The sequence below is a fragment of the Peromyscus maniculatus genome, chromosome 18 (assembly GCF_049852395.1).
Source record: "Peromyscus maniculatus bairdii isolate BWxNUB_F1_BW_parent chromosome 18, HU_Pman_BW_mat_3.1, whole genome shotgun sequence".
Lineage (NCBI taxonomy): Eukaryota > Metazoa > Chordata > Mammalia > Rodentia > Cricetidae > Peromyscus > Peromyscus maniculatus.
This window is the reverse complement of record NC_134869.1, coordinates 19,827,125-20,403,840: the sequence shown is the minus strand read 5'-3', so window position 1 is coordinate 20,403,840 and position 576,716 is coordinate 19,827,125. Positions and strand designations below refer to the sequence as shown.

At 45.1% G+C, this 576,716-nt stretch overlaps 4 protein-coding genes, 2 long non-coding RNA genes and 1 pseudogene across 25 annotated transcripts in view; 4 read left to right on the top strand and 3 right to left on the bottom strand.

Annotated features, from left to right (window-relative positions):
* The first annotated feature begins 18,840 nt into the window (after positions 1-18,840).
* Positions 18,841-22,925, top strand: LOC102913682 (small ribosomal subunit protein bS21m pseudogene; annotated as a pseudogene).
* Positions 22,926-102,284: 79,359 nt separating this feature from the next.
* On the top strand, positions 102,285-153,270 carry LOC121823754 (uncharacterized). 2 transcript variants are annotated; one of them, XR_013045837.1, is made up of 6 exons: positions 102,285-105,494; positions 137,856-138,109; positions 146,916-147,072; positions 147,758-147,792; positions 148,616-148,690; positions 153,072-153,270. It is a non-coding gene; the product is annotated as an uncharacterized LOC121823754 (long non-coding RNA). The 2 variants fall into 2 exon arrangements; XR_013045838.1 differs by lacking the exon at positions 137,856-138,109.
* A 7,787-nt stretch (positions 153,271-161,057) lies between these two features.
* Plxnc1 (plexin C1) lies at positions 161,058-315,727 on the top strand. The gene is made up of 31 exons (XM_006995728.4): positions 161,058-162,205; positions 181,933-182,073; positions 194,195-194,329; positions 198,572-198,672; positions 221,349-221,463; positions 233,085-233,229; positions 237,387-237,474; positions 239,951-240,053; positions 240,137-240,232; positions 252,144-252,283; positions 255,176-255,355; positions 257,755-257,842; positions 262,661-262,864; positions 263,385-263,570; positions 265,673-265,775; positions 268,748-268,849; positions 269,146-269,249; positions 272,125-272,163; positions 272,632-272,756; positions 273,820-274,018; positions 278,306-278,452; positions 292,051-292,228; positions 294,916-295,019; positions 304,863-304,917; positions 307,193-307,224; positions 307,312-307,419; positions 308,489-308,652; positions 310,224-310,371; positions 311,941-312,081; positions 312,170-312,244; positions 313,310-315,727. Exons 1-31 carry the CDS (start codon positions 161,144-161,146, stop codon positions 313,412-313,414), a joined length of 4,713 nt encoding a protein of 1,570 aa, XP_006995790.1. The 5' UTR covers positions 161,058-161,143; the 3' UTR covers positions 313,415-315,727.
* Positions 210,029-213,132, bottom strand: LOC143269420 (uncharacterized). Its single transcript, XR_013045836.1, has 3 exons — positions 213,091-213,132; positions 210,865-210,946; positions 210,029-210,100 (listed from the first exon to the last, which is right to left on the bottom strand). It is a non-coding gene; the product is annotated as an uncharacterized LOC143269420 (long non-coding RNA).
* Positions 315,728-316,278: 551 nt separating the features above from the next.
* Positions 316,279-429,864, bottom strand: Cep83 (centrosomal protein 83). 4 transcript variants are annotated; one of them, XM_076554652.1, is made up of 16 exons: positions 429,730-429,864; positions 392,016-392,289; positions 391,403-391,553; positions 379,856-379,948; positions 377,497-377,628; positions 365,444-365,695; positions 363,281-363,412; positions 353,325-353,439; positions 351,833-352,004; positions 351,576-351,725; positions 340,902-340,977; positions 339,051-339,208; positions 336,781-336,910; positions 319,653-319,756; positions 317,795-317,984; positions 316,279-316,918 (listed from the first exon to the last, which is right to left on the bottom strand). In XM_076554652.1, exons 2-16 carry the CDS (start codon positions 392,186-392,188, stop codon positions 316,814-316,816), a joined length of 2,133 nt encoding a protein of 710 aa, XP_076410767.1. In that variant the 5' UTR covers positions 392,189-392,289; positions 429,730-429,864; the 3' UTR covers positions 316,279-316,813. The 4 variants fall into 4 exon arrangements, with proteins under 4 accessions (XP_076410767.1, XP_076410766.1, XP_076410768.1 ...); XM_076554651.1 differs by having other exon boundaries at positions 316,279-317,031; positions 351,833-351,977; XM_076554653.1 differs by having other exon boundaries at positions 351,833-351,977.
* Positions 429,518-446,728, top strand: LOC143269153 (uncharacterized). The gene is made up of 6 exons (XM_076553852.1): positions 429,518-429,543; positions 429,870-430,325; positions 430,484-430,508; positions 431,043-431,094; positions 439,996-440,108; positions 441,072-446,728. Exons 1-6 carry the CDS (start codon positions 429,518-429,520, stop codon positions 441,186-441,188), a joined length of 789 nt encoding a protein of 262 aa, XP_076409967.1. The 3' UTR covers positions 441,189-446,728.
* Positions 446,729-523,545: 76,817 nt separating this feature from the next.
* The window catches only part of Tmcc3 (transmembrane and coiled-coil domain family 3), a 286,150-nt gene continuing 232,979 nt past the window's right edge, over positions 523,546-576,716 (bottom strand). For 7 of the 16 annotated variants that reach the window (XM_076554639.1, XM_076554640.1, XM_042263650.2 and 4 more), the window contains 3 exons: positions 539,137-540,053; positions 536,427-536,562; positions 528,096-532,487 (listed from right to left, as the gene is read on the bottom strand). In XM_076554639.1, the coding sequence (XP_076410754.1) occupies positions 532,185-532,487; positions 536,427-536,562; positions 539,137-540,053 (1,356 nt within the window). In that variant the 3' untranslated portion in view covers positions 528,096-532,184. Of the gene's footprint in view, positions 523,934-528,095; positions 532,488-536,426; positions 536,563-539,136; positions 540,054-541,779; positions 543,021-543,082; positions 543,723-548,292; positions 548,578-550,042; positions 550,224-560,339; positions 560,902-567,622; positions 567,985-576,716 lie in introns of those variants that run through there. The other 9 variants (XM_042263656.2, XM_076554644.1, XM_076554645.1 and 6 more) reach the window with 9 other exon arrangements.

The window sequence follows — 576,716 nt, the reverse complement described above, 5'->3', positions numbered from 1 at the left end:
AGCCTGAAGATTTGAGTTTGATCCCTGGGACCCACATGGTGGAAGGAGAGAGCCAACACCTGCAAGCTGTCCTCTGACCACCACACTTGTGTCTCGGCACACAGACACACACACACACACACACACACACACACGCACGCACGCACGCACGCACGCACGCACGCACGCACGCACTCACACACACACACGCGCACGCGCACGCGCGCGCGCACACACAACTTAATTATAATTAAATAATTAAAGGAAAAGAAAATGGGGACTGGAGAAATGACTCAGCAGTTAGGAGCACTTCCTGCTCTTGCGGAGGACCCAGGTTCAACTCCCAGCACCCACATGATGGCTTACAGCCATGCATACCTCTGCTTCCGGAGACCCAATGCCTTCTTCTGACCTCCAAAACTACCAGGCACACACATGGTGCCCAAGCACACATAAGCAGACAAAACACTCACACACATAAAATAAATCTAGTTTTTTCCCTAAGGAAATGAGATTTCCTCACTCTTAGGGCTTTATTTCTGCTCTAGCCACAGTAGGTGAAAACCAAAGTAGTTCTGTAACTTTTCTTGTTTCCGTTCTGAGGAAAGGGAGTCTAGGAGCTGGAACTCCTGTTGGATTTTCTATGGTGGCTTCATGGAAAGCAAGATGATTTTGAAAGATCTTGGACCGGCTGGGCTGAGAGGGGTGCGCTGCAAGGGGGGAGGGGTGGATTCTGTCAGTCAATCATGGAAAGGGGGCGTGGCCAAATGTGGGCAGTGCTTGTTAAACAACTATTCAGTGGGTAAGGAATCCCAGCCAATAGATGTATAGCATCTTTCCTAATGCCCAGATACACTTAGAATTCATATCCTGTCTGAAAGAACATCTTGGTGTGGTGTCAACGGTACATGAGATGTCTTGTTGCGCGGATGTAACTCTCCGGATCATCTAGGTCTGCTTGACCTGACATCACACTCAGTTAGCAATCTTCAGTTATTATTAAACTTCTTCAGGGAAATAATGTATTGATCCTAGAGCCTTCAAATACTCTTGTCCTTCTGAAATTGTTTTCCTCACGCAAAGGGTAAGCTGACTTCCCTCCACCTTGATCATGATTAACAGGAGCCTGACTTGGAGACAGATAAACTGCTGGCGTGCTGACAAGGTCGGGTTCTGACCTTGCCTAATCATTAGAACACTGGGGTTATAAATTTGTAAGGTGATAAATAATACTGAGCCCGGGTCATTAGCAAGCCAGCCAGCCAATATTTTTGGAGTAAGGTATGCTGTCATAGCTATCTGACTGAGAAGGCAGACTGAACTTTCCCAAGGAGCACATTCTCAAATACAGGAGCTAGCTAGATCTCTTCCTTCCTTCCTTCCTTCCTTCCTTCCTTCCTTCCTTCCTTCCTTCCTTCCTTCCTTCCTTCCTTCCTTCCTTCCTTCCTTTCTTTCTTTCTTTCTTTCTTTCTTTCTTTCCTTCTCTCTCTCTCTTTCTGGTAGGGTCTCCCTATGCAGCCATGGTTGGCCTGGATCTCACTTTATAGACCGTGCTGGCCTTGACTTCACAGAGATCCACCAGCCTCTGTCTCCCAAATGCAGGAACTGAAAGTGTGTACCCCCATGCTTTGCCACATGCTGAACTCGAATGCAATCCTTGTTGGGGAAAATAGTTCTAGCAAGGTTAAAAACAGAGTATTGGTTGCAAGATTAGTGATGGGCCAAAAGTGTTGAAGGAGTGGATGTGGTGGCCATGAACATTGTACCTCGGGGCTGGGGATTCAGCTCAGTGGTAGAGCCCTTGCCTAGCAAGCGCTAGGCCCCGGGTTCAGTCCTCAGCTCCAGGGGGAGGGGGGAAAGAAAAGAAAAGAAATTTGTACCTCATAGACTGCCACCCACAGGGAGGGAGAGGTGTGTGCTCTGGAGCCCATCACAAGATTTTCAGAGGCCGTTCTCTGTCCCTGCTTGGGACAAGAATGAGGCAACCTATCCTAAGAGACACAGGAATCCTCTGATGTCTGGCTTTGGCCTGAGACTTCCCATCAGCCTTGCCAAACCTCTTCTGGATTGTACAGTAGTCTAGAAGGCTCCATCCATTGTTTTCACCCCTTGGCTTCTTGGGGCTGTGGGTTTTTTTTTGTTTTTTTTAACCATGCTTGCTTCTTGAATCCTGTCCTGTCCTGGCATCTGTTTTTTCAAAGGTCTCAGGTGAGCACAATGAACTCACCCTGTTGGGATCCAAGCTGGAGAGAGAAATAGACTCAAGGTGGGATACTCCAGAACCATACAGAGAGCTATAGTTGCTCAGGAGTGGTGAGCAAATGAGTGGGAGCCAGTGCTTCCCCATATTAGGCAAGAAGGAACAAAGGCAAGAAGCAGTTTCTGGAATCTAGAGACTGGGGCGTGGGGGGGGGGCTGCTTTGTAGAGCTGGGAAGTTTCCAGAAGGAATATAGCCATATGCAGGTCCCCAGGTGCAGGCGCACCAGCCTTAATCCTTTGGGACTCAGCACTCTCCATCTAACAGACAGACAGACAGACAGACAGACAGACAGACACACACACACACACACACACACACACACACACACACACACACACACACACACACACCGCCAGTCTTGCTGGTGCTCAACTCAATTGGAAGCTGCAGGGATCATGGGCATGCTGGCAGCTCATGTGTGCACCCCATGAGTCCCACCCAGGGAGCACAGGGGGCACCCAGGTGGCAGGGGTAGCTGGGAAGTCAAGTGGAGATGGTGTCCCCAGCCAGAGGACAGCAGCTGGCTTTGGTGTGATAGCAGCTTCAGGGCAGAAGCACATTAGCGAATGGGCCTCCCTTCCCTCTACATCTCTTAGTCTCAAACTCCCCCAAGTGGTGACTTCATCCTCAGGCTAGTCGGTGGATAACCAGATCCCTTCCTGGTGTCGCACACAGTTGCTACATTGTCGGAGTTAGGACAGCCACCTCTTCTGTCGCGTTTCTCTTAGGAGTGAGAAAACCTCTCTAGAATACCTCCGAAGATTCTCCTTAGTGGCCATGGTTATGAGAAGGGAATTTCGAACAAACGGTTGGTTCTGTTAGGAAGGAAGGAGCCCTGCTGTACCTGTTCCTTTCTTTCTTTCTGGCAGAGTCCTTTTATGAAGCCCAGGCTGGTCTTGAGCTTATCATTTTCTTGCCTCTGCCTTCCAAGTGCTGGGTTTATGGGCATGGACACCACACCCCACCCAGTTCATTTCATTTCTACATTACAAACTGAGTTATCGCTCTAATAATGTGCGCATCTGATTACGTCATTCTTTTCTGCTTCAAACCCTTCAATGGTTCCAGCTGCTGTCATGTGATCATATGGTTCCCACTGCTCTATGACCTCAGTGAAACTGCCCAGCTTCATTCCTCTGTCCACTCTCCATCTGCATTTATAAGAGTCATGCTCTCTGCTCCGTTATTCTCTTTGCCGGTTCTCTGTGCCCTCAGTCTAGAGCATTCTCTCTTCATCTGACTTCCTCAGCTCGTAGGAAATGCCACATGCACACGACATCTCAGGAGCCTTCCCAGGGCCTGCTGTGTGCTCTACGACACCTTGGATTTATCTGGGTGGTTTCTATTTCAATGACCCGTCTTCCAGTCAGTCTCTCCTTCTGGTCTCTAGGCTGGAAGAAGGAGAAGCCTGTACCTACCAGGAGGCTCTGCTGGAGGCCAGGGTCAGTGCTCAGCTTTCAGCATCAGGACAGCCTGGCTTTAGCTCTTGGCTTTTTTGTTCTTTCCTAGTGACCTTGGGCAAGTCATTTAACTCCTCTGAGTTTCTCTTTCCCCACCTATTAGCAACAAGCTATTAGGTTCCTAATAGGTGCCATGGAGCACAGAGCCGGCCCTGGGAAGGCTCCTGAGATGTCGTGTGCATGTGGCATTTCCTATGAGCTGAGGAAGTCAGAGGAAGAGAGAATGCTCCAGACTGAGGACACAAAGAAAATAAGAGAGGGGAGACCATGGTGGACCTAATAGGAACCTAACAGCAATAAGCGAATGGATGGGATTTATGATGAGCATCCATCAAGGTGGCTAATATAAAGCACTTAGCAGTGTCTGGAGCGGGGTCATTGCACAGTGAGTCTTTGCGGACTGAATAGTGATGTGATATGTAACAGAGCTGAATCTCTCCCACGACTCTGGAAGTGCTACACTATTCCCTAATACACCTGCCCAGATAGAGGACCGCCGAGGGCAGTCTTTTCTATGTGACTGGAAAGGAAAACGCAGTTGTCTGCTGATCTCCCGACACCTTGATGGACTGCAATGCGGCTCAAATCCGCCATCACAGATTGATCTGTCGTGCCAGCCATTAAGCAATACTTACTAAGCAGAAACAGTTTTGAGAGGGTAGCAAGGGACTCAACTTCCTGCCACAAACACTTTAATCTTGTCCTATTAGTCAATGTATAAACAGCAAATACGTTGGCCTTCACAAAGGAGCTCTCTACAGTGAACTTGGGAGGATGGAGAGCCTTTAGACAGGTGGAGGAGGAAGGGAACGATTACCCAGATAATGGGAGGAAAAGAGAACTGGGGAGCTTAGTCCATGGCTGAGGGTGGCATGCACGTTGATGGGTGACTGCAGGATCTTTTTTTAGCTTTGCGCCTTTCCTGGAACTTGCTTTGGAGACCAGGCTGGCCTCGAACTCACAGAGATCTGCCTGCCTCTGCCTCCCGAGTACTGGGATTAAAGGCGAGCGCCACCACCGCCTGTGCAGGATCTTGAAAGAAGGAAGTCTTGGACGTTTTCCTTTGAAAACAAAATGTGAATTACCTTAAGTGAATGTCTTATCTCAGAAGTTTAGAACCAGGAAGGGGTTTTATATTTTTGGTTGTGAGCCTAGCCTTTAACGGCTGAGCCATCTCTCCAGCCCCAGGAAGAGGTTTTTAAATCCCTTGTTTGAAGAAACTGGAGCTCAGAGAGGTGTTTTCATCGACGTCACCTCATTAGTTGACAAGAGGCACGACATTCCCAGACTCTCTCCTTTGACTGTAAAGTCCCATGACCTCGACTCAACCATCTCTTAATCTAGTTTAGACAGTTGGACTTCTTAAAGAGACACTGAGGTAATTGAGTGGGGGAAATCTCTGTTTTGTTATGGATGGAGTAGAGTTAAATGATTCAGAGAACAGGACCAAGAAGTGAGGAGGTTGCTGGGATGCAAAGCCTCGACCTTCTTAAATGTTCTTTTCCTTCTGTAGAGAGCCTAAGCAACGTATTCATACCGATGCATAAATGACCCCAAGCCAAAATCAAGGGCTCCATTCTCAAATGGCTTATGCCAGGAAGGCTTTGTGTAGTCATACGGATTGTCTTAAGAAGATTTAGAAGATTTATCTCTAATCCCATCTGCTACGGAGTCATGCCATAGCCCTGAGAAAAACCACCCCACCCAGGGAACCACACACAACATTCTCAAGGGATAATTCTTAAGATATTTGGGAACAGGTGCCATCACCACCCTCCTCCCACTTCAGTTATTTAGGCTAAACATAGCTCATTCTTTTGGCTTCTTAGTTCCAGTTTACCCTGGTTGCCCTGCTCTGGATGAGTGGCCATCTGTCCATGTCTATTTCAAGGCACCATGAATGGAACAGAAGATTCCAGTTGTGCAGGAAGCTCAGTACGGTTCCCTCCAACTCAGCACCCCCAGGATTCATGAGGGGTTTCTGTTCATGGAGTCTGAGTAGCAGTTCAGCAGAAAACGTAGCAGTTACTGTCCCATCACGGCCCAGCTCCTCACTCATACTCATAAGGACACTCCTATTCTCCCCAGATCTGAAGCCACAGACTCATTTCTCCATACCCTAGCTCTTTTGCACTTATAAAATTTTGTTGTTTTTAGTCTTTTAATCAAATCTATTTTGTTTCTTAAAATGCTTTTTAACCCATCCCCTTCTATTTCCCTACTCACTACCATCTGAAGAGTTGCATTGGTCTTTGGTTCTCCCAGCCCATGCCGGATGTTCAGACTGATGACCTTCTTTCCACTGACAGCTTGGCAGGGGGATCTAGAACCCTTCATAGGCAAGTACTTTGGACATAGTTTTCTGCCACCCATTTGGGCTTGGGCTAGGGATGTAATCAATGCTCGGATTGTGTTGATCCCTCCTCAGGAGAGAAAAGGAATCTCCACATCTACTATTGTAACCTTCTCCCTCAGGCTGGCTGTTTCCCACTGGCCTCAACTTGGCCCCACTGTCTCTCAAGGCTGCTCTGATATTTGTGTCGCAGCCTGGACCTTTAGAACTGTGCTTTTTGTCATTTAAGAAGGATGCTAGATCACTTCTCGGCCTTTTGGCTAAGATCAAGCTAGAGTCCTTTTCCCATATTCTTTTTGTTGTTGTTGGCTCCTTTTTAAAAATAGGGTCTCAGCCGGGCGGTGGTGGCGCACGCCTTTAATCCCAGCACTCGGGAGGCAGAGGCAGGCGAATCTCTGTGAGTTCGAGGCCAGCCTGGTCTCCAAAGCGAGTTTCAGGAAAGGCGCAAAGCTACACAGAGAAACCCTGTCTCGAAAAACCAAAAAAAAAAAAAAAAAAATAGGGTCTCATGTTGCCCAAGCTGCCTTGAATTCACTGTGTAGCAGAGGGCAACCCTGGGCCTATTCTCTTGCCTCTATTTCCCAAATACTGTAAACAGGTATGCACTACCATGCTCAGTTTATAGTTTGGAAATCAAACCCAGGGCTCTGAACATGCTAGGCAAGTATTCTATGAACTATATCCTCAGCCCCTACAAGAGAGTTTCACTTATTTCTTTGAAAGCATCCTGTCTGCCTCAAATCCATCCCATATAGAGCCAAACCAGTCCCTTTAAAATACTTTTATTTCCTAAGACTCTTCGACTTAAAAATCTCTAGTAGCATACGGTTCATTTCATCAGGGATGATGAACTCATCTTAACTTTCTCAAAGCTCGTCTTTCTAATTGATGAAGACACTCTTTTCTTCCCTACTCACCAGAGGAGGCATTAGAATCCTTCTCCAGAGCCCTTATTATCAGCTTCCTGAAAGTGGCACAGGAGAGATAAGTCTTGTAATTCTTCAGCCTGCAAAATTACTGGCAAAGGTTGGGTTTTGATGGTCCCGTCTCTCTGAGTATGCTTACATAGTAAATCACATCCTGCTGGTCCATACATATATAGGCCCTGCTTCCTGAAATGGACTGTGAGTTCCATTTATGTTTTTGCTTTATGGTTTTTTTTTTATTACTATGAAATGACTGGATTCTGCTCACAGACACAGTTTGTAGGTATTCTCTGGTCAAGGAGGAGATGTTGGAGGTTGGGCTGGAGCTGGTAGCAGCACAAAGCAAGGCCCGGAGGAGAATCAAGGTCCAGAGAGCATGGCAAGGTCGTGGACAAGGAGAGCCTAGGATGGGGAAGCACAGTATGGGTTGAAACTGGGATGCTGAGTGCGAGTTGGAACAGGGCAGACGAGAGCGTTCAGAGCTGAGGTTGGAGAAATAAATGCTTCTGGGAGCTGTCAGAGTTGCCTCTGTACAGGATCAGCCATTAAAACAGAACTCTGTGTGTAATCGGCATTAATGCACAGAGAAGCAAAAGCGTAAATCAAGGGAAGACCGCCTAATCCTGTGTTGAAATGTCGTATTAACAAGAAATTTCTATGGTTTCCTCCATCTTCTACATGCAGTTTTATATTCAAATACCAGCTTGGCAACTCTCCCTTAAACTACTGGGGTCTCTTGAGGTATCTTTAATGTCACACTTAAGCCAGTCTGGAAAAGATCTCCTTCGCTACCCATACTGGTAATATAGCACAGCTTAGAAATGTAGCAGTGGAGACAGAAAGGCACCACCTGGGGACGTCTGCCGATGAGAGCCACCTGAAGCCCGGGATTCCTGCCTGCTCCCACTAAGTCTGAGGGGCAACCTTCTCGCCCCAGCTGCAAAAATGAACAGCAAGTAGCAAGCTCAATGGCTCCCCTTGGGTTTGGTTTTTGGTATGGCAGGAACACGGGCCTTCTGACGAGGCGTTTGTGGAGTTAGAGCAATGGGCAAGGAGAGGAATACTAAAAAAGCCAGGTGATAGGAGCATGGGCAGCTTGCACTTGCCCAAGTGAGTGGAAACAGTTGACTCATACACGCCCAGGAACAGAGGAATATTTGCTTGTGTGCCATGAATCATCTAATGAGAAAGGCAAGCCACCAACTCCAATTAACCTTGTAGATGAAAACAAATCTGAGTATTGTGATCAGGAGCTACTGAAATTGATCTGTACTGCTGCATGCCCTGATAGCTGGATGACTGCATCAAAAATGAAAAACCTGGAGGGTAGGAGGAGGAAGCTCCTTTCTTTACCAGCACGCAGCTCCACCCACGTGGTGCCCATGTCGGGTGGTGGAGGGATTCTAGACTGAGCTGGAGGGTTTTAGACCATCCATGCTGCCTTCCAGCATCTCTGTTTGCAGGCTTTAGGCAGAGAGGGATATTTATAGTTCTTTGTATTTGAGAAGAGCCGTTCACTCCTACTGGCTTGCAGAATTTCAAGTGCTAGGTTAGCCAACGGCTGATGGTTATTGTTCAGGCTGGCAGTGGGCATCTGTTGGGTTTTAGAAATTCAGGATGGGTGCCACATTCCCTTACTCATGGGGCCTGCTTTCTGTTCCTTGAGGATGAGGCTTGCCTCCCCTCTTGGAGATAATCTGATTTTCCCAAGACAAGGAGTAGGCTGAGAGCCACAATATCCACGAGGCCTTCCTCTGTGTTCTCAGTCATGTTTGGTTTTGGTTTTATTTTGATTTTTTGGTTTTCTGAGACAGGGACTCCATGTGATCAAGGGTGGCCTGGAACTCACTATGGAGCCCAGGCTGGCCTCAAACTTGGGTTCTTCCTGGCTCTGCCTCTAAACTATGAGATCAGAGAAGGACCCCACCACATCTGGTTCATGTTTACTATTGACCAGAAAGGCTAAGAGACTGAAAAATAGTAAACTCACTCCATCTGCCATAATGTTCCAGAAAACGAAGCTGGGTGTTCAGACAAGACCCAGATCCCTAAGGTACCTTGGGGTCAGGCTGTGCTGACTCTCCAGCCGTCTCTCTGTGTGAGATCTCCGAGTCTGTTCCTTTGGCTTCGCTATATGCTTTCAACCCTCCTTTCAAAAGAGGCTGAAGTTACCAAGAGAATGTTTGCCACCTGCGATCAGAGAACTTTCTTTCATGCAGATCAACATCTGCCAGAGTCTCTTCGTAAAAGGAATCATCATCGGCCCAATAGGTTTGTTACTGGAATGTTGGTTCAGAAAACTCTCGTGTTTTTTTTAAGGCTCATTACTTAACCCCATATCTTGCCTTCCCCATCTTCTTCTGCCTTGAAGCGCCTCTTATGATTAATTTGTTGTTCATTTTAACTCCTGTGTCTAATATCCTCAGTGGATAATAAATGGGTGATGTATTATCTACAACCCTGATTGTCCAAAAATATAATTCACTCTGTCAAGTCTCCTTGGATAGAAAGTTTTTAGGTTTTTGTTTTGTTTTGTTATATGTGATATCTATGTATTTGGCTATCAGTATTTAAGAACAAAGGTAATGGTTTTAGAAGTACAAAAATACAGTAAAATATGAAGAATAATGAAGGAAAGGTGATAGGTGGTGAGTAGAGCCTTGGTATAAATGGAACTCCCTTACAAAATAGACCGTGGGTGCTACTTCCGCTCTGTCTACATGTAATAGACCGTGGGTGCTGCTTCCGCTCTGTCTACATGTAATAGACCGTGGGTGCTGCTTCTGCTCTGTCTACATGTAATAGACCGTGGGTGCTGCTTCCGCTCTGTCTACATGTAATAGACCGTGGGTGCTGCTTCTGCTCTGTCTACATGTAATAGACCGTGGGTGCTGCTTCCGCTCTGTCTACATGTAAGGTTACAGTGGAAAGGGAGATGGATCCTCACACTCAGTCTGCTGCTGCCTTTATTCACTGTGATCTTCAGCTTCCCATCCTCTAGAACTCGGAGACATAATATTCTGCTGTATAGTAGCCATCTACTTTCTTTTTTTTAAATTTATTTTTATTTACGTCTCTGTGTGTGTGACTGCTTGTCTGTGCACCACACGTGTGCAGGCACCCGTGGAGGCCAGAAGAGGGTGCTCCTCTGGATCTGAGTCACAAATGGTTCCGAGCCGTCTGAAATGTGTGCTGGGAACTGAGCCCTGGTCCTCTGCCAGAGCAATGAGTGCTCTTAACGGCTGAGCCATCTTGCCAGCCCGTAGAATATTTTCTTAATAGCATACAGATAGACTGAAAACCATCCTCAGTACATGGATATAATGAAAAGAGACGTGGACCATGGATATAACAATGATAACTGACTCTGTGGAGATCCAGCTAAATAATAGGCCACGTTCTGTTTCCTACATACAATGAATTCAGCCCTAACTATCTGACTAGGTATATATTATTAACATAAGTAATACCCATAATTAACCCAACAGATGGCTTACACTTAATGTCAATTCAAAGTTGGGTTATTAAAGCTTTTATTTGAACTGACACATTTAATGTTTACATCAAAGCAACAATGAAAAGTGTGTGTGTGTGTGTGTGTGTGTGTGTGTCTGTGTGTGTGCATGTGTGCTAATACCGATCTGATGTTTTTCATTTTATGAAATAAATATCTAAAATGAAGCCTTGTCTTGTACCCAGAAGTTCATCTGAAATTTGGTGTCAAGCCCTAAAATATGAAAAATGTTGTTTTTATGCTTTGCTCCATAAATATTAAAAAGATTTTAAGCTAGCAGAAAAAAAAAAGTTTTGCTTAATTGCTTATTCATATTCCTGATTTGTAAACTGAAAATGCAGTGTTATTCAGTACTTCTCTGAAGATATTTTATGGAACGCTGGAGTGATGTTTTATAGCTTGAAAATAATTCCAGGGCTCAGCTGGCCAGATTCAACAAAATGAGCAGTCACAAAAGCCATCCAATAGTCATGTGTGCTAACGACCTTTACCTTGTTTCATTTTGCAAATAAGTTTAAAGATTTTATTTTTAAGTGTGTGTGTGTGTGTGTGTGTGTGTGTGTGTGTGTGTGTGTGTGTGTGTTGTGTGGTAGTTTGAAAGAAAATGGCCCCCAAAGGGAGTGGTACTATTAGGAGGTGTAATCTTGTTGGAGAAAGTGTGTCACTGTGGGGGCGGGCTTTGAGGTCTCTTTTTCTCAAGCCTCCCTCAGTGTGACTGTCAGTTGACTTCCTGTTGCCTGCAAGATATAGGACTTTCAGCTCCAGCACCACATCTGCCTGCACACTGCCATGCTCCCCTTTGTTATCATAATGGACTGAACCTCTGAAAGTATAAGCGAGTCCCCTCAATTAAATGTTTTCTTTATCAGAGTTGCCGTGGTCATAGTATCTCTTCACTGCAATAGTAATCCCTAACTAAGACAGTGTGTGTGTGTGTGTGTGTGTGTGTGTGTGTGTGTGTGTGTAAGTACAGGTGCCTGACAAGGCCAAAAGAGGACAATGGCCCTTAAGACACAGAACTTGGGTCCTTTGCAAGAACAGTGCCTGCTCTTAACTACTGAGACATATCTACAGGTCCCATGTATAGCATTCAAAATGAGCATTAAAAAAAACAACAACACATTTTTTGTGATTTTTCTTTTTAATGTATGGACTGTCTATCTCTTTGACATACCCTCCTGGCATGCTTCACCACAATCAGCCAAGAGATTTAAAGGGGATCCCATTCATCACCCACAGCATCATTTCTTGACTTGTTTTCCTCACTCTTCCCCTCTATAATGATCTCAATCTTGATGCCCTTCTAAGGCCTCTTCCTCTCTTGACGCGCTCAACTCCCCACCAAATTCTTGCATGCCCCCTACCCTTTAGAATCTTTACATCATTTTAAACTTCTTTCGAGAAAGCCCTGTCATGTTCCTCATTCTAAGACACAGGCTATTTCAGCTGTGGTTAGCTGGACCATGATGTGACTATCAAGTGGAGAGAGACACTATCTATATGCACTTTGAAGTTTTCATGGAGGGTACATGTCAGAAAGAGGCAAATTAGTTATTGATAGATAAATGATACCTTGAATCCTTATTTGAAAAAGATGTACTGAGGCCATTTCTGTTGATAAAATCAGGCATCTTTTGAAGATTTGCCATCATATTAGCATAAAAAAGCCCTGAGAAGTTGTTGAGAAACAAAGGATTCCATTTCTCTCATTTCATTTCATATTTCCCCAAACGGATCTCAGAACAAATCCTTTTGATCATCCCCTCTATCATCTAATATACAAAAGCACCCGTGGAACACAGTTTGAGGAAAATGCCTTTAAATAGTAAAAGAGATAACAAAAATAATGGAAGGTAGCTATCAAATCCGCAAGCGGCTGGCTGGCTGGTTTCCTGGGGACAGCAGCAGTCTGAACGTGCTCTAGATTTTCCATATGCCATGCAAGTACTGGCATTTCCCCTTCGTCTTAGAGTTGTGACAGGAGGGAGCAGGTTCCAAGGCCACTGACCAAGTGTGGGGTTATATTGAAAGAAGCCATTCCAGTAACTTTAGATAGCAGTTGTCCTTGGGTTGGGTTTTCCTGAGGCATTTTGTGTTACTTTATCTCAGGTGTCTTGATTTGCTTTGGACATTAGGTGGTGCCCTGAACTAATATGGCTATTAATTAATTGGCTGTTGCCTGAGTATAATAGCACATGGTGAAAAGGGTGTGATTAGGGTAAATGGATTTGTCCATAGCTAGTGTGTATGAGCAAGCACTCACATGGCTGTTGTGGGAAAGAATGAGAAACCATGCTTAGAGCTACATGTGCTTATGTAGCATTCAAAACCTCACACAGATTCACAATTAGGGGCAACAACCATTGAATAATTTGCACACTCCGAAGTTCCAGATGGACCTGATAAGATTGGAGATTGGACCTGATAAGATTGGGTATCTTCCAAAAGATTCCTCATCAACAGAAAGATAGCCTATAAAATGATTTTAGGTCATAAATGAAGCATTGAAAATTTTGGTTATTGGTGTCTAATTTCCTTTGCACTATCGGTATATGAGTTGATGCTAGGTGTCAAGATTCAAATCCATCTATCTCTCAGTTTGGAATTTTGTCTTTTTTTTTTTTTTTTTTTTTTTTTTGCCTTTTGGCTAAGATCAAGTTCAGAGTTTGAAATTTATAATTTGTTCAAAGTTTATCTCAATATAAACTAGCATTTCTAACTAAATATATTAAACTTCCAGAAAAAAAATATATGTGCCTAAAAATTTCAGTTGTTATATTCAAAGGCGGTAATCATTATCCACAGAACATTTCCAATTCTCCATCTGGACAAAGCTAATGTTGCATGTTCCTCATACTAAGTTTGGCTAAGGAAATATGAAAGGAAAAACCACATGGCTTATAGGCAAAAATCTTAAGGACAATCACATAGTTTTCCATAGAGTGAGCAAAAAATTAAAAATCACCATTTCATGTCATCTAGGCTTGGGAATGCTTGTTACTGCAGTTTTGGCTAACTTGTTCTGACTGGTTTATTGCAATGGAACATTGAAAGTCCATGAACATCACATGGTAAAAAATTAGATAATAAGAAAACATACAGATGACATGTTAGATGTGCATTTAAAATATTGCTCAATCACTAGAAAAATGTATGAAACAGGGTTGTCTTGGGGGCATATTGGACCTTCAGAACTTTGAAACTTGGGGAAAATCATTGAAAAGAGAATATTTAGTATGAGTCTATTGAACAGATGAATAGCTGTGCAAAGTGTGACATCTTCACACCATGGAATATTACTCAGCCTTAGGAAAAAGGACACATTGGCATATGTCGTAGCATATGAAGACATTATGCTATGTGAACTAAGTCAGTCACAAAAATGTAAATACTGTGTAGTGGAATTGCTTAGAACAGTCAAAGTCATAGCAGCAGAAGACAGACCTGTCAATGTCGGAATCGAGGAGAGAGGGGATGTGGAGTATTTATTGGGTATGAAATTTCAGTGGTACAAGATCATAAAGAAATGCAGAGATGGGTACGTGTTCAGAGCTGAGCACTCAGGTTGTATGTGTTCGGGAAACAATAAAAATTATAGAATAAGAGGTCATGAATTTGAGAGGGATGGGGGTATAGGAGGAAATGGAGGGAGGAGAGGAAGGGAGAGATTATGCGAATACTGTGGTCATATATGAAATTCTGGACAAAAACGGTATGGAGATGAGTGACAGGATAGTTGCACAATATACTTGTAAGTACATGAACTACCACTGAACTGCTTACATTAAAATAGGTAAGATGGTAACTTTTATGTTGTGTGCATTTTGCCGAGATAAAAAATGGGGGGATGTTTTTGTGAGAGGAGACCCAATACTCCATTTCCCTCTTAGAAGGTAAATCACGCTCTCTTTCTGAGCTTGAAGGGGACCTCGAGTCTCTCCTTTGAGACACGGAGGAAGCCAGTGATTCCTGTGTCTAGGATGACCCTCACTTTGTCTGCAAGAGGCCACCTGATGGTCAGATGGGAGCCAACCTCATTCAACCGCTGTCTCTAAGCAAAGCTGTGCTCTGGAAGTTGTGGGGTTTATGTTGCAGTTTGAGGAAACAATACATACCTTTCTGCTTCTCCCTGTGGAAACAAGAGATCTGGTCTGAACACAGATAAACCTTCAGTACACCACAGAGAGAGGATTCCACCTGACAAAATCCCACAGGACCCTAGCCTCCAGAACGTGGCTGGTGATGTGACTCATTCGTAACTGCTTGCCCCTCAGGCATATACCTAGACTTGATCCTCAGTCCCAGTCAATAAAGAAGTACATAAATAAAAGCTCCCAATTCCCAAGGAAATAGCCTGTGGAGCATCCAGCTTCCTGCGCACGTGTCTTCATCTCTCAAGACAAGGTGGCACCTGTGACCCCTCGCCTGCTCTCCTTGATCACAAAAGAAGGTGACAGGGAAGGAGAGCTCACCACAGGGAGCTCTTCTCTGAGACTGCAATCTTCCCAACAGGGTAGGAAAGAGCACAATTATCCGCAAAGACTGCAATTAGCAATGTCAGCTTTAACCTTTGTTCCTCTGTGAGAGTCCAAGGCACCATGTCGTCACCTAAGCCCTACTGCTCTGTCTATGACAAAGGTTTTGTCGCTCTGTGTGGAAGTCAGGACTTACTCCACCCCATGCCTGTGCTCCCAGAGGACTCAGCTCATTCCAAGACCAGCGTGCAACTACGCCAAGGCCGGAAGGAAACAGGAGTCTGTGGCACTGTTGTTTAGCTGTTACCAAATCAGTCCTCGTTGGACTGCCTCTCAGAGAATCCACTGCCAGACTGTGATGAGCACGCCACGTCTAGAGTTCATGAGGAAAATGTGGGGAACATTCACCCAGAGCTGAGCAGTGGAGCAAAAACTCCAAAACATGGGTGAGAAAATCCACCTGCCTCCCATGCTCAGGTAAATGGTGATGGTGGGGGGGTACAGTGACACACGCATGCACACGCACTCAGGTGCACGCGAGTGTGAGGGTTGAACTGGGAAAGCTTCCTACAGGGCAACAATACGGCAGCCTGGAGCATTTGTGTGTCCGGGCAGAAGCGGAATCCACATTTTTGCAATGCTTCTTTTTTTTTTTTTTTAAACTCGGGATTCACAGTCAACTGCCATTTTGTTTAAAGCATCTGTTCCGCGAGCCAAAGCGGGAGGGAACACACACCACCAGTTAAGTGCTTGGAGAAGGAGCTCTGGAGAAACGCTCCCCACTTAACTCCTCTTAGCTCTGTGAGTGATTACAGGGTTTGGGCTATTTCTGGCCACATCTCCTCGTCTTACGAAAAGTGGAAGTCAAGTCATTTAGGAGCATGGGCATCTGTGCATTTAGTAATTCGCCTTGAGTCAGAAAGTCTAGACACTCCCCTGGGGATGGGAAACAGGCAGTATGTTTCTATGCCCTTCAAGTCTCTTTTGTAACCCAAAAGGCATTAAGCAACCAGATCTTGAAGTAAATGGGCTCTGGAGCTCCTAGCTTGGACATGGGAGGTGTAGGGAGAGTGCACTGAGCTGGAGACTCACTGCAGCCAGTCCTACCCTGGGTGAGTGATACCCAGCCAGAGCCACTGGTCAGGCAGAGCTCAGTCCCATCCAAATGCCATTGATTTCCTACCAGAACAACCTGAAAATTTGACCTAAGCCTTGGTTCCTTTTTCTGTACACCACAATCGGAAGAACTCATATTTACTGGGACTGCCAGGTGCTGGGCATGGGTGCCAGGCATACGACCCCTGATTCACTTGTACCTCGTAGTAACGCTCTGGGGTAGGTGGATAACACTGGCATGCTTCAGTGATTCTAAGATGTCCATTGCTTTGTTTTGTTTTCTTTTAATATTTACCATTTCCAGGTATATCGCAGAATTGATGAAGAAGTGTATAAGTCATGGCAAATTGCACGCTTTCAAGCCTTCCTCAATGGCACATAAGTTGGTGGTGTGCTACATTCAGTGAGGAAACAGGCTCGGGTGGATTAAATAACTCACCAACTAGAAAGTGGCAGAGCTGGAATTGGAATCTACGTAATTTCTAGAGTGGACTTTCTTGAAAGGATTGAGACTTACTGGATTTGATCATGAAACTTATTCTTTTGAATACTTATAGTGGGTAGCCATTCCAGCTTTGACCTGGAAGTTCCAACCCCCATTGAGGCTTTGGTAACTGTCATGCCTACAAGGCGGGGCTGAGAGAGGACCCTGAAGACCCGAGATCCGGATGCAGGGGCTCTCTTGGTTCCTGGACCCTGGACGCTGGAGGTAGACCGAGCAGAGTTCTCCAGAGAACTCCGCCGGACTGTGACACACCTTTCCCAGACTCTGCAACTTACCTATCCCTTCACTGGTAAGTTACACCACTAAATAAACCTCCCTTTTAACTACGTGGAGTGGCCTTAATAATTTCACCAATACACACTTGCTATATTCCAGTTACAAAGGCAGAGGAGGCGGGGCTTGCAAACCGACTAGGTTTGCAATCCAGTTCGTCCATGTGACTGCGGGCAAGCCTTACCTTACTGGGCCTCAGCTTCTGCAATATGTTAAATGGTGACAATAACAACAGTAACTAACCCACAGGATTACAATAGGAACGGAACAAGTTTGTACACATAAAGCCCTTAAAAATCATGTCTGACATATCTGGAAATTTTCCTTTAACATTTAGCTATGATCGACTTCCATGTGTCTTAGAGAAAGGCCACTAGAAAAAAAACGTATAACAAAAGAATGTGTTAAATAACATGTCTCGTTGGCCCTAAAATTATCTTGACGCCAGTAGAGGTGCCTTCGTTATACTTTCGGAAATTTAATTTTATTCGATTTCTTCAAAACCAAGAGATGACGTCAAATGAAATGGAAGACTGTTCTGAGAGGAAATGGCTAACAGAGGTGACCGATGGGGACGGGAGGAAGAGACCCCGGAGCAGTGAAATCTGGGGCTGCCTTGGGCAAAGGGTTTGTTTGAGGAGGTGGGAATAGCAAGGAGTTATGCAAAGGTTGGCCTGCGTGGCTGGAAGTTTCTCTGGTCCTGCCCCGCCCTGCAGTGGGATGAATCTCTCCCACCTGCTGTCGGCAGCCGCTTATAAAACAATCACTCAGAGGCTTGTATTAATTACCAACTGTATGGCGTATGGGTCAGGCTTCTTGCTAGCTAGCTCTTATAACTTAAACCATTTCTATTCATCTATATGTTGCCACGGGGCCATGGTGGCCACCGGACTGCTGGCATCTTATTGCTCCTTGGGCTGTGGGCTGGTGTCTCTTCTGACTCCACCCTTCTTCATCTCATCTTCAGTCTGAATGGACCGCCTAACCTTTTCCTGCCCTGCCATAGGCCAACGCAGCTTTATTTATCAACCAGTCAGAGCAACACATATTCACAGCGTACAGAAAAGACATCCCACAGCAGGCCTGAGCAGTTGAGAAAGCTGTGCCCCAAGAAACAGCAGCAGAACCAGGGACCAGAATAGAAACCTAGTTTTCAATCTCCAGGAATCTCCTGATTCCTTCTGAAACTGTGGAATGAATGTGGTCGGTCACAGCCAGTGTCTGTGAAATACAGAAGGAGAGGCGAGAGGCAGGTGGACACAAGGGAGGATGTAAGACAGCACCAGAGTGTACGTAAGAAGTGCAAACATTGTTTCATGGAATTCGGATTTCAGTTGGGCGAGTAGAGATAAGAGGTGTCACGGATTGTGAGGAAAAGTGAATTTCTTTCTATTGGTTTTACAACAAACGTTTGGAAACTAAAGCATTAAAACAAAAAGGAGATTAGGTCCTGGCTGAAAATAGATGCAGACCACACATTTAAAGTGACATGTTTTATATTAACAAGCGTATCTGTTGCCTCACTGCTGTGACTAAATGCCTGGTATGGCGTCTGTCTTGAGGGCATGCGGTCCATGATGGTGGTGGGAGTGTGAGGCATGGGGTCCATGATGGTGGTGGTGGTGTGAGGCAGGAAGTCCATGATGGTGGTGGGAGTGTGAGGCATGGGGTCCATGATGGTGGTGGGGGTTTGAGGCATGGGGTCCATGATGGTGGTGGAAGTGTGAGGCATGGGGTCCATGATGGTGGTGGGGGTGTGAGGCGGGCGGTCCATGATGGTGGTGGGGGTGTGAGGCGGGCGGTCCATGATGGTGGTGGGGGTGTGAGGCAGGCGGCCCTATGGTACCCACAGTTAGAAAGTAAGGAGCAATGAATGCTAGCATTCAGCCTGCCGTCTCCTCTGTCTCCATTTTATTTAGGCCAGGACTCCAGCTCCTGGTTTCACTACGTTCTGCTCGACCTTGCCAGAAACACCCTCATGGACATGCGCAGAGGTGTGTTTCCTGAACTATTCTAAAATCCAGTCAAGTTGGCAACAAAGATTTGCCACGACAGCAAGCAAAGACCCCCATCTACTCGGTATAGGCTCTCATACACGCCTTTAGACCCCGACAGATGTTTCTGCTTCTCTGTGTCTTCTAGCCTTAAGATTGCTTCCCCACCCTCACCCTGTGCCTTTCCTTGACTCAGCCACTTTGCCTTAAACACAGCTCCCGGCCCTCCCTCCCACATCCTTCCAGATGCCTTGCCCTAAGCCTGGCCTTCACTGGGATAAGAGCCAGCTGAAAACTCCACACAGGATGCCTGGTCACCTTGGGAAGCCTAGCTGTCCCCTAATGTCTTTGCATTATTGACAGGATAAATGACAAAGAGTGGCCAAGTCGCGGGCAAGTCACACTCCACGGTACTCATACAACTCAAGCTGACTCGGGACCTGACTGAGCAGTTTGATTTCACACTCAGGTCAAGACTCAGGTGGAGGAGAGGATCCCACCTAGCAAGCTCCCTTCTCGCTTCCCCATAAAGACCCAGGGTGACTAAGGAATGCCTGCCTGTGTTTTCAGGGGAGTGACTGCTGCAGGTGAGCTCTAGAAACCCACAAGGACATGTCAGAAAGCTCTAAGCCACAGAGATGGGTGGTCTACAGACACAGTGCACTGCAGCAGGGTCCCTGGTTTCCTGCTCTTGCATCTCTGGGCACAGGGAAGCAGGGAAGTCCAGGCCCTTGCCATCAGCACCAGAGACTTGAAACTCCATCTGTCTACGCAAATGCTTTGCTCCACAGGAGGAACACACAATGAGTCTCCAAACACCAGTGCCCAGTTTGCTGTAGCACCGCGCCATATCAATGGGACAGAACCATCGCTAGATTCCATCTTGCCCCAGGGTCAGTAGGTAGACTTTTCATCACAGCAGCTGCTATCAGAATCCCAGCGCCATCCGCGCTCTCCTCATGCAGCCCAATGACATGGGCCTCTGCAAAGCACAGCCTCGGGCTCATGGTTCCCACTGTGTCTCTGGGGTCGAGGACAGGTGGCTTCCACGGCAGGTGTCTCTGGCATTTGCAAAACTATGTACAGCAGGATGGTACTGGTATAAAACTGGACAGATGAATGGAACAGCATGGAGTACCCAGAAGTTAATCTGCGTACATACGGCCAAGGGATTTTCAACAAAGGCACCAAGAAGACGCGTGGAAGAAAGGGCAGTCTCTTGGATAGGTGATAATGGGGCACTAGATATACATCCACCAAAGAACAAAACTCGATTACTACCCCTCTACATATACTGTTATGTGATATTTTGATCATATTCAGACAATAAAGTTTACTTTGAATCAGAAGGCAGAGCTAGCTACTAGCTGACCAAAATTAACCATAGAGGTTTTGGAGGACTAAGGACAGATAGAGAGACAGAAAGTAGATGGGTAGGGCTTAGAGAGGATCTCAGCCCTTTTGGATGGAGGAACAGATGAGATAGGAGGTCACTGTTCGCTACCTCTATCACTTCTCTGATCATTTAGGTTCTTACCCCAATATCCAACTCCCAATTTTTTTATTGATAATAATTAGATAAATACAACAATATTAAAAAAGCAAACACAACTCAAAGTGGATCAAAGACTATTAGATCGAGACTAAGAAGCCCCTAGAAAACATAGGGGAAATGCTGGAAGCCATCAGTACAGGAGCAGGACGACCCCCCGCCCCCATCAGTCATGTGCAGTTAAAGCGAGAATATGCAAGCGGAATTGCATCCAACAGAGAAGCTTCTGCTCCATAAACAAAATCATGAGTAGAATGAAGAGACAAGTGGAACAGGAGAAAATATCAGCAAACCATCCACCCAGGGAAAGATCAATATTCAGAATATATAATTATCTGATTTAAACGCTGGGCAAGTGATCTCAATCTCATTCGTGTTTCAAAAGAAGACATAGAAATAGGCAAGAAGGACATGAAAGAAAAATACTCATTATCACTAGGCATCGGGGAAATGCAAATCAAGGCCACTGTGATGTACTAATTTCACCCTAATTAGAACTGCTATTATCAAAAAGTCAAGAACAAAAAAATAACAAATGCTGGTAGGGATCTAGAGAGAGGGCAGCTGGTATGCACTGTTGGTGGGGATGCACATTAGTACAGTTGTTATGGCACACAGTGTGGAAGTTCTTCCCAAAACTGAAAATAGCCTACTGTGTGACTCAGCCATCCCATTATTGGTCATAAACCCAAAGGAAATAAAACTGGTAAGTCTAAGAGATCTTTGGGCTCACAAGTTAATTGTAGTTCTATCCATACTAGCCAAGACATGGAATTTTCCAAAGTGTCTATCAACAGAAGAACAAATAAGACAGGGTAAGTATACACCATATATATATATATATATATATATATATATATTTTTTAAATTAAATATTTTGATTTGCAGCAATATGGATGGAATCAGAGGGCATCACGTTTAGTGAAATAAGCCAGGCAAAGAAGACAAGTGCTAGTAGAGTGGTAGAGGCTGAAAAAACAAGATGACTATGTAGAAAAAGAGAATTATTACTAGACAAGGAGCGAGAGAAGGCAGAGGGAAGATGAGGAGAGACTAAGTAGTATGCACCAGCACACAGCTAGATGGGAGGGATCAAATCTGGTGCACAGTAGGGTAACCATAGTCTACAAATTATATTTCAAAGGAACTAGAAGGGTTTGAAGAGGTAGAAATGATAATTACCCTGATTTGATTAGTATAAACTGCATAGTGCACCAAATTCTATACTCTACAAATATGTATTATAAAATAGTATATCCATATGTATAATATAGATGGATGTAATACATATATCCACTTAAATAGACTTCAGTAAAAAGGAATCTGGTGGGACTAGATTCTAAAGGAAGATCTTTCTTTCAGACTGGGAGGGGTAAAAGAGAGTAGATCTAACTCCCTTTCTATTTGAAGTGAGCAGTGATAAGCATTAGGTCTGACTCAAGTTAGCACCATTTCAAAATGTTTACATGCATGCGGTTTACAGCAGAACATGGGAGCAAACACCTGCTCAAGTCTGAGAGGCCCCTTCTCTGGAAACATCAAATGTGGCCAGGGCAATGTATGAAGTGACTCGGAGAAAGATAAAGATATTTGGTTTGGTACCAGCTGCATGATTTAAGCTACATGAGCCTGTGTGTGTGTGTGTGTGTGTGTGTGTGTGTGTGTGTGTGTGTGTGTGTGTGGTCAATTCAATGTCAATGTAAAAAAAAGCATCTGAAACTCGTTGGCAAATAAACCATGGAAGCTCCCAGAGGGAGAGAAAGAAGAGCTCATCACCATGGTGATGTAGAAGTCAGTTTGCCTTGAAAATAGTGAATGAGGGAGTCTGAGTGCTGAGGCGGCGGTCATTAGGTCCTGAAGGATGAAGATTTAAAAGCAAGGCCATGGCTGACCACCAGAATGTAGTCAGAAGGTTTCTCGGGTCCCACCTGGCCCCTCAGTGTACCTGCAGCCACTTATAAAATAATCACTCAGAGGCTCATATTAATTATAACTGCTCGGCCATTAGCTCAGGCTTATTACTGACTAGCTCTTACATTTAAATTAACCTGTAATTCTTATCTATGTTTAGCCACATGGCTTGGTATCTTTTCTCAGTCCTGTCTTGTCATCTTGCTACCTCTGTATCTGGTTGGTGACTCCTGACTCTGCCTTTCCTCTTCCCAGAATTCTCCTTGTCTGCTTACCCTGCCTATACTTCCTGCCTGGCTACTGGCCAATCAGCATTTTATTAAACCAGTGTACAAGAGCATTATCCCATAGCACCTGAAGTTCATTACCAGGACTGTGATGGTCCAGGAGGGGAACGTGGAAGGTGTGTACAGAACCCGAAACAGAATTCTCACTGCTGACGGACTTACCGAAATCATAAAGCCGTGGCGCTTCTATGAGAAGCCCTGCCACCGTCGCCAGCAGGAGAGCTACGAAACATGCTGGAGGATCTGCACCATGGAAATGGCTTGGAAAATTAACTTCTTGATGCAAAAGAACCGGGCAGATCCACGGCAGGGCTGCTAAGGCCATGGCTATGCTAAGGCTGCTATGGATAGAAGGCCACATTAATTCTATGTCTAACTCTTTATCCAACCCCAATTTCTGTTACCTGTCTGTACAATAAACTCAATCACACATGAGAAAAGAAAAAAAAGAAAATGGTGAATGAAGTACTGGTGTTTGGGCTGCATGTAGTGGTACATGTCTATGAGCCTCATACTTGAGAGGCTGAAGCAGGGGGATGATGAATTTGATGCTAGCCTGAGCTACACTGTGAGACTTGTCAAAAAAAAAAAACCCACAAAACTAAACCATGAACAGATTCAAAAGTAATTTACTAGAATTCTCTCAAGACAAAAGAAAGCACTAAAAATGGCATCACTGATTATGACAAAGACTTCACACAGAGGATTCTCAGAGTCAAGTCTGGGATCATAACTTTGTAGTAGAGTATTTGCCCAGTGGTGAGGTTGTGAGCTCCTGGGCTCAGTCTCCAGCACCGCAAAAGAGAAACGCACACATACCAGAGGAATGGGGATTGGGGGAACAAGAGAAAATGTGGGCCTGTGATGTGTAGAGTCTAGGAGGCTGAGAAAAGAGGATAGCAAATTTGAAGTCACCTTGAGCTACATACGCAATGAGACCCCGTCTTTAAAAAAATAAATTGAAATAGGCTGGACATGGTGGCGTATGGCTATAATCCTAGCACTAGGGAGGTCGAGGCAGGAGGATTAAGAGTTCAAGGTTATCCTCAGCTATGTAGCAAATATGAAACCAGTCTGAGCTACACGAGACTCTGACTCCAAGAATAAAACAACAAATAATAAACAAAATCCCCATGCCAACATTTAAAATACAGCTATTACATGTAAGCTCATGTCTGCCATCCAATTAGACCATTTATTGAGACTTCCATTTTGGTCCTCATTACGTAACTGACTTTTTTGGTTAACTATTCTTCCTATTAATATAAGATAGGGCTGGGAAGGCTGCTAGAACATATCCTTTGCTCTCAGCGTCTTTAGAGAAAATGGGCTTTGAAAGAAGCATTATTTTTTTTTCCTGAACTTACATGAAGCTGACTACTAAGTGAATTCAGAAATGAATGCTGTACTATTAGGAAATGCTGTATTATCAGGAAACCTAGGCAGAACTCAGTAGAGTATAGAAAGAAAGATTAGCCTGGGGTCCAGTCGTCCCCAGCATGAGGCTCTGTCCCCTAGAGGTGAACCAGGCTGAGGCCTGGTTCCTTTGCCAGCCATTCTTCCAAAGCAGTCTAGAATTCCTCATTTGTGAGCCTTCCAGGGCTTCCAACACTCACTCTGTATGGGGCTTGCTTGGAGGTGGGCAGCTTCCTGCTTTCCAAAGAGGCTGGGAGTTAGTCAGCTGCAGTCAGATCTCATCCATCAGAGCAAATGTTTGAAAACCACGCCATGAATGTGAGCGTGGCAGAAGGTCTTTCTCTAGTTCGTAAGCAGTCCCTACAGGAGTGATTATATCAGTTCATTAAGGTTCATAGCAAATGGTGACAGGGAACAGTCAAGGAATTTTAATGGCTTTTCCAAGTTTGACTTTTAAGTTGAAGAAGGAAAAAAATGAGAACAAGGAATCCACTCTGTGTCCTCTTAACGGAGCTCAATACTGGGACAATCCAAGAATTCTGAGGAGAGGATTTCTCTTGAAGGTGGCTCCTTTTGTGGCTGATTCCTCTCCATCTTCAGGATTGAAGAATGATCAGTTAACATTGGGGAAGCTCATGGGACAATGGGTCATGGGAGAGAAGAGAAATGCCCAGGCCTTTCTTCACATAAGTCACAGGTACAATACAGAAAAATCGGAAATAGAGACAAGAAAATAAAACCACCTAAAAACCTGCTACCAAAAAATAAACATCTCAGCAGAGTGTAGTGGTGCATCCCTTTAATCCCCTCACCTTGGAGGCAGAGGCAAGCAGTCTCTGAGTTAGAGGCCAGCCTGGTCTACATAGGGAATTCCAGGCCAGCCAAGACTACGTGGTGACACACTGTCTCACAGGAAAAAAAAAAAAACCTAAAAAAAAAATCTCTAATATTAATATATGCTGGTGTGTCAATTCCAAATGTTTGTGTGTAAATAGTTTGCATAAATACATATTTGCATATGCACAGAGTCATACAATCATAAGATATATTTTTCCTTCCCAATGGCATACTATAGATTCTTTAGAATAGTTTTGTTTTCTCTTAACAATAAATGAGTATGTCCCATGTTGGTAAGTGTATTTCATCATTTTAAATTGCTACTTGACAGTATTTTCATGATGGACCGTAACATATTAACCAAAGCCTAATTTTAAACCTTTACACTTCCACGGGTTCTTGTGATTTTTTTTTCTTTTTTTTTTTTTTTTTTTTTTTGAGTAATGCTGAGACATCCCAGCTTGGACCTGATGCCTCCATCTCCTCTCTGATGTCTTCTTCCCCATAGCAATGTGAGCTTTTTTCGCTAGAGCTGAAGCCATTGGTCAGAAGGTAGAGCCTCCTAACTGGGAAGAGTAGCTTTGTAAAAAAGAGCTCAAAAACTTTACTGTCTTCCTATGCCCTGAGAAGCAGACAAAACACAAGAGGAGAGGCAGAAAGGATGAGCGTCCGTGAACAAGTGTGCAGGTCCTTACCTGAGCAGACTCTGAGTCACCTTCACCGTGGACTTCCTAGTCTTCAGAATAGTGAGACATAAACATCTGGTGTTTATAAGCTAATCAGTGATGGTTTTCTGCTATGGTATCTAAGATGCTCCTGACATCAACTGACCATGTTCATTGCAGAGAACTAACAGGTTAAGGGGCAAAGTCCTGGGAAAGAGGAACTAAGTGAGCATTCTTTCCTGTAGCTATATATTATGTAGGAATAAGCATAATAGCGTATGCACATGTAATAGATGTATAAGCGCACACACGTGCAAAGTTTAAGGATGTACTTATTTTGTTTTAAGTAAAGTTGTTAAATAAGAAACACAGAGCCAATGCAGAGATGAAAGCCCAAGAGGTCAGAGCTAAAAACCTTACCCTTCACTGCTGCTGCTGTCCTCTTCAGCAAGAGACCTACTTCCTGTCTGTTTGTCTTTTTATAGACTTTCTATTCTGCCTCCTCATTGGTTGTAAACCCAACCACATGACCTCCTCGTCACTGCTTGTCTGTACAGACCTCCAGGTCTTTTATGGTTGGTATTGAGATTAAAGGCGTGTGTCTCTATGCTGGCTGTATCCTTGAACACACAGAGATCTGCCTAGCTCTGCCTCCCAAGAGCTGGGATTAAAGGCGTGCACCACCACCACCCAGTTTCTGCTATGGCTTGCTATTAGCTCTGACCCCCAGGCAACTTTATTTATTAACATACAAATAAAATCACATTTCAGTACAATGAAAATATCACCATATAAAGTGGATGTAGATTTATTAAGGGACAGTGAGAAAGACCTCAGGAGAATGGGAGGGGTTCCGAGGAAGGAATACCCTTAAGTTCATATTTCCAAGGGGTTGGTGACATATAACTCTCTGTCTCTTCCCAATGTATAACAGAAATTACTCCAGGTCAACTGGTGTTGGTCATCAATATTTGATTCCTACTTAATATTCTATCCTAAGGATTGTCACAATTCATCCAGGTATCCTTTTATTCATGGCTTTGGTTTCCTGTCAACTTTCAGTTATTAAAACCAAGGTCGCAATGATCAGCCTTGCACATATGTACTTGAACATTAGGGGTTTAATTTCTGTAGTTCACGGTCCCAGGAGTGGAATTCTGGATAGAATTGCATGTGCACGTACATTTTTAACGGAGGTCATAAATCGCTTTTACATGTCTCTACAGTGATACAGGAGTGCCCTTGCCCAGATCCCCATCCCTGGTAATAAGAGGTGCTATTGTACTTTTATGCTCACTGTAGTGATGGGTATCTTCACGGTCATTTTAATTTCCATTTCTCTGCCCATTAGGGGAAGCTGAACATTTTCCCTTGCTTGCTCTTCTGACAAATTGCCTTTTCCTATCTCCAACCCATTTTGCTGTTGGTTTGACTATCCTTATCTCTTTTAAATTGTAAAAGAGCTGTTCTTAAATTATAGATACGAATGTGAATGTATCGTTTGAATTTAAAGTATTTTCTCCAACTTATTTGCCCTGGGACTTCAGACTTGGTATCTATTGGACTTTATACTTGGTATCTATTGAGCTACAAATGATACCTGAGAACTTTATGCATATATCCATAGAATACACACAGTACATGTATATTCTGGTATTAACTGAGACCATTTCCCTTGGGCCAGGGAGATGGGACAGTGGATAAAGGCACTTGCCACCAAACTTCAAGACCTGAGTTCAATCCCTGGATCCCACACAGGGGAAGGTAGGAACTGACTCTCACAAGCTGTCCTGACCTCCACATATGTGTTATGGCATGTACATGTGTGCATGTGTCCACACTCACACCCCTCCTCCATGAATGAATGAATGAATATGAATTAATAAATAATCATGTACCTGGCAGTTAGAGCCACAGAAGAGCAGGTGGTTGGATCTTGCTATGACCTTTGCTCTGCTTTCTTTCAGGTCCGGCAGAATTCAAAGTGGCTGGTGGTAGAGCGAGGAAGGACTCCAGCTAGGCCAAGCCAAGCAGTTTGATGCTCACACGCAAAGTCCTGGCTGGCAGTTGCTGTGGACATATTCGTGACTCCAGCTAGGGCAGTTCCTGTGGACATATTCGTGACTCCAGCTAGGGCAGTTCCTGTGGACATATTCGTGGCTCCAGCTAGGGCAGTTCCTGTGGACATATTCGTGACTCCAGCTAGGGCAGTTCCTATGGACATATTCATGACTCCAGCTAGGGAAGTTCCTGTGGACATATTCATGACTCCAGCTAGGGAAGTTCCTGTGGACATATTCGTGACTCCAGCTAGGGCAGTTGCTGTGGACATATTCATGACTCCAGCTGGGGCTTTCACGCAGCCACAGAGATTTGGGCATCCCCATTATTGAGCACAGTAGGCTCCTTCTAGATCACTGGTTCTCAACTTCCTAAGGCTTCGACCCCTTAATATACAGTTCCCCATGCTGTGGGGACCCCCAACCATAAAATTATTTTCGTTGCTACTTCATAACTGAAATCTTGCTACTGTTATGAATCATCATGTAAGTCTCTGTGTTTTCTGATGGTCTTAGGCGACCCCTGTGGAAGGGTCATTTAACCCCAAAGGGGCCGTGACCCACAGGTTGAGAACCACTGTTCTAGCGTGTCTCTAGGAACTACTTAGATTGGCCTCATCTAAAGGGCATGTGGTTCCTTATTCTCTCAGGACTCAGAACTCTACAGCTCATCAGCATCGGTGATTCCAGGGCACTGTACCTCTGTGAGAAATCGCAATTTCGCACTTTAAAATTCTGTTTGATTATGTTGGAGGTTTAATTAGCTTTCCAGCCAGCCAGATTTCTGAACTTAAGTCTAAACCACGTTTAAGTTCAACTGTGGGTTCAATGGGACTGTAGCACCTGTGGGTTTTGTTTGACTTGATTATTTTTAAAAACTGTTGGGATCTTAACTGTGACACAGAAGTTATAGTAACAAACATTTGGTTTTGTAGAGATATTATTTCCACTCTGTGGACAAGCTCAAAAGAGGTCACGACTTACTACAATTACTATTTCTTCAACTCCCTATTTTTTTTCTAAAATGATTATTTTATTTTTACGTCCAGGTGTCAGCCTATCAGGAATTTATTTTTGAAGCTTTATAAATAACACTAAATTTATATCTTATCTTCAGGAGAAAAGAATTTACTTTTCCTTAGGGGAGGAAAGGGTTTATTTGGCTTACATGTCTAGATCATATTCCATCATAGAAGGAACTCAGTATAAACTTAAACAGGAAGTTGGAGGCTAAATACACAGAGAAATGTTGCTTTCTGGCTCACTCACAGCTCCATGCTTAGCTAGCTTTCTTATGCTGCTCAGGACCATCTACCCAGGGAATGGTGTTGCCCATAGTGGACAGGACCCTCCTGTATCAATTGAGGCAATGGAAATAATCTTACACAAACATACTCACTGGCCAGTTGATCTAGAAAATCCATCCTTTGAAAATTCTTAGAGGAATCTAGGTTATGTCAAGTTGACAAAGCTAACTGGGACAGAGGGCTTTAAAGCTTTTTTTTTTTTTTTTTTTTTTTTTTTTCAAAATACAACTTCTGTAAAAGCTTTCTTGGTGGTTCATACTATCTAATGTTTTTATCGCTCTCCTATCAACTAGATAACATTTTGAATAATTAGTCCTATTAAATGGTTCGAGGATGTTGCATTGTTTGTATATCATGAGTCTGTCTCAGTGTATACATGATTTAAGAGATTTCAGCAGAGATTGCAAGATAAATGATTAACCAATGAAAGTTTTCATTTTGCATGATATGTAAAGATTATTAGAGGTCAGAATTTTGTGATAATGAATATTCCTTTTCAAGAAAATTGTATAGATTCCTATTTGTTCAGGTCATTTTTTTCCCACAGCAGGACATAATTTTCATATATTTCTGATTTTTATCATTTACTATGGTTTGGGTGTTTTCCTTATTTCCATGTGCAGGTGAATTTTGGTCATGTAGAAAAAGCTAATGGTTTTATCTCTTTATTTTGTATCTACCTAGCTTCTCAAATTGTCTTTTTACCCTTTTTGTTTTTTACTAGAGTTACTTGGTGATGTGAGGTATAAAATTATATTACCAACCAAGTTTCACCTCTTTCTTCCATATTTATGCTTTGCATAGTATACAACATATGTATTGGGTGTGCAACTATTTACTAGACAATATTAAATGATAATGTCAATGCTGTAAGTTCCTATCTGGTTCTTGATTTTGGCAGGAACAGTTACTTTTAGTACTTGTTACATAGCCAAAGATGATCTTGAGTTTCTGACCCTCCAGCCTCCAGGCATAGTTACTACTCCTGATATATGTGGCGCTGAATATTGAACCCAGGGCCTCAGGCATAAGAAGTAGACATGTTACCAACTAAGCTGCATCCCAGCTCCAAAATGTCATTTTAAGTAAAATAGCTCACCTTGATTCTTAGCTGTAGGTTACCTGTGTCTGCGTTTCTGTTTTCTCACTTTAGGATCCAGCTCAGCCCAGTTTTCTAGGGACAGTTGCCATTTTTATAACTGAGGAAGGTGCCATGGCCAGTTCACACAGTGGCCCTTAGACTTCAGCTCTAAAGCAGTACATACCTATTCCTCTCATGTTCTGTTGCCCAAGACCAATACACGGCCAGATGAAGGGCCCATGGTGTTGCAATATTAATGTTGTGGAGAATTCTAATCCTCCCATAGGCAAAGCAATAAGTAATAAACAAAACACTCTACCACACTTCACCATGCATGATTATATTTGCTGCTGCTCTCTCATGCTGACCTTTATAATCTTCATTAAGAGCCGAGTACATTCCTTCCATGCCCATGGCACTTAGTGTGTTTTAAGTAGGTGTCGAGTCAATCCAAACACTGCACCATTTAGGGACATAGTAACATTGTTTGATGCCTTTAGTTTGTTGATGCAATATAAACAATTTCCCCCTAATCAACCTTTCTTGAGTTCCCAGAATAACCGTATTCAGAGCTGTGAACTATTCTCCTGATAATCCCATGAATTCTAGTTCACAAAACATAGAATTGTTGTCTTTTCCCTCATTAGTGTAATTAGTTGATAATGATCTACTCTGATAATGTTTCAGGTTTGGCTTTTAGGTGATGCACATTTCATAATGTGAGTTTGGATGTTTTTAATTTTTATTTTCACAAATTAGGATAATTTATTAGAGTTAGTTTGTAGAAATGTTTCCTATTCAAACTTAGTTCTCCATTGTTGGATTCTAATGTGTTTTTCTTTTCTCTTTTCTTTTCTTGAGAGATAGAATCTCATTACAAAGCCCAAGCTTTCATCCTCCTGCCTCAGCTTCCCAAGTATTGAGATTACAAGGGTGTGCCACCACTTAACAGCAATCTAATGCCTTTTTAAATTTAATTATCTACTACCTATTCTTCCCAGTATTTCTAATGATCTAATGAAGTTCTCTCTCTCTCTCTCTCTCTCTCTCTCTCTCTCTCTCTCTCTCTCTCTCTCTCTCTCTCTCTCTGTATATTCATGTGTATGTGTGCTTATATACACGTAAGTGTGCAAACATGTATTTGGAGGCTAAAGGTCAACGTTATGCATCTTCCTAAATCACTCTACCTTATTTTTTTGAGACAGTCTCTCTTTAAGTCTAGAGCCCACCAATTCAACTAGGCTAGCTGCCTAATGCACCCCAGGGACCCATCTATCTCTGCTTCCCCAGTGCTGGAATTACTGTGGGGTGTTCACCAGAGAACACTGCTCAGACACGGGCTTAAGCCAATAGAAAGTCTTTATTAGCCGGCCAGTGACTACACTAGGAATTTGGGATCCCAGTGTAGCACAGAGCCTTTATCAGCATGAGCTTTTTAGCACAAAAACCATATTCTGGGTTGACATACTTCGGTTAACAAGAACAGTTAGCCAGAAGCAGAACTATAAAAGCTAAAAGGCAAGGTTAGTACATTTTGAGACTTTCCCAGAGCTGTATGGACTTTGATGGATTAGGTCTTTGTTTTAGTTTTGGCAGGTGGTGCTGTCTACCTGCTGAGTTTTATAGTCTGAATGATACTTCCACCATGGAGTCATTTGTGATAAAGTCTGGGGCCCTGCTACAGACTCTCAGATACATACCACTCACCCCGCTTTTTACATGGATGCTGGAATCCTGGCTCAGGTCCTCATGGCTACACAGCTGAGCCACCTCCCCAACCCCTAATGTTTTTACTTCTGAGGTCACCTTCCAAACTTAAATTCATATTAAAATCCTCTGTTTAGCAATAGGCTTTCAGCCAGGCGGTGGTAGCACACGCCTTTAATCCCAGAGCTCGGGAGGCAGAGCCAGGCAGATCTCTGTGAGTTTGAGGCCAGCCTTGGTCTACAGAGTGAGATCCAGGACAGGCACCAAAACTCCACAGAGAAACCCTGTCTTGAAAACACCACCCGCCCCCTCAAAAAGCAATAAGTTTTCAAATATATGCTAAGCCTGCCTTAATCCTTATGTCTTGTATGTGTGTGATTGTGTTTCTTAATTCATTCCAACCTTATACTTTCTTTTTCATAAGCATGTGTATGATTTATAAATCTGTATCATTGATCAAGAAGTAGCGTTTAGCCCGGCCAGTAAAGTGCTTGCTTGTCTGTGAGCATGAGGCTCTCAGTATGATCCCAAGAACTGATGATATAAAAGAGCCGGACATGGCGGCTCAGCTTGGAATACCAGTGCTGACGAGGTGGAGACGGATGGATTCCTAAGGCTCACTGGCCAGTCAATGTTCTTTCCACATGATGAATTCTCGGTTAGTCGGATGGCCTGTCTCAAGACAAAGAAAACAGTGGACAGTGTCCAAGACATTACGCCCAAGGCTGTCCTTTGGCTTCTGCATGTATGTGGATGTAAATGCACATACACATGGACACACACACATACACAGTACTCTCAGATCTCCAGAGGCTGAGGCAGGAGGATCACAAATTTGAGGTCAGCCTGGGTTATATGGCAATATAATGTTCTAAAAAAATGGAAGGAAGATATCTTTTAAATTAATATCCTTTTCACTATTACTTCATTTTCTGATTCACTGCTTTCAGCTTTTTAAAAAAATTTATTTATTTATTATTATGTATACACTGTTCTTCCTGCATGTGTCCTTGCAGCAGGCCAGAAGAGGGCACCAGATCTCATTACATGTGGTTGTGAGCCACCATGTGGTTGCTGGGAATTGAACTCAGGACCTTTGGAAGAGCAGTCAGTGCTCTTAACCACTGAGCCATCTCTTCAGCTTTTTTATACATTTCATTTTTAGTTTATTTTCTTGCTCATTTTGTAATTTCTCAAGTAAACTACTCATCTTTTGCACTTTTTAATCATAGATAATAGAGCTATCTATAACTAAGTTTATCTTGAGCAGTCTTTCATTTCTTACGGTATAGACTGACTTGTTGGTATCCAGTGTGTAGTACAAATTCTACCACAGTCCCACCCAAACTATCTGCACACACACTCAGATACACTCATGTACCCTCTTTGTGGTTCATCTCCTCCCCTCCGATGGTTTAAACTAATCGTTTCCAGATTTCCTCAAAGCTGGAAGCTCATATTCACACATTTCCTATTGTACACAACTAGTTTCATAGGCTCAATCCTTGTCTACGTTTCTCCAAATCAACAATAAGTATATTTTTCTTGGTTATTTGTAGCATGGTCACCCAGTATAGAATATAAGGATTTTCTTTCTTCTCTGCCTTGCCCTTCACACCCATTCTGTTCAAACAGTAAATGCTGATTATTTTATGGCAATAAAGATTACCTTCCTCCTGTCTCTGTGTCTGCCATTGCTGCCTTGGCTCATTATCTCAAAGATGCACGACTTCCCTTCCATTTCCCTTCTCCCTGTCCCAGTGTGTTACAAACATATCCCCTAAAACCTCAACAATGATCTATGTAAGATGCAAATTCCACTGTATAAAAGCTCTCAGGATTCTCTCTGACAAACTCAGCATCGTCTACACACCCTTTTTCTTCCCTCTGGAAGAGAAAAGCAAAAACAGCCTGAGAGACAGTTTGGCTTGTTTCATGAACCCCTCTATCAAGACACCTTTATCCTCAAAAAGTATTGAGTGGAAAAAAAGAAGTACTGACATTTGCTATTGTTTACTGTGAGCCAGGTCTTGTACTAGGGTTTAATCTTTGCTTTATTTTATCCTTATAAAATACATGGAATGTTTTTAGCCGTGAGTCTAACTAACTCATGGATGGTGCCTTACTCCAAAAACATGGCTCATTCTCTTATGTTATAACAAGTCTCAAGGTGGAAAGGTTCCCAGACCCGGTTTTCCGTTTTAAAAATGAAAATTTAAAAACTGAGCAGATTGGCTTCTGTGTGAGTGTGCTCATTTCATCAAGAAAGTAAGATGGCTGATGAAGCTCCAGATAAGAAAGGGAGAAGGGAAAGTGTGGATGGCAGAGCGCTCTCTTCCCTAAGCCCAGTCCTCTACAAGGATGCAAACATTCTTGCCGAATCCCTCACAGGTCTCCATTTACGTCTCATTAGCCAGATGCAGTCTCCTGACAGTCCCTATCTGCCAGCAAGTGAAATTTTCCAGCCTCTGTAGTGAATGGAAACCAGGAGGGGCGGGTAGGGGAAGAAAGACCAAGAGATGGGCCCAGAACAGAGACACGACATCATTATTGTCTTCAGTTCATAGAGGAGACCAAGATTACCCAAAGTCGTGCTATCGGTAATTGGTGGATCTTGGATTGGACACTGAGGTTTGTTACCAGATTTCCAGATTTTACACTTCTTCTCAACAATACCTTAGTTTCTCATGTTTCTGACAGGCATGATCAAGGGTCATTTTCTAACACCAGTTGCTTCTCTTGAAATCACCCTGCATATACTCTCATGCACTGGGTAGAGTTCCTTACAATGTTCTTAACATCTCATGGAACCTGGTTTCCTTTTTTAAATGGAAACTTTAGGGACCACACGAAGGCTGCCCAGACTGGCTTTGAAGTATGGTACATGGAAAGCAACAACCACACTCTCTCTCTCTCTCTCTCTCTCTCTCTCTCTCTCTCTCTCTCTCTCTCTGACCTTCCCGATCCCCCATTGGGACTCCCCGCCAAGTTTCATCATTTAGCTATGAAGACAGTTTTAGACACACAATCTTCCTGACCTTTGGCCCACTTCACTTTGCCTAATGAACAGCTTGTAACTTGGAAAAGACAGTTAAACCTCCTCTAATATATCAAAGAGAAGGAATGAGATAACCACCTCGGGAGAAGGTTCATTTCAACAGCGATTTCTAAGGGAATAAAATATGCATATGAGACTTTGTGCCTTATGTTTCTTTCATCCTCCCGTTAATAAATGAGAGTCCACAGGGCGAGAGTCCAATTCTGCACTGGTGCAAAAAGAACTTAAACCTTTTATTAACCACTCTGTGATGTTTGTGACACTACAAAGGAAACATGATTTCAGATGGTAAGAGAAGGGAATATCTATAAGCTACAGGAAGCGTTAAATGGCACTAATTCTAGCCCCCCGCTCCCCGAGTCCATTCTCCCCTGACAATAATTTTCAGTTCCACCTGCTGCAAATTCATTTTGTATAGAAGTAAAGCTTAGCAGTCAGGGCTACAAAATAAGATCTGAGAAACATGTAGGTGAGGGAAGAGATATCTGTATTCTTTCCTTTTGAGGCAACCCCAACTTAGTTCCTAAAATGGGCTAAAAAGCTTGCCATCTATCCTGAGAGGCTGGAGAGTCGAGAATATTCATGCCACTCTGAGAAACAGTAGACCCAAAAATGTCCACTTCGTTCCGACTTCTCTAATGGTTTTAGTGATGGCTTCCTTTTCTTTCCAGCTTGGCCAGGGAGTTTTCCTGTGGTGGAAGCGTGTTACCCCTGGAGAAACAAGACAACTCATGTTGAAATGGTCAGCTGAGAAGAAGAGACAGGTCATTTCCTGTGCAGACATTTCAAAAGATTCTGAAAGACTTGGGTTTCTGCTGTGATGTGAATTCAGGGATGAGACAAACATAAAATACACAACTGCACAGAGTAAATATAGTATATAATACAGATAATTTGGATACAATAGTATAGATGGCCCCTGACTCACAAGTGTTCAACCTAGGATTTTTGACTCCATAGTGGTGCAGACTGGCACACATTCAGTAGAAACCATACTTCAGATTTTGAATTTTGATTTCTGCCCAGGGCTGGTGACATGCATGATAGAACACTGTCTTTGCATGCTGGGCAGCAAAAATTGGACACAAATTCACCATCTATACAATCAGCAGAATGGACAACCCAGATTCTGCCATGCACTGCATTACCAGGTTATGATATTTGGCAGGTGGGTATATTAACTACATTCCCAACTTCAGATATTTTCAAATTGTGGTGAGTTTCTCAGACTATGGCCCCACGGTTAAGTGGGAGTGTGTCTGTACATAGGCTTAACCTCTGTGCTATAGGGAACAGAGATGAAATATGATAGGCAGAAGCAAACCCAGCAATGTTCTTTCATACTTAGTTCTGCAATAACTGTTGCTATGGCAACATTAAATCCTCAGCAGATTTCCTGGAAGTTAAGGATCCGCCTGCAGACTTCTTTCCAGATGCCAGCTTGCTCGCTTGTTAAATAAAACTTGGCATTTATCACATGGGAGATTTTATCTCGCACTATCCCACACTAGGATCCCTACCCAGGGCGTTGAGCACAGTGCTCACTTGAGAAGGGTTTTTAGAGAGGAAGAGTCATTGGCTAGGTGTCCCAGGGTTTTAGATTCAAGGACCTGTCAACCTGATGGTTCTTCCCTTCCCCTCACCAACACTTCCCCTAAAGAGATAAGTTGAAAATAGACTCAGCTCTTAGAAGCCAGATGACAGAAACTCACTTTATCAATGAAGTTCTCTGTCTGTGTTAAACAGCTTAGGTCGTTCTGGATACGAGCGAGAAAATCACGTTTTGCGGTAGACACTTCGGGTTGTCTCTTTAAGAGTAATTTCCCCCTAGCAATTAGACAGCAGTTTGCTCTCGGAAAGCAGACTAATTAATTAGGAAGCAATTAAATGAGTTCTTTAAAAATGTCTGAACGTGTTCTTCTCTTTTTCCTAATTCTCCTCAACTTAACTAAGAGCTTTTTTTTTTTTTAAAAGAATCCCCTCCAATAACAAATGAATGATAATTATATCGGCACTCTTACTTCTGGCCCTAGTTCAAGAAATGACTTCAAATGATAACAAGAACTGCTGCGTGTATCATCAGGCCATCGGTCCAAAGCTGCCCATCCCTGATACAGTCCACATCTCTAGCTCCCTCTCACCCTGCTCTTATGATTTCATTTGACTGTCTTGGCCAGCATGGGAGAAACCTAGCCTATCTCCACATGGACGTTTTTGTGCTCTGGCTGGGGCCTTGGCCTTCTCCTGAGATGTCTTCATGTCTTGTTAGCCACTGTGCATTAATTGTATGATCTCCAAACTCTACTAAAAATATGGAGATAAAATAAAGGGCATTCTCTCTTCTGCCCTCAGAAGGGTGGCAGAAAGGATGCCCTGGTCCAGTAGGTGGGCTGTTTGTAGTGACTCCTGTTCGTAGTGTGGAGGGGTAGGCAAAGGAGCGAATTCACAGTAGAGAGCTCTGATGACTGCTGCCTCAGCCAGTTGATCAGAATCAACCTCAGGACCCATAAGTCATGCTGACGGTTTGTACCCTCAGTGGACGGGAAAAAGAGGCACGGCACCTCTGTGACTTTCTGCCCCCAAATCCATACAGCATCAACACCAAAAACCACATCAGACAAACCCAAATAGTGGAACGTCTCACAGTGTGCCCGACTGGTATTCCTCAACTCTCGTGGTCATCAGAGACAGGAAAAGTCTGAGTACCTGTCACCGCCAGGAGGACCCGAAGGAGACAGGATATCTAAACGGTACATAGTGTCCTAGACGTGATCCTAATTAGAGAAGGAATATTGCGTAAGCACTAAGATAGCCCAAATAAACGTGGGTTGCATCATTGGTTTGTTCATGGTAACATGCATACTACAAGATGTGAACTCTAGGGAATACTGTAGGTCAGGAAGCTGTCTATGGCAACTCTGTACAGTCATCTGATTCATATTTTATTTAAATCTAAAAGTGCTGTAAAACAAACAAACAAACAAATTACCTCTTTTTTGTGTTTTGAGAACAGGGTCTCATGTAGTCCAGGTTGGCCCCAAATTGCTATGTAACCAAGGATGACCTTGAACTCTTGGTCTTCCTGCCTCCATTCCCCAATTCCGGGATTATAGGCTTGCACCACTATGCCCGGTTATACTGTACTGGAGCTCAAACCCAGGGCTTCGTGCATGCTGGGTAAACATTCTACCAACTGAGCTACATTCCCACGAATAAACCCCATTGGTGAACTAAGAGAGAGGAGATTAAAAGAGGTCACAGTACGACTCCCTAAAACATGCCACTCCGGCAAAAGGATTATGTCGAACTGAAGGTAAGTGAGAAGAAGCCAAGGAACTCTCTGGCCTTCCCTCTCTGTCAGCCTGGAGAGGGTTCCAGAGGAAAAAGCACAGCAGATATCACTGGATGACCCTTCTCCTCCTTTACGTTTTCCCACCCAAGGCAGGTTGTCCACTTCCTTTTCTTTGTTCTGGCCTCTCTGCAAATTTGTTGTTCTTTGTTAGGATGCTACAGAAACCCAAGATACGCTCCCCTCTCAGATGCTAATCAGTTTCTTCTCGTGTGTGTGTGTGTGTGTGTGTGTGTGTGTGTGTGTGTGTGTGTGTGTGTGTGTGTACACTGCCTCCCCCAGGTCATCTCTCCTGTCCTCTGTCATCCTAGTTTTCAGGGCCCCACACAGGGAACCCGGAGAGGAAAGGGAGGGTTTTTTTTTCCTTCCCCTGAGTAGGAAAGATGGAGGAACATGGTGACCAGTGAAAAGTATGCCTTTGATTTGGGGGACCAATGTGGGAGTATGGGAGGGATATGGAACCAAGATTTAATAGGAAGCTTGAGAGCCTTCCTCTGTAGTTCTATGGCCAACTTGGTGCCTTCACCATGAGCAGTGCCAATGATGGGGTCCACATCAGCCCCCCCCCTCTGCTCTAAGTGCCTTGCTGCATTCTCTTGAGTTAACTCAGTTCTACAAAACAAAGACTGAGGCCTGGAGAAATGAACAGCCTATCCAAAGACGGAGAGCTAGCAAATGGCAGAGCCAGGATTTGAACCCACGCAGTTAAGCTTTAGAGCATCACATTGTTGGGTGCTAATACCACAAGCACAGGGTAAGTGCAGGCAGAATGAAACTGAATTATCTTCTCACATGCTGCTTTCAGGGATGAATCACTGGTTTTGAGCATTTGAAAACCCTGAGTTGGGTTTGGCGGATCCCATTTATCCTCAGCACTGGGAGATTTATGGGTCTTGGATTTGACTATGGGAAGAGTCTCCTAAAAGTCCATGATACACAGTAATTTATAATGCTATTGGGAACATGAACCAGACTCACCCTCTAGCAAGGCTGGATGGCCAGATTCCATATAATTACAATGTACTTTGAGAACTCTTGTATCAAACCCCTGTAGACACTGGGTGCTGGATCTAACCTAGACTAAGCTGTCAGCAGCCAGGAAGACAGAGGAGGCTCCTATTCAGTGAGACAACATGAGTGATGCTAGTGACTTTCATTCACGTGAAACTCTTACCATCCCATCCCCTCAGCCGTCCGCCACAACATCGAACACATATGTCACTAAATGGATGGAAGCAGCATCCTTTCTGCTTAGATGTCATGGTGAATCCAAGGCGATTCTAGCTTATGACTGTTGTCCCCACACATGGTAGCTCCCCCTTATCTTCGAGATTTATGCTTCAAAATCCTCAGTTAAATGAGAAAAGCTGCACTTGGTAATGAACACTACATACCGGCAATAGGAATTATATTGGTAAGTTTCATGTGCTGTCTAAGATTGTTAAATGTCAACTGTGGAGCAAAGAGACTTTCCCTTGATCCCTCCGATCCCTTCCTCCTCTCCCCACTCTGTCCTGGCTCAGGCTTGTCCCTTTGGCTTTGTGACAGGGAGAGAGGAAAAAAAAACAGGCAGCTAAAAGTATTAAAAACATTGCATCCTTGAGAACAGCTAGGAGACAAACCACTTCCAATAGACATCTCTGTTGTTTATGCCGTGATAGAAGCATGGCCGTGGTGGGAAAGGGAAGCTGGCCGCTCACCCATCAAGAGGAAACTCCATTAGAAACTCCCGCTGACTCTCCCAACGTACCTAGGTGATTTTGCTGAGCCCCAGTGGGATGACGTCACCTTGCTTTTTTTCTCTCAGTCCGACTGACCCAGTCTTCTGTGCTGGCTGCTGCAGAATCCCGGTTTGGTACTTTTCTATCTCCCATGGTTCTTATCTGTCACTTGCTATTATTTGTCCCTTTCCTTTTGCTTGTAATATACTTAGTAAGCTTACTCATTCGAAGCCAAAAGCAGAGCTGTCATGGGTCATTCTCTGCACTGTACCGAACAATACCTAGACCATTGTTTCTTCTATATGTCCTCCTGTGTTGCCACATAACACCAAGAAAATCTGTCCTTCCATGGTCCACCTCTGTTAGCCCCAAAGATGAGAGGGGCAAGACCACTGACCCAAATCATCACGGCCAAATTCATTAAAGCAAACAATTCATTAAAGTGAGTTTTTTTTATTCATGTACACAGGCTGCCTCCCCCTTAAGTGAGGGCTCAAGAGGTCAGCATTGGATGTGAGGAAGCCAAGGCTTTTTTAGCTTAGGGGCAGGGGGTTTCCAAATGGGAGATTTAGTTGGCAAGATGGGAGGGGTTACAGGAGCAAAACATAAGCATAACAAGTTAGTCCCTTCTGAAATAAAGACACGATTGCAAGGCGGGCATAACAAGGTAGTCATAATAAACAGGTAGTCATAACAATGGGTAGTTATAACAACAGGTAGTCATAGGTGGTCACATAACCTTTTGAACGAAGGTAGGGCTGTAAGATGGTTATAAACAACTTTTTGAAACAAAGACATGATTGCCATTCCTGGAGCAGGCAGTACAGAACCATTTGTAGTTAAGGTTACAGGTGGGGGCATAGCCCAAACCTTGAGAAGCAGAGGTTTAGTCATAAACAGGAATAAAGCTAGTTTGTCTTTACTGTAGCATGGCTTTTAAGTCTAAGATGGAGACAGGCTGGTTCTTTACCTTCCTCCCTTTGTACTTTTGGGCCTTGTTAAATAGAAGAAGGGTTTCTTGGACACACTTATGGCAATACTGGGACATCTGGTAACTGAGAGAGCTACTCAGTGAATAGCACGCAGGTAGTATGTGTATAGCATGGATACCCTGGACCAAAGGATGATTTGTGTTCCAAATAGAGCAGGGCTTAATGGAATGAGATCTCACTGTCCTGCCCAATACTGTAATTTATAATTTGTGGATTGAGGTTGGAAGATGGCTCAGTGGATTAAGTGTTCACCGCCTAAGCAAGAGGACCCAGTCCAGATCCTCAGCACTCATGTAGAAAGCCAAGCATGACAGTGTGTGCCTATAGTCCAGCATTGGAAGGCAGAAATAAGAGGACCCCCAGAATTCAGTGGCCAGGGAGTCTTGCCAATTAGTGAGCTCTGGGTTCAATGAAAGACCCTGTCTCAGAAATAAGTAAACAAAGTGGGAAAAAAAGAAAGACACCCGACATTGACTTCTGACCTCTGTAGACAATTTGCACACACATGAATATAGCACCTACATGTACACACACAAAAAAAACCCAGATAAATAAAAAATGGAAACGTAGCTAGATAAATAAATAAAATTTATCAATTTCCTGCTTTCAGAAATTTCCATTTAACACTTTTTTAGACTAAAGTTGGATTGGGTAACAGAAACAGTGAGGAGCAAAGCCACAGGTAAGGGGGTATCTACTGCAGTTGTTAGTAGTGTCTTCCACTCTCAAGCATGCTGTGCTTTGGGAAGTAGCTTGTACGGTCACCATAACTGTATCACGGAGTCCTCTGATGCTCCAGGCTGAAACCTCCAGAAACCATGCCCGCTGGTATTCTAAAATGTCAGGGATGTAGGGTTATTCTAAAATGTCAGGCTGTCTGAAAAAACAACTCACTGTGAAGGACATGATGTCCTCCGGGAGCGTGACGACTCACCCTCTCCACACGGGTAATTTCCCACCTCCATCAGTCTCAGGAATATGTCTCTTGCTGGGGGCAGTGGCAGCATTTGAACAGAATAGACCTCCGTCAGTAACCTGTATTCTAAAAGCTGGGTAAGTTGTCCTTAAGAAGTGACAGATGGCATCTCCCTCTGTGAAGTCTCTAGGCATGGACTCACGGGATGCCAGACTGAGCATCAGTAACTAGCCTGTTGGAAGAGGGCCTGGAGCAAGAAATGCTGTAGTTCAACCCTAGCTTCCTTGTCCTTGACCATTTGCTGCGGTTTTCACCCTTGACAAGCGTCCTCAAGGTCTCTCCTGGCCTAATACATCTTGTCTTACACTGAGTCCCTAAACTTCAGCATTTCTACCCTAAAACTCCCAGGTAGTTCTTGGCTTTTCTCTTGTGATTCAATTTTTCTTGTTTTTAAAGTGGGCATTACCCACTTTTTTAAAAAAGGCATTTGCAAAGTTAATCCAGTCACAGAAGAACACAGAGTCTTCAGCCATGGGTGGGAAAGGGCTCACAGGCCTCTAGCCCTTAACTGCTGAATTGGTGACTACCAAGAGAGTCTAGGAATGAGGGGAGCCGTTACCTTCAGTTACATACCTGCTCCTGAGTCTACCAGGTACCGCGGTGGGTAATGGCAAGCCTGTGGTCACACAGATAGCCTGGCCAAACCCAATGGGTTACAAACAAAATAAAAAGGCATGAATGTGGGAAAGAGATTATAGGAAAGAAGGGAAGGAGCCAGGAGAGGGAGGGAGGTAAGAGAGGGCAGGGGCAGAGAGAACAATCAGAATGCATTCTATACATGTAATGAATTACGACATTGCCTAAAAATAATTCTTTTAAAAGAATATGAAGTCTTGCTTCCAAAAACCTCTTAAGCTAAGTACCAGCTGTTCATATTATTGTTTTTTTGCTGATGAGTTCTGTGATTTATTGCAAAATTCTATTTTCCCAGGGTTGTAAATCTCTAGCAGCTTCCAAAAATTGCAAATATGCACTCAAGTCTAAGCCTCTACTAAGGCTAGCGATAAAATGTGGTCTTCGGCCTTGCTGTGGCCAAACTAATTGCAAAATACATAGGATGGATCAAGCCCTAGATAGAGACAGTAGTAACGGCTGTCAACAGTGTGAGCATATTCATGCTACTTTATTGTGCATTCAAAATGATTGACAGTAAAATTTACATGATGCATGCTTTACCATAGTTTTTTTAATATATGGAACATAAAAATTAGAAGCACAAAGGGACAAGGTCCATGAGAGACAGACAGATAGATAGATAGATAGATAGATAGATAGATAGATAGATAGATAGATAGATAGATAGATAGAGACTGCTTTTATGGATGTTACAGGTGTGGCTAAATAGCTAAGAATTAAAGAGGAGAAGTACAATTTTTGGAGAAATGGTTTCCCATTTCAGATGGTCTAAATAGGGTATGGGTTTTCATGAGGCATGGCCTTGTTCCCCAGCCAAAGAAATGGTGTGAGGAAATTACCATGGATCCTCAAAAGACAAAAGATTTTCATCATCCAAAATATGGAAATAAGTGATAAACGTATTCATTTATTCAAGAAAGAGCTACTGCACTTCTGATACCATATTTCATCATACCTAATGCAATGTGAATTATTAAATCAGCTATGGATTACATGTGTGGCTACTACATCATATTTTATTTTTGTCTATCTAAAATACGTAACTATTTAAGAGTGCTAAGATTCCCCCAAGTACTGTGAGTCCTGGAATTTACTTCAACACATTTAGTCTATTGTGACTTCCTGAGACTCATTGTAAAATCGGGCAAATAATGGACTTGAGTCATTAATAGACATAGACAAGATTATGTTCTTCATGAGAGGTGCTCAGCTGGGGATCTGGCACTTGACCAGGGCCCGTCCCTGTCCCCATCCATGTCATCAACAGGTCCATCAGGCCCCCTCTCCTACACTCTACCTCCTTGCACCCATGTCAACCCTGGGCCTCATTTCCTCCAGCACAACCAGAACTGGGATCCAGACTTAAGAAAAACATGGCTGCACGCTTACTTGTACCCTAATCCGGGCCACAGCCCCGCTTAGACGGGAGCTCTCCAGCCAGAGTATCAACAGCTGCCCTCATACAGCAGGACATTAATTACCCTTTCTAAAGGAGTATTTCTCCTTGTTTCTGGGGTGCTAGGGAGACGGCACAGTCAGAAAAGAGCTTACACTCCAAGAATGAGGATGTGACTTTGACCTCCGACACCCATGTAAAAAAGCCCGGCTTGGTGGAGCGCGTTTGAGGTCCTAACACAGGAGAAACAGAGTCAGGAGCATCCCCAGGGCTCCCTGCCCAGACAGTGTAGACTGATCTTCAAGCCACCGGTCCCTGTGGAAGACGCCATCTCGAATCAAACAAGGCATATGGGTTCTGAGAAATGATGGCTGGGGTTGACCTCTGGCCTCCACACAGATGTGCGCATGCATACATATAAACCTCTACACAGAACACACACACACACACACACACACACACACACACACACACACACACACACACACACACACACCTCTACAGGGTAGGACAGAGATAGAAGAATGAGGATTCCTAGATCCGTGGCCTAAATACTATCTGTTTATTATGATTTGAGCATTGCGAGGAGACGGTTACTGCTCTGGATACCGGGATCCTGCTGAGAAAACCTAAACATGACCCCTTTCACATTGGCTTAATTGGTCCTTAAACCTATACTGTTACAGTCCTTGCTGCATTAGGTTATGACTACTGGTTTTCTTCTCTGCCTCACTCTGATAAGCCGTGGAGTCTTAAGGTGAGGTCCTCTAGTTCCTCTTAGTGTCCACTAAAGTGATGGAGATGGATGCATAAAACTGCCCACTGAGAGCCGGCTCCACTATGCACATTCCCTTGTCTCTGTGTCCTGTTTTGAGTATCTTAGTCCCCTCTGCCATAATTGATTCTCACTCTAGCTGCTGAATCTGCTATTAGCCCTTCCACTGAGAATTTCACTCCTATCTGTCTTATAATAAAAAGACATTCTAAATCTTTCTAGTCATCTTTGATAATATGTTACTTTCTTGGGTTTTCAATTGGTTACTGTCTATATTGTATACTGGACAATGCTAATACCTGAAGTTCTTAGGAGAGCATACCACTTGGTCCGGCTTCTGGTAATCTGCCTATATGTGTTTGCAATTTGGGGTCTTGAGTCTCAATGCACATACGTGGAAACTCAGAGGCTTGCATTCAAAGCTTATCCCTTCAGGGAGGAATTTTCCTGCTCTAACAGTGCCTTGGAGTCATTTCATATTTGCCCTTTGCTTTGGAATTTCCAGGGCTATGTAGATATTAGTTCAGGCTGATGTGCTAACAGATGTGTGGTCATTTCCTTTGAGGGAATGTTTTACTCACTCTGAACCTTGGCTGTGACACACATTTCCATGATGAAGCACATGTTTTTTCTAGACCATGTTTTCACTGAGTGTGTAACTTTTTTTTAGTATTTAAAATCTTTATTAATTTTGTTTTTACTATTTAAATGTCTTTATTAATCTTTTCTCTTGCCGGTTGTATTTGGTTCTATCCTAGGGATCTGGGCTATCCAGTTTCCAGTTCCTGGCTATCTAGGAAGTATAAGGCATGGGATCCCTAATTTGGGGTAGCTCAAGTTAAACCAGACATTGGTTGGCCACTCCGACATGTTCTCTGCCACCATTGCCCCATTGCCTGACAATCTTGCAGTATGGACAGATTGTAGGTGGGGGATTTTGTGGCTGGGTTGGTGTCCAGGCTTCACTTTCTGTAGCCTACAGAGTACCTTCTTGTACCAAAGAGACTAGAATGTAGGGGTGAAGGCTCCATGTAGGCACCAGCTCAACCTCTCTATGTTTGATGAGCTGTGTGGATATTGTCCTCAGCAGTGGGGTACCACTGTCAGTTTTCAGAGGGTGACCTTTTATCATGAAGGGGTGTTGGGTGTTTTGCCAAAGACTTTTTGTCATCTAATGAAATGATCATGTGTGGGTTTTTTTCTTTCCGTTTATTTATATGGTGGATTATATGTATTGCTTTTCATATGTTGAACCATCCCTGCATCTCTGGCATAAAGTCTACTTGATCATAGTATACTGTGGATGATTGATTGATAAATAGAGTGCTGATTGGCCAGTAGCCAGGCAGAAAGTATAGGTGGGACAAAGAGAGAGGAGAATTCTGGGAAGTGGAAGGTTGAAGCAGAGAGACGCTGCCAGCCACCACGATGAGAAACATGATGTAAGATACTAGTAAACCACAAGCTACGTGGCAAGGTATAGATTTATAGAAATGGGTTAATTTAAGATATAAGAACTAGATACCAAGAAGCCTGCCATGGCCATACAATTTATAAGTAATATAAGTCTCTGTGTGTTTACTTGGGTCCAAGAGGCCAACTACAGGGCTGCAGGAGCTGAACAGAACCAGGACAACTTTAGCTACAATGGTAGGTGATCTTTTTGATGTGTTCTTGGATTTAGCTTGCAGATATATTTTATTGAGTATTTTTGCATCTATGTTTATAAGAGAAATTGGTCTGTAATTCTCTTTATTTGTTGTGTCTTTATGTGGTTAGGGGGATCAGGATAACTATGACTTCATAAAATGAACTGGGAAATGTTCCTTCTGTTTATATTTTGCAGAATAATTTGAGGAGTATTGGCATTAACTCTTCTTTGAAAGTCTGGTAGAATTCTGCACTAAAACCATCTGATCCTGGGCATTTTTTGGGGGGGATTGGGAAATTTTGATGACTGTTTCTATTTCACTAGGGGTTATTGGTCTATTTAAATTGTTTATCTGATCTTGATTTAACTTTGGTAAATGGTATTTATTAAGTAAATTATCCATATCTTTTAGAATTTCCAATTTAGTGGAGTACACTATGTTCTTACAATTCTCTGGATTCCATTGGTGTCTGTTGTTATTTATCCCTTTTTGTTTCTGACTTTATTAGGTTGGATATTCTCTCCCTGTCTTTTACTTTGAATAAGGGTTTGTCTATCTTGTTGATTTTTCTCAATGAACCAACTCTTTGTTTAATTGATTTTTTGTATTGTTCTATTTGCTTCTATTTTATTGATTTCAGCCCCCAATTTCATAATTTATTGCTGTCTATTCCTCTTGGGTGTGCTTACTTCTTTTTTTTTTCATAGAGCTTTTGGTGTGCTGCTTAGTTGCTACTATGGACCTCTCCAATTTTCTTATGTAGGCACTTACTGCTGTGAACTTTCCTCTTAGCACAGCTCTCATTATGTGCCATAAGTTGGGTACATTGTATATTCATTGTCATTGAATTCTAGAAAGTCTTTAATTTCTTTATTTCTTCCTTGACCCAGTGGCCATTCACTAGAGAGTTGTTCAGTTTCCAGAGTTTGTAGGCTTTCTGTTGGTTCTGCTGTTGTTGATACCCAGCTTTAATCCATGGTGGTCTGACAGGATGCAGGCAGTTGTTCCAATTTTTTTTGTATCTGTTGAGACTTGCTTTGTGACCGAGTATGTAGTCAGTTTTGGAGAAAGTTCTGTGAGGTGTTGAGAAGAAGGTATATTCTTTTGTGTTTGGGTGGAATGTTCTATAGATATCTGTTAGGTCCCTTTGGTTTATAATGTCAGTTAGTTCCAGCATTTCTGTTTGTTTTTTTTTTTTCTGGATGACCTGTCCATTGGTGAGAGTTGGGTATTGAAGTCTCCTACTATCAGTGTGTGAGAGTCAATGTGTGACTTAAGCTGTAGTAGTGTTTCTTTTGCAAAGTGGGTGCCTTGTGTTTGGGGCATAGATGTTAAGAACTGAAATGTCACTTTAGTGGAGTTTTCCTTTGATGAATGTGTAATGTCCTTCCTCATCTCTTTTGATTCATTTTGGTTTGAAGTCTATTTTGTTAGATACTAAAATGGCTACACCAGCTTGGTTCTTAGGTCCATTTGTTTGAAATACCTATTTCCAACCCTTTACTCTGAGGTAATGTCTAGCTTTGATGTTGAGGTGTGTTTCTTGTATGCAGAAAAAGGATGGCTCCTGTTTTCTTATCCATTCTGTTCATCCATGCCTTTTTACTGGGGATTTGAGGCCATTAGTATTGAGAGATATTAATGAATAATGATTATTAGCTCTGATTATTTTGTTTTGTGTGTGTGTGTGTGTGTGTGTGTGTGTGTTTCCCCTTCTTTTAGTTTTGCTGATATGAGATTATTTATTTACTGTTTTCACATGTGTAGTTAACCTCTTTGGTTTGAATTTTTCCTTCTAGCACCTTTTGTAGGTCTGGGTTTGTTGATAGATATTGTCTAAATTTGACTTTGTCCCGGAATATTTTATTTTCTCCATTTACAGTGGTTGAACATTTTGCTGGGTATAGTTATCTGGGCTGGCGTCTGTGGTCTTTTGCAGTCTGCAACACATCTGCCCAAGCCTTTCTTGCTTTTAGAGTCTCCATTGAAAAGTCTGGTATAATTCTAATAGGCCTGCCTTTACATGTTACTGTGTCTATTTCCTTTGCAGTTTTTAATATTCTTTCTTTGTTCTGTATGTTTAGTGTTTTGATTATTATGTGGCAAGGGGTATTTCCTTTATGAACCAATCTATTTGGTGTTCTGTATGCCTCTTGTACCTTTATAGGCATCTCCTTTGGGTTAGGAAAATATCTGTGATTTTTTTTGAAAATATTTTCTGGGCCTTTGAGCTGGTATTCTTCTTTTCCTCTACTTCTTTGTTTGAAGGTTTGGTTTTTTCCAAATGTAGTGTCCCACATTTCCTGGATGTTTTGTGCCAGGAATTTAAAAAATTTTTTATTAAGGATTTTTTTTATTCATTTTGTTTATGAATCACAGATCCCCCTCTCCTCCCTCCCCTCGCCACTCCTGCTCCCTCCCCAACTCACCCCCCATTCCCTTTTCCAACAAGGCAAGTTCTCCCATGGGGAGTCTGCAGAGCCTGGTCCATTCAGTAGAGGGAGGTCCAAGCCCCTCCCCCTGCCTCAAGGCTGTGTGCTGCATCCCACCACAGGTAATGCACTCCAAAAAGCCAGCTCATGCACCAGGGATAGATCCTGATCAACTGCCAGGGGGCCCCTTAAGCAGGTCAAGCTACACAACTGTCTTGCCTAGGCAGAGGGCCCAGTCCAGTCCTGTGGAGGCTCCACAGTTATTGGTCCACAGTTCATGAGTTCCCACTAGTTTGGTTTGGTTGTCTCTGTACATTTCCCCATCATGATCTTGATGCCCCTTGTTCATATAATCCTTCTCTCTTTCTCTTTGATTGGACTCCAGTGCCAGGAGTTTTTTATATTTAACAATTTTTTGATGGATAAATCCATTTATTTTAATAATATCTCCAATGCCTGTGATTCTCTCTTCCATTTCTTGTTTTCTGTTGGTGAAGCTTGCCTCCGTAGTTCCTGTTTGCATTCCTAAATTTTTCATTTCCAGGATCCCTCAGTTTGTGTTTTCTTTATTGCTTTTATTTCCATTTTCAGGCCTTGAACAGTTTTGTTTCCTTCAACTGTTTGTTTTTCCTGGCTTTCTTTAAGGGATTTATTCATTTCCACTCTAAGGACCTCTATCATCTTCACACAATTGGTTTTAAGGTCTTTTTCTTGTGCTTCAGCTGTGTTGGAAGATTCAGGACCTGCTGTGGTAGGATTGCTGGGCTCTGGTAGAGACCATTTGCCCTGGTTGTTATTGATTGTCCTTTTAATGCTGGCATCTAGGCATCTGGGTTTGGGGTGATTATAGATCTAGCTGCTGATTTCTGGGTTGGTCTTGGTTGGGTGGATGTTTTGTTCCTTGGTTTCTGTTTTCTCTCTGGGTTTTTCAGTGAGTGTGTTGGCTGAGCGTTTTCTGTTTTATTAGCCTGGTTCATCTGGGGGAATACTTGCTGTTGTTGGGAGGTGGGGGAAGGGCAGGGCAGGGGGGACTGGTCTGTGGGAGCCACGGGGGTGGGGGGAGGCACATGGGGAGGGAAAGCTGCAGCTGGTGTTCTGTTGAAGTGCTAGGGGTGACCCTGAGAATGGGGTCTGGGGAAGTAAAGAGAGTGGTGGGGGGGGGTTGTGGGTAGCCTACCTGGTGGGCTTGTCTTGTGGCAGGCATGGCCTATGGTTGAGCAGGGGCCATCTACCTGGGTTAGGGGCTGGACACAGCGATAGAGTATGTGACTACTTTAAGGACCCTTAAAGAAATATCTCAGTCCAAGCTTGCTTTTGTTTTTCTTCACAGAGCCATGAAAGTCATGTTTCTTGATTGCAAAATTAGAAAGAAACCTTGAGATTTGGATTTCTTCATTTGGGTACCCCCCCCCCCCAAAAAAAACCAACCTATTCACCTCTCCACTTTCTCTCTCTTCACCTTTGCATGTATGAATATGTTTATTTTTCTGTGTATGTAAGTGTGTATGTGGCATATGCTTACGTGTTACATGCATGTGTGTGTGTGGATGTATGCACATGCACTCACGCCATGAACACACAAAAGCCGAAGGATGCCATCAGCACTCAGAACTCTGTAGATGTAACCAACCATCTTATTAAATAAGAAACACAGAACCAATGCAAAGAAGAAAGCCAAGAGGTCAGAGCTCAGAGTTAAAACCTTACCCTTCCTCCTGAGGTGGTCCTACCTCTCCGAAAGAGACCTGCTTCCTGTGTGTTTGTCTTTATATAGTCTTTCTGTTCTGCCTTCTCATTGGTTGTAAACCCAAACACATGACTGCCTCGTCACTGCCTGTATGTACAGCCCTCCAGGTCTTCTATGGTATTGAGATTAAAGGCGTATGTCTCCAATGCTGGCTGTATCCTTGACCACACAGAGATCTGCCTAGCTCTTCTACCAAGTGCTGGGATTAAAGGCGTGTGGCATGAACGCCCAGCTCTGCTATGGCTTGCTATTAGCTCTGACCCCCGGGGAACTTTATTTATTAACATGCAAATAAAATCACATTTCAGTACAAATAGAATACCACCATAGAACTCTATGCCTTGTTCCCTTGAGACGGGGTCTCTTACTGAGCCTGGAGCCAGCCTTGTGACCCACAAGCCCTGGTGAAGCCTCTTCTCTCCACCCCACCCAGTACTAGGGTTACAGGTGCGCACGCCTGGTTCTTTACATGAGTTCTGGGCATTTGAATTCATGTCCTCAGGCTTGCCCAGCAAATGCTCTCATCTGCTGAGCCTTTCACAGGGGTTCTCCTAAGACTACCAGAGAACACAGATAGTTGCATTACAGTTCATAACAGTAGCAAGACTAGTTAGGAAATAGCCATGAAAATAATTGTATGGCTGGGGGTCCCCACAACATGGGGAACTGTGTTAAAGGGTCGCAGCATTAGAAAGGTTGAGAACCACTGAGCCAAGCCATCTCCCTAGCCTTATTATATTTTATTTACTGTTTGAAAGTGTCTTCTATTGGGAAGGATTTCAAATTACTCCTACATAGCCGGCAATGAAGAAGAACGCCATTGGGAAGTACAGGAGTTTTTAACTGTTGCTTTGAAGGGTCTATAATCTTTTGCAGCATTTATTTGGAAATACATTTTGGGAGATATTTTAAAGATATTTATCTTTAGGGGCTGGAGAGAAATAGAGCACAACCTATTCCTATAGAGGACCTGAATTTAGTTCCAGGCACCAACATTGGGTGACTCACAACCGCCTGTAATTCTAGATCCAGGGGATCCAACACCCACTTCAGGAATGTCACTTTTGTGCCCGTATTCCCACACAGACATTCACATACACACATAATCTGAAATAAAAATAAATATTAAAAAAAAAATCTTCAAAACATCAACTCTCCCAGATAATGCTCAGTTAAGACAGTCGTGATAGATGTTATTGTTCTTGTTTATACAAGTTTTACGGATGGGAGCACTGTTGTTTGTTACCTGGGCTACATGGACACAAAACTCAACGGGACAGCAAAAACGTAGTGAAGCAGATGGGAGAGTTGGAGCAAAGGCAACCCCTAAGACAGTGGTTCTCAACCTGTGGGTCGCGACCCCTCTGGGATCACAGATCAGACATCCTGCATATCCGATGTTTACATTACGATTCATAACAGTAGCAGAATTACAGTTGTGAAGTAGCAAGGAAATAATTTTATATTCCTATCATTAATTAATTAATTAATGACCCACCATTATGTGGGTAGTAACCACAACATAAGGAATGGTATTAAAGGGTTGCAGCATTATGAAGGTTGAGAGCCTCTACCCTAAGGGAGACATCTTTTGAGAAGTGGAGATGCTTTCAGTCATCACTGAGACTGGGAGATATGAAGTTCCCAACCACAGTAGGGGAATATCACTGAACCATCGGACCAGGTAGGCATCTAGTCAGTAGCATCTTTCATAGAAGGGTTGCCGGGCCCGTAGTCTGAGGATCATAGGCAAAGCTCATTTGGAAAAGCAGGAACTCTGAAGCTCTGCTCTGTTTTGATAGAGTTGTCTGAGATGGAGCCTGGAACTCTGCATTTTTAACAAGCATCCCCGGTGACTCTTAAGTACCCTGAAGTGCGGAAGCTCTAGAGCGTATTTTCACTTCAGCAGCGTCTGTTGCCGTAATTCCAGGAGCCCCACTGATTTGCACAGTTGGAATAAAAAGAGTCAAACAAGATCAGTTTCAACACTTGACGTGAAAGTCTCCAGGATTTGGACATGTTAAACCCTAGGATTTGAACCACGACAGAAAGACAGTTGAGAGCGACAGACTGCCCACTGTAGTTAGTTCAGCAGTCTTCACATAAGTGCGTGCCTATCTAAACTCCCATGATGTTATATATGGTCACCTTTAGGTGCAGAAGGGCCTAATGAGGGTCAGTGAAATAAAACCAGGACCATAAAAAACAGGCCTTCTAGAACCGGAGCAAAGCTAAAACTTTAGGCCATGTCTTCCTGGAGAAAAAAACCTTTCCCACTGCAGTTCAGGAAAGAGTTATAGTTAGTTCCCAAATCACATGTGTCTAAAGCCATATGTTACTAACTATCATACACACCGTCTTTCATTTAGCCATTGCGTAGTTATATCCATTTCCTCTCATTTTGTGTGTTTGGTTCTTATCCCTGAATTGTCAAGTCCAAGTCCAGTTACAAGAATACCTTCAAGGGCTGGGGGCGTAGCTCAGTAGTGGAGAATTTGCTAAGCATGAGCAAAGGAAGGATGGATGGAAGGAAGGGAGGGAGGGAGGGAGCGGGGAGGGAGGGAGGGAGGGAGGGAGGGAGGGAAGGAAGGAAGGAAGGAAGGAAGGAAGGAAGGAAGGAAGGAAGGAAGGAAGGAAGGAAGGAAGGAAGGAAGGAAGCCTACCTTTGGGAAATTTCATATAGATACTAGAAATACTATAATTCTGCTGCCCAGGGTAGGTACATGTCACATCTACTCAACTGGACCACTGAAGCAAAAACAGGGGGGAAAAGTACTACCTAATATGCTGTGTGTGTGTGTGTGTGTGTGTTGGTGTGTGGGGATGATATGTGGCTTAAGAGGCTAGTAAGATAAGTTTTAATTAGGCTTGGGGTGAGGATCACAGTGTAATGGCTCTGGCCCTTTAAGCCATGTTATAAAGATAGATTGTTTTAAAGAATGCCTTCCATTGGAATTTTATGGGGGGGGGATGGGGGAATGGCCCATAGAGGAATTTCAAATACAGAGCTTTGCTGTAATTGTTTCTGTAAGCATCATTTTTGGTTTGCAAATTACATGCCATTTTATAGACAACTAAAGAAACATGATGCAACTGTATTCTTCTGCTCTCCGTGTTTGCGCATTTCCATATGGCTAACATCAGCCTGGAGATTTCTTTAGAAACAATTAAAGATCTTGCCAGGTCTATGGGAAGAAACCACGTGAGCAGGCTTTCTGCTGCCTAGTGACATTTTGTCCCTCCCAACCTTCGAGTCTCTGGCAGATCACTCTGCCTGCTGGAGTAAGACAGCCTCACAATGGCTGGGGAATGGCAGCCCTTCTCTGAGACATCTTTTACCACAACCCAAATTGGGCCTGAAGGAAACAGTAACACAGAATGTAGACTGTTGCGTGTCTATGGCGCCCAAAGGACAGCAGTAGGAAATGAAAACAGCTGGCTGGGCTTACTGCTCAAAGGAAAGGAATTGACGGTAAATTAATAGGATGTGGCCCCACGTGGGAGACCGTGTTGATCAACAGAAGTTAGGCTTGGGAGAGATAGTACTTGTTTGAAAATTTTGGTGGCTTATGGCCTCAAAGACTCATTTCTCACTCTTACTGTTACTTGGGGTAGGAGTAAGCCTGCTTGGATGCTCCCACTCCAGCTGTGGGGAAAAGAACAGTGGAAATCCCAGTTAGGATTGGGAGATGAAAGATACCTGCAGGCAACCTCCAGGGTAGGAGCAAACACAGGGTAAGGCTGGCTTAATGCCACCTCCACAGATGGTGTTCTACTGAGTGTCCTCTCAACTGGAGGCTGGTGTTGTATGATATTTTGTTTGTGTTCTGACAAATAAAGCTTACCTGGAGATCAGAGGGCAGAGCTAACCACTAATTAACTATAGAAGGTAGGTGGTAGTGCCTTACACCTTTAATCCCAGCACTTGGGAGGCTCACACCTTTGATCCCAGCACTTGGGAGACTCACACCTTTGATCTCAGCACTGGGAAGACTCACACCTTTGATCCCAGCACTGGGAAGGCTCACACCTTTGATCCCAGCACTTGAGAGACTCACGCCTTTAATCCTCACAATCAGGAGGTTGAGACAAGAATATAAGGCAGATGGAGACAGGACCTCGGCCCCTTTTGGTCTGAGGAGTCAGAGAGGTAAAAAAATCACTAGTGGCTGCTCCTTTGCTTCTCTGATCTTTCAGGTTATTACCCCGATAGTTAAGTCCTGGTTTTTACTGATAAGGCTAATTAGGTTCACGCTTCAGAGTGGTTAGGACAGAGGGCATATTAGTGGGGGATAGATGGGGTAAAGGACCAACCATTACTCCTCTCCATTAAACTGAGCCTAGGGATGTGGAGAAGTCATCAATTAGTAGAGATTTGGCATGCCCTGCTGAACAAACAAACCTATATTTGAAATATAGGCTTTACTCTTTCACCAAAGTAGGACAAACTCTTGCTATTCTACTACTGCTTACACACACACACACACACACACACACACACACACACACACACACTCATCTACTTAGAGCGAAAGCAATTGAGACATTAAGTATCTTCTAAAAGTCTGCTGCTTTGGATGGTAAAAGTGTTTTATGAAGCGTGGGATGATGAAAAGATCTGAATAAGGAATCACCCCCCCCTGGGGGGCATTTATTTTTATTTTAAATTATATGTATATATGTGTATCTGTATAGGGATATGGGCGTATATAATGCAGTTGCCCGCAGAGACCAGAAGAGAATGTTGGGTCTAGACAGTATCTTCTTGCTTTATGCCCTCTGGGGACAAGGACAGAAACGATGGAGCCTGCTGATTCTTGCAAGTCCTCAGTCCACATCTGTCCTCCCCTGTTGCTTGAGAATGAAAGCCACCTTCTAATTTAGAACTCTTTGGGTGTCAGTACTTTCTAATTTTCTCCTCCGTCAGGATATTTCCACCAGGCAAAGATTTATATAGCAATTTTCATCCGAGGGAGCTCAATTTTTTTTTTTTAACAGAATGAATATCTCAAATCACCATTCACTATCATAATAGCCCTTCAGGTGGGTCAGAGGCATTGACTATACTGAGTCACTGTGAACATCAAATCCCAGAGGCCTTCAGGAGCCTCTGCTGGAGCAAGGACAAGAGATCAGGTAGCCAAGAAAACTAGAATAACCTTACTATCTTTTATATTAAAAGCTTAGGGATCCTGAATGAATGGTTCCCTTGGAGAATATGGAAAGAGGAGTTCTCTTAGCTTCTTTGGTCTGCTTTGAAGTTATTCAGCAGTGAGCACCAACACTCAAACTTCCCAGCGGGGCTGTTCTCAGAATAGCATTGCAAGCCTCCAAACCCCAATCAGTATCTCTGTCTTCTCTCTCTCTCTCTCTCTCTCTCTCTCTCTCTCTCTCTCTCTCTCTCTCTCTCTCTCTCTCTCTGGTATGCATGGTACATGGGCATCCATGTGATGGCACATGTGGTGTGCAGGTGTATGTGCACATGGATGTGGTCACTAGAGGTCCACATTGAGTGACCTTGATGGATTTCCACCTTATTTTTCCAGACAGAGACTCTCATTCAACTTGGAGATCACTGAATAGGCTTGGCTGGCCAGCCAAAGAGCTGGATCCGCCCCTCCTTGTCTCTGCCTTCTCTGGGTTGGGATTATAGACAGGTACCACCCTGCCCAGCTTGTTACATGACAGCTGGTGAGCTGAGGCCAGGTCCTCATGTTCACACAGCAATCTCTTTAACCAACGGAGGCATCTCCTCAGCCCATTTTATCGTCATTTTTTTTTTTGTCCCGTTAACAAATAGTCCTCCAAATCATCGTGTGTTGAGGCATAACAGGCTTATTTCTTCCTGAGGCCACATGTCGGCATGTGTTAGCCGTGTCCTCCATTCCCCAGTTGAGGACATAGGCTGATGTTTCCAGCCTGACAACAGCAGAGAAAGGGCCGGAGAAACTGCAAAGACGCTCCTCCAAATTGACATGCCCCCCCCTCACCCCCCCCCCCCGTCCCCGCCCCCATGGCCACACACGCCTCTGCTCACCTTCCCTTGGCTGGAGCACATGTCATGGCTGCCCTTAACTTCCCTAAACTCAAAGCGACATGGCCCTGAGCAGCGAGTAGGTGGAGGTGGTGGTATTTACCACACTCATTATGGCAGCCAAGCTTTGAGTGCCATCCACCTTTGCTCGGTTTTATTAGCTGGGCTGTCAGCTTGTGGAACAAGGTGTGATTGTATTCCACTTGGTCTCTTTCTAACTTGGCAGCATCCTTAATATCTTCTGAAATCCGTGGGCTGGAGTTCCGCTCTTCAACGGGACCAATGGGTTCCTTCCGGCTCTGGCTTGCTCTAAAACAGTGCCTCTGGTGTCGTCAAAAGCGGAGCCTGTTTTCCTCCTGTGTTTGCTGCCTTTCCCCGCCCCCACCTGGGGCTAATTGTGAGAAGCATCTGCGTGTTTTAAAGGCTCATTATGTAAATGTATCAGAGTCCATATCCATCAACAGATAATTAAGAAGACTATATACATATGTATGAGATAGCTTAATATTGCTTTAATGAGGAGGTTTACTAGAAATATCAAATCAAGGAGGCAAAAAGAAAAATGATCGGAACAAAAAAAGTGTACACGGCTTTCATCAGTTCTTGGTAGTTCTGAGCTGTCTGTCAGGACCTCAGACTTCCGATTAGCCTGCCATACATGGTAAGAAGCAGCCAGGGAGACAGGAGATGAACTCACTCCAGGCTTCTTTGAAAGCAAAGCTTTCTTGTTTCAAACCAGAGACTTTTCATGGAGCCAGCCTCCTGTTCCCACACCTGGGGAAACATTCACTATGGGAATGGCTGCGTGTCTCAGATGGCGGCCTCTAGCTGGTGCCAGAGAGGGGATACGCCCCCTTCTCAAGCAGGCAAAGCCCCACAAGCATGTGCCTTGGGGGAAAGAAGAGCTGTTGTCCAGACTCCTAGATGCCGCTTGTCCTGGTGCCAGGACACAGACAGGTGGGAAGAGGATGGATAAGAGCTCCGCCTTCCCTCACCTTGTGGGCCAGGCATCACTGTGCGGCACACAGCAGGTACAGTGCCAGCCCTGTCTAGAAACCCCTTGAGTTTTCTTCAGGAGCTAGCCTAAGTGCTTCAGGGACAGCGCTGCACCCTCATAATATCCAGCCCTGTGTCCCTTCTGTTTGCCCACATGTCTTCTCAACCTCTTTGGGACACCCTTGCATCGGTCATTCTATAGGCCACTCTTTGGTCAGACTGTGTCTTAGTCAGGGGTTTCTATTGCTTTGAAGAGACACCATGACCACAGCAACTCTTATAAGGGAAAGCATTTAATTGGGGTGGTTTACAGTGTCAGGAGTTTAGTCCATTGTCATCATGGTGGGACATGGCAGCGTGCAGGCAGACATGGTGCTGGAGAAGGAGCTGAGAGTTCTACAACTTGCAGGCAACAGGGAATGAACTGAGACACTGGGCGTGGCTTGAGCATATATGAGACCTCAAAGCTTGCTTCCACAGTGACACACTTCCTCTAACAAGGCCACACCTACTCCAGCAAGGCCATGCCTCCTAATAGTGCCACTCCCTTTGGGGGCCATTTTCTTTCAAACCACCACACCCTGTGTCAGGAAAATACAAAGAAAGCTGGGAAATATAGGCTTGCTCGGTGGTCAGGAACAAAACGAAGCTAGATTTGTTCACCACATAGCCTTGTCTATGGCATAGTCTACCTATCTGGTCAACCAAGATCCATTTCACTCTTGGTCATCATCACGTCATGTCAACCGAGAAAACCCAAAGAGCATCCAGTAACTTTAAATAGCTCAGAGTCAAGGACCTCAGGGGCATGGCTAATCCTCACCAAGGATCTGGACTGGCCTCCTCTGCTCTGGAAATCAAATTAGCACCCATTTTGACTCCCACACACTGCTGTAGTGAAATGGTTACCCCAAACAAAAGCTCCCATTCAAACAGAGGAGTCACAGAAGAAACAACCCTTGTCCGCAGCAGTTCTGAAAGGCTAGAATTGTGGGAAACTCCTTGATTTCATCCAGTACGGGTCCCTGGGACATGGCTTTGCCTGCCAGTCTTCATGGCGTGTCTGAGCTAGACAAGGACAACAATGCTTCTTGGGAAGTGACACAGCTTTGGGACCCTGGCCTTCTTCCAAGAGCAGAGTTACAAGTCTCAGGTGTGGAGGCCCACAAAGGTTTCCTAGTGAGAGCTGAGCTTGCTTTACGCAGCAGGCCTGCATTAGAGGATGGCTTGACCACGTGCATGGTCACCAGGTGATTAGAAAGGTTTGCACTTGGCTGTGCTGGGGGGAGGTCTTTGCTCTACCCCTTGGCATTCCCATAAAGAGCCCTTTAGAAGGGGCCGGTGGATAAGGATCCAGGCCCTCCCAAGGCTATACTGTGTTTCTATCTGTCTCTTGTCTCCCCTCTATATTTCTATCTAATATCTCTTATCCCTTTCTCCTCGAGAGTACCCTGGGGAAAAAGTGGGAACTGGTCTCCCAAACTAAGGTGGATTTATAACTTCACCAATCCAAATATTCCATTTTCCTTTAAATGCATGCTTGTGATTTCTCTGGCTTCAACGGTTCTCTAGCGTTGAGCTGGCACTGTGTCAGGAGCTCCTTACAATCCCTTTCTCTCTCTCTACTCTCCCCACACCCTCCCCTTCACATATTTCCACAGGCCATGCCCCAAAATTCATTCACACATCTCATCTGTGTGCTCAAAGACAAAAAGAAACAGGGTTTAAATGCCTATCGTCATTTCTCCCTCGCCTACAGAACTCCATGGCCTGGTAGGTGAATTATCCTGACCAGCAACCCACTACAAACACATCTTTGGAGTGAGGTAAAGTATTGTTTCCAGAAGAAAATAAAATCTGAAGTTGACCAAAAAGGAAATTCGAACTAGGAGAGAGGGCCTCAGTTGCCTCCATTATAAAATGGAATTCATACTAGAATGTCTTTCATAGATTGTCATAACTTCTGCCAGAGAATGTTGGTCAAGTACTTTGCACAATATCATGCAAGAGGAACTACTTGAATGCCACAGAATGGAGAATAAATGAGGCTGAGTCCATAAACTCATCTATGTTATAAATTTAACTTTATTTTTCCATACTGGAACTTAATATCTTTAAGCCATTCCCTTCCTGGTGACATACATTGAATCTCAGTCCATTCCCAGCCAAGGTCTATGACGCAAATCCAGCTCCAGGTTCAAGGGCAGAGGGGGAGACGTCTTCTGAACTTCTTTGTTGTTCCCTGCCCACTGAGATAGCCTTGGCTATTATTTGGTCCCTGCTTTGTGTGGCTCGTGTCTTGTTCTCACCACTAAACATCCGCAGGCCTGCAAATCCCACATGCCATATCTGGATGATGACTCTAATGTACACAGGAAGCGCCCCACGTACTGCTCAGATCATTCTGGAACCTTACTGAGGCAGCCTTGATCCTTTCTGTCTTGACTCGCTACACAGATATGTCTTCTGCTGCCACACCTCCTATGCCGAGGGGCCCAGGAGTCTTCCCACACCGTGACAGTGCAGCTCAGGTGTGCTCTCTGCGTTTAGACCCCAATGCTACCTGGGTATTCCTTCACTTACCATCAACCACTCCTTTCCTCCCAAGACTCTAGGGAAAGAGGGAGTTCTCCCAGCCTCAAAGGCTGTGCTTCCCAGTCCCATAGACACTGGCTGAATGTGGGTATTCAAATGCAAATGAAGCAAAAGTGTGCTCATTGGGTTGTGCTGGCCATATTTCAAGGGCTCCTTAGTCATGCGCACAGATGCCAGCATTCCAAAGGCTTGTCCTGTGGAACATTTCCAGTGCCCAGGGAGGTCTATTCGATGGCACTGGTCTAAGGCTGCTTCCTTGGGTGGCTCTCTGCAACCCCCCCCCCCCAGAATCCTTGCTGACCTGGGGAAGAAGGCTTGCTCTTCCATGGTTTTCCAATCTGATGTGCCTCTTGCCTTGTGTTTGTCCTTAGGTTTGGAAACCCACAATCCAGGAAGTGACTCCTGTGTTTTCTGTGTTGTACTGGGTCTGTAGACACACTGGGAGTGGTGTGTCTTAACTGTAAGCAGAGTGACGGATGACTCCAGTTTGCTAGGTCAAGAGGATTTGTGGGACATGGAAGCTCTGAAGGAAGTCCAGACAACTGTACAAGTCGGTCACCCTAGCTACAAAAAGGCACGATTTATCCGTGTCCATGGGATATAGATAGATAGATAGATAGATAGATAGATAGATAGATAGATAGATAGATAGATAGATAGATAGATAGATGGGAGAGAGATAGATGATAGATAGATAGATAGATAGATAGATAGATATAGATAGATAGATAGATAGATAGATAGATAGATAGATAGATAGATAGATTTCTTAAAATGTATTTCACTTCTATAGTCATTATTAATTTGACAAAAATCACATATTAACCTTCCAAATTAGACTCAGATATTATATTTCTTCTGCTCTGTCTAGAAGTTTCCCAAAACCCCACTCTCCCACACCCTCCCTTCCTAGCCCTGTGACGTCAATCAATTCTGGTTGGTTCCACCCGATATTAATAGTGCAAGATTCACATCACTTTCGCCTTTCACCCTCACCAGGGGAACTCCGCCAAATATTTCAGCCTTCTCTTGGGGGAAAAATGATTAACCCTGGGGTCAACTCAGGAGTGAGCCCCACGTAGGGCTTCTCCTGGACAACCAGCAAGGGCTCACTCCCCAGAACCCCTGTGGGCATTAGACTCAGCCCTTCAGTGTGCTGCTGATGGCTGCCTTTTGTCCCGTTTCTAACTGACGTGGTGCCAGTTCCAAAGAGAAGGTGACTGGAGAGATGCTGCTGTCGCTCTCCTGGGATTATTCCCCGTCCCCACACAGTCCTCTCTGACATTTCCCTGCCCTGGGTGATTAAGTGTGTGAACCACCTAAAAATATCTTGATCGAAGCAGCTTGGAGGGATGAGAGAGAGGGGGAGAGAAGGAGAGAGAGAGAGAGAGAGAGAGAGAGAGAGAGAGAGAGAGAGAGAGAGAGAGGAAGAAGAAGAAGAAGAAGAAGAAGAAGAAGAAGAAGAAGAAGAAGAAGAAGAAGAAGAAGAAGAAGAAGGGAGAGAGAGAAGGAGGAGGAGGAGGAGGAGGAGGAGGAGGAGGAGGAGGAGAAGAAGAAGAAGAAGAAAAAGAAGAAAAAGAAGGGAGAGAGAAAGAGAGAGAGAGAATGAACTGTTTATGAGGATGACAATTGTTCTTCCTTGACCCCAGGCAGCCCCCCCCCCATGAGGTCCTTGGCTTGTCCGTGTGTTCTCTTTCCCACCAACGTGATTCCTGTTCCTCTGCCCCTGCGGTGTTCTCCTCCCTCTATTAACTTACCCTGTAGAGGTCATTGCAGGTATAGCCTCCTCCAGGAAGCCACTCATGATTTACGGTGGTCAAACCATTGTCTCAGCTGCCAACCTCACAGAAGATTCAAAAAGGCAGAGGTGTTTTATATATTTTCCCACATCAAACTCTTGGGATGAAAGTTCTAAACGTAGAGGCGACAGCAGATACGGAGTCTGGGGCCTGGTGGGTGCTGGGCAAACACTCTCCCGTTGAGCTGTGTCCCGAGTCCTCCTCTCACTTTTTTATTCTGAAACAGAATCTCTCCAAATTGCCCAGCCTAGCCTTGACCTCATCCCGTAGCCCAGGAAGGCCTTGAACTTGTGATCCTTCCGTTGCAGCCTTCCAAGTACCTGGGTCATTGCGTCTAAGCAGGATGCTACAACATGTGGTCCTGCCTGGCTGCTGCCACTTAGATGATTTTTTAAGATTCCTCTACATTGTAGACTCATGGACCTTTTTCTCCTTTCCTTTTCTGTCCAAATAATATCCCACTGAACGTACATGCCAACTTTTATTTTCCTAGTCATTAGTCGCTATACATTTGGGTTGTGCCTGCTGTCGGCGATCATGAATAATGCTGCTATGAATATTCATGTACAAATTCTGTGTGCACATATGCCTGGCTATATGCCCGGGAGTATAATTGCTGGCTCGTACAGCAACTCTAAGTTTGTGAAGAACTGTTAGACTTTTCCACAGTGGCTTCACCATTTTACATTCCCAGCAGCAGTGGGGAAGGATTCTGGCTTCTCATCCAACAGTTGTTAGTGCCTGCCTTTTATTAAAACCATCCTAGTGGCTGTGAAAGGGGTATCTTATTGGTGCTTGGGTTTGAGAGTCTTTAATGGCTAATGAAGAGCTTTCTTAGGCTCCTTGGAGTGTGGGATTCTTTGGTATAACATCCACTGGACAGTGATGGTGGTACCTGCCCTGTGGTCCTTGTTAAATGGTCAGCACCCAGAAGGCCCAGTGCCCACCATATCCTCTTAGTGTTTTCTCAGTGCTGGCACAATTTATGCCACTCACCGTAAATCAAATAATGAGTTGCCAAAGCCTCCTAGCTCTTTCTAATCTGGATGGAGAAGCAACAATGGGAGCCAGCAACAAATGGCTGAAAGGCCCCTTGTCTGGCATCATGAAACAGAGAAATCAGCTAAGCCCAGATGCACAACGCAAGCCAAAGCTACCATTCCAAACCAGACTTAATTGCTCTTGATATCAGGTCCTTGAAGACGAGCTTAGCAATTGGGGAAGGCTTGCATTATGTATGCACAGGTTAAACAAATTAATTCACTGAGCCATCCCGGCGCTCGCAGATAGGGATGATTTCTTTTTACCATTTTTCAGAGCAAAGAAAGGTTAATAATTGTCTAGAGCTACTTAATAGAAAGAAGGGCAGCCCGAATTGAACTGAGGCTGCCCAGTGCCAGGCGGGACTGCCTCCTCTAATGCACACTGGGTAAGTAAATGAGTGAATTATAAACCCTACAAGGGGGAGCCAATGACTGAAAGCCAACTCTCTAGATGACCAAATCCAGGAGCTTGAGGGGCCTTGTCCCACTGAGTGACATCTTGACTCCTGACAAGATTCCAATTTCTGATGTGGGCCTTGGAAAGTTTCAATGGGCTTAGGATTTTATTTATTTTCATTTTTTAAAGATTCATTTATTTTTTAATTTATGTGTATGAGTGTTTTGCAAAACACTCATACACATAAATTAAAAAATAAATAAATCTATATATCCTGGAACTGGAGTTACAGGTGGTTGTGAGCCGACATGTGGGTGCTGGGAACTAATCTGGGTCCTCTGCAAGAGCAACAAGTGCTCATAACCACTGAGCCATCTCTCTAGCCTTGGACTTGGTATAAAAAAAAAAACAGACACAAATCCTGAGCCTCTATACCCATACCAAGAAATATTGTTGGTAGAAATGGAAATAGACTCATCGTGTGCAGGCGTGGGTCGGCACATGCTCCCAAAACCTTGAGAGGATGCAGGGGATGCACTGACAGTGAGGTAAGCAGGAGAAAAAAGCCTTGGTGGCTCTGAACCGAGCTACTTCTTATTTGAGATCTCTGTAAGGTGAAGGATGGTGAAGAGAAACCCTTCAGTACAGCCTGCCTGTGTAATGCTGTGCACCTTCTTACTCTGTGGAGATTAGTCACAAAGGGTGCATCTCTCTGAGAAGGGCAAATGGCCTGGTGAGCTGAAGTGGGGCTGGATGTCTTAGCTGGGAAGCTCTTGTAATGCCCTGAACAAGCCTATGTGGTATCCCAGAACCATCACCCAGAATTCCAAAGACTCAGTAATGGCCTTTTAATGACTAAGCGGTGCTGATGCTGGTGAATAGAGGAATCTTGGCAATCAAGGAACAGCTTGCCATAAATCTAAAAATGGGTTGCCAAAAGCTCCTTGTTTTCTCTACTCCGGATGAAGAAGCAACCACAGGAGCCAGAAATGAATGGCTGAGAGGATCTTTGTCTGGCATCTTGAGATGCAGAAGCCAGTGAAACCCAGACACACAATCCAAGCCAAAGCCACCATTCAAAACCAGACTCATTCATCTTGACATCCCGTGTCCAGTTCAGAAAGCCAGGATGCTTTGGGGCCTTGACATAGAACAGAACAACAAGGAGCCTGGAGTACTGCAGCTCAGGAGTGCAGGCAGCCTGATCAGGCCAGACCCAGGGCGTCCTCAGCATACACACTGCTTCATAGGCAGATGACAGCGCACTGGAGACACCGGCTTTGGGAAGTGACCTGTTAAGGTCCTGGACACCACTGCACAGTGTCTGCCTCCAAGTACGAGATAAGCATAGGAGTCGTAGTCAGGGAAGAGAGCTGGAAGAGGTACTCACTTGGTTCCCAGGGTACACGGTTCCATGAAGCAGTACTGCATCTTGTTTGTGCCCCTTGAGTGCCGAACAACAGTCAGTGATGTGGCATGGGGGTCATTTGCTCTGAGACTGTGGTCATAGATAGAGGAGCAGCGTTGAGATAGGGGGATGGCCATCCATGGGCCGAAAGGACGGAGGCACATCACAGGCAGTACCTGAGCATGGCGTAAGTTTAGTCACACTGGTAATTATTATTGGTGTTAAGTGTCCCGATAAGACCACCAAGCTTCTAAATCTGTACTAGGGCTGTCCTTACAGCACCCCACTTTTACCATCCTTGGAGATGGGGAACACTCCATCTCTGGGGTACAGAGGAGTGAAACACCTTAACAAAGACCCCACAGCTCCCACACAGTGGCGGAGCTGGGTCTAGTGCGCTGTAGTCTGACTCCAAAGCCCAAAGCCCCCAGCATGACCACATGGTACAATACTTGACTCCCAGAAGGACTCTCAGTATGTAAAGATAAAGGGTGAAGGGGTTTGGATCACCTATGTGTCTCTTAAGTCACAATGGGCCTTTGAAATCATAATCGTAAGTGATGGGCATGTTTCCCACCCATCTATGCATCAACACACATGTAGATATGTATTCAAGGAATATTTATCAAACTCTACTCTTTGTCTTCCTTGTTCCATTTAATATCCCCAGCAGCTTTGAGGAATGATTTATGGCAGATAGGTTCCAAAACCAGCTACAACAATGTCTTTCATCTCTCTTGTCTTTGTGGGCGAAGTGTGTGTGTGTGTGTGTGTGTGTGTGTGTGTAGGGCAAAGGTCAACCTCAGGGTCATTACTCAGGCACTATGCACCTTTTTCAAAATCAGGGTCCTCTTGCCAAGTAGGCTGGAGCCTCAGGGGCTGTGGTGATCTTTAAGTGAGCTATTTTCTCAGTCCTCACTGTCTTTGACAGGACAACTTTCTCAATTCTGCCATTAAGAGGTAGGATCTACGGAGCCTCACTTTGACTTTGGCCTGTTTGTGAGTTGCTTTGACTAATAGCAGGCAGTGAAAGATTGGTTAGTAGATTGGTAGATCGGAAGATAGACAGGTAGATAGATAGATAGATAGATAGATAGATAGATAGATAGATAGATAGATAGACAGATAGACAGAGATAGATTGATAGATGATAGATAGATAGATGATAGATGATAGATAGATAGATAGACAGACAGACAGATAGATAGATAGAGATAGATTGATAGATGATAGATAGATAGTAGATAGATAGATACATAGATATATAGATACATAGATAGAAATAAGTAGATTTACAGAGAGATGGTTAGATTTAAGGAATTATCCCATGTGATTGTGGAGACTTGAAAGCCTAAAATCTGCTGATGGCTAACTGTAGCTGGAGTTTTCTCCAGTCCTGCCCAGGCCTGCAGCCACTCATATCCAAATAAACACACAGAGTCTTATATTAATTAAAACTGTTTGGCCTAATGGCTCAGGCTTCTTGCTAGCTAGATCTTACACTTAAATTAACCCATATTTCTTATTTATGTTTAGCCACGTGGCTTGGTACCTTTTCCCAGTTCTGCCTGCACATCTTGCTTCCTCTGTGTCTGGCTGGTGACTCCTGACTTAGCCTTCGTCTTCCCAGAATTCTCCTCTCTCTTTGTCCCACCTATACTTCCTGCCTGGCTACTGGCCAATCAGCACTTTATTTATTAACCAACCAGAGCAACACATTCACAGCATACAGAGCAATATCCACAGCAGCTAACTAGCTGAAGACTGGGGAAATGCCAAGGTTCAATTCAAAAGTTCAATCCCAAAGACTGCTGAAGAATTCTCTCTTGTTCAAGTTATATCCTGTTGGTGAAAGTTTCTCTGTCCTAACTGCTTGCTTTCAAATAACCGGCAGCTGCTTCCCAAATAGCTGACTCAGAGACTTAATAGATGTTATAAATGATCGGTCAATAGCTCAGGCTTGTTACTAGCTAACTCCTACGTTTAAATTAACCCATATTTGTTATCTATGCTTTGCCACATGGCTCTTGGCTTGTTATCTCAATTTCTACATGTCCTCCTTCCCTGGCGGCTGCCTGGCTGGCGTATCCTCTGACTCCACCCTTCTTCCTCCCAACATTCTCAGTTTGGCTGTCCTGCCCATAGTTTTTACTTGGCTACCAGCCAATTAGCGTTGTATTAAACCAATTTGAATAACAAAGCTTTACAGTTTACAACGGGAATATTCCACAGCAAAATCCATCTTTTCTTCTATTCAATTCTTCAACTGATTGGACAAAGCTCACCACCTTCCATAATGGAGGGCAACCAACTCCACTCAGTGTTTACCAATTTAATCGTTAATTCCATACAAAACACCTCACAGTGACTTGTGACCAAGTATCTAGGCCCCATGGTCCAGCCAAGTGACATATAAAATTAACCATCACACTGAACCCTCAACCACCAACATGCTACACTGGAGTGATTCCTGATGATATCACAGGGAACCAAAGAACCACCCAGCTGAGCTGTGCCCAATGGCTGGCTTCCAGAATCATGACTTTCAGGCTGAGTTTTAGGCTGTTCAGGATACAGCTTTGTAAGCCTGACAACTGCTGGTAGTATTTACTATTTGATGACATTAAAATGTAAACAAACATATAGTTGTTGCATATTAAGAACAGAATCAGGCATGGCCTTAAGTGCTGAGACACCCGGTGCGGCCTGAACAAGCAAGTATGTGGTGGAGAGATTGGAGAGAAAGAGAAGCAAAGTGGTTTGTGTACTGTGAAGAGAGATGGAACTGGAGATGCTAGGGTGGTGAGGGACTATGTGAGAGGCCTATGCTGCCACCTGAGGCCATGGTCTGGGCCTGTGCTGCTGCCAAGGGCCATGTCTAGGTCTGTGGTCCTACTGCAGCCGTGTGTGTGTGTGTGTGTGTGTGTGTGTGTGTGTGTGTGTGTGTGTTGATGACCATGGCCAGTGTTACCACTGAAGACTATGCAGATGTCCATGGTCTGTAATGCAGCCTGAAGCCATGTTCATGTTCAAGGACTTTGCTGAGCTGGCTGCTCCCTGTGGTGATGTATTGTGTCCCCCAATATACTGTGTCTCCCAATAAAAATAAAACCTGCCTAGAGATCAGAGGAAAAAGCCAGCCACTATATAGAAGTCGGGCAATGGTAGCACACGCCTTTAATCCTATCACTTGGCAGGCAGGGATCTGTCTGGATCTCTGAGTTCAAGGTCACACTGGGAACAGAGCCAGGCATGGTGACACATGCCTTAAATTTCAACACTAGTTAACCTTGGAGGTCTGTAGGTCGGCACAGACAGACAGGAAGTGACAGAGCTGGGCAGGAAGAGGAAGTGATGTAGCTGGACAGAGAGAACAAATCAGATGGCAGAACAGCAAGGCAGATAGACGTGGGTAGACAGGAAGTCGCTCACCCTTTTGGAAGCTACAGAGTTGGTGAGGTGAGGTTAGTTGTGGCTTTTCCTATTTCCTTGATCTCTCAGATTTTCACCCCTATATCTGGCCCCATGTTTTTTTTTTTTTTTATTTAATAAGACTGTTTAGAAATTCGTCTACAGCTTGCTGAGCTGGCTGTTGTCCTCACCAGCTACCACACTGTAGCGCTGCCCAGGAGAGCTGGTCCCACCCCTTGCCTGGCCAGTGGGAGAGCTGGCTCTGGCGGTGTGGGTGTAGGAGAGCTGGTCAGCTGACCAACTCAGCTACCACCCAGGCCCAGATCTAGGACTTTTGAGTTGGCCCACCCCAACATCTGCCCCACCTAGGAGCAGCTGGACCGCATGAATGGGCTGGTCCTGAAGAACCACAGCCGCAGGATCTCCGTGGCTCAGGGCAACAGCAGGATGTCAGAGAGTCCCTATGAGGGTCCAGTATTGATGGTGCAGCAGAAGCCAGAGGCCTGGAACTAGACTAACGAGTCATTGCAAGGAACATTTACAAGTAAAGCTGTTTGGGGAAAAATTATACACTGTGTGACACTCCACAACTTCCAAGACCACTATGATGAACGAAAATGTAAGGAGATGTGGGAAAGCTGGAGGAGCAGAATGGTACATGCACAGAAGGCCGTGGGTGAGAGAGGAGCAGTCATTGCCCAGAGGAGTCGGCAAGGTAGTTTTCTGTTTGTCTGTTTGTTTGTTTTGTTTTCTTATTTTTCCTTTGGGGGTGGAGGGGGTTGCAAAGGTAGAGGGTGGATATGGAAGGACTGGGGCATGAGAGGGGTGGGGTGCATGACGCAAAACTCTGAAAGATTCAACAAAAAAAATTACGTTAAAAAGAAGAGACTCAGTTCCTGAGTGCCTTTACTGAACACAGAGGACAAAGCTCCCATGGCGCAGGCAGACTGCCTCCTTTTCTAGGCTCTGACTCACTGGCAGCCATGTCTGGACACATCCCTGAGCTGTTCGGGGTCTGGATTTCTCCATCTGTGAGATGGGCAGGGTTGTGCATTCTCTCTGCCTCGCCGGCTCTAGGGATGAAGACGAGAAAGGAGGAAGAAAAGTGCTGGGATTTCGGAAAAGTCCTGCAAGCTGCTGCATAATCAAATAAAGTTTCCATAGGCCCCAGATGCAAAATCACTTTACCATGCAGTTCTGAAAAGGAGCCATCTGGCCCGGGAAACCTAAAGGAAGCCGCAACCTTTCTGACCAAAGCGATTTTGTCTAATAGCTGGTCCCAGGAGTCTTCTCATGCTGCCCTGATTCACCCACCAACTCAAGTCCACTCAGAAACACGTCAGCTTTGTGTTTGCTCAACATCTGCTGTGTCTATTTTTACTTTTGACCAGAATAGACAAGGAAGCCTTTTAAATTACCCTTCTAAATAGTAGCTACCCCCCCACCCACTCACCAGACATTCCAGCAAAAAGTATAGAATGTCTTATTTAATTGCAGTTACAGTACAAACTGCTGTACAGAGTTGTGGAGGGATTTTAGACACAGCCACATTAGGCTATAGCTAGTCTACAAGTGAGTGAGATCCTCCCTGGGTGATGAGATAGCAAACCCAGGAGCCAAATCCAGTCACATCCAGTCTTCATGTAGAAACTACTGATAGACCAAAGCCCCATGTGACCACTGGGGTGGTCAATATTGATCACCAAGTAGACAAGATCTGAAATCAGCCATGAGTCAAGCCCCCCTGGACACACCCATGAGGGATTTTGTTGATTAGGTTATTTGTAGTGGGAAGACCCACCCTAAATGGGGGGGGGGGGCTCCTTCCACCAGTGGCCCAGAAATAAGGAAGTATGAGCGAACAGATGTGATTTTTGCTTGCTTTAGCGTCTCACTGCCGAGTTCATCTACCCTGTTCAAGAGTTCATCTACTCAGTTCCCCCAGCGCTGTTTCCCCCCTCCCTGCTCTGTGCATGGTCTTTGTAGACTGCTGAATGAGGTCGAAGCGTTTCCCTCCCTGCACGGGTGCCCTTCCTCAGAGAGCTTCCCTCTCCCCCAGGCCAAGGTTCCCAGTGCTCAGAAATCAGAACAGCCATCTAAGTTCTGGTCTCTCTGCATGTCCCCAGACAAGTGAGTGTCCTTATCCCTGTTCCCCATTTCCTCCCTTCTCGAGTCCAAATAGCTGCCTCAGGATCAGGTCTGCCAGGCAAGAATAAGAAGGATGGAGCTCTGGAGAGACGGCTCGGTGGATAAAATACTTGCCACACAAGCATGAATGAGACCAAAGATGGATCCACAGATGCCGGGCAGGCATGGCAGCCACCTTTAATCCATTCCAAAGGAGGCAGAGGTAGGAGATCCTGAAGCAAGCTGGGTAATTAGACTAGCCAGTCGGAGAGTGCTGCATATGACTGGGATTGAAATAAAGTAAATAAAAGGAGGGCGCGGGCAATGGAAGAAGACACCCTAAATCTACTTTGGGCCTCCACAAGCATGCATACATATGTGCTTGTGTGTCTGCACACACTTTACATGCACACGCGCACACGCACACACTTTACACACACACACACACACACACATATACAGAGACAGATACACACAGAGAGGAACAGCAGCATAGAAGTGTGTCTCTGGTTCTGTCTCCAGGCAAGGATCAGACCTTCCACTGTCAAAGTTCCAATCTGCTCCCTGTCTCAGGAGATAGGCCAGAGCCTTGCCCTCTGGCTGGCTGGCTGGGGTCTCAGTGCTACTCCAGAAATGCAAGAATCAGTCTAATCCTGCCTTCACTTCCCAAGGACAGCCCCTGCGGCTGCAGGCACAGTGCTCATTATTCTGGCATGCTCACAGGGCAGCCTGCTTTCCCCAGAGATAACGAACCTGGATAACTTATGTCAAGACGCCTCGATGCACTTCAAGGCATTATTTTGGAGCTGGGCTAACTGGCCATGTCTGTGACTGGTAGGAGATAGGTGAAACAGAAATGTGGGGGTTGGAGTGCCCTCACAATGCCTTTGAGCTATGGAGACTGTGAACAGGTGTGGAGAAAGAGGAAACGGTATGGGATGGGGTGACGCTGTGACTTTACCTCAGGCCATGGCCAGTCCTGAGAGCCGAGAATGCTCAAAAAGCCAGGAGTTGTCTGTCTTCAGACAAAGGCCACAGGAGGGAGCCTTAGACTTCCGGACTAAGTGGTGATCCCCATCACTTTGGGGGTAGAGAGGCAGCAGAGAAGGGTGTGAACGCAGCAGAATGGCACCGGGGAGAACTGGAAGTGGGTGCCGTGTGCACGCACGCAGGGCAGTCAGCCTCTCACTCCCGGGTCTTCTCTCCACCTCGGGCTCCTGGTTTCCTCGCTGGGCATCCGACACTTCCGCCCTCCCAAATCCCGGACCATGGCGCTGGCCACTCACCCTCTCACCATGAGTTCGCAAGCTGTGATTTCCCTCTTCCCCCTTGAGTCTCTTCCCTCTGAGGAAGGAAGGCACGGAGGGGCCCGGGAACTGCCCATCCAAGAACATTTTCAAACGCTCTGAAAAATACACCCGAGCAAGGGGAACGCATCAGACTGTGTTGGAAGGATCTCAGACAGACAACTGCAGTCAGACTTATTCGTCGGGACCATCAGCTCCCCGATAATGACATGGAGACATTATTAATTATGAAAGCTGAGCCGACGGCTTAGGCTTGCTCCTAATTAGCTCTTATAGCTTAAATTAACACACACACACACACACACACACACACACACACACACACACACACATATATATATATATAATTTTTGGTTTTTCAAGACAGAGAGATGGCTCAGCCATTAAAGGCTAGGCTCACAACAAAAAATTAACTCATATTTTTTAATTTAAATTCTTTTTCAGGGTTTCTCTGTGTAGCTTTGTGCCTTTCCTGGGACTCACTTGGTAGTCCAGGCTGGCCTCGAACTCACAGAGATCCGCCTGGCTCTGCCTCCCTAGTGCTGGGATTAAAGGCGTGCGCCGCCACCACCGCCCGGCTTAAATTCTTTTATGTGGCTTGATTACCATCACTCTGTACTCCCATCCTGCTTCCTTTCTGGCTGGCTGGTGACTCCCTTTTCTCCCCCCCCCCCCTCAGCATCCTCTGTGTCTGGAAATCCTGCCTAGCTATCGGCCATTCATCTTTTTTATTAAACCTATCACCGTGGCACATCTTCACACCGTGCGAAGGAATATTCCACAACAAGCAACCTAAAACCCACCCCAGAAATGAAAGGTCTTGCCTCTTGTCTGAGATCCCTGGGCATCACTAAACAGCTGCACGGAGGTCTGCGGTTCCTTCCAGAGGGGAGGCAGGACGGGAGGAAGAGATGGGAGTGAGCATAGATGTATCGCTAAGAGACTTCCTGTTGCATGGAACAGGTAGAAATGGGCTGAAACCATAGGCGTTTCTTTTTCTCACGTAACAGCGGTTAAGGGAGCCGAGTCAATGGTTCAGCCATCGGGGCCTCTCTCAGAATCTCTTGAGACTATTCCTCATTCATGCAAGAGGGTTGCCAAAGCTTCATATAAACTGCCTTGACCCCACCCCCCAAAATGTGCTAGAAAGAGTGAGATGTGGATTTTCATATATGCACTTACTTCTCTTGGTTACATCTTGCCCAGAAGGCCCACAGCCGAGTTCTCTTCAAGCATAGCTCACCAGTGTTGCCAGAGCAGGCAGTGAGAGCCTGCTCTTCCTGCCCCTGGGATGGGAATAGACTCTGTTGGCTGGGAGAAGGTAGAGAGACTGGCTGCTGCATGACGGGCAGACAACAGTGTCTGCCACAGCCAGCCTCTCCTAGACCTTCCTCTGAGTCCTGCTAGCCCTGCCTTGGATATGACCTAAAAGTGGCTCCCAGTGGCAGGCCCAGAGAAATCTAGAAAGTCTCCCATGCACATTCCCACAGGCTGTTTCCTCAGGGATCCTAGACCCTGTCAAGCTGATAATCTATATTAACCATCCCAGCGGGTTACCTTATTTGGAGACTGAGCAGTTCTATAGGTAATTAAGTAAAAATGAATTCACTGGAGTGTGCTCTCTAATTCAGCATGGGCCTTATAAACAGAAGTTTGGACAGAAACACCCATAACTGAGAGACAGGATGAGGACATATGAAGGCAGGCATGTATACAAACCCAGGAGGAAGGCTTCAGAAAGCCCCTCCCTCACAGCCCTGAAGGGAATCAATCCAATCCACATCCTTTGGGTTTTGTTTGTTTGTTTTGATACAGGATCTCACTATGTAACCCAGGTTACCTTAGCTTTGTGGTCTCCCTGTCTCTGCCTCTGGAACACTGAGGTTACAGTCCCATAGGTTACAGTCCCATAGCAGCACGTCCAGATCCTATCAACAGCTTGCTCTTAGATTTCCAGCATGCAGAACAGTTTGCTTAAGTCGCCGAGTGAGTCTGTGTTCTTTGTTACAGCTGTTCTGGCAACCTAATGCAAAGAATATAGGCGGTCAGCAAATAAACAGACTCCCAGGTGACTTCACAAAACCAAAAGGATGGTAGTCAGGGCTCTGGAGAGCAAGAGGGCAGACTGAGCAGAGATGCTGGCCAGAGAGCAGAGATGCAGCGACATTTCACAGATCTGGAGGAAGTGAGGGAGCAGGATAAAGGACACTGAAGGAAAAGGTGGTTTGCAGGACAGCCTAGCGTGTCCCACAGGTGGGAGCATGTGCGGTACGTTCAAGGAATGACAAAGAGGCCAGTGAAGTTACAGCAAAAAAAACCAGGTCCAGAGGGACAGGGCAGGATGGAGAGAGAAGGGACCACAGGACGTGAGCTGACGTCATGGACAACTTTGAATTTTTCCTTCTCGTTTTCCTCTAAACGAGAAGAGAGTCCTGCAAGGTTTTGAGCAGAGGGCTGATATAACATGGCATGGTACTTTAAAAGCCCTTAGCTGGCTTTTAAGGAGAGCAGAGAGAAAGACGGATGTGGAAGAGTCAAGGGTGGGTATGATTAGCTGAGGGATGAGAAAAGGAGCCGTCAGGATGGCCGAGGTCAGACTGCAAAGGGGGCGAGCAGATGTTGACATCAGCATAAGGTACAGGAGAGATGGTGTCCCTCTTGCCTAGTGAGAGGTGCCACACCCCTAGACATGCAAATGGTGGGAAGCTGGATACAGGAGTCTACACAGGGGAGAGACGTGTGACCAAATGTAGGCCTGCCGAGTCCCTGGGTCCCCGATCTAGTGCTCCTCTGACCCTGCCATGACTCATGGCAATCTCCCCCTCAGGCAGAGTGTGAGGACATATGCTGCCTGTAGAGGTGGATTTCCATGGCTTCCTGGAGTGGAGAGTCTAGTTAGTTTGGGCTATCCCCTAACCGGCTGGTTGCCTATGGGCAGCCTGGTGAACTCCCTTACTCAGAGGCCATTTTTCCCTCTGTGGTGCAGTCAACATCTGCCCTGACACCCTACAAACCTCATCCAGCAGGTATTAAGAATATACCTCCTGTTATGCTTTATAATAATCACTGAATAAAAAGACACAAGGCTTGTAAATCCAGTGAGGAAAGACCGACATACAAAACGCAAATAGATAAATGCATAATTAAAACCAATGGGATATTGGACACCAAGGCCTGTCTCTGTCACTTCTAGAACAGCCTTGAAGGTCTCCTTTGCTCACACAGGATCCACCCCATCTGTGGGCCTCTGCCTTTTGGATCCCATAGTGTTTCCTCATGCCCTGAGACGCTGGAGGTAAGAAGGCTGTGAGTTCATTAGGCTCTGTAACCCTTCAGTGTCCAGAGCTTTTGTCAGGAGCTGGGGTGCTTATCTGCGATGCTCTGGTGATAGCATGCAGCAGGATGAGCCAGTGAGTCTATGGAGCCATTGCCCTCCCTCGGCCTTCCCACAGCAGGGCCAGAAGAAACCACTTCAGACTGGCTTTTGCTAATCTCCATTTAGAATCCTCAGCCCTTGCATGAATCACTTTTTTTCCCCTTCACCATGACAAAATACTTAAGAAAAAGTCAACAGGATATCTCAGTGGATAACAGACACCAATCTTGAAAAGCTGAGTTCAACCCCAAGGACTCACAAACTTACACACACACACACACACACACACACACACACACACACACACACAGTGGCACATCCTCACACATCACATTCATACACACACATACACACACACACACAGTGGCATATCCTCACACATCACATACATACACACACACACACACAGTAGCACATCCTCAGACATCATACTTGCACACACACAATGAACAAATAAACAAACAAATGTAAAAATATTACAACTTGAAGAAGGATTTCTCTTGGTTCCTGGATTCAGAGGCTTCATGGTCAGCCTGCACCATTGCCATGGGCCTGTGTTCAGGAAGATCATAGTAACTCAAGCAAGAGAGAGGAGGCTGCTCATCTCATGGGAAGCAGAGACAGACAGGAGAAGGGTCCAGAGACAAAACAGACCCTTCAAAGGTGCGTCCCCAACTGTCTACTTCCTCTAATCAGAACCTCCATGGCTTCTCCCATTCCCAACAGTTCATTCAGCTCCTGGTGAGCCCATTCATGGATTAAGAGTCTGCATAAGTTAGTGCTGCGGGCCGCAGGAATATATCATAAGAACTCAGCTGGTTATGGCAAAGTCACTACCTGGAGGGATCATGGAATTCCTCCAGAGGAAGCCAAATCCCAAGGAGTTTTTGGTGTTACTTGGCTTGTTATATATCAGCTGTCTTCTGTTATGAAAATCATGTGTGCCTTCATAGTTTTCCCAATTGATTTTTCCCTAAGAAGGGCTAACAATGTGGACTGATCACTCTCTACAGATACACATTCCAGGTAATTGGAGAACAGCCTCAGGAAAGGCTTTCTCTGGAATCAGATTATCTCCCTTGGCCACTTTCAAGGACTACAGGAAACACCACCCAGGTGGGCGCCCATTGTTAGTCCCAGGGTTAGGGTTAGGGTGGACTAACAATGATAACAGCCCACATGCAAGTCTCCTGACTTACAGTAAATTCCACAAGGAGACACCGCCTAGGAGAGGTGGACGTTGAGTAATAGCTTTACACAATTTAGCTCGGACCCTCCCTTTATATACCGAGACTTCCAGGAGGCAGAGGGGAAGAGAGAAGAGAATGGAAGAACTAGATGGGTAAGAACTTGAGAGGAACAAACTGAGATGGGGAAGAAGTAGATTGAAGGGCTACAGGAGAGCACTAGAGGAACGAGATGGAAGATGAGAAAGAGCCAGATGGGGAAGAACAAGATGAAGTAGAATGAGAAGATGAGAGAGAAGGAGACGGGAGAGGAGATGATATGGGAAGGAACAAAATGGATGAGAACCTAGAAGGGGCAGAATTAGATGAAGGAATTAAGATAGAACCTAGAGGGGATCATAGACAAGTGTAGAGAGAAATCAGGCTAAAGATGACCTAAATATGAGAGCAGAATATAAGCTTATAACTGTTAGAGAATAATAAAGTATATGGACTAAGGAGTTTCATGTACATAGATTCATTTCTTTTCATCAAAGATTAATTGTCAGCTGGTTGTAGATTCTTCCTGGACCCTGGGAGGGGACTATCGAGGGGCTGGACCCCCATAGTCGCCAATAAGTTAGAGTTTGCACAGTCCAGTCACTTCTCAACAGAGCCACTGTCTGGGACCAACTCTTCAGCGCATGAGCCTTGAGGGACATTTCCTAGCCAAGCCACAGCATCCCGTTCAAGAAGTCTGACTTTACTGGCCCTGGGTACAGATGAGGGCATTCCCCAGCCCCATTCATGTGGAATAAGATGGAAAATTCTGGTTTCTGCAGAAAATACATTTCCCAGCTTCGTAGGTTGTTTGGAAATGGAGTGACCATGGTGCTAACAAGCTGAGAACCTTGCTTTCTTTGCTGAGAAATGGAAAAAGGGCAAGCCAAGAAATCAAAGTCCCCCATTTTTGAGAGCTGGAATCCTTTCTCTCATTCTGTTACTTTAAAAAAAAAAAAAGTCTCCAAAAATGCTCACATGAAGGCAGCATCACTCCATGGCTTCGGTCCCAGAGTGAATAAAGAGAAAAAGCTGAGACGACACCAACATTGTCTTTGCTTCCTGGGTGTGAACGAAATGTGACCAGCTCCTGAAATGCCTGCTCCACCATGATGGAGTCCTCTCAGACTGTAAGCCGGTGGTTCTCAACCTTCCTAAGGCTGCGACCTTTAATGCAGCTCCTCATGTTGTGGTGACCCCCCACCACCACCATAAATTTTTTTCCTTGCTACTTCATAACTGTCATTTTGCTAGTTATGAATGCGATGATAATGTAAATATCTAATATGTGACCCCAAAACGGTTGTGACCCAAAGGTTGAGAAATGCTGTTCTAAGCCAAAGTAAAGCTTTCTTATGCTGTTATCATCAGGTATGTAGTCATAGCGATGAAGAAAATAATAAACCTTCCGAGGCGTGGGTGCTCAGGACTTCAAAACGTGAGTCTTGGGGGAAAACATTCAACCTTTATCTCACCTTAGAATAGGACTTTCTTCCTCCGTGGTAGAGGAAGCACTCATTAATCTTTTATGAGTGAATCAATATGCAAATATCCACCATTTTACTACCAACTTCATTATCTCTAGCAACTGGAAATCGTTATCAGTTATTTCTGCACATCCACAGGTTACTGAGAGCTGATACTCATAATGATATCCTGGAAATACGTGCAGCTTCCAAGGGCCGTTTGAGCAATTGGACGACATCACATGAAGCTCGGTGTAATTTTAATGCTGGGGATGTGCTGTTGCGTTTTTCTAATATAAAAGCCAGTCATTGATAAATGGGATTTATGTTAATCGCCAAATATTTACAATGCTTGTTTCTACTCTAATCCAAAAGAACATGGGGGCTTAAGTAGTGTGCCCGAAATAGGATTTCAGTAAAGTAAGAATAAAAATAGGCAAAACAGAATGAAGCAGAGCAAAGCACATGGGCTAACCGTGGGAGTCATTGCGACTGCCTACTGCAGCATGAAATTATATTTAAAATGGTGTGCAACCCGACAGCCGATGCAACCAATCCCTCAGAGGCCGGCTTGCACCAGTTCAGAAGACAGAAGAGCGGGCCTTAAATAAAATGCCCACGTTTCCACACTGGCAGTCTAAAAAGCACAGGGTCTGCCGCGGGGTTAGCATTTCCCGCCATGAGTTCTGATGCATTCAGGGTGCTTCTTACAGCCAGCATCAGAAAAGCCCGTCAGCACCATGGAAACATGATCTAGTCCGGGCTGTGGCTGAGGTGTGTGGTGAAACGCCAAGCCCTCCACCTGAGGAGAGCATAGGCTATCTGGCGGGGTACTTGTCTCCCCGGCCCCCTTGGGATTTCTCCAAAGACCTCATTCCTGTTCTGTGGAGTCCCTTGCAACAGCAGGCTCTCTAGCATGGTGGTCAGAGGAGGTGGCTGGAGTTGAACCCAGTTTTCACCACCTGTAGATTGTGTGATCCAGGGCAATAGTTTATGTATAAAATGTGCATGGTCTTAATGCCTATTTTGTAAGTTTGTGGTGAAAATAAAACAAGTAAAATGTAAACAAAGCTCTTAATGCAGTAACTGATGCACCTAAGCACTTGGTAACATTAGCGTCCATGAGTTGTAGCATATTCATGGACCATGAGAATGTCTGGTAGTGTGTGTGCATGTCCTACATGTGTGTGAAACTATGTGAGTGCCTGGTAGACCATGCAAACAAGGTCTCTTTCAGGCTTAGATGGAAAGTATCATTTATTCATAATGGTTCCATTGTTTAAGTTGGCACTCCATTGAGAATGAAAGATATATTCTTTATTCTAACTTTGCCTTCAGTCATGGAGGTTATAAGACATGAATCGATCCCCTTTCTTGACTAAAAACATCCTAAGTTTCTTATGTGGCTCTATCCCCCAATGTTCCTAGGGCATGTGGGGGTGATGAGGACTATGTGGTCTCAGACTGCCCTGTCAGCCTGTCTGTCTTGGGCTACTATCTGTCCCTCTGCTGTCACATGTCACCACTGATAATATTCCCACACAGAATAGTCAGTGGCCGCCATCAAGGCCCAGGTGTGCATCCTCATTCCTTCCTCCTTTGAGTAAAGAACAACTACATCTCTATGGACCATTCTCCTCGAATTCAGAGTAAAGTTCTGGGGTCTGAATGGTTGGCCTTCCTAGAAATGTGATTCTGGAGAAGAACTATGTGATTTAAATTCTTCCTGACAGTTTACCTATTTGACAAAAAAATTAAGACACTAAAATCATAGACTAATTTCACAAACTACTCTTTCCTTGAGTGATTAGGCTTCCAGAAAGTCTTTCTAGAAAACTATCCATGTATCCGGAAACCAATCAGAACAAAGAAAATGAAGCTAGAGACTATATTTTTCCTCTTCAGCTAGGGCGTGAGTGTCACTTAGATTCTCTGGGGAAACCCATTATCGCAGCTGAAAGGTAGCTCAGGCATTACTGCCCCAGCAGAAGACCAGAGTTTGAATCCCAGTGCCCACAGTGCCAGGGGATTCTTCTGGTCTCCATGCACACACACACACACACACACACACACGCACACGCACACGCACACGCACACGCACACGCACACGCACACATGTATGCACACACGCGCGCACATGTGTGTATGAATAAAAGTAAAATAAAATAATAAAAAAAACATTATTAACACTTGAGTGCTGCCAGAAGAATCAGAACAAGCTATTAATCTGCCAGGACCATTAAAACTGGAGATCCAGGGGTTCAAACGAGTCAAGGTGAAATGTGTTTAAGGTGGATTTCCCTCTCTAAAGGAAAGTCAAACAATGAGCAAACTGTGTTTAGCAAAAGGCCAGATATTGCAGTCTACATAGGTTCTTTTGTTCACACTCTTTTGTAGTGAGTCTTTCTCTGTCCCTCCAGCCAGCTCCCAAATAACCACACAGAGACTTATTACTAATTATGAAAGCTTGGCCGATAGCTTAGGCTTGTTACTAACTAGCTCTTATAACTTAAATTAACCCATTTCTATTCATCTATGTGCTGCCACGTGGCTCATGGCTTTTGACCTCATCTCCGACATATTATGCTTCTTCCTTATCTCCTTGTGACTCCTCCCTTCTTCCCAGCATCCTCTGTGCCTGGAAATCCTGCCTACCTATTGGTTGTTCAGCTCTCCATCAAATCAACCAGAGTGACACATCCTCACAGAGTACAAAAAGACCACTCCATAACACTCTTTTCTATTATCTTTATTTTATTTATTTTGGTGGTTGAGACAGGCTGTTCTGGAACTCATTCTGTAGACCAGGCTGACCTTGAACTCAGAGTTCTGCCTCCTGAGTGGTGGAATTAAAGGCATGCAACATCACCACGCAGCTTATTTTATTCTTTAACTGTGTTCTACAACTCTTTAAAATCTTAAGAAAATTATTATCCCAAGGGACCATACAAAATTGGTGCAATATGCCCTGCAGCTGTTGTTTGCTGGTCTGAGTCTTAGACCACTAAGACATGAGCCCTGTTTTGCTACTGTGAGCTGAGCAGAAATGAGCCTGGTCAGCATGCCAAGACTTGGGCTTATCTCCTGTAAAATAAACATCCAGGAACCGAACTACAAGTCTGTTGGCTGGGCTGCTTCCTCACAGGGCACATCCACGTCTGCTGGAATTGGTACTTCCAGAGTCACCAGGAAGTCTCTGCTACAACTTTCGAACCTTCTGCACTCTTGAAAAGTCCCTTCAGTGTTATGTCAGGGTTGACGTGGGAATCGGGCCCATCCCAAGGAGGCCTGGAGAAATGAGGTAACCTTACTGAGTGTACCTGACATCTCTCTTGTCAACTGGAAAAGGGCATGACTTCCATGAGAACTGCTCCTTTGCCACATGAGACCACGTCATCGTAGTCATCGGTTGTTCTGAGGCGACTTTCCCTCTCCTAGGCTCTGGCACCAGCTCCCTCCATGGTTGGATGGGCAATGTGTGCTCTCCCAATCCCAAATTTAGATGGCCACATCCATCTCTAGGACCTTTCCAGAACTCACCCCAAGCAGCATTTGCTGGCTGACAGGGCAGCTTGTCTTTCCAATCTCCTGGGCTTGAAGTGAGTGGCAAGTGGATTTACAGTTCGCGTTTTTTGTGCATATGAAGCCTAAGAAATGGACAGAGATGTCCGTAAATCCTGAACCCACAGTGAAAGAAGTCCATCTCAGTCTTTTCATGATCGTGGCAGCATCCCCTACTATAGGAGGACCACTGTCCTCAACGTCACAGCATCCATTGCCTCATTCTTTTCTAAAATACTCTTCTTACCCAATTATGTATGAGTTCAGGAAACAGCAATAACTGTTGTCTGTAGCTAGAGTTTTCCTGCCTGGCCCACAGTCAGGACAAATCTTTGTCACCCGCCAGTCCCACAGCCGCTCAGACCCAACCAAGTAAACACAGAGATTTATATTGCTTACAAACTGTATGGCCATGGCAGGCTTCTTGCTAACTGTTCTTATAACTTAAATTAATCCATTTCCATAAATCCATACCTTGCCACGTGGCTGGTGGCTTACTGGCGTCTTCACATGCTGCTGGTCATGGCAGTGGCTGGCAGTGTCTCTCTCCGCCTCAGCCTTCTGCTTCCCAGAATTCTCCTCTCTCCTTGTCCCACCTACTTCCTGCCTGGCCACTGGCCATTCAGTGTTTTATTTATTGACCAATCAGAGCAATTTGACATACAGACCATCCCACAGCAGTTGTCTATCTTTAACTTGGGTGGTAGTTTGAGTGTAATTGGCCACCATGAACTCACAAGGAGAGGCACTATGAGGAGGTGTGGCCTTGTTGGAGTAGGTGTGGCCTTGTTGGAGGAAGTGAGTCATTGTGGGGGTGGGCTTTGAGGTCTCATATATGCTCAAGCCACACCCAATGAGACAGACTACTTCCTGTAACCTGTGGGATCAAGATACAGCAGCTCCTTCTCCAGCACCATGTCTGCCTGCACGCTGCCATGTCTGAACTATAAGTCACCCCATTAAATGTTTTCCTTTATAAGAGTTGCCGTGGTCATGGTGTCTCATCACAGCAATAGAAACCCTAACTAAGACAACTCTTGTGAGTCAAATTTATACACTTTTTAATTTTATATGCCTGGTCTCCTGTTGAACATCAGATCTTGTAGGTTACCTGTTGGAGCCTGACACAGGCCTGGTGGGCTTTCCTTGCTCTTCAGAAGTCCATGTGTGAACACATGCTGGTTACTTTCTCCCTCTTCTGGTCACAGACATTTGAATTACTTCTACCCTTGGGGCAATTGCAAAAACTGCCTGCTGTCGTGGCCTTTTTAATCATGCAGCCTGCTGCCCTCAGCTTCCATTTCCGATTCTTCCAGGTGTAGAACTGTGGCAACCAAGCATGTGTATCCTCACTGACACTAAGTACCACCAGGTGTCTTTTGTTCTTTACCTATACTTTTCTGGAAATGGCCTACTTGACTCACACAATAAGAATTTTTAAAAGCTATTTTTCCACATTATTTTTAACCACCTATTGTCTTAGTTAGGGTTTCTATTGCTATGATGAAACATCATGGCCAAAAAGCAAGTTGGGGAATATGGGGTATTTGGCTTATACGTCCATATCACTCTTCATCACTGAAGGAAGTCGGGGCAGGAATTCAAGCAGGGCAGGATCCTGGAGGCAGGAGCTGATGCAGAGACCATGGAGGAGCGCTGCTTACTGGCTTGCTCAGCCTGCTTTTTTATAAAACCTAGGACTGCCAGCCCAGGGATGGCACCACCCATGTGAGCTGGGCTCTCCCCTTTCAATGGCTAATTTAAAAATGCCTTACAGCTGAATTTTTTTTGACAGGGTTTCTTTGTGTAGCCTTGGCTGTCCTGGAACTCACAGAGATCCACCTGCCTTTGCACCCTAGAATGAATGGCGTGTGCCATTATCAGCTTACAGCTAGAACTTGTGGAGGCATTTTCTCAATTGAGGTTCCTTCCTTTTAGATGACTCTAGCTTCTGTCAAGTTGACATAAGACTAGTCACCACAACTAACCCCTTGTCAACTTGACCCACAAACACATCACAATTCAGTCATAACCCTTCCTTTCTTGTTCGCCCACAACCAAGATTGCACATTAAAAATCATAACATTACTCTAAAAGACCCATAGTCTTTACAAATTCAAACATGTTAGAATTGCAGTCCCTTTAAAATAGCCGATCCTTTTAAATCCAAAGCCTTTTTAAAACTTTTTGAAGCCTTTCAGCCGCGGGCCCTGTAAAAATCAAAATTAAATTAAATATCTTCTTCAAGAGGGAAGAACCCGGGCACAGTCACAATCTGAACAAGGCAAAGCCAAACTCCAGCAGTGTAAATAGCTTGATGTACAATTATCTGGGATTCATTCATGATCTTCTGGGCTCCTCCAAGGAGCTTGGGTCCCTTCTCCAGCTCTGCCCTCTGCAGCACACACAGCTTGTCTTCTAAGCTCAGGCAGGCTCTGTACTTCACTGCCAATGTTCCTGTTGGCCATCCCATGGTACTGGCATCTCCAAAATACTGACGTCTTCTGTGGCAACTTGGCTGTACTTTCACCAATGGCCTCTCACAGGCTCTCTTCATGGTGCCAAACCTCAAATTCTCTGCATGACCCCTTCTGCCCTGGACCTTCAACTGCCACTGAGGCTGCACCTTCACCAATGGCCTCTCCTGACCTCTCACAGTGCCAAGTCCTAGGTACTCTCCATGACCCCTTTGTGCCTTCAAAACCAGTACTGCTTGGATGACCCTTACATTACCAAGTTCAACATGAGGTACAAGCTCGGCTACTTCTGGAACACAGCTTGTGTGTGCTGACCCTGAGCAAACACTTCCCAGAAGACTTCACTTCAATGATGCTGGTTTCTTCTTAATCACCGACAATGTCTCAGCTCCAGCTGACCAACACCAACTGTCCCAGTAATGCAAAAGTTTCCCTTCAATGGTGCTGGTCTCTTGCTAATCATGGCTGACTCTTCAACCCCAAATGAACAGAATGGCAGCATCTTAATTCCAACAGCAAGTGGCCCTGATAGAGTCTTTAAACTTCCCTTTGAATCTTCACAAGCCAGGCCCCCGTCCTCTGCATGGCTCTCAACAGTCTTAGTTTCCAAGCTCCTACAGAACATCCCCCTGAGCTCTCAACACTCAATGGTTCTTCTAGCCCAAAGCTCCAAAGTCCTTCCACAATCTTCCCCCAAACACAGCAATACCCTACAACACTGGTACCCACTTCTCTTAGGGTTTCTATGGCTACAATAAAACACTATGACCATAAAGCAAGTTGAGGAGGAAAGGGTTTATTTGGCTTACACTCCTATTACATCATAGTACATACTATCATTCATATAGCATATCATATAGCATCCACTTGTGCCTAGCATGGTGCTAAGTGTTGAGCTTGCAGCAATGAAGAAAACAAACAAATACTTCTGATTTTAATCAATTGATAATATTATATAAGATATTATTATGAATAATGTCTTTTTGGTTTTTAATTATTTGTTTGTTTAAGACCGAGTTCCTGTAGCTGAGGATGATCTTGAACTTCTGATCCTCCTGCCTCCACTTCCCAAGGGCTAGGATTACAAGTGTGTGCACTATTCCTGGTTTAGGAAAGCTGGGTATCGAACCCAGGGCCTCATGCATGCTAGGCAAGCATTTTACCAACTGAGCTACAGCCCCAACTTAATAACACCTTATTCAAAATACACCAGGTATGAGCTAGGTGTGTTGGCTCACACCTATAATCCCCAAACCCAAGATACTGAGGCAGGGAAATCTTGAGTTTGAGGTCAGCCAAGGCTACATGGTGAGAATATCTCAAAAAGCTTGTTCTAAAAAGAAAAATGGTTAATTAATTTATTTAAAACATTTTCCAGACACAGAATATTTAAAGAACAGTTACAACTTAGAGCAGTAACAAAAATGACTACAGAGCCTGACTTTAAAAATTGGCAAAGGCTGGGTCTGTGGCTCAGTGGCAGAGGACTCGCCTGGTGTCACATGATCCTAAGTTCAATGCCTAGCACCGTTAAAAAAAAAAAAAAAGGGCTTAAGCGCTGGTTCCACTGGTTCTCAACCTGTGGGTCACGACCCCCTTGACAAACCTCTTATTTCCCTAAAATATGATTCATTATGATTATGACATTATGATTCATAACAGTAACAAAATTACAGTTATAAAGTAGCAACAAAAATAATGTTGTGGTTGGGGGTCACTACAACGTGAGGAACTGTATTAAAGGGTCACAGCCTTAGGAAGTGTGAGAACCACTGGTTTAGACAATTCTTCAAAGAAGATATGCAAATACCCACAAGCATGGAAAAACATATTCAATCCCATTAATCACTGGAGAAAAGCAAAGCAGAACTATGAAGAGTTGTCCTGTCACAGCCATCAGGGCGACTGCTGACAAAGAAATGGATGACGAGCGCTGGTGAGGATGAGGAGAAACGGGAGCCTGTGTGCACTGTCGGAACATGAGTGTTACCGATGCTGTGGAGAACAAAATGGCCGCTCCCCAAAAACCGAACACAGAATTACCACCTATCCAAGCATTCCACTTCTGAATGTGCACCAGGGGACCTAAAAGCAGGATCTTGAGGAGCTGTGTGTATGTCCGTGCTTACAGCAGCATTACTCACGACCACCAAAGAGAGGAAGCAACCCAGTCCTTCAAGGGATGGATAGATGAGCAAAACTGATGCATGTGTATGATGCAGCATTGTTCAGCCAAAAAAAAAAAAAAAATCCTGACCCATGTGGGATAAAATTGAAACAGTATGCCAAGCAAGATAAGCCAGTCCCCAGAAGACAAATATTGGATTATTCCATTTAATATGAACAGCCAAATTATCAGGGACAGAGAGTGAGCAGAATGAAGCCTTCTGGAGCCTGGGGGAGGGGGAAAGGTGATTGTGTTACAGGTTCAGAGTTTCCATTCTGCAAAATGAAACGAGGTTTAGAGAAGTGTGGTAACCATTGTCCACTGTTGTGAATCTACTTAATTTCACCGAGCTGCGTGCTGAAAAACGGTTGATAAATGTCACCTGCATTTTCCTATCCTTTTAAAACCTTGAGATATATATATATATGGGAATAGGTACAGATACATACGGATAAATATCAGGCATATATCAGATGGTCAAGTAAGATAAAAGTGAATGTGTTGAGGGGACTGCAGTCTTTAATGGGTGACCTTCGGAGGTGTATTAGTTACCGTCGCCTGTTGTACCCAGATATCTGACAAGAGGCAATGTAAAGAGGGAGGGGTTTGTTTGGGCTCACAATTCGAGGATACAGTGCATCTCACTGCTGAAGACACAGAGGCAAGAGCATTTCGGGATGGTCACATTGCAACCACAGACAGGAAGCAGAGAGGTGAGTGCTGGTACTCAGTTGGCCTCCTCGTTTTTCTCCTTCTTATTCCATTTGAGACTTCCAGGTCCATGGGATGACGACACCCACTTTCAGGGTAGGTCCTCCTTCCTCCGGTAAACCTCTCAGGAAATACAAACAGCTCCCAGGCTCCCAAGCTGAAGCTTGCCCACCACAGGATGCATTCTTGGCAAGGAGCTCTTTGAGCAAAAGCCTAAAGGGAGGAGGATCTGGAGGGTGGAAGGGTATTGACCTGAACTCTGAAGGAGGAGACGTGTGTCCAGAACAGCAATGAGCTGGAGCAGAGCTAAGAGGAGAAAACAAGATTATATAAAAATCATACCACCTGCCCTGACCTATCACAAAGGTTTCAGGAAGATCACATTAGAGAACTTAGGTGAAATAAAATATACTGTCACAAGTTACCATATTAATTACATGCAAATGTATAGACCATAATCCCAGGCACCTTCCATTATATACCTTTGTGTGGCTTATGTGCCTCCATCTAGGAAGCCGAACTGAAGTTTCTGAAGAAAATATTGAACTCTGGACCTACTATCAGCCCAATCTAGCCCACCTCCACAACTAAGACACTCCTCAGTGCAGTGCAACAAGGTTTGGAGTCACTTATTCTAGAGTTGTTTGATAAAACAGAGACTAGACAGCGTTCCCAGACCCTTTACCTCTAATATATGTGGTGAACTGGACTTACAATGTTTGACTCCTCCCTATGCTTGAATGGTGCATTCAATCCACGAGAACAGCTGGGGGAGGCCACGTATCAGAGTTTTTGAATAGGTGATGTGAATCGTCACATGTGGCCCTTCTGATGAGATATCTTTAATACCGAGATGAGCTCCTAATGTTCTTTCCCTGTGACTCCTATTCCGACAGAACACTCACCCTTGGCATCTCTTGATGCTTCTGATAAATGCCACAAAACCGAGGACTCGCTGCCCTTATGGTCAGCCTCCCCCCACACCCCAGCCAATCCATCACTAGAGCCAAATGAGCTGTCACACCTGTGACACTGATCTCATCGGTGTCCGGCACAGATCCAGAGGACAGTCCGTCCTAGTGGCAAGCGGGCTCTGAAGCTCTTGATTCAGGATTCGGATCTTTCCACACACCAGATGGGAACTGGGAGTTTCTGAACCTTCAGCCTGCCATCTATTTAGTTCAGATAATAGATCTGCCAGATGGCTAACCAATCCTAACGTTTCAGCTGGGCGTTTCTCCATCCGCTCAGGAGACAATAAGCCCTGCGGACACATGGATGCTCCAGAGACCATTGGAATGAGATGGGGATGCAGCAGGGGAAGAGGTCAGAGGAAGTCTAAGGATACTAGCAGCAACCAGCCATTTACCAGAGACCTCACTGCACGGAAGTACACACTCACACTCAGAGCCGAGTGCTGTAAGTGCAAAGAGGCAGCTTAGGGTCACCCTCACAGCGGGTGTCCCACTGGCCCCTAGAACTGAGTTGCAACAGGGATGCTTTCGGCAAGATGCCTCAGGTGATCTTGAGAAAGCATTTCCCCTTTCCCTAAGAGGTAAGCTCTGAGAAGGCTTGGGATACATGTTTGCACCGAGTTTATCAACATACCTGGGGGTCAGGACACCCCAAAGGACAGCCCATTTATATTATTCCTTGTTCAGTTGACTATTTTTGTTTTCATCGACCCAGACCCTTCTCATGCTCTTTCCCTGCTGGAATGCATGGGCTTACCCATGCTCCTATCAGCTCACCTCCTCCACGCAGTCTTCCCAGATCCCTCAAGGCCTTGCTTGCCCCCACTACTCTGAGAGTTCCTAAAAATCATCTTCCTTGCATTAATCTCACACCCTTCCTTGCATGTGACTCTCATACCCCTTGTTCAATTTGATGACAGGTACCTACCACACCTGGGTATCCTTGGTTATCCTGCCTCATTACCTAACTCAGTGACAAACCATCGTGGGTGCCTGCTGACTCATTAGCATGATCTGGGACATGCAAATAACCTTTAAAAACTAAATTGGGTAATACAAGATACATGACAAGAAACAAGCGTCCTCTTGAACGAATGATGAGCGATGGAGCTTTGGCAAACGAAGACGGTAGATCACTCCATCATCCTGCACCTTTAAAAAAAAAAAATGAAAGGGAGAAATCGAATGCAAGTTCCCAGTGACATCAGCTTTGGCAGTCCCTGATGGAAAGTGACCTTGCCAGAGCCCTGCTCCCTATTTCAATTGGAACACTTTTCCATTAGCGCTATTAATCTGGCCCAGCCGTCTGCGGCTGAGCCGCCTGGGCCAACCCCTCCTGCTTCAATCCAAACGCTGAATCATCTCTCTCTCTCTCTCCTTTGCCCTTTCTAATACCTTCAAGAATCAGAAGACTCAAGGGAGGAAGAGAGAAGCACAGAGCACCACCCACGCCCTCAGATGGACGACAGGAACAGAGCCTTCTGTTTCTCTCCATCCCTGGGAAGCCTTTCCTTCAGAAACATCTTTCTGTCGCCTCCATGTTTTAGATTTCTTCTTGTTAGGCTCAGCCCAGAGGAACCTTCTCACTTACCACTCCCAGCCACATTACTGTAAACAGTTTCCTTCCAAGGACTTCTTCACTATTTTCTCCCCAACTTACAGCTAGATTGCTTGGCACCAACCAAGAAACCCTAGTAACATCCTGGCCTCCCCAAGCAAACCCAAGATCTGCTTCCCGGACTTGGCAGTGATATAACGCCGCCGCGAGAAGACACCGGGAGTAGAAATGTTAAGTTAAAAAAAAAAAAAAATTAAACATAAAAAAGCACCTTAAAGGAAGCAAAGGGCAGACAACCAAGAAGCAAGCAAATCTGATCTCTGTGAGCTGGAAAACACGAGCCAAGGGAATTCTAGTCTTAGCAGAGGCTGAGCCAGCTCCATTCTCCCAAGGATGGGGTAGGGTGCAAAGAAGGCTAGAGCGCCCTCTGTTGGGGACCTACCAGCATGCAGCTAAGGGCTTTTTATTCATGATCTCTCCTTAGTCGTTGAACAACCCGTAGGGGGGGGGGGGGTCTGATTATCTAAAAAGAACTTGAGAGCAGAGAAGCCAAGCAACTGCACCAAGGTCAAGGTTGTACAGTTTGGAAATGACGTCGGGAAGGATGCTTGACCCAGCTTTCATTTTCACAAAATTGTCCTCCCTTTCTAGACTCACATTGTTTCATGCTCACAGGGTTTGACAGTCAGATTTCTCTTGTATACGGTGCCAGGTCTCAAAGCTGAACACGGAGGACCTCCTAGAGACGTGCTCTACTATGTTGTTGGGTAAGTGCCTCCCAAAGGCTGCCATATTAAAGGACTGGACTCCAGACACGCCACCGCCAGGAAATGGTAGAACCTTTAAGAGGTAAAGCCTTCTAGAAGGAAGCTGGGTCTTTGGAGGACATGCCTTTAGCCAGCCTGGCATGAGTAAAGATAGTCTAAAAGGGAGACTGTGTCACCCATCTACTGATAATTGAAACAATGGTCCCCAAGGAATTGGACTTCACCAGGAATGGGCTGAAGCAGAGTGCCGGGCAGAGGAGGCACTTAGCTCCCTGGAAGAGATTTCACACTGTTCTAATATCTTGCCTGATCACCTCGTAAGAGAGACTGGAGTTGAAACAATGATGAGTCAATAATGGGCTAATGATGAACAGGATCATACCTCAACCAGGGCCAGCTCAGTTATGCACATCACTTGCCGTTTAGTTAACCCACAACATCTTGTCTGGACTCGGGTGTCACCAGATCTCTCTATGTGTTCCTCTTCCCAATGGGGCTACACTGGACACATGTTTTTTTCTCTGTTGCCCACTGCCCTATTGAGGATGAGTAGCTGTGCCTCTCTTATTAGGGCAGCCCAGACCCAGGCTCTGGTCTAACCACTCTGCTAACACACCTTCTAAGGACAAAGTGGGCTGGTGGTCTCTCCTCCTTTTGCTTGGCTTTAGCCCACTGAGGCCGACTTTGAATATCTGGCTTCCAGATCTCTGGGAATAAATTGGTTTCACGTTAAACCACTAACTTGGTGGCGATTTCTTAAATCAGCAACAAGAACACACAGATGTCGCACAACTCATTTTGTCTACAGCTTGGGTTCCCAGTGTCCGAAATGAAACACTAACACCTACTTCCAGAGGGTATTTGTGAGGACTAAATGTGATAACTTGTAAAGCAACTCTTGTGGCTAGAATACAGTAAGTGTTCGATAAATGGAGTCTACTCTGTTGAGCACAAATCAAGTTCTTCTGGAGACCCTAGGTTGCCCACAGGGCAGCTGTGGGTCAGGCTAAGCAAGGCAGGATGGTGGAACAGTATAAGAAGTGGGCAGAAGGGGGGGAGGGTCTGGCTGTGCCTCCGTTTGTTTCTACTGGGCAAGTGATGGAGATGAGTAGGTGGTACGTCGGCAAAGGTAGCCGTGGGAGGGCAGTGCGGCAGGCTTCCCTGCCAGTTGGCCTGGAGTGTTGACCCCTGCCTGTTCCCAACACCCCATCCTACTCACAGCACGTCGGTCCACGCCTCAGTAATTCAGTCGGCCCCTGTAATGTGAAGCATTGAGATACCCAAAGGGCCCAGGAATATGAGTTCCCCTGCGTTTCATTTACAAACCAAATACAGCCAGCACATCGACTTCCGAGCCTCTGGAGAATTTCTGGTTCTTAAGCATTCCCAAGCATAAAACTGCCTTCTGTCTATTTGGCTGAACTGTGAATACTGTGAAACACTTTGGACAAATAACTGTTCTTCCGTGCCCTCGTCTGTTAAACAAGGACACGATGACACCTACCTATGGGGTTGTTATGAGCACTAAATGACTTCTAGATACAAAAGACGGTCTGCAAACAGAGGCAGAGTTTTTCTGTGCTGATCACCTGGCCCCAAATAAACACTCAGAAGCTTATATTAATCACAAAATGCTTGGCCAATAGCTCAGGCTTACTATTAACTAGCTTTTACTTTTCAATTAACTCTTCTATTAATCTATGTATTGCCATGTTGTAGCTGGAGAATTTCTCTCCAGCTCCCGCCAAGTCCTGCCAGTCCTGGGGCCCACTTATAAAATAAACACACAGACTGTTACATTATTTAAACTGCTTGACCATCAGCTCAGGCCTATCATTGTCTAGCTCTTACTCTTATATTCAGCCCATTTCTATTAATCTACACTTTGCCAGTGGCTCGTGGCTTACTGGTACCTTACATTTTTCTTGTCCTGGCAGTGGCTCCAGGCGGTCTCTCCCTCTCCCTTCCTGTTCCCTCTGTTCTCCTCTTTGTTCGTCCCGCCTATACTTCCTGTCTGGCTACTGGCCAATCAGTGTGTTATTTATATAGAGTGATATCCACAGCAGCCATGTGGCCTGTAGCTTTATCAGTCCTCTGGCTTCTTGGGCAGCTCCCTTGCGTCTCTCCTGACTCCTCCCTTCTTTATCCCAGTCCTCAGTTTGATTGTCCTGCCTAACTTTATCCTGCCTTGCTATAGGCCAAACAGTTTTATTATTAACCAATGAGAGTGATAACATATTCACAGCATACAGAAGGATCATCCCACAGCAATGGTAAAATACTCAGTAAGTTGCATGTGAACACCCCATTGGGGTTATTTTGATTTGGGAGAAAGACAGGGAGATAGGTGAGGAAGCATCCAACTTAGAAGATCTGATGGGCAAGATAATAACCTTCAAGTCCCTTTGTTTAGGCTAGACAGTTTCCTTTCAGAGCTTCAAGAGAAAGTAATTCACCTGGGGTGGTTTGAATGAGAGTGGCCCCCACAGTCTCATATTTGAACACTTAGGGAGTGACATTAGAAGGTGTGATCTTGTTGGAGTAGGTGTGGCCTTTTTGGAGGAAGTGTGTCACTAGGGGTGGGGCTTTGAGGTTGCAGAAGCTCAAGCCAGGCCCAATGTCTCTCTCTCTTCCTGCTGCCTGCAGATCCAGATGTAGAACTCTCAGCTACTTCTCCAGCACCGTGTCTGCCTGAGCGCCACCATGCATCCCACCGTGATGATAATGGACTAAACCTTTGAACTGTAAGCCATCCCCAGTTGCATATTTTCTTTAATAAGAGTTGCCATGGTCATGGTGTCTTTTCACAGCAATAGAACAATGACTAAAATACCACAGCAGGAGCCTAACAGATGCACCATCGTGCATTGAGTGCATATTGTATACATTAGGCACTTTTCTGGGAACCAGGAACATCAGGGTTAAACAAGGTCTGTTCTCTGAGCTGAGGTGGAAGAGACTTGACAGACTCCATAACAAAGACGAGCAGCGAAAGGGTGTCCATGGGAAAGGCTGTGCCTGGGGGCGGGGACATCAGGGAGGACTTCTTGGGGAGGAAATGATGTCTCAGTTGGTTAAGCAGTTTCCCAGATGAAGTTACAGGGATGTGAAGAGGTTGGAAGGGGAGTGGCCCTCTGAAGGCATGAGATGAAATACAAGCAGCATTTTTATGGGCTGCAGCATCAAAGTGAGTGTGATGATTCGTCCAGTTCTAGAAGGTGGAGCCAGGTCTAGAAGGTGGAGCCAGGTCTAGAAGGTGGAGCCAGGTCTAGAAGGTGAAGCCAGGTCTAGAAGGTGGAGCCAGGTCTAGAAGGTGGAGCCAGGTCTAGAAGGTGGAGCCGGGTCTAGAAGGTGGAGCACCTTCTGGAGCCGGGTCTAGAAGGTGGAGCCGGGTCTAGAAGGTGGAGCCAGGTCTAGAAGGTGGAGGCAGGTCTAGAAGGTGGAGGCAGGTCTAGAAGGTGGAGCCAGGTCTAGAAGGTGGAGGCAGGTCTAGAAGGTGGAGTCAGGTCTAGAAGGTGGAGCCAGATCTTGAAGGTGGAGCCGGGTCTAGAAGGTGGAGCCAGGTCTAGAAGGTGGAGCCGGATCTAGAAGGTGGAGCCGGGTCTAGAAGGTGGAGCCGAGTCTAGAAGGTGGAGCCGGGTCTAGAAGGTGGAGGCAGGTCTAGAAGGTGGAGCCAGGTCTAGAAGGTGGAGGCAGGTCTAGAAGGTGGAGGCAGGTCTAGAAGGTGGAGTCAGGTCTAGAAGGTAGAGGCAGGTCTAGAAGGTGGAGTCAGGTCTAGAAGGTAGAGCCAGATCTTGAAGGTGGAGCCAGGTCTAGAAGGTGGAGCCAGGTCTAGAAGGTGGAGCCGGATCTAGAAGGTGGAGCCGGGTCTAGAAGGTGGAGGCAGGTCTAGAAGGTGGAGGCAGGTCTAGAAGGCGGAGCCGGTTCTAGAAGGTGGAGCCAGATATTGAAGGTGGAGCCAGGTCTAGAAGGTGGAGCCGGATCTAGAAGGTGGAGCCGGATCTAGAAGGTGGAGCCGGGTCTAGAAGGTGGAGCCAGGTCTAGAAGGTGGAGCTGGATCTAGAAGGTGGAGCCGGGTCTAGAAGGTGGAGCCAGGTCTAGAAGGTGGAGCCAGATCTTGAAGGTGGAGCCAGGTCTAGAAGGTGGAACCAGATCTTGAAGGTGGAGCCAGGTCTAGAAATGAACTGGTAAAGATCTGCAGAACCAAATGCCACTTTTTTAACAGATTGACTTAACTATGACAAGGAGTTTGATTTTACCTTAGCAACAACGACAGCTGTTGGCAGGCTCTACGTGGGTCAATTTTGTCATGTTTGAACTACAGAAACAAGCACTGTCTGGAACTGGTTGAGGAGGAACAAGATGGCAATCAAAGTAGTTTGGAAACGGTTATGATGATTTCGGTGAAAGATATTGGAAGGGGGAGCCATGGTAGTGGTGAGACGGAGTCATCAGGGGTAGGTTTAGGAATATTGGGATGATCGCACCATATGGTTGAGGACGTGTTTCTAGGTTGGGTGAATGATGGCGCCATCCATTAAACCAAGAAATACAGGAATCATCAGTTGGAGAGGCAGGTGGTCAGCTCAACTTTGCACATGTTGATGTGAACACAGTGATGGCCTATGGGACTTCTGTGTGGTTAGAGGCCGTTAGATAGGACTCTGGAGCTTTAGATGAAGACTGAGTTTTGAGAGCCATCTGTCTTTGGTTGGCCTACCTAAAACCACGGGAGAGAATGAGACCACTCAGGGAGAGAGGAGAGAAGAAGATGGGCAAGCGCCATTTAAATGCCGGAGAAACTGAACAGTCTAGAAACGAATTCAAGTATTATCCAACAAGAGAAGGGCCAAGGAAGCGTGGGGTCCTGGAAGTTCAGGATATGAGTATCTCAGAGCAGTGAGAGGTCCATGTTGATCAATGCATCAGTGACATCAAAGGAGACAGGGTTTGACTTGTCACAGTTCAGGCCATGAGCCTGTCTAGAGAAGTGATGGGGGTGGCATTAGCCTGAGACAAGCAACTTAAAGGACAACACTCCATTCTGTCTCACAGGTTTAGAGAGTTCGGGGCAGGCTCGGATGGCTGGGTTGCCTTTAGAGCTGTGGAGAGACAGGCGTCCCAGGGGAAGTCACAGCAGAGGGAAATGGCTCCCCTGAGGGCTGGGGAGCATGGGGAGAAAGGTGAGTCCGAAATAAGAAACATCCCTCAGGGCATTCTCTTAAGGATCTATTCCTTTCAGCTAGAAACCCCCACTTCAATTCCCATCACCTCCCAATAGCACATTCAATCATAAACTCATCGATGGATCAATCCATGGATGGTATCAGAGGCCTCATGGTTTGATCGCTTCCCTAACCCCTCCCACTGGACTTGCTCCACTGAGTTGTCAACATACGGAAGGGGTGTTTCAATCAGACCCCAAACTGTAACGGGGGGGTGGGGGTGTGATGGGGGGTATTGATGGTAATCGTTATGTTGATGAGATTTAGAATCACCTGGGAGATGGAGCTCTGGGCATCCCATGAAGGATTATCTTAATCCACCCACTGTGGGTGGCACCACTTCCTGGGATGGGATCCCGGACTGAACAAAAAGGAGAACATGAGCTGAGCACACACATCCCACTCTGGATGCAGCTGTGACTGCCCCTGTGACTTCTCCACCATGATGAACTGGCTGTACCTTAGAACTGTGGGCCAAAATAGACCCTTGCTTCCTTAAGCTTCTTAAGGGGTGTTTAATCACAGAAACAAGAAAAGTAGCTAAGATAAAGAGTCCAATGGGCAAGAGCATCAAGTAGGAGATCAGCTCGTGGTAAGTACAACGGAATTCGCTCCTTCAAGAGAAGAGCATGATTGCTTTCTTGGGAGAACTCTGTAGAGAGTAAAGGGGTAAGGTGGGAGCCGGAGGAACAATGTTGGGGTTGCTGATTTTCGTATGGACAGACTCAGAAATGTTAAAAACGCTCCTGATAAGGAAAAGCAAGAGAGAGGAAGGATTGAGAAAGTTGAGCTAGTTCTGACTATTCAGAGTCCATATTTGCAAATTTCTCCCCTCAGTAAAACTTAACTGTGTCCCCCACATCAACATTTACTGTGATTTTCAACACGCACATGCTCAGGAAGGTGTTAAAATTTTTAAAAAAAGAAAAAATTAGCCTTTTTTTTGTTTTATTGTATGGATGTTTTGTCTGCATGCATGCCTGTGCACTGTGAGCTTACAAGGCCCACAGAGACCAGAAAAAGGCGCTGGAGTCCCTGAAGCTAGAGATGGTTGTGAGCCACCATGTTGGCACTGGGAATCGAACCTGGATCACCTAGAAAGAGCAGCCAGTGCTTTTTTTTTTTTTTTTTTTTTTTTTTTTTGGTTTTTCGAGACAGGGTTTCTCTGTGTAGCTTTGTGCCTTTCCTGGAACTCACTTGGTAGCCCAGGCTGGCCTCAAACTCACAGAGATCCGCCTGCTTCTGCCTCCCGAGTGCTGGGATTAAAGGCGTGCACCACCACCGCCTGGCGCAGCCAGTGCTTTTAACCACTGAGCCATTGCCCCATCCCCAGAAGGTGAAAATTTTGAGTCAGGCCATGCCACTATCTCCAACAGAGGAATCCTGTCTGGCATGTAATCGTTCTGAAAAAGCCATTATTGGGTCAATCAATGGGAGGTTCTAGGTCTCCATTGGAACCATAACTACACACATTTGCCTCTGCAATCCTGTCTTATATTTTCCCTTTCGTTTTACTGTTGATTTTTTAACTATTAGTTCAGACTACCTTTCCTACTTCTACGTTATTTTGAGCCTTAAAATAAATGTCAATCAGACCCATCAGGCGTGGTGGTCCACTTCTGAAATCCCAGAACTTGGGAACTGAAGAAAACCTGAGGATCGGTAGCTCAAGACAAGCTCTGGTTTCATAGAGGGCTTGAGGCCAGTCCAGGCTACATGAGATCCTGTCTCAAAAAAAAACAGGAGTTTTGTTTGTTTGCTTTGGTTTTTTCAACCACTTCCTACAATTTTGTAACTTGAGCCAAGATCAAACTCCCCCGTCATTTTCCTTTTACTGTATACGGTGACTCGGAAGAAACAGCCATGTCACTTAGGACAACAGTCAGCTGGCTTCAGAAACCCCAATCCACAAAGATGTGGACATGTCAGTGTGAAAGAGTCTGCCACAACACATGAGGAAGAATGACTAAGAGGCTGAGAGAAGGAACACTGGGAAGGGTCAGGAAACCGAAGTGCTAAATTCATATCCTACGCTCTTGTGTCAAAAGAGAGCTTCCATCCTATAATATATCACTTTATTTCTCTAGAGAAATGTATTCACAGAAGGGTAACCATATAGCATGGGTATATTTTTTCCTTTTTTTTTTTTTTGCATTTTAGCATCTTTAAAGTTAAAATGCTGCTTATGACTTATGGAAAGTCATCATAATTTATTGGGCAGAGATTTCCCTATCATTACCATACATAAAATAATGGCATATCTATTATTAACGATGTCTTAAATCAGCAAAATGTGGTATTTAAAATTTTGATTCTAGACTTTTCCAGGATTGATATCATAAATAAATATTCTCACTTGGTGCAAAACTATTATTATGTACCATGTGTTTTATGAGTTGATGTCACTAAAACAGACCTGCCCTGATAAATCTCTGAGTTCCATGATAATGAAGGAATGTGCCTCTCCTTTGGAATTGCCTTGGCTCTCCTCCCAGGCAGTCACAGTGACGGGTCCTGTAACCACCCTTTTTACCTTGCCTGGCCAAGAAGCAAGACCTACAGTATTCACTCAACCCACACTCTCTCTTCTGATCCTCCGTTTAGTGATTTTTGCCCTTGTTTTGATTATGAAGAGGAAAAGTGTGGTGATATTTTATTTGTGCTGAAATGTGGTGATATTTTATTTGTATGTTAATAAATAAAGTTTGCCTAGAGATCAGAGGTCATAGCCAGCTATAAACAAAAGTCAGGTGGTGGTGGCCCATGCCCTTAATCCAATCACATGGGAGGCAGAGTCCCTGTGTGTTCAAGGACACAGCCAAGCGTGGTGACACACGCCTTTAATCCCAGTACCAACCATAGAGACCTGGAGGTCTGTATAGACAGGCGGTGATGAGGAAGTGATGTGGCTGGGCTTAGAGCCAGTGAGAAGGCAGAACAGGAAGACAACAAAGGCGCAGGTTAGACAGGAAGAAGCTGGTTAGGTTCTCTTGGAAAGTGATGGCGACATGGCAAGCTAAGGTTAGTGTGGTGGCTATTGCTCTGATCTTTACGGCTTGAACCTCTGTATTTGGCTCTGTGCTTCTTATTTAATCAGACTGTTTAGAAATTCGTCTACAGAAGAGCATATTTTTCTCCTCTTCGGAAACAAGTAGAGAACGGCTACTTTATTTACAAATAAACGGAATATGCATGTTTTCACCATGTGTCAGCTAGAGATGCTTTGCCCTCCTCAAGTTGTGGGCTTCATCCATTCCCATCCTTCTTGTTTGCCTCTGACCGTAGCCTCGCCGCTCTCGAGGTGAGGCTGACGAAAGATGCACCAGCCATTGAAAGAGCTGACTATGCCTCAGGCCCCTTGTGATCCTTTTTATTTTATTTTATTTTATTTTATTTTTATTTATGTGTATACATGGGAGTGTGGGTGCCCATGGAGTGCAGAAGAAAGTGTCAGATCCTCCGGAGCTGGAGTTACAGGCGGTTTGAGCCACCCATCACAGGTGCTTTGAATGAGTAGCAAGTGCTCTTAACCGCTGAGCCTTCTCTCCAGCTCCAACCCTTGGGGTTATTTTAATTTACATCTCTCCCCTGCTTTTAGTCATCTTTATGCCCTGAAGAGTGAGTGGAACACAGTTATGCTCAATAAATCTTTCCTGAAAATAATACCAAACAGAGAACAAGAACTTAGGCATAAGTTGAGAGGATCACTAGCTAGTGAACCATTCTGAGACTTGCACCTTTTTGGCCCCTAGATGTTGCCGTATGCCTGGCCAATGGGACATGGAGTGAGGTGCTTTGTAAAAAGATGGGAAAGCCTCCTTCTGAAGGGGGAGCAGGCTTTTCTTCTTTTCTTCCTCCTTCTCATTGTCTGGAGCTCACTTAGGATGGCTAGGGCTCCAGCGATCATGCTGAACCAAGAAAACAGGGATCACAGCCCGTTGGATGAGAGGTCTCTGATGGTGATGAAGCTGCCCACTGATCCAGCAATCCTCAGCAGCTTCCTCCCCGACCTCCTTTTTTAGTGAAGTCGTCCAGTCTTGAGTGTTCAAAACATCATCTGGGGCATTTCTAAATGTCAGCCAAATACAGTTCCTCACTGATATATCATAAAAAGATCTGTTCAGGGTTAGAGAGCAGGATGGGAGTGAATGCCTGGAGACAGCCCAGAATCTGTCTTCTTATTCTTTGCTGCAGCACTTTTATGCTAAGCTCGCTCTGTGGACTTAGGCAGCTGCATTAGGTACTCACGATTCCTCGTAGAAAACAATAGATAAGATTTCCTCCCCCAGAATCACGGCGACTCCCTGACATAAAAGCGGGAAAGTAGTTTGGAAGGGCCAGCCTTCCTCTTCCTTATGGCTAGCGGTGAGCTGACCCTTCCAGTGTCCCGGACAGGAGTGTGGATGGCAAACATTAAACCACAAACTATAGTTTCATGGAGTTATAGTTGTTCAGCTAGGGAACAGAAGGCGAAAAGGGAGTCTTCCAATGACGCGGTGCTTGCCAAGAAGGCCCAGCTGTTTCCCGCGTCCTCCAGGAGTGGAGGGAGGTGATTAAAAAAATTTCCTCCCTGGGTTCTGTCTAAGAGCTGGCTTCCTCGGAATAGAATCTGGGGGGAGGGGTAATCTCAAGGGGGAATGATGGAGAGCAGAAGCGTGGTTAGCAGCTCCCACAGGCCCTGGAAAATGGACCAAGAGGGAGAAGGCTAGCTTTATGTTCCTTTTCAACAGATCTCTGCTGCGGAAGGGGGGGGGGGCGAGAACATAGTCTCTCAAGAGTCCCTGAGGGAAGACACTCCCCCGGGGCTGAGAACGCTTATCCACAAAGGGCTCAGCTGAGCTGCGGAAGCAGCGGTGTGAGAATGCATTGCATCCAAAGTAGGGAGCAGGGCGTGCACCCCCCCCCCCAATGTCTACCATGGGTACAAAGGACAGAGAGGCTATAGGATTACAGAGGAGGCTGATAGTGGTGGTGCATGCCTTTAATCCCAGCGCTCAGGAGGCTGAGGCAGGCAAAGTTAGTTCAAAGCCAGCCTGGTTGTTCTACAGAGCAAGTGCCAGGACAGCCAGGGAAACTCAGTCTTGGAAAACAAAAACAAGGCCAAGTAGCAGTGGTGGTGGCGGCGCATGACTTTAATCCCAGCACTCACTCGGGAGGCAGAGCCAGGCGGATCTCTGTGAGTTCGAGGCCAGCCTGGTCTACAGAGCAAGTTCCAGGACAGGCACCAAAACTACACAGAGAAACCCTGTCTCGAAAAACCAAAAGAAAAGAAAAGAAAAAAGTTATAGAGGAGACATTCTCCAAAGACACTTAAAAGTAGAACCATGTCACCCATTTGTCTGGAGTCAAATGGATGTGCCCAGTGTGAACAGATGCATGGTGGGATATCTTTATTGTGGTTTCGAATGGACAGATGTGTGGGTGAGACATCCTTACTGCGGATGCTCGGCCTCTGTGGCTCTGCTTTTTTGCCTCCTGGAGATCAGCTGGAAACGTAGTAGAACTGGGAGTGAAGGGTGCCTTCCTACTGCAGCCTAGGAGTACGTACACACAGAGCAAGCGCCCAGACTTTTGTCTAGCGCCTCCTTCCTCCCACGATGACAGATCACTGGGAAGAGGGGTTAGAGCCAAGTGTGGCGACGAATACCTGTAATCCCACAGCCTTGAGTCCGAGGCAGTTGGATGGCTGTGAGTGCAAGACCAGCCAGGCTTATGCCATGAGTCCCAGGTTAACCTGGGCTACCACATGAGACCCTCTCTCCAAAACAAAGGCTGCAAGTTTACAGTGAACCCTGTTGGTTCTGCCCTAGACCTGATCGGTTAAACTCTCTGAGCTGTACTTTCTCCAATCACAAATAGCACTTGTGGCTGGGCACCCCTCCACAGGGTGGGCACGCCTTGCGGCCCCTTGCTCTCACCAATGGGAAATGAGCAGAAGTGATTGTCTCTGGCGGAAGAAGCTAACAGAGCCTGTATCTCCCCTGGCATGTCTTTCCCAGTCTACAGCTGAAAAGAGGGGATGCTGAAGGCCTACAGGAAGGAGGAACCTTGGTTCCCACCCAGGATGATTGCAGGATAAACAGGTGACTGAGGAAAACCATTCTGTTAGGGGAAAGTACCAAGTTCTGGGGAGATACTAGAATTGTCCATATGCCAGCTCATGGAGCTGCAGATGGTACCCTAGGTTCCTTATAAGATTGAGAGAATGCCTATAAATAAAATGTTGGACATTTTATTCTCCATCATCTTCCTTGGCAAGGTACCTAAATAATGAAGGTAGAGTCTGTAAAGCCAATACGCAAATACAGCCAGAAGACATTTCCCCAGACCTGCCTCTAGCTAGCTAGAATTTCTGGACTCACCATTGCCAGGCTCAGCAGATAACAGTGCTTAAACATGTCTTTTATGGGTGTCAGCAAAGCAAAAGAACGGAATAACTTTCTGGGCATAAGAACAAGTTCAATAATGACTGAGCACAACAGCAGAGGAAGGACTTGAATGTTGCGATCTATTCATCTCGAATCATGAGCGCATCCTCATTTTCCATCCTCATTTTACAGAGTTGCAGAGTCGATCAGTAGAAGGGATTTGAGTTTAGGCCTGCTCAGCCCCAAAGCCTGTGTGTGGTCCATCCTCTTTGCAGGGAAACAGACCTGTCCCTCCTGGCCTTGTGAAAGGGTTTCACCGCCCCTGGAGCGCAGGTGGACGGACTGAGTACCGGTAGATTGAGAGTGCACGCTTCTCCCAGATGCACTGCTTGCCTGGGTGCTCTGTGTTTCCTGGTTGTACCTCATTTCCCAGATGTACTGGCTTTCCGGGAGGTGATGCTTTTCCAGGTGGACTGCATTTCCTGGATGTTCTTCGTTCCCAGAGGTAATGATTTTCTCAGACATAGTCATTTCCCCGGACGGACTGCGTTCCCTGGGGTGTACCGCTTTTCCTGGATGTACTGTACCGCTGTGGTTGGAGAGAACAGAAGACAAACTCGGCTTCCTTCATCACCGCCCTCACTCCGTGGTTCCCAGAGGCAGAATGCGTTCGATTAGGCAAGGTCCAAATTACAGTGTGATTACAGGGCTCCACAGCCTCCCTGAGTGGAGAGGTGTTTTCAGAGGCGCTGGTATTATACAAACCAAACATTGTTTTCATTGCTTTGGGCTGGAACTGAGAGTCAGCTTGCCCCGCCCCCTTTCTGACTCCTTGGTTCTAGAATCCTGTACACTGTCACCCAGTGTTCTGTATAGTGAATGCCGTACTTCTGGTTACAGGGAATGCCACAGCAAGCCAGGGAAAGGGCCCTGCCATCACCAGTTTTCTCCCAGGACCCTGGAGTCTTAAGAAGTGGTTTCTCACCCAGTTTCTTCAACTGGTTTGGATGACTGAGGAGATAAAGACCCCATGGCTGTTGGACTCACGGGATGGTTAACTTGCTTTTCTATCCACTGTACGTGATTTTTTTTTTTTAACTTGGAGGTCTTAAACTGTCTTGCTGCCCAAGAAGAGTGGATATTCCAGAAGGCACCAGATAAGTGCCGACGTTTTAAATTCTACCTTGTTAAGCAAGCACTGTTTCCCTCCCAGGGAGTCAAGGAGAATCAGAACCCATGGGAGCCAACCAGAACTGTAGACAGATATCCCAGGTGCTCTCAAAATCATGCCGTCTTCCAAAACTCCTTAGGAAAAAAAAAAAACCCTCTAGTTTATATATGTGTGATCTCTGCATAAGAAGGTTTTTAAATTTTGTTGAGAAAAGATGTTTTCAAGGATCTCTGTAGCTGAAGTTTTCTCTGGTTCTGCCCAGCCCCACAGACCCCCCCAGCCACTTATAAAATAATCACTCAGAAGCTTATATTAACTAAAACTGCTCGGCCATTAGCTGAGGCCTACCACTGACTACCTCTTATATTTAAACTCAGCCCATTTCTATTAATCTATATGTTGCCATGTGTTCTGTGGCTTTCTTTACCTGTGTGCCATTACATGCTGTTCCCTGGATGGTGGGCTGGCATCTCCTGACTCAGCCTTCCCCCTCCCAGAGATCTCTGACACAGGCTCCCACCATCTCCCACCTGAATTGATCTCACCTCTTTTTCTTGGTTCTTGACCTTGTCACTTCTCTGACACCTGCCGTCTTCAGTCTCCCAGAACCCTGTCCTGCCAGAATTCTGCTGTAAGTCAAGGCCACTGCCCTCTGGTTATCTACCTTGATCTTTCTGGACAAACACACTTTCTCAGGATGTCTCTGTAGACACAGCATGTTTTGGTCTCTCTGTCTACTTGTATGCTTGTCCTTCCCTTTTCTTTAAGGAACACCCCTCTGTTCATCTTGTATCCCCTATCAGCAGTTCTCAACCTGTGGGTCCTGACCCCACTGGAGGTCAAATGACCCTTTCACAGGGTCGCATATCAGATATCCTGCATATCGAGTATTTACATTATATTTCATAGCAGTAGTAAAATTACAGTTATAGACTAGCAACAAAAATAATTTTATGGTTGGGGGGGGGCTCACCACAATATGAGAAACTGTATTAAAGGGTCACAATTTAGGCAGGCTGAGACCACTTCCCTGTAGCATCTAGTACTGTGTTTTAGACCTACTAGTTATTCAATAAATTACCATTGGCTTGAGTTAACTTTGGAGTTGAGACAAGATGTCTTAATTTTTATGCAGACTGAAATACTATGATATTCTCAACTATTTTCTATTCTTTGTTCATAAATGATTGCACCCATTTCCAAAATGGTATCATACTGATCAATTTTTAGGATAATTCCTTCTTTTCTCAGATTTTAGGAATCATATAGTCTGCAGTAAGTAGGGACAGGACAGGTCTAGCAACAGAAAGAAAAAATGTCAAGGCTTTGGAGTTAGAGTGAATCCTTCTATAATCCTTAGTAAGCTCCTAAACCTTCCTGAGCTTCATTTTGTCATCTCTAAAATAGAAACTACCTATGCACTTCACAGATTTATTTATGAGAATAAAGTTATTCCTCGCCCAGTGCTCAGTGTATAGTAGAATCAATCACAATTCTTTCTTCCTCCGTCTTCCATTGGAGACCAGTTCCATTAGTATCCTTTCTTCTACCCACATTTAACTTCAGAACCAAGTGCTAAGCTTTTTAAGCACCCTGTATTGCCTAGCACAGTGCTATGGAAAGGGAATAGGAGGTAGAAATGGAGACCAGAATATTGACGGTGAGATTATAATTTGACTGAATGAGGATATTAGCACAAAAATGCTAATTTAAATTAAATAATTCCATAGATAGATGTTCAAGTATGCTGGAAGATATGAGATTAGCTTCAACCAAAAGGATATGTGCTATAGTATCCACTACCCTTAGCTCCATTTTCTATGATATCAGTTGTATGTGTCCAACACAAATCTAAAAATATTAAATGGGAAATTCCAGAAATAAATAACTCATACATTTTAAATTGTACTCCACTTTGAGTGGTGTCATGAAATCTCACTCTGTCCTGCCCAGGCTGACTCACATTCCTGTCCTGTGTGTCTGAAGTGTATATGCTACCCACCATCCATCACTGAGTAGTCCACTCCATTATCAAGTCACCTGACATAGACTTAGAGCTTGTATTCCAACAGTCTTCATTTTACTTGATAAATAGTCTTAAAGTTCGAAAACGATAGTTTGGCAAGTGGGGGTGTGTCAAAGAGAAGCCATAAAGTGCTTCCTTTAAGTCAAAAATGATGCCTCTAACAGAGATATTAATGTAGGTATAGGAGCGAGCACTCTATAATATACACCATATTTAACATTATCTATGGTTTCAAGGATCCACTGGGAATCTAGAAACATAGCCTCTGTAGATAAAAGGGAAAATGCCTTTGTGGCGGTATAAAAGAAAATGGTCCCCAAAGAAAGTGGCACTATTAGGAGGTGTGGCCTTGTTGGAGGAAGTGTGTCACTGTGGAAGCGGGCTTTGAGGTCTCTCTTCTCAAGCTTCCTTCAGTGTGACAGTCTTCAAGTCCTACAAGATGTAGGACTCTCAGCTACTCTTCCAGCACCACGTCTACCTGCACGCTGCCATGTTCCCCGCCATGATGATAATGGACTGAACCTCTGAAACTGTAACTGAGCCACCCCAATTAAATATTTTAATTTATAAGAGTTGGTGTGGTCATGGTGTCTCTTCATAGTAATAAAAACCCAAACCAAGACAGTCTTGGTCACTTTTTCCATTGCTGTAATAAAATATACTGACCCCCCCCCCAAAAAAAAATAGAGGAAGAAGGGGTTTGTTTGGGCTTGTAATTTGAAAGTACATTCCATCATGGCAAGGGAATCATGGCAGCAGGAGCTTGAAGTAACTGATCATGTTAAATCTGCTGTTAGGAAGAAGACAGCAAGAATGCCAAGCTCTGCTCACTTCTTCCTGTTTATATGGTCCAGTTCCCAAGCCCAGGAAATGGTGTTGCCCTCCTTCAGGGTGAGTCTTCACCCCTCAGTGAACCTTATCTGGACAGTCCCTCACAGGTGTGCTTGGAGGTTTGTGTCCTAGGTGACTCTGGATTTTGTCACGTGACGATCAACACTAACAATCACATAAATGTGGCAATGAACAGCCCTTGGCCAAGGCTGGTGAGCCTCCCCTGACCACCGCTTCCCACAGAGTGACTCAAGCCCCTTGGAGAACTTGGAAGGACCCTAGTATTGTGGGATGTCCTTTTGTATGCCATGATTGGTTGATAAATAAAATGCTGGTTGGCCAGTAGTCAGGCAGGAAGTATAGGTGGGATAAACAGACAAGGAGAATTCTGGGAAGAGGAAGGCTGAGTCAGGAGATGCCAGCTTACCATCCAGGGAGCAGCATGTAATGACACACAGGTAAAGCCACAGAACATGTGGAGACACAGGAAAACTTCAGACTACACCTAAGTTTGATTTAATGCGGTACTATTCTTGCCTTGAAATACGTGTGTCTTTGTGCAGGCTTCTGCACATGGGTGCAGTGCCCACAGAGGCCAGAAGAGGGCATCAGACTCTCTGGAGCGGGAGTCACAGGCAGTTGTGAGCTGTCTGATGTAGATGCTGGGCCCCAAACTCAGGTCCTCTGCAAGAAAAGTACACACTCTTAACAGCTGAGCCATCTCTCCAGCCCCTGCTTTGAAATTCTTAATCATCCTCCAGAAAGGCATTTTCATTTATACCGAGCCTTAGCAACTGTGCAGCCTGACCTGCTTATAACGAACGAAGAGGTCGTATTTATTTTAGTGTTCATCTCCAGTGCTTAATAGGTCTCTCTGCTATAAATGAGTACATTTCACTCACATAGTCAGTCTGGGTGACAGGTGCTGGCACATCCACCTTCACCTCAAGTTTTATGTTTTGAATTTTACAGCTGGATGCATTCCTACCTTACATCATTTTTTTTTTCAAATAAGATATTCACAGATTTTCTTCAAAATCTGAGAGGAATACAACAGACTAGTAATCAGCTGGGTCACCTCTGTCCATCTCAGTCATTGTCTCCTCAGTTTCATTTGTTCTCTATGTGCCTGTGGTGATAGGTCTCACACACACACACACACACACACACACACACACACACACATACATACACACACTCACACACATACATGCTCACACACATACACATACATAGACACACAAATGCACACTCATACACACACATGTACTCACACATGCACACACACTCACACACAGTACACAAATACGTACACACACTCACACACATACACACTCATACACTTATACACACACATACACATACACACACTCATACACACACAAACACAAATACACACACATACACACACTCACACATATACATACACACACTCATACACACATACACAAATACACACACACATACACACACACACACACACACACACACACACACACACATAAACCCTTTCCTGAGATTTCTTTGAAATAAATGATTTTATAGCCTGTGGCACAAAAAAACAAAAACAAAAACAAAAACAAAACCAACTACAGTTTCTGGGGCTGGGGGTGACGGAGCAGTAGTCAAAGAGAAGAAATCTTTAAAAAGAGCTTCAAGGTTTTTGGTTGTATTTCGGGGGGGGGGGTGGAGTATAAAATGTCTGTAATGTTCAAATTACTATTTTACTGAGATATAAATTTCTCCAGAGTGGATCTACAATATGTAAGTGACTAAGTGTAAGTCACCAAAGAGGTCTCTTCTAGGATGCCATCTGTCCTTTGGGCTCCAATTCCAAAAAGGACCTTTACATACTAATCTCTGTCTCATATCTAACCTTTACAACTGCCCACATTTCCTATTCTTCCCCTCGGTAAAGGAAGCAGTATACATACTTCTGAATATACTAGGCTGGGGAGTCATCATACTGCCATACTTGTGTGCTCCCTACCCCCACCCCTTCAGTGATTTCCCCTTTCTGTGCATTAATTATTTGATATGTGTTTTCTCTTGTGTGGTCTTTGTCAGTCTATTCCAATGAGGGCCAGAGGGGATATTTCCCTTGTCCTTTAAAGAGAAGAGAAGTTTGACTCTTGTGATAACACTAATAAACCCCAAGGCATTCTGTTAAGTGGAATTAGCCCATCACAAAAGGACCAATAGGCTCCCACTTGCACGAGGTGACCATCACCTCTGCCTATCCAGACAGTAACTCCCCGCTCCTCTCTCCCTCCAACCCCTGGCATCTGCCACCTTTCTTTCTGTCTCAGTGAAGTTGAGGATTCTAGACACCTCACATCAATGGGGTGATGGTCATTCTGTGTCTGTCTGGTGACACCTAGGCATGACATCTGCACATATATCACAGCACATACTCAAACCACTCGCTGTCGAGGCTGAATAACATCCCATCATATGTCATAAAACCACGGTTTCGTTTAAATGTCCATTTTTTATGGGCATTTTGAATGGTTTGAGGTTTAGTTTTAAAAGACAGTGAGACGCGATCTTCCCTGAGAGTTTCAATTTTTTTTATAATATGCAAAATAAAATCCTTTTTGGTGATGGGGACTGACCTCTCTCGGCCTCAGTGACCTCTCTTCCGTGCACAAGTTCAGGGGTCACAGAGAATGCTGTCAGAGGGGGTGGATAAAAGGAAATCCTCCCCATAGGTCAACCTCTCGTCCACCTGTGTTAAAGGGTGTGTGTCTGTGTGTTGTTCAGCATCTGCATGGTCAATGGGCACTCTAACCCTGTGGGAAAAAATGCAGAAGGTTTTCAACAGCCCTCTGTTCATTTCTTATGATCCAAACTGTCCACACACCACAGTTAAGGTCGATAAGGAAGCTCTCTGTTAGAGAGATCCTGAGCCTCCCCGACTGGATCAGGAAGAACGTTCTTTTCACACTCTAGTTTCCTATAACTTAGGGGACTTGCCCTAAATGTCTTGAACATGAATGACCCACGTCATGGCATAACTTCACTACCATCCCAGACTCAGCTAAGTCCATAAAGGACTTCACAAGCCAGTCAGCAAAAGTAGATGGTGGATGGCAGTTTTGATGGAGTTCAGGTGTCTTATTTCTTTTTTAAATTATTTTTAAAAAAAATTCGTTTTTGTTTATTATTTTATGTACGTATGTGCACCACATGAGTACAGTACCTCAGGAGGCCAGAAGGGGGCACTATATGCCCTGGAGCTGGAGTTACAGAGAGTTGTGAGTTTCCACGTGCATGCTGGGAGCCAAACCTCCACCCTTTGTGAGAGCAGTCAGTGCTCTTAACTGCTGAGCCATCTCTCCAGTCCAGATTTCTTCTCTTATTCAGTTCACTTATCACATAGATGTGACAAGAACATCTGCCACATGCTCCACATACCTCTTGAGGGCCCGATGCTACCGAACAGAGAAAGACAGAAGAACTCTGTCTGGAGGGGACTTCACACAGACCAGGACTAAGCAAGCAGGTAAACAAGGTAGCTTCAGCTTACGCTGAGTCCTCTGAAGGACATCAACAGGATACACCAGGAAAGAGCTCTAGAGAGGAGTCGGGGAGCCACCCACAGCCCAGCAAGGCCCAGGAGAGGGATTGGTGCTCCACCAGTGATACTGAAGCTGAGGCCTTAGGCGGAGATGAGTAGGTCACTGAGGGGGGAGCTTCAGGAAGAGCACACGGGTGAGAAAAGGCATCCACTCAACAGGCCTGGTTAAAGGAGCTGAGAGAAGGCTGTGGCCAGCATGTAACGGGCAGGGCACAGACGGCCAAGGCCAGCAGAACAGACCATACAGGCAACGGGAAAGATTCCGCCAGTTGTAGGGAAGCCACAGGATGAGGACAGCAGAGCCATGATCTGAAGCACTTATTCCAAGAGCTCTCTGCCTGCAGCTGCGGATGGCAGTGATGACGTGAGTCTCGTCCTTCTGCCTTCGCTGTTCCAAGAACAACAACACAGGCAGGCAGGGCCACCGGAGCCCCTTCACCTGTGGCACCAAAGGAACTCTGGATGCCATGGTGGAGGCAAGCTTCTATTCTCTGTCTCACTGAAGCTAATGGTGTACCAGAGCTGTCATGTCCTTTTTTTCTAACTATCCAGGACCCAGTCCTGATTGCTGTATAGGTATCTCCTTGGAATTGGAGTCCCACTCCTCCCAGAGGGAGGCTTGTTGAGGAAGCAAATGAAAATTTACTAGTCTCAAGAAGCTACAGAAACTCACAAGAGGGGCCCCTTTCCAACACTGTATACTCAGTGGCACTTCCTGTAAGGGGGGAGACTGGAACCCAGTCAAGCTGGACTGTGTAGAGACGTGCAGAGAGCTCTAGGGATGTGTGGTTACTAGTTTGGGGACAAGCCTTTGTATTACCATGTGCCTGTAAGTAAGCAACCCTCATCAATTCCCTGGCTCATCACGGTAGAATGTAGAACTGTTCCTTTGGTCTGCCATGGCTATCCTATCTGGGGTCAATCTACATTTCTCTACATCTCCCCAGGAAAAGACACACAGCACAAGTGAATTCTTATTTTAAGCTATTTTTAAAGTCCCAGACACTGAACCATCCATCCATCTGTAACACGCCCCCCCCCCCATCTTGGTCTTCAGCTTTCTCCCTTTGGACTCTAACGTCCTTTCTGCACCCTTGGCCCTGACCTTGAAGAAACAGGGCGGGGGTGCAGCACCCAGACCATCTTCTTGTTGGCAGACCACATTCGAGATGAGCACTCAGGACAAATATGCGATGTGGATTCACCAAGCAAAATGTACGATGCTCCACTCACTCTCCACCTCGGGTTGCCTCACCTGAGAAGTACAGCCTGGAGAGCAGTGGCTTGCAATTTCTTGGAGACTGTTGACTTTCTTCCTTCCTTCCTTCCTTCCTTCCTTCCTTCCTTCCTTCCTTCCTTCCTTCCTTCCTTCCTTCCTTCCTTCCTTCCTTCCTTCCTTCCTTCCTTCCTTCCTTCCTTCCTTTCTTTCTTCTTTTTTTGAGACAAGTTTTCTCTGTGTGGCTTTGGTGCCTGTCCTGGAAACTAGGCTGGCCTCGAACTCACAGAGATCCTCCTGGCTCTGCCTCCCAAGTGGAGTGCTGGGATTAAAGGGATGTGCCACCACCTGACTGTTGTCTTTTCTTAAATTCGCATGCAGCCCAGGAGGGAGTAGAGGTAGAGACCCGGGCTGCTTGTTACACCCACTCTCCCCTCCCCTCCCCCACTCCCACCCCTGCGCCTGCGCGCCTCTCCTCTGTTGCAGTCATCTCGGATATGGCTCGCTCTTGTCCCTACAAGTATCTCTTCCGTACTTTAGACGTTATTCCACCCAATTAGCACACAGAAAACGCTTGATGAAGGGCAGACTGTAAGCATAAGTGAATGACTCTTGGAGAGATCAAATAGAATGGGAGGGAAAAGCCTTTTCCAGATTTTAAAATTTGTTACGTTGATAGCTCAGATTCCCCCCCTCCCCACTGTGGATGAAGACTGGCACAGGACAATCCGGTTTCTTTAAATGGATTCCAGTGGGGTAACCTCTGAGTTTCCAGGGAACGCAGATGAATTTCAGTATTCACTAAGATAACAGTGTGCTGTAGATCCGCAGGGGGCCAGAGAAAGTAGAGCATTTCCAGACTGTGTCCGAGGTCAGACCTAGGTGATCCGGGGTTATCTCGGTGTAAGGAGCCAGCGGGGGCCCTGGGGCCTGACATCCAGGCAGGGTGAGGATTCGGCGGGACCTCCGGGCTTGGCCCAGCGGGGAGCGGGAGCGGGGGAAGGGCGCCCTCTGCCGAGGGTGAAGAAAAATACAGTCCGGCATTTGGTGAGCCCTAGGGCTAGACTTCACTTGTAGAGGGGCAGGAGAGGCGACCAGAAGCTGTTCCTCACAAGCTCTCTCAGCTGCTTCTCTTCAGCCCCAAGCATAAAGTCCGGTGGTTAATTGCAGGCGCTGTTCCCAGGGAGAGGGTGTGCCCCCCACTCCCGAGTGCTCAGTGCCTAAGAAAGATGCTCCTAGACGACCCGGTTTTTTGACCGTATTATCTTTCCCCATCCAGGCTCTAGAGCTCAGGAACTGGGGACTTGGTCCTGGGGAAGACCTCGGGTCACTTGTGAGTAAGGAGGGAGCTCTGACCCACCCCAAGGCTGCACACGCGCTCGCGGGCGCACACACAAGCGCGCGCACCACGTCGCTTGCCCATAACACTGAGAGGCTGACTTCGACGGTCAGGTGGCTCCAACCCTGGTGGCACCTGACTGCTGTCCTATGTTAGACCCGGCGTGTGTCCGCGGAGGGAGAAGAGCAGTGGATCGTGAGGAATCGTGAGCGATCACAAAACAACAACGGGTGGGGACGGTCTCACCAGCTTCCTCCCCCCAAGAAAGGTGGCAGTGGCTTGCACAGGACCCAGTCTCTTTATTGAATCTTGAGTGACACCTAGTGGTCCACCCGCCTCACCGTCGCCGAGGCTGCTGCCTGGAGAGCTGGGTTTTCGGAAGACGGGAGCTTATTTATCCTTGCTGTCAATGACTGAGAATCCATGGCAGCGCCGAAGGTTCCTAGCACTTGGCCGGAAGCATGCGCTGTCACCTACCACAACCTTTTCTTTGTTGTCTGTGGTTCCGCAAGAAGTATCTGGAGAGCTTGCTCAAGGGACACACCATTCTAGCCGCCAATGTGTTGAGTAAGATGCTCTCCCAGGTGCTGGGAACACAAAAAAAAGGTCCAGGTGTGGTTCCTGCTCCCGAGAAACACACAGCCTAGGTAGGTGCCAGAAATGGACTGTTGTTTTTTTTTTTTTAAATAAAATAAAATGCCATACTCCACTGGGAAAAAATGGGTGTGTATGTCATTTGTGGAGAGGCTAACTCCCTAGAGCGTTGAGAAAGACAGTCACCACTTGAGCTGGGTCCTGAAGATCAGGCTATATATGATAGATAGAATAATAAGCGAACTGACAACATTCTCAGCCCACAATGTGCACATTCTTCCTCCTAGTTGTTCAGACAATTAACTTGAGTACTACTTCTAAGAGAATTTGCGGGTGTGGTTAAGATCCCCAAGTCTGCCAATCTGAAAGTCTGAAGATTGCCCAGGATCGGCTTCATCTAATCAGCCGAGCATTTGAAAGGGACTGGAATTTTCCTGGCAAGAGAGATTTGAGGATAAAAAGGACTCTTGTGGCATTTCCTCTGATCGGCTGATTGTTAGGAATTTGGGCAACCCGGAGAACTGAGCGCCAAAGAGGCAAGAGAGCTTGATCTCCGCACGTGTGAGAAAATGGTAGGTTCTGATGGTGGACAGTGAGCTGGGAGAGAAGCCAGAGTTTGCTCCACACAAAACCAAACCCCAGCTGACACCTGAGTTTAGCTTAGGCCACAGATAGAGAGCTCGGATCGCCTGTGCTGATCTACGAAACTATGATTAATAAATCGGAGGCGATTTAAGCTGACAACTTCACAGTGTGTTCAGAAGCCACAGGACGTGGAGGCAGGTGGACATTTGGAAGGGGAAAACAGGACCACAAAGGCTCCGAGGCGAGGGACCCTTGGAGAACAAAAGCCACCAGGTCCAGCAGGACCATGCAAGCAAATGAGAATGGAAAACCTGGTGTTAAGAACTGGGTTTTGGATGGGAGCCAGGGTGTCCTTGTGTGAATGGACAGCTACCTGTACTCCTGTTTTCACGGAGTAAAATGGAGTTATCAGTAGTTAAAGCCTCGAGTTATGTTGGTGGTACACATGCAGTGCAGTCCAGGGACTATTAATTGTTCAGATGTTAGGTAGTGATAGTTGTAACAATTAATCCAGCACACATCAGACTGGATGGAGAGGCCTTGATCATGAGGGTTTTTGTTGTTGTTGTTTTCATTTTTTTTAGTGTGTATGGGGGTGTCTAGGGACTATATACCCCAGAATTACCTAACCCCACCTTACCAAATCAGACCCTAAGAGTAAGGAGGACTTGTGCTCTCAAAAAAGAAAGAGAGAAGGCTGTAACTGGACCATTTCGGTAGTTACACGTAAGCAGCTGCTAGAATAAAGCAGGGCCGTGAGAACAGGATGCGCACATGACAGGCTTCCCGGGAGCAGAGTCTCTGGGGCTGAACAGCTAGGCAGAGGATGTTCTGGGATCATTCTGAGAGGTGGGTGAGGATGAGGATAATGAGTGATATTATTGGGAATCCTAGGAGCTGGAAAGCCACAAAGACAGGAACACTCTAACTCAGGGACCATATTGGGACTGGGATTACAGTGTCCGTGAGTACATGAAGTCATGGGATGATGTCAAGAACAGAACTGAAAATGTCCAGGGCTATGGTGTGGGCCTCTCTAGCACCAAGAATAAGCCACTGGAAAGACAGGAAGGGTGCTGAGTGGGGCAGTGCCGAAGGAGACATTAGCCACTGGTGTCCCTGGCCTTGGAAGAATCCAAAGGGACAAAGTACAAATGCATCCCTGGGATGTACTCCGTCAGTGGCAAGAGCAGCAGCACTCACAGACTGTGGCCTGGGGGGTGAACAGGAAGCAAGAAATGGGTTGTGTTTTGTCAGACTCTGAAGAGAAGGGGAGAAATGGGGTAGGAGCTAGAAATGGGAAGACCCCCACCCTACACCCCTTCCATTAGTGTGAACCTAGACACCCCATCAATAAACATGGCTGTGGCGAGCAGCCCTGAGCCTGCTGACCCTGAACTACATAAGGCAAGAATAGGTTCTCCAGGGAAGAATGGTCACCGGGATGCCAGGCTGAGTGTGCCTTTCATTCCAAAGTATGCAGCTGGGTTTGTAAGATGAGAGAGAGAGAGACAGAGACAGACAGAGACAGAGACAGAGACAGAGAGACAGAGAGAAACAGAGAGAGACAGAGAGACAGAGAGAGACAAAGACAAAGAAACAGAGAGACAGAGACAACAGAGACAGAGAGAGACAGAGACGACAGAGACAGAAAAACAGAGATGGAAAGGGGGAGAAATTGGGTTGATTCACAGAATATGGTCCTGGCAGTCCAGTCTGTCTCACACTGGAGAGGCCAGGGACCCCATAGTTACTCAGTCCCCCAGGCTAGTTATCTCAGCATCCCGAGTCCTCTAAAGGACTGGAGGGTTCCTGGAGAGCTGCTGGTCTAAGTTAGAATACCAGCAAAGTCGGGTTTCCTATCAGGGAGGGAATACCACAGCAATAGGGTAGATGGGCTGGCCGGCCAGCCCGAGGGCAAGCAGACAAAGACCATTTTCCTTCTTCCACACCTTTCGATCTGGGCTGCCACCAGAAGGCACCGCCCCTTTAGCGCTGGGTCTAACCCCCCTCTAATCATCTAATCAAGGAAATCCCTCACATGTGTGCCCGGCAGGCAGCGTGGGTTTTAGTCAATTCCAGATGTAGCCAAGTGGACAACTGAGATTCACCATCACAGCTACTGTGGCGGGCAAAGCGGACCCACACAATATAACTTGATTTCTTTGGAGGAATCCGGTGTTGCTAGAAACTGGAACAAAGCAGGACATGGAGCCAGGAAAAGTTACCCAGAGTCCTGGCAAGTCAGAGAGTTGCCTTGCTGTGGAGTGACCGGACTACCAAGTGTGCTTCCCGAATGGCTTTCTAGAGGGACTCTTGTCAGGAATTGATTATGATATTGGGCAAATGAGTGTGCAATCGCGCGAGGGCTAATCTATCACTCCCTATCTGAGAAATCCAGGCACTCCATCTTTTTTGACAGGCAGCATGTATATTCTATTGCCAGGAAGGAAGGCAGTTGTCAAATTCCCAATTTTTCTCTTTGAAAAATTAACGTTTAGCTCAAATGGGAGATCTGGGGGAACACATAAGACCTTAATTACAAAGTGCAGTTCAAGATTTGTACTAATTAATAAGCTGATGAAAAATTCATTGGAATTCAGAGAAGAAACAAGAGAGGGGAGAAAAAGCTGGCCAGGGTTAACGCGGAGTTCTAGAAAATGTTTAAGTCTACCCAAAGAGGCAGCCAGCCACCCCTCTGTCGTAATTACAGTTTAATCACCCGCGTGATTATTTCATCTGTAAAACTTCAGTTGTACATCAAAAGCCGTGCAGAGAATATTTCTTTAAACTTTGCAGTTTCTTACAGCAATATTATACCAGTATATTAAAGATTTTAAAAACCAGCTTAGTTTCCTAACATATTATTTGTTTGTTTGTTTGTTTGTTTGGGGGGTGTGCGGTTTGGGACAGTGTCTAGCTAGCCTGGGTGGGTAGCCTGGAACTCACTGTGTACATCCGACTGGCCTTGAGCTTGTGGTGAGTCCCCTGGCTTCCCTTCCTGTGAACCACTAGGCCCAGCTACTGCCTTTATTTTATATTTTTTTAATATAACTTATTTATTTTTATTTCATGAGCATTTGTGTTTTGCCTGCATACATGTCTGTGTGATCTGAAACCAGAGTGACAGGAACTTGTGAGCTTGCCATGTGGGTGCTGGGAATTGAACTCAGGACCTCTGGAAGAGCAGCCAGTGCTCTTAACCACTGGGCCATCTCTCCGGCCCTGGCCACTGCCTTCAGATGTAAGGGAAGCTGTTGGAATCATGGCGTGGCTGCTGTTCACTAGCTGTGACCTCCTGTTAGTTGCCTATTCCTCCAGAGTTTGTCTCCTGTCCCAGACAGTGACGGAATGACCCACCAGGTTGTGGGTACAGATGATCGCCTTCTTTTGTGACTCACCACACCCTTCCCTTCCAGAGTCTGAGTTCAAGCAGACCAGGAACTAGACTGGGTACTGAAACAGAGTACGTGGGCACAGTTAGGCTAGCAGATAAGACAGCACGGAAGGATGCCAGCGATCTCGTGCTCTGTGTAACCACCCTGTCCTGGCCCCCATCACCACCTCAGCCAGACCTGGGAATCTGACATAGAAGACTAGATCTGCAAAGACGAATTCAAGCCAAGCAGGCTCACCAAGGGCAGAGGCTTCCTCCACCCCCTGAGGAATTAAAAAAGAAAAGAAAAGAGAGCAGCTGGTGAAGGGATATGAAGGTTCTAGCATTAGGAGAGAAAGGAGCTGAGGCAGGCAGTGGACTCCCTCCAGGAGACAAGACTGTTGCATTCTGGAGGAGGTGGGCTATGTGTCCTTGGCCCCACCAAACCAACTTCAACAACCAGATAAGAGTACCCGGTGGGTGTGTCCATGAGGCAAACATCCCATAATGTTCCCATTTCCTAAATCATAAAGAAGAGAGAGACACCCTCCAGCCTGCCCCATGTCATGCAAATCCCAATGGCCAGCTCCCCCACATGGCATTCCAAGGATCTTTCCAGAGCAGAAGTCTAGTTCAAGCCGGTAAGGTAAAGTCCAGGCCAACACATAGGCCTTAAGTGATCCAGGTCCTGTATATGTCTCAAGTCACCTTCCCCTCCCCGCCTGTCTTAGTTACTTTTCCTGTTATGATAAAACACCCTGACAAAGGTAACAAATAAGGAGGAATTAATTTTGGCTCACAGGTCTAGAGTACAACCAGTCCATCATAGCAGTCAAGGTGGCAGGAGCTTGAAGCAGTTTGCCATAGTGTAATTATAATTGAAATTATAATTTTCCTTGGTTATGATAAAAGATAAATTAGATATGAAACTTTAGACTCACAAATATAAGATAGATGATAAAATATTTTCTTTTATTTTGCCAAATACAGATCGACTAGATATTGTGACTGTAATTCTTGCTTGATAACTGTTTGTTATATATATAATTTTACTATATTAAAGCTAAAACCTTCCTTTTTGATTACATAGAAAAAGGGAAGTGCTGGGGGATGTATTTGTGTACGCTGTGAATATATGTTGTTCCCATTGGTTAATAAATAAGCTGCTTTGGCCTATGGCAGGGCAGCTTAGAGACAGGTGGGAAATCCAAGGAGAGAGACAGGAAAGAGAAAGGCAGAGTCTGGAGAGATGCCAGCCTGCCATCGAAGGAACAACATGCCAGCAGACCGGTAAGCCACGGAACACATGGCAAAACATAGATTAATAGAAATGGATTAATTTAAGATATAAGAGCTAGCCAGCAAGAGGCCTGCAATAGACCATACAGTTTGTAAATAATATTAAGCCTCTGAGTGATTATTTTATAAGCGGCTGCGGGATTGTGGGGCCAGGCAGGACTGGAGAAACCTTCTGACTACATATCCAGTCAGGAAAAAGAAAGCAATCAATGTTCAGGGTCTGCTCACTTTCTTCTCTTCCTCCAGTTCAGAATTCCAGCCCAGGGAATGGTGCCACCCGCAGTGGGCAGGTCCTCCCACCTCAACTAACCTAGTCACAACAGTCCTCCCATAGGCATGCCCGGAGATCCATCTCCCAGATGACTCTAGCTGCATAATATTTCAAGTTGACAACTAAGATTAACCATCACACCGCTTTACCTGAGACCTCTTCTATGGTCCTCCCAAACCACCTGCAGTCCCCAGAGCATTGTGCTCCTGAGTCCTCCGTATGAAATAACCCCACCCCTGTGCATCCTGAGAATACCTATGCACCTCTCAGGAACTACTTAGAACACACCTCTGCCTTGGCACCCCCCCGCCACACACACACATACACACTTGTCTCCACTGCTGGCAAGCCCTTGGACAAATTGTGGTACCAAACCTTAGTTGTTTCATTAAGTGTGCACACACTGTCTGAATTCAAACCCAGTACCCGTGGGACCTGGGCAGCTAGTCTAGCTCCTAGGCTTGGTTTCCTTATTAGCAAAATAGGAGGGCCAACAGTAGCCATGGTAACCGGAAAGATTACCATTCTTCTATGGGAGAGCACCCATATTAAAAAAAACACCTGGCCTGTACTAAGTATCCATAAGTGATACTGAAGTGAATTTTGTTACCAACTTTATGATTTTGCCCTCTCCACTTGTGCTCTGCTCTTTGTGTTTTCCTTAAAAAAAAAAAAAAAAAAGCCGGGCGGTGGTGGCGGCGCACGCCTTTAATCCCAGCACTCGGGAGGCAGAGCCAGGCGGATCTCTGTGAGTTCGAGGCCAGCCTGGGCTACCAAGTGAGTTCCAGGAAAGGCGCAAAGCTACACAGAGAAACCCTGTCTCGAAAAACCAAAAAAAAAAAAAAAATTCATTTTTAATCCTCAAGACCTTTTTTTTCTGGTTCCCAAACTACTCCAATGGTTTTGTTTTGTTCTGTTTTTGTTTTTGTTTTGCTGTTTTTATATTTAAGTTTTTAAAATTCATTTCATATATATATGGTGTTTTGCCTGCATGTGTGTATGTGCACCATGTGAGTGCCTGGTGCTTGCGGAGTCCAGAAGAGGGCATCAGATCCCCTGGGACTGGAATTATAGATGGTTGGGAGCTGATGGGTTGGGAGCTGGATATTGAACCAGGGTCCTCTGGAAGAGCAACTGGTGCTCTTAACCACTGTGCCACCTCTCCAGACCTTGTTTTTTATTTTTATTTTTAAGTTAGCATACAAAGCAACAGGTTTCCCCATGGCCTTTTCATATATACATGTTAGCATCCTCAATTCTCACCTGTTTCCTTCCCCTCTCCTGCATTCCATGCTCATTATGTCCATACAATCCAGATTAAGTAAAACCTGGCTGTCTGTGGATCCTCCATCCAACATCTCCTCTCTCTACACATGCACACAACCCCCTTTTGGACAATGACTCAACCGTGTGTCCATCTGCCAGCGAAGACTATACACACTGAGTAAAGGCAGTCACCAAAGCCTGCCTCCTGTTTCAGTTAGCAAAGAGTTCAGAAATGATCTTGACAAATGGTAGCCTTCCATCGGGGTGCAGTCAATAAGCAGAGGTGGTTTGGGAGGTTCGTCCCATGTTTAAGCAGCTGGAACAACCTATGTAAAGGCCAGACAATATCAGATGAAAAGTCTCAAGAGCTGCGTATGGTGGTGCATGCCTGTGAGTCCCAAGTTAAGGAGGCCAAGTCAGGAGGATGGAGAAGGCTAGCCTGGGCTACCTCACAGTGATGTGTCAACCATAATTTAATGATAGAAAACTAGAACAGAAAATGTATAACTTGAGAGAGTCGCCTTCTCCCACTGATCCTTAGGATAGCCAAGGGGGCCTTCCTTCCTGTCTTGTTTCCTCCCTCCAACATATGATCATCTTTGCTTTTTTGGCAGCACGTTGGAAGGAGTTTCAGGGTAGAATGAACCAGAAACTGGGGAGAAACATTCGATTTTAGCAGCAGCAGAAGACGGCTGCTATTCACACAGCACTTGTCCCTCAGGCTTGAAGAGATTAGAAGCTAATAATTTATATTGAAATCCAAAGTCCTATTTCTGGTCTCCATCTTTTGATGGACAGGTCTGAAAATACAGACTGATTTGAAAACCTAGAGCTGTTTAAGGGAGGGCAGCAGTAATCCCTCCATTAGATGCCAAGAAAGGAGAGGGTGGGGGTCCCAAAGCCAGGGAGGGGCAGGGGTTCGGGAGGAAAGCCACGCCTCCTTTCAGTGGAAACTCACCACCCGCTTCTAATCTGCGTTCCCTTTCTGAGTCTCCCAGACCTCAAATTGGCAGAAAATATTTTTCCCCCCTGTGCGAGTTAAAATGCCCTGGAGCTGCAGTAGTGAGATTCTCTGGACAGTGGCATCGTTCTGATGTTATCGGCTGTCTTCCTGTTTTCATGAATAATGTATAAGGAGCAGATATGAGCTGTGGATTCTTCCATGGCTGACAATATCGCCACCAGGCAAGCCTGTGAACCCTCCACAAGTCATTTCATCCGTAGCTCTCCCAGGTCTCTGCACCCTCCCGACGACGACGACTTCTGGCTGGCTGTCATGTGCCGGGAACCTTGGGAAGACTGGCAGCCTCTCCCCACTGCTCTCTTGATAGCAGGAAACTGTGGAAAGAAAAGAGGCAACTCGCCGCCTTCCCCTCCTTCTGTGGTCCCACATCTGCGGAGCAGCCTTGGTGCTCCTGGTGGTACCAAGTCCGTTGACCGGATGCCTGATGATGATGCCTGTATGGGCCAGTTGGCCCAGCTCTCTCTAAATGGCCTAAATGCCTAGCCAGAAAATGCTTGTCACTGCAAAGGCTGGGGCTGGAGGGAGAGCCATGCCTCTGTGCGCTCCTCGTCCTTTCTCTGTTCACATCTACTGTGTCATTACAGAGGAAATCAAGATCTCCCAGCCCCACACTTTCACTCACCCGTCCCACGTATTTTTATTTTCTGTGACTTTTGTGTCCCATGGTGGAGCCATGCGGTCATCAATGATGACGGAAAGAAATCTAACTTGTTACGAGCGTAATAAAAGGAGTCAAAGACATCAAGGGGGTCAGGGGCGGGGATGCGAGCGCTGAGCTAAAGGAGCCGAAATACAGGGAACTGGGAGGCAGTGCACCCAGGCACTGGGAACAGCATGTGCAAAGCCTCTCAACGCAGGCAGCTAAGGCGGACTGTTAGGGGAACCAGAAGATGGGCTGCCCGAGCCTGAGCACCGTCTCTACACCAGGCTTCAGTGTCCAGCTTGATGCTCGCCCACTTCCTGATGCTTGCCCACTTCCTCCTCCTTGAATCTCTGCTGTCCCTTAAGGACTAAGAACTACTCAGTCTTAATCTTTCCTCGCCTCTCTTACTCCCCGCTACCCCCTGTCGTCATCTGTCCATCCTTCTGTCCGTCATTGTCCCCCACCCCACCCCACCTTCCTAATGCTGCCACCCTTTAATACAGTTCCTCAACCATAAACCGTAAAATTATTTCACGATGACATCATAAATGTAATTTTGCTACTTGTTACGAACCGTAATGTAGATAGCCGATATGTGACCCCCCAAAGGGGTCCTGACCCACAGGTTGAGAACCACTGCTTGGAGGGTTCCTTAACTGCTCCTTCATGTGGTCATTAAAGCCAACTTCTCAGCATAGAGCCATGGAGTCGGATACAGAGCCTGTCACCTGGAAGGGACACACCACAGAAGCCACGAGCATTTACATCCCCAGTTGAGGACCTAAAACCATCCTGAATGCCTGCAAGGTATGGTTAAATAAGCCATGATACACACACACACACACACACACACACACACACACACACACACACACACACACACACACACTAGTGTCATCCAGTCCGTCAAAGGAATGGTTCTCAGCCTAATGATCTTGGAAATTTCTCAGAATATAACATTAATCTTTAAAAGCAGGATACAAAATTCATCATAAGGCACATTCTTCGTTTCATGTGGAAAAAAAAAATATATGCAAAGAAAAAGAGAAGCAAAGTCATCAGCAGCCTGTCTCTGGAGGTGGCACTACTGGAGACTTCTGTGTTCTTTTCTATACATCTCCATCCCCTCCCAGATGTAACTAGTTTAATTAATTGGTGATTGAAATAATTTAATTTATTTGAACTAATATTCAAGCACTTAATACCTGTTCAGTATCATTTGCAAGTCAACGATATGCAGAATATAATATGGTCTCTGTCTTAAAGAAATGTTTTTAATTTGGTTGGTTGGTTTTGGTTTGAGGTTGTTGTTACTGTTTTGAGACAGGGTTTCATGTACTCCAGCCTGGCCTTGCACTTGTTACAAGGCCAAAGATGTCCTTGGATTCATGTCCTGAGTATCCTGATTGCTGATGTGTGCCACCATGTCCAGCTCAAGAAATGCTTTGGTAATTTTCTTCTTTTAAATTAAGTTGCATGAAAAAAAAAATAAGATGTATGGCTTAATAGATGGCCCAGTAGTTAAAAACACATATTCTCTTGTAAGTTCAGTTCCTATGACCATACCAGCTCAAAGGGTATCTGATGTCTCTTGGCCTCTGCAGGTACCTGCACTAACATGCATACAGCCCCCTCCCCAAAAGACACACACACACACACACACACACACACACACACACACACACACACACACTCCACACATTTTTAAGACCCAGTTATCATAACTCCTGGAAAATAATTCCCAAAATGCTCTCCCCTGCTGGCACCAGAAGGGCAAGTGCCACGTAGCAGCATCTTGGTCCCCACTAAGGACGCCAGGGGCAGAAAGACATGAATGTCCACTTGTCATTTGTGGCCAAGGCAAGCACAAGGACTCTCTCATCACTGCGGCAGGAAAGCTCTGCGCCGTTCACTTTACACATTCAATCTCCACCTCCCTGCCTGCTCCCTTCATTTCAGCCCTCCTGCAGGTACATTTCTGGGAGATTTTCTCCTAGGAATGAGCCCTCAAGTATTCAGAATAGAATCATATGCCTGAAGCCTGGCTCTGACTTGCTGCTTCCTAGCGGTACCCTATGCAGGGGCTTGTGATTACACCACAGATAAAGCCAGCTAGAGAACAGCGGGAGTCCAAGGACTCCTGTGAGCTAAGAGTGATTGTTTCCATGCAAATTGTTTTTCATAGGAAGGAGATAACAGGCAAATGAAATATAGGAGACTGGCAGAGATTTTTCTAAACCAGTGCTGGGGGCAGGGAGCTTTCTGGTAGCCCCTCAGCTTGTCTATTTTTAAAAAGATCTTTTAGGGGTGTGTGTGTGTGTGTGTGTGTGTGTGTGTGTGTGTGTGTGTGTGTGTGTGTGTGATATCAATGTCTGCAGAAGTTGGAAGGGGGTGTCGGATCCCCCGGAACTGGAGTTACAGAGAGTTGTGAGGCACCATGTGGGTGCTGGGATCCATACCCAGGTCCTCTGCAAGAGCAGTCTGTGTTCTTAGCTGTGGATCCACTTCTCCAGCTCTAACCCCAGCTTGTCTTTAACAGCGAAACCATGAAATCCACGTAATTCCTATCAAGCAGAACCGAACGTGTCCCTAGCCCGGCTCCTCCTCTCCAAGCTCAGCCTATAGTCAGCCTCTCATTCTGCTCCTCCAGCGCTTCATCGTAGCCTTGACCAAAGAGTCTCTTTCTGAATGGTAGTGCTTCCTGCCGGTGAAGCATTTTAACCAGAAGATGAGCTTAAGTGACAGACAGAATGAGCAATATTAACTCAAGTGAGTTACGATTGAGTTGTCTCCTCTCATATGGCTTAGGGGAGACTGTCAAGAACATCAAAACCATGTTTTTTTTATTATTGGCCACAGCAGCCCGAGCTGTGAAAAGGGAGTTAATGCAGAGCCGGTGAAGAGAAACGCATTAAGTAAGTCATGATATGCATACTATGTGAATGTGATAAAAATATCCGTGAAGTGGCGCAGACATATATGATGTTTGGAAAACACAAGAGGCAATTCTGCAACAAGTCCAACTCTGCTCCTGGGGAAGGGCCAGAGAAATTAGCTGGCTCATTTCAGGGACTCAGACGTGGATGTTTGCATTGAATTCTGGAGCATCAATCAGTCTTTGCACTTCTGAATCCTGCAATCTCCCCACATCTCAGATCTGAGTTCATAGACTCTATACTTGGCCTGTAGCAGGGAGAGGTATTTTGTTCTAACAACGAGGAAATTTTACACACACACACACACGCACACACACACACACACACACACACACACACACACACACACACACACACATACACAGTCCAGGATAAGAATAAAAACTGTCTCCCATGGCAACGTGAATGAAGGAAGGACAGACATACATGTACAGAAAAGCTGGGACTGGGTAGGCTGTGCCCACTCTGCCGGAATAGCACCAACAATAGCCAGTATAATAATAATAATAATAATAATAACAACAACAACAACAACAACAACCCAGAGCCTCAGTCCGTTTATTATGCAAGCACTGAGAGAGGGGTTGGCTAGACTTGGTAGGAGGTGTCTGTCGGCATGAGTCTCGGGCTATGAACATCCAGGAGGAGACAAGCAGCAGTTGCTAGCTTTTGCACACCCTGATCAGCCAGTCATTCATAAACACTGATGCTTGCACACACTGTCAACATTGGCACTAGGACCGAGGAAGGTTTTGCCATCCCTCTGGATCTTACCTGGGGGAAGGCTTTGCTCCTCCCATGGGTCTGGGGCAATGGGGTCCTTGACTTGGCTGTACCTACGTCAAATGATCCACATTCACTCCAGGCTTCCTCCCCTGACCCAGTCTCCCCTTGCTGGTTTCTGCAACTTCCCATGTCTGATAGAACAGCCCAGGGCCAACGATGTATTGCCTCAGAGCTGTTTGACCGACAGAAGCGTATTAGAACCCACCTAATATGTTATTAAGTATAGGCTGTGAAGTGAGATGGAAAAAAAAACACTTTCTCCTGTGTAGAACGTCATCATGTATAGATCACAGACACATATTTTGGGGACAAAGTGTCTGAGTTCGAATCCTGGTTTTCTCACCGACTGTGATTCTCTGCGTTTGAATCCCCTCTACTGTAGCAGAGATACTGGTGCCTGGTGTAGAGGACTGTCATATAAATTAAATGAGTGTCTGTACACAAACCACTTACAACAGAGCCTGGCACACAGGGAAGGTTGTAAAAATGTGACTTATTGTATGAGCAACAATCTCCCCTCTGTGAACTAATACTGAAGTGGAGAACTCTGCCCTAAACATCACTAACTCAGCCATCTTCCTTTTGCCCAACAACCACTAAATACTGACAAATAAGTGCCAGGCACTGCGGTAAGCCCCAGAAATAAGAATTAAAACTAAGAAAACATCCTTTCTCCTCAAGAAGTTCCCTACCAAGTGGGGTGGGAGGGGCGGGTATTGCTCAGCCAGGGCCTTGGGTTTCATCCTTCGCTGTTCCAAAAAAGAAAGCTTTCTATTCCCGGTTGATTTGGAATTTGAGGTAGAATTAAGCGAACACCATACAACAATTATTGAAATTAAATGAAGCAAAGCTTGTATAACGATGTCTTAAAGAAATAAAAGCCTTGTGGAGAACAAATAATTTGAATTCTTTCAGATCCAGTGTACAAACACCAGCTTCCAAACAGTCAGGGACAGTTGAGGTTTGGAAAGATGCCCCCACTGAGGAGCAGCGTCCTGCCTCAAGTCCAGAATAATAGAATCCTGGTAGAAAGTTCCAGAAGAAAATGACCAAGGACATGTGAGTTACGCTTCCATACCCATCATGTTGGAGGGAACGCAGGCTGTGGATGGAATCTGGAAAAATCCATCCAGGCTCAGGATGACTGGGATCTGGATGCTTTTTGTGAACATTTAAAGTCTGTAGCTGAAGTTTTCTCCAGTCCTGCCTGGCCCATGGTCAGGACAAATCTCTCTCGCCCACCAGTCCTGTAGTTGCTCAGACCCAACTGAGTAAACACAGAGACTTCTATTGCTTACAAACTGGATGGCCATGGCAGGCTTCTTGTTATCTAGTTCTTCTATCTTAAGTTAACCCATTTCTATAAATCTATACCTTGCCACATGGCTCATGGCTTACCAGTATCTTACATGTTGGTGCTCATGGCAGCGTCTGGCAGCGTCTCCTGACTCAGCCTTCCTGTTCCCAGAATTCTCTTCTCTGCTTGTCCAGCCTATACTTCCTGTCTGGCTACTGGCCAATCTGCACTTTATTTATACAGAGCGATATCCACAGCGTAAGTCACTTGAGGTCACTCTCCATAAGCTGTCCCATTTCACGTTACACCCCTGTGACTTCCATTGGAGTCTGTCAGCAAAACCACGGTACACCTGCTAAGTGGTCACTGTCCAAAGTGTGCGTCTGAGGGAGGTCAGTCATCCAGCATTCATCACAGAGGACTGACTCCTGGGATAGCTATGCTTCCTTCTACTAGAGACATGTCAATCAACAACCCATGATTCTTTTTTATTTGCAAATGAGTATCAACATTTGTCTTTATTGCTGAAATTAACGACTTGTCAATTAGCATGCTGCACGCTAGAAAATGACTCATTAAAGATAAGTCAAGATGCGTGGGTTGGCTCAAATCGCTGAGAGAGAGTGCCTCCTGGCCCAACACACACTCCTGGAACAAACAAGGAATAAGAATCAAGCTAAGCCTTCTTCCCAGTGCCTTTGAGATGGTGCCTGAGGCTCGATTCCTCATCCATTTTCTGGCTATTGGCTTGGGAAATTTGTTCTTGCATGGTGCCCGTCAAAGTCTGCCTCACAGAGTTTTCCTCCAGTGATCTTTCATGTTGTGTATTAAAAGCACAGAAAAGGGCCAGAGAAATGGAGCTCCACCCAGCGTACAGCCCTGTCGTGTGCTTGCGTGGCTCATTAATTGCTACCTACAACTAACTACAAGTGAAGAAGAGGGCAGGTTGCCTGTTGCCTTCAATTCCATTAGGACCTGCTGTCTGCGAGTGTCCTAGACATTGTCTACTGGCTGCGGTTACCCTACAAAAGAAGTGTAGTATGTGACTGACAGTTTTAGCCAGCTCTGGTGTGGGTGTGAGTGTAGATGAATTTCTAAACAGTCTTTTAAATAAGAAACACAGAGCCAAATACAGGGGAGATAGCCGAAGAGATCAGAGAAATAGCAAAGAGCCACCAACTAACCTTAACTTAACCACCTGCCATCATTTCCCAAGAGAGAGATTCTTCCTGTCTAACCTGTGCTTTTATTGCCTTCCTGTTCCGCCTTCTCATTGGCTCTAAGCCCAGCCACATCACTTCCTCGTCACTGCCTGTCTATACAGACCTCCAGGTCTCTATGGTTGGTACTGGGATTAAAGGCGTGTGTCACCACACTTGGCTATGTCCTTAACCACACAAGACTCTGCCTCCCATATGATTGGATTAAGGGCATGTGCTACCACCACCGCCGGACTTCTGTTTATGGCTGGCTATGACCTCTGATCTCCAGGCAAACTTTATTTATTAACATACAAATAAAATATCACCACATTTCAGCACAAATAAAATATCACCGTGTGTGTGTGTGTGTGTGTGTGTGTGTGTGTGTGTGTGTGGTGTTCATGTACTTGTGCGCAGCACATCCATGGATTTCAAAACATAGCCTTGGATATCATTTCTCAGGTATCTTCCATATCTCATTTGAGACAGCCTCTCATTGGCCAGGAACCTGACCACATATTCCAGGTTAGCGGCCATGGACTTCCAGGGACCTACCTGTGCCTGCCTCCCATCTTGCTGTTCCTAGGATCACAGGCGTGCCCCAAAGAGACCACTTCTTTTTGTAAGTTATGGCAAATCCAAGCTCAGACCATGATGTTCTGAACGCAAGTGCTTTACGGACTCAGAGATGGCCCCGGCACCAGCTCTGACTTTCCAGTACATCTTCTTTACGTTGTCATCATGAAATTTGTTACAATAGAAAAAAGAATACCTTGTACAGGGGAAGGAAATGGATGTGCTCAGCCCTTCGCCCCAGCAGGGAGGGACAGGAGGTTAGAATGCCGGCAATAAGGCCCTTAATGGCACACAAGGAACTCCGATTTTGGAACAAATTTGGAAAAGCCTTCAGTCGTGGTTAGAAACTGAGAACAATGCAAGAGAGGAAATATAATCACCCCAGTGGATTGACCATCCGCTTACAAGGGGCAGCAACAGTACATTTTAGATGGACCAAGTATTATTTTACTCTTTGGTGTTACAGGAGCCAGAATGAGATAAAGGACTGTGGTCATCTGCTTGGGAGAGCTCTGATGGCCTGCTCTGGGTCTTGGATTCTAACTGCATCACAACTTCAACCTTAGGAATCTTATAAATCATCTCCTTCTCTTCCTGAATGACAGGTCTCTTCTCTCCGTGGTGGAAGCTGGCTGGGAACTCACGATGCTCCTGTTCCCATCTCCGAAGTACTGACATTGCAGACATGCACCACCATGCCTGGCTACAAATCTCCCTTTAACCCAGTGGTTCTCAATCTTCCTATTGCTGCAACCCTTTAATACATACAGTTCCTCGTGTCATGGTGACCCTCAGCCATAAAGATTATTTTCGTTGCTATTTTATAACTGTAATTTTGCTACTGTTACAAATCGTAATGTAAGTAGTTTTAGAGATGGAGGTTTGTCAAAGGGATCATGACCCACAGATTGAGAACTGCTGCTCTAACAGATCCTTTATCCATTGCCCAGCTCCATAGGGTGCTTTTTTTTATACATTTAATTTTATTATTTTTAGTTTGGTATATGCATTGTGTTAATGTGAGGGTATATGCATACGAGAGCAGGTTTTGCAGAGGCCAGAAGAGGGCGCTGGCCCCCCCAGAACTGAAGTCACAGGTGATGGTGAATTGGGTGCTGTTACTCTGAATTACGGGCACATGTATGTATACACATGCCAAGAACAGGGATGAAGACACAATGACACACACCTGCAATCCCAGCACCCAGGAGGCAAAGCCAGGAGGATCCAGAGTGAAAGGCTAGCCTGGACTGCATAAAGAGAGACCGTTTCTGAAAACAAAAGTCGTAGTATCACTTATGGTTGCATAAAAGACCACATTGTCTTTATTCATCTGTCGAGGGACATCTAGGCTGGTTCCATTTTCTGAACAGAACAGCAAACACAGACCCACAAGTATCTCTGTGCTGGGTTGCCTTAGAGTCCTTTGGGAATAGTCTCGAAAAGCAGTACGTACCTGTAATACATATCACACAATATGTGATGCGTACCCACAATGGAAGTTTATATGACTGTAAAGAAAAGAAAAAGAAAATCATGACATTTGCAGAAGTGAATGGAGCTGAAGATTGTTATGGTAAGCAAAATAATCCAGGCTCAGAAAAACAAATATTAAGTGTTTTCTCTTTATATGTGGAACTTAGATTTAAAATTATGTGCATGAGTGTATGTTTGTGTGTTTGTATGAGTGTGTGTGAGGTGTGTGTGTGTGTGTGTGTGTGTGTGTGTGTGTGTGTGTGGTAATGAAACTAGAAGGGAGCTCAAGAGAGGGAGGGAAGAGATCTTAAGGGGGGAAGGAAGAGTAATGGGATGGGTATAAGAAAGCAGAAGGGGCCGGGCGGTGGTGGCGCATGCCTTTAACCCAGCATTGGGGAGGCAGAGGCAGGTGGATCTCTGTGAGTTCGAGGCCAGCCTGGGCTACAGAGTGAGATCCAGGACAGGCACCAAAACTACACAGAGAAACCCTGTCTCGCAAAAACCAATAAATAAATAAGTAAGTAAATAAATAAGTAAACAAACAAATAAATAAATAAACAAATAAATAGAAATTATGAAACCAAGCAAACAATAAAGCCCCACATATATTCCAGATTGCAGCCTCTGAGGAGCTGGGCTGGGCCCGGCCATGCGCAGCTTGCAAAGCTCCCCCAGATCTCTTTAGTGCTGAGAGTGAAGAGTGGGGAACGCTGGGCCAGAGCCCCACACACTTTCTGGTTTCTGACTTTTCCCACGCACTGGCCTTCCAATAAAAGCAAGAGAGCTGAGGCCTGCCCTACTTCTGTGAGCTGAGGTGTGAGAGCTTGTGTGAAAGGGTTTTTGAAAAATAACCCATATGAGTTTCAGAGGAGGAACCGGTAGCCCGCAGTCAGGCCCCACCTGCGAAGGGGCCTCGGGTGACATTTCCACACGGGTGCACATGGTCTGCTCGCTGCGATTCCTCCATGCTAAAAATGGGTAGCAAGTGGGTGGAGCTCAAAATTGCTTCAAGTGCAGAGGTGTGGGCAGCTTCCATGTAGCTAGGTAATTCTGGACCAATGGCAGCTTGTCTGCCTGCCACTACATTTATTCCCAAAGAATGGGTGGGACACCCCCTCCCCCAGGAATATGTCCATTTCGGCTTCAGTTTTATCTCAAGGGTCTGAGATTTGCCTACTACAGAACCCTCACTGTATACAAATATCAAATATACATAAATTCTCCGAGACGCTGATAATGTTTTCTTTAAAACATAGAAGTTTATATCTGACAAACGGATCTGTTTGTTTCTGTTAATTATATTTTGTTCCCTCTGTACATCACAAATTGGCTATAGCAGAAAAAATGTATTAGGGATTATGATTTTACAAATATATACTTGTTATGATTTATACTATATATTATAAATATACAATTATATGCTTTGAATATGAACATATATATGCATAAAGATATAAGAGTAAAGAAGCTAATCTTTTTTGCAGCTCTGATTAAACTATTCTGAGCTTCTTAAAAACTCAAATTTTGGGCCGGGCAGTGGTGGCACATGCCTTTAATCCCAGCACTCGGGAGGCAGAGGCAGGCGGATCTCTGTGAATTCGAGGCCAGCCTGGTCTATGGAGCGAGATCCAGGACAGGAACTAAAACTACACAGAGAAACCCTGTCTTGAACCCCCCGCCCCCCAAAAAACCCCTCAAATTTCTTCCCTGAAGACAAGCATTTTCCAACCGTAACTCTTACCAGCTCTACAGCCTGAAGTAGATGTGGGAATCTGATCCCAGACCTAGAGAGCTAGAGTTGATTGGGCGAGTCTGAAGGTTCTGCATTTAGAGCAAGCATTTCAGGCACCATTGAGAACACTGTCCTAGAGGTGGACACGCGTGGGCAGCCGTGCAGAAATATCGCAGTGCAACTGAGCATAGCAACCATGCAAACACATCAGCCCTTCCCTAAGCTTGGCCGGCATGCTTTGCAAGCCAAGACACGGCCTGAAAGGGACTCCAAAGATCCTTTCTGCGTCTTCCTGGCAGGTTACAGGTATGGACGCCACTGGAGGACGTTACGGTGTCGGATGTCTGACAGGGCCGCTCAGTAGAGTGGTGTGAGTTGTCCGCTACACCGGGACCTCATAGCTGAAGAGCCGTCATTTAATGTAAATACCGTGTTCATTGTGAAAGTCCTCTCCAGATGGCTGTGATGTGTCATATTCTGAATCAGTCCGTGATGATGATTTCCCAACAGATGTGAGCACAGTATCATGAGGACAGGGAGGGGCACTTTGGGCTGGGTGTAGCTGAGTGCTGGTTCTGGTCCACTGATCCCTTCCTTAGTCTGTGGGAACATCTTCTGCTAAAAAAGGGGCTTCATGGCTTCAGCAAAGTGTTTGCAAGGCAGATTATTTACTATTCCAAAAAGGGGTAAGATATGGGAGCTTGCTTTGAGAGTTTTAAGCATAGCATAAAAGTTTATGTAAAAGAATTCTAGAAAGTAATCCACCTGTCATGATTGGTTTTTTGTCAACTTGATGGCATAAGCCAGATGTCTGAGAAAAGGGAACTTGAGGTCTCCATAAGTTTGGCCTGTGGGGCATTTTCTTGATGTGGGAGGGCTAAGTTCACTGTGGATGGTGCCACCTCTGGACAGGAGGCCCTGGGTTCTACAAGAAAGCCAGCTGAGCAGGCCAGTCAGCAGTGCCCCTCCAAGGCCTCTGCTTCAGCTCCTGCCTCCAGGTTCCTGCCTTGAGTTCCTGCCCTGACTTCCCTCAGTGATGGAGTGTGACCTGAGACTTACCAGCTGACGCCAACCCTTTCCTCCCCAGCCAGCTTTTGGTCGTGGTGTTTGATCACAGCAACAGAGACCCCGACTAAGACACCCGCTGAGCACCAGCCTTGCATTCCTTCACCCCATTCCTTCAGCCATTGACGCACAGTGCCAATGGTCAGCAGCTCAGTTTGCAGAGAGCCTGACTGGTCATGGGCTTGCTCCTGAGGTGCATGAACTGGATTTTCCTTCCAGAACCCAGACTTGACTTCCTCCCTGTCTCCTGCCCTCTGCTCTGCCTAGGATGTTCTCTCTCATCCCAGGATACCTAATCTCCAGTATGTCCTTTCTACCACATATGATCTTGAATTTGACGCATACAAGACATCCTCTCACTCTGGCTGTCTAAACCCTGTTTGGGGATCTTGGAGTGCCGTTGATCGCCCCAAATGTTGAGAGTAAGGCATGCATTCCTTAACTTCTCAAAAAGACACACGTAAAGGAGCATTTCTTGGGGAAAGAGTAGTGGGCTCTGACATTCTCTCCTTCCTTCCCTTTGCTCCCCAGCTTCATTGACACCCCGGCAGCTGTCAGGGTGACTTCTCCCCTCCCCCATCTAAACCTGGTGAGCATGAGAAAGTATAGGGGTGGGTGGCAGTGGGTGGGGCTGCTCCAGGGTCCTCTGGAGGTCAGCCAGACAAACCTTACGACACGTGAAGGGGCCATGGGAGCAGCCAGCAAGAACATGGTCTGTGGGGAGCGGAGCCACTTTGCCCAGTACCGACGGTTTCCAAAAGGCACGTGTTGTAGACCAAGAAGATGCCATGTTTCCTGGAGGTGACTCTCTCTGTAACAGGAGCCCGACACGCCTCCATCTGTATACAAGTGTGGATTCCTTCATTACGCCTGCATTGTGAAGCAAGCCCTTTGCTAGGACTCGTGGCTGACTGGTGAACATACCAACTTCTTCCTTCCTGGGGTGAGCAGACAGCCGTGGAGGCACCCAGCAGCTAGGCTGGCAAACAGTTCTTCGAGCAATTCCACCCACTCTGGAACCCTCGATGGGGAGATAGTGCCATACGGGGAGGTGCCTGAGAAGGGAAGCCGATTCTGAGTGGGGAAAGGCAGGTCTACACAGGATGCTTCAGCGGGACGCAGCAGGAGAGGGAAGACTAAACTAAAAACCAGGATGGAAGTCCCTACCTGTCTGCTTTTCCCCAGCTCCCATGGCTACTCTTCATATCGGCTCCTTTGTTGGCTCTGCTCGTAATGTGTGAGAAGCACTGGGCATCATGCCTGACGTGGGTAATAACTCCCACTTCCCGTGTGCGTGGCTATGTGTGTGTCATCTGTGACAACTCACTGAATCTTCTCAGCTTCCCCAGGTAAGGGCAATGTTCAGGTCCCCATGGTACAGATGAAGAAACTATGTGTGTCACCAGGCAATCTGAGCTGATGGTCAGAACCGGTGACTTACTTGGCGACAGCATGCTCAGCCTTCTGATGGGCCGGGTTTTGTTCGTTTCTGACCTCCTCACCATCCATTTACATCCTCCCTGCTGGACTGAATTTCCTCTTGTGAGTAGCGAAGCATCTGGGCTTGCTTTGCACTCTGCTGCTCATGTCACTGGTGAAGCAGCATTTAACTGCTGATTAGCCCATGCAGAAAAAAAAAATCACCTGCTGGATCTTCCCCAGCCAGAAAAACCTCTTTGAATCCCATCCCACTCAGCAAATGTTTGTTGCGAACCTACTAAGTTCTTGGTGTGACTCTAGAGACCATGCCAAGACACAAGCTCTGCAATTCAAAGCTGAGTGGGAAAACAAAATAAAAATGTAGCTAAAGTTTTTCTGGTTCTGTTCAGCTCCTGTGGCCCTGTGGCTGGACCCAAGTAAACACACAGAGACTTTTATTACTTATAAACTGTATGGCCGTGGCAGGCTTCTTGCTACCTGTTCTTATATCTTAAATTAACCCATTTCTATTAACCTATAAGTTGCCATGTGGCTTGTGGCTTACCAGTATGTAGCTTGATTTTTTCGCCTTGCCCACTGTCAGGACAAATCTCTGTCACCCGCCAGTCCCACAGCCGCTCAGACCCAACCAAGTAAACACAGACATTTATATTGCTTACAAACTGTATGGCCGTGGCAGGCTTCCTGCTAACTGTCCTTATCTTGCTAACTGTGCTTTTATCTTAAATTGATCCATTTCCATACATCTATACCTTGCCATGTGGCTGGTGGCTTACTGGCGTCTTCACATGCTGCTGGTCATGGCGGCGGCTGCTACAGTGTCTCTGGTCATGGCGGCGGCTGCAGCGTCTCCTTCTGCCTTTCTGTCCTTTTATTTCTCCTCTCTGTTAGTCCCGCCTATCTTTCCTGCCTAGCCACGGCCGATCAGGTTTTATTTATTAACCAATCAGAGCAACTTGACATACAGACCATCCCCCAGCACAGCCAAGTGCAGACCATCTCAGACACCTGCACTCAGGCCCATGGTCCTAATCATCCTCTATACGGACCTGCTGGGTAACGCCACAAAGAACCCAAGAAGGGCTCCCACAGGACATACAGAACATCCCACAGCACCTCCCCTTTTCTTTTTTTTTTAAAAAGGAAGGTTTTAACTTTTACACATCTCCAAAGCCAGCTTGGTATATTTGGGAATTTGGGCGTAGCTTCTCTTAACTACTTCCTGCTGGAGGGGGGCGCTGTATCTTATGGGGATGCAAAGAAAATTTTAGGATCATGGAGTAGTCCGTGAGACCGTATCGTCTGAGCCAGTTGCCTTGAAACGATTCTGGATGTTGGATCATCTGGGCCATGGTGTCATCGGAGACCTTTCAGGTGGTCTTGGCTGGTCAAACCTGATGTATCTTAATCTGGAACAAATCCATAGCCTCTGGCTTTCTGTAGAGACAAAAGCAGAGTCTCCTTTCCAAAGTAACACATCCTTATATCCAAATTTTAAAGTCAAGATATCTTTAATATATACATATTGGTTTAACTCAACATCTTTTACGATCAAATGTTTTTCTGCAGTTAAAAATCCCAAAGACAACACAATCCAGATTCTCTGTGTAATATTCATCTTTACGTGGCTTATTTCTTATATTACTTTTACTTTCTCTTTAAAGACTATTTTTTTAAACTTTCTATTTCTTTATATAACTGTCTATGTTCCTTTTCCTCTCTCTTCCAAGCCTATGTACATTTTTACACACATTGTAAAGCATTTAAAGTCTTGTTCCATCTGAATCTGTCTTATTGCGAACTTATTGCTTTAAACTGTAGCCTTCTAAGCCCGAAACAGCTCTGTGGCTGCTGGCTCCGCCCCCTTCAGCTTCCCAACTTGGCGGTGGTACGTTTTCCACCAGCTCTGGGAGCCATCAAGTCTCAGAAATAGTGGGTCTACACTTTTATCCAAGCAGCGTGTAGCCCAGAAACCTCTTTTTTTGTTTTGTAACTAGCAAAGGCTAAATCCACCACGCAGCTTAATGTGCCACTTGCAGAGGCCTCATTCCCGCCATACTGCAGGTCAAGCACACATGCCAGGAACCCGCCAGTAACTCAAACCGGTGGCTGCCGCTCATTTGAGAGAGAGAATTAGGAACTGTGGGGCGTTTACCGACGTCACCGTTCCTGGAGAACTTACCGACGTCACCGCTCCGTGTGTTGAGTTCTGAATCCTCTTTACCACCACTCGAGGATTCTTCTCAGATCACACTTTATTGGAGCGCCTCTTGGTTAAGGGACTTTGTCTTTAGTATTTTTTTTTTTTTCATAACACCGGCCTTTATCCCTGTTCATTTGTCCTTTTTCTTTAGTCCCTCTTTTTTTTTTCTTCCCTTTTTTTCTTTAGCCCTTTTTTTCTTTAGCCCCACGTTCGGGCGCCACCAGTACTTTTATATCTCGCTTCCTCTGTATCTGACTGGCGACTCCCGACTCAGCTTTCCTGTTCCCAGAATTCTCTTCTCTGCTTGTCCCTTCCTGCCTGGCTACTGGCCAATCAGCATTTTATTTATCAATGAATCAGAGCAACATATTCACAGCATACAGAACATATCCACAGCACAAAAACCTATGTATGTAGGCAGCTGGGATAGGATAGGATGTGTTCCACTATCACTGGAATCCAAATATATACTGGGCAAAATGCGATCAACAGTCAAGCAAACCAGTGCTTCCTGGAAAATAGAATTGTCCATCCAACAGAAATGACTCAGAAGGTATGTTCTTAGATTTAGTTCACAATTCATAAAGTTAGCACACAAAGTCATAGGTTTCCTTATAGCATTTTCATATGTATGTGCCATTATTGTTTTTTCTTACCCTCTTCTCCCGGATCGATCCCCTTTGCTCCTTCCATGCTGGTCTCATTTGCTTTCTAAATAAAGCGTGTAGCTAACCAACGACAGAATCTGTTGCTCTCATACATCTGAGTTGTCTGAGATTCCTCCCCCCATGTTACTTGATTTCTTCTTAATTAACTATTGTTTTAGTGTAGGCTTTTTCTATTGTCAAATAAGTTTTTAATCTTTTTAAAAAATTTTAAGTGAACATGTGGATGTGTGGATGTGCATGTGAGTGCAGTACCAGCAGAGGCCAGAAGAGGGCACTAGAGCCCCCTGGAGCTGGAGTTACAGGCAGTTATATGGTGTGGTAACTGAACTTGGGTCCTCTGAAAGAGTAGTACCAGCTCTTCATCAAGCCATCTCGCCTGCCCCTGGGTTTTTAATCTTTAAAAATTACAGATATGAAACCTAATCTTTGAAGACACCCCTAATAATTGGAATAGTAACTTTTGAGAGGGATTCTATCCCTGATATGCTTATTTCTCAGTTGAGAAGGAACTGAATTCTTGTCACAATAAAACAGGGATCTGCTTTTCCCAACAAGCTGGAGTTCTTGTCCCTCCCTCCTCCTTTCCATTCAGAGTAGTCCTAAAATCAACAGGCAAGAGGACCTGCCCGCCACTCCCCTAAGCAACTGGCCTCGTCAGTTATGATTACAGCTCTATATTTGCTTTTTTAAAAAAATGAAAAATCACAAGCGTTCCTTATTTGAATTTTAATGAAACAGCATTTTCCTCCTTGTCAGAGAGTGATTTCATGAAGTAGGCAGGCAGCCTCGCCAGGCAGTTTGATTTTCCCCTTCTTAAATCATTTCTTTTCCCTGTAGCCATGTCTGAGGAGGCGGGAACACCACAAGAGATTGTGAAGGATCTAGCAGCTAGGAAACAAGCATGTGGCAAACAAAAAGATGCATGCAGTGTAGTCCGAGGCAAGCCCCTGGGGTGGACCTTCTCCTGGCAGCCCCCGGGGTGGACCTCCTCTGGGTCCACAGGGCTTTTCTTTTATCTTCCTGTAGTTGAATCTGTCTTCTTCTAGCCCTCAAGCACATTGGATGAGTGCTCTACCATTGAGCTGTGGCTCTAGCCTTTTTTTTTACTTTTTATTTGGAGACAAGGTCTCACCGAGTTGCCTAGGCAGGTCCTAAGCTCTCCAGATTCTTCTACCTCACCCTCCTAAGTAACTGGGATTTCAGGCCTGAGACATCAAACCCTGCAACAATTGGTTTTTCCTTTGAGACAGAGTCTCTTTACAGGGCCCGTGATGGCTTTGAACTCATCTTCCTGCCTCAGCCTCTCCGGTGCCGGGGTTACAGAAATGCGCCACCATGCCTAGCTCAATATGGTTTTTGTTTGTTTTGGTTTATTGAGCTGGAGTCTCATGCAGCCTGGGCTAACCTCCAAGTCAATAAGTAGCCAAGGATGACCATGAACTCCTTATTCTCCTCCCTCTACCTCCCAAGAGCTGGGGTTAGAGCCTTGTGCCACCATGCCCCTGGAGAACATGCTTTTTAGGGAGCAGAGCATACTTTGTCATATGATTATTTGAGTAGGTAGGATTCAGCATCCTGAGCCATCAATGGCAGGAGTCACAGATTGGCCTTAATGCTCCATATGGGTACCATGTGGTAGCATGACTTTGGAACAGCAGTAGCTAGCCTGGCACTGTGAACTCTGATAGTGGAAGAAAAAAAAAGACATCTTTATTTTCTGTAGCTAACAGTTGGGTTCAATGTCAGCTTACCACAAATTGGAATCACCTGAGCAGGAAGGCCATCGTGCCTTTTGCCTCTTGGCCTTTCCTCTTCCTCTGAGTTTGTTTGCCCTGTTTTGGCTACAGCTACTCAATCCTTCACGGGCTACAGAATTGGCATTTCCTAACCTCCATTGTGGACTAAGAACCAGCGGCTTCCCCGGGAGCTTCCAATCTTCTGCTGCCAGATTGGGACTGCTGCGGTATCCAGCCCTGTGGACTGATGAATACTGGTTGTCGGGCCCCTGTCCCCGAACCCCAGTAAGTGAAGGCCATTGAGGGACTGCTCCGACTGCTGAGGCACCTCCAGGACCATAGAACTACTGGATCTCAGCTCTCAGGTGTGCTTCCGCTGTTTAAAGATGACTTAGTGTGTGTGTGTGTGTGTGTGTGTGTGTGTGTGTGTGTGTGTGTGTGTCCATCTCTCTGGTTCTGTTCCTCTAAAGAACCTTGACTAATAGAGTAACCGCTACCTGAAATTCAGAATTTCCTGCAATTACAAATGCAAGCAACAAATTGGCCCAGGAAATGTAACTTGGTTACCAGAAGGAATCTCCTCAGGTCAGTCATGTGAGTCGTTGCAGACTTCCAGGGGTACTTAGTGCTACCTAGGATCAGCACCTGGTGCTACCTAGGATGAGCACTTACACGATCAGTCCTGCTGCTAGATCTTATTATTTACAGTTGCTATAGAAGCACAAATGTCACCATGTCATTGTGTGTGTGTGTGTGTGTGTGTGTGTGTGTGTGTGTCCATGTGTGTGTACCTGCACACACATGGGTGTGCCCTGTGCTCTTCTAAGTGTGTGCACATAGACCCCGGAGGTCATAATCTTCGGGTGTCTTTCTCTATCACCCTTCACCTTTATTGTTGACACAGAGTTTTCTCATTGATCTAGAGTGTGTTGTTTCATTTTGACGGAGGGCACACGGAGCCCCAGGGATTTTTCCAGACTGCCGGAGGGGCCCATACTCCCCTAACTTAGGAGATTCTCAGTGTTATCCCCATCGCTTTAAGAGACCCTCCAGGATGGCCCCCCTACAAAATCAGATCTTCCATGCAGCAATACACCTACAAAAATGGTCCATTTAGTGAATGCTACTATACCTTTCCTGTGACCTTAGTTACCTCTTGTCCAATAACACCTTAACAAGAATCTCAACTGCAGTCCAGCCGTGAAATAGATCCTCTAATGCCTGGTTAAAAACAAAACAAAACAAAAAAAAAAAAAAAAAAAAACAAACAAACAAAAAAAAAAACGGCATCAGCTTCCAGCTAGTCAACAGCGGCCTGTCTTGGCAATGCATGATCGAGGTTCTCTTTTCTCTGCAGTGTCTCCCTGGCTCTCCACCACGTGGTTCTGTCACTACTGGGCCACTGAGTGCTGACAAATAGGCAGAGCAGCCGGGGGAGGGGGGGCGGGAATGGCATTCAAATCTGATCGCTTTCCTACACTGCTAAGAAGTTGGAGATGGGCGGAGGCTGCAGTGGTGATTAATTAAGTTTTAGAATACCTGTGGCTTTTAATTACCATGCCATCCGTGTCTCGACGCCCCCAGCCCCCTGCCACTGGGCCCCTGTAGGTCTAATGAGACACTCCTCAGAAGCTATTTTGTATTGTGAGTTATCTGTGCGTGCGAACGTACCTCCACGAACCTTCTCTTGTATTGCCCCTAGTGTCTGGCAGACAATAGAGCCTCGGTAAGCAGGCAGGGCTGAATGGAATATCCATCGACTCTGCACATTTAGTGGGCCCGCATGCTTGAAGATGCCAGGGCAAACATGCTCTTTTTTTTCCTTTTTCTTCTGTCTTGCATTTGTTTTCTGCTGCATCTATTCTACGAGCACTGAACACTTACTACGCGTTAGGTAGGCATCACTCTAGATTTTAGGTGAAAACAATAGAATCGCTTCCTTTTAAGGAGTTCTGGGCCTATGGGGAATCCGTCCCAGCCAAATAAATGCTGAATTGAAGGTGAACGCTGGGCTGGGAAGCAGATATGCCAAAAGGCAGGTCAACTGGTCATGATGGGTGTCATAAACAAACAAACAGGCTAGGGGCCGGGACTCTATCAATGGGTGGGACTCTATCAATGGGGGGGAGAGGAAAGTGGCCATCTCCTAGTCTAAAGAGGTTCGACTCTGTCCATATTGGAACAGCACACGGAAGCTCTTTATGTCTCAACACTCATTTCTGCCCCCTCTCTCCTCTTCCCTGTTTAAAGGACCCTGGCTTTGTATCTGGGCCAATGCCTAGGAAGGCAGACTTATCTTCCCTGCCCCCCCCCCCCGGGGGGCTCAGGAGCCAACGGTGGCCATTCCATTTCTCTCCGCCGGTGTGTGACGTCAGCTGGGCATGTGGCCGCACTGTGGTTGGCGAGATATAAGGGGAAGTCTGCGTAGAGACTTCCTCAGAGAAAGTTAGCCTTTCCTTTCTCGTCTTGAAGATTCACATGATGCTTGCAGCTGCCGCAGCTATCTGTAACAACAGAGAGATGATGGGAGCCTGGGGGCTCTTGGAGAATAACACTAAACAGCAACCAGAACTGGCCACTGGACTCCTTGGGTTTGGGGTGCAGGGTAGGGGTGGGGGTTAACTCCTGCTTGCCTATACTATAAGCACGGGCTTTTTCTCCCTTATGGCGAAAAGTCCACCCACACTGCTTCCACGAACTGTTTCCCAGGTCTCCTCGGTGAGCATCAATGAGAGCATGGCCCTGAGCTTTATGATGGACCAGCACAAGCTACCACCCTCTCGGATTTAACCCTCTCTTCCCTTGAACCTCTCCAGCCATTTTGGGACCTCTCCAGGAGACTGTCTTTGAGAAACGCCTCTCTTTTTCTGAATTTCTCCTTTAATGTAAAGACAGAGCAAAGTCCTTCCCTCTGACTCAGGCAAATGCCCTGAGTGTCATACATCCAGCTAGAGGATGCTTGCTACTCCTTTGCGTTCATTTTTTTTTCCTTCAGATTTCCCACAGACACTCAGCATCAAGCTCCTGCCTTAGACAGAACATATCACTCTAGGCTCATAGATTCCTAGTGGGGTTTGCCCGTCCGCATAGCTCCTCTGCAGCTAGCTCAAGTCCAACCCCAATGCAGGAGCGTATGAAGGGACAGAGAACCATAGTACTACAAAGACAGACAGACAGACAGACAGACAAGGCCTGATGTAACCACCTAAGTGTCACCTCTGGCCTCCAAGCCAGAGCTCCCCAGCAAGTGGGCTGTATGGGACGTGTGGACACAAGCCTGCCCTCTCTAGCCTAGGGCTTGCTGAGGAGACCCTGGCCAGACAGAACCCTTGGGCTTCTCACCATCAGTCTCTAGCGGCCTTGTCTGGGTATGGGAGAGTGTTGCCAAGCAGGGTGGAGTCCTGAGAGGCCCGTGACATAAAAAGATGAGGAAACAATAAAGAATGGTTGAAGGCTCTTCAGCAGGAAGTTCAAAGGGAATTAATCTGGTAAACTGCCGTTTTAAAACACGACAAAGGCCATATAAATGCCTTGGGTAAGGAACTGGGGACCAGATCCCCAACTTGTCCCACCTAAAACAATCTCCTTATGATCAGAGGAGGGACTAATTAAAGATGTAGGAATGTTGAAATAGGAATGTAACTCTAGCAGCACTCGGGAGGCACAGAAAATACTGCCATGAGTTCAAGACCAGCCTGGTCTATACCACGAGACCCTGTCTCAAAATAAACAGCAGGAGAGATCCGTGATGTGAGAAATCAACTCTGTTACCCATGTCAGGACCACAAGGGAAATTAGTCACCAGGGCTGAGGGAAGTGTCTGAGATGACTTCTGCCTTCCACAAGAGCTGGGTTATGATGTGGTGTCATCCAGGGAGACTGGAAACTTGCAGGGCCAGAGGGTGGGGGTGGGGGTGGGCGTGCAAGAAAAGTGATTTGAGCCAGGTGGCAGTGGTGCACGCCTTTAATCCCAGCACTTCAGGAGGCAGAGCCAGGTGGATCTCTGTGAGTTCGAGGCCAGCCTGGTCTACAGAGTGAGATCCAGGACAGGCACCAAAACCACACAAAGAAACTCTGTCTTGAAAAACCAAAAGAAAAAAGAAGAAAGGAAAAGTGATTTGAAGTACATGTGATATGATCAAGGCAGGGGTCATTCAGATGTATGGATCTAGTCAGGGTCACTCGGGTGTACAGGTCTTAGGGACATTAGTAGGTGGCAACTGTAGATGCCAGTGGTCCCTGGTGACACTGGGTATGGAGGACAGACCAGCCACAAGAAGAGTGCCAACAAAAAGTTAGTGACTTGAACTGAAGGACCCGGACTAATGACCCAGCCCTGGGCTTCAGTGAGGCTCTGTGTGCAGGTACGTGCAAAACATGGAGGAATATATGTATCTGTCTCATTCCTAGTTAATTTTTACATTTTTTTAAAGATTTATTTATTCTATTTTCAGTGTATGGGTATATTGCCTGCATGTGTGTCTGTGCACCATGCCCCCAGAGGTCAGAAGAGAGCATTAGGTTCCTTAGAATTGGAACTGTGGATGATTGTGAGCCACCATGTAGGTGCTGGGAATCAAACTCAGGTCCTCTGCAAGAGCAGCCAGGGCTCTTAAATATGGAGACATCTCTCTAGCCCCCTTCTAGTTAATTTTAATTCCTTATTATTAGTATGTGTATCTCATGTGTGTGGAAGTGTGTGTGTGTGTGTGTGTGTGTGTGTGTGTGTGTGTGTGTGTGATAGTGTGCATGTGCATGGGGGTCAAACAACAACCCTCAGGAGCCCATTTTCTCCTGCCACCTTTATCTGGGTTTGTAGGCAGAAGTTTTCCTGTGTCCTGTCCGGTCCCCCAGCAGTTCAGTCCCAAATAAACACACAGAGGCTTGTATTAATTACAAACTGTATGGCCCATAGCTCAGGCTCATTACTAGCTCGCTCTTATAACTTAATTCAACCCATTCCTATTAATCTATGTTTTGCCACGTCGCTTCATGGCATTACCTGTTCTCTCACATCTTGCTCCTCCTGGTGGTGGCTCGAAGCGTCTGCCATGACTCCACCCTTCTTCCTCTCTGTATTCAGTTTGAATGTACTGCCTAAACTTATTCTTCCTTGCCATTGGCCAAACAGCTTTATTTATCAACCAATGAGAGCAACACATATTCAGTGTACAAAAAGACATCCCACAGCATTTGCCCTTTTCTGTCTAATCAAAAAGGAAGGTTTTAACTTTAACATAGTAGAAATATATAACAAAACAGTTATCAAGCAAGAATTATGGTTATAATATCTAGTCTATTTGTATTTGGTAAAATTAAAGAAAACATTCTATCATCCATCCTATATTTGTCAGTCTAAAGTTTTATATCTAATTTACCCTTTATCATAACTAAGGAAAACTATTATAACTGTCTAGTCTTCAACTCCATCAAAGACCCCAGAAGGATATAATATTACCCAAGTAAAAGTAAGTGCATTGTAAGCAACTTCTAAAGTTCTAGAAATGACAGAGACATCTGGTTGCCTGGAAAGTCACCCAAAGTTCCTCTGCAATGTTGGGGCATCCATCTTCAGCCTACAGAACTAGAGTCTCTGGCAGACTTTTTGGTGAAGTAGGAAATTTGAAGGATTGTCTCACCTATTGGTAAAGTTCATCAGTCACTTCTCCCTGTGTCCTGCAGAATGTCTGGCAATTTCCTCTGTGAAGCAGGAACCGGAAGGATCATCTCACCTTGTTTTGGCAAAGTTCAGTGGTCATTTCCCCATGGTCCCACCTGTCCAGTTTATATAACATATTGTCAAGCAGTCCAGGCAAGAGCAGTTGCTTGGCCAAATGGCCAGTTTTGCCAAGAAGAAGATAAACTCCATATGGAGTGTCTTAGATGCTCATCCTCCTCTTTGAAGTAGATTGGTGCTGCCAGGAGCAGACATGTCTCAATGTTCAGAAAAGTCTAAGTTCTTAAAACATTTTAAATGCCATGTTCTGTAGGTCTTTGAAGTCTTAAATATTACCTATCCATCCAAAATATATCTCTGCATAGCTATAAAACCTAACATGACTATAAGTTTGATTATTGAGATGACTATTAAGTTGTATTTCTTAATTACATATTACATTTTTAAATAAGCCACATAAACATAATATCCTAGAGTAAAACTTTTCATACAGTATAATAAAATTAACTTTAAACCTGTATCAATAAACCAAAATCCATACAAATGTAAAGTATGTAAGATTAATTTATTTTATTAAAGTAGATTCAATAATCTACCCTTTCATTCTATCATTTCTATATCATATCCCCCTTTTTTCTTTTAGAAAAAGGTTGACCTTGACCAACAACAATTTGTAACCAACCCCTAAACAAAGACAAACATCCATAATCCATTTTTTGGAAATGTGGGTATAGTTTTCTAGGCTACTTCCTGCTGATTGGGGGTGCTGTTAATTTTATGGGGACCCTGGGAAAATTTAGGATTATAATCAAGTCCTGACTGTAGTAGTCTGTGAGGCTGGATCATCTCAGCCAGCAACCTTGAAGCCTATCTGGATGCAGAACTCAGAGGCATTTTGAGATGCTGGATCATCTGGGCCATCTGTTTGCATTGGTGTCTGGTCCCCTCGTCCTGAAAATACATAAACTTTTAAAGGTAACATACATGTCTGCATTAATACAACTACAAACTGTGCATTGTACACAAGTCAGCCAAAGACAATTTCTTGCTATGTGTTTGAGCAGGTAAAATATAAATCACATGTCTTGTAGTTCTTTCAGGTTTGTGTTTTTATGTCTGTAGTCAGGATTTCAGGGGATCTTCCTCTATCAAATCTGATCATCTTTAATTTTGAATGAATCCATAGCCTCTCCTTTCCTGTAGAAACAAAAACATAACCTCTCTCCCAAAGTGGCATACCTTTAGACTTAAATTTTGGAGTCAAGATATTTTTATATACGTAGGTTGGTTTAATCCAGTAGCTTTTATAATCAAATGTCTCATAGCAGTCAAAAATTTTAAAGACAACACAATAACATACATAATCCAGGCTTTCTATGCATTTTTCCATCCTCACATGGCTCATTTTATTTATATTACTTCACTCCCCTTTCTAAGGACTTTATTTTACTATTTTAAAGCTACATATTTCTTTTTTATGACTGTCTATACCTTCTCTTTAGTCTCCCAAGCCTACGTATATTTTTAAACACACTGTAACTCGTTTAGAGTTTTTTTTCCATCTGAATTTGTTCTTATTGTGTATCTGTAATCCTATTCTGACCAGCAGAGATTTTAAACTATCAACCTGTGTGGCAAGGACAAAGGTGGCAGTAGCCCTAGCTGCCGGCTCCACCCTGTTCAGCTTACCTCCCCAATTCTGGGAAGCAGCATTAAGTAGTATGCTTATGTTTTTAAGCCTGTGGCTATGCTCTCAAGGCCACAGGCAGTGACTGGTAGAAACCTCTCTGTACCACAGCCCATGGGAGAGACTGTGGAAATCCACCATGCTGCTTAGCTCCAGCTCACAGGCAGCTATAAGGAGACGCATCTCTACACTGCTGTTGGCATGAGACTGTGAGACTAGGAAGCCCAGTGTGGCTCTGATTTTGTGTGCTCAGAATCTTTAATCTTTCTTAGGTCTATGTGATCAATGCCTGGCTAGCTCAGTCGGTAGAGTATGAGACTCTTAATATCAGGGTCTTGAGTTTGTGCCCCATGTTGGGTGCCAATTGTAGGGGGAAGTTTTCCTGTGTCCTGCCCAGTCCCCCAGCCATTCAGTCCCAAATAAACACACAGAGGCTTATATTAATTACAAACTGTATAGCCTATGGCTCAGGCTCATTACTAGCTAGCTCTTATAACTTAATTCAGCCCATTTCTATTAATCTGTGTTTTGCTACATGGCTTCATGGCATTACCTGTTCTCTCACATCTTGCTTCTCCTGGTGGTGGCTCACAGCTTCTGCCATGACTCCACCTTTCTTCAGTTTGAATGTCCTTCCTAACCTTATTCTGCCCTGCCATTGGCCAAGTAGATTTATTTATCAACCAATGAGAGCAACACATATCCACAGTGTACAGAAAGACATCCCACAACACTGGGTTTGAACTCTGGCTTGCTTGGCAAGCACTTTGACCACTGAGACATCCTGCTGGCCCTGACCTCTACTTTCTTTGAGTTTTGGTCTCTGCTTTCCACATGGCTTTTCTGTGAGGCAGAGACCAATGCTGCTGACAGTTTCAGGAAACCGCAACTGAAGGCCCTCACCCTTTGTGAAAGAATGTCTGTTTCTGAGACAATGTCACCCTATGTAGGGTGGGCTTGTCTTGAACTGGGGTTGGGGGACTTCTGCCTGAGCCTGAAATGAATGCCCAGGGTATAGGCTCTCATAGCTCACTCGGTAGAAGACAACAACAGTTCCCCGGGAAATACTCTGCTTGGCTTGGATCGTGTAACCTAGACCAGATCTTTAGCACTTAGGTTGCCCAGGCTTGAGTCACATCTGGTTTGGAGGATGGGTACAAGTCAGGTTCCCAGAAGAACAAGTCTGCTAAAGCTTTCCGGGCACAGAAAAGTAGTTACCATGGTTCTCAGCACAGCAACACTCAAAAAGATAAGAGGAGGAGGGAGACACAACGTTGATATCGGAGCAGATCGCCAGCTTTTCGGCAGATAAGATCTGCCATTTGTATCTGCTTCCTCTCAGCCCTCCCCACACTGTGTAAAGCCTGCCTGCCTTCCCATGCCTGTAATCAACAAGTGTGTGTGTGTGTGTGTGTGTGTGTGTGTGTGTGTGTGTGTGTGGTGAAATCAGACACCATACAAGACTGGCAGGGGGGTACTCGTCAAACAAACAAACAAACAAACAAAAAAGAACACGACAAAGACCGACACTCAAGTCTGATTTGGACAATATACAAAAGCATTTTTTTTTTTTTCAGTACTTGGCCACCATGAACACAGCTATTAATAGATTCCCTAAGAGGAGCCAATCTTTTCAGGTTTTGGATGAAGGCATCATATCAGTTTGGACCAAAATAGTTCCAGATGAGAATGACATTTAAGGGGTGTCTTGCAGAAACTGAGTGGTGGTGGTGGGGGGAGTATAAAAGAGCCTTTGTCCTGGGCTCTGTTCTGGGGGCTCACTGTAATTTCACGCTGCATTTGAAAGCCTGCAGGGGAGACACCTTAATTACCACGGATGCCAGACAGGAAGAGGAGTGCAAATCAAACCTTATTAATTGACAACATACCTCCAGCTCTCAGGAACAGATGCTAAGGGGGAGTGAAACCTTGTAAGCCACAGGTACCCACCGACACCCCCTCAGGTAACTAACGATTGTTTTTCTTCACATGTACCTTTTCTGTCCACTAGGGGGAACCCTAGGGTACACCAAGCAGAGGCTGTACTATGCCTGAAGTATAATCCCTATACCTATGAAAACTTGCTTGTCTGTTAATTCCTAAATCCTCCACCCTATAAGGGTCCTAAGATCTAACCAGATGTCATATTTTTCAAAAAAGATAAAGTGTATCATTTAAGGTATGTTAAGAAAATACAGTACTTAAATTCTCAGTGGACTGGGTGAAAGTTTCTTTTGTAAACAGAAGTTTCTAGCAGAGGGGGAAAAAAAGGAGGGCAATTATTTGTCAGAATCTTTGCTTATTAAAAAAAACAGAAAATGCTGAATCTGTGCCCTTTCAATTTTAAAGAGATTAATTTTAAATACCTGTTAGACACTGGTATGATCTTTATGCTCAGTGGAGTTCTTAAAAGTATTATTGGCACTCGGTTGATAATTATTATAATTATTATAAGCTTGTCTAACATAATTACAGTATAAGACTCTTCCCTTTTCAATATAAAGCCATTTTCAAGCAAAGTTTGGGAGGTGATGTAAATTAACAAATAATCCAAATGCAATGCTTAATCTTGCATTTGGTGGCTGCCTGGCTATCTTGTCAATACTATATTTCTGTGGCAGGGCATTGATTGTGCTTTTCCTTTTATAGCTTCTGTCTCTGTGGAGAATGTCAACTCATGAATGGTAAGTACGTACTGTGCACTTGCCAAGTCGCTGTGTTTGGAGCTGTGGGTTCCTCAAAGACTAACACCCACCCCTGCAGTTTCCTGCCTTTGCAGAAACATTCAGACAATGTCTACTCAACACTGACCCTGTAGAACACCCTGTAAACTGCATAGGATGGGACATCATTGCTCCCGGCCATACCCTTATCCCTGTCACACGCCTGGCATCAGCAGAGCCCGGGGAGGACATAAGCAAGTAAATAAAGCCTTTGAGACATGAAAGTGTGTTTGGGGTAGGGGTGGGGAGCATAAAGGTCTTTTTGCCCACAGATCACTAGGGAAACCAGGAACGCTTCTCAATGGAGGAGATAAAATACCTATTTTCCCCACCCAGAAAGCTGGCAGTGGATATTGCTAGTGACCTGTGACCTCTTTTTTATCTGTGGCATCAGACTTTACTCACCTTTTGCTATAGAGGTGGACCTCACCCAAACCCACCAGAACGTTTATCCCAGATTCTCCCTCCCTAGCTCCCAGTTAATAGAACTCATGTTTAGTCGGGATGTCACAAGTACTTTATGGCCTGCTGAGCTCTATGCTATCTCTGTCAGAGGCCACACTAGATTCTGGGCCAATTAGCTGTAGAACCCACCCTCTTGGTCACATGTACTTTGCAAAGGGGTTTCTGAGTAGTCCCACCTTAAGCTTTATTGTGCAACTGGAATTGGGATGATTGTTGCCTAGAAACCTGGAATGGGAATGATTGTTGCCTGGAAACTTTTTCCCAAATTGTACTGTGTTTAAATGTGCTGACAATCAACTCCGACTTGGATCTGGTCCAGGTTGATAGAGTCCATCTGAACCGAGTTTTCATTCTCACCTCTTCGTGGATCACTGCCCGCATTGACACCTGCAGCGTAAGTAACCCCCTCATGAAAGGAATTGTAGCGAGTACTGAGATGCCATCCCTGGCCTCAGAAGAATTAGCAGTGACATGGAAGAGCACTTGGTATATTGGTCTACACTTTTATCTACCTATCTATCCATCTATCCATCCATCCATTCATCAATCCATCCATCCATTCATCAGTCCATCCATCCATCCATTCATCAGTCCATCCATCCATCCACCCATCTATCCATCCACCCATCCATCCATCCATTACCCATCCACCTATCCACCCATTCTCGAGAGCCTTAAGCATACTAAATGGATATTCTCCCACTGAACTGCATCCTCCTCTCTATTGTCATTAAGGAGCTGAGTCCACCAGAGAGTTTTTGATATAATTTAAAGGAACACATACACACACAAGTGGCAGATGAATAGGCGTTTGCAAAATAAGGGATAAGGGAGGGTATTTTAGATAAAATTACTGAAAATGTAAAAACCTAGAGGCATGAAAGGGCCCAGCTTGCTTAAGAAACGTGGCCTACCCTACTGAAAATAGACAGTCCCCATCACAACCCTCGCTCTGACCTAAGAGCCCTTAAGCTGGGTTTGGAAGTCCCTGAGTACATACTGTGGTGATATAGTATGTATCAAATAAAGCTTGCCTGAGGATCAGAGGACAGAGCCAGACACTAGATTAAACACAGAGGCCAGGCAGTGGTGGCACACACCTTTAATCCTAGCACTCGGGAAGCAGAGATCCATCTGGATCTCTGTGAGTTCAAAACCACCCTGGACTACATGAGATTGACTCAGTCTGGGAGAGAAACAGAGCCAGGCCGTGGTGACAGATACCTTTGATCCCAGTACTTGGGAGTCACACGCCTTTAATCCCAGCACTTGAGATCTCATGCCTTTGCTATCAGCATTGGGGGAGCACACACACCTTTAATCCCAGCACTAGGAAGGAAGTGGAATGGCTGGACAGAGAAGGGCATATAAGGCATGAGGAGACAGGAACTAGAGCCCCTTTCTGGCTGAGGACTCAGAGGCTTTTAGTGAGAGGATTCGTAGAGATAGGATCTCTCCTTCCATTCGGCCTGAGGATTCGGTAGTGGTGAGAAGTTTCTCTAGTGGCTTGTTCCTTTGTCTCTCTGATCTTTCAGCATTTACCCTAATATCTAGCTCCGGGTATTTATTATAAGACCAATTAGGATTCGAGCAACAACATACTTGGTATTTCAACAATAACAAGGGTAAGAGCCAAATGGAGAGCCTATATTTAAGTGCTGGGTAAGAAGGAGGAGAAGCTATCTGGGATGGGTCTGCTCATGGGTCAGGTGTAGTCAGGATCTTGGGCTTTTTCTGCTGAGGCCATGGGAAACCTCCTTTCCCCCATCCCCTCCTGCCATGGGCTGGCTTGTTTAATCTATACAGTTTATTTCAAGGCAAGGCAACCAGAGAGGGGGTGCCTTCAGGATCAAGAACATTTGTTTAATGCCTATTTTCTTGGGGCCCCCTCTTTCATGCCCAATGCTAAGTGTATGCCTACCAAAGGCATGTGTGCCATTACCTCTGGGTTTTCTGGAGACCAAGAAAATGTGTGTTTATCAACTGGGTTTTATGTCTTTGGCTTCAGTTAGAAGCCATTCACCTAAAGCAAGTGATGTTCTTGAGCCCCTTTCTATTCTTTATCAAATGAACTTGTGGTCCTAACATTGTAGATAACAGGGTCTCTCCCTAGAGGCTGAAGTCTGGCTGCAGTGATGCGGAGGCCCATGAAGGTTTCCTAGTGAGATCTCAGCTTGCTTTTACCCAACAGGGCTGCATTAGAGGATGGCTTGACCACATGCACGGTTACCAGGTGATTGGAAGGGTCTGCACTTGGCTGTGCTAAGGGGAGGTCTTTGGCTCCACCCCTTGGCATTCCTATAAAAGACCCTTTAGAAGAGACAGAAGGGGCCAGTGGATAATGATCCAGGCCCTCCCAAGGCTATCCTGTGTTTCTATCTGTCTCTCTCCCCTCTATATTTCTATCTGAATCTCTTATTCCTCTCTCCTCAAGAGTTCCCTGAGGAAAAAGTGGGAGCTGGTCTCCCACACAGTGATGAAACCTTGTCCCTGTTCTATGACAAAATTTTTCCCAAGAAGACACTACACATGCCTACTCACCCTAGAGAGGCAACCCATGACAGACCAGACACCACCAAAGTCCAACTCGGTGGACCAGAGAGATTAATTGGGGTTATTTACAGGAGTATGGGCAAAGGGTTACTTACAGAAACAAAAATGACTCAAAGACAGCAGCCTCACCAAAGTCCACCCCAGCAAGGATGACAGCTTCCAAAGCTGGGAACCCAGAGCACACTGAACAGCCTGCAGGCAGCTGAACAGGTTGGAGAATATGCTCTCTAGGTGCCTCAATTGGTCTAAACCTCTTCCAGGCAGTTTGCCTGGATTATGCCTCTTCTAGGGTCTTCGTTGCAGCTTGGTTTGTCTGGGAGTCATCTTTGAAGCTCATCTCTGCTTATCTGAGGGGAACTCTCAGCTTTTATTGCCTTCTTTGGCAGGGAGGGACCTAGTGAATCTTGTCAGCTTCAGGGACTTCCTGAAGTTATTTGGAGTTGTTTACCTTCCTGCTTAAGGAACTCCCTGGAAGGATGGGATGTTTCAATGTCAGAGGAAATTGGCACCCAACAGTCCCCAGAAAGAGAATTAATCCCACATGAAGGTATAGAGAAAAGGCTCAGGATGCCTATAGAGAAACCAGTCCTATGTATACCACAACTGTAGACTTCCAGCCTCAGAGCTAGAAAGATAAAGATTTTGGGTTTTGGTACCAAGTCTGGGGGACTCAGCTATGGAAACCATAGGAAACTAATACAGTGAGCTGACAAAGCATTCGAGTCTCAGCATCAAATAATAGTAATAGTGTCACTATTTACTGAGCAGATTCTATGAGTCAGGCATTGTGTAAATGCATCCCCCTCCATATGATCTCATTTAGTATTCATGAAACCCCCATGAGATGATGTTTATTCCAATCTACCACAAGTATGCTGAGGCTCAGAGAGCCCAAGGCTGCCTCACTACTAACTGGTGGCATCGGACCTGGAATTGAGACCTGACCAGGGCCATTGTATCCTGTTACGAAGGAAATGGCACATCTTTCTTAGGACACGGGCAGCCCCTGTTTCAGAGAGCAGGGACTACTGAGCAGGGAGCTGGTTGGTTTTCAGTCCCACTTGCCTCCTTGGGCAAGCCTCCACCTTACCACGACCTCCTCTGTGGCCCAAGAACTTGATCATTATATCGGACCAGCTGGGGGTTGAGATAGCCGGGGTGGCACTGTGAGGGAGGAGTATATGGGCACATACGGATTGTGAGTGCTGGGGTGCAGACCCTACCTACACACAGTTGAGACATGGGGGCTCCTGATGGTCTTCAGGGGAACCATACGGTCTTCCTTCATCCCTGTTCTGCTCACTGGCCCCAGCACACTCCAACACCTCCATTTTTTCAGTCCCCAAGAAATCTAGTTTGCAGACCACACACCAGGATGACCCTACCATCCTTTTTTCCACCATCCTTTTCATCCCTACCACTACCACCAAACCAAAGAGCCTAAAAAAATGCCTCTCTGGCTATTTTATTTGAGTCCTAATTTGCATCTATGCCTTTCTTCACAATTAAAACTCCATTTCACTATAAAATTTGCAGCTTTCATGATGGAGGAAAGGGACCTTTGACACCATAAATATTTAATCACCATTGAGATGTCCAAGAAGTGATGAAATAGATGTTGCAGATTGGCTGGCTCTGAGAAGCAAAGTATGGAAGCCTTGGGGTCGGGGAGTATCTTCTAAAATATGCCGTCTTTACAACTTAAGGTGGCTCACATTCCTACCACCTAAGAGTGGCTGGAGCTATAAGGGAAGCGAGAGTATCCAATTTATCTCTTTAAATATTAGTTGGTGCAGGCTAAGACAAGGTCTGGAGGTGAAGAAGTATGGAGATCTCTCCCTGATTCTGTTTTGGTGACAATGAATAGACATGAAATTTCCGGCCTATATTGAGGCGACTGCTGGAGTTCAGACTTGGGGGAATGTCTGAAGAGGAAAAAAGCTGTCTGTTCGGTTTTGTGTCTTGTTTGAAAATACACTTCAAACATTCAACAGTGTTTCAGAGATCATAACCGCCCTGTGCCCCCACCACCTCCTGAGTCCATGGCCCCTGGTAGTCCCGGTTTACTTTTAAGGCACTTTTAGTTTTATGTTTTAACTGGAAAAAAAAATAATAATCTTGCCCAGTAGGGCTTCCATTTGTTTCTATCAATGGGCTGAATTTAGTTTAGGAGAGTCTGTGCAAAGGGAATGACATGTACCTTTTCCTTCCCCCCTTGCCAGATCTGGAGGCACCAGCCATTTGGAAATAAAGGAGATGCACTTTGCCTCGTCTCTCATGCTGGCCGCGACAGACAAACCAGATGTCCCTGCTGATGTGCCATCCCAGATCTCTTCTGGGTCCCTCTTTGAAGCAGGTTGAATTTTTAGTTATATTCTGGCAGGAAGCAAATGACCCAAACAGAAGCATAAAAAGGGGTGGTGGTGGCTGAGGTATGAGCAGGGAGAGGGGGAAATGCTAAGGCCAGCCCCAGCAGGAGGCACCGCATGCCACAGGTATAAAGAGCAGAGTATGGGGTACTGAGTAAGTCAGTGCTGGCGCTGTCTGCAAATCTGCTTATTCCCGGCTGTCGCCCTCCCTAGAAAATATTGCTACCTAGAAAACGGTACTATGGCCGTTGATAGAGAGAGGCCGCCCCATGGAACCGGTGGCCTTGCAGAGGACTTGGTTACTACAACTAGCACAGATTGGCAGGGAAGGGGGCTGGAGGACCAAGTATCTAGGTTTCATCCTAGCTCTCCACTTCCTGGATAGCTCCCATGGGGCCTCCCATTGGCGGAATCCAATCAGAAGCCAAAAGGCCAAGTCTACGTCCATAGACGCAGACTTCTGGTACCGAGCAGGATGGGGAAAGAGAGGATGGTGGGGAGAACTGAAGGCTGGGCAGCAAAGATGGGCAAGAAGAAGTGAGTAGGAAGGACGAGAGAAGGGGAGGAATCGATGGGGCTCCAGGGAGGTACCCCGACCTGCAAACTCATGGTATTCTATACAGTAAACAGGGACCAGGTTTGGTGGTGATGGTTTTTACAGTCACATCTCAGTAAATGATTTAGAAAAAGAGACAAAGGATCCAGGCATGTGCCTGTAATCCTAACACTAGAGAGGTTAAGGCAGAGGAATTCCTAGTTCAAGGCTAGCGTAGGCTACACAGCAAGATGCCATCTTGGAAAAACAAGAAGCCGGGCCACTGAAAAGATGGGTATTCATGCAGAAGACCAAGGTTTGGTTCCCAGAACCTACACAGTGGCTCACAATGCTCTGTTACTCCAGTTCCAAGGGATCCAGTGTCCTTTTCTGGCTTCTGCAGGCACTGGGTACAGACACCTATATACACACAGATAAACGCTTATAAAATGCAACAAAAATCTCTTTTTGAGAAGGACTGGGAGATGTCTCCACCTGGAAAGTGCTTCCTGTACAAGTCGGAGGACCTGAGGTTTGGATCCCAAGACCCATGTAAATACCGGATGTGATGGTGTTGGTCAAGCAGCCCCTGGATGAATGGGATGGGAACATGTGGATCCCTGGAGCTCACTGGTCAGCCTGGATCAGTGAGCTCCAGGTTCTGTGAGCAACCATGTCTCAAAAGGTAAGGTAGACAGCAACTGAGGAAGACTCCAACGTCGACCTCTGACCTTCATATGCACGCACACACATGTGCACATTCACACCCCCTCCAACCCTCCACACACACACACACACTGAAAAGGTGGAAATGGCAAAAGGGGGCAGGAGGGTAAGAAAAGTGTTCAGTCTTTACATTCGGGATTCTGTGCATGAGGCCGTTTGTGCCGGGGATGCTGGTGGAACCACCGTGTCCTCAGTACCTTCCCAGTGTGGATGAGGTGCTTCCCTGTTCTTCCCCAAGACCACACGCCCAGCCACCCAACAACCACTGCCCAGCCACCCGACAGCCACTGCCATCCCCAAGACCACACGCCCAGCCACCCGACAGACACTGCGCATACTCAGCACTCATTCCAATCGCTTCCTCCCAGGCTTGGTAGCAATATTTTCTAGGGAGGGCAAGGGCAGGGGAATTAGCGGCATGGGCTTTGCAGACAGCGCCAGCCTGCTCACCACGAAGTCCAGCAACTTCATTGTCAGCTGTGAGCATCTCCCCCACCAGAATCTCGAGGAAGCGGAAGTACAAGTGACTGTGGAGTTATCTGCCTGTTAATCTTATCGTCTGCCATTCATTTTAAGAGTTTGAGTTATTATTAATATGAAGGCCTGCTTTACGGCAGCTCTTCTCTTTGAATGAGTTTGTGCCAGGCTGCCAGTTATCAAGGGACTCGGGGCCCAGGATTATGCTAACAGTGAGTCTCTGAGATGTGGTGGCTAAGCAGAGACAGGAAAGGATCTCTCCTCTCTCTCTCTCTCTCTCTCTCTCTCTCTCTCTCTCTCTCTCTCTCTCTCTCTCTCTCTCTCTCCTGAGACAGGGTTTCTCTTTGTAACAGCCCTGGCTGTCCTAGAACTCACTCTGTAGACCAGGCTGGCCTTGAACTCAGAGATCCACCGGCCTCTGCCCCCTGAGTGCTGGGATTAAAGGTGTGCCCCCCACTTCCTGGCAAAGGGTTTTTGTTGTTGTTGTTGTTGTTTTGTTTTGTTTTGTTTATTTTTAAAGAGGGATCAGTATTTTGTATCTACTCCTGATAACCTTTTGGTGCTTCATTTCAAAGGAACTATAAGAAAAAAATACAAGCAAGGATATCCACAAATTTCAAAATAATCTAAAAAGAGCTTAATTTTAAGAGACAGCCCAAGTTGCAGAAGTGTCCCAAACCTGAAGATGCAATTAGTTGATGAGTTTGCCTACTTCCTGCAGATCTAGGAAACACCACGGTAACTGATGACGTCACTGTATTTTGCTGTCAATCAGGGTGGCCTTAGATTCTTCACCACGGATAGGTTCGGTAGATGTTGAAAGAAATGTCATGATCCTGAGTATGTGACCTGGTTAGCTTCCTATGGCTGTGATAAATACCACGACCAAAAGCAACTTGGGGAGGAAATGACTTATTTCATCATACAGTTTATGGTCGGTCCAGCATGAAGAGAAGTCACGTCAGGAACTGAGGCAGAGACCAGAGAAGAGCACCACATATTGGATGGCTCCCCATGGCCTGCTCATACAATGCAGCACCCTTTGCCCAGGGGTGGCACCACCCACAGTGGGCTGGGCCTTTCTACGTCAATCATTAATCAAGAAAATGCCCTACAGATGTGCCTATAAATCTGATGGAGGCAATTCCTTGATTAAAATTTCATCTTCCCAGGTGACTAGTTTGTGTGTCAAAAACTTAACCAGCATAGCATGTTGCTTCAGTAATGAAATACTGAGTGCCAGGCTGATGTCTTGGACCTCACAGCCTTGGAGTAAGACTTGGTATTTTTCATTCTTTCCATGGGCCCTTATAGTAGCGAAGGCCCTTATATTATGCAGCTTAAGGGAAGTCAGTGTTGGGACTCTAAGAGCGGTGGTTTTGAATGTCCCGCTCTGCTCTTTCATCTGTAATTGTTACCCTTCTGGGAAGTGACAGGTAACTCTAAGCCATGACAGAGAGGAAGAGGACTGCTGGAATGTTAGGGGTGAGCTCACTTTGCATCACCCCACACAGCCTTCTCACAGGAACCACCGGCTGAGCACCGTCACCAAGCATGGAAGGGTCTCCATCCATCCAAGGCTGGGTTGAGTGACACACAGGACCAGATCCTGGACAGCCTCAGTCACATCTTGAGAACTTGTTTGAAGGTTCTGGCATGTGAGCAAGCTACCCTTGACCAGTGGTCTTCCTTCATTAGGGAAGGTAGTTGTCTTTGACGCATGTAGCCTTGAGAAGGATGAAAACAGAGTGCTGCCTGGGGTAGGAAGGGAACACCCACCTGGTCAGCCAGATCAGTCAACTCTGGCAATCAGGTTCACAGCCAGACCCCTCAGCCACAGCATTTTTTGTTTGTTTTTTGTTTTGTTTTTGTTTTTCAAGACAGGGCTTCTCTGTGTAGCTTTGCACCTTCCTGGATCTCACTCTGTAGCCCAGGCTGGCCTCAAACTCACAGAGATCCGCCTGGCTCTGCCTCCCGAGTGCTGCCTCAGCCACATCTCACTGCACTGTATTTGACTGACTTTTCACAGTGGCTGAACTTTGTTCACCCCATCTCCCACCATCAACTCCAACTACAGAACAACACTTCCTCTACTGTACTTTGAACTATCTGATCATCAGCAGACCAGGGAGGAAGCTAGCTCGTTTCATTTTCCTGTCAGTCACCAAAAGGGGTCAGGAACTCTGATCATGTCTTCATTGTGAGGACCACAGATACGAACGCAGAGTTGTGGAGAAAAAGTGGCCTGTCTGGAATCCAAGGAGGCCAACACAGATGTGTTTTGTATGGCATCGCTCAGATTCAATCCAGGGTGTTGTAGCTACATAGACAGGGCGTGTTAAGAAATGGTTGACCACCAGAACTAACTTTCTCAGTTGCTTCTACCTCCCATCAATCCAGCCAGCCCTCAAAACCACAGTCAGATTTTAAAATAAAAATAAAAAAGGAAAAGAGAAAAGTGTGACAGTGAATGATACCCATCTTGTGACTGTGACCAGTTGCCTACTGAACGGTTCTTAATGTCTCAAGTCTCAGCAGGAAACCACAGAACCTATAAAGCTCTGTCCAGCAAAAATGAGTCTGGCTGTAGATGGCTTGGTTAACCCAGATTGCCTTCAGTGCCTGAGGGAGTGGATATTTTCTCATTATGAAGAATTTTGCAGCTAGCAAAGGCTGTGCATACAACTGCTCAGAACCCATCTGAACTGCCCGTTTCCGTGGTAGCAGGTCTGTCTGGAGGATGGATCTGTACCACCTTCTTTTGTTTGGGTTTTAGCCATTTGTGTTACAAGAAGTTCCGAAATGCGCCATAAGGGACATCCAACAAGATGGACTCGGCCTGTTGGAGAGGGAAGCTTTGTCACGAATAGGCTGCATACCCTTGGGCCAGATGGGTGTGTAAGACAAAACCATCAAAGAGATAGAGACCCTGTGGCTAAATATTTATTTAGGTTGTCCTTATTTCCCACACTTTTCAAATGTGAACGTGTGTCCTGAAGGTGGAGCTTTAGTACAGGAGAAAATTGGGAAGGGGTAAAGGCATTTGCTCAAAATGGGGCAGGATCAGCAAAGAACGGGGTTTCCAGGTTTCCTGACTGCCTTTATTTTTTTTCTTGCCAAAAAGTTAGCGTGGATTCTGGTTTCTTCCACTATAGGAGCCTGCATACAATTGAACAGGAGGAAAAGGGAGCCTGCTTGCAGGAGCAGGACTTATGGTCCTCGGTAAAATAAGGCAACATGGGAACCACGAGAGCTATTTCTACTCCTTGCTGGTGATTTTTGTTAAGATGTTGTTTCTGTTTCAAAACGCAGCAGCCAAGAATTGAGCAGTGATCAAAACGCCACACCATGGAGTATGTCTAATCCAAATAGCTTCCGAGATGGTCTGCAACTGATTGTATGCAGCAACGCCACGGGGTGTGGGGAAATGACTTGGTTGCCAGTGAAGTAAAACTATCTCCAAAATGGAATTGAATGCCACTCCTCAGCACACATCACTGCCACAGTCCATTTGGGAAGTCGCTAGAACCGCCATGTTGATCATTCACAGCAAAACTATAGGGCGACTGGTGCATAAAGGTCCTACTATGTTGTTGGGGGGGGTCAGTGTGCTTTGGGAGAGGGTTATTTTTTTTTTTATTTCAGCAATGCAAAATTTTTTTTGGAATATTCCAGGTGGTGGGAAATGGGGGGAAGATGGCCTGATTATTATTATTATTATTATTATTATTATTATTATTATTATTATTTTGGTAGCAGTTAAACCATCTGATTGGCTTTGCTTAAGAGGTCCATATTAACATCAACTTAGACCCATACATCCCCGCTCCTTTTTTCTCTTCCCTCCACTTTCTGTCACTACAGGAGTGACTTTCATCTAACATCTGAGAGCACTGGCACTTGCCATTGCCAGGCAAAAACAACGAGGAGCTAGCATATGGAAAGATGACCTCTGACCCCAGCTTTTAAAAGCTACCGCTGAAGGGATGGTGTGTGTGTGTGTGTGTGTGTGTGTGTGTGTGTGTGTGTGTGTGTGTGTGTGTGTGTGTGTGTACACAGGGATGGATGCCAAGGCCTGGCTCAAACTCTGCCACTGAGCTCCATTCACCGGGAACACAGTTCCTGCAGCTGTACATCTAGCTTAGGTTCTCCAGCTCCTCGTCCACTTCCCTTCTCCTCCTTCCTGCCTTTCCAAGCTTCTCTCTCAACACTGGGGGAGAGCCCGAAACATGCAGCAGGTGCCCGGCTCTGCAGATTTGGCCTCTGAGGAAGCTCAGCCAGCCAGCCACCCCCACTCACTCCAAAAAACCAACAAAACAAACACCAGATCTCATCCAGAGCTGGGTTGACTTAGAGGTAAGGAGGAAAGAACACGCAGTTGTAGTCCATGCTGTGGAAAAGCTAGGAAGCAATTAGATCACCTCCCAAGGACCCGGCAGGTCCTTCAGCCCCCCTTGCCATTCGCCACAGGGTTGGAGGCAGCAGGGCTTGCCTCTGGGGAGCCCTCTTTGAGAAAACGTGAGTCTGTCCGCTGCCCAGAGCACAGTGATTTTCTGTTCAGGAAATTCTTGGTGGCTTGGGGGGGGGGGGGACGACAAGCCAGCCGACAGTTGCTCCCGGGGAGAAGTGGCGAGACCTCAGGCTCTAAAGAAAAGAAGTGGGACATGGCGGCAGCGGGAGAGCCCCTGGGAACGTGAGAGTGCGGGGCTCTGAGGTGGGAGCCATGGCTGAGCATCGTAGTTCTGCCCCGAAGAAGGGTCTCTGGGGAGTGTTGGAGTGGCCACAGGTGGCCCTGGACTAGCAAGACGCCTCTGAGAGGCTCTGGAGTGAGGGGTGGATCTTCGAATCTCCGCTGTGCTATTTGCCAACAGTCATGCCCTGGTGGGTTCCACAGCCTCTCCAAAGACCATTCTCAAAAGCCGAGTAAGGGTGGTAACAGTCACTAATTAATACTATTATTGTTTGGAGTATCAAGTGACTAGAAATCGACATGGTGCATTGAGAACTACGCCCAGAACGTAGCAGATGCTCAATAAACGTTAGCTGTTGTCATTAGGGTTAGATAGTGAGCAGAACTTTCTAAGTGCTGGGTCTGAGAGCCTGGGACTCCGTTGCCAAGGGAGACTAGGGAGCCTTTTCAAATATGAGAGCTCTGGCCTGAGGGATTGTCTACAACGAGCCTGTGGCGCCTTTCTCCCACCTCACTCTGACCCGGGGAAACCCACCCCCTGCCACAGGGGCGCCTTGGTCCCCCCCTTTGCCCCCCCCAACCCTCTGCCGCCTTCCCTGGACCGCAGCTCCCCGGAGCATCTCTGGGGCCTCCCTCCCTCCCGCCGCTCCACACCTGTCAAGCCGCCCTCGCAGCCTCCCAGGGGCTCGAGCCCTGGGCCTCTGCTGCAACCCCTTCGACCCTGGGTCCCGGCTCCGCGCGCCTCCCGTTTGCCCGCGGCTGCTCTCGTAAACAAAACCCGGGCGTTGGAGCAGCCCCGCGAGCTGGCGAGCGCGGGAGCCGGCTCGGTGCGCGGTGACCGCGCCGGGGCGGGGGGGGGGGACCCGGGGCGAGCTAGGGGCGATGGTGGCAGCCGCGGCGGCCGCGGCAGGCGGCTCAGCTTTGTTATGAATAGATGAAAGAGGCCACCTACACAGTAACCCAAATTACGAGACCTCCCTCCTCCCGATCTCACCGAATCAAGAGGGGAGGGGAGATGGGCGTGGAGGGAGGGCGGGCGGGAGGCGGAGGGCGGAGGAGGAAGAGGATGAGGAAGGGGCCAGTTGCATCCCACTTTCACAATGGGAAAGTGAAACGCACAAGCGCACCCAACCTCTCCAGCCCTCCCCGCCCGCCTCGCTCCCCTCCGCCCGTCCCCTCCCTTCCCCTCCGCGCCTCCCCGCGAGCGCCCGCGCCGCACAGAGGAACTCTCTCCGGCGAAGGCGGGCGAGGAGGAAGCGGCTCCGGAGCGCGCAGGGCTTGCCGCCGCGGCACAGGCTGCCGGAGCGAGCCCGCCCGCCGCGCGCCGTCCTCCCTGCACTCCTTCCCGGCCGAGCCGCGGGGATGGGGCGGCCGCGGGAGCCCGAGCGCGCGCAGGAGCCGCCGCCGCCGCCGCCGCCGCCCGCGTCTCCGTCGCCGCGCGCCTGAGCCGCCCGAGCCCGCCGCGCGCCCTGCCCGGGGGCGGCCCCCCTTAGCCCCATGGAGGTCTCCCGGAGGAAGGCGCCGCCGCGCCCCCCGTGCCCCGCCGCACCGCTGCCCCTGATCGCCTATCTGTTGGCGCTGGCGGCGCCCGCCCGGGGCGCGGACGAGCCGGTGTGGCGATCCGAGCAAGCCATCGGAGCCATCGCGGCGAGCCGGGCGGACGGCGTGTTCGTGGCGAGCGGCAGCTGCCTGGACCAGCTGGACTACAGCCTGAAGCACAGGCTCTCGCGCCTGTACCGGGACCAAGCGGGCAACTGCACGGAGCCCGTCTCGTTGGCGCCCCCCGCGCGGCCCCGGCCCGGCAGCAGCTTCAGCAAGCTGCTGCTGCCCTACCGCGAGGGGGCGACCGGCCTCGAGGGGCTGCTGCTCACCGGCTGGACCTTCGACCGGGGCGCCTGCGAGGTGCGGCCCCTGGGCAACCTGAGCCGCAGCTCCCTGCGCAATGCTACCGAGGTGGTGTCGTGTCACCCACAGGGCTCGACGGCCGGCGTGGTGTACCGCGCAGGCGGCACTGATCGCTGGTACCTGGCCGTGGCCGCCACCTACGTGCTGCCGGAGCCGGAGACCGCGAACCGCTGCAACCCCGCGGCATCCGATCGCGACACCGCCATCGCGCTCAAGAACACGGAGGAGCGCAGTCTGGCCACGCAGGAGCTGGGCCGCCTGAAACTGCGCGGTGGTGCGGGCAGCCTGCACTTCGTGGATGCCTTTCTCTGGAACGGCAGCGTCTACTTCCCCTACTATCCCTACAACTACACCAGCGGAGCCGCCACCGGCTGGCCCAGCATGGCGCGCATCGCGCAGAGCACCGAGGTGCTGTTCCAGGGCCAGGCGGCCCTCGACTGCAGCCACGGCCACCCCGACGGCCGCCGCCTGCTGCTTTCCTCCAGCCTGGTGGAGGCCATGGACGTCTGGGCCGGCGTGTTTAGCGCGGCCACCGGAGAGGGCCAGGAGAGGCGCTCCCCCGCCACCACGGCTCTCTGCCTCTTCAGGATGAGTGAGATCCAGGCGCGCGCCAGGAGCTGCAGCTGGGACTTTCAGGCGACCGAGCACAACTGCGTAAGTCCTGTCCCTGGGGCCCCCGGAGGAGACTTGGGTGACATTTACCAAGTGTCAGGTTCACATCGCCAGCAACTGTGCAAGACTGCAGGCTACTTTAAAGTGCAGGCTGAGATCCCCAAAGGGAAAGAGTAAAAAAAAAAGGGCGGCTGGGTAAGGGGGAGAATTGGAGGGAGGTTCAAAACTCTAGTGGCTGCCTCGCCAAATGCGGGCGCTTGTTTGGGACTGAGGCTCCCCACGCCACCCTCTGTCCCTAACAGCTTCTCCAGACCGGAGTCTTAGTAGGCATGTAGGCTTGACCCTTTGGGCCAACAGTACTTGATGCCCTCACAGAAAAATCATCGAACCTAAAGGACTCGCTGCCACACCCCGGCCTTTGTGCCCCCCGCCCCCCTAATCTCTGGCTGCAACCCAGATGTGATGTGGTCGGTAGAGTTGTGGCCTGCTCCACACTGGTAAATAATGCTACCGTGCAAAAGCCGCTCGCAGACCGCCCAGCCTGACCCAGTGCGAGGGGGCGGGGCTGTGGCTGGCCGAGGGTGGCTGTGGTCTCAACCTGGCGGAGAGAACCCGAGGAGGAGGCGGGAGGCGGCTTGTGGATGCATACAAAGCCTCGCCCTGAAGAGGAGAGCCTGGGGGAGGTGGAAAGTGTTGGGGTGCTCCAGGCAGTTTCTGGGCTGCAGATTCCCCAGACTGGATTGCGGGGCTCACTGGCACCACCCTTGGGTTGTGCCTGAACCAGGCAAAAGACACGGGTTTCCCTAGAGCCTACAGGGCAGCCACAGCTTGCAATCTTGAGATTGACAGTTCTTTGACTGGAAGATAAAGCGTCAGTTCAAGAGGGTCTAGTGGATAGGGATTATGGAGGCTTTGTACACTTCTGCAGAGGCCCTTGCCCTTCCAAGGCTGTTGGCAAGTAACTCTGCATATGGCTCCTGAGAGGGAAGCCTGCCGAGAGCCTCCTTAATCACTGGACAGAATTCAAGGAGCAGAAATCGAGGGCTACAGGTGTTGCCATTGTTTTGCTATAAAATATATCGGAAGGGGAAGGGAGAAAGTCTTGGCTCTTGGCGTGGAGAACTGTTGCGTGTACTTGATTGTGTACATTGGCTCGGGGGGTACACTAACATGCGGGGAGAGAGACACTCCCCTCCAGCCCCTTTCTCTGCCAAGCACACCTTACCAAATGTTAATCTTATTAATTCAAGGAGGAAAAAAAGCTCCCAGTCACTTGCTGCTTCTAGGCTGGGGCAAGCACATGCCCATCTTTATTTCACGACTAGTATAATTTAACAAATGCATAAAGAGTACACATTGCCCCCAGATGGCTTAGCCTTTCTGTAAGCATAAAACTTAATATTTAATATCTGCTGTTATATATCTTCATAATCTAATAGCCAAAGTTTGGCAAACCACTGCCTTCCTTCTCTTCTGTTGGAAGACTTGAAATTAAACCCCCCCCCCCAATTTTACTTTGTGTCAAGCTTCAGGCACAGTTTCTGTGGGGATTAATGACAAGACAGCTCCGAGGCCCACAGCATGTAACCACCATGGAAGTCCAAGCTTTGCCATCTGACAGCTGTGTCGATGGGCAGAGCCAAAACAGTTCTCTTGATTGCGTCTACCTATTGGGTACTGGAGGACTCGGTTTCCTTCCAAACCCAGCGTGCATCCCGAATGCACTCAAAATCCAGTTCTGGGCTCAATCAGGTGTTCCTACTTGCACCAGGATGGGGAGGGGCAGGGTTAGTCTACAGCTGTCTATGGTCTTCATAGGAGCTCCTGGGAGAGGGCTGCCCCCCTTGGAAATCAAGCAAGGGATAAACACATGCTGCCAAAAATCTGTAATGGGGGAAAAAAATAAATAATGAAAACGGGTCCCCGCACAGCATTTCTTGCTGCTGTTATTTATTGAGAGCTCCCAGGGCGCTCCGAGCTGTGTGTTCTGAAAGATGGGGTCTCTACCCTCTGAGCTTGTCATCCAAGTTAAATGATATACTCAGGTTCAAACAATAGCATGTCATGGCTGCGCAGGTGGGAACAGGGAGTTTAGCTTTTTTTTTTTTTTTTCATTTAAGTAAATTCCTTGCTGCTGGTGTGCATTAAAAAGACTTAATGGGACAGCATTTTAAGAGCATTTCAATGAAAAAAAGAAGGTGGTAGTTTTGATTGGGAAAAAAAAAGCGACAATTTTCTAACCAATTAAATAGGCAGATAAGATACTTAATGCAACAAATAGTTGTATGACGCCTGCTTGTGTGAGCAATGAGCTATGCTGGGTGCCACCGATTCTGCCAGCGGAGGGGACAATAGTAGGTTGCAACCCCATTTAATGGGGTCATGGGATCAGCGTGGCCTCGGCTGTCACTCACGAGAAATGTTGTCATTCGACTGCATTTCATTTTCAGGTCTTGAATGTGTTTTTGAAAGGCATGCTGAATTGCAGGTGCCTAAAACAGGAGTTGGACCTGAAACACTCTATAGAGGGAGCCCCAGCAGATTGCCACAGCTATTCCTTCCCAGCCAACAGCGCCCCCCCCCCATTTTTCTTTCATTTTTTTCATCAATGTGTCTAGATCTGCTCGCCTTCCCCATCCCACTCTGTCCCCAGCTGGTACCTGAACTGCCCATCTCCCATCAACCTTTGGTAATGACAGAACTGGCCAGGCGGTGTTTTCTCATCTCCTGGTTTCTCTTATCTCTTAACTGCTCATTCTCTTCCTCGGGTTTTTCCTGCTGAGGATTAATTTCTGAGATACTTGTGCAATGAGTGTGTACTCAGTGTTTTACACACAAGGCATTTTCTTCTTCCTCTTGCCTTGCCACCAAATTTCAATGTACTTTCACAGAGGTAATCTATCACCTGCAGCCCCCAAGTGCACCCTGATGGCCGGGCCCTGCACACCCACTCTCTCAGACCCCTGGTGTGCATTTGGGCAGCACCTCCTGTCCCAGATAGTTTTCTGTCAACCTGACACAAGTTCAAGTCATCCGAGAGGAGGGAACAAACCCATTGTGGGTGGGGACACTTCTTGCTGCTAGTCCTGGGTTCTATAAGACAGCAGGCTGAGCAAGCCAGTAAACAGCACTCCCCTATGGTCTCTGCATCAGCTCCTGCCTCCAGGTTCCTGCCCTGACTTTCCTCAGTGAGTGAAAGTGTAAGTAAATAGACCTTTTCCTCAGCAGCCTGCTTTGGGTCATGGTGTTTCATCTCAGCAACAGAAATCCTAACTAATACAGCTCCCCAACAATGTTTCTGTGAGCCTGTCAGTAAGTCTGATTGGTTGGTTCTGTGGAAAGCGCCCCATCGTCCAGATGAAGAAGCCATGATCAGTAACAAAAGAAGTACCAAAGCCTTGCAACTTAAACACAGTCTTCCCAGCATCTATTTCTGTTTTCTTTTTGCCATCGTGGAATTTCTGGAACTTCCCCCTCAAAGTCCCCTAATTAAAAAGGCAGCAAATAATTTTCACTGGGACAGCAGTTCTCAACCTGTGGGTCATGACCGCTTTGGAAGTCAAGTGGCCCTTTCACAGGGGTTGCATATCAGATACCCTGCATACCAGATATTTACATTAGAATTTGTAACAGTAGCAAAATTACAGTTATGAAGTAGAATGAAAATTATTTTATGGTTGGGGGGTCACCACAACCTGAGGAACTGTATTAGAGGGCCACAGCATTAGGAAGGTTGAGAGCCACTGTTATAAGTGATCATATGAGTACTAATACTACCTAACACATCAATAGTCACAGGGTGCTATACAGGATGTATTTTATCACCTTTCCTGACAATGGACAGTCAACCCAATGCCTGTGTTGAGCCTGGGACCGTTAGTCCCTAGCTAAGTAATTAAAAAACCATCGTTTCAGCCTCTATACCAGCAATTCTCAACCTGTGGGTCATGCCCCCCTTGAGGGTCGCATATCAGATGTTCACATTGCAATTAATAACAGTAGCAAAATTACAGTTACAAAGTAGCAATAAAATAATTTTGTGGTGGGGGGGTCCCCACAGCATGAGGAACTGTATTAAAGGGCCGCAGCCTTAGGAAGGTTGAGAACCACTGAGCCAAACCATCTCCCAAGCCTGAGAACATGCTTATTATATTTTATTCACCGTTTCTAGGATGTGGCTTTGAGAGTCGAGGATGCTCTCTGGAGTCAGTATTTGCCTCCAATCTTGGGTTGTACTTTTAAACATCACGTGGTTTGCTTTCTTCATTATGTTCCACAACTTACCTGTGTTTGGATTGATATAGCAGTGGATGTTTTTAATTATGTGCCTTCATTTATGAAGTTAATTTAACTCCCTCCCCCCAAAAAAACTCCCACTACTTTTGGCAAACCAATGTGTGAAAAATGTTTGTGTTTGAGTCTGTGAAGGCGGATTCTTCTAGATTTGTTTGGCTGCCATAGGTGGGTCTTGGTGTTGCCCGTGATTAAACACAACTGTTACCCCTCTGTAGAGGGTATTGTATTTTCTCATAGTTTGGCTCATATGACCGACCCTTCTAGTTCTTTCTACCTTATTGCAGGTGGATCTGTCCCCCCTTCTTCTATACTCACGTAATCCTAAAGCCTGATATAATTCAACTGCCGTGCAGATAACCACAAAATGATGGCACACTTTCCACCAGCAACAGTCAGGACACATGTTGCTGCTGTGTGTAGAAGTGATATCCCAATTCTACTTGGCAGTGTGACCTGCTGACCTCAAAACACGGTCTTCCTGTGATGTTTATTGGCCCTCCAGTTTCTGTTATGATTCTGCCTCTCCTTTTTTTGTTATCTGTAGTCTAGATGGTGAATTTTACCTTTACACACACACATCCGACATGCAAGGGTGAATCCGAGAGGACGGATGTAATGACAGAATCCACTTAGAAAGAGGGAAAAGGCAATCCCAGCTGCTATCCACTGAGCAGTTATCATGGCAGGGTTTGTGCAAGGCAATTTACATGCCTTATTTTCTGTTGATTCTCAGTCACCGCATGAGGCAAGGACTTCAGTTATTATGATGATTATAGATGAGAAAAATGGAAGCCCAGAGAGCTTTGGTTAGGTTCCTAGCTTGCAAAGAGCAAAAAAACTTAGAACTTATGTGGTCTAGGTCTAGGACCTGTGTTTTTAACTATTGCTGTGGACCGTCAGTCCTCACAGACACTGGGTTTTGGTGTCCAGCCTATCCTACATGGAGCAAGCAAGGCTGTTTGTAGATAGATGGCAGAGCAGAGAATCCTTGGCTGTGAACAGAGTTCCTGAGTTTACGTTTGTCACCACCTGAAGGTCTGTCTGATGCCAGGTGTGGTTTCTCAGTCATTACTTTCTTGTTAATATTGTTCTTGGCATTCGGGCATCTGTACTGACCTGCCCTTGGGGTCCTGACAGGAGATCTCCTCAGCTGCAGCCACTAAGAGCACCCCCTGTGCGAATTCGCTATGTTTCCTTATAAAAGGTGGGCCTTGCCCACCTCCCATCTCTTTCTCTCTTCCTCTTCCTCAGCTCTCTTCCCCTGGGACCTGTCTCTGCCCCTTCTCTCTCCTCCCCTCAATAAACCTCCCACGTGGGCTCTGTTGTATGGTTTGACTCCTTCCCGCCATTTTTAAAATACAACGTCTTTGTTTCAAAAAGTTGTTTATAAACCACCTTGCACCCTATCTTTGTTTCAACAGGTTATGTGACCACCTTGTTATGACTATGACTACCTTGTTTTGCCCTTCTTGCAACCATGTCCTTGTTTCAGGAGGGACTAACTTGTTATGCTTACGTTCTGCTCCTACGACCCCACCCATTTTGCCTGCCAACCCCCCCCCCCACCGCCCCATTTGGAAACTTCCTTCCCCGATCTAGAAAAGCCTTTTCTTCCTCAAATCCAATGCTGTGGACCTCTCAGAACCCCACATTAAGGGCAGGCAGCCTGTGTACATGAAAAAAAAAAATAGGAAGAAAGAAGTGTTTATTGAATAAACAAGTGAAGGATCTTGGGAGATCATGTTGGAGATAAAGAAATGTATTCTGTACTTAATAGCGATACTTTCCTGGTTCTGGTCACCATATATTCTCATAAACTTTTTCTAGTAACTGCTGTGTCAAGGAGCCCTTCTCTTCAAGTCCTGGGGTAGATGGCATTCTATTTATTCTTCTGGCTCTTCTCAAATATTCCTGCTCACATCAATAGCCAGGCTGCTTATGCTGCCTGTCTGCATGATTGGTATTTATGTGGTTGATTTAACAACATTCAAATTCTAGAGGGAAGGGCTTCATGGTATAGGTCAGTAATTTTGTTTTGTTTTTGTTTTTGTTTTTTGAGACAGGGTTTCTCTGTGTAGTTTTGGTGCTTGTCCTGGATCTCACTCTGTAGACCAGGCTGGCCTCGAACTCTCAGAGATCCACCTGGCTCTACCTCCCAAGTGCTGGGATTAAAGGCGTGCGCCACCACTGTCCAGCCAGGCCAGTGATTCTTAAAGTGTGGTATGTGGACCACCTGTGCCAGCATCACCTGGGAATTTGCTAAAAATGTAAATTCTTGGACCCAACATCAGACTTAATAAATCAGAGACCCTGGAGATGGGTAGAGGCTGGGGCTGGTGTTGAGTAAGTTTCCTATAAGATGGAAAATGTTCCATCCTGCCAGGAAGGCTCTTAAGCAGGAATATAAAGAACTCAAAATAGCTTCAGGAAGTCCCTGAAGCCGACCAGATTCACTGGGTCCCTCCCTGCCAGAGTCAGCAATAAAAGCTGAAACTCCCTCTCAGGCAAACAGAGCTGCCAGGAAGACTCTGAGATCAGACCAGCTGCCTGGAAGAAGCAGAGGCCAGAGCTTTCTGGAAGAGGTTTAGACCACAGTCACTTGGAAAGGACACTCTCCAGCCTGTTGATCTGCCTGCAGGCTGTGCAGTGTGCTCAGGTTCCCAGCTGTCACCCTTGCTGTGGTAGGCTTTGTTGGTGCAGCTGTCTGTGATACATTCCTGCTCCTGTAAGTGACTCCAATAAAACTCCCTGGTTCACCAAGTTGAAGTCTGGTGGTGTCCGTACTTAGTTCTGTTGTGGGTTCCTATCTGACATGAGGAGACTTGTATAGTGTCTCCCCAGAAAAAGTTTTGTCACACAAAACAGCTGGCAATGTGTGGGTTTGTTTGCTTGTTTGTTTGTTTGTAAAGTTTATTCATTTCATTATATGTGTCTGGGTGTCTTGACTAGATGTGTATCTGTGCACCATATGCATGCAGTGACCCTATAGACCAGAAGAGGGTGTCCGGTCCCCTGGGACTGGAGTCAACAGATAGTTGTTGCCTGCCGTTTGGGTGCTGGAGGTCTAACATGGGTCCTTTAGAAGAGCACCGTGCTCTTAACCGCTAACCCATTTCTCAAGCCTGCAACTTGTGTTTTGTTTTGTTTTGTTTTGTTATTTTAAACAGGCTTCAGAGTGATTTGAATCCATGGATTTCATTGTGTTCTAACCATGGTGCCAGGGATAGGGATTTCCCCATTTTCTTTCTTTACATTTTACCAATAAAATGCCATAAAAAAGTAACCACTTCATCCTGTTACTCCTTTTCTTCCCTATTTGCTCAAAGGCATTACCTAGACAGATTTTTAAAGCCTTAACATTTTGCGGGCTGTATTCCAAATCTCAAAAACCTGTAGTTCGTAACTAGATTTTTCACATGGCGTGACAACAGTTTATTTGCATTTTATCCGAGGATGTGGGAGAGTTTCTAGCATCTTCTGTACTGGAGCCAATTCCACACATCAGACATGCTCCCGAAGGGTTTTGTTCTGTGCGGTGCCAATCCTGAGACCTATCCTAGTTAGGTACAGTTGGCTGCATAAGCTCAAGGAAGGGAACTAGGGGTTTCACGGACAGGAACATTGGGAGTCACGTGATGGTCTTGGAATTAGAGCTGCAGAGATAATGCTTTATAAGGGTTACATGTTCAGGCCCCAGAGTCAGATCAATGAACGAAAGCTGCCACTTAGCAGATGTGCAAACTTGGGCAAATGGTTTAGCCTCTCTGTGCCTTGTCCTTTCATTTGCATGTATGGATCCTGTGTGTGGTACAGGGTTCTTGTTTGAATTCAGGCATTAATTTGGAGTGCAGGTAATGCTGTGCACATGTTGACTGTCACCGCCACTGTGATCAGTAATGGAGACAGGATGATTCCCTGTAGTGAGGGGTTGCAGGTGGTTATGAATTGAAGGCAGCTTGAAGGGGCTTTCTCAGCATCAGGAAGTGATAATGCCCATTCTAAGGTTCTAGGGTTTTGTAGTTAACCCGCTAGCTTGACTACCTAACTCCATCCTGTTCCCAAGTAGCTTCGTCTGCTTCCTCAAACATGTACCCTTCACTGCCTCTACCTGAATTTACCTCAGCTTGACCCAGACCGCATCTTAATACCTTCTGCTTTGGCTACTAACTGCCACGGGGTCTCGAGGCCATTTAATTCAGATCGCCAGGGAAAAAATGGAATTGGGTCCAACTCACCTTTTCACACCCGATCATGAATACGTGTTTAATGTGGGCATGTGCTGCCCTCAGAACAGGTGCTAACTTGGATCCAGTCAGAAGGAAGTCAGCACGTGACAGTCTCCTGCAGGTCCTGAGGGTGGACTCCCTCAGAGAGGACTGATAGAGGAGCCAAACCTGACCAACCCTTGACTAGAATAACATGATATCTCCTCAAGGTTCCCCGGTGACTCTTCCTTCTTTGAACATGCGCAGGCACATGAAAACTGAGAAGTCTAAGCTGGGCAGTAGTGGCACACACCTTTAATTGCAGCACTTGGGAGGTAGAGGCAGGCGGATCTTTGTGAGTTCAAGGCCAGCTTGGTCTACAAAGAAAGTTCCAGGACAGCCTGCGCTACACAGAGAAACCGTGTCTCAAAAAATCAACAACAACAATAACAACAAAACAAAAATAAAAAACTGAGAGATATCAAAGCCATCATGGGGACTTTCTTGGTTGGAATCATAGGTCTCATTTATTGATGAGAGCCAGGGGAATCAATAGCCATAGGTAGGTACATTGGTTGTTTGATTTGATACACTCATAAATTTTCTTACTTAGAAGATTCTCTCTCAATGAAACACTAATTTACTAATATTCAGTTACTGTAGCCAATCCCCATATTAAAAATAGCTATTCCCCCTCACATAATATATCCTGATTACCGTTTCCTATCCCTCTATCCTCCCGGTTCCTCCCCACCTCCCCTCCCACCCAGATCCACCCCTTTCTGTCTCTCACTCAAAGACAAACAGGCTTCTAAGAGATCACAATAAAATAAAGTAAAATATAATAAAATAAAAACTAATATGTTGGAATAGGACTAAAACAAGCAAGGAAAAGAGCCCCCGCCCCAAAAAAAGGCACAAAAAAACTGATATAGACACAGACCCCCTCATTGACACCTTAGGAATCCCATAAAAACACTAACCTGGCCGGGCGGTGGTGGCGCATGCCTTTAATCCCAGCACTTGGGAGGCAGAGGCAGGCAGATCTCTGTGAGTTCAAGGCCAGCCTGGTCTACAGAGCAAGATCGAGAAAAGGTGCAAAGCTACACAGAGAAACCCTGTCTCAAAAAACCAACAACAACAACAAAAAAAACCAAAACACTAACCTGGAAGCCATAATATATAAACAAAATACAGAAATATATCTATAATTAATTTATATTTATATGTTTTTATATTTTATATATTTACATATTTATAATTATATATAGAATACACACACACATATACATATATATATATATATATATATATATATGATTTTTTTTAAAAAAGCCCTGACATGACATTATGGGACAAGGAATCTCCTAAAATGCCGTTGGGTCTATTTTCTGTTGGCCATCTACTGCTGGGGATGAGCCTACCTTTAAGAGTAGTTTGTTTCCCCAGCGAGACTCCCTTGGAGAAAACTAAATTTTCATTTGCAAGCAGTTATCAGTTGGAGACAGCTTCTGGGTTAGGGATGAGGACATGTGTCCACTTCTCCTCTCAGCTCTAGGACCCCATGTGGTGCAGACCCATGCAGGCCCTGTGCATGCTGCCTCAGTCTCTCTGAGTTCATGTACACATTAATCCTATTGATTTAGAGGACCTTGCTTTCTTGATGTCCGCCATTCTCTCTGGCTCTTACACTCCTCCTCTTCTGCAAGCTTTGCGCCCTGATGGGAGGGGTTTGATCGAGACCCCCTGTTCGGGGCTGAGTGTTTCAACAATAGCATTAGCTCCTCTGCTCAGTTCTGGCTTGTAATGCTTTCTTCAGAGAAGTTAGTTGTTTGGGAGCTCCGTGCTGTTCCCAGCCCAACAGTCAATGCTCTTACGCAGAGTTCATCAAACTTTTTTTTGTGAAGAGCCAGATTGTCAGTATTTTGGTTTTTGCAAACCACTCTCCATCTCTTAATTATGATTAATCTCTTAACCATAGCTACTGACCTCACATTGTCCTGTGAATGAAGCCGTGGATGGTACTTAAGTAAACCCCTAGAGCTAGGTCCCTATGAAATGTCATGGGCACTGAAACCTGAATTCCTTCTAATGGTTACTTGTCATGAATTATTCCCCTCCCCCATAAAATTTTTTTTTTTCAAATCATTTAAAAATGTAAGAACTATTCTTAGCTCCTGAGCCATTCAAAATACAGGCCAGATGTGGCCCATTGGCGCCGCTCTCCTGGAGAGATGGAAGAAAGCAAGCTTTCTCTGAGTGGTCAGCTACCCACTCTCTGAGGGTCATGTCAGAAAGCGGCTTGGAAGCCGTAAGGACGGGTGTCGGTCACCCTCAGCACAGGAAGGACCCAGAAAGCTCCATAGCGGGGACATGACGCCTGAGCGGTGTCTTGACGCTTAATGAAGAAGGCAGAGAAGGCCGTTTTGGAGCGCGTCCAGCTTGTGCGCGAGGGGGATGTTGAGTGAGTCTCCAAGCCACAAGCCACTCGCCCTGGCTGGGGAGTGTCCAGAACCGAGTGTGCAGGGCCAGATGGCACAAGGCTTAATGAGACAGGCAAAGGTGGGTAGATGTACCACGATGGTCACTTTCAGACTTTCCAGACCTTGCTTTTTAAAATAAACCCTTGCCCAGAAGCTCCATATGTTCAAAAGAACAGCAGGTCCTCTTTGACCTGCTGTTCCGGGAGAGAGCTTTGCCAACTTCAGGGGTGCTAGGTGGAGCAGGTTGCAGAGTCCCCAGATCCTACAGCTTGCCCCCCGCCACACACACACATGCTTGCGTCATCTCAGGAATTTCTGCTGAGCAGGGTGGGAAGGGCCAAGACTGAGGCTCCAAGGAGCAGAAAGGGGTTTAAAAGCATACCCAACCCCAGGGTGTTCTAGAAAGATCACTAATGATAAAGTGGGTGAAACAACCGATTACAAGGACAGCCCTTGGTTCAGATCGGTTATTTCTTGAATTGATATTCAGGGGCCAGCAGTGTGTGAAACTACTTCTGTCGGCAGTATATAGGGAAGAGGATAAACATGTAGCAAATAGGTATGTTTACATTCAAATGGTAGCTGAGACGTAAGCAGCCATCACCCAGCACTGTTCTAAACACTTATCGACTATTACCCCCCTTTAATCCTTACCATAACTTGAAAAGGGGGGGGTGGGTATTGCCACTCCCAATTTGCAGATGAAGGGACCGTGACCTATTGTTAAGCAGGGGGATAAGACAGATATGGGGGGGGCGGGGCGTGCATTAGGGAAAGTTCAAACAAGCATCCTCCAGAGCTCCCCCAGCCACAGCTGGATGTGGGCTTGGCTAACAAGCCGGAGAGCAAGTGCTCATGGGAAGGGGCCTTGGTCAGTGTAGGGAGCAAACTGTGAGTGTGGCTGAGGGTGGGAGGAAGTGACCGGAGTGGGCTGAAGAAGGAAGCAGCGGCCCCTCCGACAGAACCCCTAGGCTGTGGGGAGAGATTAGATTTTCTGCTCAAAGCCTGGGAGAGCTTTCAAAGGGGAAGTGAAAATGATTGGATTTGAATTCCTAAGTAATGGCTGGCCTGTGGGGAATGGCTGGCCCTGTGGAAGCCGGGAAGCCTGCAGGAGGCGCTTACAGTTTGGCTGGGACAGAAACAATGTTGCTCCTGGTCAAGAGTGCAAACAGAGAGGATGCAGATGGATTCTTATTTATTGACATAAGCCAGTGGGGTGATGATGAGGACCTGAACTGAGTTCTGACCAGTGAGTGTGGAAAGGAAAGCGGGAATGAGGTGGGTAGCTCATTAAGAAATGAAATTGGGAAATGTCGGCAGCCCATTAGAAGACGACTCTAAGTGCTGTTGGCTTTTGGATGCCTTTGGGACATCCAGACAGGGTGATGCAAGAGGCGTTGGTAATGAATTTTAGGAAGTGGGAACCTGCTCTTCCCTAAAACTTGGAATGTGTCAAGCTCTGTTTAGCCCACGCAGCCCTGTTTAGACTACGTGTGCACTGAGTGGTGTCTTAATCTGCTTTCTTTTGCCATAACAAAATTCCTGAATGGAGTTGTAAAGAATGGAAGTTTATTTGGCGCAGGGCACCGGAGGCTGGGAAGTCTATCAGCATGGTCCTGGCATCTAGAGAGGACCTTCTGGACACATCTTAACACGGAGGGCATGGCATGGTGAGAAGAGGAAGTGTAGCACAGACAGATACTTGCTGCTTTGTGGAAAGTCGCAAAAGCCCTTCTTTTGTAGAAAAGATTTATTTTCATTTGTGTGTATTGGTGCTTGATCTGCATGTATGTCTGTGAACCATGTGTGTGCAGTGCCTGTGGAGGCCAGAAGAGGGCATCAGACCCTCCTGGAGTTACCAATCGTTGCGAGCTGTGGTGTGAGCGCTAGGAATCGAACCTAGTTCTTCCCCAAGGGGCACCTCTCCAGCCCCAATGCCATCTCCTCTTAATGACCTCCGGAGAGCCCCACCCTCAAATGCTAATCGCGTGTGGATGTGGGGATTCCATTCTAACAGATGGACCTTTGGAGGACACCTTCAGACCACAGCAAGGGGAGTGGCCTGACTAGTTCATCCAGCCAGGCGTCTAACACACGGCGAGGGAGCCCTCAGTAAATGATCACAGAGCTGTAAAGAAGGCTCTCCTCATCTAATGGAAAAGGCAGTGGTGATAGAGGGCCGAGATAAAGGCTTCCAAGATGTGCGGATGCTGGGGCTGTGTTTCTAGGAAGGGCAGAAGCCAGGCAGTGTGGAGGGAAGGGTGTTTCTGGGGACTTCCTGCTCAGGAAGGCAGAATCCCTTGTCAGAGCCTCCCTACCCCCAACCTGGTTGAAGAAGCGTGTTATCTAACGCACCAGCTGTTCTTCATCATTGCTCATTGGCCTCCCCTGAAGGCTCCTCTCTTCCACGGTGACCCCTTTTAAGAATTGGATTCCAAGTACTGACCCGTGCTTCTCGGAGGCGATAGGATGGGGGAAGCCTGAAAGCAGCTGGTAACAGCAGGTGTCGCCTTGTGCCAGGCCCCCAGACTCGGCGATATTTTTTTTTTTTTCTTAGCCCTATGGGAGTCTTGTGCTGTGAGCCTCTGATGAAACCCATAGTTCCTAAGCCTATTTTTAATGCATCAAATAATTTGGGCTGCCAAATAAACCGATTATATTGCTATACAAATATATCGTTGTATAGTAATATATCTTAACACATCCCACAGCAAGATCTAGCAGCAGCAACCACCATAATCTCAAAGTAGAGATGAGCCTAAATGATATTTTGAGATATCTGCAGCAACTATGAAATGATATGAAAATATCTGATTTCTTTTGGTGACAAAGGCATGGCTTCATTTAATACTACTGTGGACTGAATCCAAAATGAAAGGAAATGCTGCTTCAGTTAGAGCCTGCTGAAATAAAGATGTGCCCACCTCCGTCATGTCTCATGGATTCCTTGAATTCTGTCCTGAGCTCAGGATATGAATGGGACTTCCACTTTAAACCATTTGAGAAACCATAATAGGAAATGGAAAGTGTCTCATTTTGTTTCAGATCTCACTTGATTGACTTATTTTGCCTGTGAACTTACTCCTGTATGTATTTTATAGACCAGACATTTAGTGAACAGCAAGTGGATGGATGGATGGATGGATGGATGAATGGATGGATGGACGGACAGATGAGTGGGTAGATGGATGGATGAATGGATAGATAGGTGAGCAGATGGATAGGCGGCCTTGTGGGTGGGTGGGTAGAAGGATGGATGAAGAAAACTGAGAGAGGAGAAATGACCACCTAAACTCTCACAACTCATAAGTAATAGCGCTTGCAACGGAACTCATAGTTTGTACTCTAAATCTCTTCCTACTCCTCCGTGCTTTTATCAGTAACTTTAAGAGTTGAAATAATGTTAACTATGCTCATGAAATTATATATTAAAGCACCTCTTGCATTCTCTTTAATACTCAATTTTTTTTTTTTTTTTGGTTTTTCGAGACAGGGTTTCTCTGTGTAGCTTTGCGCCTTTCCTGGGACTCACTTGGTAGCCCAGGCTGGCCTCGAACTCACAGAGATCCGCCTGCCTCTGCCTCCCGAGTGCTGGGATTAAAGGCGTGCGCCACCACCGCCCGGCTTCAATTTTTTTTATACAACACTTGTTTATTCATTTATGTGTGTATGAGCATTCCATGGTACGCATGTGAAAGTCACAGGATAATCTTCAGGAATCAGTTCTTTTCTTCCTCACATGGGTCCTGGGGATTGAATCCGTGTTCTTTTATTTGGTCGAATATGTTGTTCTGTTCTTAGAGCCGCAGTATTTTATTTTATTTCGTTGTTGCTGCTGTTTGTGTGTTGTTTTGAGACACGGTGTCGCTGTACAGCCTTGCCTACCTTAAAACTTGAAATGTAGGTCAGACTTGCCTCAAGTCCATGATCCTTCTTCTGCCTTGGCCTATTGATTACTGGAAATATTAAGTGTGCACTACCATAACCGACTTAGAGCCACAGTTTAAATGGTAATATACTCAGTCAGTAGGCTGTCTATGGATTAGGAAGCCAATAGATCCAGAAGCTGTCTCTTCTGAGTCATTGGTGAATTGTGGATATGAGATTTAGAGAAGGCCAGGATACCGGGCTGCAGATGTATAGAATAGTAAGTAGCTTACTATTGCTCTCCAATGCAGAACCAAGACCCATGGTTTGCAAGGGCCACATCTTAGCTCAGTTGAAGAACTCTGTAATGATTAAGCCCACTTAGCAATGTTCCATAGTTGCCTGATGAGGTATTGATTGCAAGTATTCAAACATTGATCCGTGTGTTTATTTATTCATTCAATAAACATTTATCGACAACTTGCTATGAGTTGGATGCTGAGGTGGAGCCCGCCTTCCAGAATAGAAAAAGACAAACTGTGGTAGAGCTGGGAGTCTGCAGGGAGATGGACAATAAGTACAACTTAGAAAACAATTATAGGTGTTCCAAAGGCAATGAGCTGGCTGCTATGATTCAGAGTAACAAGTGGGGTGGGAATGGGGAGAGCGAGTTCCCATGTAGGTGAAAGATTTACTTAAACCCTGAAAATATTCAAATGAGCGGGTCCAATGGGACTACAGGGGAAGAGGCAGAGAAATAGTGTGGGGGTGGGGCCATGTGGTTACAGTTAGATGTTGCAGGAAGAAGAATGGCAACTCCAAGAAAGCCCAAAGGGAGGCCAGGTTTAGAGCTACGTCGAGATTGGAGTTTTCCATGAAAGGCAGGAGCGGCGAAAGCGTCATTACAAGGCATTAACCTTGTTAGACAGACGAACAAGCAGAGGCTGGGACTCCAAGAGAAATTACACATAATAAACTAGACAGAATGGGCTGAGAGCGACATTAACAATTATGCCCTAAGGGGAGAGAAGGGCAAAATAGAAAAGAGGCCAGAGGGGAAAGGAGTTAAGAACAATTTCTGGACACAGGGGGCTGCCTGCACAATCCCCCCCCTGCCCTTTTCTGCTGGGCTCCGTAGGTATTAACTTCACTTTTGTGAGGGGGTTTCTCTGGGTCTTTCTTTTGTTTGCATTTGCTGAAATGAGCATAAGAAAGGCATTCTGAGGGTTCCTTTCTGCATTCACGGGGACCTGTCCATGTCTGTGTTTCCAGCATAAAAGAGTCCATTTCCGTCCAGGCAGACCAGTCCTTAGAGCTTCCTGGTTGCCCAAGCCTTCTCACTCCTCTTTTCTTCCAGGCTCGTAATTAGCTACAAAGTTCCAACTGTGTCTAAGGACCTCCCAGCTGGTCCACGGCCTGATCCAACAAGTTACGATTCCTTTTTCTTAAATAGTGATTTGCAGAAAATTCAGTTGACAGTGGCTTAACCCGTGACAGCTACTGTTACCTTAATCTGTTCTGTCCCCGAGAACCTAGGGTCTGTTCTTTCCTCCTGTGCTAATCTCAGCGGGCTGGTTTTCAGGCTCCATCTTGGATTTGGTGGAGGAAGCAAAATGTCTTCCTTTTCCTACCCATGATGTGTAGTCTATACTTTTTAACATCTATACATTTTAATCATTCTATACATCATACAACTGTATTCCAAGTGAGAAAGAGCAATGGCTTACCCTAAAAGTTTTCTCTTATCAGTGAGGATACCTATTCCCAGGAACCCTTCCAATGCGAGCCTTGTATCTCCCAGGCTAGCACTGGGAAAGAACACCCATAGTTCTGTGAGGTAGGAGGGTAAGTGTTTGCCAATGATGACTGGCATTTAGACAGATTTGGTTTCTGCCCTGCTCAGGTTATTGTGATCTGAAGGAAATTTGAGGTCTTTTGGCAAAGAAGGGAGGAACAGCGGCCTCGGGTGTGGTGGTAACTGTTGGCGTTTTCAAATAGTGCCAGCGAGCATGGCTTACCTGTGCTCCTGTGAGACAGGCACCCTGCTAAGCTCTGCTGAGACTTGTGGGTTAACTCGTTTAGTCCTTCTAACAACTGTTGAGAAGAAATGCTACTGTCAACCCTTCCATGATGCAGAGCAGTGGTTCTCAGCCTTCCTAATGCTGCGACCCTTTAATACAGTTCTTCCTGTTGTGGTGACCCCCAACCCTAAAATAATGTCGCTGCCGCTTCAGAACTGTCATTTCGCTGCCGTTGTGAACCATAATGTAAATATCTGATATGTGACCCTAGAGGGGTTGGGACCCCCAGGTTGAGAACCGCTGATATAGAGGCTGAAACAATGGGTTTAAAGTTACTTAGCTAGAGAATAAGAGGCCCCAGGCTCAACATAGGTGTCGAGTTCGCTGTCCTATACTGCCTTTGGGTGATAAAATAACATGTCCTATTAGCACACTGTGAATATTGGTGTGTTAGGTAGTATTACTCATATGATCACTTGGAAATTCTTCTTTATAACTAGCCTTCCGGTCAGGCACATTGGCCTTGTCAGATAGTAGAGCAAGCCAACTCCCACACAAATGAATTAAGTCGCCCAGCTCATCCAGTGAGTGAGGACTGAGTTCAAAGGCAGACTAGTCCCAGGTGAGTGTTTCATCCCACCAGGCTCTCAAGTGTGACGACACCGTTGAGTGACCGCGGAGCTGTGCTAATGGTCTGGGGCTTGGATTGGAAAGCTACATCCTCAGAGAAGAAGTCAGAAGTCACAGGGAATTGCTAGAACACAGAAGGTTGTGATCGGGGGACCAATTTTCCCCTTGTTCTTATTTAGCTTCTGACCAGCCTATGTGATTTGGGGGCCAATCTTTGGCAAACAGGATCTCTCACTTTGCAGCCTCAGCAAAGGCCTCTGTGACATCATTCTTCATGGCTAACTGGAACAGAAGCAGTTATTTGGTTCCTACTGTATACCGGACCTAAGACTCCAGTCCTGTCTGGTACTTATAGATATTCCATAACCACAGCCTTTGCTCTCTTTGTGTTGTAAGATGATAAGAAGTGTAGTCCACTATTAAAAAAGAAGAGTAGTGTGAGAACATTCTGGAAGCCCAGAAAGGACGCCTGATTCCCCAACTTAGCCTTGTGACACTCAAATATTTCATAAAAAAATAATAAGCATGGTGAACTGACCTTACGTTTGATCAGTTCTGGTTTTATTTTAAGTCAGAATGTGTGATGTGCATGTGGGTTTTTTTTTTTTTTAAACTTAAAGGTCATCCAACTTTTCTTCTCATAATCACGAGGCTTCCTTATCTAAACAGTGGTCTATTGTTCCAGTCCCCAGGCCCACAGAGAGCTTTTTCCCTTAACTTCAATTTTAACAGGATAGCTCCTCGCCCTCCCCAGCTGCACGAGATGTACTGTCTTTCACGGGAAAAATAAATCTCTAATGGGTGTTCCAAAAGTCCGTTCACTGTAGAACATTTGATGCAAATGAGCTGCTCTCTTAGGTTACGGCATTCCTTCCTTGAAAAAGTGATGGAGTATTGGGGGGGGGGGGCTATCCTAGCTCACAGAACAGCATCAACAAAGAAATATCGATGGCACCTTAAAGCCTTCAGAAATCGATTTAGTCCATGAATCCATTTAGTTTAGATGTTAATGAAACTTGGTGGGTTTTAAAAGAATGAATATTTAATAAGACATAAATTGAGAGACATAAACACTGTTGGCAATAAACTAATGAAGTTAATAATTCTTGGACACACACCCCCTGCTCACCTCTCTGCCCCCCCCCCCAAACTGTCCCATTTCAGGAGTCACTATGATGCTTACTGAAGTTTGCCAGCTCTCTCATTGGCTGGGATTTAAATGTGCCTTTGAAAACCATAGTACAGTTGGGAATCAGGCTCTGGCAGATAAAGCATGCTATCACACTGTGTTCAGAGCTGCACTGGGCAACGGCTCTCTCTCAGCTCCCTATCTTCCAGAGATTTGTGGAGCAAACTCAGCTTCCTGTCGTTGGAGGCAGGAAGCAGCATGGGGCCCTTGGTTTCTTTTAAACAAAAAAGGAAAAGACATTGTGGTTGCTACTCTCTGGGTCCCCGGGTTTAAAGAGGGCCTTTATTTAATGAGCAGGAGCAAGCATGTGATTACATGTGCTCCAAGCCTCAGACTTGAAATGCATTTGGGTTGAGGGTTTGCGCCTTTCACTTCCTCCTTAACGGCATCAGTTCAAGGTCCAGTCCTACTCGGTTCCTCATTAGCTGGGTCACCGTGTCTTACCACCCTCCACAGCTCTCTCTGCCTCCTGCCCTCTACATTAGTCTTTAGGCTTCACAGTGCGCTTTCTTGTCTATTCCGAATCCTTGCTCTCTGCTGCCCTACGGGTAGGATCCTGCTATCCGATATGGTACACCTTGGGAAATGTTCGCCTTTCAAGTCCCAGAAGCCCATGCCTAGCTAAAATGAACTACGACAGAACCCTGCAAGAAGTACAGTGTCCAGCCCTGATTCAGAAATGGGTGCTCTCCTGGCAGTAATGTAGAACTCTGCTTTGTAGATCAAACGGGACTGGTGTGTGTGTGTGTGTGTGTGTGTGTGTGTGTGTGTGTGTGTGTGTGTGTGTGTGTGTCTCGGGCTTGTGAAGTGGACGGCTTGCTCCGTCCAGCTGGCAATCGGTACATGTGACTACGCAGTTAAGCACGTCACTTTCGCTGGCTTGGGCAAGCAGGGTGAGTTGGCAGAGGAAGCCCGTGAAAGCTGTTCCCAAGGATCCTGTTGATGAGAATGTATCTAGGGTTCAGAAATGCAAACACCCCAAGAGTTCATGAGTGGCATTTTATCAGTATAAAGAGAAGTGCTTAGGTTTTAAAAAAAATGATCATTTTTTTCTCCTCATTTGCTCATTTCTGTGCAGAAAGAAAATGATCGGCCCGAACAGGTCCAGCCAATTGCATCGTCTACGCTGATCCACTCCGACCTGACATCTGTGTATGGCACCATGGTGATGAACAGGACTGTTTTGTTCTTGGGGACTGGGGACGGCCAGCTACTTAAGGTTGGTTTCTCTGTGGTTCTTCAGATGTCTAATTTTAATAAGATCCACTTGGTACCTGTCTGTTTTTAATTTCCCCTCCTGCTGCTGAGTTCTACACACGACTGTACCCCGGACATTGCTTTGTTAGTACCGTAGAGACCCCTGCCCTGACGAGGCTTGGGGGACATTTTAGAGACCTGTATGTCGTCCCTCTTCTCCCTCACCACCCTCAGCCTGTAATGAGGCATGGGCACCTGCCCTCTGGGAATGAGCCACACTCGCCCCTTTCCTTACTCATGGCTGCTGGGTGAGATGAATGCAGGTCTAGCCTCTACCCCATCCCTGACTCACCTCCCTGACACATTTAACCTTTTAGTTCTCTCTCCTTTGCACTGGAAACGTACAAAGTACCTGATTTCTCACAACTTCAAAGAGATGAGCCATTGCAGGCATGAAAAGAAGAAAAAGAAGAAGGAAAAAAAAAACAGGTGTACCCTCCCCACGGCCCACTCACCACCCACAGAGGGGGTTTGTTTTCTGCCCTTTGTACCCATACATGCCAAGGAGAGGTTAGAGATCTGAAATCCTTTGAGACTCCCCTGGACTTCCATTTCATAGGACTATTCTCCCCCACCACCATATGGATGATCCCTGGTCAAGTTGAGAATTTTTTTTTTTTTTAAATTCACCTGGGGGAGGGAGAGTAGAGAGGAGGAGAAAGCCAGATCAGAACCCCAAGAGACTCATCTGAAATTACCCAGGGGCCATCTTATCAATGTCATTAGCAAGCATGAATTGCATGTCTCCGGTGGCCTCCAGTACCAGTCGCAGCCGGGATCCGCACTGTGTCCTTCACCCTAGACACCGCTTGACCTCTCTCGGCAGCCCGTCAGTGGCCTCTCAGCTCAGACTCGTAATTGAATACTGGCAGGCCTTTTCCCAGCTGCTGCCCCTCCTCGGCTAGCTGTGCCTTTAGGCAGGTCATTTAGACTCTCTCAGCCTCCATTTCTCCAACTGTAAAATGAGATTATACTAGACAAGCCAGAAAACCCTTTCCTCCTCTGATGGCCTGTAACTGTCCTCACACCTACAGCCTCCCTCCAACCAAGCTTGGATACATGTCACTGTGTACTCCTTTGATCATACCTACCCTCACCCTGGTTTCTTTTCCCTTTTTTCTGTGATTCACTGAGTCCTTCTGTATTGGGCACAGACTCTACTTTCTCTTTGATGGTGTCCAAGCTCCCAGAGGTACCTTGTTCTCCTTGTCTCCTGAGCTACTCACCGCTAGCATCATCTTTTGACTTGTTATTGACTTGTTATTGTTTTGACTCGTTTTTGTTATTGATACCTAGCCTCTGCGGTCCATGTTTGCCCTGCCAACTTGATTTCAAGCTTCCTGTAAAGGGGGCCATGAATTCCCTCAGCCTGACACGGTGCCGAGTGCTGGGTAGGCATTTGATTGAATCTGTTTCCTTTGGAGGGAACCCAGTAACATATGGGAGGGAATTTGTTTGTATACACATACTTTTAAAATATACATTGATCATCTTTCCTGTTGGGCTGGTTTCATTTCCTGGGGAAAGGAGAGGTAGATGCTCATCAGTCCGCACACACTTGTCACCCAGGGATGCCCGTGGACATACTAACCTGGTCAGGCCAATCAGGCCCATTAACCCCGCAGAAGAAATTTCTATCCATCCTCCCTGGGTCTCCTCACCAATTATCTCTTCAGATTTGGGATGTTTTTGACAAGTGTTTTGACAAGAACACCGTTTCCCCAAGCTGAGCCTACCAGACTGTCACATGGAGAATTGGAGGTGAAGGAACACTTGCCTATAAATAGTTCCCCATGGGACGGCCTGGCTTCCCTGTCCTGGGGTTCAGTTCAGCCATTTGTGTGGAGCTGTCCGAGCTTCAGCCTTGTTGGAAGCCAGGGGATGGGGCCAAGCGGCAGCTTCATGCTGCTAATAGAGGCAGTTGAGATTAAGTCTTGCTGTCCTCAGGATCTATATGGGGTACCCCTTCAAGACCTCCATCTGTAGTCTCATTTTTAGGGTTCATTTAACAAGGATAGATTGGCATTTTGTTTTCATTTGTGGCTTAACAATTTTTTTTTCTATTTTTATTTTATCTGCATTGGTGTTTTGCCTGCTTGTATATCTGCGTGGAGGTCTCAGGTCCCCTGGAACGGGAGGTACACATAGTTGTGAGCTGCTACATGGGCACTGGGAATTGAACCCAGGACCTCTGAAAGAGCAGTCAGTACTCTTAACCACTGAGCCATCTCTCCAGCCCTGATTTAACATGTTTATAGTGTTTCCTGCATGTTAAGTCCCTCTACCTCTGCCTCTAACTAATTCAGCGCTCTCACAGACCCATTTTACAGGATGGGAGAATGGAGGCCTAGAGCTGTTGAGTGATTGGCCAAGGTTACAAAAGGGCAGCTCAGGGATTTGAACCTGGAACAACTTTGGAGGCTGGATTCATCTCCCTCCAGCTACAGGGACCTTGCCCCCTGGGCCCCAGCTTCTAGGAACCTCCCTTGGGGGCTCTCAGCAAGTGGAGGGTGTGTTGGGAGGGAGTTCCAGGACTGCTGAGGTTCCTACAGTTGGGGGGACCTCTGACCTCACCCTGTGTTTACTTCTTGGCGATCAATCTCCCCCCACCCCCCCACCTCCACCCCACCCCCGACTCTGTCTCTTGGGACAGTTCTCTCCCACAGCAGGACGTGGTGAGGATTGAAAACCTGCTGTCTCCCTTCCCGCCCCACACATGGACAGGATGGTAATTCCCTTCTGACTCCCTCTTGTATCCTCGGGTGGAGCCCTTGAGATTATTTGGAGACACCCCCCCCACCCCCGGAAAAAACAAACAAACCAGGATCGGGCACAGATAACCCCCAGATCCCTCTGTTCAAAAGCATCTCACTTCCCCCTTACCACACTCTCTCCAGATCTGAACGCTGATAGACACAGGCTTGGCTTCTAAGCTGTGATATGGAGGTACTAATGAGCAACAACAACAAAAACCCCAAACAAACAAACAAACAAACAAACAAACAAACAAACACCCAGCCTGATACAGACAGTGGGGAGAGGAGAAGAAAGGGCTTGGATCACCCACAGCCTGACTCATCAGTTTCGCAGTGATCAAGAGGCGAAGGCATTTTGACATGTGCCAGGCACCGTAGTCTATGCCCGGCTGGGTGTGAGGCAGGCATCCGGCAGCCAGTTGCCGTTTTTACCACCACCAGTAAAAACCTGACTTCTTAAATCTCTGCTAACCTCATGGAGTTTTAATATAATTTGGTGCCATTTTAAACCTCACGCTATTTAAATAATTCTTCCCCCCACTGCTTGTGAAAGATCTGTGGGCTCACGTAGAGAATTGCGGGGGAGTGGGGTGGCTAGGAGGAAGGCAAAGAAAAAAAAAATGATCCCTAATTGCGTCATGTCGAGGCAACTGCTGTCAGCATTTTGGATTCCTTTTTTTACATAGTTGAGGTCAGGCCCAATCCAGTTCTGCATCCTCCTTTTCTTCAGCTAATGAGGGAAGAGGCTTATATTAAAATGCTGCTGCAAACCCTTTGTAAACAGGATTCTTAAATAGCTCTACCACGGTCTGTTCTATGGGAACACAATTTTGAACTTGAGCCGAGATTCTGGATCAGTTTTTTAAAAGTGTCTTTAAAGATACCCCCCCACACACACACCATCTCTCCAGGAAGACGGTACTACCTCCAAAGGTAAGATTTCGATGATGAGCCCTGAAAAACCTGGAGACTTTATGGTTTGCTAGTGCCTTATTACTCTCCTGCCTTCTGCCTTTATGAAATGGTAGGGAAACTGAAAAAATGTGGAACTCAAAGGTCCTACCCTACCCACTTCTCAGCAGGTGTTTTGTGGTCATATGGCAGGTCGTGCCCCTCCCCATAACCTCACTATTTCTTCATTTTTTGCATCCTTTCTGAATACCATTCTATGTGATCATTTTTTTTTTTTTAAGTTGTCAGCCTCTCCACTGAAATCAGCTGAAAGTGTGCCGACTCCGAACTCAGTGTTTGGAAATCCACATGGCACGTGTCACATGGGGTATGCCATCCTAGGAACACATGCCATGTCGTTCTCCAACTGTGGAAGAGTCTGCCATGTGGTTCGGATTCCTTTGGGCTGACTCTGTTGCATGTAGAACATTCTCCTTATCTCAAGGGCGGAGTGGAAAGAGTTTGAGCCTTTCCCGGTGGCACAATAAGTAATAAGGAAATGTGCATGAAATTTGAAATTTGTAACTTTTTGCATGCCCATTAACCTTTCTTACAAGCATAAAAGATAAGGAGGTAGCGGGTGAGGAATGATAATAGCCAGCATTTCTGAACTCTCACTGTGCACCTGTCGTCCGAATCGGCATCTGCATGGGTTAATTCATTTAATCCTTAGGAGTCAATACTATGGCCATCCCCACTTTATCAATGAGAAATCCGGGGGCTTTAGGGAGTAAGGTAGCTGGTTCAAGGTGATTTGAACAGGAAAAAAAAATCTGTCCCCAGAGTCCAAGCTTTTATCCTCCAGCAAAACTGCATTTACAGTTTAAATGTACTCTGCAGGGCTTGACAGAGGGCTTGAGCCGAGCTGTGAACTTTTCTGTCTGGTACTGGGGTGTCTGGGTTGATCCCAAGACAACAGTGTTTGAGGTTTCCGGAGAAGGGGCTATGGTTTCTGTGGTTTTTGGTTTGTTCCTATTTGGGGACAGTTTCTGGCAGCTGAGGGATGAGCCTCTCTTCTTGAGGCTGCCGGTGGCTCCAGGGGACCTCTGTACCCCCAGTAGAACCCGGATTTTCTCCAGGGGGCTCCTTTTGAGGGACAGTAAACATTCTGTGCTCACATTGTTTGAGTGCCCCTCCCCCCATAGGAGACTTGGGTTTCCCAACTTCCTTGGTGCTGAGGTCCTGTGCAAGGCCCAGGAAGCTATGTCGTGCTGGGTCCCCACAGCCAGCAAAAGGGTATTTCTCACATGCTTCATCAGAACTGGCAACCTTGCCAGCTCTGTCAAGACTCTGCTCCTACAAGTGGCTTTTCATTTTCCCAAACCATGGAATCAAGTCAAGTCAATTCCAGAATTCATCTAGAAATTCCTGGAGGATCTCACTGGGCCTCTGGCTGGTAAGGTTGTCAAGTGGACGTATGAGAGAGTTTTAAAATGAAATATTTTAGTATTCTCCCACAGAATGTAAAAATAGGGAAAAACAAAAAAAAAGAACCCAGGACAGGCCCGGAGCACAGGAGGAGAGCTAAGCAAAGGTAATGGACCAAACAGGAAATGGGCTCCGTGGTTGGCTGTGTCAAATGTCATAGGAAGCTTATTTCCGGTTCACTCCATTTCACACCTTCCAGCTTGTGAGTCTGGGGACGCCCTGACTTGGAACAGTTACTCTCAAGCAATATACAAGTCTGGAACTTGGAGTTCAGGCCACGTCCTTCTCTTGCTACATGACTATGAAGTAAATAGACTGGAAATGGGAGAGTCACCTCATCTTCGTGCTTAATCTTTATTTTTCCCTAACTACTGAGGCCCACTACACAGTATTAGATAACCGCTTTGTGTGTCTAGGAGAATCTCCTTCCCAGTATTTCTCAAAAACCATTAGTGAAAGAATAAACAAGACAAATGGCTGACTTACTCTGCTACTGACCAGCTTCAGAGAAGGTAAAATAAGTTTGGCTTAAAACATCTTAGCTTTGTGAACATGGCTTTTCTATCTCATGACAATCATACAGGAACAAAGAAAGAGTGTTTTGCTTAGCTTTTTTTTTTCTCTTGTTTTTCTCTTCATCTTCTCCACCATGTGGCATGGAGCTGTCCTGTGACTGTGTGGTGTGGAAATCGCTGCCCGTTTAATTTTAGCAGCATGCCTGGGAGTTTTTTTGCATGCAGCAAAAATCTTGGGGCTAGTTAATAGCCTACCACGAGACTTCAGGAAGATGTCAAGAGCAACAGCATGTTGACATGAACCGAAATTCTCCACCAGGGAACATTTGTTTTCTACACGGGCTTTGGCTGAGAGAATGGGACGAGCTTTACAAATTCTTAAATGCTAACAGAGTAGCATTTCATTTAAGCAATATTTTTTCTGAAGCCTTTTCTCTACCAGGCACTGTTCTGGTGACTTGGGTACCAAGGTGACCCCCAAAGAGCTATGTGTGCTAATCCTAGCACTTGTGGGGGTGGGGGCAGAGGCAGGAGGATCTCTGTGAGTTGGAAGTCAGCCTGGTGTTCATAGTGAGTTCCAGGACAGCCAGGGCTACATCGTGAGACACCTATCTCAAAAGAGCTGCTCCGAAGGTGAGCCGGAGAGAGAAGCCTGCTGAGTGTGTAGGGCGAGCAAAGGCATAAAACAAGTCCATTAATTATCCGACGATAAAGTCATTTCAGAGAGAAGTTATGTGCCGAGAAGAACACAAGAGGGATGGAGAACAAAAGACAGTGTGCACAGTGGAGAGGCAGGTGATCCAGGAGAGCTCCTCAGAGGAGGTGCGGCAGGACGATGAGGAGAATGTAAGAACATTCACGGAGGAGGCAGAGTGACTTCAGATTAGATCTATATTAAGGTCGTATGCTAGAAGCAATAAATAAAAATCCGCATCATGCCCTAGCAGCGTGTTGTGTGAGTTGGATGAGGTTACTCTTATGCAAAATTCCACCCATTTTGGGCTGGCTGTGACTCACGGTTCCTTCCTGAACTGCTCCTCTGATCCTGTTCTTCTTCCAAAGCTGCCCAGCTAAACTGGGCCAAAGAGGAATGTCCCCCCCCCCCCCCCCCCCGGCTCTAGTCTCTGTGGCTTTTCTTCTCTGTGTGGATCTCCTCAGGCACTCCACAACTGAAAGTCCCTGAGGTCCCCTGGGCCCCTGGTCTGGGTGGGCTGGGAGATGTCAGGAGAAACCTGTGCTCCTCTCTGAGAGATGAGACCGCACAAGTAGATGTCCCAGCCTCTTGGTGTGGTGCATTTGGCACCTTTGGAATAAAAATGAAAACTTCCCGTTGTTTTTCTCTCTGGGGTGTGTAGGTCATTGTTTACATAATCTGGCCAAAAGAAAAGCAGTTTGACCCACTCACCTTTGAAAATTCTTACATTTTAAGTGCATTTATTTATCTGTAGGTTGGTTGATTGATTGATTGAGACAGAATCTCACTGTGTAGTCCTGGTTGGCCTGGAATTCCCGATGTAGACTAGGCTAGTCTCAAACTTCGAAGAGATCTGCCAGCCTCTGCCTCCCTAGTACTGGAATTAATGGTGTGTGTCACCACGCCTGACCTCAGGTCTTTATTTTTGAAGATAATTCATGGACATTATTTAAAACACTAAAGAACCAAGAGAGTACGTAAACAGAGTGAAAACCATCCATGCCCAACTTCCCATTCTAGGCTCCCAGAGCAACCAATGAAAGAAGTTTTGTAGGTAGCTTCCTAACGAGAGCTTGCCTATATCTGCAAGCAAAATGGGATAGCCTTTCCTCTCACCCATTTTTATTGAACACATAACATGTTAAACATACATATGTGTGTAGAAACAGTTGTATTTACATATTTTCTATAACATTTTAACTATATGAACAATAAAAGCGCTTTCTGGTTTTTTTGGTTTTTTTTTTGATGGCCAAAGGGTACTCTACTTTTTACGCTGCTATTTACATAACCCAATTTGTTCTTTACTATTGTTTACATAACCCTATTGTTTACATGATTCCCTATTATTGATATTTAGGTAGTTTTAGACTTTTACTGATAACAGGATGCTACAGTGAACATATGTCAACACACACACACACACACACACACACACACACACACACACACACACACACACAGAGGCTTCAGCGTCCAAGAATACATGCTTCATAATTTTCATGAATAATGTTAGATTGTCTGGCAGAGGGATCTTAATTCCACCACCCCGGACACATGCCTGTTCACACCTAGCATCTACGGTGAGCAGGCCATGCCAAGGAGCTTGTTTAGGAAATTGTTGGTAAGCCCTGGCAAAGCCTATCTGGTAACATTATTTTTTAGGAAAGAAAGGCTTCCCTGCCTTAATTGGGAATGTTGGAGGATGCTGGTGCCTCATCTTCAAGGTGTCAAGTAAACCGATTTGTGTCATACCTCTCCCTGTCTACACCAGCTGCGCTCCAAGAGTAGATGGCCTGAGACCCTGTGAAGGCTGCTTCGAGGCTCCTGACTTACCGAACACTGATGAGTGATGGTGTTTTTTTCTAGATTACTTTATGCCTCTTCTTATTTTAAAGCGAATTCCAGACACTATGACATTTACCCCAATGCATTTCATTATGCCTCTCTGAGAAATTATTATCATGTTCCCAACTGTGACTGCAATGTCATTATCACAGTTAACAAAATTATCCGTAATTCCTTAGGATTATCTACTGAATATAGCTGAAATTTCACAATTGATTAAAAATACACTTAAAATTATTTGGTTCAAATTGGTGTCTGGGGCACATTTGGTTGCCTCTTACCTACAGCACCCCCCCTCCCCATCCATACACACACACACACACACACACACACACACACACACACACACACACACTTTGTTTGCTCCCACTGGCTTACTGGAAAGCCAGGTTCTAGGTCCCACAGTGCCTCCCCTTGAGGATTTTGTTTGCTTCCATGCCATTTAGCTGATTCTATGACTTCTTCCTCGGCTATGTGGACATTAGCATGGAAGATCTGATTTGGTCCAGGTTGAGGGTTAGCGTTGGGAATGTGGTACAGGAAGCCTTCCCGAGGGAGGGATGCGTTTGATGGGATGCCTTCCTGAAGCAGGCCCTAAGCAGCGACCTCCCTTGAGGCTTACTGGAGCATCTTTCTGTCAATCTTTTTGCTTCCTCTCTTTCCTCCTGAACCACCCTTTCCAGAACCAACCACGGCAGCTGTCTAATTTCCGAGCTCAGTCCTAGGGTAGCTTATGAGTTAGTTATGAGTTAGGCAGATCCCGGCAAGACGGCCACTTACGGGCTCAGTGCCTGCCCACCCCCTTGGTTCCGGCCACTCAGCTCTTTTCTTCAGGGCAGCCTTGTTCAGGAGAACATTGTGTGCCGATGGAAGCACTTCACATCTGCACCAGCGTGGCGGCACTAGCTTGTGGGTGGCTACTGAGCACTTGAAATACGGCTAGAACGAGGGAGAAATGGAACTTTCCATTGTATGGAAACAGCCCTGTGTGGTTAGCGGCTACCATCTTGCCAAGCGCGGCTCCAGGGTCATTTTCAAATGAGCCATAGATCTCTCCCACTCCCCCGAGACCTCGCTGCTGCTGTTTTAAAAGGGGATTTTTTAAAAGTCATATTTCATATATTCGGTTACTGAGCCGCTGCCACAGTGGCTGAGTGGTCGGCTGATGAGCTGGACCAAGTCCGCTGGGGACCCAGAAGCAGTACCAGGAGTTAGTAACTCCAGGAAGCTGCTCCCTGTGCCCAGCTGATAGATAAAGAGCTAGTAATGAGACAGCAAATGCCAAGGTGCCTGCCATATTGGTATTTTGGGAGTACTATTCAGTGGATACACGAATGTAGCTTTGTTCAAAAAGAATCTTAGGTGTTATTTTTTTTTTTCAAGACACATACGTCACATGACTAATGTCCACTATGGTAGAAATGTGAGTATTGGGCCTATGAGATGGCTTAGGAGGTAAGAGAGCTTGCTGCTAAGCCTGGCAGCCTGAGTTCAATGCCTGGGACCCACACAATGGAAGGGAAGCGCCATCTCCTGAGTTCAATGCCTGGGACCCACACAATGGAAAGGAAGTGCCATCTCCTACAAGTTGTTCATTGACTTCCATACTCAACATGCCCACACCCTCACCCTGCGTCCTAATACACAGAAAAATGGTTACAATTGTTAAAAACTTTTAATAAACATGTGAGTTAGGTGATATATCTGGATGTCTTCCAACTGACAAGAAAGTTGATGCCATCACTTTTTAGAGTACTGACCTGGGCTGATAAACTGGTAAACGGATGGATGATTAGAACATGGTCCCTACCCACAGGGAACTTGCAGTCTAGCCATAGGTTATTATGCATTGGGTACCGATTACATGTTAAGTATCTCGGGATTCTTACCTACAAAGTTAGGCATTATTAGTCCCGGTTTATAGATGAAGAAGTGGTAGTCTGGGGGGTTAAATAAGGGATTAGTTCAGAGTGGCACAGCCACTCATTAGCAAAGCCAGGTCTAACCCAGGTCCCCATCCCAAGTCTCCAAGATGGCAGTAGTAGCTCATCTGACCTTCTTGCACACGTGGGCCCTACCTCACTGCACCTTGTCACACTTCGGCTCCATGTCCTCCATGGCGGCTTCTCTCCCTGCAGAGTGGAGGCCGGATCTACGCCGACTGAAGAACCCGAGCCCTCTGCTTTATCGAATTATTTCCCTGCCCACCCTTCTCTACCCTGCTCTGCTCACATCGGCCTCCTCTTACTTTAGGGACTCTGCTCTGACTGGGCCTCTTTAAATAAAACACAGCAAAACCCAAACAAACACGTTTCGCGCTGGAGAGATGTCTCAGCAGTTAAGAGTGCTGGCTGCTCTTCCAGAGGACGCGAGTTCAATTCCCAGCACCCACACGGTGGTTCACAACCATCTGTAACTCTAGTCCCAAGGGATCCAGTGTCCATTTCTGGTTTCTGTGAGCACAAGGCACACAGAGGGTACCCAGACATCCATACAGACACATTAAAATGAATATATTAAAACGAAAGACATGTTTCGTCCGCAACCTAGATGACTCTTGTAGGCTTCTGAATCAGTGCTGTTCTGCTTAAAAAACCTACCATGAGCCGGGCGGTGGTGGCGCACGCCTTTAATCCCAGCACTTGGGAGGCAGAGGAAGGCGGATCTCTGTGAGTTCGAGGCCAGCCTGGGCTACCAAGTGAGTTCCAGGAAAGGCGCAAAGCTACACAGAGAAACCCTGCCTCAAAAAAACAAAACAAAACAAACAAAACCTACCAAGAGCCTACATTCTCCTCCACTTTATCTCACTCATCACGTTCAGTTGTATTGGGCAATCATTAAGCCAAGTTTACAGATGAGGCTCCCATCCATCCCCCACCCCCCAATGCAGTGAACCCCTCTTTCCTGAGGGAGGACGTCTTTCCCTGATCTACTCTGCCCCATGGCCCATTGTGTTCACTGCTCTTTCCCTACACCCCAAACAGGATATGGGCGATGGGTAAATGTTTGTTGACTGAAAATGAATGATGCTCAGGTGTCTAATTGCCAAACTACAGAATACTGATTCACACCTGCTTCTATTTTATATGTAAACACGTCCATACTTGTCTATCCCAGTGAACTTGTCAGGGTTCCTTTAAAATATGCACGACTGTGTAGAACCACGAGGAGCCACAGATTAAGCCATGCAAATGTATGTCAAGCAGACAGCGCCTTGGTTTCAAGGTCACTCTTGGCATGATGCTGAGGAAGCTGTTACTTGTGGTTTCCGGTCGAGCCAGGTCTGGTCAGAAATGATGGATACAAGCCTCATTATGTGAGAACACTGCCCCAGAATTGGAGTGTGGCTGTCTGTGAGGTACAGACAGATAACACTGTACTTGGTACTGTCAACCTTGGCGAAGATAGAGTCTTTAGAGGATGATTAAGGAATATATTCTCTCACCCAGTTACACATATACACATATGTATTGTGTATCTATATCTGTATATACATATGTGTATATGTATAAATGAAGCAAGAACTATTACCTATTTAGGCAATTTTATTTTTATTTTTGGTTTTTAAAGACTGGCTTTCTCTGTCTAACGGCGCTGACTGTCCTGGAACTCTTTCTGTAGACCAGGCTGGCCTCGAACTCTCAGAGATCCACCTGCCTCTGACTCTCGAGTGCTGGGATTCAAAGCATGTGCTGCCACTGCCCGGCTAGACAATTTTATGATTGGTTGTATATCCAGTGGTGAGTTTTTCAGAGTTGGGGGGTACTTACAGGTGGTACCTGAGTAGGAAAAGACCTGACTTCAGGGTTAAGCTATGGCTCCTACTATCCTAATATTCGGGATACTGAAGAGAAATGATATTTCTTTTCTTTCTTTTTTTTTAAACAAAAGGTTGTTCTCGGTGAGAATTTGACTTCAAATTGTCCAGAGGTCATCTACGAAATTAAAGAAGAAACACCTGTGTTCTACAAGCTTGTCCCTCATCCCGTGAAGGACATTTACATCTACCTAACAGCTGGGAAAGAGGTAGGCAAGGGTGCCAGTGATTGCTTTCGACTTATGACCAGGACTTATTTCATGGATGTCACTATCTAGTGGCAAAGCTTTTACTTTGAGCCACCAGGTTTAAATACCGCTGCGGGCTTTGAGAAGACCTACAGTAGGTCATGGACCTGGAATGAAAATCCGTACTGACTATCATCAGTAAATAAGCAAGAAATATTACCCATTTAGACAATTTTATTATTGGCTATATTTCCAGTGCCAGATTTCAAGGGGGGGGGGTGCTTGCAAATGGGCACATAATCAGCAAAGTAACTGAATTTACACATTTCTTGTGTGGGCACTGAATGGTTAGATGCATTTATGAGTATGCCCAATGGGACTGGCTTTGGAACTTGGGGTTAATATCAGGTCACCGTCTCATACACATTCATGAACCAGGAAATCTATGTCACTCACCCCCTTCTCTCTCTCTCTCTCTCTCTCTCTCTCTCTCTCTCTCTCTCTCTCTCTTAATTTATCTGGATGTTTTAGTTTTTCTTGTTTCTGCTTACTAAAATAAAAACAATACCTTTTCAACATTTTTCCATCTTTGGGAAAAGGAAACAAATTTTTAAACTGGGTTCTTACGATATATGACTCATTGTTCTTTGTGTGGTCTCCGTATATGCCCTGAGTTGTGTTGCACATACACATGTATGTAGTAAAGAATACTAATGAAATGAAATATGTTAATGCAATTATTACTCAGTTTTTATATGAAAAGTCTAAGAAAAATAAAGTAGTTCTAGAAGATATATATACATATATATGTGCATGTCTGTATATATTTATGTAGATATGTAAATGCACACACATATATAAATTATATATACATATGTATAGACACATATGCATTTATAATGTGTGTATACATATATAATGTATGTATTGATGATATGTCTGTATATACATACATAATGTGTACATACATATATAATATGTCTATGTGGGTCTGTATGTATCTTGAAGAGGGCTAGAACTTAAACTCTGCTCTAATTCTGAAGCCCATGTAAAATGACATCAAATTCCAAACTTGTGAAAGATAGCCCATCCTAGCCTGGTAGTTTTGGCCCATGACCCTTTGAACACACTAAGTTTGAGGAAGGTAAGTGAGGCCTTGATAATTATGTAAAGGATGTCCCAGATGCCCTTCCCCTCCCCCCATTTCTCATTCTGTCTCTTTCAGCCGTTCTCAGGAGGAGAGCAATGACTGTCCTGCATGTGCTTTTTGAGTCACAGGGTAGGGGCGACAGTATCAAGTATTCTTAGAAAGGCCACGTGGCTCTTGGCAGTTTGAAAAGTCGGTTCTAGCCAATGCTCACATTACGGTGGTCACATCTGAACCTCCCACAGCCTGCTTCACCTTACACAGCCTTCTGTGCGGGCTTGCTTTGACATCCAAACCCTCTTTATTATGTCTCTTCCCTGGGATCCCATATTTGAAAGACTTTTGTCTATTCAACAAACTGTGTTTACTAAGTAACCATTCCCAGGCTTTATTTATCAAGGACATCTCAAAGCTGCCAGCCAGAGTACTGACTGTGCTGCTGTGTAGAGCTGATAAAATTCCAACCCCCCAAAGCAAAGATACTGGACGTCTGGCTTAATCTGTGTGTGTTTTTCCATTTTTGCTTTTTGAAATATTGCAGATAGCTCATAAATTCCCATCAGTACCCACGAAGACACTTACAGAACTCCAGACCCCAGTGCTGAAGGCTGAAGACTGCTGTGAAGAGACCTGTAGTTCACAGATCTTTGCTTCCTAGAAAACAAAGACTTCCAACCCCTAGTCACTTAAGCCTGAAGACCTCAGGGACAGTTTTCAAGGGGGTGTCGAAACTTACCGTCTCTATATTCTTCACTTTAGCATTATGGCAAGAGGTTCTTGTTGCTTAGCCAACCATGGGAGAGCACCCTTGTAATGACAGTACTTAGGAGGCCGAGGCAGGAGGATCACAAGTTAAACCTTGGGCTAGATGGTAGGACGCTGCTACCTGACCATAGCTGTGAAGTATGATCACCAGAGATACCAAATGCAAAGGATTTCTTTCCTAGCCCCTAGAAAGATACTAATTTTGAAAAGCTATGAAAAATCTGTAAAATGGCATCAACATGTGAACATTAAACATAATTATAATGCAGATATATGTACTGATGAGAAATAGTTCCATAGTGTGTTAATTAGAGAACAAGTCTAATGTAATATTTTATAGTATCTTATCTTTTACACAGAATTGTGTTTGTGCTTAAATACACTAAGTGGTCATTCCTGAAGAATGTTCTAGGTTGAAGACTGTCAGGAAGAGAGGTCCTATGATCCATTGTTATTTGTGTCTCTACAGAATCATGGGTGCTGGGCCTGTTCAAAGGCTCACACAAGCCCGTGCTAAGGAAGCTTACTGACTCTTTCAGCCTAGGGGGGTTCATGTTTGCTGGACCATGGCACCGTTTTCTCCCATAATAGCAAATAGCTAGTACTCATGACACAAATTATTTAGTATGCTTCAGACTACGCTTGTAATAACCCTATAAAGTTGCTTGTACTGGTGCCGTTTTTACAGACGGTGAAACAAGGTTAGGGAGATTATGTGACACTTAATAAAATCCCTCAGAATTAAAAAGATGTTTTGTGAGCTACAAGGAAATAAATATCCACATTCTGCTTAGTTCTGGCTCAGACTTGTGGTCTGCGTCTACGTCTGTCAGCAGCACAGAGGAGTGTGGAATAAGAGGGCACGGGGATCCCGCACGACGCCAGCCTAGAACTCAAGGGTCCTCCTTGGACTATGCCCTGTTTTTGCCACAAACTCCTTCTAGAACTCTCCATTTCTCTGTTTATACTTCCCAGCATGCACGGCTTCCCGGAATAGTGAGTTCCACGTTTTCTCACTACCTGCTGTGCAGTTGTGCCTTCCGAAAATGTGCCAGGCACCACTCCATGTTTGCCACGGCCCCCCGCTTGCCGCCTGGATCTGCCCAGCACCGCTGACTGATGGATAGGAAAGGCACTCCTCGCCGGGCAGTGGTGGCCCATGCCTTTAATCCCAGCACTCGGGAGGCAGAGCCAGGTGGATCTTTATGAGTTCGAGGCCAGCCTGGGCTACCAAGTGAGCTCCAGGAAAGGCACAAAGAAACCCTGTCTCGCAAAACCAAAAAAAAAAAAGAAAGAAAGAAAGAAAGAAAGAAAGAAAGAAAGAAAGAAAGAAAGAAAGAAAGAAAGAAAGAAAGAAAGAAAGGAAAAGAAAAGGCACTCCTCAGGACAGGGCAAGATTTTAACCCCCCTCTCTGTTTCATTTTTTCTTTTCTTTTCCGTAGTGCTGGGAATCGAACCCAGCACCTTGAGCATGCTAAGCAAGAGCTTGACTATTGACTACACCCTCAGCCCTGTCTCCTCCTGTTTCTTGTATTTGCAACCCCAATGGAATGGGTGTGAGTCATCGAGCCAGGAGCTGAGGTGATGGAGGCACCCTAATGCCACTTCATTTCCGCACCCCTTGCCAAACGCATCCTGATCATTCTGGGACAGAACCACTCCTATTCCCGGATACTCGTTTCCATAACACTACTGGCCATATGGACTGTCCCTGTATGAGAATTGGGAGACCTGGCTCTGTGATCCCTATGGAAATGAATTACCCACAGATCAGAAACTGGACTCTGGTAGGACTCGCCTGAGAAGGCTCTTAATAATACAGTCTCCAAGAACCCACCCCAGATTCGGCAAGAGTCTCAGGCACAGGGCAGTCTGGAAATACAGTTGTCTCTTGGTATCTTCTGGGATCGGTTCCACAAAGCCCTCACGATACCAAAATTTTGCATAAAACCTGTACACATCCTCCCATCTGCATTAAATCATCTTTAGATTAGTTATGCCTGCCTATGATACAGTACGGTGTTACTACTATATAAATCACTCTACTGCGCTGTTTAGGGAAGGAGAGAATGAAATGGCATTGCACAAGTCCAGACAATGTTTTTTCAGATGTTTTTGATCTGCTCTTGGTTGATTTTGTGGGTTCAGGAGCCACTGGGGTGAATAGGGATGACCTTACATACCGCGTCATATCCTAGAACTTGAGACCTCCCATTGGATGCCACCGCGGAGACATTCAGGGCTCAAGTTGATAAATATACTCTCTGTGGCCCATCATCAGATAAGGTGTTGGAGGTGCCCCCCAGGGCTGCTTGGGATTCTGTCTGAACCGATGTCCTCTTTATTTTCAGGTGAGGAGAATTCTGGTGGCAAACTGCAGTAAACGGAAATCCTGTTCGGAGTGCCTAGCAGCGGCAGACCCCCACTGCGGCTGGTGCCTCCCGCTCCAAAGGTATTTCCTGAGTTCTTTCTCACCAACCCGCGTTTTCCAGCAAGCGTCATGCAGTCGAACACTTGTTGCCCCACTTTCATGATCCAGTGCCAGGCCGTGGGGGAGCCGAGCTCTCCAGGACTGGAATATATGGTGGAACGGTAATTCATTCTCAAAGATGGTTCTTACCCTGTCAGTACCATCAAGTCACGTGACCCAGACCACACAGGGCCACCCAGTCTGGGGACAGGAGGGGGCGGGAGTGTGACAGGAGAAGGGAGGGGCTAGCGTAGGTGGATTTGCTTTTTCCTTCCTACCCAAGTTCACCAAGACTTCAGAGGGAGCCAAAAGGTTCTCCCTTAGAGCAGATAAAAGAACAGGAATGTTTGAAAATTTTCAAATGAATCCTCATCATGCCATGTATTCTGCTCGCTCTGTGGAAGCCTTATTATTGATGGCATTGTCTCCTCGCATGCCATATAGCCGGGGGCCTGATGTACAATCTCAGTCTCCAGGCAGAATCTGCCCAGCCTGGTCTTGAATTACGACGTACACGACCCATCTAGGCTCAGGGGCGACTTGTAGCGGCTTCCTCTCCATGGCAGTTCTTAGCATCGCTGGGACCAGCCTGGTTGGATTCGCTGTTGCCATGGTAACCCAGTACTCCAGCTCTCGCTATAGAAGCAAGGAGGAAAGCGCCTTCGCTGCAGCTCAGGCAGGAATGAGAGAGGGGGGGAAAAAAAACCAAGCCACATAACAGTGGTTGTCAGATTGGTGTTTTCAGTTTTTAAATGTGGACACAGATTTAAAACAAAACAGAACAGAACAACAGTAGAGCAGGTAGAGAGAGGCTGAAGGCAGAGCAAAGGGGCAGTTGGGGGAGAAAGGCGAACAGAGAAGTGAATTAAAAAGCTAGTGTGGGGGAGCGGGAGGTATGAATGGAGAGAGGTGGTTATGATGTTAGGGAGAGGCTCGGGAAACAAACTAAAAATATGGAGACGGAATGAACTAAGAGTTGGTGGAGGAAGCCACAGTCCAAGCTGCTGCAAGATGAGCGACTGCCCTCCTCCTCCTCCTCTGCCGCCTCCTCCACCACCGCCACTGCACCTCCTTGTGGGGCTCTCTCCCTTGGAGTCCCCGGCAAACAAAAGAGGCAGGGTCAAGAAAATTCTCATGAATAATTGTAATTGGGTAGGAGCCTTCTCTAAGAAATTAACTGATCACAGCCAGCATCGTATGGCGGCTGTCGCCTTTGAGATCCTTTCCATTTATGCAGCAGCTTTTCTGTGTGTCTGTGGAGAGCTCCAGGCAGGAGCTTATTCATGGGTGGTTGGTGACAGGGGTGGCGATTAAAAGCAGCATGTAGGTAGTGTCTAGTTGTTCAACAGGCTTGGGTCAGGAGTTGATGGGAGATGCCCAAGCTGGAAATAGGATTTTAGAGTCGGTGGTGTTTTGATGGTTCTTACAGAAGCCTTCAGATCAGATCAGGGAGGGAAGGCTAACTGAAAAGAGATGTTCAAGAGCTGAGCGCTGACGTGCTGGGATGCTTAGGGTCAGAGAGGAACAAAATTGGGGGAAAAACAATGAAGTAACAGAATAGGAGAGAAGCACTTAAGGGAGGAGGGTGTTGCTGGGCAAGGAAAAGGAAAAGAGAACAGGGTACCATGCTGGCTCCTGCTATGGAGGTCAAAGGGAAATGGACCCAGTGGACTTAGCACATGACGATCAGCGGCAACTGTGACAGAGGCCTGTGCTTGGAGGGGAGCTAGCCCTGCAAAGGACAATGAGCAGTGAGCAGGGGCGACTCCTCAGGAGGGATGGAGCAGGTTCTGGAGTGGCAAGTAGAGTCCAGAGAGTTTAGGGGTCTAAAAATTATTTTTTTATTGGAGTGGGGTGGTGCACTTTCCACAGCATGCGTGTAAAGGTCAGAGGCAGCCCGTGGAAACTGGTTCTCTTCTTCTTCGACCCTATGGGTCTCAGGGGCCGAACTCAGGCCATCAAGTTTAGCAGGTCAAGGCACCTGCTCAGCCATCTCCCCAGTTCAAGTTTTGGGTTTTTTTTAAAGATGCATAAAATAGCGACGTCTGGGGCTGGAGAGACGGGGGCTCAGCCCGTCTTCTGTAAGGGGCTTGCTGTGAAAGCGGTAGGGGTCTGAGATCGGATCTCCAGCACCTATATAAATAGCCAGCTCTGCTAGATGTGTCTGTAATCTTAGTGCTGGGAAAGCAGTGGAGACGACAGGATCCCTGGAAGTCCATTGGTCACATCGTCTAGCCAAATGGGTGAGCTCTAAGTTCAAGGAGAGACCACACACACACACACACACACACACACACACACACACACACACACCCTTAAGCAAGCAAGCAAGCGTGTGCACTCACACAGAGACACAGACACACACAGACACACACACACACACACCCCACACCACACCAGTGCTTTTCTGTGTTGTTGAGAAAATTCCAATAGAAAGGAAGAGATAGAGAGCTGTGATGTGCTGTCTTTCATCAGATGGCAGAAACTGTGACCTAAGACATCAGTGGGGAAGGGAGCCTCAGGCCAGGCTGGGAAGGAAACAGCCTAGCCTGGACCCCAGAGCTGGTAGGGGCAGAAGGAAGGATGCTCAGGGTCTGTTCATACCGCTCTGTACATCCATCCTCCATGACCTCAGACCAGTAGAAGCAAGGTGTTGGGATGAGCCTGTGGAGATGGAGCCCGGGAGGTTTGGGAAGAAGGAGAGCAGGACATACCCAGGAGCCCAGTTAAGGAACAAAGAAAATGGAGTTTGGTTGCCTGGCAATCTTGGGGTCCCACCTGAGGCTGGTGATCGTGCCTTTGAAACAGAAGCGTGGTTTTGCTTTGTTCAAGCCTAGTCTGGCTCCGGAGCTGTCGTTGGAGGGCAGGGTAGAGTTCCGTTGAGCCAGGGTTCACAAAGGGTGGGCCCATGGGATGACAGGTGACAGGGCCACTGTAGACGCCGATGTGTAATAATGAGCAACTCCTGTGTGGAGGAGAGAAGCGGGGACACCCTGTGGGTAAGAGACGTGAGAGGGTGGTGAGACCCATGCACTGGACCTTTCCATTGGAGAACGGGGAAAGAGTACTGGCTGGACTGTGTGCGGCTTCAAGTTGAGGTGACAGAGATGTGGAGTTACTGGATATAATAGGGTCCACAGGATTGTTACACCATGGAGATGGAGATGGAGAACAAGGTTACTGTGTGGTTAATATATTGTGCACCCCAATAAACTTATCTGGGGGTCAGAGAACAGAGCAGCCACAATATTAAACATAGAGGTTAGGCAGTGGTAGCACACGCCTTTAATCCTAGCATTCCGGAGGCAGAGATCCATCTGGATCTCTGTGAGTTCAAAGCCACACTGGAAACAGCCAGCCATGGTGCCACATGCCTTTAATCCCAGGAAGTGATGACAGGAAGCAGAAAGGTGTGTAAGGCGTGAGGACCAGGAACTAGAGCTCGCTAAGCTTTTAGGCTTTTGAGCAGCAGCTCAGCTGAGATTCATTTTGAATGAGGACTCAGAGGCTTCCAGTCTGAGGAAACAGGATCAGCTGAGGACTTGGCGAGATGAGGTTAGCTGTGGCTTGTTCTGCTTCTCTGATCTTCCAGCATTGGCCCCAGTACCTGGCCCTGGGTTTGTTTTTATTAATAAGACCTTTTAACAATTCATGCTACATTACTGAGCAAAGAACAGTCCGGGACCTGAGGTGGTCACCAGACTATTAGATGGATTGGCCATCTGTGTGGTAGTCTCGGCCACTAAGAACAAGGATGGGCCCCACGATGAAGAGTGAGGGAGGAGATAGTCAAGAAATGAAGGAAAGTAGTTCTACTGTGGGTGAGGGCGGACGCAGTGGGTGATTGGGTGAGGAGGGGTCAAGGATGGTATCTGTGGATCACATGAGCCTCAACTCTGGGAGGAGGTCAGAAGGAGGATCCTGCCGAAGAGGCAGTTTGGCCCAGGTGGACCACCTACGGTAGGTTGAAAGGAAGCCGCCAGCCCTTTAGGGGGACCTGGGGAAGCTATATACCCAGGGAGAACAGTACAGGGCTGTTGGGGAACTGGGTGAGGATCTCGGGTCTTAACAGCTAGATGTGAGGTCTCCTTCCTGTTTCCCCTGCTGCTTCTCTGGCTCCCTCACCCCTGCTGAGCACTTTCCAATAGGAAGGACCCTTTAAAAAAATCTCCACCAGGTGGTGTCCCCCAGATGACTTGCCTCTAGCGGCTGGCCTTCCTCCGGCTCAGCCAGATCCCCTATTGTAGACAAGGCGTTCTGTGATCTGCAGCTCCGACCTCTCTCGGGTCACACTCTCTCCTTGGTCACCTCAGCCTCATTGATTGTCTTTCTGACTCAAGAACTTTCCGATAGTGTCCCTGCCAGGGGCCATTGCCCGAACTTAGGAATCCTGTCTCCATTTTAGCACACTCTCGCCCACATTAGCTCACTCTTTGCTGTCTGGTCCTAGAAGATAATATCTATTTCTACTTGGGGACCTAGCATCAGATAACCACCCGCTACTTACAATCAGATTACTGTTTGTTTTTTTTTTTTTAATTCATGGGCCATGACTGTACCTTTATTCCTCTACCTCTCCCTTCATGCTGTTGTCTACAGTGTACTCCAAAAATGCATTAAGTGAGTGAGGTAAGATAGTGACTGGCAGGCGGTACCCGTGGCTCTATGTATCAGCAGACGTTCTGGACTCATGGTTGACGGCCCCTCACAGCCACACCACCTCACTTGGTTCCCAGCTGGCTCGGTCCTGGCCTAAGATAAAATGAAGCTAAGCCTCAGATCTGTGACTCATGTTGAGCTCTCAGTACCATTCAAAATTAGGAATTCTAAAGGGGATGTTTTTGTATGATGGTGGCGCATCCCACTGTGTTTATTTTAAATGTCACAGATTTATTTAGAAAAATAATTTCTTTTCTGTGTTGAGAAGGTTGAACTTTCTTGTAGACATGTCTAGAAAGTGGATTTGGGCAGGGAGGGGAGCTGAGAAAGTGATCTTAGTTTCCCTTTGATTTGATGTTAAGAATAGACACCCAGGATAAGCAGATAAAAAAAAAAACCAATTGAGTAAACAATGAGGTCTAGAAAGTCTAGTATTTTATTGTGGGAACCTCAAATTCAACCTGTGCTGCATTTGTGTGTGTGGGTAGAAAGGGGACTTTTTTTTCCAGGCTGAATATCTTGGGGTTGGAAGCAGTTTCTCAGCTTCTCCCATATTGCAAAGCACAGCACATGTGTTCAGTTCTGGATTTCCACAAAACTGGCAGTCCTGAACCAATGAGCCGGTGGGGTTCCAAAAGTTCATTTGCAAGTTTGTTTGGCTCAATGGGTGCATTTCCCCATAACAACAATGTCACAAATTGAGGATGGATTCCCAAGGCAGCCCGCAATATTCAATTTCTCTAGTTTCAACAAATATTTGTTGAAAACCTACCAAGAGCCCGATGTGGGAAGGGAGCTGGTTGGCTGCTGCTGAGGAAAACCAGACGCCATTCTTGGCTTTAAGGGACTTATATTCGAGGTAGGAGGGCAAACATGTCAGTGGACAGTGTTCAGTCATTCAATCACACATCTGATCATCAACCTTTATGGAGCACCCACATGTTCTAAACCTGAAGTTCCATCTGGAGACACAGTTGTTTCGGAATGGTGGTTACAGTCTAATGATAGATAGAGGTCAGTCTATTTCGAGTTTCCGGTTCAGTAATACCACCTACTGAGCAACTGCCCAATTCTTAGTGGCCTAAAGTGTTTGTTTACATTTATTTTTTTCTCACTCACGGATCCACGTGTCGGCCCTAGGGAGGAGCAGGAGGTCTGCTATAGGTGAAACTCAGGTCTCTTTCACATGTCCCTCCTTGAGTACCTACTCTCATTGAGTCAGAGAGCAGATGTTGAAGACACCAAGATCAGTTACATTATATACACAAAGCCTCTGCTCACGTTTTCCTGACGTTCCATTGCTAAAAAGGAAGCTCCACAGCCCAGCCCAACATCAGTAGGGTAGGGAAATATACTATCTTATTCCGTCTAGTCGGATATGTTATAAGATGGCATGCCAAAGGGCAATGTGGATGAGTAATTGTGGTACAGGAAGGCGTGGGGACTTGGGAACGTGAATCTAATCTCTCGGGTAGTAAAGGAGATGAATGAAATAGAGTGTGATATGGATGGGCATAGAAGACTTACAGATTTCATGGAGACACATAAAGAGCATCTAACTCAAATGTAAATGGTTGGGGGAAGCTTCGTGAGGAAGCATGGGCGGATATCAGCAGGGGAGACTGACTGAGGGTGCAGGCTGATAAAGAATACGGTGAGGTGAGTTCCTGGCCTGGAGGTGAGTGTGGATGAGTCCTGGCATAGCAGGAGAGTGGTGGGTGATAAGGAGACCTGGTCAACGGGGCAGATGAAGGAAGGTCTCTTAAGTTGTGTTGAAGAACTTGCATTTTGGTCGAAGGATATTGAGGGATCACTGCCCAGCTTACATCTGGAGAATGAGCAGCTGACCGCAAATTTGGAGCGAGATGGAGGCATTGCAGGTGATTGTAGGAACTGGGGCTGGGTTAGCGTGATTGTGGGAAGAAGTGGGTAGGTGTCAGAGTTTGAGAACTATTTGGAAGCGAGCACTGACGGGCCCTGGTGATTAATTGAATTCCCCCTCGAGCAAGGCACACTAAAAATAGGGCCATAAAATGAAAAATAAAAGATCAAGGTGGCCACCATTTCTGGAAGATGTATTCTTTCTCCCTTGACCCAACACCTCACAAAGGAAAGGACTGATGCCCAAATAAGCTAGATTTTTCCTGTGGCCCAGGTACTGGGTGGGTACAAGACAGGAGGCCAAAGGAGAGAATCCAGGTCAGATGGGGAAGGACCTCTGAGAGATGCCCAAGGGGATGCGTTCTAACTCTTTTACCAGCAATAGGGTAAAGGAGGTTACAGGGGAGGTAAGTTGAGGTTGCAGGGGAGTGTATGCAGACATCTGGCTTGGGGGGACCAGACCGAGGTGCCCTTTACTGAGCAGGGTATTGGGGGGGGGGTTCTGCTTGGAGTAAGCAGTGTTGAGTTCCATACTAGCCCACTGAATGGCACAGCAGACTTGCATAAAACGGGATCCGGGCTTCTGTGTGGCTAACCTGCATGTTTCTTCTCTATGCCAAAGCAGGGTGATGGTAGTACCCATCTCGGGGGCTGCTGAGAGGGTTCATTCAGGTACTATCCACGAAAATGAAGGCAGATCTGGCTCCTGGGGAAGTGCTGGGGTGGTGTGAGCTATATGGGGAAGCCAAGGAGGGACCAGGATTGCCCTCAGCTGTAGAGGGAAGGAAGTCTGAAATTGGGCCTGGAAGCGTGGAGAGATTTTCACCAAGGGCAGATGGGGTAGGAGGCATTTCATGCCAAAAAAGCAGCTCAGCCTGAGATCTGTTTAGGGAGTGGCAGGTTGGATTTTGTCTCTAGGACACTGGCTAGGAAGGAAGGAAGGATTGGAAGGGATAAGAGAGTTGGGTGGGATCAGAAAGTAAAGACTCTGAGTTTAGATTTAATTAGTATGTGCTGGGAGCTCATTAAAGGGACTGTGTCTTTAAAAGATTTATGTCTTGCAAAGATTATCATGTTGGCAGTGTAGAAGGTGAATTGCATCAAGTCAGGCATCGGCTGGCCCTCCCTCCCCCTCCTCATGTATTTTGTAAGGTGAGTTTATCTTGTGTCTCTTCCTGGGTCATCTGCTTGGTGGCTGTCTCTTGGGCCAAGTCACACCACGGAACCTGGGCTGGGTCCTCCTCAGAAAACGGGCCATGCAGGAACAGCCATTCACGGTAGTTCCTTAACGCTCCCCATGCACAGGATAGAGATAGAGCCCCCAACGTGCTAATTACAGGGTATCTGGGTGCCCCCTTGATTATTTGTATAAATTTAACCTCCCCCTGTATTCTGCTGCCGGTTTTTCCCCCACAGTGACAGTTGGAAGACCTTCAGGCAACCCCTAGGAGCGGTTTTGAAATCTTCAGGCACTGTTGGGCTGTACTGCATGTGGGACTCTGAAACGGATCATTTCTCAGCTCAGTCTAACAGCAAGCCCCTCAGGGTCTGGCTTGTGTCTGACCACTGCAGGCCTGGCAGGAGGCACCTAGACACAGGAGAGAACTGAAGATTTGTAAAGAGCAGACTGGGAGCAATTCCTAGTGCCTCCCTTGCTCTCCTGTCTCAAGGCCTCTCCTCTACCTAAGAGGCACTTCTTCATGAACTCTGGGCCAACTGTTAGCCCTATGGGAACCCTGCTCATCAGGGTACCATTGTTCTAAAACTTGGCAGTGACAATCCATGGTGTACAGTACATGTGGCCATGTTCTTCTGGAGACACCATGGATGATGCTTGCTAACTCCAGAGTGAGCTGACTCAGAGAGCCTGCCTTAAACACAAACCTCCAGGAGACTCCACCCTGTGACTGCTTGTCCTTCTTGGCACCCTAAGGAGTCAGGGACCAGTACTATTACTTTATAGAGGGGAAGATAGGCAGGGGTTGTCCTCGATCTCCAGCTACTGATGTAAGGAGTGCTTGGTGGCTTCGAGAGCCTGAAATGTTTACACTGTGGTATTGGTGAAATTATTAAGGCCACTCCACATAGTTAAAAGGATATTTATTTAATGGCGTAACTTACAAGTTAAAGGATAGGTAGGTCGCGGGGTCTGGGGAAGGTGTATCACAATCCAGCAGTGTTCTCTGGAGCTCTGCTCAGTCCACCTCCACCATTCAGCATCCCGGCACAGAGAGATCGCTGGCCCGTCCAGATCTTGGGTTTCCAGGTGCCTGCCCTGGCCCCGCATCGTAGGCATGACAGTTGCCAGAGTCTCAATAGGGGTTGGAACTTCCAGATCAAAGCTGGAATGGTTACCCACTACACTGTGGCTCTGGAAGTGAGGACTCTGAAGTGGGGTTTCCCTGGTTGTACTATGGGTAGAACTCCTCCTTGAGGTTGTAGAAACACCCATGTCCTTCCCTTTCCCAGCTTCTCAAGGCAGCTCACATTTCTTGTCAGCCTTTCCTCCCAGCACATTCAAAGCCAACAGTGCATCATCTCCAGACTCCACTGGTCCTGAATTCCTATCTTTGATCCTTGTGCTAACATCGAGATAACTGCAAAGCCACCCTACCTTAAGATCCTTAACTAGTCCACATTTGCAAAGTGTTCGCCATGATAGTGACATAGTGTTATGGGTCCTGTGGATTAGGGTGTAGACATCTTTAGAGGCCATTCTTCACCAGCGTCAGATTATACAAAGCTGGGTTTATCTCCAACTCCCAAGCTGTTCCATTGTCTACACTGTAGGAAAGAGGCAGAAGGAAGGACATGGTGCCCCTCGGAGAGGGCCAAGCTGGAACAAGTACCCACATGGACATTTCGTAATAACCTGTGGACTGAGAAAGGGAACAGAACTCAGGGTCCCCTCCAGTTTCAGAAACTACTCTGCACTTTCACCAGGAAATATTGAACACCTACTATGTGTCAGATGTTCTCAGGACTCCTCCCAGTAAGTTGCACAGATTTTCATTTTCGTGCAAGTCCTCTGAGTAAGGGATTTTAGCTACCATAACAAAAGTCACCACAAATGTGGCAGCTTAAAACAGCACAAATGTGTCTGTTGTACTTCCAGAAGACCGAAGTCTGGAATCAAGGTGTCAGTAGGGCTAGGTTCTAGTGCAAGATCTGCCCCTCATGTGTCCCAGCTTCTGATGGCTCCTGGTGATCCTTGGCTCATGGTAGACTAGCTGTCTTGGGTCTTACACACACTCTTTCCCTATATACGTCCAAATCTTCCTCTCCTTTCTCCTAGCAAGATGCCAGTCACTGCAAACTCTACACCGAGGATAACCTCATCTTGAGCTCCTTAACTGATTACCCCTTCCGAGATTATTTCCATGGAGGATGGCATTCTGAGGTTATGGGTGGGCGTGTCATTGGGGAGGAGACGGAGGTCTCAACATCAGCAAGGAAATAACATAGGAGAAAGTGAGCAAGACTAAATCAGATTGAGGAAGGGAGAGAAGGTCAAGGTTAGCAGTTTTCACCTGGGTCCTGGAAGGCCTTTCTGGGATGGAAGAGGACGTTCCACTTTCCATGTCTCTATAAGTATTTAGCAGGATGGCCAGGAAGACACTTGGAGACAGAAGACCATTAAATATCTCCTTTCCTTCCGCCTTCCTTTCCAGTTCTTTCCTTCTGCCTTCCTTTCCAGTTGAAGACGTGTCCTCATGCAGATTTCAGGCTGACGCCTGTACAGTCACACTTCTTTACGGGCCAGTGCCACTGTAATGACAGTGATAATGATAATAATGGGACTTGGGGGAGGCCCGTCCTCCTCCTGTGAGGACCCCATTGTGCCGACTAATTGTATAGAAACAAGTAGGACAAGTGTCTGTGGGTGGAAGCAGTGGGGAACAGAGAGGAATATGCCGTTCTGGCCACGGGGCATTCCTGAATGACCCTGGCACAGTCTGAACCTGTGCATCTGGGTTATCACGAATGCTGGGGAGGGGCTCGGGAGACCTTCCCACGCTAGTATGGTGTCTGGGGCCATGCTGAGTCCCCTGGCTTCTTTATCCCCCTTTCTAGCTTCTGGAAGAGCTATGGACTAAGCCTGCTTACTACCGAAGCAGAAGGTCAAGAGGCACTAAGTGTTGAGAGTCACGGCTCCACTGTTGGCCTCTTAGGTGGGTGGCCGTGGTTATGCTCACATTGCTCAGAAGCCAGCTTGGTTTGTTTAGTGGAAGTGGGCAACTGAGGACCTCAGGCCTCAGCATCCCGACTCCAGTATTTATCCTCACCATCTCTTTAAGTGATGCTCTGACTTCCAACAAACCCCATTAAGAGCACCCCTTCTAGTAAATGCATGTTTTAATGGAATGCAGGTTTGTTTGTTGTTGTTTTTAAATGACCTTATCTGAGGCAGCATGTACTTTCATAAGCATGTATTGATTGGCTTTGAAAAATTTCTCAAATGTTTTCACTTGTCTCTGTGACCTCATGCTTGTCCTGTTCCGAGCAACTCCTCCACGTCTAAGCACCGTGTTCAGCCTGCCTGCCAGTCTTAAGTTTTTGCTCTTGTGCCACCTTGTAATGATAGGCTATTTCCAGTCTGCTATTTGGAGTGTGTGCTGTTTCTGATAGGCGAGATGGGAATTGATACGACCCTCAAGAGGAAGGGCTGTAGTAATGTTGCTACCTAGTCAGTGCTGGGGAAATGGGCCCCCAAAGCCTAAAAAGTGCCCCCAGTAACACAGGGGATGTATAAGATAGAGGTATAACCCAGACCTTCCTGAGCCAAGAGGCATCATCTTCTCACTTTCATTTCCACACTCCCTAGTTTTTTCTAAACTCCTTCCGAACATTCTTCTGTACGAGGTCTGTACTGGAAATAAAAAGGGAAAAGTTTTAGTACACGCATGGCTCACTGGAGACCCACATGGAGCGAAGGCCACAAATCCCTTTTGTGTGAGTGTTTCAGTCTGCAAATGTGTTTTATGTGTGCTAAACAGCTCCAAGTTTCAGGACAAAGACTGATTTTCCACTGTGCCAGTTAACAGGCCGACCTAATGAACAAAAATCAATGCAACGACTTAGGCTGGTATCATGGAGACACGGGCAAGAATTTAGTCCCTTTAAATTTTAAGTCTTACTCCAACTTAGCTAACCTTTGTTGAACACTAGCAGTGGACCAGATCCTTGACTAGATTCTGGGGAAAACAAAGATGAACGAGGCTGTGCCCCTGAGAAGCGGAAAAAAATTAGTGTGGGAAGTAGATCGTCAACAATACTCTTAATAGCTGCTGTTCAAGACCCAAGGAGACACCCAAAACACTTTCCTCCTCGGGTATGGAAGAGCTGCAAGAGTCTCCTAAGAAGCCTGGTGCTGTACTTGCCTTTGTATGGGGGAAAGCACACTGGATACTGAGCTAGTATAGAGAAGCTATGCAAATGGACATCTGGTCAACCTTATTACTCAGATTCCTATCTAGTCACTAGCATCTTGCATTTGTTCAGCTAATTGAGGTACAAAGTTTTCTGACTCTTCCATGTGAATTATTGCTGTCTTAGTCACTGTTCTATTTCTGTAAAGGGATACCATGGCCAAGGCAACTCTTAAAAAAAACACTTAATTGGGGGCTTACTTACAGTTTTAGAGGGTTAGTTCATAATCATTATGGCAGGAAGCAGAGAGGCATGGTGCTGGAGCAGTAGCTGAGAACTTCACATTCTGATCCACAGGCAGCAGCCAGAAACAGACAGAGATTGGACTTAGCGTATGCTTTTGAAACCTTGAAGCCTACCCCCAATGACACACCTCTTCCAACAAGGTCACAACACCACCTAAGACTTCCCAAATAGTTCCACTAACAAACATTTAAATATACGAGCTGATAGGAGGCATTCCCATTCAAACCACCACAATTTCCTAGTCAAAACAGTTGGACATTGCTTCCTGCTGTGTGTAACTGGAATTTCTAGTCACTCAAGATAACACTCAGTAAGAGTTCAGATTGGGTGCATCATTCATCCTTGTCTTGGCAAATTACAAAGCACAATAGAATATTGGAGGCTCTCAGAGGCTTACAGCAGGAAACTTGTTTAATTTTATGTAACATATTCTCCAAACTTCTTGGCCTGAACACTAACATCTCACTTTGAAATTTCAGTATAACCTCTATTTTCCTGTATGGACATGCCCTGGGAAAACCAACATAATATCTCTTTGGTACTTATGATGTTCCTACTGTGGAAAACTATAAAAATATTGAACAATTGATAATAGTAGAAAGAGTATGGATGCTGTTGCTAGACACCATGCTAACTAACCTCCCTGTACCTCAGTTTCCTTGTGTTTGATGTGGAGGTGGTAACAATGATGCCTATTTCATGAAGGTTAATGAGTTTTTTCCCACTGGTCTTAGAAATAGTTCAATATCTATAGCAGTAGGAAGACTCTGTGGTTTGAATGTGTCCCCTTCCCCGCCCCCATGAAAGCCTGTGTTGGAAACAATCCCTGGCACAACAGTGTTGGGAGGTGGGACCTCCACGGGAGATACTTCGTTCATGAGAGCTCTACACTCATGACTGGGCTAATGTATGAAAGAGGTTCTGGCTGCAATTGTGGGTCCTTACTATTTTGTGCACTTGTACCTTCTCTTGCATTGCTATCTTGTGCCACACAATGATGTAGCAAGATGGCTCTTGTGGATACAAGCCATTGACCTTGGGTTTCCTAGCCTTTGGAGCTATAGAAAATGTTTCCCACTGATGACATTCTGTCCCAGGGGCACAAAATGGTCTAAGCAGAAGGCTCCTTAGTTAGCTATTGTGTTAGCTATTGTGAGTGTCAACACAGAGTAGTAGATGAGAACATGGTCTTGTAATGCCATCCTGCTTAATCCAGTATCTCAGTTTCTCCATATACTAACTGTGCCTTAGGAAAGTAATGGGGAGTCTTGTAAAACCTCACTTCCCGTAGTCTGTTAATTAAGGACAATCATGATACCAACTTTGTATTTGTGTGTGTGTGTGTGTGTGTGTGTGTGTGTGTGTGTGTGTGTATGTGTGAAGAATAAATGAATGAAATCATATGAAAGACATTGCCTGGCATGCTAGACATTTTTGCCTTTTAAAAAAAATACCAGATTCCTGTGTTATTAGTATAGTTTTCTCTTGTAGACTGACTTGCATATCCAATGATGAAGATCCAATTTTTCAGCTTTCTTAGCAAGTTATTTTGGTCTTGTATTTTGGCATCCCCCCTTCCTGACTCTGGGAGCCTTTAATTCAGAGTTTAGTTTGTCACAGTGACTTCCTAGTCTCTTTCATTTAACCGAGTCTGACTCCTTCTTCTTGCGGACTGGCAGCTGTAATGAATGTCACCCAACTCTGGAGACCACCTGCTCCCTCTTTTGTGCTCCCTACCCCTCCTAAAGATGTAGACCTCTGTTGCAAATCACTTAGCAAGGGACCTTGGGATGCTCTTGGAGAAAAGCATTCCCCCTTGAAGATGCAGTTGCCTATGTGAGAGAAGAGAATAAGCTGGATCGTTGGCTTGTTAAAAGGTTCCTGATATTTTATCAGTATAGGATCTTTGGCACAGGTCACACTCACCCCACATTCAAGCCAATTACCTGATATTTAGTTATCAGATTCCTTCGGGGACTGTCTGCTCTTGGTGCACAATTAGATTAGAGGATGCTGATGAAATTGTAGTGGCAGGAAGTAGGAGTTACATTTCTGAGCTCAGAGTTTCTATTTCAAGGTTGAGTAAGTGGTAAATTTTTACTGAGAGATTGTAGCCTAATAGAATCAGATGCTCAAGGTTTGCCCCTCCCCCACCCCAGCCCAGCAGATGGGCACTTCACCTACCTGGACACTTCAGGTTTCAGGTTTTCAGAAGTGGGTCTTCCTGTCCGTTGTATTGGCATGAAAACAATTAATAATTTAAACCGTGCCCATTTTGAAAAATAGAAATGCTATACAAATACAATACAATAATAATAAATTTAAAAGTCAATCCAGTTGGGCACCATTCCCAGACTACCAACTGAGCAGAAACACAAATAAGTAAAGGAGAAGAAAAACTGCTGTATAATTCAAATGGCTACAGCCTCCCTGTTCTCTGCTATTCTTTTATTACAGATATATAATATCAAGGCTACATTATGGGTAAATAGGTTTTGTGGCCTAACCTGGAAACCTAATCACTGCTTATAATATTATTTCTATGGAGGAAATATATTTTATATTATAAACAGATGGTTTTCAAGCACTTTTTGGAGCACAATAAGTGTGTAAGGCTAAGTCCACCAGGGATTTTAACCTTTAGCAGAACTGGATGTCCTGATGCTAAAAGTCCAAGGCCTCTTAAATCCCCCAGTGAAGTGTTTCTCTCCCAAAACTTCACTCATTATGCTTTTCATCCTGAAGACTGCCTCGCCTTCTGTGTTCTCTGGTACCCAGGACCCATTTCCCTGTCCTGCCCTCAGCCTAGCCACACTTTCTAAGTTCTGCTGAGCCCCCCCGGAAACTGGGAGGTCCTCTGAGAGGCCTTATCCTGCGCACTTTTAGAAAATGGTGGCCAAAGTCCTAGGAAGCTGTACAGCTAGGTGACCAAGTGTGTAGTTCTAAGCTCAGACTTCTGCCACTTGACGGCCTTGTGACAATGAGTGATCCTTGTGCCCATGATCACTTTGTCCCTGTAGTACAGTGGTTCTCAACATGTTGGTTGCAACCCCTTTGGAGGTCAGATGACCCTTTCACAGGGGTCACCTAAGACCATCGGAAAACACAGATGCTTACCTTATGATTCATTAACAGTAGCAAAATGACAGTTATGAAGTAGCAATGAAAATAACTTTATGGCTGGGGGTCACCACAACACGAGGCACGGTATTAAAGGGTTGCAACGTTAGGAAGGTTGAGAACCACTGGCATAGGAGGTGTGTGAGAACTGACTGTCAACCTCAGAACAGTGCCCAGCACAAGTACTGATGTCTCCATGCTTGGGTGGGGTAGTTTTTCAGGGATCTTATAGACTACACAGATTTCTGTTTACTTAGGAAGCAAACTCACTCTATCAGAGTGCTTTCTGCATTTCAAACAGCAAGCTCAGTAGACGTGTCTGGAAGCTCCCTGTTTGCCTCTTAGGAGCTGTGTGGATTTGGAACATGTTTTCTGGGTTACAGATGGGGGAGGTGGTCCATTTTCTTACATATTCGAGTGGCGGCATTAAAGTCTATTATTATTTTGAACAAATTGAGCTCTATAACACATTTATAGTAAACTGAGAACAGGTTTCTTAAATAGTTGCATGCACTAATTGTCAGTCACCACAGAGTTTTTCACCTAAGGGAAGCTTTTTTTTTTTTTTAAATTTAAATTAACTTCCTTTTCTTCGGGAAATCTTTTCTTCTCATTTGGACAGCTTTATTTTCTAATTTTCAAATAGTTTTGTATCTACTTACTGACTTTATCATGTAGACATGAGATCTAATTAGGAATAGGAATGAAATAAAGTAAAACAGTGTTTTAGTCAGGGTTTTCTAGAGAAACAAAGCATGTGTGTGTGTATAAAATACGTATGTATAAAATATGTATGTATGTATATACACACATAGATGTATGTATGTATGTGCATATTAAATCCATTTCACTGAAATAGTAACAACTGCTGTTTCCTATCTGAGAACCTGGTAGTTGCTTGGTCCTTGAGGCTGGGTGTCTCAGTTGTTAGCATAATCCCACAATGGCTTTCTCACAGTGAGGGGGCTGAGAACCCAATAGTTACCTATTCTACGAGGCTGCATACCTCAGCAGTCTCTTTCTGGTGCCAAAAACTTGGAAGGTGCGTAGAGGGCTACTGGTCCCCAGTCAACGATAGCAGCCTGGAAATACTGGTTCTGATGTCAATGAGGGAATCTTTATCGGCGGCGGCAGCAGCAGCAGGTGATTTAATAAGAGACAAGCGGGAAGGTCAAGAAAGAGTAAAATATCCTTTTTAATCTGTACCGCTACCAGGAGATGCCGCCCACATTTGGGGTGGCCCTTCCCCGATCAATCAAGGCAATCAGGACAAATCCTCTGGTGAGGCTGCTTGCTTGGATGACTCTAATTTGTGACAAGTTGCCACTAAAGCCGACCATCACAGATAGCGATTGGGATCTTACAGCTTTCAGATTGATCCTAGGGTGGTTTAAACATGTCTTCTCCAAAGTGTGTGTTGTAAACGGAGTTGGGGGTGGGGCCTGTTGGGGTGTGGCCTGTTGGGGTGGGACCTGTTGGGGGTGGGGCTTGGAGGGAGGTATTTATGTCATGAAGGCGCTGTAGTCAGGCATAAATTAATCCAATTATGAATAGGCATGAGGCTGTGAGTTCTGTCTCTTGCTCTTGCCTTTTTCTTACCCTTCCATCATAGGGTGAAGCATCAAAAACATCTTTGCCAGGTCTGGACCCTTCAACTTTGGACTTCTAGAACTGTAAGAAAGAAAATAATTTGCTCTTCACAAATTACCCAGTCTGCACTATCCTGTTCTAAGTACACAGAATGGACTTAGACCCATAATTGGTCCTGAGAAGCAGGGCTGATGGTATAATCAATACCTGACCGTGTGTGACTGGCTGGGAACTAACTAGTCCTGAGGAGAATCTGGAAGAATCTGGGGCAGCAGCCTTGGAGAGGCCTCAATGCAGGGTGAAGGGTAATTCCTTTCTTAAAAGAATATTTATTTTTATTTTAGGGCTATGTTAGAGCCTACATGTCTGTGTGTGTATGTGTACTCTGGTGCCCACAGAGGCCAAAAGAAGGAGTTGGATGCCCAGAAACTGGAGTTATGGACAGGTGGGAGCCCCCCCCCCAATGTGGGTGCTTGAACTGAACCCAGGTCCTTTACAAGACCAGCAACTGGATTTCCTTGCTCAGCCATTTCTCCAGCTCAGTAAGGATGATTCTGATGAGAGGGTAAAGATCAGCAGTGTGGAGAAAGCCTGTTACTTCTTAGAGATTACATCCATGTTCATGATCAAAGTATTTGTAGGAATACGGATGGCGAAGGCCTTCTGACGAGGTCTCAGGTGGGAGTGAGGAACAAGGATCTTGAAATGGAAATAGAGGATGTCTGTGTCAGGTTCTTTTCTGCTGCTGTGCTAAAACACCATGACCCACAGCAACTGGAGACAGAAAGGATTTATTTTAGCGTATGGTTCCAGAGGGCGAGAGTCCATCATGGTTGGGAAGCTTGACATGGTGGCAGGCACGAGAAACTGGCCGACCACATTTCATCGGCACACAGGAAGGCAGGCATGAACAAGAAGTGGGGCAAGGCTATAAACCCTCAAATCATTCCCCTCATGATATATTTCCTACAACAAGACTCTACCTCCTAAATAACCTCTCCAAACATTGCCATAAACTGGGGACCAAGTATTCAGACACATGAGCCTAGGTGGGACATTTCTCATTCAAAACACCACACTGTCCTTGTTAAACAGCAGCAAAGAGGTTGGTGGAACTGTGTCCATGTCCTAAGACTTCGTGGAAGATGGATCTAAGGTCTCTGGAGGAAGAATTTCTAAGCTAAATATTGAGTGAGATGTGGGATTACTTTTTATTGAATATAGTAAGATGTGGAAGAACAAAAATAGCTTAAATACAGAGTTTGTCATTAAACGGGAAGGAGGAGAAAGTTTTGGGAAGTTCTCAGCTGGCCAGATAAAGAATAAAGAGGCATTTTTAGAAGATGGAGTTAGGGATGTGACCAAGGATTGTTTACTAGAAATTACCACAGATGAAAGGTACCCAGGTTCCGGTTATCAAGATAGCAGGTGAATGACCTCAGAGACATTTCTTCAAAGTAGGTTGGGTTCTTCAGGATGCAGCTTCCAGAGACGTGCACTAAGGTCCCCAGCATTCACTTGCAGGGCAACTTTGGGATTCTGCTCCTTGTATTCTGGTACAGTGAGCCTTGGCCATCCCAGCTGTGGCTCAGGCAGGCCTAAATACATACGTGGACTGGCATTCTGGAGGGAGGGTACATGTCGTAGACCATCATAGCATCTACTTGGTACTAATCTTATAGCTCTGCAGAACTCATGAGTTAGGAGGCCATGATGGCCTCCATCTTAAAATCACAGGCAGCCTAGGAGCCCGTGCAGAAACTTGCTACAGGGACAAGGACAGAGTGCCTAGAGGGTCTCTACTACAGCAGTGCCTAGAAAGTCAAGGGATGGGGATAGGGCAGTTTCTGAGACCTCAGAATTATACCACCGCTAAACCCCTTCAGCTACAGGTGTAAGACCTAACTTATGAAAGCTGCTAAGTGGACTAAGCCAATCCTAACCTTAGAGGTAGAGCAGCCAAAGAGCTTAGAGACCCTGTGCCAGGATGTGGGACACGTACTTAATGATTATTCCAGAGTCTAAAGATTTAACACTCTCTACGTTGTTGGGTTATATGGAACCAATTACGTGTTCCTTTGTGCTTAATTCTTCTTCTGGAATGGGAATGTCTGCCTATCTGTCTCATCATTGTATTTTGGACTTACACACCATATTTAATTTTTAACATCTCACAGCTGGAGAGGAATTTGTCTCATGATATATCATGCCTAGGTTTTCACCCATAATTGCTTTAGGTGAGAGTCTAGATTTTGAGTTGGTATTGGGCCAGTTAAGTCTTGGAGTGGCGGGGGGCGGGGAGGAGTCTATTGAGACAGAATGAATGTAGTTTTCATGTGAAGTTTTAGGGCCAGATGTGGCATGCTGTGGCTTGAGTCTGTCCTCCTCAAAAGCATGTTGGAAACTTATACCCTGATACAGCAGTGTTGAGGGTGAGGTTGGAGATCAGTGGGAAGCAGTTAGGCCAAAAGGGTTCCACACTCATAGATGCTGACAGCCAGCCACTCTGAAAGGAAAGGCTGGAGACAATGAACTCAGTGTCTCTTCTTACCCTTCTATCTTCTTCCATGGGACGACACAGCCAGAAGCACCTTGCCAGAGTCAAGACTCTCAGTCTTGGCTATCCCAAGCTTCTTAAGAAATACATCTCTCTTCTTTATAAGTAGACAGATCTGGGTATTCTGTGAAAGTGGACTAAGGCAGATCCTTAGTAGAGGGAGTAGCAAATGTAAGCATAAGCAAAGAGGACATACACACCCTGACACTTTCTGCAGGACACACTCCTGCTGAGGTAACTCCAGTTTCCCTCCTATCCATGGCCTGGCAAAATGGAAGTGGAGCCAGTTAAAAGATCTAGGGAATGTAGCTAGTAGACTGCTTGCTTGTAATTCTAGCGCTTGGGAGATGGAGGAAGGAAGATCTGACATTTGGAGTCATCTTTGGCCTCCTACATTGTGATTTTGAGGCCACCCTGATCTACATGAGACCCTGTGGGGGTTGGGGGAGAGTCTACCCATCAAGAGGGGTGAGAGTAGCTCACTAGGAATTGAACCTCATCATATGTCATGCTTGACAATGATATTTTTGTGTCAGTCAGGCAATAGCTTGAGGATTTCTTCATCTGGCCATTTTCTTGATTGATCCACAAGAATAAGACTAATTTTCAAAATGAATCGTCTCAAAGCCCCTGGTTTTATTTACTAAAATGTGGGAGCTCTAAGCTCTGCTCTCCCTCCTTGAGAAATGTGAATGTGTGGGTAATGTGCTGTCGGAAAGATTTTTACAATCTGCAATATTTGAGAAGTAATAAGAGACTGTTGTTGGTTGGCCATCTGGTTATACATTCTTGGTGTTGTGGTTTACTTTTTATTTTTTTCATTTTATTTTTTTTAAACCGGTGAAGGGCAAGGAATGAGAGTTATAAAAAATTTCAGAGATGGCTTTCTTACATAAACAAAGAATTTATGTTTAGATGTGCAACATGGCTAGGTTTTGTTTCTTGAGGAATAGAAAATGAACAGCCCATTTTATATATATATATATATATATATATATATATATATATATATATATATATATATATATATATATATGTTGTCTCATTTTCTTTTTCAAAAAATAGACTAACCTTAACTCCTAATTTGATCTCCGGCTCCAAACTTTTGGTTTATGTGAAAAATGGTGTCTTTGCCGGAAAGAGGAATTGAACATAAATTACAGCTCTAGAAAGAAAAATCACCTGCAGAAGAGACCTATAGAGATTTCATATTTCATCCATTCATTCAAAAATATTTATCGAAACCCTAGCATTTGCATCTCACGCTGGCAGACGCTGAGGGATTTGCTAAAGAAACATCAAGATACTCGCCTATCCTTCAAGGGGCTTAGTGCTTTCTTGGGGAGAAATGGCATGGGCCTATGAAACAGTTAAGTTGTAAATTCAAGGCAGCATATGATTAAATACCAAAATGTGTGGTTCCGACAAGAAATGCTATAGTTCAGAGAAGGAGTGATAACTCCGCGGCATGGCTGGTTTTTTCTGCCTACAAATTGGCAAATTGTAGCACTATTTGTATGAAATATTTTACACTTGTTTTTTTGGCAGCCTCGGGCCTTGACTTCCAGGCAGCATTAAGAGCCTGCAAAAATATTTGCACTCGAGTTTCTGTAGAATTTGGCTTAATTTTTTTCTCCCCTTCTTTCGTCTAGGCAGAGGAAGTGCCCTGATACAAACCCGAGGGCCCAGAAGAGGCAGGGAGTTTTTTGTCAGTCATGTTCTTTTTCAGATACAAATAAGGAACCGGCCTCGTCATCCTCTGTGCCTCAGAGCCGCAGTGCTGGCAAACTCCTGACATTGAGAGAGGTTTAATTTGAACTTAACGTCCGTGACGGGCGAGTGAGCCATCATGGGTCAGATAGATTTACGGCCTTGGAGAATCGCTTATGAAAACCCCTTTGGTTCTGAAGTTGGAGGGGAGATACAGATATAGGGGGAGTCGGGCTACATCTGTGCTCGTGGGGAGCCCAGTTTCTCGGTGGGTAGCAAGAGTAGTTGGGGCTGGTGGTTAGAGAAACTCACCAACTTCCTATTCTATATTTGTCATATTCAAATGAACGGAGAATCAAAGAGAAGCCACGAGGCCCGAGTTGTTAAGAATTAAAAAGAGGAAGAAGAAATAATACCTTTTGAAGTCAGATGTATTGTTTGGGTCCATTCATAACGGCACTGCTCCCCTGTCCCCAGTGACTCCTGTCACCACTTAGATGTGTGGGCATCCTGTGAATCATGGGTTTTTAGTCTTCTTTTTAAAACTCAAGGGTGTTCACTCACCCTCACCTTCATTTTAGTCTCTGCCTAAAGGGGGGTGTAGTATTTCAAGCTACTACTCCATGTTACTCATGCGAAGTCTGCATGGGGCGGAGCCATTTGAAGATAATGTGGTACTTGGTATTCATTCTCCTTGGCCCATCTGGTAAGTTGATGTGACCTCGAGTGACCGACACATCACGGAAGCCAGTGATCACAGTTTTGAGAGCATCTGTTTATCAGAGTACATGGCCCTGGCCACAACCTAAGATTTATTTGGGGCATCCTCTGAGCTGGCTGACCTGGGAAGATGGCCTTGCAAAATGTTTTACTCCTATCTTTTGATATAATTTGGTATCTGTCTAAATAAATGTTCTGAAGCAGATGGTTAAGGAATGTCTTATTATATTCTTGGGCAGACTCTGCCCTTGAAATATTTTCATTTAATCATCATGTTGCAAAGCACAAAACAGTAGCTTTATTATTATTTTTTTTTTAACACAAAATGAATCACTCCCTAGGTTGGTATTCTGGCAATGCATTGCAAACCTAAAATGTATACAAAATACAAACCTTTTCTGGACTGTTCTTAGGAGGAATTTCCCCATAGGAACTCTCTGTTTTTGAATCCATGAGAGGATGTGATTTGGATGGCTGTATTTGGCGATGTCATCTTGAGAGATGGCTCAGGAGTCTAAGTTCAACATGTTGTCAACATGTGTCCTCTGCTCCTAGACCTGATGAAATACAGACACACACACTTCACTGCTTGTCCTGATTTTAATATCATATTCCTATTCTCATCCAAAATCAACAGCCCAACGTGTTTTGTGCTGAAGCTGATTGTAGGGAAGTTGTGATTAATGTGGATGTGGATGGCTGCCAGTTTATCACTTGGTGATTTCTGTTTTGTTGGTTTTTTTAGGTGCACTTTTCGGGGAGACTGCACACATGCAGGGAGCTTTGAAAACTGGCTGGATATTTCATCTGGACCTAAAAAATGCCCTAAGATTCAGATAATCCGAAACCTCAGAGAGAGGGTAAGAGAAACTGTTTTTATTTCTCTTTATGATGTTCTCTTCTACGGCACAGCTTCCTTATGGGTATAAAGAAAATCTTTTAACAATGAAATGGGTTTAGTGGCAGGAGTCCATTCATTCTGTTGGTGAATGGTGAGGGCCTACCAGGTGCCATCCATCTGCAAGGTGCTGAGGATATAGTAATAGCCTGGTCAAGGCACAGACCGCCCTCCTGGACTTTGTCATCTTGCTAGGTAAAGGTGACCTTCAGTAATTGAAATCAAAGAGAAGAGGCTTTTTTTTTTTTTTTCCAACCGGTCTGTACACCACTGTGTTGGGTCTTTGGACACCTGTCTGCACACATGGATTGAAACGGCAGGATGTACCAAAGCGGACGGGTCCCTTGGAAAGCTCTTGACTTGGCATGAGAGAAGGAACACAAGCACCTATCGGAACAGAGCTCTCCCTGATACATGCCTGCCCTGCCCTGAGGGGACTAGAATTCCTTGCACAGTACTGTGAGGAGACATTTTCTCCCTCGTCGGGGCTCTTGGGTGATGAGTAATTGTACAGAGCCCCGTCGGCTGCCAGTTGACCCGTCTGGTACACTCACTGTGTTTTATTTGAATGCCACATTAACAAGGAAATGGGCCACTTTCTCTTCTCACTTTGCCATTTCAGATAGCAAGAACCATGCCACTTAAGATGATTTAACATTTAATAAAGGAAAGCCAGAGCATTTAATGAGTGATAAATAATAAAAGAATCAAGCTTTCAAGCCATGACCCGTCAGAACTCATGCACCGAAAGTTACTTGCTATTGTCACTTTCTGCTGGGCTTCTGGAATGAGGCTGGTCTCCAAAACTCCAGACACATGCCTGCCAGCTCTGTGCCAGGAGGTCAGATTCAGGGTAAATGAAGTTCAGCCATCCATACCCAGGGATAGTCAAATTCTTCTCTAGTTGGTCTGATAAGCCAGCTGACTTTGATGCTAAGTAGTAGGCAGAAAGTATTAAGAAGTTTTAATATCCTCAGGACTCTAAGTGGTTAGGATTATACAAAGCATTTTTCCTTTGTCATTAAAAGAACCCTGAAGGGTGACACTTTACCTCTGTGTCGTAGGAAAAAAAGGAGCTTGTAAGTGCTGCTTATAAAATTAGCTTACTGATCGAGGAGGGATATAACCAAATCACCATTTGCATGTCATCTGGAACATTTCAAAACACGCTTAGACCCAGTAGGAGTAATAGATCACACCTGTTAAATCTCAACACTCAAGAGGCAGAGGCAGGAGGATCTCTGTGAGTTTGAGTCCAGCGTGGTTTCCACAGCAGGTTTCAGGCCATAGCGAGACCCTGTCTCCAACAAAACAAAGCCAAAAGGCTTGCGCACAAACAACCACTAGTTCTTTGCTCCCCACCCCGAGTCCCCACTGTGGCTTACCACGGGGCCGAGCAGAGTCTCCCCACACAGTCATTACATCACTGTCTACGAATTAGAGATAAGAATTTAGTTACTTTCTTAAAAATTTACATTTTATTATTCCGAGCATGCTTGTGCGTGAATGTGGTCAGAACCCTAGTGGGGTTGATTTCCTTGCACCATGGGGCTCCTGCGGAGCCAACTCGGGTCATCAGAGTTGACCTCAAGTGCCTTTACCTCCTGAGCCATCTTATCCACCCAAGAATTTGGTAATCTCCCTTAAGCTAGTCTTTAAAACTATCTCTGGACTCATCCTCCTCCCCACCAGACAGTATCAGTGAGTGAACCCAGACCTCAGGTATCCCATAGCAAGCGCTCTACCACTGAGCTATCCCCCCGGTTCTGGAATGATTCTTTAAGGAGTATTGGTAAGAACAAATCCCTCCTTCCCTCTCTCTCTTCTCTCCCTCCATTTCACTCCCTCTCTGCTTTACTATCTAGCCATATTCCCCCACCTGACTCCTCTTGATCATGTTATTTCAAAATATTTCTCACTCCATGGCCAGCCATCTGTGACTTCCCTGAAAGCTCGGGTCATTGTTTCAACAGTACCTGACCCTTACCTAAAGAGATGGCAGTCTGGGGTTGTCCCCAAATCAATCTATTAGTTAAGATCAAAGGCCATTTGCTAGCTGCCCCGTCATATGCCTGGTAACAGTCTAGTACCTTTGCAGGTCCAGAAAAAAGACTCATAAATTATGGAACCTTTGTTCATAAGAAGCATTATTTTTTTCACACAAAACAGCCCTAGCATAGGATATCTTCATCTTCACTGAGGAATACATAATTAAAAGAGTTAATTAGAGCGGCCGCTGCTCGTCTAGGAGGGATTTCTCTCAGGTTTTTGTTTAGCAAAAAGAGCAAGAGGCAGAATGTGGTCCTGCTACTGAACAGAGATTTCCTGTTTGTGCACATGTGTCTCCAGGTGATTACGTGAGCACTGTGTTAGGGTTCTCTACAGAAACATAATTTAGACGGAAGGAGAGCAGGAAGGGGGGGATTGTGTGTGTATAATGAATATATATGTATATACATATATGTGTATTAAAATGTGATTTACTAGAATGGCTTACAGGCTGTGGTCTGAGTAGTCCAAAACTGAATGTCTCCCAACAAAAAAAAGGCCAAGGATCTGGTAGTTGTTCAACACATGTCTTTGCATTCCCAATCTGGTGCTGGAATCCCAGGGAAATTCTAGAGACCTGCTGTTCTTCAGTCTACCTTGGAATCCCAAAGAAGTAGGCTCTAATAACAGTGAAGGAATGCCTCAGCAACAGGATAGATGAACTTACCAGCAAGAGTGAGAACAAACAGGCAAAAAGCAGGAGCCTCCTTCTTCTCTGTCCCTTTATATTGGCTGCCACTAAAAGGTGTGGCTCAGATTTAAAGTGGGTCCTCTGACCTCAAATTCCATCAAGGAAGTCCTCACAGGTGTGCCCAGCTACTTGGGTTTTAGTTGATTCCAGGTGCAGTCAAGTTGACAACCGAGATTAGCCATCCCAAGCATGGAGATCAGTGTGAAGGGATTCATATGTGGTTGTGAGCATGGCTTTCCCCGTTGAATGACTAGTGAAATGGAGAAGGCAGTAAAAACCCAAACCTGTGTCATCGTGCAGACATGGTCCCCTTATTGCCTCACACATTGCAATAAGAACAATGGAGTAAACAGTGTTACGTGAAAATGATTTACCAATAAAATTAGGACAGATGGGGAATAAAAAGCATTTTCCACAAAACAACTTGGTTCCTAAAAGGGGAGGTGATAGAGAGACTCTTGCACAGTTCAGAAGAGGAAGAAGAAACTCTACCAGCACTAACGCTGTCCGGTCATAAAAGAAGCAAGCAATAGAAATGATCTGAGATGAAATGCAGGAAAATGTCACCATTTGCTAACCCTAAGATGTTGCATATATTCTAAATATATTCATTTAGAAAGACTTCTAGGATTCCAGAGTGTGAGCAAGGTCCTGGTCTGATCCACAGCGTCTCCCAAACTCAAAAATATCAAAAAATTATGGCAACGATTAAATCTAAGTACACATGTTTAGTTAATACTCAAATATCAACCACCATACTGTGTGTTGGGTAAACAAACTTTCAACCTCCATTCTTTAAGAAAAAAAGTTCCACTTATAAAAGCAATAGGGACAAAGTTCAGAAGCAATGTATATTCCCTGTATTTAAACATCACTTTTACTAAGAGACACTTGTTGGAGACAACTACAAAAAATAGGATTTTTTGGGGTGAGTGGGTGGGGCTTTGCAACACTCTGTCTCGGCTGTTTTTTTTTTTGTTTTTTTTTTTTCCTAATAGTAATTAGGAAGCATAACAGTGGCCTATTGAACCTATGTATAATCTGTCATAGTGAAACCTTATGAACTAAAAATGTAAGTGTAAATAAACATGTAGAAGATACCTGTTTGGAAGGTAGGAAAAACATCTGTGTGTATCCATGAACATCCCACGTTTCAGGCTGGAGAGATGGCTCAGAGGTTAAGAGCACTGGCTGCTCTTCCAGAGGACCTGAGTTCAATTCCCAGCACTCACATGGCAGCTCACAACTGTCTGTAACTCCAGTTCAGGGAGATTAACATCCCACCTTTCTTAGGAAAAGTTACTTCTACAACTTATTTTTCTACATTTTGAAATGAATAGGGCTTTTCTTAAAACAATACTGTATTTATCTGGGATAATAAGAGCTGATTTAGAATATCTAATATGTATGTATATATATATACATATATATATTATATACATATATTATAATATATATAATATGTATATATATTAAAGTTTACTTAGGCATGACTGCTGCCAATTGATTGTAAACACATACATTATCGCCCAAATACATTGTATGTTTGTGCTAAATGTCTACGGTGTTGGATGGATGTCAACAGCAATTCTCAGTCTGTTCTGAGTTTAAAATAGTGATACAGACCCATAGAATAGAACTCAGAAATGAATATAAGAATATAAGATCAGATGTTATAAAATAAGGAGAACTAGAAGAATTTTATTTAAAAAAACAGTAACTTAAAACTATGGAGATATTTATTTCATAATTCATGTTAAATGTAAAAGTAGAATTCAGGGTTGGTGAGACGGCTCAGCAGTTAAGAGCACTTGGTGCTTTTCCAGAGGTCCAGAACTCAACAACACCTACATTGAGGGGCTCACAACCACCTGCAACAACTCTACTCAAGGGGATCTGACACCCTCTTCTGGCTTCCATGGGCACATGGGCACACATGTGCATGCACACATGTACAAACACACACACACACACACACACACACACACACACACGGCATATACTCACTGTCACACATATATCCATGTAAATTACACACACACACACACACACACACACACACACACACACGGCATATACTCACTGTCACACATATATTCATGTAAATTACACACACACACACACACACACGGCATATACTCACTGTCACACATATATTAATGTAAATTACACACACACACACACACACACATGGCATATACTCACTGTCACACATATATCCATGTAAATTAGAATAAAATCTTTTAAAAATATAAAGAAAACCTAGTATAATTAAGTAATTTACATAAAAATACCTCAGAAAAGGGAGTCAAACATAACATAATTTGGAAGGTATGATAATTTCCTTAGCTCTGAAGTATATAATGACAAAAGAAAAATATTCATACACTCAGTTTACTCTAAAAACAACCCTAGACTGGAGGTATTGCTCAGCAGTAGAGAGATTGCCTAGAACGTGTAAGTCTCTGGCTTTAACCCCAACACTGGCAAAAAAACAAAACAAAATAAAACACTATACTGTGGTGATATTTTATTTGTACTGAAATGTTATTTTAATTTTATGTTAATAAATAAAGTTGCCCTGGGGTCAGAGCTATTAGAGCCATAGTGAGAGCGTGGTGGTTAGAAGAGCTAGGTAGATTTCTGTGTGTTCAGGGATACAGCCAGTATTGGAGACATACGCCTTTAAGACCTGGAGGGCTGTACTTACAGGCAGTGATGAGGCAGTCATGTGGTTGGGTTTACAACCAATGAGAAGGCAGAACAGAAAGATTATTTAAACAGGGACACAGGAAGTACCTCCCTCTCTCGGGGAAGCTAGGAGCACTGCAGGAGGTAAGATTTTATCTCTGAGCTCTGACCTCTCGGCTTTTCTCTTTTACCTTGGCTCTGTGTTTCTTATTTTAATAATACGATTGGTTACATCTACACTATACAGGAGGGGGAAAAGATTTAACTAAAGCATAAACCTCTGCAAAGTAGTCACCATAGCCCAAATCTCTCAAAACAATAAAGCTAGGAAAAAAGAAAAAGAAAAACGTTAAGCTACCCAAAAGCAAGTGGTCAAAAGCATACGTTCTCGGAGCAGATTCAGGAAAGTAGCTATAAATATGGAAATATGTTCAACCTCGCTAGTTATGAAATAAATACACATTAAAGCGATAATAAGTTATGCTAACACCCAGTGTTGCTGATGCCAATTAGCCCAACCTCTTTGGAAGGCAATTTGGCAGTACGTTTCCAAAGTAATAAATATATTCAGTTTGTTTAAATCGCTAATTCCAGGCATAGAATCCAAGGAAGCAACTTGAAAGAAGAAAACCCCAAGCATAAGCCTCTGTGGTGGTGGCATTTGTAGCATTAGGAACCTGCTTGGCGATAAGGAGAGAAGCTAAGTAAAATAAGGTACTTGTATGTCAACATGATGGGGTGTTTTAGAGCAGTGAGTCCTTTGGCCCTGCATTTATTGCAGTCTGATTGACATTGCAATCATCCCCGGTACTCCCTCTGACCCACTGGAGCATCCTTCCGTCTTTGTTCAGCCATTTTTAAGAAAGAGCCATGAATCTGGTCAGGATCCTCACACTGGGTTTATGAAGCTCTCTTGGCTGTGTTTCTGTTCCGGGGATAAAGCACCATGGCCAAGGCAACTCAGAGAAGGAAGAGTTCATTTGGGCTTATGGTTCCCGGGGGATAAGAGTGAGTCCATGATGGCGGACGGGCGGCATGGCTACCAACGGTAGGTGGGAAGCGGAGAGCTCATCTTGAACTCTAAGCCTGACACGAGGAGCAAACTGGAAATGGCGCGGAGCTTTTATCTGAAAACCTGACCCCACCCCCACCACCCCAGTCACGGACTTCCTCCAGCAACGCTGTGCTACCTAAACCTCCCCCAAACAGCGCTACCAACTGGGGACCAAATATTCAAATACCTGAGTGATGGGCCATTTCTTCTCGTTCACGTCACTGTGGAAGCAGAAGTTGCAGCTTTTAAACCACACTCATCCGGAACCCAGGGTCACACACACACAAAAACCTTTGGCTTCCTGGCTATGAGCTCCTCCTTCTGTACCCAAAACAATATAGTACATTTTGTATAATATATATATATATATAAATATATATATTTCCAAGTTAACCCCAACCGGCTTCTCCCTCACTATTCCCTTGACCCTGTTCTTGGTAAGGTCACTGCTGACCTCCATGGAGCCATCCTACAGTCCTTATTCTGCTGGGCTGGTTGGCAGAATTCTTTTAAATTTTTATTTATCTATGTTTTGTATACTTACTTATATGTGTATATGAATGCTTGTGTTTGGCTGTGCTTATGTAGAGGCCAAAATAGGACAGGGGGTTTCCTCTTCTGTCACTCTCCATGTATTATTCCTTGAGACCAGGTCTTTCCCTGAACCTGGGGCTCACACTTTCTTGGGTTAGGCTGGAAGCTAGCACGCTCTAAGGATCTTTGTGGGTCCATTTGGTTTGGTGTGTGCTAGGGCCCGAACTCTGTTTCTTATGATTGTGGAGCAAGTCCCCTTAACCACTGAGTCATCTCTCCAGCCCTGACTGGGGGCGTTCCTGAAACTTCCTTGTACAGGCTGGTTTGGAGTGCCAACTTGACACAAGCTAGAGTCATCAGAGAGGAAGGAGCCTCAGTTAAGGAAATGCCTCCATGAGATACAGCTGTAAGGTGTTTTCTCACTTAGTGATCACTGGGGGAGGGCCCAGCCCTGGGGATGGTGGTCCTGGGTTCTATAAGAAAGCAGGCCAAGGAAGCCAGGGGAAGCAAGCCAGTAAGCAGCACCCCACCACAGCCTCAAAATCAGCTCCTGCCTCCAAGATCCTACCTTGTTTCAGTTCCTGTCCTGACTTCCTTCAGTGATGAACAGTAATGTGGAAGTGTAAGCCAAATAAACCCTTTCCTCCCCAACTTGCTTTTTGGTCATGGTGTTTCATCACAGCAATACAAAGATACTCCTCTTCCATTGCCTTTTGCGTGACACACCCTGTCTTAGTTACTGTTCTGTTACTGTGACACAAAAACATGACCAAGGCAACTCATAAATAAAACATTTAATTGGCTTACAGTTTCAGAAGTTTAGAGTCCATGATGATGGAGTAAAGACATGATGGTAGGAACACCATAGAGGTCACATCTTGATCTGCCAATAGGAAGCAGAGAGAGAGCTCTGAGAATGGTCTGAGTCTTTCGAATCCTCAAAGCCCGCCCCCAGTGACATACCTCCTCCACAAGGCTCCACCTTCTAATCCTTCCCCAAAAGTTCTACCAACTGGGGACCAAGTATTCAAATCGATGAGCTTAAGGGGGCCATTCTCCTTCAAACCACCACACATCCTCTCCACTTTTCTTCCCCTCCTTATGCTCCAGTCTCCCTGTGGTCAAATCACATCTCCTTGACTCTAAATAGATATGTAAGGTCCAGTTCAGACTCATTCTTTTTACTCTACTTTGTCCAGATAATCCTATCCACTTCCATGGCTTTATATATCATCTGTATGTTTATATCTCCTTTGTGTGTGTTTTTATCTCTTCTGTGTCTAGCCCATATTGATCTTCTGACCTTCAGGGCCAACTTGATATATCTTCTTGATGTCATACTTGAACTTGTATCTTGATCTTGAGAAATACTCACAATTGAAGTCTTGATCTTCCATTCCCTCAGCAAGTCCCATCTCAGCCAGCACCTCTGGTACCTTCATCCATCTACTTTCTCACCTGAATCCTCATATTCAGGTCCTTTCTTCCAGTCCTGTTCATCATAGCTCCAGACTGCTCCTTGAATCTAATTCTTTCTGTTGCACTGTGCTACCATTGCCCAGGCTTCTGTCCTCTTGTGATGCCACGTGACCCTCAAGTCTGGTGGGATGTCTGTCTGTCTATTCGTATAAACTCTCAAAGGACAAGGACTGTAGTTGTTTGGCTTGCTAGTTATTTGGTGCCTTGTACAGCATTTGCCCATGTTAGGAGCTTGTTTATTTATAGAATAAATAAGCAGAATGGTTTCAGTTATGTAAAAATTATACATGTGAGAACTGGAAGGAAATGGGGAATAATTAAGGAGCTGATGAAAACGGGATTTAGAAACCCCTTTTTGAAACTCTTGTTAAACTGGTGAAGGAATTTAGAGTAAGATATGCACATACATAAGAAATATGCAGTTATGCGCCAGCATGTGTGACGTAGAGAGAATCGTGGGATAAAGGAGAGTTCTGCTCCCTGGGAAGATGAGTTAGCAAGCATCGTTTGGAGTTCATTCCTCCGCTTATGTCTTCTGGAGGCCGAGGAGGGAGGGTCACAGATCGAGGCCAGCTGGGTTGGTGATGTACATCAGTGGTAAAGTGCTTGCCTAGCATGGACAAGGCCCCAGGTTCGAGCCACAGTCTCAGAGATGGATAGGAAATGTCTGCCAGAGATGTGTAGACTGCAGGCCAGGTGAACTCGGGCTGGAAGAACTTGCCTTTTCCCAGCATGGTTCTGTGGACTGGAAACACACATTTTTGAAAAATGCAAAGATTAGGGTATAGACTCAGCAAGCTTTTGGCAGACCAAGAGAGAGCAGAGAGAGTTAGGTGGCCATGTAAAAGTCTGAGCAGAGGTCAGGAAGATGAGAGTGGGGACGTCCCAGGTGGCCCGGGTCATTGTTCTCCACCCTAGGTGACAGGGTCACCTCTTCTTCCACTACGGCTTCCCACTCAGCTCGTCTTCCTACCAGGTTCCCTCTTAAGACTGATGTCAGTGCATCTGGAAGCATTTCGTTCCTTTAATTTCCTTTCTCAATGGGAGAACTAGCTGCCTCGTTTCTTTAGACATTTCATTTGGAGAAATTTGCTGTAGGACTTCGGAATTTCAAGGCTTTCTTTTCGTTCCTCCCACATACACGCCACACCTCTGCACAGGCGCAGACTCTCACAAAACCCTCTTCAGTTAAAGCTCATCCTTATATTTAACCACACAGTAAACCCTAGCTAATTTCAAAAGTCGATTGAGCTATTATCTGATAGCATTCATAGGAAGTAATAAAGAGGTGGCAAGGGTATCTGAACCCCAGAAGATCAAGGAACACCCTCTCAAATAAACCGCGGCCTACAGTCATACAAATGAAAATAAAATCCTGTGTTTGGATGGGAATGCTTAATAATGTAGAGATACATGCTTTGCTAAAATGAATGTACACATTTGCTATTTCAGTTAGATAGGCAGTCACCTTAACATCTTTTGGATAAGATAATTGTGAATCTCAAAAAGATGAATAATGTCTAGGAATTCCTATGAAAATAAAGATAAATAAGGAGACACTTGCTTTAGCAGATATTTAAAGTCATAAAAACTCAGTGGCGCTGAAACAGAAGTAGCTCAGTGGATGTTGAAAGAGGATGATTTAGGAAACAGATTCTAAATGCCTTATCATGTGTCACAAACAGGGTATCTTGGGGGCCGGGGCAAGGGCCTAGCAGTTAAGAGCACTTGTTACTCTTGGAATTGATGCTGGTTTGGTTGTCTGCGTACACTGGGCAGACCATAGCCATTTGTAACTCCAGTTCCAGAGGGTGCTGCCACTGGCTCCCATGGGTACCAGGCAGATACAGGCACATACACATATGTGCAGGCAGGACATTCGCACACGTACCATAGATAAATCTAAAAAGTTTTCTCAAGTGACAATCTTGGCTCAGTGGGGAAAGGAGAGGTTTTGTTGTTTAAAAAATGGTTATGTTGCCGGGCGGTGGTGGCACACGCCTTTAATCCCAGCACTCGGGAGGCAGAGGCAGGTGGATCTCTGTGAGTTCGAGGCCAGCCTGGGCTACCAAGTGAGTCCCAGGAAAGGCGCAAAGCTACACAGAGAAACCCTGTCTCAAAAAACCAAAAAAAAAAAAAAAAAAAAAGAAAGAAAGAAAAAAAAATGGTTATGTTATAGCTAATTAGCCATCTGGATAAAAATAAAATCGGACTTTCATACTATATATACACAGGTAAATTCCAGATGGGTTAAAGACGTAAGTTTGAAAAAGTAAAACAATAAAGATGATGGAACAATTTAATCCCTGTCTGTAAGCTAAAAGGTAGAAAGCATTTTATAGTCAAAACAAGAACCCCTATATTTGATTACATAAAGATGTATAAGGGTAAGAAATTATATAAACAAAAATGAAGACAGACAGCAGATTATGAGAAAGTATGTGTCAGAAATATGACAGATAAGGATTAGTGAGAGAGATTCTTAAAAATTGATAAGAAAAACACACAGAGCAGAATTGTGGTCAAAGACTCAGAGTATTCAATTCACAGAAGAACAAATAGCCAGTGAAATATCTCTTCTTCCCACCAGCTCCCTAGAAAAACTGGTCTTCCTGTGGCAGGTTGTCTTAGTTAAGGTTCCTATTGCTGTGAAGCGACACCATGACCACGGCAACCCTTATAAAGGAAAACATCTAATTGGGGCTGGCTTACAGTTCAGAGGTTTAGTCCATTATCTTCATGATGGGAGGGAGGCATGGCCATGTGCAGGCAGACATGGTGCTGGAGAAGGAGCTGAGAGTTCTACATCTTGATCCACAGGCAGCAGGAACAGAGTGCACCATATTAAGCCTGGCTTGAGCTTCTGAGACCTGAAAGCCCACCCCCTAGTGACACACTTCCTCCAACAAAGCCACACCCAACTCCAACAAGGCCACACCTCCTAATAGTGCCAGTCTCTATGAGCCTGTGGGGCCATTTTCATTCCAACTACCACACAGGTGTAAAGGTGACTTCCCATAAGGCTCTAGGAGGGATAGCAGTGATACAAACCAACCACATGATATGTGTCTTCCCCCCTGCACAGACCACAGTGACCATCATGGGAAGCTTCTCTGCAAGACACTCAGAGTGCGTGGTGAAGAATGCAGACACGGGCAAGCTGCTCTGCCAGGGGAGAAGCCAGCTGAACCGGACCTGTGCCTGCAACATCCCCAGTAGACCCAGCTACAGTATGTGGATGCTTCTGGGTGTTGTTATAAAGTCAAGAAGCAAGAGTATCTCCTGAGTCCAGTTCCTGGGGATCGGGATAGTTACCCTCTCTTTGTTCTACCTCTACCTCTGGTTTCCACCTGGGTGTTCACTGCTGCTCCATCTCCTGTGTCGACCCCAGCACCCCACCCTCAAATATGACAGGGGAGAGCAGGATGCATTGGCTAGGAGAGCCTAAAAAAGCCAGATGCCATTGGGCTGGTTCTATCCAGGTAGCTGAAATAATGCAGAGTTCAGAAAAGCAGGAAGTGCCTTAGGTAGGATGAGAAAACATTGTAAGTTCATTGCATTGCATTGCATTCATTCATTCATTCATACAGGAAGTATTGAACACCTGTATTTTGTGCTAGGTTCCAGGAATATGGAGATGGAAACAGATGAAGCTGATCCTTGCTCAGAATCCTTATAACCTATTAGAGTTAAACTGTAGTGTGTTAATGTTGGTATGCAATGTAGTATATAAATGTAGGGATTTAATGTAGTATATGGATACTGGCAACCTATAGCCCTAAAGGCACCTGGGGTGGGCAAGGATCTCTTTCTGGAGTAACTGATATCAATTTTAGAAGAATGAAGGATGACCGGAGTTAAGTGTGTGAGACAGAAGAGAAAAGGCTTTGATTGAAGAACTACAAAAGGCTGTATTTGAGTAAGGCCAGTGGTGTAGGGGCAGGGGACATTGGACAGCAGAGGTGCCAGGGGAACATAGGAGGCTGTGTGAGACATGGGCTCCGTCCTGGGAGCGATCAGGAAATGCTGAGAGACCGAGCTGCAAATTTGCAGAGTCAGATTCATTAGCAGAAAGACACAATTGTGGATCGTCTATCCCTCCCACTGGAGTAGAAGGCAAGTCCCAAGGGGCAGGGACTTCAAAACACTTCCAAAGGTTCTTTGCTGCGCATAGAGCTGCATCAGGCCCAGTGTGTTCATTTATAATCAGTACATTTTTAGTGAGTGGATGGACAGAAGGATGGATGGCAATAAATGGAGGGGGGAGGAAGAGGAAATGAAGGACTGAAATACTCAGTTCCTAAAGAGCAGCTGGTCGGAAAGTCATCACAGTGGTCCAGATAAGAGAAAGTGAGAGCTGCTAGAATTAGAGGCAGATGGATGTGACGAGATGTAGGGATGTCTAGGATGCTCAAAAGAAGATCCGTGAATCTGATAAGATGGAAAAGACAGCCGGGCGGTGGTGGCTCACGCCTTTAATCTCAGCACTTGGGAGGCAGAGGCAGGCAGATCTTTGTGAGTTCAAGGTCAGCCTGGTCTACAGAGCGAGATCCAGGAAAGGCATAAAACTACACAGAGAAACCCTGTCTCAAAAAAAAACAAAAAACAAACAAACAAGAAAAAAGATGGAAAAGACTTGAAAGAGTTAAGGTGATGGTGGAGGCCTGGAATGTGTGGTGTGATCATATTGGAGCTATGTGAGTTGTTTGTGAGCAGTTAATATTGGGTGATATTACTATTGGGCAAATAGGAACTTACTGCTTATAGCTCCAGAAGCTGGGGGATCCTAGCCAAGGGTATCAGAAGATTCAGTGCATGGTGAAGGCTCACTCCCTGCCTCAGAGGTGATGCTCCAACCCTCTCTGATAAGGACACCGGTCTCATTCATGAGGATGAAGTTCTCATGATTTAACTACTTCCCCCAAAGGCTCCACTTCACAATATAATCAAATTGAATATTAAATTCCAAAACAGAATTTTTGAGGGTATACCAAACACTCAGACCACAGCACTCAACTGATCCTTCATCCTTCAAGAAGGAATTTGATGCACAAAGCCAGAGACATGAGCTAAAAATAACCCTTACAGCCATTGGGTCTGAATGCTTAAAAAGTACGCCAGTTTTCTACCTCGTCACTACTACGCAGACTTCAAAATGCACGCCTGGTTAAATTGGGCCATTAAAGATGCAAATCTTGCACACCTATAAAATATGACTTTAAAGTATCTGAGACTGACTTATAAAGTTAAATCAGTGGCACTAGAGCCTCCAACAATTGCTCTCCCTTCCCTTACCCTTGGCTGAATGCCACAAGTTCAGTTGTCCACACTTTGTGCTCAGCTGTCTAAAGCCATTGACAAAACTTAGTTCATGGGCTGTGTGTGTGTGTGTGTGTGTGTGTGTGTGTGTGTGTGTGTGTGTGTGTGTGTGTGTGTGAAAGAGAGAGAGGGAGAGGGAGAGGGAGAGGGAGAGGGGGATGGGGAGAGGGAGAGGGGAAGGGGGAGAGGGAGAGAGAGAGAGAGAGAGAGAGAGAGAGAGAGAGAGAGAGAGAGAGAGAGAGAGAGGATTCCACTATGTAGCAAATCCTTCCAATGTAGCCTCCTGAGTACTAGAATTATATATATGAGCTGTCATGTCTAGCTCCAGCCATCATGTCTAGCTTCATGGCCAATCTTGGCTGGCCTCACCTCTGCTGTCAAGTCCTGTTTCCCATACACTTTGAAACATTGGAGAAAGGTCTTGTTTCTCCCATACAGCCTTGTTAGCCTGATCTGGTCTTGCCAGTCATAGTGTCATGCCCCTGGTTCTCCACAGGCATCCCTATCTTGCACCCAAATACTACATGGAGCTCAAACTACTCACATGGTATACCCTTGACTTCTGTGTCTCCTTCACCTTGGCTATTTTACGTCTTCTAGGAGAACTGTAAGTGCTTCCAAAGGAGAGCTCGTGAATATTCATTTCCCTGTGAAATTTCCAACGTGCTGTGCACGGTTGGTGCCCTGTGCAGTCTGCCTTCTGCAGGCATCCTCCCTGGACGCTTGTCAGTTCTATGGAAATGTATTTTCCCTGGGAGTCCCTCAGTGCTAAATGGCCATGTGTTGGTGTCCCTAACATGCGTCAAGTGTCTGTTCAGGTGCTCCTGCCAAGAGGTCATGGCAGCTCTCCGGACCTCCCTGTCTTTAGAACAAAAGATTATCATTTCACCTAAGCCTATTTGACGTGAGCAGAATGTTCTGTGGAATTCTAGCCATCGGAGTAAGTCTTTGTGCTGGAGAGAGGCATCGCCATGTATGAATCCTTAGACTTTGTGAATCGCACACTAATAAAGTTTCAGGAAGGAACTTAGGGATGTCCACAACGTCAGGTCAGCTTCTCACAATCTCAAGACTTCCACTTAACAAGCCCAATGTTCTATTCCCCAATGAATTCCTATAAGTAAGAAGATATTAATTCCTCTGTAGTAACACCGGTCCTTGCTTGGACATAAGAGGACTTGAAGGATGTTGCTGTGGATCGTGGTACTCAAACGATGGTCCGTGTGCTCATTATGTTGGGAGGGACATTACAGTATACAGGTTTTCTGAGACCCACCTCAGCTCTGCTGAGTCATGATGTCTTGGAGTGTAGTCCTGGTATTGCTATTTCCCTAAAGTTCTTGTGGTTCTGATCAACGGCTGGGTTTGGGTATCAATGCTTCAGATCCAGCATGGAGGTTTAAGGAAACACTGAAAATGGCATTCTTTTACTGCTGACCTAGCATAGGTTTTACCCTCATTTTGTTCTTTTGGAGTTTTCCAACCAATGGATAAGGTTTTCAAAAGCAGACAACAACAAGAAAAAGAAAAGAAAAAAAAAACACCTTCATTTGACAACAGCTGACTCCTAGGAGCTTACTGGGTCTCACCGCGGGGTACCACACTTAGGGTTTGTTAGGTCAATATTTGCAGAGTATGGATCTTTCTGAAGGTGCAGGGTTTCTTTTCCAGCATGCTGGTGTTTATATTCCAGGCACTTCTTGCTCGGTGACTTGTTTTATTCTCATGCCTTGGCCAATTACAAGCCGAGGTAGTGATCCCAGCGAGAGCATGGGATGCAAATGGGCTGTAAAATGGCTTTTCCTGGTGATTATCTGTGGGTGCCTTGGAGCTAGCGACAGGCTCAGCCCGTTTGGAGGCTTGTGCTGTGCACTCTGGCTGCCTGGCATGAACGGCCCGCAGGGAAGAAGCCACATACTGACTCAAATGTTGGCGAACAGCTGGTACACCCGTGCCCTCTATGTAGAAAAGGCGAGAATATTTCTTTCTTTCTTTTGCCTTTTCAGCTGTGCTTGGACTATGGCGGGAACCCACCGTGACTGACTCCCTTTTCCTCCCTCTCCTCCAGATGTCTTGGTTGTCAACGCGACGTTCTCCTTCCCGTCTTGGAACTTATCAGAAAGATTCAACTTTACCAACTGTGCATCATTAAAAGAGTAAGATTGGCTTTGAACTCGAAATGTTCTCGTTGCTTTTAATTTATCTGTTTGACTCCTCAATTTCCTAAAGAACTCTTCTGCGGGCTAGAACTTTCCAAAGTGCCTTTTGGAGCATGGCCTAACGGGAGCTAGGAGAGCCGCTGAGGTAATAAGCTGTGCTCGCTCATTCAAGCCCTAACAAGAAAACTGGAGCAGCTGAGGAGAGAGCATGCGCCTAGGTGTCTCTATCAACAGGGAACGGTGTTTTCCCCCAGACATAGAGGACCCCTGAAGTAAGGACCACTGCTAGGCTCTCCCATAATGCAAATCCCTTTTGGGAGTTTGGCCAGAGCATAAAGACAAGCAAGTCAGGCAAGTTGAGGTTTCCCTCACCAAAATGACATATTCATTTTGCTCCCTTCCTGTGGTGCTAGGGGATCGAACCCAGGGCTTTGAGCATGCTAAGCAAGTGTTCTACCTCTTAGCTACCCCAGCCCTGTGTCTTCCTTTATTACGACTGCCCCCTTTCAGCTATGAACCCTTTGAATTTGGACCACAGCTCCCTCCTGGCTCCTAAAGCAGAGAGAAGGCAGAGGAACCAGACTTTTCAGAGGCCCGCCCTCTGAAGTTGGGACAGAACATGTTGTTAGTGGGCTGTATTATTAGAGGTCTGTTACTCATTCTGGGGTGTGATTGGCCAACAGCATGTGAGCGTGGTTTTGAGCCTGACCTGGGAATCACTATAGGGAAAGTGAATTCAGATTGTTAGGTCATCTTTACCAAAGAGGTCCATTGAAAGGTGATCACACAAACGGGGAATCCGTGATGTCTAAGAAACAAATTGATGGGAGAAAAATAGAAAACTTGTTATGGAGAGTCTCCAACCCAGCCAACAGGAAAAGGGAAGAAAGAATGAAATAGATTCATTCTTATAGATTATAGGGAATGAAATAGATTCTTAGGGGCGCCAGGAGCGTTGAATGATGTCTTTCTGTAGAACCCCTGCTTTAGAGCCCAGATAGAAGGAAATGACTGACCCCAGTGCTAGGCAAGGAAGAGTCAGACCTCAGAGTGTCTCTCTTCAGGGAGCAGCTTGCTATATGGAAGCCTGCCTGGGGCAGAGGCTCCCACCGGAATGGAGAGCTGTTTCCAGGCCTCAGAGAGTGACTTTCTGTAGGTTAGGATCTTGGAATGCTTGGAGCCTTGTAGATGTAACCAACCGTCTTATTAAATAAGAAACACAGAAACAATGTAAAAGAGAAAGCCGAGAAGTCAGAGCTCAGAGCTAAAATCTCACCCTTCCTCCTGCTGTCCCAGCTTCGCGAAAAGAGACCTACTTCCTCTCGGTTCGTATTTTTAAAGTATGTTGTTCTGCCTTCTCATTGGTTGTAAACCCAAACACATGACTGCCTCGTCACTGTCTGAATGTACAGCCCCCTAGGTCTTAAAGGCATATGTCTCCAATGCTGGCTGTATCCCTGAACACACAGAGATCTTATGGGATTAAAGGCGTGTGCCACCACCGCCACACTCTTGCTATGGCTCTAATAGCTCTGACCCTGAACACACAGATATCTATGGGATTAAAGGCGTGTGCCACCACCGCCACACTCTTGCTATGGCTCTAATAGCTCTGACCCCCAGACAACTTTATTTATTAACATACAATCAAATTAATATTTCAGTACAAATCAAAATAATATTTCAATACAATTAGATTACCACCACAGAGCCTAATGCTTCCAGCCTAGGTGCCCCGCTCTGCGTCATCTCCTCATCCCCTCCTGCTGTGTTTTGTTGTGGCATCCCTTGGACAGCTTTCCGGACCAGCCCCCATTTTTCCTTCTCTGTCTACCATCTCGTCGTTAACTCTGATCATTCTTAGGCGTGCTTTTCAAGTCCTCCCCAGCGACCCACGCACAGGGGCTCGTTAGATTAGTAGACACAGTTCTCCCTTCATCTGAGTGCAAAGCAAACAGTGGTACCCCTCCTCTCTGGCTGCCAGGTAACGCTTTGTGTCTCCCACCGTGTGGTTGGTAGCCCAGCTGCTCCACTGAGTGAGGGCCCGCTGATCTGCTGAGCCGGTGGCGGCAGCAGGGAGGGAGAAGATCCATCTTTAGCGAGGCTTACCTGAGGGTGGACCAGTAGCAACCGTGTTCAGAAGCAGATTCAGTGGGTTCCTGTTATCGGCCGACCAGCAGGTGACCCTGGCTTCAGGTCTCCATGGCAACACCTCTGAAAGTGTGATGGCAATCCATCCACTTGTGCGCAGGGCTTCCCAGAGAAGGACACAAAGCCTTACTCTCTGCCCCAGGCTTAGAGGACCACCCTTTCTCCCTCTGTCCATCCTAGGTTGTTCAAAGATTTTATTATGACTGTTAGTATTCCTATTCTTTCATGTTCTTAGCATGTAGCAGCACAGAGGAAAAAAATCTAGAAGATGAATAAGCCCCTTAAAAAATGTAAGAATTAAGTCGGTTTTCCCTGTTGCCAGATGCGTGGCGTGTATCGAAACTGCCTGTGCTTGGTGTAAACGGGACCAAAGATGCATCCACCCCTTCGCGTCCTGCGAGCCGTCCGATTATGAGAGGAATCAGGTAAATCAAATGCTGGGGCGCGCCCAGCCCCACCTCTTCCTGTGTGTTTCACTCTGATGCTGAAGGGCTGTTCTCCAACGTAGGAGTTCTGCCACCTCACCGTGGAGAAACCCCCCAAGACCTCAGGAGGAGGAAGAGCCAAGGAGAACAAGAGCAACAGAACCGACCAGTCTTCACAGGTCAGACTCCAGTTCTGTGCTGATAATGGAAAAAAAAAATCCCCCTTTGATGACGATGATAACTACTACTCTGGGTTTCTTTTTTTTTAAAAAAAAATTCCCCATTTTACTTACAACCCAAATCCTCCCACACACAACCTTTTTTTTTTTTTTTCTGGGTTCATTTTTAACCAAGTTTCATATAATTGGCTCAATACATCAAAGGCTTCACGTTCGCATAAAAGAAATTAAAACTTGGTAATTGTGAAAAATGATGCCCTTCCGGTAGAAGCAGAAAAGGTGACTTTGTGGCTCACTGGGAAAAAGTGTAGCATGCAGCTGAGGCAGCCTAAGTTCCAGCGAGCGGTGAGGATTGCGCCCGTGATGAGGGCCGTGTACGTGGATAGGGGTCTCTGCACAGTATGCAAGCCGGCCGCGCCCGAGTCTTTTTCTCACTTTTTGTAGAGTTGATCGAACCCATCATTAATCATGCCAAAATAGAATGTGTCTCTCTCTCTTCTCAAGAGTGGTGGTTTGTTTGTTTTTTTAACCCATGAACTTTTCCTGTAAACTCCTTTTAATTTTCTTCCTAGTTACAGTTAATCACCAAGCTCAACCTATCTATGATGTGCAGAAAGAAACGCTGTGACTGTATGAATATTTGTGAGCAGGACACACACGGCTGTTTAGGACCCAGTGCGGTGCTGGCTTCCTTGAGTTGACAGAAGTTCATTAAGTGTTTACATGTGGTGACAGACACACACACTAAATGGACAAGGTCTCCCTCTCATTCTCATTGGAGTCTGTCAGAACCAGACAAATTAAGAAGAGCGTTGGAAGACAGTCAGAAGGCCTGGCTTTCTATTCCGTGACTAATCAGTGGCCCCAACTTAGCCATTTGCAGCCATTAAGGTCAAGTGTCAATATAAATAACTAACACATTTTTAATTATTACTGAAAAGTTGATAGTAACTTTGGGTGAATTAAGCAACACAGGCTGAGGGCCTGTGAGTCCAAGTGGATTATGCAGTTAATTAAAGCATTAGAGAACCTCAGTGTGCCAATATCTCTGGCCTGTGAGTCTCTGAGGCTTAATTAGGTGATGGGCTGCTTCTCTGTTCTCCGTGGTTTGTAAAACTAAAGCGCAGTGACAGGAGCTCGGATGGAGAACGTAGAAGCTTTTTTTTTCTTTTAATTACGCTTGGTGGTGGGCATTTTCAATTTTGGTAAACTACACAGGACATGAAATTTACCGTCTTGGCTATTTTGAGCGTGCCGTTCTGTGGCGTAAGTATTCCTTCATGCTTCTCGTGCAGCCCATCACCAGAATACTTTACATCTTGCCGAACAGAAACTCAGTACTCACTCAATAACTCTTCCCCTTCCCCCACCCGTAGACCCCGGGAACCACCATTCTACCTTCTGTCTGTAAGACATAACAATGTAGGCACCTCATGTGAGTGGAGCCAAGGAGTTTGCCTATCGGGACTGGCCTTCTTCACTTACCCTTATGCCCTCAAGGCTCATCCATGTAGCGTGGATCAGACTTTCTTTCCTTTTTAAGGGTGAATAAAATTCCAGTATATGTATACGATACGTTTTATTTATACATATTTTATTTATTTATATTTATTCCTCCACCCATGCATGGGTGCTTGCTTTGCTTCCATAATTTAGATAATATGATAAGTGCTGTTAAAAACACAGGTGTGCAACTGTCTCTGAGAGCCACTGTGTTTAATTCTTCTGTTCAATGCCAAAAAGTTAAGACTCGTGGGTCATGCTGTAATTCTTTTTTTTTTTTTTTTTAAAGAACAGCCATGCTGTTTTCGCTAGTTGAAGTATCCACGAATAGCGCTCAAGGGTTTCTGTTTCTCAAATCCTCACTAACACTTACCTTTTTTGTTTGGTTTGGTCATTACCAAACTCACAGATGGGAGGTGTGATCTTAGTGACTTTTGACTCTCTTCTCCCCGTGATCTGGGACACCTACACCCTTTTCCTTTCCTTGCTTGCTAGCTGATGCCTTCTGCGGAACCCCTTCCCCGTCCTTTTGATCGGCTAACTTGTTTTGTGTCCATGAGACAGAAGTATGTTCTAGGATTAGCCCTGTATCAAATATGTCATTTGAAAATATTTCTCTCTCATCCTGTAAGTGACCTTTCAGCTCTGTTGAGTACATCTGTGGTGTGTGTGTGTGGGCACGGGGGGGGGGGGGGGGGGGGGGGGCGGGTGTTGCCGGATCTCAAACCCAAAGCCTCACACATTACGAGTCAAACACTCTACATTAAGTTACATCACTGACCTTGCTATATTCTTTGATACATAGAATTTTTCATTTCAGTGAAGTTTAATTTGTCTATTTTTTTTCTTTCCTTTCTTGTGCTTTGGGAGTCAGGCATAAGAAATTACTGCCAAAACTGATGCTGTGGCCCCTTTCAAACATCATATTTTCTTCTTTGAGTTTTAACTCATTTATGCACACCTTGGCCAGCTCTTGAGTCCATTTTTCTCTATGCAGTAAGGTGAGGTCCAGTCATACTTCTGTATATGGATATTCAATTTCCCCCCACCATTTCTGGAGTGCCCTTGCCCTGGTCCAGTGGTGATAACATCCTTACTGACCATCATGGGCTTGTATGTGAGACTTTATTTCTGAGGGTTCTTTCCTGGTCCAATGCTCTGTGTGTCTGTCTTCATGTTTGTACCATGTTGTCTGATTCTTACAATTTTTTTTTAGTATGTTTTGAAGTCAGGAAGTATGAACTTTCTCATGTCTTTCTTGTTTTTAAAGATTGTTTTATAAGAAACAAAAGTACACAAAACTTTTACTCCATTTCCTCAGATAGTGCCACCTTGCAAAATACAGCTGAAGATTTCAGCCCTGCTAATGATGTGAAAAGTCAGGGTCTAGAATGCTCATCACCACAGGACTCCCCAGACTGCCCTTTATAGCTCCATCTACTGTCTCCTACCTCCCACCCACCAGCTCTGGTGCCTCCCAACCACTCATGCGTGCTCCATCCCCAGAGTCTTGTCTCTTCCAGAATTTTATGTAAATAGAATCATCTAGATGAACCCTTTGGGAGGTTAGTTTGGGGAATTAAATTTATTTTTATGGATGCATGAAAACATAAAGAGTGTACATATTAATGGGGTACCACGTGATGCAGTTATCTGGAAATTCAACCGCGTTCTTGTGTGTATCAAGAATGCTGAATGGCTGTCCAGGCAGTGGCTTTTTGTAAATGTCTTAAAGAGAGAAGGATGCTGTAGTTACAGCATCTTGACTTCCTGTATTGTACCTTCCTGTACCTTTTAAACTGTGATACTGTGGTTTTAAAGGTAGGGTCACCAAGAGAAAAGGATGAGTCTGAAAAATAATCCAAGACCCAGGTTTGCCTTCCGTACCTCTCTACGGATTGCCCTTCTAGTTTTGGAGAGAGATAGTTTATTGATACCGAAACATTGACTTCATGTGACTCAGAACAGAATCTCAGGTTTGGTTGTGAGGTAAGAGTGTGCTGCTTGGCATCGGAGAGACTTCCTGTGCTCTGTAAAACACTGCTGCCTTTCATTATCATGTCAATGTGAAACTTTCTGGTTTGTGCTGTTGGTTCTCATGTGAGCTTTGCATGGTGGACCGGACCCAGCAGTTCAAGCAGAGGAGCCACTGAGAGCTTCTCCTGAATGCATCTGCCCACATCATCTAGGCACCAGATGTGTCCTGTATGTCGGGCACCAGAAAGAAAGGGAGCAGGCAGCATCTGAGGCGCTGAGATGCTGAGCTGGAGTCGATCATTCCTACAGGAAGTTGTGGGGCATCTGTTAGATGCTGTCATGCTGTACTGCATGGGTACCACATGTACACAAATGAGTCAAGTCCCCCTCTGGCCATCAGTCCTAAGAATTTTATCCATGAGAACACACATAGCAATACAAGATTTAAATATCTATATGTGTAAATAGATATACACATATGCGTATATACAGATATATATGCACATACAGATATGCACACATAAATATATATATATATCAATCTAGGGCAGAACCTGAAAATACAGAAACTCAAAGCCTCGCTATGCTCAGGGTCTTAGTCCTTCCTGTTTATCTAAGCCCAATGCCTGGTGGTTAAAACAATCAGTGTGGTTGGTTAAGTCTTTGATGGATGGATGGATGGATGGATGGATGGATGGATGGATGGATGGATGGATGGATTGATTGATGGAAATGACATTTCAGCTCACCGTAGAGGATCAGGAAACATCTAGACAAAATAAAATAAGATAGAAGAGTGAATATTCTATGCAAAGGAACCACCATAAGTAAAAGTGTGGTCCTGGCCAGAAAATTCAGGAAATCCTCAATAATTTAGTTTGTCTACACAAAAGAAGCAGGAAATAAAGGATCGTATACAAGGGCAAATGAGCCGGAGCCTGCATGTGTTGGGGTGTATGTCCCAGACCTTTGGGGGTGTGGTCTTGCTTCTTTGGTGGCAATAAAGAGCTGTTCACTACATCTGTTTGATGTATGGATTTGATCACCTGAGAATGCGGTGCTCATAGAGGAGGATCCCTAGTTCAAATCCAGGACAGTTGCCCTCACATTCTCCTAAGACTTACTTGGTCCAGGGTTCCCTGGCCCAGAAACGGGAGCCATCATTTGTCAGGGGACTGAATCAAGGAAACATGTGAGCCCAGTAAGGAAGGCAGCCCCAAATCTCCTCTGGCCTAGAATGAGGACAGCTATCTGTCATAAGGGCCAATCCTAATCTCTCTCTCTCTCCTGATACCACAAGACTGTTTGTCCTGGCACCCGCCGGGGGCCACCTTTCCTTTCCTTTCCTAACCATCTTTTATTGGGTGCCCTCACCTGCTGAGGGCAGATGCAGCTGCCCCTCCTGCTCTCAGAGAAAGCTGTGATGATCTGTGGTGTGACATGGGTGATTTCTGGTCATGGTTTTGTTGTTTTGTTTTATTTTGTTTGGGGTTGTTTGCTTGTTTGTTTTGTTTTTCTTTTATTCCAGACAGGGTCTCACCATGTAGCTCTGGCGGTCACTATGTAGACTAGGAACTCGCTCTGGCGGTCACTATGTAGACTAGGAACTCACTGTGTAGTGCAGTTGGAATTTTCTTTGGGCCACCAACCAGCTCTCAAAGATACAGAGACTTATTATTATGAGTGTTTGGCCTTAGCTTAGGCTTGTCCCACTAGCTCTTTTAACTTAATTTAACCTGTTTCTATTTGTCTACATTTTCCTCAGGGCTTTTTAACTTTCTTTCATTCTGTATGTCCTACTTTCCTGCTTCCTCCATGTCTGTCTCTCTGGCCCCTGGCATCTCCTTGGCATTTCTTTTTCTTTCTTCTTGCCCCCCCCCCTCCCACAACCAAGCTTAAATTTCTCCTCCTACTTACTCGTCTGCCTGGAAGTCCTGCCTATACCTCCTTCCTTGCTATTGGCCATTCAGCTTTTTATTGCACCAATCAGGTGCCTTAGGTAGGCAAGGTAAAACAGCAACACATCTTTACATAGTTAAACAAATGTAATGCATCTTTGCATAGTTAAACAAATGTAACACATCTTTACATAGTTAAACAAATGTAACACATCTTTACATAGTTAAACAAATGTAACACATCTTTGCATAGTTAAACAAATACTCTGCAACAGTGTAGAATAGACTGGCCTCAAACTCACGAAGATCCAACTGCCTCTGCTTCTAGAGTGCTGCAATTAAAGGGCACACCTGGCCTCTGTGGTCAGGTTTGTTTTTCCTCACAACATGCTTATCACTCTAGGGCATACATCAACCACATCAATCTGTCTCCTGCTCTGAAGGAGTTTATATTCATATTAGTCTTTTCTTTTCTTCTGTTCCTCTTCTTCTCTTCCTCCATGACTTTTGAGCGTGTGCTTCAATTCCTCATACACAATACCAAATGGACCCTTTTGAGAAGGGTCTTGCCTTCAAAAGGAAAATTAAATTTAACATAGACTTGGGGTTTGTTTTGTTTTGTGTGTGTGTGTGTGTGTGTGTGTGTGTGTGTGTGTGTGTGTGTGTGTGAGTGTGTGTGTGTTTAAGTAGCTTCTACAGGCCTAACACTGTTCTGCATTAATTCTACTCAGAGGGTATTGGTTGAGCAACTATTTTTTGTGTTGGGCAGGCCCAGTCTAGACCCAGAAGGAAATGTTCTGGAGTGAGGAAGTGAGATTCTTTATCATAAAGGAGTTGAATGTACATAACAGGAAAAGGAACAGGTAGAAAGAATGCCAGGGTGAACTAAGCAGAATAGTGACAGCTCATCTTTATTGGGCCCTTGTTGTGTCCTGAACTCAGCGTCTGTTTATTTAAGCTTCACAATACCACATCACAGGCAGAGAAATTTTGCCTCAAAACCAAAATGTAGAGAAGAAATTTGAACCCAGGTATCTGATTCAAGAGTTTGCAGTTTTTATCCACTACCCTCTTATATGTTAAACCACAAAATGTTGATGTCAAGAGCCTCTCTGAAAAGGAGGGGCACTCTTAAAGATAACGCAGGCTTCTCTCAGGATTATATGGACCCACACTGTTGTAGCTGGCGTTTTCCTGTGTCCCCCCGGCTCCTGCAGTCTCTCAGACCCAAGTAAACACACAGAGACTTATATTACCTCTAAACTGCATGGCCATGGCAGGCTTCTTGCTATCTAGTTCTTATATCTTAAATTAACCCATTTCTATAAATCTATACCTTGCCACGTGGTTTGTGGCTTACCGGTATCTTTACATCTTACTTCTCATGGCAGCGGCGGCTGGCAGCGTCTCCTGACTCAGCCTTCCACTTCCCAGAATTCTCCTCTCTGCTTATCCTGCCTATACTATACTTCCTGCCTGGCTACTGGCCAACAGCATTTTATTTATCAATCAATCAGAGCAACACATTCACAGCATACAGAAAGACATCCCCAGCACTCTGTCCCACCTGTGCCCCAGCCTACAAGGGAGCTTCTCATAGAAGGTGGAGGAGGAGAGGGGCAGCTCAGGGTGAGGTCTAAGAAAGAATGAGCCCCAGGAAAGGCTAGACATCCCCAAGACAAGGAGAGCAGAAAAGGCCCCAGATGGGCCAGGGTGGCCCCAAGGACAGTGGGTCAACAAGAATGTTCAAACTGAGTCTTGGCAGAGGGCATGTTAGAAGCCGGGTTAAGAACTGTCTGTCCTCTCTGGTCTTGTCACTCAGTCCAGTTCTCTGTGATTACATTCAGGTTCGATGGTCAAGAATAATTTAGGAATGGCCCAGGCAGCTCCACCCTCATTTATGAGTTACTTCCCAGGTCACAGAAGCAAGTCTTGATCTCACAGAACAGAGCATAGGTCTATTGCTGTTCTCTGGAAGTTTCCCATCTATGTCCTGAGGCATTGCTGACCTTTGACAGTTCCCAGAACCTACTAGAAGTTACATCCCAAGTCCCCTGGAGCCTGTGCTGTGTGCCTCCTGTGAAGGGGTGTTTCCTTGGGGGACTGAGTATCAAACACATCGCCTTGTTCACTGAACACTCTGATTGTTCTTTGATGGAATTGTATTCTCTTTTCTTTCCATGTCTCAGTCCCTTTTACACTTTTCCATCTCTACTGCTGGTCACCACTCCGCTTACTTTATACATATTATTAATACATTACATCTCTGCTCTTCTCAGTCATTAATGAAGATGTTAAATAATTCCAAACCAAATACTCACCCGTCGGGCCCGACAGGACACTTTCCTTTAATTAGTTATATTACCTTTCATCTCTCTTATGTCCTTTGACTTCAGATTTCCTGCTGATTTTGAATCTGTGTGACTTTTCATCCAGTCCTGTTTGAACTAATTTCATGAGTGAAAAATCTGAGAGATGTTTTACCAAGTGTTGATTCAGGTCCAGACCTACAGAGAGCTTCACTATATTCCGATTTTTCCCCCTAACAGATTAATGGAGTACAGTTTGTTCTTAATAAACTGTGCCTTCCTAATGCACCTCTTTCCAATAGTCTTTCAACCGGTGATACTTTCTCCACGAATGTCACGGTAATTTGAGCTGAGTTGGTGTCAGACTTCGCGAAAGGTGCTTGTACCCTCAGAGTTCATCCTCTCAGATTTTTTTCAAGAATGTTTGGAGGCAGGTTAGATACTTTCCAACAGCTCAGTTTTTGAAAAATAAAAATAAAAATAAAAATAAGCAGGTATTCTACAAACCACCTAATTAAGTAGTTTCCAATGTGCTCGTTTAGTACAAAACAATGAAAAACCTGAACTTTTTTTTAAACAAAATAATTGAAAATTTGCCACCACTTAAAAATAACCCCTGTCTGTAAAATGGAACTAACAGGAAGTGACCCTTTCTGAGGTTAATCGGTAGAGGGTGGTAAGCTGGGATGGCTGCAGTCAGTGGTGTCTTGATTTGATGTATGGAAACCTTGGACGTAGGATGGAGGTAGAGCCTCGCTGTAGAGCTATAAGAAGTCCTGACTGTATCCAGCGCAATTATGGTTTTCGACTAAACCCTCAGGGTGAGCGTGAGGGCTGGCTACATCATGTCAGGTTGTGAATTAATTTTAACATACAAAATCCAAACTAAAGTACTGAGCGTGAAAACACTGTGGGAAAGATAGTTCTTTGTCCTTTTGTCTTCACTATATTTTTTTAAAATTATCAACAACTATAAAAAAATTTCTATGAGTTGTTGCAGCCATGAAATAAAGCTTATAACTGCTCTATCTTAAATTTAAAAAAAAAGTTTTCATATATATTTTCATTATCGGGGGTGGGGTCATCTTGGTAGCTTTTTTTAGCCTTCCAAGATTAAGGAAAGTTCTCCAGACAAACAAATGAGCTAATCGGACCCTCTTTGGAATCAGACTGTGAGCATCTGCTTCCACAAGATAGGCCAGGCCTGGACTCGGTCCTAAATGACCAATGGAAACTTCTCTAAACAAACCGATTTTTCAAATGAAATCCTTTTGATGTAGGAAGGCCGTATCTACCCAAGAGGAAATAAGGAGTTAAGAAGACTTCATCCTCTGAGGGTGTTTCTAGAGCCACGAAAAGAGCAAAATGGAATGCTTTTTGAAAAAAAAAAAATACTTTTTTTTCCGTCAGTAGTTGCAAGTTCCATCTCTTTATCGTGTACAGAGGTAGCATGTGCTTAGCATGTTTTCCATGTTAGCTTCAGCAGACAACCACAGCGTGAGTCCATGAGGCACCGAGAAAAAGAGTTGACGTGGATGTACATGGAGTGTTCACGGTAGAAGAAAGTTACGATCTGGGAGCAGAGCTCAGTGGGTAAAGCATGTGGGTCATAAGCAGGAGGACCTGAGTTCATTTCCCCTAGACCACGGAAAGTTGAACGTAGCGGGTTTGTCTGGAATTCCAGCACTCCCGATGGGAGGCGGGAGGCAGAGGCAGGAGAGTCCCTAGAAGTGTGCGCAGTAGCAAACTGGGGGGAAGATGAGAACGGAGATAGTTTTCTGACCTGTAAAACACACACACACACATACACACACACACACACACACACATACACACACACACACACACACACACACACCTTGCGTCTCTAAGAAGACAGTGGTCTGTTGTAAAGCAGGGGTTATAAATTGTCTATATAAGAGTGATTCTCAATCTTCCTTAATGCTGTGACCCTTTAATACAGTTCCTCATGGTGCGGTGACCCCCCCAGCCATAACATTATTTTCATTGCTGCTTCATAACTGTGATTTTGCTACTGTTATGAATTGTGATGTAAATGGTCTTAGGCGACCCCTGTGAGTTGTTCAACCCCCCAGTGGGGTTGCAACCCACAGACTGAGAACCACTGCTCTACAAAGAACCAGGCCGTGTGTGCTTTAGGCTGTGCAGGCTACACAGTCTTTGTTATAGCTATTCAGTTATGCTAGAAACAGCTGGAGATGATATATATAATACACACACACACACATACTTCTGGATAATGACATGTGAACTTTGTGTGCTTTTATATACTTGAATTTCTATTCTCCTTTTGACAGTTTTTTCATGGAACATCCAAAAACAGCAGACAGGATTTGAACCCTACACTGTAGCTTGCTAGCTCTTGATATGGTCCTACACATACTCCATGCCTACCCTCATCTAGCACTGTCCTTAAGACCCTTTAGGCCTTTAGTAAGTACTTGGTCATTTGGCTGTCACCTACAAAGCTACACGGGAAGCCTTCTTATACAACACACACTTGACATTTGTAAGGGATTTATCTTGAAGTCGTTGCTAATCCCCCCATCCCAAGTACCACTCTAGCAGATAATTTCCCCCCATAAAATGCAGTCAAGTATAACAGAATAATTAAAGTGACCCTTTGGGGCTCTTAATGATTCAATAAACACAGGGCTAAAGTCCTTTTAAAAGTGATTAAAATAAAGTCTGCCACGGAAATCAATTCCCTGTCACATTACGTCATCACTGTGGTTGACATCGATGATGGATTTGCCATAATCTGCAAAATCAATCCATGGCGATAATGAGTGATAACTGTTCAGCCACGTAGCACCTGTGTTTGCCAAGGGAGCAGAGTGAGGAGATGTTTCAGTGGGATGCTCAGTGCAGCCAGCCAGCAAGGCTGTTCTAAGGGGGTCACAGTCTGTCACCTGGAACAGTAGGGGGTCAGGCAGGTGCTCGCCATCCCTGCCACTGGACCAGTGAGACTCGGTGTCTTCCTGATGGACTTTAGGCTACCAATGGCTGTTCTCGGCATTTGTGCTTTGGCCGGGTATGACATGATGATGCTTCTCTGGACTTTCAGGTCATGTTTAAAGTAGTGTGAAGTTTATGCAATGCTCAGCTCTGCTATATTATTGGCCAGCATCTTAGAATGGATGAGGATCTATGAAATAACAAGTGGCCAGAATGAAGGATGGTAGCATTTGAAGGAGAGGCGTATGAGGCAACTGGATTGTTAATGGAGGCCGGAAGGAATGACTCGGTGGTTAAGGGAGCTTCTTGCTCTTGCAGAGGATCTGAGTTCAGTTCCCTGCACCGATATCAGGTGTCTCACAACAACCTGGAAATCTAGCTGCAGACGACCCAACACCTTCTTCTGGCCTCAGAAGCACCCGGTCACACGTACATAGAAATGAAATCATTAGAAAAGAAAGGGGCAAATGATTCTTGTCCTCTTTGGGGTCTGTAGGGGAAACTGATTAGACCTGGCAAATGGGGAAGTGAGGAGACACAGGTCTGAATGATAGGGAAGTTAGGTAGTGGGTGTCTCCATGGTGCTCAGTCTTGATTATCCACCAGAGAAAGCAAGAGAGTGGGTCATACAGAGTGTGGTAACTGCCAGTCACAGAGATCACATGGTTGTTCACAATGGTTTAGGCATCTCACCTTTTAATACCAAGTGTCTCAACTGGTAGATTTCTTAAAACAGCCCCTTCCCGCTATTGGAATAGTCTATTTGAAACAAATAGAAAATAGATGAGCCTTTCTAGGGAATTAAATTTATCTGGATTGATATTTGTATCAACCGAATGATGAGTCTGGGGGTGGCTGGCCACCTCTGGGAAGTCGCCTTTGCCTTCTCCGCACTTGGCTCAAGCGGCATGAGCCCCAGGACACAGGTAAAGGCAGGGAACCCTTCCTCAGCTTGAGTGACAGCTCACTCCTCAGATAGGATCCCGGGCTCCTCAACTGTCGGGGGAGACAAAGACTAATTGGTTTGACCTAATGCTGTCACATGTGGAGAGACACGAATCTTTAGCCCTCTTCCCTGAATCCATTGATTTCATTAAACACTGTCTGCTTGTGTTGGCCGAGTGTAATTTCCTAGTGAGTTCTTCGAACTGTAGCACAGCAACAGATTTTTTTTTGGGGGGGGGGGCAGGGGACAGTGCCATTTTGTAGCTTTGATCTGCTGTTTTAATCTTTTCTTTCCAATAGGTCTTCTACATTAAGGCCATTGAGCCACAGAAAATATCGACCTTAGGCAAAAGCAACGTGATAGTTACCGGAGCAAACTTCACCCAAGCGTCAACTATCACCATGATCCTGAAAGGAACCAGTACATGTGATAAGGATGTGTGAGTGGAAATAATTGATCTTTGGTAACGTTAAGACCTACGCCGAAGCAATATCAGTGGGCTTCGGAGCTTCCTGTAGCCAAATGATAGTTCAGTATTTTATATATAATAATTACAATAAGTCATATGTTTTGAACGATTCATCTGAAGTTCAGATGGGAGACCCTGACCTGTATTCCTTCCCCTCCCTCCCCCAAATTGCAACCTACAACAACTTCAGGATGTTGCCAGGGGGAGCTCTGATTGATTTTTAAAACACAGTCAATTCTATACAGAAAGGAACTAACAACTATAGATGTGTACCTTGGAAATTGATGGAGAGTTTTAAGGAAGCACTCTTTCAGTATACTACCTGCAGTTAAAAAAATGGAAATAGAAATGTTGTTTGATGTAGTTTCTTCTCTTGACTGGCTTGGTTTTCACTTCAAATAATTACTAGGGCATATATTAGTAGTAAAAAAAAATACCCCAAGTAAATACCAAGTGAATATGTCCCTTAAAGATAATGATATCTGGCCGGGCGGTGGTGGCACACGCCTTTAATCCCAGCATTCGGGAGGCAGAGCCAGGCGGATCGCTGTGAGTTCGAGGCCAGTCTGGGCTACCAAGTGAGCTCCAGGAAAGGCGCAAAGCTACACAGAGAAACCCTGTCTCGAAAAACCAAAAAAAAAAAAAAAAAAAAAAAAAAAAAAAAAAAAAAAAAAAAAAAAAAGATAATGATATCTGATTTCTTTACTTATTTTTTTTTTCCGAGACAAGGTTTCTCTGTGTAGCTTTGGAGCCTTTCCTGGAACTCACTCTGTGGACCAGGCTGGCCTCGAACTCACAGAGATCCTCCTGCCTCTGCCTCCCAAGTGATGGGATTAAAGGTATGCACCACCACCGCCCATCCTGATTTCTTTTTATCCTAACAATGAAAAAAAAAATTCAGTTTTTCATTAATATCCTTAGGGGAATTATTATACCTTCCCCTAAGGGGAAAATACTAGCATTATGTAATAATAACACCGTGACAGATAACTTCACTTTTCTGCTTATTAACTTTTATAAGTTTGGGCTAATTTAAAGTTTAAAAAAAATGTTGCAATCTACATGAACCATAATACTGAGCTTATTTTCATCATGGAAATGCATTTAAGACAATCCGCTGAAGCGTGATGTTTCGGTTTTTAACTACCAAAACAGATTTGTACAGTACTCAAATCTGCCATGCTTATTCAGTGAACTCTGTGTTTTCACTCACAGATTGCACATCATTGCCCCCTCCCCTTTCTGCAGGGAATCTGGGATACCTGTGATCTTGATGGGGAAAGGTGCCCATCACTGGCTTTCCTCTGTACCAGAGAGAATCAACACCCATTAAAGCCTGTATCTATGCATCTTAGGTATCTTAAGTGTGCCGTTTATCCTGGCTAAATACCTTGTTGCAAAAATCTCTCATTTTGTGTGGTGAAATCCTTGACGTTAGGCACCTGTGCGCGTAGTGAAAGGCAATCAGCCTCGCTGCAAAAGAAGTCGTTTGGGAGCATTACCCTGTTTCTGGCTCTTTATGCCTTCATTTCCATTCTGAATGCATCCTGAGATGCCACAGTTATTAAATTAAATGACTAAGAGACCTTTCTGCGTGTAGCATTCCTCCAACCACATCTGCGTGGTGAACCCAGGTTCACCAGCAGACGATGTAATAACCCAGTTAATCTCATACCTGAGCCCATGGTGATCCCAAACTCTTTTCACATAGACTTTTTAAGTGAATGACTATTCAAAAAAAAAAAAAAAAAAAAAAAGACAAGTGTTAGTAGTGGGATGATCTACATCCCCACCTTTTGCCTTCCAAAATTTACAAATAAGTTTGTGTTTTAATGATTTGAGGATGACCTTCCTAGAGCCTTGCTTTAAACAAATAGAAGCCCTGAAATACATACATCTGGGCCGGGTACATAGAGACCAACTCCAGTCACTTTCCAATTTGCTCTCTCCAAAGGGTTAATAATCACGCACATAATATCCTTCCCGTAGGAGAAACAGATTCTCCTGTAGCATCATTAAGCTGAGCAGGTGGCAAGTACAACTTGGTCTGAATGTGTGCTTTAGAGAGTCATAGGCACAAGGCTGGGTCACTGCAGGTCACAGAGGGAATGTCACGGACAGCTTTGCTTTGACTGTTGAGGGGGCATCAATCCCAATCTGGAAGCAAGTGCCAGCCCTATGCCCATTGATTCTGAGACTTTGGGGTTCCTGAAGCAGGCTCTCTGCTCTTTGAAGGACGGAACTGTTAGGTCTGCCTGGGCTCGTACCTTCCCAGTGCTCAACTGGAACTACTTCTAAAGAAAAAAAATACTTTAGTTATGGAAATGTCAGCGTATATAAAAGAAAGATGCATATAAATAAACCTCTTTCCAAGCTCAAAAGTTGTGGACGTCCTCCCAATTAGTTTCATCTTTTCCTCCTGCTTTTTCTCGTGGGGACAGGGCAGAGGGCATAGCGGCTGGAGAGTCTTAAAAGCAAACCCCAACACCATGTCAATTCTGGACTCTTCAGTGTATCTCTGACAAGAGCAGTACCATGATGCACCGTAACATTAACCCTAATTCCTTAACTTAGTACGATGCCCCTCCTTGCCCTGGTCCATTAAGACTTCTGAGGGCAAAGGTAATACGTCTTCATTTCCCCCATCTAAAGGGAATGCAGATCAAAGACAGACATGCACAAAAGAAACAGGAACCCAGCCTGCGAGAGCCATGCCCAACAGGCAGCCCTTGATTCTACAGCCGCTCGAAACCGTTCTGATAGGTTGTGGCCACCTTCAAGTGAAATTCATAGGTTGTCACCCTAATCAACGGTGCTAAGTGTCTGCGTCACATAAGAGCTCCTCTTCTGACCCCTTTCCAGGATCCAGGTTAGCCACGTGCTAAATGACACACACATGAAGTTCTCACTGCCATCGAGCCGGAAAGAGATGAAAGACGTCTGCATTCAGTTTGACGATGGGGATTGCTCTTCTGCCGGGGCTTTGTCATACATCGCTCTGCCACACTGTTCCCTGGTAGTCCCCGCCACCACCTGGATCAGGTACCGTCTGGACCCAGAGAGGGCGTCTCTCCTTCTGGAGGAGGGTCATGTACATCAGTTCACGAGCATCTCACAAATCCATGCAGCAATGGCTGCTGCACCCAGGTTTCCTTCCCTCTCCGTGTTCTTCCTAGGAGTGACTCCTGGAAAGATGTTCGCCATCTGACAAGCTGTCAGATGTCCTTTGTCCCTGAAGCACTGTGGCCGTAGCCTGCTTTGATTTCACCTTGGCTACCAGGACACTCACAGTTCAAATGTTTTGTTCAACCACAGTGGCTGTTCTTAGCCCAGGCTACCTGTACCCTTCTGTACCAGGTGCCTCTCCTACTCATGGCATGGGGCTCCTCTCCCATAGCTTTCATTTTCAAACTTCGGGAGTCAGCTGATTTGAATGCTTTGGGAGAAATATTGGGGCCTGCAAGCAGCCTCTACATGTCAGAGATCCTCCTTGGGAGCTAGAAATTCCTAAATCAACTCTTTCAGATAAATCCAATATATTAATGGGGAAAAGAAGTTTCCCCCTAGTCAAATTTAAATTCACATTTAGATTTTCAGAGTATAATCCCAAAGAGATTTTCTTCATCTCACACGGTATGAAGTTAATTTTCCAAGTACGCGCAAGATAAGACCACTGACAGAGCATTGTGGGGCGGGGAAGTGGGGGGGAATGAGAAAGAAAAAAACATCCCTATATTCTTATTTAAGTTAATGTGGGAGGGGACTGTTTGCTGTTGATTTAATAAGCTGCCATAATAAAGAATCCAGACTGGGCAGCTTAAACAGCACAGACAATTTCCTCCATGTTGTGGAGCTGTGTCATTAAGGTGTGAGGAAGGCTACCCCCTTCTGAGGCAGCGTCTCTGCTGTGTTTGCAGGTAGCCATCTTTCCCTGTCCTTCCGGCGAAGGCTGTGCCCTGATAACCTTTTTCAGAACACCATCAGTCCTATTCAATTAGGGACCAACCCCAATGAACTCGCTGATCTTTCATTGCCTCTCAAACGGCCCTATCTCAGGTCAGGAGATGTAGTTTAGCGGTAACTATTGCCTGGGATGTGTGAGACCCCAGTTCAGTCCCTAGCATCGTCCTCCCATGCCCACCCCCATCTTCTCTACCTACAGCCTCCTTCTGAGTAACCGGGCTCAGGGCTTCTGCATGCAAGTCTTGCAGCCCACTGGAGTGGTACCGGGAAGTTGAGATTTCAAAAGCAAGGCTCTTGCATGCATCCCTCTGCTCTGAGACCAAGTATGCCCTATGTACAAAAAGTAGACCGGATGTGGTACTTACCACATACCCGTGGTATATCTACTGACCTGGTTAAATCTTACAAAACCCCTGAGAGACCAACGGTAGATTGTCCCTTTGGCAGGGGGTGAACAGAGGCATGGACAAAGTTCAGTCAATATACATAGCTCTCTGATAGCCAGGCCCAGGATGCGTGGTTTTCCACCACAGTGTTTTGCTTCCTCCTCACGTCACTGTGGTCCTGTCACCCTGGCTGTGCTGAGCCCGGGTCTCTTAGCTGCTCCTTGCCTTTGAACTTTGAACAAGAAGTAGGTGCTGCCATCTGAAATCAGTAGAATATGCTTGGGTAGGTTTCCTAGTGACTGAGGCAGGTTGTTCAATGGCCATATGGATTCTGCCACCTTGTGTGTGCAGAGTTCAGGACCCACTGTCTGCCCTGCATGTATTGGTCTGCTTTTCTCCATCTCCTGGGTACCATCAGGGGCTCTGCTGGTACTGGACCAGACACACTGAGGTTCCCATGAGAATGGCCTAAGCTGTGGCTAGCTGTTTGTTTCACACTCAGTGACCACTTTGACACATTAAGAATAGGTGAAGTCACTTGGTTTGGTTTTGGTGAGATTTATGGACCCTCCCCTTAACACCGAAACATTGTATCTCAAACAAGAATTCCAACTTCTAATATCACTTACCATTTTACCTTGTCCAACATGTTCCCCATCTCACTAAATAAAATATAATCGGTAGGTTGGAAGTTGGATCGTGAAAATTGTTAGAGCGGATCATCTTCAGGTAGATTAAACAGTCATCACATGAAATTTTGTTCCGTGAAATGCTTTCAAGGTGCAGCAGATGATCTGGTTATATGTGGCAAAATAGCACAAAAAAGTTCAAATTCTATTAAGGAATTTGGGAATTTTCCCAGAATTCAAACAGGATCTGACCTGCGTTTTTTATACGTATGTATCTTAAAAACCATGAGTCAGGACCCAGCACCATTTAAAGACTTCTCAAATTATCTTGCATTTGAAATTGAAATTAGTTCATTGTCTCCCAGATATTACTAAGCTTAACATTAATTGTGAATCACTTAGCAGTTTTGTTCGTAAGTATAAATGGCCTGCGGCTTACCATTTGTCCTTTTATATCTTGCAGTGGTGGACAAAACATAACCATCATGGGCAGGAATTTTGACGTCATCGACAACCTGATCATTTCACATGAGCTAAAGGGAAACATCAATGTAAGTGTGAGAATTGTTTTCAGTCATAATTTCGTTTTCCTTTCATTAAACTGGGGGGGGGGGCGAGGAGAAGATATATTTCATGTCTATGACTTTGGCATCATAAACTCATTTTGCATTTGGCATCATTCTGCTCATTTATGATAGACACTGTCTGTCCTGTGACAGACAGACTTTATTCTTGGGGTTGACTGGGATTGCCACACAGAGGAACCAGAAACGAATTTCATATGGCAAGGCCTGTCACGTTCTCCCTGTGTGAGACGCGTGGCCAGTCATTTTAATGAGATAACTAACATGTTTGCCTGTGTGTGAAAGGCTTTGTGGACGGCTGAGGTCTCACATACAGAACCTGTGAAGGGTAGGTGGTGGTGGCCTCACAGGTGGAGGTGGGGTGACTTGCTGAGTAACAACAAGTCTGTTGTCACTGTCCTTTGGGTCCCACATAGACACTTTCTTTCGCCTCCTCCCGTGACCCTAAAGTAGAGGCCGACAGTGGGAAATGTCTGGTCCCTATGGGGCTCAGTTCTCTGAGAAGAGCCTTGAGATTCTCCCAGGAGCCTATCGGTTGAGGCCATGGGTGCCGTGAGGAGGGGATGCCGTGAGGAGGGCGTGAGGACCGCAGCCGCACCTTGGGACCTCTGGGTGTGCTGTCACTTGTAGGTGCTTCTTGGTTGACCTTCTCTCTCTTTCCTCCTTGTCTCGAATGTGAGGGAGCAGCCTTTTCGGGGCTTCTTCCTGCCAAGGCCAGCAGAGCTGAGGGCGCCAAAAACCTTGCCCCATTTGCAACCAGTGTGTGTCCGGGGCTAGAAACAGGAGGCATGGCATAGCAATCCGTCTTTCTTACAGCCTTGTCCTGCACACATCCACTTTCTGACACGCTCACTTCCTGGCCCGTTCCCAGCCTCACAGTGTGTCTGGTCCTGGCCCAACTCCCCATGATGGGAACACATTCGGCTGTGTGGCGGCCCTGGACCTGAGGCGCAGCCTGAGCCAGTAGACATGGAGACGTGGTCTCTTTCCCAAAGCATGTCCCGTGTATCGAGTACCCACTGTAAGCCAAACATTTTGCTGGCTGCAAAAACAAAGGGTACGTGGGCTACGGCCCCCTCCCCCACCTTGCTGAAGGAAGATGGCAGACCTGTACTGAAACTGGAGGAGCAGAGCAGGTACTGGGGAGTGAGTGCCAGGTCCTCTGATTCCGTCAAGGCCAGAAACCCCATGAGTCCCAGAAGGCGTGACGTGTTTCCCACTGAAAGTATGAGTGGATGGAGTTGAGACAGCAAAGAGAATATTATGGACAGGGTCAGACAGGCAGGCAGGGAAGCAGGGGCGTGACTGCAGGCACAGGAGACAGGTTCCTCACCTATCAGGGACTAGGGAGGTCCAGCCCCTCGATAGTCCCCTCCCAGGGTCCAGGAAGAATCTACAACCAGCTGATAATTAATCTTTAATGAGAAGCAATGAATCTATGTACACGAAACTCCTTAGTTCATACACTTTATTATTCTGTGATAGTTCTCTTTCTACACAGCTTCTATTCTGCTCTCATGTCTAGCTCCTTTCTTGCCTGATTTCTCTATATTTATCTACTGTCTCCTCTAGGTTCTTTCTTAATTCCTTTATCTAGTTCTGTGCCTTCTAGGTTCTCATCTATCTAGTTCTTTCCCCTATCAGCTCCTCTCCCGTCTCCTTCTCTCCCATCTGGGTCTTCCTCATCTTGTTCTTCCCCATCTGGCTCTTCCTCATCTTCCATCTTGTTCCTCTAGTCCTCTCTTTTAGCCCTTCAGTCTAGTTCTTCCCCATCTCAGTTTGTTCCTCTCAAGTTCTTACCCATCTAGTTCTTCCATTCTCTTTTCTCTTCTCTGTCCTCTGTGCCCTGGAAGTCCTGGTATATAAAGCCAGGCCTCCAGGGTCAAACAGAGGGGTGATAAGAATCGCACTGAGAGGCAATAACCATTAATTATCATTTGCAACCCCAAAGGGAAGTGACCAATGGGGAAATGAATTAACTAAAGGCTAAATTCAGGTAATATCTAAGAAGAGGGCTCTTATGTGCTCAACTATAGTCTTAAACGTGATTGGTAGAAAGTGTTAAGAATCTATAAGTTGCTAGGTCAATGGGAGAAAATAAAACTGTCTTCTTTTTTCCTGTGGCTCCTATCTGTCCAAGCTATCTGCCATTTTTTTTCTGCAGGGTGGGGGAAAGTGTGCTCAGTCGCTAGGCAACCTGTGTACAGCTAGATGCCTCTGGTGATAGTTAAAGGGAGATCTGGAACTGGAGGTAAGGTTTGGGAAAGGAAGAAGTAAGGCTTAATTGGCACATCCGCCAGGCCTTCTTAAACAGGTAGCCCAGATGCTTAAGTCTGTTCTTAGAGAGTACAGAGGTATCTCTGATAAAGTACTTTCTTCCATCTGGGGATGGACCTGGCCGGATGCTGCTAATGATAATTACAGGGAGGCTTGAACTGGGGTTCTGGCTGAGCATAGCTGTCTGCGTAGAAGATTATCTAAATATTCCTAGAAGTGGTTAGGTAAGGAGTTAGCAGTCTATAAAGCTGGTAAGGCTGCAAGAAAGGAGGGTCGGAGCTGAATTGTGTAAAGCTATTACTTAACGTCCACCTGACCTAGGTGGTGTCTCCTTGTGGAATTTATCTTAAATCAAGAGACTTGCATGTGGACTGTTATTACTGCTAGTCCTTGAAAGTAGCCAAGGAAGAGATCTGATTCCAGAGGAAGCCTTTCCTGAGGCTGTTCTCCAAATACCTGGAATGTATATGTCCAGAGAGTGATTAGTCCACACTTTTAGCCCTTCTTAGGGAAAAGTCAATTGGGAAATCTATGAAGGCACATATGATTTTCATAACAGAAGACAGCTGATATATAACAAGCCAAGTAACACAAAAACTCCTTGGGATTTGGCTTCCTCCGGAGGAATTCCCTGATTCCTCCAGGTAGTGACTTTGCCATAACCAGCTGAGTTCTTATGATATATTCCTGTGGCCTGCAGCACTCACCAGCTCTTGACTGAAACACCACTCACATTTGCTTTGTTGGAACCTAGAGGCTGCGTTGGGGCAGGTGATGCGGATGGCTGAGAACCACACAGGGGTGTGCTCGAGAGAATCGTACTAAACACATCACTCTTCGTTCTTCAATAGCTCCCCATTGCCCCCGGCTCTGTAAGGCTTCTTGTCCTTGGCAAGAAGTGATATGAGTATGAGTATCATTTTATCAGTGGTGCACGGGGTAGTTTAGAGAGGCTGCAGCTCAGAGAGGATGTTCCTGCAGATGTTCAGGCATGGCCGAGACATGTCCAAGTGTGGCTGAGACATCCCCAGGCCTTCGTGGAGCTCTCCACTGGGCGGCTGTCTGCAGGGTGGGTCCAGTTGCCTGGTGATGGTGAGGCAAGTCACTTCAACATGATTGTGGGGATAACTGTGTAGAAGAGTGAGCATTGAGGATGAAGAAAGGATGCTTAGAATCTGCCAGCATCCTCACTCCCAGGGGTCTAAGAAAATAGGACGACCAATGAAAGGGGCTGAGAAGTTGTTCAAACTAGGGCTTGGCCCCCAGTACAGACAGGCAGGGTCTTAGGAGTAAGGAGCTAGGGTGACCCTGCTGCTGGTCCTTCTTTTAGGAAGTTGGTAAACAGCCAGCACGTTGGCGCTGAGGCTGCTGAGGAAGTGGGGGCTGTTGTCCAGTGGCTTTTCATCCTCTCACAGAAGAGCTAAGGCAGGGGAAGAGGGCTGGAATGTAGGAAAGCGTTGAGGTAAGGGATGGTGTACTTGTACCGGTGTGGCTACCTCTGTCGTCTGTCCACCCGCCTTTAACTCCGAGGTTGGAGAAAAGAGAGAGAGAGAATGACTCTCCCACCTGACACGTTTCTTCGCATGTCAGCCCCTTCTCCCTCCCCTTCCTCTTTATCTCAAACCCAGGGCCTCAAGCATACCAGAAAAGCCCTCTGACACCAAGCCACACCCCAATGCACCTGCCAACCTCTCCTCACACTACCCTGCAAGGCTTCCCTGACTGTCGCTCTGTACCCTTGAACATGGCGGTGTACTCATGGGTGTTCTTTGTCAATAAACCTGTTCATCAATCGGGCCGGGCTTTCGATGTCTGTTCCCGTTTCTATGCCTGCCTCAGTTTCTGAAGGGACCTACTGTCCTCTGGCTTCTTTTCTGCTGCTCTTTTCTGTTATGCCTGAAAAGCTGCTTCCTCCTTGTGGTTAGGGACTTCTGCTAACAGGGAGCCCCTACCAGAGCTTTCTCAGCTTAGGAGCTCTTGCTAACACTCTGCAGAGGCTCTCTGGACACGCAGTGTCTCAACCAGGGACAAGCAAGTTGGCAGCTAGCCTTGGCTCTCAATTCCCTGTCTAAAGTTTCCAGGACTCATCCACCTTCGTGCTTTGAGCCAAAGTGGGTCTCTTTGTCCATCCCACTTCTCTCTGGGAAGCCTCCACTCCCCCATGACATCACCCAACAGCTTTCCTGAATTCCAATAACACCAATGATGCTGTGTGCTGAATACACTAGCATGTGTGGAGTGATTACTGTGTGTGTGTGCCTGTCGGACCCTAAGCACTTCTGCAGATATGATCTCATTCACAGGAGCCCACATTTAATTGAGTGAATTTTTTTTATCTCAGCCCATTTCATTTAGGGTTAATTTAGCCCGATGAGATTCATAGTGTTGCTAGCCTAGTTTTATAGAGGGAAAAAAGAGAAGTTCCCAGAGGTTTGGTCCCTCCTCAGGTCACTTAGCCTTTAGAGCTGTGGTCCCCTGGTGCCTAACGGGCTCTCTCCTCCTCTCTAGGTCTCTGAATACTGCACAGCAACTTTCTGCAGGTTTTTAGCCCCCAATTTAAAGAGCTCCAAAGTGCGTACAAATGTTGCCGTGAAGCTGAGAGTCCAAGACACCTACTTGGACTGTGGGACCCTACAATACCTCGAGGACCCCAGATTTACAGGGTACCGAGTGGAATCTGAGATCGACACAGAACTGGAAGTGAAAATTCAAGTATGTTTTTTTTTCTTTTTCTTTTCCTGTGTGCGCTATTCCACGAGTGTGAGTTTCCACGAGTGTGAGTTTCCATGTGTGTGTTTCCACGAGTGTGAGTTTCCACAAGTGTGAGTTTCCACGTGTGTGAGTTTCCACGAGTGTGAGTTTTCACGAGTGTGAGTTTTCATGAGTGAATTTCCACGAGTGTGAGTTTCCACGAGTGTGAGTTTCCACGTGTGTGAGTTTCCACGAGTGTGTTTCCACGTGTGTGAGTTTCCACGTGTGTGAGTTTCCACGAGTGTGAGTTTCCACGTGTGAGTTTCCACGAGTGTGTTTCCACATGTGTGAGTTTCCATGAGTGTGAGTTTCCACAAATGTGAGTTTCCACGAGTGTGTTTCCACGAGTGTGAGTTTCCACGTGTGTGAGTTTCCACGAGTGTGAGTTTCCACGTGTGTGAGTTTCCACGAGTGTGAGTTTCCACGAGTGTGAGTTTCCACGTGTGCTCAGAGTCCCTCATCTTCATCACGTTCCTTGCAGAAAGAAAATGACAATTTCAACATTTCCAAGGATGACATTGATATCACTCTCTTCCATGGGGAAAATAAACAGTTTAATTGCAGTTTTGAAAATATTACTCGAAACCAGGATCTCACAACCATCCTTTGCAAGATTAAAAGCATCAAGAATGCCAACAGCATCGCTACCTCCTCTAAGAAAGTTCGTGTAAGTCGCCTGGAAGTCCCACCTGTTGTCTCTATCTCAGTCTCGGTAATTCCCTTCCTAGTCCCCGGGTTGGAATGGCATCTTTCATGGGTCTTTGGATTTTTCTCTTTATAGGAGATAAATAAATACTGCAAGCTCAAGCATAATCCTACCAGAATAGCAGGCAGATCCATCCATGTGCTTGTCTAAATGTCAAAGCCTTGAACACACCGTGGTCCATAATCCTAACGAGCCTTGATAGCTTTTGTGCTGGCTGGACCTTTAGACCGAAGCATCTGCAAGCAGCATCCCTGGACGCACTGATGCCTGGGCTGTCATTCTTCCTCTAAATGTGGAAGTGACATGTCTTAGCAGAAACCCAAAACAAAAGCCTCTTAGGCACAGGCAGGGTGGCACTAACCTCTGTCAGCAGCCAAATAACCTATGGTTTGTAAGTGGCTTCCTCCACCATGGTCTCCCTTTCCTACATGCAGGTCATTTCTTCCTAGATGTGACTGAGGACCCTCTCGGAAGGGAAACATACAAAGGGTTGTTTACTCTTTCCAGGGGAAAATGCTCTGTGAGACAGGAGCCGTGGCCCAGTGGCTGAGTGCTTGCCCATGGTGCGCAAGGCTCCAGGCTTAATCTCTAGCATTGCAAAGAGAAAAAAAAAAGAACAACATTTTGCTTTGTGGTTAAAAAAAAATAATTAGAGAAAAAACAAAGACCTTATCATAGTGGGAGGCAAAAATGAGTATGTGCTCATGTCCCACAGCTCTGTGGTCTTGGGTAAGGGATTTGACTTCCCTGACCCTCTGTCTGTCCCTCCCTCCTCTTATCATTCTGGTAAAAGAGGTAGTAGCCATTACAAAATCAGCAGCAACCAGCCCTACGGGGGGCCCCACCTTCCAAGCTAGTAGAGCGCAGCACGCACTTACATCCTTCCGTTTGCAGCACAGCTCCCAAGTGCCTGCACTGGGATTCGAACCCAGCAGAGCAGAAAGCAGGCAGAATCAGCTGCCTCTCTGGAGCTTCCCAGTGAAAATGTGCAGTGAAGAACCATCTTTGGGGAGGGCAATAAGTGGGGGAGAGGAAATTGGGCTAGCCTGTGCTGTCTTTACACCTGATCGTGGAAAAGTATGTCTGTGAGGTGACATTAGAGTGAGAGCCTTAGGGAGGAGGAAGAGAAGGGGCCATGGACAGACTGGACAGAAGGACATACAGGATCCCAGGGTCCTGAGGCGGAAACCTGTCCCCTAGGTCTGATCCGCACCCAGTGGGTCAGCATGGCTGGAGTGAGAGGAGCATTCCCAGGCGGTTAGAGAGTTCACACGGAGGGCCAGAGATTATGAGGTCCTTTTAGGCATTGGTCATAGTCTTGGTGTTGGATTCTGGGCAACTGCTGGAGAGATAATGAGTACAGGGATGGAGCGAGCCGACACCCTATAGGATGGAGACCTTTGGTTCTTTACCACAGCCTACCCATAGACCCTGTCAATATCCCATTTCAGAGAGGACAGAATGATGCAGGGTGCAGACGAACAACCCTACACGGAGAGAAATGCTAGACCACCAAGACCTAGTATCACCCCAGTCATTTTTCTTGGTGATTCCACGGGGCAGCCAGGGTTCCAAGGAGCTGCATATGCCTTAGCGCTTGTGTGTGCAACCATGGAGAAAGGACTCGGATGCAGAGATTTTCCCTTTTCGAGCTTAATTTCCAACTTTTTCTTAATCCCTTGCCCCCAAAAAAGCAGAAAGTGGAAAGGGCCCTCAGGGATCAGCTGGTTAGCCTTGCCAAACTGATTTTTACTGAGAAAGTAGCGTTCAAAATCCCCCTGCCTGCAAACACCACATGTGGGAGAGAGAGACGTGGAATTGCTCCTGTAGAAAAGAGCCAGGGGCCTCCTTCTGCCTCTGTGTTAGCCCACTTTCTACACTGGTAAGCCTCAGGACAAAGAGAGCCAGAACTGGAAACTTACAGATCCAGCCTGGCACACCTACAGGATCCCAACCAGGCTACCGCTTCTGCGTCTTGGGGGAAGTTCTAGTGCCGGGACAGTGCGCATGCCCATGGTGCTCAGCTCCACGGGGGGACTAATGGTGCCAATCTGTCCCATCAGGTCAAGCTGGGAAACCTGGAGCTCTACGTGGAACAGGAATCCGTCCCGTCCACGTGGTATTTTCTGATCGCTCTCCCCATCTTGCTGGCCATTGTCATTGTTGGTAAGTACCCACTTTCACGTTGTCTGAGAAGTTATTCCCCGAGGCTTCTCAGCGGGCGGGCAGGGCTTCAGCTTTTAGGAGCTTTTTGTTTTCATTAACTATTAATGGGTGAAAGCCCAAACTCAAAACTTGGGGAAAGGACTAAAAGGCGCACGTTGAGGCCTTTCTAACGACTTCTTAGGGTGTGTCATTAACAAACAAGATGGTACCCTGTGTTTGAGAAATATCCAGTTGGCTCCCCAAGTCCTTGGGACCATTTTTTAAAAAACGAGTCCATTTGGGGACTCCCAGAACTTGGTCATCTCATCCTGCATCCCTAGTCCACCAATCACCACCTCCTACCCACCCCATGTCCTGTTTTTCCTGGGAGAATCAGGTTTCACAAGTGTGTCTGTGTTACCCATTCCAACATGGCATGCTTCCTATGGACATGGAGGTATCATACTGACTACCACTGGATGAATCTGGCCTACCAATATGTTTTCCTGGGTCCTGTGGCAAGTTTTTTTTTTTTTTTTAACTGAAGAAGTTGACGTTTAAAAATTAGGTAACTCACATTTTATAATTTTGTTGAAAACTGTGAAATGTCTAAACCATTGGCTCCCAGTTTGACTGAGCATCATCAGTTGTTAAGAGCTTTGCAGCTGCTGTTCCTTGGAGACAATGTTTACACCCTGGGTTTTCACCATGACTCTACCACCTCCTAGGGTCTCCACCCATCTCCCGATTTCTGGTGCCTGTATGCATTTCATTTGCAATCTTCTTACCCTGTTTCTCCCGTCCCCCTTCTTTATCAAATGATACAGCATTTCGTGTCTGTTGACTAAATACATATGGTGCCGTTCTGACACTGAGGAGCATGGAGGCAAAGGCCAGTGTCTCCTTGGATCTTCTCACCCCCTTGCTCATTCTTTCGCTTCCAAATCTGTTTTCCTTTACTTTTTGCTGAGCATTGGATATGATGTTGATGACTGGACCAGGCTCTGGATTAAGAAATGAACTAGAGGCTGGTGCTTTCCTTGGGCAATTCAAACACCTATGAGGGAACATGTGCATGTGTGATTAACCGGTTCAGTGAAATGAATTTGCTTTTCAGAAATCCTATTTTGCCTTGTCAATGATTATTTCAGGTATTTTTTTATGCTCTTCCCCAAGTTGTCTACCTCTGTCATGTATCTGCGGTCTAAAATTTGGCTTGACATTTTAATAAAGTCCTGGCTGACGTAGGCTTCGATGAAGAAGATTGCTTGTACAGATGCTGAGCTCTGCTTCGAGCATCGCCTGCTGTCAACCATGCTCCGATCTCTCAGCCTCACCAGAGAGTTATGGCCACTTTGTGACTTCTAGAAATCCTTGGTCTCTTCCTGACTTTGCAGAGGTCATTTTTGACCTTTAAGGCAATTTGCAGAACCTCTCAAAAACCACCCCATTCTGACTCATCCTAGGGAGGCATGTGTCACCAGCAGCTATGGCAAGCGCACACTAAACACATGTAGCCTAAGCCAGCCACCAACAGAGCCAGGAAACCCACCCTGCTGTGTGGACGCACCAGCTCCCTTTTACAAGCTGAACCAGGGCTGCTTAAAGTAGCTTCCTGGAGAGTCACGGTCCCAAATGATATTCCCGGAAAAAGGGGTTCTCTGGCTGGGTGAGTTTGGGCTTCATTGAAACGCACAGTCCCGATTATAGTAAGCACTGTTGGGGTGCTGGGAAAGTCTAGAGAACATTCTATGGAGTTGTGTTGAACAAACATATTGTTTGTACTTGCTGGCAGCTCTCCCTTTGTGTGATGCTCCCTGATGTGTGATTTAAAAAGAAAATCAATCTCTCTCTCTCTCTCTCTCTCTCTCTCTCTCTCTCTCTCTCTCTCTCTCTCTCTCTCTCTCTCTCTCTCTGTGTGTGTGTGTGTAGGAGGTGTGCCCAAACACCATAGCACACACGTGGCTGGCAGAGGACAACTCTGTAGTGCTGATGAGTTTCTTGTTTATCACAGCATGCAGCAGGGCGGCTGGCTTCTGGGGAGTCTCTGTCTCCCATCTTGCCGTGGGTGTCTCTGGATTCTCAGACCCTCACACTGGCAAGGCAATCACGGCCCTGATCCTTTCCCTAACCCGTTTCATGTAATATCTGTTCAAAGACGAGATCCTTCTGGGGGGAAATACACGAGCTGGCAACTGTTAGTTCTCCGGGTCGATGTGGTTTCTTGATTTACCGCCTGTAATCTCTTGTAGTCTCAGCTCTTGTGGGTAGGGCAGGCAAGCACAGGGATGCTAAGGGCTTTGTTCAGGGCCACACAGGTAGCAAGTGAAATGACAGAGGGAGGCTGTAAACCCGAGCCCCAGGATTCGTCCCGTTGACTACCCGGATGGCAATGATGGGGGCCGGCAGCTGTGGGGGCTCCTGATGACTTGCTTTATATCACCCTCCTTGAACAATGCAGGTTAGGCTCCTGTAGCCAGGATGGCCCCGTGGTCCCCTTCTACATTTCCGGCGCTGCTTTATTTCTCCAGAGATGTTTAGAGATGTTGGGAAAAGAACGGAACGGTATAAATGGCCAGTGGCTGTCGGGAACTTGGCTAGTTTCATTACTTTCCAGCCAGCTGGGATCTTTGGTTACAAGCAAAGGTTATTTGATTTCATTTTCACTTTAAGAGAAGTGAGTGGATTTTTTTTCTTTTCTGTTACATTTAATACCTTCCTCTTTAGAATGACCTTTTTATGGAAATGTCCCTTTAATAAAATCCAGCTCTTGCTTTTCCTTTTGTTTCTGTGGCATTGGAGGAGGAAGCAGGGCCTGGGACATGCTGGGCCAGTGCTCTGATGCCAAGCCAGACCCCCACCCCTAAAATAGAGTTTTTACTATTTTTTATTTTCTCCTCTCGATTCTCTCTCCGTCTTTCTCCCCGGTTCCTTCCCTCCTAATCATTTCTGTGTTACTAGACCGGTCTGACACAGCATCTCTGTCTCCTTAGTGGCTGTGGTGGTGACCAGGCACAAGTCCAAGGAGCTGAGCAGAAAACAGAGCCAACAGCTGGAGCTGCTGGAGAGCGAACTCCGGAAAGAGATCCGTGATGGTAGGTTCGGTCGTTGGTAGAAAAACCAGCCCTCTTCATTTTCGCTTTAATTTTTGCCCTGACGTGGAGAGTGCCACATAATGAGGGCGGTTCGTATCATAGAAGACGAGGGAGCAGCAGGCGATGGGCCTGGCTCTGTGTCTTACTTCAGCTCTGCTCTGGAGCCAACCGAGTAATTATCTATTGTTTCTTCTTTAATGAAAACCAAGGTCATCGTCTGTGTTACACAAAACAGCAGAAGATCTCCTCCATTGTTTGTGGAGTTAAAATATTGCTCTCGGGACTCTGTGTTGCAGGCTTCGCCGAGCTGCAGATGGATAAATTGGATGTGGTTGATAGTTTTGGAACCGTACCCTTCCTTGACTACAAACATTTCGCTCTGAGAACTTTCTTCCCTGAGGTAAAAGAGCATTGATCATCATCCTCAGGTTGAGCCTTGAATAATAATGCAAGATCCCGCCTTTAGTTCACGCAGAGGCAGGGAAGAGGATAATTATTAATTGCATTGATTAGGGTAGAAAGCCCAGACAGGCCACTGGCCATTACTCTTTGCCTGGTAGCAAAAAAAACCAGTAGGGGCCCAAGTTTAGAGTGATTTTTTTTTTTTTTTTGCTTTATTTTTTACTACCAGTTTCGAACTGGATTTGTTGCTGGGAAGTGAGCTAATTCATTTAAAAATCAATAAATTGTGGGCTCACCAATTTGGTGTGTTTATCTGCCTGACTCGCGCTGCCGCCCGGAGATCAGTCACTATTATTTCTCAATTGGAAACAAATGCGGGACCAGCCAAAAAAAGGCAGAAAGTAGACACACAGGGAATTTGAGTTGATGGCAGGCATTTTTAGCCACGGAGAGGTTTTATGGTCTCTTCTCCGGGCAGTTTTTCTTTAGCGGATCAGTGTGTAGCTTCCTCGCTTAATAGATATAGGTCTCTGAACTGAGTTGGGAGTTGTTCTAGACCTTTGAGGAGCAGTGTACAGAGCCCTTTGGGTTGCGGGGTGGGGGTGGGGGGGGGTCAGGGGTGTCTCACCTCTCTTCTGACACCTCCATTTCCTCACTCATTCAGTCCTCTTGCCTCCCAAGCCTTTGGCAAAGCACTCACTCATTCTGTCTCAACACCCCCCCCCCCCCCCCGCCATGTCCTGATACCTCAGCCCTGCCATATTGCTCTGGTGACCCTAGAGAGAGACACCCCCACCCCCCAACCCCCACCCCCAGAACACATTAATCCCATGGACTATATCTAAATCCAGGGCTATCCGCAAAGTTAGAAATCCCTTCAAGCCATGGGAGGGGTTTGTATCACCTTGCCAGAAGCAGCTTGGCTCTGTTTGGCCAGACGCCTGGGAACACAGGCACATGCAGGAAGCAATTTCTAGTTCCTCTACAATTCTAGACACTATGATATATAATGTGCTGTCAGGAGGTTAGGACATTGTCACAAGATACCTGCCATATTTGGGGTGGTGGGGGGCGCTAAGCTTTGGTGTTATAAATCAAGAAGACTACAAATAAGACCAGCTTTTTGACTTATTCTCCAAGAACACTGAGGCTTGCTGGTTGCTGCCTCATCCATTTGCTGTACCTGGGGAAAGGAGGGAATTCAAGTCCCTGAGTCAGGGTGATGCTCAGGGCCTCTGAGAAGCTCCAATCACGAGTCCTAGTTCCCAGCCCTCTGAGATCCCCATTAAGAATTTAGAAGCAATAAAATAACGGAGATTTCCAGCATCAAGACGAGTACTGTGTGGGCTTCTACAGTTAATGATTGCCCTTGAGTGCTGAACAGCATAATCTGTGGCCTGGAAAAGAAATTCTCCTCTAAAGTCAGTAATCAAGGACAAGGCACAGTGATGAGCGTCCAGGAACACGGTTGCGAGTTGAGTGTCTCAAAAGGAAAAGAAAACCTCGGCATAATGCGATGATGTTATTTTAGGGCAAGAGAAAAGTCGTCACAAGGAGCCGAACTGATTGACCTAACTCTGGGTTCAGTGTTAATCTTGAAAGGCAAATGGGAAGTGATGAAGCCGGAAGTCAGGGGAGCCATTAGGAGAGAGGACCCAAGTAGAAAAATCACCAGGGAATTTTTTCAGAACTCTCTGAAGGAAGCCAAGTCAAAACTGAGCTTATGGTGATGGGGGGGGGGCAGTTCCCCAAGATCAGGCCTCTTGATGAGCCCTCTAGGCAGCAGAGGAGGCCAGGTGTTCGCTGGCTTTGCTGATTGACAGGGAGCCACATGCCTGGGCCTGGAGCTTGGGTGCTCCAGATAACTTGGTGATCGGTTCCTTCAGGACAACAAAGGAAGAGGCAGTCCAGACAGTACTGGCCAATATCACAAAGGATGACCCTGAACTTCTGGTCTTCCTGTAGACAGACTAATTTTTGTTTTTCTGAAAAATAGAAAAGATAGGGTAAACAGAATATCTAATCTCTTGGAAGAAAGACATTTGAATGAAAAGGGGAAAGAACCCTGAGCCGGGAAGCCAGCTTACCGCTGCTTCCCAACAGAAGGTCAAGGACGAATTGTCGGGCCACAGGAGGGCTCAGAGGGGTAAAGGCACTTGCCACCACTCTTGACAATGAGAGTCCCGTCTCCAGGACTCACACTGGAGAGAACTCATGCCTCAAGAGTTGTAAACACGCACACAGTGGCATGCCCTCTCCCTCCCCTATAAGTAAATGTAATTACAAAAAGCTGTTTCAACTGTGTGAGGGTTTTCCTTAGGGGTCAGCACTGTGGAAGCCTTACCTTCAGGGGTTAGCACTGTGGGAGCCTTACCTTTAGGGGTCAGCACTGTGGGAGCCTTACCCTTAGGGGTCAGCACTGTGGAAGCCTTACCTTCAGGGGTTAGCACTATGGGAGCCTTACCTTTAGGGGTCAGCACTGTGGGAGCCTTACCCTTAGGGGTTAGCACTGTGGGAGCCTTACCCTTACAGGTCAGTTGCTTGAAGAGAAGTCTGACATTTCCATAATCTCCCACCACCATTTCCTCAACTTTTGAGTTTGTTCTTTTTTTAAATGCAATGTAATCTACCAAAAAATGGGGCTGATGTATGCTGATGACTATTCTTAGAGGCGTCTAGAAGCCACTGGTGTTTCTTGAGAGCGTAATAGTTATTTATTACATCTTGGAGGCGATGAGCACAAGCCCGAAGGCTCTTCAGATTAGCAAATAGCATCTCTGCTTTATTAAAATGGACTTGAGTATTGTAACAAAAAATACACTGTTCATTTCCTTTGGATGTTATGAATAATAAAAGTGTCTCCTTCCCCTCAGTCAGGTGGCTTCACACACATCTTCACTGAAGATATGCATGTAAGTCTCTAAGTTTTCATTTTTGGCTCAATGGCTGTGTGACTTTTAGTGTTAACGTCATCATTGTCCTCATTATTATCACTTTGAATTTTTACTGTGGGTTTTTTGGGTCATGAATTCAATATTAAATCATTCATTATCTTGGAAAAGCCATTGTGGATCTACTTTCCAACTTTCAACTTACTATACTAAGTTATATTATCTCATGTACTATACTAAGTTATGTTATTTTATGTACTATACTAAGTTATAGTATCTTATGTGATATACTAAGTTATATTATCTTATGTACTATACTAAGTTGTATTATCTTATGTACTATACTAACTTATCTTATGTACTATACTGAGTTATATTATCTTACATACTATACTGTTATATTATCTTATGTGCTATACTAAATTATGTTATCTTATGTACCACACTGTTATATTCTTCTGTTGTTGTGGTTTTTTTTTTCTCTTCCAGAACAGAGATGCCAATGATAAGAATGAGAGTCTCACAGCCTTGGATGCCCTAATCTGTAATAAAAGCTTCCTAGTTACTGTCATCCACACCCTTGAGAAGCAGAAGAACTTCTCGGTAAAGGACAGGTACATGTTAATACTTTTGTATTTTGATAAGCACTTAGCAGATACATTACAACCTGAATACCTGCCGGGTATGATGACACATGCCTTTAATCCCAGCATGCTGAAAGCAGAGTCTGAGACCAGCCTGTGGTCCAGATCCTCTTGCCTAGGCCTCTCTGTGAGTCTGAGACCAGCCTGGTCTACATAACAAATTCCAGGCTAGCCGGGGCTGTGTGGAAAGACTGTCTCAGAAGCAAACAAAAACCCAAGCTCCTTATTTTACCTTCCTTCTTGAAGGACTGGTTATCAAGGGCACTGTGGATGCTGTACAGGTGCCTCCCACTAAGCTAATCTCTAGGCCTCAAGCTCCTTGTTCCCAAAGCACTGCCTGAAATTCAGCATGCACCTTCCCAGTGGTACTGACAGGGTGCTTAGGCAGCCAGGCTGTCGGCAGCTCGGATCACACCAGCCCAACACCAATTCTATCTCGAAGGCGTGCGCGCACGCACGCATGCACGCACGCACACAAGCATGCACACACGCACGCACACACAGAGCACCCTGTAAAACCCTGAAAAACCCCCAACACCAAAAAAGAAGAAAGAAAATTCTTAGCCCAAAAAAGCAGAAGTGTCATTTTTAAATGTAAAAACACCGTAAATTTTGGGGAAAGAGACTCCCTTCTTGTCGCTAAAAACATAGAAAATGTCCCGAAGTTGAAATTGATGTGTGTGTGTGTGGTTTGTTTATTGTTTTATGTACCCACCCGGCTGGCCTAGAACTCACTGTGTAACTGAGGATGATCTGGAATTGCTGGGCATTTGCCACCACATCCCATATGTGCCCTACTAGGCATCAAAAGGTCCTTAGGCCTGGTGGGTAATTTTGTGACATAAGGACAGAACTGGTTGGAATCTGAACAACACACACACACACACACACACACACACACACACACAGACACACACACACACATACACACAAACGGCTCCTCAGAAGACAGTCCCCTGTTGCCCGCAAGATTCCATGGAAACCAGCGCCGTCCATCCGAGTCCGGGGCTGACGGCGGGCTGTTTTTGAACAGGTGTCTCTTTGCCTCCTTCCTGACCATTGCTCTGCAAACCAAGCTGGTCTACCTGACCAGCATCCTAGAGGTGCTGACCCGGGACTTGATGGAACAGTGTAGCAATATGCAGCCCAAACTCATGCTGAGGCGCACGGAGTCTGTGGTGGAGAAGCTCCTCACAAACTGGATGTCCGTCTGCCTCTCTGGTTTCCTCCGGGTAAGTGCCGGGGGGGGGGGGGGGGGGGGGGGGTACAGAGTCAGAGGTACAGAGGTAAGACAATAGGCAGTTATTTTTAGCACATGCTGGTGTCTTTGTGGATCTAAGTCCAGAGTGCTCCCTGGTGTCAGCATTTGAGTGAACTTGATCTTGGGCCTTCCGGATTGAATGGAAATTTTTTTTAAAAATTGGGTTTTTTGTTTTGTTTGTTTGTTCTGGTAATGGTCCCTGTACGTGTAATTCATTTAGGAATCGCTCAGGTAAGATTTTTAAATGTGAGCTCCTCTTCTTACTTTTGACATTGACATTCCTGGTCCTGCTAGCCCATTCTGAGACCAGGGAACGTTTCAGATGCTGATGAGCACGGACCGTTCTTGGGGCCTCTAAATCATGCTTGAAATACTCATTACTCACCTCTACGCTGACAGCTAATGATGGTCCCTTCTTCCCAGGCATCCAGCATGAAAGCAAATCCCCAATGAGCCTTCTGTCCTCAGAGTTCACTTTCTTGAAGTGACTATGGAATGTGGTTGAATTTAATTGCATCTTGAAATCTTTCTGAATGCGAACTCTCTCTGGTTTCCATGGTTAACAGAGTGGGCCTTGGAGCCCAGGGCTGGGTCTGGTGCTCAGACAGCTGCATCCCTTACTTAGCATGTTACCTGTGGAGCTGACAAAAGATGAATATCGTCGGGCTCTTTTAAGCACAGACGAGAAAGTATATGCCGTTGCTCAGTGCTGAGTAAGAACCCCGTAAATATTGGCTATTATTATAAAATATTAAAATGAAAATGAGGGTGTTCTCTTGAACTTGGTCTCTATTCAGCTATCTGAGGTCCTGGTGTAGAAGGTTTTTGTCCACCTTTAATTTCACCGGCCATCCAGATTCCAGCAAAAAAAAAAAAAAAAAAAAAAAAAAACGGCATCATTGTGTGTTTGCAGCTAGTTTAGGAATCTAATTAAATTCTGAAGAAGACACACTGTTATGCCACAGGTTTTAACAGGGCTGCTCAAGTTGAGATCCACAAGCAGCACTTTAAATCAGACTGTGCCTAGCTTAATGTTTAATGCAATCTTACAAGGAGATGCACAACATTTTTTTCTTTAAAAAAAAAAAAATTCACCGACTCCCCCCACCCCCATTCCCAAGGCAATGGCCGTTTATTAAGATTAATGCAATCTGCCTCCTTTTCTGTTTACTCGGTATACATCATCTGCTCTGGGGAGGTGTCAAGTGGTTATTTCTGGGGTGACCTGCTTTTGAGTCTCGCTGTGGTAGGGTGGGCCCCGGCGGCTGCTGAGTACAGGTGGCCGACCCCCTTACTATGTCCCCCATTCCTAGTCCCTCAGCTGGCCCCGCTAAGTCAAAAGCCCTGGGCTGGTATCCACTGATGTCTCTGAAAACTCCTTCAGGGATTCCCTGTGGCTGATGTAGACAATCCCCCCGAGGCAGCAGAAAGCACTGGCCCTGGAGGGTTTTTGTTGAAATCCGAAAGCTTGCTATCTGCCGCTGTTCCCCAGCCACCCTCCTAGTTGCCTGAATCCCCGCGGTGAGTGTGCTCACGGTGGGCATTGTCTCGTTGTTTTGTTTGTTTGTTTGTTCGTTTGCTGGCTGGCTTGCTCCTGGCTGGTTTGGTTTGGTTTGCATCCACTGGCTTGAGATCCACTTTCCAACTCTTCCTTACCCTGAGCTCTCAGGAGCGGCTCTCAGGCAAGAAAGAAGCGAAGTGTTCGGGAAATCTGGGCTCCAAGCCCAAGCAGCCCCCTTGAGCAAAGCATTCTGGGTCAAGATTTCTCCTCTGTGCTGATTCAAGAGTGTGTGGAGCACTTGGTGGTGAGCGGGGGTGTGGCACGGTGCCCGGGAGGAAGTGGCAGCCAGCCAGTCCTGGGCAGAACTTTCACTTTCAGTGGAAGAATTCCCTCTGGTGATCAGGGGGCTTGGGAGCCTGGCTGCCCGAGTCCGCTTGCCCTGCTCTTAGATGGCAAGCAGCAACCATCAGATACTATCCCCTTCTAGGACTCCAAGGTCTGGTGGGGACCATAACGACTGCTATTTGCTGTACATGTCAGACACCAGGCTAGGAAGCTTGTCTTGTCTTAATGGTCCGGAGATGTCTTTATGGCCATTTTGCATATGGGAGAATCAAGGCAGACAGTGTAGATGAGATTCTGGAGGACCAAGGCTGGCATGGGTGGTGCCCGACTCTTAATTCCCCTTGTGAGCTGACAGTCAGCTCTGCTGTGTCTTCCGAAGAGAAAAGACTTGTCTTCAATAGGCGAGACATACCTAAACCTTGTGTGTTGATGAGAAAGAAATCTCATGGCCTGTGGTTCCCAAGTCCGGTCACACATCAACCTCTCTGGGAAAGATTTGCAAACTGCCTCTGCTACAGAGATCCAGGTTGGGTGGGTGTCCTGTGAGGCAGGACAGGGTGGGCAGACACCTAAGTTCTGTTTGTTTGTTTGTTTGTTTCAGGGTTTCTCTGTGTAGCTTTGGTGCCTGTCCTGGATCTCGCTCTGTAGACCAGGCTGGCCTCGAACTCACAGAGATCCACCTGGCTGTGCCTCCCAAGTGCTGGGATTAAAGGCGTGCGCCACCGCCGCCCGGTGGTACCTAAGTTCTTAAGGGGGTCCTCAAGAGATGCCAGGGGTGATTAGCTAGGGTTAGAACTGTGGGCCCATGGGACACTGTGGCCAGATGTCACCATATCGATAAGCTTTAAGAATTCTAGAAAATACTGAGTAGTGAGCCCTTAAGTCAGTGGCTGCCCCTCTGCCTAGCCCAGGGAGCCTGGCTGGCTTCTGTGCCAACCAGTGTGGATGATCCAGCCCCCACACCAGGGCCCTTGGTGTGCCTCTGGTAAGGGTAAGGAAGAGAGAAGTGAGGCCCTTAGGTTTGTGGTCAGGACATTACCCAAGGTGCGGGGGTGGAAGGCAGATAGCGGTGAGATTAGGAACCATGAAATAAAGGAAGTTTCTTGCGAGAACCAAATGTCAGGTACTGGTCCCCTTGCCCCTCCTTGGAAACTTTTGAACATCGCTGGGGGGGGGGGGCGCCCCTCCCTGGGTCCTGCATAAGAAAGACACTCACGGGATCTATCAGAGGAGGAGAGAGAAGCAAAGAAAGGCAGGGAGGGAGTGGACTAGGTGAGGTGGAGGGTGGGGGGGGGGGGCAAGAGGAAAGCCCGGGCCTGGGGAGGGGAACTGTGCTTACAGGAAGTAAAAAGGAAGAAAAACAGGGGTCAGAGTGGAAGGCCCCAAAGTGGGGGGGTTCACGGGAGATCAGAGAGAGCCAGAGGGATCCTCCTTGGAAAGCTGAGTTGGTTAGCTGTACAAATGAACTTGGTAGCACGGGGCGGGGGTGGGGGTGGGGGGTGGGGGGGTGGAGAATAGGAACGGGGCTCCAATTTTCATCTTTCCTGAGGTACTCTGGCTCCCTGGCCTGGGCACAGCCCTTCTTCCTCCACCTAGAGGCCTAACGTTCATAGATCCTGGAAACCTCATTATTTAGGAGGAACCAAAACTGACCCCGGGGCTGCATGCCTCAGAAGCAGAACACGGCCTGTTCCTGAACCGTGTTCCTGAGTGTCCCTTTGAACATAGTGGCTGCACATTGGGGCCCCTCGCCCCAGATTCTGAGGGCAGTGTTCGCAAGTGAAGGCTGGAGACAGGAGCCCTGGGGCCGGCCTGAGAGGATCAGGCCTAGCCTTGGTTGAGCGACAGGACTGCCCATCTGACCAGGGAAGGGTGCAAGGAGGTGTCAGGATGTTAAGGGACAAGAGCTGGCACATGGGTGGGACACAGGCTATGAACATCTGAAGTGAAGGCCACTTCCCTTACCCCAAACTGTTAACTCTGAGAGGCCACCCTCCTCAGCAAGTGTTTAAAACAATCTTGCGAGAGTCCCCGTCGCCAAGACTAACTGCGAAGTACTTTTTTAATGCCTCTTATTTTTGGTTTGCAATTAAACAGGAATGTAAACAAGGTTAAATCTCTACCTCCAGGAACTGCTCTTAAGCACTACTGATGAGCAGTAGTCTGCCAGACAGGAACTTAAACATGAAATTGCAGGGCCCTCCTGGATGCCTCCCATAGTGTTGGGGGGCCGTATGCATATGCAGTGTGCATGGGGCGGTTTCCTGGCCTTTGCCCCTGGTCTCGAGTGACGTGATAGGTATTTTCTTGGGCGTAGCATGTCGATTATTTGGAAGTCCTGTCGCCTTTCACTCATGGTCGCGCCATGGGCTTCCCAGGAAAGCTAACTGTTGCTTTGGTGTCTTTTCCAAGGAGACTGTTGGGGAGCCGTTCTATTTGCTGGTGACGACTCTGAACCAGAAAATCAATAAGGGTCCTGTAGATGTGATCACTTGCAAGGCGCTGTACACCCTGAATGAAGACTGGCTGCTGTGGCAGGTGCCCGAATTCAACACTGTGGTGAGTTTGCCTGAGGCACACTCCATCCAGACTCAGAGGGCGGGGGGTGGTGGTGGTGGTGGGGTCACTAAAACTGAACCAGCATCCTTCGGACCATGGGAGGCCTGACGCATCTACTTAATTAAAAGTAGTAGTGGATGAAATAGTCACTCGTGTTCATAGAATAGATTTTAATTACTTGGATTGGGGAAGAAAACATCGTGATGATGCCTGGGGTACTCATCAATTTCCGAAGATTTTAATATCAGGATTGCTTATAGCTCTGAGCGTCGTCAAAGGAAATGCAAAACGCTCCCTATTCAGCACTTATAATTGCAATCAGAATTTCTCAAATGGCTCTGCTTGGGGAAGACAATGTGTGCAGATATATTTCAACCAAATTGAGGCCGTCTTATTTTAGACCGATAACACAAGACAAATCTCACTGTGTTCCCCCATGCAACATGACGCCCTCCTTTATTTTCCATGGATTAGTTACAAATGTTTGGTGTCACGCACTTAATGTACTGTGATCTCATAGATATTTTTAGAGGGAGGCTGTAGATCCCTCCAGGAGGAGAATGGGCCAGGCTGCCTGAGAGTTTCAGACACCAGAGAACTTCCTTTTAACCCGTTCCCGCTCCATCCACCCTCAACTGTCCCCCACAAAGAGACATGGGGGGAATTCTGTGGCAGAAGCCCCCCGTATGGAAGTTATCTCCTGTGTGGCTCGGGAGCTTTCTAAGCTCTTCCATTCTCACAGACTTGGGGAAGGTTGCTGTGTTTTGGTTTGCTCTGTAGCTCTATGGAGACTCGAGGCTTCTTTACCATCTCATTAGTGGAGGGGGAAGGAGTAGATGCCAGTGGGATTCGGGAATTGCTCGCTGAAGAGCTGAGACTCCTGTGGCTTTGCCCCGGGTGGCGAGTCCTGTGGTATCATTCTGGAAGAATTGACTCCCTAATTGAAGAAGGCACCACTCTGCTGTGGACCGTATTACGGTTATGTCATGTCTGTGGGCGGGGAGGGGCCCACAGATTAGCTGTTTCCAGTTTCCCTCATGCCGTATGGAACAGCCCCGTTAAAGATGGCTGTGTGCTCAGCAGCCAGGCAAGATGCAGGAAACGGTACTGAGAGGGAACACTTGTCAACGTTCTGGCTTCTGTGGACACCTGTCAGCATCTCGGAGGCAGGGCAGTGATTCTCACGCTTTAGCATGCCTCGCTGTTACCTGGAGAGTGTTAGACCACTTGTTAGGGGACCCTAGATGAAAGTCTGGGGGTGTGGCCTAGGATTTGCATTTTTAAAAATTTGCTTTTTTATTTATTTTTATCTGATATATATGAGTGTCCGCCTGCATGTGTCTCTATTTGCCATGTGGGCACTGGGAACTGAGTGTAGGTCCTTTGCGAGGGCAGCCAATGCTCTTAGCCACTGATCCATTTCTCCAGCCCACAGATGTGCTTGTTTTTGTCTGTGTGTGTGTGTGTGTGTGTGTGTGTGTGTGTGTGTGTGTGTGCATGGAGGTGTGTGCACATGAGTGTAGGTCCCCACGGAGACCAGAGGTATGAGATTCCTCCAGAGCAGGAGTTACAGGTGCTTGGGAGCAACCCAACAAGGGTGCTGGGAACCGAATCTGGATCCTCTGCAAGAGCAGTACATGCCCTTAACCACTGAGCCCCTCAGTCTTGGGCTTTGCGTGTTTAAGGGGCTACTCCAGAACTGTTGGCAGAGGGGCTATGAGCCTGGGTTCTGGAGCCAGCCGGCGTTGAACCTTGCCTCTGCCACCGGCCAGCCAGGTGACACTGAGGACATCTCACCGCTTCCTGTGCCTCCTGGGTCACCCCATGTGTGAAGTAAAGGTGATATTCATGTTGTCCGCCCATCTCATGGAGGTGTTAGAAAGATTAAAAGAGTATACAACACACTTGCTGCACACATGCAGATACATGCATGCACACATGCAGATACATGCAAGTGCACACATGCAGACAGACATGCATGCACACATGCAGATACATGCATGCACACATGCAGGTGCATGCAAACACTAAGAGGAGCTCTATTCTCCCACAGAGGTGACATAAGTCACCTGGGGATCCCCGGTTTGCTCTATTGCCTCCTTTTCTCACCCTGTGGTCTTTCTTGCTGCTTGTCCACCAAGCCGAAAGTAGCACGTGGCCCTTGACGGCAGCAGAGTGAGGCTAACACGGTGCCCTTGGCTTTCCAAAACTATGAACTCAATCGACCTCTTCCCCATAGAAACCACCCAGCTTCAGGTGAGGCTGGTGGCCTGTTCTAACACCAGAAAACAGCCCCACAACACAGGGGCCCCAAAGAGAAATGTTCACCAGTGAATGTAGGTTTGGGGGATCCAGTAAGATTTCTTTCCACGAAACATTGCACCAGACAGGGAGGAGATTGAGAGGAGGCAGGTCTGGGGCATGGGGGGCGGGGGGGGGGGGGGGGGGGGGGGGGGGAGTCAGCTGCCTGAAAAAAAACTTTTGAGGTTGGAGTCCTTTCCAGAGCTTTACATCTGAGCACATTCTTTCCCTTTCATTGGGAAACATTATTTATTTCACAGTCAATTAAGACCATGTGTTTCTGATTTGTTAGCACTCAGCTCATCAAAATGTTACTTGATGTTGAAGAAATTCGTGTCGACTCTCGAATTTTTTCCCCTTTTATAGCCTCCGGGGGAAATGCGATGGAAAATTAAATCTATGCACTGTCCTTCTCCAATTCATGTGCGGTGGATAGAGTGGAGGCTGGCCCAGAGGTGGGCCCTAGCTCCTAGGGCCTTCGCCTTTAAGAAGGATTTTTCTAATGCCTTTTGTTGAACCTTTTCCAACCTCCCTTTCATGGTGGCTGATTATACCAGAGGCTGAGAGAGGAGGCACATGAGCCTGTCTGAGCTTGTATGACAAAAAAAATGTTACCAGAAGGTCAATATAAAAAATTTAAGGTTTTTCATTTCCTTTCATACAAGTTCTCCCAGCCTGAACCATTCTGTTTCTAGGTTTCCCCTTCTTCCTGCCCTTCCTCCCCCTCGTCCCCACATCTCCCCCCTTCCCCCCCCCCCCCAGGTTCCATTCCTGGTAACTTTCAAAGCCTCGCTTTGCTAAATTTGCCTGAGGTGGTTTATGTAATTGAAAACCAAGGTGTGGTGAACAAATTGGAGTGTGTGTGTGTGTGTGTGTGTGTGTGTGTGTGTGTGTGTGTGTGTGTAAATTCTATCAAGGAAGATCAGAAAGCTCCCGAACAGTCACATGAACAACTTGAAATAGCAGACTGGGTGCCCTGGCAGGGCCCCCCTGTTTGAGAAAAAGCCCCTTTGGATGCATGCTCAGAGAGAGTTGCCTCTCACAACAACAAACTCGGAGTTAGGTTTCACACCTCCTGGGTTAGGATGTTTCCTCTCTGAGGTGTAGGGTGTTTTCTAGAACATACAGCCATGCTGCCAGTTTCTTGTATTTGAAATCATTATACTAACAAATCGTTCTGAGAAGTCAGGTTTTGCTCATCAGAGCTTGAGAGGATGATGCCTCTGACCTGGCCAAGCGCAGCCCTTCAAAGCCACTCCGGCTCCAGCACCTGGAGCCCCACCCAGGCTGGCATCTGGCAGTCAAAGGGCCCTAATCTCAGCTCACTCACTGATGCTTTTGGGGAGGGTTTGTCACCCCACACCACACCCTACACCCTAGACTTCCTTTAATGTGTAGGAGCTCAGGGTAAAGTGCTTATTGTACGAGCATGACGACCCGAGTTCGAATCTCCAGTCCCCACATTAAAATTAGTCACTCCGGCACACCTGTAGCCCCAGTGCCAGGGAACGGGGGTGTGCCGTGCCTGGGGGCTTTGCCATGGCTCCAGCTTTCAGTGAGGTCATTGTCTCAAAAACCAAGGTGGAGAACTGATTCAGAGAGACTGCGCATTGGCAGGATGGCTCAGTAGGTAAAGGTGCTTGCTGCCAAGCCTGGCAACCCGAGTTCAGTCCTTGGCACCCACGGGGTGGAAGGAGAGAGCTTGTCCCCGCAAGCCGTCCTCTACCCTCCACAGAAATTAATAAATAAATGTAATTTAAGTTCAAAATCACCCCCCAGCTATATAAGAAGTTTCAGGCCAGTCTAAGCTACGTGAGATCCTGTCCGAAAGAAAGAGAAAGAGAAGAAAAAGAGAGGACTGCTAATCTCCACACACCCTCACACACCACCCGTGAGTTAGTTCAGAGTTGACAGGCAGAGTGGAATACAACCTATGGATCCTGTTTTCCCCCTCTGCAAAATTGAAAGCTTTCGCGAGGGTGTTGGCTGCCAAGGACCTGGCCCTCGCCCACCTCCCGCATGTCAGGAGCGTGGCTGCGCAGCACAGAACCTGCAACTCTGAGGATCTCAGTCCCAGGAAAGTGGACCACAGGGGAGAAGGGACATTTGCCTCCGTTTCGAGAGGAGATGAGAAAAACCAATAACTCATAACAGGCGTGCTGAATTAGCAGGGGGAGTTTGACTTGTAATCAAAGTTAAGCAAGAAATGGTTTTTTGAACCCTTAAACCCAGGAAATGAGCTTGCCAATCTGCTGCATTGGAGAGATAGCATCTTGGCACCCTGGGAAAGTGTTCCGACAAACACATTATTACACTCATTCTCATATCTGTACGAAAGTCTTTAAGATTATTAGAAATTCTTGACAAAGCACGGGGACATGCCTGCAGAAACATTAATGCTTCTGTTGTGATTTGTGGAAGGTTTATGCCAGCCGATACCAAGTGGGCCGTTTCCCCCGGTGGTGACCATTTGGGGACAGGCATGTTTAGTACAACATTCCACATCTAACACAGCACTGGCGGTCCCCAGCAGGAGCTCCTGAGCTCTCCTTACCTCTCTCAGGCCCCTTCGGTCCCGTTTAGCTTGTCCTTGCAGAAGATCCATTATCCCCGTAATTAAACAACCCACTGTCCCGATTAAGTCATTCCCCGTTACTTCAATTACATCCCATTGTTCATTAAGTCCTGATGTCTGCACTCCAGCAATCTTGTTTTTAATACTCCTAGCATTTGTGGAGAAACAGTGAAGTTAATTAACAATTCTTAAGCCCCCCCCTTTTTTTCTTTTTCTTTCTACCATAGTGCAAATCATTTCCATTATGACTTGAGATAATAGTGAAACCATCACTAGCTTCATAGTTAGCATCCTGATCAAAGAGTGAGACCATTTTTTATAATCGTGTTAGGTAAGTCATTCCCCAGTCGATGGCAAGCTGCGGAAAATGAAAAATTAACTTTAAATGGGCTTTCAATGGCTTTCCTCTTCATGGTCTTTCTCCTCACACCTATAATCTTGGAATTAGAAAAATAATTTAGTTATCTCAGTACAAAAGTATTTAATTTTCTTCTCTGTGGCACAAATTTAATATTCTTTCATTGTTAGAATCCTTATTTATATCTATACCTTCTACAAAATGGAAGCTTTGACGATGGCCATACCTTTCTGAACACATTCCATCTCTTCTGATCTTGGAAGTTAAGCAGAGTCAAGCCTGATTAGTACTTGAATGGGAGAGTTGGTATCACAAATCATGATGGAAATGAAAATAATTTTCTAGGTTTGTCTTTTTGGCATTGTCCTTTTCCATTTGAAGACAGTGTTAAATATAGCAGGAATCATCCATCAGTCAACAGCCTTAGGCCAAATGATGGCCCTTGACCAGTTTTATGAATAAAGCTTTATTGGGACACAGTACTGTGTGTTCATTTCTGTATTATGTCTGGTTGGCTCTCTGCTACAACAGCAGAGTTAACTAGTTGTACCAGAGACCATATGACCCTGGAAGCCTTAAATATTTCTACCTGATCTTCTACAGAAAGTTTGATAGCTCTTAAGCTGACACTTGACAGAGGGAAAGCAATCTAGAGTCTTCCCTCTAACCTGAAAGAACTTGGCAAAGCATCCCCGGTCCACAAATCTTCGCTAGCTCTGCTCTCTCTATTGTAGGACGGGCAAAGGTGTTCTAAGTATAGAGAAACTGGTCATAGAAACAAACTGGGGACACTGTCCCCATCGCCTTGGCTTGTTCAGTGTGGAAAAGGCTCTCTTCCACTCCTCTCTGCCCACTGTTATTCTGTTAGGGGGGCAGAATCCCCACAGCAAGCTGTCCACCTTTGGTGAGACAAGGAGAGGGCTCTGGAGCATGGTGGAAGATGGGGCGGTCGAGCGCGCCGGGACAAGGAGACAGCTGCCGGAGCGGCTGGGACCACCGGCTGCAGCAGAACAAACTGCAGCTTTTCCGAATTTGGTACAAGAAGGAGACTTTCCTCTTGACTTTCATTTGGCCCTGGAATGAAAGTAGAAATTTATTTGATAGGTTTTATTGAATGAGGACACTTATTGCTCAAAGACCTTTTATGACAAAGTTGCTGGTTTGTAAGAAATGCCTTTACCATTACTCTGTAGGAATCATAAGGTGTCCCAGAAAGGATGCAGCTGCATCCAGATGTTATCAGCCAAGGATATGTCAGAGGAGCCAACCAGGTGGCATTACAGTCCTCCCCGGAACAGTGCTCCCCCAATGTTCAGTTTATCCCAGTCCCCAAGAAGCCTCATTTTTTTTTCCTGTTCCCCCAGTCCCTCAAGCTGGGGAGCGCCACTAGCCAAGCAGGAATTCAGTTATACACCCATGTGCCGTGGGGCTGGGATCTAAGTGGTGGGGTTTGGCCTCTGGCAGTCCTGGGTATGAAACTGGTCTCTGTCCCTTACCGACGGTGTGACTGGGGCAAGTCACCACCCCTCAACCTGTGTTCATCTATGAACAGTTGGTGATTAAAAAAAAAAAACAAAAAAAACCCTACCCTTGTACATGTGTTGAAATCAGAAAATTAAGTATGTAACACACCTAGCCACCTTGCCTGGCACAGAGGAAGTGGCCGTTCTTTGTGACAGCTTTTCTTGTCACCTTTAAGGTAAAGAGAAAGTCTCTTCTGCAGCCCTTCCGGTTGGTTATTTATTGATGGTGGGGGAGGCAGGGAAGCCAGCTGAGCTGGCTCTGTCGTCAGGAAAAGCACATCTAAAATGCCCGTGGGTTGTGTTGGCACTGGGCATGGACAGCATGCAAGGGCAGATAATACCGACAGGCAGGTGTGGACAGGAGGTGACCATGACAAACCTGACCGGCCACCTAGCGGAGACTGGCTTGAGGCTTGCTCTGAAGAGCACAGACCTTCTCATCAGGCCCTTTCCCAAGCACTCTGGCTGTGAGTCTCCAGATGGTCTTGTCTGCCTGATGGCTTCCCTCCGTACCTCGCTATTAGGAGGCAGTACAGCTGTGTAGAACAGAGGTCCAGATGCCCAAGATCAGGCAGCAGAGAGGCTGACTTCTTCCCAGCGTGAGGTGCCAGGATGGGCAGCCCTGCTCCGGGATGCCCTCAGGTAACTTCTTGGAATGAGGCGCCTGCTTCCTCAGCCTCCTCCCACGTTCCCACAGCAGGACCTCAGCAGGGGCTCCACAAGAAAGGACAGATGGCCACCAGTTGTCTTTCAAGGGAGTTTCCCAAGGGCTGCCACATAACACATCCGTGGAAAGCCATTGGCCAGAATTGGGTCACGTGACCACATGGCGGCCGAGGCAGGAGGGTGAACAGAGGCTCTGCAAGCTCTGTACAGTCCTGCCTGAGCCACGTGCCTCGGGACGATGCACTGTGTGCAGTTTGATGCCAGGCCACGGTTAGAAGAAGGTCAAGCCTCCCCTAGCCCTGGTGTGTGCACACTTAACTGTCTACTGATGGAGGACCTCAGCAGGGTAACGGCCCTCAGCAAGGAGAACACCATGACGAGCGAGCCTCCTGGCGTTTCAGTGGGAGTCTGGACATAGCCAAGTGTGACCCTACCAGATCTGTAATCTGGGACAAGATTCCAGACCTCTCTCCAGATCTTCCCGTCTCCATCTGTTAAACGAGGCTAATAATAGTCCCCCACCTCACAGACTGGCGAGGATTCGATGAAATGAGCAGATTCCTGGCTGGGATGTGGTACACGTTCAATAAGTGCTGGCTATTGTTATTATTATTAGAAACGCCAAAGAGTGTTCTCATCACTCTCTCCCCTAAAAATAGTGCAGGGCGTCCTCCTCAGCAGCAGCAGAGTGGTGGTTCGGGGAAGGCAGGTGTGGATCAGGAGTGCTCCAGTCTCTCCCATCCTAAGGATGTGGGGTTCTTTTTCTCCACGTCCTGGCCTGGTAGCCTGACTTAAGATTGAAGCGTGCTGTTCCTCCAGTCTGCTAAGTCTGGTGGCTGAGGGTCTTCATCCACACCAGCTCCTTTCCAGACCTAGTTCATAATGCCGCCGCCTCCATGCAGCCCTCCCTGAGGTCTCTCCCTGAATGGCCCTCTCCAAACTAGAACCCTCCAAACACCCCATTTGTTTCCACTCTGCTGTGTTGTTAGTAGGGCTCTCTGGAAGAACAGAGTTTGTTATTAAAAGATCAATTAAATGTATATTAAAAGACTGACTAAATGACTTACTCGCTATAGTCTGGGTAAGCCAACAGCAGCTGTCCTCAGACTGGGGAGGCTTCGCTCTCAAGTAAGCCGCCCAGTCCCTAAGGCTGGATGCTTTGGCGGCCCCCACCTGATGCTAAAGGCTGGGGGAGCCCTGGAAAGCCCAGACTGGTCTTCAGTGTGCGCTGGAAGCCGGGAGAAACTGAGTTCCGCCATCAGCAAAGGGATGTGGTGGTGGCGGACTCGGCCGAGTTGATGAAGTTACCCGTAAGACATAAAATTCCTCAGACCTCCTCTATCTGGGCTCTCACCTGAAGGTGCTGCCGTATGTGGTCATAAGTATTCCCAGAAGTTTCTTAGTGGATTCCAGATCCAGTCAGGCTGACAGTCAAGATTAACCATCACACCCAGCGTACCAGGTCTTAGAACTTGGGTTTGTCTCACGGTTATCCTCGTCTACCAGTGCTTTCCATCAGGATTTGCACTGGGGGAAATGGTGTCATTTACGAAGCCCTGCACTCGTTAATGTGAAATAAATGTGTCTATGAATGAATTGAGCCACCGTAAAATTGGCAAAGCGGCACGAATTTGGGTATATTTTGCTTCAAGTTAGGGAAAATGGGATCAACGGGACCTGAAGGGTCAAGAGGAGCAGAGGTGTGTCTCAGAGCAGACTGGAGGTGACTAGTTTCCACTCCCAAGGGACGGCCTTATGATCAGCCATCTTCAACAGAGCCCCCCCAGGCTCACCACCTCTGGGCTTCCCTTGGCCCTGACCTTGTGCTCCCTGGATGGCCGCCATAGCTCCCCCTTTTTGTTGGGATAGAGAATCTTTTCTTATCCCATGACTTAGTCACATGACCGCTGCCTGGGGGAGGAGGGGCGAGAGCGGCCACCAATGGCATCGCTCTACCCTAGATGGGCTCTTGGCTGGCCATCAGTCAAAGAGGCAGCATGGCTCTTGGTTAGACACCAACCACACAGGCTACCTCAGCTTGGCCAGTATTTTTTTTTGCCAAGGACGTAGGGAGCTGCAGGACTAACAGAGAGGCTCATTTCCAGAGAAGGGACAGGGTATGCTTCAAAGAACTTTGGCCTTCTGTGGGGATCAGAAAAAGAGCTACAAATATTATAGAACCAGATCAGACTGGATGTTCTCAGATTTCCATCCTCCTATCCTGCCTGCAGGGGATTGATTCTCTGTGTACTGAAGTGATAGGCATGTCTCCCATACCTGCTGTGAGGGACCTGAGAACAGGTCTTTTTTGTTTGTTTGTTTTTCAAGACAGGGTTTCTCTGTGTACATCAGTCTAGCCTGGAACTCACTCTGTAGACCAGGCTGGCCTCAAACTCACAGAGACCCGCCTGCCTCTGCCTCCCGAGTGCTGGGATTAAAGGCGTGTGCCACCACCGCCTGGCTCTGCGAGCAGATCTTAAGCATTCCCCAACATCAAGAAGGGCACAGAGGGGCTTGGTTCTGTGGCCCTCAACAGAGGAGGAGCTGGGCAGTATACATGCCCAGTGGAGGAGAGACCTTGCTATGAGGCAGAGTGGTCAAAGGTAGACCCTGTCACGCTCACACTCCGAGGTGACGCGGACCCTCAGTGCTTCCTAGCATAGAAGAGAGGTTCCGATGAGTGTCCCTGCTCTGGATGGGAGTATTAAGACTCAGGTGGGACCTGAGGGGCTCCTCCACTCACCTTCTAGGAAACTGCCGTCTGAGCGCTAAGCGTTACCAGCATGAAAAATGAACACAAATCAATTTGTGTCTGGATTTACTCTCAGAATTCCCTGTGGACTCTGTAAAATGCCTCTTTACCTCTTTTCCACTCAGATAGCTGTGGAGGCAATGGCAGATTTACATTAGTTTACATGCAGTTAAGGTATTTTTTTTCCCTTTTGGTTATGTTTTTAGGAACATTTATTGCCTATAAAGAGGTGTTATTGGTAAAGACAATGGTGCCCTTTAGGTAGCAACAGAATGGTATTTTGTAAATGCCAATGAAACTATTTCATGAGCCAGGATGGCTGGGGCTCTGATTAAAGAGTGTTCTCTGTTCATTTTTATCTTGGAAGCCACTGTGGAGTCCCTTTGACACCATTACTCCTGACATGAAGAGCCATGACTAAAGAGAGTGAGCTGCCCACAGGGACAGGATTGACTCCCGAGTGCCCTGCCCAGCTTTCATGTATGACGGATGGGGGGCTCTGGTAAAGGGCTCTGCTTACAGCTGGTGCAAGAGAAGGGGTTCCTGGTGGCCAGGAGGGGTTCCTGGGTGCATCAGAGCCCCAGGAGGATGGGGTGACGCTTAGGAGGGCCACCCTAGCTCAGCGAGCCTTGAGACCAGACCAGCAGTGATGCTAAGACTGCTACTTAGAAGCTGTGTCCCCGGAGCAATCAACGGAGCCCTCTGAGCCCCAGCTTCCTCCCTCTAAAGTGGGGGCGTCACAGCAGTATACCCTTCACCTGGGGGTTAAAAGATTCAAAGAGATGTTTCTTGGGACTATGTATAGCTCGTTGATAGAGTGTGTGCTTAGCATGCTCCTCATGTTGAGTTGGACACTCAGCGCCCCTCTCCCATTAAAAAATAGTATGGCTTGAAATGTACTTGGCAGTTCTATGCTGAGAGGCCCTGATGTCTCTAAAGAGGGAGGTGAGAGAGAGGGTTTGGGTATGAGTCTTTACCGTGTTGGATTCTTCTAGACCGTCCACTCAGCGGCTGTCCCACTCACCTGGGACCCTGCGTTCTCCTTTGTCTGGCATTTTGTTGTTTTTTTGCTCGTGAGGGGAGAAGCATTTTGAACCCCTTGCTCATGGCTGGACTGCCCAGGACACAGGTTTTCCTAGAGAACAGGCAAGAGGGACACCGTTCTAGGACAGGGACCTAAACCTGGACCACCCTGAGGCTGCGGGTCAACTCCGAAGTTCAGATTCTGCTAGTGTGGGGGTTTAAATCGTTTGGCTAGGACTGGACTAAAGTAACTATTGCATCATAAGTGGGATGACAGGGAGAATACATCAGGTCTTGGCTGTGGTAGCAAAATGCCGTAGGTCGGGTGGCTTGTGAACACTGATGTTCCTCCTTCTAAAGCCTGGGCAGTTAAGGATCTCATCCCTGTCAAGTTCAGTGGATGGTGAGCACTGATTTCTCACTCCCGGTGTCCCACTCTCTGCCTTGGGAAAGCCCGATTCAGCGTCACTGAAATTACTGCCTCTTGAAGCTTCCGTGACGATGAACCCAAATGACCACACGTGTGTAGAATCCTGGCTAGCCAAAAAGTACTCAGGGCATTTATGGAGCACCCTGTGATCATGAAGCCTGGAACTCTATGCAGTGTCCCAGAACAAGATTGTCTTTTTAATGCTGCCTGCACTGAAATCCTAGCTCCCAAGGTGAGAGTCCTGGGTAGGAGGACCTTTGGGTAAGTGATGGGGGTAGACGCCTCAAGAGTGGCCTCAGAACTACACACAGTTGCCAAAGAATACATGGCTTTGAGAACCTGCCAGAGTCTCAGATGTCACATGACCTTGTGGGAATCTGTGAGTCACAGGCCCTGAGCACCAGACATGATTCTAAGGGTAATGTTAATTCGATCCATCATCAGTTACCGTCCAACGTCAGTGACCACCCACTGTGCATGCGCTGGTCGGTGTGGACCCAGGCTCCGCTTCCAAACGAATGTATATGAATCCAGTGCCACAGTGGTGATCGTATGGACCTGACCCGTCATGACCACCATCATCCTTTAGTCCTGCAGCCCCCTTTGAGTACACTGTCTCCTGGACCTCTGTGACAGTATTAGAAAGGGGGTGCCGTTAGACACATTTTACTTTTTGCATTGCAGGGGATGGAATTCAGAGTCTCCTGCATGCTAGGCAAGCTCTCCGACCTAACTCCCCATCCCCATATGCACTTCTGGTAATCCTAAGGACCCCCAATCTCCATATTATCTGTGTTCTCACTTCTTTAAAATTTCTATGGTAAACTTATTATGAAAACTTGCACATAAATAAAAATCTCACACACCAAAATTAACCAGACCTGTACACTAAAACCTGTACACAGTTAGAACTGTTTTTCACTTCTTTCTGGACCCATGATTTTATCTCTTCGAGTTCGCTCATTAAGCCAGGCCTCCACGAATTAGCAAATTGTGCATTTCACACCGTACCCAAGTTCCAGCAGCTCACGGATAACGATGCTGAGGACTCTGAATCATGCTATACTACTTACCAATCCTCTTTGCTCACCTCTGAATCAATCTCCCCCCTGCACCCGCCCACCCCCCACCCCCCACCCCCCACCCCCCACCCCGCCCACAAGGATCTGTGGCAGGTAAAACTTTTGTTTTCCAGATCTGTGTATTTGTTCTGAGACAGAGTAAACCCGAAATTGCTTTTAGGTTATTTTTCAAAAATATTCCCCGGCTCTACGTTTTCTCACATACATAGAGACTTCCTTCCCCCATTAGTTAGATCTTGAGGTTTTGCTGCACCAGGAGAATGTTAACTGGTACAACTTAGCAATGGCTCGGGAACGTAATTAATGCAAGAATAATAGTACAGGGTGGGGATCTTGGTATTTTAATGAGGACTCAGACACATCTGACTGCAGATGCTGAAAGTGAGGGGGAGATGAGTGCTGCCATAATTAATGCTGCACATTAAAAAGTGACCTCTTTGGTGTGATCAATACAGGGACCTCATAACCTTTCCTGTCACTTGGACCTTCACTTCTGGGACTCTGTGGTTCTGTTAGTAAAAGAAAAAAAAGATAATCACCAGTCTGTGCTCATTTGCTGTGGAATATTTCCAAGTGATATTTTTATTTTTTTTAGAAATTAGAAATCACCATTTTTTTGCAGAATTTTTATGCATGTATATATTTTCCTCTCCAATATATTTATTCAATGCTTGCTCCATAATGAGTGTTTTAACTTTCTGTTTTCCTTTCCATTATCCCCGAAAAGAATGGATTATGGAGAAAAGATTAGAGTTGTATAATGTGATACGCTGTTTGCTAATGTGCTGTCCGAGGTATTAGTAGGACTCGCCATGTGTCTTTTATGAATGCCTTTCAGGCTGTAGTTCCCTAACAGACTTCGGATCCTGTTTGTTCCTATTCTTGCAGGCATTAAATGTCGTCTTTGAAAAAATCCCAGAAAACGAGAGTGCTGATGTCTGTCGGAATATTGCAGTCAATGTTCTTGACTGTGACACCATAGGCCAAGCCAAAGACAAGATTTTCCAGGCATTCCTAAGCAAAAATGGTTCTCCATATGGACTTCAGCTCAACGAAATTGGTCTCGGTAAGGTTTCTTCCAGACCCTTGCAGGGCACCCCCCTACCTTCTTTCTGTTGGGTGACAATTATGTGGCCTCAGTGTTTCCTAGAGGGCGTGTCTGGGGACCCGAGGACTTCTTGGCTCTCTTTTGTGCTTCTTGATTCTTCCCAGGAAGCACCACCCTTCCAAGATAGCATTTTCAAAACACTGCATCTGTAAACCAGCGTGCTTGCTGACCCTGGGACCACACGGCATCACCCTGCATCGAGAAGTACAGGAAGGTGTAAACCTGGTGCCCTCGGTCCGTGTAGCTCTTCACGTTGGCATTTGATTTGTTTGTTGTGATACGGAGCGTGTCATTAGTGGGTGGCTCAGCCACAGAGCGTTAACTCCAGCCTGCTGGAAAGGTCATCTTCCTCTCTGCTAATCGCACCCCGCATTAAGTGTGTTCTCCATTCTCCCCCAACACGGAGCAGCATCTGCTATGAATTCATTTGCGGGCTCTATTGGTATACTGCAAAGGAGAGCATATGTGTGAGCAAGCTAACAGGGCTCCATTTCTCTCAAATGTTCATCAACATTTTAAAGTTGAGCTCCGCGCAGCCCTCCCAAGAGACTGCTGTGGGATTTTAGAGCAGATAATGGGACAGGAAAGAAGAGCAGAATCGTGCCGGTGACAGACAGCATAACAAGGTTCATCTCCTCTCCGTGTACAGTTGTAGACCTCCACTAAGCAGGCAATTAAAATCCTCCCCCACCAATCAAACCTCCTGCTGAAACCATTGAGAAAAGCCTGGAGGCAGGCCTGGGAAATTTGGGGGAGGCCATGCAAATGTGTAGCAACTTCAATACCTGCTTCAAAGAAAGCAGGCTGCCTCAGAGAAAGCAGGCTGCTTAGGCGCTTCTCGGCACCAGCGTTTTTGTTCCCTCGCGTGGCCTGGAGTACCTGGCAGCTTTGAGAGGGCTTGGCTCCTCTGCTTAGAGAGATGCAGAAGGGGCAGCCCCATCTAGGAAACCGAAGTCTGACCCCGACCATCTTGCCTTGAACATTATCTTGCAAGTGTGTGGCTCTGACCACAAAGGACACAGGCACACCCAGCCTAATAACCACAGGAAAACGGCCCAGCAGCTCTGTCTTTCCCGCCAAAAAGTCCATAGCAGAACCTGCAGGGCCCTTCCTGGGTTTGTGCCAACCAGGTGTCCCTCCCCCAACCCCGAGGTTGAGAGGTAGGGGTAGAGCAAGCTGGTGGCATCGTGTCCAGAGGGACAGAAGGCATAGACGCCCCTAGGAACGGGAAATGGCAGAGCCTGACCTAACTGGAGAGACTTGTCATCTAAGGCAGAGAGCCATTAGGGTTCTGTAGAAGTTGCCTTGTGGGTTGTTACAGACTCACTGTCACCAGGTTTGTGTGGGGGGGGGGTGACAGGGGGAGAAGAGACAGGGTCTCAGTATTGTATAGTCCTGGCTGTCCGAGAACTCACTACTGAATCCAGGCTAACCTTGAACCTGTGACAATCCTCCAGCCTCAGCCTCCTGAATGTTGGGCTTGTAGGCTTGAGCTACTGACCATATCTGGCCATTGCTAGATTTAAAACAATTTTAATTACATTTTTATTTATCATGTGTATGTGTGTGTGCGCGCACACACACACACACACACTTGCGCTTGTAGAGATAAAGACAACATGAAAGTTAGTTCTTGCCGTCTACCATGTGGGTCCTGGGAAAAGAACTCAGATTATCATGTTCGGAGGCAAGTGCCTTTACCAACTGAGTCCTCTCCCCAGCCCCCATTACTAGGTTTTTTTGTTTGTTTGTTTTTTCTATTTATATATATTTTTAATTTTATTTACTTTATTTTACAATACCATTCAGTTCTACATATCAGCCACAGGTTCCCCTATTCTCCCCCCTCCCACACCCTCCCCTTACCTCTAGCCCACCCTCCATTCCCACCTCCTCCAGGGCAAATCCTCCCCTGAGGACTGCGATCAACCTGGTAGACTCAGTCCAGGCAGGTCCAGTCCCTTCCTCCCAGCCTGAGCCAAGTGTCCCTGCATAAGCTCCAGGTTTCAAACAGCCAACTCATGCAATGAACACAGGACTTGGTCACACTGCCTCATTACTAGGTTTTTAAAAGGAGAAATCCAAAGTCCAGATTTTTTTTGTGCAGCCTCCAACTAGTTAAATGTTGCTATTGAGTTGCTATTAACCTAACAATTCATAGAACTCTGCGCACATTCAAGCCAAGCCCACACTTAGCTGTGGCTCCCTTCTGACTGTCATGACTATGGTGTGCTAGCTGGATTGGTGTGTTAGTTAGTACACAGTGACTCTGCAGGGACCATGGAGAAGAGAGTTCACACCGCGCTCTGGGGATGAACACGCACACATATTGGTGATACTGGAGGGTTTTTTTTTTTTTTTGAAGGTTTTAGTCCCTCAGATGATGGGTGATTCTGTCTTCAGGGTCTCTACTTCCAGACTTGACTCAGCATAATGTTCCAGGAACAGCTCTGAAATATTAGACCCTAAACGCAAGCCCAGAGCTCTTTGTCTGGCTGGCTGTCTCCACCCCGTCCAACAAAGCTTTGCCACCCCATTCAAGCTTACTTACTTAGTAACTGGGCAGCACTCAGCTTTTTTTTTTTCTTTCTTTCTTAACTATGACTTTAGAAGGGAACCAAAGGCCTTCTCCCCCGCTTTTTCAGAGCTTCAGGTGGGAACTCGACAGAAAGAACTTTTGGATATTGACAGTTCCTCTGTGATTCTTGAAGATGGAATAACCAAGTTAAACACCATTGGCCACTATGAGGTAAGACCAAGACAGCCTCACCAACTCGTTCTTTACCCACAGTCCTAATTGGATGGGATAACTCGAATACTAGGTAAGCCCATTAAAAAAACAAGACCGAGACTCCCTATGTCTGAATGGTTTGTAGGTTGCTTGTTTCTAGAGCAGTTTCCTTCTCTGCTCATTCGGAAGAGCTCACGCATTGCTCTCTCTAGTGATGCCCCCATCACATGTGCCCCCTCCTCACAAGACTGTCCGATTCCCCACCTTGCCATTTAGGTCGGAAACTTGGCCATGGCAAGACCGTCTGGCCTCATGCACTGCGTTCTTAGGGAAGCTGTGAGTTATCATGCGTGCAAATCCCGAGTGCCAGAGAAGCCTATGTGTGACCAGACAGGACGCAGGGAAAGTTCCTGAAAACAGACACTGGGATTCATTTAGCGGCCTTGAACGGATGGTCCAGATCTTTGTTGAGTGTCTGTTATGTGCTAAGAACTGGGGCTGCAGCCCCCAGGAGGGAGGGAAAGGTAACACTATGATACAATAGTGCTGTAGCTTTGGGAATCAAAGGAGGCCTCCTATGGGAGCCGCAGTTGAGCTGAGACTGAAGAATGGGGCGGGATCCGTTGTCAGCACCACCTTCGGGGAAAAGACAGCAGGCAGGTTGGACAGGAGGGCTTTCGGACTGGCCAGAACCGGAGGAGGAACTGTGCTGGTGAGAACGTTCTGGGTCCCAGGCTGACTTGGCCATTCACTAAATGATGGCTAGTGCCATCGCTTCAGCAGCCCTGTGAGGCAGGAACCATGGCTAACCTCCGTTATAGATGGTTCACTGAGCCGGAGACTTAACCAGAGAAGTGGAAGGGAGCTGGAAGGGGAAACCGCCGTCCCTCGGGTCTTGTTCATCTGCCTAGTTTACATCTTATCTCGAGGACAACGGGGGCCATCAGAGGGTCTAAAGTTGTGTTTCAGAAACCGACTGTGATGGACAGGAAATAGGGAGACGCATTGGAAGCTGTGGGAGAGTTCCAGATGAGAAACAACAGTGTCCAGAACAGCAGTGTCCCCAGAGATGGGGGTAATGTGAATGGTCACAGTGGGCTCGGGTGGTGGGCTCTGCAGCTCCTCTGGATGGAAATAGTGGGGGTCCAGGCTGGCACTCAGGAGGGAAGGTGCTTTCTCAGAAAGAAGGCAGAAGGAGAGCAACTACTTATGGTTCAACAGCACCAAGATGGACTTTGGACTTCACCAGGCTTCACCCTTAGACAGCTTGCACTCGAGACCATTCCCGAGCAGGTGTCTGAACAGTCGGGAGCAGGAAGCATCCTGCCCCCACATTTTGTCTTACCCGTGGGGCCCTGTGGCTATTTCTGGAGGAGACTTCACAGAGCCTCATGCCCTACACCCATGTAAGTCCCCTACAGTTCAGGTTTCCTGACCCAAACCCAGCATTCTTAGCTTGGGGGTTTTGGTCAAAGTTCCCCCAGTCTTCTCAGTATGGGCTCCTGGGTGGCAATGGGCAGCTCCCAAGGGATGTAAGTGGGTAGGAGGCTCATGGGTAAAAAGTCTCTGAGGGGTCCTACTCGTGCATCACTATGCATTCTGGTCTTTAGACCATCTCCTCTCCCTGGGTCCGTGGGGCAAGTTGGTCCGGTGTCCCAAAGGGCCCAGGTGCTGCTGTGCCTCTTCTTAGGACTCTTGGCTAGAGTTGTGGCCTTGCTCCAATGAGCCTCCCTCTGTCCTATCTCTGTTTCACCTTCTCCACAGTCATATGGCACTGAGTGGACCCTGAGGAGTGGGGGTGGCCACTTATTATTACCCTCAATAAGGATAGGCAGGACAGGTCATTCCGGCAGAGAAAACAGCATGCAGCTGTCGGCAAGGCCCAGGCGGCCTGTCAGGAGAGCCAGGGCATCACTCGTCCTGCAGACATCGGCGTACTAGACACCTATCTGCTTAAGGATGATAATGAAATTAATCCAGCCCGTAGTCGCTTCCCGTCCTGATGATTTATTGGCCCTCACAGCCCAGTGGTGCGGCCTGGGGGTAATAAATGACAAGGCTAAGACGCGGGGGCTTAACGGACGGATCCTGCTTATGTTTAAAAAGATAAGCCACAAGGCAAAGACGGGCAGAGAGCTTGGAGGAGGAGACCAGGGGCGGTCAGCCGGCCGTGCTCCCTAAGTAGACCTGGACCAGTCCCGAAGCCTGGGCTCCTAAGGACCGAGCTGAAGGAAAGCATGCGTGCGCCCCTACCTTCAGCTGCCTGACTCCGCCCTTGATTTTTAACAGCGCCTCTCCAGATTTGGAATTTGGGATAATTGGAGAGGGCTGGGCTGACGTCTGCTTGTGCCCTTTCGTTAAAGAAAACCAGGTTCAAGTACTTGCTTTTCCCTCCAAAGAGACAAGATGCTAATTATCACTCTTATTCACTTACTAAAGCACCCTAGTTTGAGTCACTGTATGTGCCTGAAAGGAAAAAAAAAAAAAAAAAAAAACTATATTTCATTTAAAAATAGGGTCTAATTCAGAGTTCTAAGTGATTCAGACTTACCTCCCCCAATTAGTCCAAATTAGTTAGGCTTTAAAGTTAATCGTCAGTGACGGCCAGTCCCCTCCTCCTGTCTAAACAGAGTCTCTGCTGCTTGAGTACGAGGCCCAGCTTCCTTCACTTCATTTTGTGAGTGGAGCGATGGGGTGTAGCAGATCTCTGCTGGACATCTGCTCCGGGGGTACTAGAGGGGTCACTGTGTACAGAATGTAGAGTTGGATGCTGCTGTCCCCAGAGCCCCAAGGTGCTGATGATGCTACTCTGTCAACCTACTGAACGGTTTCCAATCCAACTCCCAGCATTGGTGACAATGGCGACAATGGCCTTCTGTGGCAGCCACAGTGGCGGTCAGCACCCAGCCTTGTCCACAGTGCCGGCTCCATGAATGCTCACCACAGCCCGATGCTTTTAGACCAGAAGGATTATCTCCCTTCCCATGAGACGCACACAGGGGACAGCAAATTTCTGCTCCGGTGTCGTTCCATCTTGTGCAGAGAAGGGGTTATGGGAGCCAACGTCTTTACAAACACACGAAACCAGCAGTGTCTTTCTCTATAATTAAACCCTCACAGACACTCCCCTAACGGCTGTGGCTCAGGGTGTTCGGTAAGAAGGGGATCCTACTGGTAGATTCAGGGTAGCCTGAGGAGGCATGCTTGCAGTCTAGTCTAGTGTCTGTCTGTCTGTCTCTCTCTCTCCCTCTCTCCCTCTCTCCCTCTCTCCTCCTCTCCCTCTCCCTCTCCCTCGGCACCCCACTGTGACCTTTTGCTGGGCCACGTTGTTACACCCGGCCATGAGGTAGCACAGAGGCCACAAGACAGGTGTTTTGTGGAGCAGGAAGTTTTCTCTACAGACCACACATCTTGTTTTGAGGAGGGAGGAGAGAGAACACTGTGTGGTAGTGCAGAAGTGGTCACTGGTGACCCCAAATTAGCCATCTGGAGGACATTTATAGCTCTCAGAAATGTTTCGGGTGAGCTGTTAGGTAAGATCAGTGGTCCTTGTGGTCAAGTTTCATCTCTGCTCTTAAGTAAAAAGACTGGACTACCTGGGAAGGCGCCTTTAGGTGTTGGTTTATGTAGCCAACGAAGAGGCCGTTGTTTTTTGTTTTTTCTTTTAATATTTATTTATTTATTTATTTATTTATTTATTTATTTATTTATTTTTCTATTATCAGCTTGATACAGTACAAATTCTTATCCTAATTGTGAAATGTTTCATTGAGGCTTGCCCAGTAACTGAGTAAAACCAAAACTTATTCTAAGCCACCATCATCCTAGGGTCCCCCCTGCTATGTAGCCTCCCTGGTTCTGTGGGTTGCAGTCTGATTGCTCTTTGCTTTATATCTAGAATCCACTTATGAATGAATACATACCATGCTTGTCCTTCTGGGTTTGGGTTACCTCACTCAGGATGATATCTTTTACATATTGACATCCAGTTATTGCCAGCACCATTTGTTGAAGATACCTTCTTTTTTCCACTGTATAGTTTTGGCTTCTTTGTCAAAAATCTGGTGTTCATATGCGCGTGGATTAATGTCAGGTTCTTTTTTTTTTTTTTTTTTTTTTGGTTTTTTTCGAGACAGGGTTTCTCTGTGTAGCTTTGCGCCTTTCCTGGAGCTCACTTGGTAGCCCAGGCTGGCCTCGAACTCACAAAGATCCGCCTGCCTCTGCCTCCCGAGTGCTGGGATTAAAGGCGTGCGCCACCACGCCCGGCAATGTCAGGTTCTTCAATTCGATTCCATTGGTCCGTATGTCGGTTTTTATGCCAGTACCAAGCTGTTTTTATTACTATAGCTCTATAGTAGAGCTTGAGGTCAGGGATTGTGATGCCTCCAGAGGTTGCTTTATTATACAGGATTTTTTTTAGCTATCCTGGGTCTTTTGTTTTTCCATATGAAGTTGAGTATTTTTCTCTCCAAGTCTATGAAGAATTGTGTCGGGATTTTGATAGGGATTGCATTGAATCTGTAGATTGCTTTTGGTAAGACTGCCATTTTTACTATGTTAATCTTATCTATCCATGAGCATGGGAGATCCTTCCATTTTCTGATATCTTCTTCAATTTCTTTCTTTAAAGTTCTTATCAAACAGGTCCTTCACTTGTTTAGTTAGTGTTATCCCAAGGTATTTTATATTATTTGTGGCTATTGTAAAGGGTGATGTTTCTCTGACTTCTTTCTCAGCCCTTTTATCATTTGTGTATAGGAGGGCTACTGATTTTTTTGAGTTGATCTTGTATCCTGCCACTTTACTGAAGGAGTTTATCAGCTGTAGGAGTTCCCTGGTAGAGTTTTTGGGGTCACTTATGTATACTATCATATCATCTGCAAATAGTGAAAGTTTGACTTCTTCCTTTCCAATTTGTACCCCTTTGATCTCCTTTTGTTGTCTTAGAGGAGATAAACAAAACCTATGATATCTTGGCAAGAAGCCACCAAGATATCTCACATTTATGCACAGATTTATTTTAGGAGTTTTTAATTAGTTTTTGAGACAAGGTCTCATGTAGCCCAAACTGGCTTCCAGCTCCCTGTGTACGAGTTGACCTCTTAATCCTCCTGCTTCTCCTGAGTGCTGGGATCGAACTCAGGACTTCATGCATGCTAGGCTAGTATTCCAATAGTTTAGCTTCGTTCCAAGCATGGCTTTCAGTTGTTGACATGTGTCCTATTTCATCCCTGTGTGGCCACAACTTCTAATGCTGATGACAAGTCTTATTCTAGCTCAGGCCGGCATCATTGGGGAGGGGTAGCCATGTCACAGGGCATCGTGGAACACTCTAAGTCTGGGGAAGATTTCATCTGAAATTGTCATGTACACCTATTCTGCTCTGGGCTGGAGACATGTTCCTACTGCAGATCTATCTAGTGGCATGAATCTGCCCTTGGTTTCATTTGGATTTCATCCCTAAAGTCAGGGCCCAAGAAGATGCTCCTTGCCTCACAGGAGGATAAGAGAAGGGATGTGGTACTCCGTGGGAAGTAGTTAGAGCTCCTAGGACAGAACAAACAGCCACTGTGTTTTTAACCCTTTGCGTTCCGTGGCACTTTTCAAATAGGCGTTTGTCGTCTGAACGTGGCAGCAGCTGACTTGAGAAGAGGAAGTAGAAACCTACTCCCCCCCCCCCAACATCTGCAAATGAGTTTTCTGTCCTTGTAAGAGTGTTAAAGCACCACATGGGGCTGGAATGTTCCAGCCCTAGAGCAGCTGTGAAAGTCAGAAATATGCTCACACCCATCCAACTCATCCACTAATAAAATGCTTCTACACCAGCTCTTGGAAGATCATTTCGGAGTAAAATCTCCTTGGTACAAGCTGCGTCTCCACTATCTTAATGCCCGCGCACGGTGCCAGCAGCCAGGCGTTGCCAGCTCTTGAGAAGACATTTGAACTCTTGGCAGCGTTCCGTATCAGAAGGCCCATCCGTGGTGGTTGTGATTACAGAGGAAGGGTGCTCCGTTTGGCAAAACAAAGCGTCTGACAGTAGTCGAGTATTGGCTCAACACTCAACAGGATCCATTTGGGATTCATTCTTCGACAATTACCCAGAATGAATCACCAGCTTCCTTTTATAAAAGGATATTTGTTGGCTTAAAACCAGTACATCCAGCTCTTGGTTGGGGGGAATTTTGTAACTATGTCCACAGTTCTTATAAGCGTGGTGTCTGAGTAAGCTATGGGGAGGCCTACGTGGGGCATTTATTTTAATTGCATCAAATATGGAGGAGGATTGAAAAATCAGTCAACGGCAATGAGCGGCTCAAGAGAAAGACGACGCTTGGTAATAACGGCAGCCCATGAGCTCAGGGAGAGTTAACACTGGGAGTCGCTTTGAGGCCCGATGGCCTGCTAACTGTGCCCAGAGTCCCCCCTCTTCCCACAAGACGGCCTGAACACCAGCAGTGGGAGGCCTCTAGCCTAAACTGAGCGACTGGCTGGACACAGCTGCCTGGACAGCTGTGTCTGGGGCCTCTGGAGAGCTGGCTCTTCCTCCGTGGGTGTCACCTAAAGGAGACTGTGTTTACCCTGTGGTGCTTAGCAGGGAGGCCTGTACATTTTGATAACCAATGTGCAACAAGCCAAAGAGCAAGTCTAAGATTCTCCTTTCTTCCAAACCAGAGGAGGCCAGGTCCAAATTTGTAAGGGCTTTACGGTGGAGAGAAAGTCACTTAGCCGATGAGATTCAAAGTGACAGTTGCTTCTCAGGACACAGCTGGGAGGAGGCGGGGCTTGTCCCTGACTTGCTTCTTCTCACAGCCCCTCCTTCAGAAGCATGCATTCTTAACCTCTGCTTGTCCTCTGCATCTCCGCATCTATGTTTTCTTCTGTCTGAAGGCAGCTTCTGCATTCACTGGTCTCTTCCAAGGAGCAAGCCACCTGGTTATGAGAGACACGCCCTGAAGGGCCATTTGGCCCACCAATCCTTGGTTCCAAAAGGCCCCAGAGTGAGAGTCCTGGACTTCATCTCTAGAGGAGGCCACGCAGAGACATGGCATTAACATGACCGCATGATTTATCTACTGACCTATACATTTAAAACCTGATACTTTTTTTTTTGACAGAACTATTCTGAGTTATATATAGTTTATGTTCCTCATATATTTAGAATGAAGAATGTAGCTTGGTGATAGAATATTGCCTGGCAAGTACAAAGCTCTGGGTTCAGTCTCCAACACTAGGCAAAAAACAAAACAAAACAAAAAACCCAAACCAACAAAATTCACCTGTTTAAAACGTGGGACTCACTAGTTTTAGGTCTATTCATAGCTGTGTGCCATCCGATCTGATTTTGGACTATTTCATTGCCTTTAAGAGATACTCACCACTCTTCAGTCTTCTCTATAGCTCCTATTTAGAAAGACCACTAGCTGTCTATATAAATTTGCCCGTTCTGGGCATTTTATATAAATGGGATCACACATGTGATCTTGTAACAGGCTTGTCTCAGTTGGCATAGCTGTAAAGTTAATCTGCACCGTTGCATGTATTAACATTTCCCCTACCGTATGGCTGTTTTTGTAGTGCATCCATACAATGGGCTATTACACAGTTAGGAAAAGGGATGTCTTACTGACAGGCACAGTGGACAGTAGTCAACATCACAGGCCTTGTAGCGACCCTAAAAGGCACACATTAAAAACATATCAAACATTGGGCTGGAGCGATGGCTCAGAGGTTAAGAGCACTGGCTGCTCTTCTGGAGGACCTGAGTTCAATTCCCAGCACCCACATGGCTACTCACAACCATCTGTAATGAGATCTGGCGCCCTCTTCTGGCCTGCAGGCAGACATGCAGACAGAACACTGTATACATAATAATCTTTTTTTAAAAATCCATAAAAAATATCAAACATTCACGTATCTATTGTATGAATCCAATTGTCTGGATCTTAAGAACAGGTAAAACTGGCCAGTGGAAGAGGCAGAGAGGGGCTGCCTCTGGGAGGACAGGAGGCCACTGCCTGGGAGCAGACGGCCGGTTCTCAAGACCTCGGCATGTTCCGCACTATGATGTAGGTGGAGGTGCGGTCCATTTACACAAAATCCTATAGATAGGATTGACCATAGTTACACATGTAGTAATAGCTGTGCTGGCTAGTTTTATGTCAGCTGGACACCAGCTAGCGTCGTTTTGGAAGAGTGAACCTCAACTGAGAAAAAACGTCCCACCAGTAGGGCCTGTAGGCAAGTCTGTAGGGCATTTTCTTTTCTTTCTTTCCTTCCTTTTTCTTTTTTTCTTTTTTCTTTTCTGAAACAGGGTCTAGCTGTCTTGGAACTCACCACGTAGACCAGGCTGGCCTCCAGAGTGCTGGGATTAGAGGCATGTGCCACCATGGCTGGCTTGTGGGGCAGTTTCTTGATGGATGGTTTATGTGGAAGGGCCCGGCTCACTGTGAGTGGTGCCAGCCCTAGACTGGTGGTCCCGGATGACGTAAGAAAGCAGTCTGAGCAAGTCAGTAAGCGGCACTCCTCCGGGGTATCTTCAGTTCTTGCCTCAGGTTCCCTGGATGATAAACTGTGACGTGGAACTGTAAGCAAAGGAAGCCCTTTGCTTCCCAAGTTGCTATGGGTCATAGTGTTCCATCACAGGAATGGAAATCCTAACTAAGACAGCAGTGTGTGCCGAGACTCCCCAGCCTGTTAGCCTTACATTTGGAGGTTTCTGTTGAAAGCACGTGCTCTTCTCTAATCAACTGGAAGAGAACCATCCTAAGCACATTAGAAGGGGGCTACCCGGTGGGCACACCCTGTGTCTGGCACAGATCAAGGCACAGAAGCCCCTTCTGGTCCGTCCTAAAAACCAGCCCCGCTTTCTTCTCTAACGTCCGACACCACAGTCTGGACTGTGGGAACAGGCAAACCCCACGGTACTGTTTCTGTGTTGGCCTCTCTGGCCCCACGGACTGTGAGACTCACCCCACGGCATGTAGCAATGGTTTGTTCATTTACAGTGTTTTTCTAACTTACTGGGAACCAGGAGGGCTTGGACTGTTGAGCACAGACCTGGACATACAGCTGTTCTGTCATTGGCTACAGCTGCAGATGCCAGCCTGAGGAAACCTGTCTCCACTTTTCTTCTTTTCCTCTACTGTCTGAGCCAGCTCCGATGCTGTGACAGGATGTATCAACTTGGGGACTCAGACAAGTACTTATTTCTCACAGCTCTGGCGCAGAGACGCCCAGGTCATGCTCCACTAGACACAGAGCAAGCTGTCCAAGCTTCTTCCTGATTCAGAGAGTTGTCACCTCACTGTGCCCTCCTGTGCTGCTGGGGTAGTGGGAATGGGGGTGGGCAGGGCATTGATCCCATTCCTGAGGGCTTCTCTCTATGATGTAATTGCTTCCCAAGGGCCCCACCTCCTCATGCCACCATATTAAGAGGATTCAGCATATATATTTGGAGGGTACACAAGCATCCAATTGATAATCAGGAGAAACCTGGGGAGTGGAGGGGGGGGGCAGAGTCATCCAGGCCTCTTCTGACTCGTAAGGCAGGGGACTGGCTGAAGATGGCTTACTTTTCCCCTCTCCCAGAAGCAGCCCTCATCCCAGGTAGGTCACAGGTACTGACCTCAGTGTGTCTTGCTGCCTGTGTGCTGCTGTTACAGAACCATGAGCCCTGTGAGGACAGACAGTGTCCTGCTGGTGACCCGGCTAACCCTAGCCTGCACGTGGTACCCAGGGATGTAGCGGCTCTTGATAAATATTTAATAAGCGAGAGAGCATAAGATCTAATTCCTGAGTTGAAGTTGAGAAATCCATTACATCTGAAAACTCATATATATTTTTTTTAATCTCTGCTTTCAGATATCAAATGGATCCACTATAAAAGTCTTTAAGAAGATAGCAAATTTTACTTCAGGTAACCAATACAATACTGTTAACCTTTTGTTCCCACTAAGCTTTATGAAGTATTGCTTTTTTCTTCTCTTAGACATGCTGTCACAGAGATATGATTGAGTTGTTGCTATGTAATTCTCTGGGAGCTGAGAAAAGCCATTTTAATCTGTTTCTAGCCCGCAGAACCCGAGTTCTGCAAGAGGGAAGGACACTGTAACCATGTTGGTAGAGAAGGGCTGGCACAGGGCAAGCTGCCATCTCTTGGCAGCTCCTGAACACAGGGCAGCCTCCACCCTCTCAGCTTTTTTCCCAAATCCTCCTCCCTAGGATGGGCACCAACAGAAGAGGCCGCCCTGCGTCCCAGCCTCGGCTTGCAGATAACCACGACAGGCCAAGCGAACACGACAATCCGTGCAGAATGTCCAAGATAGCAGTGTGTTAGCATTGCAGACTTTCCCAGTCTTACGGGAAAGTCGGCAAGCTGGTCTGTCTTCCTGGCAGCGGCGGGGACAGGAAAGCACTGATAATGCCTTGAGAAAATCTGCTGGTCCTGGTCCTGTGTGGGGGTTTGTCCTTAGCCCTGGACGGGGTGGGGGGTAGAGGGGGGCTCTCCCCAGCGGGCTCTTTGCGCATACACTGTAGGCAGGGCATTGTGACTCCCGAGCCAATAGGTGACCGTAGACTCAGCATCTAGTCCGCGGAACCACATGGCTTTGGCAGGGCTCACCTTCCATCACGACACTGGGCTACACGAAGCCACCCTGTAGAATGGGTGTCATTGTGGCACAAGGAGAATGGCATCGCTGAGGGCGAGGGGAGAGCTGTGGCCTCTAAGACTCGAAGACCGGGCCTTTAGAAGAGCCCCCGGTTGTGAAGGCCAAGGAGCAGGACCTTAGGCTTGATTTCTTCGTGGAACACAAGCATGCTCCCTCCCTCTCCACTGTGGCCGAGAACCACCTATTTGATTTCTGTCCTACTGATACGTGACTCCTTCCCCTCTGTGCCAATCCCAGCCCCGGATGACCCAACTGTTAGCCAGGCAGCCACAGGAATGGCACACAGCAGCCCAGTTAAGACTGGACAAATTCGTTGGCAGCGGTGGCACGCACCTTTAATCCCAGCACTTGGGAGGCAGAGGCAGGCGGATCTCTGAGTTCCAGGCCAGCCTGGTCTACAGAGCGAGTTCCAGGACAGCCGGGGCTACCCAGAGAAACTCCGTCTCGAAAAAACCAAAAAACCCAAACAAATAAAAAAGATTGGATGAGTTCATGGTGTTGAACTTGGTAAAGCCAACTGCTACTGATTTCTCAAGCACTTAATGCTGTTCTCCAGAGGGATCCTTCTCTCCCCAAAGCTCTAACCACACAGAACTCCTGCTATGGAGCTAGGTCGGTCCTTTGCCTTGCCCTTCATGGAATTCTGACTCCCTAAACATCCAGCACCAAATCCACCAACCTGCTGCATCTGTTCGTCTTCTCCCTCTCCCTCAAGGACAGCCTGTCACCGGTGCCTTATGACCATCAGACCATTCCCATGCCACAGACTCCTCTTACTAACTAGCCTTCAATGGACTATTTCCCCTTCCTCTTTAATTGCTTTAATTTTAGTAGCATTTCTAGACAGTCTAGTCCCATGCATCTTCGGGGCCTTCACCTGTCGCCCTCCATTTTCTCCTCCTCCTCTTCCCAAACACCCCCTTGCTTTGTGTCTCTCGGTCTGTTTGCCTTCTGAGTTGGACACACTGTCCTACCTTAGAAGGGGCCCACATTCCTTCCCACCCTGGACCACCTCCCTCCCGCCCCCTCCCCCTCCCCCCCCCCCCCCCGCCCGCTCCCATTTACCAGGCTAATTATTTATTTAGTTTCATCTCTAATGGCCCTTCTTCAAAGAAATCTAGACTCAGACTGGCACCTTTTTACAGAGTTCTCCCTCACGGAAATTAAGTAATTGGGCAATTAGTAGCAGAACATGGCTAGCTTAATCCTAGCTGCAGGCCTGGCACACTGGGGTCTCTCTGTTGAGTGACAGGCTGGGGCCCCTCCTCCCTGTCCCCAGGAAGTGTCTACTCAGCCTCTGCTCTAAGACTTGCAGGGAAAGGGACCCCGCTTCCACTCCAGTCCCTAGCCCCCCTTTTCACACCATTCAGGTACAGCAGAGGAAAAGATGCAGTGGTGAAGAGCCCCTGTATAATAGAAGAGCTGTTGCTTGGAGAACAAATGGGGCTTTTGTGGAGGCCAATTAGTCCGTGGTTGTGTTTTTAATGGGCTCTCTTTTCTCTCCCTTTCTCTGGCATTCAGATGTGGAATACTCAGATGACCACTGCCATTTGGTGAGTGCCGGGCTGTCTCGCGCTGTCCACCGACCTGCATGCCTTCTCTAGTTCCCTCGGGTGACGCTCCCGCCGTCTTCTTTTTAGATCTTACCAGACTCAGAAGCGGTCCAAGTCGTGCAAGGAAAGAGACATCGGGGGAAACACAAGTTCAAAGTCAAAGAAATGTATCTGACCAAGCTGCTGTCGACCAAGGTACACTTCCTGTTCCCGGCGTGCTTTCATGGCTACCTTGGGGGTACGGGATGTGTTCAGCTTAATTTCCGCTCAAGTGTGAAGATGTTACAAATCCCTTGTGCCTTCTAGCAAAGCAAAATGAAAGTTTAAATTGTAGACACACATCCTATGCCCCCTTCCATTTTTTTTTTTTTTTTATAAGCTGGAAAGAGAAGCACTTTACAGATTTCTCCTGCAGCATCTTCAATCAGGGCGTTGACTGTTGTTCTCTTCCTTTACCCACCACCTCACTATTGGTTTTTCGGCTGACAGCGTAATTATTCCTTTTTGTTTACTTGTTATTGTAGATAAGCAATAAAACTCCTTTGAATTGCAAATCAAAGAGGGGAAATCTGTGACGATTAACCTAGTAAATCTTACTACCTTTTCTTTTTTTCTGAGATTCAAGAATTCTGTTCACTTATAAAGGTGTTAGATGGGAAAGCCAGTGGAATACCTAATCGGGAGCAGATCTTACTGCATCTTGTGTTGAGCAGGTTAACGGATGTCTGGATTTTTGCTCCACTACCGTCACTGTCACTGTCCCCCAGCCTTTGGGAGCTTCTCCAGCAAATCTGCTTCGACCTGAGTAGATGGGTGTGGTAGGCAGCGGAGTGAGTGCCCACACCTCCATTCTCCAGCTTTCCCAGAGAGCCCTGCCTTCCTTTTCTTTTTGATAAAATACTCAACTGCTCTGGGAAGTCCACATTTAAACCCTGAGACGGAAATGCATGCAACAGGAAGAAAATCTAGCAGCAAAGCCTTATCACCGAGTTTTTCCAGGCTGCACGTAACAAAGGCAGAACATCCGTGGCTTGTCTGTCTACACAGCTCTCCACCAGGCACTGCATCTCCCTGCTGGCTACACAGCGTTGCTATCCGCACGTTCATGCACCAAGTCGAAACGCGGACACAGACTCTCCGGGCCCTCGTCCTGGCCCACGTTGGCCTTTCTCTCAGCTTCCTTTGCTCTCAACTTGGAGCTGGCTTTCCCATTAGGTTTCCAAAGCTAGCACCCTGACTCTCAGCCTCCCATTCTGTCTTCCAGGTGGCCATCCACTCCGTGCTGGAGAAACTCTTCAGAAGCATCTGGAGTCTGCCCAACAGCAGGGCCCCATTTGCTATAAAATACTTCTTTGACTTTTTGGATGCCCAAGCTGAAAACAAGAAGATCACAGATCCTGATGTTGTACACATTTGGAAAACAAACAGGTGGGAATGTAGGTGATGATTGACTGTTTCCCAGAACCTAGGGCGGAATCTTAAATACATAGTGACTGTATCAGAATCTCAAGGTTTGGCTTCTAGTCTAGAGGGCAAAATAACACAATTCTGTTACCTTCAATGCATGGAAAAGATTTATCTAGAATGTTAGACTAGCAAAGAATGAGAAATTAGTATTTTATGGTTTATCCTGTTCTTCTTATTAGAGAAACTGTTATTGTGCCTACAGTAATTGCTTTACAATTTTCAAGCTGTGTGTCTATTTGGATTCCAGATAGAAGTAGTTCACGCTTTTGTCATCTGTAGAGTAGATTTCGTGAGAATTACCCAGGGGTTTTGATGTTAGTTATTTAGCATTTTCCTTTAAGGAGCTCAAAGATATCCCCATTTAGGCTAATACCGCCTCCAAGAGGACTAGAGCTTATGGCCTCTATTGGCAATGCTCTGCACCTCAGCTAGGAAGACCCGGTCATGGCGCAACAGAATGTCTCATGGGAGCTCAGACCCCTCCACACGCTAGCAAGTAGTGAAGGTGAAGCTCCAGAGCTCTTGGTCAGTCCTGTCCTCAGCTCCAGCCTCGTATCGTATCCCCAGGCCCTGCTACTCCACACCCCAGCCACAAGAGTCCGTGCCATGGAGAATCCCAGCAGCCATGTGGTGGGCAGCGAGGCCAGAGCTGCAACAGAGATGTAGGGAGGGCTTCTCAAGTTCACACACCAATATTTATTTAACTGCCTACACTGTGCCTGTTGTTGGGCGCTTGGTAGAAATAATGCATGAAACACACCCATGTCCTCACAAAATCTGCATTCCGATGGGTAGAGACGGGGAATGGTCCTGTGTCCACTGCAGTGCACCAGAGGGTGATGTGTGCCATGTAGAAAGTAGGAAGCGGGTAAGAGCGGCAGGACAGGGTGGGCAGAGGCTTCAGAGGGGCTTGTACGCTCTTGGATGAGGAGAGGATATAACCATGACTGTGTGGGACAGGGGAGCATTGAGAAGACAGACCACAGAGCAAAGTCCTCAAAGTGTGCACTTCCTTGGTGTGAGTGAAAGACAGGGGAGATGGAATGAACAGTCTGACAGTGGTGGAGAGGAGACTCCATTGAGGGACAGGCAGTTAAAGAGAGGCGTGACAAGATCTGAGTCTGCGGTAGAAGAGGACCAGGCCCTGGGGGCAAAGGATCCAGGTGAGAGTCAGTGACTCAGAGCACAGTGCCACTGGAGAGGGACTGAAGAGGCCAGGCACAGCAGAGGTGAGGGAGAAGTTCTCGTGGGTGACATCATCTCGTGTCACCCAGATTTGGAGGAAATCCTTGTCCAGGGCCATTTTCTGACTTCTCTAGCCCGCCCTTCACACACCGCTGGGTTACCCTTCCTGGTTCTGAGTGAGGTTGCCGCCTGCTGCCCGTTAGTCTGGCTAAGCAGGGTTTCCGTACTTCCATGACAAGGTCACACACACTCATTTACAAACTGGTGAGCGAGCGAGCGAGCGAGCGAGCGGACCCCTGGTTATGTTAACAGTCCTGCCTGAGAAGAGATTGTTTTCCTTCAAACAGCCTGCCTCTTCGCTTCTGGGTAAACATCCTGAAGAATCCTCAGTTTGTCTTTGACATTAAGAAGACTCCACACATAGACAGCTGTTTGTCAGTGATTGCCCAGGCTTTCATGGATGCCTTTTCTCTCACAGAACAGCAACTGGGGAAGGTAAGGCCCAGCTTTGCTTTCTGATACATACATACCCCCGAAAATCACTTCCGGCGACTCATGTTTCAACCCCCTCTTCCTGCAAAAACCTGCCTTCTCTTCCCTTCTTACTCCTGCCTCTTCAGCCCCTGCCCCCGGCTGGACGGCGATGCCTCCTACCCCACACCCGTGGCCCTGCTGCCCATGCCCCCCAGACTCTTCCCTTCTGCTCTCTTGGTGCATTTCTCCCTACAACTGGCATCTCTGCTGTGCTCCGGGGCCCTCCTGACTGGCCTCAGTCCTGTTAGGGAAATCCCACCCATTCATCTGCCAGTGTCTCATTCCACACACAGTTTCTTGACGTTCATGAAGAACTGCAGGAGACCAGCTCTGTCTGTCTGTGTCTATGAACTTCCCCGGCGTCTCCCCTGCTTAAAATGCGTGTGCCCATAGGAAAAGTAGCCTTTGAAGACATCACTTACTGAGTTCTCAGTACAGCTCAGTTAATCCTTCAGGGACTGTGATTCCCATTTGATACATGAGGAATTCGGGGTGCAGAGAGGTCACAGGTCTTGTTATCACAAAGCAGCACAATGGCGAGCTCTCATCGGTCCAGCTACAGTCCTCCCCTGCCGTCTGTCAGTGATCCTTCACATCCCATTCAGGCTGTGAATTCTCTGCCCAACAACACTGTAAGCTTCTCAAAGGCTGAGACCAGTCACCTTCATCTCTGTACGTTTGATGTCTACAAGTGCTACTTGGATAAATAAATGCTTAGTGAGTGGATAGTCACGCGACTTGCAGGATTCACTTAAGACCCGACAAGCACTTCTCAGGACTAACTATCTCAGAGTAGGAAGCTTTCAGAGTAATTCACCCAGCCCCTGATTCAGCCACTGAACTCTTGAAAAATGCACTAGGACATTAGTCTAATCATTAATTCGCCTATCTTCACTGAGATTTTTAAAACTTTTGCGAGTAATGATTTCTTCATCTAGTGGTTTACATATTATCACTACTATACTTCCATATCACCACTCCAGTTGCCAAGGAATCTTTGCAAGTCAGACGTCAGAGCCACCATGTGCTTCCCTGAGAAACCGGAAGATCTTTATAATCTAATGAAATGAGGGACAAGCTAGAAAATCTGCCACTGCCAATTACTTACCAGTTTTAGTGATATAAAAGGGCTCAATCAGAACTACAATCAAGTCTTTTATACATGCCAAAATTCACTGGTGGGTGAGGATGAGCGCAGTGTTTTAATTCAGGCTTTTGAACGACCATTAGTAATGAACTATGACTGAAATAAGTTCCATTGTTACCGTAACTCAAAATCATGTAAAAATAATAATTTTAGTTCTTTTATGAGAGGAAGGCTGAATATATTAGCATTTAATCTGCCTGAAAATAACAGTGACTCACCAGAGCTATCTGGATGGCAGTCAGTCACTCAGTCAACGTTGACTGAGGCCTGCAGCCTGAAGCCTTGCTAGCAGGAAGTAATGCCTGTGTAAGTTCAGTCAGACTGCACCATTATCAAGCCCCCCAAGGCTTTTTATGCTTCTTGTGGTTGTTGCTGTTTTTCAGGAAGCACCAACTAATAAACTTCTCTATGCCAAGGATATACCGACCTACAAAGAGGAAGTGAAATCTTATTACAAAGCAATCAGGGATCTGCCTCCATTATCATCTTTAGAAATGGAAGAATTCTTAACTCAGGAATCTAAGGTATTACTAAAAAGCAGAAGTAAGCTTATAATGGGGTTACTCAAAAATAGACGTATTTCAGAGCCTCTCAACAAAGCCTTTCTTTTAGAAACATGAAAATGAATTTAATGAAGAAGTGGCCTTGACAGAAATCTACAAATACATCGTAAAGTATTTTGATGAGGTAAGATTTTATTTACCCTCAAGCCCATGACAAGGACTTGGGCGTAGTCCTCCATCCCAAATAGGCAGAAAGGGAGGCCCCAAGCCAGACCCTACACAGGCTGCCCCTCTTGTCTGTCATACTGCCCACCTTTAGACCAGTTCATGGGGCCTAATGCCACAATGACTCAAAAACCTTGATTAGTAACTCGTGGCCCTGTTAAATGGGGCCAGTTTATGTCTGTCTGTGGTCTGCTAATAATGACAGCTAAGCCTGTTAAGTCACCTAGCTTCTGTTTTCCATGCTCATGTGAAATCATGATATACTAACTTACGCAACTTATCAAGACAACAGCATTCTCATTCGGGCTTTTTAGGACCATTAGTAGGAACTACCATTCTCCTTTATGATTGATTCTCCTTAATCTGGATCCGTTGTTTCCAAATATATGTTAATTCCCCCTTCCCTGATTCCCCCCCACTCAGTCATGCTGGGACAGGCTATCCATGTCAATGGTGAGAATAGCTCACCAATTCCATTTGCTCCTTGAAGATCAAGTGAAGAGCTAAGGTAGGGTAGAGGCAATGAGCTCCTTACACATGATAAGCATCCCTTGCCAAGGGTGAGAAGGGGAGCCCTGGGGAGGGGAGGGAAAGAGATGGGAGACTCCATCTCTGCTCAGGATGCCCTTGCCTGCTGCATTATGAGGAATCTGTGCCTGCATGCTGGCTGCCCAGGGATGCCTGCTGTGCTTGGAATGGCTGTCACGTGATGCATAGAGCAGGGCCTTGGGAGTCTGGCCCCATATTTGTAAGCAAATAGTTGGTATTTCTTGCGGGCTTCTATTTCAAGCCCAAGTGTTGATGATCCTGTGATCATGACTTAGCAAAACAACTTGCAGAATGAGTATGGAAATGATCGAAGAAAATGCTGGCATCTGTTTCGTACAGATTTTTACCACTCACAGCATCAGGAATGAAAAAAAAAAAGAGAGAGAGAGAGAAAGAAAGAAAGAGCGAGCCCCCCAGAACTGTGAATTGTCATGCTAAAACTCTAATGTAAGGTAACTCTTCTAATTGTCAACAGATTCTAAATAAACTAGAAAGAGAGCGAGGGCTGGAAGAAGCGCAGAAACAGCTCTTGCATGTCAAAGTCTTATTTGACGAGAAGAAGAAATGCAAGTGGATGTGAGCACCCTGGGGGCCTGGCTTCATCTGACAGAGCTGTTCTTCAGACAGCCTGGGCGCGCCCCGGCTGCCTGAGCTCCTCTTTGTCGTCCATTCTTAAGTTTGCACATGGGTTCCACTTCGAGCGCTGTCTTTTACGAGACCGAGGCGCCGCACATGCACAGCTTTTGGAAAGCCTGTCAACCGCTGTGCCTGTGGGCAGGCCGTGGGAACCCTTCTGTAAATAGAGCTGAAGTGGTTGTTGTAAACAGCCTCCTTGTTTACAGAGAATTCGGGGCCAGTAAGCAAGTGTCGGAATTGTAACTACAGTCTCCACTTAAGCACAATGATGGCCAAGTGGTTTGGTTGGAAAACTACAGCGATGTAGCACTTGTGACCACACTGTACTTCTGCAGAAGACAGGGGGTACTAACAATGCTCACAATGTGAAATGAGTCGTTGGGAAACAAGGTGGGGGTGTTAGGGCAACCCTGAGGATCTGCACCGTTCACTTTCCCCGGTAGTTCTTGGAAAAGCTGAAGGCAGAATTTGGTAGTGTGTACACTTAGCGTTCGTGAGTGTGTGTGTTTAAACCAAAAACTAACAGTGTCGCAACATTGTTGAAAGGGCTCGTGTTTTTCAGTGGTTGCCAGCTGCACTCATCGACTCCCTCCATCTCATCCAAGGAGCTCTAAAGCAAGGAGAGTGGGTGGGTTTCACTGAAATGCAACAGCAGTTTTTCCAGCCTCTGTCCTACTGTGCGTTTCCGTTCCCGTTTGATCTTTTTCCTGTATCTGGTAGTGGACATGTCGGGTATTGTAAGCAAAGAGTTCATGGCTTACTTCTGTTTGATCAGAACTGTACGTGGACGTGTAAGTCGCTCCTGTAATCTTACATTTCTATGCTAGTGTCTCCTTGCTTTAGATTTCTGGTGAACCCTGTGGTTATAAATACTTGTGTGTGGTTAAAATAAAAGATACATTTTACATTTCATCAAATTGTTGTTCACATTGGAGTATTATATATAAATATATATTTGAGGCCCAAGGCCTGGAAAATATTAGTACAACTTGGTATCTTAGTCTTACTATGTACTTTTTGAAAGTATTCCTTACAGGAGAAAGATTTAAATACTCATTTATTCGTGCCTCTTTTTGTTTTCAAAGAATTTCCTATCCACTTATAAATGTAGTCTTTTTTATTACTGATTTTTTTATTCCCAAATTTTTGCTGCTCATGACCAATTTTAATACCACTGTGTTTTCCTTCTATTAAACAGCAGTCAAGAGTAGAACCTGAGAACTCTCACTTCCCTTGTGGCAGGCACCTTTGACCCTTGCTCTTCCAAACCCCCACTGCAGGAAGGAAATTTCTTTCAATCAGCAAATAAAACATTGAGCACACATTCCTTAGAACTATTTACCAGCACTGTATGGACCATCTAGAATGGAATGGGAATTTGTCTTGGTAAATGCAATCCTTTTTGCTCCTTAACAGCCGATCAAGTATAAGAGAGGTAACAACTCCATATCCGGCACTGTCCTGATAGGCACCTTCCCAGTCCTGTTTCTTGTGACCATTGTCTGTCCAATGGACACATTTCAAAACTACCAAATACTTTATTTCTAAGTAGAACGGTGAGAGGTCTGGTCCCCATTTAAAGCTGCTACGGTCTTCAAAGAGGTGAAGGCTTTCCTAAGAGAAAAGTTGGAGGGGAGTTGAGAGCCAAGGGTAGGAGAATTGCCCAACAAGACTTTCCCTTCTCTGGGGAACACTCAAAGGTTCAGCCACAGCTTTAGCTAAGTATTACTAAATGCTACCCGAGGGTGTCCCTGTCCAGCTCTACGGCATGAGTCCTGTATGGAGTTAGGAGCTCTGGGCAAATCACTTCCCTCTTCGTGCCTCAATTTCTGTGTACTATTTCTAGCCTACCTCACTGAGGTGGTGTGAAGAGTCACTCGTGTGTGTTTGTCAATCCTCCAGTGAAAAGCACTATCTAGATCACAGTTTGGATGGCATTAGCCAAATGCAGAGAATGTCCAAATTAGATGTGTGCTGGAGACAATCAGTCACTGGGTCTATATTAAACAGCCACTCAAGAAGCAGATGACAAACAGTATCTATTTTCAAGTTTCTTTGCATATTTTTGGTGCAAAACAATTAATTTATACTTTTTTTCTAACACTAGTGTCTAAAGCAGCATCTAAAAATGACTTCTGTTCCTTTTTCTGTATTAGGATTTAAAGTCTATTTCTTACTGTATACCCTGACTGAAGCTGTTCTTGGAGATGAATGTTTTAAATGTCTATATCCAAAAATAAACATTTTGATGTAACAACTGTGGATTGTTTGTCTTTCTTACTCCAAGTTGCTCCTTGGAAATGACTTTTCAAGAACAAGATGTCATTGTATATTCCACATAAATAAGCAGCTCCATTAAGGAAATCTGGCTCTTTGCTAAATGATGCCAATGGCAGCTTGATTATGTTCCTGTCTTCAGTGATCAACTTGGACTTTTGACTGCAAAGCCTTCTGAATAATGAAAAATCCACATAAGTTTGAGCTGAGCTTTGCTTTGTTGATAGGAAATTATTCCAGCAGAATTCCTTTAAAACATGCTACACAAAGAAGCTTCCAATGGGTGCACGGTGAAAAATGAAGTGAATAAAACGTAGTTATGTGGTTAGGTCCTAACCAGTGAGAAACACAACTAAATATCAGCAACCCTTCAACACCCCACTGCGTCAAGTAAGATCAACAAAGCCCTTTGTAGAAACAGCTATAGGACTTAATTTTCTAAAACTTCCAACTCACCAAAGTGAAAAGAAGTGAAATCATCAATTGTCTAGTATATGATATATGATCACTGAAATTAAACACAAAACAGCATAGATATAAAAATATTTATTAAGTTATTTAATAAATTAAGTGCACAGCTTTTAGAAAGGTAAAGATTTCTATAATGAACATATATTTTGAAACTTTTATATTTAGAAATTTTTGTTTTTTATACTTTTAAATGGTCATCTTTTCCCAAAACTCTTGTTTTGTATATAATAAAGGAGATGTTTACTGATCATGTTATTGCCAAACAGATATCTCAAAGACAAGGAAAAAGGAATTCAAGAGGCATATATTTCAGGCAAAATGCCAGAAAAAAAGTTCAACAAAATAAAAATTAATAATATGAAAACTTGATTCCTTAATTAGTTAGTTCCCTTTCTCTTCTGTACTGTCAACACGTACTCTAAGTATCTGAAACTCCAGACACTTGACTTCGGTTACCATAACCCTACAACCCCGGAGCCCATGCAGTGCGGCACATGGACCTTTCCCTGAGGCAAACAAACGCTAACAAAGCATCTCAATGGCACCTGTTCAACCTCATGCTTTATTGAGTTCCTGGCTTGGCCTTTCTTCAGCATCACTCCCCAGGAGAGCCAAGTTCCTCCAGCTGTTTTCGTTGTGTGGTTTCTAGTTCCTCCAGTCTTTTGCGAAGTAGAGAGAGTTCTCTTTGATGTTGTTCCTCCTTAAAAATGACACATAACAGAAACGTAGAGCAACTAGGAAAGCGCTTGCCGTCTGCCTCTCATATAAAGGCCTCCAACAATGTGGCTGAGAAACGATGTCCACTTTAGCAGTCTAAAACCAGAGTAGCAAGGGTGAAACCATTAACTAGTCCCCCTTCTCTCCTGCCTCAGGCTCTAACCTTAAGCCAAACCCAGTCTGTTCCTCCCTAGGAGTAAAATCCGCCAGAAAGCAGTCAGAGGGGGTTACAGGCAGGGCACAGGCAGACACAGCGGGCAGCTTTCAGACGAGCCCGGGACAGCACGGTAATTTACTAAAGCAGCACCTGGCCTAAGACTCAGTTCCGTGATGACAACCTCTTTGGCCTACGCTGTACAACAGTTACTTAAAGTCCGTCTTCTGAATACCATCCAGTCAAATCTCGGAGCCAAGGCTCTGGAATCAGACAGATGTAGGTTTGGCAAAAGCTTAACTGTCATGTATTCAGCCAGGACCTTGGGCAAGTCAGCACAGCTATGAACCGGGGATAAAAGTGGCGTCTTCTCTCCAAGCACTTCTCACTACTATTAAAATTTTATATGGAAATGCAGTGTGCTGCATTAGTAAGTTCTTGATAGCTGTATGTATTTAAGCTACAAAATCCAGGCTACATGAAGACTCACTAGACATGTTATTTGTCTATAGCAAATATGAGAACTTATTCCCAGAATCATCACTGAAGGGCAGAGTAAATTTGAATCTACTCAGAAAATTTCTACAGTAAATGAAAAGAAAGAAGGTAAAACTTCTTGCCGTCAAATGAATTTTAACTCTATATTGGTAAAACAAAAGAAAAAAACCGACAGAAGTCTTTGTCTCTTTCCTGAAATGCCCATACCTGCATATGAGGAGGAAAGGAGAATTCCATTCCAGGAACTACAGCTGACGACTGAAAGTTAGCAGGATGGAGCGAGGCCGGTGGAGGCAGGTCAGGAACCAAAATCAGACTTCGAAATTCATTATGTCTTCTCTGTATGTCCTTCAGTCGTTTTTGAAGCCTTGTATATTCTTCAAATGGAACATTTTGTCTTAAAAAGAAAAAGTATTTCTGTTCTGTAACAGTTACACCCTAATGAAGATCAGAATATCATTTTTAATTGGGAGAAAGACTCTTAAATTGTAACATCAATCTATCTGAGAATCTACTTATTTGGAAAGATAAACAGAAAAATGACCTTTTTTATTGCCACACACTACACCCCTGCAGCTAGAACTGATATGAAATTAACTTTGTAGCCCAGGATGGCTGTACACTGGGATTACAGGTGTGCCACCACACCCAGCTAAAATACACATACATGTGTACACACGTGTACACACACACACACACACACACACACACACACACACACACACACACAGAGACAGAGACAGAGACAGAGACAGACAAGAGTTTAGGGAACTCTAGGCTTGCCAAACACACGGAGACCAGAAGGTGGTGTATTGGGCATTGACACTCCTCGCCCATCCTTTTTCCTTTCCACCTCTTCCAACTGGCAGTTGATCTGTGTCCTTCAGAGTATTCTTTAAAAGAACTGCTCTCAAGGATTTTCCTCAGTTTTGTGAGCAACTAGCAAATCAATAGAGCTGAAGGAGAGGGTCACTGGAACCCCAATTTACAGCCTGTCAATCAGAGGAACAGGTTATAACCCGGGCTTTATGACTGCCATCTAAAGTGGAAGTGGTCTTGTAGGACTCAGCCCGAGTCAGTGTCAGAACTGAATTATAGGACACTCAGACCATGTCCACTAGAGAACTTTTGTCCAAGAACACCAGAATACAACAGGGAACACTGCTGTACAATACAGGCAAATTCCATTTCAGAAAAGTCCAACTCTTCATTAAGTGAGTAAGACCAACATTAATTAACAGTTCAAAAAGATTTTGTCACCTTATATCAAATGGGTCATATAATGTGATTATCACCAACTTAGCAGGATGACTCCTCTCAGCTCGAAGAACACCAATGATGGTGATTAGCAGCTGACATGATGTTCAGAACTACACCACCACCACAACTTTGTTACCATACAAGAACTCACACCACTCCCAGAACACCACCAGGCACTGTACTACTGTGCTGAAGCCAGTGAGTGTCCTTTTTCTGTTAATAGCCCCAACACTACAAATACCTCGTATGTGATCGAGACTTTTGGCTTGAAGGAACATTAAGTTAAAAAAAAAAAGTACAAGGTGATGTGTTTCAGAAATCTTGTAAATAATACAAGGTTTTTTTGAGATGGGATCTCAATATGCAGCCCTAGCTGGTCTGTAACTTGTTACATAAACCAGGCTGACCTCAAACCACAGATATCTACTTGTCTCTGCCTGCAGAGTGCTGGCCATGAATATGCAGTTTAAAATCAAACGTAAGGTACAGTATACCCGGAAACAACATTTTGGGACTGGAGAGATGATTTAGCAGTGACGAGTACTTGCTGCTCTTCCAAAGGATCAGAGTTCAGTTCCCAGCATCCACATGGTGGCTCACAACAGCCTGCAACTCCAGTTCCAGGGAACCTCACACCCTTTCCTAGCCTCTGCAGATGCCTGCGAGCATGTGGTGCAAAGAAACTCACGCAGGAGCAGGAGCAGGCGCAGGAGCATGCGCAGACACACAACGGCTAAGCAAACAGTAGACAGAAACCAAGTTCTCCAACATTACAATGGGGCGTGTGTACATACTAACACATTACCTATTCAACACCTGGTTTTCTGTTTCTAATTCTTCTTTCTTTGCCTCCAAGACTTCCACTTTTTCCTGAAGTCTCTTCAATTTGTTTTCATGAAGAGATTTTCTCTAGAAAAAAAGAAAAAAAAGATTAATATGAAAAAAGTATGTTGATACCTAATTTCCTATTTGAACAAAGTGATGGCTGATATTTAAGGCCTTTTTGTAAATTTAGCGATTAATATTTTCAGGGTTATTAGGGACAAAGATTAGCACATGGCTTTGTACTGAAACTTCAAAAGCAAGAAACACAGATCTACATGACACCCCCAATGGGACAAACAGAGTCATTATGAATGCCTACCAGAAAACTGGGATCAATAAACAAATCATCGCAAATAAACTCCAGAAAGGGAAGGAGTCTTACTGAGTAGGCTTGCCATCTGCAAAGGGAGCATGAGCTCTTCATGGTCTCTGATGATATACATAGTTAAAGAACCCAGAACACAACTTAAAAGTCCATTTGCAATCAATAAATTACTACACCAAGCAAAAACGAAAGGACAAGAGTGCTAAAATAAAGCACAAGCATACCTTAGTTTAAAAGTATGTATTTCTAAATATTAAGAAAAAATAGATTTAATTTCATAATACATAAAGTTTCTACAAGTGAACACTCTGATTTTGTTAAATTTATGGAAGAAGGGTATAATGCAACAGGACTATAAGAACAAAAGCATATTTTCAGTTTTTATAAACAGGTTTTAAAAATAGAAAGATACCCATCACGTTGGAAATAATTTAGCAGCTGCAGATCTCTTAAATATGTTTTCTGTTTATTGAAGCATAACAAGCTTGTTAAAAAAAAAAAAAGCAGACTGTAAATGCAAAGCCCTATGAAAATGCACAGAGCAAATACTGGCACGACCACTTCACAGGTCAAGAACACGGCCACGTAGTGCCCGTACCTCTCCCCCTTCTCGTCATGACCCCTCCATCGTCGGAAAAGGTAACCAACTAATTTATTTCAAAGCTATGGTTCTGCTAACTGTTGACCTTCATGAACCGCACAAAGAGCAGAGCCTTTTGCAAATGCTATTTTCTTTCACTCAGCACACTTGTGAGATTATCATGTCATTTATTCAAGGTCTGGTTCATTCACTGCCCCATACTGTTTTCCACCTGTGACTACAACATTTATTACATTCACCCAGTCCACTACGAAGGGTCATTTAGGTTACTTCTAGTTTGTCAGAACTGGAAGTTAAGTGTTCCAGAAGAGACACTTTTGTGGGCACTCCTTAGCCTTCATTATCCAGCATCCACAAAGGTCTCCTGTGCCTCCTGGCATGCGTACCCTGGCAAAGTTACCACTCCTCTACCTTTCTGACGGCACTTATTTACTTATGGCCTGGGGAACATGGATGCCCAGTCACCCATCCATCTCATTTGTATAAAAGAAACTATATAGCGGGGCTGGAGAGATGGCTCAGAGGTTAAGAGCACCGACTGCTCTTCCAGAGGTCCTGAGTTCAATTCCCAGCACCCACATGGTGGCTCACAACCATCTGTAATGAGATCTGGCACCCTCTTCTGTGTGCATAATAAATAAATAAACCTTAAAAAAATATTTAAAAAAAAAAAGAAAGAAACTATATAGCATATAGCCTTTGCATCAGAGTTTTTTCTAAGCTTTTTATCTGTGTAGAAGCAATGTTACTGGCTGTTATAGTAGTAATTTTCCATTGTTATATTGCTGTCCATTGCACAAATGTAGCACATTTCAAACATTTTCCTACAGATAGAAATTTGAATTGTTTCCAGTTTGGAAGTATCAACAAACTTTACCTAGGCCATGGAGTATAGCCTTGGTATAAAAACGATTCTATCAACTAAAAACCCACCAGCCTGATGTAGAGAGTTCGCAACCTTGCCAATATTTGTTAGACTCAGTCACTTATATTTTAGCCATTCTGGTGTAGTGTGTTAGTAGGTTACTGTGAAAGTTTGTAACTTTTCTGATAGTTTACTCAAGATGTTAAATATCTTTTCTTATCAGCCACACGTGTTTTTAGAAATGTTGTGTATACGTGTGTTTGTACTTGGTCTAGTTTTTGCTCAAAAAAAATTTTTTTTGAGTAATTTCATTGTTCTTTCAATATTCAGGTTATGAACCCTTTTATACATGAATTTATTGCAGATTCATGTCTCAACCTATTGTGAGATTTTTCTTTTGTGTTTTATATTTTTTTACTTATTGTATATGAATGAGTGCTTGGTCTACATGTACACCTGTGCATCGTGTGCATGCCAGACACTAACAGAAGACCATGCACACCTGTGCATCGTGTGCATGCCTGACACTAACAGACCATGTACACCTGTGCATCGTGTGCATGCCAGACACTAACAGAAGACCATGCACACCTGTGCATCGTGTGCATGCCTGACACTAACAGAAGACCATGCACACCTGTGCATCGTGTGCATGCCAGACACTAACAGACCATGCACACCTGTGCATCGTGTGCATGCCTGACACTAACAGACCATGTACACCTGTGCATCGTGTGCATGCCTGACGCTAATAGACCATGTACACCTGTGCATCGTGTGCATGCCTGACGCTAATAGACCATGTACACCTGTGCATCGTGTGCATGCCTGACACTAACAGAAGACCATGCACACCTGTGCATCGTGTGCATGCCTGACACTAACAGAAGACCATGCACACCTGTGCATCGTGTGCATGCCTGACACTAACAGAAGACCATGCACACCTGTGCATCGTGTGCATGCCTGACACTAACAGAAGACCATGCACACCTGTGCATCGTGTGCATGCCTGACACTAACAGAAGACCATGCACACCTGTGCATCGTGTGCATGCCTGACACTAACAGAAGACCATGCACACCTGTGCATCGTTTGCATGCCTGACACTAACAGACCATGCACACCTGTGCATCGTGTGCATGCCTGACACTAACAGACCATGCACACCTGTGCATCGTGTGCATGCCTGACACTAACAGACCATGCACACCTGTGCATCGTGTGCATGCCTGACACTAACAGAAGACCATGTACACCTGTGCATCGTGTGCATGCCTGACACTAACAGAAGAAAGGATTAGATTCTTGAGGACTGGGGATACAGACAGTTGTGAACTGTCATGTGGGTGCTGGGAATGGAACCCAAGTCCTCTGGGAAAGCTCCCAGGACTATTAACCACTGAGCCATCTCTCCAGCTCCTATCATGGAATATCCTCTTAAAGAAAAGGATCTTTGTTATCTAGCCTCTATGGGGCTGTGAATTATATGCTGGTTCTCCTGTACAAGGGATGCATGGATTTCCCTGGGAAGGGGAAAGAAATCTCTTGGGTAAACTGAGCGGGGGAGTGGGGGAATGGGAACTTGAGGGATCAGGTTGGGCGGGTGCAAGAGGTGGTTTGGGGACAGGACAGAGGGCTAAGGAGAAACCTGGTGCCAGGGAAACTCAGAAATCCACAAGGATGGCCCCAGCTAAGACTCCTAGCAGTAGTGGAGAGGGTGCCTGAACTGGCCTTCTCCTGTAATCAGACTGGTGACTTCCCTGTCATCATAGAGCCTTCATCCAGTGACTGAGGGAAGCAGGTGCAGAGTTCCACAGCCAAGCACCAGGCCAAGCTCCAGAAGTCCAGCTGAAGAGGGGGAGGAGGGTTTGTACGAGCCAGGGTGGGTCAAGGTCATGACAGAGAAACCCAGAGAGACAGCTGACCTGAGCTCATGGAAGCTCACAGACTCTGGACCAACAGTCAGGGAGCCTGCATGGGACCAACCTAGGCTCTCTGCATAGGTGTGACAGTTGTGTAGCTTGGTCTGTTTGTAAGGCTCCTGGCAGTGAGATCAGGACCTGTCCCTGGCACTTAGCTGGCTTTTGGGAACCTGGTTCCCATGCTGGATTACCCTGCACAACCTTTACACAGGGGGAGGAGCTCTGTCCTCCCACCACTTGGATGTGCCCTGTTTTGTTCAAGCCAGGGGAGGCCTGTCCCTTTCTGAATGGAGACTGAGGAGGAGTGGGGGGGGGAGGTAGAAGGGAGAGGGGGAACGGGCAGAGAGGAGGGAGAGAAAACTGTGGTAGATATGTAAAATGAAGGAAAAAAACTGGTAAATATATATAGACCTTTCCAGGCAAGAGGTTTTACAGGAGTTCCAGTTTGCACATTAATTTACATGCCTTTTCAGTAGCAAGCTTTATATTACCAAATTTCTCAGAATTGGAAGATATTTTCAAAACCAAAGTGTGTAACTCAAAGGAACTTTAAATGTGTGTGTGTGTGTGTGTGTGTGTGTAAGAATTTATCATCTTAATTCTTGGAAAGATTAGAAAATTTTGTGTTGTGAAATTGGAATACTGGCAAAAATTATCATTAGATTTAAGCTTCTACAAATAGTCAAAAGTCCAAAATGATTTTAATCTTTTTTTAGTAATAAATGGCATTAGTACAGTGTGAATTCTTAGAAATACAAAAGAATTGACCAAACAACACATCTAAATTTTAAAAATGTTTTGAGGGTCTAATTCTTGTATTTGTTATAGAAAATGTAAAAATATAGATATTTGGCTTTAAAAACAAGTGTAGAACAGAACTTTCCAAAACAATAACAATAAACACTTGCTAATTTTAAAAAAAAGGCACCTTTCAAGAAAAAAATTTTTTTTCAGAAAATTTACTTTTATTTTGAAATTGTCAATCATATCTTTTATAGTTAGTTATTGTAGAATATTATCTTAAGGTGTGTCACTTTTGTTTATGTTGCATTTATTTAACTCTGTGAAGCTGTGTTACTGTGCCTGTCTAAAACACCTGATGGTCTAATAAAGAGCTGAATGGCCAATAGCAAGGCAGGAGAAAGGAATAGGTAGAGCTGGCAGGCAGAGGAAATATATAGAGGGAGAAACCTGGAGTGAGAGAGCTAGCAGCTGGAGAAGGAGGAGGACTCCAGGGACCAGCCACTCAGCTACACAGCAAGCCATGGAGTAAGAGTAAGATTTACAGAAGTAAGAGAACAGGAAAAGCCCAGAGGCAGAAAGTAGACAGGATAATTTAAAGTTAAGGAAAGCTGGCAAGAAACAAGCCATGCTAAGGCTGGGCATTCATAATTAAAAATAACCCTCAGTGTGTGATTTATTTGGGAGCTGGGTGGCGAGGCCCCAAAAGAGTTAAAACAGCCAAAAGCAGTGCGTACTTTCTGTGCCCTATTTAAGAAAGGTTCTTTATTCCAACATCCTATGGTTTTCTCCCAAGTTATTTTATACTGGCTGTATTTACTTTCACCTTTCACTTGTAGGCACGTGGATCCTTTTTATCCACATCATAGTGTTGAGTGAAGGATAAGTGATGGCTAGACAGCCCTCAAGATCCCTCTCTCTTGGAAGGCTGGAGTGGACACCTCTGCAGCAAGCTCTCACTTGCTTCATGTATCTCCGAGATAGCCTTGGTTACGCTGCTCCTCCCAATACTCTGTACGGTTTACAGTCTATTTACACAACGGAATGTCCAAAGATTTCGATTATATTTAATTTGTAGATCTACTTGTGAAGAACATGGATCAATAATGAATTTCCCAAAGCATGAACATGATACAGTTTTCTTCTTTAATCATTCTTTAAATTTTTCAGAATACTCTGTAGTTTTAAATATAGATTTTTATATGTCATAAGATTCATGCCTAAATATTTAAATTTCTTCTGCTATTGTAAATGAAATTTACATATTTCATTTTGCAAGTTGTGCATAAAGATAACTAGCTTGTTGCCTGACTTTTTAACCATCAACTCTAAAAAGTTACAGATCTTAAGTTAGGTGTGGTGGCAAGTCTTTAATCCTAGCACTCGGGAGGCAGAGGCAAGAAGCTCTCTCTGAGTGCAAGGTCAGCTTTGGATACATAGCAAGACTGTCTCAAAAAAATAAATCAAGCAAATAAATAAACACCCCAAACCTATTTTAATACTTCCTGCTAGATTTGTTTCATGTATAATCATTTAATTTATGAATGACAATCTTACTCCTTCCTCTCCAATCATTATATCCATTTCTTTTTATTTTATTAAATTAGCTAGCACCTCCTACAAAATAATGACCAAAATGTTGATAGTGGATTGATTTGTCTTCTTCCTGAACTTGGATGAATAAGGGAGATATTGAATGTTTAATCACTAAGTGTGTTAGCTAGAGGATTTTGTAGGTACCAATGATCACACTGAACACCCCTTCTACTACTAACTTGGTAATAGCTTCTGTTAGGAAAGGTACTGGACTTCTTCAGCAGTTCTCCATGTCCAATAGACAGTCACAGTGGTTTGCCTTCTATGTGATAGGTCACTGAACTATACTGGTCAGTTTTGCAGGCTAACCCACTTTTAGTCTTGGAATGAACCCTACTTACATTACTTAATATATAATTATACTGAGTTTGCTAATATTTACAACTTTGTACCTCTTATGACTGCAGCAGATTTGAACCTCATAAAATACATGAGGACACTCTTTCTACTTTTCTATTACTTGGGAAAATTAAGACTAATATTATTTTTCCTTAATTATTTATAAGAATTTACCAGTGAAGCCAAAGGAGGAATTTTCTTTGTGGGAGGTTTTAATTAAAGATCCCATTTCTTTATCCTTAAGAGAAGTAAGACTCCAGATTTCCTAATTATCCTCATACCTGCTTCATTAAGATGTTCATGGAGTGTATTACTTTCATTTAAATAGATAATCAGCATGATTATTTTTATAATATTCTTTTTATTTTTACTATTTATACATTATGCAGTAGTAACCACTTTTCCATCAATGATAAACATTTGTCTTTGTTTAATCAGTCCTTTGAGGTGTCTGAGAATTCCCAACTTCACCAATCTTTTCAAAATCTGTCCCTGAGACTGCTTGGCTCTCATCTGGAGTGTGTTCATATTTGTTGTCATTTTCTTATATGCCCGGATTTACACTTCGGAAACACCACTTTACTTTTGTGTGAGGCCATATGCTGCAGGACACACGTGGCACTCGGAGGACAGCTAAGAGCTGGTTCTGGGAGGGACTGAACTCAGGCAGGCTCCCACGCATGGCAGCAGGCACCTTGACACACTGGGCCATCTCACTACCCCGGGGTGGGAGGGGCTGAACTCAGGCAGGCTCCCACTCATGGCAGCAGGCACCTTTACACACTGGGCCATCTCACTACCCCGGGGTGGGAGGGACTGAACTCAGGCAGGCTCCCACGCATGGCAGCAGGCACCTTTACACACTGGGCCATCTCACTACCCCGGGGTGGGAGGGACTGAACTCAGGCAGGCTCCCACGCATGGCAGCAGGCACCTTTACACACTGGGCTATCTCACTACCCCGGGGTGGGAGGGACTGAACTCAGGCAGGCTCCCACGCATGGCAGCAGGCACCTTTACACACTGGGCCATCTCACTACCCCGGGGTGGGAGGGACTGAACTCAGGCAGGCTCCCATGCATGGCAGCAGGCACCTTTACACACTGGGCCATCTCACTACCCCGGGGTGGGTATTTCTGTGAACTATTTCTTACAGCAATTTAAATTTGCAAGAAAGCCTAACAAAAAGTGGGAACTTTCCAGCTGCTGCCTTCTCCACTCAACTTCCATTATTAACTTCTTACATTGCTAAGGAACACTTGTCAAAACCGATAACCAACACTAATGGACCAGTGAACCCAAAGGGTATAGTTGCACAGGGGCTTATTCTTTTCGCCAGGCATCTCTACGGCTTTCCACCAAATGTTCGTCCTCTTCTCTACTCTGAGAGCACCACACCATGGTGCTCTAAGTACTCACTCTCTCCTCCATCTTCAAAGCCTAGCAAGCACCGACCTTTCCACTCTCTCTCTAGTTCTGCTTCATCATTATCATACTTGGAATCATATTCTTTGAGCTAGCAAAATGCACGTCAAGTTCTTCACTGTCTGTGTGGCTTAGCAACTCCCTTCTTCTTACTGCTAATAATAAACTATATGAGTGTACCACAGTTTATCCATCTACCTACTAAAGGATACCTTGATTGTTTCCAAGAATTAGCATAAAGCTGCTATAACTGTGTTTCAATTCTTCATAAAGATGAATGATCTAGCCAGGTGGTGGTGGCAGTGGTGGCACACGCCTTTAATCCCAGCACTCAGGAGGTAGAGCCAGGTGGATCTCTGTGAGTTCGAGGCCAGCCTGGTCTACAGAGTGAGATCCAGGAAAGGCACAAAGCTACACAGAGAAACCCTGTCTTGAAAAACCAATAAATAAATAAATAAATAGAAAGATGAATGATCTAAACTGATTTGAGTAAATACCTTGGAATGTAACAGATGAGTCATAAAGAGTTTATATACATTGTATAACACTGACCAAAGTGTCGGGTGTTAGCAAATTCTGCATTCCCACCAGCAATGAATACAAGAGTTCCTGATCCTCTACATCTCTACTAGTAATGGGTTGTGTATTGGATTTTAACCACTCTGGGTGCATAGTGTTATCAGTGTTATCTCCATTTTGTATTTATGTAGACTGTGCATCACATATAAAAATCTGAAGAAATAATTTCCTACCCATAGTAATGTTATTTTTCTTAAAGTAGAGTCACATTTGTTTCTGGTAGGCAGCTAGGAACATTATCCATATGTATAAGTTTAATTCACGTTTTAAGAACTGAGACTTGAAGCTCAGGTTTACCTTTGTCCAAGAGTGAATCTCTGCAGGATCCCAATCAAAGCACTAGAAGATTTATCTAAGCTCCTGTTTGTGGCGGTCTGAAATCCAATTATTGCCCCCCAACCCCCTAAGGCTGTCCAAGCTTTGTTCAACTTCTTAACCTCCCAGCTTTCTCTTCTGGAACCACAAGTTTCCCTTCAGGTAAAAGCAACCCCAAGTACCATGCTCACCCTCTAGGAACTACACTTCAGGACACTGGTTTCACTGACTTGCTAGCTCTCTGGGATCTTCATGGAGATATGTTATACAATTCTTCCAGGTGTTGTCATGGTTAGCTTCGTCTTGCTCAAACTATTTTAGCAAAATATTTGAAATCTTTGGTAGTTTATGAACAAAGAAATGTATTTCTCTTTATTCTGGAGTTTGGGAAGTCCAAGATCACAGTGCTGATAAAAATCTGATGAGGACCTACTTCCGCACAGACGGTGCCTTCTCATTGGCTCCTAACAAAGCAAAAATGACAAAGACAATTTTTGTGGCCTCTTTAATGAGGGCATTAAGCCCAATCACTGGGCACTGTCATTGTGACCCAACTATCCCCCAAATACATTTTGTACTAACTGCTTAGTGAGTCAGAATTTCATTATATTGAAGACAGGCATCACTATGTGGCCTAGTCTGGTCTCAAGTTCACAGTAATCATACTGCTTCAGTTGTCGGAATGCTGGGATTCGAGGGGTACATTAGCAAGCCTGGCTTAGACTTCATTGTATAAATCTGGGTGGGGGACAATCAAATCGCAGCCTATGGGTACATCTGATTCATCTGTTTCCTAGTCTATGTTAAGAAAAGTACTACTCCTTTCAGGTATTTTAAGACAGCTAATTACTGTATGATCATGTAAATACACAATCTAAAAATCTAGTTGCATTTCTCCATTTTCTGGTCATTTCAATTACAGTAAAACATACAAATATTTCTCTTATCAATCTTTCTTGAGGTTTATTATTACTTTAATTATATGTGCTTATATGGAATGTGTACACGAGTACAATGCTTTCAGAAGAACTGCAGTAACAAGTGTGTGTGAGCCACCAGATGATGTGGATCCTGCAAAATGAACTTGGGTCCTTTAGAGGACCCACAAACACAAAGAGCCAATGAGCCATCTCTGCAGACATCAATAACCATTGATTGAGCATGTCGACTAGGGAAATATATACACATATTTATGCATCCACACAACATGTATAACTGTGTCCTATACTTACTAAAGGTAATACAAAATAAAGAGATCTATAAAAACATGAGAGGAACCAGTCTAGGGAATGTGAGAAAAAGAAACCAACTAGGTTCCATTATTCTGTAATTTACGGGGATGTAGACTGACCTAAAGGTTCTCCAGTAGGACTGGTAAGTAACAAACACTGTCTGAAGAAAATTCCCAGCGTAAGGGATACTGTGAACTTCCAGACAGGATTCCGGTCCAGTGGTGTCTTCATCCACTAAGCACTATTTAGCACATGAACTAAAGGGGACCGACCTTCTCTTTCCTCACTCTATGAAAACACAGCCAGGAGATACCATTTAGCACCAGAAAGTGGGCCCTCACTCAGCACATGATCTATGAATGCACGTTAGTGGACTTCCTAGCCTCTTCAACAATGGGGAACAAATTTCTATTGTGCATGAGCTATTCCATTGATGATGCTTTTGTTATAGCATGCTAAAAAGAATAAGAAACTGTTCCTCCCCACTAACCTGAATCTCATCTCGTCTACCTACTAAAGGGCATTACTATTCCCTTTATCTTTTTCTGTGTGCTTCTGAAATACCCTACAATTTCTTCCTTCTTGAAAAATACCCACCCCTCCTTGGCTACTAATCCCATTTCTCTGCTTTTTCACAACTAAACTCCTTAAACAAACCAATGTTACCACTGACCACATAGTGAAATCTACCCTTAGTCTTCATGTGCTATCTTATCATCATACCTGCTAACGTCACTTGATCCCAAGTGACCCTTTGCGAGGCATTTCTTCACTTGGCATCAAGCTCTTCTTTTGGTTCTATCATACTGGCCACCACCTGTCTCCTCCTCTTCAACTTCTAAAGTTCAGAATTCCTTGAAGTTCAATTCTCAGATCTATTCTCATTGAATTGTACTGCGTTACATCCCATTTATATGCTGACAGTTCAGCTTCTAATTTACCAAACCCAGTCTACTCTCTTCTAGTTATGAATTTCTCACCTCCATGTGGAAACTGGATGTGCATTTGTATCAGTCAGTGTCATATTACCATAACAAGGTGGCCGAGGGAACTAACTGACAAAGAGAAAGGTCTATTTAGTTCACAGATTTAGAGTTCCAGGCTAAGGTCAGGTAAACCCACTGCTTTGGTATACCATGGCAGGAGGGTTATAAGTCAGAAACCACGTCAAGTAGAGACAGAGGCCCCGTACTCCTTTCAAGCATGTTTTCAGTGACCTTCCAGTACCTTCTAAGAGCCACAGCACTTGGAATATTTCTGCTTGAGGAACAAACCTATCACACACACAAGCTCTTGTAGGATACTACGCAAATATAAACAGTAGCATTTCAAAAGTTAACATGTTCAGGGGATGGAGAGATGGCTCCATGTTAACACCATTGGTGTTCTACAGGATTCAGGTTCAAGTTCCAGCACCCATATGGTGCTCACAACCTAGTTAACTACAGTTCCAGGGGATGTGATGCCCACCCTGGCTTTTGTGGGGCGCTGCACGCAAAACATCCATATACACAAAGTGAGATACTTTAAAAATAATTTTTTTTTTTAAAAGTTAGCATGTTCAAAAATGCATGTTATTTGACTCTCAAACACATCCATTCCGGTCCTTCCCATGCCAGTCAACGCTATCTCTGTTCTACCAGAGGTTCAGTCTAAAATCTTTACCTTCTTAGACCTCTTTCTCATTCACACTATGAAACCATTTCAAAGCTTTACCTTTAACAGATAGACAAATTGTGACCACTGAGACCCCATCATTAGCTCTCTCCCCTAAGAAACCATGGTCACTAACTTGGACTACTACAGCTGTCTTCCTGAGTGCTCTTTTGCTTTTCTATATAACAGTCTCAGAAACTCTTCTCAATTCACAAATGTCCATCCAAGTATTCCTATGTCATTCAGAATCAAAGACAAAGCTCCTGTGTTATCTGTCCTGATACTGTGCCTCCTCCTCCTAGACAGCAGAACCTCCTTGCGTTCTTTCAATATAACAAGCCATCTGCATACTTTTGTGCCTGCTATTATGTCTGGAACAAGATCTTCTATTCTTTCCTCTAAGTCCTGCTCAAATATTACCAAATAAACCTTGCCTTATCACTTACTTAAAGGATGTAAGGCTCACTCCCTCATCTTGTTACCTTGAATCTTAGCAGGCACCCTCCTCTACCTGTTTATGTTTCCTACCTACTGTATTTCATGTTCCTTGGCACGGAATCTGGCTACCTTGCAATTCCGGTAAACTATACCAAGTACTTAGCAAGTACTCAACATATTTTTTGAACTGTCTTAGTTATACCACAATGGAATAATACTTCACCAAAACTCAGGTCCACTTAAAACTCAGGTCCACTTAGAACCTGAGGACATAAATATAATACCCTAAGAACTATTATTTGGTTTTCGTTCCCCATACCCTAGGACTTTCTTAAGTGGTAGGCTGCCCTTTGTAACCAGGAGGAAGTTCCTCTCAACTTCTCCTATTTATGGGAATGAAGTGACTTGGAGTGATCGAAGGCTCAGGAGCCCTCAGGATGCAGGAGGCTACTAGAGAGACCGAGTGCGAACATGATGATACTCGAAGGTCCACTTTTCTAACCCACATGGAGGAGAGGGTAGGCAAACTGAGCTCTGCCAAATCTCTTCAACAAAGAAATTAGACCCAAGGAGAGCTTCTGTGCTGGTGGACACAATAAGTCCCTTAGAGACAGCATGGTCCTCTACACCCTACACAATTATCTATGTATCTGTTCCATTTGGTTACTCCCAAATCGTGTCTTTTCTAATAAACTGACATACATCAGTAAGATGCTCTCCTGAATCCTAGCAAAGTTTTAAATATCAAAACAAAATCGTGGGAACTCCTAAGATATGGCTGGTTTGGGTACCTTATACTTGTGACTAGAGTTGGAGGGGAGGCATTCTTAGGGGATTAAACCCAACTTGAGAGATTTAACTATCATTCCAGGTAGTTTCAAAACTGAATTGCTCAAGCAAGACCAGTTGGTGTCCCGAGAACTGAGGATTGGTTGTTGGTATTGGAAAGCACCCCAGAGTGATATGATTTGGGAAAAGGGTCTTTACAGCTGCAATCAAGTTAAGGAGTGGTTACATTGGATTAGAGTAGGCATGTTCCATTAGCATTCCAATATCATCACAACACAAGACAAATGGATGCCTTCCAGTACAGAGGAGTAATAGAGCACTTACAGAGCCGGGTGCAGTTGCACTCAGGAAGCTAAGGCAGGAGGATCAAGCTGGCCTGGAATACAAAGACAACTCGAGGCCACCCTGCACTGCCTGAGACTCCGTTTAAAAACACGGGGAAGAATGCAACCTAGGTAGCTGTGTTCCCCTGCTGAAACCTCAAAAACAAGAATTGACTGGATTCCCCTTTATTACCAAATTAACCTTGAATTAACGTTCAAGGACCATCTGCCCCCTATAAAAGTGTGTGTGTGTGTGTGTGTGTGTGTGTGTGTGTGTGTGTGTATGGTGTATGTGACCGGAAGCCACAGCAGGATGTCAGATACCTGCAGTCAACTCTGCCCTAGTCCTTCAGACACTGACCCTGGCGGTCAGGGGTTTGGTCTGGTTTGGTTTTTCAGGTAGGCCGACCACCACGGAGCCCCAGCAAGCTGCCTGTCTTTGCAGCCCACAGCACGGGGGTTCTGGGCAAACATCTGGCCACAGCAGCTCATCTTCCGCAGCACCAGCTCCTCCTGACACTCTCTGTATTCCTCACTCTCCCAAATCTCACTTCACGGCTGACCTCACTGGACGCACTCATCTTCCTGCTTCACTTCATTATTTCTGGTCACCAGCACAGCCGCTTTCCTGGAGTCTAGGGCGTGTCTACACGGATGGGATGCCACCACTTCCTGTCGTGTTTGGTTGAATCTACTTGCACACCAGGTTCTTCATTCTTCCACCCTCTCACAGCCAGAATGACCCCCGGACTTACTTACTTACCAGCATATTGTGGGTTTTGGTTTGTGGTGGTTTGTGTTTTAGACAAGGTCTCGCTATGCCAAGGCTTGCTCTCAACTCCTGAGCTCAAACAGCCCTCCTCCCCCAGCCCCGAGTGGCCAGGATGACACGCACACTGCCCTTGATTCTATTTTGTCATTTCTCCTCTTGAGATGCCTCTCAAGCTCATTGTTCTTCACCTTCATTCCTATACTCTCACCTTCCATCCAGGTTTCTGACCTCACTTAAAGTTCCTGAAAACAGTTTCCAGTCTTCAGGTTTTGTGACTTTTACTAATCCTGCTCTTTGACCATTTCATACATGTCTGTAATGGATTCGGAATCCTCCTTCCTCCAACTTCTCTATGACCCACTGGGTTTAAGTAGGGCTACGTGTGTGGTCATGAGTTTCCAACTGTCTAGCGGATCCTGGTGGGCATTTTCTAGTTTACTTATTTACTGGACGGGGCGTGGAGGAGGGGGGGTTAGGAGGGTGTCTTGGTACAGTGGTTCTCAAATTAATGTCTATATAATCAACCTGGGAGTGGTTGATAGTATTATCCAGGTATTTCTTTTTTTTTTTTTTTTTTTGGTTTTTCAAGATAGGGTTTCTCTGTGTAGCTTTGCGCCTTTCCTGGAACTCACTTGGTAGCCCAGGCTAGCCTCGAACTCACAGAGATCCGCCTGCCTCTGCCTCCCAAGTGCTGGGATTAAAGGCGTGCGCCACCACCGCCCGGCATATCCAGATATTTCTTAAACATTATCTTCTTTCTTCAAAGAGATGATACAGTTGTCAAGGGTAAGGAGTGATGACGGCTTCTCTTCTCTCAGCATAATGCTAGGCCACATAACATGCTTAATAAAATACAACTTAAAGGCTATGGCTCATCACTTTATGGGAAAGCGTTTACAACAGTATTTGACCAAGAACTACTTCAGGCTGGGCCTGTGGGTGCACACCTATAATACCAGCACATGAAAGGCAAATGGATTTCTGAGTTCCAGGACAGTCAGGGCTACATAGTGAGACCTTGTATCAAAATAACAACCCAAAAATTACTTCAGAGAGACTTATTTTAAAATAAAAATGGCAGACTGTTATTTTGAGTGCCTCAGAAGGACAGACAGCTCCCTGTGCTCGGACCAGGAGACCATTCTTCATATTCACGCTGAAGCAGTGAAGACAGGCAGCAGAACTACGGAGAGAAACCTTTAACCAGAGAACAACATTCCAACTCAAGGTCCCTGGCAGTGCTTTTCAAAAATAAATTAAAAAATGATGAACATATCAACATTGCATTTCCACCGAAGGCTCTACCTAAATACACTTACTAAAAATGATATTAAGTCTTGTGCTTAGAAGTTTAGCATTCTGAATAAACATACCCAGATGGCATGCTTATCTAGCCTGGAGGGAAAACAAAGTTGCTAGTCTTGAGTTTAAGGATTTTTCATGGGTAAGAAATTACAAAGAATTATGATTTCTATTCTAGGTTACTAGTTTATGGTTTAAGCCTTACTGCATAAGAAAGTTATGATTTTTTTTGACATTTAAATGAAGAACTTAAAGTTTGTTACCCTGCTATAAATTACATTTGTAATGATAGAAAAATTGTGATAGAGAAGCTTTTAGTTTGTTTTGTTTTGTTTTGAGACAGTTTCACTGTGAACTGCGCTGGCCTGGAATTCCCTATGTAGACCAGGCTAGCCTCAAACTCACAAAGATTCACCTACCACTGTCTCTGCCTCCAGGGTCTGTGGTTTAAGGGTGTTTATCACTGTGCCTGGCTAGGAGGCTTAACCAAAGCAAGGAAATATTACTTTGCAGGGTTTTAAAATATCACCTTCTGCCCTCTTTCTGGTACAACTATGATTAGTTGATAATCTCTGTACCCACCGGATGTCACTTTTCCAAATTCTGCCAACCAAATTAACCTTAATACTGATATTAATAATAATAATGTCTCTACAACATTTATTCCTAATACTGCAACATAAAAGTTTATCTACAAAAGATAAACAGCTCATAATACTTCCTAGACATTTCTTAAGTACAGTAGGATTTCTAAGATCATCTTGAGTCATTGAAAAAAAAAATCACTGAAATTTCATTAACACCAGTAGCCTTTTAGAATTTATATATGGATGGAAAGGAATACAATTGACAACTAAAAAAGAAAAAGAAAAATGTGCTTCCATATGGGTAAGAAATACTGGGTTTCTTATATAAGAAATGTTGTCTTCTAATCTCAACCCCATACTACTTTTAGTATTACATAGAGAATGACTGAAGTCATTTCTCTTATGCACGCAATGAACACTTCACCTATCCACTAACAGACAGACATCGAAACACTGGGATAACTAGTATTCACAGTCTTTCTATGAGACACATCAAACATAGACACACAGCCCTGGCTCTCCCCACCCCAGGTCTGCTGTAAGAACAGCTGAATCACCGCCACAATGAGTCACTGCTGCTGACGGGATCTACTACAGTCCTCACTGAGGCAGAAAAAAACTGTAACTAGTGACTAGATGAATCATCTGGCTACTTAATTTCCATGAAGCACTGCATTGTTTCCAAGAATGTGAAGCTTTTAGACTCTAGAAAACACATGCCTATAAAAGATAATTCAGCAAGCATCAAGGTAGCAACTGTCAAGAGTGGTTTCCCAAGTCAGGGTAAGTCCAAGACTCCGCTGCTGGGGCAAAAGGACATTCCTTCCTCTAGTTTCTGAGTTGGAAACACTCTTTTTCATTGTTTTGTTTTGTTTGACCCAGGGTCTCATGACATAGCCCCACCCGGCCTAGACCTTGGTGGATATTCCTGGGAAGTTCTTAGCAATGAGCTACATCCCCAGCTCAAGAAAAAGAACTTTAACCACAAAAGCAACATTACAGAGGTTAAGTGTAATTAAAACAGGTCTAATCATACTGTAACTTAAGTGAAGAATGAGCCATACACATTTGTATGGACTGGCACTGAAAAATATCATCTATAAGAAAATATAATTTAACTCTAAAAAAATAGAAATGCACCTGTTGCTTGGATTTTCCCAATTGTCTCTGCAAGATTAATAAAAAATGTTTAGATATCAAGTGAAACATGCCACAAAACCTCAGCCTCAATTATACGTGTTATTCTTGGAAAACAAAGTCTGACTCTACAGAAACCATTTTCTTTAAAACAACTTGCCTTTTTCTGAGCAGTTGCAGCTCGCTGGAGTTTCTCTTTAGCTTGATTATACTTCTCTTCTCTGTCTGTGATACGCTCCTGAAGTTTATGCTTTTCTTCCAACCACTGTATCTGCTTTTCCTCCAGTGTCCTGTCAGAGAACATGTACACAAACTAAGGAATGTGACAGAAATTCTGAGACCAAACAGGCGCTATCACAAGTGTTCTCAAGCCCCCTGCCTGTCCGACCACATCCTATCTTCTCCAGCTGCAGTGACTCTTATACAGCCACGTATTTCCTCACATTGTCATCTCAGAGCAAGTTTCATCAATATGACACTGTATTCAAACTAACAGACACACTATGTTTACACCAAATCCCCTGGAGTTAGACACATCTGTCATATCTTTTAAACAAATGAGGAAACTGAAGTTTAGAACTATTTACTAAGTTGATAAAGAAACTTATCTATTTATTGGCAGGATAAGCACTTAAAACCTGAACCCCTGAACAATGAATATAAACATCAAGCCATGAAAATTGTGCCTATTAAAGGCAGTTACAAATCAAGCCTGATGCTGGGTGTGGTAGGGAACACCTTTAACCCCAACACTCCAGAGGTATAGGCAATCTGATCTCTGTGAGTGAGCTCAAGGCCAGCCTGGAATTTACATCGCAATTTCCAGAACAGCCAGGGTACACAGAAAGACCCTATCTCAAAACAAAACAAAACAAAAAAATCAAACTAAATATTAAATCTTAATGAAGAATATTTTTCTGTGTAAATTTCATATAAATGACATTTTAAGTTGTATCCTAGTAACAACATATTTTAAAAGCTATTCTGCATACTTATCAAAAATATGAATTTTATTATCAATACTATGGCCATTAAAAATCAAAATAACAAACCCTGGCATGTTAGATTGCTTGTCTAATTACTCATACAGATTTTAAGTATATTAGCTGGGACAAAAGTTAAATTCCACTCATCTAGAAATCCAGCCTTTTGTTTATTCTTAGTCTGGGTGCTGAGAATTTAACTAAAAGTCACGCACATGCAAAGCGAGCACTCTGCTGCTGAGCTCTAGCCCTGGCCCAGTCACACTGGACCAACGCAATGAACACCAGTCTGATGGCAAAGTGAGAGATTTAAATATGCCAGCTACACTGTGTGTCATTAGAATTCTCACACTGGTTTTAATCAAATACGCAAAGATTAAAAGATACACATTTCTTCTTTGGCAAAACAGAAGAAAAATAAGTTAGATCATCGGGAATGTCACAACACATTATTGAGATACAGCTTTCTTACTGTCTTCCATACACAGAACTCCATCTATAAAACATAGACAAGCCTTAAAACATGAAAAACAGAAAAACTGAAGAGAAAAAGCTTTAGGTGGTAAAACTGATTGAAGAACAAATTTGGAGAGAAAACTGTCCTGTAGATAAATAAAAATAACGTGCTATAAAAACAAAGCAAATATAAAACAGTATTCTACATTTGGTTTTGCTTTTTTAAATTTATTTTTGTGGTGCTAGGGATCAAATCTAGGGCTTCTGTGTAACACCCAGACAATTGTTCTGAGCTACACCCCGGCCCCATTTTACCACATGCCAACGTTTTCTAGAGAGTATAAATCCTGAGCAGCAAGCCGGGTGGTGGTGGCGCACGCCTTTAATCCCAGCACTCGGGAGGCAGAGCCAGGCGGATCTTTGTGAGTTCGAGGCCAGCCTGGGCTACCAAGTGAGTTCCAGGAAAGGCGCAAAGCTACACAGAGAAACCCTGTCTCGAAACCCCCCCCCCAAAAAAAAAAAATCCTGAGCAGCACATTTTCCTGTCTACTACTAGTAAATTTCAAGGTGAAAAGAATATAAATAAGTAAATAACTTCACAAAAGAGAAATACAAAAGGGTAGTTCTAGGAAGTCTGTGTGCTTATGTAACACACACACACACACAGAGAGAGAGAGAGAGAGAGAGAGAGAGAGAGAGAGAGAGAGAGAGAGAGAGAGAGAGACAGAGAGAGAGAGAGAGAGAACACAACCTCACAACTAAATCATTCTGTTCTCTGGCATTCAGAACAAATTTGGGAAAACGTGTTCTGGTATGAATAAAGGTTTTTCATCCATGCCTAAAACTTTTAAAAGCAATTTAGGAGTAAAAGTTCATTTTCTAGAAGGAGAAAGTACACCCCCTAAAAATACGTTCATGTTTCAATATCAATAAAATATACTTTATACAGCAGAAAGAAAACAGTTTGTACATAATGAAGAGCACACTCTACTTTTCAACTTCCAGCTGCACTTTGTCAGCTTGGCTTCGTAAATGCCGGCATTCCTGTTTTAATCTCTCCACCGTGTCCTTCAGCATTTGGTTTGAATTCAGCAGGTCATTCTCTGACTGTGTCAGCGAGGTCACCTGGATCTGCAAATGACTGATTTGCTTAAAAGACAAAAAGAGAAGCAGAAAGACACTAAGACAGGCATCAGGGTATGTGAGAAGCAGAGTCCCTCCCCTCAGGAATGTCTCTCCCAGCTGGCAGGGCCCACAGGGATGCCCAGTGAGATAACAGATAAAGAGGGCTGGAGTCGTTTCTCACTATAACCAAAGCCTTTCAATACCATTAGGAGGTGAGAGCCCTGCTCCGGGGCCATTCTCCAGCACATGTACCCAACTCCATCCCCTCTACCTGCATGTGGAAGCACACGGTTCCCTATGGTATGTTCCAGTTATAGACTGGCTGGCCAGAAAGACCTCAACAGTTGTATTGTGATTAAACAGACCTCACTGGGGACAACTATAATCTCCATCCTTCATGAACCATTTTTATTTTATCAACTAATAAACGTCTTCATTTTTCTTTCAGTTCAACTTCTCGTTAGCCGTTCTCTGAGAGACCTTTCAGAGTTGACAGAACCAAGAGACAGGAACCCAAAGAACCCACCCTCGGCCTAGGATGCGGCTCAGCAGTAGAGCACACTTGTCTAGTTAATGTGCACACAAGCATGAATTTGGTCCCTACCGTCACCAAAACCAAAACACCATCATAAGGTTCACGAGTCAATAGAAACAAGGTCTTGCCACACAGTCCAGGCAGGCCTCAAACTCATGATTCTCCTGCTTCAGCCTCCCAAGTGCATTACAGGCAAGTAGCACCACCCCAACAAGAAGCAAGATTCTTGGTAAAGTGGGAAATAACCCCATTATATGGCCGACAGTATAAAAGCCACATAAGATTATACGTGCACGTGGAGGATTACTAGAATACAGTAACATGGAATATGGTATGTCTCAAATTGCTATTTTAGAATAAATTTCCTCATGTAGAACTCTTTTTTTTTTTTAAACTGAGGTGGAAAGTATTAACTCTATTATTGCAACTTTTTAACTAAGCAACCCTCTAGACCCATAGGATGGCAGACATTCCAATGTCTAAGCATTATATCCATGCCTCTCAGAGAATAAAACATTGTGCCCTGCAGGGTAAGGCCCCAGAACTGCACATGCCAGCGACGCCGGCTGACATGTAAGCACTGTTTTCTCTCAATTAGGAACCCAGAACTGCACGTGCAGAGTAGTATCAGCTGTGTGCAAAAATTTTACATGGATCCTCACTACTCATAATCTAAGAGAATAGAAATACTTCAAGGAAAAAAAAACCCAGAATTCAGAAACAAATAATCTTATGCATTTTACCCAACATTGTATAAATATTTCCCTTAATTAAAATACAAATTTCTTCCCATAAATTTTATACAGATGCAGCAAGAAAACAAAACGACCCATTAACACATCACAGAACATAAAATTAATTCATAACTTAAAACCTGAATATTTCTATCTAATTTTAAAATACAGGATGTCAAAATATTGTCATTTTAACAATAACTTAAAAAATCTGTCACAGGCCACGGCATACCAATATATTAGGATAAACAGCTAAAGTAAAACAAGTCTACTAAATTAAAGCAGAAAACGGAAACATTGTATCTTTATGTAACAGCTTCATCAGTACATTATCAATTATGGTGATCAGATTTCAAAGTCCTGATTATGATTAATTGCAGTAACTACATAAAACAGACTTAAAAGGAGCATTCAACAAAACAAAAGCAAATGTATATTATAATCACACCTGTTTCAGCTCAGCATTTTCAAGTTTTTCTTTCTCTGCTTTTTCAGTATTCACAACTTGTTGTTGAAGTTTTAACCTAAAAACCACAACCAACAAAAGATGATGAATCCATAATTCATTCTTTCCCTGGACTGGACGTCATTGTACTGAATGGCTGGCTGACAACAAGCACTGCCCTGTACCCAGAGTCCAAATATCTCGACTCCCAGGAGCTACATGGCTGTCTATGACGAATACAGAGGGACACTGCTTCTTAGATGTCAGCACATACATGCCAGAAACAGTAGCTCGGAAGCAGTGGTTCTCAATCTGGGGGTCGCATATCAGATATTTACATTACGATTCATAACAGTAGCACTTGGGGGTCGTACATCAGCTACCCTGCAAATTAGATACTTACAATTCATAACACTAGCAAAATCACATTATGGAGTAGCAATTTTACGGTGGAGGGGGGGCATCACACCATGAGGAAGTGTTTAAAGGGTCGCAGCCTTAGGAAGGTGAGAACTACTGCAAGTCTAAAGGGAAGATTCAGCCATGCTTCTCCTTGTTCTTCACAATTTTATTTCACTTTTTAAATTTGAGTATGTGCACACACCACAGCAGTGTGGGGATGGACAAGTGTGGGAGCTCAAGTCCCTCTTCTCAAATGACTCCAGTTTGTACCAAGTAGAGAAAAGAGCCAACCAGGACAAAAGGCAAATTGGCAGATGAGAAGGGAGAGAAGCACAGGGCTACCAGTTTCAGGGTCTCCAGGGAGCGGAAAACAACTAAAGAAAAGAAGAGAGTCCCATCTTGGAGGGGAGCGGTTCTGAGAGATGACAAGCCCTGGGCATGGACGGGTATACGGGACAATAAAACAGATTTAAAAATGCCTGAGTGAGGATACCATATGCTACACAGCTAAACAGGAATAGTTCATCAATATGGATGACTGATGGCAAGGGACAGGAAAGAGGGGCAGTGTGAGCAAGGTATCAAGACTCCATGACTGTTAAAAGATTACCTAGTAGGAAATAACTGGAAAAGGAAAAAGAATGGAGATGAATTAGATGTACCAAATATCAAGGGGAAAACCATTTTAACCAAACTTGGTCAGATGAAGATCTGAAACAAGAGGAGCTTACCATTGCCATTCTCCTTGAGGGATAGAAGGATTCGTTTCCACCTAAAGGGGTGGGAGGGTGTATGCCCTCTCAGAATCCACTAGAGGCTTTAAAAGGAAACGCTGAATCGCACAATATTTTATGGTAACAGAACAAGATGCTACCTACAGTGTGGTAGTGGAAGAACTAAGGCTTGACTCCCAGCAGGAGGGAGGGCGGGGTGGGGGCGGCAAGGGGAACCGAGGGGGATGGAAGGAGGGGGAGAGGAGATGAAGGAGACAGGGGAGGGGGGAGAACTTTATGAAGTAGGTGGTGAGATGAGGAAGTGAAGGATCAGTCAAGCTGAGGAATGGTAAACTATAATTATCCTTTAAATATGATCATGGAGGTAGAGACAGGAAGTGGGTCGAGGGTCAGGTCACAACAGAGAATGCGGCTGGAGAAAAGCTTAACTGAAAATGACGGAACACCAGTAAGATGGCTGCCTCAAATCCCTGCACTGTGCTCCCATCAACGGCCATGGTCCGAGTCTGGGCTCTCTATTCATGCAGCTGCTATGCTATTTGGACATCCAACAGATGTAGACAGAGCAGCTGACTGTAAATGCGGAGCCCACTTCTAACTGTTGTGGAAACATGATAAATACAGACAGGCCCCACTCTCAGCTTCTTATCAGATAGTGCTGTTGGAGTGTTATCAGGTGATGGAAATTATTATCTCAAAGTTTCGATTTGAAAAGGCACTAGCTTCATGGTGCTACTGAGTGCTTTTGACAGTATGACTGAGGAAATGTCATTTTAATTTAAAATTTTAATTAACTGAGCCTCAGATTTAAATAGTTACATGTGATCGGTAATACCATATTCAGTGGCAAAGGATCTTGCCTTCACATAATGTCTATGTCCATTACCAAGGGAAAGAAAATAATAAGACAAGCAAGGGGAGCTCTTGGTGGTTTCTCTAGTATCAGAAATTCCTAGAACAAGTCTCTTCAGAACAGTGTCCTCAACACCGACTTTCTGAAAGCAAGTGTTCTGCCTCTTAAGCACTTAAGACGGACTGGCCATTGTTTACCAAAAGGGAATTTCTTGAAAAGGTACAAGGGCACTGAAGCAGAACATTGCTAGAGAATCATGTAATAACTGACAGGAATCTCTGCGCCCTTCAAATGCTACTAGACGCTCACTTCTGTCCCTTACTCGGCAGCCCAAATTGTAAAGGAACTGGTTTAAATGTCCAGTACTAAGTCTAGTGCTTCCTAAGATGATACACAGCAAACAAGTCTTCTCAAGATACAAATGGAAATGAGGCTGTATTAAATGATGTTTAAAAAGGGTCAGTATCTACCTGTGGGCAGCCAAATAAACAAGCAAACCTAAAGCAATGATATAAAAATGGAGATGACTTTAAGTTATGCAAAAGATACATTAGTTTAAAAGGTATCACACTACAGGTGATATCTTAAATGTTTAAGCCTCCTCACTTGGACAATTAGTGCTTTAATTTCTTCTCTTCACCTCTGATATCAGAATACACTTCCTCCTCTCTATCACACATATCCTAGCTTACCCAGAGTGCCTCATTCCCCTTGACATACCGATAGGCCCAGAGACAGACATGTGAACCAGACCCAAACCACTGTCTAGATTTTTCTAACCTGAACTGACAAGTAACTGTTCTCCTTTCGTTTCAACACATGCACTTGCCTCACAGAGACAGCAGAAGAAAGTAAAGCCAACAAGGAGAATGGGAGGAAAGAAAGAAGTGACTTCTATCTGCTCATAGCTGAGCTGTCCATCCAGGCGTCCAAGAAAACAAAGAGTATAAACCCTGTCCTTCCTACAGCCATGACCACTGTTGTTAAGGCAAGCTGACTCACACCTAACCTCCTATAATTTGTACATGGTTAATTAATTTTACAGGTAACTTCACAAGCTGAATAAAATTAGTACAGAGGCTTTCTCAAATACAAAATGGGGGGGGGGGGGCGTGCACACATGCGCACTCGCCCGCAACATTCAAGCACACACAGACATGCACTTGTCTGTACACACACGTGGAGGTCAGACACTGACATGGGCCGTCTTCTTCAAAGGCTTCTCCACTTCATTTTTTGAGGCAGGGTCTCTCCCCGAACCTAAACTTGCTGTTCTGGCTAGACTGACCGGCCAGCCAGTACCTGGAGCCACCGGCCTCTGCCTTCCAGTGCTGGCATTCCAGGTGTGCACTGCCGTGCCTGGCCTTTTACGTGGGTTCCGAACTCAAGTCCTCATGATGGTGCATCAAGTGCGTCACCCACCGAACCATCACCTCTGCCAGGAGGAATACTTCCTAAAATATTATTCTTTGCACTGTGACAGGTTAGTGGTGAAAACAAACACTAGAACACAGTAACTGAAAGCAACTCTCAAGCTTGCAGTAATGTCTAGAAGATCAGCTACTTATCATATAGCATAATTTGTAAATAATGGACTATTTTTCAATATTTACATTTTTTCCTGTCAGGACTCATTTTTTTAAGCCCCAGATTGTCTCTGATCTACCACAGACTCTACTAAATGGAAGTTACAATTATAGTTATTTTAGTGAAAAATAAACAGGTGACTGACATGACTAAATTTATAAAACAGTAAATAAGTGACATAATTATGTAACAACCCAAACATGGAAAACTATAAATCTTAAGAAGTACTCCGTCAGATTGTCTATGGTTAAGGTGTCCTCATTTTATGGACATCTTATGGGCCCAATCACATATTATAAATAATCTGGAGAAACTCAAGAAGGATAAAAAACAAATTCTCAAAAGTGACTAATGAAATAGAAATGATTTATATTATAGACAAGTTAAAAACGAAAACTGTTCTGTATTTTATTAAATGCTCCCAAACAAAACAAAACAAAAGCTATGAATCAAGTTTATTACTGTAGTCTTTAAGTAATGACAGGACGCTGGACATTTTATCACTATGGCTGCAGAAGCTCTAAGCCGTCAAAGTACGCTCAAATTCAAACAGAAAACCTTCTAAAGGCCAAACTGAGACCAGGACACAATAAAATAACAGATGGGCACTTCCCTGGGAGGGCAGAGACAGAAAGTCTCACAAAGACTGTCCGGAACAGTTACGTAAATATCTACCTCAAAGAAAAGATGGGCAAGACCGGCTGAGCCACCAACAGGGTGAAAGATCCTGAAGAGCAGTTCTTTCATTACTAATGTGGACTAAGAAGCTTGCCTCAAAGCACAGTCTACAACCTCTTTGATTTTAAGTCATTTATCTTTAATTTTTATAAGTCACTAAGATTTAGGGTTTTTTTTTAATTGAGAAAGCAAATGTACAGATCTGCAGGTACTGAAGGGCAGATGCTCTAGCACTGTATTATGAATGCTTTCTGCGAGAATAATTCAGAAAGTAACAAAGCCACACAAAACCACACCCTTAGTGTTAATAGAAAATACCAAACCTCAAAACAACTCTAAGTGAAAGGGGTAGTGGTGGAATACCAACTTCTAGCAACCCATCCGTCATGTTCCCGTCTGCAAGACTGCAGATAAACATAACTCACCCATTAAAACGAGGAAAAACACCACAACTTATACTTTGTTCATTAGCAATGCTAGACTATACGCCTATATGGTGTAAACAGAAAACACATTTTACAAAAAGCAAGTAATGCAGAAAATTTAGGAAGGAGACAAAAATGTGTCGGAGAAAATGTGTTGGAGCAGTATGAACATGTAGAATAATGATATCAGATAATGTAGAGTCACGTAAAAAAGTGAGTAACCAAAAAGGGGCACCGTGTAATGCAAAAGACCCACAACCGATCATCAGAACATAACTTACAAGTATATTCCCAACTGCATAGCAACCACCTTTATGAAGCAAAACTACAAGCATAGGCAGAAACACTCATAATGAGACTTTAATATTAATTATTTCATACAGAAACATCAAATGAACAAAAATAAGAAGTATATAGAAAAGTTAAATTTCCTAAGGCAAATCTTAATGGCTGTGTGTGTGTGTGTATGTGTGTGTACACACAGCACACAAACACATAAATGTATCAAATGTTACCTGACTTGTAATGGTTCACCTTTATAATGTGAAGGTTGTATGTATTCGGCAGAAACTGCCCCTCAAATGTCGGATTTTGATCTTTCACCAGGCTAGCAATATACAGTATAGCATGCTCTCACAAAACCAGCCAGTGGCAGCCAGGACTGGCCAGCCAGCGATGTGTTGACGAAGGCAAATAACTGACATTTTACAGTACACTGGGATGGTACGATGAAGTCAGGCAGTAGTGGTAAATACATTTTCAACTTCGGTAGGGCTGATGACAGTGTAACCCACATGGGTTGAAGAGCAACTGAACTCACTTAACTTCAGCTTATCAGACCCACAAAAACGGATCATACACTACAGGCATGAGACAAATGAGGTGACCATTCTATGCAAATTTTGAGACAGTCACTCTGAGGCTAATGCAAATGTCAGAATCAGCCTACAAAGGTAAATGGTACGGCTGGAAAGCTGGCCAAGTGGTCAAGAGAATTTGCGGCTCTTGCAGAGAACCCACATTCGATTCCCAGCACCCACATGGTGGCTCACAACCACCTGTAACTCCAGTTCCATGGTATATAACACACTCTTCTGAGCTCTGAGGGCTCCGGGCACATACATGGTATACATACCAGCAGGCGGACACTCACAGGGATAAAATAAACATTCTTTTTCTCTTTAAAGTTCACACCCTGGGGGTGTTTCTCTTGCCTTACCCTAGTACTGCCCTTGACATAGTAGATAACAAATGAAATATTAATGTGCTGCATAAAGTCCAAATATTCTCTAGTCACAATGCAATGAAACTCAAAATCAACAATAAAACAACAAAAGAGAAGCAAGAAGAGGAAGGATATTCTTTCCTACTCAAAAATTTGAGCAGGCATAAGATTCAAGGTCAGTTAAGTCAACTATTTCTGCTGCACCAGTGAGTAATCACAACATTGAAAACAGCACCACTTGTAAAAGTATTAAAGACCTAGGCATAAAACTTTGGAAAAGATGAGGGAGACAGTGAGGTAAATAGTGCAGGGACAGTAGTAGAAAAATTACTTTAAAAAGGAGTGATGTGAGATATTCATGGATTGGAAGGATTAATATTCTTAAATTAACCTATAAAGTCAATATAATTCCAATCAAAATCTTAAAAAGGAGAGTTTTTATATTTATTTAATTTTAATCTATTTTATGTGTGTGAATAATTTTGCCTGCACATATGTACAAGCATCATGTGCACGCCTGTACCCAAGGAAGTCAGGAGAGGGCATGGATGCCCTGAACTGGAGCTGCCGACGGTTATGGTTATGGAACTGGACCCCGGTCCTCTGCAAAAGCTACTCGTGCTCTTGACTGCCATGCCGTCTCTCTAGCTCCTAACGCTAACTTTGTAATCCATGAGGACCCAACACAGGGCAGAGAATGAGCACCAAGGAGGCCGACCCTCCACACTGCTACTCAGCGCTGAACTGGGCACCTGCCAGTGCCATTAGGTCATCAGGTCGGAGCCGAGGACTCGGGAAAGAAGGAAAATCGTGTCTGCTCCTACATGAAGTAATTAAAAGTAAAATTAACTCAAATCGGGATGCAGACAGAATATAAATTAACCTATAAAAATTTATTGTCCTTATAAACATTAACAGCTAGAGACCAAAACAAAAGGGAAATATATTCATAACAAGGATTAAATACTTAGAAAAATTTTTAACTCCTTCAGAGAAGGAAAACAAAGAACTCAAGGGCCACCAAGATGGCCGAGTCAGTCAGGGTGAACGTGCCACATGCGTTAAAAAGTCTGTTCCAAGGCAGTGCTTCTCAAGCTTCCTAATGCTGAGACCTTATGGTGGGTGACCCACAACCATAAGATTATTTCATTGCTACTTCATAACTGTAATTTCGCCGTTATGAATTGTAATGTAAATATTTTTTGGAGCTAGAGGTTTGTCAAAGGGGTCGTGACCCATAGGTTGAGAAACACTGTCTAAGCTAAATTAATGAATATGTCTCTTTATTTGGACAGCAAATACATTAATAAAATCAGTCTAATTACTTGAAAATCTAGAGCCTTCTGAAGACCCGCAACTTTCAGAGGAGGGCTCCAACTGTAAATAGCAGTTAATGATTGTACTGCACCTCTTCCAACAGAAGCAGCCAAGGTCTCAGGTAGCTTTGTACACCACCAGGCAGGACTGTGCATTCAGTCCAGAAACCAGAGTGGGTAAATGCTATCTGTCCCCCAAATATGGAAACCCTGTACCTCGATTACTATTGCTTCTGATCCAAACGGTGCAAGAAATAGGTAGTTACTGTTCCCTTTTTGGCTGAAATCATTTCTAGGGAACTCTCAGAACCAGTGCCTACCCTTTTATTTGACTTTTGTTCGACTTTTGGGAGACGGGTATGAAAGATCAGGACATTCAAAAGCAGATGTATAGCTAGGGTTTCTGAGGCACGCCTACAGTCCTAGAACTCAGGAGGCTGAGGCAAGAGGGTCATGAGTTCAACATATACACAGAAAGATTTTATCTTTTAAAAAAAAGTAGATGCAGGGCTGGGGAGAGGGCTCAGCAATTAATAACATCAGCTGCTCTTCCAGAGGACCCAGTTTCAATTCCCAGCACCCACACAGCAGCTCACAACTACCCGTAACTCCAGCTCCAGGGGATCTAAAGCCTTCTTCTGACCTTCACATCCACCAGGCACACATGCACAGATGTGTATGCAGACAAAAACATAAAATAAAAACAAACCTTAAAAAACAAAAACTTAAAACCTTAAGAGGCCAGAAAGCAGTGGATGGATATATTTAATATACTTTAAAAAAAAATTTCAACTAAAAAATCCTGAATCCAGCAAAAAACAATTCTTGTAGATGTTTATTTAAAACATTGTATAATAAAGTTCATTTAAAAATGTTTTTAGAGTGAAAGAAAATTCTACAGCAGGGTAGTGGTGGCGCACACCTTTAATCCCAGCACTCAGGAGGCAGAGGCAAGTGGATCTCTGTGAGTTCGAGGCCAGCCTGGGCTACAGAGTGAGTTCTAGGAAAGGATCCAAAGCTACACAGAGAAAACCCTGTCTCAAAAAACAAACAAACAAAAAACCAAACAAACAAACAAAAAATCCACAGAACAGTGAGGAAGTTGGCAGTCATAAGACCTATGCAATAGAAATGTTCAAGGGTGGCCCACTTGGTAAAAGGAAAGCCTATTAAATAATAACTCAAATCTACATGAAAAAGAATAAAGACAGTAATAGTAGACCCATGTGAAATTATAAAAACTATTATTGTAACTTGCTTACTAATGGCTTAAGAGATTAAGATATTTTAAAATTTGTTTAAAAAATTTAGTATTATTGTAGCTTGAGCTTACAACTCCACAAATTGTTCTAGTTAATTTAAGAAATTGATTCACTGGGGGAAACATCATGTTTGGGGGCATATGCTGCACAGATATGTAATTTTGTAACATGAACAACAGAAAATGGTGTGGACAGAAATGAAATGTGTATGTCTTGGCAATTAAGCTGATATAAATTCAAACAAAAGTATTAGAAGCATAAAGATATGAATATAAATCCCTTGATAACCATAGCTATAAGATATACAATCAAAAGAAAAGAATGTAAACACTCTTCCTACCAGATGAGCAGAATAAAAGAAAGCAAAAAAGCAAAAAATTAAATACAAAGAGGAAAGTATTGAAGGGAACAAGGGGGAAATGAAATTTAAAGACAGAAAAGTAGTAATTACTTTATAAATGTAAACACATAAAATGTGCCAATCAATGCCGGGCGTTGGTGGCGCACGCCTTTAATCCCAGCACTCGGGAGGCAGAGCCAGGCGGATCTCTGTGAGTTCGAGGCCAGCCTGGGCTACCAAGTGAGCTCCAGGAAAGGCGCAAAGCTACACAGAGAAACCCTGTCTCGAAAAACCAAAAAAAAAATAATAAAAAAAAAAAATGTGCCAATCAAAAGATAGCCAGTGATAGAATGGGCAAACAGTAAGATTCAACTAAATGATGCCTACAAAGCATTCACTATAAATCCAAAGTACAAATAAACTGTAAAGGAAAGCATGGAAAATACACCCCATGTGGACAGTAACCAGAGCGAGCCATGGCAAATATACCAAACCTAAACAAAACATACTAAACTTTATAAAGTTACAATAAAAATGAAGGACACTGTAAAATGAAAAGGTCAACACACCAAGAATATATAACAATGACAAACAGCTGGATAGTACTAGACCAAAAAATACAGAAAGCTGGGCTAAGGAGAAGGGTGCGTAGGTAAGTCCGTCCGTCCAGTACAAGCGCAAGGACCTGAGTTTAGATCCTCCAGACCTACACAAAAAGCAGGGTACATGGCAGCACACTCTGGCAATTCCAGTGCTAGGAGGAAAGACAGGAGGATTGTGGGGCTCAGTGGCAGACTGGCTGGCTTCAACACCACGCTCCAAGTTCACGGAGAGCCTCATCTTAAAAGATATGGTGGACAGCGACAGAAGAAAATGCCCAATGTCAAACTGTGGCCACCCACATGTGCAAAACCTCACAGAATTAAAGGGAGGCACTGTTCGAAAACAGCAGAGATTTCGATATTCTCTTTTCACCATGGAAAGAGTAGGCAAGCCACTGAAAGGAGTTCAGTGCAAGGCACTCCTAGTACTAACCGACAACCCAGACTGACATTTGTTTACCATACCTCTCTCCAAGAAATGCTAGTTAAGACCTGGGCCAAGGCCAGCCAGAGCAAAGGCTAGCACAGCAGTTCTCTGCCTTTCACGGGAGTCGCCTAAGGCCATCGGAAAACACAGATGATTTCAACAATATCAAAACTCCAGTTACAAAGTATCAACGAGCACAGCTAGGCAGGATGAAATCCACACTCCTGATGGCATGATTCCTACATGATTCCTACTAGAAAGTGGGGAAATCCTCAGGAAGTGGCACGAGCTTCCAATAGTCAAAGCTGAGATAGTGCAACTCACAGAAGAAAGTAAGAATCCACTAGTCTACAGTGATTAAAATGCCATTGTCAAAAAGGAAGGCCCTTCTTTTCAGAATTCCAAATAACAGATGTAGAAGAAATGTCAAAACTACATAAGAAAAATCACAACTGGAAAACACAAGTAACAACTGAAAGGCAAGGATGGTAAATGAATGCTAAAATTAGTAGAATGTTTAGTGAGAATATTTACACAGTCTCAAAATACGGTGAAGGGAGCCGAAGATTAACTATTAAGAGTGAAACAATAATTTTATAGTATACTAAAGATAAGAAACAAGTGAAATGGTAGAATCTAAATAAAGGGAATCGGTCTTATTTACTGTCTGACTAGCTACTGATTTATCCTAACTTCGGCTGTTACTCTAACACAGTTAGGAAATCTGTTACTATGTGGAACTTGGGGTAAAAGGTAGAGGAGTTTTCTGTGCTACTTTTACCCCACTATGGCGCCACCCCCAAACTATCTTAAAACACAAATTAACCTAATACTCTGCAGCTCCCTCCGGGCTGCCTCTTCGGCCATCTGCGAGGCCCGCAGTTTCTCTTCACACTGATCCTTCTCCGACTGCCTCCAGACATCGTGTTCCACTTTCATTCGCTCTAAGTCTGATAATCTGTTCTCAAGTTCCAGCCTAAAACAACAGATGATAATCATGTTAGGAGAACTACAATAAAGATGATCTGAGAATGCAATGTTTTCACCAAGAAACGGAAACAAACCAAGGCACTAAGGACTTACTTTTCATCCTGTAACACCACGAGTTTCTGATAACCTTCTTCCTTGGCAGCTTGTACTTTACGGATTAATTCACGATCTTTTTCCACCAAGAGTACTTTGTGGTGTTCGACAGTGGACTTGAGAATTTCATTGTCTGCCTGCAATCCTAGTGTATTTTCAGAAGAAAAAGAAACTATATTCAATATTAACATGAAGTTTACCATTAACGAGCATCTGAAACCCAGTAAAACAAAAGAATCTGAGAGGTCTCTTGGACAGGTATTCTTCAAGGTCCTCACGGAGTGTCAGCTCATCAGAGCTTTTGCGGACAGCAGTGGAACAAGGTGGAGATAACGTGTCGTCACTTCTAAGCACACAATACACAATCTTTCCAGACAGACATTTATTCTTCTGAACCTTGGGAGGTAGAGATCAGCTTAGACCAATACCCAAAGAGGCTTATTTACTTGACTTCTTACAGGAGTTTTGAGCCCCAGGATAGTATCATAAACAAGCTGATAACAGTAAATTAAAGCAAACAAACAAACAAACCCAAAGAAAACTGAACCCTTCAAAAAGAAACCTAGGATTCTAGCAAATATGCTATATTTCTAACAAAATATGAGCAATAAGGAAACTTTCAAGTTTACTGAAAAAAAAATCTCAAATCTTGTGATAAATGTTTGAGATGAATAACTACAGCAAATTTATATTTAACCTTTAAAAACATAATACTGCAATATATCCCAAACTCTAACACTAAAAAAATTTACTCTCAACTCTGAAAATATATGGAAATAGTCAAAACAATTATTAATAAAAATAAAGTCTACCTGAAACAACGGAGGTAACCTCAAGCACAGTTATAAACCGAGGGAAGGTTGCTGAAGTATAAAGAACCGAAACCTCTGAGACGTCTTGAGGACACGTTTAAGACTAAACTGGAGCTCAAAAATAAGCACATATTGAATGGGGATTCAATAATTAGCCTAGGATTTATAGCAAAAACAAACAAAAACTTATGTTGGTGCCGGGCAGTGGTGGTGCACGCCTTTAACCCCAGCATTCGGGGGGCAGAGGCAGGCAGATCTCTGTGAGTTCGAGGCCAGCCTGGTCTACAGAATGAGATCCAGAACCAAAACTACACAGAGAAACCCTGTCTTGAAAACAAAACAAAAAATTATGATTGGAACTTACTTCCTTATATCCTTTAGCCTAATGACCAGCTGATCTATAAGCATTTAAAATTATAATCACATAAAGAACAAACCCACATTTTCAATACTTTTAATTCACACAGTAATCAAAAACTATTATATAAATGTAAGGTAGGTCATTTAAAAAAGATCACAGAATAAACAAACCATTCAACAAAATAAAAATAGTCCCTATAAACTGTAATATGAAAATTCTATTAAGACTGAGAATCTAGAAAAAAACTCAGGTTGCTTTGTTTTAATAATTTGAATTTAGACCTGAAAAGAATAGAGAAAAGCATGGGAAAATATATTACCATCCAGTTCACTTTGAATCTTATTCCTTTCTCTTTCTAGCTCACTCTTAGCTCTCGCTGCCTCCAGTTTGATGTCAGTTATTTCTAGTTTGTTTGAATGTTTGAGCTCTTTCACCTGTTGGTCATTAGAAATTGAAATTATTATTGGGTCATTTTCTTATCATTCAGTACATACTAAGAGCATGGGTGGAAATAAGTAAATAATCTGGTAGTACAGGGTATAAATACCTTCCGAGAAAGTATCCCAAGGCTCAGAACAGCAGAGAGATACCAAACAAAAGTGATCTTTTCCTAATGGAACTAAGGCATGCATTTACAAATACTTGGGTGGAGTCATCAGGGCTGAATCTTTCCTTAAAAATCTTAACTGCATATAAATAACATCCACTGACAATTCAGAACATTTCAGGAGGGAAAGTGTTGAAACCTTCCTTCTAAAAAGGAAGAAACAGCTGGGCATGGTGGTACATGCCTTTAATCATAATCAATATTCAGGAGGCAGAGGTAGGCAGATCTCTGTAAGTTCAGACCCCAAGGCTACTTGGCTGGATCTAATTTCATAACAGAACAAAAAGGTGGCAAAAAAAAAGGCATTTTAGGTAGTAGGAACAGCATATAAAGTGTTAATCAGAAATAACATCACACAATCTGCTCTTTACACAAAGAGCTATCCCTTACAATAAAGCATAGGGAGGCATAAACTCTAAGGAGGAATGGCAGGGAATGAGAGTTATTATTGTCTTAGTTGGAGTTACCATTTCTATGATGAAACCCCATGGCCAAGGAGGAAAGGGTTTATTTGGCTTACACTTCTACATGACAGTCCATCATCGAGAAAGTCAACACAGAAACTCAAACAAGGCAGGAACCTGGAGACAGAAGCTGATGCGGCAGCCATGGAGGAGTACTGCTTACTGGCTGGCTCAGCCTGCTTTTTTATAGAACCCAGGACCACTAACCCAGGGATGGCACTACCCACAGTGAGCTGGGTCCTCCCCCTTTGGTCACTAAGAAAATGCCCTACAGCTGATCTTATGAGGGCATTTTCTTAACTGAGGTTCCCTCCTCTCAGATGACTTTAGTTCATATTAAATTGACATAAAACTGTACAGCACACCATTGAACATGGTTGCCTAGCTTTTTAAGATAGAATAATTAACTTTTAGAAAATTAACTCTAATTTAAAATGAGCTAGGCTAAGAAATAAAAGCAAAGAAATCAATTCACAGCATAATAATAATAATAATAATAATAATAATAATAATAATAAAAAGAGGCCAAAAAAGGACCAATTGAACTTGGAGACTAAATGTGTTGGCATGTGTATATACATGTGAGGTAGAAGGAACGGTATAGGTACAAATCCTTTATTACAGAATCTGCTTCTTCTAAAGCCCCAGGTGAATGCGAACAAATACTTCCCATAATTAATCTGTCACATATCATTTTTAGTCTAAATATTCCTAGCAAATAATTCTAGTTCATAAGTAGTATACCTTCATCCAACAATATTCACTGACTTACTATGTGTCAGGTACAATTCTAGGAGTCAGGAATGGCGCAGTAAATACAAACGTTCTGTCTTTCCAATCATCCACACTATTAACATTTTACACAAACTTCTAAAATTATTTACAAAGGCGTTAGGCTTAACCAAGAGACATAAAGATGAGATAAACCTGTAATTTGATTTATACCTAAGTGTAAAATTATAGAATTAGAGTAGACGACTACAAACATACACAAGCTAAACATAGGATGTGGATGACAGGAAAGGATTAAGTTATGTGGAGCCCAGTAAAACCCAATAGCAAATGAAGGTGGCAGTTAAGACACAAATCGGGAACAGTCCAAGCGCCAAAAGGAAGAACCACAGACACGAGTTTCTTATTACAGGAGGTTTTGTCTACAAAAGACATTGAAAACATTGCAAGGAACGGCTTCACGGAACATACACATCTCAAGGAAACAACAAACCAAGTACTTTACTGTTTACATTGCTGTCCACAATAAACAGACCCTTTCAAATCGATTTGTGCACCACTAAATGACATATAAATATAAAAGAGCAACCTTCTGCTGGGGTTGTAATATCTAAATTCTCTTACTATGCCATTATTTCAAGGACAACTTATAAATGCATTAAAATGCTGAGAAGATGTACCATTAAAATATGATTACAGGGACATAGTTATAAGTTGCTATTATTCACTAATTGCAAAAGGCTGAGAAGGACACAGAAGTTCACTAAACTACACTGTAGCTGCTTTCGATGAGGTGACAAATTCAAGATAAGTCCATAGGATATTGATTAATTTCATGGTAACCTCAAGAAAAACTAACAAATAAAAACCTTTCACATTACTCTCACCCTGAGACTTGCTAAAATGAAGAGGACTTTCTTTAGGCTGGGAAGCTGGATCCGTCAGCAAGGTGCCTGCAGCACAAGCATGAGGCACGTGTTCAGATCCAAGGACCCACGGGAAAAGCTGGGCATGGCACGGGGCACCTCCATCCCAGTGCCCGGGAGACAGAGCAAGCGGGTCCCTGGCACTGGCTCCCAGCCAGGCTGGCCCAGTCAGTTGAACTCCAGGTTCAGCGAAGGACTGTCTCAGACAAAGAAATCCCACAAACGAGGCTGGAGAGGCAGCTCAGTGGTGAAGAACCAGGCTCCGTTCCCAGAACTCACAGGGCAGTTCTCAACTGTCTCTCACTCCAGTCCCAAGAGAGCTGATGCCCTCTTCTGGTCTCTCTAAGCATCAGGTACACATGCTGTGCCCACAAATACATGCAGGCAAAACATCCATACACAGAAAAATTTTAAAGAATTTTAAATCTTTAAAAAACTAATTATAAACTATGATAGACAACAGACACCTTAATATCGACCTTTGGGCTCTACACACATGTACACATATACACAGAAAAATGTATCACACACACACACACACACACACACACACACACAGAGAGAGAGAGAGAGAGAGAGAGAGAGAAAAGGAAACAATTTCAACAGGGCCGGGTACAGGCTTACTTATGCTGTTAAACTACATATGCTCAAGGAATTTACTTGTTTATAATATATAGAGATTCAATTGTTCTTTGGTGCCATATTTCTATGATCTTAAAAGAATGGATTTACTTACATAACTAGTAATTGTTAAATTTCTAAAATATATTTTATATTTAAATATAAAAATACTAAAAGAAATATTAAAAACATGAAAATGGGTGATGAAAAGCTTAGTGGGTAAACTGTGTAAGCCCTGAGTGTGGACCCCAGGACCCCTGTTAAAACTGAAAGCTGTGTGGCGGCAAGCCAGGAAGTAATCCCAGAGCGAGGGCAGCAGAGGCAGACCCTCCCTGGGCCTTCCCAGGCGGCCAGACCAGCCAACCAGCTATGGCTAGCTAGCAAGAAAGACCCTGTCTCAGGAAGTAAGGTGGAGAACAACCGAGGAAGACAGCTGGCCATGACCTTTGTCCTCCACTCCAACACGCACACAGTGACAAGTTCAAATACCCCTAACTTCTGCTGTTACTGCATGGCCATTCTATTCCTTGTACTCAGGCTTCCAAACTCTGAAAAACCCTAGAAACCTCAACTTTAAGAGCTCCACTGTCCCATCCATCTTTACCAAGCTAAGTTACTTTGTCTTAAACTGCTGGCCAGAGTCTGGCCTGTTCAATCGTGGTTTGTTTTACACTTTTGAAAACACAGAAGCAAATATTCAGCTAGTTGCACTAATAAAGAATTTTAAATGGTAGTATTAGGCATTTTATAGGTACTCAAAATCTGTTAAAGTAGACAAATCTACAAAATAAACGAAGGGGGCTGGCGTCTGTTGCTCTTTCAGAGAACCCAGGGTCAGTTACCAGCATCTACATGGTGATTCACACTGTCTATAACTCCATATCCAAGGGATCCAATACCCTCTTTCTGACCTCCATTGCACAAGTCACATATGACACATGTGTGCAGAGAAAACATTCATACATATCAAACAAGTTAACCTTAAAAATCCTGAAACAAAACAAAAACCCGAGAAAATAATATATAGGAGAAACAAGATAGTTGTATAAAAAAAAATGTGTCACACCAGAAGCTCTGGCTATAAATTCCAAAGAGATGATATTAAACTTCTGACCTTTCTCTAAATTCTGAGGTGATATGATTTCCTTAACTCAGCTCGATCGTCACAATTCTGAGGGATGGTTTTCTGTAACTAACTTAGACTTCTGAAGATTGAAAACCTCATGAAGCAACATAATGTTCTTCACTGGATGTGAAATATCATTAAGGACATCATTTTAGGTCACCTATGATAATGCCTTTAATCTGAGCCACTGATACTAGCAAAGCTTTGTTCTAAACCTAACATTTACAAATTTAAATCACTTAGTTAAACATACCCCAGGTGTTCCTTTGCATTGCAAACAGCCATTTGCTAGGATTGCAAGATGTTGATGAAAATTTCAAGTTGCAAAGAAAACTGTGACACTCATGTTAGAAATATTTTTAAAATTATCCTTCCTGCAATCCTTTTACATATAAAATTTTAGATGAAACTTGCTTTGTCTAAAGTTGAAGGATATATTGAATACTCCATTTATATGCAAACTACTTCAAGTGTGCCTTAAAAAACACAGGTAAGTCTCAGCAAAGTGCTAGTAAACAAGTGTAGAGAAATAATACCAAACTGCTGGTTTCATTCAGCAGAACAGGAGACGCCATTTATTCTTGAGAAGAGAAAGAACAATGGTGAAGGGTGTGTGTACAGAACGCAGCAGAAGAGAAGGTCAGTACCCAGGTGAAGCAGAGAACTAGGGCAAACTGGCACAAAAGCCCCACCCACCCCCACCCCCACCCAAGCCCTGCATACCCATGTCCTATTGCTGCATTTCCAGTTCCAGTTATTTCAGGAACCCAGTCAGGATACTGGATCTAAAACAAACTACTGCATATACTGGATACTTAAATGGTATTGAGCAAAACTGAAAACAATGTATATAGGACTTTAAGAAAACCTTGAGTTCTCTTGTTTGTGTTTTGAATCTGTTTTGATTAGATGGGGACTGAAATTTTGCTATACTCTTATCACTATAGACATTTGGTCTATGTCTGTTGACCTAAATCAGGAAGAGGCCACATCATTACTTGACTTCTAGTGGGGTTTATACTATAGGATCTTAGTGATCAACAGAAAAAGGCCTTGATGCACTTAGGAAATTGGATCCCAATGACATCACCAGGATATTAAAGATATGAAATAGCTTGCCTAAGGTTACACAGTTACTGACCAGTCAGTCTCTGGGGGAAAAAATAAAATCTCTATTCTTTATTTTCTTATTTAAGGATACACTAGAAATAAATAAAATGAATGAGTTAGGATTCAAAATATGTTCATCTGATTCAAAGCTCAGGGACTTCCCATTGTATTTCATTACCTAGTCCACAATGGTGTAATTTTGAAACATAACCTAAATTTAAACCTATAAACTAATAGATAATATCTAAAGTTAAAAATATTAATAGCTATAGTTGGGAATGTAGTTCATTGGTAGAATGCTTGTCTAGCACGCACAAAAACGTAACTTCTGCTCCTAGTATCACAAAAAGGGAGGTAGGGAGAAGAAGGGAAGAGAAGGAAAATTTATATATGTGTGTATATTTCACCATTAACAATCTTATTTGTAGCTGGGTGTGGTGGTGCACACTAATCCCAGCACTCGGGAGGCAGAGGCAGGTGGATCTCCGTGAGTTTGAGGCCAGCCTGGTCTATATTGTGAGTTCCAGGATAGCCAGAGCTCCATAATGAGAGCAGCCCTGCCTCACAATAAATAAATAGATAGAGAAATGTTTTATTTGTCTAATTTTACTTACTTTTAGTATCATTCATGTCAGGTGAACTAAATGAAACATCAGCTACAAAACAACTTGTATGCTACATATAAATTGAAACAAAAATAAAAGGCCACTAGACATACATACACTCTGTAGTATGGAATAGTGTGAATTTTTAAATTACATCTATGAATTGGAGGAAAGGACATACAAATGCCAAGCGCATGTATAGAGATCAGGACAACCTTCATGATAGGCATCTTTACCCACTGAACCACCTGCTGGCTTTTAATAAAAAAAAAAAAAAAGAGTAGATTATCTTCCAAGGGTGATGTCCAATGCATCTAAAATTACAGCCTCAGTATTTCAAGCACAAAAACCCCCAGTTTTATCACAATACTTTTTAAAAAGATTCAAAGTTACACTCATACTAATTTCCCAAAACAGAATGCCAGTTTAACTGTATGGAAAATGGTAACAAGAATGTTCTAAGCTGGGTTATTAGCACATTTGTTTTCTGTAGGTGAAATTACATGAGAAGTCAAATGGTCACGAGGCTGCATGACCAGAAAGAGACTAAGACGGACGGATTGTTACATGGCCCCAGGTTAAAACAGAGGGGTAAAGCACCTGTACAGAAACCTATCAACTGGGGGAAAAAGAATTCTAAGGGAGGTACCTTGTAAGGCTAGAAAAACTGATCTCAAGGCCATGGGTTACTAAAGAAAACCCCAGTACTAGGGGTAGAGTTATTGGTCAGGGAGGGCCCAAGCGTGGACATTCTTTCTGCCCCCTTCCTCACTCTTCCTAAACCGCTCCCTCCTGCCGCCTGACAGAACCAGGTAAAGCTCTTTCACGAAAGGTCTCATACACCAGGCGTGCATGGTATAGAGAAATCAAGCTGGAGCTGAGCAGAAAACTTCCTCCCTGCCACCTAGTTTTCACAGCCCCAGAAGGTGTTGTCGGCTGCCGCGACAGGACGGGCATCAGTGTCTTCCTAGATGTGAATCCTACAATCCATAAACCCAACCTGTCAGGTAAGATGGGCCCACTGTACAACAGAGGAACCACTGTTATGGGGTAACTGCTTTCTGATTTGTTAAGACCCAGTCTACAGGAGGTACTGCATGGTACTGTTGAACCTAGTCAAAACCCACGGTGGAGGAGATCATAAACCCTGAGGCAGAACTAAAGAGAGTTGTTTAGGCATCAAGCTAGCATCTAAATACATACATGTGTACCCACAGACAAATGCTACTCTAGTTCTAATCAGAGAAGCCTATCTTTCCAGTTAATGGTGGTGAATACAGAGACTCATGGCTGTATTGAGTGTAAGGGACAGATCAGAGGTCCACCTATAAAAAGACACTTACACCATCCCCTCTACAGTTGAACACTGAGGAAGACGGGGTAAAAAGAAGGACCGTGTTGAAATATGGTCATCTTCTAGGCAACACAGGCACTGCAATCACAAACTGCCAGCAGCTGGAGGTCCCTGAACTGACCCCAAGAGAGTGGGCTGTGAGGTAAGATGGAGGCGTTCAGGGGCCCTATCACTCACCGCTCAACTATTTGGTACTGACAGATTAGGGAAGAGGTGGAATTATTGCCTTCAATTGCATACCCACTGATGATCCTATCGGTCTCCAACGGATAGTTCCGATCCATGGGTCCCCACAGATGGCCCTGGTTAAACTAAATGGGTCACAGCACATAACCCAAAGCAGGACTGTGAGAAAGGGACTAGCAGGGATCGGGGTTGGGGTAGAGAGAGAACAGTCACATGTATAAACTGCCTAACAAAATCAACCACGGTAACGGGGAAAGTCAACAGACCCCCTCAAGTCTAACTTCCTAGGAAGCATTCTGTTTTCAGGGGACCCATGACCCCTCAGTTCTGCTGACAAAACGTCACCAAACAAAACTCTTTCTTTCTTCTCACTCAAAACCCCGCCCATGAGCCGTCTCAGAAAATTCTTGGCCAAGAATCTATAACGACCAGACAATTCCTTTAAATATAGATATTTCTGCTAGTCTACAGAGAATACTTTTTTTTTTTAAAACCTGGGAGCCATCCTGGCTTTTAGGTTATTTTATATAACTACCCTGCTAGACATAAAATGACTTCACTGATTTGGAAATCAACCTTACTTTCAAAGTCCAAAGACTAAAAACCATAGTATGTTAGTAAGCATCTGTTAGACCTTATAGTAAGCACTTCATGTATAATACCTCATTTAATTTTTCCACAATTCCACAGACACATTTATGGAGGTAGATACCAAAGTTTCAAGAAGAGATATACCAAAGTCACAGAGCTAATTAAAAAACAAAATCTAACATGAATTCAGTCTGTCTGACCCCAAAATTGATCTTCTATAAAATATTTTTGTTATTGCTATCTTATTTTTGGTTTTGAGATTCCTTATATATACATATTGCATTTAATAGGGAAAAGCTGAATTGGAGAAATACTTTATGGCATAAAGATGACTTAAGAACATTCAAGTTACATGTTTAAGGATAATTTAAAAGCAAGTTATGTTGTTAAAATTACTTACTGAAGAACTACTAACAAGTGTCTGCCATGTGAATGTGATTTCCCAGGGTCTAGGAGTATTGCAGTGATAAGAGCAATGTCCTTGATACCCTGGAGCTGGCACTGGCTAAAGGAGAAAGTGGGGAGGAGAGATCTAAAAACCAAAACCAATGGGGGCTGGAGGGATGGCTCAGTGGTTAAGAACACTGATGCTCTTGCAAGGGACCAGGTTCTGTTCCCGGAGTTTGTGGGTACAAAGTGGCTAACAGCCATCTGTAATCTAGTTCCAGAGGACCTGACGCCCCTCTTCTGGCTTCCTTGAGCACCAGACACACATGTAAAACAATACATACAGGCACACACACAAAATATAAAAATAAATAAATCATTTTAAAATAAAAAATGAATAGATCAGATGGTATTAAGAGCTATGCAGATGGCTGCCGAGATGGCTCAGCAGTTAAGAGCACTGACTGCTCACTCCCCAGCACCCACACAGCAGCTCACACCTGTCTGTAACTCCAGTTCCAGGGGATCTGACACCCTCACACAGATATACACGCTGGTAAAACACCAATGCACATAAAATAAATAAATAAATCATTCTTTTAAAAAAGTTATGAAGAAAAACAGAGCAGGTTAGTGTGATGATGTATTGTGTCCCCAATATATTGTGCACCCTAATAAAGTTTATCTGAGGATCAGAGAAAAAGCCAGGCACTATAGTAAACATAGAGGTCAGGGATAGCACACATCTTTAATCCTAGCATCCAGGAGGCATAGATTCATCAGGATCTCTGTGAATTCAAGGCCACACTGGGAACAGCCTGGTGTGGTGACACATGCCTTTAATCCCAGCACTAGTTAACCATAAAGATCTGGAGGTCTGTACAGACAGACAGGAAGTGACAGAGCTGGGCATGAAGAAGAAGTGATGTAGCTGGGCAGAGAGAGGAAATGAGATGGCAGAATAGAAAGGCATATAGGTGTGGGTAGTCAGGAAGTAGATCTCTTTGGAGACTGAGGTGTCGGTGAGGTGAGGTTGGCTGTGGCTTGTCCTATTCCTCTGATCTCTCAGTTTTAACTCCAATATCTGGCTCCAGGTTTTTATTAATAAGACCGTCTAGCAATTCGTCTTATAGGTTAGGAATGTAAAGAATAAGGCAGAAGATGGAAGATACTACTTCACTATTTTTAAGACAAGGCAGGCCGGCCTCTTCTATTAGGTAACAATAAAGAAAGGAAGGAAGCAAGATAAATGTAACTCTGTGAGGAAAGTTCCTGGCAGGCACACAAAGACCCTGAGGAAGAGTGAACTTTTTCAAGGACGGTCGCTGAGGGAGGAGGGAGGTGAACAGGAAGGAAAGGGTGCTGATTGCTGAGGAAGGACTAAAGAGACAGGTCACACTGAGCTCCGCATGGGCAGAGCACACAGACCCCGGTTAGAGCTCTATCACAGTTCAAAGACAGAATGAGGGGCTAAAAAAGATTTCAATAGAGAGAATTCAAACAGCAAATTGCTCCATCACTGTGTAATCTCAGGCTCTCTAGATGAAGCAAAGTACTGCAACTCACTTCACTGGTCAGCGTACTTATTTCTCGGTCCGCTTTATGCAATCTGCTGATTAAACAAGTGTTCTGTTCATTGCTTGATTGCAGCTCTTTCTCTAAGCGTTCAGTCTGCAGTTTAGCTGACTGCTTTTCAGCCTTGAAGACAAAAGATTTTGAAATTTATACATAATCGTTCACATTACACTAAAGTAAGCACTATATACAATGTACATGTAATCAAACACAAAATAATGACTTAGAATTTAAGCAACAACTAACACGTCCCAAAGTCACAGTTTTCTCAATCGACCTGTAGAACTCCAATCGTCTTCTTTCAGGAGAGAAAGTACTTAGAGTACTCATTTAATACCTCAGGATGGGAATGCTGGCATAATTCTAACATTCCTAGACTTGCTAGTCCACAAGTTACGGAGAAGCATTTTAGAAGACAGGAAAGGAGGCTGCCCAGTCCCTGGTAAGTGGGTAAAAGGTGCTTGCTGCCAAGCCTGAGGACCGGAGTTATCTCCAGGACCTAAGCAGTAAAAAGCGAGCACCAACCCTACCAGCTACCCTCTGAGCGCCACACACGTGCCGTGCTACACAGGTGCTCAATACATATCTGCACACACAAAGGAAAAAACATAAAGGAGGTGAAAATCCACAATCAATGGGGAATTCTTTTCTACAGGAACAGATAGAGACAAAAATTGAAAATTCTCAACTGTCCTGAAGCCTCCTGAAGTACAAGCAAAAAAGCTTTTGACTTTACCACACAATTAAATTCTTATTGAAGTCTCTAAATTGACAGAAATGTCCTCAAAGTGATACTCAGTGTATTCTTTTAGCAGAGAGGAAAAAGGAAAAGCTTTAATAAACATTTCTAATCGAGATAAATAAAATGAGAGTGTTTTTACACTTACGGGATAAACTTCAGTTTTCTATTTTCTATGCATGTTTACTGTATTAAATAAGGACTGTATTCAGCAAATAACTCAGGGAACAACAATTATTTTCTTCAAATATAAAATTATATTCTTTGTGTACAACAACAGAATATTGTTTTCTCCAAGAAAAATATTTGCTGTTATGTATTTATTTTCATTTTATCTGACAAATGTTAAAACTAAGTGCAAGCTGATCTGAAAAATGTCACAAATGAGCCATCGATCTTTGTCATCATTCACCTTATCCTGGAAATAATCACTCTAGGTGACCTTGGTCCTAGTCCACACTGGGACTCTACACTACATTCAACTGCAAACACCTGTCTTACTCATCACTGCAGGACTGTGAAATGGCAACCTAAACAATCTTACTGTTAATCAGCTTATGTCTAAGGTCCAATGATACTGCCAAGTTTAATTCTGACAAGTACTAACAAAGACTTCACCTTTCCCTAAAAACAAACAAAAAAACCCAAAATCTTCTCCTCTTCACAACTTACCACAGTACTCCATGTTGCTTGCCCCCCACCATCATTTTGTATTTTGAAATTGGATAAACTACGAACCATGTGCCTATAATTTCCTTCTAGCTCAACTACTGCATGGCTACCCCAAAGGACGAAAACCCAACTCTGACAAACATGAAGTCTCAGCTCCATCTTAGGCCCCAGGCACTAAGAGGCATAAGCATGTCTGAGTAAGACGGAAGCCAAGAGTCTTCCTAAGTGACACCTCCCAGAAGTCCTGGTGGGGCTCTGCCAACATTTTCTTTCTCTAGTGAACTCAGGGAAATAATTCAGTAAAGATTAGTATGCATTAGTAGCCAGCTAACTTTTATCACTTTGGCTAGAATGCAGTATGTTATGTCTGCTCAAATAGGATTTACGATTTTAAGATTTTTAAACTCCAGTATAAGAAATTTATAATTTCAAAAGTAATTGTTGTGACGTTTTCTGATGACTCTAGTCTTGAAAAACTTGGGGTATGTTGCTAGTCTACGTTTTAAGAGGTGAGACATGTCACTCAGACGACGGTTCCCGGAGAGTGCCTACCCCTCCCAATGCAGTGGCACAGGCAGCTACCTGGAGGAACCACACCCTTTCTTCCTTCCATGTACACTTGGGACGACACAACTGCGTCAGCATTAGATGGGCAAGCATGTGTTTATACTCTAAAACCAAGGCTTGTCTCGCGCACTTGAGAACTCAGGCCATGCTCTACTGGGAAGCAATTAAAGCCTTACCTCCAAGGACCTGAGTGCAGCCTGCATCTCCGCCAGCTGCCTCACCTGTATTCTTTGGACATTTTCTACATGAGCACCAGAATTCTCTTTCTCAGCCCTTAATTCTGCTACTTCAGCCTCTAACCCTTTCAATTTCTGAAGCAAATGGGATTTTTCTCGAACGAGTTGCTCCACGCGCTTGCTGTCTCTTGTGGGATCGACGCTGAGCAGCTGGCCATGCAGTTCCTCCTTATCCTTCTCCAGCCGTGCGACCTAGAAATCCAAAAGGAAGCATACACGCTCTAAATTACTGAATTTCCAGTCATGAGCATGCTCTACAAGTCAGTAAATTAAAATTAAAAATTGCACAACATGATAGCTCAGGTTCGAAAATGAAGGAAAAAGAGAAAAACATCTAAAATGTCACGTTCTTCACTTTGTACCCAGCATGACTCAATTTTAAGGGCAAGGACTTTCTCCGACTCCCCCTCTCCCCCCACAGTGTCTGGCACAGGGCTGAATCAGTTGCTGACTAAAATTCAAAATTGTAAATACTACCGTAAAGTGATTATTTAAAACACAAGTCCATGATAGGAATTCATGCTAGGCCAATCCAATGACCACTCCCAAATTTCTCCTTACGTGACAGTTAATTCTTTGGCTATGTCTGGGCTAATAAATCATCTGTTTGAGAGCAACTAATCCACACAAAATCTGTGTACCTAAACACAAATACGGTGACTGAGCTTTTAAAGTGACAGCCGAGGTTACTAAATGTCTAACTGCAAGATATTCTAGGTCTTCTTTCCTATGTTCACTATTCCAGAGCACACCACAAGTCACCGAGGAACGAGAGGGAAGATACAAGTCATCTTCTCCTTCATAACACCTCGTGCTGCCAGATGCCACATGCTCCTAGTGAGTGGGCTCCAACGGTTTCCTAACACCCAGAGCCTTCCGAGGCCCTTGCTGCTCAGGATTGGGGACAAGGCACTGAGAACAGATCCCTGCCCCCTCCCTTGGTGATCTCCTAGTTGGCTATAACGTGTCACTATGCCTGCTTTGCGCTCCTATTCCCTTTTTAAATTCCCCTCCTCTTCTTCCGTGTGGTGCCAGGGACTGAACCGGGGGCCTGGAACAAGATCCATCAGTGTTGTGCACTGATGTACAAACCCAGGCACACCAGCAATTCTTTTTATTCTTTCTCTGTATTGGGGTTACCCCTTATTATTCAAATGAACCACTGCAAAAAGCAAGACCCGTGGCTATTTTACCAAAACGAACACTCGGGGCTCACTCTAAGTCAAAAGGATACTAAAGAAGTGCTCTGGGACAGGGACAAAGCTGGCAGAGCTCTCCATAAAGGAAAGACGTGTGAGGCTTCCACAGGGCGTTTCCTCGTCTTCGAAACGCCAGGTGAGGCTCTCTCTGATCGTTTTCATCCCTATAATTCAGGAATTCCAAGTCTGACATTGTACACATGACAGATGTTAACAGGGCATAAAGATGTAAATACCCAGTATGTAAACATACTTTTCCCAGAAAACTCATCCATGAAGGTAAACGTCAAAAGTCCAACGGAGGGCACAGTGATACACTCACTCTGTATGCCAAGAGCCCAGGGTTTCATTCCCAGCACCGTGCCCACTCCCTTCCCCACAAAAACCCCAAGTAAATGGAAAAGAGCCTAACTAATTCGCATCTCTGTCCCATTCCCCACTACAGTTAGGTAGAACAATTCTCCTCAGGTTTGTTCTTGGACTACATTTATTCTTCATTCCTTTCCTCCTGCAACTCTATGCCTTTGTAGTAAGTCAGATTACTTTTAATCGAACTTTTTAAGGATGTCATACATAAACACACTGTATTTACATGATGTTCACCATCCCTATCTCCTCTTCAACTCTATGTTCCCCCATTCTCTCTCAAATTCATGACCTTTTCTAACTACTATTTCTATAAATATTGTAAGTGTACAGACACATACACACATACAGCCTACTGAGTCCAGTTACTGCTACTCATATGTATATGTATTTGGGGCTGACCACTTAGAATTGGGAACTTACCAGAGTCTCTCATCTCTGGAAAAGTCAGATTCTTCCTCCCTCAGCAGCCCCTGACTGCCTGTAGCTCTCCATTTAGGGGTGGAGCCTTGTGGAAATTTCCGCCATCTACTGGCATGTTGAGTGGTATAGTCTTGTACAGGCAACCTCACTGTGGAGAGTTTGTGGGTGCAGTACCCCTGACATGTCTAGAGGACACTATCTATTATTAGCAGTTGTCCTGGTTCTCTGTCCTAACAACCTTCCCACCCCCTTGTCCATGATGCTCTGTGAGCCTTAGGTATAGAGGTTGTATTGCAGATGTCCCAACAAGGGCTGTGCGCACCACAGTCACATGCTCTCTACATTCTGACAGTCACAGACCTGTATAGCGTCCTCCATCTGCTGCAAAAGCAGCTTTTTTGATCAAGAATGAGAGGTGTGCTTCTCTATGGGGCTAAAGGTATTTAGAATAATTGAAAGCTACGTTAATTTAGAAAAGTATCAGTAGGAGGTTGTCCTCGGGTATCTATGACCTCTCCAGCCGTGGGTTCTTAGCCAAGTTTACAGTTCCCTCCTACCGGGCAGGCCTTCAGCCCAGCTAGAGGCCCGTTGGTTTACCCCGACAGAAGTGCCACTGCTGCACTGTGGTGGGTCCTGCCGGGCCAGTGGTTACTGGGGTTCACAGGCTTTACAGCTGGTGGGACTGCTGGTCACTTTTCTCCCCTGGCAGCCTGCCTGGCACCTTCCAGTGCTGTGAGAACTAGTCCTCGGGGAGGAACCTTCCAGTGCTGTGAGAACTAGTCCTCGGGGAGGAACCTTCCAGTGCTGTGAGAACTAGTCCTCAGGGAGGAGCCTTCCAGCTCCTGTCAGTACCAGCTTGACTCCTCAAGTCCCGTAACAAAAATCCGTGGTGTCTTCAGCAATAGGGTCTCCTCTTCAAGCTGTAGACAGAAGGCGATCAAGGGCTGTGGTGCTAGCCTAATCTGATTTAGGGGGTCCTGGACAGCCCTGGTTCATTACTTTTATCCCAGCTCCAGTTTAAACGGTGGGCTTAGGCTGGGTGATTTTTAAGATACCGTTTGGCATTTGCCTAAGGTTACTCAGACAAACGTTTTGTTTTGGGCGGTGGGAGGGACCAAGTGCAGGGTCACGCATATGGTAGAGGATCACTTTCCCACTAAGCCACATTCCCAGCTGCAAATCACAATATGCTATTGTTAGTGGTAGGGTGGGTCATCTAGGTCAGGAGGTCTAACACGGTGCCCTCAAGTAAGATAAAGTCAGTAGTAACACTATTTATTCTCTTGCAGTGCCCATTTAAATAAAAGGCCACACAGTTGGTCCGTGAGAGGCACCTCTATGATGCCTGGAACGTAGACAAAGCAACAACTACAATGGCAGTGAAGATGAAATTCTGTATTTATAATTCCTCAACCAGAATTCACTACCAAAACTCCTTCCTGGCCAAACGGGTGCCCACTGCTTCCCAGTTACTACACTCATGTACTCATTTGCATAATAAACACTAAGTACTTTGTAGCCAGCACTAGTTTAGGTAGCAAACATCTGTACAGTTCAGCAGAAAACTTCTGCAGTTGAGGACCCTACTACACTCAATCACTGCCATAACCGCACTCCTGGCTCATTCATCTGGCCACAGACTTTGGACACATCCGCAGCTCTTTCTTTTTCTTGCACTTTTAATCAGATTCACATGCCATTTTCCTGGATGTCCGTCATTTGTTTTGATCTCAATTCTTCCTTCCCATTTCCAAAGGTCTTTCTCTAATTTCTCTTCTCTGACGTCTATCCAAATCTGCCTGTACTGTAGTCACATTCACATTTACTTCATCCTCCTCTAGAATACAAGCTTGCTGGACAGGTAAGACAATGCTCGGTATTAACCAATTTTACTTTTTTAAGAGTAGAAGAAACGGACAGAAACAGATCAGGAATTACAAAGAGCAGCTGCTCTTCTGTACAAAGGACTTAGTACCAATTCAATTCCCCGAGACACTAGGAAAAGGTCGTGTACCTAACTGCTCTATCCATCTGTGCTTTTACTGCCCTTCTGGTTCAGCCTACAGAAATGGCTAAGCGAACAGACTCTCTAGGATCAAGTGCCTAGGCTTTGTTTTTCAGTATTTTATAGCTACTCCTAAACTTCCTTCGGCTTGGGAGAACGCTGTCCCTCTTACCTTTCTTCTGTAAACAATGTCCTTCAACTCTTGTTTATTTGAGAAAAGACCATCCCACAAAGCCCAGGATGGCTTTGAACTATGCAGTCAAGGATCACCTTGAACTCTTTTAAAAAATATTTTTATTTCTTAATTACATGTGTAATGTGTGTCTGTGTGGATATGTGCACTTCAGTACAGGTGCCTGCCCAGAGGCCAAAAGAAGGCGTCAGATCCCCTAGAGCTGAAGTCACAGCAGTAGTGATCCACCCATCATGACTGCTGGGGACCGAACTCAGGTTTTCTACAAGAACATACACACTCTTAACCACCGGGCCCAGCCGCTCACCTGGAACTCTTAATCCTCCTGACTCAGTCTCCTGAGTGTTGGAACATAAGCATGTACCATCATGCCCAGTTTGGTTAATTTTTAACTGAATCCTTTATTATCAGACAATGACAGAGTATACTATCAGTCAACTCAATGTTTGCATCTATTGCTATCTTACATTTAGTTCTGGAACTTTCTCGGTTTTGATATAAGATTAAATATAAGACTATTTCAATTAAATCTTGAATAGTCAAGAAATTGTGACTCTGAATTGAAACTGAAATTTGTTTTAATTTGCTTCTTATAAAATCACTGTTGAAAGTGTGACGGTTAGAAAGAAAATGGCTCCCAAAGGGAGTGGCCACTATTAGGAGGTGTGGCTTTGTTGGAGTAGGTGTGGCCTTGTTGAAGGAAATATGTCACTGTGCGTAGGCTTTGATGTTTCATATATGCTCAGGCCACACCCAGTATCTCAGTCCACTTCCTGCCGCCAACAAGATGTAGAACACTCAGCTACCTCGCCAGCACTATGTCTGCTTGCACACTGTCCGCCACAATAATGGACTGAACCTCTGAAACTGTGAGCTGTCACCTCAATTAAATGTTGTCTTTGTAAGAGTTGTCACGGTCATGGTGTCTCTTCAGAGCAACAGAAACCCTAAGACAGTGCAGTCACCTTGCTATCACTGAACTCTGATGACACACAAGCAGGTAAGGACACAGCATCTCACTGCTGCCTGGTGAAGAAGGAAGAAGCCCAGGCTAGGCTCCCTGCATTGCCCACTACGACACCAGGGCAGGGTGTGGGAGTACTTTACTATTCAGAGGGACCGTCTTTGGTATTAAGATAAAGCTGGTCCTACAGAATGATTCAGACAGTACTCCTACCACTTTCTGGTAAATATTATAGAGAATTGGCATAAGTTCTTCCTTAAATGTAAAAATCACTTGTCAGCTGCCAGTTGTTTTCCACTGGATGCTAGACCCTCAATTTAATTTTTCAGTGCTGGGTTCTTTGATTTCCTTTATATTCTTGAATCTTTGTCCTAGGATAGAGTTAAGACAGCCAAACATTTGATTTTTCAAGACTCACTTGTGTTCTTGTTTGTTGTTGGTTGTTTTTGTTCTTAACTCATTTTTGGGGGAGGGGCACCACCCAGCTCCCAAATAAACACATAGAAGAGACTTACTTATAAATGCCTGGTCTTAGCTTGGCTTGTTTCTTGCCAGCTTTTCTTAAATTATCCCATCTACCTTTTGCCTCTGGGCTTTTTCCTTTTCTTACTTCTATAAATCTTACTTTCACTCGTATTCCACAGCTGGCTGTGTGGCTGGGTGGCTGGCCCCTAGCGTCCTCCTCTCCTTGTTCTCTCGCTCTTTCTTCTTTTCCTCCCAGATTTCTCCTATTAATTCTCTCTGCCTGCCAGCCCTGCCTATCTTTTCTCCTGCCTTGCTATTGACCATTCAGTTCTTTATTAGACCATCAGGTGTTTTAGACAGGCACAGTAACACAGCTTCACAGAGTTAAACAAATGCAACATAAAAGAATGCAACACACTTTCAAATAATATTCTACCAGGCAGTGGTGGCCCATGCCTTTAATCCCAGCACTCAAGAGGCAGAGGCAGGTGGATCTCTGTTAGTTCAAGGCCAGCCTGGTCTACAGAGCCAGTTCCAGGACAGCCAGGACTACACAGAAAAACACTATCTCAAATCAACAACAACAACAACATTCTACAACACTTGTTAGAACCAGAAGAGCATTTAGTCTAGAGCTAACTCAATGCATCATACATTAAGAGATTTTCCATCCTGGCTGGCTGATGTAAAGATAAATTTTGACCAGTTCCATGTGAACTCTGGGTATTGTTTTGCCTGGACATTCTCATTCCTTCTCTGGCTTTGCATAGATAGCTTCCTCACACACAGGCTCTAATTAGTAATCAACTAAAAACTCAGGAGCTACTATGTAAAGGACTAGTGTGCTCTCATACTCTTTCTCCTTCAAGTTCACTGTCATGGCCTCTTGCAATTCTCAACTCCAATTCCTCAACTCAGAGTAAAGACTATAAACGCAGCATCAGCATTTCATCCTTACTAAGTTTTCAGACTTAACCAAATGTATTGAGAAAGCATAACATCACTTTCATAAAAATGAAGACATCTTCTTCCATGTTTATTTCATGTATTCTTCTTAGTGCTACAAATGAGGACGTATGAATTCTTGAAGTCCTCACAAAAACCTTTAAAATTTCCAAAGGGGGATGGAGAGATAGCTCAGTGGTTAAAAACATTTGTTGCTCTTCCAAAGGACCTGAGCTGAGTTCCCAGCACCCACAGGCAGCCCTCAACTGTCTGCAATCCAGTTCCAGGGGTATCCAACACCTTCTTCTGACCTCTGCAGGCACCAGGCCCACGCATGGTGCACAAACATACATACAGATAAAACACTCATACACATAAAGTGCATAATTTAAAAAAAAATTCCTAAAGAATCTGCCAAAAAATGAACACACTAAGGAGTAGTCAGTTGCTTTGATCTGTATAGATTAAAAACACAGTATTGCATGAGGCTTTAATAAAATATGTATTAAATTCATTTTCAGGATGGTGAAGTAAAGCAAATTATTCCAATAAAGCAGGTCTCACAATTATTTTTTGTTTCTCATTACACAGAAAAAAAAAAAAAAATTCAGCACCTGCCCTTAATCCTGGTAAGCAGATCTGTGAGTTCAGAGGCCAGCCTGGTCTACAGAGTGAGTTTCAGGACAGCCAGGACTATACATAGAAATCCTGTCTCAAACAAGCAAAAACTGCCAACATCAACAAAAAAAATTCTATTCTACCATAGTCTATCCAGGGTACAATAGTATTCTATCTTTTTAAAAACTAATGTGAGTGTGTGTGTGTGTGTGTGTGTGTGTGTGTGTGTGTGTGTGTGTGTTACTGAAAACATACTACATTGCTAAAAACTGCCCACAATCACCCTTAAGTGAATCTTAATTCTTCAGAAGGTATTACATCAATGTTAATGGCTGCTGCCTGATTAGGATGCAGACTACTAATGGTTGGGGGCTGTGGTGATTTCTTAAACCGAGGCAATAATTATGTTAGCCACATCAACTGACTCCTTTCATGAAAGACATTTCTATATTGATTATATATATACATGTTATGCTATCTGACAGCCTCTTACCTACAGTAGATCTTTCAAGTTGGAGTCATCCTCTCATATCTTGCCACTGTTTTACCAACTTAGCTGATACAACACTGTAAACCCTTTACTGCCATGAGACCCATTCCATTTCAGGAACCACTTCTGGGGACTGAAGTTGTGACCCAGTAGCAGTGTCAATCTACCTTGCAAGAGGTGCAATCCCTACCACAGAGGGGCGGTAACCATTTTTACTTACATAAGAAGCAGTTCTTCAGCTACTCAAGTTTTAGTGTGAAACTGGAAAGATTAAGTCACACCTTCAGGTTCTATTTTGAGCACTCTTACTAATTATGGCACCTCTGCAGGTACTATGTCCACTGAAGTCTTCAAACACTCAAAGTCATCCATGAGGACTGGAATTAACTTCTCCCAAACTCTTGTTAATGTTACTATTTTAATCTCCTCCTGTGAATCACAAATGTTCTTAATGGCACTAAAAGAGAGAATTATTTCCATACGGTTTCTGATTTATTCTGCCCAGATTTACCACACGAATTACCTATGGGAAGAATAGCTTTGTGGCCGATATTTCCTAAATAATATGACTTGAAAACTAAAACCATTCCTCGCTCCATAGGCTACAAAATGGATATTTCATTAACAAGGATGACTATAAGATATAAAGGGAATCCTTTTACCTGACCAGTGGTCTCAATAACAAGCTTGAAACACTCAGGAAAATATTTCATAAACTGGTAATGTTGCCATCTAAGTTTCAGTGTTCCTCTTACAGAGCACAGACAGAACAGATTTCAGCCTAATCCTTAAGGGCCTTAGGATTTTCAGGTCGGTAAATGAACACAGGCTTCTATTTAACTTCCCCAGCTTCATCGGCCCCAGACTAGAAAGTAGGCTTGCTCTTTGATGCCCGGCACTGTTTCTCTTTAAGGTGTTAAACAGCATCTTCCTCCAACAGAAGGAAGTTTCACTTCTGTAAAAGTCTGTGGTTTGCTGCAGCCGCCGTCATCATTTCAGCTAGGCAGACCTCTAAACACACTGCTGCAACTAGGCAGACCTCTAAACACTGCTGCTGCTAGGCAGGCCTCTAAACACTGCTGCAGCTAGGCAGACCCCTAAACACTGCTGCAGCTAGGCAGACCCCTAAACACACTGCTGCAGCTAGGCAGACCCCTAAACACACTGCTGCAGCTAGGCAGGCCCCTAAACACACTGCTGCAGCTAGGCAGACCCCTAAACACTGCTGCAACTAGGCAGGCCTCTAAACACATGCTGCAGCTAGGCAGACCTCTAAACACTGCTGCAACTAGGCAGACCTCTAACCACTGCTGCTGCTAGGCAGGCCTCTAAACACTGCTGCAGCTAGGCAGACCTCTAAACACTGCTGCTGCTAGGCAGACCTCTAAACACATGCTGCAGCCAGGCAGACCTCTAAACACTGCTGCAGCTAGGCAGGCCCCTAAACACATGCTGCAGCTAGGCAGACCTCTAAACACACTGCTGCAGCTAGGCAGACCTCTAAACACACTACTGCAGCTAGGCAGGCCCCTAAACACTGCTGCAGCTAGGCAGACCTCTAAACACACTACTGCAGCTAGGCAGACCCCTAAACACTGCTGCAGCTAGGCAGACCCCTAAACACATGCTGCAGGTAGGCAGACCCCTAAACACACTGCTGCAGCTAGGCAGACCTCTAAACACACTGCTGCAGCTAGGCAGGCCTCTAAACACTGCTGCAGCTAGGCAGACCTCTAAACACTGCTGCAGCTAGGCAGACCTCTAAACACACTGCTGCAGCCACGCGTCAGCACTGCGCCTCACCTCGAACTTTTACGTGAGGCAGCCAGCCTCTTCTTTTAACTTTTTCTTTTTTTGAGACAGAATCTCACTTTGTAGCCCAGGCTGGCCAGGCTGGCCTTGAACTCAGAGAACTGCAGCTCCCTCCCGAGTTTTCCCTTACCTTATGTCTGATAAAGCAAGTTCTGCTAGCTGCAAGCCTTTCTTCTGCCACTTACCAGCGGCTACAGTTTAGATCTGCAGTGCTTTCCCCAAGACAAGTGTGTGAAAGGCTTATCCCCCACTCTGGAGTGAGTGGAGTTGGTCAAAACTTTTAAGACGGAGGATAACCAGGTGGCCTTCCTGTCATGGAAATGTGCCCTCCTCTTCCTCTTGCTTTTCCCTTCCAGCCATGAGGTGGACCACTTGTTCTGCCTCCACAGTGATGGGCAGCTATAGGCCTAAAGCAAAGGGGCTGACCAATCACAAACTGAAACCATCTCCAAACCATTAGTCAGAATAACACTTTTCTCTTTGAGTTGGTTAATCTATAAACCCTATAAACCCTAACTGAAATCATATCTACAGCTTCATAATCCACAACTGTGACACCAAGTTTACTGTATATAGTACTATTCTGTGTACAGCAACTGAAGTATTTCAATAAGCGAAGAGCTGGGAAATGGGAAAAGCAGAAAGTCTTATTTTTCTAGACGCTAACAATCCCTTCAAATATCTGAATTTTAAATATTTGGTCTTTCATTAGAGAAAAATATATTAGTAAATAACATTTTTAGACCAACATTTCTTTTCATCAAAAATAAAACACAAGAAAGGCAACAAAATCAAGACTCTGAAGAACACACACTTCCCCCCACGTAAGCACGCCGACCGGTTTCCGGCAAGGTCTGAACGAGAGCACCGCCATACAGAACCTCGCTCAGCAGTCGCTCGCAGCACACCGACTCTTCATTCTACACTGGAAATCTAATCATCTCTACTTTCCACAACAGACTGTTTACCGGTCATAATCTGTTGTACTTACAGATGTGAGTGGAGCCGTTTACAACCACAAATAGTATCAATCAGCTGAACTCCTAACAAAATTGAAGTTGTTGGGTGGTGTGGTAGTGTGAATGTGATTGGCCCCATAATCTCACAGGGAGTGGCACTACTAGGAGGTGTGGCCTTGTTGGAGGAAGTGTGTCACTGTGGGGCGGTCTTTGAGGTTTCCTATGCTCAGAATACCGCCCAGTGTCTCAGTCGACTTTCCGTTGCCTGTAAGATGTAGGACTCTCAGCTACTCCTCCAGCACCACATCTGCTCCCCACCATGATGATAAGGGACTGAACCTCTGAAACAATAAGTGAGCCACCCCAATTAAATGTTTCCTTTATAAAAGTTGCCGTGGTCATGGTGTCTCTTCATAGCTATCAAAACTCTAAGTTAGGTGGCCACTAATCAGAGTAAGAACCTCAAATCACTGATCATTTCAAACCTAAAACTCTAACATAAAAGTTAACATACCCACTTCTATTATTGCACTAGCTGATGACCTTGTGAAATTTCTGACGGTTTCTTATCTTGTACCTCAGCTTCCTAATTTCAAATAAGTCTTTTCTCATCTTACTATTAAATGAAAACAAAATTAAACCTAAATAAAGCATTTAAAACTGTGAAAAGAAATAAACAGCTAGGTGAAAAAACCTGTTTAAAATACCCATAATGTTCAAGGACTCTTATGCTAAAGAACTTAATGATCAAGAGTTTAGATAATTTATGGAACAATCAAGAAACTGCTCACTGCTAAGAATAAACCAGTCTAAGCCAAATACTGTGGCCTTAGCTCTTTTAGATGTCCGAGACACTACAAGTGTCAGGTAACTGGTAAAGGAAGGTAAGAATACTTCAATTCCAAATAAACACAATGATATAAGTAACATGCAGTTGTCTTTCTATATAACATATAGTGCACTGCTATGAGGTTAGCCTAGTTTTATAAATGTTACAGCAGAATTGCTACTTGCTCCTCTTATCATAATGAAACCATCAAGAGTAAGACAGAGAGTGAACGGGAAAAACAGTTTTAGAAAAGCAGAAGACGAACTGCAAAGTGAGTGAGATGGCCGCCCCAAGCCCCAGGGATGAGACAGGAACACGTGCTGGAGGAACACTGTGGTGGGCTGTCAAAAAGAACTGAGGAGGGTGATCTACAGCAACTCAACAAGGTACAGGCTGAAACTAGAGCTACCTAGGAAGTGACTGCTCCTAACCAGAGGACATCATGTAAGTGACATTTACAGAGAAAAGTCTCTGCATAGCTATGGCAACATGGGACTGTGGATGTATCTATCTCCACTGGCTAGGGCAAAATAAAACAAATGAAATAAATAGCCAAAGGAAAACACTCACAAGAAATTGCTGACAAAGAAAGGAAACAAGTACCTCGCTAATTAATAACACATAATTACACAATCAACTCTAACTTGGGACTTATAAAAATATATAATCATAAAACTGTATTCACTACAACAATCTCTGATATAGCAGTGTAACTGATTACTTACCTCTGATTCAAATTTCATTTTTTCTTCTTCTGAAATACGAGTAAACTCCTCCTTCTGGTGCTCAAATTCTGACTTGAGGAATGTATGCTCATAGCGAAGCTTATTATATTCAGCTCTATACCTTTCCACTTCCTAAATTACAAAGAGATTGCAATGTTTGGAAAATCTATAAGTGAAATGTGTGCCCTCTCCAAAAACCACTGTATAGTATAATTTTCGGTTCTATTAACAGCCATTCTGAAAGAAAACGAAAAGGCCAACGAGAGCAAGGGACTTGGCTCAGTAGTTATGATGCTTCTGCTCAGGAGTTCTGACGCCCACAACCAACGGAACTGCTTGGTGGACTGGAGGGTCCACTAGCAAGGGCAGCCACTGGAAGGCAGAGAAAGGACCAGGGAGCACTTAGTTAGACTAGCTGAGTCAGTGAACTTCGGGTTCAAGTAAGAGAAGCTGCCTCGTGAATAAGGTGAAGAGTAATCAGACTCCTGATCAGCCTTGGTCTCCACACATGTACTTCAACATGTGTCCACACACCCACATGCAAGGGCAAACACACGCCATGCACAACATACACACACACACACACACACACACACACACACACACACACACACACACACTACTCATGAAAAAGGAAAGAGAAAAATGAAATCGATTAGTATGCTCCTTGGAATGGACTAATAAAATGAATTATCATTCAAGTAATGCTTTGTCTTCACTGATTCTCACTGTGGGAACAAATGTGCAGCATCACAAAAGTCACCCTCTCTGCACTTAATAGTAGTTAAGAATGTGCCAGGTCTTTCTAAATATAGATAGATTTTAACAAGTATAACAAAGTATAAGCTATCTCTCTCTAGAAGTCAGACTAGATAACCTCAAAGTAGAAAAAAGGTTATTTGAATACTTAGTATACTAACTTAAGGTTTAATATTGCAATAATTCATTTCATACTTACTATGATTTTAAAACCTGCTCTTATTTAACTTGAATACCTAGCCCTGGTATGAGTGATTTTATTTACAAAAAATTCATTCTACAGCCATTAGGATGCCATTAGGATATATTGCTGTTAGGGGCATATTTGAAAAATAAGGATATCGATAAATAGATCATTACAAAAGAGAATTTCGCAAGTCTTCCTGCACAATGGCAGTATTTTGGACCATTCCAATCTCCCGAAGGGTTCCACTTTGAGGAAATAGTAATAATTTATGAGTGTAAGAACTGATGTATGTTTCGAAAGCTAGCATATAAAATGTGTAGGCAATACCTAATGTGCTTCTCTGCAGTCTTTTCCCATCCTCTTTATCAAATGTTTAGTAACGTAAGAAATCTGGTCAGCCCAAAAGAATGAGTACTTTTCTTTTGGAGGTTGTGTGCTGTTAACACTGACTGTCCTCGGCAGGATGTAGACTGATCTGGGAGAACAGGCTCCAAGCACTGCTGAGATCAGGCTAGCCTCTGTGGACACCTGGGAGGGGCTAACTGAGGTGGGAGACCCTCCTTCAGTGAAGGCAGCACTACTCGATGTGCTGGGTTCTCAGCTGAATAAAAACGAGGAAGGAGCTAAGCACCAGCCTTCCTCACCCTCTGCTTCCCTGGCTGAGGATTCCACATGGCCAGCTGCCTCGTGATCCCGCTCCCACGCTTCCCCACCATCATGGACTGTCCCCTCAAACTGTAAGCCAAAATAAACTGCTCCTTCTCTAAGCAGCTTCTGTCGGGGTATCAAAGCAACAAGGAAAACAACAAGTCCAGATGACGTGAAACCCGTCCTTCAGGTGGTAAATGTCATTTCACCTGCTGTATGCTAGGCACCATTCTTAGGAACTTGTGGACAAAAATCAAATGCGTCCTTTCATGCAAAGGAAAGGAAGTGCTAAAACATTCTATTGTGTTTTTCCGTTCTAAAAGTGCTAAAACAAAAGCCACAATAATACAGCAGATTAGCATATTAGAAAGAACAGGGATGGCAGGAAAACTAAACCAGGGAGGTGAGGAACTCCACAGGTGTCAGGAGTGGCAGGAATGCAGGCTGCAGCAGTAAGCTGGGAACAACGGGATAGGAGCAGTCAGTAGGCTTACTGAAGAAGGAACACTTTGGGCAGAGCTGCAAGAGATTGAGGAGTCAGCCAAGAGTTCCAATAAACATTCAAGGCAGACACAGCACCCATGCACACTCTTGAATCCCACCATTTCACAAACATCAGGAGACCAAAGAGAACAGAGATAATGGAGTCCAATCCTAGCAGGCCTTGGAGACCAGCAGGGACTGCCATGCAGAGGGCCTGGGTAAATGAAGGATGCTTTTCCTGAGGCATAAAGATGAATGCAGTTATTCCACTTAGTGACTTACTTCGTCAAGAGTCCGGAAACGCTCTCGCATTGGAGCTTCTAATTCTTGCTGCATTTGGGCTCTTACCAATTCCAATTTTTGGGGTGTTAATACCTAGTACATAAAGAAATACAAACAACTATAAATACAAAAATGAAGAATTCTCCCTATTTCAAAGTCTCTTCTAAGACAAGTACTAATTACAGACATTTTTACATGGTGGTTAATTTGTATAATCATTAAATACAACTTATCAGGGCTGGGGGAATAGCTTAGCGTTAAAGCACCTGCCACACAAGCAATGGATGTGGATGTGGCAGCCTGCCTATAATTCCAGACTCAGAGGTGGAGACAGGATCCTGAGAGCAAGCTGACGAGCAATACCAGCCTCTATCAGCCAACTCTGGGTTTGACCTAGATCTCATCTCAACAGATAAAGAAGAGCAATCGCAGATAATTCTCAACGTCAACCTCAGCCTCCACGTGCACTTGCATATACATGCACGTGTTCCCACAGGTAAGTAAAGACGTGCATACACTCAAAATGGGCGAAAGAGAAAAAGATAAACATAGCCAGCCCCAAAACAATACTTTAAGAATCTCAATCTTGGTATCAGAGGTGTCAAAAATACGACTAATGAAAAAAAGAAAAACGATGATTTTTATACTGGGGGTGGTGGTGCACACCTTTAATTCCAGCAGTTGGGAGGCGGAGGCAGAGGCAGGAGGATCTCTGAGTTCCAGGCCAGCCTGGTCTAAAGAGTGAGTTCCAGGCCAGCCAAGGCTGCACAGAGAAACCCTGTGTAGAAAAATCCCTGATAACTTTTATGACTGTTAAGAATGAACTCGTCAGCCAAGGTTATTGTGCTAGATACAATGACTGATGGTCTATTTTCTAAAAATAAAATAAAGGTGTAGTAATTCGTTATACCAGAGAAAATTCTTCAGATTTATTTTCAATAGAAGGGGAAAATGATGCAATTATATTATAATCTTAAAAATTAAAAGTATAGAGTCCGGGCTGCAGCTGGAGCCAAGTCTGAGTCCATGGTGCTGTAGTAGGCAGGTCTTCGGTGATGTCCCAAGTTCCTGCTGCCATCGAAGGCTATGCTGATACCTGGGGTCTGGGTCACCACCTGGGGTCAGGTGGGTGTTTGAGGGCACTGTCCCTGAGTCCATGCCAGTCTGGGTGACCTGTGCTGCCAATCAAGGCCATGGTGACATCTGGGCTCCGTCTGCTGAGTACCATGTCTGGGTCCATGGTCCAACCGCAGCTGGAGTCTGCATGGATGTCTGTGGCCCATGTAGGACCAGGGGCCATGCGGATATCAGGAACCTGGGCTACCACCTAGAACCATGTTGGTATCCAAGTACAGAGCCTTTGCTGGACCATACAGATCTGGGTAGCCTATGCTGCCACCCAGGGCCATAGGGTCATCCAGGCCTGGGCTGCTGCCAGGGGCCATGTCTGGGTCCATGGCCCTGCTACAGTCACCGTCTGTCACAGTCTGTGGCTCCTATTACCACTGAAGTCCAAGGGGACAGGGCTGCACAGAGTTGGCCCCACCCACCTCTCACTGGCTGCCGCAATAGGAAGAACAGGCCCTGCCTCTCACTTGGGAGGGTGGTTCCTGCACCTTGCCTGGGCAGCACAATAGAGCTGACCCTGTTGGTAGGGGGTGCAGGTGAGCCAGCCCTGTGGATTTGAAAGAAGGAGAGTGCCCCCTCCCCCGTCCCCCTCCCTAGCATGTCATGAGATGACATGGGTGAGGGAAATATGCCCTCCCCTACCCACCCCTTGCCACCTGCGGCAGGCAGGAGAACCAGCCTCTGGGACGTGAGAATGGAAGAGCTGGTCCTGCCCTCACCAACTGCAGCAATTGGGAGAGCAGGTCCTGCACCTCGACTGGGCAAAATAGTAGAGCTGGCTCTGGTGGTGTGAGTGTGGGTGAGGCAGCCTGATGGGGTGAGAGCAGGAGCACTGGCCCTGCTTCTTGCTGTCTGCTGCACTGGGTAAACTAGCTGGGGCAGTGCTGGAGAGCTCGTCCATGTGGCAACAATGAGGGAAAGCTGGCAGGCTGACCAACCCAGCTACCACCCAAACCCAGAACCAGGGCTATGAGTTTAGCCCATACCAACATCCACCTCATCTATGAACTGCTGGAGGATGGGAGGGGGCTGAACCTGCAGATCCAAAGCTACAGAATCTCCATGATAAAGGACAACAACAGGATATCCAAAAGGAGTTCCAGTGAGGATCCAGTATTGACAGTGGAGCAGAACCAGAGGCCTCAAACCAGATCAATGACTCATTGCAATGAACACAAGTAAAGAAAGATGTATGGACTGAAGGGTTTACTGTGTGACTCACTGGGCCACACTATAGCTTCCATGATGAGAATTTTTTGTGGTTTTGGTTTTTGGTTTTAAAGTTTGTTTGTTCTGGGGGGAGGTTGCAAGGGCAGAGGGCAGAATCGAGGGGACAGGACAGGGAGATGAGTGGGACCTGGATGCATGATGCAAAATCCAAAGAATCAATGAAAAGTTTAAAAAAATTAAAGACATAATTTTTTTAAAGAAAGGCTAATTGTTATTCTGACCAGCAAAACTAATTTTGGCTCTATTCTGTCATACTCTCTTACAGTGCTCACTTCAGTGAATAATTAATACTTATGTAAGCAGCATATGGGCACACTCCTTGTCGCAAAGATTCGTCATTATTTTTCCAACACCTTTCATCACTGACTACCATATAGGAACTACTAAACTCCTGTTTCATGAATCAATAAAAGAACAAATGAACAAATGCTGGCTGAAAAATAATATAGCCCGTATTTGTATGAGTTTCTTTGAAAACATGAATAATGTACAATTTCATTCGTTTATTCAATATTCCACACTCTACTACACACTCTACTGAATGAAAGTCTCCTAAACATAAAACATTATGTAATATATGATCATTTACATCCCATTTTGCTCTGGGTATCTTACACGCGGTAACTTAGCTAATCTCCACAAACCCCACACAGAAGCTACACTGAAGCATACAAAGACCCTAAACAACCTTCTATAGGTTGCAAAGACTCAAATGAAGCATGCATCTTCCCATAATACATTCAAATTTGGATGTGAGAAATAAATCATGCACAACTAATAATAAAGTAGGCAAACAAAAGCTATTAAAAAGTAAAAATAAAGAGAAAAGATGTTTTAGATAGAATTAATACACACACACACACACACACACAGGACAAGCTCAAGCTTCAGCACTAACAAGCCAAGCATGCTGCCTCAGGTCTATGACCTCTGTACTCAGGAGATGGAAACAGGAGTGTGCTGAGTTCAAGGTCAGTGTGGGCTACATAGAGAGACCGTCAAAAAGAGAGGAGACCAGAGCAGATGGGGAGGGAGAGAAAAAGTATAAAGAATACTACAGTAGTTGGAGTTTACAAAGGAACAAATAGAACAAAAGCCTTGGCGGGACAAAGCTGTGGCTATGGGAGGAGAGACCAGGCCTAACTACAGTGTCCGGTCTAGGTGATAGCAAACCAGCTAAGCAGGAGGGTAACGAGAAGGAATAAATTAATAGGATCCTGTTTCCAACAACTTAATCATAAAAGGAGAAAAGCAAGGAAAACTAGGGAAACTAAGGAGTTCAGAACAAAGGTGAATAGTTAAGCGGTATTGCAGAATACGAGTTTCAGTGTGGTGAAAATATGACAGTTGAACTTTTAAAAGATTGCTGTCTTGGTCTGTAACAAAGATACATACTGACAGAGTTAAGACTGCAATAATATGGTCTCACTCACACTAATGTGAAGAGAATGACAAAAAAGACTGGAAGGTAAGGTAACAGCTAAAACCAATGGTCCAAAGACGATAGAGGTGCTGAATACATGAGGATACACTACACCCCTCTATGTTACTGTACATGCTGAAGATTTCCATAACTAAGAGTCAATAAAGAATGAAAGGTTTAGCCGGGTGGTGGAGGAACATGCCTTTAATCCCAGCACTCGGGAGGCAGAGGCAGGCGGAACTCTGTGAGTTCGAGGCCTGCCTGGGCTACCAAGCGAGTTCTAGGAAAAGGTGCAAAGCTACACAGAGAAACCCTGTCTTGAAAAAAAAAAAAAAAAAAAAAAAAAGGTTTAAACATAGCCAAAGTAATATAATAAAAACTAGATAGCCAAATTATGAAGAAAAAAATTAAATGGTTTTCAAAAATACCATTCAAAAGGTCACTTTCCAAAGGATGAAAAATAGTGAGAGGATCCAGGCCACGGCACACACAGATGACACAAGCAGAGGCTCATAAACCCGTCCCCAGGAAACATAACTGAGGATTCAAGAACACAGGGGCAGAGTCCCAGAGGATCGTGCACAGAGCTAGGAGATCTACACAAGGTTTGGACTCATTCAGTACAGGACTGGTGAGGACATAAGGAAACTATGTAAGCCAAGGAAAGACCACCTGAAAAGATGAGAGATGAGTACTAAAAGTTCACACAGCCTGTGAATAATCCTGTTTCCAAAAGCCAGAATGAAAACCTTCATTTCACAAATAAATGGATCATCATGTGCGTCCTATCTCAGCAGTGGGAATAAGTCACAGACCCAAGGCCTCTCTAACTCCATCCTAAAGCAAAGCCTAGAGCCATGAAACTGTCTGCAAGTGACAAGACTGTGGCCCAGACCAAAGAGGAGCACACAAGTATCCACCCCCAACAAAGTAAAATGCACAGTGTCTGGCGTCAACAAAAGTTCCCAAGCATGAGAAGACACAGAACACCGCCTGATGCTGAGTAAGTAAAAACAACCTGATACTAAGTAAAAGCGCCAACCTAAAACAGACCCAAAGTCACACAGCAAGACATTAAGACTAAGTTACAAAGTTACCCTAACTGTTCAAAAAACTAGAGAAAAGATGGAACGTGTTAAAGAGCTAAGAAACATATAAAGAGATAACTATGGAGATGAAATTTATAATTCTGAGTTTAAAAAGATACCACCTGGGCCGGGCGTTGGTGGCGCACGCCTTTAATCCCAGCACTCGGGAGGCAGAGCCAGGCGGATCTCTGTGAGTTCGAGGCCAGCCTGGGCTACCAAGTGAGTTCTAGGAAAGGCGCAAAGCTTCGCAGAGAAACCCTGTCTCGAAAAACCAAAAAAAAAAAAAAAAAAAAAGATACCACCTGGTCTAATTCAGAATAGATAATGAAAACATCAATGAACAAGACCAAAATGAACACCACAGGAATTTTCTGGGACAAAACACACAGAAAAAAGAAAAAAGACTAAATTTAAGTTAACAGAATTTTAGTAAGCAAGGAGAGAATTTTAAATAATTAGCATTAAAGTATTATTTAGATCACCAAAGACGCAGATGTAAGAATGGCAATGCCTTTGCTACATGAAACACTGATAAAAAAAAAAAAAAAAAAAAAAAAAACTAAACTAAACTAAAAATATCTTTAAGGAATTAGAGGGGGAAATTGTCAACTGAGAATTCAATATTCAGTGAAAATACTTTTACAAAACAAACTTTTTCAAACACATAAAAGCTGGAAGAAAAATCCCAGCAGCAGATCTACACTACAATGAATGATTTTTTAGGCCCTGGGAACAGGAAAAGTGTTCTTAAGTGTGTATTAGGCAGAAATATGGTTTGGGAAAGGAAAAGGGGCGTAGTGTAGGAGTTATGTATAAATAAAAAAAGAAGTCGCTGTCCCTTAATGTTCTGAAATCCAGTAGCCAAGCGCTAGGACTTCCACTGACTCGGTTTCAAAGCCTCTGTGGCTCAAGGCTCAGCTTTCTGGGCTCTTGGTTTTTGTTTTGTTTTAATTTGGTTTGGTTTTTGGAGACAGGGTTTCTCTGTGTAACAGCTCTGGCTGTCCTGGAACTTGCTTTGTAGACCAGGCTGGCCTCGAACTCTGCCTCCTGAGTGCTGGGATTAAAGGCATGGGCCACCACCGCCTGGCAGGCTCTTGGTTTTTGTCTGAGGCTGTCCTTTCTTCTTCATGAAAGGGAGCATGTGTCTAGGTTTAAAGGCCTTCTTTCTACCAGTAGAGATTCTGTGGATCCAAAAGCCTCTGTTACTTTGTACTTCCTAAGTCCATCTCAGTCCAAGCCAGCAGACCGTCTCCCGAGTAAATGTCTCAAAATCACAGTGGTCTTGTGGGAATTTCTGAGGCTTTCACCCCACTAAACAAAGCCTACATGTGCAGACCTTCTTATATAATCCTATTTGTATTTTTATGCTTTCCCTAGACAGCTAAGACAATACTTCACACTTCTCAGAGACCCACCCTCTGGTCGAGGAAAAAGAGAAGAGATCTATGCTCTCTTGACAAGCCCTGGATGTGATTATTTTCTTCTTTTGCTCAATCTGAGATCTTGAGGCGTGGTGGCAATTGGTCTTTATACAACGGTTTCAATATATATTTCTGCTGTGTAGCATTTTTATCATTTGGAAAGGGAAAACACTTTTCTGAAAAGTACCTAGTCTGTTTTCTTCTTGTTCAAGAGCTCTCCCTTCAACTAATCTCTTATGTTTCACACTTTACTACAGGCAACAGAAAATAAGTGGCGCAATCTATGTTTTACATGTAAATCTCTGTGTACTGGAGGGGAGGGTAATGTACATTGTTGTGAGGTATATGCGCATGTGTGCAAGTATACACATATGCACATGTGTGGAGGTCATAGGTCACGTGTCTTCCTTAATCTCTTCTCCAACCTTTTATTTTTTTAAGACAATCTTATGAAGACCATTCAGGCCTTCCTAAACTGCTTTAAACCTTATGGTGATCCTCATAATTCTTATCTTTTTTTTTTTTTTTTTTGGTTTTTCGAGACAGGGTTTCTTTGTGTAGCTTTGCACCTTTCCTGGAACTCACTTGGTAGCCCAGGCTGGCCTCGAACTCACAGAGATCCGCCTGCCTCTGCCTCCCAAGTGCTGGGATTAAAGACATGCGCCACCACTGCCCGGCATAATTCTTATCTTTACTGACTACTTTCCAGTTCTAAAACTACTCCAGTGTCTGAAGCATTTGTTACACTTGTAGCCAATTTTCAAATACCAGAACCCAAGTAACAAAATGACCTTAAATTAAAAGACCTGTATTATTACATTACCTGTATTATCTTACACTATTTATGAGTTAGAGCAGTGGTTCTCACCCTTCCTAATGCTGCGACCCTTTAACACAGTTCCTCATGATGCAGTGACCCCCAACAATACGATTATTTTCACTGCTACTTCATAACTGTAATTTTGTTACTGTTATGAATTGTAATGTAAACACCTGTGTTTTCCAATGGTCTTAGATGGCCCCTATGACAGGGTCATTCAATGCACACCCCCAAAGGGGTCTCAACCCGCAGGTTGAGAACCACTGGGTTAGGATACTGGACACAGCTGAGTTTATGTTCTCTATTTCGTGTCAAGTGAATGCAGCTAAGGCAGGAATCTTGCCTGGGACCAGGAGTTCTTTCCTAGCTCACCAGTTACACTAGCAGAGTCCAGCTCTCACGCTGACAGGACTATGGCCTTCAGCTCCTGGGGACCGCCCATCGTCTGTCACACTCCTGTCTTCACATGGGAGTTTACTTCCTCAGAGTCGTCAGGAGAACACTTCTTTGCCATTCCCCGCCCTTAGAGGCTTTTTAAAAAAGCATCTGACCAGGAAGATGTACTACTGATTAAAGCCTATAAAAAATCTGAGATTCAATCACTCCAATGCTATAGCTTTTTGTACCGTATCAGTCCTCAGGAACTTCCAGATTTTGGAGCATTTTGGACTTCAGATTTTCAGATTAGAAGTGTCAATCACTGAAGCCTGAAATACTCCAAAAGCTGAAAACTTCAATTATCTGAATACTTCTGCTTCCACACCCTTCACATAAGAAATACTTAACTTGTAATAACAGCCTAAAGGTACAGATCACTTAAGTGTTACACATCAAAGCACTAATACTTCCTTTGCAACGTCTCATTTCATCTTTACAATTACCCTATGAGGCAGGCACTTTTACTCCTGTTGACTACTGATGCAGAAATGTGCTTTAAATAAATGTTTTTGTAGCTCTGCCTATGAAAGCCAGTAGAGCAGTCAATGCTACATAGGCATTTCTTCCTGTTAGATAAAAGATGTACATTTCTCAAAATCATCTTTCATAATCCTCCACTTGAATATTTCTTGTAGATGCTGCTCAATTTACTGAAGTTTTCTTAACATAATTTGTGTAAATTAAAAACAAACATTAAAGTAAATAGCTAAATCAAACCTCCCTCTCCTCCTCTTGTGTATTTCTTTAGCTTATTTTTAAGTGTGTGTGTGTGTATGTGTGTGTGTGTGTAGTATGTATATGTTGAGTGCTGGTGCCCATAGTGTGTAGAGGTGGAGTTACAGGTAGCTGTGAGCTGGACGTGGGTGTCAGACATCAAGCTAAGGTCCTCTACCTTGGCAAGGGCAGTAAATACAGTAGCAGTCCATTTTTAAGATATACATATGTATATGTGTGTGTATCAGATAAATATCACAATAAAACGAGGTATGTTAGTAAGACACAAATTTTCCTAGAAGAATTACATTTGTCCTCAAACATTGGCAATCTATAATACCCAAGATTTTTTGGAATGTTATAACATACAAGGAATACACAAATAAGATCACAGGAAGAACAGCACTTCACTTCAATATGAGGAAGAAAATATTTGACATATACTAATCTGTAAATAACAATGTATTACTTTTTAAAGTTAACTAGGGACTGGAGAGATGGCTCAGTGGCTGAGAGCACTGGCTACTCTTCCAGAGGACCTGGGTTTGATTCGCAGGTCCATATCCCAGCTCACAAGCTTCTGTAACTCCAGTTCCAGGGGATCCGTCCTAGTTAAGGTTTCTATTGCTGTGATGAAAGACCATGAGCAAAAGCAAGTTGAGGAGGAAAGGGTTCATTTGGCTTACACTTCTACGTCACCATTCATCATCAAAGAAGTCAGGACAGGGCTGGTACCTGGAGGCAGGCGCTGATGCAGAGGTCATGGAGAGGTGCTGTTTACTGGCTTACTCAGCCTGATTTCTTATAAAACCCAGGACCACCAGCCCAGGGATGGAAGGAACCCCCCACAGCAGGCTGGGCCTTAATCACTAATTAAGGAAATGCCCTACAGGCTTGCCTAAAGCCTGCTCTTCTGGAGGCATTTTCTTAATTGAGGTTCCCTGCTCTCAAATGACTTCAGCATGGGTCAAGCTGACTTAAAACTGACCCAGCATAGGATCCCACACCTTCTTCTGGCCTCCTTAGGCACCAGACACACATGTGATGCACAGACTTACATGCAGGCAAAGCATCTGATACATAAAATAAAAACAATATTAAAATTGAAGTTAATCAGGTGGCTCGGCCCTGCCTGTAATTCCAGATACAGAAGAAGCCGAAGCAGAGGGCAATCTGGCTCCAGAGCAGCCTGCCAGCACTGGACACCCTACCTCAGAGCACAAGTTGACGAGGTTTCTCTAGTACTAAAGCACTGAAGCCCTGTATAAAATCTGCTCTACAAATAAGGTCTATTTTAGAAGCTATCTTAGTTTCCTAGGCATGGAAGAAAATTAAAACCTGCGTGGCTACAAACAACAGAAAATTTACTGTTTCGGAATGGGGGGCGCGGCTTGAAGTCTGAAATCAGGGTATTAGCAAGGCGACGATCCCTTTGACACCTACGATGATCTTTCCGTGCCTTTTCCGGGGCTCTGCTGTGTTGCTGTGCAGATGCCTCCATCATCACACAGCAGTCGCTGCCACCCCAAGTCATCCCAGAGGCAGTCTCCATCACCCCATCTCCCTCTTGCACCTCATCTCTTTTCTTATAAACACGTCAGGAACACTGGGTTAAAGGCTCACCATATTCCAGTGTGATCGCATCAACAATAATGACTGCAATAACCCTTATCTTCAAATAAGACCATATACTGAAGGATTAGGACTTCAACCTATCTTTTTGAGGAATACAACAGAACCTGTAACAGATATGAAAGAAAACTAGACAACTTTGAAGATATTGATACTCTAGGCATATGCTGTGGATATTACTCTATGTAAATAAAACACTGATGGCCAGTGACCAGGCAGGAAGTATAGGCGGGACAAAGAGAGAGGAGAATTGGGGAAACAGGAAGAAGGAGGGAGGGACACTGCAGACCACCAGGAGAAGAGCATGTAAAGAAGCCGGTAAGCCACCAGCCACGTGGCAAGCTATAGATTTATAAAAATGGGTTAATTTAAGATATAAGAACAGTTAACAAGAAGCCTGCCACGGCCATACAGTTTATAAGTGATACAAGCGTCTGAGTGATTATTTTATAAGTGGATTGTGGGACTGCGGGGCTTGGGGAACCTGGAGAGAAGCTCTCCAGCAACAGGCATATATGAGAAAGAAATCCAGCATTATGTATTAACAGAACAATAAACTTGATTAATTAATTATTCCATTCATTCATGACATTCATCTGCTAGGCATCAGACACATTGAAAACAAGTTCCTGCCTTCAATCAGAATGAAAATGCCATCATTTATGAGTATCTACCATATGCCAAGTACTTACTAAAAATATATATTATCCCCTTAGGTCTTACAACAAACAACATATTAGGTAGAAACTTTTATTACCTTTACCGCATGAGAAAGATAAGAAACAGTAACACAGTTACTTGATGAAGGTCATCATTGACCCTTTTCACTATAAAGGTCCTTTTTAGTAACCAATTCTTTGTCTTGCAATCTATTTTATGTGATGCCAATACAGCCACTTCAGCCTTAAGCTTATTCTTATATATGCTTACAACAAACATACATTTAGATTTTACTCTTAAGGAACAGATTAAATGAGCAATGTCTGAAGAGTATCTTAAATGCCTCAAGTTCAACATTGCTTCCATTCAGGGCTACATAGAGAAACCTTGTCTCAAAAAATAAAACAAAATTAAAACAAACAAAAAAACATTGCTTCCATTTATATAAGCCTCTCATTTTTTGTAAAAACAAATTATAATCCACTAATTCTGAGAGCAGAAAACTTCATACATAGAGTAAAAACACTGCTAGTTGTTACATACAACAGTCTCAAATAAGAGCTAAGGTGTTTTAGACAATGCTCATTTAGTATTGGATGGCTTGATGGTATGCACAGTGAAAATACTCTAATTGTATGTTCAGAACCAAGACTGCAGTAAAGCCATGTAATGGAACACAGTGTTGCCAGAAACACCTCAGATTCATTAGGGTTTCATTTTGAATCAATTTTTGGAAGTTGCCATTTTTTTCATAACCCCTACCTTACTTATGCAATTTAATATGAGGTTGGGGCCTACAGTTTAAGAAGTTGTATAAAATATATGAAAGACTGGATTATATATCAACTGCAGATACAGCAAAGTCACTATTAGCAACATAGGAAAAAAAAAACAAATTTACCAAAACTACTTATTTCCATTAATCTTACCAAAACCACTTATTTCCACTAACTACACGACTAATTTTATATAAATTCAAATATACTTCCTCACCTGCCGTTTCATTTCTTCCAAGTCTTTAATTTTCTCCATTAATTCCGCTCTTAACTCTTCAAGGAGCAGCTGGAATTTTTCCTGGTTAGTCTGCTTTTCATGCAACACACGCTTAAGTTCATTTTGTGATTTTACGTATTCTTCCTGCAACCTGGTTTTTTAACAAGAATTTCAATTTGAAATGCATATTTTACATTCAAATTCACTGCTTTATATAAAGCAAACCAATACTACAGAAAAACAAGACTGATATGACATTCCATTAAACTTGTAATAATTTTTTTCTTTGCAAACTTTTATCTAATTAACACTGTGATTTCTGAAAGCAATTTTAAAACACATTTATCTACCTAGATATATTTATTGTTAAATATTGTTCATGTGTGTCTTACTACTTTCAAATAATACTGCATTCACAACCCACTGAATACCATAGATCTGAACAAAGCAATTTATTTTTACTATACTGTATAACTAAATATACTGTAAAATAACAAAAATACACCCCCTGTTCCAGAGCAAATGTTCAGCCAATACAACTCCACCAGCAATTTTTTAAGCAGCCACCTCCCCCTCGCCCCCGATACTTTATCTCAAAATTTAAGTAATTTACCTTTTGTGTTCAATTTTCAGAGCCTGATAATTATGTTTATGATGTTCACATCGTACCCTTTCATCAATTAACATATTTTGGAACTCAGGCTCAGGATTCAGCCTACTACTGTCTCCACCAGGAGGAAATACACTAGGAAACGTGTCCATCTTTGTAAGGCAACCGACAACCATGAAAAGAATAACCTGTGGCTTTTGTTTTGTTTTAGTTTTCTTTCAGGAGTATTTCCAACTTCTTTCTTGCTATGGCAGAATCCCAGGAGACCAAATCATGCCTGCATAAAGAATGCACATAATTAATACTCAGTAACCTAAGCAGCCTTTGGTTTTACATAACTGTTAACCATTATTTTCCTTTTTTAAAGTTCAGTTTTTAGATTTCTACCTACTCATAAAACAAATGCAAAAACAAAGCTGAATCATAGGTTCATACTTGTCTTTACTTCCATGAAGAAACTCTGTAACTATCAAGCTTGCACCTTCAAATACTAGTCCTTAAACAAGGTGTCCATATTTGTAAGGCAACCGACAACCATGAAAAGAACAAGTCGAGGCTTTCGTTTTTAGTTTTCTGTCAGGAGTATTTCCAACTCTTCCTTGCTAAGGCAGAACCCAGGAGACCAGAAGTATGAACTTTTCCAGTTTAAGTCATCTTTGATTCACTAATTAAGCTATTTCTCAAAGTTACTGTGGGGAACTTTCAAGAGTGGATCCTAGTATAGAATACATATTCCAATGATTAGGGGAAGATTATATAGAAGAACTTGGTAAGTATCTGGAGAAAAATAACATCTTCACAAAGATGACCTCCAGTAGTAATTATATCTGTGAGTCATGCTGCAAACGGTCTTCTGACACACAGCACTTGGGAGGCAGATCCAAACAAGAAATCAATTAGCACACAAATATTGAACATTTCCTGTGTTATACTATGCTAAGAACAGAAAAGAAGATCACTATGCCTACCCCCCAAATACTGATCCAGCATTAATTACTGCAGTAACTAATTGTTTATTGCATATACAAGTTAAAAATGATGGGGAAATGTTTTGTTACAAGAAAATAAAATTAATTCAAATCGTTCTATCCCTATAACATCATTAACCTTTCTCCAGACCACTAGATATACATATATTTTCCCTTCTATTACAACAGTGGATCTTTGGCTTATGGAAAACCTTCTTGCTTGAATATAATCTCTGCTAAATTACTATCATGTCTACACATATACACACATGCATATATACAAATACACACACCTATAAACTGAAATTGGATTGCCTAGGTTTCCTTTGAAACTATACAGAAGTGTGAATGGGAGGGGTGTGGGAGACCAGCTCCCACTTTTTCCCCAGGGTACTCTTAAGGAGAGAGGGATAAAAGATTTAGATAGAAATATAGAGGGGAGAGAGGCAGAGAGAAACACAGGATAGCCTCGGGAGGGCCTGGGTCCTAATCCACCGGCCCCTTCTGTCTCTTCTAAAGGGCTTTTCATAGGAATGCCAAGAAGTGGAGCAAAATGCCAGCACAGCCAAGTGCAGACCCTTCCAATCACCTGGTAACCACACAGGGGGTCAAGCAATTCTCTAATGCAGCTCCTTGGTAAAGCAAGCTCAGATCTCCCTAGGAACCTCTGCGGGCCTCCAGAGAGGTGGGTCTTTAAGGACCTTTTCCCCCTTACTCTTCACTCACTCTACTGCTCATTTTAAGCATGGCTCAACTGACCATATCAATACATATCAATACATTCAGAGATTTCAACTTCCTGGACTTTCAAGGAAAGGATGCAAGAAACTCATCCTGCCTGACATCTTATACAGAACCTCTAGACACTGCACACGGCTGCCACACTGCCAACCAGAGGGGAAAACCAGCTTAGAGCAGGGTCCTGATTCCCAACTGCATTTAAGAGGCTCACCCTAACAAGCAGAAAGCTGAACAATGTAAAAAAAAATCAAAGAGTCTTCTTGTATCCAAAAAGGAGATGAGGTCACAAGGTAAACCACACCCACGAAAAAAGCCAATAGGAAAATTCAAGAGTAACAGTATACTAGAGCAGAAAAGGGTAAGCAGGAATGTTTCCAGGCAAGGAGAGCAGACTGAAGTGTAATAACCAACTGGGAAAAGCTAGAAAAGGCAGCTCTCAGAGTTAAAACTCCAGGACCCAGTTTTAGGTGGTCCTCATACTTTTCGGAGTTTTACCTCCTAGGACCAACCAGGTTCTTGAAATGAATACTAGAGAAAAATCTTCTCTAAAAAGGAAGGAAGGAAGGAAGGAAGGAAGGAAGGAAGGAAGGAAGGAAGGAAGGAAGGAAGGAAGGAAGGAAGGAAGGAAGGAAAAGAAAAGAGAAAGGAATCACATTCTAGCACAAAACCACAACAAATTAAAGAGAATAGTAATCATACAGTATTGGTTGTCTCGTGTGTGTGTGTGTGTGTGTGTGTGTGTGTGTGTGTGTGTGTGTGTCTGTGTCTGTGTGTGTGTCTGTCTGTCTCTCGTCATCGTCATGTCCACACACCCCCACCCACCACCCACCCACCCGCCAGAGCTGAGCAAACCCAGGGCCTTGCGCGCTCTACCACTGAGCTAAATCCCCAACCCCCAGTATTGGTTCTTAACCTTGAAGGAATTATACAAATAATGAGTAAGAGCTGAGTGGTGGTGGTGGTGGTGGTGGTGGTGGTGGTGGTGGTGGTGGTGGTGGTGGTGGTACACGCCTTTGATCCTAGTACTTGGAAAGCAGATGCAGGCCAGCTTGGGCTACACAGAGAGTTCCAGACAGCCAGGGCTACAGAGAGAAACCCTGCTTGAATAACCAAAAATGAACAAATAGTCAACAAGAGAAAGATAGATGGAAAAACTGAGAATGCTTGGAAGTTAAGCACACTTCTAAATAATACCTAAGAAAAGAAGGAAACTCTTCTTACTGGTGGGAAGGAAAACTGGTACAGCCACTTTGGAAGAGAGTTTGGCAGTTCTTACAAAGTTAAACATACTCTTACTATAGAACTACTGATCCTATTCCATGGTATTTAGTGAAATCATTAAAAATGGGTCCATATTTTTAAAACCTCCACATACATCTTAATAGCAGCTTTATTCCTAATTGTCCTGTAGTGGATAGCTGTTCTGTCTATGACCTTGTAAACACTGCCTCTAGAGATGGAGCAGGTAACTGTCCTATCTACCTATGACCTTGAAGTACCTGCCCTGGGGTGTGGCTCGGGGCTACCTTAAGACCTGAGACACACTAGGCCGCTCTCCTCTCTTGCTCATGGCTGGATGGTGAGGACTGTCTCAGCAGATCAGCGTTGGGCTGATTCTAAGCTTTCCAGGACCCTACACTAAATCTCCCGTGCTGTAGTAAGTTTCCCCACTAATAAATTCCTTCACCCTTTAAGCAGACTCCATGGATTTCTCCCATGAATGAATGGATTAAAGGTAGCTTAGACACAATGGAATATTCAGCACTAATAAAGAATAAGCTGTCAAGCTATGAGGAAAAATGGAGAAAGCATAAGTACATATTGCTAAGTGAAGGAAGCCAGTCTGAAAAGACTATCTGTAAGGTTCCAATTATTCCACATCCAGGGGTGGGCCATGGAGACAGTAAAATGACGAATCGTTGTCAAGGGGTAGAAAGGATTGAGGGGAGGGGGCATGCAGAAGCGGTTTAAAGCAGTGAGACTTTCCTGTGGATACTATAATTGCGGATAGGTGCTTATAAACAAGTGTCCAAATCTACAGACATTACGACAAGAATGAAGCTTATGTAAATTTAGGACTTTGGTTATAATAATGTAGGCTCATTAGTTGTACTGCCAATAGGAAAGTTGTACATATAGGGAGATGTGGTATATAGAAACCCTCTGTACTTTTAATTAGTTTTACTATTCACCAAAATCATCTCTAAAATATAGTCTAGTGAGCTGGGCACGGCTGCACACGCCTTTAACCCAGGCACTCAGGAGGCAGAGGCAGGCAGATCTCTGTGAGTTTGAGGTCAGCCTGATTAAAATAAGTTCCAGGACAGCCAAGGCTACATAGTGAGACCTTGCCTCTAAATAAAGTTAAATCATTTTTGAAGACAGCTTAGGTGGGGGACTAGGAATACCTGACACAAACCATAGCTGAGGAGCCTAACACATTCCTATCACTTAACTCCTTATAATAAAGACCCTCCAATGCTTCCCTAGTGTGACCATTAAAATGCGACATGGAACCGGGCGAGGGGGGGGGGTGCACACCTTGCACTCAGGAGGCAGAGGCAGGTGGATCTCTGTGAGTTCAAGGCCAGCCTGGTCTAGAGAGCGAAATCCAGGATAGGCACCTGTAGCTGAAGTTTTCTCCAGTCCTGCCTGGCCCATGGTCAGGACAAATCTCTCTCACCTGCCAGTCCCGCAGCCACTCAGACCTGAGTAAACACACAGAGACTTATATTGCTTACAAACTGTATGGCCGTGGCAGGCTTGTTATCTAGTTCTTACATCTTAAATTAACCCATTTCTATAAATCTATTCCTTGCCACATGGCTTGTGGCTTACCAGTATCTTATATGTTGGTGCTCATGACAGCGGCTGGCAGCGTCTCCTGACTCAGCTTTCCACTTCCCAAAATTCTCCTCTCTCCTTGCCCCGCCCATACTTCCTGCCTGGCTACGGGCCAATTAGTATTTTATTTATTAACCAACTACAGCAACACATTTAACATACAGAACATCCCACAGCAGGCACCAAAACTACACAGAGGAACCCTGTCTAGAAAAAACTAATAATAGTAATTAAAATAAGTCTCTGTGTTGTTATTTGGGAGAGGGCTGGAGGGTTAGAGAAAAGTCCACCTACACATCAGTAATTGCACTAACATATGCAGAATGCATGTCTCAAACAAAAACAAATTTAAAAGAAAAATCATAACTTCACCATATGTACCTCCACAAGACCTCTGTTTAAACATAAGAGCAAGAAACATTGGAAGGAAAGGGTTTGAGAAAGATATTGCAAGGATTAATCAAAAGATAGATGGTAAATCTGTGCTATCAGATGAGTCAATCTTTAAGTTCCTTCCAAACAAACAAATGAGGGACATCCATAATGATAAAGGCTAAAGGCAGAGGTGGCTGTTTTAAATTTATATACACTTACTATGGCTACTAAATACATATGCAGACTTGTCAGAGCTATAAGAAAAAACAGACAAATTTATAATCATAGGGAGAAAATGTAACCACAATTCCTGGTGAATAACAGAATAAGCACATTCTGTGGAACGTGTTCTGTTTGGAAGGGGAAATGTAAGAATGGTTACTATGTGCATATGTATAATTTTATATTTTAAAAACTAACAAATTCTTTTCTAAGGTAGTTGTACCATTTTCCATTCAATGAACAACATATGAGAGCGAGTTCTGCTTCCTTACATTTTTTTGCCAACAGTTGGGGCTGTAAATCTAATTTTAGCCATTTTAGGGAGTATAAAGTGATATTTCATTGTAGTTTTAATCTGCAGTTCCCTTAAGCACTTTTTTACATATTTAATAGCCTATAATAGATCTTTTAAATCTGTGAAAGTCTCTTTGTTTTAAGAACAATCAAAGTAAAAAGTAAATGGCAAAATAGGAGCCGGCCGAGTATATTTTAGGGGTAAAAGCCCAAATTTAAAATTTCTCAGTATACCAACCACTTACATAAGCACTTACTTCCCCATCTGTAAATACCAACTTCATTCCTAGAATGCCTTTCCCATCACTCTACATCTGATCTAGTGAATTCTTACTCAATGTTCAAAACACTGTCAAAGCAGTAAAGCAAATCAATAATCCCAGCGCACAGGAGGCTGAGGCAGGAACATCATCACCATCACCCTTGAGTCCAGTTCAGAGATCAGCATAAAGCCACACATTAAGACTGCCCCCCAAAAGAAACCAAACACAAAAGCTCAACAATGCATTTCTTCTTCAATGAAGCACTAACTCTACCAAACATTTAATTAATCTTCTCTAAGCTAGCTGTGGTGGTTTGAAAGAAAAATTGACCCCAAAGGGATTGGCACTATTAGGAAGTATAGCCTTGTTGGAGGAAGTGTGTCACTGTGAGGGTGGGCTTTGGGGTCTCCTTTGTTCAAGCTTCCCTCAGTGTGACTGTCAGTTGACTTCCTGTTGCCTGCAAGATGTAGCACTCTCTGCTCCAGCACATCTGCCTGCAGGCCGCCATGCTCCTCGTCATGATGATAATGAATGAACCTCTGGGCTACCCCAACTAAATGTTTTCTTTATAAGAGTTGCCATGGTCATGGTGTCTCTTCATAGCAATAAAAACCCTAACTATGACAGAAGTTGGTACCAGGGACTGGGGTATTGCTGTGATAGGCCTGACTATGTGTGTGTTTGTTGGAATTTGGACTTTGGTACTTTGGGTCAGGAAATCAGTGGAATGCTTTAAGCACTGCTTAATGGGCCATACCAGTAGGAGCATTGAAGACAGTGGTGCTAAGAGTTATCTGAACTGTGGTGAGCTCACTCATGAGATTTCAGAGGAGAAGAATTATACGTTGCCTAGTATGTGTTAGAATTCCTAGCTACTCTGCCATGGCCCACATGCACTGACAAGATGCTTAGTCATCCCAGGGCCTTACGTCCTGTGTAGTCCATGCACTGTGTGATCACAAAATCTATGCACATGCATGGCGTAGCTACGTAAGCCCATATGTGCATGTGCAGGGGGCGGGGCTGGATCTATAAAAGCGGGTTCCACTTACCCCTCCCCTCTCTCCTTGCACTATCTTTCCATAGGCCTAAGTGCCCCCTTCTGTTCCTGTCTCTTAATAAACCCTTATAGTGAGTTTTGTTGTGCTTTGTGGCTTTTCTCACATGGTAAACAGCGCCACTTAATGAATAACATTGTGATGCTTAATAAATAACAACATACTCTTGTGATATTCTGATGAAGAAAGTGGTTGCCTTTTGCCCGTCCAAAGAGTCTGCTTGAGGTTAACGTGAATTGTTTTGGATTAATTTCCTTGTCAGAAGAAAACTCAAAACAGCTTACATACATTGTTGTGTGATTACTAGTGTTCATGCCTATGAAGATTTATAATGATAAGGAGCAAGCTGATCAAAGTAAATTACAAAATGAAAATTTTGAGGAGAAAAAGAACACCAGGAAGTGGAATAGAGCTAAACTTTGGGTTCAAAGAGATAAGCTAAGAGATGGAATAAAGGAGTGGTGACCCTCAGAACAAGATCCCACCAGCCAAATTTGGAAAGCAACTAAAGAAAAGCTTAGAGCTGGGTGTGGTGGGGCACACCTTTAATCCCAGCACTGGGAAGGCAGAGTCTGAGTCAGATCTCTGAGTCTGAGGCCAGCTTGGTCTACAGAGTAAGTTTCAGGACAGCCAAGCTTAGGCAGTGAAAGACAGAAAGTTGTTGAAGATGTAATTGAATGAGGGGGCCATATTCCAGTCTCAACAAACAACTTAACTTGGCAGCTTTGGCCACATGGTTCTGGCTTCAAAGATAGAAGAAATGGGTTATGGAATTTGCCTCAATGCCTAAAGAAAGCCACCGAGGCCAGGCTTGTGTCAGGGGTGTCCCTAAATAGAGGCCCTGAATAGAGCCTAATAGAGAGGCCATTTTGTGAAGCTGTAAAGTTGAAGCCTGGATTGATCTGGAGAAACCCAAGATTTTGGAGATGTCAGAGTCATGGGATACCCATTGAGGATGCCCATGCTAACAGGGAGTGGAACCAGCCCAAGAAAAAGAAGTGTGTTGCAGTCAACAAATCTGAAAGGAGTTGGAGAGCTGAAGAACATTTGGACATCAGACATGGAGCTCCAGAGTTTGATGCCTGCCCAGCTGGTTTTCAGTATTGCTTTCATCCAGGACTTCCTCAATACGCTCCCTTCCCTACATTTTGGAATGGCAATGTATTTCCTATGCCGTTATATGCTGGAAATATGTGATTGATCTGCTTTTTGATTTTTATTTTTATGGGGGGTTACAGTTAAGAGATTGCTATGCATCTCAAAAGAGTCTTTGGGCTTTGAAACAAGTTTGAGACTGTTATAGACTATGGGAACTTTTGAAATTGGACTGAATGCTTCTTTTTTTGTTTTGTTTTGTTTTGTTTTGTTTTGTTTTGTTTTGTTTGCATTTTGATATGGCGGCCAGGAAGTAGAAAGTAGTAGTTTAAAAAAAATGGTCCCCAAAGGGAGTGGCACTATTAGGTGTGGCCCTGCTGGAGGAAGTATGTCACTATGGGGGTGTACTCTGAGGTCTCTTTTGATCAAACTTCCCTCAGTGTGACTGTCAGTTGACTTCCTGTTGGCTGCAAGATGTAGCACTCTCAGCTCCAGCACCTCATCTGCCTTCACACAGCCATACTCCCCATCATGATAATGGACTGAACCTCTGAAACTGTAAGTGAGTCATCCCAATTAAATGTTTTCTTTATAAGAGTTGATGTGGTCATAGTGTCTCTCACAGCAATAAAACCCCGAAGACACTAGCTTGTTAATAAATAAAACACATGTACTCTGACTTCCTCCATGGCAAGAAACATCTCACTCCTCTATACAGTCAACACCTACAAGAACCACAAGCATATATTAAGAACTCAAAGCCACCAAGCAAACAAATGACATGGTACCATCCAATGTCAATTGAAACTCAATTCATTTTTCTCATCTGGATCCAGAAACTGTGGCTTCCAGACTATTTGGGAGCTGAATGCTAGTTTCTCAAAAGTCATCTTCTAATTCTGGATGCTATGAATATGTAATTAAATATTCAAAAATGATAAACTAACCCTAGATTATATGGGTAGGCCTTAAATATAATCAAGTAATTTTGTAAGAGAAGGAAAGAAAGGGTTTCAGGCTGAAGAAGATGAAGCAAAGGGTAGTCATAAAACAAGAAATGTCTGCAGCCATAAAACCTGGTAAAGGAGAGCAGCAGATCTAGAGAGTGACAGTGGTGACAGGTGAGAGAGAAGGCTGCAGTGCACGGGGGACAGGGGTGGCTGAGTAGGACCACCAGGGTGGGTGCAGCAGCCTGGAGCCTGCACTCCCACTCAACCCTGAACACGCTAACCAGCACACGATCTCCCCGGTTCTGAGCAATGACAGGACACCCAAGAGAAGAACAGTCCAGATTCTGCTTTGGACCTCCTCTGAAAGACATCTAAGGGCCATACTGCCCCTAGAGGCCTCTATGGTTTCCATAATCCACCACCCTAGCCAGAAGTTCATGTGGATGCCCACGGTCTTACAGCAGCTGGGAGGTCCCTGGCTAGAGTTACCAGTGAAGGCCATACACTGTCTAAGGTGATGCTGATGTTTGTGGGTCTTGCTCCTGCCGGGGGACCATATTGATGTGGGTGGCTTGCCCTGCTACCTGGGGCCATGGTGATATCTGTGTCTAGACTGCTGCCAAGGGCCATGTCCAGGTCCCTGGTCCTACTGCAGCTGGGATCTGTGTTGATGTCCATGGCCCATGATACCACCAAAGGCTATGCAGATGTCCATGGTCTGTGCTGCTGCCGAGGGCTATGATGATGTCTGTGGCCGATGCAGCTGCAGAGGGCTGTGCTGATGTCCAAGGTCTGTACTGCTACCAGACAGGTCCATGGAGACTGGTCCATGGCACATGATAGTGCTGGAGACCATGTGGACGTCCATGATCCATGCTGTTGGCTGTTGCCAGAAACCATGTGGAAGTCCATAATCCATGTCCCCCGCTGACTGAGGGTAAGGAAGCCACTTTTGCTATGGTATTGATGACTGCAGACTCACAGTTGAGAAAGAGGGACATGAAAGGCTTCTGTGACAACCCCTACCCTCACCCCACTGCCCCCTCAAAATTAACAGCCTAGACAAGAGGCCATCAAAGAGAACTCTGAAATGCAGGTGGGGGCTTCTGGCAGAATGTAGGTGGGGAAGGGCTCAGTCTTCCTTAAGGAGCTGGCCACCGGGATTTGACCACACTCCAGTATGTATAAGGGCAACACATACTGGACCTTTTTTTATTTAGAAGTTTTTTTTTTTTTTTCAATCTCATATACCAACCACAATTCCCCCCTCCCTCGCTCATCCCTCACATTCCTCCCACTCTGCCCACCCTACATCCAGTCAGAGAGGGCAAGGCCTCCTATAAGGAATCAACAAAGTCTGGCATATCAAGTTGAGGCAGGACCAAGCCCCTCCCCTCTGTATCAAGGCTGAGCAAGGTATCCCTCAATAGGGAATGGGCTCCAAAAAGCCAGCTCATGAACTAGGGATAAATCCTGATCCCATTGCCAGGGGCCCCACATACTGCCGAAGCCACACAACTGTCACCCACGTTCAGAGGGCCTAGTTCAATCCCATGCAGGTTCCCCAGCTGTCATTCCAGAGTCAGTGAGCTCCAACTGGGTCAGCTGTCTCTGTGCATTTCCCCATCATGATCTTGACCCCCTTTGCTCATATAATCCCTCCTCTCTCTTCGACTGGACTCTGGGAGCTCGGCCCAGTGCTTTGCTGTGGATCTCTACATCTGCTTCCATCAGTTACTGGATGAAGGCTCCATGATGACAGTTAGGGTAGTCACTGAACTTTCTTTTCTTTTTCTCCCTTTTTTTTCTGGGGGGGGGGGTGTCACAAAGGTGGGGAATGGATCTGGGAAGACTAGGAAGTAGATACACTCAGGGTTTATGATGTGAAATTCCCAAATAATCAATAAAAATATTATGGAAAAACAGAGTAACAGAGCTGGGAAAAAGACCGGTCAGGGGTGGGGTGGCCTGGAAATGGCAAAGAAAATAGAGCCTTGGTAACAATCTCATTTTAGAGGTCTAGTCTCTAACACCAAGAAAAGAATAGATTTGGAGCATTTTTAATCAAGTAATTTTTCTATAACAGGTATGAGTTGTTACTTCTCAGCTGGCAGCATGAACCTGGGAGAGCGGAGCCTAAAATGAGGCCAACTAAAGTCTCACGTAGAGACTTTTTTCAGGACAGACAACTTATACTCTGAGTGTATTCTGAGAGTTAGAAGTCATATGAGCAAAGTTCACTTGATTTCAAGCTGTATACAGTCACAAGGGCAAGGTCACATGAGTTTAGGCTGTAAACAGTCAGGAGAAACGCTCATGCTTGGAAACCTGATTCTAAATACTGGGTAAAAGGATTGGTAATCCAAAGTAAAATCCACTCCTATTATTACACCTGGGAGGGGCACAGAAGCACATCCCAAGAACACATGTTATAGAGGAACAGAGGTTACAAGGCTTTTATCTTATTTACTTGGCGTTTCTCACATGCTCTCAGAAATCTCACACAGCTTCATTCATTGACTGTGTTCCTTACAATACAGATCACTAAAATACCAACTTTCTATTTATTACTACTGGGTTTTTTTTTTTTAACTAAAATTCAAAATCTGTACTATAATTCTAAATTGATACTACGGTCAGATATCTTTAATTTCAACCAGTCAATATACTGCTCAGTGACTAAGATACCTAACCAGGTATTAGACACTCAAAATACCCACTACAATGCAAAATTTATCAACTAAATATATCCATAATGCAAACTTTTAAAGTATATAATTCAGAAACTGGAGAGATGACCCAGCAGTTAAGATCACAAACTGCAAGTTGTTCTTGCAGAAGACTCAGATTCAGCACCCACCTGATGGGTCATAATCACCTCAAACCCCAGTTCCAGGGAACCCAATGAATGCCCTCTTCTGGCCTCTGCAGGCACCACACACATGTAATTCCCATATACACACAGGCAAGATTCATATACATAAAATAAAAATAGTATTTTTAATAGATTCTTTTACACCCGGCAGTGGTGGCACATGTCTTTAATACCAGCACACAGGAGGCAGAGGCAGGTGGATCTCCAGGTTCAAGGCCAGCCTAGTCTATGGGTTCCAGGATGGCCAGGGCTACACAGAGAAACCCTGTTTCGAAATATCAAAAGATTATTTTGAAATAAGCATATAATTCAAGCAAAATAAGAGAAGCAGAGCATCTCAGCCTGCTGGTGACTGAGTACTTACAGGATGTCTCAAAGGCAGCTCTACTAACACCAACTTTTAACCAAACATTTCCTTACCCCTTCTTTGCAACTACAACACACACACACACACACACACACACACACACACACACACACACACACACGCACGCGCACACACATACACCCTTATGACCACTTTTGACTGATCCTAGATCTACAGACCTACATATTACATTTTCTCCTGCACAGGCACTGAAATTTTTTAAGCAACAACTAGTACAAAAGTGTGGCAATTCAAGACATTGGAAAAGCACAGCTGCTGATGCTTATGGAACTCTTCCAAATACATTTCATTAAAAAACACATGCTATTCCTTTGAACGTTTCAAAACAATGCTTTAAATATTCCATGCCCCCAAAGCGAACGCTGTTTTTCAAAAATATTAAAAAGTCTAGTGATAACCTTCATCGGGCATTTACTTCACTTACAAACAGAAATTAGAAATGTCTTCAAAATCCAAAGACAACTATGCACTAGTCATTCTACAGGCTTTTGGAGAGCCATCTCATCATGTTTTGTATAGCAAATAAATGTCACATTCTGACACTCTGCCAGAACCTGAAGTGCAGCTGGGAGCAGACCCTTCAAAGCCCTGGCAACATGCCAGGCTCCATAATTGTGATTTAGAGAAAAACACGGGAAGTTAGGGAAAGAGGAAAGGAAGATATGTATTCAAGGGGTTAGCAATCAACCACCAAACACTGAATTACAATGTTATTCCTTTCTTACAATCATATTTCCACTGCTGCACAATTTAACTCCAATAAAATTCTGGAAAGTAAGATATTGTAGCCAGCCAACTTCAAATGCTTATTTGTAATAAATTATAAATCTTTCTCTAAGTTGTGATTTAAAATGCAAAGATGACTCTTAACAAAATCACACTTCAAATTCTTTTTAAGGTTTCTCAGTATAGGTTCTGTGACATGTAACATGGGGAATTATGAGCAAGTAGTACCTTTGGTGTTTGTATTACAAAGTCTGTTCTGCTCAGTCCCACTAGATGGCCAATACACAAAAGGTTATCCAATGATCCAACATATCCTGACATGTATTCTTTAAGGAAATCCTGATGCAATTTTATCTCTATGAGCTATACAACATAGTTTGAAAACTTTACAAGAAAAAATTTTTATCTTTATCGTAACTGTCTTAAACATTCTTTAGAATTGTCAGAAACTATTTTTTTAATTACAGCCAGAAATGAGGTACAAGTCATCTTCAATAAAAAGGTTAATTTTAAAAATCATTAAAAAATTAATTAACCAGTATTTATTTAATAACTATACATGTACTGACTAGTCTATTTATAATAAAAGTTTGAGGGATATACCAAAATATGCTGACTATCATCTCAAGCCAGCTCCTTAGGAAGAAAGAGCTGGCCCATAGTCACAAAACTACAGATTACTTTTTGTTTGTTTCTAAATGTTTTAGATTTATTTTACGCAAATGAGCGCTTTGTCTGCATGCATGTCTGTGCACCACATGCATCCTAGTGCCTGAGGGTGCCGCTCCTGCAAGGCTACAACAGGTTCTCGACCACCCTAAGGAGGGAATGTAGGGACAGGAGATACAAAGGAAAACACACCAAGTCTAGATTCTGATCAAGGTGCAACTTTATTTCTCTTCCAGAAGGGTTTATATAGTTTCTGCAGGGGAGGGGGGGGCAAGAAGCTGTCATCTGCATAAGGTGGGGCAAGCTAACAGGATGTTTAAGTAGGATGTTTACAGGGTGAGAGGGTCAAGGGCTCTGACTCAATGTCCTGTTGCTAGGCAACCTGACTATAAACTGATCTAGTTCCCTGTCTTATGGAGGGGGGGGGGCTCTGTATTTTTCCACTACCTAGAGATTCTGTCCTTGTCGCTGACATGAGGGTGTGGTGAGCCTCCACGTGGGGCTGGGAATCAAAGCTGGGTCCTCACAAGAACAAGTGCTCTTAACCACTGGGCCAACTCTCTAGCCTCGGACTCCTTTTTAAGTGCCTATTTTATGCCAGACATTTTGTTGGGTGAACTGAACAGCTTTGTCTTCAAAGAATTAATGGTGGTCAGTGAAACAAACATGTTAGCTACACCTTTGTTGTTCAATGCCTCCAAAAGGTGTATATGTTAAAGGACCTTCCAGGATAGCACTATTGAGAGGTGCAATCTGTTCACTCCTGTGCCATCTGGCTGTAGCACCAAGGACTGCCTACTGTTCCCTCACATCCTTTGGGAGTCCTTAGGTCATCAGGGGCACACCCTAAGGAAGACTGTAAGACTCCAGGTCCCTCTTTCTTTGGCTTCTTAGATGTAATGTTTGCTGTATCTCCCACTCCCATTACTGCCATGAGACAAAGGAGATCTATCTGCACAACTATAGCCTAAATTCCAAACTACAACCCAAAATAAAGCTTCTCTCTTTGGAAGTTAATTATCTTGGATATGTTCTTAATCAAGATAGAAAGCTAACAAATATATATATCTAGTTACTTTTCCTTGCTGTGCTAAGACCCCCATGACGAAGGCAACTTATGAAAGTTTACTGGGGTTTACAGTTTCGGAGGTGAGACCATGACTATCAATGGTGGGGAGTAGGGCAGCAGGCAGGACAGTGCTGGAACAACAGCCGGGAGCTTACAGCCTTACCCACCAGCACAAAACAAAAAGAGCCAAAGGGGAATGGTGAGGGCTTTAGAAACCTCGAAGCCCCAGCCCCAGTGCCACGCCTCCTCCAACAAGGCCACACCCACTAAGCATTCCCAAACAGTTCCACCAACTGGGGACCACGTATTTAAACTTATGAGCCTCTAGGGACCATTCTCATTCAAACCACCACAACACATTAACAGTAACTGCAGATCAGCCAAGAAGAGAGTAAATATTCCATCAAATCATTTTTGAACTGTTAAAACTTCTTTACCATTTGCATATGTTGTCTTTTTGAAACATTATTCAGAAAGTCTTAAAATAATAAACAAACATATTTATAGGTAGTATGTGGGCACAGAAGAAAGCCATAATTATCAGTGAAGTAGCCAGAGAGACCTCCCAAAGATAGTTCTAAACTAAACCAAGGGGGAGATGAAAGAACATTAAGTACAAAATGCAGAAATGAAGAAGAGCATCATTGTGGCTGGTGCCTGGACAGAACAGAACCTTAAGGATTATGTGCAGAGGGTCACAGTTTAGTGTTGAATTATTAGAGAGTCAATGGAAGCCCTTCAGCTGTACTTCAGATGGCCAGCACTCACATGAAAAGCTGGGGGTGGTGGCATGTGCCTGTCATCCCTGACCCGGGAAGGCAGAGACAGGAGCACTCCTGGGGCTTGCTGGCCAGCCAGCCTAGTCACTAAATGACCTCCAAGTTCAATGAGAACCTGCTTCCAAACATATGGTGAAAGACACCTAATGGCAATCTCTAGCCTCCACATACATATGCACAAACATATACACATGCATACCACATGCATGCACACACACACACAAATAAAAATATTAAAGAAAGAATGAATGAAAAAACTCAAGCACAGTATCTTTTGCAGACGCATTTTGGCTGACTGTAACTACCACTGCAGTTCACTCAGAATCCACCTTTCTTCCAAGGGATTTCATCAGGAGAGGGGCAAACTCTGCAGCTGGCTCTGACAAGAACAAAGACTTGAAAATGTGGATTTTGTTCCTTAAATGTCCACCTGCTGCTGCTCCTTCTTATTCTTTCCTTCAAAGAAACCATCTCTATAGCAACACACTCGTCAGCAATTTGTGGGTGGAAAGCATATGTTTGTGCAAAAATATAACAACCCAAGAACATGAGCTACTTTACTTTTCTTTGTATTATAAAATATGTATCTTAAAATCTAAAAATTAATAAAGTCATGAAACAAAAATATTTTCTAAAAACAAAGAAATATAAAAATTGTACAATCGAGGTTACACATCTTTACAAGGAAATTCTTTTTATTGGTTACAATGACACCTTGTGGTAAAACTTTTCAAATTATACAAACTTCACAACAGAAATACAAAAGAAGGATGGTTTAGAAAATAAGCAATACCACAGCACTCAAGTGGTTTGGACTAATACAATAATCCATTTGGAAACTTAAAAGACAAAAACTCAAACTTTCAAGAGAAGTCTTACTATAAGGCAACCATAAATACTCCGTAACACTATAAATACAAACGCCACGCTACTCCCTGCACGTGGCAAAACTATCAGCAGAAATAAACTTTTCACATTATGCAAAATGAAATCACTTTTATAATTCAGGGCAAAGTTTCTAACATTAGTGATTCCTTTACATGAAAATAGTAACATGTGACATAAACTATAAAAATATCATTACTCCTTTCTTGCCAATTAAAAATATTACACAATTAAAATATGAAATATGAGAACATTCCAATCTTGATTGAACTAATAATTAAGAGGGTAATTTATAATGACCTTTCATCAAATATTTACTGTTTTAAAATACTCTAAGGGGCCAAGCCTGGTGATACACACCTTTAATCACAATACTCCAGAGACAGGCAGATTGTGGTGAGTTCAAAGCCAGCCTGGTCTACACAGTGAGACCTTGTCCCCAAAAAATAAAATAAAATAAAACATGCTAAGTACTAAGAAGCACAAAATTAGTTATTTTTGTAAGCACACTACCAACCTTTTAAAACTATTCTCATGTCACAATCAGCTCCCATGACCCATCTCCTCCTCTCTCTTCACTCACCATGACAGGTACCACCACAGTACGATCCCCCTAAGAAAGTTCAACTGCCCTCTCCCAGCTCACTTGCTGCTGTTTCTCTCTGAGTCACAGGTACACACCCACGTTCCAATCTCTCTTTTAATACGTACCTCCAGCTCAAGTCATAGGGCCCATCCACAATGGGAGAAGCTCAATGAGGGAACTCCGTAACTCACCACCTCAAAATACTGTACTCTGGCAACATCAAACAGCAGAAGCACGGTTTCTGCCCTCCTCCTCCCCCCATGCTCTCCAGGACTGTGGTTAGAATGGGAAAGGCCCCATAGGCCTGGGTATTCCAACTGCTGCTTCCAGTGGGTGGTGCTGGATGGAAAAGTTGGGGTGGTGCAGTCCTAGAGGAGCAAGTGCGTCCCTGGGGCAGGTGCTGAAGAGTGGAGAGCCTTGCCCAAACACCAGCTTGTTCTCTCGCTTCCCACTAAGGTTAGGGTGTGACCTCAGCTTCCTGCTGCCACCACCATGCCCATCACTTGCTGTCATGCCTCCCTGCTGTGATGGACTCTTCTTATCCCTCTAGAACTAAAAGCCAAAGAACTTCTTCCACAGTAGCTTTTGGTCATTGCGTTTTATCACAGCAAGAGAAAAAGAACTAAAGCTGAATAAGTAAGTAGGACATAAGACCCTCGTCCCAGTGGAAGAATGAGGACAGAGCCCTCAAGAAGAGCCTGAGCTATCAATCTAAGTCCCCCCAGTCTACTGCCACTGCCTTGTCCTTCAGCCACACTTCTGCAGGACGACATAAACACATGGCTTCCTGTTTCATCTGGCTCTTCATTTCTGAAGGTTCCATGTCATATAAAAGGTACTGGGGCTATAGCTCAGTGGTACTGTTCTTGCGGCCATGTACAAGGCTCTAGGTTCAATCCCTAGAATCATAAAGGGGGGGGAGCTATTGTAAGCTCTTGATTTGCTATGGTCCCTTTTAGTATGGAGGGGAGGTCTCAGTCATGAACCTAGAATGGATAAAGGAAAAATTTGCTCCCCAAATCAATACTCACTGGCTTAAAATTTTGTTTCCTTTGAAAATGTAGTGTTATCGTTTCCAAATCTCATAATACATAACTTATCCTCAAATTCGATTTGCGGCAAAGTATCAATACTGCTGATCCACCATCACCTGCTGACTTTAAAAAAATATCTATTTAATTGTTTACTTAAAGAATGGGTGTATATGTGCTACGGCCAGGAGTCAGTTCCTGCCTTCCACTTGGTGGCAAGGTCTCTGTTGTTTCTGCTTTTTCACTGTGTACTGGAGGCTATCTGGTCTCTAAGCTTCGGGACAGTTCTCATTTCCACCTTTCATCTCCCATAGGTGTCCTGGGATTACAGATGCACGTGCCATCCATCTTGTCCGGTGGGTTCCAGGTTGTCAGGCTTGCCTGTTGAACACTTGTACCTGCTGGGCCCTCTTGGCAGCCCTCGTCTGTTGGTCTGAACTGTCCTTTTCCATTTCCAGAGCCACCACGCTGCCTGCCTACTGCCACACTCAAGGACTTCGCACTTCGCAAATGGCTTTAAAAATATTTTTTACTGCCCTTACTGTGTGTAAATGTGTAAAGCAGCATGCATATGGAAGTCAAAGGACAAATTAAAGAAGGGGGATCTCTCTTTGCACCATGTGGGTCCTGGGGATCAGGCTTGGCGGCAAGCATGTTTACCTGCAGACCTACCTCGCCAGCCCCACACTTAGAAATTTTAACACAAACCTCCTAGAAAGCACACCAGATTTTGTTCTTTGCTTATTTCTGCAAACCCTATCTACCTCACATACTGCTTTCACCAGTATAACTCCTAATAGAACCCTTCTTGTTGTCTTTTTATTCAAATCTAAATTTCTATAGTCAATTTCACATATTGCACTAAGTAGATCCACATATAATTGAAAACATTTCTTTTTGCATCCTTACATCGCCCCTTAGCCTGTTAGTTGGGTTTAATTTACAGTCTCTCATATACCTGTTGCTTCTTGTCTTTCAGAATTTTGTTTATATAGTTAGAACAAAGTGAAATCTTTTGTTTATATGCTCATGTGTGCACGTGTGTGCATGGGTACACATGCAGGCCAGAAGTCAATGTTATATGTCTTCCTCAATCCTCAATCACTCTCCACCTTTTTTTTTTCTTTTTTTTTTTTTCCAGACAGGGTTTCTCTGTGTAGCTTTGGAGCCTGCCCTGGAACTCACTTTGTAGCCCAGGCTGGCCTCGAACTAACAGAGATTCGCCTGGCTCTGCCTCCTGAGTGCTGGGGTTAAAGGCATGCACCACCACTGCCTGGTTCCACCTTTTTAAATAACAGTTTCTCATTGAATCTGGAGCTCAGGAAGCCTTTGGGATTCTATTTCTGCTTTGCCAGTATTGGGATTACAGGCGCACAAAGCCACACGTGGCTTTCTACATGATGTCAGGAATCTAAACTCACGGTCATGATTGTATGGCAACCACTCTAACAACTAAGCTATCTCCCCAACCCCAGAAATCTTTTCTTCCATTTTTCAATTAACCCACAGATCAAAATCAGTCAGTCCTAAAGTACTGCCATCTGAAGAGTCATGAACAACATTCAGAGTCGCTTCACTCTAGAAGTGAAACATCTGCTGCTCTGTGCTGCAGAATCCTGCCTGTGCACTGTCCTCGAGATATTTTTACCCTGTAGTCTATCCTATTTGCACTCTTCCCCTCTAGATGCTGTATAATAGTTATCTTTCCAAAGAAAGTTTTAATTTCTCAAGGAAAATACTATAAAAACTCTACTTTCTTGGTTGTCTCTTTTAATGTACATTGATAAATTTTCATGTGCTGTTTAAGATGGTTCAAAGTAGATTCTAGAAGAAGGCCCCCTCCTGGTCCCAGACTCCAGCATATCTATTTCAGTTATTCTTGAATTGTTTTCCAAAAGCTGGTCCCCTAATTCTTTGACAGAGATGGAAGAGAAAAGCAAAATAGGCCAAGACTGAACAGCTAGAAGGTAAAATGCATGTCCCAACATTGCAGAGGAACCTTGGGTGATTGTCCAGGCAGGCAAATGTCTCTGTCATTTCTATAGTTTGGGAAGTTGTTTGTTCTGCACTTCCTGTTTACTCCTGTAATAGTTTATCCTTCTTGGGTCTCTGATAGGGCTGAAGACTAGATAGTTATTGTTACAGTTTTCCTTGTTACCAAATTCAGAAAAGAAACTTATGTAAGAGATGTAAAGTGCATAAGGTTGAGAGACATAAAAGCTTAAGTTGTTTAAGAAAATGTTTTTAGCTCTAAAAAGATATTTTTAGGGTGGTAATACAAGTTATAGAAAATGGTTTAAGTATAAAACTTTAGATTCATCAAGATAAGATAGATAATAGAATATTCTCTCCAAATATGCCAAATACATAAGGACTAGACACTGCAAATGTAATTCTTACCTGTTAATTGTTCTTATTATATATAGTTTTACTGTGTTAGAGATTAACCCTTTCCTTTTATTAGACAAAAAGGGGGAAATGTAGTGGGATATTTGTACACTGTGTGAAGATGTGTCTGCTGTGATGGTGTAATTAAAAGTTGAATGGCCAATAGCTAGGCAAAAGAGACAGGCAGGACTTCTAGGGAAAAAGAGAGAAACTTGGGATGATTTTAGGAGTGCAAGAGAGATGCCAATGAGACACAGAGGGAGTTGGACATATAGAATAAAAGAAAGGTAAAAAGCCACAAGGCAAAGTGCAGATTAATAGAAATGGGTTAATTTAAATTATAAAAGCTAGTGGGGCAAGCCTAGGCTAAGGCTCAACTTTTGTGATTAATAGTAAGTCTCCATGTCATTATTTGTGAGCTGGTAACCCAAAGAAAAAAATCTTATTACAGTAAACCATTTCCAAAAAATGCTACTATTATTTAGCCCATGGTGTAAAAAATACCTGCAGTGGGAACAGAAAGCTCAAAGTTCAGCCATAGGGAAACTCATTCATAGAAAAGGCAGAGAGAAGAGGATCCTCCATCCAGGATTCACTCCATTAGAAACCCTAGTTAACTCCTCAAGATCCCCAGTCAATTTCTGCTGGATGTTTGTAGGTACCGGATTTGATGATGTCATCTATCCACTACTTGCTATTTGTTTTTGTGTTTAGAAGCCTCACTAAGGGGACACTCTGCTCTGCCCACGTTCTCAACCAGGACCTCCAAATGACTGCCTACACAGGGCTCCTTGTCAATTTATGCTGTATGGTTATAAGTCCCTGATTTAATGATCTTACCTTTAGTTTGCTCTCAATTAGGCTACTCCAGACATCTCTGTGGGATGTTGTAAGTGTCCAATTTGATGCTATCTATCTGCTGGGTCTCTCTAATAATTGCTATTTATTCTTTTATTTTTCACTTGCTATATACTTTAACTCATTCATTCAAAATTGAAAGCATGATTAATGGATTCTTCTCTAGACTGTACAGAAAACCTCTCTATCTGCCAAATTCCAATAAATCTTAATGACAGAAGTCATCTACAAAACTATGGGGATGTTATGCTGCTTCCCATTAAGCTTATAATCTCGGAGAAAGTATGTCACCATGTTTGCCAATGAACTGCATATACTTTATGATAGTTATCGAAAACTTTGTACCTTAAAGATGAAAACTTCGGGCCTGAGGAGATGACTCAGCAGATAAAGCACTTGCCCCAAAAGCATGAGGAATGGAGATCCCAAACACACATGTAGAAAGCTGGGCAAGAGTGACAGCCACCTATAACCCCCAAGAATCCCCAGGGCAAGCTGGCTAGGCAGACTGAACACACCTGATAAACTCTTGTAGATGTAATTCTGAACGGTTTTATTAAATAAGAAACACAGAGCCAAATGCAGAATTAAAAGCCCAGAGGTCAGAGAGCAGTAGCCAAAAGCTAAGACCAAGACCGTCTTCTTACCCCTTGCTGCCGCTGCCGTCCTTCCCCTCAAAAAGAGACCTACTTCCTGTGTGTCTGACTTTTTATTGACTTTCTGTTCTGCCTTCTCATTGGTTGTAAACCCAACCACATCACTACCTGTCTATATAGACCTCCAGGTCTCTATGGTTGATACTGAGATTAAAGGCATGTGTGTCCATGCTGGTGGTATCCTTGAACACACAGAGATCTGCCTGTCATGTGATTGAGATTAAGGGTGTGTGCTACCACTGCCAGACTTCTGCTATGGCTTGCTATTGAGACCCTGCCTCAAAAACCAAGTGCAAAGCAACTGACACCTAATGACAACTTCAAGTGTCCACATGTACACAGGTAAGTGTGTGCATGTGTACCCATACACATGCAAGCACACACACACACTTATTTTAAAAACTGTGTTAATTTTTTTTTAAATTCTGAGGGCAGCCTGATTAATCAAAACCTTTCTAAAATGAATATATCATTTGACCTAGAACTTCCATAGTTAGAAATTAATCCCAAGAAATTAATGTGATACAAATTATATTCTTCATTGTTCCATTAAGTGCACCCTAAATGCCTGGAAGTAATGAAGGACAAAATTAGTTTCCTGACTTCATAGTATTTATGTTCTCGTCTTGTTTTTAATGGAAAAAAAGAACTATAAAAGAAGCATGTTATAATACCAAGATATGCCATAAAACTCAATACTGTTCAGATAGTGACTTCTACAAATTTCAATAACATTCAAAATCTCAGCAGGTTGTCCTGAAAAAGTCATATGGGAGGGTGGAGAGCTGTCTTGGCAGTTAAAAGCAGTAACTGCTCTTCCAGAGGACGCCAGCTCAATTCCCAGTATCCACATGGTAGCTTACACTGTAACTCCTGTGCCAGGGGACCTGACACCCTCTTCTGACCCTCACGGGCAACAGACGTACACATGGTGCACATACATACATACATGCAGAGAAAACACTTAAAACACATCTTTTTTTTTTAAGTTAGTCTTTTTGACAAACAGTAATGGAATAACCTTTTTATATACAAAAATTAAAAAGAACATCAAGCCATGTGTACCTGAGGTTCATACAGACTCAAATGAACATGAAGATTTCTGATCTATAACACCAAAACATAATCTTGCATCAACACCAGACTAATGAAAGAAACTGTCTTTAAAAATTTTTAAATTAAGCCGGGCGTTGGTGGCGCACGCCTTTAATCCCAGCACTCGGGAGGCAGAGGCAGGCGGATCTCTGTGAGTTCGAGGCCAGCCTGGGCTACCAAGTGAGCTCCAGGAAAGGCGCAAAGCTACACAGAGAAACCCTGTCTCGAAAAACCAAAAAAAAAAAAAAAAAATTTTTAAATTAGCCGGGCGGTGGTGGCGCACGCCTTTAATCCCAGCACTCGGGAGGCAGAGGCAGGTGGATCTCTGTGAGTTCGAGGCCAGCCTGGTCTCCAAAGCGAGTTCCAGGAAAGGCGCAAAGCTACACAGAGAAACCCTGTCTCGAAAAAGAAAAAAAAAAAAAAAAAAAATTTTAAAGTAGCTGGGCGGCGGCAGCGCATGCCTTTAATCCCAGCACTTGAGAGGTAGAGGCAGGCAGAGCTCTGTGAGTTCGAGGCCAGCCTGGTCAACAGAGCGAGATCCAGGACAGGCACCAAAAGCTACACAGAGAAACCCTGTCTCAAAAAAAAAAAAAAAAAAAAAAAAAAGATCCTTAAGGAATGAGGGAAGTTGACCTCTAGTGTACCCATGCATACACATACCCTATACTCACCATGTACTCCTGCCAATGATTCATTTACAGATATTAACACTTAAGAAATGAAAGCTGCAGGATCTCCAGGACACAGGGCAGCAGCAGGATCACCAAGAGGAATTCCAGCGAGGGCCCAGCATCAATAGTACAGCAGAAACCAGAGGCCTGCAACCAGACCAATGACTCTCTGCAGGGAACACTTGCAAGTGAAGATGTGTGGACAAAAGGGTCTACTGCATGACTCCCTGTGTCACACTGCAGCTTCCATGACGAGATTTTTTTCCCCCTTTTCTCTCTTAAATTTTATTCAGGGGGTAGGGGGCTGCAAGGGCAGAGGGCAAATATGCAGGGAAGGGAAATGAATGGGATCGAGATGCATGATGTGAAAGACACAAATAATAAATAAAAAGTTATAAGAAAACAAAAAAAATGAAAGCATGAGTCTCTACAAAAAATTTACCACTTACTCATAACAGCTCTGAGACTTAAACACAAATCCATCACAAGATAAAAAAAAACAAATTGTGGTATTATTTATGTAATAGAATATCACTCAGGAAACAATAAGGAATGCATAAATGTTACAATAACTATGGAGTGAAAACACACTCAGATAAAAACAGGATAAATATCATTGTATTTATATAAAAATCCAAGAACCATATGTAACAATAACAAAGAAAAAGAGATCATGATTTCAAGAGGAGCAAGGAGCAGGTGGGTACACAGGAGGGATTGGAAGAGAAGAGAAGGGGAAGATGATGGAACCATATTTTTATTTTTAAAAAAAAAATACCTAAGAAACACAAACCAATTGATATGTGAGAAAAATCAAGAAACTAATTCAGTGAGTGTATTTGAAGTGGCTAATAAATATCTAATATTATACAAAGAATTATGAGTAATTTAAAAAGTACAAAATACGTTTTATCCTCCAGAGAAGAGAAGAATTTCAGTCATAAGTGATACAGCTTTCCTACTTCCAACATAATGGAATAAAGCTACAAATCCTTTTCACAAAAGAGCCAACACCCAGCATTTCAGTGCTCTGGAACCCAATGAAAGGCTTACAAAACAGTCCAGTTGTTCGACCATGAAAACAACTGCTATGGATGTGAATAACCAGAGTCCACAGTATCCTTACCACTGGTTGTTCCCATCTCCTCACAGGTCAGTGAAGGAACTCAACAGAGTGTAACAGTGAAAACAACTTCAGCATTATCTGAAGGAGATCTGTGTTCTGGTACACTGTCAATTGTCAAGTGGAGATCTCTGTGACAAGCAGAGAACAACAGTAGCTCCCATAGCCTCAGATTAGGGGTCTCTTTAGGGCAAGCAAAGAACCAACCAGGGACTTCACACAGGTCTAGAAATTAAGAGAACTGTAGGGACTTGATTAAATTGTCCACTAGCCCAGACAGGAAAAAAAAAAAAAAAAAAAAAAAAAACTGCAAACATGTAGACCAAATACCCAAGCAGGCACAGGCCACCAGCATTATCTAGAGGAGCTGCACACACAGACAAACAAGAATCCTAGTGAAAAGTAAAGCCAGGACAGACTTGAAAACAGCCTGTATTTAAATTCACCTTTGTGATGCACATGTCCATGCATGGGTCAGTTTGAACACAGCATGCTGATTCTTTTTTGAACACAAAGCTTTACAGACACAAAAAAACAAGCTTAATAATAAATAGGGCTAGGTTCAGCAGTAAAGAGTGTCATTTCATTTAAAGACATTAAACTATATAAAGAAATGACTATAATGCCACATTATTGGGCTTATAATATGCATAACTGTAATATATGTGTATGTGATAATAATAGTATCAAAAAGGGAAAGGAAAAAGAGCTATATTGGAGGGAAGTTCTGGAATTGAACAGAATTTAGTATTATTCTGAAAGAGACAGCTATAGATTAAAAAGCATATTGTAACTTCTAGAAAATCCATTATATAAATACAGTAAAAACAAACCAATTTGAATGGTACACTAAACAACATTTCAAAGTTATGTGATGTTTTTCTGTCAGCTAAGCAGCTGCACGTGAATCTACTGATATTTTAATTATTGTTTGTGGCCCCACAGACCCACAGTCAGTACCCCACCAGGAGCTGAGATATGTAGTTTTAATTTAAGTCTCTATCATTCTATTTATCAATGACACTCAGGAGTCAGAGGTGGGGTGAAAACCTGCTAGCTCAGAGAAGTTGAGTAGCAACCAGCTGACCTTGCACGTCTCTTTCCTCGTCCCAAAACCAAAAGGAAACTCAAACTCTAGTTCCGGTCCTTTCCTTCCTGTGTGTCTTCTCTATCCAAACTGCTTGCTTCTCTATGGCTAATTCCAGTCAGCTAGTTGCTGGCTCTTCCCCCTGATTTAAGATAAACTTTATCAACAGTCTGGAGTATCACAGTGTGATCAAAATATCCCACAACAGTTATTGAAAGGAAAAAAAAAGACAAATAGAAAACTTGAAAAAATAGCATAAATATACAATATCAACAACTGTACTAAACATTAATGAACTAATTAACTCCATTCCAAGGACAGAGGATGCTACACTGGTTCGGTTTTTCTCCAACTATATATTTCTTACAAAATATTTCTTTGATTCAAAGACATAAACAGGTTAGAAGAAACAGGACAAAAAAATTTAAGGTACACAAAATAGCAATCATAAGAAAGCTAGAATAGCAATAGAGGACAAAACAGAAGACAAAAAATATTATTAATACTAATTATGTTCCATACCAATCATAATGACAAAAGGATTAGTACACCATGACAAGTGTTTGTGTCTTACAGAACTCCAACATACAAGGAGGGGAAGACAATTAAAAAGAGAAGACTGCAATGAATGACAACTAAGGTAAAAATAGTTAAGACTATAGGAGTTGACTGACCTTACTAACACCATGATTATAACTGACAGAACATTCCATCCGAAGACTACAAAATATACAAATAATTTGTTTAAGACAGGATCTCACTACTTAATCCAGCATAGCCGAGAACTCATTAGATAGCCCAAGGTGATCTTCTAGAACTCATTAGATATACAGCCCAGGGTGTTCTTCCAGAACTCATTCAATAGCCCAGGGTGGTCTTCTAGAACTCGTTATATAGCCCAGTGTGCTCTTCCAGAACTCATTCAATAGCCCAGGGTCTTCTAGAACTTGTTATATAGCCCAGGGTGCTCTTCCAGAACTCATTCAATAGCCCAGGGTCTTCTAGAACTCATTCTATAGCCCAGGATGGTCTTCTAGAACTCATTCTATAGCCCAGGGTGCTCTTCCAGAACTCATTCAATAGCCCAGGGTGCTCTTCCAGAACTCATTCAATAGCCCAAGGTAATCTTTCAGAACTCATTATATAGCCCAGGGTGGTCTTCTAGAACTCATATATAGCCCAGGGTACTCTTCCAGAACTCATTCTATAGCCATGGGTACTCTTCTAGAACTCATTATATAGCCCAGGGTGGTCTTCTAGAACTCATATATAGCCCAGGGTGGTCTTCTAGAACTCATTCAATAGCCCAGGGTACTCTTCTAGAACTCATATATAGCCCAGGGTACTCTTCTAGAACTCATTCAATAGCCCAGGATACTCTTCTAGAACTCATTATATAGCCCAGGGTGCTCTTCCAGAACTCATTCAATAGCCCAGGGTGGTCTTCCAGAACTCATTCAATAGTCCAGGGTGTTCTTCCAGAACTCATTCAATAGCCCAGGGTGGTCTTCTAGAACTCATCACATAGCCCAGGGTGGTCTTCCAGAACTCATCACACAGCCCAGGGTGGTCTTCTTGTCGAGATCCTCTTGCCTCAGTTTCCTAAGTGCTGGAACTACAGGTGTGTGTTACCATACTTGGTGAACACACAAGAACGTTTTCGAGGATGTACCATATACTGAGTCACAAAACTAGTTTAAGATAGGAAACAGTCTGGGCTAGGGAGATAGTTCAATCAGTAAAGTGCTTGTCATGTAAGCATGAAGACCTGAGTTCAGATCCCCAGCACCCACACAAAAAGCCAGACACAATGATGAACATCTGTCATGCAAAGTAGAGAAGGAGGATCCCTGGAACTTGTTGGTCGGCCAGTCTAGCCACATTAGTAAACTCCAAGTTCAGTCAAATATGCTGTCTCAAAAAACATGGTAGAGAGCTATTAGGAAGACACCACACATCAACCTCTAACCTACATGCACAGACATGCATAACATAAAATCATTGCCCCCTCAGAGAAGTTTGAAATCATTAAAAGTATGCCATCTGAGCACCACAAAGTAACTAGCTCACTACAGTAAGAAATATGGGAGGAGCTGGAGAGATGGCTTGGCGGTTTAGAGCGCTGACTATGGGGGGGGGGGGCAGGCCCCCAAACAGCTGCCATGACAGGCAAACCCTGGATCCAGGAAAAGCCATAAGCTAACACTACCCAGGGATGGGTCAGCATCTAAAAGAAAGTATCGGACATTCCAACCTTTAGAAAAGATTAGATAAGATCGCTAGATGTCCCTGAGCCTAGTACACACCTATTTTCCCTTTTTACCAAGATACCCCTAAACAAATGTCTGCCAATCAGGGTCCTGAACCCGGGAATTCTCCTCCCCACATGCTGCTATGATAAAAACCCTAACCCACCTGGGCTCCAGGCTCTCTGCTCTCACCATGATGTCTGACAGACAGACCAAGCTCGAGCTTGCAAACAGTCATTGGTCTGGTTCGAGGCCTCGGGTTTCTACTACCCTATCAATTCTGGGCCCTCACTAGGGCTCCTCCTGGATATCCAGTGGTGGGGGTGGGGGTGGTGGTGGTGGTGGTGGTGAGGAGATCCTGCAGCTTTGGGTATGCAGGACTGGTCCCTTCACATGCTCCAGCAGATCACAGATGGAGTGGATGTTGGGGCAGGCCAAGTCATAACGTTGGGTCTGGGCCTGGGCAGCCGCAGGGTTATGCAGGTCAGCCTTCCAGTCCTCCCCTGTCCTCACCACCAGGTGAGCTCTCCAGCACTGCCCGGCTAATTCACCCTGGCAGCAAGGAGCGAGGGGTGGGGCCAGCTCCCCTTCCAGGCCCTCAGGGGGGTACCCTTCCCCACCTACATCATCAGGGCCAGCTCCAGGGTGTTGCCCAGGCGAGGGACAGGGGACACTCTCCCTAACACTGCAGCCGGCAAGGGAGAGGGTCATCTCGCAGTAAGGGGCAGTGGGTAGGGGGGGCATCTCTCCCCCACCCACACCATATGACAGATGAGTGGTGGGGACAGCTGAATCAACCACACCTCCACAAACAGGGTTGGCTCTATTTTTGTTGCCCAGGTGTAGGGCCTGCTCTCTTGAGTGATGCAGCTGGTCGAGGGACAGGGACAGCTCTCCTGCTCTTGTGACCTCAGGGCCAGTACTCACACCTGCCTCAGGTGTAGATGGGGGGAGGGGCCTTTCCCACACCCATTCAGCCACAAGACAGATGAGCAATGGGGATAGTTCTCCCATGCTCACAGCTTTGGGGCTCACCCACATCCCCACTAACAGGACTGGCTCTATTTCCAACTGATACTTTTACAAAGACATCCAAACAACTAAAAGAAAAAGAAGAGTCTCTGAACAAATGATGCTAGGTGTGGTGGTATTGTGTTCCCCAAAATATTGTGCGCCCTAATAAACTTATCTGGGGTCAGAGAACAGAACAGCCACTAGATATAGAGGCCAGAAAATGGTGGCACTCACACCTTTAATCCTAGCCTTCTGGCCACACTGGAAACAGCCAGATATGGTGACACGTGCCTTTAATCCCAGGAAGTGATGGCAGAAAGCAGAAAGGTATTTAAGGCCTGAGGACCAGAAACTAGCCCGGTTAAGCTTTTCAGCTTTTAGCAGCGGTTCAGCTGAGATCCATTTGGATGAGAACTCAGAGGCTTCCAGTCTGAGGAAACAAGATCAGCTGAGGAATTCGCGAGGTGAGGAAGCTGTAGCTTGTTCTGCTTCTCTGATCTTCCAGCATTTACCCCAATACCTGGTTTCAGGTTTGTTTTTATTAATAAGACCTGTTAAGATACTTGCTACAGCTAGGAAATATGACAGCCACATTAAAAAAGAAAAACCTAATTTTATACATATATACAGTTATTTCAGTATAGAAGCCAGATGTAAATGAAAGAGAGAAAAGAAAAACCACACAGAAAACCTTGATAACCTAGGATTGGATTTAAAAAAACCTTATATATAATAACAAAGAATAGTACACATGAACACACAGAAATCAACTAGACTTCATTAAGAACTTTGCACATCAAAACACACTAGAAAAAAATATGCCACAAAATCATCTCTAATTTTTTAATGTCCAGAATATATAAAGAATTTTTACAATATATAATATTTTATATATATTTAGTAACACATAATTTTTAAAAAGGGACACTCAACATGTTCATTACAGAAAATATGGAATGACATCCATGTAGAGAAGGCAGGAATTCTGATCAATTCTTTATTAAATTTATATATTTTATTCTATGTGAAATGTAAGTATCTATATACTGTTTTATGATATTTTGTTTGTGTTCTGACAAACAAAGCTTGCCTGGAGATCAGAGTGCGGAGGTAAGCCACTAGTTAACTATAGAGACCAGGCAGTGGTGGCTCACACCTTTAATCCCAGCACTAGGGAGGTGGAGACAGAATCTCAGCCCATGTAGTTTGAGGATGCATAGAGACAGGACCCCTGACATTCAGTCTGAGATTTAGAAGAGGTGAGAAGTGGCTGGCTGCTCTGTTTCTCTGGTCTTTCAGCTTTCACCCACAATATCTGACTCCAGACTTTTATTTTTAAGACTAATTAAGAACATGCTTCAATATACCATGTGCATGCTCAGTGCTCCTGATGGTCAGAAGAAGGCATCAGATCACTGAATTGAGTAACAAAAGAATGGTTGTAAACCACCATGTGGGTGCTGGGAATCAAACCAGGTCCTCTGCAAGAGCAAGACATGCTCTAAACTGCCAAGTCATCTCTCCAACCCCTGATCACTCTGAAAAAAATTAAGATTAGGAGTATGGAAGGGGAGAAATAGAAGGGTACATATCTCACGAGAATTTCTAACATTAGAATGGATAAAATACAGTATAGCATTAATGTCCACTGTGACCGAGTCAGGCATTACAACTTGCCTTCTTTGATACCAAACAACTGTTCAGGAAAGTATCATTTTCCACATAAAAACAGTAATGACAAAAAAAAAATTAACTGATCTGAAAAGTTAAGTAGTTGGTAAAGTTTACATAGCCAACATTTTAGTCCTTGACTTCTGGTTCCAAACTCTTCCCTCTGTTTTACTGCTAACCCAAGGCTTAATTGTCTTCACTAGCAAGCTCAGATCTTTACAGAGGCCGACTTTCCAGAGACAGGTTTACATTAGAGCTACAGTGTCCATCAGTGAAGATATGTGATACGCACACTTTGGCCTCCGAGATCTTACCCCAGTTCTCCTCACTACTGTCTCCATCTACATTCTGCATGCATGTGTTTAGCCTTTTCTGATCCCACACATTTTCCCTATCCTTTATATCCAGGATCTTCACTACCAATTATTGCTAATGACTCCTGATTCCCTCTCTCTCCCAGAAACTTCTCCTCCATCCTACTCCCTGACTTAATCCTATCCCCCTCCAGTATAAGTTGAATGTGTCTGTATTCACCCTCAAACTATACTTAACTAAATTATAGTGTGTTTTACTTGTAAATCTAGGTCAGGTGTCCTTCCTACATGTCCCAAAATATATTCACATTTATCCTTAATGCATTTACTGTGTTAAATCACAAGTTTCTTCATTTCCCCAGCAGACAATATGGTGCTTAAGATGGTAGACAGTAGACAGCAAGGTAATTACGACAGTCTTATTCTCCATTTCTCCATTGTCTAGAATAGTGCAGATGTGAGAGTCAATGTTTTAAGTTTTAATCATGGTGCCAAAGAGATTCATGAAACAAAAATGCCTCTAACCTGTAGGCCCCTTGCCCAAAGACCAATGCTTCCTGAAATGCCAGAGGCTACTGTTTATGGGCCATAACAAGCCACATGTTTTCACTCCCCTAAACAAGTTTGTTGGACCTAACTACACTGGATGTGCTTGATCAATTGTGGGTGCGAGGTATGTAGGAAGGAAATATGCTGGCCCCTGACTGGACCTGACGGGAAATGCAGTGAATTGTGGGGTTTGCCTTTTTGAGCGCCTGCAAGCCAAGACTTGAGGCTATTACAGAAGGAAGGCTTCAAAGACTTTTTTTTTTTTCAAATGGGAAAATAGACTAAGAAAAGTTAAGTGACTATTTTAGTTTGTTTTCTATTGCTGTGATGAAACACTGGCCAAAATAACTTGGGAAACAAAGAGTTTGTTTCTTTGTTTTGTTGTTTTCTCAGACAGCCTTACTATCTAGACAGATCTCTGGCTGGCCTCAAACTCATAGAGATCCACCTGCCTCTGCCGCCCGTGCTGGGGGTAAATGGGGAGCCACAGTACCTGCTGGTTTATTTCAGTTTACACTTCTAGGTAACAACAGTCCATCACTGAGGAAGTTGGGGCAAAAACCCAAGACAGGAATGGAAGCAGAGACCATGGAAGAACGCTGCTTGCTTCTCCTGGCTGGCTCAGCTTGCTTTCTTACGTTCCAGGACCACCTGCCCGGGGTGGCACCGCCCACAGTAGGCTGGGCCACCCAATCAATCCCTAATCAAGAAAATGTCCTAAGGGGCGTGCCTACTTCCCTCCTTCAGGATGACTCCAGCTTCGGTCAAGTTGACAAACTAACTAAGCAGCACACTCACTCAGGCTGGTCTCCTAAATCTCTGCTTCTCTTCTCACACAATCACAGAGCTAGGAAATGATGTTTACTGGTCTAAGGTTTCCATGCAGCTCCTGAAGTCAGAGGAAAAGTACAATTCAACTTCACTCCAGTTTCAGCTAGCAATATATCCACGCTGCAGAGAAGGCTGATACTAATTACTTAATAACTTTTCTACAGATTTTTGGTTGATCCAGTCTTTTCAGGTATCTTTTATACCTATTTTATACACTACTATTCAAAAACATTTATAATGCATCTCTGTGAGAAAAAACGCACAAGAAATGATGTCAGCACCCTGAATAAGATACTCAAAGTCACACAGTGTATGCTCTTTGACATTGGCTTTAAAATAAAGTGTGGTGTCGATGAGAAATATAAAAGCGAGCGCTGGGGCTGGGTGCGCAGCCTGAAAACCCCTGTCGTTTTCGGTGGTTGCTATGTTCTCCTGCAACCCTGTTACCCGGGCAACAACTCAGAAGCTGGGCTGGCTAGCTCACTTAAAGCCTAAGCCAAGATTTATACAACTATTCCAGAACTCTACTCCACCTTTTTATACCTTCACCTGTAGCCACTCTTTGCCATAAACATCAGGCATGGGACTTGTGGCAAGCTTATGAAAATTACCTAAATGTTAAAGACATATTTTGAGAACGACAATTATTTTCCAGAAAGAAGAGATCAGACGTTAGGTTCCTCCTCGCTCTAAATTTTAATTCTTTAGAAATAACATACAGGAAGCAACAAGTGAGCACTTTCCAGCTTCCTTGACTTCTCTCCTCCTAGAACAGTGCTCAGATACAAAAGAAACAGCACTAGACTTGACAGTCTGTGATCCTTCCACTATCCAGAGAATGTGGTCCTGACAGAAAACAGACATACGATGAACTTCAGAGGGTTGCAAAGTTATGAGGAGCAGATTAAAATACTGCCACGGTTTCATAAATTAAATGTTGAGTGAGCAAAAAGTAGGATGGAAGGAGTGAAACCAGATGGGGAGAACATGGAGACGAAAGAGGAAGAAAGGGAGAGAGGGAGGGAGAGAGAGAGAGGGAGGGAGGGAGGGAGGGAGGGAGGGAGGGAGGGAGGGAGGGAGGAAGGAAGGAAGGAAGGAAGGAAGGAAGGAAGGAAGGAAGGAAGGAAGGAAGGAAGGAAGGAAGGAAGGAAGGAAGGAAGGAAGGAAGGAGACTGAGGGCTCCTTTTTAAAACTAAGGCTCTTCTAAAGCGGAACCAGGAAACTGACCAAACTCACCAAGCCCACGTGGGAGTAGAGCCAGAATCCTTGAGGGAGTTCTCAGTGATGCTAATGCCATGGGAAATTCTCAAATATTCATTCACACTTTCTAGGAACAAAATCTTTCCTTCTGATTCCAGGGATCCCCATTCTTTAATCTCCGTTCTTGTGGTTCATGGCTGCCCTTCCTACATCTTCCAACCATGTTCTGACTTCCGTTAGACTATAGGAAGGGTGGGTGTAGCATGAATCTTAAAAATTCTTATTAATAAAATCAAACCCGAGGCCAGTTACTGGGGTGAACACTGGAAGGTCAGAAAGACAGCACAAGCCACAGCTATCTCACCTCACCAGTTCCTCAGCTGGTCCTGTTTCCTCAGACTGGAAGCCTCTGAGTCCTCATCCAGAATGAATCCCAGCTGAACTGTGCTGCTTCAGAGCCTGAAAACTTAACCAGCCAAATGCTTCTAGTTTCTGGTCCTCACACCTTATATACCTTTCTGCTTTCTACCATCACTCCCTAGGATTAAAGGCTTGCTTTCTGGGATTAAAGGCGTGCGTGTGTGCATGCGTCACCATGCCTGGCTGTTTCCAATGTGGCCTTGAACTCACAGAGATCCCACATGGATTTCTGTCTCTGGAATGCTAGGACTAAAGGCGTGTGCTATCACTGCCTAACTAGTGGCTTTTCTGTTCTCTGACCCCAGATAAGTTTATTAAGGTACACAATATTTTGGGGAACACAATACCACCACAGGTGGGGGTACAAATGAACATTTGTCACTCAGGAAACAGTCTTTCAGTGACTTCTGTTCAGAAAAGAACAAAGGATACGCCCATGAAAGAGGTTAATCTAGTCAAGAAAGAAAAGATAACAGATCATAAAGTCTAAGTGTCCAAGAGATAGGATTCACAAATGCATACTATAGAATTTCAAATGTCGGGGTGAAACTCAACCTTATCGGGAAGGTATCGTTCACATTTTTTTACAGGAAGAAATTGGGACAAGGTAGAAAGAAATTAAGATTGACACAGGAACGAGAAGGCGGGTTTAAAGGACAGTGGCGGAAAAACAGTTTGGACAAAGGCGCCTTTGCCATAATGGTTACGAACCTGGAAAGCCAAGGAGAGACGTCAATTTTGAAGAAGTCATCTTAAGAAGTCAGTTGTGGTGGGGTGGGACCAGAGAAATGGCCCAGCAGTTAAAGAAAGCTTCTGCTGCTCTTGCAGAGAACCAGAGATCTTAGCACCAGCATTAGCTGGCCTCACAACTGCCAACATCTCCAGCACTAGTGAATCAGACACACTTGATCTGGCCTCCACACACATGTGCATATACACACAGCAAGAGGTGAATATATTCTGAAAGAATTTAGTTGGCAGGCCATTCTTATACAGCTATGAACACACATTCCCAGAAGTATACATTGTTAAACAATGTAAGAAAAGTACATACTGAGCCTAATACATTACATATGACAAATCACTGATCTTTCTCTTAAGAATTCGTTCTACAATTCTTGAATTAGAACGTTCCCCGATATAAAGCTGATTTCCAATTACTAAGGTATACATCGCACAACATGAATCATTCTTGATTTTTTTTTTCTCTTTCTCGCCCAATTCCTCAATGGCTCATTACTTCAACATCAGCATCTGAAGGACACAGGCAATGACAACTGAAATGAAATCTACACAGATTGTATTAAGAGTGGATAGTCCTGATGTTCCAATTCCTATTGCTAATTGTCTTAATTAGGGTTTCTCTTTCTGTGAACAGACACCATGACCACAGCGACTCTTATAAAGGAAGATATTGAATTGAGGTGGCTTGCTTACAGTTCAGAGGTTCAGTCCCTAATCATCACGGTGGGATGTAGCAGTGTGCAAGCAAACATGTAGGAAACCAAGCAGACACGGTGCTGGAGAAGTAGCTGAGAAGTCCTACACCTTGCAGGCAATAGGAAGTAGCCTGAATGTCACCCTGAGCAAAGCTTGAGCAAAGGAGACCTCAAAGCCCAAACCCCACAGTCACACATTTCCTCCAACAAGGTCATGCCTACTCCAGCAAAGACACACCTCCTAATAGTGCCACTCTCTATAGGCTTATGGGGACCAATTACAAACTACCACACTAACAGTTTGAATTTAAGGACATCATCTATCAGTTTACGGGCACAGTGGCTCATACATGCAGTCCCAACACTGGGGAGGCTGAGCAACAAGGATTTGCCAGGTGTTTGAAGTCTGAGTTAAAGTCTAAGACCCTGCTTCAATTTAAAACAACAACAAAGAAAAAAAAAGGTAGAAACAAACAACAGCAAAAAGATCATTTAAGCTAGTCATTGAGGCCTGTTAGGTCCCAAGACATTCCTTGTCCCAAAGTCTGGCATTTAGATAAAAGCCAGCACTCCCTGGGGACTAAGATAGTTCCTCCTTGCTAAAAGGAGTCAATCTTATCTCTGGCAAAAGAGGCCAGGCATGGGGCTAATCCATTAACTCATGTTTGTAGTATTAGCTATCAAGGTCTATACCAGCCTCTAGGCTCCCTCGGTTCCTACTCACAAGTACCTGGGACAGAGTCATGGGGCTGGCATACCCCAGCCCCTGCCCTAAACCTGGCCAGCTCTCGACCTTCGCCTCTCTTCCCCAGCTTCTCTTTCCGACAGAACCTTGGCCATCCTGACTACTCGCTCTCTTGGCTCTTGGTTCTGCTCTAGACTCCTGGACCTCTTTCCTCTTTCGCTCTCCCCCTCTCTCTCCTCTCACGGCCGGGTCTGTTCTGTGGGCCATGTTCCGTCTGGACCCTTCTTGACGCCTCTGGCTGTTCTGTTCTCTCCCTCATAGCTACAACCAACTCTCCTCCTCAACCGTACCTTACAGCAGTTACGTCCTCATCATCATCCAGCCCCAGAACTCAGGAGGCTGAGGAAGAGCAATTGCCAATTCAAAGTAGGCCTAGGCTACAAAGCTAGACCCAGTCTTACAGCTTTCCCCACCAAACAGACCATTTAAAAAAGTAAATTAAATAAGACACTTAATTTACCATACAAGTTCTATATTAGGGGTTCAACAGGTGGAGAGTTCAACAACTGCAACACCAGGGCTTAAAAACTTGTGTTTTGCAATCTCCGAAGTTGTATGCAACTCTAAATTGCTATCATCTTGTTATTTGAGAATATTACTAAATACAGCCTGCATACTTTATCTCATTAGAAAAGAAATACCCAAAGAGAGATATTCAGCATACTCTGGAATAAGTAACAACCGAAGAACAACTCAAATCCATTTGCAAGTCTCCAAGAAGTCATGTGTGACACAGAAAAATCAAGGCATTCTACTAACTCTAATTAACGTGGTTGAAAATCAAATCTGAATACAAAAGATGAGAAATGTAACCACCTATGGGCTAAAAGCATAAATGTGGAGAACTCTGAACTCAGTTTACTAGGCCACATTTAATTGTGTTCTAACTGAAATTAGACTTGTTTACGGTGATGTTGCTTGGTAACAGAAGCACAGCGTTTATACCTCCTCAGTTCTTTAGACCTCAGCTGAGTACTTTATACTCTGAAGTATTACGAATTCGTCACATATTAAAAAGTTCAGAACAAATTTATCCTTATCCTAGACATCTTTGAGGAGGAAGTGGCCTGGTAATTAGGTGACCAAAGACTTAAAATGCTAGATAAAGGCCACGTATCCTTTCATTAGAGTCAGAAACTGGACTAAGGATTTGCCAAACTTATCAAGCCCAAAACACACTTCACGTATTTCAGACCTGACCCCAGCAACATCCAAGGATCAAGCCCAGAACATACTTAAGCATATTTCAGACCTTACCTCAGCAAACATCACTGCCACAGCTGTCTTAAAGGACAAGGAAGATGACAGCCTAGCCTTTCCACCACGAATTAAACCGGGGAGGCGCTTCCTATGAAGCCAACTACCCGGCTGGCTACCATGCCGCAGTGCACCAAGGAGCTCCGGTAAGGAGTTTCACGTGCTTCCAAAAACTGCAATCAGAACTCATCTCACCGCCCGCCTTCCCGACACGCGCGCTTCCACTGCTTTACCAGGAAGCCAAACCGGGGTTCAAGGGCGGGAATGGAGGAGGAGGGTTGCAGGGTTCCAACCTGCATGCCTCCCCCCAAAAAAAGAGAGAGGTCACTTACCAAACTCATACACCGTCCTTGCAGCTCGCCCCCCCGGGGGACCCCGGCACAGCTCCGACCACCGCCACCCACTCCGCTCTGCTCGCCCAGGCATGGGGGCCGAGGGGGTCCGGTGCCCCCACGCTGGGGTGTCTGCCCAGCCGGCCACGCCTGGCGCGGTTTCGCGCCGCGCGCGGGCTGCAGAGGAGCCGGCGAGCCGGGCCGGGCGATCGGCGAGGGCGCCCAAGCCTGGGGAGAGCTGAGGAGGTAGCCCGGGAAACTCGAAGGGCCGAGAGGGCGGCGGCGGCGGCAAGCCCGGCTCCTCCTCCGCGGCCCGGCCTCCTCGGCAGACACGCCGCCCCCTCAGCCCCGCAGCCCCCGCCACTCGGCGCCGCCGAGCCCGACCGCGGTCCGGAGCTGGGCGCAGCGGCGCGCGGGCAGGAAGTCCCGCCCCCAGCCCCGCCCCCCGCGCGCGCCACGTCATCAGCGCCGCGCGCCGTCCCCGGCCGGAGCCGTTGGTGGGTGCAGGGACGCCGGCGACGGTTGCCAGGGCCGCGGAGGCTGCGGCGGCTGCTGCGGCTGCGGCTGCTGCTGCGGCGGCTGCTGCTGCTCCTGCGGTGGGCAAAGTGGCAACGCCGCTCTGGGGCGTCCCTGGGAGCCCGGGGCGACGGCAGGTCGCGCCCCGGACACTCGTGTCGTGGAGCCGGTCTCACCGGTGGGGTTGAGGGACTCTCTGCCCCGGTGCCGCTCTGGTCACATTTCCCTTTTTCTGCAGAGTCGCCTGCCACCAGGACAGTCAGGTCAGGATCTCCTGCCCCAGTGTCATCCTGGAGGCTCGCCCCCTCGGAGGGAGTCACAGCCAGCGTGAGCCCCTGGCCTTTCGGGCTGTGAGCTAAAGTTGACACGCGGTGCCAGCTTTGACAATACTAGTAACCCAAAGGCTGAGATGAGCGAGCTAGGCTGAATTTCAGCGTTTCAGGGTAGGCCGTGGGAGAAGAAGCAGGCGCGTCCTGCGTCGGGAGTGCATCGGGAAGCATAGCTTATGTGTGCTCAGTAACTGAACGGTCGCATTTTTTGTTGAAATGGAGGGGCATCCGAAGTAGACTGTTAGGGGGTGGGTTATCTCAAGGAGATACGTGGGAGACACATTCACGATCAGAACAGAGAAACCAGACACTGTGTGTGTGTGTGTGTGTGTGTGTGTGTGTGTGTGTGGTGTGTGACATTGACCGTAGCAATTTACCGAACACTGCTGTATCAAGTGCTGCAGCGTGTTTATAGAGTATCTTAACCCCGAGTTCTGAGGATTCAATTATGTTTTACGGTTTTCCCAGATCCTGAAGTCAACAGTAGTAACCAGTGAGAGCATCCGTGAAAGAATCACTGGTAAGTGAGGGAAAGATAACAGGAGAAAAGATTAGCAATTGAAGAAAAGCTTGATCTCTCACACCAGAGTAAATGCTTAGAGGAACACTTAAAAAAAAATGAAACCATTAAAAATAGGAGAAAATCTATGGTGCAGAGATAGCTCAGTGGTTTAGAGCGCTCTGTGCTTTTCCAACGGTTCCCAGAACCCAGGTCTTGCTGCTCACATCTGCCTGTAACTACAGCTCCAGGAGAATCTGACACCTTTGGCCTCTGTGAGCACCTGCACTCATGTGCACATACACACATAACTAAAAATATTTTTAAGTAGAAAATCAAAGGTGAATATATTGATAACCCTGAGGTTAATTAGAAAGGCTTTTTCCAAGTATGAAGTAAACTACAAGAAATAACAAAGACTGTAATAGACCCATAAAATTGAAAATAGCCATAGAAAAGTACATTTGTATCATTTGCAAGAAGAAAAATATTCCCAACATATAGCTCTTAGAAAATCAAGTATAAATAATACAAGTTGAGAGGTGTGTGCATACAATAGAATACTCTTGACCCATTAAAACATTCCATTACAGATGCCCATAGAATCTGGGATGTATTTGCCCAAGCATAAAATCAAAATACAGATCACAATGTACAGAATATGAATACATGTATGTTGATATATATGAGTACAAAAATCTAAAAGAATGTGAGAGTGATTTCTATCTTTTGGATGTTTTAATCCTGTTTGGGATTTTTAATTCATAAATGTATTGTTTTATGAAAGTGAAGTCATGTTTTATTTTTAATTAAAGATGTACCAGGGAAAGGAGAACCAGTTGACTGCAGGCCCTCACAATTATGTGACCTTGGGACCAGGTCTAGGATGGTTTTGTTTGTTTGGGGTTCGTTTGCCATAGATTTGATTAACTGACCTGTAGATCTGCAAGCTAACATACCACTTGCGTGTCTTGATTCTGACTTTTCTTCCTGGACTAACGCCTCCCGCTGTGTTCTCTGTGCCCCTCATAGTATTTGTCACACTGTCCTGGAATTCCCTCTACCACTGGATTCTTTTTGCTCCTCCTGAACATACATGCATCTTTCTGCTATATATTACACATTTTCTTATCTGTCATTTGCCTTTGTAGTTGTGAATTTGCACACTACTATAGTCCCAGTACTGATAGAATTATGTAGCTTTTAGAGGGATACCTGGATTACCTGTACTAGTAATAGATTTCCCAAGCTGCCCTGAGGCCGGGGATAGAGCTCGGTGACAGAACACTTGCTAGCCTGTGTGCGACCCGAGGGAAGGAAGGGGAAGGGACAAGATAGGAACTGACACAAAAGGAATAAAACATTGAAGTAACTCAGTCTTGAACAATTGATAACCAAAAACCTTCTGACAAAAGGAACTCCAGGCACATATAGCTGTACTAGTGAATTTCATCAAACATTTTAGGAAGAGTTCCAATCCTATCCTGTTTCAGAAAACAAAACAATGAGAAACACTCTCCAGTTTCATGAGTTCAGCATAATCTTAGTACCAAAATTGGTCAAGAACATTTATAATCACAGACCAATATTCTCCATAAATAGACTTTTTAATTCTCAAAATATTATCAAATTAAAATTTACAATATAGAAAATTAGATACCATGACCAAAGAGGATAAAATGTAATATGGGGCAGGGATTTATAATATCAATGGAACAAGAATAAAACAAAGCCATAGTCCCAATAGACACAGAAAAAAAAATATTTTACAAAAATCAAAACTCATTAACATTAGAAAGTCTCAGCAAGCTGAGAACAGAAGGGAACTTCCTCGAGTAGTTTGGTTATCATATTTTGAAAACATAATGGGGAAATAGAAAATCTGCTTCCACTAAAATCATGCATGGCATTAACACAAAAGTTTCTATATCAGATGAGGATGCACACACCTGTGCTATCAGCTACTTAGGAAAGCAAGGTACAGTGATGTACCTTCAGCCTGTGAGTTCATGGCCATAGCAAGATCCTATCTCAAAAAGAAAGAAAACAGAAAAAAATAATTTTTTACACTGTTAAAGACCTAGGAGACCTTAATCAATGCAATTAAGCAAAAAGAAAGTGTCTATAGATTAGAAACTCGGCTCTTGGTTTCAGGACTTGCTACAAAGCTATAAGAAGACAGTTCTGGGAAGATGGATCTATGGGTAAAATGCTTCTGTTGCACAGGCATGAAGACCTCAATTCAGATCCCTAACATCCATGTAAAAACGAGGCACAGCAGCACACATCTGTATCCCAAGGGTTTGCAGGCCAGCTAGTCTAGCTAAACAGCAGCCCCCAGCTTTAGTAAGAGACCCTCTTAAAAAATAAGATGGAAATTGATAGAGGAAAACACCTAACATAGACCTCTATTTTCCACACATGGGCACAGGCAGGCATACATTCACAAACATGCATGTACCACATGCACATACACAAAAGAGAGTACTGTCATAAACCTAAATTGTATACATAAGTGAGACATAATTGAGTTCAGAAATGTATACTTGTGAGTTGGTTTTCTGTAAAAGTGTTGATAATTCAATAGGAAACGGGATAAATGGACTGGGAAAACTAGACAGACAGACACATATGGAAGGAAGTTGGGAATCTACCTCACTCCAGTTACAAGTGTTTTCAGATGAACCAAGGACGGAGATGTAATACCTAAAACTATAAAACTCTTAGGGAAAAAAACATAACCAGAAATCTTCATGATCTTGAATCAGATAGCATTTTCTTGGATGTGACACAAAAGTACAAACCATGAAAGAAAAAAGTCACCTCATTAAAATCCAAACCTTTTGTGCTACAGAGAATAAGAAAATTAAGAGAGAGTTACATCAAAAACAAAACAGCCTACTCATAAACTTAACCAATGAGGTAAGAACTTCTAAAATAAAACTTTCAAATAGTGGACAAGTTGAAAACCCTAAAAGACCAAGTAAAAACCTATTTCATGGGTCATCAGAACTAATATTAGGAAAGTAGTCTACAGATTCAGTGAAATCAAAGAATGCAACCACATTCTTTGCAGAAATAGGGTTGGAAAAAAAATCCAAAACTTCATATGGTCATATGAAAGACCCCAGATAGTCAAAGCAATCCTGAAGGGGAAAAATACTAGAGAAAGAACAGTATCTGATTTCAAATCATATTACAGAGCCATAGGAACAAAAACAGTATAATACTGGCACACAAACACCCAACGTTGTCTTCTGGCCTCCACACACATGCATACATACATGTGTACCTGCACACTCATATCCACATGCATAAAAGACACTATCAATGATTAAAAATTGATTCATAGGTTAGGAGAAAAATATTTGTAAATCATGTATCTGATAAGATACCCAGATATGTAGAGCACTAAAACTCAAAAACAATGCAGTTAAAAGGCTGGAAGGCTGAAGAAATGGCTAAGTGCTCTTGTAGAGGACCAGTGTTCAGTTCCCGCCATCCACATCAGGCAGCTAACAACTGCCTGTAATTCCAACTCCAGAGAATCCTATGCCCTCTGGTAGCCGCCTCAGGTACCTGAGCAAACATAGACATACACACATACACAAAGACTTGAAAAATTGGAAAATAAAAATAAAAACTGAGGGTTGGAACTAGGGGTGTAGCCTATTTGGTGGAGTTTTGCCTAGCATGCATAAAGCCCTGGGTTGGATCCCCAGGACACCATAAACAGGTGTATCCCTGTAGTCCCAGCACAAAACAAAACAAAAAAAGCTGGAAGTGGTAATAGTGGGGGCAGGAATGTGAGCTTGAGGCCAGCCTGGGCTGCTTAATGAGACCCATTCTGAAAAAAAGGGGCAAGAGGGTCATAAAACACTCCAATAGGCATTCCCCTGGTGGTGGCCAATAAACACATGAAAAGTGAATCAAGTGTAGATCAAAATGAATTACCATTGCACACTCATTAGAATGACTACTATTAGCTCGGTGAGGATGGGGAGAAATTGAAACTCTTGCGAATTGTTGGTGGGGTTGTAAGAGCACACTGGAAAACAGGGTGACAGTTCCTCAAAACTTTAAAATGGAATTCTGAAGTAATCTAGTATTCCACTTCTAGTATATACCCAAAACAGTTGAAAGCAGAATCTCAAAGAGCCATTTTTGTAGCAAAATTATTCAAAACAGCTAAAACATGGAAACAATCACAATGTCTGTGCATGGATGAGTAAGTGAAACATGGTATATTCATACAATAAAATACTGTTTACTTTTATAAAGGACATTCTGATCTATGCTACAACATGGGTGGACGGAAGATGGTAGCTCTTCATACAATAAAATATAACCAGTCAGAACGGATAGAATGTTTCCACTTAAGAGTTACTTAGTTAAATCACAGAATAATAGTTGCCAACTCTGGGGAAGGTAGAAACCAGAAGTTACTGATTAATGAGTACAAAGTATCAGTTGTTCAGGATGGAAAAAAAAAGTTTTGGAGATGGGTTATAGTGCAACATTATGAATACATTCCACACTTCTGAATCACACATTTTAAAATGATGAAGGGGCCAAGCATAGTGAAACACTCCTGGAATCACAGAACCTAAGAGGTGGGAGCAGGAAGATTAGGAGTTCAGAATTGCCGGGCGGTGGTGGCGCACGCCTTTAATCCCAGCACTCGGGAGGCAGAGCCAGGTGGATCGCTGTGAGTTCGAGGCCAGCCTGGGCTACCAAGTGAGCTCCAGGAAAGGCACAAAACTACGCGGAGAAACCCTGTCTCGAAAAAACCAAAAAAAAAAAAAAAAAAGAGTTCAGAATCATCACATGCTACGTAGAAATTTTGAAAATAACCTGGACTATATGAGACCCTGTCTCAAAAAAATGAAAAATGAGTAAATAACCTAAAATTTTAAATGATTAAGGGATAAATTTTATATGAGTATCTTGAAAGAGAAGAATGTTCAATCTTTAGTCACAAGAAATGCAGATTTCAAGTATAGTAGATTCCATTTCACATACTGAGGAGCTAAAGTCAGTCTTGAGTAGCCCAAATGTCAGTGAAGATATAGAGCAGCTGGAACTCACACATAGCTGGTGTTAGCGAAACATACATTAGAAAACTGCTTCACAGTTTCTTTACACATCAATCTAGCCTGTGCATGAGCCATTAATCTCAGTTACTTGACTGAACTGAAATTCAAGTTCACAATAAAACTGCATGTTTAGGACAGCCTTGTTCACAATAACAAAAAGTAATCACTTAACTATCACAGGAACACAGTTAAAATATAAAAATTATACAGTCACACACTAGACTACAAGTCAGTAATAAAAGAACATACTTGTCTATACACCCAGTAACATGGATAAATCTCACAAATATTTGGTTCTATTCATATGGCATCCAAGAAAAAGAGAAGTTTTGTACATTTCAAGGTGACTTTAAGAGACAGCAACATGGTAGGAAAAGTGTCTAAAGGATCTTAATGATTAAGCAGTTCGATATTTTGTCTCAAGTGATAGTTATAACACACTTGTCAAAACTCACAAGCTGAATATCTAAGATAAGTACATTTTATTCTATACTAACTATGCCACAATAGCTTATATATTTAAAAGTATTATAGAAATTATACCTTTCAATTTGCTGAAATACTAATGACTGCTAAGAAGGCTACTCCCTTCCTGATATCAAGATACCCGAGTAATTTGACTAGTCATTAGGAAAATGCTCAGTGTTCCCACTCTCAGAGGAAAGTGGAGCATAAATCAGCCCTCGGGACCAATAGGTTGATGTTCATGGATGCTGTGAGATGGAAAATCGCCATTTGGAAAGACTGCGTCTCTTTGAAAGGAGGAAGGAGAGGAAGAAGAGGGAAGTAGAAGGCGAGCAAGATGGCGTCAGCTGTAAACGCACTTGCCACACAAGCCCTGAGTCTGAGCCCTAGCACCCACCTGAAAGTGGAAGGAGAGGACAGACTCCACAGTTGGCCTCTGACCTTTGCATGTGTGCCATGCGTGCACATCATGTTCTTGCATGTGCACGCGCGCACACACACACACACACACACACACACACACACACACACACACTGTTGAATTTTAAAAGGGGAGTAGGAGAATGGACAGACAGAGAGAGGTAGGTACAAATGAAGTATAATGGCACAGACAAATGTATGAAAATGCTGTAGTGAAACCCATTTATATGGGCTAACTGAATTTAAATTGAACCTATTTGTATACCTTTTCATTAAAAAAAAAACACTACACGGGTGAACATGATAAGCACAGTCATACCAACCACTGATCTTTTGATACTGAAAAATAATCATGGTCAGGTGTGGTGGAACATGTCTTTAATCCCAGCCATAGGAGACAGAGACAGGCTGAGTTAAAGGCCCTGAGTATGAGGCCAGCCTACTCTACAGAGCAAGTTCCAGTATGTCCAGAGCTACATAGAGTATCCCTGAATCTAAAAACTAGAAAAAAATTATGAACTGTACTGAATACATCCAAAATGTTTGTCATTCCTTAATTACTTAGTACTTATATTGTAGTAGGCATTATATGTGTGTCAGCTTATAATAAAAACTTGAGCCGGGCGGTGGTGGCGCACGCCTTTAATCCCAGCACTCGGGAGGCAGAGGCAGGCGGATCTCTGTGAGTTCGAGGCCAGCATGGTCTACCAAGTGAGTTCCAGGAGAGGCGCAAAGCTACACAAGAGAAACCCTGTCTCGAAAAACCAAAAAAAAAAAAAACTTGAGGTGATCAATTTAGAAAAGAGTTTATTGTGGCTTCCAGTTTGGGGGATTGTCGTGCATAATCACTTGGCCTGCTGTTTTAGGGCTGCTAGTGAGGCAACACACCACAGCAAGGAACTCATCATTCATTGGTTCTCAACCTGTGGTGTAGCTGGAGTTTTCTCCAGTCCTGCCTGGCCCACAGTCAGGACAAATCTCTCTCACCCACCAGTTCTGCAGCCACTCAGACCCAACCAAGTAAACACAGAGACTTATATTACTTATAAACTGTATGCCCGTGGCAGGCTTCTTGCTAACTGTTCTTATATCTTAAATTAACTCATTTCTATTAATCTATAAGTTGCCATGTAGCTTGTGGCTTACCGGTATCTTAACATCTGCTTCTTATCATGGCAGCTGGCAGCATCTCTCTGCCTCAGCCTTCTACTTTCCAGAATTCTCCTCTCTCCTTGTCCCACCTATACTTTCTATATGGCTACTGGCCAATCAGCTTTATTATTCCATCGATTATCCACAGCACTGTAGGTTGCGACCCTTTTGGAATTCAAACAACCCTTTCACGGGGCCACCTAAGACCTTTGGAAAACACAGATATTTACATTATGGTTGATAACAGTAGCAAAATGACAGTTATGAAGTAGCAACGGAAATAACTTTAGGTTGGGGGTCGCCACATCGTGAGGGGCTGTAGTAAAGGGTTGTGAGGCGTGAGGAAGGTTAGAGGCACTGACAAAGTTGAACAGAACTGCTCAAGTTCATGGGTGAGAAGTGAGAGACATAAGAAGTGGTGTCTGGAGTTCCGCTGTCCCCTTCTGGACACGCTCCCCACAATAAAGACCTCCCAGCAGACCCCACCCTGGAAAGGCACTACTATCTCCTCAGGGCACCACACTGGGAAGCCACTGTTTCCCAAATGAAAGATCCAAACTATAACAATAAATAGTATAGGTTTAGAGACAGGGGGTAGTGGTGCACACCTTCAATCCCAGCACTTGGGGGGCAGACAGATTTCTGAGTTCGAGGCCAGCTTGATCTACAGCGCAAGTTCTAGAACAGCCAGGGCTACACAGAGAAACCCTGTCTCAAAAAGCCAAAGATTATATACATATGTATATATATGCACACACACATATATGGCCTAATTTTAAAGGATACAGAAGAATATACATATGTTATAGACAAATACATTTTATAAAAAGTACTTGAGCATCTGTAAGTTTTCTTATCCATAGAGCATCTGGGAACCAATCCCAGATGGACAACACTAAACATTGAGGAATATATTCAAACTGCAGGGAAAAAAGTGCCCAAACAATAATAAATGAGCTAGTCTACTATGGCAGATCAATGGGAATAAATGCTATAAAACGTTTTTATATTTTTGTATTATCAATCAAAGTTCACATTACTAATTCATGAAATAATGGGACTTGAGAAACCTAATAAGGAAATCTTTTTTACGTTTAAATTTTAAATAAGAAAAAGTAAGGACATTTGGAGTAGTTGAGCAAACCACAGAATGGTGTGGGATATAAGAATTCTTTCAACAGAGAGCAGGCATCACAATGTTACTTTTCACATTTAATAATTTGTTGCCAGGAACAGAAATAATCTGTGAGGAATAGCTTGTACTGTGGAATGTCGAGGGGGAAAAGTTCTGTTTTCTGTAGCTCAGTGGAAAATGAGAGGATGTTTGTCTTAAAGTCTACACACATTTTCCCTTCATCTGTTAGCTCCTCTTTCCCTCATTCTCTTTAATAATTATGCTTTCCCTCAGGTTCTCATTCATCATCTCTCCTTTTTCCCTTTTTCTCCTCTAGACCAGATTTCTCTGTTTTCATAATTAATGCTTGGAGGCATTTTTACCCCTGACACACATCCCTGTTTTACACACCACGTGACCATGAAAACCTAAAACAAAAATAGACTGTTTCTGTACTGTGGCTCCTTGGAGGACCAAAAACTGTGGTAATATCTAAAGGGCTTGTCCCAAACCCAGTTTTTGTCCCTTTGAAGAGTAATGTCCTCCGTGAAGAGACATACTCCAAATAATGAGTTCTTTGAAAGAGTAGATAGAGTTGTGTTTACCATGATTTAAAAAATCACTTTTATATACCTATCAAACAACTGTAAGCCAAAGTTCTTTGCTCTTTTGTAGATGATGCTATCTACTATTGGTTATTTCACAGCACCTCCATTTTCATAGAGCATCTTCCTGAGACTAAACTTGGAAAGCACCGCGACCACAAAACATTATGCAGAGTTCAAAGGGTAAGCTATTTATATAAATGTCTCCATCCACTATATACTGATTTTTTCCTACTTTACCATGGAGATGATTGCTTTCTGACTTTTTTCTCTAAATTCTGAAGCTGTACAGTCTCTTTGATACTTACAACCTATTATATAAAGTTGTTCATTTCAATTGAGGATCAAGAATTAGGCTAGAAGAGACTAGAAATAGAATAAAAAAAGAACTGAGAGAATAAAAAACAAGGATGTGATCAAGCTTCTCTCATTTTTTAATCTATAAGATTTCTTCCAACTCTAAAATTTTATAATCTTAATAATCACACTCTGAGTTGTTCTCAAAAGAAGTGTTTTATAAATTAGGTGTTGCTTCAAGATTGGGGACTGATGCTATAGCATTTTAGGAGACTCCAGGAATACCAGACATCCTGCAGTACAGAACTGAGTCTGAGTTCTGAGAGAAGTAGCAAGATAGAATTAGGCATGCACAGTATTGGTTAAAGGAAATGGGGTTTAAAATACAAGGGAGAAAGAAGTCGACCAGGAGAGCCTTCAGACTGGTGTAGACTCTACAATACAGCTCCAAGAAAGCCTTGGCCATGTCAATAAGGAGAGTCCAAAGTGCAGGAATATAACTTAAGAGGTCCCAGTTTTGAACAGACAGTGCTATGCTCAGCCATTAGTGGGGAGCAATCCAGGAAGTTTATAGCTTGTAGCTTAAAGGCTGCGATGAATCCCCAAGATAGACCACTTGGAAGACTGTTAGCTAATTATTTGCGCTCTCTCTCTCTCTCTCTCTCTCTCTCTCTCTCTCTCTCTCTCTCTCTCTCTCTCTCCTCTCTCTCTCTCTCTCTCTCTCTCTCTCTCACACACACACACACACACACACACACACACACACACAAATAAGGCAAAAATAATTTGTATATGCCAAGATGACTGTTTTGATGTTTTCCTCTTTTCTCTTTTTTTCCTCTCAACCAGGATGCTGGATACAGAATAAGCAATTTGGGGAGATTAAAATTCAGGAGTTCAGTTCCAGCCTGGCAAACCAGACGAGGGAACTTTCCACCCTGCACCAGTGTTCGCATTTCTGATTGAGTTACAAGATTTTTCTTCTTTTGACCTCAGAAGGCACTTGGAAACTTTGGGGGAAATTTCACCGCATCTTTTAAGTTTTGCTCTGATTAGCAGAAGAGATACATTAGAACTTAGAGAAGTATCTCAGCCTCCAGTATGAGTAACCTTGCCATAAACCCACCCTAAGGTTTCCTGTCCAGGCTTTGGGGGTCACACTTCATTGTCAGTGTGATTCATGTCCACAGTTTTACCATCACAGCTAGCCATATTTTTAGTGGATAGTCTTGAACTTTTTTGCTGAGGGTGTGTGGGGGTGGGGGTGGGGGGGTTGGTTGGTTGGTTGGGTTTTTTGTTTTGTTTTGTTGCAGAGAGCTTTTCATATTTTTCTGTTAGGAAATTCTACATTACCATTAAGAAATGTTTCCTTAGCTTAGTGTTGCAGAGCAGCTGCTTCTCAGCGATGCCAGCTTTGATGGCAGTTTTGGTATTTTTATTGTGTGTCTTGATCTTTGCACACGAACCATGCCATTATTAGTTTCTACTAGAGATAGTTCTGCGTCTGGTATGTGCCAGCTTTGATGGCAGTTTTGGTATTTTTATTGTGTGTCTTGATCTTTGCACACGAACCATGCCATTATTAGTTTCTACTAGAGATAGTTCTGCGTCTGGTATGTGCCAGCTTTGATGGCAGTTTTGGTATTTTTATTGTGTGTCTTGATCTTTGCACACGAACCATGCCATTATTAGTTTCTACTAGAGATAGTTCTGCGTGTGGTATGTGTGCCTGCTCATGTGTGCATAGCTGCACATATGTGCACATGGGTGTAGAGGACAGCAATTGACTCTGGACATTTTCATTCATCAGTTTTCCAGCTTACGTTTTAGAACAAAGCCCCTCCCTGAACCTGTAATTCATCAGTTCAGATAGGCTGGCTGGCCAGGGAGTTCAGGGATCTGCCTGTCTCTGCCCTCTCAGTCCTGGCCTGTCGTCATCAGAGAAGCACTTTAGGCTGAGCCCTCTACCACCCTGCTGGAAACAGTTTATCCAGAGCTCTTAGTTGGATCTTTCATCTTCGTCATCTACTTTATCTTCTTCAGAAGTATCATTTCCTGACCTTTGTTACTTCACAAGCTTTTGTAGCTGTGTTTCTTGTCTTCTTCATGGTTTTATCCAGCCCTACTCTTCCTTTTTGTCATCCGAGCAGGAGTTCGCTTAAACCACCGTCTTTTTCAGAAGCGGCTCCCCCATGATCCCCATGGGCCTATCCTCTTGAGAACGCACTTTCTTAAGGCAAACTACAGTTCCTGTCACTCAGGGAGCTTCTGGCTGCAAGCGCTGCCCATCATTCTACTCCACTGTCTGTCAGAATCTATTTTCCTCCGCTTGTTTCTCTAGTAAGCCTAAGGGCTTACCATGTAGGACCCAGATCCTCCTTCCTTATGAAAAGTCTATATTGGTGATCATTTACATCTCACTCTACAGTTTATGAACGTGTACTCCCAGGCACAATTTGGAATCAAAATATTCCAAAGTTAATCACCCATGTGTTTTTCTCTGCCTAGAAGCCTGTTGATTTCCTATTGATCTAGCTCAGTTACCACTGCCAAGATGGGAAATCCTTGACTGCTCAAAGCTGGACCCAGAGTTCAAAATGCCCAAACAGTAGCCATAACTTAAGAGTCAAATGGGATTCTTATTGTCCCTGGCAGAAGTGCATCCCATTTGGAAGCCAGGACTTTCATACCTCCAAAGTGTAGAGTTGTGGGAACAGGAAATAGTGTCCTCTAACAAGTCAGTAGAACCGATGTTCAGCGGGGTCACTTCTGATTCCTCTGCTTGGTTCTTGCAACTATGTGTTTTTCTTCTTAGTAGGGGCAATGCCTTTAGAGGTCTCCGAGTTAGTGAATGTACTGTTCTGGAAGGATGGCACTTAATCCTTATGGAATCCTGCTTCTGAACTGGCACTTCAGCTAAACCATTATTACATTGAAAACAAATGTTAGGATTAAGATGAATTTTAGGGTTAAATGCAAGGTCAGGAACACTGAGGAAGGTAAATAAGAGGGCTTGTAGCTGGGTATGAAATAGCCAAGCTGACCAGATAAGAGAACTTTGGGAAAAACAAAACCTGTCTCTAGATGCTTCAGCTGGCCCCAGAAGCCCCGTCCTCCACCCTTGCAGGAACGTGTGCAAGGCCCTTTCCTTAGCAAACAGCCAAAACTTACAGGGAGTTACCCCTTCACAGAGTCGTGCGTCTAATTGTAACAGACTGAATTGTGGGTAATGGCTTCTAAGAAAGCTTCCACCTATTTTGGGAAGGGGGGAGACCTTCCCAGACTACCCAGGAATAGACAAGGGAAGGAAAGCTGGCGGACGAAGGCCACACGGCTCTGCCACACGGCACTGCCACGCGGCTCAGCCCGCCCCGCGCTCTGTGCCTTCTCACCTGCTGAAGTAGCCTTGACCACTTGTTAGCTCCGCCTGGGCCCCTGTGTGACCCTCTTCCCTTGAGCACAAGAACTGAAGCTGCTGCTGCACTTGAAATTGGAGGGAGTGTGGGAGGAGACGTCTCTCCTCGTCCCTAACACCTTCACTAGGCTGCCTGGTGTTCTATCAGGCTGGATGACCCTGCTGATCCCCCAGTCAGGAGTCCACATATTATCTTTTTCCTGGGAAGTGCGTCCCCTGTTTGGATGTGCCATTGAATCGGAGCCCAAGCCTGTGGATCAGGCCTTCTTTAAGGCCCTAGGTGTTAATTATAGAGGTTAAGGCCCTGCAAGGCAAAACAGCAAATCCACACCCAGAATTAGTTTATCCCTGTCAAAATGGACCACTAGCCACTCCAAAACGGGAAGAGTCTGTGTGATTGACCTGCTAGCAGGTGTCCGGTTTGTCAAGTAATAATGCCATATTGGGCACACCATGGAGGTCCTGTTGCTAGTACGTTCTTCAGAAACAGATGTAGGGATGCGTTGGCTTTTGTAACTGGGAATTTATGTTGTGGCTCGTGTGTAGCTCACATGACTGCACACATATCATTATAGTGACAGTTCTAGAGTAGGCCATGACAAAGGCTTGCTTAATACCAACGGACAGACTCCTTTTTTCTGTTCCTCTTTCACGATGAATGTTCTAGTCAGAATGAACATGTCAATAGCCACTAAGCAAGACAGGCCCCTTGAGGGACAAAATCCTATGTGTTAATGCACCTTTGGGGTATCCTTGCCTTACTTGCAGCTACAAGTTTTGGTGTAAGAGCATTCCTTGAGGCATGTCTGTTGATTAGTTTGAGCTCAGCATGCTCCAGAACGTGTCTACATTATGAAATTATGTAGACCTTTAACTGAGCTTGCTCAGACATGGACTCCTTTTTCGTTCTTAATAATACAAAAATAATATCGCTATGTAAGAAAATGTGGCCAGCAAATAGTTGATGTTTATAAAAAGAGGGGAAGCTGCCTGGAAATGAAACAGGCCTCCTGAGTTTTGCCGGAGGACTGACTGAGAAGGTTGCCGTCAACACAGGAGGCATGTAAACTGTTGCTGGGCATCCTGGCCTTGGCCTCTTGTAAGGTCAAGCAATTAGGCTCCTGAAAAATGGCAATACATTTGGAATCGTGTGAGTGGTAAAGTTGCAGGCATGCCCTGTTGTATTATAACAAAATAACAACCCTGCCTGAATCCCTTTTGTATTGACCCAGCTTCAGTCTTCAGCCTCTGTCAGACTGATCGGGATTCGACGGTCTGTCGAGGAAATCTCCCATGTTGTCCTTCAGTGGGGAGCGAGGTGGTTCCGAAGTACGCCCGGTCTGGGCTGACTCCTGGCTGAGTTGCTGAGTCTGTAAGATCTTGGGTGAGAACTTGGGTTTAGATCTTTCCTGGGGCAAGTGCCCTTTATCTTCATCACTTTCAGATCCGGCATCCAAAATCTGAAAGAAGGAACGTGGCGTGGGCGTCTCGTCCTGACCTGACAACTCACTTTGATCATTGTCATCCATCTCTTGATCCTCGACATCCTCAAAAATCTCATTCTGTAATCCCTCCTTTGAGGCTGAACGGTGGTCGGAGCAACCCAAGGGGCTTGAAGGGGTGCTGAGGCTGCAAGACTCCCTGGGCTCAACAGGACCCTTTGATTATTGTTGCTTTTAGCTGAGGCTAATTGTTGAAGCTTCTCACGTTTTGTGGCGAGAATGATTTCAGCTTGTTGGTTTCCAATTTCATGTTTCTTCTTGTGAAAATCAAGCAAAATCTGGGCTTCAGCGTGGTCTAAACCTAACTGATAGATTTCTTGCTCCTCAACGTGCTCTTGCAATCTGCATCAGCTCCACTAGCTACTTGTAGTAGTTGATGGTACTGCTCACCCACTGGGATGCCTGCCAAGGAGCCACCGGGCGCTGTTGCTACTCCCAGGGCAACTGCAGACAACTGCAGAAATAATCCTTCTTCTAAGTTATTTACCCCTGACAAGTTCATTCTCCGAGCAAATGGTGCATATTCGTGGTGGCGAGCCAAACCTTTCAGAGCAAGCCTAAAGCTCTCAGCCTCATCTCACACTTTTACAGTCTGAACTAGAGGGTGAAGTACGATGCGATCCTCTTCCTTACTGAGGATATGGTCTAAAACATTTTTAACAATCAGGAGCCCAGAGAATCTTGCCTGAGAAACAGTGTTTGTTATAATAATGTCATCGGCATCGTGCCCAGCCTCTAAACTGATCCCTCGATGAATAAATAGAAATGTAAATGTAAAACTCACTCTCACGATCCCAAAAACAGTTATCATACATCCTGGAGTCTGCCAGCTCTGTGGGTATTATGTGAGCCCTTGCTCTGCATGGATCACAATTTGCCTCTGCACTTTCTCAAGGCAGGCCCTGTCCCTGACCACAAGTTTGGGAAGGCAAAGACTGCAAAAGGAAAGATATTGCCCAACTCCTCAAAGCTCTCCAAGATTATTCATCAGTGCTGCTAAAGCTTACCTTGTCCCTCGGCTGGGGCCTGTTAATGCGAAGAACTCACTGAGATTACTATCTTTATTATCCAACACCTGCAGCGTTAGCCCATGAGCCTCCAAGTATCAGTGGGCTGCACTTGTCTCGAATGCCTTCTGCTTTCCCTCAGAAGTGTGTCGGATATGTAGTGTCATAAGACAACTCTCCAGCAAGTCTAGATCTCTCCCCACCTCTATGGCATGGATGATTTGCGAGCAAAGTTTGCTCGGTTCCGGGACACCCAGCGAGTATATTTCTCTATTCCAAACGCGACAGGTTGGGTGCCATAGTTCAAAATTCCATGCAATTCCACATCATTTGGAAGGTTAGAGCACCACCGAGAGGGCTGTTGGCTGAAACTTTGGCATTTCGGATGGGTAATGGCTAGGCTGGGTGGGCAGCAAAGGGTATTGCTAAGACAAGTTGATGCCAAAGTCAATGTCAGTGTTTATGCTCAATGAAGGATTTAATTTTCCTCCAGAAATGTACTCCTTAACTGAGCATGCTTAGTATTGGACCACCCCTTACATGAATATGTATAGGCTCTCTGAATAAAATTCCCATGCTGTCTTTGTTGGAAGTGTTTTATTTGGAAAGAACACCTGTGCTCCCTCTTGTCTATTGCAAGTAATCTTTCTCCATTCCTTCTATATACTGACTGCTGATTTTGGCTTATGCTCAACAATATGTGAACCCATTATATTTGACTACAATATAATAAAAACTTTCACCCCTGTATTTTCTCTCCTATTTCCATTCCTATACCTCTTTTCCTCACTTCATTGTCTCTGACCTTCCAGTCCTCTCTTTTGGGATGCTGTACCTCTGGCCATACATGTTCCATTGCCATTGGCCAGGAATCTTGGACAATGAACAGTTCTTGGGTGAAAGCTTTGCTCTTTCAGAAGATATTCCCTCTTACTGTTCTTTAGGGTCACCCTTGACCGTAGCTCCCTTTTCTATACCAAGCCAGCTTATTGAAGCCTGAGCACAGCCTCTCTTAGCCAGGACAGTTTGAGGAAGGTGTGCTGGTAAACACAGTACATGGTAAAAAGGTACACGATCTGGGGCACAAGATCATGCAGGTGAGTCATGCTTGATGGTACATTTCCGTACTACCATGAACTGCTGCTGTGCCCATCTACCTTATGACTTAGTTCATAATGAATACATATAATAACTTGAGCCCCATGGTCAAGGTTTTTTTTTGTTTGTTTGTTTTGGTTTGTTTTTGTTTTTTGTCTTTGCCAGAGTCTGGTACCATACCAAGAATGATTTTTGAAAGGAATAAAATCCTCTGTTAGAGATGGGGTTGCCTTGCTCTAAATCCTGGGAGGTAGGTATTGTGATCTCCCACGTATATGAAAATCCACCCTGACTGTTCCAAAGCCCTTTGTTGCTCTGGGGTGTGCTCTAAATAAGCAGCAATATTCTCATGCGGCTTTGTCATTTCCAGATCCCACTATTACGTACGAGGCATAGTAAACTGTGTTTTGCTCTGGAGGGAATGTCTCCACCTACCACTGACTATTGGAACTCTACAAGCTTTTCATGTTAAATTGTTGGATTTTCTTAGGGTTTATCTTATACCTTCTGAATACATGTGTCATACCAAGGCTTCTGCCATATAAGTGACCTCTTGTCATCCTCAATCATTACATTAGCGGGACAATGTATTAGTGTGATGTCCAGACCTCTGCAGACTATACTGTAATTGAGGTTACAGAGTTAATACAGTCCTTGAAAAAAGCTAGAAATACTGTCTTTACAAGATTATGAACTTCCTGTCCTTGATTCTGATTTAAATATGAAAGAATGCTTTCACCAAATCATTGTTCATAAATCATGTGCCTGAAGCACTATTCTGTCTTAGCAATTCCAGCGTGTTCAGCATAGTTCCAGTTGGGTTTAATGTTTGGTTAAGCTTGCTGCCATAATCTGCATGCAGTCTGTATGCTAGAGTGGTACTAATCACTTTCACTTCCCCTGCGGTATTCTTTATTTCCCCTCTTAGCTTGGGTAGAAGACCATTTTGAGGCTCTTAGTTAAACTTTCTCACTGTATATATAGCTCTATATAATAGTCCAAGTACCTAATACTTCAATTGCCAATGATGTCTATCTAAACATAATGAAAGACTCAGGACCAGGGAAATAGATTTTTCAGCCAGGTTTCTATTGCTGTGAAGAGACATCATGACCATGGCAACACTTAATAAAGGAAAACATTTAATTGGGTGGCTTACAGTTTCAGAGGTTCAGTCCATTATCATCCTGTAGGGACATGGCAGCGTGCAGGCAGACATGGTGCTGGAGAAGGAGCTGAGAGCAAAGAAGGAGCTACATCTTGACCTTCAGGTGACAGAAACTGAATTGAGACACTGGGCTTGGCTTGAGCATATATGAGAACTCAAAGCCCACCTCCATAGTGATGCACTTCTTCCAACAAGGCCACACCTACTCCAACAAAGTCATTCCTCCTAATAGTACCACTCTCTATGATCTTCTGGGGGCCAATTACAATCAGACTTCCACAGCCTGTATTCCTTTCTCTCATAAGCTGTAACTAATAGTAAGCTGACACAATCTTTTGAGTATCCAGGTATCAAAAATAATGAGACCGTGGGCCTTGGATTCCTGGGTTGGCCCATTCCCACAGTATCCTGTAGAGATACTCAAGACCTTTTGTGAAAAGATTTTTATGGAATGACTGGAGGAGAATCATCACAATACACACTTATCACCACGGGCTGATTAGAAAGTCCCTACAGGACAATCGTGCCATCAAACCCTTGAAACTACCAATCACCATTAACAGCAAGAAACAACAAAATGGCTCACACACACAGACGAGATGAGAGGCCATAGGCCTCTCTGAGAAACACTTGCTTCCTCCCCAGCAAACCCGTCCATCAAGGCTTTCGATCTTCCAGTCACATTACAATCATTGCAGTCAAATGGTCCAGTTCCTCAAAAACATCAACAGCAAATTCATTTTAAAGTAGTCACTGTAGCCAGCCTGGGCTACCAAGTGAGCTCCAGAAAAGGCGCAAAGCTACGCAGAGAAACCCTATCTCGAAAAACCAAAAAAAAAAAAAAAAAAAAAAATAGTCACTGTATATTAAAACGAAACTTATCAAGCACAACCTGATAGTGTGAAGGCAATACAGATGCCATCTTAGGGTAAAGCCACCATCTCAGACCACCTGCTACACTCAGTCCCAGGAAGGATCTCAGGAATGTGCCACAACAACTCGAACAGATATAGGGCAGTATGCTCCCATAGATATTCTGTCTGCAGTTTATGGCCCTTGAAGCTACTTAGATATTCCTGCTGAGCAGTCCAGATAACTCTGCTGAGTAGTCCAGACAGTTCCGCTGAGCAAGTTGTGGTTCCCTGCCAAAAGTCTAGCCCAATGGTTTCAAATGTGGTTTCGCGCCAAAAGTCTAGACCAATAGTTTAAAAAAAAAAAACCACCTTACACTGTATCCCTTCTACCAATCCCAAGTTGCCAAAGCATGTAATTCCCTATAAAAACCCTCTATTCCTGGCCCTACTGCCACCACATTTCCCTCCATCTGCCTGGTGGTGGCCCAGGTTCGAACCTGACAATAAAAGGACCCTTATGTGCTTGCATCAGAAACTGGCTCCTTGGTGGTCTCTGGGGGTTTTGAGAAATGGGTACAACAATAGCTTACATATAACCCCAGAACTCAGGAGGCTGAGGCAGGATCTCAAGTATGAGGGCAGCCTGGGTTCATAGTCGGCTCTCTCTCTCTCTCTTTCTCTTCTCTCTCTCTCTCTCTCTCTCTCTCTCTCTCTCTCTCTCTCTCTCTCTCATTTTCTGAGACAGGGTTTCTCTGTATAACAGCCATGGCTATCCTGAAACTAGCTCTGTAGACCAGGCTGGCCTCTAACAGATTCACCTGTCTGCCACCACTGCCCAGCTTAGTCTGTTCTCAAAATAAGAAAAATCAACCTAGCCGGGCGGTGGTGGCACACACCTTTAATCCCAGCACTTGGGAGGCAGAGGCAGGCGGATCTCTGTGAGTTTGAGGCCAGCCTGGACTACAAAGTGAGTTCCAGGAAAGGTGCAAAACTACACAGAGAAACCCTGTCTTGAAAAAACAAACAAAAAAAAGAAAGAAAAAGAAGAAAAGAAAAAGAAAAATCAACCCAATGCAATATGCAGACCCTATTTAAACTGAATCAAACTATTTTAAAAATTACAAATAATAGCATGTGTGAGACCATGGATTTGATCTGCAATGCTAAAAATACGTAAGAAAGAAATAAGCTTGATATTTGATATAAGGCATTATAAACTCTCCTCACAGGACATTGTGGTATGTGGTTATATTTTTTAAATAAAGAGATATATCTAGATGCCATTTGATATTTGCCTCAAAAATAATCTGGGATGGAGATGTTATTTAGGTACCAGTGGTTCTGAGATCTACAAATCAGAAGATTAAAACACATTCTGTTTCAAGATCTGGGATGAGGCTATGAACTTACATTTCTAGTAGCCATGCTGATGTTGGTATCTCCCACGCCTTAGCATCTTCAACACAATCCAGGCTTCTCTCTCATCACTACAAGCAATGGCTTCTCAGGGCCTCCACCCAGGGCCTCCCCTGCCACATGCCTGGCCGCATTTAGCTCACCGCAGGGTCCCTCAGAGACTGTGACTAAACTGAAGAGTTGTAGAGTGAACCGTGATTCTGCACCAAAGACACAAGCCCACAGCTAAAAGTCAGGAGCACTGCTTTGCATTCTTAGAATCCATCCCCTAGTGGTTCTCAAGCTTCCTCACGCTGCCACCCTCTAATGCAGTTAGTTCCTCATAAGATGGTGACCCCAACCAAAAAAAAAATCATTTCATTGCTACTTTATAACTGTCATTTTCACTACTGTTATGAATTGTAATGTAAATATCTGATAGGCAAAATATCTGTTGTACAACCCCTATGAAAGGGTCATCTGACCCTCAAATGGGTCGTGACCCACAGGTTGAGAAGCATTGACCTAGAGTCTGATACGGCATCAGTGACCTCACCCTGAACTTCCTGGAGTGGGACACAATAGTTTACACCCTTAGACGCTCCTGGCTGGTGCTAATGCTTTGTAAGAGCAGACACCACCTCTGCTGTACACACGCAGCAAGTGTGGTGGTTGACTAAAGGAAACGCCTTTGTGTTCTTGAATTCTTGAAAGGGTGCTGACAGTTCGGGGCCAGCCTGGGCTACCAAGTGAGTTCCAGGAAAGGCGCAAAGCTACACAGAGAAACCCTGTCTCGAAAAACCAAAAAAAAAAAAAAAGAGAGAGAGAAAGAAAGAAGGAAAGAGAGAGGGGGGAGAGAGAGAAAGAAAGAAAAAGAAAGGAAGGAAGGGAGGAAGGGAGAGAGAGAGAGAGAGAGAGAGAGAGAGAGAGAGAGAGAGAGAGAGAGAGAGAGAGAGAGAGCTGACAAAAAGTGGTTATTTGGCCAGGTACTGGTGGCACACACCCCTAATCCCAGCACCCAGGAGGCAGAGGCAGGTGGATTTCTGTGAGTTCATGACCAGCCTGGTCTACAGGGTGAGTTTCAAAGTTCTAGGCTCCAAAGCTGCACAGAGAAACGCTGTCTCAAAAAACAAACAAACAAACAAACAAACAAACACAGTGGTTATTTGGTCTTGGGCATTTGGTTACTATTTCCTGGAAAACAATCACTTCAATGAAAACAACTGGTCTTTATTCCCAATGACAAAATTTGAGCTCTAAGATGGAAACTAGAATTTTTGAGAAACTTTTATCAACCACCATGAGCTTAACTACATGCCCATATTTAAAGTTTTTTGTAGTAAAATAAGTAATGATATTTATGGATGTAACTGTTAGATTGTTTATTTTGTGGTGCTTGGATGGAACTCAGAGTCTTATGTATCTGAGGCCAGCATTCTACCTCAGAGCTACATACCAAATCTTCTGGTGTGCACTTTCTGATGCAATGAAATATGTCAGCTTTTCGAGGATCTGCAAACAATACATAAGGTTATGGAGTCATGCAGGAATGACAGCTATTCAAAGGGCAAGCTACATGAACTGATGTTAATGTAACAGTATGGTGCAGTTTCCTATTCCACGCTGTGACAAAGCTCTCTTTTAAACTGCCACTAGAAAGTGTAGTAGGAAGAAGACTCTCCACTTACCTAAGAAGACTTTGTTGCTAAAATTCCTTCCCACCTGAAGATATAAGCAACATCTATCCCTTATAAGGTCCCAATGACAAACCGAGCCATGATTCTGCTGAAGTTCACTCTGGGGAACCAATCACTTTGGGGCTTCCTTACAGAGTATAGATGAGGAGTTACTTACAAGGGCACATATGTTCCTCTCCCCACAACAGGCCACACCTCTAGCCACATAGATGGAGTCCCCCTCTCCCTACTCCTTTAGGTGGCCTCACCCACCCGCCTGTATACTCTAACCCTGTCCCCAAACCACATGCAATTAAAGCAGAGTCTCATGCAACAGGTTGTCCAGAACAACTGGATACTCAAGAATCTTTGTAATGCCCCTCATCCCGCCATGGCTGCACATAAAACAGTCAACAAGACAGGCGGGAATGATCCTTTTACAAGGGGTCACAGCCAGACTCCACAAGCTGGAGGTTCCTTGGCTCAGAGGATGGTCACAACAGATGTTAAAATATTCACCCTTTTCCAGTATGTGTCCGGGGCCGGATTTACCTTGTACTTTAGCCAGAATACCACATCAAGATAGATGGAGCACAGAATCAGGCACAAGAATTCAGCTATTTCCTATTAAAACTGACATTAGGATACAGTGCCTTTGTAGACCTTTGCTGCCTGCCTGCCTGCCTGCTTTTCTGAGTTGTGACTCAAAGTGTGATGTCTCCTGTTTGACGTTCTGTCCCTGACGTTTGGATCCTGGCTAAAATTCTAAGTATGCTTGTTCTGACACTGGATGGTCTTTCTCTCGGGATCACCTACCATGAGCCGCTTGCTGACCTCCATTGCTGACACGCTCACTTTCTTGGACTCTGACTCGAAAAAGATGCTCTGCTTCCTCTTCTCCATCCTCCTCCTCCTAGCGACTGCCAAGATTTACAGTTCGCCGGCCCTCTTACTTTTCTCTTAAACTCTGATAAAATGGTCCTTGATGTTTAAGAGCAGGGGGAGGCCTTCGGAGTACATTTATCCCAATAGACTGCTGCCCTCAACATTAGCCATAGATATATAAGTCCGACCTAAAGACAATCGTTCCAATGGAAGACAGTGCACATCACTTCCAATGCATCAAACACAACAGCATGTGTGAATTCTCCTCAGGCTGGCTATTTAGCACATACGTGCATCAAAGCAGCTATTAGGGAAATAATTTGTTTAGCATTATGCTTGTAAAACAGCTCCATCTTTGCCACAGAGATGAATAACTAGAGAATTTCCAAATGAAATATTGAAACATTGAGTGACTGAAAAACAGTCGAAAAGAAAAAGTGAATGTCACTCATATCATTTTTGACAGATAGTTTTTATAAGTTAACATGTAGCAAAAGCACTATTTAAAGTCAATAAATAATTTTGTTAACTTTTCTTCTGTTTGTTTTGTTTTTCAAGACAGGCTCTCTATGTAGCCCTTTCTGTCCTGGAACTTGCTCTGTAGACTAGGCTGGCCCAGAAATCCATCTGCCTGTCTCTGCCTCCCAAGTGCTGGTGTTAAAGGTGTATGCCATCACTACCTGGCTTTTAGTTAACTTTTAATTGTTAAGTTTTAGTTTATAAAAAAAATTTAAGACACAGACCACCTAATAAGAGACCTCAATAATTATTAAAAGCATAAAAGAAATCAGGTATGGTGGCACACACCTGTGATTCCATTACTTTGAAAAGTGTTGCAATAAGATCCTAAGCTCAAGGCCATTTGGAAATAAAGGGTAAGACTTTGTCTACACACACACACACACACACACACACACACACACACACAACTGGATAACTGCATATAAGGACATGTGTATAAAGAAAAGGATACTACCAAGATGGGAAGGAACATGGCCCCTGCATATCTTCTTCTAAAGGCAACATTTATGGCAATTGCTTCTGCCCCTCTCTAAACACGTCATCTTCAGATAAATAAAATAGAGGGCTTTCATTTCCAGTCAGTTGTCATAGCAACTTTTGACTATCCACAGAGGAAGGAATTCTTGTATCTTAAGCCCTAACTCCAGAGAAATAAAGAGACACAAAGACTAAAAGGAACATTAAAGAATGATTTGCAAAATGTGGTAAAATTAGATCTCTGTTATTCAGTACTTTTCCTGTAAATGTATATACATTTCCCCTGATATATTTATATACCACCTTATAGATTTCAGAACTCAACAGCAATAGACAGATAATAACTGCCATTTATCACTTAATATAACCCAGTCACATAAGACATCATATACCTTATGCTTTTTTTTTTAATACTCCCAACACTATGTACGTACAGCACTGTTTTTGCACCCATTTTCAGATGGGGAAATTGAGTGTAAATGAAGCAGTTCACTCAGAGTCACACAAGAGCTCATCCTCACAGCCTTCAATAAAATGGGCCATTTCTTAAAACGTTCTCCACCTTTGTGGATTCCCTCCTTTACCAACCAAACATTTTGCAAACTCATTTGTTTCACCTGATCAGTAAATGCTCTGGATCGTCCCTCTTTTTCATCTAGAAGATGCCTTCCTTTCTTGTGGCTCCAAATGCCTTCTATGTCATAATTTGCAAATGCACACCTCATGTCCAGACACCTCACAGGTGTGTCAGATTCGTGTACATAACTATTGCTTGGCATACATTTTGAAAGGTATTTGAAAGGTAATAAGCCTGACATGATTTTGTCTTTCCATTTGCCCGTCTCAATAAATAACACTGCTCTCTAACCCAGAATCTTGAAGTCCAAGTCCCTAAGAATCCTAATTGACCCTTCCATTTCATTGCTAATATATGAATAAGTTACAACAGATTCATCCACAAAATCTGTTGTCCATCCACTTTTCATTTCTGCCATCCCTACTTGTAGTAAAGGCCACTGTGATGGTTAGATTTTAACTATCAATTGCTGTGGAATAATCCTCTGTACACTGTGAATATGTATTACTCTCACTGGTTAATAAAAAGCTGACAAGTCCATAGCCAGACAGGAAGTATAGGCAGGACAGCTAGAAACAGAGGACTCTGGGGGAAAAAAAGTGGAGTCAGAGGAAATGCCACCCAGCCACCAACCAAGCAGAACATGTAGAAAATGAGGTAACAAGTCATGAGTCACGTGTCAAAGCATAAATAGAAATATGCATTCATTTAAAGGTAAGAGTTAGCTAGTAACAAGCCTGAGCTATTGACTGAGCATTTATAAATAGTATTAAGTCTCTGTGTGGTAATTTGGAAGCAGCTGCTGGGACGGAGTGCCGTGGTCAGGACAGGAAAACTTCCGACTACAATCGTTAGCATTAGTTCTCAAGATGTGGAAGGATTTAGCCTTCACTGAATTTTTCATGGATGGGAGCTATACAGGTAATCCTACAGTGCCCTCCATACTGACCCCTCTGCAGTGATATCTGCATTGTCACTCATGTTTGAGTTCCCTGTAAGAAATATAGTAGTTGAAAAGCATGTGGGCTGGCAACACCATGTTAACTCTGGTCATGCTTGATGTACATGGAACACTGGCCATAACCTCTCTGAGCAATACCTACAGGGTGCAATCTGGTGTCAATACCCAGCTTGTCAGCTTCCCCAGTTTCACTTCTGTAGGTTTCTTCTCCTTAGTGGTGCAACTGATGCTACCTCGGAGTCCTAGTGTTGGCAAACAGCTAGACAGTATTAATAAGGAAGTGCCTGGATCAGGTTGGTTCTATGAGCATGTCTGTGGGGGATTCTCTCGACTGCCAGTTGATGTAGAAAGACAGACGCAGCCCACCGTGGTCCTCACCATTCCCTATGCCGGGATCCGACCTGTATAAGCAATCAAGTCAAGCAGAAGAGAGCAAGCAAGCAAGGATCCCTTTGTTTATTTCCTCCACTCGGCTATGGATGAGATGACTTAAGGTCCTGCCGTAACTTTCTTGCAGTAATGGGCCCAAACCTGGAAAGCCAAATATACCTTCTCCTCTTCTGTGTAGTTTCTTGTGGGGGCTTTTGTCACAGCAACAGAAAGGACGCCAGAAGAGCCACCCTCTTCTCCTGCCCTCTTAACCAGTAACTTTCTGAGTCCTCTGCTTCTCCTTTTTACAGAATAGCAAGAACGACCCTTTGAAATCAGAATTCAGATGATGGTAGCTGGAGAGGCGTCCCTGCGGTGAAGAGCACTGGCTGCTCTTCCAGAGGACCCAGGTTCAATTCCCAGGACCCACAAGGTGGTTCCCAACTGTACCTCCGGTTCCAGGGGCATCTGACGCCCTCTTCTGGCAGCGAATGCACAGGGAACACATAAATACCAAACACCCATACAAATAACAAAATGATTTACCATGCTAGCTAGCTTCAGGGTCTCCAATGGCCTCCCATCACTCTTAGAATACCACTTGTAATTCTGATTCCTTCTTCCTGCTCCATGTTTCTGTGACTGTCACCCCTCCATCTTCCAGCTTTAGTCGTCTTGTTTTCTTCCCCTCAAGCATATCAAGATTTTTTTTTAATTTTGGTTTTGAAGCAAGAGCAGTATGAGCTGTCTCAAGCTTCTCTCAGGAAGCTGACATCTCGCATTCCCACATTTGAAAGCTTGGCGGTATACAGGAGGTACTTAATAAGTAGGTGCTCCTGCTCATTGAAGAAGAGAATGAGGAAGGGTTTGGCAAAGTGAACCATTCACAGCCAAGATCACATCCAGGAGCCATTTTACTTCAGAACTGCTTTTTACTACCCTCCTATTTGTGGGGTTCAGGACACGCTACTCTGAGATACAGAAGCCTGGCATCTGAGGAAAACGGCAGGACAATGATGGTGACTCCATCTTCCCTGAAAACACATCCTGGAACCTTCATCTCAGAGAAAAGGAAAACCCTCGTGTCCGAAGACTTTTGGAGACATAGCCATCTTGACAAATATTACTCATATCAATTATATTAGATCATAGCAGTTTGTCCAGTGGCTTTTCTACACAACCGCCCATTGTATCCTACAACTAAGCATGAAAATGCACATTTTTTTTTTTTCTGTTCCTGTGGGTCCTTATGTATGAAGGCTCAGATGAGGCTTCCAGAGCATGAATCTGTATGCTTTTCTTTTGTTAGTGACCTTTGGTAAGGGTGTCTCAGGCACAAATCAAGTAATGGGTAAAAAAAAAAAAAAAAAAAAAAAAAAAAAAAAAAAAAAAAAAAAAAAAAAAAAACAGGATTTATTTGCTCCCATATAATATTTCAGCTAGCTCTTCTCAATGATTTCCAGCTATTTTACTTTAATTGTAGACTGGTGCTTGAATTAAAAACCAATCCAAAAGCCACCTGAGTGTTAAGATGAGGTTGAAAGAGAATATATTGTCGAAGATTGAAACTGAACAAGAAACATTATTTTTTTCTACAAGCACGTTTAGCTTTGGGATTGAGAAAAGAAAGAGACCGTTACAGTTAACTTTTATTCCCTCTGTACCATTAACAACTAAATCCCTTGGAAGAATTCCAAGTAGTCTTTATCACATCTTTCCCTACCAAATGCCAAGGTGCTTAAGATTAAGTAACTGTTTCCAAGCAAAGAACGGAATGTTAACTTTGAGGTTTGGATTAACCATACCACCCCATGGCCTCTCATTCTCACACTTTGATTACTGACCCAAACCACTTATGAGGAAATTGAGGAAGTTGGAAGATGACACAGGATAACCCAACCCTGACCAACTGGATGCAAAAGGCAACCTAATAAAATCAATGGTTGTTTTCCACACAAGTGATCCACGCTAAGCCCAAGTTGGCTGGGAAGTTCAGTCAGTTCATAGGGGAAGGAAAAGGTAAGGTGATGCAGACGTTTTTCCATGGAGAATATAGTTCTAAACTATACACATTTCTAAAAGGTTTAAATCTCAAATATCTCACTCTACTTCTGGCACCCAAAAGAAGTATGCCAAGGCCCAAGAGAAATAAATTGTTATAATTTGCATGTTAGCTGGCTTTCAGTAGGCTTGGCTCCTGAGCTTTTTAAATGTCAAGGATTTTAGCATTCAAACACTTAGCTTTCAACACCCTAGAAACTTGCAATGCTAATGTTTTTGTTTTGTATTTAACTAACAATTTGCTGGCTGAAGGCTTTCATCTTTGAAACACTTAAATTCCTAATAAGTAAAAAACTTGCAGGGGTTTGAAGGCTTTGGACCATAATGATAGACTAAAAGCTAATTTCACTCTTGACCTTCCTGCTGACTTACTGTGACCTTGCGAAGATGATTTCTCTTCAAGCAGTTTCACTTTTCTTCATTATAAAAGCTTTAAAAAACACATTATTTGAAGATCGCTGGAGACAATGGACAAGCGCAGTGTGGCTATTTGTAGATGTACTCATATCAAGTCCAATTATGTAAATGCTATTTTTAAACATCTTTCTAATTCTGTACGGCACAATTTCTAAGTTTCATAGAGGGAAAACAAAATTTAATTTGGTACTCTGTCAAAATCTAATATTACATCTGCAGTTTCCTTTCAATTATTGGAGTGGGAGAGCCTCCGAGAAACTGAAATAATAAAATCTCCAGAGTTAATATTTTTTTCTTTGCAGAGCCATCCTTTTTTACTCTAGAAAGTTTCCACTACTTGATGCTCTGTTCTCAGGCCTCTGGCCTTAGATCTCTACAGACATTACCATTTTATGTGCAGCTATCATTTACATTAGAAGATACACAGGTAACAACACATTAAAACTACATAATTTCTCTAGTAAATAATGCAATCAAAAATTAGATAACATTTTCACTTGTTTTGTACACACAAAAACTAAAATTGGAAAATGTTTGAAAATTGAAAGTTTTTATAGGAGAAGAAATGATTGGCTGCAGGAAAGCAGAAGAAGAAAGAAAAACTATTGCGGTATCAGAAGGAGCAGAGGGGCTTCCTAAAAATCAGACTCCCTGGCCAAGTTGTGAAAGTGAACTGTCTAACAAAAATCATACTTGTGAAATTCATAAATCCATAATTATCCTTAAAGTGGACAAGTGATATGACATGCAAGATGAAAGAGAATAAAAATTTCCAAAGAAACAGGCATGGGGTACATATCTTTAATCCCAGTATCAGGAGGCAGAGGCAGGTAGATTTCTGAGTCTGAGGCCAGCCTGGTGTACACAGCAAGTTCCAGGGCAGTTCAGGCTACATAGTGAGACCTTAGCTCAAGAAACAATTTTTCCCCAAAGTTATTAAGAGATAATACACTGACACACCCAACTTTATGTTACACATTATATCTGCTTTTATACCACTGATGTATGTACAAATTTAACAAATTTGTAACTTTTGTGCTAAATCTTTTTTTAGCTTTCAGTATTGCCTGGGGTATAAAAAAAATAGCTGTTCATATGCTGCTAGTGGGAGTATAAATTAGTAAAACCTTTGTGAGGAGCAATTTGGCAAAACCATTCACAAACATAAAATTGTGCTTGGACAGCATGATAGTACACAAAGATACATCAAATAACAAATGTCAGTGGGACTGTAAAGATATCGGAACACTTATAAACTGTTAATGAAAATGGTAACTGGCGTAGGCACTTTTCAAAAAGGCTTTGCATTATCTGGTGGGACTGATGATATGCATGTCTTAGGATCCAGCATTTCCACGCATGGGCATGCAACCTAGTTTGATTGCTGTTGCTAGATAAAACACTAATCAAAAAGCAACCCGGGGGGGAGAAACGGGTTTGTCTGGCTTACATGGACCAATCACAGTCAATCATGAGGGAAGGCGGGACAGGAACTCAAGCAGAGGCTGTGGAAACATACTGCTTATTGGCTTGTTCTTTGTGGTTTACTCAGCTGGCTTTTTCATATGCCCAGGATACCTGGCCGGGGTGGTCACACTCACAGTGGGGGTGGTCACACTCACAGTGGGGGGTGGTCACACTCACAGTGGGCTGGACTCTCCTCCATTAGTCATTTTCAAGAAAATGCCCACAGTCTTGCCCATAGGCCAATTTGATGGAGGCAATTCCTCAATTGATGTACTTCCAAGTTGACGAAGAAACTAACCATTCTAGTATGCATTCAAGAGTAATTCTTTGTTCAGAGCCACACCATTTGTAAGATCAACAAAACAAGAACAATCCCAGCTGTCCACCAACAATCCACTAAAAAGTAAACAGCACAATGAAAGGAATGTATAATAGCCACACACAATGGTATAGCAGGGTTTCTTGGACCTACAGCCCCAAAACATGATACAGAGACTTATTATTAGTTATAAATGCTCGGCCTTATCTTATGTTTGTCCCATACACTTATAACTTATTTAAACATGCTTCTTTTCATCTACGTTTTGCCTTGGGCTTTTTTTTTTCTTTTTTTTTTAACCTTTTTTCCATTCTGTTGTCCTACTTTCCTGCTTCCTCTGGGTCTGGCTCGCTGATCTCAGACTCCTCCCTCTTTTTCTCCCTCATTTTCTGACAAGCCTAGATTCCTCCTTCTCCTTAGTCTCTCTGCCCTCCAGCCCTGCCTATTCTTCCACTCCCTAGCTATTGGTGGTTCAGCTTTTTATTAGACCAATCAGGTGCCTTAGGCAAGCAAGGTAAAACAAATACAACACATCTTTACATAGTTAAGCAAATGCAGCATAAACAAATGTAACACATCTTTACATAGTTAAACAAATGCAACATAAACAAATGTAACACATCTTTACGTAGTTAAACAAATGCAACATAAATAAATGTAAAACATCTTTGCATAAAGTAATATTCCACAACACAGTGACATGGATATCTCAGGAGCATTGCACCATGAGGAAAAAGCAATTTGCAAAATAATATATACAGAATGATTCTGATCCATACATTGTGGGAGGGACACAAATATATATATATATATAATAAACCTACAAGTAATATAATGATAGATTCAAGATTGTCTTACTAATGAGAGAATAGAACAATGTTGTAGAGAGCCACACAAGAAACTCAACAGCACCAATGATGTTTGTTTCTAGCTTTTGTTTTTCTCAATCAGCATGGTATTATTGCTGGATATCCACTTAGGAGACTAGAGTTTGTAGGGAGAGAATTATCTAATGTCCAGTATCATCAGAGAATATGGGGAGCTATCATTCCCCAAAAAGACCATGTTAGGCAATTCAGGGATGTGAAAGGGCTTTTACATGAGAAGGAAAGGGGATGGAGGGTCAATAGATTAAAAGAAAACATACTAGACAGGATCTCTGACATTGGAGCAAATGTCCTCCCATTACCAAACCCAGCCAGAACATGTAATCGACTTCAATCCCCTGGGACTAGTGTCTATAACTCAGGACAAACATTACTTGTCTGCATGGTAAGCCTCATATATAAAGTGATTTATATGCTTTGTGTTAATGCCCAGGACTGACAAATTAAAAACCTATGTTCTGATGTTACATGAAGGTCTCCAAATGTTCTGTTTTCTTGAACTCACTCTCAAGGATGATTATTTTGCAATTAACATTTTATTTAGGTGCAGCTTCTCTTTAGAATTTAGACTTCTGGGCACGGGGAGAATAAATAACTGCAAAGGGTAATTCCTAAAGGAGCAGCTGCTGTGAGTGTGTTTGACCTTCCTGGATTTCCTGATCGATACACTGTAGTACTAACAGGGCTCCAGTCAGAGGGAAGGGATACGGGAATGCAGGGTTTCCTGAGACTGCGGTGAAAATTTGGAAAAAAAAACATTACATTTTTAACACAGATCATGGGAAATAAATGTGCCCCCTTTACTTAAATGTATTATGGAGTGGATAGCTCTCTGACCAGAGGGTAGTTCCCTTTCCTAGCATGGTAAAATAGAAGGCATTGCCTATCAAACAATCTGGATAAGGCCTGATAAATGTGAACCAGTGACATTGCCCAAGCCCACAGAGGTTAATCGTTGAGAACTGTGTATGTATGAAAGGCTGCCACTCTACTGATAGATTAGAAGCCTGGTATCTGGTTAGTTTATATGGACTTTAGAGGACATGTATCCTTTGTCTGAAAATATTCTTAACTCTTATCCATTAAAAAAAATTCCAAAAGAAGGCTGTATTCGAACGGGGGTATAAACAATGACAAGCTATTCATTGTCTGAAAAGTCAGTCTGTTCCTCTATGGTGCTTATGATCCACATTGAGATATGACTTCATAGATGTCATATCTACATGTATCATAATAAGCTTGTATTGTAGAATACATGCTCACATGGACTGGAGCATAGGATAAAGCCTGCCAGCACCATCCAGCAGTGATCACTGGGATTTTAGACATAGTTAATTTTCATACGAGAGAAAAGCGTTAGGTTGCAATTGAACTCTAAGTGGATTGGAGAGCTCAAAATAAGCCTTGACCAAGAACTACTGCTCTCCCTTGAAGGACATAGAGAAACAGATGAAAAAGAAAAAGACATATAATGCCAAAGAAGAGTCCTTTTTATAAGCCAGCTAGCAAGAACAAGCTCTTTCCACAGAGAATTCCCAGCCCCAAAAGCTCAGGGATACTGCATTTATACAAGAAAAAGCATTTATAAAAAGAAAGAAAGATAATTCCTTAATAAAGTAAGCAAAAACATGCTATGAGGGAAGGACAAAGAAGAACTCATACTCACTCACATGCAGGTATGTCCTGTTCTTTTTCCTCAGTGCTGACCTTGGAACAACCTGAGGAGCCATGCAATACAATAATCAGATGGGTGGTGTGTGTGTGTGTGTGTGTGTGTGTGTGTGTGTGTGTGTGTGTGTGTGTGTGTGTGTGTAGAACTCTCTATTAACCGCCAAAGAGCTGTTTGGATGGCAGTTGGCCTAGAGAAATGTGACTTGAGGTTCCAAATGGTGTCCTCTGCTCCAGTCACTTTATAGTCCCTTCCGTATTTGCATCTGTCATCAGCTAGGCAGGTCTCGGGGCACAAAAAGTGATTTCTTCCCATCCAGAAATGCTTGTGGTTCCCAGAGCTGCTACTGGATATGTGCGACTTACCACACTTTGGGAGGCAGATTTCCCAGGGAACCTACCTCCTGGTCATCTGGAGTCTCTGTCTCTCTTGTTAGCAGACAGGACAGTTATTGATGGCATTTTGTGCAGCAGAGGGTACAGAAAGAGTGTGTCTGGATCCCACAATCAGTCTCCCATTGACACTTACCTTGTTGGGACAGGAGAACTTCCAGAAGTGAGGGAACCAGGATGTCTACTTGCCAATTTCAGTCAGCTTCTTTTTCCCAATGTGTTTCCAGGGCACATCAATATGTTTTAATGTTTCCCTTAAGTCCCTGCAGTATCTCTAGAGGACTGTCCCTATATGGACACATTGATGCTATTAGACGAATCTGTCATATAAATCCACTTGTACATAGATGCTCAAATATGGTCATTTCCTAGAACAGCCTTGGTCAAAGGGCAGGTGATGACCTGTGGAGCAAAGAACCACTTAAAAGGGATGGGGATGACATCTGACAGAGGATTGATCTCCACAATATATAAAGAACTCAAGAAACTAGACATCAAAGCACTGAACAGTCCAATTAAAAAATGGGCTAAAGAGCTAAACAGAGAATTCACAAAACAAGAACTACAAATGGCTGAAAGACATTTAAAGAAATGCTCAACATCCTTAATCATCAGAGAAATGCAAATCAAAACGACTCTGAGATACCACCTTACACCTGTCAGAATGGCTATGATCAAAAACACCAATGACAACCAATGTTGGAGAGGATGTGGAGCAAAGGGAACACTCCTCCACTGTTGGTGGGAATGTAAAATTGTACAACCACTATGGAAATCAGTATGGCGGTTTCTCAGAAAATTAGGAATCGAGCTACCTCAAGACCCAGCCATCCCACTCTTGGGCATCTACCCAAGGAATGCTGATTTATACCATAAAGATACATGCTCAGCTATGTTCATAGCAGCACTATTTGTAATAGCCAGAACCTGGAAACAACCTAGATGCCCATCAACGGAAGAATGGATGAAAAAAATGTGGTACATATACACAATGGAGTACTACTCAGCAGAGAAAAACAATGAAAGCATGAAATTTGCAGGCAAATGGATGGAACTAGAAAAAATCATCCTGAGTGAGGTAACCCAAACCCAGAAAGACAGTTATGGTATGTACTCACTCATTGGTGGATTCTAGATATAAAATGAAGAACAATTAGACCACAACCCATAGAACCATAGAGGCTATATATATAGCATGGAGGTCCCTAGGACGACTGTGGCATATAATAAATTTCAGTTTTACTCAATTATTAAAAAAAATAGCCAAATGAATGGAAACACATGAACTATGAACCAAAGGCTGAGGGGCTCCCAGCTGGATCAGGCCCTCTGAATAGGTGAGACAGTTGATTGGCTTGATCAGTTTGGGAGGCATCTAGGCAGTGGGACCAAGTCCTGTGCTCATTGCATGAGTTGGCTGTCTGAAACCTGGAGCTTATGCAGGGACACTTGGCTTAGTCTGGGAGGAAGGGACTGGACCTCCCTGGACTGAGTCTACCAAGTTGATCACAGTCCTCGGGGGAGGACTTGTCCTAGAGGAGGTGGGAATGGAGGGTGGGCTGGGGGTAAGGGGAGGGCGTGGGAGGGGGGAGAATAGGGGAACCCATGACTGATATGTAGAACTGAATGATATTGTAAAATAAAAAATATATATCACAAAAAAAGAAAAAAAATGATAAAAAAATGTATGAATAAAAAACAGATATATGCATAAAAAAAAGGGATGGGGATGGACATTACACCAAGAGCGACTTGTGAAAAGATCACGTGCGGCAACTTTGAGGAGGAACAATGTTCGATGTTTGGCACCGCCAGAAATGGAAACATTGGTCAGAATGGCTTGAGTTTGGCAATCAAGGGGGACTCTAAGGATTAAGAGGCATCTGGGGACCTATGACATTCTCCTATTTCAAACTCAGTCGACATTAGTTTTTAACATATTTCATGTGAGTGCTATAAATTTAGGTGAAGTTCACAGAAATTAAATGGCTCAGGGGCTGGTAGAGAGTTTGCATAGTCTATGTAAGGCCTTAGGCTCACTTTATAATACCATTTTTAAAAAACCCACAAAAAACAAAAACAGACTTATTCTTTGGTATTTTGATAGGCATTTCCTGTTTGCCCTCCATCATGATCTTAACAGTTACCATCTGCCAGTAATGTGTTATTTGCAATTATTAAACCCCGGAATATGCCAGTCTGATATTTGAGAGAAAAAATGGCTTTAATCTGCAGGTCCTTTAGTATAAATGAGGTTGAGCAATTATCTGTAAATTTCAGAGCCATTAGTGTTTCTTTTCATACCTATTCATCTTTTTCCTATTTTCCTACTTGGTTAACAGTCTTTTTGTGGTTCTTCATTACATGATAGTCCAGATGAGAAACTTAAAGACCACAGGCATATAATGCCAAAGAAGAATCCTTTATACAAGCCAGCTAACAAGAACAGGCTCTTTCCACAGAGAATTCCCAACCCCCAAAGCTCAGGGATGCAGCATTTATAAAGGGAAAAAAAATCACAATGACATCATTGTTGGGTGTAGGTCAAAGGAACCTTGTAAACATTTGTTTTGATTATACGTCGAGGCCATGGTCTGGGTCACGGGTAGTCTAGAATGTGCTGCCGCCAAGGCAGATGCACTTTGGGTGGGGGGCAGACACAAATAAGGGTCAGGTCAAGAACAGGACAAGATGGCAATACCTCAGTCACTTCAATACGCAGGAACAGCTCATCTTTTGTCTGTAACAGAGTATCAGTTTGTAACAATCCTGCTGGCTGCTCTGTGAAGCAGGCGGCAAACCCATTAGGAAATTACTTCCTACTCATGATGAAAGAAGGCGGGGCTGGGGTTAAAAACACAGAAGCAGGGGCAGGTGTGGCATCCTACACTCCTTTAACCCCAGCACTCAAGGGGCAGAGGTAGGCAAACCTTGGCGGGTTCGAGACCATCCTGGTTTATAAAGGGAATTCCAGGCCAGCCAGTGCTACACCAGGGAGACCCTGTCTCAGAGCATAACAAAACACAGAAGCACAGATGATAAGGCGTGGTCAGACCCAGGATGATATCTTCATATCTAATATCCATTAAAAGTTTACTTCCTATTAGGCACCGTGATATTGGTCCTGTAAGCATTTTCTCTCAGCTGCCCAGTAGTTCTCACTGGAAAGTACCATTTCTTTTATCTTCAGAAGTTAATAAGTTTGGCTCCAAAGCGCAGAGACTTATCTATGAAGCCACACTCCCTATGGTCTTCTCCAGCCTACTGGCCCCGAACTCTAATTTCTCTGCACTAAACTGGCATCTTTCCAAAAACGCCAATCAGTTCTTGCCACTCTCCTGGTTAAATACTCTAAAGCAGTTCCATACATTGTCAGTTTTATGCGTCAGCAGGACTGGGCGGAGGAGCACCCAGAGAGCTGGGAAAACATTCCCAGATGTGTCTGTAAGGGTCTTTCTGGAAGAGAGCAGCGTTTGCTAGGTGAGTTATCTGAGTAAAAGCAGATACGGTGAGTATGCAGTGTGGTGAGTACCTGTCCATTCAGAACTGAGAACAGAACAAAACAGCCATCGAGTGGAAATCCACTCACCTCTGGAGCCGGGTCGTCCGTGTTCTGCCTTTAGACACTGGAGTCGGTTCTCAGGCTTGTAGATACTGAGGCTTCACCCAGCCGACCTCCACTCACACCCACACTCAGCCACTTCTTCAGGTCCTTAGACCCTGAATGGGACCAGATTTCCTGGTTCTCCGACTTGAGGATGGCTCAGCATGCACCAATTTGGTGTCCCTGATCCTGAGCCAATTCTCATACTAAACCCCCTCTCTGTAAATCAATTGCTTTTCTTTCTCGCTGTGACCCTGACTAGCACACTCCCCAAGACTTAGGCATTCAGAGCGAGCACAGACTTACCAACACCTGACCCCGTCAACCCCTTTTGGTCCCCTGATATGACCTGCACATTTCAAAGAACCCACAGTGCTCCCAGGATCTGACAGTGGCCTCTGCTAAGAACACCCCTTCCCACATCCTACTTTCTTCCTGGACTGGGGCCCCCTTGGCCCCTCACCCTCAGCTTAAGCACGAGGCCTTCTGAGAAACAACACGAGATTCACTGCCCCTAAAAACCATCCAAGATGGCGGGCTTCTTCCTCACCCTCCCGACCGACTGGCAGCTTGAAACAAGACCTTGTAGGCTTTCTCTCCTGTCAGCAGGCTCTTGCTAATGGACTAGTTCAACAAGTTCAAGGCCTGATCAGAACATGTGTCCGCAACAGTTGGGGGCCAATCAGCCAGCCTGCCTTTCTTCAATCTGAACAACCCTAAATCAGGGGGGGAAGACTTCAAGACTTTTAAACTCCCTACCCCGAAGGAGAAGCCGGGTTCCTGCGTTCCCCCATTAGGCTTTGCAGAGGGTCTTTCTCCCTGGGCACCCGCTGTGCGTGTGTTTCCTCGGTCTAGTAAAATTCAATTACTGATTCTGTTTGCTCCTGTTTGCTGTGTTCAAGATTTCTCTGCTGCTACCTATCTCACGCAAGATTGTTCCTGCCTTCTAATTCTTTAACTGGAAGAGAAAATTAGCCCCATTCAAGTTCCCTAGATGGTAACAAAAACACCCCCAACAGTCCCGTCCCACGGGACCATAAAATCATTTTAGAGATGGAAGCCATATGTTACTTATTTTTCTTAAATATTTGTGTGTGCTGTTTTTTTTTTTTTTTTTAAGGCTCAGAGATTGGGGTTTAGGTAGAGGGATTTACACTGCACACTTTAGCAATGATTAACTGCAGAAGAGCCAGCTGAGTATAGTTTGTGTTCTGAACAAGGCTGGTGGTCAGTGTCACCTGCTTTAGCAATGGCCATGTGGCTAAGGAGGTGGCATTTGGTGAGACAGAAAACGTGGAGCCTGTCACAGTGGTGTGGTACCCACTGAAAGAGTGAGAACCCTTTGCAATAAAGGTCTCTGCATTATCTTCTCACAATGGCACAGGGGAGACGGGCCAACACTACCATGTTCACGGGTACCAGGGGGCGGCTCCAGCCAGTCTAGAGTGGCTTCTCCACAGACCAGTGGTTTTTTTTACTTGGCTTTCTTTTTATGCTTCCACCAATAGCTCCCCAGTCCCTCCACTTCCAGCCCTTAGCAACCACTGTCCTCCTCTCTGTATGAGTCTGGCATGTTTTAGATTCACACAGCAGTGAAATCATGAGGTATTGGTCATTCTGGCACATTTTACTAAAGACAGGTTCTAGAGATTCAACCACGTAGTTAGAAATGACAGAATTTCTTAGGGTCAAATAGTTATCCATTGTGTTTCCTTTTTAAAATTTGTTTGTTTGTTTTTGTTTCATTTTGTTTTTCCTTTTTTGAGACAGAAGCTCACTGTGTAGCCCTGGCTGGCCTGGAACTTACTGTGTAGAGCAGGCTGGCCTTGAACTCACAGAGATCCATCTGCCTTTGCCTGTCTGCAGGAGTTAAAAGTGTGGGCCACCACACCTAGCTCCCACTGTGTTCTATCACATTTTCTTCATTCATCATTCATGGACCATTCATCATTCATGAACACTTATGTTGGTTTCTTGTTGTAACTACTGAGAATTGTGCTGTAGTGAACATGGGCATGTCGACATCTCTTCAGCACCGTGATTTCATTTCCTTTAGCTGCGTACCCAGAAGTGAGATCACCAGATGTATTTTTAATTTATTTCAGAAACTTCTAACAGTTTATCCATTTTACATACCCACAAAATATATGTAAGCTTCCCTTTTCTCTACATTTCACCAGCACTTGTTATAATTTTTTTTTAAAGATTTTTATTTATTATGTATACAGTGTTCTGCCTGCATATATGTCTACAGGCCAGAAGAGGGCACCAGATCTTATCATAGATGGTTGCAAGCCACCATGTGGTTGCTGGGATTTGAACTTAGAACCTCTGGAAGAACAGTCAGTGCTCTTAACCTCTGAGCCATCTCTCCAGCCCCACTTTGTTATAATTTTAAAAAGAAAAAGCCATTTTCTTTTTGAAAATTTTCATGTGAACAGATGACAGGTTATGTCTCATGGTGACTTAAATTTGTATTTTCCTAATAACTGGCCATTTGAAGCATTTTTTTTTCATTTTTTATGCCTATTATCCATATTTGACGACTAAGGTCAGTGCAAAAACACAGTACTTATCTTAAAGGGAATAAGAGATGGTTTATTCTGGGGCCATTTTGAGTGACATGGCCTGGGAACACAGATTTACGCTACCCTCAAATTCCATGTTCCAGTGTGAAGGCAGGTTCATGACGTTTCATAGTTTTACAGAACAAAGAAAGCCATAGTCAAGACGAGTTTAAAAACACGGGTTGGTCCATCAGAGACGTGGCTATAGCAAGACAGAGGAAGCTTTTCTACAGGCTAAAATGTTATCTGATGACAATCTTAGCTTTGGAGTTGGTAGAAGCGGGCAGCCTGCTAAGTTAATAGATTCCAAAATGTCTTTATCTATTAGTCACAGAGGTGGGCAAGGAATGTATTCTGAGGCTAAAGCTAGCCCAAGATAAGGTAACTAGCCTCTGGACCAGCGACATTCTAGTCTTTCCATAGTGTTGGAGTTCTAATCAGTAACCAGTCTGCAAATACAGCTTCTTTTCAGGAGTTCACACTAATTTCAATGACCTACCTGATTTATTAAGAAACACCTAGGTGTGATGGTACACTTCTTTAATCCCAACCCTTGGGAAGCAAAGGAAGAGGGAGCGGGATTAGATTATCAAACTGGCCTGCTCTACAGATAAGTTCCAGGCCACCCAGGAATACATAGGGAGATCTTATCTCAAAAAAATAAACACAACAACAATAAAACCCCACAAAACAAACAAAAAATAAAACACCAGGGATATTAATGAGATGCATCCTTGGATGTGTTTGTAATACTATTTTCAGAGAGGCTTAGATAAGAGGGGAGGGACAGTATGAATGTCTCATGGCTGGGGTCCTGAGCTGAAGGAAAAAAGAGAAAGCCAGGAGAGATTGGTCTTCTGGGAAGTGACGAGTCCCAGCCACGTGTTCCCACCTCCAACCAAGTCTTCCCTGCCACGATGGACACTATCTTCTCAAACCATGAGCGCGAATAAATCCTTCCTCAATGGTCCCTTTTGTCGGCCCTGACAAAAGACGGAAGATTGGCATCCTGTGATAAACCTGACCATGTGGTTTCTAGGCCTTTGGTTGGAGGACAGAATGTGGACGGGTTCAGAACTGAGAGCCAGAGAGGCTCTACAGTGCTGTATGCAGGGCAGAATAGGCCGTTTTCATGGGCATTCGGGAAAGTAGACTACCAACAGAAAGGCCGACAATAAAGATTGCTCATGGAATTTCAGAGGGGAACAAGGACTCCTGGGAATGAGATCGAAGGCCATTTGTGTTATATTCTCACAAAGAACCTAAAGGCATTTTGTTTGATCCTGAAAACTTGAATGGGGCTTAATTAAAAAGTAATGAATTAAGTTATTTGATAGAGGAATTTTTTCAGACAGCTTAACATTCAGGCAGTGATGTGATTATTGTTCGCTGAATTCGTGCAGATTTACAGAGCACAAATAGGTTAAAAAAAAAAGTATACAATTTGGTAAGAAAAGGAGTGTGACACCCCCACCCCCATTAAACAGCAGTTAAAGTTGTGGGTATGGCACACAAAGTGGCTGGAACTGTACAGAGGTTGTCAAGGTTTCCAAAAGCCACTAAGGCCAGGGGGAACTTGTGGCAAGGTCAAGTTCCCTGCAGCGAGGCCCTGGCAGGCATCCTGGAAAGTGGTCAAGGTGAAACCTAAGATGCTGCAGACACCAAGGCTGTTGGAGATGCCAGAGACGTGGGATTCTCCTGGAGGAAAAAGCTGAAGTCACTGAATGAAGTAACCACAAGAGAGAAGCCGAGGGTACGGCCAGCAGCCGAGCTGCGGGGGTGGGGGGTGGGGCGGGAGGGGTGGGGTGGGAGGGGGGTGGTGGGAGTGGGGGGTGAAGCCCTCTTCGGCGCAGATGATGCAGCGTGAGGACCAGATGCTGAACTTGACGCAGATGATGCAGCGTGAGGACCAGATGCTGAACGTGGCGCCGCAGGGCATGGCGCTCTCCCTGCTGGGTTTCAGGTTGGCTTTGACTTATGCTTTCCTTGCTGTGCCCTCATCCCTCGCTTTTAGAATGGAAACGTTTACTCTGTGATGCTACATATTGGGAGAACGCGACTTGTGTTTTGTTGTTGTTGTTTGTTTTTTATTTTATAATTGCTCACAGGTGAACGATGGCTTTGAGACCCAAAAGAGAATTTGGAGCAGTGTTGAAATATTGGAATGTTGGAAGTCAGAATGAACACGTTTGCATTTTGAGACGGTCAAGAACCCACGTGGGCCAGGAAGGGAGCATTCTGGCTTCAGGCGACGCATTGGGTGTAAGTTGACAAGGGGTATGGATTCCTGATGATTAATTTTGATTGTCAAATTGATTGGATTAAGAATTAATCCAACTATGGCACTAATGAATCATATCTTTGATGGTATTCGTGAGGGCACTTCAAGAGTTAGCTGGGAAAGGAAGACTTACCCCGAATGCAGATGGCACCACCACTTCAGGGTGGGAATCTGGGGGTGAGGGTTAGAATTCTGCCCTTACTCCAGCTACACATGCGCACTTCGGGGTCTTGCATCTTACTTCATCAATGTGCTCCCAGCGTGGTCACACAATCTGCACCTTAAAAAAGCCAGACGCAGACCCCACCCTCTCTCTCTCTCTCTGCTCTCCCTCCACCCCACCATCTTTCCCTCTGCTCTCCTTCCCAGGCCCGGTTCTCTTGTACTCCCCCCCCCCACCCCGCTTCCTCCTAACAAATATATAATTTATGTGGAGGTGTGTCTGTCTGTCTGTCTATCTGAGTGTATAGCACACGTGTGCAGGAGCTTGCAGAGGCCGGAAGAGGTAGGTCGTCATGTCCTCTTGAGCTAGAGTTACAGGCAGTCGTGAGTCCCCTGACGTGGGTGCTGGGAACCAAGCTCAGGTCTTCTGGAAGAGCAGCGATCGGCCTTAACTCTTAGCCATCTCTCCAACCCCTTGCTTCTTGTCAGGCATTTGGTCAGAACAACAGGAAAAGCAACTAATACTCCATGCCAGCAGTTTTCCAGTTGCTTCCTACTGCCTGCCCTTTTCCCGTTTCTGGCTATAATTATATATTTATTTGGTTCATAAATAAAGCAATAAAAAATCATGGGCTTCTTTCCTTTTCCTATCTTGCATAATGATGATATGTCCCCTCAAGGAACTCGAGTCTAGATCCAAATGCTGGCTAGGATAAGAACTGAGAAAATGAATTTTTTTTTTTTATTGTAACACTTGGATTGATGCCGTTTTAGGGAAGAGAAGCGGGCTGTTTTGTCTTCCTTCAGTTTCAGGACAGGCCTGCGATTTCAGGCCTCCCAGGGGCTACAAATAGGCCTGAACTAGCTGACAAATTTCAAAGTCCACTTTCTTCCAGTTAAACTCCACATCCTCCTGATTCGGAGGACAGACAGAGCCGCATCGCTTTGCTAAACCCTTTAAACAAGGTTTCAAACCGGGACTCGGCGCTGCTGCAGGGAGGGATGGACCTGGCGGGTTCTGGAGAAGGAGATGTGCTTTTCCTGGGTCATTTATACATTGTTTAATGTACTAGAAGAAGTAATTCAGAAGTAGTTTGAACCTGAAATCATGTCAGCAAACTACGTCTGTGTTTTGAAGACTCTGTACTGCCCACTGCTCCTTTTTAAATATTTCACTGCTCTGCGTGGCAGGTAACAACCCCTCCCTCTTCTCCACTGTGGTCAACAACCACACTTCCGGTGTGCCATCTGCGGAGGTCTGCTCCGTCAGCCTCTCTGGCAGCCCAGCATGGTGGGTTACCCAATGGTTAGGAAAGGGATTTCGGAAGTCCGACGGGCTTGCTAGTTCTTCTCCTTACTGCTGTGGCCTCGGAGTTCAAAAGGAAGAGTTTGAGGGTACAGACTATCAAGGAAGGACAGACAGGGTGGCAGGAGCTTGAGCTGCTGGCGACTGCACCCACAGACAGGAAGCCGAGAGAGCTGCATGCTGCTTTTCTTTTTTTTCTTTCTTTTCTCTCTCTTTCTTTCTTTTCTCTCTCTCTTTCTTTTCTCTCTCTTTCTTTTCTCTCTCTTTCTTTCTTTTCTCTCTCTTTCTTTCTTTCTCCCTCTCTTTCTTTCTCTCTTCCTTCCTTCCTTCCTTCCTTCCTTCCTTCCTTCCTTCCTTTCTTTCTCTTTTTTTGTTTGTTTGTTTTTTGGTTTTTTCAAGACAGGGTTTCTCTGTGTAGCTTTAGAGCCTATCCTGGATCTCGCCCTGTAGACCAGCCTGGTCTCGAACTCACAGAGATCCGCCTGTCTCTGCCTCCCGAGTGCTGGGATTAAAGGCATGGGCCACCACCACCCAGCATACATGCTACTTTTCAAGTCTGCTCTCTTTCCCCAGGTTTTATTCCATCAGATCCAAGCCCAGAGGATGATGCCACCCACATTCAGGGTGGGTTTTCTTTCCTCAGGTAAGCTGCTCTGGAAATGCTCGCCCAGGCACACCCACAGGTGTGTCTCCTAGGTAATTCTAAACCCAGTCACTTTGCTGACAGTGAAGGTTCATCACTGCAGTGGAGTTCCGGAGAAGGCTTCCTTTCTGTGTAAAGAAAGGCCTCCCTCCCTGCTTGCTCGACATGTGTGTGTTTGTGATAGCTCTGGGAATATTGTCTTCATCCCCAAATAAGGTGCCTCTCCCTGGCAGCCTGCCTCTGTGTCCAATCTTGTGTGGCTTTACTTGTGTGATATTGTGAAATATATATTTGGTTTTTTGTTGCCATTCTTGGCTCATGCTTCCTAAAATCCTTGTAATCATGATTGTTGAAAGTGTCTCTCTCTCCCTCTGTCTGTCTCTGCCTCTGTCTCTCTGTCTTTGTCTCTCTGTCTCTGTCTCTGCCTCTGTCTGTCTCTGTCTCTCTCTGTCTCTCTCTCTGTCTCCCTGTCTCTCTCTCTCTCGTGTGTGTGTGTGTGTGTGTGTGTGTGTGTGTGTGTGTGTGTGTGTGTGTTCCTAGAGAAGTCCTTGGAACCCTATGTCCCTCCCCATAATCAGCCCAATGCACCTTGTCTGTCTATCTGCTGCTCATCTATATCCTTTAAAATCTTTATTAAAAAAAAAAGAAACATCGAACATCCACAAGGATTTTCTTGAATTCTGTGAGCTTTTCCAGAAAAATTAAACTCAAGGAAGGGTCCCGGGGACCCCCATTTATAGTGGGTTAACCCGAAGCATGGACAAGCTGGACAGGCGTAGGTTGTTGCCTGCAGCAGTCATGGAGACGGAGCCCTCTGCAGTGGATTCCGATGCTTTCTCTGGGTCAGTGCTTCTCAACCTGTGAGTCTCTACCCTTTGGTGGGGGTAGGGGGGTCTAATGACCCTGACACAGGGGTCACCTAAGGCCATCTGAAAACACAGATGTTTACATTATGATCCATAACAGTAGCCAAAGGACAGCTATGAAGTAACAACAAAAATAATCGTATGGCTGGGGGTCACCACAACATCAGGAGCTGTATTAAAGGGTCGCAGTACTAGGAAGGTGGAGAACCACTGCTCTAGGTAGACAGTGTCATAGCCACAGAAGTTCTGTTGAGTAGAGTTCAGTTAACACAGCACCTTTGGCTTTTAACTGTTTTTCTTTAATAACCTTTCAGACCTTGAACTTCAATGGTTCCACAAGCACGTACAGAGCAACTACTCTGCGCTGTGTTCTAGAGGGCAGCATAAAACAAGCAAAGTCTCCAGTTTCTTGAGTTGCTCATGGGCATGGGTAGTGCGTGCCTGGGACGCCAGTGCCCAAGCGGCTGAGGCGGGAAGATCCTGGCTTCCGGGGAGAGAGAGACCTCGTCTCAAAGCGAAGTCAAAACAAGAACCTCAAATCCAAAACACACGGCATTCTAACACAGCATTTCAATTGTATCCACTAGACAAGTGGTTCTCAACCTGTGGGTCATGACCCACTTTGGGTCCAATGTCAGATACCCTGCATATCAGATATTTACATCACGAATCATAACAGTACCAAAATTACAGTCATGAAGTAGCAACAAAAGTAATTTCATGGTTGGGGGTCACCACAACATCAGGAACTGTATTAAAGTGCCGCAGCACTAGGAAGGTTGAGAACCACTGCTCTAGGTAAACAATGTCACAATCGCAGAAGCTATATTGAGTAGAGTTCAGTTTAAAAAAACAAAAGGCACATATTTCCAGTGATCTTAGGAACTGAGACACGGCTCAGTATGGTTGGGGGTTCCTAAGACCACAGAAAATATGTGTTTTCTGATGGTTTCAACCCACAGGTTGAGAACCGCCTCACTAGACAGTTCTGTTTGGAGTCTCTACCCTACAGTCAGTGACACAGTCCATCTAAATTCAAGTTCACTCTTTTCTCCAGAGCTGGCTGCCCTGTTTTTGAATTCCATGCTCAACGTCATGACATCATCTTTGTGTCTTCATTAACCCTGTTGCTAGCATACTCTATCTTCATATAGTAATTAAGTCTACTAATAAGTGCCAGGAGCCCAAGCTACAATGACACACAATGGTCCCTGAGACACACACACAAATCATCAGAAGATAGCGTAAGGTGAGCAATGCCAGAAGGAAGCCCATGACAGATGGGAGGATAAAGTGTCTCAGTTCTCAAGTGAGCTAGGGAAAAGAAAATGCGGAGAGTAAGAAGAAATTGAGGTGAAAATGAAGCATTAGAATAATACTGATACTTAGAAGGTAGAGTAGTATAGGCGGAATCTCCACAAGAAGTGAGAAAGAGTTAGCTAGTAACAAGCCTGAGCTACTGGCCGAGGATTTATAAATAATATTAAGCCTCTGTGTGGTTACTTGGGAGTGGCTTGTGGGACAGAAACTTGCGCTTACACAGTACCAAATGAGCAGAGATGTCCTCATTGCATGGCCTCCAAAAGTCTTTTGGCCTTCTAAACTAGTCCGTGACCTTGGTGAGTGTGGTTTGATGGAATGGGGGTTAGCAGTTGTCTTAGTTAGGGCTTCTATTGCTGTGAAGAGACACCATGACCACAGCAACTCTTATAAAGGAAAACATTTCACTGGAGTGGCTTACAGTTTCAGAGGTTTAGTCCGTTATCATCATGGCAGGAAACATGGTGGCATGCAGGCAGCCATGGTGCTGGAGAAGGAGCTGAGAGTTCTACATCTTGATCTGCAGGCAATAGGAAGTGAACTGTGTACCACACACTGAGCTTAGCTTGAACAAAGGAGACCTCAAAGCCCACCCCCAAGTGACATGCTTCCTCCAACAAGGCCATACCTACTTTAAAAAGGCCACACCTCCTAATAGTGACAGTCTCTACGAGCTTATGGGGGGCCAATTACATTCAAACTACCACAGCTGTGGTAGGTGGAAGACTGAATGGAAAGTGGTGAGGAGGGATATTTGGACTCCTGGAATCCATGATCCCTTCTGGTGGTGCTGGCTTAGTTTTCCTTTGGGTCCACTTTTTTCCTCTCAGACTCAGCTGGAGTAGATCAAGTCTCAGCCTGGACCCAGGCCCAGCTATTCCAATCTCCATAGCCCCACTGTCAGGAAGATTGCTCAGCAAGAGGCTCCTGACCAACCCCTGGGTGGTGAGAAATGCCCCGAGGAGCACTGGTACTCTTACTCTGTGTCATCATGACACAAGGCTTGTGGCTGCTTTCCTTGTCTTCTAGTTCCTCACACTGACCCCCCGCTTCCAGGCTCTCCTTCCAACACTGCTTCTACATTTTTCAAAAGCTAACAAGCACCCGCCCCTCGACGCCATTCACTTACGCTCCATCATCTACGATGTGTTTACTTTTCCACAAACCTCCCTGTCATCCAGACATCACTTATTTTTTTATTCTAGACTGTCCACCTCTTTCCTTCCCACTATTTAAATCCTGTTCATCTGCTTTTGTGGCCCAGCTCAAATGCTGTCTTCCTTTACTCCCAATGGGCATCAATGTGACTTGAGGGTGATCTTTTAAAATATGATTTATTGTCTAGTTTGGATACCTGTCATTTAACATGCTCGGTTCCCTTTTCTCTCCAAAATTACCTTGAATAGAATTCGAAGACAAAGCCTGTGTCATAATTATTGGTGTGCTGGGCGGCGCGGATGACAGTGCTCTGTACAGCCGACACTCAACATTTCTACGGAATGACTAATAGACATTTCCGAATTTGGCAGTGTGTGGCAGGAAATGGAGACGAATGTAAAGCTGCAATTTAAGTGATGAGAAGCGATCTTGTCAGCAGGGAAGACAGGGGAGAAAAAAACATTTAATAGATGCAAATAGTCTGGTCAAGAAGACACAGTAGGAGCCTGCGAGATGCAAACTTCACTGCTTTTGCGTGAAGTCATACTCAACAGAGCAGAGAGAGGAAGATCCCGCCAACCCAATGGAGACTATGGGGAAGAACCCTGAGACACTGGCAAGTCTGTGATCCCCAGGTGAGAGAAGTTAGTTTGTTGAAGGACCCCCGTAGCCAGTGACTTCAGCAGCAGTGTCTTGAGGGACTCAAGAGTAGGAAGACATGGAGTAATGCTTAGACATAGTGTTCAATGTTCGTAAGACACACTCTCACTCTCTTTAACTTTCTCCCAAGCTCTGAGGGAATAAAGGAAAGCTCACAGAAAAGGCTTCTCTAGGGGTGTGGAGGAGGAATAAGAGAGCTCCCTTGTCCAGGTGGCCAGTGAAATTATCACAGACACCGAGAAGCTTCCCTCCTCCGTGGATCCCTCTTCCTGAACCTGTCTTCCATTGGACCTCTGGGACTCCCCAGCTTCCATGATTCTGCTTTCAATGGATGGGTTCTTCTTCAGTCTTTTCTGAGGCTCCTTCCTCATCTTCCTGGCTTTTGAACACCAGGGGGTCTCACACCGTCACCCCCAGACTCCTTTTGTCTAACATTCCTTTTGTTATTCTGATGTAGTCTAATGTAGTCCAGAGAGACCTCTAGCTGGCTGAGGCCACGTATAAGACTGACATCCGGAACCTCCAGCTTCCACCCCAGGAATGGCAGGCATTCCATTACAGACCGTTGTGTCTCTACTAATCCATCTGAGGTAGTGCTGGGGACCGAACCCTTGGCCTCCAGTGTGTCAGGCCGGCACTCTACACACTGAGCTACATCTGCAGCAGGCCTCTTCCTGTTCATCTTTGCACTCAGGTCCTGGTGGGACTTTGATCCAGATCTAGATTTTGGCATTCCTTTTATGGGTTGATACTACCCAGCTTTATATCTTAAGTCCTAATTTCTTCCTGTCCCTTGAATCCCATGCCATCTAGTCTACATACATGTCCATATGTATGTGACCATAATCACTCCAAATTTGACATTCAAAACTGAGCTTTGATTTCTTCCCCTACCCAACCACCCCCTCCTCCTTCACTGGCATTCTGGGCCATTTCTATAAAGTTCTATTTTACTTATCAGTCCAAACTCCTTGGCTCATCCTTGCCTGTACTTCTCACACCAGCCACGCAATCCATCAGCAGATTCCATCAGCTCCGCATTGAAATACATCCTCACTCTGAAGTCGCCGTTATCACCCTAGCAGAGTCCGCCATCATTTCTCAGCTGCACTATTACAACAGCCTTTAAGACTAGTCAAAAAATGAGGAAATAAAGGGAAAGAATTGCCTAATCCTTTCCCGTTTTCTGTTTCTTATTGATCAACATTCACTCACATGGAAGTCACCTTCGCCGTCCAGGGTATAGCACACAGCTTCTCAGTGGTCACACTAGAAAACCAGATCTGAAATGGTGTGACAGGTCCACAGAGTGTGGGGTGAAGAGGTGACAGTCTGGCACCCCAATCAGCAAACAGAAAGAGGGAGCTGGAGATTTTGAGAAGTTGACTAAGAGTTGTATCAATTACAGTATTCTGAAGAAAATTGGGACTATATTACATACAGTTTTTAAAATTATTCCTGTATCATAAAATTGATCCTTTTAAAACTTCAGTGATCTTTATTCCTAAAGTTACACATCATACCAGAAGGCTGCCATCAACCTAAGGAGATCTCATACTCACCAGCAGCCACTTAGCGCTATCTCCTTTGAGCCTTAAAACTCATTCTGTCTCCATGGAGTTGTCTATTCTGGATGTGTGGTATAAATGACCTTTGAGTCTTGCTTTTTTCACCTTAGTATGGTGTTTTGAGATTGTTACTTATGTCTATAATCCATGGCTTCTTAAGATTGGTAAGATTCCATTATAAGGATAGCCATGCCTTGGTTGACAAAAATTTAGGTTATTTCTACTTGGCTATTTTGCATAACTTCACAATGAACTTTGGTGGAGGTTTTTTATTTTTCTTGAAATGAGGTCCAGGAGAATTGCCAGACAATGGCTTATACCCTCACCTCCCTGACATTAGCACAGCAAACAACCAACGGCTTCACATGTGAGTGGACCATTTTCCTGGTCAGGGCCAGGGGATTAGTCTGGACTATGCAGTCTGGGTTGAAGTGTGACATTGAGGCTCAGGCCATCTCCCTGTCGTGGGTACCCCTGAGATCAGCAGGAATCCCTCACAAGGACTCCTGTCTTCCCTCTAACACACTGGTGCCACTGAGCTGGAGGGAGGGTAGTGTAGAGTGCTATGCCATGGTGGGTTCGGTCACTGCCTCTGCAAACATCATCGTAAGAACTGAAAATTCCACTGCCCAGCTCAGTATGATTGAGCCAGAAAGCCAATCCGAAAGGTAATTTGTTTAACTCCACCGGGGGAGTCCATACTCCAAATCTACTTTTATAGGTTTCAGCTCGAGTTGCAAGCTGCGCCTCCCCCATCAACACAGTGTGCTACAAGAAACATCACAGGGAAGGGAAAAATTCGAAAGCCATCACACCGAGGAAAAAATACTGACTCAAGCAATAATGATTTTCAAAAGCTAATGTACTTTTATTTTATTTTCTAATGTACTTTACCTCTTTGGTTATTGTTTTTAATTTATCCTTAGTTTTGCATAAATATCTCTTATTTTATTTTTATTATTTTTAATTGTGTGTGTGTGTGTGTGTGTGTGTGTGTGTGTGTGTGTATACATCTGAGTGCAGGTGTGCACTAGTGTCAGATCCCTCTAGAGCTAAAGTTACAGGAGTAGGAATTGAAGTTGGGTCCTTGACAAGAGCAGCGTTCTTAACCACTGAACCATCTCTATAGTCCCTGCATAACTCTTTTTTGAGAGTCCTGGCTTTAGTTTGTACACTTCTCAGTTAGGCTGTTGTAGTTGGACCTTTTCATCAGGACTGCGGGCTCCCCAGTAATGACATGGAGACTTATAATTAATTATAAAAGATCGGCCATAGCTTAGGCTTGTTACTAACAACTTAAATTAACCCATTTTTATTCATCTACATATTGCCTTATGGCTCGTGGCTTTATCTGTCCTCCAGCATGTCTTGCTCCCTCTGTGTCTCCTGGTGACTCCCCAGACTCTGCTTCTTTTTTGTCTGCCAGCCCCACCTAACCTCAACCTGTCCAGTTATTTACCAGTCAGCTTCTTTATTAAACCAATCACTGTGACATATGTTCACACAGTGTAAAGGAATATTCCACATTTCCCCCTTTTGGTCTGAATAAAAAAAGGAAGGTTTTAGCTTTAACATAGTGTATGGGAAGATGTTTGCTCTTATTGTTAATAAATAAAGCTGATTGGCTGATGGCCAGGCAGGACTTTCGAGGTAGAGAGAATTCTGAAGAGAAGAAGGGTGGAGCCTGAGGAGATACCATGAGACAAAGAGTGAGCAAGATGGGAAGTATGTGCATGAGGTAAATGAGCCTTGGGGAAGCACACAGATTAATAGAAATGGGTTGATTTAAGTTATTTGAGGTAACTAAAAACAAGCCTATGCTACCAGCCATACATTTATAATTAATATTAAGTCTTTGTGTGGTTATTTGGGGAGTGGCTGGCAGGGCAGAGATGACTGGTGGTCTAAACAGACAACTCTGCCTACAGGTTGTGATTGTTCTGTGTACTCTTCCACACATTCTTTTATGTACTATCTACTATTCCTATATACAACCCACACCATTCCCCTCTTATTTCTACCCATTTTCTCTCTTTCCTCTTCTCTTTTTACTTCTTAGTTTTGACCTTTCATGGTTTCATAACCTTTGTCTTTTGTGGCTCTAATGGTACCCCAACCTCTCCTTTTTCTTGTTGGTTACTTTTCTCACCTTGATTTTTTTTTCACTCTTAATCCTATCTTACTTCCCTACTACCCCTAAACATAGTAACTAATATCCTAGTGCACACCATGCTGTCTTTCTTCCTTTATCCCCCAATAGTTATTGAAGCTAAAAAGACGCCTTTTTAACTGACTGTTTGATACTGCATGGTGGACCCATCCAGTGGTTGTGTTTACTTCCTCTGCTAATATTTTATTCTTAGAGTAATATAGAAGATCATTCCTGGCCTGGTGGTGGTGGCGCACACCTTTAATCCCAGCACCCAAGAGGCAAAGCAGGCAAATCTCTGTGAGTTTGAGGCCAGCCTGGTCTACAGAGTGAGTTCCAGGACAGCCAGGGCTGTTACACAGAGGAACACTGTCTTGGGGGTGTGTGGTAAAAACTATTCCTAGCACCCTATGCATATGAGCTGAGGATAAGATTTCAAACCATACAGCTAAACTTTAACACAACCCAGCCTCAGTTGAACGTTTCAAATACTTCAATTGAAAAAATATAATTGATAAGAAAATCTAATCAATGAAACAACCCAGATGTGTAAAGTCTTAATACAGGAATTATAAGACATGAAAAGCAAAGGTAATACAACAAATCCTTAGCCAAACTAACCAAAGGAAAGAGGGAGAAGACACAACTTAATAAACTTAGAGATGAAAGGGGAACCATTGCAATAAATATCAGTAATATTTAGAAAATTATTATGTGGAATCACATAAACACTTATATTTCACTGAATTGGAGAATCTAAAAGAGATGGATGCATGTCTAGATGCATATGAATTACTAAATTTAGACTGAGGTGAACAATGCAAACAGACCTGTAATAAGCTATGTGATCAAAGGGGCAATTTAAAACAAACAAACAAACAAAAAAAACCTTCCCAACTATAAAAAAAAGTCTAGGTCCAGATGGATTTGCTGCTGAATTCTACCAAATCACCAGGGAATTCACACCCATGTGTCTCAACTGTTACACAAGATATAAAGAGAAGTACTGCTGCCTCACTCTTCTTACAAAGCTAGTAACACACTGATATCAGAGCCAGATCAAGGTACAACAGAAAAGGACAATTATAGGCTAATCTCCTTGATGTCTGTAGTTGCAAAAATTCAACAAAACACTTGTGAACTGCTTTCAAGAACACACCAAAAAAGTTTGTTAACTACAATCAAGTTGACTTCATATATCCTACAAAGAAGTCAGGGAAACAATCCCATTCACAGTTGCCTAAAAAAAAAAATGCCTTGGAATAAACCTAACCAAGAATGTGAAACACCTTTATAGTTAAAACTTCAAAATATAAGCCAAGTGGGTGGTGGCACATGCCTTTAATTCCAGCACTCAGGAGGCAGAGGCAGGTGGATGTCGGTGAGTTTGAGGCCAGCCTAGTCTACAGAGCAAGTTCTAGGATAGCCAGGGCTACACAGAGAAACCCTGTTTTGAAAAACAAAAACAAACAAACAAAAACCTTTCAAAACATTGAAGAAATAAATGAGAGAAGACACTAGAAAGTGAAAAGACTTCCCATGCTCATGGGTTGGGAGAATTAATACGTGAAAATGGACATACTACCCAAAGCAATCTACAGATCCAATATAAGCCCCCCTCAAAATTCCAATGACATCAGCACAGAAATAGAAAGTAAAACCTTAAAATTGGTATGGAAGTACAAAAGATCTTGGGTCGCCAAAGCAATCTTGAACAAAAAGAACAATGATGGAGCCAGCCCCATTCCTGATTTCAAGTTATATTACAGAGCCATAGTAACAAAAACAACATGGCATCAGCACAAAACCAAACGCATACATCAATGGAATAGTTGAGAGCACCATGCAGCCAAAGCTGCTTCAATTTTGACAAAATGGTGCTTATAAATCTGCATGTCTACAGATTTACCGTAGGGTAGACTTAGATCATTACCACTCACTCTATGTGAAAATCAACTTCCAGATAGATCTTAGGCCTTCATGTAAGACCTGAACTCCAAAGCGGTTTGAGGAAAGTTTGGAGAACACTTCATAACATCAGCATAAGCAGGGGCTTTCTCAACAGGGCACCGGCTCTCAGGAAAGAATGACAACAACTGGCAAATAAGGTTTCATGAAATTAAAAGTCTTCTGCACGGCCAAGGAGCAGCCATGTGAAGAGGGAACCCACACAATGGGGAATGAAGTGTTCCAGCCCAGATTAATGAGTAATACTGAGAATATGCAAAGAACATGAAGAACTAATAGTATGAAAGCAAACAACAAACTCTTTTAAAAATGTTCTAATAAAACAAGTAGATAGTTCTCAAAGAATGAAATATGAATGGACAGTGGACATGTGTGATCATATCGATCAACACCAGACATCAGAGAAATGCAAACCAAAACCACGTTGAGATGAGTTTTCCCGCCACTCAGAATGGAAGGCATTAAGGAAACACACAACAAATACAGGCGAGGATGGACGAAAGAGAGCCCGCAGAACTGCTGGTGGGAACGGAAACTGGAGTACTCAAGAGACAGCTCAGTGGTTAGAGGTCTGTACTACTCTTCCAAGGACCTGAGTTCCCTTCCCGGCACCCATAAGGGCTTCTTACAATGCCCTGTGATTCCATGGGCATCCACCGCCACCTTCCGACTTCTGCGGGCTCTGCACTCACATGCACAAACCCACACACAGACATGCACATACACCCATAAAGTAATAATCAAAATAAAATAATGTAACTCTTACACCTGCCGTTTCCTTAGTCTGGAGGTTCTTCAGCAACTGAAGAGAGAACTCCCATATGGCCCCGCTCTGCCATTCCTGTGTATTCATCTAGAGGACTCGGCGTCTACTCATCACAGAGATGCTTGTCCATCAGTGTTATTGCAGTAATGTCCACAGTAGCTAAGGAAACCAACTCAGGTGTCTGTCCATCAATGGCGGAGTGGAGAAAGAAATTGTGTCATGTATATGTAGTGGAATTTTTGCCCACCATAAAGAAGAACTGTTGGTTAAACGGTGCGCTGCTTGTGGCTGGCCGCTGTCCACGGCGGCCATGCTGATGGAGCAGAGTCACGAGCCATGGTTACCTTTTTAGAGCTTTATTGGGAGACGGGGGGAGAGAGAGGGAGAGAGAGGGAGAGGGAGGGAAAGGGAGAGGGAGGGAGGGAGAGAGAGGACAGATGGAAGGAAGGATTGGAAAGGAAAGAGAGGGACGCACAGAGGGCCCACCTGCTTTTTAGGCTGGGACGCCGTCGCAGGCTGATGATGTAATTAAGGACAGAATCCTTACAAGATCAAAGTTATTTCATTTGTAGAAAAGTGGATGGGACTGGCAATAACTGTATCAGTCAGGCACAGATTTGTAAGGAGAGCATATTTTCTTTGAGGTTTTATGTCCCTACATAGAATCATAAATGTACATACAAGTGAAAGTCAACTGTCTAGCACAGTAAGAAGCAGTAACTGGGATGAGGAAGAATGAAAAAGAGGAAAAGATATGGTGTGTGTTGGGGAATATGCTCAAAAGACATTTTAATACATATATGAAAACATCCCCATGGGACCCAGTGCCACGCACAATGAAAGCAAAAGATGGAACAACAACAACAAAAAAAAAAAAACCCAGACATTTGAGATGATGTCATTACTATGAATCGGATTTTCCTCACCCACTTGTTTGGTTTCTGTTTGAGATTGCTGTCTTTTGTTAGTTTGTATAATCACTGCTCTAAACTAACTGTAACATCTGTTGATTTTGCTCTATGTAGCTGTTAGAATCTCTGTTTAGCTTGGTGGTTAGCTAATACACACTGATACACAATTTGTTTAAATGCCTGGGCTCACTGACTCTCCTGGTCATTCGTTGGTTCTGTGTTTCTTTGTTTGTTTGTTTGTTTGTTTGTTTGTTTGTTTGTTTGTTTGTTTTGAGACAGGGTCTATATAGCTCTGTCTGGCCTGGAACTTGGTATGTAGACAAGACTGACCTTGAACTCACAGAGATCTGCCTGCTTCTGCCTCCTGAATGCTGGGATTAAAGGCATAGGCCACCACATCCAGCTTCCTGGCCATTCTTTGGGGGCTCCGTGTGCACACTGGGTTTGATTTTCCCAGGTTCTTTACAATTCTTTCAAAGCCTTTAATTAATTCCTACTTCCCCAAGGTCCCAAGGTTCACAGAGGTGAGAATGTATTCCCCCATCTTTTTCTTTGTTCACACACCTTTGGACTTCCACAACCTTATGCATGAACACCGCCTTCCAGAGTCCCACAAATATGTCAGAGCTTTGCAGAGCTCCTAGACATCTCATCCTCAAGATTTTTCACTCTAAGCTTTTTAGTTAGCTAGCCCAAATGTCTGACCTAATATTATCCCCTGCTGGAGGCAGCCAGTGACATCACAGTTTTCAGGGCTTTTCACAGTCTCTGGGAAAAGGCTCTTCACATTGGGTGACCTCTGGGTCAAGCCACATGTCCATGGACGGTCTTGTGAGTGGGCTCTTTTAAGTGACCTTGCCTGATGACATAATGTTACTTCCTCGGCATGGGGCTTTGAAGGAGTTCCAAAGCTGGCCGTGGTGACCTCTCTGGTGACTGCCAGAGAACAAATTTCTACTGAAAAAAAGAAGAATGAGGAATAGGGCAAATAACAAAATGCCAAAACGCTCCCAGCTTTGAATGGCTGAAATCTAGCCTTCTTGAATTAATATTCTGTGGTTGATATGGACAGTTTTGCCATTTCCCCCTCTAGTTTTAATGGGAGAGAATTTTGGAGGTCTATGTTCTACCCTTTTCTCTGATGTTGCCCATCTAGTTATATGTTTTTTTAATCATACATGAATATTTTATATAACATTAAACAGTCTCTCAAAACATGAATGTTACTGGATGTATAATTTATCATTGTATTTATATTTTATCTGAAAATTCATCTATATTGAATTCCCAGATTATCTTCTATTTTTACAGGTAATGACTTAACAGATTCTCTGCCTGTAATTTGGATTATTTTCTTAGGATAAATTGATGGAAATGGGGTAATTTACTAGACTAACATCGGGAAGAAGAAATGCTAGGAAGCCAGTGGTAAGCCACAGAAAAAGGAACTAACCCTGGAGATTCACACTTGGGTAACCTGGCCCCTAGGAAGGCACAATGAAATAAGTCATCAGAGTCTTCTCTTTGTTTTTTCCCCACTCCAGTGTCCTCAGAATGTTGACTCTTCCTCCTTGTTACCTCGGGGGTGGGGTGGGGTGGGGGGTGGGGGTGGTAAGTGGCTCAAAGAAGCACACTGCCACACAGGCAAAATTCAAGAAAGCGGGATGTGCAGAGTCATGGAGAGCAGCTCTTTACATGCTGCTCTGGAAAGTCTTTTCCAGGAGGGCCTAGTGCAATTCCCTGGGGCCACTTATTTATACGACTGAGTCCCGTGGCCAGCACAAATTGTTCCAAGACCTAGGAAAATGGTATTTGGCTTCTTCAAGAGTCAAGAGGCAAGGAGAGCTTGGAGATAGCTGAGGAGTATCGAGCTGTACTAGGTAACAAAAGCTAAATGATTCAGTCTGACCAACCACCCCATGTTTCTTGGTGTGGCTGGGCTTGCCAGTGGGTAGGCTCAGGTCTATTCTGTTCGTGGTGTCGTGTTTGTGTTTCCTTTCAATGTAAAGTAGAATGCAATCAAACAATATGAAACAAATGTATGTTTTAGACTCACAGAGATCCACCTGCCTCCCGAGTGCTAGGATTAAAGGCGTGTGCCACCACCTCTCAGCAGCACCCAGAAATCTTTCCACATGTATTCTCTCTCCTTCCTCCAAAGTTAAACACCATTTTGACTACACACACACACACACACACACACACACACACACACACACACACACACACACACACAGATTCTGCATCCTCAGAAGATTGTGATAATAATTGATCCACATTTGTGTTGTTGGTTGTTTCTACTCTTTTAGGGGGTCCTACACCCAGCTCCCAAACAAATCACAAGGAGGCTTATTCTTAATTATAAATGCCTGGCCTTAACTTGGCTTACTTCTTGCCAGCTTTTCTTAACTTTAAATTATGCCATCTATCTTTTGCCTCTGGGATTTTCCCATTCTCTTGCTTCTGTAAATCTTACTCTGTGGCTTGCTGTGTAGCTGGGTGGCTGATCCCTGGAGTCCTCCTCCTTCTCTCGCTCCTAGATCTTGCCTCTCCCAGATTTCTCCTTCTATATATTCTCTCTGTCTGCCAGCCCCACCTATCCTTTCTCCTGCCTTGCTATTGGCCAGTTCTTTATGAGACCATCAGGTGTTTTAGACAGGCACAGTAACACAGCTTCACAGAGTTAAACAAATACAACATAAACAGAAATAACACACCTTAAATAATATTCCCCAACACATTTGTTCATGATGTTTACATTTAAATCCACAGGCTTTGCAGTCTTTTTTTCTCTCTTTTTAAACATACCATTTAAGTATATGAATCTATTGTTTTCCTCTCTAGGTCTTTCTTTGCTTATATCCATTTAAGAATTGGATGCTTAGCCAGGTGTGGGGGGGGGGGCACATGCCTTTAATCCCAGTGCTCAGAGGCAGGCAGATCTCTGTGAGTTCAAGGCCAGCCTAGTTGACAAAGTGAGTTCCAGGACAGCCAGGGCTACACCGAGAAAGCCTGTCTAACCCCTCCCTGCCACTGCCACCAAAAAAAATAAATAAAAAATAAAATAAAAAAGAATAACTTAGGGCTTTTAAGCCATGTATGATGATACATATCTACTGTCCTTACCACTGGGACGCTAATGCAGGACTGCTTGAGTTCTGGGTTCTGAGACCATCCTTGGCAATACAGTAAGACTGGCATTACAGAGAAAACAGGGAGGAAGGGAGGGAAGGAGGGAGGGAGGGAGGGAAGGAGGGAGGGAGGGAGGGAGGGAGGGAGGGAGGGAGGGAGGGAGAGAGAAGTTTGGTTCCTTTGATCTATAGAATTCCCCACCTTCTGGATTTTTAACAATTGCACATCTATGGTGCAGCTCGGCACATTTCTTTGCCCTCTGTGTTTCCCGTAATGGATCTAGAGGCTCGAGCAGGCTTAGGTCTACAGACTATGTCTTTCATCGCTTTTTAATGTTAGTGGCATTAATGTGCAATAAACAGATCCATTAATTCATTTAAACTGCAATATGGTAGTAATATAACTCTATCATTTATTGAACTTGTATTAAGGAAGGACTCATCCTCCTCATCTACTCATGGCTACCCACTAAAAGTTTATACAGGGAAATCGGGATGTTAGATTATTTTTTTCAGCTTTACGAAACAATGAATCATTTCCCTGTAATTCTCCAAAGGAGACCATTTAGTCTTACATTATGATCAATTGATTCCAATAAATGTATTCAAAATGTGAAAGTCCATTGCAGTCATTATTCCTTTTTTGTTTTGTTTTGTTTTTTCGAGACAGGGTTTCTCTGTGTAGCTTTGCACCTTTCCTGGAACTCACTCTGTAGCCCAGGCTGGTCTTGAACTCACAGAGATCCTCCTGGCTCTGCCTCCCAAGTGCTGGGATTAAAGGCGAGTGCCACTACCACCTGGCTTCATTCATTATTCTTATTTAAATTACAATTCTTATCTTTGACCACTGGGAACTTTTCAAGATGACGCCTGAGTCAAAATACCCAACCTCGACTGCTGCTACCCACCCCCTGGGTCAGCCCATCCCTCTGCTCTCTGGAGTATAGTGATATGTTCTTTCTCTCGACTTAATACACCCTGGCTTGAATCCTCTGTATGCATTGGCTTCATTCTTCCAAGTAGGCAAGAACTAAAGAGACCTCGGCCCGGGAATGTGTGTACATTACCAGATTACGGCACCATCACACCCTCCAGGCTGTCCTGTCAAGGGCTCCATTTTTGTCTACAGATAATTACAAATTTAATGCTCCCCACCAGTCCTAGTGATTCTGGTGCCTGAAGCTTTTTCTCTGATAGATTTCCTCGGGAATTTTGGAAGAATAACAATCCCTAAATTTTCACATATTCTCGAATGTCACAGTTTGAGTATCCTAAATTGTTTTTTTCTTCTATTTTTTTTTAAATCTGGCATAAAATGTTACAATTAAAAACTAATGAAAATCTACAGTCATGTGATGTTTAAGCACATTATTTTTTCCAAGCCCAGAAAATTTACTATATTGTGTCTTGGTGTTGGTCACCCAGGTTCCATAGTCTCTTTCAGTCTGTACATTCAAATTTGCTTTACTTCAGAAAATCCTTATGCTGCTGCATTTAGTATTTCTTCAATTTTCTTTGTGTTTTAATTTGGACACATCTCTTATCCATATGTTGCATCTTCTTTGCTTATAACCATCCAGTCTCAAGGGTTATCTCTATCTTAATTTCTTTGGAAGCTTTCCCCCATATTTTCACTTTCTGTTTCTCCTAATGCATTACCATTGTGTTTATTCTTGGGATCCATTAAAATTAGTTTGAACATTTATGTTTCTATTCTTGAACTGTGTTACTCCTGAGTTTTTCTTGTTCTCGTTTACGTGGTTCTTTCCTGGTTTGTGTCATTTTCTTGAAGAATTTTGGCTCATTTAAATAACACATTATAAACTTCTTCCCTTTGGATTTTTGTTGTGTTTTTGTAGTTTTAAAATCAGTCAGTCTTTCTGTCTTGCTTTCATTCCCTACAGTGATATTGTTCCACTTCCTATTTTTATTTGTCTAATAACTTCCTATGATACCTGATCTCAGTTTTAATCAATACCCCACCCAATACTGGAGACTAAACCCAGAGACTAAAAGCAAAGGTAGGCTGGGCGTGGTGGCAAAAGTCAATACAGATGACTTTTCTTGTTATTTTGTCTTTTTTTTTTTTCTTCAGAGCTGAGGGCCAAACCCAGGGCCTTGCACTTGCTAGGCAAGTGCTCTACCACTGAGCTAAGTCCCCAACCCCTAGATGTCTTTTCTAATGTTACAAAGCTACCCACCCTGTTGTGTTTCCCGAGTTGCTAGATGGTGTTCCATTTTCTCCTGACATAAAATGTTACAGTCAAAAAGCCTCATGGGATTGGAGACAAGGCTCACTGTGTAAAGACATGTGTCACCAAGCCTGGAATCCTTAACTCAACTCCTGTGAGCTGCTCCTTGACCTCCACACATGTGCCATGGTATGTGCCCCGCACCAAAATAAATGCAATAATTTTTAAGAGTTGAGTGCAAATTTTGTTTTGCGAGTCTTCCTGCCTTATGCTCCCCTCGTCTGTTTTCAGGATCTTTATTCCTTTTTTTTTTTTCTATAGCACCTATTCTGTTCAGTTTTCATTCTACTCCAGTGATACCCTCAGCAGAGGGCCCGGTCCTAAAAGAGGGGCCCGCCAGAGTCCACAGGGACAGGCGGCTTCAGGTCTTGAATGCCACCCTCCAGGCTCCCGAGTACGCCAGGGCCTCCTCGGCACGAGGCCAACAGCTCCAGCCACAGAACAAACTCGAAGCCAGAATCTGCTGCCGCCTCTGTCTGCAGCACACTTTATTTTTAAACGTGCTGTGGACAGACTACCGCGGCTTACAAGGGCACGCACAATGTCAACGCCCAAGGAAAAACACTCTTCCCCGGGGAGCCACAAAACCACGCAAAGAGCAGTGTGCGGCTGGAAACCACGGCGCCATAGTCCACACCAGCCCCGTCAAACTCGTATTCTCTTCTTCTCATCCTCTGCCCCATCCCAGGAGTGCTGGGATCACAGGCGCGCGCCATGGTGCCCAGTGTATGCAGTGCTGAGCAGGGTTGAGCTCAGTGCTTTGTGAATGCCAGACAAGCACTCCGAGTGAGCAACATCCCCCAGGCACACCCCGGAAAAATGCATTTTCTAGATCATAGAAGACTACTTTCTGGAAGGGGCTGGTTACCTTCATTCACAGACAAGACAGTGCCCATTGAACAACCATACTCATGACTGAATATTTTAAATTTGATGTTAAATCAGTAAATACATAAGTATATAAATTATTATATTTACTATATATAAGTAAATAAATATATTGTATATGTAGCTTAATGGTTCAATCACACTTGTATTTTAGTAAAGATTAATATACAGTTCTGCATTTAAAATTTTTAATTTAATTTTCTTTTCTGCACAATGTATTTGGATGGTTCTTTCCCCTTCCCGGTGAGACAGATTCCCACTTCACACAGCTCAGGCTGACCTTTGACCTGTGAGTCTGCGCTCTTAGTCTCTTGGCCGCCGGGATCAAAGGACTGTCATTACGTTCGGCCTTAATGCTTTTTTATTGTTAATTTATTAGTCATTTGTCTTTCTTTAGCCTGTGCTCACAGCCTTTATCCAGTTGTGCCAGATGTTTTTCTTATTGATGTATAAGATGTGATATCTTATCTTTTGATGTTCTTGTACATGTATGTTCTGAGTTGTCACTTCATCCTCACATCTGTGCTTTTCACTAACTGTTCACTAACTGTGATAAATAAATACCTGAGAAAAATCAATTTACGAAGAGAAACTTTGGCTCCGTTTTGGGATGTATCATTACGACAGTTTGGCCCTCTTACCTTTTGGGCCTGTTATCAATAAGGCAGGCATCACGTGGGAGCACGCAGCAGAGAAAGCTTGACCACCCCTATGGCTAGGCGCCCAGTATCACCTTCAAAAGCGCACTCCCAGTGACCCAACTTGCCCAGGGTGCCCACTTCCTGAGGTGTCCACCACTTCTCAGGAGACCCAAGCTAGTGACGGAGCTTTTCATGTGTGGACTCGGCAGGATACTCCACATTCAACCTCTAGCACTACCATTTACCTTAAAACGTTAAAACCCAAACCGTTTACGAATGTGTGTGTGGGTACATGCAGGTGAGGACCTGAATCAAGTGTGGCTGATCCTGCCCATGCACCTGTGTTTTCTACTTAGCATGGCATGGGAATAGTTGGTGAAGTACAGTGTCCATCACATGGCCATGTTACTACAATACCTTTTTATTTTACTATTTTATATTGTGTACGTTTGCATGCACACATGCTTGTGAATTTGGATGCATATGGAGGACAAAGACTCCCTTGGGTGTTTGCCCTTCATGTTGTTTGAGATCAGGTCTTTTCATCGTCCACCACGTGGGTCATGACTAAGATCCCTATGACAAAAATTTATTTAGCATGTTAAGCATAGGCTTTTGCATGCGTGAGCTTCCAGAAAGGGAGATGTGAAGAAATGGGGGAAATCTACGAATTTGTGTGGACAGTTGTGCACAGCATGATCGGAAGACTCGGGGCTCTGATCTAAGAGTATTAAACTGCAGAGGACCCAGAAGGCCTCTCCAGATTCTCTTTGGCACCCTGCATGAAATTGCTTCTGGGGGGGGGGTGTCGAGCCAGGTATCCAGGTATCATTTATGAAATAGTTTCCCCTCCCCCCATGCATCGGTGACATCATCTTTATCCCAGAATGAACTGCGTTATAGCCCTTGGGTCTGTTTCTGAACTGCTTTGGTTACACGGATGTGTCTCTCTATGGTTCTCCATCCCCAACAAAATCTTTCCATGTCATCCAGGTAGACCTAGACATCACTATGCAACTGTGGCTGGTCTTGATCTCCTATCTCAATCAAGGATATCCGAGGACTTGCATGGCCTTCATTTACAGTCAGAGGGTAAAGGAACCCAGGGCTGGAGTGAATGTCATCATTATGTCTGCAATTCATGTCCTTACTGTATAATCAGAAGCTGGAGAGAGCTGAGACAAGTTTAAATCAGAGACACGGTGGGAAGAGGAAAAGAATTAATGCTAATCCCTCAAGAGCAGAGGGCTCTGAGCTGAGGGAAGACACTTAAGAAGATAAATATCCTCCCAAATATTTGTAGGCACAGCAGAAAGCTGCAGCCACACTTGTGGTTAACGAGAGACACTCTTTTCTTTCCTGACAAGTATCCAAGACACACTCAGGGGGCGGAGCCCTGAAAGCTGGCCAGTGATGACCCTGCGAGGAGCTAGCTGTGGTGTGTGAGGGCAGGCTCCAGTCCTTCACCTACAGCAGACTATAGAATATTTATTGATCTCCCTTGGAGTAACAGGGTTAGTGAAGATCGTCAACACTCCGGGGAGATAAACATGAAATGCGCGTGTGTTTTTTCTTCCAGATTAATCTATCGATTATGCCGTGGGGCTGCCCCTTCCCACCCGATCTCAGTCTGACTGTTTATCAGAATGATTTCTCTCCCTCACTGAGGTCTGCTTTTCTTCCATCTTCAATTTCACTTATATATCCTGAAATCAAAGCTTTCCTCTTTGCCTCTCTCATAGACTATACAGACTCCAGGCTTTAGAAAGTTTGGGCCACGGGAGTAAAAAACTTTCCCACATCCTCTATCTCCTTCTCCACTCCTCCGGGTGTAGAGTGTGGTTCCCATGGCCAATCAAGTTACCTGGAGACTGGCCCTGGCATCAGTGCCCAGGAGGCTCTTGACTTGTTGGGAAACATGGTTTCCTTCCCCAGCTGCCCCTCCGCTGATGGCGCATGTCACCGATGCATGCCTCTCTGTGCTCAATGTGACTGTCTTCTGACAGGTCTGCAAGCAGAAGTATACACCCTATACCTTCCAGCAACCAGGGCACAATTCCATTCAATCCCTCCCATCATCTATTAATTTCCAGCTTATAAAAATGTCCTTCCAGCCGGGCGGTGGTGGCGCACACCTTTAATCCCAGCACTTGGGAGGCAGAAGCAGGCGGATCTCCGTGAGTTCGAGGCCAGCCTGATCTCCAAAGCGAGTTCCAGGAAAGGTGCAAAGCTACACAGAGAAACCCTGTCTCGAAAAACAAAAACAAAAACAACAACAACAAAAAAATGTCCTTTCGAAGTGACCAGTCCTTGCAGACCTCAAGACAGCACCCCTTACTTTATCCCTTTGCATGGGCCCACGATGCCTCAGGTGACTTTGATTCTGTGGCCAGTTGAGTTACAAAGTATATGTCTCATCCTAAAATCTTCAGATCCAACAAAGATGTAGAGTTTTCTAAAATACCCACCAAGACCGGATTCTGGGGCCTAAATTTTCTCATTGGGACAGGCTTACTCAAGCATCCGGGAGGACAGGACCTAAGCTTTGGTGCCAGGGCTCAGTAGAGGCCTGCTTGAGCACTTCCTAGCTAAATCATCTTGGACAACTTTCTCAGTCCCTGGTAGAATTTCCTCAACTATAAAACACAGGTACTCAGACCATGGGACTGCCTCAGTGGTTAAGGGTGCTAGCCGCATGAGCCTGATGACCTAAATTCAGTCTCAGAACCACATAAAGCCAGATGTCATAGCAGAAACCTATAATTCCAACACTCCTGCTGCAAGACAGGAAGCGGAAACCAGAGAACTGTGAACCCCGGAGCTGGCTGGCTAGCCTGGGAGATATAGCACAGCATCCGAAGGAAGAGAGGCCCTGCCTCAACCAGGGGAAGGCCAGAACCAATTCCTGAGGGTTGTCCTCTGACCTCTACACATGTGCTATGGCCCACATTCACACATGTGTGCGTGCATGTACACACATACAAGTGCACACAATAAATAGTAAATATATATATAGATAATGGCAATAGTATCTAGCTTATAGTTTTTTAATATTGCTTAAATGAGATTGATAAGAAAATCCCAGTGCCTGGTGTCTACGGAGGTCTCATTTAATGATATTTAATGATGCTCGCCAAGAGCAGCCTATCTGCAGGCCACCGCTAAACTCAAATTGGTCCAAATGTCACTTGCAGATGGCTGAGTTACACATTATTGGGGTTAATTCCCAGGCAAGGAATCTGTGTGCTCACCGTGACCGTTGTGTGCACATGCCTTAGTCAGGATCCGTACCCCAGCAGATCTGAGGGCACACAGCTTAGTTAGCACCATCAAATCCATTTGCAAATAAATAAAACAGAAATCTCACGTTTATTTTTCTGCATTCCGGCTGCAGGGACCAAAAGCCTAGCAAACTCTTGGATTGTGATTTGATGTGTGTCTGTTTCTAAACCTAACTGCTTTGTGGCAAAGTCCCGAGTTGCTGGGGGGTGGTGGCGGTGGGGTAGTGGTGTCAATCCACACTGAAGGAGAACAAAGATTCTGAGAGCTGACCCATGAAAACAGCTCCACGGGCTACTCATTAGTCACGGCTGTATCCCTCTCACCCCGCCCTCCAGGGTTCCTCTGTCACACTTACTTCCAGATTAATAGCCCAATTAGAAACCTATTGACTGAGGTTGTATTAAAGGCAATGACCCCTTCACACCATAAGCCGGGCCTTTTTAAAAACCACCCTTACAACCGAAGGCAAGCGGCGTTTGCCTTTCCATTCTTGGACACGCTCTGCCCCCTAGTGCTCATGCGCGCAGCAGCGGAGGGAGGGCTCCTTTGTTTTTACAATTTTCCTCTAGGGACTCGAGCCTGTCACCCACACGCCCGCCCCGTCCTTTTCAGTGCCCAGCTCTCTTTCCTGCTCTGAGAGACAACTCACGGGAATTCACCAGTGTTTCCACCTCGCGTTTTTGGAGTTCATTTAGCACGTCAGTCTTCACGTACGTTTCAAAGTGCCGGGTGTGGCGGTGGGCGCCTGAAATCCCAGCACTTGGGAGGCAGAGGCAGGAGGATAGGAAGTTCGAGGCCAGCCTGGGCTACCGTGAAGATCTCCAAGCTAGCCTGGGTTTTATAGTGAGATCTAACCCTTCCCTAACCTCAAAAGAGCATAGTATTTTTTTCTTGGTGGCGGGTGGTGGCAAATTCCTAAGGCTTCGATCTCCCCCAGGTGGGGTGGGGAGGCAGGGAGAGCCTGGCGGGAAACTCTCTGAGTTTCCTGGGTACACATGGAATTGAGGCCCCATTAGTCTTTGTTTCCTATTTACAAGACAGAGGGGCAGGCTCCCCTGCTCTCCAGCTCTGGCTGGGGGACCCAGGACTGGAAAGCCAGCCTTCCCTACTGCCGCGAAGAGGAAGGAGCGTGGTGGCCAGGGCTTCCCAACTGGTCTTGGAACCTCTCCTTCGCTCTCAGCGGGGTGGAAGAGGGTCCGAGATGCAGGTCTGGAGCTCTAGACACCTAGCCAGGGATCTGCTTCAGGAGCAGCCGGAACCAAACAAGGAAACCCACAGACAGCCTGGCCAGACATACGGACATGTGACTTTACAAGCCAGGGAGTGGGGGCAGCCCCCAAACTGGAAAAGCTAGGGGTTACATTCTCCCCTCCCCTCTTCAGAGGAACTGGGGCTCCTAGTTCCTTGTTTTCAGTCTTTAAAATTCACATTAAGGCTCCTGATCTCTAAACTATTGATGATAAATCTGCAAAATCTGTGGTAAGTCATTACGGTCCCTGGGAACTAATAGCGAGTGAAAGGCGGTTTGGGGCATCTTAAATCTGCATTTTTGATGGACTCCAGGTGGATTCTTAGGCACAGTAATTTTGAGAACTGGAAGCGTAGTGGAGACAGATTGAGGAGGGGGAGATCTGGATTCCATTTGGCTCTGGTGTTGTGAGTTGTCTGCGGGGACTCAGTTTCCCCGTCGGTAAACAAAGGCAGCTGGATGGGAAGGTACTTTGAAGGACTCTTCTGCCTCTTTTTGGAGACTCTGAGAGAAATGGTGATAAAGAACAAACTCGGACCGAGAAGTCTCACCCTTCGGGATCACCTGTAAGGAAATTTATTTCTCAGCTAATTTTCATAGAGCACTTCCCATGTGCCAGGTCTTGCTCCAAGCATTTTTTTTTTTTTTACTTCCGTGAACTATCTGAAGGGCTATCTAGATACAGCAATCAGCCCGATGTGCAATTAATAATTAAATGCTTTAGGGAGAGGATTTCTAACAAGCTGGTGGGGGGGCGTGCTGGGGTGGCACCATCTTCTGCTAATGAAGGGGGCAGACTCCCTGTCTCTGCTGTGAAAAGAAAAATGTCACAAACATTACATGCAGCCTGAGGGGTATGGATAGAAGGGGGAAGGGGTTTGCGGTTGCTAGGCAACCAGCTCATCACTAATCATGTGCATAAAAGCGGTGGGTCTCCTTTTCAGCGCGGCTTGCGGGCCTTCCTCCTTGCCCCGCCCCCTGCCGCTCCCTACAGCTGCCCTTTGGGCCGTCATTCCAAACAGATCTCGGACGGGGCCTGGGTCCTCCTCTGTCTTCCAGGCTTGTTTCTGTTGCCAGAACGCAAAAACGAGAAGTCATGACTGTTGGTGGCCATCCCAGCTGAAGGAAGCCTGGCACCCATCCTCCCGGACACCCTGTCTGCCACAGCTTTGAATGAGCCGTCACCCTGGAGGCTCACTTAGATTTGAGGAAAATCCTTTCTGACCCTTGCATTCGAGGGAGGCTCTTGCTATTTGCCGTGTGGATACTGAGCAAACATGTGGGGCCCTGGGCTGGCTTTTGATGTGCTCAGTAAACATTGCTGCTGGATGCAGCCAACTGTCCAATTACAAAAGACTCCGCACTCTTCCCCTGGGGCTCTGTTGTCTTAAAGAGCCAGGCCCTCATGTGACCGAAGAGTTTGCATAGCACATGTCATGCAGACAGAACTCACTCTAGGGAAAGCTCTGGTCCCCCAGGGCCAAGCCATCTTTCAGAAGACAATCACGGAAGACTGCTTCTGGAACACACAGGTCGGGGAGAGCCTATCTTAGCACAGGTGTTTGTATTCCGCTAAGATAACAAGCTCTCTGGGAGAAAGGAGCAGCGGGGACAGACGCTGAGATGTGTTACCTGAGCACTGGAAGGTTATTTCACAGAGAAGTGGTGACAAACTCTGGCTGAAAGTTAAGCATCACCCCAGTGTCCAATGTGCCAAGCCGCTTACCTTCCCTAGCTCCAAAGCTGGTGCTGTTCCATTTGGGGCACTCGCCTGAGGTTGGGAAAGGGGGCAGGTGTTCCCAGGGAATCCAGGAGGGGCTGGCCACACCCCTGCAGGCTGAGGAGCTTGAGTCATTCCTGGAGAGTGGTTGACACAGACAGGGACATAGCTCAGTACCTATCACAATCCCCCTTTCTTCCCTCCATCCATGCTGGCTTCTTCACTGTTCCTCAAAAGTGCCCACGGCACATCTTGTCCCCTGGGTTTCCTACCCCAGAGATCTGCGTGGCTTGAATCTGCATGGAAGACCTACCTCTCTATCTAAAACAAGCCTATGCCCTCTCTACTCTCCATCTCTTGTTTTTTCGTTTTCTTTAACATCTGACCACCGTTCTTTCTTCCTTTCTTCTCCCTCGTTCCCTTCCATCTGTCTGTCTGTCTGGCCATTACATGTCCATGGGTGTGCTTTGTGTAGCTGTTGGCTCCTTGTGGGCAGGCACGTATCTGTTTCATCATCTCCTGCATCCTCAACACCCCCACTGTGCCCGCCCTGGGTACCCACTGAATCGATGATAGTTCCCCGTGTCTCCCTGTGGACCTCATTGGTTCCAGTCCATCATTGAGGGAAGTCAAGGCAGAAATTCAAGCAGCTCGTCACATCACATCCACAGTCAAGAGGGAAGAGAAACTAAATGCACTCATGTCGCCTGCTGCTGCGTAGGCTTAGCAAACTTTCTTCACTTTTAAACAGTTCAGGGCACTGGGCTCTTAGAAACAATACGTACCCAGGAGCCCTCCCCTCCCTTGGGAAGGAACTGCTACCATGGCACTCTGCTGCACCCTCACACACAGGTTAGGCTTCTCCAAATCCATACACACATTGCGCCCTCTCCACAATCCCTCCCAATGGGGCCTCACGAAGGCCAAGCTGGCCTGGAACTTGCTAGGATGCTAAAGATGACTTTGAACTTCTGGTCTTCCAAGCCCCCACCTCCCCAGTTCAGGGATTGTAGGTGTGTACCACCACGTGCTGGGGATTAAACCCACCATGGCTCTGTGAACGGGAGGCAAGCGCTGTACCACCTGACCTACGTCTCCAGCTCCCACGTGGTTTTCCGTAGGTACTGTGTGCTAAGTGATTGTGCTGCTGGAATGCCCCGCCTGGCCTTTTAAAAGCACGACAGTGAAGTACTTTATATTTCTTCTATAATCTTTCACTTTTAGTATCTTGAAAATCATGGCCTGTCTGTTTAGAGTGTCCTCATACTTTTATACAACGGAGTGATGTTCCCACATATGGATAGGATTTATGTATGTGTTCCCCCTGGCTGTAAGGATGGCTTGTCTCTCATTTTTGTTATTACTTTAAAAGCGCTGCAGAACTGGGAGTGTGTTCAGCTGGTTCTGTTTACCTAACATGTAGGAAGGCCTGGGTTCAACCCCAGGTGAAACAAACTGGGTGTGGTGGTGCATGCCTTCAATCCCGGTATTCAGGAGGTCGAGACATGAGGATCAGAAGTTCAGGGTCAGCCTCAGCTCCTGTCCTAGCTTCATTTGTTGCTATGATCAAACATTCTGACTGTCTTGTTTTGTTTTTCAAGACAGGGTTTCTCTGTGTAGTTTTGGAGCCTGTCCTGGATCTCGTTCTGTAGACCAGGCTGACCTCGAACTCACAGAGACCCACCTGCCTCTGCCTCCCGAGTGCTGGGATTAAAGGTGTGTGCCGCCACTGCCCCGGCATCCTGACAATCTTAATTAGGATTTCTACTGCTATGATGAAACGCCATGACCAAGAGTAACCTGGGGAGGAAAGGGTTTCTTTGGCTTATGCTTCCACAGCACTGTTCATCACTGAAGGAAGTCAGGGCAGGAACTCAGACAGGGCAGGATCCTGGAGGCAGGAACTGATGCAGAGGCCATGGAGGGGAGCTGCTTACTGGCTTGCTCCCCATGGCTTGCTCAGTCTGCTTTCTCATAGAACCCAGGACCACCACCCAGGGATGGCACCACCCACCATAGGCTGGGCCTTAGCCCATCAATCACTAACTAAGAAAATGTCCGACAGGCCTCCCTGTAGCCTGACCATTTCCTCAGTTGAGGCTCTTCCATCTCCAATGACTGTAGCTTGTGCCAAGTTGACATAAAACTGGCCAGCTCACTGACCAAAAGCAACGTAGGGAAGGAACGGGTTTTCTTGAGCTTAACAACGTCAGGTGACGATCCTTCATTGAGAGGAAGTCAAATCAGGAACTCGGGCAGCTGGTCACATCCCATCCACAGGAAGGAAGAGGGAAGAGAAACAGATGAAGCGCGCCTGCCGCTGCTCATGCTCAGCTGGCTTTCTCCATTGATACACAGTTCAGGAACCCGGGCTCAGGAGTGGAACCATCCACAGTGGGCTGGGTAAATCAACAGTCAGGCCATGGCCTCAGGCCAACGTGATCTAGATAATTCTTCAACTGAAACTCTTTCCAGGCGATTCTAGATTGTGGTGAACTGACCTTTGAAACTAACCAGTGCAGGTCTACAGCAGGTCAGAAGCGAGCCTGGGCTGCACGAGACTGTCTAAAAACAATAACAATGGAATGTATTGCGACTAACTCTTTTTTAATTGCTGGAGGTTAAAATCCAAGGCCTCAGGCCTGTTAGCAAGGGTTGTACCATTGAATTGAGTCCCATCCCCCACTCCAATCATCATCCTATACACACACACACAAACATACACACACCCCACACACAGACACACACAGACAGACAGACACACACACACACAAACATACACACACCCCACACACACAGACAGACAGACACACACACACCACACACACACACACAGAGAGACACAGACACACACACACACACACACACACACACACACACACACACACATACCGTACATATGTGACCGTATAACAAATTCACAGCAATCAAATTGCCGAGTGCCAGGGTAGGGGTATATTCTCACAAGTTGGGTGGATACTGCCAAATTGCTCGCCACAGAAATTGCATCTATATGCCAACAATTTACTCGAGAGCTTGATTCTTCCTATCTTTGCCAAACTTCTTTTATCTCTGCAAATCTGATAGCTGAAATTGAACTGTGAATTTTCATTTTCATTTTCTTATTGTGAATAAGGCTTAATCGCTTTCCCTCCAAGAGGCATATGTATTTCCTTCTCATGAAATGCCTACTTTTCTATTACTGTTGGTCTTTTTTTTTTTTTTTAAAGATCTATCAGAGCTTTGATATATTAAGAAAATTGCTTTTGGGATGTGATAGAAGTTACATATAGTTCTCCTGTGTGTTATTTGTCTTTAGATAAAAAACAAAACAAAAACAAAAAACAAAAAAACAGTCTCTGTTTTCTGCCTTAAAGTGTTGTGTTAGTCTAATTTATTCATCTGTGTATGTAAGTGTGTGGAATGTCACTTTAAAATTTTCTCTTTAAAGGCTTTATCATAGCGTAGCAGGATCTTGGAAGGCATCTTTCATTGTCTGTGGGACTGGTACTGCCCAGGTGGGGATTTAGGACAACTCTCAACTCTTGATGAATTGAGGGGCTGCCTTCTTCCCCGAGGCCTCTCGAGAGCACTGGGAAGTGCCCGGGCTCTGATCCGCTTCAGTCATTTACCTGCTCTCCTATAAATCTCAGTTCCAGAGACCGACATATTTTTGACTCCCTTTCAGGATTCTGGAACGTACCACCTGGTTTAGTCTTTAATCATCTCACTACTAGTCACAGGTGCAGAAGGTTGAAGCTGCTGGAAAACATCTGTTCGGTAGAAAAGAGACCTCCTCCTCTTGGCAGAAACCATTGTGCACCCCTGACACGGAGAGCTGGCCTCCTCCTGCACCTGGCTGTCACATCGGGGTCCTCACTGCTCTCCTCTGGCCTTTCTGCCCTGGTAACCACCAGTTCCCAGGCTAGCTTCTCTGGGTAGGCTGGCCATTCTCCCTTTTTCAGAGTGACTTATTCATTGGGAACGGATCCAGGCAATGAGTCCTGAATAATGGGGCATTCTTTGGATGAAATAAATGGGAAATTAGACATACCAAAGAAAATACAAAAATTAACAGAATGAGAAAAGCATCATAACAAATTAGGGATTCTAAAGAGCTGGCAAATGCCAGAACATGAAATGTAGAAAAATAACTCATGTCTATATTACACCTTTCCTTCCTGTTTAGGGTAAAATCTGCTTTTATTTTCATTTTATTTGTTTGTTTGTTTATTTATTTATTTTATTTTGAGTGCTAAAGGATGAAACCAGGCCCTTAAACATGTAGGTAAGCTCTCTACCACTGAGCTATATCCCCAGACTTTTTACTTTTTATTTTGAGGCAAGGTCTCACTTAATTGCCTAGTCTGGACTTGAACTCACTATGTACAGACAGACCATGAGTTTGCAATCCTCCTGCCTCAGCCTCCTGAGCAGCTTGGATTCCAGGCTCTGTCCTTGGGCCTTGCCTTTGTTTTTTCCAAGTGACCTTGAGGTTGAAAAACAATTATCTATATAAAGAAGAGAATATTTTTGAGAAGGTTGATAGTTGTGAAAAGTTGACCTGAGTTTTCACAATCTGTTATTAGTGATGTCTCACTGTGACACAGGCCAGTGCCTCTGGATGCTCGACTCTGCAACAGCACACACACACACACACACACACACACACACACACACACACACACACGGCTTGTTTGTAGTTTCCACAGTGTGGTGGTTAATACTGTCAGCTTGATGGGATTTAGAGTCACCTAGGAGACAAACCTCTAGGCAGGTCTATTATGTATTCTCTCTCTCTCTCTCTCTCTCTCTCTCTCTCTCTCTCTCTCTCTCTCTCTCTCTCTCCCTCCTGGCTGCTGATGCAGTGTGACCAGCCTCAAGCACCCGCTGCCACGCCTTCCCCACCATAATTGGATGTGAATCCAAAGAAACCCATCCTTAAGTCATGGTTGTCAACCATTTTGTCATCACAATGAGAAAAGTGACCAACACATGTAGGAATCCTGATAAATCTGAATCTGTGCAATTTCCATTGAAAAGGGGAAAGACGCATGTTTGCATAGCAGTATCTGGTCCATTCCTGACTGTAGGGAATTCAGTTTTGACCAGCAATCAAGAATCCAGTCATCCATTTTACAGCTGTACCCGTATGATGACTAGGAGGGTTCTGAATGACCAGCCTCGGTGCTCTACTTTTCCATCTGGTCTTTCCTCTGCTCCCCATATTTCTGGTGGCAAACTCCAGAAGGGCCCCTAAAGACATTCCTACCTTACACAGTAATGTCCTCAAGCCACGGTAGCACTCAGTCTGCAATCAACCGTAAGAGAGCACCCGAGAACCCCCTAAGCACAGCGTGTGTTCTCAGCTCGCTCCTGCCCCACCCAGTTGAAACGAAACAAGACTATCCTGGCTGTAAAGTTGCTCTAACCAACTTCTACAGAGGTTACCAATGATGGGAGCGTGGTGCTCACGGAAGGCCTCTGAGGGACACAGATACAGAGAGGCCTGGAAACATTGGCTCCTCCATGCTCAAGATAACTCACTCCTGCGTGATGTCTTCCCATGGCCAGGGTCAGGACCTCACTCAAAAGCTGTTTTATCTATGATGTCTATCTATGTCCAGATGGTTTTGGTTTCCAGGGGCAGAAACTCACAGAACAAGGGAGGTGAGGTCAGGAACAGGGGGCGGAGAGTGTGTGTGTGAAAGACACAGACACAGCACAGTGCCTCTCCATCTCTGCTCTCTCCCTCAGCTCCCATCTCTACAAATGCCGACAGGAAGGCTAGAATCTCTCCTGCTCCAGACTCAGAGCCTGCAGCTTGGGCACTGGAGGGGGCTGGTGTAGGCCCTATGACCACTCCACTGAAGTGTTCTGATGGACCAGTTCCCACTAGATCTTCAAGGTAGGAGTAGGTATGAAGAGCAGGGGCTTGGGCAGCGGTGGTGCACACCTTTAGTCCCAGCACTCGGGAGGCAGAGGCAGGTGGATCTCTGTGAGTTCGAGGCCAGCCTGGACTACAGAGTGAGTTCCAGGACAGGCTCCAAAGCCACACAGAGAAACTGTGTCTCCAAAAACAAACAAAAACAAAAAAGAGCGGGGGCTGTGGTAGACAGAACAGTGCCCACCCCAATGTCCGTGTCTGTCTCAGACACTGGTCTAAGCATTCAAATACAGGAGCCCATGGGGGCCATTCTTATGAAAACCCTCACACTCCACTCCCTGGCCCCCGTAGGCTTGAAGCCATATGGCAATGCAAAAAAATGTATTCAGTCCAAGTTCGAAAATCCCCATCGTCTACCCCAGCTCAACAATGTTTAAAAGACTAAAGTTCAAAATCTCTTCGGAGACTCATGGCAGCCTCTTCACTATAACCCTCTGTGAAATCAAAATCAAAAGGCGGATCACACACGCTTCCAACATGGAGCGGCGCAGGATACATGGGACCACTCCACAAGGGAGGAATAGTGAGGAAATGCCAGACCAAAGCAAGACAGAAACGCAGCAGGGCAGAGTCCAAATTCTGTATCCGTCTCAGTGACCGGCGTCAAAGCGCTCCTCAGATCTCCAACTCCTTTCGGCTCTGTTGACTGCAACCCACTTCTTGTTAGAATTCCTAGCCACTCCCCCAGCTACATGACCGCGAATGCACTGTCCAGTAGCCAGGCAAGATGCTTAGTCATCCCGGGCCTTATGTTCTACATAATCCTTGTGCGGCGTGATCACGCAATCTATGCACATGCGTGGGGTAGCTATGTAAACCCATATGCGCACGTGCAGGGGGCGTGCCTATAAAAGCGGGTTCCACCTATTCCTCCTCTCTCTTCCTACACGGTCATTCCATAGTTCTATTCACTCCCTCCCTATTCCCTTAATAAACTCTTATAGTGGATTTTGTTGTACCTCGTTGTTTCTCTCCTATGGTAAACAGTGCTGCTTAATAAATAACACTTCTCTCTCCTGGTTCCACACCCAGTCTGCAGCTCTCCTAGGCAGGAATCCCATGACTCTGGCACCTCTAACATCTTGGGGTCTCCAACACCATACAGGCTTCACCTTCACAGCTTCATAAAAAGGTCTCTTTGGGCCTCCATGCAGTAACACCTCTGACACAGGCCTGGCTGGCCTCAGTGGCTTTCCTTAGCCACTGAGGGAGATTCCACACTTTTCTGTATCCTTGACTCTAAAGCCAGAACCGCTTGGTCAGAGCTGACAAGTTCTATTGTTTGGTGGGGCTGGAACTCGGCCTCCCCCTACATCTGCATCAGCTTACTGTTGTTGATGGCTCCCTTCACTGCCTCAGCTTTTCTTTAATTCTTTTGCACAAGTTGGACACATAGCTGGTGGGGGCTTGGCCTGAGGTCATAACTCTAGTCCATTTAGCACCTGATCTCTCTTTAAACTTTTTATGTCCTTGAGCACAGGGATTGGCTCAAACCAAACATTTCCTGGTGCTCCTTTTCTCTTCAAATCGTGCGTTTTGCATTTTTCCTTGCTCTGTGTGCTCCTTTTCACTGTAGATCCACATAAGAGCGACTATTAATAACCACCCAACACAGACAATATTAGTCTGTCTTGAAATATCCTCTGCCAACACCATTAATTAAAAAAACTCTTTAGTTTTGCCTCAGGCAGATTTTTAGGACAAGGGCAGAAAGCAACCACATTCTTTACCAAAATATCACAAGAATGGTCACGATTCTATTTGCTGTGAGGAGACACCATGACCAAGGCATTTAATTTGGGGTTTGTTTACAGTTTCAGAGGCTTAGTCCATGATCATCATGGCGGGAAGCATGAGGGCATGCAGGTAGGCACTGGAGCAGTAGCTGAGAGCTACATCCTTACACACACACACACACACACACACAGAGAGAGAGAGAGAGAGAGAGAGAGAGAGAGAGAGAGAGAGAGAGAGAGACAGAGAGAGAGAGAGAGAGAGAGACAGAGAGAGAGAGACAGAGAGACAGAGAGAGAGAGAGAGAGAGAGAGAGAGAGAGAGAGAGAGAGAGAGAGAGCCTGGCATGGGTTTTCAAAGCCTCAGAGGCCATCTTCAATGGTACGATTCTTCCAACAAGTCCACACCTACTCCAACAATGCCGCGTCTCATAATCTTTCTAATCCTTTCAAAGAGCTCCACTCCCTGGTGTCTAAGCATTCAAACATATGAACCTCTGGGGGCCGTTCTTATGCAAACCACCACAATGTCCTATTCTATGACCCCAGTTAGTGATCCTGCGTGGCCAGGGGACTTTGTAAATGTGATTAAGTTAAGGGTTCTTAGTATGGGAAGATTATTCTGCATTATCTGGGAGGGCCAACGGAATCCCAAGAGTCCATGTAGGGAAGAAGAGGAAGGGGAGTCAGAGTGAGGGAAATGTGAGTGAGGCAGATTCAGACTCATGTGGGCTACCAGCCTGGGAATGCTATGGAGCTTCCAGAAGCTGACAGACGTACGGGAATAGACCCAAATCTCATCACTGCCATACTTGATGTTATGAACTTCTCTCCTGTCAGCTAACCCCTGTGAGGACCCGTGATGGTGGCCACAGGGAATCAACACAGGTACCGAGAAGATAAAACCCACGGCCACTGTGTCCCTCCCGTCCGTCCCTCCCGTCCCTCCCATCTGTTGTGAGCTGAATCTCTTCAACAATTCCCATGTTGAAGCCCCAACCATCTGGAGACGGCATCATTCCAGACAGAGTTAAGATAAAACAAGGTCCTGTGGGTGGGCCCTCGTCCAACACGACTGCCATCCTGTAAGAAAAGAAGAGTACAGAGGAAGAGGGCATGAGGAGAGAGAGGAGGAGAACCTCTCCAGGCCGGCCGGGCAGCCAGGCCTCAGAAGGTAGCCCTGCAGACACCTCCATGTCGGACTCCCAGCCTCCTGAACGGGGAAGCAGTGGACGCCTGTTGGCGAAGCTCAGCCCTGATGGACACATCAGCTTTCACGTAGTAGTGAAATTCTACCTCCTTTTCCAAAACTCCTGATAGGCCCTTGTCTGAGAATACCTCCTGGCTGAGACTGAGGGCTGTCTAGCCAGGACCATAGAGCCAGATACCTGGTGCCGGGGCGGGCAGGTAGGGACGTGGTTAGTGTGAGGAGCGGTGCCTGCCGGTTAAATTTTAAGCGGCATCTCTCCGTGGATGCTGGACGCCAGCCTTCCCGTCGGTGCCTGGTTCTCTCCGCTTTCGTGGAGGTTAGGTCTGTGAAGTGGCCCTCTTTCTTCCTCGCTGTGCGAGGGAAAGCAATATCCTGGCAGGAGAGGCATTGCCCCGGACCCGTGTGCAGGAGCCCATGCGGAGAGGCAGTGAGGCTAGCTGGATGCGCAGACCCTGCCCTGTGCCAGGGACGCAGCTGCTGCTTGGCTCCAGACACTTGTCACCAGGGGCAAGTGCAGGCGGAGGCCCACCAGAGCTTTAGAATCTCTCAAATGAAGTGGGGGATCTGGATTAGACACAAGAAAACCTTAAACCGGTTCTGTAAACATTAGCAACTACATAATTTTTTTTTTTTTTTTTTTTTTTTTTTTTTTTTTTTTACAAACTGCTGGCCACTTTATACTTATTATGATGGCTACTGTCAAAAAAGAAGCTAAAAAGTGTTGGCAAGAATGGAGAGCGGTTGGAATCTTGCACACTGCTGGTGGGATATAACATGAGGCAGCCGCTGTGGAAAGCTGTGTGCCGCTTCCTCCAAAAGCTAAAAACGAAGGGAAGGTGACTTAGCGACTTCAATTCTGGGTATTTAGCCCCAGATTTCTGAAATCACAGTCTTGAAGACTTATTTGCACACCTGTGTTCCTAACGGCATTAGTCATGAGAGGTGACTATGGGGAAGCAGCCTCCGTGTCTACCGCCAGACGAACAGGTAACGAGGGACGGTGTCCATAGGCAAAGGAACTACTTAGCCTTAAACGGGAGAAAATTGGGATACAAGCTGCAACACAGACGAGCTTAGAGGACTGCTCAGTGAAGCGTAAGCCACATGAGGATGCATGCGGTGTGTACAAGGTTCTCAGAGTCACAGGCCCAGGGATGATGGAATGATGGCCGCCAGGGCAGGGGAGCAGCAGCAGCTGCTGCTGAATGGAGGTAGAATTTTGGTTCTGCAGGATGCAGCAGTCTAGGAACAGGAGGTGGGGATGGTTGCATAGCAACATGGATGCACTTCAAGCCACGGGACTCTGCACTTAAAGACGGACAAATAATAAATGTTATAACACAATTTTAAATTTGAAAAAAAAACCCCAACAACACCTGTGCCAGCCAAGACGCATTTAAGGGCTCAGGCCACCATAGGCTCCGGCTCCCAGCCTCCAGTTTAACCACTTTCTAGTTGCTTCATGTGTTTGTGTCTTACGTAGCCAATTAGAAGGTAAAATTTCATGAAAATGGGAGCTCTGTCTTGAAGTTCTTCAGTGTTCTTCAGGAGAGTCATTCAGAGCTCTGAAGAGGGCAGCAGATTGCAGACACCACTCCTAATATTAGCTAACACACACACACACACACACACACACACACACACACACACACGTGCATGATCTCACTAACCCATATTCAGTCACTCACATGCACATGCAACCACACACATTTGTGTACACACACACACACACACACACACACACACACACACACCCCTAGTTGTTAGAAAGTGCCATGCAGTCTGCAGAGCTGAGACTAGGTGAGTCTGACATGCAGTCTTCGGCAGGACATTGGAAACCGAGAGAATCCACTCTGGCAAGAACATGGAGTCGGGTTCAGGGGAGCAGAGGTGGGAAGGGGCCACGTTACAGAATTTCACCTTCATCCAAGGTCATGAGAGTTGCTGAGCACTCTTATGTAGAGAGTGATGGGATTGGATTTGATCTTGAGATAACTCATAAGAAACCGAGAGCCGGGGAGACGGTTCCCAGTCAAGTGCCTGCCATGTGAGCACGGACACTTGAGTTTAATCCCAGCAGCCACGTTAAATAAATAAACAAGCAATGCAGCCGTGCATGGCTGGTGAGTGGAGACAGGGCCTTCCAGGGCTCTCTGGCCAGATGATCTAGCTGAATTAGCAAGCTCAAGGTTCACGGCGAGACTGTCTCAAAAGAATAAGGTAGAGAGTATCGAAGGAGACGCCCAGTATTGACTTCTGAACTCTACATGCCCGTACATATGTGTGCATGTGTATATGCGCATGTGTGTGTGCATGCACACATGTGCATACACACATACATGCAAGTGGAAGGAAGAAAGAAGAAAAAAAAGGGGGAAGAAAAGAAAAAAAAACATCCTGGAATCTGGCAGGCGCTACTGACAGGCACCAGAGAAAGCTGAAGCCCCTCACCCATCCCTACAGGGTTCCTGTTGCTGTGTCTGGACACCGAGTTGGTTAAGATGAGAGGAGGAGCCGCAGCAGCCTCGGAGGCTTCAGGGAGGGAGGTGATGGGAACAAGGACCATCAGGGCAGGTGGCTGTGCGCCTGCTTCATTGTATACGCACACACTGAGAATGGGGGCAAATCTTAGCTGCGCTCAGTCAAGACCGTCCACGGGTGAAGCCTGTGCCCCTGACCCTTTCTCTAACCAGTCCCAGGCTCCCACCAGCCAACGGTATAGCCTGGCTGAGGTCCCACCATCAGACCCTCTGGGCTCTCTGGAGACACCTGGAGGGGATGTCTAGAACTTCAGCTTGAAAGATCACAGCCGAGGTACCAAGTACTCAGTAACCCATGGCAACCCCTAGAGGCTGCTAGAGCCTCAGCAATGAGGAGCTTCGTCCCAAGGAACCTGCCAGTTCCCCTGAGATTGGCCCAAGCTGGGCGATCTTAGGAGGGCCTTCAACCGTCTACGCATCATGGAACACTCATAGCGACCGTGTCTGAAGGGGACAATACCCACCCCTCTAACACCTCCCATGGAGTGAGCCCTAGTAGAAGGAATGACGTGAACAGAAGGTACAACTTCTCTAGCAGCCAACAGCTATGGATACTTCTCTATTTGCTTACCTAGTTCAACCCAGTTCTTTAACATTGAACCCTGACACCTCAAGTTCAGACGTCACTAGCCAGCCATGATGGGCAAAGTCTCTTATGGCCCGGGTAATACTCTCAGTAGGTCTCCCCTGGGGCAGTTTGGGCAAAGGTGGCGGGAAGGACGTCTTTGGGTAATCTAGTGATTTTTTTAACACTAGAGATACTGGGTGGCTGGTCCCAGGGGTTTGTACTTGGTGATGGGAGCTCAATTCTTCATTCTCAACCTTGACCGTTGGTAAAGACACCAGAATTCTACAGGAACATCGCCAACTGTGCTCAAATCAGCTTGCTCTTCTAAACATAGGTGAGGTGCTTTCAAAGGACCCAGGGCCCCGTACTGTATCTCACTAGCCTCCAGGACCTCTAGTTTCTCCCTTGCCTAGACCTTGTCTTTCTGCTTCCTCTGTGTGACACCATAGGCAGTTCCTGTGGGTGGCAGGTAGCAGCCACCAGAAACATCTTCAGCTTCCAGACAAGGCCCCGTTCTCACACCTATGCCTGGGCTCGGAACCTCAGCCGTGGAATCCACCATGCTCTCAGGTAATGGGGCGTTCCCAGGCCTCCAGGGGGGCTTCGAGCAGGTCTCTGAAGGCAGGGCTGGATGGAATGGAGGCCATGAAGACACCCGTTGAAGAAGTGCCTCCAGGAGAGAGGAAGGTCCCTAGTCCCACATCCCCCGTGGACTTGATATTTTACTTGCAACCATCAAGTCACCTACCCTCAGAGTCCTGCTGTACTTACATAATTGTTGGAGCCCACTAGGTTTCCTAGTGGCTGCACCCAGCAGGACTGCATGGGAGGTTGATTGGACCATGGGCCTGGGTACCAGGTGACTGTAACTAGCAAGGGGGAGGTCTTTTGCTCCACCCCTTGGCATTGTTATAAACAGACCTCGAGAATAAAGTTCTGGGCTGGTGGATAAGGGTCCAGGCCCACTCGAGTCTATCCTGTGTTCTGTCTCCTCACTCTTTCTAACTAAGTCTCTTATCCCTCATTCCTCAAGAGTTCTGGGGTGAATGAGTGTGGGGGCTGGTTCCCCACATACATCCCACTTAGGATCAAGACAGTGCACACTCGGGCGGACTGGGCTCGGTTCCCTTACCCACCCCTCAGAGCCCTTCCTCCCACACCTTTACTCAAACAGGTCTGGGGGGTGGTGCAGGGACCCATGTGACTTGGAGGTGTCTGAGGTGACCACCCCAAGACACTTGCCATGTGAAATCACTTGAAGCACTGGTTTATATTACACATTTAAAGCAGTTGGGGGTGAGGCTTTGTGATGGGTACCTGCTTAACATGCCCCAGTACCTAATAAATAATAATAAATAATAGCAACCCTAATGTGATGATGATGATAATAGCAGTCCTCATAATAAAAAATATAATATAATATTAATATAATAACAATACAATAGCAGTCCTAAGTTAAAAAAAAAACAAAGGAGGATGGATCTTTTTGTACAAGCAGATGGGCATAATATCTGTTGAACATGTTATGGGCAGCAACAACAAAAAAAGCTAAATTATTAGTCTTTTCCCCCTAAAATACGTCCCTCATTCTAAAATAGCTGCCTCAAGATCGTCACATCAGCCTGTCACAAATTTGTTCCTACTGCGTTCTCCATCATCCATTCAGCAAGGAGTGTCTGGTGGCACCATTAGCAAGGGCTTAGGAAGGACAGACATTTCTGACCTCACGTCACAGGCGGGTGACGCAGCGTTGACGCGTCCACTCCACGGGGCCGACAGGGAAGCGGCTTGCGTCCACCTTCCCGCTGCCATCCTTAGCACAGCGGCATTTTTAGCCATCACTCTTGTCACCTCTTGGTTGCCAAGTGTCTGGCATGGTCGCAGGCATCATATCCTCCCACAAAGAGGAACAGAAAGGAGAAGGCGATGGTTAGGGACCATTGGAGAGAGAGCGGGAACCAGGCAAACGTAGCTGTGGTTGAGATGGCAAGATGAGGATCCTAGGGTGGGGTTAAGAGGTAGAACTGAGGGGCCTGATGTTGGCAATGTGAGGGCGCTAGCTTCCGTTCCAGAAAGGCGGAGGTGTACGGAAAGACTAGATTCAGTGTAAGGGGAAAGGAAGGACCTTGATTACCCTAAGGCAACACGTGTAGAGATGTTATAAAGAAATTTAAAATGTGGAGTTGAGCACAAGCCTTTAATCCCAGCATTCAGGAGGCAGGGGCAGGTGGATCTCTGAGTTTGGATCCCAGAACCCACATGGCATCACACTCTGTAATCCCAGCACAGGGGCAGCTCCCTGGAGTCCGGGGGACAGTCTCATCCAATCGGTGGGCTCCAGGTTCAGCGAGCAGATTTGTCTAAGAAATAAAAATAAGGTGGAGCATGATATCTGATGCTGATCTCTGGTCTTTTCATACACACACACCCACACACCCACACATGAGAATCACACACACATACACAGTCTCACATACACACATATACACACATACATACATACACACACAGAGACACACAGGGTACATACAGAGTCACATACCCACACCCATACACCCCCCCCCACACACAGTCTCACACACACAGAGTCACACATACACATACACACACATACACATATACACAGAGTCACAGAGTTCACACAGAGTCACACACCCACACCCACACATACACACAGTCTCTCTCTCTCACACACACACAGAGTCACAGAGTTCACACAGAGTCATACACATATATACATACACACAGAGTCACACAGTCAGAATTCACAAAGTCACACACACAGTCTCACACACACACAGTCACACACAGAGTCACACACAGAGTCATACACAGAGTCACACACAGAGTCACACACACACACACACACACACACACACACACACACACACTGTAATGTAGATGAGGGAGTCACAGAACCCTGAAGAGATATGGAGAGCTAGGAGATCCAGAAAAGAAGCTCCCTGTGAAGAGACAAGCAGGGCCTCACGGAGCAGGAAGAGGCCTGCAGTGTCCACAGATTTAGAAATCAAGGAAGACCAAAGCTGTGAAACCTCGCACCCACTTGGGCAGTTAGGCCACTGATGACCTCGCTGTGGGATCAGTTCACGGGTGCAGACTCTGCTCTAGTTTATGGTGGCTTCAAGAGTCTTAGGAAATAAGGAAGTGAAGACGTTCAGACGTTCAGGAAATGTGCCGGAGGGGTGGTTATGTGGCCAGCTCTGGCCCCAGGTCACAGGTGGGTCTCGCTCAGGGACTTCCCTCTCTCTGTACCAGGTACAGAGTGAGTAGTGCCCGCAACTATGTGCTTGGGTGAGTGAGCCTGCAAGGCCTGGATCTCTTGAGGCCAGGTCGGGGAAATGTTGCCAGAGTGTGACCAGGTTGGGAAACGCTGCTGCGTACGAGGCCAGGAGAGAAAAGGACAGGTGCAGAGGAGCTTGGCCCTCACCTTCACTGAGCCAACAGACCAGGCTTGCATCCATGGGACTCCCAACTAGAGTTTAGGAAAGAGAAGCGGATCCCAGTGCTCACTCCATGCTGGCTCTGTGCTGAGAACCACTGACCAGGGCAGCCAACAGCCAACCTCCTGCTGTTTCTCACATCCCCGGAAATTCCTCGGGACCTAAATCTCCCTACACCCGGGTGAAAACCCTGCCAGATCCATGACTTCATCTTGGGAAATGAAGTCACGTTCAGTCGCCAACACAGACACGATTCTGGAGTTAAAAATAGCCAAGTCTGGGCACAGTGGTGCAACCTTTTGATCCCAGCAATCTAGAGGCTGAGGCAGACATAGCCCTGTGAGTTCGAGGCCAGCCTGGTCTACATAGTAAGTGCCAAGCCAGTCAGAACCACATAGTGAGACTCTGTCTCAATAAAATAAAATAGCCCAAGACGAATAAAACAAACAAACAGACAGACAACAAAACAAAATCAAATAAATCACGAACCTGATTTTGCATCCAATCTCCCATCCACCTCCAGGTCTGTTGGACTCTGAGGTGGAAAGGGAGCAATGGCTGGCTTCATGTTTGGTAGTATGCTCCTCCTGTTTTCCTTAACTCTTCCCAGACTAGCCTGCTTGGTCAAGGTACACATGATGGGTAGAGTCTTTCTTGCCCATCACTTGTACTTCTTGCGTGGGAACCGCAGTTGCCAGCCTAGGCTTTCTAGCTCCCACTGATGGAAAAGCTGATTTCCCATCATGCTTCTGGGCCTCCTGTGCAACACTGGAGATCCTTTCTTGCAGTCTCTTGGTTGAGGTTCTGGAGCTCTGTCTCAGCCTCATGGAGATGTTGCATCCATCATCTGGCTTCCTGCTGCTGGGATCCCCTTTCCCTGCCCACATTACACACAGTGGATGTCATCCACCGCATCCCACCCACATCCTCTCCTGTGTGGTCCACATCTGCCCAGCAGAGACACTAGGCATCCTAGGGGTGGTCACCAGCGCACCTTCTTTCTGCCAAGTCCATGACTATACAAGTGGCTTGAGTTTTCTCACTTGTTAGTCCAGGAACCCCAGCAAAGTACCGACTCATTCCTGCTGGGGGGGGGGAGGGCAGGAATGCCAGCCAACTCTGTAGAAATCCAAAGAGAAACAAATTCAAGAATCCTTTCTTCTTTTCCTGTCTCTTGATTCTTTCTTGATCCTGAGAAGGATGAGGGGTTCCAGGACCCAGAGGAGCCAGAGGAGAGCCTTAGTCATACTCTCTAGACTCAGGTTCAGAACCTTGGTTTAACCACCCACTTCCAGAAAACGCCTTAGGGAGCACGCACGCTGTTTCAGCCAATTACACACAGCTGAAGAGTCGTTACCAGCCATGAAAATGATTGACCTGCTTTACCACACTGAACACTCCTGGGGTCCCTTGGCATGGTGAGGCCAGGATTGATCATTGATGGTAGTAAAAATGACGGTCAGCCAACAGTTGGTTGTATAGATCAAACATGTACATGATGGGAAACTATGACGTCACTTAAAATGATACTGTGGAAGAACCCAAGGGTAGAAACACATAGGGAGCTCATCTGTTGTGAAACGAAGCAATGTTCATAGGAACTACACAAGACAGGTAAAACTCTGGTTGTGTTGAGAACTAGGACACACACGTACTACACACACACACAGGAACTAGCAAGAAAGGCCTGGCAGGCACAGGTGTGGCATCTGGGAAGCGGTGGGAGAGACTGTGACCTCTGAAGTGTTCAATCACGACGACATAAACTCCTTTTTCAGCAGGAGAAACTAGCGGCTTTCCCTTCTACCCGTTTGATTGTTTATGTTTGACACTTTCTGCAGGGAAAGGGACAGTAATAGTGGAAGACTCTGGAGGCTTTGAGCTATTTCTTTAATCCCTCTGTATTTCCCCGTGTCTCCTTATCATTTTGTAATACTACCAGGAAAAAATATGCATGGTGAATTTACCCTTCCTGTCCCCATTTCCTTCCTATCCCATCCTGACCAACATTGTTCTAAAGCCATTATTGATTAGTGGGGCAGAGCTAGGTAGGGGCCTATGGGGGGGGGGCTGGTAGCCTAGAAAGAGGGGCGGGGCTCAAGGAGGGGGGACACACAGAGGGAAGGGATTGGTCTAGGAGCAGAGAAAAGTGCAGAGAAAAGTGGAAGGCTCTAGGCATGGGTGAGCCAGGGACAGCCAAGTAAAGTTTTCAGAGGCCCCAGCAAGGTAAGGCGGGTGGCCAAATGCAGCATCGGCCAGGCATTTCATGGGAGTTACCAAATACTACCCTCCTCAGGGAGTTGTGGACAACAGAGGTGAATTGTTACTTACATGGGTGAGCCCAGATGGGCTCTAGTTTCTGAGGTTCCACCTACGATTTGTCAACACTAAATTGGCATGAAAGCAACATGCCTCCAGTGGACCTGATACTCCTGGATCATTCTCAGCCTGGATCTTTTCCTGGGCGCAGGCTGATGTTTTCTAGGTGAGGGGTATGAGACACATTTCAGCTTAGGGTCTTTTTCAGCTCAGTTTGGGTTGATGGGATTAGCATAACACAACCCCTCCATGGAAATCAAGAAGCTCAAAAGTCATTGTAAGTTAAAACAGTAGAAGTCAGCAATTGGTTGCAGACATGAGTTTCAAGTCCAGGAATGAAGGAAGAAAGCTGGAATAAAGTTAGACATGCTGGTTGGTATTGGAGGTGGGTACCCTTGCTTGCCAACATATAATCAGATGCAGAAATAAGTGTAGGCTTAAATGTGCATCTGTGTGAAATTATATATAAACAAATATAGATATTATCTTAGTCATTTCTGATTTCTATGACAAAAAAAAAAAAAAAACACCCTGAAGATTATGAGGCTTTAAGGACAGACATGTATTTCCTACAGCTCTGGAGACTTAGGCCATCCAAAACCAGAATATTAGTTAAGTTGGTTTATGCTGAAGGCCATTTCCTAACACATAGTCTTCTTGCTGTGTTCTTACATGGTATAGACAAAAAGCAAGTTCTGATGTCTGTTCTTATTGTTTTTAAGGTTTAAAAGATTTATTTTATTTATTTATTATGTATACAGTGTTCTGTCTGCATGTCACGCCAGAAGAGGGCATCAGATCTCATTATGTGTGGTTGTGAGCCATCATATAGTTGCTGGGAATTGAATTCAGAACCTCTGGAAGAGCAGTCAATGCTTTTAACTTCTGAGCCATCTCTCCAGCCCCTAAAAGATTTTTAAATGTGTGTGTGTGTGTGTGTGTGTGTGTGTGTGTACTTGTGAGTACGGGTGTCTATGAAGTCCAGAAGAAGGTGGCAAATTTCCTGGAGTGAGATCTACAGGCAGTTGTTAGTCACTTAATATGAGTGCTGTGGATTGGACCTGGGTCCTCTGCAAGAGCAGTGTATGATCTTAATCCCCAAGCCATCTCTCCAGTCCCTGCATCTCTTCTTATAAGGCTATTGATGGAGAGACCACCCCAGCGACCAAATTTTTAATCACCTCCTCCAAGGCCTATCTCCAAATACCACCACACTGTTGGTAAGAGGTTCCATGTATTCAGTTTAGGAGAACACATTTGGGCCGTAACAGATGCATTTTTGTACACACACACACACACACACACACACACACACATATATATATATGATTATGCACAAATGTATACATCCATACAGACACTGCATGTTCCCCTACCTCTGTCTGCTGGGAGGGTCTGGGAGTGCTGAGAACCAAGAGAAGAACCTAGCACGAGACACTGGCTTTTAAATACTATTTTTCCACTAAAGAGATTGAGATCCTTGCAAGAATGGGCAGCTTGGGGCCAGAGAAACACATGAGCACGGAGTACTTTGTGTCAGAAAGCAAGGCAATGCTCAAGGTATAATGGCGGCATGCCAAAAAGTCTACTAAAGACTGCCGGAATGAGTCCATGGCTTCATGTTGATCTAAATAAATAAACAAAAAAACAGAAAACATAAGGAGGAAACACAGGCCCAGAGTCCCTTTCCCAAGACACTTAGGATCATGTAGGTGCAATGTCTCAATACTAAGGGTCATCAGCGATGGGACAGATGGAAACTGCCCCATCAGAGAGAAGGCAATGAGAATATGGGGTCACTTCTGCGATTCTGGCCAAAGATAGACAATCTACAGTTAGTCATGACGAAACATCAGATTGAAGAACCTGATACTGAAGCCTGGCCTAGAATCTTTGAAAATGCCAAGGTCATGACCATCAAGGAAAGGGTGGGGAACTGACCAGAGAGAACTAAGCATAGCTGTAATTCTCAACAGCTTCCTTTTCCTGCAGAGGACACTGTCAGGACAACCAGGGCAATTCGAAAGGGATCTGGGGTCAGTAAGACATCTGGTGTGTGTGTGTGTGTGTGTGTGTGTGTGTGTATACAGAGGTCAGGGAGGATGTCTAGTATCCAGCATCCAGCTCTATCCTGCTGCCTCTCATTCCTGTGAGACAAGGTTTGTCATTGAACTTAGAGCTAGACGAGCAGTGAGCAAGCCTCAGCAATCCTTTGTCTCCATCCCCACGGTCCTGGGATTGCAGGTGCACCATGACTAGCTTTTTATACATGTGCTGGGGATTTGAACTCAGGTCCTCACGACTGCATAGCAAACACTCTTACCCACTGAGCCGTCTCCCTGGCCCACAGAAGATGGTCTTTAGTTTTAGGAATTGCACACTGAAGTAATGAATTATACCAGTGAGGTAATGAATTATGCCAGTCAGGTAATAATCATGCCAGTGTATAATCACCTATAAAATATCAGATTGGACAACAGATTGGCAACTTAATCTCAAACAATTGTTTCATAAATTGAGCCTGCCTCGCCCCACCCCCACCCCAAGCAGGAGTTTTCTTCCCCCCCCCCCCCCCCCCCCCCCCCCCCCCCCCCCCCCCCGCCGGAGCTGAGGACCGAACCCAGGGCCTTTACCACTGAGCTAAATCCCCAACCCCAGGATTTTTCTAGTTATGGAAGGTTGACCTCCAACTCACTTTCTCTATGTTTTGGCTGCAGAAATGTGGTCAGCATTTTGATAAGAGTGAAAATTAGCAAAGATGACAATTTTTAGCAACAATATATTTCAAAATAGCTGAGGGATTTGAATGTTTGGAACATAAAAAAAAAAGATAAATATTTGAGGCAATAGACAAACCATTCCCAACCTGATCACCACCCAATGTATACGCACCTTGAACCATCATACCAAACCCCAGAAATGTGCCCAATTATCACGTGTCAGTTAAAAAACAAAGCTTCCGGGAAAAGGCCGAGAACACTGGGTGGGTTCTGTGCTGTGTCTATTTTAGCCAGTGTGAGATTCCAACTTTGTTTACTGCTTTATGACCCCAAATTTCCTTCTAATTTTGGGGTGAGGAGAGGATGGGAAGGGCAGGGTGAGGGAGAAGTCAGTGTTGGGGGGAGCGGAGTTGAGGGGGCGACACTAGTCGGGACCTTTCTCCTCTGCACCAGGAGAGGTTTCTGGCTGGAGGTGTGGGAGACACAATCCAGACTCGCTGTTCTTGAACACCAACCCCCGTGTGCCAGATGAAGAAACAGTCCAGGGCCCCCCAAGTCAGTGGTTCTCAACCTGTGGGTCGTGGTCCCTTTGCATGTCAAATGACCTTTACATGGGAGTCGTCTAAGACCATGGGAGATAGCAGATACTTACATTATGATTCATAACAGTAGCAACATTACAGTTATGAAGTAGCAACACAAATAATGTTATGGCTGGGGGTCACCATGACACGAGAAACTGTATTAGAGGGTCACCGCGTTAGGAAGGTTGGGGAACCACTGCTCCAAGTGCTCACAATCTAGGGGAGCAGGAAAACAGCTGTGCGGGAGATTTGCTCACACAGTACATGGCTCATTCCGTGGATGGAATGCTACCTACATGTCTGGCACTCGTCCAGGTCCCGGGAAAAGCCAGGTGAGTCAGTTGTGACTCTGGCCACTAGGAGCTGGCTATCTATTCCAGGAGCAGACATCCGTCATCTCCAGGCTGGGGAGATTGATCAGCTGGTAAAGTTCCTTCCATGCAGTCATGCAGACCTGAGTTCAGATCCTCAGTACCTGTGTAAATCCCCACGGGGAGCGAAGCGCTTCAGCCAAAGGCGCCTCACGACAGCTCCCATGCAAAGTATCCGGGAGACAGGAAAATGGACCACTGCGGAGGATATACTAGGGGAGGGGAGGGTACGATGCTGGTTTTCAGTGGATCAAGAAATCCAGAGGTAGGGAATGGAAATTATTTCTTTAAGAAACTTGGTAGTGAAAGGGAGAGGGAGGAGGAAGAAGAGGAGAAGGAAGAAGAGGAGGAAGAAGAAGGAGAGGAAGAGGAGGAAGATGAGGAGGAAGAGGTGGAGGAGGAGGAAGGGAGGAGGAGGTGGAGAAGGAGGAGGAAGAGGAGGCAGAGGAGGAGGTGGAGGAGGAAGAGGAGGTGGAGGAGGAGGAAGAAGAGGAGATAGAGGAGGAAGAAGAGGAGGTGGAGGAGGAGGATGAAGAGGAAGGAGGAGGAGGTAGAGGAGGAAGAGGAGGAAGAGGAGGAGGTAGAGAAAGAGGAGGAAGAGGAGGAGGAAGATGAAGAGGAAGGAGAAGGAAGTGGAGGAGGAAGAGGAGGAAGAGGAGGAGGTAGAGAAGGAGGAGGAAGAGGAGGAAGAAGAGGAAGAGGATGATGAAGAGGAAGAGGAAGATGATGATGATGATGATGATGAGCAGTGATGTTGTTCTTCCTGGAGAATTGCGCTTCCTTGGCAGTATGTGGGGGGTTCTCTCCTTTTTTCCAGTTCAATTTCACTCACCGCCGGATGGGTAAGTCCCGCCCCATGGAAACATTTCTAGGTCAGAAACAGCCTGTCAGTAGGCCTCTGTATGATGTGGGGTGGTTCCCTTTGGAAAGGGGAAGGACACCCCTGGCGGTCTTGCCCCCTAGGGCTTGAAGGGAATAGCATGCAAATGAGCACCTGCCTCTGAGTCAGCGGTGAGTAACCCCTCGGCAGGATGCTGGGCCCTGCAACCCTGAACACAGACACAGAGGCCCGAGGAGCTATCTCTGTGCCCTGGTCCCCTGTCACCCTGCCCAGTCATAACCCTGGGTGAGGCCAGGGGCTCGCTGAGTGATCCCATGGGTGTCTTTGTTTCCTCACAGGGATCCTCGCTGACTTTCTCAGGTGACTGTTTCTGGCTAACAAGGGAGGACAGTACAAATAGCAGGAAGTCACCTCCCTGACACTTTCCACTGTGGAGGCGGGGGCTGGTCATCCTGGGTTTGGCTCCTGCTGGCTTGAGTGTGTGCATGTGTGCACGTGTGTGTGTGTGTGTGTGTGTGTGTGTGTGTGTGTGTGTAAAAGTGAGAGAGACAGACACACACACAAACACACACACACACACACACACACACACACACACAGGTCTGTCTCTAGCTTTGGGATCTGACTTCAAAGCACAAGGGAAGTATGAAGACGGAAGAGAAGTCAAAACACTGGGGAGGGGACAGCTTTGGTGGAAAGCCGGGTAGCATCATTGCTATGATGCAGACAGTTAAAGAATCAGCGAACGGTCCAGGCCTCTGATGGTTCCTTTAGCTGAAGGGGCCCCTGGCTGGTCACATGACCACGGCACACCGTGGCTTGCTTTCTATGATCTCTGCTGCTTATTTTTTTTTTTTTTTTTAAAGCAGAGCTGGGGTGGGAGAAACGTCCAATTCCCAGTGCTAACGCCAGCAGAGAGGAACCGCCACCAAAGCAGCTGTTAACATGGCTGAAGCGTGTTCTTGTTAACTGCTTGAGTCAAGTTAGAGGCCTGGCAGGGATACATTCTGGCTGCTTAGCAGGGAGAGAGATTTCAGAGGTAGCCACCACAGATGGTAGCAGATGTCGAGAAACTCAGAGCGGAAGCCATCAGGGACTCCACCGTCTTAGAACGAAGCGGAAAAAAAAAAAAAAAAACGCCAAGGACGGTTTGGCTAAGCCAACCACCAATTATATACCCTCAAGAACTCTAGGAAGCCAGGGAGGGTACTGGAGTTTCCTTAATTGATGGCTTTTTGCTTTCTTTATGCACAAACCTGTCAGCCCATGCCCCTTAAAGATCCCGCACGTCAACTGTGTGAGCCTGCGTGTGTGTAATTGACCCGGACAGCATCGGCTGAACGAGGCCTTCGGTTTAGAGTGATTTCCTCCATGGTTTCAGGTACCAGGAGTGACAAGTAGTGGGACCCTATAGAGGCTGGAGTCACAAGATTGGGGCTGAACAGACAGTTCTACCATCACCCACTAGCGGACGCTGACAGTTACTTAGCCACTGAGAACCCCAGTGTCCACATCGCTGACGCGAGAAAACAGCCCTTGTTTCACTGAGCATGGGGATGGCCACAGTTGACCCTGTATGGAAAACCCTTGTGCAGTGCACACTGAGTGTTGTAAGTATTTAAACAGTGTTGGGCGGCATCCACACCCCAGCTTCCGGAACTGTAGGTTTGGATTCTTCATTAGGGTTTCTATTGCTGTGAAGAGACACCATGACCACAGCAACTCTTATAAAGGAAAACGTTTCACTGGAGATGGCTTATTATCATCATGGCGGGAAGCATGGCAGTGTGCCGACAGATGTGGTGCTGGAGGAGCCGAGAGCTCTACATCTGGATCTGTAGGCAGCGGGAAGAGAGGGAGACGCACACTGGGCCTGGCTTGAGCATTTAAAACCTCAAAGCCAGTGGGGTGGCATGCGCCTTTAATCCCAACACTCGGGAGGCAGAGGCAGGCGGATCTCTGTGAGTTCGAGGCCAGCCTGGTTTACAGAGTGAGATCCAGGACAGGCACCAAGACTACATGGACAAATCCTGTCTCAAAAAAAAAAAAAAACAAGCAAAAACAAGAAAACAAATAAAACCTCAAAGCCCATCCCCAGTGACACGCCTTCTCAAGCAAGGCCACACCTCTTCCAACGATTACCTAATTACCACTCCCTGAAGACCAAGCACTCAACCCTATGGACTTATGTGGCCCTTCCTAGGCAAACCAGCACAGACCCCAATGGGGTCATGTGACTGAAGCGTGGGTGTTCCCAAAGGCCGGTAACAGTAAAAGGTTTCTGAAAGCGGAACCACCAGAAATAATTCCACTTCAAACCTGTAAGGAATCCGGGGTGTCTGGCAGTGCTCTCCCATGTTGCAGCTCAGGGGTTCACTGCAGCCTTGGTTCTGAACACTCAACGCCCCTGCTTTTCACTATGCTGTCCACTACCTACCAGAAACACCCCTGTTCAGATTCACGGCATTTTGCGTGTTGGGAAGTGCCGTGGGCACAGGGTACATGTTGGTTATGCAGTGGGCGCTCTCGAGGTGGCCCTGCCGATGGAGGTGAGCACTGGGTGTTGCGGTGGCAGAAGAATCACAAGCCATGGTTACCTTTCTAGAGCTTTATTGGGAGAGAAGGGGAGAGAGAGAGAGAGAGAGAGAGAGAGAGAGAGAGAGAGAGAGAGAGAGAGAGAGAGAGAAGAGAGAGAGAGAGAGAGGAAGAAAGAGAAAGATCACTCGGAGGGGAAGAATACGGAAGGAGAGAATGCGGAAAGAGAAGGCACACCTGCTTTTTAGGCCGGGATGCCATCGCAGGCTGGTGACATAATTAAGGACACAATCCTTGTGGTACACACACAGTGTTCTTCTACAGAAGCACAATGCTTCCATTATGAAAACAACAACCACTGTCTTTCTCCTCTGTCAGTCCTCAGCGTGGATCAAGGGAGCCTGCCTTTGGGTTGTATGGTGATGGAATGTTTGGTTTCAGAAACCGTGTTTTGAGTTGCTGATTATATCGTCTCATAAAACATCATTAAATGAATCTTGGCTTGAGATGAGGACAGAATTTCCAACCATTTCTCAAGTGGCCTTAAATATACTTCCACCGTGTTGTACCAGCATTGGTGATTATAGAATCAAAATATCGATCAACTCTGAAAAAACGCTGAAGATGCTCTACATCCTGCCATCTCAAGGACTCAGCCAAGATTTTATCTCCCTGTAAAAACAAGCACATTCATCTCATTAGTATGCAAATTTGCCTTAGTCTTTAGTAAGTGGTGAAATTAAATGTATATAAAACTTGTTTTAAAATAATTTGGGGGGGGGTGTTGGGGAAGTGGCTCCATGGGCAAAGTGCTCGTTGTACAAGTGTGAGGACCTGAGTTCAAATCCCAGTACGCGTGTAAAAGCTGGGTGTGGGCAATGGTCGCCTGTAACCCCAGCAATGGGGGTGGGGTAGGCGTGGCAGTGGCAGTGATGGATGGATCCCTGGAGCTCACTGGCCAGGCAACCTAGCCAATCAGTGTGCTCAGGATTCAGCCCATGTTCCAAAGAATAGGGTGAAGAGCAGTGGAGGAAGATGCCCAAAGCCAATTTCTGGCCTCTGTGAGCATCCACCCTTTGCACACAGTGCATAGAACACACAGAGAGAGAGAGAGAGAGAGAGAGAGAGAGAGAGAGAGAGAGAGAGAGAGAGAGAGAGAGAGGATAAAATAAAAACTATGACTTATTATCAGTCAATTTTGGGTTTGGGTTTGTATATCTAGCTTATATACATATATACCTGATTTATTATCAGTCAGTGTTGGGCTTGTATATCTAGCTTATGTGCATATGCATATATACCTGGGGGGGGCAGTCACAGAACAAGTTTTCAGACAAAGAGGAATTGCTAGTGTAAAACGTAAGAAACTCTAATCTATACCGTATCTATTTGGTATTGCCACGGTCCTGGTGCATCCCACAATCTTCTGCCTACATGACAGTTACATGTAAAGTAGCTGGACGGGGAGAGGGTGGCGAGTACTCTGCCACCTATGATGGCAAACCCAGAGGCTGTTGCACAATGCTGTTAGACTCCATGACTTCACCACATGTGACGGCGAACATTCTCAGATGCTCAGGGCAGTGGTCCTTTTACATCTGAGTGCATGTGTGTGATGGGTGGCTTTTATTGTCAACTTGACACAATTGAGACCCACCTGGGAAGAGAGTCTCAATGAGGGCTTGTCTACACTGGGCTGGCTTGCGAGCATGCCTGTAGATATTGTGTACAGTCAACTGATGGAAGCCTCAGCTCTCCGTGGTCTCACTGTTCCCAAACTGCCTAAGAGTGCAGAGACTGGGCTGGGCACAAGTAGGGAAGCCGATGGGTGTTGTGGGAAATCTGCACACTGTGTGAAGCTGTATTGTTGTGATTGGTGTAATAAAGAGCTGAATGGCCAATGGCTGTAGTAGAACATTTTAAGGTGTGTTACTTTTGTTTATGTTGCATTTGTTGAACTCCGTGAAGCTGTGTTACTGTGCCTGTCTAAAACACCTGGTGGTTTAATAAAGAACTGGCCAATAGCAAGGCAGGAGAAAGGATAGGCAGGGCTGGCAGGCAGAGAGAATATATAGAAGGAGAAAACTGGGAGGAGAGATCTAAGATCTAGGAGCCAGAGAAGGAGGAGGACTCCAGGGACCACTCAGCTACACAGCAAGCCACAGAGGAAGAGGAAGATTTACAGAATAAGAGAATGGGAAAAGCCCAGAGGCAAAAAGGTAAATGGAATAAATTAAGGACAGCTGGCAAGAAACAAGCCAAGCTAAGGCCGGGCATTGATAATTAAGAATAAGCTCCCGTGTGTGACTTATTTGGGAGCTGGGTGGCGCCCCCCCCCAATAAAAGAGTAAAAACAAACAACAACAAATAGCTAGGCAGGAGAGGATAGGCGGGATTTCCAGGGAGAGAGAGGAAGAGGAGGAAGAATCTAGGCATGTGGATTTCGACAGCAGACTTGGACCAAGTCGGATGTGCCCTACTGAGGAAAGGTGAAAGCCACGTGGCAGAACATAGATACAAAGAAGCAAGTTAATCTGAGTTATAAGAGCTAGCTGGGAACAATCCTAAGCTAAAGGCCAAGCTTTCATAATGAATAAGAAGTCTCTGTGTCCTTATTTGGGGACTGGCGATCCAAAGACTGTCCGACAAGAAAGCTTGCTACAGATAAGCATGCATGCATGCATGCATGCATTCGTTGTTCTTTGCTCTTGACTGTGGACGGGATGGGACCAGTTCAAGTTCCTGCCTTGACTTCCCCACAATGACGGACTGGAATCTGGAATCGTGGGCTAAAACAAACCCTCTCTTCCCTACATTGCTTTTCATTGGAAGTGTTTTATCGAAGCCACAGAAATGTGAAACCCGGACATGTTAAAACCAGAAAATAGTGCTTTAGTCTTTAGCCCGTTCATTATTAGCTAGAAATTGACGACTAAAACTTTTCCCCCCACTTATTATTTTTTTTCTAGGAAATGTAGACTAAGAATATGTTGGGCCACACACACCCCATCTTTATAGCATTCTCTATTTCCTACTATTTATAATCTATATCTATATCTATATCTATATCTATATCTATCTATATCTATATATATTCCCTCTATTTATATCTTTAGACATCAAGTTGCAACAGTCCCAAAATAATGGTTATGTCTCTATGATTTCCAGAGACACAGTATTGTCCAGGACAGAGAATGGACTCATCTTTCAAAGCTTTAGCATCACCTGGGAAGTCTAGTGGTCTTGTTTGTACAGGATTCAGGATGGGCAACCAATGGAGAAAGTTGCCTGCAAACAGGGAGCTAAAAGGTCAGGGTGGTGGAGAGGTCAAGGCAACATACTAAATCCTACACTCCCGGGTCATGACCTTGGGAGAAGCGCCTATGACCGAGTTCTAGTCATGCACAGGATGGGGGTAATGAAACCCACATCACTGGTCCAGCTGAGTTCATGCAGCATCAAAGCGATGCCTTGCGAACACTCAAGGCCCATGCCACAGGAAGCCTTCAGAGCAGACTGCTCACGGTAGAGGGATCTGCTCACTCTTGGCCTTCCCGACAGTGTGCACACCTCAGCTGGCATCACCCACATCATTCCCGTCCTCCTTGCTCCAGTTCGTGTGGACTTGGCTTCCCCAACCATCACTTCCTCTCTCCACAAGACTAAGATGTATTTCCTAGCATTCCAGTTACTGACTGAATAACCAACCACCCCTCCCCTTGGGTTCAAGAAACAGGCCACACTTCACACATCACCAACTTGGCTGGTTTTGTGTGTCAACTTGACACAAGCTGTTCATCAGAGAGGAAGTATCCACAGTTGAGGAAATGCCTCCATGAGATCCAGCTGTAAGGCATTTTCTCATTTAGTGATCAATGATGGCACCAGCCCATAAGTGGTACCATCCCTGGGGTGTTGGTCCTGGATTCAGTAAGACAGCAGGATGAGCAAGCCATGGGAAGCAAGCCAGTAAGCAGCACCCTCCATGGCCTCTGCGATCCTGCCCTGTTTGAGTTCCTGTCCTGACTTCCTCCTTGTGAACAGCAATGCTGAAGTGTAAGCCTAATAAACTCTTTCCTCCCCAACTTGCTCTTTGGTCATGGTGTTTAGTTGCAGCAATAGAAACCCTAACTGAGACACCAACTTTCTACAGAAGACATGAAAACTAGTTTTAAAGTTGACTACAGAGGATAAATAGGTAAGACACATGATGTTTTGAGGAATGAAACCATTTTGTATAATGCTACAATTAATGCATGTCCTTATGTATTTGTCTAAAGCCATAGAATAAAACCAAGAATATCCCTAATCTGAATGATGACTCTGGGCAATAATAATGTAACAATGTTGGTTCATCAGCTGTTAACAAAGGTATCACTCTGAGGCCTGGAGGGTTGGTCCAGTGGTTTAAAGCACTTGTTGCTCTTGCAGAGGAGGACCTGGGTTTGATTCCCAGCACCCACATGGTAGCTTACAACCATCTGTAACTCCAGTTTCAGGGAATCAGACATGCTTTTTTGACCTCTGTGTGCACCAGACACACATATGGTATACATATATATGCAGGCAAAACACTCATTCATACACATTAAAAACAAAAAGTACCACTTTGTGGGGAATGTTGATACTCGGGAGATAGGGTGTGCATGTGGGGGCAGGATATTCAAGAGAAATCTTTATACATTTTTTCTCAGCTTGGCTCTAAATCTAAAGCTGCCTTTAAAAGTCTATTTTACACACACATGCATGCGCGCGCGCGCGCGCACACACACACACACACACACACACACACACACACACACACACACATTACAGAGATGGGCTCTGACACATGTGAAAATTTAAGAAATCTAGTTCTTTTATTTAACACCAAAGCAAACATCAAGTGTTTAAAAAAGAATGGCACCTGCTTTGAATTCATTGGTGACACCACCATGGGGAAGATCTACAGAGAAATTACAATTTTAGGCAGATACAAAACTATGTAGCGTCCCACAAGATGGGAATTCTGCAACAGAAGTTACAATCAGCATTCCTGACATTATAGTCAGTGTTGCTGCTACTGACCCAGAGCATCTTAAACACAGAGCACATTTAGTTGAAATGTTTCTTTTAGGACAAACACAGTAGACATGCTTTAAATATATGAGAAGGGCAACATGTAAACCACCCTCACACACTCAAGGTGTTATATCACTTCTGGCCTCTTTAAGTGAAGAGTTGAATCCATGGCAGAAAATTGAATTTTTTGCTTTATTTCTAATGAGTTACCCAGTTCCTGTTAAGGACATATTTTTAAAAGCTCTTTACTTTTGATACAAACAGGCCAATCAAATTGTTTTCTGTGATTTGTCTTTTTAGACCTGTTAAAAATTACATGCTAACTTTGAACCACCTCTCTAAATAAGCCCATATTCATTCCCTGGTGCAAGGTCAAAATTAAGGAAATATGCAAAATAGGTTGTTTAACCACACACATCCTTATCAATAAGCATACGTGTTTTTTTTTTTTCTTTTTCTCTTCCAAACCTCAGACAATCTGGATTCAACACCAAAAACAACAACAAAAAACCCACTATACATTCCCATTCGACACAAAAACAATTTTGGCATTGAAAATTCAACCCAAAAGAACCAAAGTAATTAGTTGCTTGGGGAAAACCAGCTTCCTTACCACATTCCAACCTGTAATTAAGCCTGCTGCTGGGGAAGAGGCAGGGCAGTAAGTCCACACAGAGGGCCATACTTCAATAAAACAAGAGGGACAGGGTATTAACATGAACGAAGGCCAAGAACCCTGAAAGCCACAAGGCCACAAGCCAGGAACTTGGGGTGGGGAGTCCCAAAATCAGTGAAAGTTCGTTCAATGACCATTGCATTGTGAGTGGTTGCTTTTTTTGGAAGGGGGTGGGTGGGTGGGTGGGTGGGTGGGTGGGATTATTCCAGTTTAATCATATACAAAATATAAGCTGAAAAAAAATTCAAAACCCACAAAGAGAACATGTTTAATATTTGCTACTCTTTTATTTTAAAGTTCTGTTCTGTCTTCAATAAACACTCTTCCGGTGATTGATGATGATCATGTCACCAAAGCTCCAGAGTCCAGCATCTAGAATCCCTCACCAGTGTCCCAAAGTGAGCAGGTACTTGCCTACTCACTGACCACTAGTTCTCACCAGGAGAAATGTGTGAGATGTTTACTGCCAACATAAAGTGCAAAACACGACTGGCCGACCCAAGTGTGCATCAGTGCCAACCCCAAGGTGTGTCACAGTTGTGTCACAGTCTCTAATTGTGCATTTATACAATTCACTTCTTCAGTGTGTACGTTGCGCGTTCCAGAGAACAAGGCGCACGCGGGGTGGGTGGGTGGGTGGGGGTGTCATAGCCCTTAAGAGAATAATGAACTGTAGAATCAAAGTCTCCTTGAACTATGCAATCTTCTTAAAAAATAAAAAAGCTTCATGGACTTTCCAAAAGACTGAAGCAAGGATGCCCCATGGGCTGCTTAAACCCGGGTAAAGAAGGGACTTGACATCTAATGGGAGTGGATGGAAATGCGAGTTCTTTAGAAGGGATTTGTGATTTGGGTGCTGAGTCCCCCCACCCCCCACCCATTAGTTTAAGATGGCGTCAGTTTCTAACAGATTCTGTCCAAAGCTCAGACTGAAGGGCGTGGCGTGTGCTCTCTCTAATTTCTTTCCCTACTCGGTCACCAGGGAGAAGAAACCAGGATCACAGGTCTGAGAAGTGTCCATCAAGAACAGTCTTGCTAGGCTGTGCGGGGGTGGGGTGGGGGTGGGGGTGGGGGTGCTGGCATGAGACTAGGCCTGCTCTTCCTGGGTTCTCCTGGAGCCCTAACCGAGCCTCTAAGGCTATATTCATACCCATTCTGTAAACTACCAGCAGCATCACAGCCAACCCCGGCCCTGGCATGTTCTAAGTGCCACGTGGAAATAGTCATAAATGGGAACGGGAGACCAGCTTGCTTCAAGGTGTAGGCAGATGGAGACTGATATCTCCTCCAGGTAAGAGAGCAGGCCATTACAATAAAACACTAAAGAAAGATCATGGTTCTCTCTTCCTCCCTGCTCGACTAGACACCTCCATCCGTCCCGTGTGGGGACACAATCATGGATACACACCCCCATCCCTGATTTCAAAGTACTCTGCATGTCATGTGTATTTTTTTTTTTTTTATTTCTAACAAGCTTGACGCTGGAACTGTTTAGGGTAATGGCTCAATACTTTATGCATTCACTAACATTGCTGAATTATTGGTTTAAAAGTTGGGAGTCTGGGGCAGAGGCTGGAGTTGTATGAGTCCCGTTCACAGAAGCTGGACTTTCACTCAATTGCTATTCCCCTTTCCCCCATCCCCACCCCCAGAACAGTCATCTGCAGGTGATGGTACTTAGATCTTCGAGAGTATCTTCTGGAAGAGAGTAAACACTTAACAGCAGCTTCACACCTTCAGCAGTCGTGGTGCGACCAGGGACTGGGTGGCAGCATCCAACACAACCTTCTCTCTCCCGTTTGTGGTGGGCACAGAAAACCAGCTTCATCGGTGAACGGCACCCCGCGAACACAGCGGCGCCTGCCTGCTGTGTTCTGCTCCCTGGCAGTGCGTGTGTTCTGTGACCTCCCCCAGGACTTGTCTTACTGCGTGCCTACAAGATGGCCGACGGCAACTTAGCCTCGGCCCTGGACTCAGTCCATCTTATTCCTGCTGCCCTTCACGTCCCTAAGTGGACCCCTCCGATCTCATCTGGGTATAAGGCTCCCACTAACCTAGCCACCATCCATCCTCTGACTAGACCAAACGTCCAATCCCTCTTCGGCCTCCCGTGTCCCGCCTCGGCTCCCATGAAGCTTTATGAAGTCTGATTTTTGTTGTCTTTGAGAAAAATAAAAAAAAAAACCGAGCAACGGGAGCATCATTTGTTTGCGTTTCCTGAACAAGCTTTGCAATCTGATCTCCGCAGACCCGAGAGGAGAGTGAATCGCGTGAAAGCGCACCCCGTTCTCTAAGGGGATGTATCACAGTTGACAACTGCCAGAGCATAAGCCTCCCCAGGGATCCTCGCAGCACCCCGGGTTTTCAGAGCTACAGGGTGATCAAGGCCTGGCGACGTGCTCCGAGGGCAGGGCACTTCTCACCAGGTACGATGAGCTCAGGGGTGCGGTTCCCTGGGCATAAGGAGAGCCCGTGCCTACTGGGTATAGAGGGCAGGCGCTACCGGTTAGGCGGACTTTCGCCGCAGAAGCAGCTATAACATGTCCATGTTACAAGGACAGAACACAGTCGACCCCATGTGAACACCACCGGGTACATAACACGACACAGGGTCACCCGGGGGCGAGTGGGATGGATCCCAGAGAGACTGAGCTGCCACAGACCACCCCCCCAAGAGCTCACCGCTGCCAAGTCTTGTGTTTGGCTTCACTTTCTCTGAACCCTACCGCCATCTCCCTGCTGGTTGGGGGGTGGGGGTGGGGCGCTCAGAGAGAACACAGCTGTTAGCGATCACGAAGCTCAGTGTGACAGAGATTCATGGGAAATAGAGGGAGGCGCCTCCCTTTCCTCGGGGTCACCCTTCATGCCCAGCGCTCCACGAACGAACGGGGCTTTATCACCCCGGGCTCGCCAGGTGGGCTGGAGATGTGCTCTGATTAAGGCGGTGAGCAATGTGGGGAGAACTCTGGGACAGTTTCACGTTAACCGCGCACGGGGACCCGTGTTGGCAACCGCTACCGGGTTAAGAGATTCTAATTATTTACACCACACAGCTTCAGTCCCCCTCGCCATCTTTGGCACAGTCGTTCATTCAGGAATTTGGTCGTATGCACAGAGTTTTCTCCAAAATAATAAAAAAAAAAAAAAAAAAAAATTGAGAGACCGTGAAGGCAGGAACCAGCGGGCTCATCTTGGGATTATTGTCCTTTCTATGGCACACAGAATATGGTCCCAGTTTTTACAAAATATTGCGAGGAGAGTCACGGCAAAGAAGGTGCCCAGAATGTGGAAGCGACTCTTCATCATGGGCGAGACGAACTTGGCCAGGGTGGACACGCACACCAGGATGACGGTCATGAAGGCCAGGACCACGTTGATGCATTTCCCCAGCAGCACCTTGGCGTTCACGGCATCCGTCTGCAGGGTCTGCTGCTCCTGTTGGTGCAACTCCAGCTTGGAGATGCGCGTCTGGCAAGATTCCAAGGCTTCCTGTGGGGCGGGGGCGAGAGGAGAGCAAGGATCAGAGGCCAGCGGGAACCACAGGCCTTGTGGGGGAACACATGCCCAGATGTGCCGGAAGCCCCAGCTCTGAACCCCTGGTGCCTGGGCAGCTTCAGACCTCCAAACTGATGGTGAGGGACCAAGCTACAAGGCAGGAAGCCCAAGACTCATTTTACCCTGTCCTGGGTAGTTGTACACATGTGCATGCAACCATAAAACGCCATAAGTGAGCGCTATGGTGATCTACTTTTGTTTGCTTTTGGTGTGAGGTCTCCTGGGAAGTAGTCCAACCTGGCCTTAAGCGTCTAATCCTCCTGCCTCAACCTTCCCAAGTGCTGGGACCTGAGATTTGAGCCACATACCATCATTCCCGGCCACATCCACTTCAGTACATTTATACAGGACATACAGTGAGGCGAAACATTGGCATCTGTTGGCACTGTCAGGAACAAACTGAGAAGGGGTGGAGCCAACTCCGAACCTCACTAGGACTCTCAGGACAAAGGCCCAAGAGCACCCCTTGACACGTCGATTGTCCAACCATCGGTCGGCTCCACCAACGCAGCACCCACCATCTATCTTAATCCATTTTTCCTCTCACATAGTCCCCGTTCCACTGGAGGTCACCAGGACCTCTTGCTCGCCGCGATGTGGCATGAATGTCACACCCCATATGCTCCACCATCCACATTCCCTCTAATAGTCCAAGCGACCTTTGAAAGACACACACATGGGACGCCCCTTTTCATCACACTTTCTAAATCCTTGCTGGGCCCGACCTATGCTCAGCCGTCTTTTCCTGCCTTCCCACAGTGCTCCGGCCAAACCGATTTCTTCCAGGTTCGGAACCTGCTGGGGACTCTGTCCACGCAGTGCACACTGCTGGAAACACCGAAGCGCCCCCTTCTCTTCACCCGTGGATCGCCCACGTGGATCTCAGAGGTCTCATCCTCAGGGACATGGCCGGAGGGAAGCCCTCCGCGACCCAGCGAGTCTCCAGTCAGCCTTTCTGCAGGGCTGGGAGGCACTCAAGTTGCAGACAGACAGACAGTCCCACCTTGCCCTCATTGTCCACCTCAGGGCAGAGCGGTGCTGCATTGCGGCAGGTACCACATACCAGCCGCAGAGCCTGGCGGCCAGTAACAGGATGTCAGTTTCCAGAGGCAAGCCCAACCGAGCCCCTTGGGAACAAAGAGCCACCCAGGAGGTGGCGGCGGCATGCCCGCTCCCCCTCCAGCGCGGTGGCAATCATTTGCCAATGTGCTTGTGCAGCTGGGTACGGTCACCTTTCCAGGCTTTAAGCAAGTATAATGGTTCCAACATTGATTTGCTTTTCTCCTGCTGAATACACTCTCTGGGCCAGAGAACAGGGCTCTCTGTTACTATAGCAACTTTCATTATACTAGGCTACCGACCAAAGGATAAAACTTTTTCAGATCTTCACATTTAAACGGCGCTGGCTGACGGCGCTAACAGGCATGTGCAGGAGGGTGGGTTTGCTTTCAGCGTCGGGGCCAGGTTTTTTGTTTTTTTTTTTCCTCCCATTTTAGGCATGGTATGACAGAGGACCGTCATTTTTGGCACTTTGACTCAGTTTAGGGCAGAGAAGTCCACATCTCCTCGGACTAATCTTAGAATTCACCTTAGAACCGCTGCCAATTTCTCACTAAAAAAGAAAAATCCAAGAAAACGTAGGCAGCGAATTGCAAGTCAGTTTGCCCACGGCGGGCATCGGGAGATGCTAAGCCCCAGGGTGGCCAGGACGTCCTTGGTGTAGTATTTAACTTGTTTTGGATGCAGACAGAGGAAGCGATGATGTTCAGTAGTTCAGACTGGATATTCAGGCTTTTAAAGGGGTGTGTGTGTGTGTGTGGGGGGGGGGGTGTCAGCCAGTTAAAATAACAGCAAACATTGTGTGGATCTGTGGGCACTGGCCACGTGCACCATTGTAGCCCATCCCTGTTGGAAGTCCAGCTTACAAGAACCAAGGACGTAAGCAAGAGAGGAAATCGGAGAGGTTGGATGCTAAGAGCCTTGAGGAATGTTGCTGCTCAAGAGTGAGATAAAGAAGAAAAGCAGCAGGACCTCTTGCCTGTTTATGACGCGCCAGGCGAAGACTCCGGCGCAATAAACGCCTGAACACTCTCTTTCATCTTCTGAACTTTTTGAAGACGAGGGATCGGAGGCACACGGCACTGACTTGGCCGGGCTCCCACGGAGACTGAGGAGTAGAGCCTGCTTTGAGGCTCCGTGACCCTTGTCATCTAGCGAGCCGCTCTTTCTAGTTCTGACTAGAGACGGGAGCTGGGGCATGTTGAGATGAACTCTTCTGAAGTTACAGTCCCCTCGGCGGAGCCCCTCCCGAGGTCTGACCTCCTCACTCCCAGAATGGGTTTCTTAAGAAATGAGGACAATGCTAATCCGAGCCATCTCCTAAACGAGGAAACGGCACATCCAGACACCACCCAGTGATATCCCCGACCTGTTCTAAAGTAAGACGGCCTCGCGGCTGGTCAGACGGCCCAGTGGGCGAGAGCACTGGCTGCCAGTTCTGATGAGCCGAATTCGATTCCCGAGACCCACAGGCAGGAAGGGGAACTGGTTCCTGCAAGTTCTTCTGTAATCATTGTATGTGTGCTGTGGGGCACACACACACACACACACACACACACACACACACACACACACACACACACACGAGTAAATATAATAAAAAATGTTTTAAATAGAGTGACCTAACAGAGGATGGCTCTGTTCCCCACGCCAGTCACTGGGGACGCTGAGGCTCCTCACTCAGAGAACAGCCTATGTCGTCCTCCAGTGTCCCCTGCTCTCTGGGGACCACGTTTCCCGTCAGCTCTGAAGCTCTGCTTCCCAGCACTGTCCAAGCAGACCTCTGGGATCAGCAAACACAAACTCCACCAGGGCAGAATAAAAGCCGGACTGCTGCACGCACACCAGGGAGAAACCGCCATCTTTTGCTGGGATTCAGAGGGCCGACGGCCTTCCTTCCGCTCACACACAGACTACAGAGGATCTGAAAAGGTGAGACTCTTCCTGGTTGTTCTTACCATCTCTTTAGAAAGGTGATCAAGAAGCGAGGCTTGTTTCATAGCAGCCTGGGGGCTGCGGGAGGAAGCCCTGCAGCTGGCCTTTGCTTATGACACGAACTCTCTGTGGATCTGCTCATCCCTTCCTGTCCACCTTCCGGGTCCCGCCTAGCCCTTTCAGTCCAGCCTTCTTAGCCATTCCCAAGGGACGACTCCTGTGGCCCTGTTCGGGTCACATCTCCTCTTTGTGCCTCGGTCTCCAGATCTGGGAAATGGGGACAACGATAGGAGCCACCCTCCAAGGGCGATTGAGTAAACAGAAAAAGAAAAGCCCTGGACAGCGCTTTGGTGGAGGCTGGCAGTCAAATGCTTGACATCCTTACAGATACAAAACAGTTGCTTTACAGATGAAGAGACTCAAAGCTTGCTCAGAACCACACTGGGTAGATATCAGGCCTGGGACTCAAATCCAGTGTTTCACCACGGAATGCCTGACTGCCAGCTAGTGGGGTACGGCAGGACTGGATTTCTGCACTATGGAATGCGGCTCTTGGACACTCCCTGCCTACACAGGAAGCTTCCTGAAGGCAGGGCTGCCCAACACTTGAAATTTCGTAAAATTCTGGTGGGGTTGGATTTAGCGATAAACCCTTGCCAACTGAGTTAGGCAACAGGAGCGGAGGGTAAAATCTCTCAGTTAACACTGTCAACGTAAGCCAGGAGGACCAGGAGGTGGATGGGAGACGTCTGTGTAGAGAAAATAAGTGTAGCACCCACACGCATTGAGGGCTGAGGGAAACGCACCAAGTTAGAATGTCTCATGGGCTAAGGCCTGGCCAAACCCTACCCCAGGGTTCCGTCAGGAGGGGACCCGTACCTGGATGTCCCTCGAGCGCTCATAGGCCTGGTAGGCCACCTTCTCCTCGGCGCTGGCGAGCTCCTGCTTCAGGTTGGCCGTTTCATGCTGGTGAAGTTCCGTCAGGTCATGCAGCTGGTCTTCCAGTCGCTCATACCTGAAAGAGACAGGAGCCCACACTGAGCACATCCGCACGCGTCCCAACAGCATGTTCTAGAATGACGTCTTTTTTTTTTTTTTGTCTTGGGGCCCTTGGCTTGTTTTCATCCCCCACAAGACATTTTCTGAAAGGGTGAGTCTATTTGTGGGGAACATGATGTGGGTTACCCGTGAATCCCAATTCTAGAAGGGACCTGTCTCTACAGTCTTAACTGTTATGTCCTCTTCTGTGAGGCTTTACCAAGATCAAACCTGTTTTGTTTGTTTCTTTTTTTTTTTTCTACCCATGCCCGACCAGCACCTAGACTGGCTGCCATGACGACAGATAGACTCTGTCAGGGCTGCAGCTGCCCCTAGCTAGGAGATGGCTGTGTAGCAAGGACAAGCCAGGACCGGCCACATCTGCAGTGGCTTCTCCCTCTCCTGCCCATCAGTAATTGGGGTCTCACAGCCACACAGCCTGTGAGGAAAAAAAAAAAGTTTTTCACTCCCGTAGTCAACCCCCCCATTTCACGCTAAACACCCCAACATGCTTTTCAGCTCTTAGACTTTAAGTGCTAATAAATAATCAACCTCAGGGCTGGAGAGATGGCTCAGCGGTTAAGAGCCCAGGCCACTCTTCCCGAGGACCTGGGTTCAAACCCCAGAACCCACATGGGGGCTCACAATTGTCTGTAACTCCAGTTGTAGGGGATCTGACGCCCTCTTCTAGCTTCGTGGGCACTGCACGCACATGGTATCCAGATACATACTCGGGCAGAATACTCATACACATTAAAAAAAAAAAAACTTTAAAAAACCTACTTTAAGCTTAAGCACATCACAAATTATAGAAGGCTTATGGGATAGCATATCCAAAAATCCAAAAGTGAGGGAAAGACAGCTCCTTTCCCACACCTACCTCTGAGAAGAGGATTTGGGTCTTATCTGAAACTCTGTCCTGCCTACTTTAAAGAGGGTGCAGTATCGAGGGAGGATGTCTTAACCTGGAATGACTGGCCCACGCCAGTTTTAGACATTTATGTAGGCCATCTGATAGGATCATTTTTTTTTTTAAAGTAGGTGAAAGGTTTAATTCAGATTTTGATTTTGATCTTCAGGCTCAGCTTCATGGGTGGCAAACGTTATCACTGTTCTAAGCAAGCCTTCTGAAGTCTCTCAGGTAATTCACCCAAGGATTATGTCGCCAGGATCACAAACCAGAGGACACGTGGTGGTAAGGACAGCCCAAAGCTCACACAAGGGAGGATTTGGGATTTGGGATAAGACATGCGTCCAAAAGATACCGTCTCTCAAACTAGCTGGATGAAATTAAGGTCAACACATTCTCGGAAAAGCCACGGCTTGGAAAGCAGTTCTCATGGGGGATGAACATGATGAAATCCAAGACGCATGCGTAAAGTTAAAAAATGGTTTCAGGGCTGGTGATATGTGTCAGTGGTACAGCACACACTTAAGATACATGAAGCCCTGAGTTCAAATCTTGGCATCACAATAAAGTTTCATAAAAATGAAAAAAGAGCCATATTCTAAATTATGACAAAATTATATATCACGTATAAAATAGTGTGTAAGTTAAATGTGTAATTAAAATTTAAATGTTTTAGTATGTAATAAACATTCATAATTTACTTTACATCTTAGAAGTTGATGCATTTTGTCTGAAGTACTTTGGGAGGATCTTTTTAATGAGCAAAATGGGGCAAATAATCTCACATTTGGTTATCTATATTCTTTATTAAAAAGCAGTAAACATATAAACAGCAGCTTATAAAACACATACTTTTACAAACGGCTGAGAGACCCCAAAAGATTTGGATTAGTATATTAATCTCAAGATGGTGACTGAGACCCACTCATTTACAGTAAAATGCTTGTGTGTGTGTGTGTGTGTGTGTGTGTGTGTGTGTGTGTGTGTTACCTGTGTGTGCATATAAATATCTGTGCTGTGGGTGTGTATAGAGGCCAGAGGCTGATGCCAGGTGCTTTTCTTTGCCATTTCTCGACCTTATTTTCTGAGACTGGGGCTCTCACTGAACCTGGCTAAGCTGGCTGGCTGGCATGTTCTAGGGACCCGCCTGTCTCTACTGCCCCCTAGTGCTGGGGTTCCAGACCTGCGCTGCCTTGCTGGGCTTTCACAAGGGTGCCGAGTATCTGGACTTAACGTGTCATTCCTGCGTAGCAAGCACTACCTCGTTGTCCAATAAATTAGGTCCACTTGACTGGTATTACGGAGGGAAACAGGTCTCTAAATTAGCGTAATAAGACCATCACAGAAGTCTGATGAATCAATGTCTTAATGTGCACGTGAGTCACAGCTTGGATAATGACGTTTTAAGAGACCCACGCATATAACGTCTGCCTCTAATTGTCAGCCATAAGCCAGAAATGATGGAACTTCAGAGGTACGAAGGGTGGAAAGAAATATCAATTTTTAAATGCCTCTGCACCCACATCCCTATTTACGGCCAACACGTTCGTTAGCACGTGACTTTCTAAGACGCAGACAGCCTCTCCGGCTGGTAGCTCGCGTGTCTAAAGGAACCGCAGCGGGGTGCCCCGACGGACGTACCTGTACCTCTCCTCCTGCAGGGTCTGAGAGATGAAGCCATACTCCCTCTTGAACTGCACCTTCAGCGCCTCGATGTCCTCCGCCAGCTGGGCTTGGGTGTCCTTGATCTCCCTCAGCTCCTCCAGGATCATGGCCAGCTTGCCCTGGCCGTCGAGCGTGCCGGCCCCACCGGCCCCGAAGGACTGGTTCCCGTTGCTGTCCGCCGAGCCGGAGGTCCCGCTGGAGCACTCGTCATCGCTGCCGTACTTGGGTTTGTTCACGATGGTGGCGCTGCCCCCGTAAGCCCTGGCGCCGGCCTCGGGCCTGAACTCGTCCAGGGAGTTCTTCAAGTGGGCGATGTTGTCGGCGCTGCCGAACTTATTCCGGATCAGGTTGGCAAACTCCCTGGACTTGTTGAAGACAAACACCGGGGGCGTGAGGGACACCCCCGGCATGCTCGACTTACTGCTCTCCAGGCAGTGGGGGGCAGTTCGCGACTTCACGTGGGCATCCTTCAGCGAGTGGTGTATCTCCTTCAGGCTGTCCTTGGAAATGTCCTTGGAGCTCCTGGAGGCGCCGTTCTGCTCGATCTCCCTCAGCTTTCTGTGGTACTGCTCCAACTTCTTCTGCAGCTGGGCGATGGAGTGCGCCGACTTCTGGTTCTTCTTTTCGAAGACTTGCTTGATGCGCCCGGCCTGCTGCTTGTCCGCGCTGCTGACCAGCTTCAGGTACTCGGCGACGTTCCCATCGCGGGACGTCTGCTCGATTTTGATCTGCTCCGTCACCTTTAAGATCTTTTGTTTCAGGCTGTCCGTGTTGGGTTTGACCTTGTGGAAGTCCAGGATACCATCTGGGACATCGAAGTTGAGGTTGGTGTCTGACCCCCCTCGGCGTATGTTCAGGGGTAGGCTGAGGGTATTCATGTCATGACGTTCTACCTGCAGGGACACGAGAAACACGTTGACACCTGAAGCAAACGAGACATTCAGTGGGACAGAATTTGTTCACGCACATGGGGCACACACATTGTCCAACGGCCTGTGTCTACAGGATGGTCACTCTGTACTAATCCTCCCAAGCTTAAGAAGGTAGGTCAGCCCAATTCCTTCCTCCATCTGTGTGTGCTGTAACTGCCTGGATGTGAAATCCTATCTCCAGTGTAGCCCATTTGCCATCTGTATGTGGTAGCTATCGGGGGGGGGGGGGGGCAGGGTAGAAGGCGCATAATGGAACGAGGAACCCAGTCAGTTCTGGGTTCTCCAGTACTCATGTAATTTGGGAGGCTTGCTTCATTATGAGTGGTGCCTCTAATACAGAACCCAGTCATTTAACGAAAAAGGAGGAGGAGGAGGAGGAGGAAGAGGAAGAAGGAGAAGAAGAAGAAGAAGAAGAAGAAGGAGAAGAAGAAGAAGAAGAAGAAGAAGAAGAAGAAGAAGAAGAAGAAGAAGAAGAAACTTTAGCAGATACATCCATCGAGAAAATTATTTTTCAAATAGAACCATTGAGCAGATGTGATAGAACTGTATGGTGCATGATTAACTTTGATAATTGCATAATGTAACAGTATCTCTATAAGGAAACAAATAACTCCAAACTACAACCACAATTATTAAAACAAGCGAACAGATGATCATACAGTGGTTCTCAACCTTTCCTAGGGCTGCGACCCTTTAAATACAGTTCCTCAGGTTGTGGTGACCCCCAACCACAAAATTATTTCATTGCTACTTCATAACTGTAATTTTGCTACTGTTATGGACCATAACGTAAATATCTGATATGAAGGATAGCTGATCTGGGCTCCCAGGTTGAGAACCACTGGGATAGCACAAAGATAACATGACGCTGCTTTTACATTTGCAGGTTGTCCAGACTAAGAACTATAAAGCAGTATTGGGCATCGTGGTCAGGGTCAGAAGTTTGTGCTCTACAAGGGAAGGTCAAAATCAGACCGCACACCAAGTGTGCAGATGCGTTCACAGGGATTATCTTGTTCGATCCTTATGACCAAGCCAGGCATGGATCATGCCAAAGCCACACACACACGTAGAAAAAGTGCTGCAGAGCCAGGGTTTGAATCCAAGCCGCCTCTCACCCTATTACTCTGACACTGTCCTCAGAGGATGAAAAATGAGCCACTGGAGAGGCTGACCGTATCTCCAATGACAATATCTAAACTGGAGCATCTCAGTCGTTGAGTTAACATCCCCTTGATAAGAATAATGCCTTGATGTTACCCAAGAGGAGACAAGGCAATATTTGGAGGAAGTTACCCCTTCCCACCCTGTAAAAGGACCAGTAAGCTAGTAGCAAAAGGTTACTAAGGAATAAAACAGACAGATAGACCTCACAGTGTCTGAGTGACCCCAGACAGACCACGTTCAACATGAGTATGAAGTCGGCCACCGTCCTAAATCCTGCCCGGTGCCTCATCAGGAAGAAGCAATTCTGACAGGAGGTAAAGGTCAGCATATGACAAAATCTGTACAAATTTATTAGTGTTCCCTCTCCGCCCCTCTTCCTACACACAGGTGCCCTTCCACGTTGCATTTTTCTGGTGGGAGAGCATCATGAAGGGTCACGAAAGTCAGGCTGGAAGGAAGTAAACGCCAAATCACTGTGAGACTCGAAAACAAGATGTGTGTAAAAAGAGGACAGAGGAACCTTGGCTTTGGTTGCTCAGGAAGGAGGAGTGTCTGGTACACGGTGATCTTCGAGGTGGTCACGGGAGAGCCCTTGGAAGCCATGTACCCATGGCTCATTACCGAACTGGAACAGCGACGGGTCCAAATGAGAACAGCAACAAAGATGAAACCTAGAACCTGCTGATTTGCCACAGACAGGGCAGTTCATGGGGCTGTACGGCCATGAGGCTGGGAATTGAACGTCACAGGAGATAACAGATCTGATCACACTTCCGAGGCACAGACTTGGACTTCCGAAGACCCTCCAGCTGAAACCACACCTCCCAGCCACGGCGAGGCCCCAGCTCACCTTTGAAGCCTCAGTTGACTTTGAGGGATGCCATGTATCCCAAGTGAGCCAGTCCGCAAGGAGGCGGAGAATGTGAGCATCCTATGGACCGTCTCACAGTGTCTGCTGCTCATCTACCTCTGATCAACATCCTACCGTGCTTCTGAGGGCCACTCAAATGCCTCTTCCCTAGCTTCCCCAGGGCCGGGAGAAGCCGATTCATTCTGCCAGCCTTCTTGCTGCCCTTTTATCCTGTGGTCCTACTTAATCCTGTTCTTATTGCTCATCGGCAGGAGAGTGGAGCAGGAGAGATGATGTCACCGCTGTACCCAGCCTTGGCCAGCACTTCCTTTATTCACAAAGGGTTGTCAACAACGGAGCCACTAAAATGACATCATTCTTTATTTCAAGGAGTCTACACTGAAGTCATTCAAGTTACCGATTCATAGAATAAAGAACGTAGCCTCAGGTGTTCTGGACATATAGCCCTGACAGTTCCAGGTAGAACTGTTTCCCAGAACCCAGGTCGTTCCAAACAGATTCAACTAAAAAGAAACCCGAGTATCACTGCGTGACAATACACACACATCCTAATAAGGGTTTCCGATCTTTAAATGAAGTGTAACTTACACTTAGGTAAGATGCCAGTATGCAAAACACGAACATTTACAATCTGAACACGTTGTGGACTTGCGTGTTTAAACTGTTAAAATGAAGTTTAAAGCAAGCAGAAGCACTCCTGGGCCCTGTCAGTCAAGGCTACATTACTCTTCCCCCCAGGAGAATCCCAGCAGTGTCCATTGGCTTGGCCTATTTACACAACATTCTTGGGTTTTTTTTGCCCAACCCTGTTTATGATTCCATAAGCACTCGCTCTTGCTCTCTTAGAATCCACAGATAAGATCAAATAAAGTTATATAAATACATAAAACAACTGACATTCTTTTTTGGGGATTCCCTGACTATGTCTGAAGAGAAATGTTTGATGGTTTACCTGGAAAAACTCGTCAATAAGTCACCCCCTGCTCATCCTTCTCCAGCTCTCCACACCCCTGGGCTGGTCAGCCACCGAGGTAGTCCCAAGGCAAGGGGCTGGGTTCTTTTAAAGGCTGCAGGTCCGGGGCAGCCTTATCTACAGAGACCGTTGTTTACTCCCAGGAGGCGGACCGACTTCTGCCTTACTTTAAATTTGTAACAATGTTTGGCATGTCCTCAAGACTCTGGGTTGGGGAAAGCCAACATCACTTACAGCTCAAATCTGTCAGCCTTAACTGCCTGTCAGCAAATCTCAGTTAAAAAACGTCTGAAGAGTGGCAGAGCTGTTTGGGGGTGCACATTTTGGTCTTTTATATAAAGCCTGACCATTGCGCAGATAACTGAGGGCCAGGGATACATTGCTCATTGCCCACAGATTTCCTGGGGGTCAACTGAGGCAAATCGTACGCGTGAGGAAGAGAGCTGAAGCCGGCCAGCCCTGCATGGCTTATCTTGGAATTGGCCCCGGCCCCTGGATGACGCAACTTGCTTTCAGAATTAGTGGGAGGAGGTCAGAGGTTCCCAGATCACCTGCAGTTAACATGTATATGGACTGTGTGCATGAGGGAATGTGGGTTTGTTCCAGCACTGATGTGTGCTAGCTACATGCTTTTGGGTAAACTAAGTCACACACGTGGGATTCTATCACCCAATCTGCAGAATGGGGCAGGCGCAGGGGGGGGGGGAGATAGAAACAAGGGTGAATGTTGCATCATATGAGGAAATACAGCACACTGCAAATTGAAGTTGGCAATGGTAGAGTCCAGACTGAGGGCCCTGGAGGCAGATTTGACTCCTTCATCTTACCCCTTCTCCTTACAGACTGCACAGCCTCTGAAAACCACTTAACTTCTCCTTGCCTCCGTCTCCTCCTCTACAAAATGGACTTACAGATTCTTTAGAGAAGGGCTGGGGAGATGACTTACTGGGTAAGGGTGGTTGCTGTTCAAGTGTGAGGACCTGAGTTCAAATCCCAAGCACCCATTCAAAAAAAAGGCAGGGTAGGGCTGTGCACATGCGTATACCCGTGTTGTGGAGCGTGTGGAGACTAGGGCATACTGGGGTTTCCTGGTGTCTAGCCTAGTGCCAGGTTTAGTGAAAAGCCCCTGTCTCAAGGGAATACAGTGGGGGAATAAATGAGCAGGATACCCAAAGTTCTCCACACATGCACACGCGTGCATGCACATGCACACATGCACACACGCGCACGCACACGCACACACACACACGCACATGCACACGCACACCCATGTGCACATGCAATATTTTCCAGTCACTGTGAAGAATAAATAGCTAACACACAAAGAACTGCAGAACCCTGGCACACAGAATGGCTTCCATCAGTGTTTTCTGTCCATCTCCCCAATTTCATTTAAAAGCATACTTTTATGTAAAATGTGCAAGAAAAAACAAGCACCTTTGTATTAACAACGGCTATTTTTACAACGCGGGGTTAGGAGGGGGTCATTCTTTATCATGCTCCTTCTGTGTTATCCCATTAAAAAAAATTTCAAGCCAATGTAACATTGTTTTGGCAGGAAGAGTGGCTGTTTTTAAAAAGGACGGCTGACTCTTCCCGTCCTCCCACAATGCCCTGGCCGTTATTACTTGGATAAAAGGCAGACCACCAAGCATCCTCGTGAAATACCATTTCTAATTGTGTTTTCTTCCGGTGGTGGCGGCGGCAGAAACATTTCCACTGTCACCCTCAGCGTGCTGGAACAAAGGCTGAGGAAAAGGCTAAGCCCTGGACAGACGTCAAAACCTGACCCTGAGTCATCTCGGCAGCGAATCAGGCCTCTTGAGCAGCGTCCCAAGGTAACTCACATCCACTCTGACTTCTGGTACAATGTGGTCCTTAGGAGTGAGCTCAGGGCTCAGCACTTAGGCTCGCTGCTGCACGTTTACCTCTCTGGTCCCTACAGCAAGAGAACGGATGTGCAAGGACACCCTGGAAACCTAGGCAACAGACCCAGAAGGAGCAGGGCGCTCCTGTGTATCCTCTATGGTTAACATGTAATTTGTCCCAGAGGTCCCCAGGGGTCCACGTGCTGGTGCCGAGGTGGCACAGCCATGAGAGGAAGCCTTCGTGGTTCTGCTGTCATGGACAAAGTCACAGCTATGCTGGCTTCCCAGAAGTACGTTTCCTCACTTGGGAGCGGGTTGTTATAGGTAGGGCCACCCTTCATTCTCGGCCCCTTCTGCACACGTCGGGTTCCCTTTCTGCCCCTCTGCCTGCCACCTTCTGGTGCAGCTGGTGGTGGCGGGACTCACCAGCAGGATGCTGGGGCCACGCTATTTGGACTCCTGATTTGCTCCATTATCATGGACCAAGCAACCAACCGACGATGGCCTAAGAGATCCCTAAGGGACATGGACTGAGGCTCGGAATTGCAGATACCTAGTCAGCTCAGAAAAACAGACGGCTAGTAACTGTCTATTTAGTCCCAAGGCCAGGCACAAGAGACCTCTGCCACAGAAAAGTAGCCTGAATTGGGACACACAAGGAAAGGGGCAGGTCCTTCTGACAGGCAGCCACTTCTACAACAATGGGTATTTCAGGGCACCTAAGGGTGCAGATTTACACCCAGGCCACAAGGGGCAGCATGATCAGAACCCAAGAGTTTTGAGGGGCCCCCCCGTGGCCCAGGCATCTCATCACTCTTAGTGGTCTTGGCTGTTTTTAACTTGGCTCAGCTGACTTCCACGTTTCCAGTCTAGAGTAAAGGCTGTTCCTACAGTGTGCCAGCCGGGATATGCAAGCCTTTGCCATGGCAACAGTGTCAAATCTCAGCGGCTCAAATCTCAGTGCCTCCCCCATCCTGCACCCCCCATTTCTTTCTCTCTCTCTTTTTAAGGTCTATTTCTTGCTCATTCCAGCCGCTCAAGTCAGCTGTAAGACCCAAGCAGTGCTGGAACCTATACCATCTGGGATGCTGTGGAGTTGTTCACCACCAGCTCCTTACGCGTCTCCCAGAGAGACACGTCGTCGGTGTCTTGCTCCACAAATTACGCGCCTCTATGACTCCTGGGGACAAGGAAGCATTATCCTACTTCAAGCCAAAGAAGGACAAAGTCACCTCAGTGACACATACAGGAGCTTATCTGTGAAACACTCTCTGAGGTAGATTCTACCATTGATACTGATTTCGCAAACGAGGGAACCAGGCACCGAGAAGTTAAGTCAGTAGCAAGACAGAAGTCCAAGCCTTCTTCCTTTCGAGCTTGTTTCCCTAACAGGACTGAGTACATCTGTGTGAATTAGGCACAGTGCTAAAGCTTCTTAAGCGCCCATATATCTTTCACGCTAGCCCTCTTTTATGAGAACACTGAGGCTTACAAAGAAAATATATGTCGCTTGAAGCCCATGGATAACACACAGTTTAACTGGATCTCAACTTGGATTTATGAAATACTCAAAGTTGATTGTATAAAAATAAAAAATAAAAAACTTACTTTGCAGTGCTGTTAACATGGCTGCCTGAGCTTGTGTGGGCTTGAGCTTCAGTGAGAATCTCGTCAGAAAATTTTCCTTCATCACCAATTCTGGACCTGTCACTTTTCCAGTAAGAGGTCTGCCAGAGCCCTGGTGTGGCTTTCTGGCATGTCCCCATCTCAGGCTGGACCCATGTCGTAAAATATGAGCAGTGGTTTAGGCCAAATGATTTTATGAGGACTAAAAGTTTATTGCTTTTATGGCAACAATACCTGAACACTTATAGTCACCGAGAGAAAAGGATGAGAAGTATAAAAGAAAGAAAGGAACGTAAGGGATGTGCTGTGGAATAATGCTCTTGTAAACTGGTTTAATAAAATGCTGATTGGCCAGTAGCCAGGCAGGAAGTATAGGCAGGGAGAGCAGATGAGGAGAATTCTGGGAAGAGGAAGGCTGAGTCAAGAGACGCCAGCCCACCGTCCAGGGAGCAGCATGTAATGGCACACAGGTAAAGCCACAGAACATGTGGCAACATATAGATGAACGGAAATGGACTGAGTTTAAGTGTAAGAGCTAGTCAGTGGAAAGCCTGAGCTAATGGCTGAGCAGTTATAATTCATATAAGCCTCTGTGTGTTTATTTGGGTCTGAGTGGCTGCAGGCCAGGCTGGACACAGGAAAACTTCAGCTACAGGGAGGGAGGTGGATAGGGAGAAAAAGAAGATTTAGGAGTGTCTACATGCCCTGTAAGTGAGGGCCTGGCATCTGGAATGGCACCCAGTGCAGGCCTGGAGGGAGGGCAGGGTTCCTCTCCTGTGCAGGGTGATTCTCCTGAGGGATGGGGGAGCTGTGCTGTGTGGGTGGCCCTGAGCTCTCCCTCTGCTCCACTTGTAAAGCATTCTGTACTAGGTCACCTGGCTTGACATACACTTGAAAACTGTCCAGTGAGGCCGTGAGCGTGGCACTTAGGGAACTTAGCTAGACAAATGCCAAGCACTTGGCCCCCAATCCCACCCTCAAGATGGTTTCTCTGTGTAGCCCTGGCTGTCTGTAGGCCAGGCTGGCCTCGAACTCAGAGATCCACTCGGCTCTGCCTCCTGAGTGCTGGGATTAAAGGCGTGCATCACCGCTGCTGGCTACACTTGGCTTTCTTGCTAATGGAGCCAATGCACTAAAAAAAAAAAAAAACAAAGCCACCACAACCACAACCACCACACCACACCACCACCATCTCCATTACCACCACCACCACCACAACCACACCCCCATCACCACCACAACCACCACCACCACCATCACAACCACAACCACCACCACACCCCACCACCACCATGACAACCACAACCACAACCACCACCACAACCACCACCACCACCACCACCACACCCCCCATCACCATCACAACCACCACCACCACCACAACCACAACCACCCCACCCCACCACCACCATGACAACCACAACCACCACCACCAACACACCATCATCACCACAACCATAACCATCACCAGCAGCAACAACAACAACAAAAACGAAACCAAAACCAACTGAAGCCTTGGCAAGCCTCCCGTCACCTGTTCCTAGACACATATGGCTGCCTTCACATGAACACCTGCTCAGAGGACCTGATAGCTTCATTCTCTGGAAGAAGGCCAATCTCTCCCCACACGCCCCAAGCCAATAATCCTGAGGATCGTCATGCGGCACCCAGAAGGACGTCTTATTAGGGAAGTACCTCTGTCCGGTGTTTGTTTCCAGTTTGCTTGGACAAGGACATTGCTTCTGCTCGCCCCCATCTGGCAACCAAGAGCACTGTGTCCAGCACTGGCCCTGCACAAACACTATCACTTAGTCTTTCCTCCTAGCACTTTGCCCTCTCCCTTACATCACTGGGAGGGGACTCTCCCGAGCGTCAGAGTTGCACCTGCCTCGTGCCCGGAAGGAAGGCCCTGTCCGTCACTCTGTAGTGAGGGACCATTTGGAACCACAGCTAGAGGGACACACACCTCCGACAGCCCCAGCCTTTCTCCACAGACGCCACAAACTAACGCTGTGGAGAAGATGTGTGAGGCCGTGTTTAAGGCTCTCAAAGGCAAATTCTTCAAGCATCCTCAAGCACTTACACGCACTTGATACTGTAATTATAAATAATTATCTTCTCATTAAGCCTCTACCAGCCAGCGCTGCTAATCTACTTTGAATTACATGCACAGGAAAATACACATTTCTTCAAAATGGCTCACAACTCACACGTCGAATTCACACAAACCAATCTGTGAAGAGATTCATCTGACCTGGTAAAGATTTACTGTGTGCGAGACGTACACAAGACTGATGTCCGAGTGAGGGAGATGACTGTCCCCAGAAGGGTAAGCAGGCAACGTGACAGTGAGAAAAACTCACCACCTTAGACAGAGCACCGACTTCCGGTGAGGACCAGCCTGGGCCTGCCCGCAGAGGCTCACGGACAACACCCACAGAAACTGCTTCTAGGAAGAGCCTCCGGACACCCATGTACCTTGAACTCAAGCAAGTCTGGGAAAGGAAGCCAGTAGAGTACCTGGTGCCTGGCCCTCACCTCCCCAGGCGCTGGCACTCAGAGCCATCCTGAGAGAAAGGCTCACAGCTCCGCTCAGGGGATGGTGGACAGTCAGTTCCCATCAGAGGACGCTGGAGGCCACACTGGGCACAGAACAAATGAGTTCTGAAGCTTTTAGTGCCGGACTCAGCACGAGGGGAAGGATCTGATGAAAGGCCCTGGGCTCTCACTTAAGGCTCGGTGGGGCGGGGGGAGGTCTGGAGTCTTTCCCACCACGGCTGCACATGCGCCCTGGATTGTGGCCGTCAGCAGGGGGAGCCAGTGAGCAAGGGAAGGTGGGAACAATCATGCTCTACTTGTAGACAGGCGCCCCCACGAAGATCGGAGGAAGCAGCTGTTTCAGCCAAGTCCTGCCTTCTGTTAGGTAGAAGTCCTGCCCCTTTCTCCTGTAACATGTATTCACACCCTCCTTTACCCTCAAACACCCTTGGGAGCGATCTGTGCTTAAGCCAAGTTCCTGAATGACAGAAACACAGCACCTGTCCCCAGTCCTTCAGCATCCAGGACCTCAAGGTCCCGGCAGGGTCTCCATGCCTTACACACACCCCACAGCACAGCCTTCCATGGTGTGAGACCCGGAGCACACCTCTGTACAACTGCTGGAATAAGGCTGGAGTGGGTGGGACACACACTGCTTGAGTCCTCACGGGTCCACAAGCAGCTGTCACGGGCTCCACTGTATGCATCCGAACACGGGAGGCATCAGATAACTGTGGCTACGGCTCGAAGACGCAGAGCCGAGATCTTTACCGAGGTCTAGGTGTCCACCTTCATCTTCTTCCATGTATCTGGTGAGCACCCAGCCCTGAACACTTCGTGCACGTCCCCCCTGTCTGTGCTGGCTCCCCAGCATGGCACGGCCTCCCATGCCCCCATCCCAGCTCACCTTCCAAGGCACAAGCCTAACCCGGGCTTGTCCGGCAAGCCCCGCCCACAACTCACAAACAGCTGGAACCGATCACGTCCTTGGTGCTGCACCCCGGATTTGCAATCGCCTCCTTCGAGGCGCTTATTCGGCTCTGTGTGGCCAGTGTTTGTGTTACATTTGCTCCCTCCACATTGGGAAGCCTCCCTGGAGAGGAGGCTCTTGGCTAATGGGGCCACCTGCCTGCTCACTCAGACTGTTTCCTCAACAGAACCTCCGTGTTTGTCGAATGAATCAGTGCTTGACAAACAGCCAGCTGGGCTGGGGCATCCAGTCGGCCCTCTTGTTGACACCGGTTCAGCTGTTTGCCCTGAAATCAAGAAGAACCTGTGGCTGTGAGGACAACAAGGCTCTCAAGCCAGACTGGAGAACTGCGCATGTTCAGATGTGAAGGAACCTGGCAACTCCCGTGGCTCCAAGCAGCGTCTAGGTAGGTGGTCAACTACCAAATGACATTTTTTTTAAAATTTATATGTATTTATTTATTTTATGTATATGAGTGCCCTATGATTTTATGCCAGAAGAGGGCATCAGTTCGCACTAGAGATGGTTGTGAGCCATCATGTGGTTGCTGGGAATTGAACTCGGGACCTTTGGAAGAGCAGCCAGTGCTCTTAACCTCTGAGCCATCTCTCCAGCCCTGTAGTCAGAGCTCTTAGCTGCTGAGCCATCTCTCCAACCCCTAAAATAATTTTTTAAGACTTAATCTTAATTCTGGGAATGTAAGTGTGTCTGTGTGTGGGTATGCAGATGTGAATGCAAGAGATTGAGGAAGCCAGGAGCATCGGATTCCGTGAAAGTGAGGTTAGAGGCAACTGAGAGCTGCCTAATTGGCTGAAGCGTCAAATTCAGGTCCTCTGCAAGAGCAGTGCGCGCTCTTAACCTCTGAGCCATCTCTCTGGCCCCGGAAATGCTGACTGTTAAGAGCCACAATGCACAAAACATGCAAATAGGACCCCTCCCTTCCTAAATGGCATTTCCCTGGAGGTACTGTTATAATTAATGCTGAGAACTCAGGTGCCTGCCATATCGAATGCGTCTATATGTTTTGACTCCATCTACTCTCTGTAATAAGGAAGCAGTCTTGGATTAACTAGTCAACTTTCAACTTATCTAATGAACCGGAAAGACTGTCAAAGGTGGTAGCAACATGGAAGCGCCCAGAGACACTAATGTTATGTGAAATGAGCCAGGCATGGGAAAACAGATGTGTGTGTTCATTCATATACGGAATTCTTAAAAAATCCGAGTTCATAGGATTAGATGAAAGAGGCCAGGAGATGAGGGACTGGGAAGAGACTGCTTACAGATACAATGTTACAGTTAGACAAGCGGAATAGGTTACGTGTTCTATCACACAGAGGGTGATCATAGCAAACAGCAGAGTCCTACAGGGAAGATAGCTAGAGAGAGAATTTGGAATGTAATCACCGCAAAGAAATAATACAATTTTCAGATGAAAACCCCATGCATTTTGAGTTATCATTACATAGACTGAAGTTTGAGTTATCATTACATAGACTACATCATACGACTAGACATACTTTAGACATTACATATCCCCTAAAGACAATTAGTTCTCTGTCAATGAAAATAGAGCCACGTATGGTTTCTTATTTCTTTTTTTAAAATAGGATTTATTTATTTATTTATTTATTTATTTATTTATTTATTTATTTTGGTTTTTCGAGACAGGGTTTCTCTGTGTAGCTTTGCACCTTTCCTGGAACTCGCTTTGTAGACCAGGCTGGCCTCAAACTCACAGAGAACCGCCTGGCTCTGCCTCCCGAGTGCTGGGATTAAAGGTGTGCGCCACCAACACCTGGCGGTTTCTTATTTCTTAGTAAGCATAATTCAATTGAATATGACCTAAGAGACACAGGTATCCTAGGGCTAAGAGTGAAGTTTAGTGCTAGAGTGCTTGCCTATATGTGTGAGGCTTGACAAAGCCCAAGACAGTTTATCGATATCTGTTTATTTATTTAGTGTGTGCGCATGCCAGAGCACTGTGAAGGTCAGAGGGCAACCTGTGGCAACCCGGTTTTTCCTCCAATTATGTGGATCCAAAGGACTGAACTCAGGTCATCAGGGTTGGTGATAAGTGCTTTTGCTCTCTTGCCATACTCCAGATCCCTTAAATTATCATATTATTTATGTCTGTCTGTCTGTCTGTCCATCCATCCATGTATCTCTCACAGCCTTCCCTCCTCCTAAATCTAAGATGGCAATGACATGTTTAAAGGAGAAAGGCAGAGCTGGAGAATGGCTGAGAGGATGGGATCTTAGAGAATTCAAAGTTATTTTTTAAAAATAATGAAAGGAAGACAAAAAAAAAGTTCTGATGTCTTCTAAGAACAAACCAACTTTTTGTTTCAGTTTTGTCCTCAAGGACCTGAGGCTAGACCGTAGACTCCCACTTTCTGGGTGGAGAGAGTGACCGGGGCTCGTGTGGAGTTAGCAAGGTGGCAAGTGGCAGAATCGTGGTTGCAGTCCGGATCTGCCTGGCTCTGACCACGGTCGCTGACAGCCAGGGCCTGTGCTGAGCCCCTGGCTGGGCACATACGTAAACACAGCCCGCCTCAGTTAAGATCGTCCTCGGTGCCATGAGGCAATTACTGGCTCTGTTTTCGATCTGATATTTACAAGGGAAGCTAGCTTAAACCCCAAGATATCTTGCCTAATGAAAAAACGCAGGTGACTTCTGCTAAAAGCCGCCGATAATGACTGTCAGCGCCAGGCAGGAACTCCCTCCACTGGCTGAGTTCAGACAGGAACTTCCACAGTCACTACATGCTCTCCATCAGCTGCAGATGAGCACAGGCTTCCTGCTCCCACTGTCACTGCAGATTAAAGATACCAGAGACTCTTGTTCCAGAGGGAGGCGAGTGCTCTAGGAACACTTTATAATCCGGGAGAAGAGGATCGGCAAAGAAATAAAAGGCATGGTGAATTGCGGTTTTGAAGATAAACACCCTATCATGACCCATCTTAAAATCCAAGTCTGTATTTGGGTTGGACTGTGTTTCCAAAACAGGGGAAGCAGCCTGCCCGGGCCAACTCACAGCGCATGCAGCTCGCAGGCAGCTCAGGTTTCTTGGGATTATCATAGCCATGTGTCCTACGGAGAGGTCAATGACCAGGTTGGGGCATAAGCGAGGGCGTGAGGCACAGATTTCTGACCCAAACCAGTTTGATTCAAGCTGCAGTTTTGCCATGTTGTGTTACTTTGTATCAGTGATTTCTCTGTGTGCCTGATCTCCTATGTGTAAAATGAGGACAGTGTGTCTATGCCACAGGGTAACTGGAAGGTCGTTTTGAGCGGTGCTCGTGAATGCTTTAACTGGCCTTGGACAGAGTAAGGGCTGAAAATGTTGGTTACTACATACTAAACCCAATGCACTCTTGGAAGGTAGAAACTTTATGTGTTAATGTCCAAAGCTAAGGGCAATAATAAGAACACCCCACTGCTACCGTTGCCAACACACGTACATACACCCCACATGAGCGCACACACAAACATAGATGCACACAAACACACAAGTATGAAATTTGCAACTATTGACTTGGGGTAAGTAGATGAGTATCTGCTCTGATGTAACTCCCGCTTTTCCACGTGAAAATATAAAATACTACTTGCTATTCATTCCATTAATTCCACGACCAACTGATGGTTTGACTCCTGCATGAAAGTGCTTTATAATTGGAAAAAGACAAGCTCTCCCACCCCACCCCAGTTTGCTAACTATATCTATTTTACTTATTGTTATTTCATGTGTTTGAGCTGAATGTATGCCTGTGTCAGGATGTCAGATCCCCTGGAACTGGAGTTACAGACAGCTGTGAGCTGCCATGTGGGTGTTGGGAATTGAACCAGGAATCTCTGGAACAGCAGCCAAGGCTCTTAACCACTGAACGATCTCTCCAGCCCCGGCTAAGTATATCTAAAGAGACCCTAACACTCTGAAGAATGCGCTGTGGTTACTCCCTGGCCAGTGGGTCAACAAAGGATTGATTTCCCTTTGCTATAAATCCACCAATCTCTCCCCTTCAGAATTCTTTCTATGAAACTTTCTGTGACTCACTGCTGCCCGGGCAGGAAGGTTTGAGATTAAGGATTTGTTTGTTTTTACATGCAGAGACCACAGAAACAGAATTTATTCTAAGACTTCCCATCCTAAGAATAATTCTGTGGTTTTTGGTTTGTGTGTGTGTGTGTGTGTGTGTGTGTGTGTGTGTGTGTGTGTGTGTGTTTAATCAGAACTTAGAAAGGATCATATTCAAGAACACAAAACATTCAAGATAATACCTTGAAACTAAAAATGCTACAAAAACACAGGAATTAGTTAAGTGTTCCCCCTTCTTTAATGACCGGTTTCTCAGACAGAGTCAGTTACCTTTCATTTCACTGATGCTGAGAGGGAGGTGCATGTGTTCTAGATGAGAGACCGAAGCCTCTAGATAACTAAAACTCTTGCCAAGTAAGAGTCAACACTGTCAAGTTCGGGCAGTATTGTGTTCCTGTTGACCAGGGCTCTTGTCATGGTTTGGGACTGGAGTGTACTCCAGAGACACAGGAGCTGAATGGCGGCTCCCTAGATGGTGGCACAATTTAAGGACGTGGGGAGATGAGGCTTAGCTGGTGTGTATGGCAAAAGTTTTTTTTTAATTTATTTATTTTCATTTTATGTGCACTGGTGTTTTGTCTGCATGTGTGTCTGTGTGAGGGTGTCGGATCCCCTGGAACTGGAGTTACAGACAGTTGTGAGCTGCCATGTGGGTGCTGGGGATTGAACCTGGGTCCTCTGGAAGAGCAGCCAGTGCTCTTAACCACGGAGCCATCTCTCCAGCCCCTATATGGCAAATTAAGGAGCCTCTGCGGGTTATAGCCTGGTCCTGCTTCCAGCTCAACTCTGTGCTTCCTGTCTCTCAAAATGTGAGGCGCAGTGACCTCACACTCAGACCACTGCCTCACTGCCGTGCCTCCCTGCCACGATGGACTGAACACCCTCTCAAACCAGGAGCTGCACTAAAGTTGCTTTCATCACCACAGTGGGCAAAGTGGTCAATACAGTCCTCCACAGACTACCACATGAACTATGACACCACACCGTTACCTCGGGAAGACATCGGACCCAGGTGGAATAGCCGTCTGTGCGGGAGCTAACTTCAGGCCTTGGGACCCTTGTGTGGGGGAGCTGGGTGGCTGAACTCTACCGCCCGCAAGGTCTCTGCAGGCTCCCACTCAGCAGTCCTGGACTGACACCCAATAGCAAGGGTCTTATTAAATACATTGAGTTATTAGCAAGTTGCATATGTGTCCTTCTGCAGCATCCGTGTGGCCAAAATGAAACCCACACAAGTGGTTTAAAGGCAAAGGAGCAAATGAGTGCTGATACATAATACCACAGAGCAGCAGTTCTCAACCTGTGGGTCTCCACCCCTTTGGCAGTTAAAAGACCCTTTCACAAGGGTCCCCGAGGACCATCTGCATCTCAGATACTTACATTGCCATTCATAACAGTAGCAACATCAGTTATGAAGTAGCGGTGGAAATAATTTTATGGCTGGGGGTCACCACAACAAGAGGAACTGTATTAAAGGGTCGCAGCATTGGGAGAGATGAGGACCACTGTTGTAGAGGAAGCTCCTGCATATAATACTTTTTTTTAAAAAAGCATAAAACATTCATGCTGAGACTAGCACAGTGGTTACCCTTGCAGAATTTGGGAGAGTGAGTCACCAGAAGGGGGCGCTGAGGAGCACCAGGCCACCAACAATACCGACCCAGAGGACAGTTACTCCACCCAGGGTAGGAATCATCCAACCATACATCTAAGATGTATGCGAGTTACTGTAAGTTATATCTCAAAAAAAGTAATATAAGAGGTTAAAAAAAAACAAGACCATAAAAACCCAAGAGCTGTCAAAATCATCATTTTACAGTAAGACCATTAATTAGTCTGCAAATGTGTACTGCATTTTAATTTCCAGCACTCCTGTGATGCTATCTGATATGTGTGTGTGTGTGTGTGTGTGTGTGTGTGTGTGTGTGTGTGTATACACGCATGTGCACGTAAACAGAACATAAAGTATAAAGCAAAAGTAACGGAAGTGGATAAGGTCTACAGCTAGGCACTAATATCTGGGGGGTAAATGAGTTGCATCTGATTTGGACATGGAAATGCTTCATTTTTAAATTCCGAAACACAGCAATCCCTAAATACCACGTTGACATACACTGGGCTGATGTCTTGCCTCATTACATAATGGTTACTTAGAGAGCCAATGTTTCTCCAAGAGGCTGGATTTAACTGAAAAGTACACAGAGTACAATTAGGGCTCACGTACACAGACCGCATTGTTTCTATGATAGCTGACAGAATTGATTAAGTTAGGTTCCAAACCAGCCCACCCAAATTCAGAATTTCTATTTGGAAAATGCCCTCCCCCCCCCTCCCCTTCTCTCCCCATCTGCTTCGTGAGCCAGGCAGTATGCTACGAGCTCTGAAGTCACAGACGGAGAGGGACCTGATAAGCTTGGCCCTGGGAGTGTCCGCCATTTGGGTGGAGAGGCACATGAGTTACATGTGTGTAGGAGAATGCAGTACGTGTTACAGAGAACGGGACAAAGAGGAAGCTGTGAGGAAGCCCGATGACTCAGGGAGGCCCTGGGAACGAGACACCTGATATGGACCTGGGGGCGGAGGCTTGAAAACCTACCCAGATGCGTGCGGCAGCTCACAGCTGTCATCCTAACCCTCAGGAAGTCGAGGCAGGAGGATTGCCGTAAGCTTGAAGGTAGTTTCAAAAGGAAAAGAAAAAAAAAATCCTCAAACCAAAAGCAAGGAAAGAACCCAGCTAAGACAGTCTAAAGACAGTCTACCTGGAGAACACCACATATGTGAAGTCTATTACCAAGTGCAATGTTTAGGAAACAAAAGATTACTTAAGGTATTTAAAGCTGAGTTGACCAATGGGTCATTCTGTGGGTATGAATGCAAGATGAGGCAAAAAAAAAAAGTTGTGATTTATTTTTACTCTTATGTTTTGGTTTCAGTTTTTTGTTTGTTTGTTTTGTTTGTTTGCTTGTTTTTTTTGTTTTTCTCTGTATAGCTCTGGCTGTCCTGGAACTCACTCTGTAGACCAGGCTGGCCTTCAACTCACAGAGATCCGTCTGCCTCTGCCTCCAGAGTGCTGGGATTAAAGGCGTGTGCGGCCACCACGACCCAACTAAAAACCTTTTTTGAGACCAGTCGCCCTGTGTTGCCCAGGCTGGCCTTGAACGAGGGACTTTGCACCAGCTCCTGTTTGCTGGGACTGCAGGTACACTACGATGCTCAGCCTCTGGTGTCAGGGTTCTCAACCTTCCTAATGCTGTGACCCCTTAATACAGTTCTTCATATTATGGTGACACCCCCCCAACTATAAAATTATTTATTTGATTTATCTGAGTGCTCTGCCTGCATGTATGCCTTTATGAAAGAAGAGGGGCATCAGATCCCACTACAGATGGTTGGGAGCCACCGTGTGGGTGCTAGGAGATGAACTCAGGACCTCTGGAAGAGCATCCAGTGCTCTTAACTGCTGAGCCATCTCTCCAGCCCCCCATAAAATAATTTTTACTGCTACTTTCATAACTGTCATTTTGCTACTGTTATGAATTGTAATGTAAATATCTGATATGTAGATGGTCTTAGGCAGCCCTTGTGAAAACGTTGTTTGACACCCCCCAGGGGCTGCGACCCACAGGTTGAGAACCACATGGGTCTACTGTCTTACTAAGTGCACTAAGTTCCAGAGCTGTGACTAGACTGTATTTCAGGGGTTTCATGTTTGGTTCATGTGCTGTGAGGTCACAGAAGACCGCACAAGAACAGATGTGTCTGACTTAGTCAATATTTATGTGTTACTGCATACCACGGCTAAGTAGGCTTGTGTCTGGGAGTCAGGGATCGTGTAACTAGACCTACTATTAAAATATATATACACACACACACAGAGACACATACACACACACCACATCACACATATACACACACACTTACACATATATCCCATCACACACATACTTACACACAGACACACTCTCACACACAACACACACACACACACTTACCCACACATACACCACACACACATACTTACACAGACACTCTCTCATACACAGCACCCACACAGCACCCACACACTTACACACACACTCATTCATACATGCACACACACACACACATACACACACACACACACACACACACACACACACACTTGAAGCTAAGGCTAGCTAAGTTCTTATCTAAGAGAATATTATCTATCACGTGATAGACAACCAATCATTTTGCTTCTAAAATGCACAGCTGGTAGTTTAGAGCATTTCCACCAATTTCTCCCCTGGAGACCTTTATCAATACTAGACAAACTCAAGTTATCTTCGGTAGCCGTGGTTCTTTCCATCGGGGGACGGACAGATTACAAAGACGCTGTTTTCAGACCAAAAAGAAAAGGCAGGAGTTAAAGAAGATTCTCTGGAGGGAACAGGCCATTTCCTTATGGGCTACAAAAAAAGAATCCCGTGGCATATCACATCCTACATTCCCTACACAGTTTATCAGCATGGTAACACTGTGGTCACCTATTTCCTCAACCAACTAGGTACTAAGACAAAAGTTCTGTCCAGAAAAACCAACAAACCCTGATTAGATTACTAAAGGGGGGGGGGGAGAGTCTCTTATGGGGGAGATGTGATGGCTACTGTTACCTGAGCAGGATCTGAAGCCACCCAGGAGACAAGCTTCAGGCACACCTGGAGGGATCAGGCTGGCCTCTGGGGTTAATTAATTAAGTTAATCGATGTGGGAGACCCACTCTAAAAGTGGGTGTACGTCCTGGCCTGCGAGCTGAGCAATGGACTTATCGCTCTCTCCTTCCCGCCTGCTGCCACGATGGACCGTCCCCCTGACAAGTGAGCTGCTCTGTTCCAGGCATTTTTAGTACAGCATCAAGGAAAACCCACCACCACCTAAGGCACTGGCTGGGGAGGCGGCTCGGGAGTTCCAATGCCAGATAACGTTCTTCCTCGACGAGGACGGTGGATCAAATCATGTGTCTGGTACCCCACTTAGAGCTCTCACTCCCCCTGCCCCGCCCCCAAGACCGTGAGAACTCAGACGGGGCACCTGCTTTGAGCTTATCACAGAACTGCCTGTGTTCAGAACCATGGCTTGAAAACTTACTGACTGTATGCCCAAAGGGTTAAATAGGCTTCTTAATAGACTTTTATCCATGCTGGTTCCTTAAGATATTTGAACGGTAGGTTCTTCTTCTTCTTCTCCTTCTCCTTCTCCTTCTCCTTCTCCTTCTCCTTCTCCTTCTCCTTCTCCTTCTCCTTCTCCTTCTCCTTCTCCTTCTCCTTCTCCTTCTTCTTCTTCTTCTTCTTCTTCTTCTTCTTTCTTTGGCCTTGGGAAAGCTGATGAACTTGACTCCAAGGCTTTGAACAATGTCACTTTATCTACAATATGGTAATGCTTCATTAATTCAGCTCAGTCCACCTACTTTATTCAGCATTTCAAAATGTTAGAGGACCATCTGTTTGATATTCATCAACCAAGAACATTTTGAAACCTCATTCAGCCTGAGATATTAGCCTGAAACTGATTAACTAACGTTTCTTTGGCCTCTATATTTCAGTGGCTCTGACGCCCTCACTGCTTTGGTCTCTTTATTTCAGTGGCTCTGATGCCCACATATTGTCACACTTGTTTTATTATTAAGGCCATTGTTGATATGCCTGTAAACACTTCAATCCTCTGACAAAGACACCTGGCTTGACTGTTTTCCATCCTGGGTAACCATGAACATGACAATTGGTGAACACATACTTCATATCACAGGACTGACTCCAAGTGTTCAATCACATGTAATCAGAGACAAGGGCATGCTTATTTCACATTATGGGGTCCATCCTTCAAAGGAACTAACTTAATATTCATAAACAGAGGCAAAGTGACTAATTAGTGCATAATTAGGCAAGAACTAAGTGACAAGCAGGTTTGGGTACAATCATCAATTTTCCATTCACCCAGCATCTTTCACCAACAATGTCAATAAATCTTTCCAACTGTTCTTGCCCCGACCCAGATATGATTATCTCAAGATCTGACCCATCTATTCTCAGCGTCATGCTATGGAACTAACAGTTCCCCCCAGTCTTTGGGGCTAATCTCCCCTCGACCACCACACCCACCACGTTCTTTTCCCTTACCTTCGTTCAGCTCGCTCACCCTTCTTTACATGTCTAGCTCAAATCTCTTCTACTGCATGCTGGATTTCTGCCATGGTCTTTACTCAGGTGTCCCCAGGCTACTCCTTTCAACGGTCACACACTGTCTTCGGGATGGAGTTCAACTTCCTCAAGTTGGACTTTAAAGGCTTCCATGCCCTGACCCAACCCCGTCTTTGAATACATTCTGTACTTTCTCCCTCTTTCCCAGAGCAAACAGCCTGACCCAGTGAACCTTGTCCAGGCTCAGTGCGCCTGCCTGGATCCCTTTCATCTCTTCCTTCGCCTTTGTTTGGAGGCCCATGCAGACACGCAGCCCCACCACGCCTTCCCTTAGGGTCTCCTCCGTGCGGGGATGTTTGCAGACACGCTAAGGCAAGGCTAAGCTCCACATCAGGGAATCTCCCATGTCCAGAGAGATCACAAGAAAAGGCTGGTAATGAGGTTACAGCAAATAGTTCAGTGGCCACAGGGATGTCGCCACTACAGCCCAGGGAGAAGACAATTAGAACGCCCAAATCTCTAGCTGCTAGGCTGTAAACACAATTCCACTCTTCACGTTTTTTTTTTTTTGTTTTTTTTTTAGCTACACATCACACTTTTCTTCTCCACAATCATGACCACCATGAGGAGAAGGGAAAAATATTCTGCCCACCCCCTCTCTTTGGGGAAGTATGGAGGATTGAATGTGGGGCCTTGAGCATGTAAGCAAGAACTCCACCAATGAGCCACACTCAGCTCTCAGCCCTTTCTCTTTATTATTGATTGATTGATTGATTGATTGATTTACTTTATTTTTTGGAGACAGGGTTTCTCTCTGTAGTACTGGCTGTCCTGAACTTCTTCTGTAGACCAGGCTGTCTTCAAACTCAGAGATCCGCCTGCCTCTGCCTCCTGAGTGCTGGGATCAAAGGCCTGCGCCACCACTGCCTGGCTTTACTTTTATTTGGAGATCAAATTGTCCAGGCTGGTCTTGAACTCACTCTGAAATCTAGGTTGACCTTTAAACTTGTAATTTTCCTGCCTCAGTTTCCTAAGTAACTGGAATTACCAGGCCCAGATATCTAGCTCCTTTGAGTGTCCACATCATTTTTAAAACAAACAGCTCATCGGGAGGCAGAGCCAGGTGGATCTCTGTGGGTTCGAGACTAGCCTGGTCTACAGAGCAAGAGCCAGGACAAGCACCAAAACAACGCAGAGAAACCCTGTCTCGAAAAACCAACAACAACAAAAAAAAAAAAAAAAAAAAAAAAAAAAAACCAAACAGCTCTAAACGATGTGAAGACGAGGAATAAAAGTGAAGGCGTGTGTAAGTCTTTGCCTCTTTTCCAATCCCTCGCTAGTGCTTCTACTACCACAGTCTCATTCCACCTCTGCCGCCGCCGCCACCACCACCACCCGCTTCCAGTTTTGGAAACGGCACAGACAACCATCAACAGTGAACCACTTCAAAAAAAAAAAAAAAAAAATACGCTGCACCAGAAGATGATGCGGTGACTGAAATGGAAACGGAGCTGAATGCCGACCATGGGAAGCTGTCCAAGGCAAACTGTGAAGAGGGAAAGGCAAGATGCTGAGTTATGCCTCTGGTGTATCTCCATCTGCGCTTCAGGAGGGGGTGGAGCGGGCTATTGTAGAGGAGTACAAGTGTACTGCATGTGCACGGGGTTTTCTAGAAGGATAACCTAAGAATGCTACCTGTGGGGTAATTGACATTCCTTCTTGCTATTGTTTATATATATATATATGGTTTTCGAGACAGGGTTTCTCTGTGTAGATTTAGTACCTTCCTGGAACTCACTCTGTAGCCCAGGCTGGCCTCAAACTCACAGAGATCCACCTGGCTCTGCCTCCCAAGTGCTGGGATTAAAGGCGAGCGCCACCACCCCCTGGCTTAGTTTTATATTTTAAAACAAAGTCCATAGTGCCTCTGCTTTCAAGTGAGACTAACAGGCAAATACGCAAGAAACTTCATTAACGTGTGCAAGACCCTCTCTAAAGACTTTTTCTTTCTCTTTTTCTTTTTTTAAAGGTTTTACTTATGTTTATCTCGTGTATGGGGTTCTGTCTGCATGCAGTATGCATGAGTCCTATCAGGCCATAATGAAGCTGGAGGAAAAAAAAACTCTCACCTGGTGACATCATAGCTGTGTTAGTATCACAGAACAACCCATTACTCATGTGTCTGGGCGACACCCATGTAAACAAACCCACTTCACTAGCAGCCATAGAAAAGTGTGACACGTACTTATGTAAGTGTATCTCATGTTTGCATAACGACATCACCACATAGTGAAGCATTTCTCAGAACCTAACCTCCCCACCCCCCACTCCCCCAGCCAGCCAGCCCTGGCATCATGACACGTGACAGTGTCACTTGGAAATAAAGGATCATGTCCTGGTGTAGGTTCTCAGGGTACTTTCTATCATTGCTTTATCTTACCCTCCTTCTACAGGTCATGAAAAGCAAAACAGTTAACTGTTGAGACAGTACCAAGCCGGTCCTTCAGGAGGCCACTGTCACCGTCAGGTGGCTCCATGTGATTTACTGCTCCTGAAGACCTTGTCTGGTAGGACAGGACGTGGGAGAAGTCACCAGTGTGGATAACCTCCATCATGGGAAGGCCCTAGGTGAATGTGTATGTTTCAGCCTCAGCTTTTTTTGTTTGTTTTGTTTTTTCTTTGTCTTTTTAAAGTTCAAAGAGTATAAAAAATGAAACATTTTAAAACAGAAGAAAGCTTACAGAGTAAGAAAGTATTTTTTTATATGGCTCAGTGATTCTCATCCTGGGGGTCACGACCTCCTTGGGGTCAGATATCAGACACCCTGCATATCAGGTATTTACATTGTGATTCATAGCAGTAGAAAAATGACAGTTATGAAGTAGCAACGAAGATAATTTTATGGTTGGGGGGGGGTCGCCACAACATGAGGAACTGTGTTAAGGGGTCTCAGCATTAGGAAGCTTGAGAATCACTGGTGTAACTAGACGTCTCTTTGAACTGGTGTAGCTAGACGATGTCTAACTGTTATTGAAAAAGCCACAAAGTTGAAGAACTTAAAGATTTTTAGAAAATAAAAAGTGATATTAAGATCAGTTTACTATTGAAGAAAAATGTTGTTGTTGTTTTGTACATTTAGTGGTGCCCAAGAGTCCGGTCTCTAAAGATAGCATCTATAGGACTATCCATGAACGCCCCAGGCCCTCACAGTCCCTCACCACTGAGTCACCCACTGAGTCACGCAGGGAGGCGTCAGTCCTGGAAGCGCCATTCACGGTTAAGTGCTCTACACAGGTGCACCATTAAAGCAAAATCCTTGGTATTTTATTGTTTTCTCCGTGTTTAGAAGCATACACACAAACCCTGCTTATGTTACAGCTGCTCACGGTCTTCAGCACAGTGATACGCATTCGGGTTTGTACTCAGGAGCAAAAGGCTGAGCCTTGCACTCTAGCTTTGGAGCAGGCTGGACCGCCGCCACTTAGGTAAGTATATTTCGTGATGTTTGTATAACGACAGTACCACACAGTGAAGCATTTCTCAGAAGCTAGCCATCCCCACCCTCCCATCCCCCAGCCATCCCTGGTGTCATGACACAGGACAGTGTCACTTATCTTGGGATGGCTAAAGAGACAGACTGGTTACACAGAGCTCATGCAACTTCTGAGGGCTCAACTGTTTTGTTCGTGATTCCTAGTCTTTAACGTTTCGTCTGGACTTTCAAAAATGGTTTCTGCAACAATAACGACCAAAAAAAACAATAAAGCCAGCCGGGCGGTGGTGGCGCACGCCTTTAATCCCAGCACTCGGGAGGCAGAGCCAGGTGGATCTCTGTGAGTTCGAGGCCAGCCTGGGCTACCAAGTGAGCTCCAGGAAAGGCGCAAAGCTATGCAGAGAAACCCTGTCTCGAAAAACCAAAAAAAAAAAAAAAAAAAAACAATAAAGCCATATCCTTAAGGTTGAAGCTACTTTCTCAGAAGCCAAAACAGAACAGAGCTTTGAAAGGAAGCAGTGCTAAAATCAGATTAAGACAAAGTGGACATGTTTACATAGAATTGATTCCTAAAATATTGAAAGCTGGCATTTGAACATGCACATGCCTTGAAGATCCAGAAACCTCACTGCTCAGACAGGAGAGTACACTAAAAAGTACTCACAACAGCATCAGTCACAAAAGCAAACCCCAGGAAAAAACAAGAAAAATTGCAGAGATAACCCAAAGGCCTTGGCGAGGGGAGTGTACATTCACGCTCATACAGACGCGCGTGCACAGTGGAGTCACGCGGGCTAGAGCTGTGCTAATTTAGAAGACTGAGTGTGAGATAAAGCAGGTTAAAGAAGAACACACCCAGGGACAGGTGACGCTGAGGCTGGAGCATCATCAGTTCGAGGTAGCCTGAGCTACACAGTGAGAGCCTGGCCATTGCAGCTACCTAGTGAAATTCTTCCAAAAAAACAAAACAAAAAACAATACCCCCACACACACCAAACCCAAACAAACAAACCAAAGCAAGCAAACAGGAACATATTCAGAGTGAAGCTTTATAAAGGTCAGATGCCAGCTCCCCATAGTATAAACATAAAGGTGGTAAAAAGGATGAGGTAAGGTGGGATAATGATTAACAGAAATCTTAAGACAGGGCTGGCATCTCAGGGCTGGGAGGGCTGTGAAATGATCACCCGGTCAAGGCGAGTCACAGGTCACGTCTGTAACTGGCATTGGCTCTTGGGCATTCCACCTCCTTTTTCCTTAGTGCAATATTTCTTCTGCATAATATTTACTACTTTTTGGTCATTTTAAAAAGAAAAACTGTGGAAGAAAGTACTAAACTGTGTGAAGTGATAGAGCAAATAACGTCACTTCCAATCCTAATGCTCTGTCCCTATAACTTTACTTTCATTTTAAGAAAAAAAAAATTTTTTTTGAGGCAGGGTCTCATTATGTAGCTCTAGATGGCCGAGAGAGCATACTATGTAATCAGGCTGGTCTTGAACCCACATAGATCCACCTTCCTCTGCCTCCCAAGTGCTGGAATTAAAGGCGTGTGCCACCATACCCACCCCTTAACGTTTAAAAAGTTACAAGGCAAAAGAGTTTTCATCGTATCCGGCATTGTGTAGCATAAGACCTTTTCATATCCGTATGCTATAGATCGCTGGCTGAGCATATTCCCTCCATGGCCCCTCCCCCACTTCGTTCCTGGTTTTGCTTTTACTTTCTGTGACATACATACATACACACATGATTTGGCATATCTGCATAAAACCCAGGAACTACAAGAAGGCATGGTAACTGCCCGCCTAAGACAGGCTCAATTCACTTAATTATGATTATCTCCGCTATAGCTTAACCTCTGTGTAATATTAAAATGTAAACTATGACCTGGATTTAAAGGCCCTTAGGCCGCTCTGCATGCAGTCCTGACTTTCTGATCGTTGTTCTTATCAGGTCACACCCAGGCAAGCGAAGGACACGGTCAGGAGAAAGTCCCTGGCCACGGCGAAGGCTAACCCCCATAGTATAACTAACCCACCGACCCCCACGCTGGTTAGAGAAAATGAAGGGGTTGTAAGGGTGGGAAGGGGTGCCAACACGGACAGGGCACCCCCAGAATGGCCTGTCCACCAATCAATGGCTGGATAAGGCCACACTGGATCTTTGTGAGCAGCCTGGCACGAAGCGGGGGTGGGGGGTGGGGTGGGGGTGGGTGGGTAGGGGGGGGGTAGCAGCTGAAACTGTTTTAAAGGCAGTATGATGTGGGGGGCAACTTCTCTTTCATTCCCACTGACACCCTGCACGCCAAGCTCTGTGAACCATGCCCCTCACAATGCTGAGACTACGGGATACTCTGCTGGCACAACTGGATCCTCCAGTTTTTTTTCCTTCTAAATAACAGAAATTTAACGTCCGAGATTTAAGAGGTCAGCATCTCTAACCTGCCAACTCCCTCTGACAACCCCAGTTCTTGTGGTTTCTAAAGACCAGAGGAGGGCTACCAAGAACATACCCTTTTAAAAGACATTCTAGGGGTTGAGGATTTAGCTCAGTGGTAGAGCGCTTGCCTAGCAAGTGCAAGGCCCTGGGTTCAATCCTAAGCTCCACCAAAAAAAAAAAAAAAAAGACATTCTAGATAAACCTGTGAAGAAGTATCAACCAGAAAAAAAAAAAGACTGAAGTAAAATTAAATATTTTAATATCACCAGGCAGTGGTGTCATATATCTTTAATCCCAGCACTGAGGAGGCAGAGGCAAGCTCTAAATTTGAGGCCAGCCTCGTTACAGAGCGGAGTTCCAGGACAGCCAGGGCTACACAGAGAAACCCTGTCTTAAAAAACAAAAAACCAGCAGGGCGGCAGTGGTGCATGCCTTTAATCCCAGCACTTGGGAGGTAGCACCAGGCAGATGTCTTTGAGTTTGAGGCCAACCTGGTCTACAGAGCAAGATCCAGGACAGGCTCCAAAGCTACACAGAGAAACCCTGTTTCGAAAAACCAAAACAAAAAACAAAAAAAAACAAACAAAAATGGAAATATCTAATGAATAAAAGGCCACTTTTTAAAGCCTTCCACAACAGCCACACACAGCCACATAAATGCTGACTTCCTGCGTCATCAGCAGCTCCAGGGTAGGATGCGCATGTCCCAGACCCTGTACTTCTGCAGAGTGCACCACATCCCACCAGAGACGTCCCAGGATGGGCAAGGGAGCCCCGACTCAAAGGCACACTGCACTCCGTCCCCCCAGTCTGCTGCCCCACCCACCCACAGGGCAGTGTCCGCCATGCCACACCCTTCTTGCCTGTGGTGGCCCGAGGTGACACAGAGGTGTCATGTGGAAGTTTGAGTCTCCAAGGAAAGTGGAATGATGGATGTACACTGTGGGAAGACGGCATGTCAGAGTGGGAAGTTAGCTGCCAGCTCTGAGCCTGTCAGACCAGGCAAGTGCAGGGAGGTGAGGGTGGGGGTCTTTTGAACATTGGAACCCCCACATTCGACCCCTGGTGTCCACCCCTCTCTTTCACATTCTTCCCGAACTTAACACTTCTCAAAAGGGTGAATGGCGAAGGAATTTGGCAACTTACTAGGAGTTTGGGTATTTAAAGACCAAGAAATCCACTTGGGAAATCAGAGAGGGATTCGAGAAAGCGCAAAGACAACTAGTTAGAACAGAGTAATTTGTATTTCTTTCAAGCATCTCGCAGGATATTAATTACAAAAGGCCAGTCAATACATATGTGCACGCAGGGGCTTTAAAAGACTTACCAACCACAGGACAAACGGGAGCAGAGCAGCGCGGCTCTCACCATCGTGCCCACGGCAGCAGCCAGCCAGCCGACTGTGCACCACGCAGGCGGGCTGATACTCTCCACAGCACCTACTGATGACTCACCCTGGACTTTGGAGATCAACTCACACTATCTCTGGATATTCCTGTGTTTGTCTCGGGGGAAACTCCACGCCCTGTACTGTGCCCAGAACAACTGTCAGCAATAATGGGATGGATTCAGCCCCCTGCTGTACAAATGGGCTCTTTGTGCTGATGGCCAAGCCATACACTGCCTCGGCAGGGAGGCCCACCGGGGCAGAGGCCTGCCAGCGCACAACTCTGGGAGGGCAGGACAATTCCCAGGCAGCCTGGCTGGTACGCCTGTGTGCCCACGAGGAAAAGACCGCGGTTCAACAAATCCAGGTTGGCAGAGCAAATGTAAAGTAGCAGAACGCACACACACACACACACACACACACACACAACACAACACAACACAACACACATACACCACATAGAGCCAGCTGTGAAGCGGCCACTCAGGGCCGAGGCTGGAAAGTGAAGTGGTGTGCAGACCACGTGCAGTCAGGAGACCCCTTCCTCTGTTGACCCCTTCCCAAGGCAGATGCTCCGGGCGTCTGAGTGTCAGGCACAACCAGCGAGGCAGAGGCCACATACAGCCCACTTCTTGTCTCGTGGCCACAGAGGAAGGAACAATGACAGCCCCTGATAAGTCAGAGGACAGGCGTACTTGGTGCTGAGGGAGCCCCAGGGAAGCCAAAGGGGAGGAGCTGGGCTTCTTTTCTTTCTGCAGCAGAAAGGCGGACTTGTTCGTCTCAAGTTGTTCCAGATTCGCAAGCCGAGAGATACAAATTGGGAGAAGTCATGGTCCGAGAAAGAGAAGCGTGGAGGCCCGAGGCCGGCAGGGATCAGACCCTGAATGCCTCCACTTAAATCAAGCTGAGCTCATCTGCCAGGCCCCTGGCAGCCTGGAATCCTGGCAGTCAGGATTGAAAACGCTTGGGTAGAGGGGATGCAAGGCCGCATTAGTATAGCAGAGCAGAGGCCAGGGGTGGTCAAAACTGGAGGACGGTACCCCAGCTCCAGGGACAGCATTTGCCTCTAGGAAGAAAAGGTAGAATCAAAAGCCAGCAGCTGAGATGGGGGTGGGGAGGGTAGAGGGCAGAGACAGGAGAACACCATTTCTGTTCCAATCTCTTGGAGGCTTAAGGTCATCCACACAGTAGGCAAGAGGGTCGTGAGCGAGAGGGTTCAGCTTCAGACGTGATGAGGTTGAGGTTTTCTAGAGGGTTAAGCACAGGTGTCTTGGTGAGTGCTCTGGACTAGTACCTGGGGCCCTTTACTCTGGGGGGGCATGGATTGCAAGGGTTAGCCAGAACCACTCAGGCCCCAGCTCTGCCTCTTGTAACTGTGAAACCCTGGGCAAGTGAATCCACCTTCTCGAGACGACTCTGCTTTCAGCTAAGGAATTTTCTCTCGAGATTTTAACGAGCTCAGAAAAGGACCTAATATCCTAGCCGGTAGAAGATATTTCCTACACTCCTCTTGCCCTTTCTCGATCATGTATTGCTTTGTTTTACCATTTGAGTTCCTAACCCACGCTGTCAGTCACCCCATCTTTAATTCCCTTTTGACCTTCCATGTACGCGCGCGGATTCTCAAATATTTGAATTGCCACAGGTCATAAGAAAGGCTCGGGCCAGGGTGGGCCAAGGGAACCAGGAGTTTCCTGCCCTTTCACATTAAATAACAAATGCAAAGATTCCAAAATTGCTGTGTGGTTTCAGAGGTATTGATTTAACTGTTTAGGGTGGGGAGAGGAAAGGGCAATGGGGTTTAGAAACAGAGAATTTTGCCAGTATAATAAAGTCTAGTCCGCGTGTAACTGCACTGTAATATTTAGGAAGACGCGTGTCTCCTGGAGTTAATATTGCATGGTCTCTCTCTTTGTCTTAGTTCAAATCAGGGTCTAAAAGGTGCTAAATCATAAATGCTAGCAAATGGGTCGCACCTCAAACGAAATGTTAAGTCAATAGAACAGTCCATAAGAAAAGCATGCTTTTTTTGAGGGGGCTGGGCTTATTCTGCTTATTTTCAATACAAATTTAATTTTAAATTCAAATGAACACATCTAAACTATATAGATGGCCCCTGACCTGACATGGGAGGATCACCGTGAAAATTTTAAACTTTACGATAGTATGCAAGTAATGTGTGGTCAATAGACACCGTATCTCCAAATCTCAAGTCTTTTCCTGGGCTAGTGACGCAGGGTTCGAAATGCCCTGGTGGCGACGGCAAGCGGCCGCTTCCTGTCGGTCATGTGTTCACGAGAGTGAGCCAGAGCACTCCTCAGCAGCGGGCTGTGTGGTTCCACTCAGGTCAGATGCATTAGACACATTTTCAGTGGATGGTACTTTCAAGTCGAGTTTATCAGGATGAAAGCCCGTCAGAAGCCAGGAGCAGCTGTACGCTGAAACCCCAACATCACGCTGTCCACCAGCAGCCCAAGTTCAGTTCCACTAAACAGGACTCAGGATCTAGGGTCGCTGGGACCTCATGACCTCAAGCCCTCAGTAAATTCAGCTAACTACCTGTCCTGTCCCTCGAGGTTGTTCTCTCTCCTCTTCTCCCTCACAACACTGCAGGGATAGTCTAAATTCTTTTTCTCACCGAGTGCTCACTTCATTCTTTCAAGCCGGGGTTGGGGGTGGGAGTGGGGGGGATGGTCGTTGGGTGAAGAAGTCTCAGGTCACAGACAGGGACCTATTTTCCTGCCTCGGCAGCATCCAAGCTAGGAGATCAGGCTGCAGATAAAAGATGGCATCAGCACCAGGCGGTGGTGGCGCACGCCTTTAATCCCAGCACTCAGAAAGCAGAGGCAGGCGGATCTCTGTGAGTTCAAGGCCAGCCTGGTCTACATAGCGAATTCCAGGACAGTCAGCCCTACATAGGGATCCAGTTGAAAAATCAATCAATAAAACAGACAAAAAAAGATGGCACCACCTTTGGGAGGACAACGATTTGTACGTATCCTCGGCCCAAACACTTTTACTTTAGTAATACATCTATCTATGTGGGCAGTTGGGGGTTGGGGAGCAGGTGGCGGTGGGGGGGGGCGGTGTGGAAGCTGTAGCTTGGTAGGTCAGTATTTTCCTAATATGTACAATGCCCTGGGTTTGATCTTTCACACACACACACACACACACACACACACACACACACACACACACACACACACACACACGAGATTGCTTTAATCCCTATGAGGTTACAGAAAAAAGGGCAGAGATTTGAAATATAGCAAGTCCAAACAAATACAGGGAAAACAAAGTCCGGCCACATCCCGAAAGGAACTTGGACAGTGTGTATGCCAATGGAGAGCGGGATACATGGCGGATGCGTCTGCACAGAGACTGCGTCTGTGAAGAAGCACAGCAAATATAAGCTCGCTATGCGGGGTGGGGTGGGGGCAGAGGCTTTAGTTCTCACCTCAAGACCTTTGGTACTATGGAATTTATTGTTTCCAATGAACTTTCACTTAAAAATGGTTTTTTTTTTAGCTTTATTTTACATTTATGGGTGTTTGTGTGTGTGTGTGTGTGTGTGTGTGTGTGTGTGTGTGTGTGTGTGTGTGTATACCACTTGCAGGCAGTGCCCGTGGAGGCCAGAAGAGGGCGATGGATCCTTTGGAACTGGTTACAGGTGGTTACATCACCACGGAGGTGCTGGGGATTGAACCTGGGTCCACCTGGAAGAGCAGCCAGTACTCTTTCAACCTCTAGGCCATCTTGGCACCTCTGAACTCACACTTTTTAAGTTAAGCTCCTTGGGAAAAAGGCGAGCCTTCATAATTCAGAGGATTCACTTAATGATGTCATTTTATCTTTGCTCAGCAGGAAACACAAGACCTAGGCGCACACAGAGGACAGAGGAGACACACACCGAAATGTGTCTGCGTCAGCAGGTAATGATGGCATCAGTAAACGCAGCTTCTCAGATGAGCCGGCTGCTCTCTCAGGCCCTGGCGCTGTTACCTGTACATCCATCATTTAAGTGGCCGAATTTGGTCTTCCTCATGCTAAACATGTGCGTCTGAACTTGAAGTTGGTTTTACTCAGGAGGTCTGGGGAGGGGCACTGGTTTCTTATAGTTTAGTTTCAAATCTTAAAAAGACACTGCCCCCCCTCAAAAAAAAAAAACCTTTCATGTTAAAAACAATAAAAAGATGGATGCCCAGGCTCTGGGCAGGTTGGCCCTATGTTATCTTTAGGGCTCAGAGTCATTGTTTTCAACCAACCCCCACCCACCCACCCAGGGAATCCTGCTGTCTCTGCCGTTGTCTCACACACACTGGAAGTGTGAACACTTCTAACCAACACCGCAGCGAGCAGAGGGTGTGTGTGCACACACGTGTTCACGGTTGCACTGCTCCAGACCTCGGTGGGTGCACCAGGTGGACAAATCGGACAGGCTTCTCATCGGCGACGCCCCTTCTGGCTCCTTAGACAGGTTTGGGGCACGCATGGAGGAGAGCCCCGGCTGGGAAAGCGGGGAGCCCTGTTTCTGAGCCTGGCTGCCATCACCTCATCCCGGCCAAGGGCAATCTGTATAGAAGAGCATCCGTCCCTTCTCCCGGAAGCTCTCTCTACCCCTGTTCTCTTAATTCCAACTACAGTCTGACATCATTGAGCTGGATGAGTGGTATTTCCAGAACATCCACTTGTAAGATCACCTGGGGCCTTCCCCTCCTTGCCCCACCCCAGACAATGAATCAGAATTTCTAATAAGGTTCTGTGTCTTAAGCTGTTGCCCAGGTTGTTATGCGCCAGCGGGGAAAGTCTGGGAAGCATCAATCCAGGTCAAACCCATTGTGAGAAAGGAACCAGGCCCCGACTGAGTTACATAATTTCCCCAAGGACTGATTAACTAGGGCTGGGAGACCCGGGACGTGCGCGGTGAGCTAATTCTTCCCTCACGGACCAATACTACCTGCTACGTTTAATCATCAGGGTCCGGGTAGCCGGGAAGGTTCTGATTCAGCATGAGGCAGCCGGCCGGTAGGTACGTGACTAATGAAGCCTGCCTTCAAGGGCGCATGTCAGAACGTGTTGAGAGGGTAAGAGACAGGATGACACTGTGGCCTTTCACTGCCCCCCCCACCCCCCATTTCTTTCACTTTCAGTATCAGCGGGAGGTGATGAGGTGGGGGAGGCGGACCGCACCCTGAGGAGAGAGCAACAGCAGCCTGGCAGGGTGCATACAGGTGAGGCAGGAGCTGACTCAGCCTCCTCACCATTTCAGCCCAGCAGTTCTGCTGGCCACACACTGGGTCTGGAGACCGCCAGCCAGCCCCTTGCGAATTGATGGCAACTCCCGCGCAGGCTCTGTGTCTGGCGGCCTGGAATCAGCATTTCTGACTGAGGAGCAAGGATGAGAACCACCCCGCCCCCAGCCCACCCCCCAAGCCCCAGCTTGGAAATCACAGAGCCAGCTTTGACTCAGGGAGAGCTAGATCCACTTATAATTGCCTCTAATTGGCCCTCCCACACGGTCACACAACTTACAGCTGTGATCAGTTCCCCCAAAGGATGCCACCGATTCCCTTTCTACCTTAGAAACCAGAATCCTCTCTGGCTAGGTTCTTTACGGAACTGTTCTGATTTTTCTTAACATATTGAGAGATTTAAAAAAAAAAAAAATGCAAAAAGCAACAGATGCCAATGAGCTTTAAAGAAAGAGGCCCTTGTCTCTGTGACCTCGGTGGTAACCATGGGATTCACGCTCACAACAAAGACTGATACCGCACGGGAAATCTTTCCCATTCCAGGGTGTGTGGTCCTTAAGACACACGCGTTTCTTCGGACGTCTTCCATGTCCTGATTTTTATCTTTCTTGGCATGCTCGACTCTCTTTTTTAATAAAGCCACAACCCTTGGTTGCCATGGAACCCAATCAGACATGAAGCCTGTTACTATGACTTCCCTGCAGGGCTAAAAAAAGACCCAGTGACCAAAAGACCAGCGTTTTCTTTTAAAAAAACAAAACAAAAATCAAGGCAAGGAGGCTTCAGAAAGGATCCAACACCTTCCTGTCTACTAACACTTCAGTTTCATATACGGTAGTCTGAACTCTTAAGCTGGTCAATATTTTATTTTAAAAAATTAGGTTGGGACCTTCCAAAGATGATTTTTTTTTTAAACAAATAAATACCTGGCAAAGAGGCTAAAACTGTTCTTAGGAGTCTTCCAATTCCCCTCTCCTGGGTGAGCTTTCTCAAGACTGACGAACTGCTTAGCAAATACGTGTCACTCAGCAGCCACCAAATTGCAGTATCCATTTCCACCGGCACTAAGTTTTTGTCAAGAGCTTATTATTTCTCTGCAAAGAGAAGATATCTAAACAATACAATCAGTCCTGTGTTCTGCCACACAGTCTGAAGCTGGACTCGATCCGTGGAGAAAAATATCTGACGCTCACCGCGGAGCTGTCTAAGGAAGAAAATGAACATCTGTTGAGTGCCTACCACGAGCCGGGCATCTCACATCTCACTGTGTGACTGAGTACTACCACCAGGGTTCCGAGAGCCCCGAGTAGCTCGCTCAGGTCGCCACGCAGCCTTGGTGGCTGGCGCCCAGACCAGTCATTCGTTCCTTCCACCTGCCTTTATCTCTGGCTCGGTAATGAGCGTTCTTCATGGGGGAATTCACAGCTACTCAGCTTTTCTCCAAAGAGGGCATGGATTCATGGATCTTGACTGCGCGCTGGCTAGGGCGAGAAGATGTTTATCATACCCACGAAGCAGCAGCTACCCCTTGGGGAAATCATGAGCAAATATCCTGTCCACTGGTCTAGGATGACTCAGGATGAGCATCCATGCTAGGTGTACTGGGCTAGCCACTGCCCCAAGCCTTTCAATCCTGGACCCCATGGTGGGAAGGACCACGGGGCTCTGTGTACAGAATCAGCAGCAGAACAGAAGTCACAGGATTAAACCCACAACAGCTATTCTAACCTGGACAAACAGCTTCAGGAAGTGACTAGAAGTAACACAGGGAAGCACAGGTGCTGATGTTGACGTTAGATTGTTGGCCTCTAAGTAAGGCTATTTTACCTTGTAACATGTGTAACCAATGTAGCAACAACTTTCATGGAAAAAAACTTAATACAGAACTGCCGTGCCAGACCACTGGGCAGACAAAAGGGATCTGGGTGATGGTGAGGACATGGGAAACCGGACCCACATGCACTGCTGGTGGGAATGTATGTTGGAGCAATCGTTCTGGAAGACTCTGGCACTTCCTCCAAAGGTTAAACACCACGTTACCATGAGACCTAGGGATTTAACTCCTACTACAGACCCAAGGGGAAGAGTCGGTGAGTCGCAAACACTCGCAAGCCCTGAGTTCACAGTGGCATTATTCCAGCGATTATCAGGTGATAAAACGTGGCCGCAGACTCTCAGAATATTATTCATCCCTAAAAGCAACACAGTACTGGTTCATGTTACAACATGGATGAACCATGAAAACATGTTAAAGCAGACAGACACACAGGTCACAAAATACATAGTTTCACTTTGGGAAAATGTATCGACTTGGCAAATCCTAGAGACAGGAAGCGGGCTGCCAGGGCTCGGGGTTTGAGATTGATGGAGAGTGACAAGGACTGGTTATCCTTTTGGGGTGATGCGAACTTTCTACAACTGATGGCGTGGTGACTGCATGGCTCTGTGAACACATGACAGCCCATTCAGTTACACACTTTAACTGGGAGGGTTGTACAGGATCATAATTACATATATATGAAAGCTTTCCAAAAAGTAAAAATACAACATACTATTTTTTAAAAATTTTTTGTTATCTGACAACAAATATCCCAACTTATAAGATGACCAGCCCTGAGTGGGCTTCTGTTGATTTTTTTTTGTGTGTGTGTATGTGTGTGTGTACATATATGTGTGTAGGTATACATATATGAAGATGTGTATGTATATGAGTGTGTATATATACACGTGTGCATATGTATGTATGTATATGTGTGTACATGTATGTGTGTAGGTATACATATATGTAGATGTATATGTATGTGAGTGTGTTTATGTACACGTGTGCATATGTATGTATGTATATGTGTGTACATGTGTGCATGTATATATGTATGTGGGTGTGCGCTCCACAGCACGTCTGTGGAGATCACAGGACAACCTGCAGGAGTTCTCTCCTTCCACTCGTGGGTTCTGGGACTTGAACTCGGGCCATCTGGTCGGCAGCAGGCACCTTTAAAAAAAGCCACCTCACCAGCCCTAAGCTGCTTGCTCTCTTATTTCTACACGAGGATGCTGCACACTGGAGCCATCATGGACATTTCCTGGGGTTCCACGGGTTTGCTACAAGCAAATTAAAATGCTGGGGTTGCTTAGATGATAAATAATATAACTGCCGTAGAGAGGCCGCAGAGAGCCACGTTCCAACCAAAAACTGTCCAGCCATCGGGCCGCTTACATTTGTACCTGTAGCTGAGCCAGGAAAGCGTTAGTTCACTGGGTCAGCAAAGGCGCCAGCACATACCATGTGACCCAGTTTGAGCCCTAGAATCCACATAAAGGTAGGAGAGAACTCACTCCACAAGTGTGCTACAGTACAAACACCTCCCCAACACACGAATCAGGCACACACAATAATAACAATAAGATTGAAACAAGGAATCACCGTAGCTGGCCACATCCATCTCCTGGAGCTCCTGTAATAAGTTCCACAGACTCGGTGGTTTAAATCAGCAGCAATTCCTTTTCTTGGAGCTCTGGAGCCTGGACCCAAGAGCAGAGAGCAGAGAGGGCTGAGGGCCTCTGGAGACACCAGACCCGGATGATCCCACGCCTCTCTGCGTGTGTCTGAGGCATCATTCCTTGGCTGGCATTGTAGACTCATTGCCCAAACCCTTGGCCTTTACGGGCCTGGTCTCTGCATCAGGTCCCTAGGTGCATGCCCGGTAATGTGTCCAAATCACCCTTTTCACAAGGACACAGGTAGGTAACACTGAATTCCAGTCTACTCTACAAACCGCCTT

What these genes read in the sequence shown, in the direction of transcription:
- Plxnc1 (XM_006995728.4), top strand. Translation starts at nt 161,144, where the DNA reads ATGGAGGTCTCCCGGAGGAAGGCGCCGCCGCGCCCCCCGTGCCCCGCC. An exon ending in CCGATTATGAGAGGAATCAG is followed by an intron (nt 240,054 to 240,136) that starts GTAAATCAAATG and finishes TCTCCAACGTAG; the next exon opens with GAGTTCTGCCACCTCACCGT. An exon ending in CCAAGCTGCTGTCGACCAAG is followed by an intron (nt 307,420 to 308,488) that starts GTACACTTCCTG and finishes TCTGTCTTCCAG; the next exon opens with GTGGCCATCCACTCCGTGCT.
- Cep83 (XM_076554650.1), bottom strand. Translation starts at nt 392,188, where the DNA reads ATGGTTGTCGGTTGCCTTACAAAGATGGACACGTTTCCTAGTGTATTT. An exon ending in GTTTCCGGACTCTTGACGAA is followed by an intron (nt 377,629 to 379,855) that starts GTAAGTCACTAA and finishes TTTGTAATTTAG; the next exon opens with GAAGTGGAAAGGTATAGAGC. An exon ending in AAAATGCTGAGCTGAAACAG is followed by an intron (nt 339,209 to 340,901) that starts GTGTGATTATAA and finishes TTGTCTTTTAAG; the next exon opens with CAAATCAGTCATTTGCAGAT.
- LOC143269153 (XM_076553852.1), top strand. Translation starts at nt 429,518, where the DNA reads ATGCCGCAGTGCACCAAGGAGCTCCG. An exon ending in CATCCGTGAAAGAATCACTG is followed by an intron (nt 431,095 to 439,995) that starts GTAAGTGAGGGA and finishes GCTCTTTTGTAG; the next exon opens with ATGATGCTATCTACTATTGG. An exon ending in CATTATGCAGAGTTCAAAGG is followed by an intron (nt 440,109 to 441,071) that starts GTAAGCTATTTA and finishes CCTCTCAACCAG; the next exon opens with GATGCTGGATACAGAATAAG.